General features: G+C 42.9%; 1 protein-coding gene and 1 long non-coding RNA gene across 3 annotated transcripts; both read right to left on the reverse strand.

The window, feature by feature from the left end:
• Nucleotides 1-11405: 11405 nt before the first annotated feature.
• MYH10 (myosin heavy chain 10) lies at nucleotides 11406-377361 on the reverse strand. Of its 2 annotated transcripts, XM_033960583.1 has the most exons (43): nucleotides 377205-377361; nucleotides 370801-371174; nucleotides 340137-340293; nucleotides 318020-318047; nucleotides 290135-290237; nucleotides 288416-288445; nucleotides 275330-275347; nucleotides 265303-265395; nucleotides 264024-264087; nucleotides 260735-260833; nucleotides 251172-251315; nucleotides 242797-242892; nucleotides 238325-238443; nucleotides 231358-231510; nucleotides 226388-226561; nucleotides 203086-203259; nucleotides 197217-197331; nucleotides 158095-158288; nucleotides 156989-157110; nucleotides 156203-156272; nucleotides 155936-156096; nucleotides 142708-142816; nucleotides 141392-141523; nucleotides 138807-139013; nucleotides 132209-132346; nucleotides 130457-130580; nucleotides 109918-110089; nucleotides 106518-106730; nucleotides 97738-97882; nucleotides 96474-96680; nucleotides 93163-93267; nucleotides 92523-92675; nucleotides 77894-78142; nucleotides 76056-76268; nucleotides 71302-71514; nucleotides 67948-68109; nucleotides 52790-52918; nucleotides 45586-45674; nucleotides 43710-43833; nucleotides 32314-32522; nucleotides 30276-30384; nucleotides 14496-14668; nucleotides 11406-13038 (listed from the first exon to the last, which is right to left on the reverse strand). In XM_033960583.1, exons 2-43 carry the CDS (start codon nucleotides 371158-371160, stop codon nucleotides 12891-12893), a joined length of 5997 nt encoding a protein of 1998 aa, XP_033816474.1. In that variant the 5' UTR covers nucleotides 371161-371174; nucleotides 377205-377361; the 3' UTR covers nucleotides 11406-12890. The 2 variants fall into 2 exon arrangements, with proteins under 2 accessions (XP_033816474.1, XP_033816475.1); XM_033960584.1 differs by lacking the exon at nucleotides 275330-275347 and having other exon boundaries at nucleotides 12891-13038.
• Nucleotides 377362-423010: 45649 nt separating this feature from the next.
• On the reverse strand, nucleotides 423011-426804 carry LOC117367725. The gene is made up of 3 exons (XR_004540828.1): nucleotides 425960-426804; nucleotides 423292-423720; nucleotides 423011-423207 (listed from the first exon to the last, which is right to left on the reverse strand). It is a non-coding gene; the product is annotated as an uncharacterized LOC117367725 (long non-coding RNA).
• Between the last annotated feature and the right edge of the window lie 82615 nt (nucleotides 426805-509419).

Below are 509419 nucleotides of genomic sequence, written 5' to 3' on the forward strand. Positions count from 1 at the left end.
TAACATTGTTTTATCCCAGGACAAGCAGGCAGGTATTCTCACTAGTGGGTGACCTCCAAGCTAACCCCAATGGGATGGTGGGAGAGTTGGCAACTTAGGAGAATAAATTTTGTAACACTGTTTGGCCAAACTGTCCATCCCGTCTGGAGAAAGTATCCAGACAATAATGAGAGGTGAATGTATGAACCAAGGACCAAGTGGCAGCCTTACAAATCTCAATCGGTGTCGATCTGAGGAAGGCTACAGAGGCCGCCATTGCTCTGACCTTATGGGCTGTGACTTTACAGGGAAGGGGTATTCCAGCCTGGGCATAGCAGAAAGAGATGCAAGCCACCATCCAGTTGGAGATGTTACGCTTCGAGACAGGCCGTCCCAACTTGTTCGGATCAAAGGAGATGAAAAGTTGAGGAGCAGTTCTGTGTGGTTTGGTGCGATCCAGGTAGAAAGCCAAAGCACGTTTACAGTCCAGAGTGTGAAGAGCTGATTCTCCAGGATGAGAATGAGGCTTTGGAAAAAACACAGGAAGAATTATGGATTGGTTGAGATGAAATTCAGAGACAACTTTAGGCAGGAATTTCGGATGAGTGCGAAGGACCACCTTGTCATGATGAAATACTGTGAAAGGTGGATCTGCCACTAAGGCCTGAAGCTCACTGACTCTGCGGGCAGAAGTGAGGGCAACTAGAAAAACCACCTTCCAAGTGAGAAACTTCAGCGGAGCCTTGTTGAGAGGCTCAAAAGGAGGTTTCATAAGTTGAGAAAGGACAACATTGAGATCCCAAACCACTGGAGGTTTGAGAGGAGGATTGACATGAAAAAGTCCCTTCATAAATCTGGAAACCACAGGATGAGCAGAGAGAGGTTTCCCTTGTAGAGGCTGATGGAAAGCCGCAATAGCACTCAGGTGGACTCGGATGGAAGTAGACTTGAGGCCAGACTGAGACAGGTACAGAATATAGGGAGGCTCGTTGAGGCTCCTTACGATTAGAAACACACCAGGTAGAAAATCTAGTCCACTTTTGGGAGTAGCATTGTCTAGTAGCCGGCTTCCGAGAAGCCTCCAGTACATCCCTCACCGCTTTAGAAAACTGGCGAGGAGTTATGTTGAGAGGAACAAAGCTGTCAGGTGGAGAGACTGCAGGTTGGGATGGAGTAGAGATCCTTGTTGCTGAGTAAGCAGAGAAAGAACACTGGAAGAAGGAACGGCTCCCTGCTGCTGAGCTGAAGTAGAAGGGAGTACCAAGGCTGTCTGGGCCACCGAGGAGCTATCAGAATCATGGTGTCATGGTCGGACTTCAATTTGACCAGAGTCTTTTGCATGAGAGGAAATGGAGGAAACGCATACAGAAAGCGATTCCCCCAATCCAGCAGAAAAGCATCTGCCTCGAGGCGATGAGGAGTGTAGATCCTGGAGCAGAATTGAGGCAGTTTGAAGTTGTGGGGAGCAGCAAAGAGGTCTATCTGAGGCGTCCCCCACTGAGAGAAGATCTGATGAAGGGGCCTGGAATGGAGGGTCCATTCGTGAGGCTGGAGGAGACGCCTTAAGTTGTCCGCCAAGGCATTGTCCTTCCCCTGAATGTAGACAGCCCTGAGGAAGGTGTTGTGGCGAATTGCCCAATCCCAAACTCTGAGAGCTTCCTGGCAGAGGGAGGCCGAGCCCGTGCCCCCCTGCTTGTTGACAATACATGGCGACCTGATTGTCCGTGCGAATGAGGACCACCATGTCATGAAGCAGATGTTGGAACGCTTGCAGAGCATTGAAGATCGCTCTGAGTTCTAGAAGATTGATATAGCACAACCGGTCCGCAGTGGTCCAGAAGCCCTGAGTGCGAAGACCGTCCAGATGAGCTCCCCATGCATAGGTCGAGGAATCGGTCGTGAGAATATTTTGGTGGGGAGGAGTGTGAAACAGCAAACCTCTGGATAGATTTGAAGAGGTCATCCACCAATGTAGAGACTGCTGAAGAGCAGGAGTGACTAAGATGTGACGAGTCAAAGGATCTGACACCTGAGTCCATTGAGAAGCCAGGGTCCACTGAGGAATCCTGAGGTGAAGTCTGGCAAAAGGAGTCATATGAACTGTAGAGGCCATGTGGCCCAGGAGAACCATCATGTGTCTCGCTGAGATGGACTGGCGAGATGACACTGACTTGCAGAGATGAAGAAGAGCATCCAGGCGCTGTTGAGGAAGGAATGCTCTGAGTTGAATAGTATCCAGAACCGCTCCGATGAAGGGAAGAGACTGGGTAGGCTGCAGATGAGATTTGGGGAAGTTGATCTCGAAGCCCAAACTCTGCAGGAACCAAATTATTGATAGGGTCGCCGAGATGACCCCAGGAGCCGAGGCGGCCTTGATGAGCCAGTCGTTGAGGTAGGGAATTACCTGAAGACCCTGGTTCCGGAGTGCAGCGGCCACTACCACCAGACATTTCGTGAATACTCTGGGAGATGAGGACAGGCCGAATGGAAGCACTCGATACTGCAGATGTAGATGTCCCACCCGAAATTTGAGGAACTTGCGAGAGGCCGGATGAATGGGAATGTGAGTGTAGGCCTCCTTGAGATCCAGAGAGCATAACCAGTCGTTCTGCTCGAGGAGGGGGTAGAGAGAAGCAAGGGTCAGCATGCAAAATCTTTTCTTGACCAGGAACTTGTTGAGGATCCTGAGGTCCAGAATGGGACGCAGGTCGCCCGTCTTCTTCGGAACAAGAAAGTACCGGGAGTAAAACCCACGGTTGTGTTGGTCCACAGGAACCGGCTCGACGGCCCGAAGCCGGAGCAAAGTCTGAGCTTCCTGAAGAAGAAGGGCGGTCTGGGTCAAGTTGGAAGGATACTCTCTTGGAGTGGTGGTCCGGGGGGACCCGATGGAACTGAAGAGAATATCCTTCCCTGTGAGGAGACCGAAGGAGGCACCGGAGCAGAAGGCGGGGGTCGAAGCCGGGACAAAGGATGCCGGCTTCAAGAGACCCGATGCAGCCGGAGTAGAAGACGACTTCGCAGGTACAGGCGAAGCGGCAGTCGAAGTCGCAGCTGAAGGTTCTTTAGCAGCTTCCATCTTGAACACAGGAAACAGTGACGCTTAAACGCACGTGCTGTTAAAGAGTGGAACAAGGCCGGCACGATTTCGGAATATGTTCCGGACCAAGACACTGCAGACAGCATCGATGTGGGTCTGTCAACGAAATTGCGCGCTGGCACTTGCTGCACTTTTTAAAACCGGTAATCGGCCGGGACATTGGCCGAAAAAGCTCCGCCGCAAGATCGAAGGAGTGGGGCCTCAGCCACGCGGACGAATCTCCAGAAAATTTTTTTTTTTTGGAAAATGAGAAACGAATAAATAAAACACATGATAAAGAGCAAAATAACTCAAAACCGCGGTACTAGAAGGCAAGAACACAGGTTCACTCAGCGCAGAGAATTGAAGCAAAACTTCTCAGCTCCGCGGAAAGAAAAGAACTGAGGAGACACGCCCGGAGCATCGGGCGCGAAGGCACTCGCGCATGCGCGGTGCAGGCATCTAGAAACTTCTGGAGTTTCTTCAAGCAAGTATGCTTGTGAGACGTCCGCATCGGGGCTTTGTCGGATGACATCACCCACTAGTGAGAATACCTGCCTGCTTGTCCTGGGATAAAAATAGGTTACAACACCAACCTGTAAACAGAGGCAGAAAAACACTGACACTTCAGGGACATCACTTAAGGAGTGGTGCAGTCCTAGAGTCTGCCAGTATTTCTGTGCCTCTAGATAGCCTGCTGCAGCAGTAAGCCTCTGCTCCAGTCCCTTGATCTCTGCAGCTTTCAGGAATTGTTCTGTTGATTTTTGCTTTGATTGAGCAGCCTCCAAGCACACTCTTCACCTTGCAATCCACTCCCAATATCCAACCACCAGATAAGATTGGTGTAAATCAGCTTTCTGCAAAAGTGGTTTTCATCACCATTCTCAGAACAACTTCATTTAGGGTATCTGTAAAGTGGCTACATGGTCCTTGACACACACATTTGCAAGACATTATTGCCTTTATCTTTCCATAGCCCAGAGTCCCCACTTCAGTCAAGTAGTCTTACAAAAGCTTTGAATACTAACTGCTCAACTTTACCACAACCAACATACCACCACCCAAATCATCCTTGAGCTGTCACCAATAAGGTCAACAACCCCTAAGCGACAGAGTCACCAAGATGTGTGCCCTCTTTCTCTGCAGACTAGAGGGATGCAAAGGTTCTCTTTATAAAACAGGAGAATGCAGCCACATTTACCATCTTTCCTTCCATACAAAAAGGTCATGTACAGTGCCTGTGGGAACAAAAAACCCAACACTTACTAAAAAGAGGAAAAAGGAATAACAAGCCATGAAAAACAAGAAAGCACCAGAAACACATACCAGCTAGGAAACAGACTGAAGGGGGAACATTAAGACCAGGAATGCAGATGCAGGCTTAGACATCTAAAATATTCTTCTTTCATCAGTGACAGCACTGGTCAATATGGCTGTATTCCCATGTGGTCTATAGATTATCTGTTACAGGTAAGCAATTTTGCATTCTCTTCCTCAGGACAGGTCAGATCATTATTGAGCAAAGGGATGATGTTTGGAGAACAGAGTCAAGTCAACTTTAGAGACTTTCAAAACAGCATCAAGAGCTTCTTCAATGGTTTTTGTAGCTCTCAGATTCAAATCAGAAGTTCCGCATCTGGGTTGGTTTTACTACTACAGACTAGCAAGGCTAAAAATCCTTATGCCCTTGAGTCATGCTGAGTCCTGGTGACCACATTAGGGATACTATCCTTGTGGTTTTCTTGGCTTGATACAGGAGTGGTTTGTCATAGCCTTCTTCTGTGCAGTGTTGCTACAGCCCAACATGGGAAGGGGAACATGACCTTGACATGCAATGAAGCCAGAACCATTTCAAGAAACTTTCCAAGTTTTTGTGTCTTTTTGCATGCATGACTGACTTCTGCTTTCTAAAGAACACTTGGTACAGATAATTAGCTTTACTTTCTCCAAACACAGTAGACCAGTGGTCTCAAACTCAAACCCTTTGCGGGGCCACATTTTGGATTTGTAGGTACTTGGAGGGCCGCAGAAAAAAAATAGTTAATGTCTTATTAAAGAAATGACAATTTTGCATGAGGTTAAACTCTTTATAGTTTATAAAACTTTCCTTTAACAGTTAAAAGGAAAGATATATAAACTATAAAGAGTTTTACCTTATGCAAAATTGCCATTTCTTTAATAAGACATTAACTATTTTTTCTGCGGCCCTCCAAGTACTCTTTTTTTTCTGCAGCATTCACATTTATAGTTTAATATCTTTTCTTTCTCAAAACTGGCACATTTCAATCACTAAATTGAAAACAAAACCATTTTCCTACCTTTGTTTGGTAATTTCATCAGTCTCTGGTTGCACTTTATTCTTCTGACTGTGCATCCAATATTTCTTCCCCCTGTATGCTTCCTCTCCTCCAGACCTCATTCCCTCCCCCAACTTTTTCTTTCTTTCTCTATGTCTGTCTTTCTCTGATTCTGTGTCCCATTTTTTGCTTTGTTTCTGGCTCCCTGTCCCCCCTTCTTTCTTTCTTCCTGCCCTCCTCCATGCCACCGCCGCCAGGGAATAGGCTGCTGCTGCTGCCATCGGGAAAAGGTCGAGATCTTCACGCTTCTCTTCTCCACGGGGCCAACTAACTCTCGCCGCCCGACGTCAATTCTAACGTCGGAAAGGACGTTCCGGGCAGCCAGGCAGCGATTGGCTAGCCAGAACGTCCTCTCGAAGTCAGAATTTACGTCGGCCGGCGAGAGAAGCAGGGAGATCAAAGAGCATGGTGCCGGCCTGTTCCTCGATGGCAGCAGCAAGAAGGGAAAGGAAGCAAGTTGGGCACCACTGCTCTAGACGAGCCACACTCTAGGGAGAATAGTGGAGGGTGGCCAGCTGTGCGGACCGCCCCCCCCCTTGGTACGCCACTGGAGCAGCAGCGTGTCTGGCTGGCTCGTTCCGTTCAAAGCCGCGGGTGGCGGCTCCTTGCGAGATCCGCACCTGCGTCTGAAGCCTCTCTGATGTTGTGATGCAAGGAGCCGCCAACCCGCAGCTTTGAACGGAACGAATCGTCCAGACACGCTGCTGCTCCAAAAGGAAGAGAATGATCCAGTCCAGACTGCGGGCCGCAAATAAAACTTGGAGAGCCACATACGGCCCGTGGGCCACGGGTTTGAGACCGCTGCAGTAGACAATCTATTTTGCACCAGTATCAGCTGCTGGGTTTTTTTTTTTTTTAAAAAAAAGAGAAACCTTACAGGCAGTCCCCAAGTTACAGATTGGGCATCGTGGACAATGGAGAGAGCTTATTGGGAGGGGGCATTAGAGAAATGCTGAACTGAGGGGATGGAGAGTGAAAAAAGAAAGATGCCAAACCTCTGGGACAGGGAAGGGGAGGACAGAAATGCCAGACCACGGTAGGCAATAGGAGAAGGAGGAACGAAGAGAGGAGATAAACCACAAAAAGGGAGAAAAGGAAGGAGAGATGGACAAAGGTAGGAAAAATGATTTTATTTTCAGCTTAATGATTGAAATATGTTGGTTTTGAGAATTTACATCTGCTGTCTATACATTTGTTTCTATTTCTCTGGTGTTGTACTACATGCATGCAGAGTCTGGCAGGGTTTTGTTTGTGTATATTAGGACTTTTAATTTGTGTTCCTGTATTTGCATAGGGTTGATCTATGTTCTGCATGTGTGATCAAGGCCACATGTTCTGGTAGGAATGAATGACAAGAAATGTTGTCATAGCCCAAAATAGGAACATATTTGTTGGCTCTCCTGCACCCCTATTGGACTCAAAACAGCCCTTACTTTATGGAAGCGGGGAGGAGAGAGGGGGCAGAGGCAAGCTTTTTATCGCTAGCTGCAGCGATATTACCTCCGACGTTCATAGGAATTCCATGAGCTTCAAAGCGTTACACTGTGGCCAATGCTAAAAACCGCACTATGATTTTGTAAAAAAAGGGGGGGAGGGGGTAGTTTGTGATTATGTATTCCATACTTGGCGAAGTGTTTTCTGTGTGTACGAAAGACATAGTTCTCTGTTAGCATTGGCTGTGCAGGATCAATCTGTACTAGTCTGGCTTGTTTAGTTTTACAATGGGTGTATTGCTATTCTACTGCCCACTGCAATATGTAAGATGTTGCCTTTTCCTAGGTACACTTTTGTTGTGCGATATGTGGATTGTTACTAAAAATCATGTTTTTCATATCGATGAGGGGGGTGTAAAAAAAAAAATAATGGGCCCTGGGTGTCACTTATGCTAGGTACGCCACTGCAATTTTCTATACTGTTTTTCCATGTGAGCTCAGAATAGTTTACATGAATTTATTCAGGTACTCAAGAATTTTTCCCTGTCTGTCCCAGTGGGCTCACAATCTAATGCAGTGTTCTTCAACCTTTTTACACCTATGGACCGGTGGAAATAAAATAATTATTTCGTGGACCGGCAAACTAATAAGACTGAAATTTTTAAAAACCCCATTGCCGCCCTGTCCTCGCGAGCTCGGTCCCGTTAACCATCTGATCCCATCCGCACAAGCCTCAAATAGTTATGATTTTATATTGAACATATTTTATTAAAGTATAAAAAGAAACAATATTCTGTACAATTGTCATTTTATAAATATAAATAATACAGGGCAAGGATCAACAAAACCCCCATCTCCCCTCCCCTTCACATATGGTATCCCCTCTACTATCAAGAAAACTGAATAAGCCAAATTACAGAATGCTACACAAATATCATGCTAACAGAATACCGCAGTCACACATGGCAGGAATGCTGTTAGGGGGAAGGCAAATGCCTCCTGGTCAGAGAGAGCCCTAAGCCAGCTGGAAGCTAAAGAAGCACTGCCTGGGCTTTGCACTCCCCAGTTATGTCTAACATCAGCTCTAGCAGGATACATATTTTAAATCTGATATATTCTAATCACAAGATAGAAATAAAATTATTTTTTTCTACCTTTTGTCGTCTCTGGTTTCTACTTTCATCGTCTTTTCACTCTCTTCCATCCAGCGTCTGCTCTCTGTCTCTTCAATCCAGCATCTGCCTCTTCCATCCACTGTCTGCCCTCTACCCCTCCCCCTCCCATATGGTATCTGCGTTCTTTCTATGCCCCTCTCTCCTACACCAGATCTAGCATCTTTGTCCCTCTTTCCTTATTTTTTATCTGACCCCCCCTTCCCAGCATCAATCTCTCTCTACCTTGTCATTCCTCTGTCTCTCCCCTTTCCCTCATCTGATCTCTCCATTCCATCCTGATTCCTTCCCCTCCTCTAATCTCCCTGCCAGCTGTTTCCTTCCAATGTTCCTCCTCCCTTGTCCAGCAGTACCTTCTCCCTTTCTTCCTCCCCTTATCCAACAGTAACTCTCTTCCCTTCCTCTTCTCCCCTGTCAGCAGTAGCCCCTTCCCCTCCCTTGTTCAGGAGTACCCCTTCTCCCTTTCCTCCTCCCCTTATCCAACAGTAATTCTTGTCCCTTCCCTTTCCCTTGCCAGCAGTAGCCCCTTCCCCTCCCTTGTTCAGGAGTACCCCTTCTCCCTTTCCTCCTCCCCTTATCCAACAGTAATTCTTGTCCCTTCCCTTTGCCAGCAGTAGCCCCTTCCCCTCCCTTGTCCAGGAGCACCTCTACTCCCTTCCCTCCTTCCCTCTCCAGCAAATGTTTCCTCTATGTAGGCTAGCGGCAGCTCTGCGTGCTTATAACTTCGGCACACAGCTGCCCCTAAGCAGTATTTTAGCCGCGGTTTCATGAGGCAGCCTCGGGGCCTTTGGTAGGCCGGCCCGTTTCGATGATGCAATGTGGGCCGGCCTACCAAAGGCCCCGAGGCTGCCTTATGAAACCGCGCTAAAATACTGCCTAGGGGCAGCTGTGTGCCGAAGTTAAAAGCACACAGACCTGCCGCTGCTTTTCTGGGGGTGCAGAGACATACGCGGCAGGAGTCGGTGGTGGCAGGCAGGAGTGCCGGCATAGCGACGGCAACAGGAAGTTGCACGTCAGCTGACGCCGGCACCTTTTGCTGCGGCGGGGTCCTGAATCCTTCGCGGATCGGCAAGATTTTTTTGCGGACCGGCGGTTGAAGAACTGTGATCTAATGTACCTGGGGCAATGGGGGGATTAAGTGTCTTGCCCAGGGTCACAAGGAGCAGTGTGGATTTGAACTCACAACCTCAGGGTGCTGAGGCTGTAGCTTTAACCACTGTGCCACAGTGTAATAAAACAAACAAAAAGAAAACCCAAAAACCCTCTTGCAATTTAAGAATCTTTTATTGGTTGTGCAAATGAGGGCTCAAAAGCACCAGATGTTTTACAGAGAAGCAAAGCATAAATTTCTCCACAGAAATCTGCCAAGTGACCTCAGTTTTTTAAAACATTTCTGCGAACCCGGTCACCAAAAAGCAGACACTGGCAATGGTGCCATACTATACAGTGAGTCCATGACAAAAAGAGAGTCAGGCTCATTACTGCCTGTATACCATTATTTTCAATGCATGACTGTAAAATACTTGAAATTTTAGTCACATTCTCCCTCTACTCTTTTCTGAGAAAGCAAAACTCATGGTTCCACCAGTTACAGCAAACTATCCAGGTCCTGATAAATAAAACAGCCTCACCAGGAGGCTTCCACCATTGTGCTTGATAAAGACTTGTTCTTAACTTGGAAAGAAATATTTGTTAAACGAAATGTTGTTTTGATTGCAAAGTTCAATATTTGACTCACCTGTCTAGAGACATTACTCCAGAAGTCTTGTGGGTGATCTGGATCAGAAGCGTGACATAGGAAGCAATTTTCCTTTTAATAAAGCAAGCAGTGACTTCCTTCCTATCATCTTGTGTCAACAACTCTGATTCTTTTTTTTTTTTTTTTGCCTGGTGGTTGATACATGAATCCTTACATTAACCACACAGCAAGAGAGGCCTACAGCCCTTTAGGTGTTAGCTTAGAAATCTTTATCACTTCATGAAGGATTTTCTGGTTTGCTTTTGAAGTGATTCTGGGCAGGATTACTGATCTTAGCAAGAGCCATTTCTATACTTGAAAATGGATGGATGGTATCCCAATGAGTGTGGGTCATGCAGCAAGATTACTGGAAATATTTAAGTAAAACTACTGCAGAATGGGTCTTGTAACCCTGTACACAGAGATATCCAAGGACCTACTTTCATAGGTCCTCAGATTTCTTTTGATCGTGGCATGAGTTTCCCTATTAGCTTGTGGAAAAGACCAAACAAAACTTTTGGATTTAAAATGCCTGAACCAGAGCTTTGGACATTCTCTCTACATTAAGTAAATGATTTTCTTGTAGAAAGCTTAGTAAGTGTGTTATTTTAAAATTCTTTATTTTTAAAAAGCCATGATGTATCAGTGGGAGAAATGGAATTTGAACCTTGGCTTCCTTGGATGCTATATTTCAGATTCTAGGAAATCCCCCCAGTTTGATGACCACAAAACTACACCCTCAAGACATATTGAATACCAATCAAAACACTCGTATTGCTTCAATGAATGAAGGCAAGTTTGGTGGTCAAATGTGTTGGTCACTGGTCACTTAATTGCTGCAACTCTCAGGGAAGAAAGGAGTGAGATGCAGCAGATCTCCATATGTATTTTCCAATGTTTAACCCTTTACTACAGCCCAGACACTGCAAAGTGTTGTGCAGAAGGATAATTCCAGGTGTGAAGAATACTCTCTAGAGAAGTACATATGAGTAGCTATTGGATCCTAATGACTTATGAACTTGGGCAGCAAAAGTTCTGCCTTTGACCACCATTTTCAGCCTCTGAATTCTGCCGATGATCTTCAGACTCCCCCATTCTTCTGCCATCACCTACTCCCTCTGAATGGATTTTTGAAATCTTGCACTCACGCTGCTGTTTCTCACCCCTCAAAACCAGTAGTCTAGCCAGAGCTGATTTTTGTATGGTGTATGAGGTTTACATGGATGGGCCCTAGGTCTTGCACGTATTAACATTGATTCTAGTTCTCTAAGTGGAGGGCCCCAGCCCACTAGGGCCTACCCATGGCTATACTACTGCCCCCAAATTCAGGATCTCTACTCCAGAAACAGCCTCACATGACCTTGAGTGTAGGGGAACAGGTTAGACTTGATCCCTTGTCCTCAAATAGTAAAGGTACATCACTAGATTGGCAGTAGGGTGGAGGGGGGGGGGGGGGAGAGATATCAAGATCACTAACCACCATACCTAAGGGTTACATTAACCAAAATCTATCACTGCCCCAAGGCACTTTCCCTTCCACAACACTAGTGAAAACTATCAAATTGTTTTCTTTACCAGTTGGAAACAAAATTGTTTTGCAATCAACTATACAGAATCTTTAGGTTTTTCCTTGAAGTAGACAACAGGCCATACCATTCTATAATGAATAAGTTTATTGTCTTACAAAAATCGTTGTCTAGAAATATGGGTATACAAGAAAACAAAATATTTGTAGTTGAATGTCTGGTGGTCAACAGCCAGTATTTAAGAGAAAAAAAATAAAATAAATCACACAAGAAAAAGGAATCCTTCATAACATGTTAAAGCTTGTAACCAAAACATACTGTATTATATGCCAAGCACATTGTTGAGGATCAACATTTTGTAGTAACACTGATTCATAGGATTACTATCCCTCAATAATTTCATTGACTAGAGAGGTACTTATATGAAAGAAAAACAAGGTTATTCACTTGTTCCACAGGCAAAATTAGATACTGAGTTTCAGCAATTGTCTTAGTGGTGTCTAAGGCACTTTCTGTAGTGTCAGGGTATTTTCACCTGCTTTGTTAACAAATGATGCTAACCTTACTGTCCAACAAAACACAACCCAAAATGTGCATCTACTGGCATGTCACCTTTCAGGCGCACAGAATTCATTGTGAGCCTTTGAAAATGATACTGACACTATAAATCAAATACAAATATAAGCAGTATTAAAGTGGAAGGGCTAGCCATCTGGGGTTTTACTTTTATTTCAGCTTACCTAAATTAATATCCCTAATGGCTGTAAAATGTTTTAATCCACACAGAGTAGATTAAAAGACCAAGTATTTCTCAAGTTAATAAATTATTATTATAACATTTCCAAGCCTCTATTGTTTACCTTCAGTTTGTAGACCCTGAATATGCTACTTCACAAGTAGAACACTGCCTGCCCCTCTGCACAGGCTACGAATGGCAGGGCTTAAATCTTCCACAACTACAGGAAGAGCAGACATTGAATGGTTTATGGTAACAGTACAATAGATACTACACCTTATTTCCCTTTTAACCATTTTCAAAGCCTTTTCACAGTTTGTGTGCTGATTTGTTTTTCTTTCTCCATCATAATTAACAAAAATAATACAAGTACAGTTTGGTCTTCACAAAATGTACCAACAGGATTGACATGGTGAAGGGCTACAGGACTACAAAAGAGAAGGGTAAAGTACTGTATGTACATCATGACACATGCATAGTAATGGCAGAAAACCCACCTAAGCAGCCGCCCCAACCAAGTTAAGTGGGAATGATTTTTACAGGCTAACAGGTCTTCCTTTTATCATATGATACTCTAGAAAAATGGCTTTACATTGAATAGCTGTAAAATAGATGCACTGAGCACAGACTTGGTTTTCTTTTAATATATTTATATATATAAAAAGCAATGCACCTATATTTGAAGCACGGTAGAGTATTCTGAGACCAGAGAGCCTTAAGACATTGACCATGGATGAAAAGTAGCCATTAAGCCTTAAAACAGCTGCTAATTCAGGCAGTCAGTTAAGTCTCTCTCATCCCACTATCTACTAAAAGTATGTGCGTGTCTTTTGTGAAGGCTAGGGGTACTGGTAGCGTATGCACACTAAACCTTTATTCTGCTGGAACAGGTAGTGGCGTTTCATTTGTGTCACTGGCTTTGCTTTCAGCATCATCATCTGAGAGATCCAGGGATGTGCCCTCAATCTGCAGCTGACGCCTGCCTGATCGACTTGATGAGAAGGCAATAGGACCACCTCTCCTAGTACAAGGGAAAATATAAAATTATTGTTTTGGAGAGCCATATTGCATACCTTAATCCTTGTATGGCTCTAGACCTGGGTCAAGATGCAGCAAATAATGTAGCATTACATTGATTCCAGTAGCATCAAGAACAACTTGACACAAGGACTCATCTGCCATTTGGATGCCCAGTCTTCCAGTCTTGTAAAGTCCTACTGCCATCTCTTACAACCTGCACATGATTTGTCATCTGCAATTTGATCCTCAATTTCCAAATCATTTTTAAATGCTAATAAGCACTGGTCCCAGTACAAATCCCTGAGGAACTCCACTATTCAAATTTCTCCACTGAGAAAATTAACTAATTAGCCTCATTCTATTTTAACCAGTTTCCAATCAACAAATGCTTTATTATGCCACATGATCTGTATTTAAGAACATAATAGCCTTACTGGGTCAGACCAATGGTCCATCTAGCCCAGTATCCCATCTTCATGGTGGCCAATGCAAGTCACAAGTATCTGGCAAAACCCCAAATATTAGCAACATTCCATGCTACCATTCCAGGGCAAGCAGTGGCTTCCTTCATATCTGTTTCAATAGCAGACTATTTCTATTTGATTTGTACCTGTATATTGATTACTAAGATTTGTCTTTCATTCTTTGTCTATTGAATTTCTGTACACTGCTTCAAGTATTTTTGTATGTGATTAACAAAAGCAATTGTGTCAGTGGGGAGAATGCTTAGAACACAGGCCCTCTAAAGAATATCTTGCTTTTAATACACCCAAGAAAAAGCACATATAAATACAATGGTGTATATAGGTATATTATAATGAGCTTATAGCTGATGCTAGCTGGCTCTTACTGTTAAAATGCACCACCTTACTGTGCATAAGGCTAGGTATTAGGTGCCTACAGCATGATTTAGTGGTAGGATTGTTTTGCAAGTATTCTTAGTTAGATCCTGGAACACTTTCCCGGAGTCTGTCATAGGGGAAAACACCCTCCAGGGATTCAAGACAAAGTTAGACAAGTTCCTGCTGAAAAAGGATGTGTGCTGGTAGGGCTATTTTCAGTTAGGGCGCTGGTCTTTGACCAAAGGGCCGCCACGTGAGCGGACTGCTGGGCATGATGGACCACTGGTCTGACCCAGCAGAGGCATTTCTTATGAGTCCGTTCTCTCATATCTTTAATAAGAAATCTGAATTGTGATCATTGTATTACATTTAGTGAAGATTGACAACATATAATTTCCTCCAGTTTTTGCCATTATCATTAATGCTGTTAGTGATTGTACTGTAATTGAAGGTATGTTGTAATTGTACTATCTCGGAACCATTGTGAATGTTTTATTTGTTAACCGCTTAGTTATTGGCAGTCTAGAAATTTTAGAAATAAATAAATGACAAATATGTGGCCAGATTCAACACCCTTGATTAAACGGTGCTGGAAAGGTTACACTCAGCTTCTTACCTTAATCTGTTTTTCAAGGTGCTAACCTCACGAGTAAGCACTTCATTGGCTTCTGTGGCATCATCCAACTCGCGCTGAAGTTTCCGGCGAGAAGCATTTGCACGTGTGGCCTCTTCCTCAGCTTCCTCAAGCTGGCGTTTCAATTGTTTCATTCTTGTGTTTGCCTTCTCCATCTAAGACAAGGCAAAACCATGCTGAATAAAATGTCACTCATATACAGTTCAGTCCCAAAGATCTGCTCCTAGTACTTTGTATTCTATCTTTGCACATACAAATCTACTCTTCAAATGGTGAAAATTAATTGAAATCAAATTTAGTATGGTATGCACAGGTGACTAATCGGTTCATGGGAACTTCCTAAAAATTTCATAAGGAGTTCACCTGGGTATATCCTCAGCGCATGAATGCAACAAGCGCCCTACAAGGTCTTACCCACAAACATCACCTTCCGTCAACCTGGAAACCTTTAAGTGCAAAAGTGACCTTTAAATATATAAGAAAATAAATAATAAAGTGCCTTGTGCAAAGTTAGAATCAAAGAAATCATCAATATAACAATAAAAATGTTCAAATCAAGCCGTGGGGAGAAGAACAAGGATATATTTATATGCAGTAGGAAGTGCCCCTGACTTTGCCCCTGAGGAAGAGAATGAAACAGGGGACTCTGTAGGGCATTTGGCTGAGGCACCCCCGAAAGAAAGAGCTTGGACTCCTTGCGGATTTATGAAAGCTAAGTTTTCCTTTACATTTGATTTAGTGGAGGAAACTGCTATTATCAAGAACTGTTTGATTTGAATGTTTTTATTGTTACATTGATGATTTCTTTGATTCTAACTTTGCACAAGGCACTTTATTATTTATTTTCCTATATATTTAAAGGGCACTTTTGCACTTAAAGGTTTCCAGGTTGGCGGAAGGTGATGTTTGTGGGTAAGAACTTGTAGGGCGCTTTTTGTGTTCATGTGCTGAGGATATACCCAGGTGAACTCCTTTTTTTTTTGATAATTCTTTATTCATTTTTAATTCTTACATCAAGTGAATATACATAATAAAAGACAATTTTCACATATCACTTGAATTACAATCAAATATTCTTGTAAGAGAAAATAAATACCCCCCCTTTTTATCAATACTCCTATTTCCATATGATATACATTTCCTTCCCTAACCCTAAACATAAACTATCCATGTGCTAAGATATCTGATCATTTTATTGGGATAGGTGTTAGTTTACTTATAAATCTCAACGTTTTCCAAGTATCCATTAAAATTTTATTTTCTCTGTATCTTCTAGGCATGTTAATACTTGGAAGGTGAACTAAATTTAGGGGAAACATAAGGCGCCATTCCAAATATAACCAATCTGGTGCATTATCTATAAGTTCTGGGAGGATCCAATACATACCCTGACGTAGAATATAGGCTTGATGGTACCTATAAAAATTTGGAAAATTTACCCCTCCCTCTTTAATTGATTTTTGCAAAGTTACTAAAGCTATTCTAGGTGTTCTACCAAGCCAAAGAAATTTCGTTAAAATGCTATTAAGCTTTTTATAAAAGGACCCCTGAAAATAAATAGGTATCATACTCATTTGGTAACAAACTACAGGCAAGATCATCATTTTAATAGTTTGAACTCTTCCCCACCAAGAAATATGTAAGGGGTTCCATTGCTCACACAACTCCGTAACTTTTTTTAATACAAATTTTTCATTTTCTTTTACTGTATCTTCAATTGTATTTTTAACTTGAATGCCAAGATATTTAAATCCTTCTTCCTTCCATATAAACGGAAAATTTTTAAATAGTCCTTTTGCACAATGAACATTTAAGGGTATAATTTCAGATTTATTCCAATTAATTTTGTAACCTGAAAATTTACCAAACTTATTAATTAATTCTAATAAAGAAGATAAGGTAGATTCTGGATTTTTCAAATAAAGCAAAATATCATCAGCATAAGCCGAAATTTTATATTCCATATCTGAATATGGAATACCCTGTATCTCCCCCGTTTGCTGTATTGCTAACAATAAGGGTTCTAATATAACATCAAATAACAAAGGAGATAAAGGACAACCCTGTCTAACTCCCCTCCGCAATTGAAATCCATCAGATATCTTATTATTAATATTTAATCTTGCAATCGGGAAGCTATACAAAGTTTTTACCATTTGTATAAATCCAGAACCTATACCAAACCATTCTAAAGCCTGATACATAAAATTCCATTCTACCCTATCAAAAGCTTTTTCTGCATCCAAGGAAACTGTAAAAGTTGGTTCATCTATTTTTTTTTGATAAATTTAACATATGAAACAATAATCTAGAGTTATTAGAGGAGTGTCTTTTAGCAACGAAACCCGTCTGATGCATATCTATAATATATGGGAGAGCTTTGGCTAATCTCATAGCCAAAATTTTCGCCAAAATTTTATTATCTACATTTATTAATGATATAGGCCTGTAGTTCGAAATCAAAGTAGGATCTTTATTTGGCTTAGGCAGAACTATTATTATTGATTCAGCCATAGTACCTTTAATATCACCTTTTATGAGTTGTGTTTGATATAAATTTAGTAAATATGGGGAAAGGATATTTTGAAATGTTTTATAAAATTCTACTGTATAACCATCACCACCTGGAGCGGATCCAACTCTAAGAGATCTCAATGCTGTTTCTAAAACTGGATTATTGCAGGCATTAGATCTTTAGATGACGTTATATCAGAAGGTAAACTGCTGGATTTTTCACAATTGCAACATAGATTTGGTCTTAATAAAACACAAAGTTTTAAATGGTTGCAATTGAAGCAGGCCATTCAGGTTGGGTTCCCTGAATGGAAAACATTGAATAATCAATATAGTTTAAAGTTCTTATGTTTTCAAGCAGACTTCCTAGGACATCAAGCCGCATTGTGGTATAAATTAATATCTGGATATTTGAATAAAAAACCAAAAAATGGTCTAAGAGATATTTGGAGCATTGAGATTAAGCATCAAATTAATGCATCTCAATGGCCACTAATTTGGTCTTGGAGAATGAGATGTACAGTGTTAGCATCTATGAGACAAACTTGGTTCTTTTTATTACATAGAGCTTTTTGGACCCCTACACGTTTGCAAAAATTAGACAGTTCTAAGTCCAATAAATGCTGGCACTGTAATCTGGAACCAGGGACATTAGATCACTTATTATATCATTGTCCCTACATTAAAATTTTTTGGAATTCAATTTGGCCACAAATTAATAAATTGATGGAAAATCATATAGCAATATCATATGATACAGTATTATTTGGAATGATGATGAGGAAAAAAAAGTCAAATTTCACCAGAAAATAACAAGCTTTTATTAATTATGACAGGGGTTGCCATTCAGCATATAACCAATAATTGGAAGAATTATAATAACCTAAATTATACATTTTGGTGGAATACAATATGTCATATATTTAAAATGGAAAGAACAATAGCAATACAAAGAGGGACATATACTAAATTTATAAAAATATGGGGGCCATTGACAAAATACTGCAACGAATAAATAGCAGGATTTTTCTTCTTCTTTTCTTCTTTTAAATATCTTTTTTTGTGACATACATAGAGGGGGGGTAATGAAAATAATTTCTACATAATATGTTATAATATGTTATACAATATGTAATGTATGAATGAAAAGTAATAGAAGGGTGGGGGGAGGGAGAGGGGATAAAAATATATTTAGAATACGATGTATTAAATATAAAAGTGATATTGTGTATTCATCAATTGTATTTTAATATTTTGTACATTTTATGTAAAATTTGAAAATAAAAAATAATATATGAAAAGTAATAGAAGGGTGGGGGGAGGGAGAGGGGGGAAAAATATTTTTAGAATATGATGTATTAGATATAAAAGTGATATTGTGTATTCATCAATTGTACTTTAGTATTTTGTACACTTTATGTAAAATTTGAAAATAAAAAATAATAAGGAAAAAAAAAAAATAAAAAAAAGATATCTGATCATTAGAGTAACTAGTCAATGGTCCCCATATTTTTTTAAAATTATGAATATTCCCTTTTTGTAATGCTATCATCTTTTCCATCTTATATATGTGGCAAACTGAATTCCACCAAAATGTATAATTTAATTTAGTATAGTCTTTCCAATTTTGAGTAATTTGTTGCATGGCGACCCCTGTTAATATTAATAACTTATTATTGTTTGCAGAAATCGGACTCTGAGTTCTCATTGCTGTACCAAATAATATAGTGTCATATGAGAGTCCTACATGGTTTTCTAATAATTTCTTAATTTGGGGCCATATTAGTTTCCAAAAAGCATTTACACAGGGAAAAAAGAAAATTAAATGATCTAGCGTCCCCACTTCTAATCTACAATGCCAGCATCTATTGGATCTAGTGCTATCTATTTTTTGTAAACGTGTTGGGGTCCATAAAATTCGATGTAACAAAAACATCCATGTTTGACTCATAGATGCTGACCTTGTAGATCTTAATCTCCAGGACCAAAATCATGGCCATTGAGATGCAGAAATTGTCTGTCCAATCTCAATACTCCAAATATCCCTAAGTCCAGTTTTCTTTTTTTAATTTAAAAATCCATATAAAAATTTATACCATTTTGAGGCTTGGTGTCCCAAGAAATCCGCCTGAAAGCAAAGGACCTGCAAGCTATATTGAGTATTAAGACCCTTCCATTCAGGGAACCCTACCTGAATAGCCTGCTTCAATTGCAACCATTTAAAATATTGTGTTTTGTTTAAGCCAAATTTATGTTGCAATTGTGAAAAGCTAAGCAGTGATCCATTTAATATAACATCATTCAATGTCCGTATGCCTGCAATTATCCATTGCTTCCAGACGATCTTAAATCCGCCAATCTTAATCCTGGAGTTTACCCAAAGGGATTGATTTAATGATTTAGCAATTGGATATGGTGATAAGTTACTAATATATCTTAATGTTTTCCAAGTATCAAGTAAAATTCTATTATCTTTGTATTTCCTAGGCAATTTTATACTAATTACATGTTCTAAATGTAATGGGAACAGGAGCCGCCATTCTAAATATAACCAATCAGGTACATTTTCCATGAGATCTGGGAGGATCCAATACATACCCTGTCTTAGAATATAGGCTTGATGGTACCTATAAAAATTTGGAAAATTTACCCCACCCTCCATAATTGTTCTTTGTAGTGATGCTAAAGCAATTCTGGGTCTTTTCCCAAACCAATCGAATTTTGTAAGAACATTGTTTAACTTTTTATAAAATGACCCCTAAAAAAATATTGGAATTATACTCATTTGATAAACCACAGGCAATATCATCCTTATGAAATTTTTAGGAAGTTCCCATGAACTGTGCATACCATACTAAATTTGATTTCAATTAATTTTTGATATCTGAAGAGTAGATTTGTATGTGCAAAGATAGAATACAAAGTACTAGGAGCAGGTCTTTAGAGTAAAAATTAACATTTTTGATGTGATATGAGAATTTTAAATTTAATGCTACTTACTAATCATTTCTATAGCACTACTAGCCATATGCAGCGTTGTACATTAACACACAGAAGAGAGAGTCCCTGCTCAAAAGAGCTTACCATCTAGTCAAGACAGACAAACTGGACAAGAAGGTGCATCAACATTTTGTGCTCAGGTAGGGGAATTACAGGGGAAATGATAAGACAGATATTGGTGCTTAGAAGATAGGTTGAAGTTTGGAATTGAAAGAATCTTCAAAGAAGTAGGGGAATTACAGGGGAAATGATAAGACAGATATTGGTGCTTAGAAGGTAGGTTGAAGTTTGGAATTGAAAGAATCTTCAAAGAAGTGGGTTTTGAGTCTGAATTTGAATACTGCCAGAGTCATTTGTGCAGCCCCAGAAACATTTTTTTCGGCCAATGCGGCCCAGGGAAGCCAAAAGGTTGGACACCCCTGTTTTAGACTCTCCAGACTGGTACAGCCTCACTGATGGGTAACAGCTTACTTTGACCAGCAGGTGGAGACTGAGACCAAACTTTGGTTGTAGTATTAATAGCCATAGCTCCCTCTAGCAAACCAGTCTGCTGAATAGCCAAGCAGAACTAAGAAGTGCTAATATTTAACAGTAACACTCCGAACAGGAGTAAAAAATGAAACATATAAGAATACTGTTGGAAAGTGCATAGAACAAGCCCCTGCAGTAAAAGGTCCCCACAGCTTGCCAGCTGAGTCATAGCCGCTTTTATTTGATCTCCCCAGTCCTAGAAAAATATCAGAACCCGCAGAAAAAGCTAAATCTTCACGCAAAAAAACCCACAAGAAGACAGACAGACAGATAGGATGGGGTCTGGAGAGTCTAAAAAAAAGAAAATTAGCAGGTAAGAACCTAATTTCTCCTTCTTTATTACCTCTCCAGACCAGTACAGCCTCACTGATGGGACATAACCAAAGCAGTACCCTCTGGAGAGCCGCAACCAGAACACGCTCACCGAACACAGTGTCCTGTCATGCCTGAACGTCTACACGGTAGTGCCGCACAAAGGAATGCGGAGAAGACCAAACTGCGGCCTTACAGATATCCACTGGAGGCACCAGAGAAGGCTCAGCCCAAGAAACTGCCTGACCCTGAGTAAAATGAGGTTTTGACTGAAGAAGATACATGGAAGCGATAGTCTCCTTGATCCAGCATGCAATGGTGGCCTTGGAAGCACCATCCCCCTTACGAGGACCTGCCAAGAGGACAAAAAGATGATCTAACTTCCGGAACTCCTGGGTCAGCTGACCATAAGAGCGAAGGACCTTACAGACATCAAACTTGTGCAACTGCTTCTGTTCCGAGGAACCCTCCCGACTACCAAAGACTGGGAGGGACCACAGACTGGTTGACATGAAAAGGCGAGACAACCTTTGGCAAAAAGGAAGGGTCAGGTCCGCAGCACAACCCACTCCCTAGAAAAACTCCAGGAAGGGAGGCCTACAAGAGAAAGCCTGCAACTCAGAAACTCATCTCGCAGAAGTAATGGCCACCAGGAACACTGCCTTGAGAGTAGGAACCCAGGGACTCAAAAGGGGGGCGCACGAGCACAGCCAAGACCAATTGAGATCACAAGCTGGAACCGGAGGCCGAACAGGAATTCAAATCAATTTGGTCGCCCGCAAATAGTGAACTATGTCTGGGAACGAAGTTAAAACACTTACCATGCAGCAAACCGCGAAATGCAGACAAAGTCGCCATCTGAATCTGGAGAGAAGACCAGGCCAGGCCCCTATCCAGGCCATCCTGCAAAAAGCTAAGATGTGAGGCAAAAAAGCACACCACCCCCATGCAGCACACAACTCTTCAAAAATACACCTGAGAAGTGGAAAGCCTCCAAGACCCCAAGAGAATGGAAATCACTTTATCGGAATAACCTTTCCTACCTAATCGCTCCCTCTCAAGAGCCAAGTTATAAGACAAAAGGGACCCAGATCGAACATTGGAATGGGGCCCAGAGAAAGAAGATCGAGCGAGAGAGGCAGGGTCTACCAACAGAAGACAAACTAAATCCACATACCATGGGCGCCTGAGCCAGTCCAGAGCCACCAGGATTACACGGCCGGGGCGCCGAGCAATGCGAAGAACTCTGCCCACCATCGGCCATGGAGGAAATACATACAGGAGGCCTGCTGTTGGCTAGGGCTGCACCAAAGCATCCAACCCATCAGCCTGAACATCCCTGTGCCGACTGAAGAACCGAGGCGCTTTGGTGTTGACACTTGTGGCCATAAAGTCAAGGACTGGCTGACCCCAAGCAGCATGTACAATCAACTCGAAGGCTGTGGGATTGACACCAATCTCTGGGATCTAGCATGTGATGACTGAGGAAGTCTGCCTGGACATGTTCCACCCCTGCTATGTGGGAAGCCAAGATGTCCAGAAGATGAGACTCTGCCCACATCATGAGCTGAGCCGCCTCCTGCGCCACCAGGCGGCTCCTGGTTCCCCCTGACGATTGACATAAGCCACTGCCGTGGCACTGTCCGAGAGAACCCAAAAAGACTTGCCCGTCAACGTCTGGAACGCTAGCAATGTCAGCCGGATGGCTCTGGTCTCCAGAACATTGATCGACCAAAAAGCCTCCTCCTGAGACCAACGTCCGAGACCCTGAGCTCCCCAACCGAGGAGTCTGGCATCTGTGATAGGAACTGTCCACTGGGGCTGATCCAGACTCATCCCGTGCCTCAGACTGGAAGACTTGAGCCACCAAGGACACTGCGACAAACTAACCCACGAAGAGGAACGGGAGAGTCCAACTCGTGCACCTGGGGTGACCACCGCTGAAGCAGAGCATGCTGAAGTGGACACAAGTGAGCTTGGGCCCACTGAACCACATCCAGGGAGGCCGTCATTGATCGAAGACCTGGAGAAAACCCTGAGCCTGAGGACACAGGGATGCCATCTGAAGGCGAATCTGTGACTGCAACTTGACCACGCGAGCCTCAAGCAGGAAGACCTTCCCCAAGCTGGTGTCGAAAAACCCCCCAAGGTACTCCAGGCACCGAGATGGAGTCAACCGGCTCTTGGACAGGTTGACTACCCACCCTAGCAACTGCAGGAATTCCACAACCCGAGCCGTAACCCGGGAGCTTTCCTGAAAAGACTTAGCTCTGATCAACCAGTCGTCCAGTTAGAGGTAAACCAAATACCCTCCTTGTGCAATGCTGCCGCCATGACCACCATGATCTTGGTGAACGTTCACAGAATGTGGCCAGACCAAAGGGGAGAGCACAAAACTGGTAGTGCCAACCCAAGATCGCAAAGCGAAGGAACCGCTGATGGGAGGCGCAAATCGGACCATGCAAGTAGGCCTCCATCAGATCGACAGAGGTCATAAATTCCCCTGGCTGAACCACCAGAATGACAGATCTCAGGGCTTCCATGTAAAAAGACGGAACACACAGAGCCCCTCTCTTCAGATCTAAGATGGCCCGAAATGTCTCCTCTTTCTTAGGCACCACAAAGTAAATTGAGTATCAGCCTGTGCCACACTCTGGCAGAGGCACTGGCACCACCACCTAGAGATCTAGAAACTGTTGTAAAGTCTGGTGAAAAGCTTGCTGCTTCTACGCCACCTGATAAGGAGAAGCAAGAAAGCTATCTGGCACGGAGCGGGAAAATTCTAGAGCACCTCCAGGACTCACTGATCCGTCGTGATCGCGGCCCACCCTTGGTAAAAAACTTGCAACCGAGTGCCCATCGGAACCAAGGGAGGCCTGGCAAGGAGTCATTGGGCCAGATGGGCAGCGGGGGAACTGGCAGAAGAATTATGTCCCCCCTGAAAGGACTGCATGTGCTAAAAGAAATGACCCTGGGACGACCCAGAGGCCAGGAAGGAAGCAGCCCCTCGATCAGGGTGATATCTACGGAAATCATGCAAACGCCCCTGAGCAATGCCACCCCACGCAGGCGTGTGGGCACGGTCCTCAGGAAGACTTGAAATCTGTCAAGGTCTGGACCAAATTGTCTAAATCCTCGCCAAACAAAAAAGACCCCCCCCCTAAAGGGAAATTTTGTCCGCTTAGCTTTAGATGTGCATCTGCTGCCAAGCTTGAAGCCACAAGGTATGACGAGCGGCCACCCTGAGCACCATGGACTATAGGTTATACAGAACATCAGAAAGATAAGAGGCACCCATCTCAATTTTGGCTACCTCCTGATCCACCAAGGACCAGTCATCAGACTCACGGTCAAGGACACGCTCGGCCCACCGAAAACAGGCCAGAGCCACCAGACCACCACAAATCGCTGCCTGAACTGCTAAGGCAGAGACATCAAAATTCTGCTTAAGAAGAGAATCTAACCTAAGCTCCTCAGAGTCCCTTAAGGCTAAGCTGCCCTCAAAGGGCACAGTATGCCGCTTTGCAATGGCGGAGACCACCGTGTCCACCACAGGCAATTTCAAGGTATCCCTATGCCCCACCAGGATGGGATAGCCCATAGAATGTGCAAAACAAAAGGGTGCCTCCGGCACTTTCCACAAAAACAATATCCCAAATATCCTGATAATAGGAAAAGAGCAGGATGCAGAGTGGATCCCCCTAAGCAGAGGGTCCACCACACGTGGAGGCTGCTTCGTGTCTTCCTTGAAACGCAACACTAATGAGACCTAAAGAATAAGTTCCTGGAGCTCTTCCCGCTGAAAAATGCATACACCAGATGCATCCTTGCCAGCTGATGGAACCACAAAGCCGCCGCTAACCGCATCTGTCCCCCCGTGAGGGTCCTGGAGGTCCAGGTCCTCATCAAAAGAAAACTGCTCTTCATATGCAGAAATCATCATCCCATGAGACCCTCGGCTACTTGGATGAGAGAGGGGGGGCCGAATTGGAGTGGCTGTCGAGGAAAAATCCTCCCCCCCCCCACCCCGGGCGAAAGCAGGACCCCAGGCCGCCTAAAAATAAGCCTTACACAAGGCAAAAACAAAATCAGAGGGAAAACATCCTGGTGGCTCAATGGGACTCCCTGCCACAATAGGGGACCCAGCAGAAATCTGCCCCAGACAAGATGAAGGTGCTTCCCGCCAAAATTGGAGCCGAGCCTGCCAAAAACAGAACCCCCAAGGCCTATAGTGGCTGAAAGGCCTGAATCGCCCCAGCCACTAAAGCAGGCAGCAGCGGTAAGGGAGTCCCCAGCACTATCGGTGGTAAGGGAAACCTTATTTCCATAACCATCGGCGGTTAGAGGAATCCTTGTGTGGGCGGCAAGGGAAGCCTGGGCTTCCTCACTGTCAGCTGCCGGTGTGCGAGGCACTCACGAAGGGGATCCCTGGACATTGGTACCCGATGCTGATGAGCACTTTATCCCTTTAAATTTGCTCATTGTGCAATAAGTGACCTAGCTGTAAGAAAAGTGCTGGTTAACAAAGAAAAATCAATTACAAAGCACTGAAGGATCCCTTCAGACCGGCACTACCTCAGGATTTTTTTTTTTCTGTCAGAACAGACTCCACTGACTCTCTAAGCTAAATATGCCTTGCTCGTATTGGTGGCAAGGCTTACAGCTGAGGCACCACTACAAAAATATGGTGAGGTGGAGGAAAGAGGGGGGAGGGACTGAACTCATAATGTCAAGTTTGAAACCCTCCGATGTCAGGCAGACCCCCCAAACAGGGGCCCCCCAAGCTCAGTTCGGCACAAGAAAGGGGACAAGGAGCGCTAAACAAATTCCAGAAGGCCTAATTAAGGGAAGACTGGCACAGCTCACCTTCACCTGCTGAGAGACTGGTTGTAGTATTACTAGCCATAGCTCCCTCTAGCAACCAGTCTTTGCTCAAAGTTTGGTCTCAGTCTTTACCTGCTGGTCAAAGTGAGTTATTATCCATCAGTGAGGCTGTACCGGTCTGGAGAGGTGATAAAGAAGAGAGACTTATCTGATGAGCAGAGTGCCTGGGAGGGTGTAAGGGGAGAGATACTGAGGAGTTGTAGAGAAAATATACTTGTAGGTCAGTAAGAGGAGTTTGAACTGTATGTGGAAATGGATATGGAACCAATGAAGTGACTTGTGGAGAGGGGTAATGTGGACATAGCAATATTGACAGGATATGAGGCATGCAGTAGAGTTCAGAACAGAATGAAGGTGAGAGAGAAGGTTTAGCGGAAGGCCATTGAGAAGCAGATTGCAGTAGACTAGACGAGAGATGATGGGTTCTTGGCAATGCGCTCAGGAAAGAAGGGTCTGATTTTAGTGATATTGTAGAGGAAGAAACTGGTTTGGTAATCTGTTGGATATGTAAAGAGAAGGAGAGAAAGGAGTTAAAGATTACCCCAAGTTTGCAAGCCGACAAGATCGGGAGGCTTAGGGTGGTGTTCACAGAAATAGAGAATGGGGGATGAGGAGAGATAGGTTTAGGTGGAAAAATAAGGAGCCATCTTGGACATGTTTAATTTTAGATGGTGGCGAACCATCCAGGTAGTGATGTCAGACATGCAGGTTGAAACCCGGGACTGAATGTCTGTTGAGATTTCAGGTGTAGAGAGAGAGCTGCAAGTGGTTGGCATAGAGGTTCGTGAGGAACTGGACAACGTTCTGGGGCAAGAGCAAGCTCTACAGGAGAGATGGACTGCACCTGAGCGTGGCGGGAACAAGACTTCTAGCAAACAACGTCAAGAGAGGAATAGAACAGGCTTTAAACTAAGAGAAAGGGGAAAGCCGACAGTCGACCTAGCGTCGATGATTCGGAAGAAGGTATCCCGTGAAGATACTAAGGGGAAAAAAGGCAGGGAAGAAACAAGAGACAAATTACAGGAGTCAACTAACCCAGAAGAGGAGGTTAGAAAGATTGTAGCAAAAGAGAAGACACCAAAGACTGAAGCACAGGGAAAAGAAATGAAGACGACAAAATGCCAGGATCTAAACTGCATATATACTAATGCAAGGAGTTTAAGAAACAAAATGGGGGAGCTAGAAGCCATGGCCAATGCAGAGGACATAGACATCATTGGAATCTCTGAAACGTGGTGGAATGAGGAAAACAAATGGGATACAGCACTGCCGGGGTACAAGCTCTATCGCCGGGATAGGTCAGGTCAGAAAGGAGGAGGAATAGCCCTATACGTAAAAGAAAGCATACAATCAACAAGAATGGACACAGCGGAGATGATCAACAAACTGGAATCGCTATGGGTTAAAATACCGGGTAGGAAAGGGCATGAAATAAAGATGGGCCTATACTATCGTCCACCCGGGCAAACCGGAGATAGCGATAAAGAAATGGATGCCGAGATGAAGCAAGAATGTAAAAGTGGTTACACAGTTGTTATGGGAGACTTCAACTATCCTGGGATAGACTGGAGTCTTGGAAGCTCAAGATGCGCTAGGGAGACAGAATTCCTGGAGGCTATACAAGATTGCTTCATGGAGCAGCTTGTTAGAGAACCGACGAGAGGAAATGCCACTCTGGATTTAATCCTAAATGGACTAAGGGGACCTGCAAAGGAAGTGGAAGTAGTGGGACCGTTGGGAAACAGTGATCATAATATGATCAAGTTCAAGGTTGAAGTAGGCATACCGAACGGAAAGAGAACCATAGCGACATCTTTCAACTTCAGGAAAGGAAACTATGAAGCAATGAGGGAAATGGTAAGGAAGAAACTTAGGAACACTTCCAAAAAATGGCAAACAGTAGAACATGCCTGGTCTTTTTTCAAAGACACAGTGAGCGAGGCACAAAATCTGCACATCCCCAGATTCAGAAAGGGGTGCAAAAAGGGTCGAACAAAAGACCCAGTATGGATGACTAAAATAGTGAAGGAAGCGATAGGCAATAAGAAAAATTCATTCAGGGAATGGAAAAAGGACAAAACTGAAGGGAACCAGAAGGAGCACAGGAAGTATCAAAAAGAATGTCACCGTGTGGTTCGAAAAGCCAAAAGAGAGTATGAAGAGAGGCTAGCCAGGGAGGCACGAAATTTCAAACCGTTCTTCAGATATGTTAAAGGGAAACAGCCAGCTAGGGAGGAGGTAGGACCGCTGGACGAAGGAGACAGGAAGGGAGCGGTGAAGGAGGAGAAAGAAGTCGCAGAAAGACTCAACATGTTCTTCTCGTCTGTATTTACAAACGAAGACACAACCAACATACCGGAACCTGAACAAATATTCAATGGAAATCAAGCAGAAAAATTAACATCCATGGAAGTGAGCCTTGATGATGTACACAGGCAGATAGAAAAACTTAAAACTGACAAATCCCCGGGTCCGGACGGAATCCATCCCAGGGTTCTGAAGGAATTAAAGGAGGAGATAGCGGAACTACTGCAGCAAATTTGCAACCTATCCTTGAAAACAGGCATGATCCCGGAGGATTGGAAGATAGCCAATGTCACGCCCATCTTTAAAAAGGGATCAAGAGGTGACCCGGGAAACTACAGACCAGTGAGTTTGACTTCGGTTCCGGGGAAACTGACGGAAGCACTGATTAAAGAACACATCGATGAACATCTGGAAAGAAACGAACTTTTGAAAACAACCCAACATGGTTTCTGCAGGGGGAGATCGTGCCTAACGAACTTATTGCACTTCTTCGAAGGAATTAACAAACGGATGGACAGAGGAGACCCCATAGACATCATATACCTTGATTTCCAAAAAGCCTTTGACAAGGTGCCTCACGAACGTCTACTCCGGAAACTGAAGAACCATGGAGTGGACGGAGACGTACATAGATGGATCAGAAACTGGTTGGCGGGTAGGAAACAGAGGGTAGGGGTGAAGGGCCACTACTCGGACTGGATGGGGGTCACGAGTGGTGTTCCGCAGGGCTCAGTGCTCGGGCCGCTGCTATTTAATATATTCATAAATGATCTAGAAACAGGCACGAAGTGTGAGATAATAAAATTTGCGGACGATACAAAACTATTTAGTGGAGCTGGGACTAAAGAGGAATGCGAAGAATTGCAAAGGGACTTGAACAAATTGGGGGAATGGGCGGCGAGATGGCAGATGAAGTTCAACGTTGAGAAATGTAAAGTATTGCATGTTGGAAACAGAAACCCGAGGTACAACTATACGATGGGAGGGATATTATTGAATGAGAGCAACCAAGAAAGGGACTTGGGGGTAATGGTGGACATGACAATGAAGCCGATGGCACAGTGCGCAACAGCCGCTAAGAAAGCAAATAGAATGCTAGGCATAATCAAGAAGGATATTACAACAAGGACAAAAGAAGTTATCCTGCCATTGTATCGGGCGATGGTGCGCCCGCATCTGGAATACTGCGTCCAATATTGGTCTCCGTACCTTAGGAAGGATATGGCGTTACTCGAGAGGGTTCAGAGGAGAGCGACACGCTTGATAAAAGGGATGGAAAACCTCTCATACGCTGAGAGATTGGAGAAACTGGGTCTCTTTTCCCTGGAGAAGAGGAGACTTAGAGGGGATATGATAGAGACTTATAAGATCATGAAGGGCATAGAGAGAGTAGAGAAGGACAGATTCTTCAAACTTTCGAAAAATAAAAGAACAAGAGGACACTTGGAAAAGTTGAAAGGGGACAGATTTAAAACGAATGCTAGGAAGTTCTTCTTTACCCAACGAGTGGTGGACACCTGGAATGCGCTTCCAGAGGGAGTAATAGGGCAGAGTACAGTACAGGGGTTTAAGAAAGGATTGGACAATTTCCTGCTGGAAAAGGGGATAGAGGGGTATAAATAGAGGATTACTGCACAGGTCCTGGACCTGTTGGGCCGCCGCGTGAGCGGACTGCTGGGCATGATGGACCTCAGGTCTGACCCAGCAGAGGCATTGCTTATGTTCTTATGTTCTTAAGTGATTAGAGCACCAAGGGAAAAGTGTAGATGGAAAAAAAGAAGTGGCTTCAGGTCAAAGCCCTGAGGTACACAGACTGACAGTGGAATGGCGGTGGAGGAGGATCTACCACAGCATATGCTAAAGGTGTGATGGGAAAGATAGGAAGAAAACCATGCAATAAGAGCCCTGAAATCCAAGCGAGGACAGTGTATTGATGAGTAGGTGGTGATTTACTGTGTCAAATGCTGCAGATAGATTAAGAAGGATGAGGATGGAGTAGAGGCCTTTGGCTATGGTTAATGATTTGGATGTTAATGAGATGGAAGAAAAACTTCTATCTTCTTTTAACTAACCATAGAAAGATGCATACAGCACGAATCAATAGGAATCTCCAAACACAGTAATGGCAATGTTCCTCCCATTCTCTTTGTGGTTCTCTGAGAAATTGCTGGGTCTCCTCCCACACAAAAAGGAAGGGATGTTCCTTTTACACACCTGCTCTTTATACTGGTCAGCATGACGTCGTTCATCCTCCACCTGCATGAACACTTCCTTCAGTTTCTTTTCTGTACGACGTACTAGCTTGTTAGCTGCTGCTCGTTCCCTAAGAAAAAAGAATATCAACTACTTATTACTATAAAACTTGCATTTTGGACCAAACTATAACAGATCCTAAGAAGTTTTTTTTCCCCTTTCTGTTGTCATTCTGGACTATACCACATAACTAAGCATGCACTGCTAGAAGACAGTGATAAAAATCTCCCAAAGACAGCCTCATTTTCCACCTGTTATGCTGAAGTAGATTTAAGTGGTAGAAGGAAACTGTTTTGCACTGAAGAGCCAAAAGTCCATTCTCTTATTGTTATTTTATAATAAGTTTATATTTGTTGTTTTAAAAATTAGTGCTTTCTGCAGGACAATTAAACCAGAGTTGCTTATCCATAACATGCTCTGAGGACAGCAAGATACTGACCACACTTGTGGACTAAAGGAGCCCAGAAATGGAACTCTTTAAACTTCAAGCTTTTTCTATGCTCTCTTGGCACAAGGGAGAACAAAATGTGCCTTCTTACTGCAGCAGAGGGCTCCCTTCAGTTCTGTACAAAAGATGAAGTCAATTCCCAAAAGCAGGATGGTGGGACTGTTTGGCCCAGGATCTTTCAGTCCTCGGAGAAGGCAAAGCACAATTACTTACCTGTAAAAGGTGTTATCTAGGGACAGCAGGCAGATATTCTCACATGTGGGTAAGGTCATCCATGGAGCCCGGTACAAATAGTGCAAAAGTGTAGTGTCACTTTAAACATCATAAAAAGTCTCAAGACTGCCCGTACCACGCATGCACCAGTGCCTTCCCGCCCAACATCAGTTTGGAGAGGTTTTTAATGCCAGTAACGTAAATTCACCCATTTAATTCCTATCGCTATAATGTAAGTGAAGGTTGGGGGGGTCTAAGGCCTTTTCCTCCCTTTTGGTATTTTACTCTCTGGCATGCTGTGTGTAGTTTGATCTTACCTTATCAAAAATTTGACCATCAGCAATACCTGGTGCTAGTGAGTGATTAAGTCCAGCGACCGGTCAGGCGACTTGAACAACCGGGGGTTGGATAAAGACAACTCTGACACCCGGGGACCGCCAGATGGCGAGATGGGGTCGAGGCACGCCCCGACCGGCGCTTCGACCTCGGGAGCCCTGAGGGCGAAGAACGTCTCGAGCGTCGAGGCGAAGAGTCTGAGGAAGAAAGACGCCGAGACCGACACACCTTGCCCCGAGGGGTCTCGACAGGACGCTCAGGCTGGTCCGGCGCACGCGAGGCCATGGCCGGGGTCAAGTGGGCCCAAGCCGAGGAGAGCTCCGAGGATATCATTGCCCTCAGCATATCCTGGAACATGGGCACCAAGAGCATAGAAGGCATATCAGGTGCAGCGGTGCAATCCACCGAGGGCGACCTCGAGGATGAGTATTCCCTTGAGGCAGATGCAGCAAAAAACACACGAAAATTCGCAAAACTACAAGAAAAAAGGCGCACAGCGACTCCTGTAAGAAAACAAAGAAGCTGCGGTGCTAGAAAGGCACTTAGACACGGAGAGAAAAACGACAGGGCTTTCTGGCTCCGCGGAAAACTAAGAACTGAAGACCACGAAGAGAGGATGCGCCCTCTAGTGGAGCGGGAAGGCACACACATGCGTGGTGCAGCACCAGCAAACTTGAAATCTTCAATCAAGTTTGCTTGAAAAGCTGTCCGCGTCGGGGCTCCGTGAATGACGTCACCCACATGTAGAGAATATGCTGCCTGCTTGTCCTGGGATAAAGGCAGTTTTCCAACCTCTGACAGTTGCACACCTATCCAGACAGACTTTTAGGCTCACCACAATGAATATGTATGTGAAAAATTTGCATATGGTAGATTTCCAGTGTATACAGATCTTACATGCATATCCTGAAAACCAAACTAGCTAGTTGTGCCTCCAGGACATGCCTGGGAAACACTGGGATATTATCAAGAAGGAAAAAAGAATGTCTTGCAGTTCTTTACTTTGCTTCTTGCTCAAGCTGCTCCTCCAGCTGGCCAATCTTTGCTTCTAAAGCAGAAATGGTTGCCTTGAACTTGGACTTGACAGAGCCCTCCAATTCCTGTAGCTTAGCCTTCAGTTCTTTGTTTTGTCTTTCTAGCTGTTGCCTTGCATTCTCACTCTTCTGTGCAGCACTACGCTCTCCAGCCAACTCTGAATTCAGGGTATCAACCTGGTAGTAGTAATCAGAAAATAAAGGATTATTCTCTGTGCATTGGCCAAACATTTTCATGCATAAATGTAGGCGAGGATAGGAAATCTCAGTAGGTCAGAATTTGGTCTCTCAGATGCAGTTAAACCCTACAGGCCAGAAAACTCAGTGGCAGAAACCACCATAATGTACCCACAAAAACTGCCTGCTCCCCTTTCCCCCACTAAACATACTGTAATCAAGAACTCAGAGGATGCTACAAGCTTTAAAATATATTAAAAAATATGCTTCTAAGTATATTAGTTACTTTCAGCATGAATAAACTTATTCTTTTGAAGTTCCTAGCTGCTGTGCATTCAAGTGATTATGAAAAATATATATTCCGGTCTTGCACAAATATCACTGGTCATTATTTGAACTTGTTGCATTGATATTTACTATAAATATATAAATTATACCTATTTTATGTGAACATTTAGGGCCTGTTTTACAAAGCCACGCTAGCGGCTGCTGTGCGGCAACAGCCCTGAAGCCCTTTAAATCTCTATGGACTTCGGGACCGTTACCGCGCTGCAGGCGCTAGCTCGGCTTTGTAAAACAGGCCCTTAGTGTTGAAACATTTTTAATTGAAAACAACCAAACTCCCACACACAATGCATAGCATAAAAGACTCATAAGCACCTCAATATCCATGAATACAACCAATCTTCAATATGAAACATATTCCCAACCCTGCCCCACCCCCCTGCCTGCTGCCTTTCATAGTAAATGATGGCAGATAAAGACCCGAATGCCCAACCGTATATGCTCTATAAATTAATAATTTAATTTAAATGGTTCTTTTTCTTAGATATTTTCAGGCCAGAAACTCAGTTCTGTCTGGTAGTGTGCTTAGGTTCTATCTACTGGAGTCTCCGTCAAAGCTCACTCCAGCCCATCTAAATCATCCCAGCCATCGAATACCTATTATTTTCTAATTAGATATCCTCTATGTTCATCCCATGCCTTAACGGACAATATGGTCTTAATCCAATAATACAAAAAAAAATTAAAAAAAAAGGAAAACAATATGCCGAGGACCTTGTTTCTTATAATCCCCAGCTCCCCATACGCAAATAAAGCACTGCTACTTACCGTAACAGGTGTTATACAGGGACAGCAGGCAGATATTCTTAACTGATGGGTGACGGCACCGACGGAGCCCCGGTACGGATAATTTTAGAGTGATTACACTCTAAGAACTTAGAAAGTTCTAGCAGGCCGCACCGCGCACGTGCGAGTGCCTGCCCGCCCGACGGAGGCGCGCGGTCCCCAGTTAAGATAAGCCAGCTAAGAAGCCAACCCGGGGAGGTGGGTGGGACGTAAGAATATCTGCCTGCTGTCCCTGGATAACACCTGTTATGGTAAGTAACTGTGCTTTATCCCAGGACAAGCAGGCAGCATATTCTTAACTGATGGATGACCTCCAAGCTAACAAAAAGAGGGTTGGAGGGAAGGTTGGCCATTAGGAAAATAAATTTTGTAAAACAGATTGGCCGATATGTCCATCCTGTCTGGAGAATGCATCCAGACAATAATGAGATGTAAAAGTATGAACTGAGGACCAAGTAGCAGCCTTGCAGATTTCCTCAATAGGCTTGGATCTGAGGAAAGCTACAGACGCTGCCATAGCTCTAACCTTCCAGGGGCAGAACCTTCCAGGGTCTGAGCATAACAGAACAAGATGCAAGCAGCAAGCCAATTGGATATCGTACGTTTAGAAACAGGGAAACCCAACTTATTGGGATCAAAAGATAGTAAAAGTTGGGGAGATGATCTATGAGGCTTAGTGCGCTCTAAATAGTAAGCCAAAGCACGCTTACAGTCCAAAGTATGCAAAGCCTGTTTCCCAGGGTGGGAATGAAGTTTCGGGAAGAAGACAGGTAAGACAATGGACTGGTTGAGGTGAAAGTCAGAGACAACCGTAGGAAGAAACTTTGGATGTGTCCGTAGAACCACCTTGTCATGGTGAAAAACAGTGAAAGGTGGATCAGCCACTAGTGCATGCAACTCACTGACCCTCCTGGCAGAGGTGAGGGCAATAAGGAAGACCACTTTCCAAGTGAGAAATTTGAGATGAGCCGTGGCTAATGGTTCGAAAGGAGGCTTCATGAGAGAGGAGAGAACCACATTAAGATCCCAGGTAATGGAAGGGGGTTTAAGAGGTGGTTTGACATTGAAAAGGCCCCTCATGAACCTGGCAACCAGAGGATGGACCGTGAGGAGTTTTCCTTGAACGGGCTCATGAAAAGCGGTAATGGCACTGAGGTGAACTCTGATTGCCGTAGACTTGAGGCCGGAGTCCGACAAAGAAAGCAAGTAATCCAACAGCTGTTCTACCAGTAGTGAAGTGGGATTATGATGATGAAGAAGACACCAGGAAGAAAAACGAGTCCACTTTTGTTGGTAACATTGAAGAGTGGACGGTTTCCTGGAGGCCTCTAGAATAGAATGAACCGGCTGAGAGAGAGAGACAGGAGCAGTGGTTAGGCCGAGAGATGGCAGGTTGGGATGAAGTAGAGATTGCTGATGCTGAGTAAGTAGAGTAGGAAATACTGGCAGCAGTATGGGTTCCCTGGAACTGAGCTGAAGGAGAAGGGAGTACCAATGTTGACGAGGCCACTGTGGGGCGATGAGAATCATGGTGGCCTTCTCCCACTGAAGCTTGAACAATGTCCGCAACATGAGAGGAAGGGGAGGAAAGGCATAAAGAAAGCGGTCCGCCCAATTGAGGAGAAAAGCATCGTGTCAGATGATGAAGGGAGTAGAGTCTGGAACAAAAGACTCTTGTGGGGAGCTGCAAAGAGGTCCACCTGAGGAGTGCCCCACTGAGCAAAGATGGACCGTAGAGTGACAGGGTCGAGGGTCCATTCGTGAGGTTGAAGAATCCTGCTGAGGTTGTCTGCTAAGGAATTCTGTTCGCCCTGAATGTACACTGCCTTCAGAAAGAGACTTCGAGCTGTCGCCCAAGACCAAATCTTTTGGGCTTCCTGACATAACAGGCGAGAGCCTGTTCCACCTTGCTTGTTGATGTAGTACATGGCTACCTGATTGTCTGTGCACAAAAGAAGAACCTGGGGACAGAGAAGATGTTGAAACGCTTTGAGAACATAAAACATTGCCCTGAGTTCCAGAAAATTGATGTGATGAGCTCGTTCCTGGACCGTCCACAGACCTTGTGTGCGAAGATGGTCCATGTGTGTCCCCCAGGCATACGGGGAAGCATCCTTGATAATGATCATGGAGTGAGGAGGCAGATGAAAGAGAAGACCTCTGGAAAGATTGGAGGAGTTCGACCACCATTGCAGAGATTGTCGGAGCGACGATGTTACAGATATGTGACGTGAAGGCGGATCTGTCGCCTGGGACCATTGAGTGGCCAAGGTCCACTGAGGAGTACGAAGGTGGAGACGTGAGAGAGGAGTGACGTGCACCGTTGAGGCCATGTGCCCTAATAGAACCATCATCTGGCGGGCTGAAATGGAGTTTTGAAGGAGCACCTGATGACAGAGGTGGAGCAGTGTCTGTAGACGGTGGGAGGGAAGAAAAGCCCTCATAAGAGTGGTGTCGAGGACCGCTCCAATGAATTGTAGGCGCTGAGTAGGAAGAAGATGCGACTTCAGGTAATTGATTTTGAATCCAAGGATTTGAAGGAAGGAGATGGTGTGGTTGGTGGCTTGAACCACCTGCTGAGATGAAGGAGCTATGATTAGCCAGTTGTCCAGGTAAGGGAATACTTGGAGATTGTGAGACCTGAGAAAGGCAGCTACCACTATCAGACACTTGGTGAATACCCTTGGAGATGAGGCTAGGCCGAAGGGTAACACATGGTATTGATAATGGACGGTGATGGATTTGGAACCTGAGATACCGTCTGGAGTTCTGATGTATGGGTATGTGAGTGTATGCCTCTTTGAGGTCGAGGGAGCATAGCCAGACTCCCTGAGTGAGAAGAGGATAAAGCGTGGCCAGAGAGAGCATTTTGAACGTTTCCCTGACTAAACATTTGTTGAGGTCCCTGAGATCCAGGATAGGTCTGAGATCTCCCGTCTTTTTTGGGACCAGAAAATAACGGGAGTAAAATCCCTGCCCCTTCTGATCTAGAGGAACTTCCTCTATGGCATTCAGAAGAAGGGATTGGACTTCCTGAAGCAGGAGGGAGGACTGAGAGGAGTTGGAAGCAGACTCTTTTGGAGGATTGTCTGGCGGAAGAGTCTGGAAGTTGAGAGAATACCCGTGGCGAATGATGTTTAGTACCCATTGATCTGAGGTGAGAGTTCCCAACGGGTGAAATAGATGTGCAGGTGACCTCCGATAGGCTGTGGTAGCGGGGAAGATGGAGGGAGACTGGCTATGTCCCTGCGAAGCAAGTCAAAAGGGCTGAGTTGATTTGGGTAAAGCAGCTGGTTTTACAGGTGGTGGACGAGCCTGTTGGTGTTGCTGCCGACGCTGCCTCCTAGGTTGATTCTGAGAAGGATGGAGAGGTCAAGCAGAATAGCGACGCTGGTAAGATGTGTGTGGACGGAAAGGGCGAGCTGGTTGAGGCTTCTTCTTGTTTTTGAGTAAGGTATCCCATCGGGTCTCGTGGGCAGACAGTTTTTGTGTGGTGGTGTCCAAGGATTCCCCAAACAACTCGTCAACCAAGCAAGGAGCATTTGCCAAGTGGTCCTGGTGATTCACATCAAGCTCTGAGACCCGAAGCCAAGCTAGGCGGCGCATGGCAACTGCTATGGCAGTAGCCCTGGATGTCAGCTTAAAGGTGTCGTAGATGGAATGTACCATGAACTTCCTCAGCTGGAGCAGACTGGAAGTATATTGCTGGAATAAAGGGACCTTACGCTGAGGGAGGTATTTCTGGAGGGAAGACAGCTGTTGGATCAAATGCTTCAGGTAGAAAGAAAAGTGAAAAGCATAATTATCGGAACGGTTAGCCAGCATAGCATTCTGGTATTACCGTTTTCCAAATTTATCCATGGTGTTCCCTTCTCTGCCAGGAGGGATGGAGGCATAGACACTAGAGCCTACCGACTTTTTGAGAGTGGACTCCATGAGTAAAGACTCATGGGGGAGTTGTGGTTTGTCGAAACCCGGGATAGGGATCACCTTATACAGAGTGTCCAATTTCCTTGGAGCTCCTGGGATTGTCGAAGGGGTCTCCAAGTTCTTATAAAAAGTTTCTCGCAGAATGTTGTGCAGAGGTAACTTGAGGAACTCTTTTGGAGGCTGATCAAAATCAAGGGCTTCAAGGAAAGCCTGGGATTTTTTAGAATCAAATTCCAAAGGTATAGAGAGAGTCAGACATCTCCTTCAAGAATTTTGTGAAGGAGGATTGATCAGGCTTAGAAGGCAGTTCTTGGATAGAAGGATCTTCCTCTTCCAAAGAAACCCCCTCCTCGGTACCCATAGGCACTTCAGAATCATCTCACAAGTCAGGGTCACGAACCTATGAACCCTGACCTCGAGAAACCGGGGTCGAGGGTGCAGTATGGTGGGACTTGCGCACCGATTTACAGGAGTGTAAGGAGGTGGCACCAGAAGAAGTGATACGGTGCCGATTTGGAGACCGTCTGCACCGCATGGTGCGAAGTCCTGGGTTCTGCAGACAAAATGGGCATGGAAGCGGAAACAGGAGGAATCGGTGCCGAAAGTGTCGACACCGACAATAAGGTATGCTCAACCAGTGGTGCCGTATGCTCAGACCGGACCGGGGCTGGGAGGTTCGGTGCCAGCAGAGCAGGGAGAAGATGTTGCAACTGCTCTTGAAGCTGGACCTGTAGGATAGCCGCAATGCAGTCATCCAAAGAAGGCACCGGTACCGCTTTCTTTTTCTTCGGTACCTGTGGTGCCGCTCGATGCTCTGGAGATGAGGAGGCCGGTGATGTGGCACTCACCTCAATGGGAGCGGAGCGCTTACGGGGGCGCCTCGAGGCCAGCAGGACTGGACTCACTGCAGGATCGGCCGGAGGATGCTCCAAGGAAGAGAAGACTTCTTAGCTGGCTTACCTGGGGGATGCAACACCGGAGGAAGCTCCGACGGTGTCGAAAGAGTCGGTGCCGATTTAGAAGGGGCAGCCGACGTCGGAGTGGATGTCGATGGTTCTATCCCGGCACCGAAAAGAAGTCATCGTTGGATTTGGCGGTTCTTCAAGGTGCGTTTTTTACGAGAAGCGCAACGGGTGCAGGAGGAGGCGTTGTGATCCGGACCCAGGCACTGAAGGCACCAGTTGTGGGGGTCGGTCAAAGAGATGGGCCGCGCACACCGCTGACACTTCTTGGAAACTGGCTGCGGGGACATGAAGGTGAACACGGCCTCCGCTAAATCGAAGGCGGAGGCTTCGATTGTGGCAACAGGCCCCCGTTGGGGCGAGGCGAAGAAAAGAACCAAAAATAAAAAAAGCTTTTTTTTTTTTTAACAATACGAAATGAAAAGAAAACGAGGAAGAAAAACTTCCAGACAGAAAAATATGCGCGAGCGGGAAGGCAAAGAGGATTTTCAACGGCCGTTGAAAAAAACGCGTCTTTTTAGCTCCGCAGAAACTGGGACCGCGCTCCTCCGTCAGGCAGGAAGGCACTAGCGCGTGTGGCCTGCTAAAACTTTCTAAGTTCTTAGAGTGCAATCACTCTAAAATTGTCCGTACCGGGGCTCCGTCGGTGCCGTCACCCATCAGTTAAGAATATGCTGCCTGCTTGTCCTGGGATAATAAGACAATATCAATTCTATATCTGTAATGCGCAATAGCAAAACCAAAAGGAGCGGCTCACTAGGCAGAGGGAACCCCCCCCTCTCACCATGAAGTTGCAACTGGAACATCTCATCCCACCTTTTACCAGCAAACCCCCATAAAGAAATGTGGCAATACAAAGCAAAACAATCTCACCCAGCCCAAATCCCTTTACCCAGCCACCCAAAGCCATTCATTCCCCCTTCTCTGCCCTCCACCAACACCCCCTACTGCCCCCTGTTATTCAAACACCCCCCATCATTTATAGTTCATTCAAGAGGAGGCTACAACCCCTATAATGTAAAATCTGTATGCACGGATCACAAATTTTCAAAAAACTATGATGTCCCTTCCGGGAGCCATTCATATCCCATGCCTCCCAGCAGGCCAATTAATGCAAATCTGCCTGCCATGGCCAGTACCCAGGAGGTTCAACACTTTATAATATCCTTTCGGGCCACCAATCGTACAACACAATCTACCCACCCATCACATAGTCCCAAAAGCCCATGGTAAATCCAGCACTAATTGCTCTGGGGTGCCAGACACATCAATTTGAAGCCCAGTGTGTACAAAATGTAAAATTTTAAACCAATATTGCTGAATAAAACCATACTTCCAAAACATATGTCCAAAAGTTCCTTTTGTCCTCCTACACATCATTATAGTGCCACACCCCCAAAAACACTGTGCCCTCCAAAAAATCACCCTATAGTAACATTCCTGCAAATGTGTACCACGGGTCAGAGCTGGGACTCCCTTGACCTGTTCCACATTATCTTATGACTGTAGGGGGACTTGCAATTCCTTTTCCCATCCCTGGCGAATATGGTCCCACCTCCTTACAGGGTTCCACCCTCAACAAACCCTTATAAACTATAGACACCGAGATTTCCTCCTCAGCATCTATCCCAAAAAAGGCTCACAACCGGGAGCCTATATGTGCTTCCAGCTGCTCCTGGTCCAAGGCAGTCCAAAAATGTTTAAGATGACAATAAGCATATCGATTCTTCCACTTCTCAACCCGGCGCTGCAATTCTGTAAAGTCCACCAGATTCCCTTCTTTGTGAGTACATGCTCCATCTGCCATACCCCTTTTCCTCTCCCAATTAACGAAGGTCGCATTATCATTCCCCAATGGAAAAGGGGAGTGCCCTCGTAGCAGTTTCTGGTCTGTTACATAAGGGTCACCATCCAAATTCCTAACCATCTCCAAGCGTCCACCATGGAGTGCACCAACAAACTCTTACGAAATCTAACTGGGAGCAAAACTCTCGGTAAATGCAACAATGAAAAAAGATGCAGATGGGCCATCAATCTGTCCAAACTGATATAATTGATATTTGTAATATGTCAGCGATTTACAGGCTTGCCAATGCAGCAGCTCATTAAGAGCCACTTGCAGTTCCAAATATCTTGCCCTATCCTTGTCCAGATGGGTCTGTCTATACCAGTGGTTCCCAAACCCTGACCTGGGGGACCCCCAGCCAGTCGGGTTTTCAAGATATCCCTAATGAATATGCATGAGAGAGATTTGCATATAATGGAAGCAACAGGTATGCAAATCTCTCTCATGCATATTCATTAGGGATATCTTGAAAACCCGACTGGCTGGGGGTCCCCCAGGACAGGGTTTGGGAACCACTGGTCTATACTGACACTGCACCAGCCGCAAAGCCTTCTCCAATCACAATATTTCCCTATCCCATATTTTTCGCGTGTGGCTAGTGTAGCTTATAATTGCCCCTCTCAACACTGCTTTAGCAACCTCCCAGAAAAGCATTGAGTGATCCTGGTGTTTCACATTATGATGCACATAATCCTTCCATTTCTCTATCAACATCTCCTGAAATTTAATATCTTTGTAATATGCTAACGGGAACACGCAATGCCACCAACTGTATCAGGAATCATTTCCTTCTAGAGTCAGCCAGATCCAAGCATGATCCGAGATCACTATCGAACCAATTTCTGCCCTTCTAATCAACCCAAACAGCAATCTTGACACCAAAAGATAATCTATATGCAAATGCATATTATGCATTTGGGAGAGATGGGTATAATCCCTCTCCTCTGTGTGGAGCACCCGCCACACATCTACCAGATCAAGCAATTGCCCAAACTGTTGTAATCCTTTAGTCCCAAAGTCCTAAATGTGATCGCTTTACCCAGTCTAATCGCATATCATTAAAATCTCTGCCCACGAGCATTGGCTTCCTGTGGTATTTCAAGAGGGAGGACACAATGGTCTTCTGAAATTAGAGATCATGAACATTAGGAGCATATAAACAGATGCCGACATTGTACATCTTAGTCTCCAAGACCAAAGTATTTATGAATGATTTTCAAGTGATTTGTTAATTGTTGTTATGATTTTTGCACACTTGATGAAAGATTAAAAAATAATTAAAGAATTAAAAAAAAAAGGAGCATATAAACAAGAGAATCTTTTTTCTAACCATCTCCCCTCGACAAATAACATATTGTCCTCCCTCATCCCTGTCTAGCAATTCAAGATTATTCACTACTACCCCTTTCCTAAACAGAATAACCAACCCCTCATTTTTTTTTCCACCCCATCAGCTGCCATATAATCCCCTACCCACCATCTTTGTTTCCTATGCTCTACCCCATCCAAATGCGTCTCCTGTAGCATGGCCACATCAACCTTATTTCTTTGTAAGTGCTGTAAGAACTTGGACCACTTTATTGATGAGTTAATGCCTCCTACATTCCAAGTAACCCCTTTCACCATGTAGGTGAACCCCACAAGCCCTATCTTCAACATACCATCCCCAAGGTGCAGCTAGCCTAGCCTCCAGCTGCATCTCCCTTCCAACAGACCCATCCCCACCTGGGATGTCACGTTCCATTTCCCAGCAACTACCTACCTATAACCTTCCCTCCACCCAACCCCTCCTCACCCATGCCCTCACCCTCAACTTCCCCAAGCCCCTTCCTCCGTCTCCCCTCCAACTTAAATCCGGTTGGAGCATCCAGTAAAGGAAGGCCCATTAGTGACAAGGCCATCTCGGATATACCACTCATTCTAGCACCGCTCATATCCCCCCCTACATTCACCCCAAATCCCCGATTCCCCTCTACCCTCCCCAGTGTACACTGAGAAAACAAACCCTAACATGCCTCTGTACTCATCTCCCTCCCCCCGCAGACATACTTAACATTCACACCAGACAGTGAGAAACACTTATGTCCCTCTTATAGTCTATTGTACTAAAAGATTCAGTTCAGAACTGCTCTAAAGCTATCAGGTCTGGCTGTTGGCCTGCACTGTTTCCTAGCAGGACGTGCTCTCTGCCACTTTGCGGTCCACTCTCCGTCAGCTGCCCTCCACCAGCACTCTGCATGTCCTCTGGTAGACTATCTCCCAACAGCTCCTTCAAAGTACTCCAGGTTTCCGTCATAGTTTTCATTCTCTTATGTACCATCCCAATTGTCATCAGCTGATCAAAGGAGCTGCTTGTCTTAGGTATTTGGTTATCCCTTGAAACTCTCTTCTCTTGTTCAATGCAACAGCCGCAAGATCTTGATAGACAGCCTATTCCACACATAATCACTACGACGCTTGGCTGTTTGCAATATATTTCTTTCACTCCAAATGATGTTAATCATATAACTATGTCCTTGGGCATGTTCCCTTGCGCCCAGCCCAACGCTCTGTGGGCCCGTTCAATACTCATGCCATGCACCTACCCGTGAGTCAGGCGCAACAGGTCCTCACAAATGTCTGTCGCACATCTTTATGTTTGTCCTCCTTAGCCCTCCTTGCAGTCGCAAATTACAGCACCGAGTGTGGTTTTCAATATCTTCCAGCTTTTCCCAAATGTCCTCTCCATCTTGTCTAAGAGCTTCCCGGGCATCTATTAGTTCCTCTGCCACTGCATCCACTCTGGTTTCCAATTCCTCCTGATGTTGCATTACCTCCCGCAGGTCCTGCTTTATATCCACCATGGCCTATCTGATATCCGATCGGATATTAAGGATATCTTCTTTGATGGTAGCCAGCATGTTAGCAAAACCACCGGCCTCTGATAGGTTTTGCACACTGTCCTGCTCCCCTTCGGCATGCGAGTCTGCACACCACTCCACTGCAGAAGCCATTGCCATTTTGGCCGTGCTTGGGGAAGCACCAAATTCCTCCACTGCAGGTCCAGTTTTGCCTCAAGAACACGATTGAGGGAGCTCAAATGGAAGGAAAAATAGCTGCTCTCACCGTGCAATTTTTATTTTTCACCATGGCCCCAGCAGAGCTTCATCCCCATGCGACCTGCCACATCAGTGAAATTACTTCCTTCCCCATTATGTGAACACTTAAAGTAGCTGTATTAACTTGTTGGCTCAAAATGAGCTTCCAGTACTAAATGCATACATAAAGAGCGTGATGCCCTGGTCTCATTTATTGAGCAACATATGCATCAGGCTTTACCTGCAGAGTGGTCTTGCGGAATCTGTCATTGAGCAGCTCCATATTACTTTGTTCCTCCTCAAGCTCTTCTTCCATCTGAGCTATGCGAGCTTCAAGACGACGTTTTTCATCCAGCAGGGCTGATCTGAAGTATGAAAGTTATAAAACATGCAAGAACAAGCATTAGCACTACAATCTGGTTTCATTGTCCTACAAGTTAGCATTCATTATTATGCACTGCATCTGACAGTGTCCCACTTTCAGACAATACAACCAGATAAAGGGTATGACATGGATGTGGTGCGTCTTTGACTGCAGTACGCTAGGGAACCTTGGGATTCTTTCCACCGCCAGACTTAGAAGTCTATGCCGGTTTTCTATCCACTTTATATTCTTTTCAAAACAATCCCTGCTCCTGACGAAGTGGTGAAACGGAGCTCTGTCGAGTGGTGATTCATAGAGTGGTGACATTTATTAGTGATTCCTAGAGTGGTGATATCTATGCGTGATTAGAGATGTTAGGACATTTTTGATTGGGCTCTATCGGGGCCGTTGTGTGTCCTTGTATGTCTGAGTGTTTATTGATTGAAGTTATTTATTTATTATACATCATTTTTTGCTTGGTGTGTTTGTGTGTGTCTGTGGCACTTTATAGTTCATGAATTTCAATTTTCATTATTCATGTTATGAACTGTTAGTGAGGATTTGCATTTGCACTTTACATGATATGACCCCAGTAATGGATTCCTAGTGGGGATTTGCATTCGCACTTTATATTTATACTGTTTTTTGTTTTGTTACACTTTACATTTTATATGATATGACCTCAATTATGGATTTCTAGTGGGGATTTGCATTTACACTTTATATTTATATTGTCTCTTGCCCTGCTATATTTCATTGATATACACATTTTTGCACTTTACGAATTATCACTTCGCACTTTGTATTCCTCTTAGAATTATTTGTTAGGTATTTATTTCTTGTCTCTTGCACTTTACACATAGATATTGTCTCATTATATATGTTCACTGTATGGTCTACTATTTTTATAGTATTTATTATATTTATTGTTTATTCATTAGGTAGGTCTTCATTCACTAGGTGTGTTTTCAGGGAGTGTATGTATTTATTATGCCTTTATAACCCCTTCTCCTTGGTGTAAAAAGTCTATTTTTTTCTGGGAGTGTGATTTGATTTGCATTTTCACCAATACATTATGGACTATGTGATGTATGAGGCTATTCTCATTTAGACTGCGGTCTGGTGCTGGTCACCTTTTGAGATATTGCCTGAGCCAGAGGTTTACGTTGATTCATCAAGGGCTCATACTGATGTACATTGTTTATAAATTTACAGATTTGCCTCACTCCTCTAGACTTTTTTCTTCCAAGGACCAGGTGTGTTAGCCAATTCTTTAGTGTTATTATCATTTTATGGATGTGGTGTACCAGGTCAGGCCTTAAAATGACAGCTATTAGAAGGGCTGGTATTAAATATATTGGGGCACACAGCAAAACTCTCACAAAGGTCTTAGAGCCTGCTGATATGCTGCATCTCCATCTCTAGGCAGGTATAGGGACCCACTTACAGCACGGAGATCAAGGCAATAAGCTAGGTTGCCACCCCCCCCCCCCACACCTCCACTAATCTCAGCCCTGGATACTTGACTCTATGTGTTAGTTTTACATTATAAACCTGATCTCAGCTACCAAAAGCACCATAAATTTGTCTGGGATATGTTAAAGAATATTCTGTGCTTTACTATTCATTTAGAGTTATAATTTTTTGTGTTTTGACATAAATACTGGTAAAATGAATTACTTCAAAGACTTGCAACTCGGCAGCATCTTACTCCTTCCACTTATTCTGTATTCTAGACAGAAATGTTACTCACTTTCCAGAAGCACTGTTTGAGATTTCATCTGACAACTCATCTCTTTCTTGTTCTGCATGGCGACGAGCTCTTTCAGAAGCAGCAAGCTCCTGCAAAATGGTTACATATTTTCTCAGATTTTTGCTTTTAGGTCTAGAAGTTTCAAGTGTGTAATCTAAAACAAACCTTATATCCCTGTAACAAACCTTGTAAACCTTGTAACAAACCTTGTAAACCTGTAACAAACCTTATTTAAAACTATCTGTTCCACTCCATTAGGATTACCCATTTGAACACAATCTTATCCATGTGATAAAATTTGGAATTGTCAGTTGGTCATTACCCAATACAAGTACTCTCAGACATGTTAACACAATTCCAGTGACACCTGGGCCGATCTTATAATATCTGGTGGTCTGGGGTATAACTGAGGCATGTACAATTAATTCCCCATTACTGCTGCCCATTTTGGCCCTGCTCTCAAAATGTCTGCCAGACTGGGCATCACTCCTGCCCTGACTACACCACCAGGGAATATAAGGTAGTTGTGGGAGGTGGGGGCTACTTTGTATTTTTATTTTTTTGTACTGTGATTGCAAGTAATGCAATTATGGTCTTGCATAATAGTTTGTGTGTTAGAGTCCTCCAAATAAATGCTTTTGATAGAACGCGTTATCTGGAATTAAAGCATGTTAATTTGGAATAAGCTTCTTAGCCTTTCATGTCAGCTGTCACTTCAAGTGTAGCACAAAGTCAGCTGCTGTAAAAACAAAGTGGTTTTTAGTTTCATTTTTTATTAGCTGTAGTCCATGTGTTTGAAGGTTATTTTGTTTGTAAGTAAAATGCAGCTTTTCATTATTTAAATTATATTCTGGCTTGGATACAGTGGGTTTGGCAGAGGGATGCAAACTGCAGCAATCCCCAGCAGCCATCAGTGGTTTATATGGACACAACAATCCTGAGTTTTTGGTTTTGGCTGAAACCAGGTGATGAGTTTTGGCTGCAGTTTCGGCCAAAAGCTTTCAGGTAGTTTTAGTTACTTTCAGGTACTTTCAGTTTGCCTCTTACACTCCAGTAATTCATACCAAAGCCACAGATCCAAAGGCAATAACAGAACCAAAATCCAAACTCTAAGGGCTAGATTCACAAAGCAAACTAATCATGTACCGATCGGTTTGCGACCCCTTTGCAACCAGATTTCCCTTGGGCCCATTTACTAACCTCTCCTGCGATCCGATTCAAATCCATGCATGCAAATGAGGAGAAACGCATGCAAAGTAGGCAGGGATGCGATTCACAACACTTTTTTCATGATCCGACTGGGCTGGCCAATCATCTCAAGTAGCAACTGCTGGGGACCATTCGAAAACATCTTTCCGACTCTTCAGCCCTGCTTTTTGCACGCCATGCTCTCTACTGACCCGAATCTCTCCTGCCTGCCGCCCCAATGCTTTTCTCCTGCCTGCTCTGCCTCGATGAAAAAAGCAACAAAAAAGTTAAAAAATAAAAATAAACCGGCCCCGAGAGCCTCCAGCAGCCCTGACTATCCTACTGCAACGAACAACAGCCTGCCCTGATCGTCTGCAGTGCAAGCCCGTGGTTTTAACCCGCGGGTTTTAAGCGGGTTTAAACCACAGGCTCCCAACGTTAAAAAAAAGAGAGAGAGAAAAAAAATCTATGCCGGGCCCGGAAGTCTAGCGCATGCGCAGACCACCTACAGATAGTCTGCACAGACCACCTACAGATAGTCTGCGCATGCGTGGGAATAGCACAACAGCAATCCGTGTCTGCAGATGGGGGCGTTCCTCCGATCGCCCCCATCTGCATATTTTGTTGTGCAGAATTAGTTGGACCTGCCCGATTGGGCAGGTTGGTGAATCCAGTCCTAAATATTTGCAATCCCACCTGACACCAACTAGAAATTCCTGGACATGAGTAGTGACTTTCAAACTTTCCTCTAATTTAGAAAAAGGGGATAAGAACAGGAGAAAGCAAAGTTGCTTACCTGCAACAGGTGTTCTCTGTAGACAGCAGGGGAATGCAGCCACACTTGCTGGTGAACTCCTTTGACTAAGCCTGCATGTGGAAGCTCTCCCTTAGAGCCAGTAGAAACTATTTTTTTTTCTACTGAGCATATGCGATTACCTTGCCTCTGGGATTCCGCCTTCCAACTATCAGTTATGAAACTCGCTAATAGAATTAGTGACAAGGGGGATAGCGAGCGAGCAAGTGTGGCTGCATTCCCCTGCTGTCTACGGAGAAAGCACAGTTACTTACCGTAACAGTTGTTATCCAGGGACAGCAGGCAGATATTTTCAACAGTGGGTGAAGTCACCGACGGAGCCCCGTAGCGGACAGCCTCGAAAGCAGACTTGCTTGAAGATCTTTATAAGAGCGAGTGCCTTCCCGCCCGAGTTAGGGTGCGCGTCTCCTGTGAGGGACCTCAGTTCAGATACCTAGCTAAGAAGCCAACCAGGGGAGGAGGGTGGGTTGTGAGAATATCTGCCTGCTGTCCCTGGATAACAACTGTTATGGTAAGTAACTGTGCTTTATCCCAGGACAAGCAGGCAGCATATTCTCAACAGTGGGTGTCCTCCAAGCTAAGCATAAAGGGATGGAGGGAGAGTTGGCAAGTTAAGAAAAGAAATTTTGCTAAACAGATTGGCCAAAATGGCCATCCCTTCTGGAGAAAGTATCCAAACAGTAATGAGAGGTGAAAGTATTAACCGAGGACCAAGTGGCAGCCTTGCAGATGTCCTCAATAGGAGTTGATCTGAGGAAAGCTACAGACGCCGCCATAGCTCTAACTCTGTGGTCCGTGACTCAACCCTGCAGAGGGAGACCAGCATGAGCATAGCAGAAAGAAATGCAAGCAGCCATCCAGTTGGAGATGGTTCGCTTCAAGACAGGATGCCCCAACTTATTTGGATCGAAGGAGATGAAAAGCTGAGGGGCTGTTCTATGAGGTTGAATGTGTTGCAAGTAGAAAGCCAAGGCATGCCTGCAGTCCAAAGTATGGAGAGCTACTTCTCCAGGATGAGAATGAGGCTTTGGAAAAAATACTGGAAAAACTATAGCTTGATTGATGTGAAATTCTGACACAACTTTAGGCAAGAATTTGGGATGAGTACGGAGTACCACTTTGTCATGGTGGAAAACTGTAAAAAGGTGGATCTGCAACCAAAGCTTGTAACTAACTGACTCTTCGAGCAGACGTGAGGGCAATTAGGAAAACTACTTTCCAAGTAAGGTACTTGAGATGAGCCTTATCAGTTGGTTCAAATGGAGGCTTCATCAATTGAGCCAGGACATCACTGAGATCTCAGACCACTGGAGGTAGTTTGAGCGGTGGATGAACATTAAAAAGTCCTTTCATAAAGCGGGAAACTACAGGGTGTGCAGACAGAGGTTTCCCATCAAGAGGCTGATGAAAAGCAGCAATCGCACTAAGATGGACTCGGATAGATATAGACTGGAGTCCAGACTGTGATAAGTGAAGTAAATAATCCAAAACTGCAGCCAAGGAGGAAGACATTGGCTTCATATGGGAAAGTTGATTTTGAATCCCAAACTTTGTAGGAACCACGTAGTCCGTAGGGTCGCTACAATAACCCCTTGAGATGTTGAATCCTTGATGAGCCAATCATCCAGGTACGGGAACACCTGGAGCCCGCAAAGCTGCTGCTACTACAACTAGGCACTTGGTGAACACTCCTGGAGATGAAGCCAGGCCGAAAGGTAGCACTCTGTACTGAAAATGCAGATTTCCCACCTGAAATCTGAGAAACTGTAGAGAGGCTAGATGAATGGGAATGTGAGTGTAAGCCTCTTTGAGATCTAGAGAACATAACCAATTGTTCTGATCTAGAAGGGGGTATAATGATGCCAGATTCAGCATCCAAAATTTCTCTCTGACAAGAAATTTGTTGAGGGCTCTGAGATCCAAAATGGGTCGCAGATCGCCCATCTTCTTTGGAACTAGGAAGTAACGGGAGTAAAAAACCCCTGCTCTGCTGGTACGGGGGAACTTCCTCAATGGCACGGAGATGGAGCAGAGCTTGAGCTTCCTGAAGAAGAAGGGCAGTCTGGGATGGATTGAGAGGATACTCTTGGAGGCAGATCTGGAGAAACCTGGATGAAATAAAGAGAGTATCTTTCCCTGATAATGGACAGCACCCAGAGATCTGATGTAATGATCTTCCAGCATTGGTAAAAATGATGGAAACGACCTCCAATGGGAAGGGGAGAGGACAGAGGCAGAACGATGGAGATTATGCTCTATATTAGATGGTCAAAAAGGTTGAGAGGCCTTAGGCGCAGCAGGAGTCTGAGGTTTCTGCTGCCTCTGTTGCTGTTGTGGTTGTTTCTTAGGAGGTGCTCTTGTATAAGGAGCTGCTCTCTGTGGAAACACCCATGGTAAGATGGAAGAGGTCTGAAGCCTTTAGAGGTAGAAGGCTTAGGCTTAGGACGAGTGATGGAAGCAAACGATTTCTCATGTTCAGACAATTGTTTGTTCATTGCCTTAACAAGGAATGTTAAGATTGGGGTCCATGTCTATAGTGCGGAGCCAGGCAAGCCTGTGAATCACCACTGAAAAGGAGCAACCCTCAAGGAAAGTTCAAATGCATCATAGGAAGACTGAAGGAAATGCATGCGTAGTTGAGTCAGAGTGGTGATCGTCTGCTGAAACCCTGGAAGACGGTGTTAAGGAATATATTTGAAATATTAAGGCACTGTGTCAACCAAATGCTTGAAATAAGAAATGAAAACAAAATTGTAATTCAAAACTCTAGTTGCCATGAAAGAATTTTGATAAAAACGGCGACCAAACTTTGTCTATTGTCCTGCCTTCTCTTCCAGTAGGGACAGTGGCATAAACTTTGACAGGATTGGTCTTTTTGAGAGAAGACTCCACAAGAAGGGACTGATAGGATAACTGAGATTTCTCGAAGCCCTTGCAGTGGACCATCCAGTAACGAGACTCCAGTTTTCCTGGGACAGCAGGAATGGAATAAGGTGTCAAGATTTTTCTTAAAGGTTTGAGAAAGAAGTCTATTTATGGACAATTTGAGAGACTCCGCAGGAGGATGAGACATACCCATTTTTTCTAAATATTTCTGAGAGTATTTGGAATCAGAGTCCAAAGTAATACTGAGGTCCTTACTCATTTGACATAGGAAAGAAGAAAAAGATATCTGCTCCAAGGAAGGTTGACCTCGAGGGGAAGAAGATAACCTTGAGGCACCTCGCAAGGCAGAGAACGAAGGTGAAGCTTCTCTGGAGTACTGATACCTGAGGTCTGAATATGCAGGTATAGATGACTCACTGAGAGAATGGATAGAATCCCTCTCAGGAGAAGAAGCAGAGGTATCTGGAGGTGGTGTCCTCAACTTTAGAGTTGGAGGCCTCGAAGAGTCTCGAGGTCTGGAGAGAAGAGGCCTGTCTCGAGAAGATCTGTGCCTCGATGGATGCCTCGACTGATGCGGAGAACTTTGCCTCGAACCAGGCAGGTCTCGCTGAGAAGGAAGTCGAGGAGTCTTTGCCCTATGGGATTGAACACCTGGTGTCGAGGCACTGACAAGGTCTTGGCTCCTTGAGTAGCGTGCTTATGCTCCAGCCGAAACACTCGTAAAGACTCGACTCCTTGCACAGAGTGAGTAGAATCCTCTCGAGGCACTCCCAAGGACTCAACTCCATATATAGAGTGATGAGGATCAGCTCGAGGCACAACCAAGGACTCGATTCCTTGTGATACTGCTAAGTGCTCAGGCTGGACTGCAGGAAGCAGAGTCGAGGCAGGCGTATGTTTGGCAAGCATATTACCAAACTGGCGATCCAAAATGATCTGGATCATAGCCTCCAAATGTGACACCGAGTCTTGAGGATCTGGTACATTTGGTGTGGCTAAAGTCTCCGAGGAAGAATGACTCTTTGACTTGGAGACATGCTTCTTGGGTAACGTGATAACCACTGCTGGTACCTGACCTGAGGGAGACAGCGAGGCAAGCATCTTGTCAGGAGAAGACTTAGCAGATTTACTTGAGGACCCGCCGAACGAGGATGGCTTGATTAAGGTTGAAGCCGAGGTCGAGGCAGAAGGCGGAACCCCTGTGAGCTTGACCGGATTCGAGGTCGAGACCGGGACAAGTGGATCCATACCTCCAAAGAGTTTTTCTACCTGAACTAGACAATGTTTGCGAACACGAGGTTGAAGAGTAGTGCAGCGGGCACACGACACAGACGATGGTCAGGTCCCAAACACTGAATACACCACCTATATGGGTCAGTGAGGGAGATCGAGCGCTGGCAACGGCTATACTTCTTGAAGTCTGTGACCGGCCGGGACATAAACTGGAAAATAGCCGCAGCTAGGTCGAAGCCTGCAGGCTGAGGCCCGCAAGGCAGGCCCCACCGTGACAGAAAGAAAAATCAAAGTCAGTCTTTTTTTTTTTTTTTTTCATAAAACGCGCAAGAAAAACATAGCGACCCTGAAAAGAAATAAAAGCCGAGCTGTGGTGAGAGAAGACATGAAGTAGAACTGAGTCTAGTACACAGCGTCGAAATAAGACTTCTTGGCTCCGTGGAAAACTGAGAACTGAGGAGACTCGCGCCCTGCACTGGGGCAGGAAGACACTCGCGCATGCGCGGTGAGGCAGTCACAAACATTCTAAAGTTCTACAAGCAAGTCTGCTTGCAAAGCTGTCCGCATCCGGGCTCCGTGGATGATGTCACCCATATGTGAGAATAGGCTGCCTGCTTGTCCTGGGATAATGAGAGATATGAGGAGGAAGAAAAAATGGAAGAAAGTTGAATTTGAACGATGTATATAGGGCAAGAAATGAAGACAGGAGGAAAGAAAAGAAATTATGGGTTGAGAGGATGCCCTGAAACTGAGTTCAGAGAACAAAGGAGCAGAACCAGAGATAGGGAACAACATGATTAGAAAAATAAAGTCAACGGATAACAAAGGTAAGAAAAATAATTTTGTTTTCAGTTTAGAACTGAAATATGTGGAGTTTGAGAATTCACACCTGCTGTCTATATTTTGCACTGTACTAGGGGAAATGTGAGGGGGAGTCACAAAAAATTTTAATTGCATAATCGATGTGCAGCCCTAATAAAAACACAGTAATCAGTATACCTCTGCCATTTTTCTGCAATTACTGAACAAGGGCCCACACTATACACATACACACAACAGTTCTACTTAGCACTGGAGTCAGACCTCCTGCAACTGGAGTATTTCTGCTTCAAGACTCTTCAGTTTTTTCTCATTCTCCTTAGACTGGGCAAAGATCTCATCTCTGGATGCTCGGGCCTCTTCCAGCTCACGCTGATAGTCCTTCATCTGAGCCTGTGTTTTGAGAATAAAAATAAATAAGCTGAAGTTTAAAAAGAAATGTTTAGCAACCTTTCTGTTCTTATTGATCTGTATCACTATCAATTCACCCAAGCTTTTCTGCCGACAAAGTTTACATCCAACACAAAAACAAACTAACTTGTCTACCAATTTGGAGGTGCTTCCTCTCCTGAGCTATCCTGTTGTAGAATTCTTTAAAGCATGGGTTACCAAGAGAGCTCCAGTTTCAGAGCAAGCAGCTTCTATGTCAGCCTCCATCCTTATGAACATTTCTTCAGACTATCATTTATTTACCATCAAGACAATATTTGACTATTTTATTGCATTTGTAATTGTATAACTGTACATGACATAGCAAATATTCATACTGAATTAAAGGCATGCTGTGCAATCAACATAATGTACATTAAAACATCTATAAGCAAAGTAGACATGCAGAGGTGGAAGAGATAAAAGAAGGTGCAACCTGAAGGAAAAATAAAAAGAACATGTAAATGATTTCAGAACATGTGATAAACTAGTCTTGCTGTAGTGAGTGTGAACAATGCTAAATGATTTCAGAACATGTGATAAACTAGTCTTGCTGTAGTGAGTGTGAACAATGCCCTTATTTAACATCAGCTGCAATGTCATGGCATTTACTTATTTGTGTTTTGTTTTCATGACATCAGTATCAGAGTTTCCCTAAACACATTTCCTTCCTAACTCATTTAGGCAAGTTGCTCAAGCAAATCTCTTGGATTGACAAACAGGCTTACCCTCTTGTGAGACGAAGAGGGTTTGAAGAACTGACACTGGGAGTTTGTGACCAAACTGTTTCTGCTGAAATATACAAGGGTTCTTCAAAAGTTTCTGCACTTTCATATTTTTGCTGGAAACGGTTGGGGAAGGTGTGTCACAGAATGTCATGTGATTAGTTGGTCAGGCAAAACAAGATGATTATGTGGAAAAGTGATGTAATTTGCTTTAATAGTGCATAAAAAATAGCATGCAGAAACTTTTTGAAGATCCTTCATACATTACACCATGCTCCAATTTTTTTCTTTTTTTTAAATACAATTTTACAAGCATATACATCACTTGTTACAGATCAAGAAAAATAAATTTATAGAAAACAAGACAAAGAAAATATAACTCTTATTTAGTCCATAATATAAGAGATCAAGAAAAGAAATTACCGTATTTTCACGCATATAACGCGCGCGTTATACGCGTTTTTACCTACCGCGCATACCCCTCGCGCGTTATATGCGTGAGCGCGGTATACAAAAGTTTTAAAACATAGTTCCCACCCCGCCCGACGCCCGATTCACCCCCCCAGCAGGACCACTCGCACCCCCACCCCGAACGACCACTCGCACGCGCTCCCACCCGCACCCGCATCCACGATCGGAGCAAGAGGGAGCCCAAGCCCTCTTGCCCGGCCGACTCCCCGACGTCCGATACATCCCCCCCCCCCCCGGCAGGACCACTCGCACCCCCACCCCGAACGACCGCTCGCACGCGCTCCCACCCGCACCCGCATCCACGATCGGAGCAAGAGGGAGCCCAAGCCCTCTTGCCCGGCCGACTCCCCGACGTCCGATACATCCCCCCCCCGGCAGGACCACTCGCACCCCCACCCCGAACGACCGCTCGCACGCGCTCCCACCCGCACCCGCATCCACGATCGGAGCAAGAGGGAGCCCAAGCCCTCTTGCCCGGCCGACTCCCCGACGTCCGATACATCCCCCCCCCCCGGCAGGACCACTCGCACCCCCACCCCGAACGACCGCCGACTTCCCGACAATATCGGGCCAGAAGGGAGCCCAAACCCTCCTGGCCACGGCGACCCCCTAACCCCACCCCGCACTACATTACGGGCAGGAGGGATCCCAGGCCCTCCTGCCCTCGACGCAAACCCCCCTCCCCCCCAACGACCGTCCCCCCCCAAGAACCTCCGACCGCCCCCCAGCCGACCCGCGATCCCCCTGGCGACCCCCCCACCCCCCTTCCCCGTACCTTTTGTAGTTGGCCGGACAGACGGGAGCCAAACCCGCCTGTCCGGCAGGCAGCCAACGAAGGAATGAGGCCGGATTGGCCCATCCATCCTAAAGCTCCGCCTACTGGTGGGGCCTAAGGCGCGTGGGCCAATCAGAATAGGCCCTGGAGCCTTAGGTCCCACCTGGGGGCGCGGCCTGAGGCACATGGGCCCAACCCGACCATGTGCCTCAGGCCGCGCCCCCAGGTGGGACCTAAGGCTCCAGGGCCTATTCTGATTGGCCCACGCGCCTTAGGCCCCACCAGTAGGCGGAGCTTTAGGATGGATGGGCCAATCCGGCCTCATTCCTTCGTTGGCTGCCTGCCGGACAGGCGGGTTTGGCTCCCGTCTGTCCGGCCAACTACCAAAGGTACGGGGAAGGGGGGTGGGGGGGTCGTGGGGGTCGCCAGGGGGGTCGCGGGTCGGCTGGGGGGGCGGTCGGAGGTTCTTGGGGGGGGGCGGTCGTTGGGGGGGAGGGGGGTTTGCGTCGAGGGCAGGAGGGCCTGGGATCCCTCCTGCCCGTAATGTAGTGCGGGGTGGGGTTAGGGGGTCGCCGTGGCCAGGAGGATTTGGGCTCCCTCCTGGCCCGATATTGTTGGGGAATCGGCGGTCCTTCGGGGGGAGGGATGTATCGGACGTCGGGGGGGGGGCATCAGGTTTCAGGATGGGGACAGACCTTCAAGGGGGGACAGTGCACGGAAGTCAGGGGGGGTGAACGGAGAGTCGGGACAGCGCACGGAAAGTCAGGGCGGGCGAAAGGAGCGTCGGGCAGCATGCGCGGTATACCCGTGAGCGCGGTATACCAAAGTTTTTGTACATATCAGCGTGATTTCTGCGCGCTATACCCGTGTGCGCGTTTTATACGGGTGCGCGTTATTTGCGTGAAAATACGGTAAACACCGAGGAAATTATTAAACTAATACAGGAGAAACAGCAAGATAGGCCTTCCTAGAGCTGCTGGCAAGTCATATATCATCAGGTACAGTTACCAACCTTTCTCTCGACTCAATAAATTCTATAAGTTGTTTAGGCTCAAAAAACTGAAAATTCTTATTCTGATAGGTAACAAAACATTTTGCAAGATACTTAACAAGAAATGTAGCCCCCCAGAGCCAGAGCTCTGGGCCTCAAGGCCAAGAGTTCTTTCCTACGTCTCTGGGGTTTTTTTTTAGATAAATATGGAAAAATTCTAACATTTGAGCCTAAAAACTGGTCATTCATATGACGGAAATATAGACCTAGAACAAATTCCCTGTCACTTTCCAGAGCAAGAGTCACAAGCATGGTAGTTCTATCAGTAACTACTTCTAAAGAAGTTTCCAAAAATGAAGATAAATTCTTATCTGGGCAAGTCAGCTGGAATAGATTCCCGTTGAGGATTTCTAATGTTGAGGTAATAAGTAGAGAATGACACGGGGAAAAAATCTGTCCCCGTCACCGCCCCGTCCCACCATCCTCTGCACCGCCCCGTTACCGCCGTTCCCTTCACCGCCCCGTCACCGCCATCCCTTTCACCGCCACTGCCATCCCATTCACCGCCCCGTCACCGTCACCGCAGCATGCATAAAAGCCTCAAACAGGTATGATTTTATATACCGTATTTGCCGGCGTATAAGACGACTTTTCAGTACCTTAAAATCCTCCCCAAAGTCGGGGGTCGTCTTATACGCCGGGTACTGTTTAGAGAGCTGCACGGGGACGCCCCTAGGGTCGCGGGGATCCCGTGGGGACGCCCCCTAGGGTCGCGGGGATCCCATGGGGACGCCTCCGAGGGTCGCGGGGCTCCTGCGGGGCTGGATGCTCAGTCTTCTGGATGTACGCGGCTCTTCTTCTCCCTACCTTCTCTGCTTGTAGCACAGAGCCAAACGGAAGTCTTCCCGACGTCAGCGCTGACGTCGGAGGGGAGGGAGGGCTTAAACAAAGCCCTCCCTCCCTCCGACGTCAGCGCTGACGTCGGGAAGACTTCCGTTCGGCTCTGTGCTGCAGGCAGGGCAGATAAGGAGAAGGAGAGTAGCCTCACGGTTCGAGTGGCTACCAAGGGAGAGGGGCGGCCCGCCCCTCCCCACCCCACCCCGCCCCGGTTGCAGCACAGCCGGCCAGGTTCCCTTACTTTTGTGGCACTTCCCCGACCGACCGATAACAGCCCGGGTCCGACAATCCTCCCTGCCCTGTAGCCGCGAATCTAAATTACCTTCTTACAGCTGCTGTAAGAAGGTAATTTAGATTCGCGGCTAAGGGCAGGGAGGTTTGTCGGACCGGGGCTGTTGTCGGTCGGTCGGGGAAGTGCCACAAAAGTAAGGGGACCTGGCCGGCTGTGCTGCAACTGGGGCGGTAGAGAAGGAGGGGGGGGAGAAGGACGCTGAAAGGCCATGGTGAAGACAGGAGGGGGGGGGAAGGACTCTGAAAGCACTTGAAGACAGAGGAGGGAGAAGGAGGCTGAAAGCACATGGGGGAATACAAAGGGGTGGAGAAGGACGCTGAAAGGCCATGGGAAGGGTGGGGGGGGAGAAGGACACAAAGGAAATGAGGAAGAGAGAGTAGGGAGAAGACGCTGGCAGGGAAGAAGACAGATGCCAGACTATGGGGGGAGCAGAGAGAAGAAGATGGGTGCCAGACCAATTTGGAAGGGGGAAGAAAGGGAGAAGCACAGTAACAGAGCAAATGGAAGATGCAGAAGGAAGAGAGATAGTGGATGGAAGGAATTGAATGAGAACATGAGGAAAGCAGAAACCAGGCAACAAAGGTAGGAAAAGAATTCTATTGCTTTAGTGAATTAATTAAAATTGTTGAAATAAATTCTGATGTTCTTTTAAGTTTTATTTGTTGTGCAGAAGGTGTGCGGAAGAAGGGGTAGTCTTATACGGCGAGTATATAACAAACTCTATATTTTAACTGTAAAAGTTGGGGGGTCGTCTTATACGCCCAGTCGTCTTATACGCCGGCAAATACGGTACTTATCTTTATTAACGTATTCCCATGGGTTACATACTGAACATGTGCTGTATTCCTCCATTCTTGCAGCACATGTTCAGGACTAGGATTCAGTAACCCATGGGAATGGACACAGCACACTACTACACCAGTACTCAGATTAAAAAAAAAAAAGAACCAGCTCCCAGCTCAGCCAGACTCCCGTATCCAACCGGTCAAAGAATCCCACTCAGATTAAAAAAAAAAAAGGACCAGCTCCCAGCTCAGCCAGACTCCCGTATCCAACCAATCAAAGAATCCCACTCAGATTAAAAAAAAAAAAAAGGACCAGCTCCCAGCTCAGCCAGACTCCCGTATCCAACCGGTCAAAGAATCCCACTCAAATAATAAAATAAAAAAAAGAACCAGCTCCCAGCTCAGCCAGACTCCCGTCTCCAACCGGTCAAAGAATCCCCCCCACCCCTGCCGCCGCCGCCAACCCTGGGCAGGCAAGTAGTAGGAAAGTGTGCACCTTACTTCTACTTGTAGCGCCGAAGTTTTCAATGAAATTTCAGCTCCTCCAAAGTCTGAAGCAGTGACTCCTCTCCAATCCAGGCAGCAACGCCAAAAAAAATCCTGGGCTTGCCTCTCAGCTCCGAAATCCCCCGATTTCCAATCGCTACTGCAACCCATTAAATATCATGTGTGGCAGTAGCATTGGACCCCTTCTTGAGCAGGAAAGAACTGACTAATGAGGAGCCAGAATACTGAAGGGGCGGAGTCAGGCAACGTGCAAGTCAGGTGGAGAGAGACGAGTTGGAGGAGACCACATGGCCGACAAGCATGGCCGCCGGAAAAAAATCAGAAACCTGTCCAGAAGTGAACCGAACACACGGTGAAGACCCGATAAATCGCGGTATGTAGAAGGGGATACATTTGCCTGCGGGGACAAATCTTTTCACCGTTTTTGCGGGCAGTGAAAACTTTTGTCCCCGTGTCTGCAGTGATTTGGCTATGGAATCTCCATAGCCCGCAGCCACGCCACGGTTCCCCGCGGGGATCGCTCCCCGTGTCATTCTCTAGTAATAAGCTCTCACATAGGGGGCAAATTTTCCAACGGTATAGCCAAAGTCTCTCGAAAATATTTCCTAACCATCTCCACTGGTGAGATGATAGGACATTTAGGAAAATTTAGAATTCTTAAATTATTCTCTCTCAGTTGATTTTCAAAGTTTTCCATTTTATGCAAAATATATGATCTTTCTTTAACCATTTCTACTTCAACCGCTTTCATTTCATTAATCTTAAGAACATAAGAAGTTGCCTCTGTCGGGTCAGACCAGGGGTCCATCTCGCCCAGCAGTCCGCTCCCACGGCGGCCCATCGGGTCCATGACCTATAAGTGATTCTTTGTCTAAAACTCTTTAATCCCCATCTTTCTTCTATCTATACCCTTTCATGACCTCTGTCTATATCCCTCAATCCCCGTATCCTTCAGGAACTTGTCCAATCCCTCTTTACTTCTTGCATCTCCACTTTTTCCTTTAATGTAGATAGTAATACCCCCTGTTGCTCCACCTCCATAATCAGTTTTAATAACAGAAAGAGTCAATTTTAGGTAGGAGTCCATAACAGATATGGCTTGCCAGAGCGCTTCTAAGTCAATCTTCTCTGGCTTTTTCAACTGCCCAAAATTGATGACATTCTCACCTCAAGCGAGTCTCAGTTCTTCCTTAGTTGTGCTAGGAGAATGTGGATGGAAATAACCTGCTCCTTCCTCTGAAGAGTCTGGTGAAGGTGTCCCTCTCAGGCTGGAGTCCACTCTTCCCAGCTACTCCTTGCACTAGATCACAGTTCTTCAACCGTCGGTTCCATGGACAGGTGCCAGTCCGCAGAAAATTTCTGCCGTTTCATGCAGGGCCGGCGAGATCAAGTCGGCAGTTAAATTTCCTGCCGACTGCGGTTCCTGCTCATTAATGTTCCTCCCAACCTCAGGCGATTAAGATAGGCTGCCGACGTCAGAGCCTTCCCTCTCTGAGTCTCGCCTGTTCGGAAACAGGAAGTTGAAACAAAATAGGCGGGACTCAGAGAGTGAAGGTCCCGACGTCGGCAGCCTGCCTTGATCGCCGCCCCTGCCGAGTTGCTGAAGAGGGCCGCGGAGAGAGCTGCAGATTCAGGTGCAGGTGGAGGGAGATAGTCAGCGTGTGCGAGCAAGATCCTGGGGAGCCTTCACAGTGGCTGTCTCCCCTCCCACCAGCTCTCCTACTTGCCAGGGCAGTGATTTACCGGCAACTTCCTGCAGGCAAGTACTGAGAGCTGCTGGAAGGGGAGGAAGCCACTGTAGGAGGCAGGGAAGCTGCTGGATAAAGGGAGAGCTGTTACTGGACTTGGAGAGAGTTAGAAGGAGAGATGCTGCTGGGAGGGGAGGAGGGAAAGGGATGGGAAGAGAAGAGAGTTAATGTTGGATAGAGGGAGGAGGGAAGGGAGAAGAAGGAGAGATGCTGCTGGGAGGGGAGGAGGGAAAGGGATGGGAAGAGAAAGCAATGTTACTTACCGTAACAGTTGTTATCCAGGGACAGCAGGCAGCTATTCTCACTAGTGGGTGATGTCATCCGACAGAGCCCCGATACGGACATCTTGCAAGCATGTCTTGCTTGAAGAAACTCAGAAGTTTCGAGATGCCCGCACCGCGCATGCGCCAGTGCCTTCCCGCCCGATGTACCGGGCGCGTCTCCTCAGTTCAGGTAGCTAGCCTGAGAAGCCAACCCAGGGGAGGTGGGTGGGACGTGAGAATAGCTGCCTGCTGTCCCTGGATAACAACTGTTACGGTAAGTAACATTGCTTTATCCCAGGACAAGCAGGCAGGTATTCTCACTAGTGGGTGACCTCCAAGCTAACCCCAATGGGATGGTGGGAGAGTTGGCAACTTAAGAGAACAAATTTTGTAACACTGTTTGGCCAAACTGTCCATCCCGTCTGGAGAAAGTATCCAGACAATAATGAGAGGTGAATGTATGAACCGAGGACCAAGTGGCAGCCTTACAAATCTCCTCAATCGGTGTCGATCTGAGGAAGGCTACAGAGGCTGCAATTGCTCTGACCTTATGGGCTGTGACCTTACAGGGAAGGGATAATCCAGCCTGGGCATAGCAGGAAGAGATACAAGCCGCCATCCAGTTGGAGATGGTGCGCTTCGATACCGGTCGTCCCAACTTGTTTGGATCAAAGGAGACGAAAAGTTGAGGAGCAGTTCTGTGTGGCTTTGTGCGATCCAAGTAGAAAGCTAGAGCACGTTTACAGTCCAGAGTGTGCAAAGCAGATTCCCCAGGATGAGAATGAGGCTTTGGAAAGAACACCGGAAGCACGATGGATTGGTTGATGTGAAATTCAGAGACCACTTTAGGTAAGAATTTTGGATGAGTACGGAGAACCACCTTGTCATGATGGAATACAGTGAACGGTGGATCCGCCACTAGGGCCTGAAGCTCACTGACTCGACGAGCTGACGTGAGGGCCACTAGAAAAACCACCTTCCAGGTGAGATACTTGAGTGGAGCCGTGTTGAGAGGTTCAAACGGAGGCTTCATAAGATGAGAGAGGACAACATTGAGATCCCAAACCACAGGAGGAGGTTTGAGAGGAGGGTTGACATGAAAAAGCCCTTTCATAAATTTGGAAACCACAGGATGAGCAGACAAAGGTTTCCCTTGTAGAGGCTGATGGAAAGCCGCAATAGCACTCAGGTGGACTCGTATAGAGGTAGACTTGAGGCCAGACTGGGACAGGTGTAGAAGATAATCCAATACAGAAGATAGGGAAGCTCGCTGAGGTTCCGTGGCATTGGAAATACACCAGGAAGAGAATCTAGTCCATTTTTGGGAATAGCATTGTCGAGTAGCAGGCTTCCTGGAAGCCTCCAAGACCTCCCTCACTGCTTGAGAGAACTGGTGAGGAGTTATGTTGAAAGGAACCAAGCTGTCAGGTGGAGGGACTGCAGATTGGGATGAAGTAGTGAACCTTGATGTTGAGTGAGTAGTGAAGGAAACACTGGAAGAAGTACTGGCTCCCTGCTGCTGAGTTGAAGTAGAAGGGAGAACCAAGGTTGTCTGGGCCACCGAGGAGCAATCAGAATCATGGTGGCATGGTCTAATCTCAATTTGACTAGAGTCTTTTGAATGAGAGGAAAAGGAGGAAACGCATATAGGAAACGTTTGCTCCAATCCAGCAGAAAAGCATCTGCCTCCAGGCGATGAGGAGTGTAGATCCTGGAGCAAAATTGAGGCAGCTTGAAGTTGTGGGGGGCTGCAAAGAGGTCGATCTGAGGTGTCCCCCACTGAGCAAAGATCTGATGAAGGGGGTCGGAGTGGAGCGTCCATTCGTGAGGCTGAAGTAGACGACTCAATTTGTCTGCCAAGACGTTGTCCTTCCCCTGAATGTAGACTGCTCTGAGGAAGGTGTTGTGGCGAACCGCCCAATCCCAGACTCGAAGAGCTTCCTGACAAAGAGGGGCCGAGCCCGTGCCCCCTTGTTTGTTGACATAATACATGGCGACCTGATTGTCTGTGCGAATAAGGACCACCATGTCGTGAAGCAGATGTTGAAAAGCTTGGAGAGCATTGAAGATGGCCCTGAGCTCCAGAAGATTGATTTGATGGAGTCGTTCCGCACTGGTCCAGAACCCCTGAGTGCGAAGACCATCCAGATGGGCCCCCCATGCATAGTTCGATGAATCGGTCGTTAGAACTTTCTGATGGGGAGGAGAATGAAACAGCAAACCTCTGGATAGATTCGAAGAGGTCATCCACCAGAGAAGAGACTGCCGTAGAGCAGGAGTGACCACAATGTGACGAGATAACGGGTCGGACACCTGAGTCCACTGAGATGCCAGAGTCCATTGAGGGATCCTGAGATGTAGTCTGGCAAAAGGCGTCACATGAACTGTAGATGCCATGTGGCCTAAAAGGACCATCATGTGTCTCGCTGAGATGGATTGGCGAGAAGACACTGACTGGCAGAGTAGAAGGAGAGCATGTAAGCGTGGAGGAGGAAGGAATGCTCGAAGTTGAATGGTATCCAGGACAGCCCCTATGAAGGGGAGAGACTGGGTGGGCTGAAGATGAGACTTTGGAAAGTTGATCTCGAAGCCCAAGCTCTGCAGAAAACAAATGGTAGTCAAGGTCGCCGAAATGACCTTGGGAGCGGACGGGGCCTTGATGAGCCAGTCGTCGAGGTAAGGGAACACCTGGAGACCCATGTTCCGGAGTGCAGCGGCCACCACTACCAGACACTTCGTGAAGACTCTGGGCGACGAAGATAGGCCGAAGGGAAGCACTCGATACTGCAGATGCAGATGTCCCACCCGGAATCTGAGGAACTTGCGGGAGGCCGGATGAATCGGGATGTGAGTGTAGGCCTCCTTGAGATCCAGAGAGCATAACCAATCGCTCTGCTCGATGAGGGGATAAAGAGAGGCAAGGGTCAGCATGCGGAACCGTTCCCTGACCAAAAACTTGTTGAGGACCCGAAGGTCCAAAATGGGACGCAGATCGCCCGTCTTCTTCGGGACCAGGAAGTACCGGGAGTAAAACCCCTGGTTTTGTTGATCCACCGGTACCGGCTCGACGGCCCGAAGCCGGAGCAAAGCCTGAGCTTCCTGGAGAAGAAGAGCGGTCTGTGTGGAGTTGGAAGGATACTCTCTTGGAGGATGGTCCGGGGGGACCCGTTGGAAATGAAGAGAGTATCCCTCTCTTACGATGGAGAGGACCCAGAGGTCCGTGGTGATCGCCTCCCATCGATGACAAAAATGATGGAGACGACCCCCTATGGGAAAAAATGGTGTAGGCAGAACGAGATCGGTTATGCTCCCTGGAGGAGAGTCAAAAAGGCTGAGTAGCCTTGGGAGCAGCCGGCATCTGAGGCTTTTGCTGAGTCTTCTGAGGCGGCTGTCGCTTTGCAGGCTGTCTCGCAGGAGGGGCCTGCCTCGGTTGATAACGCCTTTGGTAGATTATAGGCGGTCTAGAAGGACGAGACTGTTGTGGTTTAGGCTTAGGCCTCATGATAGACTGGAAAGATTTTTCGTGGTCTGACAGTTTTTTAGTAACAGTCTCGACAGACTCATCGAACAGATCCGCTCCCGCACAAGGCACATTTGCAAGTCTGTCTTGGAGATTCGGATCCATATCAATGGTGCGAAGCCAAGCCAGTCGACGCATGGCGACCGAGCAGGCCGCAGCACGAGCCGAGAGCTCGAAAGCATCATAGGAGGATTGCATCAATTGGAGGCGCAACTGGGACAGGGTCGCCACCACCTCCTCAAACTCAAACCGAGCCTCAGCATCGATGAAAGGTGTGAACTTGCGGAGTACCGGCAAGAAAAAATCCAAATAGGACGAGAAGAAAAAATTGTAATTGAGCACTCGAGTCGCCATCATTGAATTTTGATAGATACGTCTACCAAACTTATCCATCGTTCTCCCCTCCCTGCCAGGAGGCACGGAAGCGTAGACTTGGGAGGGGTGCGAACGTTTAAGGGAAGACTCGACTAGGAGGGACTGATGAGAGAGTTGAGCTCCCTCAAACCCCTTGTGGTGCACGATGCGGTATCGAGCATCCAACTTGCTAGGTACCGCAGGTATGGAATACGGTGTCTCCAAACACCGCATGAGAGTCTGGTCAAGTAACTTATGCAGGGGAAGCCGAAGTGTCTCCGCCGGAGGATGAGGTAAATGCATGGTGTCCAGATACTCCTTAGAGTACTTCGACCCAGTATCTAAGGTCACATCCAAGTCATCCGCCATCTGTCTGAGAAAGGATGAAAAGGAAAGTTGGTCCGCCAAGGCCGGCCGGCGAGACGGACTAGAAGACGTGGAAGCCTCCGGTTCCAGGGAGAGCTGAGAGCGGCATGGAGAGTATGAGGTAGATGGTTCTTCATACTCCGGTCCCTCTGGCTGGGATAAATCTGAGGATGAGTATCCCATACGCTGCATTTTCTTCTGTGGAGACACCTCCGAATGACGCGAGGAGTGTCTAGAAGAATGTCGAGATCGATGCCCCTCCCGATGCCGGGATGGGGAACGTGATCTTCGATGCATCGATCGATCCCTTGAAGCCTCGAAGGAATGGATTGGACTCGATGCAGTGGAGCGCATGGGAGGCAACGATGCCGACTCACGCAGTGCCACCCAAGTCTGGTATGGAGTGCGAAAGAACTCCTCCTGCGATGCAGTATGCCCAGGACTCCGATTATCAGGGGCCGATGTAGTACCCTGGTGACGTGGAGGTGTAATGGGCTCTAAAGGCGGCATGTCAGAAAGGGAAGCCCGCCTAGTGGGTTCCGCCGCCCTCCGCCGCTCCCCCTCGTCGAGCAGGGAAATCGAACGACGAGGAGGAGGAGGAGGGGGCGGACCGCTCTCCGGGACCGGGACCGTAGTATCGCCCTGAATATTAGCGATAAGCCTCGGTCCCATCGTCCGCATGAGCTCAACAAATTGAGCTTCGAGCAGGGATTTAAGCGATGCCGATATGGAGGGATCCGCACCGAAAGGGGGTCCTCCTGCACGGTCATCGCGTTCCTTCGTGGTCGAGTGCTTCTGCTTGGTAGCTTTGGGCACTTTTATGACCACGGGAGGAACAGTGGAAGGCGGTACCTGAACCGAGGAGACGGGAGCAGGAACCGATGCTGAACTCGATGCAGAAGCCGGTGTGAACGATGCTGGCTTCACGATGCTCGATGCATGAGTCGCAGATGCAGGCTTCGAACAGACCGGTGAAACATCTGTCGAAGTCGAAGCAGATGGCTCCTTAGAAGACTCCATCTTAAACATGGACTCCCAAAGTAAGCAGCGCCGTTTAAAAGAGCGCGCTGTGAGCGTGGAACAAGGCCGGCACGATTTCGGAACGTGTTCTGGACCAAGACACTGAAGACAGCGCCGGTGTGGGTCCGTCAACGAAATCGCACGCTGGCACTTGCTGCACTTTTTAAAACCGGTGATAGGCCGGGACATAGGCCGGAAAAGTGACGTTGCTAGGTCGAAGGAGCTAGGTCGCAGCCACGAGGCCGGCCCGGCCGAACCGCCGGACGAAATAATTGTAACTTTTTTTTTTTTTTTTTTTTTAAATAGAAATAAAAGTTCAAAGAAAGTAAAACAATAAAACGCGGGGAAAGAAGGCAAAATACTGAAATTTCAGTCAGCGCAGAATTGAAGAGAACTTCTCAGCTCCGCGGAAAGAAAAGAACTGAGGAGACGCGCCCGGTACATCGGGCGGGAAGGCACTGGCGCATGCGCGGTGCGGGCATCTCGAAACTTCTGAGTTTCTTCAAGCAAGACATGCTTGCAAGATGTCCGTATCGGGGCTCTGTCGGATGACATCACCCACTAGTGAGAATACCTGCCTGCTTGTCCTGGGATAAGAGCGTTAATGTTGGATAGAGGGAGGAGGGAAGGGAGAAGAAGGAGAGATGCTGCTGGAAGGGGAGGAGGGAAAGGGATGGGAAGAGAGTTAATGTTGGATGGAGGGAGGAGGGAAGGGAGAAAGAAAAAAGGAAGGAGACAGCAGGCAGGGAGATTACAGGAGGGGAAGGGGGTCAGGGTGGAATGGAGATCAGATGAGGGAAAGGGGAGAGAGAGGCATGAGAAAGTAGAGAGACATTGATGCTGGAAAGGGGTCAGCAGAGAAATGAGAGAGGGATAAAGATGCTAGATCTGGTGTAGGAGAGATAAAAATGAAGAAGGCAGTGAAGCTGGAATGAATGATGTAAAAAGGAGAGAGGAGGAACAGGCTGGATGGACAGGGAAGAGGGGCATAGAAAGAAGTCCGATACATATGGAAGGGGGAGAGGGCTGACATTGGATGGAACGGGCAGATGCTGGAAGGAAAAGAGTGAAAAGAAGATGAAAGCAGAAACCAGAGACAACAAAAGGTAGAAAAAAATAATTTTATTTCTATTTTGTCATTAGAATATATCAGATTTGAAATATATATCCTGCTAGAGACATAACTGGGGACTGCAGTATTCTGTTAGCATGATATTTCTATGTAGCATTCTATAATAACTTGGCTTGTTCAGTTTTCTTGATAGTAGAGGGGATATATGTGAAGGGGAGGGGAGACAGGGGTTTTGCTGGTCCGTGCTCTGTATATTTGTATTTATAAAATCACAATTGTTCAGAATATTGTTTCTTTTTATACTTTAATAAAATATGTTCAATATAAAATCATAATTGCGGCTTGTGCAGATGGGATCAGATGGTTTGCGGGGACCGAGCTCGCGGAGATGGGGCGTAAACGGGGGTTTTAAATTTTAGTCCTAGTAGTTTGCAGGTCCACAAAATAATTCTTTTATTTCTGCCGGTCCACGGGTGTAAAAAGGTTGAAGAACACTACACTAGATCACTTTCGGGTGGGGAGGAACCAGTCTCTGCTCCGGGCTCAGCGATGCCTGGCTCGGTCCTGTGCTGAGGTCTCCAGATAAACCTGGATTGGCCTCCGAGGTAGGTCTGCGCTCATTATAGTCGGCTGTGTCATCTGTTGGGGGGTTCCAGTCGCCGGAGGGTTAGGGCGAGCAGTTCCTTTCCTCTTTCCCATATTGCACGGGAAAGAATTGCACCACGCGCTGAGCACAGCAAATGTTCAGTACTGCCGGCTTAGGCGTCCGCTCTCGACGCCATCTTGATCTCACAATCAATTTTTTTCACGCTAATAAAACTTCTAAAAAAAAAATGTTTTGTGTATGCGCGCGCAACAAGTTCTAAAAACCAATAATTTTCCAGATTTGTAAGTATTTTTGTAAGCAATCATATAAAATTTGTGAGCAATGCTCCTAGAACGTATGAGCAATTGCTCACATACTCCACTTAGAGGGAGCAGAGGTCACAACAGTTTTAGATGAAATATTCTATTGCTTATTTTACAGGGTTCATTGAATTGCATATGGTGAACTATTAGCCCCCATACCAGAAAATAAAAAGAAGGCAATAATCATTTTGATGACTTTTTAATCCTGAGAACACTGTCTAAACGAACATCTTATTTATGAATACAACTAATGAATTCAAGTCATGCCTGGTCTCAAGTAGCAGATGATTTTATGTACCTGGAGTTTGCGCAACTGCTTGATCGCTTCTTCTCGAGCTTTGTTTGAGGTCTCTATCTGACCTTCAAGGTCTTTGAGATCCATTTCCATCTTCTTTTTAGAAGCAACTGCTAGAGCCCTTTGTTTCCGCTCATCTTCCAGCTCTGCTTCAAGTTCTCTCACCTAAGGAATACCACCAGGTTTAGGTATGTATTCACTATAATTAGGAATAAACTCCCAATTAATACCACAGAAATAAGGTAGAAAAATCTTGTAATATGACATTTAGTTCAAAATGGCTTCTAGACATCTAAAATGCTATGAATAGCAAGAAGCACTAAGGGCTAGATTCTCTAAAGATAGTGACTCAATCGCTGTTGGCTGATTCTCCAACAGCGATTGATTCACTATCAAGTTTGCATGCAATCAATTGCATGCAAACGCAACCGATTCAATTGTTCAGTGAGTGACTGACACATGTGTGGAGCCCTAACAGCAGTGACAGGGAAAGCAGGCTCTTGTCACTGCTGTTAAGGCTTCAGTTTTTTTTAAAAAATGGCACAGATCGATGCGTGTGTTAAACACACACCATCTGTCCCATTAAAAACGCCCCCCCCCCATGCCGGCATCCCCGATCCATGGCCCTCCCAAACCCCCAAAAGATGGCAGGAGGGATGCCTACTTTCTCCTGCCCTCCCAAATGACTCACCACCCCGCAGCATTACGGCAGGAAGGATGCCAACTCCCTCCTGCCAAGAAAGACTACCCCCTAACCCCCCCCCAAAGGCACTCACTTCCCTTCCCCCCCCAAAAAAAAATGGCAGGCTTCTGCTGTCCAAGGAAGCTGCTAGTGAAGCACATCCCTCTGCAGGCACCATTGGGAAAGGAGCAATCTCTGACCCACTACATGCAATGTTCTACAGTTCTAGAATTGTGTAGAGCTTTTCAGAATCATGAAACACCACAACTGCATAACTAGAGAAAGTTATCAAACCTAGAGCATAGACTTATCCTTTAAAATACCAACAGTTGCACAGAAGAATTACTTCTGCATTTCATGCTAAAATTTGAAAGGGTTTCTACACAGCAAATTCACTTATCCAAACTTTTCAAAGGCCCAAAATGTTTGGTACTCTGAAAAACTGTACTCTGATTTACTGTGCATGTGACTCCTCTAGCTGACTCTGCTGCAGCAGCAAGGAGGCCACAGACTCTTCATCATCTCCAGAATAAGCTAAGACCTTTAGTCCTTCATTTTAAGAAAAAAAATCTCTGCACAAATGTCAATGAAATTCCTGACTCAATTTTTTTTATCTGATCATGGAGGGGTGTGGATTGAACTTAAAATAGGAGATAAAAACAATGATAGACTTGTATGGAGATTCGATAATACACTGCTTGCAGATCCAAATTTTTGTGAAGATTTTCATATAAAAATGAATATTTCCAAATTAATACCACTGATGGAATCTCTATACTAACTGTGGTTTGTTACCAAATGGGTATACCACCATTTTTTTTTCAGGAGTCCTTTTATAAAAAGTTAAATAGAATTCTTACAAAATTTGTTTGGCTTGGTAAAATTGCTAGAATTGCTTTAGTGTCTTTGCAAAAGTCAATTAGGGAAGGGGGAGTAAATTTTCCCAATTTTTATAGGTATCATCAAGCCTATATTTTGCGCCAAGGTATGTATTGGGTCCTCCCAGAGCCCATTGATAATATTCCAGACTGGTTGTGGTTGGAATGGCGACTCATTTTTCCTCTACGACTAAACCATGTTCTTAGTATCAAAATGCCTAGGATATATAAAGAAAACAGAGTGTTAGTTGATACATGGAAAACTTTTGAGATTTGTGAATAATTTAATACTTGTTCCTATACATAAATCAACAAATCAAACTATGTGGCTTAACTCCAAGATTCAAATAGGCGGATTTAAGGTCATCTGAAGTATTGGGTTATGGCAGGTATAAGAACTTTGGACGATGTTATTTCTAATGGTAAACTGCTTGATTTTTCACAGTTGCAACATAAATTTGGTCTTAATAAATCACAAAGTTATAGAGGTTGCAACTGAAGCAGGCCATTCAGGCAGGGTTCCCTGAATGAAAAAATCGTAATAATCAATATAGTCTAGAGTTCTTGTGTTTTCAGGTGGACTTCCTGGGACACTAGGCCGCACAGTAGTATAAATTGATATCTGGATTTATGAATAAAAAACCAAAAACTGGTCTTAGAGACATTTGCAGCATTGAGATTAAGCATCAAATTACTGCATCTCAATGGCCACGAATTTGGTCTTGAAGGATGAGTTGTACAATGTCGGCATCTATGAGACAAACTTGGTTTTTTCTGTTGCACCAAGCTTTCTGGACCCCTATTCGTTTACAAAAATTAGATAGCTCTAAGTCTAATAGATGTTGGCATTGTCATCTTGAAGCGGGGACTTTAGATCATTTATTGTTCTATTGTCCATTCATTTTGGCTTTTTGGAAATCGATTTGGGGCCAAATAAATTGTTTGTTGGAAAATCCTGTGGCTCTATCCTATGATACTATATTATTTGGAATGTCAATGAGGAAGAAAAGTCAAATTTCTGCAAAGAATAATAAGCTATTACTTATTATGACAGGAGTTGCCATTCAGCAGATTACATTTAATTGGAAAAATTGGAATAGATTAAATTATAGTTTTTGGTGGAATTCATTATGCCATATGTACAAGATGGAAAGAATGTTAGCCTTGCAGAAAGGTAATTGTAATAACTTTCAGGAGGTTTGGAGGCCATTAATAGAATATTGTAATGAGTAATTATTGGATTATCATTTTTCCCTAATAGGTATAATTGCAAAGTATGGGGGGGGGGGGATTTCTGATTTGATATTAAATGATTAATAGGACAGAATATATAATATATTATATGATATATATACTACATATGAATTAGTAGGGTTGGGAGGGAGGGTTTAAATATTATGATTTAAGTTAAATTGATAGAGAATCAAGTGATATTGTATAAGAAATTCCTGACTCAGCACAAAATTGGCCTAGAGCACTCTTCAATCATAGAATCCTTTAGACAGAACTATTATATTTCCAGGCTGTTTGAAAGTATTGGACTTATAAAGCTGTCAGTAATCTAAAGTGGCAGGTTTTACTTGACTTTTCATTGCATCAAAATTTGTGCCTTATTTACAAAAGGTCTAAAAACCTTGGACAGAATAGGATTTCAAAAATTATTAACACATTCCTAGATTTCTAATGGCCACCTTTATGCTATCAGATCATGGCTTCTAAGTACATTTGCATCTTTTAATTAACAGGCTTTGATGTGATGACTTTAACATCTTGACTGAACCATGTGTTTGAACATACCTGCTTTACCAACATTCTCTTTTTTTCTTCATTCTGCTCATCTCGAGCCTGTAGATCTCTATCAAACTGTGCTTTCATGGCTTGCATGTTCACCTCCAGGCGAAGCTTGGCATCCTCTGTAGCTTGAAGCTCATCCTCCAGCTCCTCCAGTTGCGTCCTCATCTCCTCCACTTGTTGCTCCAAGGTTCGCTTTGATTTCTCCAGTTCATGGACCTAAGGATTTTGATACATAAACAATTGCCGATACCAAAAAGAATATGAATTGGAAAAAAAGACTTAATTAGAGCCATATTCTATTGAATTTGCTCTGGTTGCATTCATTTGTAGTGCAGAATTAAGAGGTACAGACCTATGCATCAGAATACTCACTCTGTAGACTTTATCCACCTAAATCTCATGAATTTCAAGTTAATACAAAGTATCACCACATCTACATTCTTCTCTTTATTTTCTTCCCACCTTCAAGGCAGACTTCTGCAGCTACATTTTGGTTAACAGGATTGAGCCAGGAAGTTTCCTCTGGAGATTATTGCTCCATTATCAGTCAAAATATATGACACTAATATTCCTTCCCATCAAGGGGAATGACCAAACTGCATAATTAACAGGGCAGAAAAGCTACTACTAATTTCTATAGCATTCCCAGACATACACAGTGTTGTACATAGGAGGTTGTTCCTTATGTGAAATCACAGCCAAGACAACTAAATAAAGCATTAGGACATTTCATTTATTATGGGATATAGTAAAATAAAACAGACACACAGGAGGTGCTATTAAAATTAAAAACAACCAGAAAGGTGGGCTTATAGGCTGATTTCAGTGAAGCCAGAGAAGCTGTAAGATGTAGTCCTGGAGTATGATGCAGCAAGGTGGAAAGAAGAGAATATGGAGGATACAGATACACTGACTTATTTGATAAGCAGAATTCTTGAGAAGTGTAAGAGGGGTTCATAGTCAGTGGCGCGCAAGACACCAGCGCACCGACAATCAAGCGTAAGAAAAAAGCGCACCGCCGAAAGCCGCTGACGGGAAAGAATTTCAAGTGATGTATATGATTCAATTGATGTAATATTGTGTTCTTGATGTAAGATGAAAAAATGAATAAAGAATTGGAAAAAAAAAAAAAAAAAGAGCACCGACAGGGGTGTGTGTGGGGGAACCCCCCCCTTTATTGCATAGTGTTCGCGCAGCTATTGGGGGGGAGTGTGGGGGGTGCAACCCCCCACATTGTAGAGAAAACAGAACTTTTTCTGATTTTTTTCACCCCCCACACCACCCCCAACGGCAGCGCGATCACTATGCATTAAAGGGGGGGGGTTTCCCCCCCAGGTCGGAGCTCTTTAAAAATAAGTTTTTCGGCGGCTTTCGGCAGCGTGCTTTTTTCTTGCACTGAATTGTCAGCGCTGGATTGTCGGCGCGCTGGTGTCTGGCGCACGATTATCCTGTCACTGTAAGAGGAGAGGAAAGAAAAGGTGAGGAGCTGCAGAATGAATGTACTTTTATTTAGGTATGAGAAATTTGAACTGTATGTGAGTAGATAGGGAGACAATGAAGTAATGCGAGAAATCAGTTTATGTGATGGCGCAATATTTCTGGTAGGACAACCTATTCAAAATTCAGCTGCATGATTTAAATGGTAATTGATAGGTCAGTAAAAGGCCAGTGAGGTATAATCTAACAGGAGGGTGATGAGTATGGATAAGGGGTTCAATCTGTATTCAGAAATGGAATGAATTTTGGCAATGGTATACAGGAAAAAAAGAGAACATAGGCTAGGTTTAAGTGATATGCTGGGTTATGTAGAGAAAGACAGGGGTCCAACATGACCAAGGTTATAGACCTTGTTGTACGAATGTGTTAAATGTAGTAGTAAAGGCTGGCATTATAGATCCCTGCATGTTTATAAAATTCCATACAAAACCCATCCGGCCCTGGGTTTCATCAGGGGTCCTTCCTGTATAGCCTCCTTCACCTCTTCCTCCGTAATCAGATTAAGTAGAGTCAGGTAATATTCTGGCAAACGTGGCAGGGAAAGACTACCCAGATACATCACCATCAATCAAATCTGATTGAGCAGTATAAAGGGTCTTATAATACTCATAGAATATATCATTAATCTCTTTGTCCTCACCATCCGGTAATCCGAAGTTTGTAATTAACATAGTAACATAGTAAATGACGGCAGATAAAGACCCGAATGGTCCATCCAGTCTGTCCAACCGTACATGCTCTGTAAATTAATAATTTAATTTAAATGGTTCTTTTTCTTAGATATTTTTGGGCCAGAAACCCAGAGTTCTGCCCGATAGTGTGTTTAGGTTCTATCTACTGGAAGTCTCTGTCAAAGCTCACTCCAGCCCATCTAAACCATCCCAGCCATCGAATACCTATTATTTTCTAATTAGATATCCTCTATGTTCATCCCATGCTTGTTTGAACTCTGTCACTGTTTTCCTCTCCACCTCCCCCCTCGGGAACGCATTCCAGGCATCAACCACCCTCTCTGTAAAGAAGAATTTCCAATTATTACTCTTGAGTCTACCACCCCTCAACTACAAATTATGCCCTCTGGTTTTATCATTTTCCTTTCTCTGGAAAAAATTTTGTTCTATGTTAATTAAAATATGTTGGACTGTCCTCTCAATTGACATACAGCTCTTGGCAGAAACTGGCCATGATGGTTACTATAATGGTGAAATCAATACCTATAATAAGCCAATGATTTCACTGCCCACTCATGTAGTAAGTCCTAAAGAGCATATTGAGAATTCAGTAGTTGGGACTTAAGCTCAGGGGTAGGGTGTTAGGACCAAATTTAAAAGAAAAGAAGCACAAGCAGAAAAGACAAGTTCCTACCATCTTGCTTATAGGAAGACAACTGAGGAATTGAAGGACAACCCAGATGGATGGGAGGAGCAGCAAAAGAATGCTAATGAAGTTCCTTACAAGAGTTCTCACTAGAAGAGATTGACTCCCCAATTGTTCAGGAATGGACTGTCTGTTGCACCAGAAGAGGGGTTTTTGGAAGGGGGGATAGGTTACAGGGACTATACAATCTGCCTCTGGAATGGCTATGAGCTGATGGGAGGAAATAGTAGGGAAATAATCCTAGGGATTTAGTTTTATAATTTCATGAGGGTATATTGGTTGTTCTTCTTCATTACCTTGATTACCATTTGTTGAGTGTTGCCGTTACAATAAAAGTGATCAACAAACAGTTAAGATGATTTTTACGGCTGATCTTAAATTTCTAGTAACCATAAAATGCTGTGTTAGGGTTAGTTTCTGATGTATTAGATATGCAGCTGTAGTCTTGCTTATTCTCTCCTTTGATAGATAGTGTAATTCAATGTATAAGGAGGAATGTTTATATTATATGGGGGATTTTTTTTTAGCTCTTATTCACTCAAAAACAAGCCCCACATGGACAAACGATACACACACCCAGCAACACTACAAGGCCTTACTTACAACCCACAACATTCACACTCCCCAAAGAGAAAGAGAAAAAGGAAAAAGAAAAGAAGTGGAGAAAAAGGCCTCAGTTCAGCTTCATCTGGCCCAAAAAACTCCACTCCTACAAAAGCTGTTTATGTGTAAATGCTGAAAAATATTCCAAGAAAACAAGTCAACTAAAGTAGCCTGCTAGGTGGTATCAAACAGCACGCCTAATACAGATGAAAGTCAGTGGGTGAATGTAACAAAAGACAGTATAGTCCAGCTCATAACATCCACAGTAAAAGCAAGAAAAATAAAACTTAGCTGCTAATGGCCTACAAATCTAGGCCAGGCAGTCCTTACACCCAACGGGGAACCCTCCGTTTAGCATCAAATCGCTGCGTCAGGGGTGTTCATATCATTGCTTCACATCCAGATATTCCAGACCCACTCCATACTCCATACTCCCATAGCCCATCCTCCCAAAGGAGCTCAAAACTGGTTACAAATCAGGGACTCAAGCATTTTCCCTATCTGTCTCAGTGGGCTCACAGTCTACCTAATGTACCTGGGGCAGTGAAGGATTAGGTGACTTGCCCAGGGTCACAGGGAGCAGTGCAGGGTTTGAACCCACAACCTCAGGGTGCTGAGGCTGTAGTTCTAACCACTATGCCCCCCCCCCCCCCGGCGGTTATACTCTTTAATCTCTCATTATTCTCTTCTCATGAAACATCAATAAAAATGATTTAAAAAATAGAATAAATTGTGTGGCAAAATATACTACTGTATGAATTTACTGATGACCCTTCTACTAATACTTCCAAACTAGGAAGTCAATTTCAAAACTTTTTAAACAGAAAAAGCATCACATTCAGATCTGGAACTTGAAGAAAATAATTTTGCTAAGAGAATGCTGGTGCATCTTTCTATATTTCTAATTCAGTTGGTATTTAACTATTTCCTTTGTGATCATTTTTATATCTAATAATTATTCTTCAAACAAAGGAAATAATTTATTAAGTTAGTATGCATCATCTGCTAAACGGCCTATCAAAATAAAGGGCCTTACAGCAGACAGCACGCACTAAAACAGTTAGTAAATTACATCCAAAAAGAAATCACTAGTCACGGGCAGATTCTCACATCTTCAGCTAACACTGTTTAAATGACATGAGTTATACAAAAACTTGGCAATTGTTTACCATAGAGATCTCAATTTACACATTCATGCACATTTTGAAGAAGCAAAACTGCTCTGCAACATCCCTATCCCTCTCAACTGGTTTATATAATTATGAGTGTATGGCACTTACATTCTTGCCAACATCATCTTTGGAGCTCATCAAATCCTCCATTTCTGCACGTAGCTGTTTATTCAGCCTTTCAAATTCATCTCTAGCCTCCAATGCTTCTTCCAGAGCACGAGCCAAGGACAAACTTTTGGTTTCCTTTTCTCTAGCCTCTGCTTCTGCACGGTCTCGTTCTTCAGCATAGCGTGCAGAAATGTTCTTCTCTTCAGCCAGCATCTGAAGGTTTCAATATAATATTCAATGTCTTGTAAACAAATATTAAAAAGCTTTATCAAGGTACTATCCAGACCAGGGGTGCCCAAAAGGTCGATCGTGATCGACCGGTAGATCGCAAGGGCAACGTGAGTTGATCACGGAGCCCATCCCGGGCTCTGCGATCGACTCACGTTGCCGTTGCGTTCTCCCTGCTTCCCCGACGTGCAAAAGCCAGGCCTCATGCAGCCACTACACAAGTGTTCCCCCCCCCCACCGACGTCAATTCTGGTGTCAGGGGGGGGAAGGAATGCTTGTATAATGGCTGCATGGGCCTTACGCATCAGGGAAGCAGGGAGAATTTGGTGGCGCTGGCAGCTTGGGAGGGCACAGGGATAGAGTAAGAAAGATGGTGGCTTGGGGGGGGGGGGGGACAGGGAGAGTGAAAAAGACATAGCTTCGTGCTTCCTGCAATTAAACAAGCTACTATTCCTCCATTGACCAACTAACAGTGCTGCCTTCTCTGGAGAGAGACAAGAGAGAAAGAAAGGCAGACAGAAAGAAATGAGATGCAGGGAGAGAGAAAGAAAGAATTGGCAGAGAGAGAGGAAGAAAAAGTCAGGGGAGGGAATGGAGTGTGTCGGTGGCAGGCAGGGAGAGAGGAAGAAAAAGTTGGACTCATGGAGGGACAGAGAGATGTTGATTGGAATGAGGTCTGGAGGAGAGGAAGTATGCAGGAGAAAGAAAGAAAGATTGATGTACAGTCAGAAGAAAAAAGCGCAATCAGAGACTCATGAAATCACAAGACAACAAAGATAGGAAAAATGATTTTATTTTCAATTTAGTGATCAAAATGTGTCCGTTATGAGAATTTATATCTATATTTTGCACTATGGCCCCCTTATTACTAAACCACAATAGTGGTTTTTAGCGCAGGGAACCTATGAGTGTCGAGAGCAACATGGGGCATTCAGCACAGCTCCCTGCGTTTAAAACCGCTATTGTGGTTTAGTAAAAGGGGAGGAGGTATATTTGTCTATTTTTGTATAGTTGTTACGGAGGTGACATTGCATATTTTAAAGTCATCTGCCTTGACCTCTTTGAAAAAAACCCTGAATATAAATTATAATTAACATTTTCTCTGCGTATAGTGTGCTTTGTGGTTTTAAAAATTTTATTGTTGGTAGATCATTTTAACTTGGTCATTTAAAAAGTAGCTCGCAAGCCAAAAAAATGTGGGCACCCCTGATCTAGACCTTGACAAGGTTTTAGAGATATAACATTACGCTTTCAATATATTAATTACCTAAAAAGTAATTACTTTTGCAACATTATTTGTATGTCTATAGAAAATTCCACAGACTTTAAATAAGCATATAAATCAAATAATATGTAGCCCTAATATATTAATCAGGTTTAGTGTTAGGGAAATGAAGATTGTATGAATAAATTCACTATTCAGTTCCAATATTTATGTTTACATTGTAACAGGTTACTTTTCCTTCAAACAAAAGATTTGGCATAACAACCTTAGATGTTAATTTGAAAAATAATGAGTTTTATAAGCAACATTAACCAGCATTGTGGCTCAACAAGTACTGAGGCTAATACCCTGTTGAATATGGAAGAAACCCCTGCCTTAAAAATACCTGATCAAATTTCTTCTGTTTCTTCTCCAGGTTTGAGACAATCTGGCGTTGGTGGTCTAGATCCACCATCAAGTCATCCAGCTCTTGCTGTAAACGGTTCTTTGTCTTTTCAAGCTTGTCAAAGGCCAGGGCCTTCTCCTCTAGTTTCTGATTCATCACCTCTATGTCCTTTAATAACTTCTTCTTGGTCTCTTCCAGTCCCTCAATGGTACCCACATCATCTTCAATCTTCTTCTTGCAATCAAGCATCTAATTGTACATGAATAAAAAAACGAAGCTTTAGATATTCTCTGTAAGGAAACAAAACTGAGAAAGAGAGAAAAAGACTGAACACGTTACTCTTCTTTTTGCTGTCCTTCTCTGTATCTTCTTTAGTTCCAGTAAACCTCTTGTGATGAGGTGGTCAGGACTGCACATAATACTAGAGATGTGGGCACATCATATTCCCTGTTTTATTCTCCATTTCTTAATTCCTAATGTAATATTTACTTTGATTGCTGCTGCATACTGAGCTCTGGATTTCAGTGTATTGTCCACTATTCCAAAGTAATAGCCCTGAGTGATAGCTCTAATGTATTATATTTTCCCCCATGTACATAATTTTACCCTTGTCCAAATTAAATTTTGTCTGTCATTTGTAAGTTTAGTTTCCTTTTTAAAAAAATTTTTTTTTATTGATTTTCATACTTCAATAGTGCAATACATGACTATATAACATAAAATACATCAACACAAGCATATTCAACTTACAATTATACATAATCAATTATTTTCTCCCACCCATCCACCCACTCATTCATACAGCAACATAGAGTTCCCCAATAACCTTACCCTAATAAAATTAATACTATCCTCTCCTCCTCCCACCCACCCCCAAGTGTAAATACTCTAAGGTCAAATTAGAACAGAGATATCACCCCCCCACCCCACCCATTTGGCATTCCTTAGTCTGCTCATGCTTTAGCTACACTGAAAAAATGTCACCTGCACAGCTGATTTCACTGATGGTCCTTGCAAGAGAGCAACAAACAACACTGATTCCACTAGATACCTGAGCTCGTCTCTCTCCTTGATCATTTAGTCCTACTATTTCCTATCTTAACTAGTCATGAGGAATTTTATCAAATGTCTGCTGCAAATCAAGGTATAGAATATTAACCAACCCCACCTTATCCACATGCTTATTTACACCTTCAAAAAATCAATTGAGGAGGCAGGGGTAAATTTTCCAAATTTTTATAGGTACCATCAAGCCTATATTTTACGTCAGGGTACGTTTTAGATCCTCCCAGAACTCATAGATAATGCACCAGAATGGTTATACTTGGAATGGCGCCTTATGTTCCCTTTGAATTTAGTTCATGTTCCAAGCATTAACATGCCTAGAAGATATAGGGAAAATAAAATGTTAATGGATACCTGGAAAACATTGAGATATATCAGCAAATTAACACCTATCCCAATTAATAAGTCAACTAATCAACCTTTATGGATAAACTCCAAGATTAAAATTGGCGGAGCCCAAGTCCTTTGGAAGAACTGGATTATTGCAGGCATTCGAACTCTAAAAGATGTTATTTCAGATGGTAAACTGCTTGAATTTTCACAACTGCAACATAGATTTGGTCTTAGTAAACCACACTTTTAAATGGTTGCGGCTGAAGCAGGCCATTCAGGTAGGGTTCCCTGAATGGAAGACTTTGAACAATCAGTATAGTTTGGAGTTCCTATGCTTCCAAGCAGACTTCCTAGGACATCAAGTCGCACTGTGGTATAAATTATTATCTGGATACGTGAATAAAAAAACAAAGAATGGTCTGAGAGACATTTGGAGCATTGAGATCAAGCACCAAATTTCTGCATCTCAATGGCCACAAATTTGGTCTTGGAGAATGAGATGTACAGTGTCAGCATCGATGAGACAGACTTGGTTATTTTTGTTACATAGAGTGTTTTGGACCCCTGTTTGGTTACAGAAATTAGATAGTTCTAAGTCCAATAGATGCTAGCACAGTAATCTGGAACCTGGGACATTAGATCATCTACTTTATTTTTGTCCCTATATTAAGATATTTTGGAATTCAATATGGTCTCAAGTAAATACATTATTGGAAAATTATGTGGCACTCTCTTATGATACAGTGCTATTTGGCATGATGATGAGGAAAAAGAGTCAAATATCATCAGAGAACAAGAAGCTTTTATTAGTTATGACAGGGGTTGCCATCCAACACATAACCAACAATTGGAAAAATTACAGAAACCTTAGTTATACATTTTGGTGGAATACATTATTCAAAGCAGCCTGACTGTGCTGCTGATGTGGATTACTCCGTCCCTGATATTGGGGACCGGGCTTGTGAATTTTCAGTCAATTTACTAACATAGCTGATTATTTGCTCCCTCCTGATGAGGACATTGAAACAGGACCTGTTGAGTGAGCGGAATTAAGCGATTAGAATTGAACATTGAACAGTGAGCAGAGTTGAACAGTTTTATTGAATGCATGGGACTGAGCGAGTGGATTTGAACAGCGAATGGACTGATTATAATGACTTTTCACTGAGTGAGTTTATGCGAGCGGGACTGAGTAGCGAGCGGAACTGAACAGTGAAGACTGGTGAACTTTGAACTTCGTCTCGCTCTGGATTTACTGCAGCCGCTCGAGCTAAGTATTTTTCACTGTTTTTTTCACATACCTTGTGGCTTTTTGTTCGGTTAAGATTTTTGGGTGTGTTATCATTTTTTGCTTGGACCTTACACTTGTTTTACTTTTTCATGAACATATTTGTGACAGGTATTCAGGGTTCACTGTGTTGTGGACTTGTGGATGAGACTGAGAACCCTATATTCTTTTTTGTTATTTATCTTTTGCACTTAGGTTTTTTTAATTTATGGTTTATTTGATATAGTTTTTGAGAGAACACTTTTTGGTGATTTTCTTTCCTTCTGCTTTAATCTGGGGGCGATTGTGCTCCTTATTATTTATTATATATATTTTTTTCTATAATCACATATATATAAGGATAAGATGATGTACGGGGCAGGGTTTATTTAGATTTATTTCTAAGTGCTTGTCACTCCATAAACACCTGCCCGGGGCTATTGGTTGTTACAAGGGCACTCTTATTCATTAATTTTTTCAACTTTTGGAAGCACATATTTCTCTATCGTCCCCAGTGTCGTTTAAGGACAGATCATCACTATTCTATACCAATTTTTTGAAGTTTGGACTTTCGTTGTTATTGGTATATACATTTTGGTTTCTTTTTGGCCATTTTGGAATACATTATGCCATATATTTAAAATGGAACGTGCAATAGCAGTACAAAAAGGGACATATACAAAATTTATAAAAATATGGGGACCATTGCCAAAATATTGTAGTGAATAGTCATCACTTCTTCTCTTCTCCTTTTTGTTTTCTTTTTTAGCACACTAAAGGGGGGAGGGAGTTAGAAATAATGTTACATATAGCACAGTTACTTACCGTAACAGGTGTTATCCAGGGACAGCAGGCAGATATTCCTGACTGATGGGTGACGGCACCGACGGAGCCCCGGTACGGACAATTTTAGAGTGATTGCACTCTAAGAACTTGGAAAGTTCTAGTAGGCCGCACCGCGCACGCGCGAGTGCCTTCCCGCCCGACAGAGGCGCACGGTCCCCAGTTAGGATAAGCCAGCTAAGAAGCCAACTCGGGGAGGTGGGTGGGACGCAAGAATATCCCTGGATAACACCTGTTACGGTAAGTAACTGTGCTTTATCCCAGGACAAGCAGGCAGCATATTCTTGACTGATGGGTGACCTCCAAGCTAACAAAAAGAGGGATGGAGGGAAGGTTGGCCATTAGGAAAACAAATTTTGCAAAACAGATTGGCCGAAGTGTCCATCCCGTCTGGAGAATGCATCCAGACAATAGTGAGATGTAAAAGTATGAACTGAGGACCAAGTAGCAGCCTTGCAGATTTCCTTAATAGGAGTGGAACGGAGGAAAGCTACAGATGCTGCCATAGCTCGAACTCTATGGGCCGTGACAGAACCTTCCAGTGTCAGTCCGGTCTGAGCATAACAGAATGAAATGCACGCTGCAAGCCAATTAGACAACGTACGTTTAGAAACAGGATGTCCCAATTTATTCGGATCAAAGGACAAAAAGAGTTGGGGAGTTGATCTGTGGGGCTTAGTACGCTCTAAATAGTAAGCTAGAGCCCGCTTACAGTCCAAAGTATGCAGAGCCTGTTCTCCAGAATGAGAGTGAGGTTTCGGAAAGAAGACAGGCAGAACAATGGATTGGTTGAGATGGAATTCCGAGACAACCTTAGGGAGAAACTTTGGATGTGTACGCAGAACCACCCTGTCATGAGAAAGACTGTAAAAGGTGGATCCGCAACTAGTGCATGTAGCTCACTGACCCTCCTGGCAGAGGTTAGAACAATAAGGAAGACCACTTTCCAAGTGAGAAACTTGAAAGGAGTCGTAGCCAAAGGTTCAAACGGAGGCTTCATTAAGGCGGAGAGAACCACATTGAGATCCCAGACTACAGGGGGTGCTTTAAGAGGTGGTTTCACATTGAAAAGACCCCGCATGAATCTGGAAACCAAGGGATGAGCTGAAAGGAGTTTCCCATGAACTGGCTCATGAAAAGCAGCAATAGCATTGAGGTGGACTCTGATGGAAGTAGACTTGAGGCCAGAGTCAGACAAAGAAAGAAGGTAATCCAACAAGGTCTCCACTGCAAGGGACGTAGGATTATGATGATGAAGAAGACACCAGGAAGAAAATCTTGTCCACTTCTGATGGTAACATTGCAGAGTTGCAGGTTTCCTGGAGGCATCCAGAATAGAACGAAAGGGCTGAGACAACAAAGTATCGTTCGAAGTCAGCCCGAGAGATACCAAGCTGTCAGGTGCAGAGACTGTAGGTTGGGATGCAGAAGGGTCTCCTGATGCTGTGTAAGCAGAGAAGGAAACAATGGAAGAAGAATAGGCTCCCTGGAACTGAGTTGAAGTAGAAGGGAGAACCAATGTTGCCTGGGCCACCTCGGAGCAATCAGAATCATGGTGGCCTGTTCCCTCTTGAGCTTGAACAAGGTTCGCAACATTAGAGGTAGCGGAGGGAAAGCATACAGGAACAGATTGGACCAATCCAGGAGAAATGCATTCGCTGCCAGACGGTGAGGAGAGTAGAGTCTGGAACAGAAGAGGGGCAGCTGGTGATTGTGAGGAGCTGCAAAGAGGTCTATCTGAGGAGTGCCCCACTGAGCGAAGATGGACTGTAGAGTTAAAGGATCGAGTGTCCACTCGTGAGGCTGGAGAATTCTGCTGAGTTTGTCCGCCAAGGAATTCTGTTCTCCCTGAATGTAGATAGCCTTCAGGAATAGTTGGTGATCTGTGGCCCAAGCCCAAATCTTCTGGGCTTCTTGGCACAAGAGGCGAGAGCCTGTCCCACCCTGCTTGTTGATGTAGTACATTGCAACCTGATTGTCTGTGCACAGCAGGAGGACTTGAGGAAAGAGAAGATGTTGGAAGGCCTTGAGGGCATAAAACATTGCTCTGAGTTCCAAGAAATTGATGTGATGTTTCATTTCCTGGGCTGTCCAAAGACCTTGAGTTTGGAATTCGTTCAAATGAGCTCCCCAGGCATAAGGGGAGGCGTCGGTGGTGATGACAAGTTGATGAGGAGGTAGATGGAACAGAAGACCTCTGGAGAGATTTGAGGATATCAACCACCATTGCAGAGACTGATGTCACCATTGAAGAGATGATGTCACAGATATGTGTCGTGAACAAGAATCCGTCGCTTGGGACCACTGGGTAGCTAGGGTCCATTGAGGAGTGCGCAGGTGAAGACGTGCGAAGGGTGTGACATGAACTGTGGAGGCCATGTGACCCAATAGTATCATCATTTGCTTGGCAGAGATGGAACATTGTGGAAGCACCTGCTGACATAGAGATTGAAGAGTTTGAAGACGGTTGGACGGAAGGAACGCTCTCATGAGGAATGTGTCCAGCACCGCTCCAATGAATTGAAGTCTCTGAGTGGGGATGAGATGAGATTTGGGTAGATTGATCTTGAACCCCAAAAGTTGTAGAAACAGGATGGTTTGGTTGGTGGCCAGGAGTACCGTCTGAGATGAATTGGCCTTGATTAACCAATCGTCCAGGTAAGGAAAGACATGAAGGTGGTGAGAGCGTAGAAAGGCAGCCACCACAATCAGACATTTGGTGAACACTCTTGGAGAAGAGGCAAGACCGAAGGGCAGCACCTTGTATTGATAATGACAATGATTGATCATGAAGCGGAGGTACTGTCTGGAGGCCAGATTGACCGGTATGTGAGTATATGCCTCTTTGAGATCGAGGGAGCATAGCCAGTCGCCGTGATTGAGAAGAGGGTAAAGAGTGGCCAGAGAAAGCATCCTGAATTTCTCTTTGACCAAGCATTTGTTGAGATCGCGAAGATCTAGAATGGGTCTGAGATCTCCTGTTTTTTGGGGGACTAGAAAATAACGGGAGTAGAATCCCTGCCCCTTTTGATCTAGAGGAACTTCCTCTATGGCGTTCAGAAGGAGGAGGGATTGAACCTCTTGAAGAAGGAGGGAAGACTGAGGATTGTTCAAAGCAGACTCTTTTGGCAGACCTTGGGTAGGAAGAGTCTGAAAGTTGAGAGAATAGCCGTGGCGGATGATGTTGAGGACCCACTGATCCGAGGTGATGACTTCCCAACGGCTTATGAAATGAGTAAGGCATCCTCCTATGGGCTGCGGAAGATGGGCAGATGGTGGAATACTGGCTATGTCCTGGAGAGCCAAGTCAAAAGGGTTGTGAGGATTTTTGTGGAGGAGGAGGCTTCACCTGTTGTTGCTGCTGTGCTGGTCTAGGGTTTTGCCTCTGTTGTTGCCGCTGACGCCTGGGCTGTTGAGGGGCCGGTGGCAAAGGACGAGCCACAAATCGACGTTGGTAGGCCGATTGCTGCCGAAAAGGCCTGGTAGGTGGGGTCTTCTTTTTTGTTTTGAGGAGAGTATCCCACCTAGTCTCATGAGCTAAGAGCTTTTGGGTAGTGGAGTCCATAGATTCTCCAAACAGCTCATCCCCTAGGCAAGGTGCATTAGCCAGTCGATCTTGATGATTGACATCAAGTTCTGAAACTCTGAGCCATGCCAGTCGACGCATGGCTACCGACATAGCCGTGGCTCAAGAGGTCAGCTCAAAGATCGACCTGACCATGAACTTACGAAGTTGTAAGAGTGATGAAGAAGTTTGGCGAAAGGCAGATCTTTTACGGTCAGGGAGGTACTTTTCAAAAGTTGACAAAGTCTGAATGAGATGCTTAAGATAGAATGTAAAATGGAAAGCATAATTCCCTGATCTATTAGCTAGCATCGAATTCTGATATAACCTCTTGCCAAACTTATCCATGGCCTTACCTTCTCTGCCAGGAGGGACCGAGGCATACACACTAGCTCCCGTAGATTTCTTTAAAGTGGATTCCACCAAAAGAGACTCATGAGGGAGTTGTGGTTTGTCAAAGCCTGGAATAGGTATGACCTTATATAAGGAGTCCAGTTTGCGAGGGGCTCCTGGGATAGTCAAAGGCGTCTCCAGGTTTTTGTAAAAAGTCTCTCTAAATATATCATGGAGAGGCAATTTTAGAAATTCCCTTGGAGGCTGGTCAAAATCCAGTGCATCGAGAAACGCCTTGGATTTTTTGGATTCAGCCTCCAAGGGAATAGAGAGAGAGTCACACATCTCTTTGAGAAAAGAGGTGAAAGAGGTTGCATCAGGCTTAGAGGACGGATCTAAAACAGAAGGATCCTCTTCCGCCGATGAACACTCTCCCTCAGATAGAAGAGGCTCTTCGGAGTCCCCCCACAGATCAGGGTCCCTTACTTGAAAGCTGCGGTCTCGGGACTCCGGTGTGGAGGGTTCTAGGTGTCGAGTTTTGTGTCGACTTACCAGACCTCTGGGAAACGGTACCGGGAGATGTTATGGGTTGTGCCGGTGCCGAAGTTTGTACAGCCTGGTGTAGGGACTTCGGTTCCGGCGCTAAGATCGGCATGGATACCGACGAAGCCGAATGTACCGGTACCGACAGAGTGGATGCAGATAAAAGAGGTTGCTCCACTGCCGGTACCGGTGGCTCAGACCGGACTGGGACTGGAAGGTTCGGTTTCAAAAGAGCAGGAAGGAGCTGCTGTAATTGCTCCTTGAGCTGCACCTGCAGGACGGCGGCAATTCGCTCGTCCAGCGAAGGCACCGGTACCGCTTTTTTCTTCTGCGGTACCTTCGGTGCCGCTCTACACTCCGAAGAGGAACCCGAGGTCGAGGGGCTCACCTCAATCGGAGCGGAGCGCTTCCGCGGGCACCTCGAGGTCGGCAGGACTGGACTCGCTGCTACTGAGACCGGAGGACACTCCAGCGGGGAAGGCTTCTTAGCCGGCTTACCTGGGGGATGCGGTGTCGATGAGGTAGGTGCCGACTGTGTCGGGGCCGATGTCGGGGCCAGTGCCGCCGAATCCGACATATCGGTACCAAATAATAACCGCTGCTGGATCTGTCGGTTTTTTAAGGTTCTCTTTTTTAGAGTGGCACAGCGGGTGCAGGTGGCCGCCCGATGGTCAGGACCCAGGCACTGTAAGCACCAGTTGTGCGGGTCGGTGAGGGAAATGGGCCTCGCGCACCGCTGGCACTTCTTAAACCCGGGTTGGGGGGGCATGAACGTAAAAACGGCTTCTGCCAAATCGAAGGCCGAGGCCTCGATGGTGGCAGCAGGCCCCGCCGGGGCAAAACCGAAAAAAGAAGAAAAAAAGAAAATTCTTTTTTTTAAATAAGAAAATAGGGAAATACAATTTCCGAAAAGATTTACGCGAGCGGGAAGGCGAATTAAGAAAAAAGTTTTCAACAGCCATTGAAAGTGCGTCTTCTTAGCTCCGCGGAAACTAAGAAACTGGGGACCGCGCGCCTCTGTCGGGCGAGAAGGCACTCGCGCGTGCGCGGTGCGGCCTACTAGAACTTTCCAAGTTCTTAGAGTGCAATCACTCTAAAATTGTCCATACCGGGGCTCCGTTGGTGCCGTCACCCATCAGTCAAGAATATGCTGCCTGCTTGTCCTGGGATAATATGTTATACTATGATATATAATATGTGTATATTTTTATTGAAAATATAATGAAGGGTGGGCGGTAGGGGGGGTTATTGATTTTACTAGATGTTTATATGGCAGATATCAAAGTGCTATTCTGGAATAATTTGTTGTAATATATTCTTTTGTGCACTTGTTGTTTAATTTGAAAACGAATAAAGAATTTCAAAAGAAAAAAAAATAAGATTTTGTTAATAGCTTTCAGAACTTAAGGCATTGACATCAAGGTTGCTGGTCTGTAGCTCATCTTCTCTCTGAAGCCCAATTTAAAAATTTTGTCTTATATGACTACTCCCCATTCAGGTACAATTTTAATATGTTACAAAACCATCTTTATATCAATTGCACCCTGGGCCACTTGAAATTCATTCTCATATCTTGATTTAGCAGTGGGACATCCAGGCAGCCATGTTATCTCAAATGTGGCTAAACCCAAGCTTTGTTCTCTTAGGCTTCTACGGGTGGAATCATGATTTTATTATTTTCTCCCAAACTTAATTCCCTCCTTGACATAGGCTTAACGTTCGCTTTTGAATTATGGGTTTAAAATAAAGTTTATTCCTTAAGCCTTGTGCAATATTTCAAGGGGTAAACAAAGCAACTAAAAATTTTTAAAAAGTTATTCTTAAAGCAATTCTATGGTTCGGTGGCAGTGCTCTAGAGTATAAATTAAGGATGTGCATTTTTTTAAATTCATATATTGGACCAAATATTCCAGATCATATAAAAGGAAGTTTAGAAGAACCTATATCTTTAAAAGAGTTAGAAACAGCATTGAAGTCTCTTAGAGTTGGATCCGCTCCAGGTGGAGATGGGTATACTGTTGAATTTTATAAATTTTTCCAAAATATCATATTACCACATCTGTTAAATTCGTATCAATATCAAATAAAGAATGAAAATATTTCTGGTACTATGGCAGAATCGATAATTATAGTCTTACCAAAACCAAACAAAGATCCTACTCTGGTTTCAAATTACAGGCCTATTTCATTATTGAATGTGGATAACAAATTAATGGCTAAAATATTAGCATTAAGATTGGCAAAAGCTCTTCCTTTCATTATTGATGTACATCAAACAGGATTTATTGCTAAAAGACATTCATCAAATAATACTAGATTAGCATTCCACTCATTAAATTTAGCAAAAAAAATAAATGATCCAGCTTTTTTAATATCTTTAGATGCAGAAAAAGCTTTTGATAGAGTGGAATGGAATTTTATATACCAAGCTTTACAATGGTTTGGTATAGGATCCGGTTTTATTAAAATGATCCAGACATTGTATAGCTCTCCTGGAGCAAGATTATATATTAACAATAATTTATCAAATAGATTTAACTTGCATAGGGGAGTTAGACAAGGATGCCCTCTGTCTCCTTTACTTTTTGATATTGTCCTAGAACCTTTATTAATTGCAATAAACAAAACTAGGGAGATAAAGGGAATATCATTTACCAGTTTTGAATTTAAATTATCTGCATATGCAGATGATATATTATTATATTTAAGAGAACCGGAAACTACTATTCCATGTATACTTAATTTAATAGAAAAATATGGTACTTTTTCTGGATATAAAATTAATTGGAACAAATCTGAAATTCTCCCAATCAATGTTCATTGTACCAAAGGATTATTTGATCCATATTCATTTATTTGGAAAGAAGATGGAATAAAATACTTAGGAATTATGATCAAAAATACAATTGAAGACACAGTCAAAGAGAATGAAAAACTTTTATTGAAAAAAATAACAGAAATGTGTGAGCAATGGAATCCATTACATCTTTCTTGGTGGGGAAGAATTCAAACAATTAAAATGATGATATTGCCTGTGGTTTGTTACCAAATGAGTATGATTCCAATATTTTTCCAGGGGTCATTTTATAAAAAACTTAACAATGTTCTCACAAAATTTGTTTGGTGTGGGAAAAGACCAAGAATCGCTTTAGTATCATTACAAAGACCAATTATGGAAGGGGGGGTAAATTTTCCAAATTTTTATAGGTATCATCAAGCCTATATTTTAAGACAGGGTATGTATTGGATCCTCCCAGATCTTTTAGAAAATGTACCAGATTGGCTGTATTTAGAATGGCGGCTCCTGTTCCCTTTACAACCAGAACAGTTAATAACTATAACAATGCCTAAAAGATACAAAGACCACAGAATTTTATTTGACACTTGGAAAACATTGAGATACATCAGTAATCTGTCACCAGAACCTATTGCTAAATCTCTAAATCAATCAATATGGGTAAACTCCAGGATCAGAATTGGCGGATTTAAAATCGTCTGGAAACAATGGATAAATGCAGGAATACGAACATTGAATGATGTCATATCAGAAGGTTCACTGCTTAGTTTTTCACAATTGCAAAATAAATTTGGATTAAATAAAACACAATATTTTAAATGGATGCAATTGAAGCAGGCCATTCAGGTAGGGTTCCCTGAATGGAAAAATCTAAATAATCAATATAGTTTACAGGTTCTATGTTTCCAGGCGGATTTTTTGGGTCACCAAGCCGCAAAATGGTACAAATTGATATACGGATTTTTAAATAAAAAAAAGAAAACAGGTCTTAGGGATATTTGGAGTATTGAGATTGGTCAGACAATTTCTGAGTCTCAATGGCCACGATTTTGGTCCTGGAGATTAAGATCTACAAAGTCAGCATCTATGAATCAAACATGGTTGTTCTTATTACATAGAGTGTTCTGGACCCCAACGCGCCTGCAAAAAATAGATAGTACTAGATCCAATAGATGCTGGCATTGTAAATTGGAAATAGGGACGTTAGATCATTTAATCTTTTTCTGTCCCTGTGTAAACGCATTTTGGAATTCAATTTGGCCCCAAATTAATAAGTTACTAGAGAATTATGTAGGACTCTCATATGATACCATATTATTTGGCACTGCAATGAGAACTAAGAGTCCGATATCAGCAAATAATAATAAGCTATTACTAATACTAACAGGAGTCGCCATGCAACAAATTACTCAAAATTGGAAAGATTATACCAAATTAAATTTTACTTTCTGGTGGAATTCGGTCTGTCATATATATAAAATGGAAAAAAAAATAGCGTTACAACAAGGGAATCTTCTTAATTTCAAGAAAATTTGGCAACCATTGACTAATTATTCTAATGATTAGTTTTCTTAGCACAATGATAAAAATTTTATATGAATGGGGTGGGATTTGATTAATTATTGGAAACATGTTATACAAAAAGGGGGAGGGATTTATATTTTTATGTTAATGTATAATCTTTATCATATTATATTTTAAATAATATGAATTATTAATGATAATATACTAGATATGTAATAATTAATAATATTTACTATGATTCAGATGATGTAAGAATGGAAAATTTATAAATAAAAATTTAAAAAAAAAAAAAGGATGTGCATTCCCATTTTGAGTGCTGAACACAGACATTTTAGTGGAAATAAATGAACACTCTTTTTTTCTATATGACCCCTAGTAAAACAGAACGGCTTTGATTCCCAAGCTAGATATCTATCCTGGGGCCAAGAGGGAATGCTTTGAAGGATCAGGGGGAAGAGGAGACAGGGGAAGGGGGTGTTAAAAAAACACAAACAAAAAACCACTAAAACAAAACAAAGGGAGAATGGCATCATCCAGCAAACAGCAGGTTAAAACTTCTTGGGCCAGATTCCAAAGGGAACTGTGGTACAGTAAGGAGCAAATTCTATAAACAGTGCCCTGATTGTAGGTGGAAGTAGGTGTCCTACCACTGTCTAACCAGCCAATCGAGATGCAAGTTTTCTAAAAAAAAAAAAAACCAAAGCAAACAAAGAACCACAATAAAGCCCCAAACCAATAAAATAAACAAACAAATCCAGAGGCAGGCATCTATACTGTAGATATCTGTCGAGGTTAAGGGAGATGGGTTGGGACACTTAAGCTCGCCCAAGGCTGGGTGTGGTTTCGCATGGAAGTGGTCTTTGGTGAGCTTAAGTGGCCTAGGCGTCTTCCTAGGGCTGCGATAGATGCCTGAAATGTAAGCCAGCAAAATGCTGGCCTACATTTCAAAAGATGTGGTCGCTGAGCCGATCGTGGCAAGGAACCCCCTCATTAAGTCCCCCAACAGGAGGGATCCCCCCCGCAGTACACTGGGCAGGAGGGATGCCCACTCTCTCCTGCCGCCACCCTCCTGACCCCCCTATACCCCGTGAAGCTGAAACCCCACCCCGACATCCCTTCCAAGGCTGCAGGCTCCCCACTCCCAACTCTACAACTCCAACTCTCAACCTGTATTTTTTATTTGGAAGTCCAGCCGGAGGGATGCTCATACCCCTCTAGCCAGCAGGCCCCCACTTCAAAATTGTGAGCCTCCCCTTCTCGGTGCATTCTGGGAAGCACCAGGGAGAGGCCTAAGGCAATGCAAAACTTTAGGCACTTGGGCTAACCAGAGTCTTAGGCCACTCCCACTGCATCCCAGGATGCACTGGGAACAAGGCCTCTGACTCCAGTTGGCCTTAGGCATCAGAGTCACTCAGAGCCTTAGGCTCCTCCCTGGTGCATCCCAGAATGCACCGGGAGGGGAAGACTCACCATTTTGGGATGGTGGGACTGCTGGCTGGAGGGTGCAAGCATCCCTCCGGCCGGACTTTCAACTAAACGGTACGGGCTGTGTTTCAGGGCATGAGGACGTACGTGTGTGCGCGCGAGAGAGTACCCTGCCACAGCTGCTCAGCTCATCACAAAAGGGGGGATTCCCTTGCCACAATCAGCTGATTGCAAGGGATCCCTAGGCAATTCTCTAACTGGTACCTGTGATATGGGTGCCAGTTAGAGAATCGGAGTACTTAGGTATAGTTAGGCATCTGTCCCTTAGGGCAGATACGATTCTGTATAGGACACGGGTGTGTGATTCTCAGCCACTTCTTAGGTGGCTGCTGAGACCGGCATCTTATACAGAATTTCTCCCTAATTGCTTCTTGCCACAAGACCATCACTTTAATAACTATACAAAGAAATGGTGAGCATGAAGTACAACATTAAGTAGCTGTATTAAAACATGGGATCACTATACCAAGTACAGGCAAGCCTCTGCTGCGCTGGAACACACAGTGGAGGAAGTTGCCATGGGGAATAGGGTACAAATGATAAAAAAATGCTTCTTAAAAATAATTTTCCTGATCTCCCAAAAATTGTGTTGAACACTATTAGCTCATGCAGTGCGATTTGACACATCATAGCTAGCAGACCAAATCTGATCAAGTGAATGTAAGGCAAATCATCAAACTTCACATAGCTGCTCCCATGAATAATGATTTGTTATCTGCTGAAAATTTTTATGTTGATTCAGCAGTACAGTATTCAACTGTGTTAGTGATTACTGTGTATGCTTCAAACCATAATGTAAATACATTATCTGCACAGTATGGCATTAATAGAAAAACAAACCAAGATGCATCACTGATGCCTGATCAGGTCTTACTTGTGCTTGTAAAGTGGTGATCTGTTTCTCCAAGTTCTTTCTAGCCTCCTCTTCCTCTTCCTGTTGCTCCTGAAGATTGTTCTTCTCTTCCTCCAGCTGACGGATTCTGCTGCTCATATTTAACTTCTGGCGGGTCTCTTCTTGCAAAAGTTCCTATTATAAAAAAGAAAATGTATGAATGGTTGTTTTGTACCCCTGGCAAACCTCTAGGCCAGATTCAAACCATCTGTCTGTCCATCACTAATCATGTGCTGTAAGATCGGTGTCATTCAATCTGAATGACAGATTTAGACACAAGTGAAAGCCTTTAATTCTGCTCCCTGCAAACAAAACTACAGCACTTGTTGGAAATACTAGAATGAAGATCTTGCTTATGCAATTATTATGGGACATTCAAACAATATTAATATTTAAAGTAAGAAGCAATTCACCTAACCCTAACCAATATTAAGGAATTTTTGGTTGTTTTTCCAAGGACAACAGCAAATTTCTTATAACGTTAGCAAAAGGCAATGGACAATAGCATAATGTGATAGATTAATAGCTGTGTTAGGAACTGGTTTTATCTTAACAAGGAACATAGTGTAGTCGTAAGGTACAAAATTAAATAAATAGGAAGTTCCTTTCATTCACCACAAACCTGGGTATCTTGAAGTTGAGATTCCAGACTTGCAGCATCCTTAGCCAATTTGATGCTCTTTTTCTCTGTCTCTTCTAGAAGGCTTGATACATTGTCCAACTCATTCTGCAAAAGAAGGAAAATACTGAATGAGAATATGGAATAGAGAAAGCCCATTGTCAAAAAAAGGCGGAAAAAAGACCGACTCGAATATAAACCGGGGGTATGTTTAATATTCAAGTGCAGTGTGCCTGCCTCTACACCCTGTTCCTCCTCCCTCGCTGCTCTACCAGACTCTGCATCCAGCCCCCTCATTCCCTCCCTCCCCTGCCAGTCTCTGCACCCAGCCGCACTCCCTCCCTGCCGCGAGTTCTTATGGGACTGCGAGAACTCACAATAGCCAATCAGCTAGCGGCTCTGCATGGGCAGGAGTGAAGGAAAGTCGCTCCTGCCGCAGTTCACCGCTTGACCACCAGGGATACTAAAGGTACGTGGAGGAGGTGAGAGGGAGTAAAAATTCTTAGAATCGGCTGAGACAGACTTTTCTGTTAAGTCCAAGTCTGGCTACAGCCACAGTCTTGTCACATCGTTTCGTCACCTTCATATCCTCGGACACTATGACCCCAAGGTCCCTCTCCCGATCCAAGCATATCTGCCTCTCCAGCACATACATCTTCCTTGGATTTCTACTCCCCAAATGTATCACTCTACACTTCTTTACACCGAATTTCAGTTGCCAGACATTAGCCCATTCTAACAATTTTTGCACATCCTTTTTCATGTTTTCCACCCCCTCCGGGGTGTCTACTCTTACAAATCTTGGCATCATCCACAAAAATGCAAACCTTTCCTTCTAACCCTTCAGCTCACGAACATATTGAACAGAATTGGCACCAGCACCGATCCTTCCTCCAAGCAAATTCCATTAACCACCCCCTCTGACGTCGATCCATCAACCAATTTATTCACTTTGTGTCCTAACTTCAGCTGGTTACATTTGTTCAAGAGCCTCCTGTGAGGAACCATGTCAAAGGCTTTGCTGAAATCTAAGTAAATTATATATAGTATACTTCTTGATCTGATTCTCTGGCTACACAGTCAAAGAATTCAATCAGATTAGTTTAGCATGATTTACCTTTAGTAAAGCCATGCTTGTCCTAGACAGGGGTAGGCAATTCTGGTCCTCGAGAGCCAGCCAGGTCAGGTTTTCAGGATATCCACAATAAATATGCATGAGATACATTTGCATCTCAAGGAAGCAGTGCATGCAAATCCATCTCATACATATTCATTGTGGATATCCTGAAAACCTGACCTGGCTCCGGCTCTCGAGGACTGGAATTGCCTACCCCTGTCCTAGGATAATCTGTTTTACTACTTGGGAACTTGCCAGGTACCTGTGTTGGCCACGGTTGGAAACAGGATCATGGGCTTAATGGCCTTTGGTCTGTTCCAGTATGGTAACTCTTAAGTTATTTTCCAAAGGAATAGACAAAAACCATATGTAAGAATATGATTCAAGCACATCAGTATCCTCATATTCCTTACCTTAACCAACCATATGACACCCTTTTTATCAGAAGCTATTCACATTCTTTAATATCTGCATTCAGAAATTTTAACTGTCACTAGCTATCATCCACTTTGTGTATAGGCACATGGAATCTCTTAGAGCAGGGGTATCAAACTCAATCTCATTAAGGGGCCAAAATCCAAAACACAGGCTAAGTCGTGGGCCAGACCCCGCCCATCTCTGCCCAATCTCCATCCCAGACCCCACCACCATAATAGTACTAATTGTAACACCACTTTTTTTTTTTTTGCAATTGTTTATTTATGACAAAAAACAGCACAGCAAAACTTCAGGAACATACAAAAACAGTACAGTCAGGCAATCTGCAGAACAGCAAGACCCCTGATGTCACCCCCCCCACCCCCCTCCCAACCCCACCCCCAGTAACAGCAAACAGCACCCTCATTTTCATATATGCACACACAATATAATCTTATTAACAACACATAATGGTTAACTACAAAATTAAACTACACCAAGCACACTGTATGCTTCTCAACATTCATTCCTACCAGAACACAGATCTCATGCAAATACAGGACCAAAAACTAAAAGTACTAATATACACAAATGAAACCCTAAGATTCAAGCCTCTGCATGCAGAGAAAAAGAACAAATGCATTTCTTCCTGAACAGTGCAAGTGCAAAATATACACAGAAAATGAAAATTCTCAAAATTGACACAATTCAATCACTAAATTTAAAATAAAATCGTTCCCCCTACCTTTGTCGTCTCCCTCCATGCTGTGCCTCAACTAGGTCGTCTCCCTCCAGCGGGTGTCTTACCTTCTGGCTGGCTCCCGCTTGGCCGTTTTATGTGTTTTCATTGTCACCCCCAATGTTATCTTCCTCACTGCCGCAGTGTGCACAAAGCCGAGGGCAGCGACTCCTCGTGCTTCCCGCACCTCATTCGGAAGGCTTCCAGTTCAGGTGCAGGACACGTGTAGGAGCCGCCGCTCACGGCTTTGTGCACTGCGGCAGTGAGGAGGAGCGAGCTGGCCAGAATATAATACCAGGGGCAGCAGTAAAAATGCCGCATCGCACCGCGGGTCGCATAAAATGGCCAGGCAGACTGGATTCGGCCCAGGGCCTTGAGTTTAACACCTGTGAACTAGAGAATATGAGTCCAAATTTGTCTCTGTCCCTGCAGGATCTATCTTCATCCCTGTTCCTGTGAGTTCTGTCCTCATCTGAACAAGTCTTGAACACTTATGATTTTAAAGTGTTCGAGGCTTGTGCAGATGAGGACAGAGCTTGTAGGGATGGGGCAAGGACAGGGACAAATTTGTCCCCCGTATCATTCTCTATGAACTTTTTTTCCAGTTCAAAATGTGTAAAATGTGGCTGCAAAATATTAGAGCTGCAATTCTCTTTGGTCTTGTGCAGTGACTAAACAGGTTGTTTAATACCTCTGTTATTGCAACATAACAGAAGTCCAGTACAATCAAAAGTAATGGGAAACCCTAATTTAGCTCTCACAATAATTATACTGCCTCTCAGTCTTGGCTGAAAGGCTATAAATAAAGTCTTTAGCTGACATTTTGCTTTTGGATCTTAGTCCACAATGATCTTACAACGGGCACAGTGGTTAAAGCTACAGCCTCAGCTCCCTGGGTACCTGAATAAATGAATGTAAACCGTTCTGAACTCCCTTGGGAGAACGGTATAGAAAATTAAATAAATATTTTATTCTTTAAACTAAAAGCAAGATAAAAATTAACATGCTAGTTGACTGCACCCTGAAAGAACAAGATTGTACCTGAAGTTTGTTAGCTTTTTCTGCCATCTCAGCCCGCTGTCTCTCTCCTTCTGCGACCTTGGTTTGAAGCTCCTGCACCTGAGCATCCAGTTTTTTCCTCTTATGCTCAGACTCTGATTTTACCTGTTGCAGGGCTTTCATCTCTGTGGCCAGTTCTTTATTGTCTGTCTCTAAGCTCTGCTTATTCTTTTCAAGATTTGCTTTAAACTGTTAAGAAGAAAAGACATATGACTATCAAGCATCTCATTTTCCTGCCAGTTCTGTTTCTCACTTATTTGTATGATATACTGCATTTTAATATGTTATAGTTTTATTAGATTGTAAACTGCTTTGAAGTTCCACATTTTGTGAAAAGGCAGTACAGAAATATGAAATGAAAATGTAGAATTATGATCAGTACTGCAAAATTATAGTTTCACTAGGTGGTGGAAAATTCAAAAACCCTCATTAAAACTGAGTCAATTTTTAAATTTATATCCCAATTCCTAAAAAATGATCAATTTTAGATCTTGTTGCTAATAAACAGGGCAAGGAATAAAAATAAGCATTGGATGTTTGTCCAAAGCTTGATCTGTGATGGCCAAAACATTCTCCATACAGTATAAATAGAATAGTTGGATAGCTTTAAAATGACAACAGTTTCTTTCAGAAATGCAATATTTTATGAATAATTATGTTTCCAACTTTTTCCTTGCTAATTAATTTTTCTGGATTCTAGTGTTTTCTTTTTGATACTAATAGATTAAGCATATTTTGCTCATTTCACGTCTGAGCTTTCTTAAAAACAAAATACACACAAAAAACTGGTAAAACTGGGTATGCTACACTTATAGATATGCTAAATTAAATTACACATTTTGGTGGAATTCAGTTTGCCATATATATAAGATGGAAAAAATGATTGCGTTACAACAGGGGAATATTCATAATTTTTAAAAAAATATGGGGACCATTGGCTAGTTACTCTAATGATCAGATATCTTAGCACATGGATAGAATATATAGGGGGTTAGGGAGGGTAATTTAACTTACTTTATTTGGATGTAGGAATATTGAAAAAAAGGGGTTATTTACTTTATAGTATAAGAGTATTTGAATGTAATTCAAGTGTTATGAAATAATTGTATTTTAATATGTAATTTCACTTGATGTAAGAAATGAAAAGGAATAAAGATTTCCAAAAAAAAAAAAGATATGCATGCTATACATTTTGTATTTTGACAACCTATAAATTCATATTTAACATTGTCTTTTATCTACTTACCCTTTTAGCTTGCTCAAGTTGTTCAGAGAGCTCCTCCAAAGCACTCGCCTGACGCTGCCTCATTTCCTGAATCTGGGCTTCATGATTCTTAGAGTCTTCTTCAATTGTCTTCTTCAGCTCAGTCACCTCCTGTTCACGTTTTGTTCTAGAGAAAAATCAACTGGAAATCTTAATTATGAGGATAGCACACACACAAAGCCAAAAATGATCACTGAATGCTCCCTTTCCCTCTGTGCTAAAATAAAAGCACATGAAGCCATAGGTGTGCTTCCCACTATAATGCATTTGGTCTCCCAAAAAAAGGCATAACACACTGCCCCCCTCTGCCAAACATACTGATGCTTATTAGTTTACAAAAAAAACCCAACTCTCTCTCTCTCTCTCTCTCTATATATATCTCAATAATAATAAAAGGCTAAGCGCGCATGCGCTTTTCAAAGAGCGTTATTCCTGGTGGCGTGAGGTGTGCCTCCGTGCTGAATTTGATTTTCGAACACGGAGGCAGGCCAGAACACGGAGACACTCCCCCCTCGCCGTCACTCACCGCCAGAGTCTGCCGCTGATTCGGAGGGGGAGGGGGGCACAGGCTCACCTGCCAGGATCTTCTCACCCTCCTCAGCCGCGGCTTCTCTCTCGAACCGCACCAGGCGGGGATCGAGAGAGGAGCTGCAGCGTCGGCTTTCAATTGAAACACGGGCGGCCCGCAGACGGGAGGCTGCCGAAGCCGGAAACGAAGCTTCCCGGAGGTGGGGGGGACGCCACGGCAAGCGACGGCGAGGAGGGAGTGGGAGCAGGCTGCAGAGGCTGTCGGTGCCTGCAGGCCGCGGCGGCTTTAGGCAGATGTCAGTGGAGGTAAGGGTTGCTGCTGGACATGGGAAGAGGTGCTGATGGACAGGGGGGGGGCAAAAAAAAGGAAGGGAGGCCTACTGCTGGACAGGGGAAACAGAAAAGAGGTACTGCTGGACAGGGGAAGAGGTGCTGATGGACGGGAGGGGGGGCAAAAAAAGGAAGAGAGGCCTACTGCTGGACAGGGGGAACAGAAAAGAGGTACTGCTGGACAGGGGAAGAGGTGTTGATGGACCGGGGGGGGGGGGGGCAAAAAACGGAAGGGAGGCCTACTGCTGGACAGGGGGAACAGAAAAGAGGTACTGTTAGACAGGGGAAGAGGTGCTGATGGACGGGGGGGGGGGGGGAAGGAAGGGAGGCCTACTGCTAGCCGACACCCTCGATACCAGCTCAAACGTGTCGTACACCGCATGGAAAAGGTACAATCGCAATTGAGACAGGTTGGACACAAACCTGTCGAACCCTTCCTTGCAGGAGTCCGGCAAGGCCTCACGATATTGGGGCAGATCCTTTACCATACCACGTAGATAGGAGGAAAAGGTAAAGGCATAATTTAACGCCCTGGTTGCCATGAAGGAATTGGAATAGAGGCGACGACCAAACTTGTCAAGGGTCCGACCCTCCCTGCCGGGCGGAACCGCCGCAGAAACCCGGGAGGGTTGAGTCTTTTTGAGCGCAGACTCGACCAGTAGAGACTGGTGGGAGAGTTGAGCCTTCTCAAACCCCTTGGGTGGTATCGTCCTGTACTTGGACTCCATCTTAGACGGCACTGCTGCGACTGTAAGAGGTGAAGTCAGGTTCTTAAGCAAGGTCTGATGAAGGACCTTGTTCAGGGGCAGCCGAGGGGATTCCCTTGGGGGAGCCAGAAGGTCCTGCTCCTCGAGGAACTCCTTAGTATATTGCGACCCAGCCATGAGGTCCAGGCCCAAGGCACGCGCCATGTCCTGCACAAAACTAGAGAAGGAGGACTGCCTGGCCGGCGGGGAGGGAGTTCTCGACCTCTCCGTCGAACAAAAGGGGGAAGGCTCGTGAGAATAACGGGGCTCCCTACCGGACCCCGAGCCCCATGAGGCCAGATCTAATGGTCTCGAGGGGGTCGGGGAACGTCTCCGCCTCGAAGAACCCCTGGGAGACGTCCCAGGCGTCCGAGGAACCGAGGTACGCCCCCTTTTCCTCGGCGAGGAGTCACAAGAACCCCCTCTCGTAGGGGAACGGAGAAGCCTCGGGTTGTCGAGACGAAGCTCCGAAACCCGCAAGGCCTCGCCCCCGAGCGGCGAGGAGCGGCCACATCGCCGAGGAGAGCCTCGCGAACGCTTCGGCTTCCTCGGGCGACGCCTCGCCCGAGGCCAGCCCGAGGGCGAGGAACCCCGGGAGGACCTCGAGGAGGAGGAGGAGGAAATCCGTCTCACTCTGCGTACCTTGTCCCGGGGCCGTACGCTGCTCTCAGGCGGGGCCCCCGAGGTCGAGGTCGAGGGCAAGGTCGAGGCCGAGGCCAGTGGTGCCCCGGAAGCCGAGACCGAGGGAGTCGAGACCGAGGTCGCCGAGGTCGATGCCCCCGAGGCCAAAGCAGTCGAGGTCGCAGCCCGCTGCAGTTGTTCGAGGGCGCCAGACAGCTCCGAGGAAATCAATGCTCGGAGCAGGTCCTGGAACGCCGGGATCCCAACCATGGTAGGCAGGTCCGAGGCCGGAGGATGCTCCCTGGAGGGCGACCTCGGTCTCGAGTATTCCCTCGGGGCATTAGTGGCCGGAGTCCTGGGCGGGGCCGAGGACGACCCACCCGCCGCAGAGGAACTCGAGGATGGCTTCTTCGACGACCCTGGAGTCGGGGATGGAAAAGAGGACTTACCCGAGGCAGGTTTGGTCGCAGGCGTCGGCTTCGAAGTCGAGGTCGAGGCACGCGGCGACGCCGAAGGCGCCGAGGCCGAGGTCAAGGCCGGGGCCGAAGCCGAGGCCGACGTCGAGGCCTTCCCGGGCGCGGAGTCAACAGTAAAAAGCTCCGCCATCCTGGCGCGGTGTCGACGGAGCGCTCTGGCCTGAAGCGTGGAACACCGATCGCAGGAATTAGTCGAATGCGCGGGTCCAAGGCAGAGCAAGCACCACCGGTGGGGGTCAGTGATGGATAGTAACCGCTCACACCGGGTGCATTTCTTAAAGCCCGTCGAGGGACGGGACATGAAAAAGAAAGGGGCCGGGAACGAACGAAGTCCCGCGGCCGCGGCTCCCGGAGCCGAACGGAGGAAACAAACCTTTTTTTTTTTTCGACGAAAAACGATGGACTGTGCAGAAAAAACAATAAATAAAGCACAGCGACCGAGCTAAACAACCCAGACGCAGTGTCAGAAGGCAGAAAAATAGGAGCTCAATTTCCACAGGGCTTCTGGCTCCGCGGAAAAAACTGAACTGAGGACCACGAGGTGGGATGCGCCCTCTAGTGGGCAAGAAGGCATGCACATGCGTGGTGCAGTGTAGCAAACTTGAAACTTCAATCAAGTTTGCTTGAAAAGCTGTCCGCGCTGGGGCTCCGTAGATGACGTCACCCACATGTGAGAATATGCTGCCTGCTTGTCCTGGGATAAGAGAATACGAGGAAAAAATAACCAAGGAGGCAAAAAACTTCAAGCCGTTCTTTCAATATATTAAGGGGAAACGACCCGCAAAGAAAGCGGTGGGGCTGTTGGATGACCATGGAATAAAGGGAGTGCTAAATATAACATAACTTTATTCTTCTATACTGCCACAATCAAACAATTTCTAGGTGGTTTACACAAAAGAAGGCTGGACAATCAGAGAAATACAATTAATTAAAATACAGCAAGTTTCCTAAAATATTCAATGTAAAATTTTGATTAACAGTGATATCCTCATTTAGGAAATAAATTTGTCAAACGATGACTTGATTACTTTTCGAAATGCACCATAAGCCAACATAACTCCACCAATACAATTACCAGGACTGCTTCTTACTTGCTTGAAATGTAAGAATCTTATCCAAAAAATTCCTATCCAAAAGTCCTAAAGGAGGGACAATGCCATCGCCAACAAACTGAACACATTTTTTGCGTCTGTATTTACCGAAGAGGATATACACAACATACCGGAAGCCGACAGGCTATACGCAGGAAACGAAGACGGGAAACTGACAGGGTTAACGGTCAGTCTAGAAGAGGTATGCAGGCAGATTTATAGGCTTAAAAATGATAAATCCCCGGGATTGGATGGCATCCATCCGAGGGTAATCAAGGAACTGAAAGGGGCTATAGCTGAACTGCTTCAACTAATAGCCAATCTGTCGATCAAATTGGGAAGGATTCCGGAAGACTGGAAAGTGGCGAATGTTACGCCGATCTTCAAGAAAGGTTCGAGGGGAGATCCGGGAAACTACAGACCAGTGAGTCTGACCTTGGTACCGGGAAAGATGGTAGAGGCGCTGATAAAGGGTCGTATTATTGATCACCTTGACGGACACAATCTGATGAGGACCAGCCAGCACGGCTTCAGCAAAGGAAGATCTTGCTTGATGAACTAGCTGCACTTCTTCAAGGGAGTAAACAGGCAGATAGAAAAGGGTGACCTGGTCGACACTGTATATCTAGATTTTCAGAAGGTGTTCGACATCGTTCCGCATGAACGACTATATTGAAAAATTGCGGGCCATGGAATCAAGGCTAAAATACTCACGTGGATTAAAAACTGGCTGGCAGATAGGGAACAGAGAGTGGGGATAAATGGACAATACTTGGACTGGAAAAGCATCATGAGTGGAGTGCCGCAGGGTTCGGTGCTTGGACCCGTGCTCTTCAACATATTTATAAATGACCTGGAAATTGGTACGAGTGAGGTGACTAAATTTGTAGGTAATACGAAGTTATTCAGAGTAGTGAAGATGCAGGAGGATTGCATAGACCTGCAACGTGACATAAACACGCTCGAGAAATGGGCCGCGACATGGCAAATGAAGTTTAACGTAGATAAGTGTAAGGTGATGCATATCAGTAACAAAAATCTTATACACAAATACAGAATGTCCGGTACAATACTTGGAGAGACCCCCCAGGAAAGAGACTTGGGAGTACTATTGACAAGTCAATGAAGCCTTTCGTGTAATGTGCGGCGGCGGCAAAAAGGGCGAACAGAATGCTAGGAATGATTAAGAAGGGGATCACAAACCGATCGGAGGTTATCATGCCGCTGTACCGGGCCATGGTACGCCCTCACCTGGAATACTGCGTCTACATGAAAAAGGACACGGTACTACTCGAAAGCGTCCAGAGAAGAGCAACTAAAATGGTTAAGGGGCTGGAGGAGTTGCCGTACAGTGAGAGATTAGAGAAACTGGGCCTCTTCTCCCTTGAAAAGAGGAGACTGAGAGGGGACATGATCGAAACGTTCAAAATAATGAAGAGAATCGACTTAGTAGATAAAGACAGGTTGTTCACTCTCTCCAAGGTAGAGAGAACGACAGGGCACTCTCTAAAGTTAAAAGGGGATAGATTCCGTACAAACATAAGGAAGTTCTTCTTCACCCAGAGAGTGGAAGAAAACTGGAACGCTCTTCCGGAGGCTGTTATAGGGGAAAACACCCTCCAGGGATTCAAGACAAAGTTAGACAAGTTCCTGCTGAACCAGAACGTACGCAGGTAAGGCTAGTCTCAGTTAGGGCACTGGTCTTTGACCTAAGGGTCGCCGTGCTGGGCCTGATGGACCACTGGTCTGACTCAGCAGCGGCAATTCTTATGTTCTTACCTACGCCACCTAAATCTCACCAGATGCTGATTAATGTATATATTTCATTGTCATGTCTATATTGTAAATTATAAATATACTTCAACAGGGAGAAATTATCTCACTGCATTAATTACCTTCATTCGGTTTTATATTCATTAATAATTCATGGTACCTCAGCGGGCCACCACATACTCAATTACTCTCATAGTACGTGGCTTTATGCTCACCCTCCTCATTGGAACCAATAAGTTTTTTAGTTTTATACTTATTTGCAATTTTATAAGTGTGTAATTCACTACTAAGGATACTTAGCTTTAAGCTGTTGGCTTGTTTAGCAAGACGCTGTGTATGGGAGTTTTTACGACAACACCAACATGTTTCGCCCGTGTATATTAGTGGGCTTTCTCAAGGCTCCAACTCCCTGTGAAGTATAAAATACAAGTCTAAATTATGCTAATCCACCTTCCCAACTTATTAAAGCACTGTTGCCAAGTATAATTGTCTAAAACATGTTTAAATCATTCTTACCGTTTATAAACATTCTGCCACCAAAGCGCCAAAGCGAAATGGCAGGCCGGCTTAAAATCACATGATTTATAGGCTCCCTCCCACCGTACGTCACTGTCCACCATTTTGTGAGCAGTGACGTCAGGGGTTGGAGTCAATTCTTTTATAATTGGGTACATTGAATCTCTATAAGACAGGAGGACACCTCAAGACCTAACCCAATATACAATCCTGGCATATCTTAAATAAGGGAAGCCCACTCTAGCTCATTGTTAAGTCCGTATGGAACTACTGAGTTTAGGCGGTAAATCCACCGCTGCTCAAGCACGTTAAATCTCTGTTCCCAGTCCCCTTTTAATTCGTTCACTTCCATATGGTCTATGACTCTCCATTTTAATTGGTGGATTCCATGATCTTTATCAATACAATGCTGGACTATTGGAGCTTGTATAGCTCGTGTTGTAATCCTCGATTTATGTTCGTTAAGACGAACATTAATCGCTCTCTTGGTGCGCCCAACATACACTAAATTGCAAGGACATACAATCACATAGATGACTCGAAGGGACTTACAGTTGGTATTAGTCCTAGCCTTGATTATGTACCCGGACTGAGGGTCAGTCCATTGGGGGCCCTCCAGTGTCAGATGGCACCATTGACACTGTTGGCATTTTTCATGGCCCTTGATCTTACTGGGGTCCATTCTAATCCTTTCAGATTTAAGGAGTGCTTGACCAATGGTCCTACCCCGACGATGGGAGAACAGGGGGAGTTCTGTAAAGATTTCATGTAAACTCAGTATGGACCAAAATTGTTTGATATAGGAGATTAATACTCCTGATGCTACAGAGTATGGCAAAACACAAACGAGACGATCTTCCTCTTTATCCCTAGGTTTTTCTTGCAATAAGAGATCTCTCTGGGCATACCTAGCCCTGAGGTAAGCTTGTCTGACAGCTTTTCTAGGGTACCCCCTTACTAGGAATCTTCCCTCCAGATCTTTAGCGACCCTTTTAAATTCACTTAGGGTCGAACATACCCTTCATATTCTTAGATATTGACTGATCGGTAAGTTATACCTCAGATGGTATGGATGGTAGCTGTTGAAATGAAGAAGTGTGTTCCTAGCTACACCTTTTCTATATAAGGTGGTATATATCCCTGTATCATCCTTATTAATAAGGATGTCAAGAAATTCAATTGTGGTTTTACTGTGGTGAGCAACAAATTGAAGATGTGGATTTAAGGTATTAATCCATGTACAAAACCTCTCCAAATCTTGTTCTGACCCATCCCATAGTATAAAAATGTCGTCCAAAAATCTTTTCCAGACCTGAATAGACTGGAAAAATGAGCTAGAGTGGGCTTCCCTTATTTAAGATATGCCAGGATTGTATATTGGGTTAGGTCTTGAGGTGTCCTCCTGTCTTATAGAGATTCAATGTACCCAATTATAAAAGAATTGACTCCAACCCCTGACGTCACTGCTCACAAAATGGTGGACAGTGACGTACGGTGGGAGGGAGCCTATAAATCATGTGATTTTAAGCCGGCCTGCCATTTCGCTTTGGCGCTTTGGTGGCAGAATGTTTATAAACGGTAAGAATGATTTAAACATGTTTTAGACAATTATACTTGGCAACAGTGCTTTAATAAGTTGGGAAGGTGGATTAGCATAATTTAGACTTGTATTTTATACTTCACAGGGAGTTGGAGCCTTGAGAAAGCCCACTAATATACACGGGCGAAACATGTTGGTGTTGTCGTAAAAACTCCCATACACAGCGTCTTGCTAAACAAGCCAACAGCTTAAAGCTAAGTATCCTTAGTAGTGAATTACACACTTATAAAATTGCAAATAAGTATAAAACTAAAAAACTTATTGGTTCCAATGAGGAGGGTGAGCATAAAGCCACGTACTATGAGAGTAATTGAGTATGTGGTGGCCCGCTGAGGTACCATGAATTATTAATGAATATAAAACCGAATGAAGGTAATTAATGCAGTGAGATAATTTCTCCCTGTTGAAGTATATTTGTACATTAGCCTTACTTTTCATTCAAACTGATTTGAATACAGTGCCGAAGTCTACATATATTGTAAATTATGTCATCTCTGTCCTGTCTCGATTATATTGTGGATGTACTTTGTAACCCATTCTGGGCACCTTTGGGAGGACGGGCTAAATAATTGAGCAAATAAATAAAAAAGTTCTGTAATAAAAAAAAATTAAATAAAGGAAAGTTACTAAGACTGTGATTTTTTTAATGAAATAAAGTTTGAAGAACTCTGAAATACTGTGTACAGAATTTTTTGGCACACAATTCTCCCAAGAGTAACATATTCCTGTGTCTTCAACAGGAACAGGATGGCTTTCAAAGAACCTTAACACATACCAAATGTGCCTTTTCCTCGTGGGCTTTCTAGAACCTAACACCTTAACAATACAAATAGATGTTACCACACTTGATTATGATCAAATCTGTTATCACCTCTATAGATCACATTTCTCACATTCACAAGGATAATGCATTCAAGAATGCAGTGGCTGTATTCATTACTAGACCAAAACACTTCCACATGGGTAAAAAAAAAAAATAAAATACATTAAAGATGCTGCATTTGCAATTGTTTAAGATGATGCATATCTATCCCATTTATGCCTCTTAGATTAGGTTTCTACCTTTCAAAAATCCCACTACCTTAGTTCTTGCTGGGCTGCAGTGGTGTCCAAGGTGTCTTCTAATTCTGTCTTCAGTGCCTCCAGCTCTTCACTCAGGTCTCTCTTCTGCTTTTCAGCTTTATTGCGCGAGGTCTTCTCAGATTCCAGATCCTCCTGTAGTTCTGCAATCTGGGCTTGGAGTTCTCGGATAAGTTTAAGAGCATTGTTCTTTTGTACAGTTTCCTCATCTCCTCTGTTGAAAGAGCATGCAAATATTTAAAATGACTGATGCTTGTGGTTCTAAGAGTGCTTAATGAACTTAAATTTTGTTTTACTCTTCTTTTATTCTACAGTGTTATTTTTCTACTATACCAATAAAAAAAAAAACGACAAGACATTTGTCTAACAAGATCTAAATCCTTAAACATTAGAAAAAAAGATTAGAAATCTTCTAGTGTTGTTCTCATGAAAACTGATCATGAAATATTTTCCTGTTTCTATTAATGAAATCAAGCTTTGGAGTAAAGTTGTGTTTTATGAGCACATTTTTCTATTTTAAAAGGTCAGACAATATGTATTCCTTTATGTTCAGTTATATAACTTGTATTGAGCAAGCCCTAGGACAATCAACATACCTAATGCGACCTGATGGCTCTAAAGAATATAACACACTTGCTCGTTGTGCACTATAAAAGTTTTTAAGTTACTATAATTAAATTATAGAAAAACTTAAAAATAACCTCACACTTTTATAAAGAATGAGAAGACATGGATATTTTTACAAAGCCAAATTTTGACTTCTCAGTTCTGTTGCCTCTAATTTTTATTGCTGGAAATGCACTTCTATATCTTCCTGGTTTCTTTTGTGTACTTCCTGTACAGCTGGACAGTTATTTTTGTTTTAGGAAGCTCATTTAAATCTAACACTTTAGCAGAGATGTGGTAGAGCAGCTACATAGCTAGGAAGGCAAAAGATGGCAAGACTGTGACCATTTATTTTTTTCATCAAAAACCTGACATCTATTAACTGTCAGTCCTGCCCCTAGCCCCGCCCCAACCCTGCCCCCAGCCCCCCCCCCAATTTCTTCCATTCATTTTTCATGTACACATAATATCTTATTAATTCATGAAGGTAACCATAAAATTAAAAAAAACAAAACACAAAGCACACTATACGAAGAGAAAATGTTAATTATCATTTATATTTGGGGGGTTTCAAAGATGTCAACTCCCTGAAAGGCTTTGTTCAGCACAAGACTTGTTCTACCTTCAGGAAGAGATGAAGGCTTGGCCCATCTGCCAAGCCTTTAATGGAAGAAGCAATTAAACTTGCTGGTCCTATACAGTACATACAAGGAACATCAACTGTACATATTGTATCAAGACTTTATAAGCACCTTTCTGACTTCACGTACAACTTTTAGTCCCCTTTATTTTCTATGTAACTATTACTCTGTCTATATGTGAAAGCACAAGGAAGAACACAAGTCTCTGGATGTCCAGGAAAGTTAATTTATTCAATAGAAGCAACCTCAGGATGAATTAGATACATAATGTGTCACTGATAATACAAGCTCACAAAAAGTGAGACACTGACCCTACACGATCCGTGTTTCAGCATGTAATTAGCCTTCCTCAGTGAAAACTAATTTGGAAGGCCAGCTCCGTACATTTATTGTTCTCCAAGTACATCTGAGGCTTTAGGTACCACATATTTGGTGTCCATCAAGATTGGACCCCTGAGGAAGGTTAATCACATGCCGAAACAAGGACCGTTTAGGGTTTGAGTCTGTACCTAATTCATCCTGAGGTTGGCATCCAGAGACTTGTTTTCTTCCTTGTGCTTTCATCTTTCGATTTCATTTGTAAAACACTGGTCCCTCTTCTCTGCTTGTGCTAACTCTGTCTCCACCTCTGCTTACACTCTATGCCAGGGGTGCCCAACGCGTCGATCGCGATCGACCAGTAGCTCAGGAAGGCAACTTGAGTCGATCGCACTCGTGTTGCCGTCCTGATCTACGGGCCGATCAGCCTTCCTCTCCAGTGTTCTCCCTAGGGCCTTTTAGCTGGGCGGTCCACCCAGCTGTCATCTGCTGATGCTGAACATTAAAAAAAACACCCCAAAAACCGGCTTGGAGATTTCAGCCCGTAGCGAACTTATGCTCCGGGCTCTAACGTGTGCGTGCCGGCTTCTCTTCTCTTCCCTCCGAAACCGGAAGTTATGTCCGGGGGGTGGGGGGGGAAGAAGGGAAGCCGGCACGCACATGTTGAGAGCCCTGAAGCAAGCGTTCGCTACGGGCTAATGCGGGAGACAGGTTAGTGAAGCATTTGTTCTTGTTCCTGCTGGGTCCTGCCTACTTTCTGTTTCCGCAAAGGCAGGACCCGGCAGCATTTCCCCCAATAGGTTGATCACGATCTTGGGCTGATCAGCCTTCCTCTTCCCGACGGCAGAATTGACGTCGGGGAGAGGAATGCTGGTTGGCCGAAGCAGGGAGAGCTTGGGGCCTGTTATTGGTGGTGTTTGGGTCCTGGTCCCCAATGGTAATGGCAGTGGCAGTGGCTTGGGGGAGGGCAGGGAGAAAGAAAGAAAAAGGGCAGGCAGGGATACAGAAGGAAAGAAGAGAAACAGAAAAAAATGAAAGGGAGGCAGAGAGAAAGAAAGGGCAGGGAAGAGGAAGGAAAAGTTGGGGGAAGGAATGAGGTCTGGAGGAGAGGAAGCATACAGGCTAAAAGAAGGGAAGAAAGATTGTATGCACAGTCAGAAGAAGAAAGAGCAACCAGAGACTCATGAAATCATCAGACAAGGTAGGGAAAATGATTTTATTTTAAATTTAGTGATCAAAATGTGTCTGAATTTATATCTGCTGTCTATATTTTATACTAAGGTCCCCTTTTACTAAACCGCAATAGAGGTTTTTAGCGCAGGGAGCCTATGAGTGTCGAGAGCAGCATTCAGAGCAGCTCCCTGCGCTAAAAACTGCTATCGTGGTTTAGTAAAAAGGGAGGGGGTATATTTGTCTATTTTTGTATGGTTGTTACTGAGGTGATAGTGCTTAGAGTCATCTGCTTTGACCTCTTTGAAAAACCCTGGAATAGGAATGATGATTAACATTTTCTATGCATACAGTGTGCTTTGTGTTTTTTTTTTTTATTTTATTGTTGGTAGATCATTTTGACTTGGTCATTTAAAAAGTAGCTCGCAAGCCCAAAAAGTGTGGGCACCCCTGCTCTATGCTATGATAAATTTGATAATGCGTATTGTGCCGACAGCATATGTAGCATACTTTATCACACTATGAAGTGTTTGAATATTTTTATTGCTGCAAATTGTCTATTGCCTATGTTGGACTTGTTCTTGCCTTGGGTACACTGCCTTGGGTGAATTTCTTCAAAGAGGTGGTAAATAAATCCTAATAAAATAAATTTCATGTTGTTCAAACCTGGCAATTGCAGCCTGCAGTTCCTCTTCTTTCTTGGCCAGCTGGATCTTCAGTTCTTCAATCTGGGCCTGCAGTTCTGCTATTTGGTCTTGCAGATCTGTTGTTTCACCATCCAGCTTCCTTTTGGCTTTCTCCAGTTCCTGACGTGTCTTTTCTTCTTTTTTTAATCGTTCTTTGGATTTAAAAAATAAAGAGTAAAACTCATTAAACCTCTGGCATTTGAAACCTAACAAAAAGATGTTTACTGAAAATACTGAGCAGTAAGAAGTAGCACACCATAATAAAAATACAAAAAATCTGAAAAAGCAGTAATGAGAGCAAAGTAAAGTTTCCAATTTCAAAAAGAAAATTCTGAATATGTGATCCCCCTCAGAAATTTGAACATGATCTCAAATTTTGTTCATTCCAGTCTAGTCCAATTCATTTCATATGGAAAGGAGAAATTAGGTCTTACCTGCTAATCTTTTTCCTTGAGTACCCCCCCCTGACCAATGTAGGCATGTGGGTATATATGTATTCCTACCAGATGGAGACTGAAAACTACTGACTTGTGACAACTCATAAGTATTCTTTGCAGCTCTTCACCAATTAATTTTTACTTACCAAGGACACAATCTCAAATTCCTCCAACGAACAAAATAGTAACTTTCAAAGAAATATACTCCAAACATAAAATAAATTTATCATACAGGAGCAGCTTGAATCCAGAAAACTTATTCTCTAGTCACCCAACTGCCTTTAGACTGAACCTTTTCTCCTACAACCTTCAACTAGACTGGACTTAAGGAAAGAAAATGCACAAGATTTGATTTCACCTTCATCATGCCTTCAAACTAGTCTGTGCACGCTGAGCACAGAAACCAGACAAGCCCACAGCCAATATACCCATGCCAAACAAAGTTGTTGCTTAAAATAATTCAAAGATGTTAGCTGCCCTACAAATTTCCTGTGGTGGAATAAGATGATTCTCCACCCACGATGCAGAATGGCTTCTGCTGAAATGAGCTTCCAGCACTGGAAGAGCCAAGATACCCTGAAGAACATGTGCTGAGGCAATCACTTCCTTAACCCATCTTGAGATCTTTGCCTTAGAAGCCAATCTGAACTCCTAAGTCCTTAATGCTTCTCTTCCTATATCCAGCTTATTTTGACATCCAATCTCATCACTTCTGACTCTAGAAATGCCAACTGATTTATTCTTAATATGTGAGTTTATGTTTAAATATGTTTATTAAAGTTTTACAATAAAGAACAGCAAAAATATGAGCAGCATAACAGTACCAACACTACCCCCCCCCCCCCCCCCACCCCAATCCCCAATACACAAATGCAAAGCAAAGCAAAACAACCGTCTTCCAGAGAAAGAAATATCATGGGTTTAGCAAATTACTTCGAGCTTTATGTGATAAAGTAAGCCAAAATGGCTCCCAAATGGAGCAGTAAGTGCGTCCCCTAGGAGAGTCCAGCGTATGTATAAACAAGCGCTCCATTGATGCCTGCTGAAGCATGAGAATACGCCAGTGGGATAAGGTTGGTGATTCAGGTACAATCCAGCAATGTAAAATAGTTTTTTTCCCCAGCAACAAGGCCCTCTCCAAGAAACCCCGAAATCCTTTAGGAGATGCTCTAGGCAGATGGTCCAAAGTAAAGAGCAGCTCGGGGCCCTGAAGGTAACTATGATGCCACATGTCTGTAATATGACGATGTAGTTGAGTCCAAAAGCCCCGAATTCGAGGGCAAGTCCAGTATTGATGTCCTAAAGAAGCCTGAGGTTGGTGGCATTTGAGACATGTATCTGTAGTGCATAGTTTAACTTTATGAAGATAAACCGGAGACCGGTGAAGTCGAAGAAAAAATTTATAGTTCATCTCAATCAAAGCAACAGATGTTGTGAGAACCTGTATTCTTTTGAGACCAGTTTGTATTTGTAATCCAGTAACCGCACAAGATAGATCTCGAGACCAAAGAGCAGCATAATGATCATAGGAGATAGGTCCCAGGTTATCCCGTAGATATCGGATATGGAACCGCAGTGGAATCTGGTCTTGAGCTGACAAACACAAGGCTTCCGATAGAGCCTCTCTACTATGGCTGGTAAGTCCTGTCCTCTGAAGAGACCGCACATAGGAGACCATCTGAGAATAAGCTAACCAATCTCCAGGCGTCCATTGATAATCCGTTTGCATCACTGGAAATGATGGCACAACACCCTGCGAAGTAACCACCTGGAAAATGTATTGAAGGTTAGTAGTTCTCCATATTGAAAGAGGGTAGCTAGAAGTTCCTGGAGGAAAATCCTTATTGTCCAGAAAAGGCAAGTAAACCGTATCAGTAGATGGTATTTTCAAAGACTTGCATAACCTCCGCCACACCTGGCGAAGAGGATTAATAAACATACCCCCACCATACCCACTCGGAAGGTGACGAGTGTGAAGAAAATAACTGAAGTGGTATGGGTCACAGAGCGTGAGCTCCGTAGCAGTCGCAGAAAAGTAGCGAGTGCCCCGGAACCAGTCGTTCAAGTGACGCATTTGACACGCTTGCGAAATCAAACGCAAGTTCTGCAGTCCCAAACCCCCATGTGATCTGGGAAGCATCAAGACATGTAATGCCAGTCTCGCGCGCTTCCCGTTCCACAGGAAGGATGTCAGGCTCTTGCCAACCAGTTTATCATGTTTAATAGACAACAAGATCGGAAGCATTTGAAGCACGTAAAGCCATTGAGGCACCAGAACCATATTATACAGAGCAATTTTGCCCATCAGGGACAAGGGAAATTCCCTCCAAAGTTGCAATTTTTGTTGAGTAAGAGTCAGGAGGGGCAAGACATTCAGTGTGTACAGTCTAGTGAGGTCCATAGGTATCTTAATCCCCAGGTAAGTCAAATGGTCAGTCACCCACCTTAGGGGAAAGTCTCCCGTCCAGGTGCCAGGGACCTCTTTAGACAAAGGCATAACTATCGATTTTTGGGAATTTAGAACCAACCCCGAATATAAACTAAACTCATCCAAGATGGCTAATGCCCTGGTCAAGGATGACTGAGGAGAAGATAAAGTCAACAAAATATCATCCGCAAAGGCTAAGACGCGTAATTGAGAGTTCCCCTCTGGAATGCCACTCAATTCATCGTCTTTCAATAAAGTACGTAAAAATGGATCCAAATACAGCAAAAACAAGAGTGGAGATAGAGGGCTTCCTTGACGCGTACCTCGAAGTATGGGAAAGGACTCCGTCTTAGTGCCGTTGACCAAGACGCTTGCCGTCGGAGACGAGTATAACAATCGTATCGCTTTGTGGAACCAACCCGTTATCCCCATATGAGTGAGAACCGCGAACAGGTAGTGCCAATTGACCTGGTCAAAAGCCTTAGCGGCGTCTAGGCTAACCAAGATACCGGCAGTGTGTGCAGCTTGGGATCTAAGTATAGCCGTCAACAGTCGTCTAACATTTAAAACCGAGTGTCGGTGTTTTACAAAACCCACCTGTTCCGGAGTAATCAGCTGAGGGAGTAAGGTAGCCAACCGGTTAGCTAACACTTTATCGAGGATTTTTATATCCACGTTTATGAGGGATATTGGGCGATAAGATTCTACTTCAAATTCCGGCTTACCGTGTTTCGGAATTAAGGTAACATAAGCGTGGTTGGAACCCACCGGAAATGCACCCTCAGCCAGCGCCTGTGTGTAGTATGCCTCCAATGGGCCACAGATGTGTGCGAACAGGGCCTTATAAAACTCCGGGGAAAACCCGTCCGGGCCCGGGGCCGTGCGATTCCTCAGCTGTTTAACAGCTGATTGCAGTTCTTTCCCCTGTATTGGCCTATTCAGTGCTGCACGCATAGGAGAGGACAGACGTGGCATACCTGCGTCCTCCAAATAGTCCTGCGCCTCAGGCCCCCCCTCTCCCTCAACAGAAGAGTAGAATTGTTTATAGTGACGATAGAAGCAATCAGCTATATCCCCCGTTTTGGTCACCTTTGTGCCATCTGACAATTGCAAACAAGGGATATAACGATTAGATCGTTTAGGTTTGGTCAGGGCAGCCAGTAATCTGCCAGGCCTATTTCCATGCTTATAATAATTAAATTTGGTGTAATACAATGATTTCTTTGCGCGGTCATGCAACATCGTATTAAGAGCATTTTGTGCGGATGCTAACTGCTCACCAGAACTAAGCGTGGGCCGACGTAAATGTTGCCGCTTAAGCACCACACATTCCCTCTCCAGTCGTACTATACCCTGTGTTATTCTCTTCCTGTGGGCAACAACATATGCAATAACATCCCCCCGGAGAACCGACTTAGCCGCCTCCCAGAATAAGAGTGGCGTCTCTCGGTGTTGAGCGTTAAATCGAAGATAGTCTTCCCATTTTCCAGTAATATAGTTAACAAAGTCCGGGTTATCTATTAAGTAAGATGGGAAACGCCAACCCCCCAACCAAGGAGAGTCCCCCAAGAGGACATCAACCCACACTGGGCAATGATCCGAAATCGAAAGAGGGCCAATTTCCGAGGCATCAATCAATGAAAAAGAACCTCGAGAAACCAAAATATAATCAAGTCTAGAATAAGTCTGGTGAGCTCTCGACTGGTGGGTGAAATCCCTTTCTTGAGGATGGAGTAGCCTCCATGGGTCAAGCAATTCCAACGCTTCACATAAGTAAGGAATGCCTCTACCCATGGCGGTTCTCTGTATCGATCCCGGGCCTGATCTGTCCTGGGCATTATCCAAAACCTGATTAAAGTCTCCCAGGACCAGCAAAGGATGAGTTTGGTCCCTTTTACCTATTCGGACAAGAGTCTTAAAAAATTTGTGGTCATATTGGTTCGGACCATATACCATTAATACATTAAACACTTGATCAGACATAGTCACTCTACAGTAAAGAATCCGTCCCAAAGCATCTGCAAAAAGCTGTTCAATCTTCCCCGGAAATCCCTTCCGAACCAATAGTACCACCCCTGCATGTTTAGTAGAAGAGGACGAGTGAAAAATCTGGCCAACCCATCCATTTAGAAGTTTGGCATGTTCTGTGTTAGACAATCTGGTCTCTTGTAAGCAAGCAAGATCTGCCTTGTGGTGTTGTAATCTACTCAGGATCTTGGTACGTTTCACAGGGGACGTAATACCTCCCACGTTCCAGGAGATCAACCGGAATGTCTTACCACACACCAGGGCCACAGAAGCATACCTGCCACAAATACAATTCCCGTGGGCCCCTGGGTGCCCAGCCTTCACCCAGAGGACAACCGGAAGCAATGAACCATATAAACCCAAATGAAAAAGCAAACAGACTAAATAAACATCCTCTGGAAGTGAAAACAAAAGCATCTGTGTCCAAAGACCCCATTCCCTTACCCACCCCCCTTCCCCTCCCACCCTTCCCCCTTCCCCCCAACATCCCTATATCCCCCCTTGCCATCCCTTGAAACCCAAAATCCTTCCAGCACCCGAAGGAACACTGAAGGTTAGAGCATGTCTCTTGTGCCATCGGAACCTGTCCCTCTTATAAACCAAAACATATTGTACAGTGCAGGGATAATAGTCAGCACTCCAAGTAACCTTGAAAACAGCAAACATGAGTAACATACATAAGGAAATATTGCTCAGGTAGGCGGAGGTGTAGTAGAGCCCAAGCGGTTGACAAAGTCCCCAGCCAAGATGTCCGAGTCAAATACATGCCATTTACCATCTAGGTATATTTTCAGAATTGCAGGATACAAGAACAGAAAACGGCATTTAAGATCCGCCAATTTCTTGCAGATAGGGTAGAAAGTTTTTCTCCGTTCCGTCAGGGCCGACGAGTAATCTTGACCAATCCGTATTGGAGCAGATTCATATTGTAAGGTCTCCCGTTTTAAGCGAAATTCTCGCAAAATTTCAACTTTGTGCCGGTAATTATGCAGTTTCCCTATCACCACCCTGGGCCGCTGATCAGTTCCAGTGCGAGGCCCGACTCTGTGGACACGCTCGAATCGAGCCGGGCCTAGTGCTGCGGGCATTGGCAGTTCGCTGGCCATCCATGATTCCACAACCGAGAGCAGCACTGAGTCGGAGATAGTTTCCGGGAACCCCATAAATCGCAGGTTACCCCTTCGGGACTTGTTTTCCAGGTCCTCAAGTTTATCCTGGTGCTGGCGTAATTGCGATTTCATGAGAGCCACTTCCGTGTCCACCCCTCGTGCCCCATCCTCCACTGTGGATACACGCTCCTCCAGGGCCGTAACTCGAGCTGAGTGGTCTTCCAGGAGGGACTCAAGCTTGGTAAGTTGAGCAGATAATTGCTCCATACAAGGTGTGAGGGCTTGGGCGATAAGCTGCTTAAGGTCTGCGAGCGTCTCCGTAGAAAATTGCTTGAGCGCGCCACCCGAGGGTTCCGCCATCTTCTCCTCTGTCGGCCTGCTCTTATCTTTTTCTTTGTCTTTCTTTGCCGATTTAGACGACATTGCTTTTGGAGATTTCGCCAAAAATTTGTCCATAGACTGTCCCACCGAATCCTACCAAAAATCAGCGTGGGTAATCGCTAAATCTCCTGCTTTAAAGATTTCAGAGGGGCCAGGTTCCGGAGCGGGCAATGCACGCTGCTTGCCCGTTCACAGCATCACGTGCTCTTTTCTAATATGTGAGTTTAATAAGTGCCACGCATGTTGCTACTATTGACCCACAGCACTCTTAAATTAGCAGTCTTGACCAGTATTTTTATTGCAGTCCAAAAACTCAAAGAACTCTCTCCAGTTTCATATAATCCAATTTACTACTTCAAAAGAAAATGGTGTGAAAAGATACAGACGAAAGTAGAAATGTCGATGTAATAAAAAGATACATGGATATAATCAAATCAAAAGTGCTATGGCTTCACAATCCACATATACATAGAAACATAGTAGATGAAGGCAGATAAAGACCCAAATGGTCCATCCACTCTGCCCAACCTTACCCTCTCTAAATTACTGATTTAATTTAAAATTGCCTTCTTGGCTATTTCTGGGCCAGAACTCAAAGCTCTGCCTAGTACTGTGCTTAAGTGCTTAGACTGAATTCTCCATCAAAGCTTACTCCAGCCCATCTAAAGTTTAAACCAGTCTTTCTCCACCTTTTCAAGCCAAGTACCCCCTAAATCTAACAAATACCAACCAAGTACCCCCACCCAAGTTCCGCCCCAGACCCGCCCAAACTCCACCCCCATAATAATAGTACTAATTGTAATGCAATTTCTTCCATCCATTTTTCATATACACACAATATAATCTTACTAATACACTAGTGTTTAAGCCCATTACATTAACGGGTGCTAGAATAGATGTGTAAACTTTTAGCACAATGGGGCGCTGAGACCTTTCTTTCTTTGCTTCCTACTCCCCCTGTCCAGCAGTAGCCCTTCTCCCTTCCTTTTACTTCCCCTCTGTCCAGCAGCACCCCTTCTCTGCTTCCCCTGTCCAGTAGTAGCCCTTCTCCCTTCCTTTTATCTCCCTCCTGTCCAGCAGCACCCCTTCTCTGCTCCCCCTGTCCAGCAGTAGTCCTTTTCCCTTCCTTTTACCTCCCCCCTGTCCAGCAGAACCCCTTCCCCTGCTCCCCCTGTCCAGCAGTAGCCCTTCTCCCTTCCTTTTACCTCCCCCCTGTCCAGCAGCACCCCTTCCCTGCTCCCCCTGTCCAGCAGTAGCCCTTCTCCCTTCCTTTTACCTCCCCCCTGTCCAGCAGCACCCCTTCCCTGCTCCCCCTGTCCAGTAGTAGCCCTTCTCCTTTCCTTTTACCTCCTCCCTGTCCAGTAATACCCCTTTCTCCCTTTTCTGCTCCCACTGTCCAGCATTCGCTAGCCCAGGCAGCCTCGGGGCTTTTGCTAGGCTGGGCCTTGCATTATCGAAGTGGGCCGGCCTAGCAAAGGCCCCGCAGCTGCTTGATGAAACCGCAGCTGCTCTGCTGCTGGTCCGGGGGTGGGAAGAGGCATCCCAGCAGCATAGGCAGAAGGCAGGAAGTCAGCCAGCGTCAGAGATCAGGGCAGAAGGCAGGAAATCAGCTGAGGCAGGCACAGATGATCGGAGGCAGGCAAATTATTGTACTGCACATGCATGGCACAACAGTGCGTGGCACGAACGCACGGAGATTAATGTGCGCATGCGCACTAAGGGTTTTATTTTGATTAATAATGGTAACCACAAAATAAAAAAACCACAAAGCACACTGTACGCAGAGAAAATGTTAATTATCATTTATATCTGGGGGTTTTCAAAGAGGTCAAGGCAGATGACTTTAAAATATGCAATCAGTAACAACTATAAAAAATAGAAAAATATAGAGCAAAATATAGAGAGCAGATATAAATTCTCAACACTGACACATTTTGATTACTAAATTGAAAATAAAATAATTTTTCCTATCTTTGTCGTCTGGTGATTTCATGAGTCTCTGGTTGCACTTCCTTCTGACTGTGCATCCAATATTTCTTTCTTTTTTCTGCCTCCTGCATGCTTCCTCTCCACCAGACCTCATTCCATTCCCCAACCAATATCTCTCTCGGTCTCTCTACGAGTCCAACTTTTTATTCCTCTATCTCCTTGCCTGCCCCCCCCCACCCATTAAAGCCACCACCGCTGATTTCTCCCTGCCACCCCACACACTCCAATTACCCCCAACTTTTTCTTCCTCTCCTTCCACCTCTCCCCCACCACTGAATCCACCGCCACCCATTCCTCCCTGCCTCACCTCCGAAGCTGACCCTGCCACCTGACACACTCCATTCCCACGCATATCCACCACCGTCACTGCAGCAGCAGCAACAACAGGGACAGGCCAGGTGTGTGCAGCGACTGCAGGTAGCCAGCCCACAAGCCTTCCTCCCCAACATTAATTCTAAGTCGGAGAAAGCTCTGGGGCAGCAATTGGCTGTGGGCTGGCTGAGTGCAGTTCCTCCTTACATTACTCTTTAATCCACCATCCCTCAACCTCAAGTCATGTCCTTTGGTTGTACCATTTTCCTTTCTCTGGAAAAAATTTTGTTCTACGTTAATACCTTTCAAGTATTTGAACGTCCGAATCATATGTCCCGTCCCTCCTTTCCTCTAGGGCAGAGGTAGGGAACTCCGGTCCTCGAGAGCTGTATTCCAGTCGGGTTTTCAGGATTTCCCCAATGAATATGCATGCGATCTATTTGCATGCACTGCTTTCAATGCATATTCATTGGGGAAATCCTGAAAACCCGACTGGAATACAGCTCTCGAGGACCGGAGTTCCCTACCCCTGCTCTAGGGTATACATATTTAGGGCTTCCAGTCTCTCTTCATACGTCTTTTGGTGCAAACCTCCTACCATTTTCATCATCCTCCTCTGGACCGCTGAGAGAAGACTCCTCATCCTCATGAAATCCCAGACATCTAAGTTAACAAAAATGGTGCTGACTGTATAAGAACTGCAATATCTGAACTACAATACAACAGGCCAAATTTGAAAATGGATTCTGCAAAAAAAGAACACTTCTGCAAAAAGACTTCATCTTTGACCTAGATGCTGACAACTATCTGCTGATGTTAACAACTACCGGTTATATTTGCTGCTGCTGACAAATATTACTAGCTATCCATACTATTCAGGGAATTTCCATGAAATGCATGGGTCACAAGACAAACTATAGTAATATCAACATAACATTTGAACAATTCAAGTGTCCTGAAGCAAACAGCACCCTGGAACCACTGATAACCACAATGCCCGAGAAGCAGAAGGAAAAGTCAATGGAGGAGGAAGGGACCCATGTTCAAGGGATCATTTACCTTAGTACTGAGAATACACCGTTATGGGGAATAGAGAAGTCATTTTTGACACTAAGAAGCTTTGTTACGACTCAGTTACTTGTAAAACAGACAATCATTAAAATTGAAAAAGTGTGAAAAGCCAATAAGAATAATCATGTAATTAGTAGCCATGCAGTACTCAGTACACCAGGCTCCTGGGCTTACGTAAAAGGTCAAACATTATTGATGATTAGTTTAGAATGGACTGGGCAAGCACAGACATGTCAGCACTCTGGTTTTCCCCTCCGTTTGGCTCAACTGCTGTTACATTATCCTTTTTGGATGATATATCATATAAACTGACTTTTTATTACTATTGTACATATATATTTTACAGAAATTGGGTTGTCGGTGTCTCCAACCAGTCTTCCACCACTTCAAGTCTTCTTATGTCCTTTGCCAGATAAGGTCTCCAAAACTGAACACAATATTCCAAGTGAGGCCTCACCAACAACCTGTACAGGGGCATCAACACCTTTTTTCTTCTACTGGTTATGCCTCTATTTATGCAGCCTAGCATCTTTCTGGAAACAGCCACCACCTTGTCACACTATTTCTTTGCCTTTAGATCTTCGGACTCTATCAACCCAAGGTCCCTCTCCCCATCCATGCATATCAGCCTTTCACCTCCCAGCATATACAGATCCTTCCGATTACTAATCCCCAAATACATTACTCTGCATTTCTTTGCATTGCATATAAAAAGATATTATTGCTGTGGTCACTTAAAAAAGAAAAAAGGTGTTATGTAATAAAAACATCAAATTAAGGAGCTGACAAAACTGTAGCAGTAGACTGGGAGAATAAATTCCTGGGCCAAAGAGAACAGGAAATACAAAAGAATTGAATGAAGGCTGGGCGTTGGAAATCATGTTTAATGATAGTCTATTGGAAAAAATGTAAAAATATAAAGGCTTATGAAAAGTATTTAATGCTAATGTTTTTAGATTAAGCCCTCCCGGATGTGCATTTTTAAGAGGAAAAATAATATTCAGTCATTACAATATTTTGTTAATGGCTCCCAAATCTCCTGAAATTTTCTAAAATTCCCCTTCTGTGTGGCTATTGTCCTTTCCATTTTATAAATGTGGGCGGTGGGAGGTTTCTGTTTGAGGCTTTTCCTCCCTGTGGGTGCTTTTTAGCTCATGTTGTAGGATGTTTTTACCTTCCACTAAATCATTGTGAAAATGTTATTGTTGACAATTTTGATTTTTTTCCACATATTCTGAGTTTTTTTTTGTTTTATAAATCTTTATTCATTTTCTTATGTTACAACAAGTGTTTCAAATAAACTCATTAAAAACTTGAATATACACACTTGATTAACTCACATATTAACATCAAATTTAATATTTCTTTAGAAAATTAATATTATATAAAGTTATAATATTACGCAAGAAATCTAAATTTATATAATTCTTATTGAATATAATAATCCCACACCCCTCCCTCCCTCCCAATCAATAATATATAAAATCAACTTTATTGTGAATTCATTCAATTATTGATATGGTATGTAATAATCAGAAATAAAATCCCACCCCATTCCCCTCTAATCAAAAATCTTATCATGGGAAAATTTAATCATTCATTACAGAAATCTGTTAACGGTCCCCAGACTTTTTGAAATTTACTCACATATCCTTTTTGTGTTGCAATGGTGAGTTCCATTTTGTATATATGGCATACAGAATTCCACCAGAAATTGTAATTTAACCTGTCATGTTTTTTCCAATTATATGTTATTTGTTGTATTGCTATTCCAGTTAAAATAAACAGAAGTTTGTTGTTACTTGATGAAATTTGACTTCTTGCTCTCATAGTTGTTCCAAATAAAATAGTATCATATGTCAAGACTACCGGATTTTCTAACATCCTATTGATTTGAGGCCAAATTGATTTCCAGAATGATAAGATAAATGGACAATAGAATAAAAGGTGATCTAATGTCCCGATTTCAACATGACAAATGCCAGCATCTATTAGACTTAGAACTATCTATCTTTTGTAAACGAACAGGGGTCCAAAAAGCTCTATGCAGAAGAAAAAACCAAGTTTGTCTCATAGATTCTGACACCGTACATTTTAACCTCCAAGACCAAAGTCGTGGCCACTGAGATGCATTAATTTGATGCTTTATCTCAATGCTCCAAATGTCTCTAAGACCATTTTTTGGGTTTTTATACAAATCTGGATATTAATTTATACCACTGTGCGGCTCTATGATCCATTGAATCCATCTGGAAGCATAAGAATTCCAAACTATGATAATTAGTAAGATTTTTCCATTCAGGGAACCCTACTTGAATGGACTGCTTCAATTGCAACCATCTAAAATATTGTGATTTATTAAGATTAAATTTATGTTGCAATTGTGAAAACTCCAGCAACTTACCATTTTTTATTACATCTTCCAAAATACGAATACCTGCTATCATCCAATGCTTCCAGATGATTTTAAAACCGCCAATTTTGATCTTGGGGTTTAACCAAATCGTTTGAGTTGTTGATTTACTTATTGGGATAGGAGTTAGATTACTTATATATCTTAAAGTTTTCCAAGTATCCATAAAAATTTTATGCTCTTTATATAACCTTGGCATTTTGATACTAACTACATGACTAAGACGCAAGGGAAACATAAGTCTCCATTCTAACCAGAATCAGTCTGGAATATTATCAGTGGGCTCTGGGAGGATCCAATACATACCTTGACGTAAAATATAGGCTTGATGATACCTATAAAAATTGGGAAAATTTACCCCGCCCTCCACAATTGGCCTTTGCAACGACACTAAAGCAATTCTAGGATGTTTACCAAGCCAAATAAATTTTGTCAAAATCCTATTTAATTTTTTATAAAAAGATTCTTGAAAGAAAACTGGTATCATCCCCATTTGGTAACAAACTATAGGCAAAATCATTATTTTAACAGTTTGTACTCTTCCCCACCAAGATAAATGCAAAGGATTCCTTTGCTCACACATTTCTGTCACCTTTTGTAATATACATTTTTCATTAATTTTCATTGTCTCATCCACTGTTTTTGTAATCCAAATTCCAAGATATTTAATAGCATCCTCCTTCCAAACAAAAGAGAATGTATCGAATAAACCTTTTGTACAATGTACATTTAATGGAAGAACTTCTGATTTATTCCAATTTATCTTATATCCTGAAAATTTTCCAAATTTCTCAATCAACTCAAGTAAACATGGAATGGTAGATTCTGGATTCCTCAAATACAATAGTATATCATCTGCATAGGCAGATACCTTATATTCTCTATCTGAATGTGGTATACCTTGTATTTCCTTTACTTGTTGGATAGCCAATATTAAGGGTTCTAAAACAATATCAAACAGCAAAGGAGACAAGGACAACCTTGTCTAACACCCCTCTGCAAATTAAATTTTTCTGAAAAAGTATTATTAATATATAATCTAGCAGAAGGGGAACTATACAACGTTTGTATTATTTGTATGAACCCAGGACCTATACCAAACCATTCCAATGCCTGATACATAAAGGTCCATTCTACTCTATCAAAAGCCTTCTCTGCATCCAGAGAAACAGCAAAAGTAGGCTCTCTCATTTTCTTTGTTAAAAATAACATATGGAATGCCAATCTGGTATTATGAGATGAATGTCTTTGAGCAACGAATCCTGTTTGATGCATACCTATAATATGAGGGAGAGCTTTAGCCAATCTTAACGCTAATATTTTTGCTAGTAATTTACCATCTACATTTATTAAAGATATTGGCCTATAGTTTGAAACCAAAGTGGGATCTTTATTTGGCTTTGGCAAAACAATAGTTAAAGATTCTGCTATAGTGCCAGTAATAGAACCTTTATTAAGTTGATGTTGATAAAGATTTAATAAATAAGGCAATAGAAAATTTTGAAATGTTTTATAAAACTCCACCGTATATCCATCACCACCTGGAGCGGATCCAACTCTAAGGGACTTCAAAGCTGTTCCTAATTCTTTTAGTGATATTGGCTCTTCCAAGCTTTGTTTTACATGTTCAGGAATTTTTGGACCCTCTAACATTTTCAAAAATTCTAAACCATCTTTTTCTTTATCTAAATAAGTCTCGGAAGAATAAAGAGATCTATAAAACTTTAGGAACTGTTTTAAAATAGGCTCAATTAGTGTAAATGTTTCACCATTTTCATCTTTAATGGCAATTAATTTTGATTTCCTTTTTTTTTCGCTTTAAGATAATTTGCCAATATTCTTCCCGCCTTATTTGAGTTACCATAATACAATGCTTGCTAAGAAAATAAATCTTTCCTAATCAACTTAGATGAAATCTCATTATATTTGCCCTTAAGCTTTAACAACTCTTGTTGAATAGAATATTCCCATTTTTCTATAAGTTTTGATTCTAAAAATTTAATCTCCTTCTCTAAGTTTAAAAATTGTTTTTTAATCTGTTTTTTAAGATAAGCCGAATAAGAAATTATTTGTCCTCTCATTGATGCCTTAAAAGCATCCCATAATATTTCCATAGAGATCTCATCTTTATCATTCAATTGAAAATAATCCTTCATTTTTGTTTGAAGATTCTCACAAAATATTGGATCAGCAAGCAATGTATTATCAAACTTCCAAATTGGTCTATTAGTATTTTGATCTGTGATCTTAATTTCAATCCATACCCCACCATGATCAGATAAAATGATTGGATCAATGGCAGCTTGTGTCACTTGATGTATCAAATGATTTGAAATAAAAATATAATCTATTCTTGAAAAAGAGTTATGAACATGAGAACAAAATGAAAATTCCCGCCATCAAAATGAAGTATTCGCCAAATATCTGTCAAATCGCAAGATTGTACCAAATTATCTAATCCCAAAGATTTCATAAATCTACTTGGGTTTTTATCCAATAGAGGATCCATAACAGCATTGAAATCCCCAGCTACTATTAGATTTGAAGTAGCCAGTGGCAAAATCAGTTGTTGAAGAGTCTTAAAAAATTCATTTTGATTCGAATTAGGGGCGTATATATTAAACAACGTCATGGTAGTATTTCCCATGCTCATTTCCACATTTACCCATCTGCCATGAATATCTGATGCCTTTAATTTGAATGAAGCAGAGCATTTTTTATTCACTAGAATAGCAACACCCGCTTTTTTCCCTATAGCTGGTGAGAAAAAACAATGCTTGACCCAACCTCCTTCCAGCTTATTAGATTCAATATTTGAAAGGTGGGTCTCTTGTATGAAGCATATATCCGCATTTTGCCTCTCTAAAAATAATAATGCTTTTTTCCTTTTTATCATGTGATTCAGACCATTAACATTCAAAGATAATATTTTAAGATCCATATATGTTTTTATAATACAATTTATCCAAAATCAAACAAATAATGATTTTTACTAATAAATTTTCCCAGTACACAAAATAATTTATAATATCCCACACTCACCCATCCCCCCACTATATCTCTCTCTCCCACCCACCCCCAATTAAATACGAAAACTTGGATACGCAGGTTGAGGTTAGGTATAAAATAACTCCCTCAAGCTATTACAGAATATAACTTTAATTACTACCAGTAAATTATTCCAATATATCACTTAAACTGTTTCCTGAATCCAGCAAAACCTTTTTTTTTTTTTCCTCCCAAGCCTATAAATCTTAGACACAAGTTTGATGTATTGATTTTCATATAAGAGATAAATTATCATTACCCCGCGACTAATTTAATTATATATTTCTAATAAAGTGTGCAATAATATTGGACCCAAATATGTCTCTACATATATTATATTATATAGTACTTATCATCCCAGTACTAGTTGTATTGGACATTAAGACTATTGGGTCCTGAAGGAAGCTATATGATTAAAGATCTATCTCAATTTTATAAAGTAATCCTCCACTAAACTTACCTTCGGTTAAGTCGTGAAGGGGAATCGAAAAGAAATCTAATATTTCAAAACCAAAATAAAACGTCTCTAAACGCTATCTTTTAAACTCGCATTTTTTTTTTCCCCCATTGAAGATATGAATTATATAAACCGCTAGACATACATTCTTTTCAAACATACTTTGAAACGCAAACTCAAAACGGAAGTACTTCCTCTAACAGGAAATCCTTCATTTTAACCAATCCTATTCTGTTCTTATACATCACGATATATTTGGTAATATTATTGAAGACTTCCTCCTCCTCCCCCTTAAGTAACGCCTCCTGCTTATATATAACCAATCAATGCCTCTCCCATATAAGGTTAAAAAATTCATATCCTGCGTTAACATCTCATTCAGATCTTCACTATTACCACGATCTTACATGCAAGTATATTTTCATCTAATAGTTTTGTAAAACTTTTCATTCTAGAAATGCAAGATCATGTTAAATTTTATGTTCTTTTCTTTCATTTCTTCTAAGATCGTTGTTCGTCTTATAGTTCCATGCTTGTGCACATGCACATGCGATTCTGTTCCGTTGGAATTTGAAACCAATCCATAAAAGTTCTAAGTTTTAACCGAAGATCTTTTGTATTTCTGTTGATAAGATCAATATGTATAAATTAAAGTTTAATAAATTATAAATAAATAATCAGTATTAACCGGAAAATTTTCCTTTAAAATGACTTTTAGGATGCCATTGGTGGTTCATATTGTTCTAGATATTCTTGTAACTTTTTAGGGTCTGAAAAATTTTGAGTTTTATTTGCAATTGTGACTTTCATTACTGCCGGATAAAGAGCCCGTATCTAGCCCCTAGCGATCTTAATTGGGGCCTTAGATCCAGAAATTGTTTTCTCCTAGATGCAGTTTCTCTCGCAAAGTCAGGGACAATGTGTATTTTTGCATCCTGACATCTGAGATTTTTGTTCTCCTTGGCTAATTGGCAAATTTCCATCGCTTGTTGATGTCTCAAAAGTTTAAAAATTAAAGTCCTTGGACCTGTTTGTGAGGTTTTCTTCTGTGCTGGTATCCGGTGTGCCCTTTTGATTTCCAACGCAGTCTTGAATTTTAATGGTAGCACTTTAGGCAGGAACTGTTCCAGGAAAGTTATAGGATCGTTTTTTTCCACCCCTTCCGGCATTCCGATGATTCTTAAATTATTTCTTCTTTCACGGTTCCGGCTGTCTTCAAGGTCTCTTTTAATTTCTTCAACCTCCTTCCATATTATTTTGCATTGTCTCATGTCCATATTTAGTTGTTCAGAATTGTCTTCTAAAATATTTATTCTATTTTCCGCCACATCCACTCTTTTAGTAAGCACTGCAGCATCGTCGATTGCTTTTTGTAATTTTTTGTTGCTAATACAATTTCTTTAATTTGCCGCAATTCTTCCATAACGTCGGGGCTTTCATCTGATGGCAACGGAACTTTTGAAGGAGGAGTGCCCGGCTCCGGCTTTGATCTCTTATTACTTCCTGTACCGGATCCTCCAGCCCCCGAATTGCATTTGTTCTGTTTGCTAGATGCCATAATCTGATAATATTCAGCTTTTTTTCCCTTTAAAATTTAATTTTTTTGTAGTATTTTCTATAAATAGAGCTTGTCTGCACGGAGCTACTCTCTCACCCAACCATCAGAATTTGTGTCCAAGCCACGCCCCCCATATTCTGAGTTTTGATACTAATACAGCATCTCTACATGTGTTACACATTGGTTGCTAAGTGTGGTTCGTTTGAAGACCTGACATACTCTGCTTTTGTCTCTGGTCCTGCAGAAATAAAGTAGTACCATGAAGTAACAGACAGTTATCAGGTAGTTATACATGGGTCATGTGACTATGCTCAGCACCAAAATTGAAGGATTATTCCAGAGCTTTCCAAAAGTCTTCCACTGCCCAACTGCAGTAATTCCAACACTGCTTTTGCCTCATCAGTCCCTTCAGTTCTGTACAAAAGGTTTCACTGTGAGGGGATAATGCTAACAAGGGAGGCAGTAATGTGTGCGAGATTGAAGTGCCTACAGAACATTCAATACAATGAGAAAGTGATTTACCTGTAATGCAGTAAATAACAGCAGGTGAAGACCAAAATGACCTAATAGGAAAACCCAAAAGTAGATCCACTAAAAAGAGGCCATGTTTTGCTCACAAGCAGCAACAGGGGCTGCTAATGGATATAAAACCAACGGTATTGCGGGCACAATATAAAACCCACTCTTTGTACAAAAAAGCACAGTTACTTACCGTAACAGGTGTTATCCAGGGACAGCAGGCAGATATTCTTGACTGATGGGTGACGGCACCGACGGAGCCCCGGTACGGACAATTTTAGAGTGATTGCACTCTAAGAACTTAGAAAGTTCTAGCTAGGCCGCAAGCGCGCGTGCGCGAGTGCCTTCCCGCCCAACAGAGGCGCGCGGTCCCCAGTTAAGATAAGCCAGCTAAGAAGCCAACCCGGGGAGGTGGGAGGGACGCAAGAATATCTGCCTGCTGTCCCTGGATAACACCTGTTACGGTAAGTAACTGTGCTTTATCCCAGGACAAGCAGGCAGCATATTCTTGACTGATGGGTGACCTCCAAGCTAACAAAAAGAGGGATGGAGGGAAGGTTGGCCATTAAGAAAACAAATTTTGCAAAACAGATTGGCCGAAGTGTCCATCCCGTCTGGAGAATGCATCCAGACAATAGTGAGATGTGAAAGTATGAACTGAGGACCAAGTAGCAGCCTTGCAGATTTCCTCAATAGGAGTGGAACGGAGGAAAGCTACAGATGCTGCCATAGCTCTAACTTTGTGGCCCGTGACAGAACCTTCCAGTGTCAGGCCCGACTGAGCATAACAGAATGAAACGCAAGCAGCAAGCCAATTGGATAGCGTGCGTTTAGATACAGGATGACCCAACTTGTTAGGATCAAAAGACAAAAACAGTTGAGGAGATGATCTGTGAGGTTTAGTGCGTTCGAGATAGTAAGCCAAAGCACGTTTACAGTCCAAGGTATGCAAAGCCTGTTCACCTGGATGAGAATGAGGCTTTGGAAAAAATACAGGTAGGACAATGGACTGATTAAGATGAAAGTCAGACACAACCTTAGGGAGAAACTTTGGATGTGTACGTAGAACCACCTTATCATGGTGAAAAACAGTGAAAGGTGGATCGGCCACTAGTGCATGCAACTCACTGACCCTCCTGGCAGAAGTGAGAGCTATCAGGAAGACCACTTTCCAAGTGAGAAATTTGAAATGTGCTGTGGCCAAAGGTTCAAAAGGAGGCTTATCTTAACTGGGGACTGCGCGCCTCTGTCGGGCGGGAAGGCACTCGCGCACGCGCGGTGCGGCCTAGCTAGAACTTTCTAAGTTCTTAGAGTGCAATCACTCTAAAATTGTCCGTACCGGGGCACCATCGGTGCCTTCACCCATCAGTCAAGAATATGCTGCCTGCTTGTCCTGGGATAAGGTTAGTTACATTTACATTTTTTCTTATGCCATCAAATGTGCTTCAACTGGTATTCTATTTTGTGCCTGAGTGCCTTAGCCCCACGCAGCCTATGGCTGAAATATGGCCATGTTCGTATTTGAGTTGCATCTTTTATCTTTACATCATAACTTAAAACTATGCTTTATAATTCTTCCTTTGTTGGGGATTCTACTTTTGGCTTTCCTATTATGCCTGTAGAAATTTGCCCTTCATTTTTGATGAAAACGATCTGCTCAGTTTGTTCAGTTGAGTCATCCAGTTTAAGCAGATGCACACAAATTTCCATATACTGTATAGCTCAACATCAAATCCCCCAGGTCTTTTTATCTGAACTCTTAAGATTACTTTTAACCGCAACCTACCATATCTATCCAAAGCATGCCCAAAAATCTGTATAATGATGGCCTCCATCACCTCTACTAGCTTTGTAACAAGTTAAGCCAACATGCAGGCCCTTCCATGCACAATTAGGAAGTCTTACAATAATTCCCAAAGTCAAACATGTTTCAAAGAAGCTAAAATTAAAACTTGTCTTGGCCAAAAAATGGATTAAAGGATAACAGCTCCCTGGACCCTTTTGACTATGTTCCAATCATCAAATCAAAGGTTATGTAAACATCCTATCCCCCATTGAAGGGGTATAAACAAGGGCCTTGCTTATGCCCCTCTGAATGCCAAACTGATCACCTTTTCAAGTCCTCTATTAAGATCACATAGAACCCAGGGGTCGCCATTAAACATATCACATCTAATTGGAAGAATTGGAGTAAACTCAATTACTGTTTCTGGTGGAACTCGTTGTGTCAAATTTATAAAATGGAAAGAACAATTGCGATACAAAAAAGGAAATTATAATAAATTTAAAGAGATCTGGGGGCCACTGACAAAATATTGCAATGAATAAATACCATTTTTCCAATATAAGTATAAGTGCAGATGGAGGGTGGGGGGAGGAACATCTGAATTTAATGAAATTTTAGTCCATTGGACAAGTATTTTTTATATGATATATTTGAATGGATATAGGGTGGGAAGGGTGGGAGGGAAGGGATTAAATCTTATGTATTAAAGTTGGAATGATAAGAAATTCAAGTGATGTATACAATTCAATATGTCATGCACTTGATGTAAGAGATAAAATGAATAAAGAAATTAAAAAAAAAAAGATCACATAGAACCCCCCTGCCAAATCAAAACAAATCCTACTCATTCATAAGAGCTTCAGAAAACAGCCAAATGTTATTATGTACATCGAATTCCATTTCTCATCCAGGCCTTCAACCACCTATTTTCAAAGAACAGCTTTAAATGTTCACTTTGATAACAAAATGTTCAAAAATCCTACCTTCCAAGTCTGCAATCATCATCTCCTGTTTGTTCTTAAGCTTGGCCAAATTTTTGGCTTTCTCTTCCTCCTCAGCCAGCTGAGAGGTACATTCCCCAATTCGATCTTCCAGCAGTTTCTTCTCCTGTTTATACGACAAACATTTTCAGAAATAGTCTGTAATATAGTTATAAACTAGGGATGTACATTTACCCCCTGTTTTACTAAGGTACGCTGATTAGCGTGCACTAATTGAATTAGCGTGCACTAAACGCCAACGTGTCCATAGACTAACATGCACGTGTTAGCGTTTAGCGTGCGCTAATCAGTTAGCGTGCCTTAGTAAAACAGGGCCTTAATGCGTTAATGTAATTAATGTGTTAAATTTTAATGCAATTGCCTCTCCTCCCCCTAAGCCCATTCAGCAATGCCGTCTCCCCCCACCCCACATTCTAAATGGCGCTGATTTATCTCCCAAAAACAGCTGCCTTGCTGTCAACTGCCCCCTCCCCCCCAAAAGCTGCCCTTGCTGTTACTGCAGGAAAAAAGCAGACAACTTGCCTCAATATATGTCAAACAAACAGAAAAACAGCAGCAAGATGTCATAGAACAAACAAAGGGTAAATTTATTAGCATAAAAAGTTCTAGTAAGTGTACTTGGTAAAACCACAAAGTTAAAGTGGTTTTACCAAGTAAACGTACTAGAACTTTTTATGCTAATAAATTTATCCTTTGGTTGTTATATGACATCTCGCTTGCCTTTTTTCTGTTTGCTTGCTGTTACTGCCCCAGGAAGTTACCTCAGTTGTTTTGGTGTAGCAGAGACTGAAGCTGTGTGCTTTAAATGCTGGAATTGCCAGCAACTATGAAAGGTGAGAGAGAGAAAATGAGAGAAGCCTAACCATAGGAGGGAGGGGAGAGATACCCAACCACAGGGGTGGGGGTGGGGCAGGGTGAGAGATATCCAGCCATGGGGAAGGAGGGAGATAGTAGGAGCACAGGAAGATTTGCTGGGATAAAGAGGTGCAAACGGGGAGGGTTATGTTTAAGAAGGACAGATTCTGGAAATAGGGATCGAAAAAGCAAGGGATATAGTGACAGAGGAGGAAAGGAGAGAAATGATTAACATGGATGTGGTGGGGAGAAGGAGGGGAAGGAAGAGAAAAGGTAAGAAAGGGTAACCATGGAAGGGAATAGAAAGGAAATGAAGGAAAGAGGAGGGAGATGATGGTGCCTATGAATGGCAGGGAAGAGAAGAGATGGAAAATAGACAGATTTGAAAAGGAAAAAGAAAAATGGAAGAAAACTTGATTGGGAAAGATGGATAGAGGGCAGGAAGAGGAGAAAAAAAGAGTAAATAGACAAGAGCATAGAGAAGTAGAACCAGAGATGCGGAACAAGATGATTAGAAAGAAAAAATCACCATACAAAAAAGGTTATATTTTATTTTAGTAAGAAAGGTAATGAGATTTGATATACCACCTTTCTATGGGACAACTGAATTGAAATGTGTCAGTTTGAGAATTTATTTCTGCTATGTATATATTGCATTATACAGGAGTAAATGTGAGGGGGCACTTTATGCAATTAAATTTTGTAATCATGCAATTAAAATGTTTAAACCTATTATAAACTTACCCTGGTTTTAGGATTTTGTTCAGATACATGAAGGATGCTTTAAGTTTTGCATTTCATTACATGTAGAATATTTCTAAGTTCCCTTGCTTTCAATTAGTTCTCTCCAAAACCTTATGTTCAGACTTCAGCATTTACCTTCACAAATTTGGAATTGTGGTCCTCTAGAAGCAGGATTTCCTCCTCCATCTTCTTAATTTTGGCCTCAGCCGTCACCTTCTCCAGCTGCAATTTCTGGCGTGCAGCCTCCTCTTCATCAAGCTGCTCCTCTAGGTCCTAAGAAGATAGATCATCTATCCATATTATACTGAAACCATTGCTATAATATGCATAATTAATGCTATATCTATATTACTTTAGTTACACTAAAAATATCACTACAAATCATCAAATACTTTCCCCAAGACTTAAATTGGATGAACCATGCAGGTCTTATATGCTGTCATCTCCTATAATACAGTGGAATCTTGGTTTACGAGCACAATTCGTTCCAGAACATGCTCGTAAACCAAATTGCTCGTATATCAAAGGGAGTTTCCCCATAGGAAGTAAGGGAAACTCGCTTTGATTCGTTCCACCTCCTCCCCCCTCCGAGGTTACTGGCGCTGCTCCATCACCCCCCGCCCGCTCGAACCGGCATCGCACCCCCTGCACGCGAACACCCCCCCCTGTGGATCCAGGTCCTGATTCCCCCACAAGGGCAATAGCACAGTAGAGGTAAAAGGCAAATGCATACGTTTGCATAACCATTGCCAACACTGTTTCATAGATTTCAGCAAAGGATGAGAACGATCTGATAGGGTCGTTTCGCATGAAGATAATACAACAAATGTGTTGGTGCCATCAACTGCCATTTAAGGGAAACAGGAGTATAATATTGAGTATTCTTAATCCAGTCAACCAAATGTCGGAGGAGACAGGCAACATTGTATTTTCTCAGGTCCAGCAATGCCAAACCGCCTCTCCCCAGCGGCAAAGAGAGTTGCGCTAAAGTCAATCTGGGCTTCTTATTGTTCCAAAGAAACTTACGCAAAACTTTTTGATAATGACCAATATCCTTATTCGTGATATACATAGGAAAAGTCTGAATCACATAAATCCATTTTGAACAAAGGAATTTCCTCCCGCAATGTCAACGGGAATTTGATCCAAAGAGCCAATAAGTCCCGGGATTTACCCAATAACACAGCAAAATTTTCCACATAAGCTCTTTTAAGGTCACCTGTAATATATATCCCCAAGTAGTTGAGTCTGTGCACCACCTTTCGAAAAGGGGAGATCCAATCCACATAAGCATACCCACTAAACGGCAAGGCCTCTGACTTGTCCAAATTTAATTCAAAACCCGAGACCGCCCCATTACACTCAACTAGCTGCAAGACCCGTTGAAGAGAACGTTGGGGCTGGGTCAGCAACAACAAAATATCATCGGCAAAAGCCAGGCACCGCACTTCATCCTGACCCACAGGAAGACCCAAAATAGAGCCATCCTCCCTGATACAGTGCAACAAAGGTTCCAAAGATAAAATAAAAAGTAAAGGAGAAAGCCAACACCCCTTACGAGAGCCCCGCTCCACCCGGAACCTGGCTGTCACAGCACCATTAACCAACACTGCCGCACTGGGATTGGCATAAAGAACCCGCACCATGTCCAGAAACAGGCCCCCCAGCCCAAATTTACCCAAAGCCAAAAACAAATATTCCCAATCCACACAGTCAAAAGCTTTACGGGCATCTAAACTAATCAGAAGGGTCGGAAGAGAATAAGTAACACTATTCTTGACTGGGTAACAAAACAGCTAGACTTGGGAGAATCCGTGGACGTCATATACCTAGACTTCAGCAAAGCTTTCGATAGTGTCCCACATCGCAGGCTGTTGAGCAAGATGAAATCAATGGGGCTGGGAGAAACACTAACTACATGGGTCAATGACTGGCTGAGTGGCAGACTTCAGAGGGTGGTAGTTAACGGTACCCTCTCTAAAACATCGGAGGTGACCAGTGGAGTACTGCAGGGCTCAGTCTTGGGCCCGCTCCTTTTCAACATATTCATAGGGGACCTAACTCAGGGGCTTCAAGGTAAGATAACGTTATTTGCTGACGCCGCCAAACTATGCAATATAGTGAGACACGGCAATTCACCCGATAGTATGACACAGAACCTACATTTGTTGGAGCTTTGGTCCTCGACCTGGCAACTGGGCTTCAACGCTAAGAAATGCAAGATCATGCACCTCGGCAGCAGAAATCCGTGCAGAACTTACACCTTGAATGGTGAGACCTTAGCTAGAACTTCAACAGAACAAAACTTGGGAGTGATCATCAGCATAGACATGAAAACTGCTGATTATGTGGAGAAGGTTTCATCTAAGGCAGGGGTGTCAAAGTCCCTCCTCGAGGGCCGGAATCCAGTCGGGTTTTCAGGATTTCCCCAATGAATATGCATTGAAAGCAGTGCATGCAAATAGATCTCATGCAGATTCATTGGGGAAATCCTGAAAACCCGACTGGATTCTGGCCCTCGAGGACCGACTTTGACACCTGTGATCTAAGGCAAGACAGTTGTTAGGTTGCATCTGCAGGAGTTTCGTCAGACGGAAGTCATAATGCCATTATACAGAACCATGGTGAGACCTCATTTGGAATACTGTGTGCAATTCTGGAGGCCACACTACCGAAAAGATGTGCTGAGAGTAGAGTCGGTGCAACGGATGGCCACCAGGATGGTCTCGGGGCTCAAGGATCTATCGTACGAGGAAAGGCATGACCTTGCAGCTGTACTCACTCGAATGTAGGGAGAGAGGAGACATGATCGAGACGTTTAAGTATATTATCGGCCGTATCGAGATGGAAGAAGAGATTCTCTTTCTCAAAGGACCCTCAGCCACAAGAGGGCATCCGCTCAAACTCAGGGGCGGGAAATTTCATGGCGACACCAGGAAATATTTCTTTACCGAGAGAGTGGTTGATCCTTGGAACGAGCTCCCGGTGCAGGTGATCGAGGCAAACAGCATGCAAGAAATTAAGAGCAAATGGGATGCCCAGTGGGATCCCTTAGAGCAGGGATCTCAAAGTCCCTCCTTGAGGGCCGCAAACCAGTCGGGTTTTCAGGATTTCCCCAATGAATATTAATTGAAAGCAGTGCATGCACATAGATCTCATGCATATTCATTGGGGAAATCCTGAAAACCCGACTGGATTGCGGCCCTCAAGGAGGGACTTTGAGACCCCTGCCTTAGAGGGTTAAACCAAGGGAACCTGTCACCAGGAGTGGGATCCCTAGGATAGTAGGCTTGGGGGTGGGTCAGTAGAGTGGGCAGACCTGATGGGCTATGGCACTTATCTGCCGTCATCTTCTATGTTTCTATGTCCCAAGGTGTCCATAACTTTCCTCACATTCCACACCACCTGCCTCCCCCAAATAAAGCCAACCTGGTCCGGATGAATCACCTCAGGCAAAAGGGAAGATAAAATTTTTGCTAGCAATTTAAGTTCATAATTAATTAACGAAATAGGACGATAAGAGTCCACTGACGTAAGATTTTTTATCAGGTTTGGGGATCAATACTACATGAGCATGATTAGCATGAGCTGGAAAGTGTCCATTCAACACTACCTGAGCAAAATAAGCCTCCAAATGCTTGACTACATGACCTTGCAGAATTTTGTAAAACTCTGATGAGAGACCGTCGGGTCCTGGAGCTTTGGACAGAGGCGATTCTTTAATCACCTGACTAATCTCCAAGGCAGTGATCGATTCATGTAAAAACTGATTAGACTCCCCCGAAAGTTGGGGCAAATGGAGAGTCTGGAAATAAGAATATAACATGACTGGGATGGACTGCCGCTTGGTATAAAATTCCCGAAAATGCTCATAAAAAATCTCCGTCAAGCGGTCCTGATCAGTGACGAAAACACCCTGAAAATAAAGTCCTTTACAAAAATGAGGGCCCTGCCAAGGATGTACCAAACGGGCCAGAAGTCAACCAGAATGAATCTTAGATTGCAGGGCCACCCGAGCCACCAGAAGGGAATCATGATCCATCTGGGAACCAGAAGCAATCCACTGACGTTTACAAACCTCCACCTTCTGTTGTAAATATAAAAGATCACCGATTGGTCCTTGCGTTGTCGGGCTACATACGCTATCGTTTCTCCACGAAGAACCGCTTTGGCAGTTTCCCACAGTAACACCAGATTGGAGGCTGAAGAAACATTATCCAGTAAAAACTGCTGCCAACATTGGATAATATGAGCCCGAAAATGCCGATCCCAATATAAAAAACGAGGAAATCTCCACAGACCAGGTTGACTGCCAAATTGCACACCCCAAACTTCCACCCATATCAAAGCATGGTCGGAAATAGTAGGGACATCAATTTCTGCTCGATTCACCCGGGACAAAAAAGAAGAGACAACCAAAATATAATCTATTCTGGACATGGTGGGATGAGCACAGGCCATATGTGTGAAATCCTTATCCAAAGGATGATATAATCTCCACACATCAACAAGGTTCAAAACCCTACAAAATTGAGTAAATCCTCTGGCTGATCTGAAATCCATAGGAGAGGCCCCTCCCAATCTATCCATATCTGGGTCCAGGACTGCATTAAAATCCCCCATAACCATCAAGGGAACATCTGGAAAGGTGGCGCACAGACCCACAAGCTGCTGAAAAAAATCAAGGTTAAACACATTTGGAGCATAAATATTTGCTAATACCATCTCGACCCTGAATATCCAAATGAAGAAACAAATACCTCCCCCCTGTATCCTTAACCACTCTATGCACAGTATAGGGAAGATGTTTACTAAGGAGAATTGCCACCCCCTGCACTATGGGTAGTGCCCGTGGAATAATAATCCTCTTTAACCCATCCCCTACCCAGTTTCTCAAGTTCAGCATCGGACAGATGTGTCTCCTGCAGACAAGCCACATGCATCCCCTTCTGCCGGAGAATTTGTAATAGCTTAGACCGCTTCACCGGTGAGTTTACACCCGCCACATTCCACAAGCACACCTTCAGAGAGGGATCACCCATAGTTAGTGTAAAACAGAATAGCCACCTCAAACCGGAAAATAAGAAAGGGGTCAAACACCCAGCTCACATAAGACCCTCCAGCTCACAAATTCCCATATAACATGCCCCCAAGTCCCACCAAAACCAAGATCCCCCTGACACTGAAGTGCTGAACCCACCCAATCCCAACCCCCCCAAGGGAAACATCCCCTCCCCTTCCCCCTTCTCCCCAAAACCACTTCATAAGTTACGTCCCTATCCTCGCCCCAACTGAACAAACCCAGAGGACCCCTTAGACTAATACAATCCCCACGCACCAGACGTACAACCAGACTCACTCACGAACCCGCTTACAAACCCCCCCAAAACCACACCACACTCCCACCAAACAGGCCAACCAACAATCACAACATACCACTGATTCCAATATCAGAACTCTAGGGGGTCCCAACAGCAGCAGCCACAACACCTCTTATTCACTACCGGAGGGACCACCATGATACCCAATGTATTCACAAAAGTCAGTGCAGTGGCCGGAGGGTCAAAAGTCTGTGTGCGTTCATCTTTCTGAATCCTCAATTTTTGCCGGATAGAGTAGGGCAAACTTCACTTTGTTGGCATATAGAGCCGAGCAAATAGGTGTAAATTCATGGCGCTGTGCCACCACTACAGTAGAATAATCCTGGAAACAGAGAATATTTTTATTGTCGTGTCGTAGGTGCTTGCCCGCTCGAAGGGCTTGCAATATGGCAATCTTGTGGGCAAAATTCAAAATCTTAAATATAACCACTCGAGGTCGGGAGCTCCGAGGCCCCAAACAATGTGCTCTCTCCACCCAGAACTTTCCCAGGTGGGCATCCAGGGAAAGTGACTGAGGGATCCAGCTCTCCAGGAAGCCAGGCATCTCCACTTCCAAGATGTGCTCTGGGAGACCAACCAAACGTAAATTACTTCGAGCCCTGTTTTCAAGATCGTCCACTTTTTGGGTTAGGGCCGCCAGCTCCTTTGCCATCCGAGTGGCTCCCGATCTTCCAAGGTACTAACCTGATGCTGAACGTCGTCCATTTCAAGCCCCAGGCTGTCCAGCCGCTCATGCGCCGTGTTGATTTTATCAATAAACTGTTGCAGCTTTTTATCAATTGCCACTTCGACCGCCGCTATAACCTCCTCCACAAGATCTGCCGTCAGTACTGGACATGCCATCGGGCTAGGCGGAGCAGCATCTGACGCCATTTTGGACTCCAGAAGTCGGCCCTTGTCTCGAGCGGTATGGATAGGTTTTGAAGCCATAAGCTCCTCCAAATCAAATGGCAAAGATGTCCGTACCGAAACAAAGGCAAAATGCACCTCCTAAAGTACTCGAGTCCCGAAAAGACGAATAAAAATAGATGGTAGGGTACACGAGGACGGGAGCAGTGCTTTTCAGTGACCACTCAACCACATGACGTCACCGGAAGTCCAGCTGAAAATTTTTTAAAGTGATGTCTATTAAATCTTGAATCAAGCTAACTTAGCACACTGGTAGGGCTGGGGATATAGAGAAAAAAAATCCTGTATTACACCAAACATCACATCATCTCTCTCCCATAACCAAAAAAAAAAATACATTTCTGCCAATAAGCATACATTTAAACACCAACCATGAACCTGTATGAAAACTTGAGTATTAAGAACAAACATATCAAATAGAAGTTCAAAAATGGCAAATATACCTGAACGTGTGTCTGCATTTTCTTTTTTTCACTTTGGAGTGCTTGGTTCCTTTCTTCCTCCTCTTCCACTCTGGACTCTAGATCATGCAGGATTTCCTCCAACTCTTGCTTCTTGGCTGCAAGGCGCACTCTCATCTCTTCTGCTTCAGCAAACAATTCCGTCTCTGCTTGCAACTGTTCAGCCAGAATGTTCTTCTCTTCTACTAGCTATTGTCACAAAACAAATGGCCCCAAAAGCATCAAGATGCATGTACCATTGTCCTTTCAAGTATGCCCTCATGGAAAACCAATATCCATTAACAGGACAATCTTACAACAGTGTACCTATATTTGGGCACCTAGAGGGTGCCTTTCTATATGGAAATTAGGAGCCTGCCTTTTTTTTTAAAGAATAGTGTAACAGCTTAACCATGCCTATATTAAAGACATGAACACTTACATCAGTCATGCAGCTGGTGCTCATGCCTAAATTACTGAAACATGTGTAAATTACAGTATTCAATTTATGCTTGTACCTGTGTACTGACCTATATGCTACCTATATACACACCCACCTTGAAACTACAAGTCATTGTGTTTAGGCACCTGGTTATAGAATAGCAGGCAGAATTTTGGTATTTACATCCATACATGCACACATACTCATGTAAAAGCCATTATTCTAGTCATTTATCCAAGTACATATTTGGTGCATAAATGAGTGCTTTTATAGAATTTCCCTCTAAATGATGCATTTCATATTTCCTCCTAATTTGTCATTTAAAAGTGTGCATGAAAAACTGCATCTCACCCTTTTTGCAAGCAGTTACTGGCAATGAGGACTCTTTTACAGAGGGCAATCAATTAAAAAACAAACAAACAACAAACCACTATGGCTCAAAAGCATCTTAATGGGCTTTTTTAAAAAAGTCATGGTATAATATTAACATGAGTGGCCTTGAAGAGGCAAGAAAAAAGTGCCTTTCTCCTGCGTCTTATGTCTGGCCTATAAGTTAGTACATGCTGATCACTTGTTACATGTGGAAGCAGAAGAACAGCACTGTGTCTGTAAATCACACTTTTCTGTGGCACAGTTGAACAGTCAGAGCTGTTCAACATTTGGTTCCTTCCTTAGTCCCAATAAGGAGAGGTACATATAGATAAGAAAAATTTGACAAATGACTCCATATCAGAATCAGACTGAGGAGTCTGACTTTGCTCCAAACCAAAGCAAGTGTACAGCTAAATTATAAGAGAATATGGCAGGAAATCCTTGTGAAAAGTGAAAATAAATCCAACCAGGGCCAAAATATAGGAAAATTGCTTATCTTTGCTAATTTCTAATCAGGTTTCTTTTTCCCTCATAGCTGATTCTGCTTCTTTCAACAAACTTTTTTCTTCTTATTTCTTCAAATTCTTATCTTCTTTCCTCTATTTTTACTCTGGATGCACTAGATAATACTCTCTTTTCATATCAATCCTTCAAACCTGCTTCCTCAGTTCTATGATCACCTCTTACCATTGTAATCATTTCCCTTTCCTTCTACCTTGTACACTCAAAATTATCCACCCTTTCCCCTTGTTTTTACCATTCCAGTATCAACTCTCATAATCAATGACAGGAAATGCTGTTAGTCAATGGTGCTCCTCTGACTCCTGAGGCCCAGTATGATGTGCTCAGCTAGAAAGACCAGAGAAGGCCAAGTCATCAAACCAAACTCACTTTAATAGTAACCATATATATCAAACATACATAAAACTCGTAAGACATTCATGTGTCTCAACACGGGCCGTGATTTGGCTAAAAGGCCTGCCTCAGGAGTCCTTACGAGTGAAGCACCAGATCACATAAAAGTGCTAAAAAATAATGTAAAGTGCATCGAACAGCATTCAAAGTAGAAAACTGAATGAAAAGTGCTTGTCATATGAATGCCTTATGAATTTTATGTATGTTTGGTATATATGGTTGCTATTAGTGTGTTTGGTTTGAAGTCTTGGCCTTCTCTGCTCTTCCTGGCCTTTCTGGTATTTGTGAAGACTGACCTTTTCCTCTTCTCTGGCACACTCAGCTAGAAAGAGGCATCACTGCAACTACTTCTGCTGAAAAGGTATGACGGGATATAAATAAAGCTATTATATAACATTATCTAGAGGCATGGAATTGTCATAGTTCTGCTCCTAATACCAGAGGTCCTATGAAATAGGGGCTGCTACTCCTGGTGGATGACTGGGTCTGGGGCACAGTATCTACAGTTAGATAGGGAAAGATGGACCATCCTTCAGCACTCTTGACTTGCTAATAAAGGACAAGCAGCCCAGTCCAATTCAAAGTCAGGTGCAAGGCTCAGGCCCAACAAGGTTCACTATCTCTACAATTAAACTAGCCTAAAAATTGCTGATGGTACCTGTTCTTATATTCTGACAATATTGGGAACCACCAAAGTGTTAGTCCGACTTTTCCTACCGTGTTTATAAAAAAAGTTTAACATTTGAGTCAGGTGGCTAGAAGTGAAATTAGTGGTCAGTATATATGGAAGTGTTTATCCATAGCTAGAAAAAATGAAATTTAACATGCTAAAACACTAGGTGTTTTATGCATCACCAACCTGTTGAGATTTTCTTTCCATTTCCACAAGCTCCCCTTCCACCTTAGTCTGTTTCTCCTTAACTTTCAGCAGTTCCTCATCCTTGGCCTGCAGCTCTTCCTCTTGCCGTGTCACTTGTAGTAAAGGTTTTACCTAAAGGATAGATATATGTACAGACATAAGACTTGTCACCTGGAGATTGATAGTGCACACACAAATTGGATACAATGAATACTTACACGAGTACATAGCACAGCGACAAACCCACCCAATTCTAAATGTGGGGGGGCCTCTGTATCATGAGCTTCAAGGCAATACAAAAAAATTAATGTAAACCATTCCGAGCTCTCCTGGGAGAATGGTATAGAAAATTGAATGAATAAATGAAAATGAAATGAATAAATCTCCTGCAGCGTTATATTAACAACAAGTTGTTTGGATGCAACAAGTTCCTTGATAGGTGCTCAGTGAAAGAGCACTGCCAGGAAAGGAACCTATAATAATGGATATAAGCTTCTGTTTTGCACTAATCCTAAGTAGGTTTTTGGAAGGGAGGAGTAGCCTAATGGTTAGTGTAATGGCCTGCAAACCTGAGGAGCTGGGTTCAATTCCCACTGCAGTTCTCTTTGTCCCTTGCCAAGTCATCTAGCCCTCCACTGCCCCAGGTAAAAAATAAATACCTATATATAATATATAAACTGCTTTTGATTAACCACAGAAAAGGTGGTATATCAAATCCCATCCCCTTTCTCTTTCAGTAATGGTTGAGGTATGCAGGGAAGGAGGTGTAAATTTTGCAACACAAAATGTATTGTAGCACTCAAAGGAAGTGATTCTTGATACAAATTGTTAAGAGTTGCAGATCTAGATTGCTCAAAGCAACAAGTTTGATGTTTTTTGGCATTATTGCTTTTAGATTTTCCTCATATGTTGCCATATTTAATTTTGTTGCATAACTGGGTAGGAGGTTCCATTCCCAGAATATAACCATTTGTCTAAATAGTCAATGGATTTTTGATGTCCAAAATCCCCACCCTGCATATCTTTTGCTTTTATAATATATGAAAAATATGCCTACACCTTATTTATTTAAAAATTTATATACCGCATATAACTATGCGGTTTATACATTACATACATATTATCCTATTATTATCAAATTATTTAAAGTATTCTGTCAAAAGCATCTTTACTTATTATCATTGTACTCAGTATTTTATTCAAGAATGATTGCTAGAAGTTTCACTTACACAAGCAGTCAATTGATTTTTGATTAATGTTAATATGACCAAAGCTATCAACCCCAAATGATTAAGTTACAAAAAAAAAGGTCCAACCTTTGTGAAAAGTCTCCACCACTGCCAGTGTCGTAGCTTGAGATAAGCTGCACAGTTCCTCTGCAACACTTTCAATGCGCTAAGCTGCTGCTGTTTCTTAGCAAAAGCCCTAGGGGTGGAAAAAGAGAAAAATATTCACCACATTAAAAGGATAAGAAACACAATGGTAGATAAAAGGCCAAATGACCCATCCAATCTGCCCATCCACCACATCTACTATCTACTCCTATCCCCAAGAGATTCCTCATTCCTGTTCCATACTTTCTTGAATTCAGACTCTACCAGGAAAACTATTCCAAGCATCTACTAACCTTTTTGTAAAAAAAAAAAAAATTTCCTTAGATTACTCCTGAGCCTATCACCTCTTAACTTCATCCCATGCCCTCTCATTCCAGAGCTTCCTTTCAAATGAGAGACTCACTTCATGCGCATTTACGCCATGAGTGTCCAAAGAGTTTGCTGGGTGAACGATTTGGTTTACAAAATTATTCAGGCTATTTTAATATCCAAATGAACTGCTCATCAGGACACAGTGTATGATCTGTAACTAGTGCAGTACACTTGCCATGACATGATGCAATATAAAAGGTTGTGAAGGTGGAATAAGCCCAACAATAGGGGTGCCAAAGAATACCAATTTTTAAAAATGATTCCAGGCAAGCAGACTTTACTAGACCTGTTTGGAGATTTAATAATACATTGCTTGTGGATACAAGTTTTTTGAGGACATTCAAAATAAAATGGTTGAATATTTTCAATTTAACGCCTCAGATGAAATCTCTTTGGGAACTATCTGGGATGCTTTTAAAGCTACGATGAGAGGGCACTTAAAATTGGAATTTTCTAATTTAGAACAAAGTATTAGGATGTTAGAGTTGCAACTGGCCTCAAAATGGGAATATTCTACTTTGCAGGCCCTTTAGAAAGCTAAATACAAGTATAATGAGATTTCCTCTCAATTAGCTAGTTTTCTCAACAAGCTTTGTATTATGGGAACTCAAATAAAGTGGGAAGAATATTGGCTAATTATCTCAAAACAAAAAAACAAAAGGTTAAAATTATAGCCATTAAATATGAGAAAGGAATAAGCCGTACTAAAATTAGTAATATTCTAAATCAATTTTTGGTATTTTATAAAGCTTTGTATTCTGAGCATTATTCGGATAAAGAAGTTGAAGGTTTGGAATTTTTTAAGTTAATTCAGGGACTGAAACTTCCTGACCATATTAAAAGAAATCTTGATGCTCCTATATCACTTCAAGAACTTCAGACAGCGTTGAAGTCCCTTAGAGCTGGATCCGCTCTGGGTGGTGATGGTTTCACAATGGAGTTTTTCAAATCATTTCAAAATACACTTCTACCCCATCTTCTAAATGTATATCAATTTCAATTAACCAAAGGCAATATTTCAGGTATTATGGCTGTATTTTAACGATTGTTTTGAGGAAGTCAAATAAAGATCCCATGTTAGTTTCAAATTATAGGCTTATCTCTTTGATTAATGTAGATGGAAAACTTCTGGCTAAGTTATTGGCTTTACACTTGGCTAAGGCTCTTCCTTATATTGTTGGTATGCACCAAACGGGGTTTCTCTGCTCAAAGACAGTCCAAAATGTTAAAATGATGATTTTGCCTGTGGTTTTCTACCAAATGGGTATGGTGCCAGTTTATTTTCAGGGGTCTTTTTATAAGAAATTGAATAGTATTCTCACCAAATTTATCTGGCTGGGTAAAACTGCTTGTATTGCTTTAATATCTTTACAAAAACCAATTGCGGCGGGTGGGGTAAATTTTCCCAATTTTTATAGGTACCATCAGGCCTAAATATTGTGTCAGGGTATGTATTGCATCCTTCCTGAGCTCATGGCCAATCTCCCTGATTGGCTGTACTTACAGTGGCAACTTATGTCCCCATTGCAGTTGTTTTATGCGTTGAGTATCAAATTACCCAGTTATGTTTTTTTTAGTTCAAAAATTTTATTGAGTTTAGTAGATGAAGTACAATAAATGTTAACAAGGCAAGAAACATGCATGCCGTACGAATGCAGATTCACAAAATATTATCTATAATATTATCTATAATGTAATACAGCAGGCAGACCTATGCCTATCTATAAGGAGGAAAGTAGCAGCACAATATGCAGCCAAAAGTACATGTAATATCCAAAAACACAGAGCACAGAGAGACACTGGAGCCATACACCTATGGGAACACTGGGAGTGAGCCATAAAGCAAGAGCCAGGTTTAGATGATGAAATCCATGTTTCAGCACATGAACTGAATGTCGTCAGCCTGTTTTGCAATAAGAGTTAACCGGATTCTATATTTTAGTATAGGAACTCATGGCCTTATGTTTTTTGGCTATAACACTTTCATATTTTACGGTAAGGCATAGCATATTCCACCATGTGTTGTAATTCACCTTAGACATGTCTTTCCAGCAATGTAATATATTTTTAAGGGCTAGAAATATCAATATGTTGAGCAGTCGCGCATTGTGATCAGGCAGTGCTTGCAGGAGGCCAATGATGACCTAGTACAATAATGTGCAAACTTAGAGGTTCTGACATGTTTAAGATTTTAGAAATAGTTTCCCATACTTTATTCCAATAACCTACTAAGTGTGCACAATCATAGATCATATGAGTTAAGGTGCCCTCCTGCAAATTACAAGACCAACACATGGGAGAAAGACCGGTTGAGATTTTCGCTACCTTAATTGGGGTCCAGTGAGTTCTATGCAACAGAAAGAACATAGATTGAAGAATGCTGGCAGATCGAGAGGATTTAAACAAATTTTTCCAGACTGCCAAGTTTCATCCTCTAATACTAGTCCCAAGTCTCCATGCCATGCATTCATCACCTTTGACAGGAAATAAATCGAAGACTTTTTCAATAGAATATACCATCTCGAGGCGACTCCTTTTTTATTTTTATTAATTAACGATGATTGAGAGATCAATGTCGGAGTAATTCCCAATTTCCTCACATCCGGATAAAGAGCGGTCAAGCAGTGTCTCAGCTGTATCCAACGGTATTGTTGATGAGAGGGCAAGTGGTAACGAGTGTGAAGGTCTTCAAAAGTCATCCATTGGGAGTTCTTTATTAAATCTTGAAGAGACCAAATGCCACAATTCTGCCACAACTTCCAATCAAGTGATCTGTCCTGTATCTTGATATGATCGTTATGCCACAGCAAAATACGACGAGATTCATGCCATTTAATTTCAAACAAGTTGTCGTAGGCTTTAAGCACTTTGTGAGTGGAATAGAAAATGTTTATCCTTCGTTCGTAGAGGGATAGATAGAGTGTAGGCTAGGCAAGTTGGATCATACAGACATTTTTCCAGTTGTAACCAGATGGGAGAATTAGGATTGGAATCAGAATCCAACCACAATGATCCATGTCGCATGATGAAAGCTTGGTGGTAGTGCAAAAAGTCAGGAAAATTTACTCCCCCCATCTCTTTGGGTTGCTTCAATTTATGTAGCGCAATTCTAGGTTGTTTATTGTGTCATAAAAGTGCACTCAAGGAACTTTCAATGTTATGGTATGTACGTCGTTTGAACAGGAATGGAACCATGCTCAGTATATAATTTATTTTAGGAAGTAGCATCATTTTAATGGTATCCAGTCGGCCCCACCAGGTCAACTTGAGAGGTGACCATTTCCGAATGGAGTCTTTGATGTTATTTAGAATATAGTCTGTGTTGTACTGCTCCATATCCTCCAGAGTGGGGCCCACATAAAACATAGATATTTAATCTTGGTTGGGTTCCAAAGAAAACCTTGTGAGTCCAATTCATGTTTGTCTTGAGCACAGTTCAATGGCAGTATCTCAGATTTTGATGTATTCAATTTGTATCCAGAGACCAATGCATAGTTGTTTATCACGTTGAGGATAGATGGAATTGAATCGGGAGTTACATAAAGTATTATGTCATCAGCATATGCAGATAGTTTAACCTCCATGGTTTCAGAGCCAAATCCCTTAATGGAGTCATTTGTACGGATAGCAGTCAACAGCGGCTCTATAGCCAAGTTGAATAACAGTGGCGAAAGCGGGCATCCTTGTCTTGTTCCTCTCGATGGTTATGCGGTATGGCCAGCGGCAGTAGAAAATGGATTAGGTTTACCCTTATCTCTTATTCCCCCGACCTTGAAAAAGTGACACGAAACGCGTCGGGAAGGGGAACCGATAAGGATTTAAAGATAAGTGATTTAACTTTTAAATCTATTTAATAAACTATAATAAAATAAATTATAATAAAATTTAAAAAGTATATAATTTAACAGTGAGGAATTATGAAGAATCCCACTATCACCAACTCTGCTTGAGTAGGTGGAATCTGAATTCCCATTTGATAAGAACAGCTTGCACTGAATGGATAGTTGTGAATGTTATGTTAAGGACAATAGTGTTTTATTTGACACCTGGAAAACCTTGAAATTTCGTAACAATTTAACAGAGATTCCAGTAGAGAAATCCACTAATCAATTCTTATGGTTAAACTCCAAGGTTTAAATTGGCGAGTCTAGGATCTTCTGGAAACACTGGATGCAGGCTGGTATACGTATATTGGATGATGTTTTATTAAATAGAAAATTGTTTGATTTTTCACAAATGCAACAATCTTTTGGTATTGCAAAGTCTCAAATTTATAAGTGGTTGCAGTTGAAGCAAGCCATTTAAAAGGGGTTCCCTGATTGGTGAAATCTAAAAAATCATTATAGCTTGCAGGTGCTATGCTTCCATACAGATTCCCTAGGGCATCATGCCGCTCAGTGGTATAAATTAATATCTGAATTTCTGAATAAAAAAACAAAAACTAGTCTTAGAGATATTTGGAGCATTGAGTTAAAGCAGCAGATTTCTGCATCTCAATGGCCACAAATTTGGACTTGGAGGATGAGGTGTACAGCGTCAGCATCTGAGACAAACATGTTGGGTTTTTTTTGCTACATAGAAGTTTTTGGATCCATTTGCAGAAATTAGATAGTTCCAAATCTAATAGATACTGGCACTGTCATCTTGATATAGGGAAACTGGATCATCTGTTCTATTGTCCTTTGATACTCAATTTTTGGAAGTCGATATGGGGGACAGGTTAATGCTATACTTGAATCATCAATTCCATTGACATACGAGGTTGTCATATGTGGGATGATATTACATCTTAAGCCTTCATTAGACAGATACAAATGTAGGCTGTTCCTTATTATGACCGGGATAGCCATGCAAATGGTTACTCGAAATTGAAAGAATTGTGATCGCCTTTACTTTACTTTTTGGTGGGCGCATTTATGCTTAGGCTATAGGCATGAGAAGATGAATGCAGATATGCTGGGGCATACTAAGAGATTCAAGTTAATTTGGGGCCCATTGACGTCTTTTATGGATTCATTATAGTTGTCTTTTATCTTCATTTCTGTTGGTATAACACACACACATCTGTGGGGGGGGGGGGGGGAGGGGGATGGGACAGGGATATATCTTTTATGTGATTTTATTCCCTGATGATAATGTTGGTTGGGTGGGGGGGGGGTGGGGGTGGTGGTTTATTATTGTATGAACACTGATTGATTATAAATGCTTGTTTGATTATTATTAATGTATGTATATTGAATTGCATTTTTGTTGCCTTTGAAAACTTAATAAAGATTATAAGCATGAAAAAAAAATTTTTTTTAATGGTTCCAGGCGCTGAACTAGGAAACTACAGCAAAATTACTGAACACAATTGGGCAACATGAATTTAGTCAACATGAATTTAGAGAATTTTATTTATAGCCCCTCAGTTGCCTGACCCTTATGATGCTGGTTGGAATGGTTTGATGTAGATGCATGGTTTGTTGACATGGTGTGATAGTTATATATGGCACCTAGGGCTAGGGTGTATGTTAATGGTTATTTATCTGATGTTTTCTGGTTCTTTCGAGGTAATAAGCAAGGGTGTCCTTTATCCCCATTGTTTAATATTGCCCTGGAACCCTTTAGCAATTGCACTTATGAGACAGTGGAGAGATTGAGGTGTGCGGTGTAGTGATGTGCACTGTAAGTTAGCTGCATCTGCAGATGATTTTTTTTAAAATTCTTTATTTATAACATTTTTCTTATTACATCAAGTATACAAACTTGAAAAAGATCAATAATTCCATAAAATAGAAGTAAAATATAAGTAATTCAACCATTATTTAGTTCACAATTTTAGACGAAATCAACAGGAAAAAATAAGATCTGTGGAAATTTAAAACTAACGAAAGAACGGCAATACTCTGTGTATCATACAGCCGATTTATGTCAGGTTACATGAGCTACAGATACACTTTTTTTTTTGATTCTATAAATTCTAACAGTTGCTTGAGTTAAAAAAAAAAAAAAGGTAATTCTTATTTTGATATGTAACAAAACATTTTACAGGAAACTTTAATAGAAATATACCTCCCAAGGTGAGGATTTTTGGCCGCAATGCCATGAATGCCTTCCTCCGCCTTTGGGATTTCTGAGATAAATCTGGAAATACACGAACATTAGAACCCAAGAACTGATCATTTATATGATGGAAATACATTCGTAGTATATATTGCCTATCACTTTCCAAAGCATGTGTTAACAGCAATGTTTTTCTCTCTGTAATAACCTCCAAAGAGTTCTCTAGGAAATTGGTTAAGTTGAAATCTGTCCCATTTTCTCCTTGATTCCCATTAGGAGTTGATACCACCACAGGTTTCTTTAATTGAAGATAGTTAGCTCTCACAATAGGAGGCAAATTTTCTGATGGAATAGCCAAAACTTCCTTCATAGGTGCAATCAAGGGACATTTAGGGAAATTCAGGAATCTCAAATTATTTCTCCTCAATTGATTCGCAAAGCTTTCCATTTTTCTTGAAATATAAGTTCTTTCTTTAACCAACTCAGTTTGTAAAGCTTTCATTTCTGTCAATTTTTCTTCCTGTTTTTCCAATTTCTCAGTCGCTTTTTTTAGAGCCAAACCCTGCTGCTCTACTTTGGAAGAGATAGTCCCATAATCCATGTTTAAAGAAGAAAAGGAAAGCTTAAGATTTGCATCCATAACTGAAATGGCCTGCCATAAGGATTCAATATCTATCTTATCAGGTCTCTCCAAAACACCAAAATTGATGTTAGACCCACCAGTAGGCCCTCTCACCTCTGCCCTGGTGTGGGGTAATTGATGTGTTTCTCCTGTCACTCCATCCCCTGGTGAGGTTGGTGTAGCTGGTCCTCAACGCTGAGGTCCAAAACCTCCTGTCCAGGCTTTGGCTCCTCAGACACTCCCTCCCCACCAGCTTCCTTCATGGTTGGGGTAGAGCTGACCTTTGCTCCGGGCTTAGCACCGCCCATTCCTGTAAGCCGAGTTCGCCCAAAGAACTCGGGCTCTCCCCCGAAGTAGTTATAGCAGGTTTGCCTGATCAAAAAAAGGCTCCCTCTATAGTCGTCTGAATCAGCCGTTGTGGGGTTGCCGCCATGACTGGAGGGTTAGTAGGAGGGGCTCCCTTCCTCTTCCCCATATTCAAATATGGGGATCGTTGTTCAGCAATGCCGATAAGGTCGATTTAGTGGCGCCTCCCTCTCGTCACCATCTTGATTTCATCTCCCTCCATTTGCAGATGATGTTTTTTTATATATTGTTATCCTTGAGTGCTTTGTTTACCTTTTGGGGAAATTTTCTGTGGTGTCTGGATATAAGATAAATTGGAGAAAATTGGAGGTTATGCCTTAAAATGTTCTTACTCATTGAGGACTTCCATTAGTATGGGCAGCCTCAAAACTGAAGTGCTTGGGAGCATGGTATGGCATATCAGTGGAGAGCACGTTAGAGCTTAATTGTGATGCCCTGGTTGCCATAGTTGATTATTAATTGGTCACCTTTATATTTGTCATGATGGGGCTGGCTAAGGTGATTGAAATGGTGTTGCCCCTAAGGCAAATTATATTTTGAGTAGGTTTCATAGAAACATAGAACATGATGATAGAAAAGGGCCACGGCCCATCTAGTCTGCCCACACTAATGGCCCACCCCCTAACTACCTCCATGAAGAGATCCCACATGCCAATCCCGTCTTTTCTTAAAATCTGGCACGCTGCTTGACCCAATTACCTGTTGTGGAAGATTATTCCAGCGATCAACCACCCTTTCGGTGAAGAAATATTTTCTGGTATCGCCATGAAATTTCCCACCCCTGATTTTCAACGGATGCCCTCTTGTTGCCGTGGGTCCTTTAAGGAAAAAGAGATCCTCTTCCACCTCGATATGGCCTGTGACATATTTGAACGTCTCGATCATGTCTCCCCTCTCTCTGCGTTCCTCGAGTGAGTAGCTGCAACTTACCCAGTCGTTCCTCATACGGGAGATCCTTGAGTCCTGAGACCATCCTGGTGGCCATTCGCTGAACCAACTCAACTCTCCACACATCTTTTTGATAATGCGGCCTCCAGAATTGTACACAGTATTCCAGATGGGGTCTCATCATGGATCTGTACAACGGCATTATGACCTCGGGCTTACGGTTGATGAAACTTCTACGGATACAGCCATGATTTGTCTAGCCCTGGATGAACTTTTCTCCACTTGATTGGCAGTCTTCATGTCTTCGCTAATGATCACCCCCAAGTCACGTTCTGCTACAGTCCTTGCTAGGATCTCACCATTTAGGGTGTAAATCCTGCATGGATTTTTGCCGCCAAGGTGCACGACCTTGCATTTTTTGGCATTGAAACTTAGTTGCCAAGTCTTTGACCAATGCTCCAGCAGGAGTAGGTCCTGCGTCATACTGTTGGGCATTGAGCTTTTGTCGGGCTCTGTGCTTTCATCTGTTGTGCGGTTGCCTACCATGTTGCATAGTTTGGCGTCATCGGCGAATAATGTAATTTTACCTCGAAGCCCCTCAGCCAAGTCTCTTACGAAGATGTTAAATAGGATCGGGCCCAAGACCGAGCTCTGCAGCACTCTGCTGATCACCTCCATCGTATCAGAGAGGGTACCGTTTATCACTACCCTCTGAAGTCTACCTCTAAGCCAGTCCCTAACCCATGCGGTTAATGTTTCACCCAGTCCCATCGAACCCATCTTGCTCAATAACCTGCGGTGTGGGACGCTATCAAACGCTTTGCTGAAGTCCAAGTACACAACGTCCAGGGACTCCCCTATATCCAGCTTTCTTGTTACCCAGTCAAAGAAGCTGATCAGATTTGATTGGCAGGACCTTCCCTTCGTAAAACCATGTTGATGGGGATCTCGTAGATTCTCCTTGTTCAGGATCGTATCCAATTGGCATTTGATTAGTGTTTCCATAAGTTTACTCACTATCGATGTGAGACTCACCGGTCTATAATTCTCAGCCTCCGTCCTGCATCCCTTTTTGTGGAGTGGAATGACGTTAGCCATTTTCCAGTCCAACAGGACTCTTCCTGTACTTAGGGAAAGATTGAAGAGAGCGGATAATGGTTCCGCCAGGACGTCACTCAACTCCCTGAGCACCCTGGGGTGTAGTTTGTCCAGTCCCATAGCTTTGTTCACCTTGAATCTTGATAGCTCCTCGTAGACACTGCTGGGCGTAAACTCGAAATTTCGAAACGGGTCTTCCGAGTTTTCCCTCGTCGGCAGCTGAGGGCCGGATCCTATGCCTTTTTCAGACTCATTATGTAAAAAAGTCTGAAAGCTAGGGTCTTGCAGTTTCTTTGAGGGGGTACACCTCCAAGAATTGCTGTGTGTAAGCTTAAATTACTCAGAAAAAGGGGGGCTGTTAACTTTCCATATTTCAAGTTGCATCATTTTGCTTATATGATGGATGCTGTGGGGGCTTGAATTTTGCCAACAGGAGATGAACGTTACCCTTGATGGTTGCAATTGGAGCGAGCTATGATGTTCCCAATCCCTTTAAGAAATTTGTGTACTATGCAGGTTTAACAGGTGGTCTCTTTTTCTTCTGTCCAGCAGGCTACTCCTGGAGTGTTCTTTTTTTTTCCCAATTCTTTATTCATTTTTCATCTTACTTTAAGTACACAATATTACATCAATTGAATCATACACATCACTTGAAATTCTTTCAATTGTCATCTTAAATATATAAATTATCTCCCTCCCCCACCCACCCTTTTCACAAATATTGTAATAAAAAAATATCATACATGTGTTATATTCATAGAATTAATTAAACCTATATTATAACTATATACCACCCCCTTTCCCATAATTATAATTATACTTTCAGTGTAAAAAGGCGTCTAATCATTACAGTAAGTTATCAATTGCCCCAAATCTTTTAAAAATTATTATAATTCCCTTTCTGTATAGCAATTGTTCTTTCCATTTTGTATATATGGCACAACGAATTCCACCAGAAGGTGTATCGTAATTAAGTCTGGTGTAATTTTTCCAATTTCTAGAGTGTTCTGATTTGTAGCAGATGGATTGCAGATGCTAACCTTGTTTCTTTATGGCATAATTCAAATATTAAAATTCAAGGGGCTACGGTCATTTGGGTTAATTGGCAAGGAGTTTTTATGTTATGTTTATGTTATAAAGGCATTTGAAATTTGGTCCAGGTATTGAACAGGATTGTGCTTAAGTCTTTTGAGAAACTCAGCAGGGGATATGGTTTAAATATGTATTATCATTGGTTACAGCTTTAGCTCTGTTTGAAAGGCTCTAAATAGTTTGAACAGGTGCAGAAAGGAGGCACTAGCTTAGGTGATTTTTGTGGGGGATTTAGGCAGAATAAAAGAACTTCTTCAGTCTACAGAAAGATTTTCAGTTCAAGAGTGATGCTAGATGTTCTGCCTTGGAACATATCTGAGAACACGAATTGGGAGAATTGTGGGGGTGAAGGACTGGGCAAGTTTTTTGATTAGAGTCTGTCAACCTGTTTTATTTGCTTCTATTACTCAATCTTGTTTATGTGGCTCACTGTACTCTCTGGACATTGTATAAAGTGTCCAGGTTGCCCAGGGGTGAGTCTCAGGTTTGCTGGGCTTGTCAGTCAAAGGTGGGGACTATACAACATATGTTATACACTTGCTCAAATGTAAGACAATTTTGGTCTTCTATATGGGGTAAAATTGAAATTTTTCATCTTTGGGTTCCTTTAACTTATAAAAAGCTTGTTGTTTTACGGTCTGTACCTTTACCTCTTATTTTGCAAAAAACAGAAGCTAAATTGTTTGATATATTACTGGGTATAGCGATACAGCACATCTTAAATTGGAAAAATAGTTCAGTTTTGTCTAAATGTGCCTGGTGGAAAGCTGTCTGTTTAGTAAGGAAATATGAGGAGGAAGCTGCTGATAAAATGCAGATTTTATCAAATTTTAAAAAGGTTTGGAGGCCTTTAGATGTTTATTTCTGAATAATTTTAATAGTATTTTTGCCATTGTGGGGAGTGTTACAATTGTTCACATATGCATGTTTTCACAATTATTCAATAAAAAGTTTTGAGAAAATCCTTCATAAGAGACTCCTGAAGATATTAAAAAACCATGAAGATAACCTGTGATCTGCTCATCATCTGGCAGTCCCCTCTTTCAGCCCTGATTCAACCATTTAAAAAGGTCCTTAAGAGTTTATAACAGACTTCATTCATTCTCTTTTTATGGTGATTTTTGTGCAGAAGATTGGTGAGGCAAGATTTCCCTTAACTAAAACCATGTTAGATTTATCTCATTAATCCATGCTTACATATATGTTCTAAAGGCTGAGTGGAATTGATTTTTTCCCCTGTTTTTGCCTCTACATATATGTTCTGTCATTTTGTTCTTTATCATTCTTTATCTTTATCATTTGCCTGACACCAATGTCAAGACTCACCGGTCTATAATTTCCCAGCTCACCTCTGGAATTCCTTTTAAAAAAAAAAAAAAAAAAATCAAAGCCACATTGGCCACCCTCCAGTCTCTCTCTTTATTTAATCTATACATTAGATTGCTTTTTTTGTGCTGATATACAATTGGTTTATTCAATCAATTCTGAACACCTTGATCTTTCTTCTTTTAATGACTGTTTATCAGCAATGGCTCTTTGGCTGGAGGCCAATCACTTAAAACTCAACCCACCAAAATACAGCACAATGTGGATTGTAGGTCAGACTTTAGTCCCTAACTGTTCACCTATACTTTGTGCCAGAAGATACCATTAGTTACATCATTGAGAATCCTAGGTTTTGTTTGTCATCCTTATCTCTTTTGAAGCCTAGATTTCACCTGTATCAAAGCCCTGTTTCAATGTATTGAGGATCATTGGGGTCATTGGATCCTCTCTTAGCTTTGTTTACACTGATTTTTACTTTATTAGTTGTCTCAATTATTGTAGTGCTTCATATAATGGTCTCTCAGTCTTTGCTACACCATTTACAAATGATACAAAATAGTTTGTATTTTCATGATCTTGTTACTAAATTAATATCATGTTATTCCACTGTTCAGAGAGAACCATTGGCTGCCACTGTCATATCACATCACATTTAAGAATCTTACCCTAGGCTCGCTTAACTAGGAGTTTATTATTATTATTATTTTTTTAATTGGAGAAGTTCTTTCTAATCTGTTAATCCCACATGCTCTAATCTGTTAATCCCACAGACAGAGCTCCAAGCTCTCAAACATGTAAATTATCTGTCCTGCCTTTGGTGGGGACATAGCTGGATGCCACTTGTGAGGCACTTTTTGCCAGAAAATGTGGCAAAAAAAAACAGTGTAGTTGTGTACATATATATATATATATATAAATAAAAATACTTTAGACAAACTTCAGGATATAGAGCCCACAAATCCTTAAAGCAGACCTAGGAAAGTTACTGCTTATCCCTGGAGGTAAGTAGTGTAGAATTTTGCTACTCCCTGAGATTTGGCCAGATACTTTGTTAGAAAACAGGACAATGGGTATGACCCAGAATGACAATTTTTATGTTCCTAAGATATGACCAACTTGCAAGGTAAATGTAGATGATGTTAGTGGTCATCAACTCGTACTCGAGTCCTACCAACTTGATGAATTGCGGATCTAAAAAATGTAGATAATACTGTAATATTTAATGTCAGACAAGACCAGTTAACATCTCTCATCTGCTTAATCTAACATTTTGTAAGATTCAATAAATCTGATTGAATTCCAAAATTAAAATTTAATTTGCAATGATTAATGACTGCATAACAGGGCATTACAACAAATAAGCCTTTTCCTGGCCAGAAAGAGGCAACCCATGCTACTTACTTCCTGGCTAGATATCCTCTGCAGACTGCCTGGAAAAAGATGATTATGTCTGTAATTTTGAGATCACGTTCTTCTTCTAAATGTGCCAGGACTCCAGCACGGAAAAAGATCTTACTTTGTCCAATTCTGTACAAGTTGGGGTCCAGTTCTAAAGCTCTAATCTGGAAGAAGTAAGAAGGAAACAAATGATTTACCCAATGAAAAGCACATACACTGAACTACTAGAAAATAAGCAGGTAAAAATTTCAAAAACATCAAGCTGCTCACCATTCGCTCGCAAGCCTGCTTGCCATCCATAAAACCTTTAGGAATAGCATTTGGTGTAAGAATCTCATACCTACGGAAAAATACCATACCGTAATACAGTTATTTATATTAGTTCAACTCTAGGTTCATAGTAGAAAGATGATAGAATTTGATTTTGTTGTTAACTTTGAGATATATACAAAGAAAGGCCACACCAATTTAAGTCACACTGGGGTCAGGCTTTCTAAATATCAAACGCAATATCCTGAGTGAGATTTTTAGAAAGCAGATGTGTCATAAGCAAATTTAGAAATTATTAAAATAAAGTTGTGATGGTTACTCCATTAGAAGAGAAAATAGAACATCATCATTAGGTCAGGATACAAATCTCCGTTCTCTTTTCCAATTCAAAATATGGTAGCTACGGACTTAGGACTTGGAGGGGGAGCAGGAGGGGGAAGGAGGAGGGGAAGGGGGAGAAGTATACAGGTCAGAAAGGACAGAAGTTAAATTGCTGTTATAATTTTCAATTAAATAGTTCAACAGGATAAATTAGGAAAGAAACCATTTTGAGCGAAGGTGGCTAAAAATCAGAAAGGTTTTATTAATTGTAATCACAACCAATGCATGCTTTAAGGGTGGGGGGAGGGGAGGAACTAATCTCACTAAAGAAAACTAGATATTAGATTAGAATCTGGGGTTATTTTCCAAGAAAAAAAAAAATCTAGACAACTTAAATTTAGTACACTCATCAACTCAATTTCATGTGAAAAATGTCCCGTCCTTGCCACCCCTCAAATTCAGCACCTTTGCCTGAATTCTTGAAACACGATCCTGTTTGGAAATCCCTGACGACAGATTCTGATGCCTTCTAGTACACCATTGCAACGTAGTTGGTCTAAAACAAGGTGGGGATCCAGTTTCCCAGCCTAAAAATATGAGAATGGAAATATTTTGTAACCTTCTTTTTAACTGAGAAAAAAACCCTATTCTGAATCACTGTATTAGAGGAAGCACATCTAACCACATTCAAAGCTATTACCAACCACAAAGAACAGAGACTTACCTCAAACCAAATATCTGCCCATGTTTGGGAAACCAACCAACTTCTCTAACAGCTCACATATAAACAGGAGATAGTGCTAGCCTCATAAATACAAGATTATAAATCTTTATTGATTTTTCAAGCTACAATTGTGCAACAAATGAATCATAAATATGGGTATTACAAACCAAGCACAACAAATGTATAACATTAATGCTCTATTATTTTTATCCCCTCCCTCCCACCCAATACAAATATATTAAAATCTTCATGAAACTATTCATAAATTCCTATATCAATACCATTTCCATTTCGATTCCCTCACCTACCCAGGATGTGTATGTTTACATATCCACAAAATGAAAAATTATTCCTCTTTACAATATTTAGCCAATGGCTCCCAAACATCCATAAAATTCTTAAATCGTCCCTGTTGTATGGCCAAACAATGTTCCATTTTATAAGTAAAACATAGGGTTTCCCACTAAAATGAATAACTTAACCTATCCCAGTTTCTCAAAATAAGCTGCATGGCAACCCCTGTCATTACTAATAGAAGCTTGTTATTACTCGCAGATAGTTGACTTTTAGTTCTCATAAGAGCACCAAATAAAACAGTATCATAAGATAAAGCCACTGGACTTTCTAATATATTATTTACTAATAGATAGATGCTGGCGTTGTCATCTTGAAGCAGGAACTTTAGATCATTTAGTATACTATTATCCTTTGATACTGCAATTTTTGAGGTTTATTTGGACCAAGTACAAGATTAGATAGGTCAAAAAAAATGCACATTTAAGAGTCAGGTGGTGCAATAAAATATAGTAAAGAAATTTTATTGTTATTTATGCATTTGAAAACATACCCTTTTCTCATGGTTTGGAATGATACAGCGTACAAAGTTGGGATTTGTGTTCCGAAGAGTTGCCATCAACTTGGTGAGGGATTCCTTATATAACTGCCCTACAGTACGAAACATTCCTTTTTTGGTCTTGTATGCAGCACCAAATGCAGTTTCAGCCATACCAGCAACTTGATCCAGGCCCACAATGCGGTCCACTATTAGTGAAAGGGGGAAAAAAAAAAAAAGACGACCTTAAACGTTAACATTTATTGATAGAAAAGTATGCTGCATCTAAAAAGCAACAATGAAGCAGCACAAGCCTTGTGAGAAAAATGGTTGATATGAAAATTTTTCCTCCTAAGGTAAGGCAATCAGCATGCATTAAAGCAGACTAACAGTTGACTGTTTCTGCTAACAGACTGATCATAGTTTTGGAACTAGAAGAGCATCTTTTCATTTGTATCTTAATTCATTGTCATGTTGTCTTTGGGTTTGAATAGTGATCAAGTAAATTGTATATTATTGCTACCGTTACTTTGTGAAATCTCTCATTATGTTAGAAGCACAGCAATCAGGAAATCAAATCCACTATTAAGGCCTGGGGGGGACTACTTCTACTCTAATGGGATTCTAGCTCATATCAAACCAGGGATGTGACCTGATGCCATAAGCCTTGATTTATAGCTACTCATGTTTGCTATCCTCTCCCAACCTGTAGTCAAGTCACTGTGGAAATATTTCTTGGCTAGGGTCCAAACACCAGGGCACTTCTACTACATGACAATAAATTCCCTGCCTTCCAGGGATTATCGTTGTTGCTGCCACAATGCCAACTGGGAGTGGAAGACCTGAGTCAGAAATTAAACCTTGGCCCACTACTTTTCATATAACAACCAATTTGAAGGTATGAGCTATAAAATGGAAACAATCGGGAGGCTGGTAAAGATTTGACCAAGGATAATTTTTTAATATGTATACTTCCCAGGCAGTACTAATAACCTTCTGATGTAGGTTATTAGTACTGCTGGATATTATTCTGTTCAACACACTAAGCACATGCAATGAAATTAAAAGCCAAACAATTACCTACTAAAATATAGTGATGCTCCAATAAATAACTCCTAATGCAATAACTTCAAAACCTTAATTTTTTTTGAAATTCTGATATGTCCCAGCACAGTGAAGGGGAAGGGAGATCGAGTCGTCCCCCTTCACTGCACCGGAGGAGCAACGCGTTCGGCGGTTTGCCCCGCCCCCAGCAGCCACTTAGGCACCTGGCCTGCTTTTCCAGCCCTCTTAAGGGCTTTGCAGACCGGGCCTTTTTCCCTGTTCCAGCACAGTGAAGGGGAAGGGAGATCGAGTCGTCCCCCTTCACTGCACCGGAGGAGCAACGCGTTCGGCGGTTTGCCCCGTCCCCAACAGCCACTTCGGCATCTGGCCTGCCTTTCCAGCCCTCTCAAGGGCTCAGCCGCCAAAGACCGACACCTAACTCAGTGTCACTAACTCCCGAGGGCCACGTACTATATTCCTTGACTCCCACTTGCGGCCTCCCTGATCTGATCATCTCCTCTCAAGTTCACAGATTTATTCTCTGTATCTACCCACGACTCCTATTTCAAACCTGTTACATATTCTTACCTTTAATTCCATCTTATGACCTGTTCATAGTCTCTTATACCTACACATCGCCCTCACTTAGTACAGATCTGTTCATAGTCCACCTCATCTTAAATGCTTCCAACCTCATTTTGAACTTTGATTCACAGAACTACGCTCTTCTTTCTTCCACTTCCCAGGCCTTCTGCTTCTACCTAGCTACCCCTCTCTAAGCTTCTCCCCTAGCCCTCCTCTTCCCCCAACACCCCTCAATCTCCCCCTTGCGAACCCAGTTTTGGTCTCCCCTTCACACTAGCCTCTCAGAATCTTTCTCCCCCCTCCTGACCAGGCCAACATTTCCAACATGACCAGCATCACTCATAATCTTCCCGCCTTTCTCCTCCTCTATTTGCTTAGCACAAGAGGCTGGATTACAAATGTCCTAGCATTCGAACCTATTTCAACCTACACCACTTGGACTAGAATCCCCGGTCCTGACAAATTCCTCCGCCCTCATCGACTTATACACGATTGCACAGAAGCAGGTCCTTTCCCAATTCCTGTGATCAATACCACCCACCACCCTCCTAGACCAACTCCTAAAAGAAAACGATCTCTAAAATATCTGCAACGTACGATACCCTCCTGCCCCCCACAACAATCCATTCTTCCTTGTGCCTACTTGAACATCCGCTCAGCTAGAAATAAGGCTCAGCTCATCAAAGACTGGCTGGAAGAAACTCGCTTAGACATTGTCCTCCTAACCGAAACATGGCTCATTTCCGACCAGGACCCCATCATAGGGGACATTCTCCCTCCACACTACAAAATTATCACTCTCTCAAGAAATTCAAAAAGAGGAGGTGGCCTCGCTATCATTCTCCATAATCACCTTCACTTCCATGTCCTAGATTCTAAATCAACCAAGGACCTAGAAATCCTCACCTGCAAAATTTCCAAAACAGACTGTATAGATAACCTAATCGTCACGCTATTCTATATACCCCCTAATAAATGGAATCAAGCAAAAGATAATTTCTACGAGCACCTTCTCGCGAACTCGTCAGCAGGTACCTACAATCTCTTAGCAGGAGACATCAACCTACATCTAGAACAGAAAGAGAACCCAAATGTCGCAGACCTTTTCTCCTTCCTCACGACACTAGGCTTCTCCAATCCCCCCCAAACCACAACCCATAACAAAGGCCACCACCTCGACCTCATCACCTTTCTCTCCAATACCAACACCACTCCCAATATAAGTCTCTCAGACCAAACCTGGTCAAATACCCCCTGGTCTGACCACCTCCTGTGCAATTTTGAACTAGCCTGGCACAAAAAACAACCTGACAAAAAGCCTAACCCCATCCATACAAAGCAATTCATCTGGACAAGAGAACATCTTAATCCAGCAGACTTCTGGTCACACTACACTCTCATCTCCGACTCCGACGTAGACCCCAACTTCCACCTAAATTGGGAAAAATTTAGCGACCAGGTTCTTAACACCACTGTCCCTCTTAAACTTCGCTCGAAAACTCTTCGCCCCTCAAACAGCTGGTTTGACGCGGACCTCCTGACCATAAAACGAGAAGTCCGGAAACATGAAAGAATCTGGCGTAAATCAGGGACTGATTTAGACAGACTTACCTGGCGACTGAAAGTCAAAGAATACAAAAAACAGATCATTGATAAGCGCAGTAAACACTACTCCCAACTAATAAACTCCCCTTCTCTAAACAGCAAAGCACTTTTTAGACTAGTTAACTCTCTATTCGACATAGACTCTCACAAACGCCCCACCTCCGACCTCCCTCCCTCCGCAATCACTCTAGCCGACCACTTCGCGAACAAAATCCACACTCTAAAACTGTCTCTTTCAGCTCACAGCCCCGATCCCCCACTCAACCTACGCGCAGCAGACACAGAAGGTTCAATAGCCGACATGTCCTGGACCTCCTTTGTAAATCCTGACTGGAATCTATTCCTCAAACTTTATTCTAAATACGCCAATTCCAACTGCCTATTAGACACTTGTCCTCCCACCATCATGAAATGCGCCCCCCCATCATTCAAAGCAGAACTCTTCAATTGGGTATCTCTATGCCTGTCCACTGGACACTTCCCGTCCGAACTTGGCCACATCCTCATTTCCCCTATCCCTAAACAACCCAAGGAGCCAATCTCTTCCATCACCAACTACAGACCCATCGCCAACATACCACTCTTCCAAAAACTCATGGAAGGTCTTGTCAACAACAACCTTACGAATTACCTCGACAAGTACAATATTCTTCATGACTCCCAGTCCGGTTTCCGCCCAAATCATAGCACCGAAACCGTCCTAGCTGCCCTGACAAATTACCTCCTCCACCTGTTCTCACTGGGTAAAAGCGCCCTGATACTTCAATTCGATTTGAGTAGTGCCTTCGACCTGGTCGACCACGACATTATGCTCAACTGCCTTGACTCCATCGGCATCTCCGGTCAGGTAATAGATTGGTTCACAGGCTTCCTAACCAACCGTACCTACCAGGTCCACAGTAATGGAGCCTTCTCCCACCACTGGCGTAACCCTTGTGGAGTCCCACAAGGCTCTCCCCTATCCCCCTCCCTATTCAATATTTACTTGACCCCTCTGGCACGAAGCCTAGCAAACTCTAACCTAAAATCGTTCATATATGCAGATGACATCACCATCATTGTTCCCATTACCTCACTCACTCTAGAAACGGAAAAACTCATCGCATCTATCCTCACCAAGTTAGAACTGTGGACCTCAAAACTCAAATTAAAATTGAACTCTGAAAAAACCAAAATCTTCCTAGCTAGTCCCAACCACAAATTAACAAACACTTCCCTCAGATTGAATGGGCTAGATTACCCTATCTTACCCACCATAAAAATCCTTGGAGTCATCCTGGACCGCACCCTAACCTTCGATGACCATACCAGTGCCCAGGTGAAAAAATGTTTCTGTACCCTCTGGAAACTGCGCACCATCAAACGTTACTTCGACCACCAAGCCTTCCGTCTACTCGTCCAATCTCTGGTATTAAGCATATTAGACTACTGCAACATTATTTACCTGGGATCCTATAAAAATACCATCAAACGTCTTAGAACAGTCCAAAATGCGGCCGTCCGCCTCATCTATGATCTCAAAAAATACGACCATGTTAGCCCCTACTACACCAAACTCCATTGGCTCCCAGTAGAGGCAAGGATCATCTTTAAGTTCGCCTGCCTCTGTTTCAAAACTCTAACAGGATCTTCCCCAATCTACTTGTCTGAGCACCTTGAAATAGCAGGCCCCTCTCGCACACGAAACGCCCACCTATTCACCTTTCCCTCCCTAAAAGGCTGTCTCTACAAGAGATTCACTGATAGAACCCTAGCATTCCAAGCGGGCAAATGGAACAATTGCCTTACCGCCCTCATCTCCAACTCTCCACCCTACCACCTGTTCAGGAAGTCACTAAAAACCTACCTCTTCGACAAATTCCGCTAACGCTGCCTTCCCCCCTTCCCTGCACCCTCCTGACCGCGACATGCCTCCATTCCCTCTGACTACGCCCCCCTCCCAAGCCACTATGGCCTCTCTTTCTCAAGCTCTGTTTTATCTAATTGCCCTGCCTTTTCATAGCCTCATATTTAACATCACTGTAAATGTACCACCGCTTTAACATGGAACATCGCTGTATACGTACAGTCTCTTCTTTAGTATATGCCTTTTTATTACTGCTATTTATGTAACATCTTTGTAAATGTAATAACACTGTAATATGTATCATCGCTGTAAATGTACAGTCTCTTCTATTGTTAACCGCATTGAACTTCCATGGTATTGCGGGATACAAGAATAAAGTTATTATTATTATTATTATTATTATTAAGTTAATGCTATAATCTGGCAAAAACCACTTCTGAACATGTGTACCTTGTTAACTTTACAAACTAAATGATTATGAACATTGAAGATCAGATTTAAGTGTTTCATCACACAGATTTGAAATTCTGAAGTTAATGAACTAAAATACAAGTCATGGAAACAATAAACAGGCACATCAACCAATCTAGATATTTAATATACCAGTTAAGGTATTTTGCCTGCAAGTTAAAACAGCCCCAAACTACCTAGTTGTAACAATAGTATTCAAAAATTTGTGAGAATGTAAGTGTTAGGCTGAATGCTACCCATTTCAAGCCTCATCTACTTAGCAAGCAGGATAATTTACAAATAGCATGCACTAAGCCTGTTAACATGCAGGGCTCATTTCCTTATACAGTATACTCTAGCCTTAGTGCACACTGTTTGTAAATTATACCCAGGGCCTTGCAATATAGGATAATCAGGTTTTAATTTATTGACTGACCCAGCATGGGTCCTGTTTCGGCATGATTGCCTGCATCAGGGATCAGCCCTGTGGGTCATCTTAATGCGTAAAAGATAAGATTAGGTTACCTCAATAATCTTTCTGTTAACAGGGCATACAAGTCCTGACTAATGAGTTAACTTCCCCCAATTGTGAGTTGTTGCAGAAGGAATCATACATTTTTTCTTCAGCTCCGCCTCATTTCCCCAGTGGGCTGTACTGCCTCTCCAGTTTGTACCAAAGCATTAAATAACTGTCAGCCCTGCATTTTTGAAAATGTGCTACGACACACTCATGTCTATGTTTGAGACTTTCCTTTAGTTATTTGCCTATTATATATTTAATGTTTTAATTCACCCTATCGTTATCTTAATTATTGTACAAATTTTGCTATGTATTGTTTTGATTTTCCTATGCTGCAAAATGAAAACACATATACATCTCATTACAACGCATGTCCCACAAGGTTCCCCCTACCTTTTAAGATAGTTATATATGATCTTCCAGCATCTATCTCTAACACTTGCTAATTGATTCTAAATTTGGCTATTTTGACAAGTTGTATTGCATGGCATACCAGGGTCAAACATAGTATATGATCTCTTCCCATACCCTCGTGTCCAGCTCATGGCATCTTAGTATCTTTAAGCCTAAACCTCCTGAGAAAGCTTCCTGCATCCTTTATATAACATTTATTCCCTCCAGAAAGGGTAAGAGGCAGTGTATTGGGTTTCCCTGTCCAATAGTCACAGCCCAACCTAAGACAGAGGCCTGGACTCATAATGGGAACTGTTTATCTTCATAGCCTGGAGACTGTGCAGGATAAGGGGACTTGCTGATGTAATACTGGAGGTAAAAGAGAGGCAGCTTAGAAGGGCAAATTGGCTGTTTACAAAACAGTTGCAGAAATAAATGGCACACAACATGGTACAAGCTTGAAATCTTTTGAAAAATAAAAACAAAAAAAAGTATCCAATGACAGCCCCGCATTTTCTGTTGGTCTAACCAATGTCAACAAAGGCTTATGGGAGATTATATCAATCATATCTGATCTTAGTGATGTCACTGTAGACCAGTGGTCTCAAACTCGTGGCCCGGGGACAACATGCAGCCCACCAGGTACTATTTTGAGGCCCTTGGTATGTTTATCATAATCACAAAAGTAAAATAAAACAGTTTTTTGATCATATGTCTCTTTAGCTATAAATTACAATATTATTATTGAGACTTAGCCAAAAGGAAATATTTATAAACTATAAAGATTTATTAAAGAAATTACAATTTTGCATGAAGTAAAAAACATTAACTATTTTTTCTGAGGCCCTCCAAGTACCTACAAATCCAAAATGTGGCCCTGCAAAGGATTTGAATTTGAGACCACTGCTGTAGACAGTCCTAAATTATATTTAAATTATCAGTGCTTAAAAGCAACGAAGGACCTTGGCATAGCTCCGAGGTTCAACAGATGTGCTAAGAAGTGCTTAGGGAAGAGAATGGCCCCAGCTGCATGTTACATAGTTAGTGTCCATTAAGTTTTATTATTACCGTTTGATGAATCGCTTATACAAATTTTCTAAGCGATGAACAATTTAAAAAGCCACTAGTTAGTGGTCTCACATATAATTGGATATAAAAGACAACATACAAATTAAATAAACCGACTAACATTTTTGCAGTCAGATTAAAGACAAACATGATTGAAGGGGAAAAGGGGGGAAAGTTACAAATTCATTTTATGTTGGAAATTACAAAAAAGGAAAAAAACGAGAGGGGGGAAGTCATTGTTAAATTGATAGAGAATCAAGTGATATTGTATAAGTTTAAATGTTATTTTATGATACACTTGTTGTAAGATGTAAAACGAATAAAGAATTAAAAAAAAAAAAAAAAAGTCATTGTCACAGAGGAATACTGCAACAACTCATTCAACAAGAACCTCCACGCTTACATTGCCCCTCTCCTCAAGTCACTTCATTGCCTCCCCATTCATTTCCAAATGCAAAGGCCGTTCAAAAAGTATCAGACCTTTATTCATAAAAAAAATACTCATATTCAGATACAACAATCTTTTTTTTTTTTTTAATTCTTTATTCAGTTTTAACTCTTGTAACAAGTGTACAAAATTCAATCAGATAATTCGTACAAATCACTTGACATTCTAACAATTATTGTCAAATGCATATAAAAAAAAGACCCCTCCCCCACCCATCCCATTCATCAGGAATAAATCCATTAAATCACACAACAATCTTATACTAATCTCCTTCAAAGTAGTTCCCTTGGGCTGCCACACACTTCTTCCAACAGTTCTGCCACTGTTAGAAGCAGCGCTGGAATGCCTCTTTTGAGATTGTTCACAACTGGTCTGTAGCATTCTGCAAGGTGTCTTCTTTTGACTGAAATCTGGTCCCTTTCAGGGACATTTTCAGTTTGGGGAAAAGCCAGAAGTCACACGGAGCCATGTCAGGAGAGTACTAGGGAGCCTGAGGAATCACAGGTGTGTTGTGTTTGGCCAAGAAACGCCGTATCAAATGTGAAGAATGGGCAGGTATGTTATCGTGATGGAGATGCCAATTGTCCGCTGCCCACAGGTCCGGCCGTTTGCGTCTCACAGTGTTACGAAGGCGACGCAGAACCTCTTGGTAGTACCCCTTGGTGATTGTTGTGCCATGTGGTGCGTACTCGTGATGAACCAAGCCACTGGAGTCAAAGATGACGGTCAGCATGACTGACATTGCTGCAGACCTGCCTTGCTCTTTTTGGCTTCGGGGATGTTGAATGCTTCCATTGTGATGACATCAACCTGGTTTCTGGGTAGAAACCAGTGATCACTGTGCTGAGGAAGTTGGGATCACTATTCACAGTCTCCAGCATGTCCTGTGTGATCTCCAAACAGAGTTGCTTCTGCTCAATCATTAGCAGCTTTGGCACGAACTTTGCTGAAATTCTCCTGAAGCCCAAATCCTCAGTCAAAATGGAATGAATGGATCCAACGCTGATGCTCACCTCGTCTGCAAGTTCTCTGATCATGATACAACGATCCTGAACCATCAGGGTCCACACTTTATCAATGACGATCTCATTTCTGGATATTGAGGGCTTACAAGGACGTGCTTCACTCTCCACTGATGTGCGGCCATCTCTGAAGTGGTTGTACCACTCCTTTATCTGTGTGATGCCCATTGCTTCATCTCCGAAGGCCTGTTAAATCTTGCGGATCATTTCCACTTGGAAATCGCTAAGCTTTACACAAAATTTAATGCAGTAGCTTTGTTCAACTTTTTCTGTCATTTTGTCAAAAATGAAAATCCGACAGCACTCACACTTCCTCACTCATTGGCGGTCTGCTGGTGAAATTCAATCATGCGCATTAGGATCACCTACATACGTGCAACAAAACACGCCTCCCTGCTAGAAACTCCCCAACCCTGAGATGTCCTATCTGTCCAAATTAGATTGCAAGCTCTTCTGAGCAAGGACCATCTATTGAATGTTATATGTACAGCACTGCAGAAATGATAAACAGTAGTAATGAGAAAGGGGTCAGAGCTGAAGGAAAAAAGTGTATGATTCCTTCTGCAACAGCTCGTGATTGGGGGAAGCTTTCCCTGTGCAAAAGAATTGGAGATGAGATGGTGAAATTAAAACCTAACTTTTTCATCTAATCCTTCAATAAAATACTGGCATCCTTACATTGGGTAAAAAAGAGCTGTCAATTTATTTTGGTTTTAACCTCACTATCTTATCTCCATTTAACTTTTATACATTAAGAGGACCCACAGGGCTGACCCCCAATGCCGGCGATCATACCAAACACAGCCTGTGTCAGGTCAGTCAATAAATTAAAACTAGATGGTCTCATATTGCATACCAATCATTTTTTTTTCAAATTCTTTATTTGTTTTCAATCTTACATCAAGTGCACAAACAATAAAACAATACAATTAAACACATCACTTGACAATCTTTCTGATCTATCTTACAATATATAAAATTACCACCCTCCCCTCCCATCATTCCTCTATTATTTCTCCAATAAGAAAAATGTAAAATATACCTCCCCCTCCCCCCAATCATAGAGGGTGTATATTACAATAGAAAATGGTGTTTACTCATTACAATAAGAAGTTAATAGCTCCCAAATTTTATTAAATTTCTTATAGCTTCCTTGTTGTATAGCTATTGCTCTTTCCATTTTATATATGTGACATAATGAGTTCCACCAGAAATTGTAATTGAGTCTACTGTAATTTTTCTAATTACTTGTGATATGCTGAATGGCGACTCCTGTCATTATCAATAAAAGTTTATTGTTATGTGATGATATTTGGCTCTTTTTCCTCATAGACATACCAAATAGTACTGTATCATAAGATAATGCCACATGCTTTTCCAATAAACAATTTACTTGATCCCAAATTGAGTTAAGATAAAGGGACAATAAAACAAAAGATGATCTAAAGTCCCTACTTCAAGATTACAGTGCCAACATCTATTAGACTTTGAACTATTTAACTTTTGTAGTCTAATTGGGGTCCAAAACGCTCTATGCAGAAGAAAAAAACAAGTTTGTCTCATAGATGCAGACACTGTACATCTCATCCTCCAAGACCAAATTTGTGGCCACTGAGATGCTGAAATTTGATGCTTAATCTCAATGCTCCAAATATCTCTAAGACCATTTCTGTGTTTCTTTTTAACATATTCACTTATAATTTTATACCACTGTGCGGTCTGGTGTCCCAGAAAGTCCGCCTGAAAGCATAGAAATTCCAGACTCTATTGCGTATTCAGATTTTTCCATTCAGGGAACCCTACCTGAATGGCCTGCTTCAGTTGCAGCCACCTAAAACTTTGTGATTTATTAAGATCATATTTATGCTGCAACTGTGAAAAATCAAGCAGTTTACCATTTAAAATAACATCATTTAAAGTCCTTATACTTGCAATCATCCAATGCTTCCAGATGATCTTAAATCCGCCAATTTGAATCTTGGGGTTTAGCCATATGATTTGATTTGTTGATTTACTAATAGGAATATTTAATAATAATAATAATAACAGTTTATATACCGCAAAACCGTTAAGTTCTATGCGGTTTACAAAAGATTATTGGGGTACAAGTTGAGTTGACGTACAAGTTGAATTAACTTAAGGGATGTGGGGAACAATTGGGAGAAAGGGCAAGAGAGGGGAAAGAGGGAAGTGGGTCAGTTGTCTAGGTCTTTCGGGAATAGGTGGGTTTTGAGGCGTTTCCTGAATATCTCATAAGTGGTGGGCAATAGGAGTTGTTCTAGGTCTTTACCCCATAGAGCAGCCTGATGTGAGAGAAGATGCTCATGGTGTTTTTTTAGTTTGCATCCTCTAACCGGGGGAGAAACGAAGTGGGAGCTTCTCTTGTGGAATCCATGTGGTCAAACCTGAAATCGACCCTACACGAGGCAACTATCCGCTACATAAAATTGGTACATAAACAACAAAGACACAAAAAACCCCAATGGTTCACTGAAGAGGTCTCGTACCTCGTCAGGGAGAAAAAAAGAGCATTTCTTTCATACAAACGCACGGGAACAGATGAAGCTAACATTGAATATAGGGCCAGGTCTGCAGCAGTCAAAACAGCAGTCAGGGAGGCCAAGCTCGCAGTGGAAGAAACTCTAGCAAAGAACATTAAGAAAGGGGACAAATCCTTCTTCAGGTACATTAGTGACAGGAAAAAAAACACAAACGGGATAGTACGCCTCAAAACTCTGGATGGGAATTACGCGGAAACAGATCCTGATAAAGCCAAACTACTGAATGAATACTTCTGTTCGGTTTTTACCTGCGAGGCTCCAGGGAATGGGCCACATTTGGAAGCAACGCCAAGCGTGGAAGACCCATTTCAGAATTTTGAGTTCACACCAGCTGATGTCTACAGCGAATTGTCAAGACTCCAGGTGAGCAAAGCCATGGGTCCAGACGAATTGCACCCAAGAGTGCTCAGAGAGCTGTGCGAGGTCCTGGCGGAACCATTAGCCATGCTCTTCAATCTCTCCCTAGAGAAGGGGAGAGTCCCCCTGGATTGGAAAACAGCGAACGTTGTTCCTCTGCATAAAAAGGGATGTAGGGCAGAGGCAGCAAATTACCGACCAGTGAGTCTCACATCGATCGTATGTAAACTCATGGAAACACTGATTAAACGTAAGTTGGACACTATCTTGGATGAGGGGAATCTTAGGGATCCTAGTCAACATGGATTCACTAAGGGTAGGTCGTGTCAATCCAACCTCATCAGCTTCTTTGATTGGGTAACAGGAAAGTTGGACTTAGGAGAGTCTCTGGACATAGTATATTTGGATTTCAGCAAAGCTTTTGACAGCGTCCCACACCGCAGGTTACTAAACAAGATGAAATCAATGGGGTTGGGTGAGACGATAACTGCATGGGTCAATGATTGGCTAAGTGGTAGACTTCAGAGGGTGATGGTCAACGGTACCCTCTCTGAAACATCAGAGGTGACCAGCGGAGTGCCACAGGGCTCGGTCCTGGGTCCTCTCCTTTTTAATATATTCATAAGGGACTTGACACGAGGGCTACAGGGTAAAGTGACATTATTCGCCGACGACGCAAAACTGTGCAACATAGTAAGTGATAGCGTTTTACATGATAGTATGACACAGGACCTTCGTACGTTGGAAAACTGGTCCTCGACATGGCAGCTAGGCTTCAATGCTACGAAGTGTAAGGTCATGCACCTCGGTAGCAAAAATCCGTGCAGAACTTACACCTTAAATGGAGTAACATTAGCTAGAACCTCAGTAGAAAGAGATTTGGGAGTAGTTATCAGTGCAGACATGAAGGCTGCCAAGCAGGTAGAGAAGGCCACATCCAAGGCAAGGCAAATGATGGGATGTATCAATAGAAGTTTCGTCAGTCGGAAACCAGGAGTCATAATGCCGCTGTACAAGACCATGGTGAGACCTCATCTGGAATACTGTGTGCAATTCTGGAGGCCACATTACCGTAAGAACGTGCTTAGAGTCGAGTCGGTTCAGCGGATGGCCACTAGGACGATCTTGGGATTCAAGGGTCTCTCTTACGAAGAGAGACTGAGCAGACTGCGGCTCTACACTCTTGAGGAGCGCAGGGAGAGGGGGGACATGATTGAGACATTTAAATACATCACAGGACGTGTCGAGGTGGAAGATGACATCCTCTTCCCCAGGGGACCCTCGACCACAAGAGGGCATCCGCTTAAACTCAAAGGGGGGAAATTTAGGAGTGACACCAGGAAGTATTTTTTCACGGAAAGGGTGGTAGATCACTGGAATAAGCTTCCGGTGCAGGTAGTCAAGGCCACAGGCGTGCTTGACTTTAAGAGCAAATGGGACATGTACGTGGGATCCCTACGTAAGACGATTCACTAGCATCTAGACTTGGGGTGGGTCAGTAGTGTGGGCAGACTTGATGGGCTATGGCCCTTTTCTGCCGTCATCTTTCTATGTTTCTATGTTTCTATGTTTCTTGTGTTTGTTGGCTGAGAAGGAGAATAGGTCAGTGATGTATTTAGGGGTTAGACCGTAGAAAACTTTAAAACAGAGGCAGGCGAACTTAAACTTTACACGAGCTTCCATCGGCAACCAGTGTAGCTGTTTGAAGTATGGCGTCACGTGATTGAACTTCTTTAGACCGAAGATTAGTCTGACCGCAGTGTTTTGCACTAGTTGCAATCGTCGCATATTCTTTTGAGGGATTGATAAGTAGATGAGTAGTCGAGTTGACTTAATACGAGGGATTGTACCAAGATTCTGAAGACAGAGTTATCAAAGTATGCTTTAATGGATTTAAGTTTCCAGAGGGTGAAAAAACTCTTTGATTATGGAGTCCACCTGATCTTTAATGGTGAGGCATTGGTCCAGAGTTACACCCAGTATTTTAATGGTGAGCTGTATGGGGTAGTTATGTTTGTTGATGTCTAGTGGGGTTTTGGTGTCAAGAGGGTGCGGTGAAGCGACAAAGAATTTTGTTTTCTCAGTATTGAGCTTGAGTTTGAAGTTTGTCGTCCAATGTTCCATCAAGTTTATGGCTTCTGATGCTTTTGGAATTGTTTCCGAGATAGAGTTGGCAAATGGGATAATAATTGTGAAGTCATCAGCGTAACTGAATAATTTTATCCCCAGCTGGGTTAATTGAACGCTCAGTGAGGTCATGTAGATATTGAAAAGCAGAGGGGATAGTGGGGACCCTTGCGGAACGCCGGATGGGTTGCTCCAGGTGTTGGAGAGGTCATTGTTGAAGCGAACCTGATAGGTTCGGGACGAAAGGAAACCATGAAACCAGTTTAGCACTTCGCCTCTGATGCCAATAGTGTCTAGACACTGTAGCAAATTCGCATGGTCTACAAGGTCAAAGGCAGAGCTCATGTCGAATTGCATGATCAGGGCACTGAGACCTTTGCTTAAAAGTAGGTGCAAGTAATCTAATATGGCCGCAATTACCGTTTCTGTGCTGAAAAGCGGTCTAAAGCCGGATTGAGTCTCATGCAGGAGTGAGAACTGGTCTAGATATTCCATTAATTGGGAGTGTACCAGCCCCTCCATGATCTTTACAAAAAGTGGTATGGAAGCGATTGGTCTGTAATTGGAAACTAGGGCTGACGATTCTTTGCTATTTTTTAGGATAGGGGTTATTATTATGTGGCCTTTGTTGGTGAGGAATTTTCCGTTTTTCAGGTTATGGGCTAAGCAGTGCAGTAGAGATAGTTTAAATTCAAGTGGTGCCACTTTCATGATTTCCGGGGGACATGAGTCCAGGAAGCAGTATGATTTGGAGTATTTGTTGTATAATTTGGTATAGTTATTCCAATCTATGTCTTGAAATGAATCCCAGAACATGTCTGCAGGGGTTTCATTTCCTTGTGTGTTAGCTATAAGGTGTTCATTAGGTTCTTCTGTTGGGCAATTGTTTCTTAGGTTGCTGACAAATCGTAATGTTTTCCATGTGTCCATTAAAATTCTGTTATCTTTATACAGTCTAGGCATCTTGATACTAAGGACATGACAAAGATGTAAAGGAAACATGAGTCGCCATTCCAGATACAACCAATCCGGTGTGTAATCAATGAGCTCAGGGAAGATCCAATACATACCTTGGCGTAAAATATAGGCTTGAAGGTACCTATAAAAGTTTGGAAAATTTACCCCACCCTCCTTAATTGGCTTTTGTAAAGATACTAGAGTGATCCTAGGAGTTTTACCTAGCCAAACAAATTTTGTAAGAATAGAATTCAATTTTTTATAAAAAGATCCCTGAAAAAAAAAAAACTGATATCATTCCCATTGGATAACAAACTACAGGCAATATCATCATTTTAACAATTTGAACTCTCCCCCACCAAGATAAATGCAAATGATTCCACTGCTTACACATTTCTGTTGCCTTTTTTAATATAAATTTTTCATTCTCTTTCACCGTATCTTCTAGTGTGTTTTTAATCCAAATACCTAAATATTTTAGTCCATCTTCCTTCCATACAAATGAGAATGTATCAAACAAACTCCTTGTACAATGTACATTAAGTGGAAGAATTTCAGATTTACTCCAATTTATCTTATATCCTGAGAATTTTCCAAATTTTTCTATCAATTCCAACAAACATGGAATGGTTATTCTTGGATTTCTCAAATGAAGTAATATATCATCTGCATATGCAGAGACTTTATATTCCCAATCTTTACGGAGAGGGTGCAGAGGCGAGCGACGAAACTAGTAAAAGGTATAGAGAACTTGAGCTACAAAGAACGCCTCAGAAATCTGGGGTTATTCACCCTTGAGAAGAGAAGACTGAGAGGGGATCTAATAGAGACTTTTAAAATATTAAAAGGATTCGACAAAATGGAGCATGCTCACTCACCGACAAGGGGAAAGGATGGAGATCAAGAAACAGCGTTATTCACTTTGTCAAATGTGGCTCGGAGAAGAGGTCATGGACTGAAGCTGAGAGGGGTCACGGCCATGACCAACGTCAGAAAGTTCTGCTTCGCATAGCGGGTGGTGAACACCTGGAACGCTCTCCCAGAGGATGTGGTGGAGGAAACCACCATTTTAGGATTTAAGGTAAAATTGCAGGACACATTGAGGGATACAAATGATTACGGTATTTGCCCAGGTACGCCTGGCTGAGCCTCCGCGTGTGCGGACCACCGGACTGGATGGACCCCCAGGTCTGATCCGGTGCAGGCATTTCTTATGTTCTTATCCCCTTTGCTTGTTGAATAGCTAATAATAAGGGTTCTAAAACAATATCAAAGAGCAAAGGAGATAGTGGACAACCCTGTCTAACTCCCCTAAGCAAATTAAAACGTTCTGATAAATTATTATTAATATATAATCTTGCCATAGGGGAGCTATACAAAGTTTGAATCATTTGTATAAATCCCGAACCTATACCAAACCATTCCAATGCCTGATACATGAATGTTCATTCCACTCTATCAAAAGCTTTCTCTGCATCCAAAGATACCATAAATGCTGGATCATTCATGGCTTTTGTTAAATTTAATGTGTGACAAGCCAATCTGGTATTATTAGATGAATGTCTGTTCTCAACAAATCCAGTTTGATGCACATCAATGATAAAAGGGAGAGCCTTAGCCAACCGCATTGCCAATGCTTTAGCTAATAATTTTCCATCCACATTAAAGAAATAGGCCTGTAATTTGAAATCAAAGTAGGATCTTTATTTGGCTTTGGCAAAACAATAGTCAAGGATTCTGCCTTAGTACCTGAAATGCAACCTTTACTTAGTTGAGACTGATATAAATTTAATAAATGGGGTAATAGAGAAGTTTGAAATGATTTATAAAATTCCACTGTAAAACCATCCCCACCTGGAGCGGATCCAACTCTAAGAGACTTCAATGCTGTTTCTAATTCTTTTAATGATATAGGCTCTTCTAAACTTTTTTTCATGTGATCAGGAACTTTCGAGCCATCAATAAGCTTTAAAATATTCTAAACCATCTTGAGTTTTATCAGTATAAGACTTTGAAGAATGCAGGTCTTTATAAAAATTTAAAAATTGATTTAAAATAATTCCTATCTGAGTGTGTGTATTTCCTTTTTCATCCTTTATTGCTATAATTTTTGTTTTTCTTTTCTTTAAGATAGTTTGCCAGTAATCTTCCCGCCCTATTTGAACTTCCATAATACATGGTTTGCTGAGAAAATAAATCTTTCCTTACTAGTTTTGAAGATAATTCATTATATTTACCCTTTGCTTTTAAAAGAGCCTGTAAAGTGTCTTGTTCCAATTTATCTACTAATTTAGATTCCAAATGTTTAATTTCTTCTTCCAAATTAGAAAATTGTTTTCCAAGTTGTTTTTTAATATATGCAGAATATGAAATAATATTACCTCTTATAGTGGCTTTAAATGCATCCCATAATATTTCTTTGCTAATTTCTTCTGATGTATTTATTTGAAAAAATTCAATTATCTTCAATTTAAACTCCTCAAGGAAGACTGAATCCGCAACCAATGTATTATCAAACCTCCATATTGATCTATTTTTATCCTTATCTTCAAGTTTAAAATCAATTCACACCCCTCCATGATCAGATAAAATAATTGGATCAATGGAAGCTTGTGTCACTTGTTGTACCAGTGAATTTGATACATAAGTATAATCAATTTTTGAAAATGATTTATGAACTTGTGAACAAAAAGAAAATTCCTGATCATTAAAATGAAGTATTTACCATATATCTTTCAAATCACAAGATTGTGCCAAATTATCTAACCCTAATGATTTTATATTTTTACTTGTTTTTTTAATCCATAAAAGGATCCATTACAGCAGTAATGTCCAAAGTCCAGCCCGCGGGCCAGTTGCAGCCCGTCCTTTACTTCCCCCAGAGACACGGCTGATCAATGTCTTTCTCTGTGTCTGAGCCATCGCACATCCCCGCCCCCGCTCTTTTCTATGTGCCTGGCGCTGCCTACGACGCGGGAATGCAGAAGGATTTGAAATCTGCATTCCTTCTCTCACCACGCAGCCACCTGTAGCCCCATGTAGAGTTGACCGAGGAGGTCTACTTCCTGTTTTAGTAAGTGCAATTTTATCCATAAAGCCCTGTTGCTTCATATAATTCCATATATATGTATATAATGTAATAAAAAAAGTCCAGAAAGCAGTGCCGAGAGGTAGAAGGGGAGGGGCGGCGCCGGGACTTCCGATAACAGTGCGTCCTTCCTTATCCTGTTTCTAGGGACTTTAAATATGAAAGGCAGAGTGATTTTACTACAGTTTAGAATTGTAATTCAAATCGTTTGCAATAAAGTTTACATAAAATAGTTCATTTGTACTTAATTTTAAATGTCAGGCAAAATGGTCGGCCCTCGCACATGTTCACTTCATCAAGTCTGGCCCTCTTTGAAAAAAGTTTGGACACCACTGCATTACAGCATTCAAATCTCCAGCTACAACTAAATTAGAAGCAGCTAGTGGGAGTAATAATTGTTGTATGTTCTTAAAAAATTCAATTTGATTCGAATTAGGGGCATAAACATTAAATAAAGCCAAGGTATTATTTCCCATTCTCATTTCTACATTAATCCACCTTCCTAAGGGATCAAAATCTATCATTTGAAAAGAAGCTGAACATTTTTTATTTATTAAGATGGCAACCCCTGCTTTTTTCCCAACTGCAGGGGCAAAAAAACAATGTTTCACCCAATCCCCTTCGAGTTTCTTTGATTCTATAGCCGAAAATGCGTCTCTTGTATATAATATATGTCAGCCCTTTGTTTTTTCAAGAATGCAAGCATTTTTTTTCTTTTTACTGGGTGATTGAGGCCATTAACATTAAGAGAAAAGAGTTTAATCTCCATTATATAAATTAATTATAATAAAACTCTTCCATTTATCATAGAATAAAATAAATATTAAAATATGAATATACACCATTTTCCAAATCGTTTCATCTTGCATAATACCCCTCATCAATTCATTCCCATCCCTTTTATTATCACCCTTCCCTCCCTAAATAATGACATTGAAGACTTGGAATCGCACATATAAGATCAGGCAAATCAAGATAAATCCCCAACAGACCACAAAAATAAATCATTTATATATTAAAATAATCAATTTTATATTAATCTTATTTGTAATATAATATGAAATCACATTCAATAAATCCTTGACATCTACTATCATTTTATTTTCACTCAATATTGAAGATTATATCTCCTAAATAAAATAAGATCAGCCCCCAGGAACTGTCTCAAAATAACAATTTAAATGACCTAGCCAAATTTTTCAACGAAAAGATCACGACCATAAGAAGTTCCTTTCCCCCAACTATCTCTTACAACTCTCTACCTCCCAATGACTCCAACCCTATCCCTGCTGATAGATCCTGGACTGCCTTCGAACTAGCCTCCGAATCCCAGATCTCTAAACTTTGTCTCAAATTGAAATCCTGCAAATGTATCCTAGATCCTTTCCCATCCTACCTTTACGATAACATTCCTGCGCAGGCCATCTCCTCCCTTACCAATCTTGTAAATACTGCTCTACTTTCTGGCCTGTTCTCCACAGAAATGGGACACATTGCCTTATTCTCTCTTCTGAAAAAAGCTGATCTCGACCCTTCCTCACCATCGAACTACCGCCCCATAGCAAATATCTCCCTCCTAACCAAACTGATTGAGACCATAGTCGCCACCCAGCTATCTTCTTACCTAGAGAGATTCTCCATTCTCGCCCCTATCAACATGGCTTTAGACCCAGCTTCAGCACCGAGTCCCTCCTTGTTTCCCTAATATCAAAGGTGCAACAACTACATTCTCAAAACAAATTTGCTGTTCTTTTACAATTCGACCTCTCTGCTGCTTTCGATGTCGTCCACCACGACATACTACTTTATCAACTTTCTGAGATAGGAATTGATTCAACCGTTCTTAATTGGTTCTCAAACTTCCTTCGCTCTCGCTCCTACATTGTCAACTCTAATGGCACCATGTCCTCTCCTTGGCCTCCTTCTTGTGGTGTCCCTCAGGGATCACCCCTATCCCCTATCTTTTTTAATATCTATATGTTCTCACTGAAGCACCTCCAGCTTTCCCCCCTTGAAACAATCTACACATATGCTGATGATATCCTTGTTCTTCTTGAAACAGACCAGAACCTCACCAACCTCCACGATAACATAACATCCTGCATAATGAGAATCCACTCCTGGTCCCTCTCGGTACAGATGAAACAAAATGAATCAAAAACAAAATTACTCTGGCTCGGCCCAAAGTTAGAACACCTGCCTACCCTCTTCGCACTACCCTCAGGAGCTGCTTTACAACTTGAGTTCTCAAGCAAGGTCCTTGGCATCATTATTGACTCCTCTCTCTCCCTCAACGACCACCTCAACTCCTTGACAAAATCATGCTTTTTCAGCCTCCACATGCTAAGGAAAGCAAGACCCTGCTTCCGCCAAAAACATTTCGTTGTCCTCGTCCAATCCATCATCCTCTCCAAACTTGACTACTGCAATGCCATTTACCTATGCTTAACAAAAAAAGCCTCCAAAGACTCCAGCTTATTCAGAATACTGCAGCCAAGTTGCTCTTTGCAAAACATAAATCTGACCACGTCTCCCCACTCCTGGCCAATCTTCACTGGCTCCCAGTGATTTCCAGAATCCAATTCAAATGGTCTTGCCTGGCTTTTAAGATTATTCACGGCATCCTTCCTTCCCTAATCCCACTTTCCTTTAACTCCTCGTGCCCTGCCTCCACCAGGCCCGCCCAAAGATTAAAACTATCCTTCCCCTCCCTACATGGGAAAATCATTTCTATTCAAAATCACAAGTCTCTGGAACAACCTTATTATCCCGCTGCGGGACCTGAGCTCCCTCCATTTATTCCGCAAGCAACTAAAACCTGGCTCTTCTCTAATATGTAATTTATTTTTTCCCTTATTATTCCACTCTATTTATAAACTTATGTAAACCTTTTCCTATCCTTTCTCATTTTTTTAAGTTCTTGTAAACCGTGCCGAGCTCTACTTCCATGGAGATGATGCGATATATAAACTTAAGGTTTAGTATTATATATAATTTTGTTTCCATAAATATTATTCATTTTGTAACTGATCTAATAAATTAATTTATCCTATTTTATCATAAATAAATATATAATTCAAAAGTTAATCCATCTCACTCAAGAGAATAAAATAAATTAATATAAAATACAACATACATTTAATTACTTAATAAAATAAATCCTTTCATATGAAAAATTTCATTCAAGATCCTTTCCATGTAAACAGTGAACCTAAAGTTATTATAAGCAAATAAACAAGTATGCAAACTCTATCTTTTGTCATTTTTTAAAACTGTCATCCTTCTGCAGACATAAAATACTCAGTCAAGAGATCATAGTTCAGAATATTCAATTTTTGCAGAGAATCTTCCAATTCCAGCTGTCTTCTTGTGAAATATGTCCAGTTACAAAGTTCTGCGTTGTAAAGTCTTCTCCCGACAATTCTACAAAACCCATAGACTTACGTCTTCATTTTGACAGGAACTTCTCTCTCTGCTTTCAAATGCTCAGATACAATTTCTATGATTACTCATATGATCAGTCTACACTGAGCACAATTTACTTTGAAGATAAAATGAACTGTTTGGCACAGTAAGCCTATCCCCGAGTGCTGTATGTGTCCTCATAGCTGCAGGAGGAAAAGCAGAAAGCTGCAAATCCATACGGTGAATTCCTCCAATAGAATCTTTAGTGATCATGTTAGCATTGCTTCTTCAAAATTATATTTTATTTAAAATCTTCCAAAGCCAGATACCTTCCTTCCATAGAATTCCAATCAAAATCTCCGTAGTTCATAGCATATTCAGCTTTACCACATAAATCCAGCCATACTATACTTGCATTTTGTTCCATTCCTCACTTTAAGCATTTTAAACAAAAGCGTCCGGTGACAGGAATCTTCAGGTTCACATTCTATAGCCAACATTCTTTAAACCGTTACGAATCAAGTATATTTATAAATGAACTGTCATTATATATTATAGTACTCAAGAATCAAAATAAAACAAAAATTAAAATAAACTATGTCAATGAGTATATTTTTACACATTCATTGGCTGTTCCCGTTGACTCAGTTACACACTTAGTTTTTCAGGATCAACAAAGCTAAAAGATTTATTATACACCGTTACCTTCATAATAGCAGGATAAATTAAGTTTCAAGTTTCAAGTTTATTAAGTCTTGATGAATCGCCTATATAATTTGCTAGGCGATGTACAATAAAAATGACATGTATTAATAAACTGATCAAAAACCTAATTTCACAATAATGTGAGGGTAAAACATACAAGACATGTGAGGCTAAATGGGGAAATAGTTACAATTTTGATAGAAGAGAAGAAGAAACATAAAAGGGAAAAACAAAAGGTGGGTAAAAGATGGCTGTTTTAATAAAAAAAAAAAAAAAAAAAAAGAAAAAACCGAAAATGTATATAAGATTATCAATTTTTACTACTCATAATAACCATACGCATCTTTAAAAAGAAAAGTTTTTAGCATTTTTTTAAACTGTGTTAGGTCTTTTAGTTCTCTGATGTGTTGGGGTAAAAGATTCCACGATTGAGGTGCATTAACTGAGAACATGTCCTGTCTTCTAGTTCCTATCATTTTAATAGATGGAACTGTAAGAAGATTAGTTGAGGATGAACGAAGTGAGCGTGTTGTACTATATGGGATAAGCCATCTGTTAATAAATTGGGGTTCATTGTAATTTAAAGCTTTGAACACCAAAAGCAACAATTTAAAGGTGAAGCGATGGCTTATAGGAAGCCAATGAGATTTAACCAACAGCGGAGTAACGTGGTCATATTTTTTAGCTTTGTAAATTAGTTTCACGGCGGTGTTTTGTATGAGTTGCAGCCTTCTTTTTTCTTTTTGAGTTATATTAATGAGAAGAGAATTGCAATAATCTAATTTAGTCATAATGAGGGAATGAATGAGAATGTTGATTGATTCTGGTTCTAAGAATTTTGTAAGTGAACGAATCAAACGAAGTTTGTAGAAACAAGATTTAACTATATTATTTATGTACTCATGATAAGAAAGCTTATCGTCGATCATAACTCCTAATATTTTTAAAGAAGTGACCTGTTCTAAATTGGTGTTGTTGATCGAAATTGGAGAACTCAGAATTATATCTTTTTTCCAAGGGAAAAGCATCGTTTTTGTTTTGTTAATGTTTAAAGATAATTTATTTATAGTTAACCAATTTTTTATTGTTACCAGTTTATTGTTAATTGCTGCTATGTCGTCAGTGCTTTCTGGATCCAATGGATGAATGAGCTGAATATCATCTGCATAGACAAAAGCTGTGAAACCTAGAGATTGTGCTATGTTAAGAAGTGGTGACAGAAATATATTGAATAGAAGAGGAGATAATTTTGAACCTTGTGGGATACCATATTCTAATGAATAGCTTTTGGATATACTATTGTTAAATCTAATGAAAGAAGAGCGGTTAGACAAAAAAGAATTAAACCATTCAAGAGCTTGATCAATGATTCCAATAGATTCTAGTCGATTAATTAACAGGTTGTGGTCAATGGTATCAAAAGCGGCGGTTAGGTCTAAAGAAATTAGAACCACGGATCTATGGTGTTCAAGGAAGTAGTGAATGTTGTTAATTAATCCTAACATGGTATATTCAGTGTTATGGAATTTTCTGAATCCAGTTTGAAAAGGATGAAGAACATTAGTGGATTCAACAAAGTCAGATATTTGTTCGAAAACGAGACTCTCTGCGAGTTTTGCCATAAAAGGGATATTTGCTATAGGTCGATAGTTAGAGATTTCTTCAGGCGTAGTTTTATGGTTTTTGATTATTGGCGTGATTATAGTTTGTTTCCAACACTGGGGAAATGTAGCGGAAAGAAAACTGTTTTGTATTAGTGAGAGAATGAAGGGGCCTAAACAAGAGAAAAATTTTTTAAAATAGTATGGTGGCAAAATTTCATCACGAGTTCCCTTAAGGTTGATTTTGTGTAAGCTATGCTCAATATCTTTTAGAGTAGGAATTTTAAGTTTAGAGCATTTAGACAATGGAACGAAAGAGGGAATTGTTTTGTCTGCAGGTTGATTACATACACTAAATTGAAATGTCTCTCGAACCTTATTAAGTTTGGTAGAAAAGTAATCCGCAATATCTTGGGCTGTAAGATTGCAATTTTGTGCATTGTTCTTTTTTAATAGAGGGGATAAAGATTTTATCAATGAAAACAGAGTTGCTGAACTTTTGGTTTCTACAATTTTTTTGTTGTAATATTTGTTTTTAGCTTGATTTATTTTTAGTTTATAGAAGGTTGCGTGATCTTGGTATTGTTGTAAATTTGTAATTGTTTTGTTATTTCTCCATTTTCTTTCAAGAGATCTTTGCTGTTTTTTTAGTAGTGAGAGTTCTTCTGTATACCATGGGTTTGTAGATTTGCGGCTTGAGATTGTTTTGGAAATTAATGGAGCTTTAATATTAACTAGGTTTCTTAATGTAAATTCCCATGTTTGAATTTGTTCTTTGAGAGATGAGGAGGTAAAAACTGAATGAAGTGAATCAAATGCTGATGTTACATCAGATTGTTCGATTTTAGAAAAATCTCTATAAGTGATTGTTTTGTAGTTAGGCAATAATAAATTTGAAATGGGTTGTTGAAAAGTAAGATTACTAGAAATAAGGTAATGATCGGACCAGGGTACTGGATAAATTACAGGATCTGAGTATTTATAAGGAGAAGATTTAGATGTAAGAATCATATCAAGAGTATGTTTAGCCAAATGAGTTGGTTGATGAATAATGGGCGAGAGATTAATCGTGTGTAGGAACGAAAGCATCTCCTTTGTGATTGATGATGATTGTTCTTCAAAGTGAATATTAAAGTCTCCCATAACTAAAGGATGCGAACAAGATGTGCAGTGATCGAAAATTAGATTTTGTAATGAGATTGTTTTATTTTGATCCATCGGAGGTGGAGCGTAAAGTAGTAATAATTCCAGATTGGGGTGAGTTTTAATTTTTACGTGTAAATATTCGATGGAAACGTTACCTAGAGATTGCTCACAACGATCTACTAAGCCTTTACAAAAAATAATGGCTAGACCACCACCCTTACTGTTGTGACGGTGATTCCAGATAAAGTCGTAGTTTGGGGGACAACAATATGAAAGATAAGGCTCTTCTCCTTCAGATAACCAAGTTTCTGTAATGCACAAAATATGAAATCCTTGAGTTAAAATTGTGTCTTTTAGAAGATGGAATTTATTTTTGATTGATCTAGAATTTATTAGTCCTAATTTTAAGGTAGTAATTCTATTATTATTGACTACTGATGAAGATAATGAATTATTTGAGGTGGTCATGGAAAGTTTTGGCAATGTAGGAATTTCTAATAAGTTATTTGGGTTGAATAGGATCGGGTTTTTAGGTGGTGGTCGATGACCCCAATGTACTGGTATATTGAAGGCGTTAATCATTATCCTGTTTGTATTAATGATAATAAAAATGTTTATCGATTCTAAAGATGGATTAAAGCATTTAACTGAGTTGTAGAGTAAGAATAAAAAACAAAAAGGTAAAATTACCAAATAAAACCAAAGTAAAAAATGATGATTGGCGCCCTCAGTTTGCGCTCCAATTTCTCTTAGATTCGGTCTTAAATCCAGAAATTGTTTCCTCTTTTCTGCAGTAGATTTTGCGAAGTCCGGCACTAAGTGGATTCTTGCATCTTGACAGCGCAAATTCTGATTTTCTTTTGCCAGACGTATAATCTCTAGTGCTTGCTGATGTCGTAAAAGTTTAAAGATTAGCGGGCAGGGACCAACAAATTTATCCGGTCTTCTCATTGGCACCCTGTGCGCACGTTCAATTTCTACCGGAAACTTAGTTTTTATGGGCAGGACTTTCGGAAGAAAATTTTCCAAAAAGGAAATCGGATTCCCCTTCTCTACCTTTTCCGGTAAGCCTGAAATTCTTAAATTGCTCCTTCTCATTTTGTTTGAGCAATCTTCCAATTCCTTTGTCAGCAGTGCAATTTTCTCTCTGTCTATTTTGAACTGTTTCTTTTCAGTTTCAAAACTCTCAACATTCCTTTCAAGCCTGTTCACTTTAACTTCTAATATCTCAGTTCTCTTATTTAAAGTGGAAACTTCCTCTTGCAAATCGTTTAACTTCTTTGAGTTCAGCAATACAATTTCTTTAATCTCTTTAATTTCTTTAAGTATTTCCTCATCGCACTTACATTCCTTAGGTAGTGGAGCCTTTGATGGAGTTACCGGTTCGGGTTTCGACCTTTTCACACTGCCAGCATTAGATATCGCAGCTTCAGCTTTACTTTGCTTTCCTGAGGCCATTTTCCTTATATCTTCTGTTTTAACAGCAATTTCATAAATTATTATATTATTTTATATTAAAAAATGTCTGTCTCTCTTTACCCGACCATTCGCGTGCACCACCAAGTTTTAGAATCATACCAATCATTGAGAATTCTAGGTTTTGTTTGTGAGCCTCATCCCTTTTGCAAGGCCCTTGGTGCTTTTCTTCTATTATTGTACTGTGTGCTTCAGTTTCTTCTCCCTACTGTTTGTAAATTACACCCAAAGGCCTAGATTCTCTAATTGGCGCTAATTTTTTAGGCACCAAGCTCAGTAAAGAGGCCTTTTTAAACAACTTTAACTGAATTTCAAGGTCCTACCAGTACCTAAAAAAAAAAAACATCAGAATTGCAACTCCATAAGCGCTTTAGTCTGCCAAACACCAATGTGGGCAGGGCTAACACTAGAATTGGCGTTAGGGAGCCTAATGTGCCTACGGAGGCATGATTCACATCAAAGGAACACACTGGAAATGTAGGCCTGGAAAACCCTGGCCTACATTTCTGGCACCTACCTTTGCCAGAGGCATGATTCTATATCTGGTGCCATTGTGCGTGACACGTAATTGGAGGCCACTTTAAGGCAGCTACCAACAGCGCTGATTAAAGAATCCGGGCCAAAATGTTTTAATATGACTGAATTTTTTTTAAATAATAAAAGGACAGAAGGATTAAGAAAATGCATTCTCTCATGTTAACAATCCAGATATACTGAAAAATTTGAATTCATTGTAGTTAAGTTATGGAAGCTATTACCAGATTTTTTTAAACCTTGACCATGGTAAACTGTTTTGCAATTAGATGAACCCAAATACAGTGGTGCCTCGCACAGCGAACGCCTCGCACAGCGAACGCTGCGCACAACGAACTTTATGTCGTGATCCGTATAACGTACTTCGTTTCACACAACGAAGTCGCCCGAGCTGCATACTTCCGGGGTTCCTGCGGGGTTGGATCGCAGCGGGGTTGGTCGAGCCGCGAGGGTAGTCTCCTTCTCCTTACCTGCCCTGTCGCAGCCGCACACAGCCGAACGGAAATCTTCCCGATGTCAGCGCTGACGTCGGAGGGAGGGCTTAAGCAAAGCCCTCCCTTCCTCCGACGTCAGCGCTGACATCAGGAAGACTTCCGGTCGGCTGTGTGCGGCTGCGGCAGGGCAGGTAGGAAGAAGGCAATGGCGAACGAAAGAGGGGGGAGGGGGCGGTCCGCCCCGAAGAATGTGCACAGATGGTCAGGTCCCCCGATCGACCGACAACAGGCCCGGCCGACAAACCTCCCTGCCCTGTAGCCGCGAATCTTAATTACCTCTTACAGCAGCTTCAATAATCCAGCTGCTGTAAGAAGGTAATTTAGATTCGCGGCTACAGGACAGGGAGATTTGTCCGACCGGGCCTGTTCTGTTGTCGGTCGGGTGCAAAAGCGCCACAAAGGTGGAGGCAGGGAGGGAGGAAAGGTGGAGTGGAGAAAGCACATGTTGGAGCAGGGGATGAGAGGGAGGGAGAGAAGGGGAAATATTGGACAAGGGCAGAAGGGATGCTAAATCATAGGGTGACAGGCAGAGAGAACAACAGGAAAAAGAGTGGAAGCAATCTTGAACCCTGAGGGTGAGGGCAGAGAGAGGTGGTGAGATGATTGATCATGGGGAGAGGGACAAAAGGGAATAGAGATGGGATAGGAAGATAGTGGAAGTAAAAGGACAGGGAGATGTATGTTTTTAGATGTATCTAAATAAAAATAATAACAAAAAATTTATCTTTTTTATGTCATCTTAGCATATTTTATGCTGCAGAACGAATTATTTTTTTTTACATGTATTCCTATGGGAAAACGCGTTTCACATAACGAACGTTTCACATAACAAACTTGCTCCTGGAACCAATTAAGTTCGTTGTGTGAGGCACCACTGTACTACTTTTCTTCTTACATTAAGGCCTCCTTTTACGAAACTGCGATAGCAGTTTCTAGCACGGGGAGCTGCGCTGAGTGGCCCGACCTGCTCCCGATGCTCATAGAGTTCCTATGAGCGTCGGGAGCAGTGCGGGCCATTCAGCGTGGCTCTGTGCTAGAAACTGCTATTGCAGTTTCATAAAAGAGGGGGGGGGTTAGTGTAATGTAAAAAATTAGGAAACATTATATGGCACCTCAGTCAGTGAACAGTCCTTATCTATACTTCAACTTATCCAAGCTAATGTGCAACTTAACAGTAGCAGCATAACTTAGAGATACTGTAAATTTTTGAACTGCTAATAAAAAGGCATTAAAAGGTGCTTTGAATGTCATTTTATATCAAATTATGTAATATAAAAGGCATTAAAGAGCCCTTTTGAATCTCTGAAGTGCTATGCTCAACTTTGTTCTCCTCTTTTAGCATGGGAGCTACTTCAGAAGGTACCCCATTTGCTTTGACAAGCTTGGGGTGAATGAGTCTTGAACGTTTATTATTACCTTTACTAGATGCTGTGGCAGACAGTTGCTTATGTCTTTCTTTAATCTGTGGCTACTATTAAGTATCTTCAGCTGTCAAGTCTGGATTTTCTTAACACTTTAAACCCCACTTACAGCCTGCAGGAGCCACTTATGCTAAATGGCAGAACTAGCCTACTATATATCTAAACATCTCTTCCCTCTTTTTATTTGAAAGAAAATCCTTGTTAGCTTACATGGTGAGCTAAACTTTTAAATGATTAGGAGTAATGTGACATGAAAGCAGCAAAAAGTTATGTCCTCTTTGGAGATAAATATATTCAAGAAAAAAGTTTAGTGGTAAATAAACAGCTTTTGCATACACAACTTATGATTTTCTTGGTCAAATCTACTTACAAATATGTCCAGAAAATTCACCTGTAAACCTCAAATTATATATATATATATATATATATATATATATATATATATATATATATATATATATATATATATATATATGTATGTATATATATATATATATATATATTTTTTTTTAGGAGGAGGGTTACTATCATTAATATTTCTCACAGATTTTGCTGGTGTAATTAATTTCAAGAATATACATTTAAGATTTAAATTTACATTTTCACATTATGCTGAAATGTACTCTGTTTTATTCTTAGGTTTGAGTTGTTTGCTGGAAACATTTATGCTGTGTAGCATGCGCTATTGCTGCACTATGTACCACCTAAGTGAGTGTTTCAACTGTTATGTTTAATGTATTATATTTAAATATATATTACTATAAAAACAGGTATGTTCAGGTCTAGCTAATAGTTGCAAACTGGTCTGATTTTCAGGATATCCAAAACAATTGTATTGTTACCCTGAAAATCAGTTCTCCATAAGGTTTTACACTTGTGTTGAAAGCATGTGGCTAGTAATATTATTTCATAACAAAGCTATATTAATTTCAATAAATTTATTATTTGAAAGGAAATGGGCCCTCACATGCTAATGCCAAAAACTACAAAATTAACAAGTTTGTACCACAGAATTAAAAACAAATACAATGAAAACAAAAGTAAACTCAAACCATCTGAAAGACACTCTTTCAGCTTCATTTGCCAAAAATGACAAAAGTACTAACTATTCTGAATCAGCTGCATTTTGCACATGTACATTCTTATAATTACCAATATTCAGTGCCACAAGAATTACTAGAAATGGTGGCTGGTTATTTCATTGTACTTGTTAGCATACCAGCTACATTATGAAGGACTTAACATTTCAATATTTTATGATTTGATGTATATTTCTTGAGGAATCTAATATAGCTGGCTGCATATTCTACTTAGATACAGGCATTTGAATGGGAAGATTACTGCAGTGCAAAAATGCAACTAGTTTACAGGCACATACCTTTCAAGCTACACTACAAATGCTGTGCAGGAATAGTAATACAATAATATCTGAACAGGTATACATGCCTTGTAGAGGTATGCTAGATTTAGCATGAAATGTAAAGTTCATGCAAGCTTACAGGCAAAATAAGCTTCTCCTGTACATATAGTCCTAGGCCTGTGAATTTTGCATACATTCACCTGTAGGATCATGGAGGTCAGAAATATTGTCATAGAAAGAGGCTCTCTGAACATTATGAATCTCTAAAGCAGAGAAACAGCAAAATAGACAGCAGATACAATAGAATTTGGTTAGTAGGCAGAAAATGTTGAAGCCACTAAACAAAAGAACAAGAAAAGCAAAACACACCAGCCCAGAAAACCTGTGGGATTAGATACAATTAGATCATAAAGAGATTCCAGTATATTTTATTAGTGCAATACAAGAGAGTTTATAATAAAAATGGTTTATAGAAATAAGCCACTGAATTCAGTTCAGATAAAAGCAATAAAAAAATGTTGTTACATTAAATACCCATAAGTTTCATAAATAGGCGAAAAAAATTTTAAATGATTGAATAATGCTGACTTAGGAAATATGATGCATAATACAGGGATTGTTAGAGTTTTGCACGCATTTATAGCTTGACTAGGCACCTAAAAGTGTCAAGTGCATGCAAATCATTTGTACACATGTATACCTATGAATTAAGAACTTAAAATGCATTCAGTGAATTGTAGATGTGTTAACAGAAATGCCAAGTTGCAAAGTGCCAGGGTAAAGATTTCGAGAACCCTGAATTTATTTTAACCATTCCTTCCTGGTGCATTATGGGACTTGCAGCACCGATTTCCATGTGCATGATTAGGTACTCTAAATACACGCTGCATTGACATATACCATATATACTCGAATATAAGCAGAGATTTTGAGGCCAAAACAATGGTGGTCCAGCGGTGGGTCGGGACAGAAGGGATCCCTCCCGCCTCCTGTCCTGGCTGGCTGTGACAACTTAACTCCCTCCTGCCTCCCCTGCATACCTTTGAAATCCCTTGTAGTCAAGTGGTGGGCTGGAGCAGGAGTGGTCTTTCCACTCTCCTGCCCCACGCCGAACTGATAGCTGAATGGCTGCTGCGAGAACTCACTGACAAGAAATGTCACAGTGGACACTTCTAAGATGATTTTGCTGCATTTTCAGCAAGCTGGTGCCAACTTTTTGGAATAACTAAGTTACTGTTGATGAAATATGGTTACACCACTATGATCCGGAGACAAAATAACAGTTCATGCAATGGTTGCACTCAGGGTCTCCAAGGCCAAGGAAACTGAAGACCTGAAAGTCAGAAGGAAAGGTCATGGCCATAGTGTTTTGGGATCAGGAAGGTGCTGTAATGACCGACTGTCTTCCAAGGGACCATATAGTAAATGTAGAATAGTACTGTAACTTGCTGTGCTGATTAAAAGGAAGCATTGAAAGAAAAAAGGAGAGGGAATCTACAGAAAGTTCTCTTTTTGCAAGACAATGCATTGGCTCACAAGGCTGGCAAAACGATGGATGTTCTGATGTAGTTGGGGTTTCAGTGCATAGACCATCCACTCTAATTCACCAGCTTTTGCTCCATCTGACTATTTTCTGTTTCCAAACCTTAAAGAAAGTTTGAAAAGGCAATAATTTTCGAGTGGTTTAGAGGGGATTGCAGCAGCAGAGCAGTACTTCAGTGACCAGAGTATTTTGGGGAAGAATTACAGAAACTTCAGACAAGATGCGACAAGTATTTTGAACTTAGGGGTGAATATGTGGAATAAACTTGTAAGTTCCATGGCTCCACGCATAGGTACCAGCTTTGTGGGTGCCCAAGCACCCCCAATATTTTTGGGACCTCAGTTGATGGTTTATGTTTTATTAGTCTTGTTATACTGCTCATTCATTTTACTGGTCCAAGCTGTTTACAGAATACAAACACTGGCATGAGGTCAGGAAATCTCTTCTCCTTCCAACCCGTGCACCTCTCTCTCCCTTTCCTTCACCTTCCCTCAGCAGCTAACAAGGGGGTGGCTCTGAGGGCTGGCGTCACAAACTTCTTCTGGCTGTAGGAGCATTCATGATTCGCTGCTCTCGTTGGCTTCAGACCTTCCTCTCTGCTGGGTCCCACCTACTTCCTTTTCCACAAAGGTAGGACTTAGCACAGAGGAAGGCCCGAAGCAGATGTTACATCAAAAGGAGGGACTAGGCAGCAAAAAGGTTCCGGTCCGAGCAGCCTTGCGTCACATGTGCAAGAAGCTTCTAACAGGCTGGTATGCCTGCCCTGGGAGACGCAAAAGGACAGACCCAGGTGTCACATTCACAGTGAATGGCCTTGTCCCCGTACCTGAGGTAACCAATCTCTACCCTCTCCCCCCCCCCCATTCCTGCAGGTTACTTACATAACCATGTTATTCTCTATTGCAAAGTCTGGCTTCTTGACAGTTCAGTTTAACTTTTGTCTACATATTTCTATTTTTAGTTTGTGATTACTTATTCCATACTGGGTGAGGGGGTAACTGTTTTGGATGTATGAAAAGTACATTGTTTTCTGTTAGCATTGACTGTGCAGGATTGATCTGTATTAATCTGGCTTGTTTAGTTTTACAACGAGTGATGTTCTAGTGCTCACAGCAGTGTTTAACATGCTGCCTTTTCCTAGGTGCACCCTTGTGTGTGACTCATGGATTATTACTAAAAATATTTTTTTATATAGAGGATGGGGGCATTAAAAAATGATCAGCACCAGTTGTCAAATATACTAGTATGCCATTGCCTTCCTGGTCTCCTTTCAAAACTGAAATCTTCTTTTCCAGATGGGGCCTGGCATGAAAGCCATTCTCACAGGCTACCGATGCTGCCTCGAAGCTTTCCATCTGCCGTGATCTACCTCCCTCTGACGCAACTTTCTGTTTCTGCTTGGGCGAATCGTGGCAGAAGGAACACTTCGGGGCAGCGCTGACAACCTGTGAGAATGCCTGCTGCACCAGGACCCCTCTGAAAAAGAAGATTTCAACTTTGAAAGACTGGGAACGGGAGGGGGAGGGAGGGAGGGAGATGGACAGAAGGGGATGGGATGCCTAGACTACAAAGTTCCCTGGAGCTGTTTTAAGTTAACCCAGGGGTGGGGATGGGGAGGGAGAAACGCAGACCAGAGGGGAGGGGAGATGTTGCACTTCAAGGGGCAGAAAGAAGGAAGGGAAGGAGAAATGTTACACTGGGAGGGAGGAGAAATGACTTAAGGAAGGGAGAGATGTCAGATTGCAGAGAAGAATGATGGAAGAAGGGAAAGAGATACAAGAACATGGGAGAGGATATACCAGGCTGTGGGAAGAAGAGGAGAAAATGCCAAACCACAGGAAGGGGGGGGGGAGACAAATGTCAAACCATAGGACAGGGAGCACAGCGATGGGTGTGGAAGGGAAGAGAGATAGAAGAAATGCTTCTTATAGATAGATGGGAATAGGGGAGAAGAAAGAGGGAGGAAATGGTACACATGGATAGATAGGAAGGGAAGGGAAGACATGGAAAAGTAGATAGATTTTGAGAAGAAAGCAGAAAAATGGAAGAAAGTTAAATGTTAAAAGTTAATGCTAAAGATGGATATAGGGCAGAAAGTGAAGGAAAGAAAAACAGCAAATGATATGGGCCAGCAGTTAAGAGCACAGACAGAAGGAAGTACAACCAGAGATTGGGAAAAAGATGATTAGAAAAATAAAATCACTAAAGGTAGGGAAAATAATTTTATTTTCAATTTAGTGATTGAAATGCATCAATTTTGAGAATTTATATCTGCTGTCTATAGTTTGCACTAATCAGGAAGAAATTATTTTCTTTTTCTCTTGTGTTATACTGTATGTAGAATCTGGCATCTTAGGGTTTCATTTATATATATTACTACTCTTAGTTTGTGGTCCTGTATTTGCATAGGGGTTATTTGTGTTTTCAGGTGTGACCAAAGCCAGGTGTTCTGGTAGAAACGAATGCTGAGAAGCAAACAGTGTAGTTTAATTTTGTGGTTAACCATTATATATTGTTAATAAGATTATATTGTGTGTGTATATATGAAAAATGAATGGGAGAAAATGGTATTACAATTAATACTATCTCTCCTTATGATAACGGAGTTCTTTTCCTTTTTTGGTTTTATTTTTGTAAAGCACTTTGATGTTATAGCAAAGAACGGTCTATAAACACAAATAAACAAACATACTATTATTATGGGGGCAGAGCTTTTGAGCACCCCCAACCATTTTGAAAAGTTGGCTCCTATGGCTCCCAGTCATTCCTTTCTTGGTTGAGCTAAGAACTTTTCAGCACCCACTCGTAGAAGATTATATCTTGATAAAGTATTAATTGCAGTGGTTCATGTACAATACTGCATGTAGTTTTAAGAACATGTTAAAATGGCTTCTTTCAGATTAATTTGTGCGCCATATTACTTGTGAGAACTCTTTATAAAATATGTTACTCTAGTTACCAGATAATTTCTAAAATCTGGCAATAGAAAACTCAGTGGGAGCTATACTGTATAAAACTTCATCTACAAAACAGCCGAGAAATTCATAATGCCGCCAAATGCTTATTGCCAAAAAATACCCTGAAGTAAACAGTTTTCTCCCTAGAGTACACTTTGAGATTTAGAGCAAAGACAGGGCTGTGGAGTGAACAAGACAAGATTGGGGGGTGCAGGGGTGGGAGGGGAATGATGAAAAATTAGAATGCATAGTTGGCAGAGTAATGAAAAATCCTGTGATAAAAACATTTAATCAGCAAGTCTCTGTCAGTTATTCCAACATTTTAGTTAATAGATAGCCAAATTACCAATGCACTGTTAAAGCAAACGATGTGCAAAAATCTTAGGAATTAGATTGCACAGCATTTATATAGCAAGGGCAATGACTCTGACAGTTAATTCTTCCCATCACAATGCAGTGGCCAGCAGTAAAAACTGTGGAAACAGGGCACTATGCTTAACTAGTTGCAACATATGGAAAAATTATGTTCTTACCTGTTAATTTTCTTTCCTTTAGACGCAACAGATGAATCCAGAGACCAATAGGATAGCACACATCTACCAGCAGGTGAAGAAAGAGAGACTGATTAACAGGTGGTTGTATTGGCTGGCACGCCTCCTGCTTCTTCAGTATTGCTCCTTGCCCAAGCTTTTGGAACCATCAATATTCTTAGCATATAAAAAAACTTCTCTCTCATAACAAATTTCAAAAGGTAATAATACAGAATGTAACTATCAATAATAACAGACTTTGAAAGTTGCAAAAGAAAAAACAGACAGTCAATATCCAGAAAGGGTGGGGCTCTGGATTCATCTGCTGCGTCTAAAGGAAAGAAAATTAGCAGGTAAGAACATAATTTTTCCTTCCTTAGCAGATGAATCCAGAGACCAATGGGATGTAGCAAAGCAATCCTCAATCTGGGTGGGAAGCAAACGCCGCCTCCGCAACAACCGAAGCACTAAACGCGGCCTCTACATGCACCCCCACATCCAACCAGTAATGCTGAGATAAAGTATTCTTGGAAGACCAAGTAGCCGCATGACAAAACTCCTCCAAGGAAAAAATCCTCTGGACTGAATCCAAGTAGCCGCCATTGCTCTGGCTGAATGGTCATGAAGTTCTTCTGCCAACTGCTTACCTGCCATCAAGTAAGCGTAAAGAATGTCCTCCTGGACCCTTCGAGCGATGGAGGCTTTGGACGCTGCCATACGTTTGTCGCGTCCCTTGAAGAATACAAAGAGGTGATCTAAATGACTAAAAGTCGTTAGAAACCTACAGATTGCAGAGAATGCTACACACTTTTAAGAAACGCAGTGAAGAAAAGCTCGCCTCCCCATTCCTCCTCCCAGGAAGAAGAAAGGAAAAGTGAGAGCGGCATAAAAGAAAGGATGACACCACCTTAAAAAGAAATTGTGGTACTGTCCGAACTGACATTCCAGAATTTGTAAATCAGAAATAAGAATCCCCACCATACAAGGCCTGCAACTCAGAAAACTGCCGAGCTAAAGCCATGGCCACAAGAAACACCGTGTTAAACGTCACAGCCTTTTAGAGTCTCAAAAGACAAGGTTGAAACGAAGCCTTCTGTAAACTGCGAAGAAGTATCTTAAGACTGTATTCTGGACAGAGTTTCTTAAGAGGTGTATGAATATACTGTACTCCTTTTAGGAACTGAACTACATGAAGCTGAGAAGTAAGCGAAGAGCGAGATATCTAGCCCTTGTAACAAGCTAAGATTGCCACTTGAAGCTGAAGGGAATTGAATGCTAAACCCTTGGCAATACGCTTGTGCCAAAAAAGAAAGAATATATAACATAGAAGTCTGGAAGGGTGCCAATGTTGAGAAGTACCCAACAAAGGAAAAGCCTCCAAACAGTAGCATAAGCCACAGGTGAAGACATCTGTATCGCCTGGAAAAGAAATAACCTGCTTCGCATAACCCTTACACGTCAGTCATGACTCTTCAAAAGCTAGGTTATAATACTAAAATAGGACGAATATTCATGTTGATCGGACCCTAGGTGAGTAAATCCGGAGATACCGGGAATCTCAACAGTTCAGCCATCGAAAGACTTATCAACAAGGATGGCGCAGCCAATCAGCAAGGACAGCGCAGCCAATCCGGAGATTCTCTGATTACTGTGCCCTGAAAGCGAGCTTGAGATGGCAAATCCATCCAATCATCAGCCAGGGGGAAACACTTAAAAAAGAGAAACCAGAGGCGAGAAAGAAGCAACCCTGCTACCCTCTGCGTCTGCTGAAGAAGCTAAGAAGCTTTGAATTTCGAGACGAGGCCATGAGGTCTAGTTCTAGGAGATCTCACCTTTATACAAAGAGCTGGAATGCCTGAACGAATAGTTCTCAATTTCCAGGATGTAGAAGATTTTACTACTACTGCTATTTATTTCTAAAGCGCTGAAAGGCGTGCGCAGCGCTGTACATTTTAACATACAATAGACGGTCCCTGCTCAGATTTTGTGGTGAGAAAGTCTATCCTGTCCTGGTAAAATAATGCGTTGACAGAAGAGGAAGATGAGATTCTACCCACTGAAGTAAAACCATTACTTTACTCGCCAACTGAGTACATCACATACTTTCCTGGCTGTAGAGAAATACCACCGTCATAACACTGTCCTAAAAGACCTTTATCGTCATTCCGGAAGAATGGTCTGAAATGGTAGCCTGACCATGCTTCAGTTCAGAAGAATTAATGAGTACCGAGTCTCCTCTTAATACCAGACTCCTTGTGCTGAGGATTGAAGGCACTGAGCCCCCAAACCTGACAGCCTGGGATGTTTGGTGACTATGAGCCAGTCCAGCAAAGACCGAGGCATGCCTTTGAAAAGATTAAGCTCACTGAGCCACCAAATTATATTGAGCGATGATGCTTGAGGAGCCTACTAGATACTACAATTGGAGCATTGATATACCGGGAACCACTGGAACAAAAGCGACTGCTGAAGCGTTCTCACGTGAAAGCGAGCCGCCAAGTTCCCAGTGGAGTCACCACCATAGATCCTAGAACCTGTACAGAATCCCATACTCTTGTTCTTGGTGACTGAAGAAGGCGGCATACCTGAGACTGTAACCTATTGCCCCAGTCTCTGGGAAGAAACACATTCCTTTCCTACGTGAACAACATCCCACGATATTCCAATAATTAGTACAGAAGAAAAGAGCTCTTTGGAAATTTGAAGATTCAAATCCAAAGAATTGAAGAAAAGACGTTCAAATAAAAGAAATCACCCGTTTGTGTCTGACAAATTGACCTGGCTGGAAGACATCCAAATCAAGCAGTCGTCTAAGAAAGAAAGTACCTGAATCTCCTGTTTGCGCCAAAATGCCACTACTGCCCTCAATTTCTAAAATGTTTGTGGAGCCGTGGCTAGGCTAAATGGCATCTGCCAAAACTGATAGCGCTGCTCGATGAGAGCCATGCGCAGATAGTGCTAATTCGGTGTCCATAGGGAAATTGTAAATATTCTCACAGTTTTTTCTCTATAACTCTGAGAAACGAATTTACCAGAATGAGATCCAGCCCCCGTCTGACCAATTCCCTCGTCTTGGGCACTATGAAGTAAATGGAATAACTTCTCTTAGTTCCAGAAGAACTAAAACTACTGCCCTAAGTACCAGTAACACATATTCCTTCTGTAGACTCACATCGAACCCTTAGCTCCACCACAACCAGAAACGAAGTGCAAATAAAACATATACTCACAACTTTGTTGATAGTGCCAGCAGATGCCTGTTGCTCAGCACTATGACAGCAGAAATGTTTAATAGTCACTGTGGCCTCCTTGTTTTTTGTTTATATAAAGTGAAGGGAAAGAAGAAAAATTGAGACCCAGTCAGACCCTCTATCATTGGAGGGAGGATGAGGCAGGGACCTGGGGGGGGGGCAGGTGTAACCCCTAAAGCTGGCACCATTCACTGAAATAGAATTGCCATCTCACTGAAGAGAAACCTCAACAGGAGAAAATAATTGCCCAGTCACAGCCAGAATCCAGGAGCTAGGTGAATAGCAACCATCACCTGCTGGCAGAGAGAGCATACTGGAGATACAGGAGGAGTGCCAGCCAATAGGACCACCTGTTAATCAGTTTCTCTATCTCCGCCTGCTGGTAGATGTGTGCTATCCCATTGGTCTCTGGATTCATCTGCTGCTGTTGCTAAGGAAAATTACATTTAAACTGAACATAAAGAAACATTACTGATCACATCAACGAAAAAGTATGCAGTTCAGTACACTTTGCTGACTACAGACCAGTTAATGTTAAATTGAGATAAAAAAAAGAATATAGTTAATCATATGTTACAATATCATTTCAACTCAATTATATGCAAACACTTGAAGACACACCTCAAACATAGTTCTTGCTTACCATCCTTCCAGAGCTCTGCAACAAACTTATCAGAAGACTGATGCAAGAGTGTAGCCACATTGTCATTCAGAGGATCCATGTTCTTCATAAGCCATTCATCTGCTTTGTAATCCACCTAAGAAAACCAGAATGCAACTCTATTTTTATGAAGTACAGCTTTAAATAAAGGTCAGGTGCTCTGATAAGTGAGCGGTCCTATCTTCTAAATACTTGGGTATCTAATTGTCAACCTAATTGTACATCCTACTTGTTGTAAACCACATAGAACTTCATGGTCCTGCGGTATATAAGTTGATTGCTGTTATTTGTTATTATGTTATGTGCAATTGGGGATGGGGGATACATTGGAAGATTACCTTTGATAATCTTATTTCTGTTAGTCCCTGGAAGATTCAGTACACTAGCTATGCTAAGTGTTCAATCTCTTCCCACAATCCAGGAGTTACTGAAATCCAAACACTTTTCAGAGCACATGCTCCTCCCACCTCAGTCCTAAAGCCAAGTAACATACCTGAACAAATCCATGACAAGGAAGGGGGTACTGGGGTAGCTCCACAGCAACATAAACAATTTGTGAACTAGTCTGCTCTGAAAAACATGAAAACAAACAATAAACAGGCTTAAAGGTAACACAAAAAACCAACACAGGAACAATGTAGAACTAACCTCCTGTATGTAACGAGCACCCACATGAGACAGCCTTCAGTAAAGCATATTCACAGAAGTGGAAAATTTCCCACAGAATCTGTCAACGGGCTGGAAGATCCTGAAGCCTGGAAGAAGATATTAAGCAAGGCAGAAAGCAGGTAATTCAGAATAAGTGAGAGGGTGGCTTGTACTGAATCTTCCAGAAACTAAAAGAAAGAAGATTATCCAAGGTGAAAACCTAATCTTCCTTTCTGTTACGTCCCTTCTGGATTCAGTACGCTAGGTGACATACCAAAGCAATGGCAGCGTGTAGTAGTGCTGCCCGATTCAGGAAAAAAATTTCGATTCGATTCAGCCTACTGAATTGGTTTTTCAATTCGATTCTCTTGCCCAATTGGGTGTTTATTTCAAACATCCTGGTGGGTTTATTTTATAGCCTCTTCACCCCCTTTGCCTTCTCCTAACCACACTGGCGTTGTGGTGTAAACAAAATAAACAAACAAAAAAGACTTTTCCTCTCTGTTAAGACTTTTCCTCGCTCACGTTTGTGGTCTAACACCAGCTCTGGCAGGATACACGTTTCAAATCTGACATATTGTAATCACAAAATGGAAAATAAAATTAGTTTTTCTACATTTTGCTGTCTGGTCATTATTCAAATCTTGTCAGTCCCAGGCTCTGGTTGTCTTCTGATAACTTACTTGCCAGGGTCTCCCTTCTTTCTTCATGCTAAACATCTATCTGCCATCTCTGTCCTCCTCTTCTGTTTCCCTTCCCTCCCCCGGAGGTCTGGCATCTTTCTTTTTTTTCATCTCCAACCATAGATCCACCTTTTCTTAACTACCCTTTCATCCAGCATCTCTCCCTCCTTCCCACCACCCCAGGGTCCACCATCTCTCCCTTTCTTTTCCCAACTACCCTCCTATCCAGTATCTCTATCCCCCTCCACACCATCCCTTGTGTCCAACTTCTCTCCCTTTCTATTCCTTCTGTCCTTAAATCCCATTGTCCATCATCTCTCTCCCTCTCCTCTATTTTTAGACCAATTATTTCTTCCCCCCCCAAAAGTCCGGCATATGCACGTCTCTTTGAACCCCCCCTTCCCTCCCTCCCTTCATGTACTTCTACACCAGGGCCCCCTCCCCTGAAGATCTGTCCCCCCCTGAAGGCCTGCATCTCCCCCTAAAGGCCTGCACCCCACCCCTGAAGGCCTGCCTGTCCCCCCTGAAGTCCTATGCCAATATCCCTGGCCTGTCCCCCCTTTGAAGGCCTGTCCCCTCCTTAAAGGCTTGTCTCCCCCCCTCTTAAAGGCCTGCACCCCCCTTGAAGGCCTGCACCACCCCCCACCCCGAAGGGCTGCGCTCCCACCCCCCCCCACCCCCCGGGAAGGCCTCTGTGTTCCCCTTGGCCTTCCCGCACCGTTTACCTTATAGATGCAACCTGCAAAGAAGATTGTGGTTATAGCGGCTTTGCAAACTGCTTTGAGCTGTTTCCTCTGCTGCGGTCCCGCCCCTACTCTGATGTCAGAGGCAGGATCACGGAGGAAACAGCTCAAAGCAGTTTGCAAAGTCGCTATAACTGCGATCTTCTTTGCAGGTTGCATCTATAAGATAAACGGAGCGGGGAGGTCGGGGGGAAGTGGGAGGCCAGGGTGGTAAACAGGACGCCGGGGGGGGGGGGGGGGAGCCAACATCAGCACTTCCCGACTGACCTTCCCTCCTCGCCCTCTAAAGCAGGTGCGGCAGCGGCCGGCCAGCATGAGCAGCGCTGCCACTCCTGCTTTAGGGGGGCGAGGGTCCGAATCGGGAAGCCGATTTTTTAATGTTGTAAATCGATTTGAATCGATTCATCCAAAGTGAATCGGTGAACTGATTCGAATCGTGAATCGGGCAGCACTAGCGTGTAGGGAGGGACAGAAGAGCCTGCCCACAACACCGAGGTCCCAAAAACGGCATCAGAGCGAGCCACCACATCCACCCAGAAAAAAAACAGGTAAAGGTAGGAAGAGAGGACCAAGTAGTCACCCTCCAAATTTCATCTGGTGAAAATGCGCAAGGCTCTGCCCACAAAACAGCAACACTTCTAGTGGAATGGGCCTGAAAGGAAACCGGTGGCAACTTGCTGTGGGTGACATAAGATGTGGGAAAGGATATACAAATCCATCAGGCAATCGAGGCCATAGATACAGGCCAACTATGCTGAAGCAGAGCAGTCAGGACAAAGAGATCAGATATCTGAAAATCATATGTCCTCTCCAAAGTGGAGCAAGACTCTCTTGACGCCCAACTTGTGTAAGATCTGATCCTTGCACTCCGAGCCTGTGCAATGAAACACAGGCATACAACCTTCTGGGTGACATGGAAAGCAGAAACTAACGTCGGTAGAAAGGAAAGTACAGTACGGATAACTCCAAAATCTGTAATACGGAGAAAGGGTCTCCACTCAAAAGAGCCTGAAGCTCCAAAATATGCCGTGCCAAGACAAAGGCGATCAGAAAGACAATCTGAGCATCAGATCCAGAAGAGTAGCAGCCTTCAGCGGCTCGAATCGGACTGCCACAAGACCCTGTAGAACGATGGTAAGATTCCATGAAGGGAAAAGATGCAAGGAAGGCCGCAAATGAAGCGCCCTTTTCAGAAACCTGGTCACATCCAGATGAGCAGGAAGCGAACTAAAATTCCTGTGTGCCCTGAAACATGAAAAGCCTGCTACTGGAATTTTAAGGGAGGCCACCGCTAAACCATTATCTAACCCTGCCTGAAGAAAAGCCGGGACCACCAAACTGGGAGCCCACTCAGGTACAACCCGGTCCTTAGCACATCACTGTTGCTGAGGCAAAATAAGCCATAGGTTAGGGTTTCCATGCTTCCATGCTGAGGCAAAATAAGCCATAGGTTAGGGTTTCTTGGACTTCAAGAGCGTCGAGAGTACTTCCTCTGAATAACCATACCTCATCAAGGTTGAGTTTTCAAGAACCATATCAGAAGACCAAAGAACTGTGGGTTTCCATGAGCACCGGTCCCTGACTAAGAAGGTTGCTAGGAAGAGGGAAGTTGAGCTTCCTATCCCGCTAAAGACTGATAAGATCCATAAACCAAGGACAAGGCCAGGCTGGAGCAACTCAAATCATAAAGCTGGGATGTGTCACAATACGGCTGATGACCTGACCAACCAAAGACCATGAAGGGAACACAACAGAGTTTGTGAGCTGGCCTGGGCTGAACTAAGGCATCCAGCCCTGTTTCCGTACTCTGTTCTTTGACTGAAGAAGCGCTTGACCTTCGAGCTCTCTACTGACACTATCAAGGCCATCTGGGGCCACAACAGCGCTGTATGATCAAACGGAAATGCTTTCCGAAAGAGGAACTATTCTCCCAGGTCTGAAATCTGTTGACTTAGCCACAGGCGCTGCCAAGAGAGACAGAAGACATAACTCCGCCCAGCAAAAGAGCATATGAGCCTCCTAGCCCAAGAGAGTATTTCTTGTGTCCCCTTGATGAATTATGTATGTCCGTCGCCATGGCGTTGTTAAGAGAATACTTGCATCACTTTTCCTTCCAGAGTGGAGACTGCCCCAACTTTGTTGGTTGGGCTGAAACCTTAGCAGCGGCCTCTCGTAGGTTTGGGAAGCCTTGTTTTAAAAGGTACCAACCAAGAAGTCTATCAGAAGACTAAAGCCTCTACTTTACCCCGACAGAAGAATACAGCAAAGGACTAAACTGGATAATTAAAAATATGACACACACCCTAGTACAAATAACTAAACAATGTATTTTTAACAGCTTGCTATAAAAAGCCTAAGATTCAAGTGTAGAGACCTAGAGCTACATATACGATGTTGCTGAGTACATTGATGTTGTTTTCACACAATGCACCTTAAGAATCGCACTGAAAATAGGAAAAACTATACAAAAACAGAGTATAGTTGTGTTTGAACTTGCCTAATTAAAAAAACTCCACAAACTGTTTTTGCAGACAAGCTATGAGCTACAGTTAAGTAAATCTATGTCAACAATTATTCAATGCCATCATTATAGCAAGAAGAGCACTATAGCAGAGCAATTACAAAAAAAACTGGAAAATATAATCTGAAGCATCTGTAGGCAGTTGGTTCGTTCTACTATAGGCTGACAAATTCCATTTCATCTAAGCTATAAATCTGCTCTGTTATTGAGTATGCTTTGTTTCAACTATAATTATAAAAATTGAAAACTGTGAAATCATAGCATTCCATGAGAGTAAAATGTATCCAAATAACTTTAAAAACACCTATAAAAACATTTTGTATCAATCATTTTAGATCAGTGGTCTCAAACTCAAACCCTTTGCAGGGCCACATTTTGGATTTGTAAGTACTTGGAGGGTCTCAGAAAAAATAGTTAATATCTTATTAAAGAAATGACAATTTTGCATGAGGTAAAACTCTTTATAGTTTACAAATCTTTCCTTTTGGCTAAGTCTTAATAATAGTATTGTAATTTATAGCTAAAGAGACATATGATCAAGAAACTTATTTTACTTTTGTGATTATGATAAACATACCGATGGGGCCTCAAAATAGTACCTAGTACTGCATGTGGCCTTGGGCCATGAGTTTGAGACCACTGTTTTAGATGAATGGTATATACATTTTAAGTGCCAAAATATGAGGTACACCATACAAAACCACTGTATATACTTTCAGCCAAAATTTCTACAAAGGTTCCTGAAAAACTTCAAGGTTTACAATCAGTGCAAAGTACCAGAGTCTGATGATGCCTATATGGTTCAGATTCTGAAGAGACAATTTGTATGTATATAGCAGGGATCTCAAAGTCTCTCCTCGAGGGCCGCAATCCAGTCGGGTTTTCAGGATTTCCCCAATGAATATGCATTGAAAGCAGTGCATGCACATAGATCTCATGCATATTCATTGGGGAAATCCTGAAAACCCGACTGGATTGTGTCCCTCAAGGAGGGACTTTGAGACCCCTGGTATATAGCTATTTTAGTTCACAAATGTAATTTACAGCACATTTTCTAGTCTCAGGACATCAGGAAGAACCCATTATAAAATGTGAAGTTGTCAAGTTCTCTAGTCCTCAACTGTTAATACATGCCAACAAGATTTTCAATTTTGTAACTGCTGACATATTCCTGACCCATGTTGCCACATTTTCTTATTCAGTAACTTGCTAAAAGTGGAGACAAAGTGTGGTTATATCCATCATGTAATCCTTACCTTGCCAGCATAGTGAATAATGCAGAAATCTGCTTTGTCTTTCAGCTGTCTTGGTTTCTGGAATTTGGAGTGGGACCCCTGTTCTTGGACCAGTTTGTCGACAAAAGTCTTGTCAGTGGCTTTGGGGAACCAGCACTCTTCATCCAACAGGGCCAGGACACCAGGAGGGTTAGCCTAGTTGCAATAAAATCTAGTTACTAACATATATAGCTGAGTGCACATTTAAAATGTATATCTAGAAGGATTGCGACATGAGATTTATAACTTCACCAGAAGAAAGGTGGCTAGTGAATTTTTAGTTCTATAATCTAAATAGTAAGAAAATTTCCCCATCCCTTGTTTTCAGATTAATATTTTTAAAAGCCCCATCTTTGAATCACTTTTTCCAGATGTGAAATATAAAATTGTCTTAAAAATAGAACCCAAACTAAACCCCCTAAGGACACCGCTGCAGTGTATCACTGAATTTTTTAAAATCTGCCTCAATATTGTGACTGGGTGTGGCTATCTGGATGCGTCTAAGGACCAATACCCTAAGTCACACAAACCTCGGCCGAGTGAAAGTGAGGTATGTGTAGCTTGGAATGTCTGCAATAATGTTTAAGAATTGTGCAAAACACTCAGTGTCACAAAAACAAGTCTTTATTCCACACCAGAGCTGGTGTACCCAAACACGTCAGCAGAAATTTATAAAAACAAAACCTTAAAATGCAGGCAAACAGTCATTTCACACAACCCCCCTCCCCCCCCCCCAAAAAAAAAATATCCACTTTGCAACCTTTGTCCAGCTTTTAGCCAACTGCTGGCTCCTCTCACTTTCAGTGTTTTTTTTTTCTCTGAAGCCCACAGGCCAGCAACTGCCACACTGTGTTGGACCCTTCCAGGCTCATACTGCAGCCAACTAGGCTAGTTCAAACATTTTGCTACTACTGGCTTCTTGCTAGCCTTTTCACTGTGGATTTCCCCTTGGGGTTTTATTAAACAAATAGCACCACCAAGGACTTGGGATCTATACCCACCCCTGAAGACTGTGTACAAAATCCCATCCAAAATCCCAATAGATTTTTGACCTATAATCCACATAGTGACTTCTAACCAGCAATGCCTGTTGCCATTCACAAGCTTAATTAGCAAGTCCTTCATGTAATGCAAAAACAGAACCAAAAAAAAAAAAAAAAAAAGTCCTGCCTGGTTTTATCTGTGCAGTCTTTCTTCAAGGTTCAATGCAGCAAAATACAAGAAAACAACTTTCAGCTTGAAGCTTTAAACATTGCAGCACTGCCAGTTTGGGTTTTAAACTCAGTTCCTTTTGTAAGCCACCATAAATTTTTCTGTGAGCCCTAGCTCACCTCCATTTGATCAGGGTCAATAGTAACTGCAAAATCCTCATCCATTTCCTCATCACTTAATTCATCAGCCATTTCAATTTCAATTTCATTTTCATCGATGTATGAAATATCTCCAAAATCCTCCCAGTCATGGGTTCCTACCTGACCCTGCAGTGTGTAAAGTTCTGGTGCTCTGGTTCTTGGCAAAGAAGGTCTGGCTTCATTCTGTCTATATATCGTCCCAGTGTGTGGCTACTTGAAAGTGTGAACCCTATCCTTTTCTTTCCCTGAGCCTATATGATTGAGCTGGAGTGCTCCTGATTCTGGCTAATTCTGTGCTCAGGTGTTTGTTGGGTTGGCTCAAACCCAGGTTTACCAGAAACAGGTTTACCAGAAACTGGTGCTGTTCCAGTCCTGGCTTTGGAATTCTTCTGGCCCTGGCCTGATGGGATTTGAAGTCCAGATACATTTTCTTTTACTTGTTTCCTAGAAAAAGGTAAACAGAGGGCATGGCTTGAGAGCGCTGGTTGATGGATGCGTAATTGAATAGCTCCGTCTCCCCAGGTTATTTTTTATTGATTTTTTACGTGCGATTGTAAAATTTCTTAAGAAGAAACAATTTTTTTTAACTTAATATGGCTACTTCTAAGCAAATTAACATAGAAATGGCATTTTCGGGTGGAAAATCAAAAAGTAAGAAAGATCCACCAAATCCATCCAGGATACCGTTACCTGAGGATTCGCCAGATAAAATCGATATAAGGGAGGAGTTAAAAAATATCAGACAATTACTACAGGGCAACGCTGATAAACTCGGTAGTGATTGAAGAAGTAGCCAATTTATCTCATAAAATGGATACAATTACAATTGTTAATCCATAGCCTCAGCGACATAGGGATCTCCGATCAAGTATTAGATTGGTTTATATCATATTTCAAAGATCGTTCCGCTAAAGTCCAGTTCCAATTGGTTTATATTCAATGATTTTAACCAGATGTTTAATAAACTTTTTATAAATTAGTTTGAAGATAGGTATAAAGGAAATATATCAAGACCTTTTTTAATATGAAATGGGAAAAGTGATTATCTCAAGTGTTCAATTAATATTTTAAGAGATAATAGAAGTTAAAATGGGTCCCCAAGTAGTTAAATTCAGAGTATAAGGTTCATTTATTTGACTTGACAAATAAGATATATTGCACTTTTGTAAGATTTTAAGATAATAATATTCATTTAGGGGATATTAAGTTAAAATTTGAGGTTGTTGACTTATATAGGATTTGACATTAACTCATGTGATATGGGATATTATATTATTGGAAACACATTTTATTTGATTAAATAGGTTTCAATAAATTCTTATTGATATACTAAATTATAATTGATTATTCATAATTAATCAGAAAGTTTGACTAATTAATATTTAGAGATAACTTTCATAATTTTTATTTTTAAAGTATGATATTCTTTTCTGTTTAGATCTTAGATATTATATAGATGGGGGGCGTGGCTTAGCGCGCACACAAAATGGACGTGTGATCGCGGCACTCCTCTTACCTGGGCAACGGCTGAATAAAAAAGTTTATCATTGCGGCTTGTATTTCGGCGAAAAAGTGTGGAGGGAAGTGCGGGAGCATGGCGAGTACGAGGCAGAGTAAAAATGAAACCGGAGGAGCGGCGAAGAGGCAAAAGTCGGATCAAATTACTCCATGTAAGGTTCCGCTTCCGGGGGATGAGTCGGAAGAGCTAAGTAAAGCCGAAGTTATGGGGGAATTAAGACAAATAAAACAAATGGTGAAAGAAAACGTTAACAGCATGGCAGAAATGAAGGAAGAAATATTGAATATACATAGGCAGATGGAAGTGACAAACAAAAGAACAACGGATCTGGAAGCTAAAATGGAGGTTTTGGAATGTGCAGAAATCAGATGTAAAAATGACAGTTTGGAAATTTCTCAACTGAAAAATCAGCTGGAAGATTATGAAAACCGTGGCAGAAGGAAAAATGTAAAACTTTTTGGAATACAAGAAAATTTGGAAGGATGAAATGCCATACAGTTTTTAGAAAATTTAATACCTAAAATACTGCAGTTGGATTTCAAACAGCCTTTAGAAATAGAACGTGTACACAGGATTCCAACAAAGCGTGTGGAGAACCAAGGGAGACCAAGATGTTAAGATACCAGCAAGCAATAGAAATTTTAAATGCTGCCAAGAAAGATAAAAATTTAAATTATAAAGGGTCCAAAATATGGTTTTTGCCAGATTTTGCTAAAAATACAGCAAACATTAGGAAGAAATTCCTTGATCTGAGACCTCAATTAAAGGAAAAAGGATATAAATATGGGTTATATTACCCAGCAAAAATGAGGGTATCTTGTGGGGATAAATCTTTGTATTTTGTAGACCCGGAAAAGCTAAAGACCTTTCTTTCAAAATCAGAACCTATGTCATTTTAGCACAATGGGTGTTGAAATGAAGGGATAAATATTAAGACTGGTTTGGTGGATATTGAACAAAAAGTTTAATATAAAGAACTAGGGGACTTTTGTTTGTTGAAGAAAGAGGAATATGAAACAAAGAACAGGAAATAAAAATGGACAAGGGAAAAAAGACAATAAAAGAATGTAAAGAAGAAAAAAAGCAAGAAGGATGGACTGGAAAGTCATGAGACTGAACTTTAGGAGACTGAAGGATGGATGGCTGGAGTAAAGAGTTAACAGGAAGGAATAAAGGACTTCACAAATTAACAAAAGGGGAAAAGTGAAGAATGGACAAGAAAATAAATAGATGTGAAGAAGAAGAAAGCAGAATTGATATTAAATAAGGATATTAAATAAAATGACAATTGGAAGTCAAGAGTCTTAAGAGAGGATGGATGTAGCTAAGAAATAAATATGAAAGTTCAGTTAATTTAATAAGTCAGTAAATGAAAAGTAATGAATGAAAGGATAACAAGAAGAAGAATGTAGAATGGACTAATTATAGACAGAAAAAGTTATATGACATTAGATGCAAGTAAAGGAAAGGAAAATGTATAATATAAAAGAGATACATAATAAGAATTTATTGGTAACTGAAGGAGATGACTAAAGGATCAAATGTAAAGATTGATTTTGTAATATTATAGTTTTAAAAGGATTGGATTTAATTTGGAAAAGAGGAAATATTAAAAAAAATTAAAAAAAAAATTATAAAGTGAAAATTTTATTTTTCAGAATGAAATAAAAATATTATATATAAATAGAAGATATAAACTTATAAAATTGAAAACAATTTTTAAAGAAGTATATGAAGATATGGATATTTGCTTTTAGGTATTAAAAGGATGATAGGGGTTGATGGATTGGATAGTATGGGATATAGGAAAAATGATACTAATTTATTAAATATATGGTTATGATAGAATTTTGTTGAATGAAATAAAATATTGGGGAAATGAATTAAAGATTGGTAAGAATATAAAGATGCATTAATGGAATGTTAGGAATTAAATATGGTTATGTGACCAAAGGTTAAATAACAGATAGAGAAATTAATTACTTTAAAATGGGGTAAAAAAAAATAAAAATAAAAAACATAAGAACATAAGAAACGCCTTCACCGGATCAGACAGAGGTCCATCTAGTCCGGTGATCCGCATACGCGGAGGCCCATTTAGGTGCTCCTTTTTGGAGACCCGGATTTCCCGTATCCCTCAATATGATCTGCAAGAAGGTGTGCATCCAACTTGCGTTTGAAACCCAGCACAGTATTTTCTGCCACCACCTCCTCCGGGAGAGCATTCCAAGCGCCCACCACTCTCTGTGTGAAACAGAACTTTCTGACATCTGTCCTGAACCTGCTGCCATTCAGTTTTAGGCTATGACCTCTTGTCCGCGTCACATCTGAAAATGTCAGTAATGCTGCTTCCTGGTCAATTTGATCAAATCCCTTTAATATTTTAAAAGTCTCTGTTAGATCCCCACGCAGTCTTCTCTTTTCGAGGGTGAACAGTCCCAGTTTTCCGAGGCGTTCCATGTAGCTTAAATTCTCCATGCCTTTGACTAATTTCGTGGCTCGCCTCTGTACCCTTTCCAACAGAATTTTATCCTTCTTAAGGTATGGAGACCAGTGTTGGACACAGTATTCTAAGTGTGGTCTGACCATTGTTCTGTAAAGTGGCATTATAACATCTTCCGACCTACTCGTGATCCCCTTCTTAATCATGCCTAACATCCTATTTGCTTTCTTCGCCGCCGCCGCACATTGAGCCGATGGCTTTAGGGTTCTGTCTATCAGCACCCCCAAATCCCTTTCTTGTTCGCATTTGGCTAATGTCACCCCCGACATCTTGTATTCATGTTCTTTGTTTTTCTTTCCCATATGCATCACCTTACATTTGTCTATGTTAAAATTCATCTGCCACTTTATTGCCCACGTTTCCAGCTGGAAAAGGTTTTATGATTAGAAGAGAGATATAATTAGATACATTGTGGAGGGTTAGTGAGTTTGTCTTAATAAATGATAAAGGGGTTATTAATAATTATTGGTTGCCTGGGGGGGAGGGGGAAAGTTGGGATTGCTGTTCCAATGTGTGTCCTTAAGCAGTCATTATATTGGGGGGGGTGAGGGGGGGGAAGAAGATGGGTATTAAAGGTATTACTAGAATGATTAAGGAAAAGATTAATAAGGGATTGGGTACTTTAGGGGTAAAAATGTGTGTCATTGGGAGAAGTTCTTTAGATCTTAAATATGAAAGAAGGGAAGAAGAAGATTATTTGATGAGGAGTTTAAAATATATTATGTCTTTTAAGATATTTTCTATTAATGTCAATGGCCTGAATCATGTAATCAAAAGGAAAAAGATATCATTTTTAAAAAAGCAAAATGCGGATGTTTATTGTTTGCAGGAGACTCATCTGAATATAAAGGAATCACAGAAACTGGTGGGTGGGTGAAGGAATGTTTTTTTGCTCCAGCAGCAGGTAAAAAAGGAGGGGTAGCAGTTCTTATAAATAAAAAGTGTATGGCCAATTTTAAGGTAGTAAATTCAGATCCACATGGAAGATGGTTACATGTTGATATGAGTATGGGAAATAATACCCTGACGTTGTTCAATATATATGCCCCTAATTCGAATCAATCAGAATTTTTAAAAAAGTTGCAGAGTATGTTGTTACCACTGGCTGCTTCTAATTTAGTGGTGGCTGGAGATTTTAATGCTGTAATGGATCCATTAATGGATAAAAAACCAGGTAAAAGTATAAAATCTTTAGGTTTAGATAATTTGGTTCAATCATGTGATTTGAAGGATATATGGCGTATTCTTCATTTTAATGATCAGGAATTTTCATTTTGTTCACAGGTTCATAAATCATTTTCAAGAATAGATTATATTTTTATTTCATCACATAAGGTGCAACAAGTGATTAAGGCTTCCATTGATCCCATTATTATTTCGGATCATGCGGGAGTATGGATAGAATTACAATTAGATCAATTAGAGAATAGAAGACCTCTTTGGAGATTTGATAATGCATTGCTTGTGGATGACAAATTTTTGGAAAATTTTAAAACACAAATTAGTGATTTCTTTCAAATTAATTTAGTGGAGGATACATCTATTGAAAATGTATGGGACGCATTTAAAGCGACTATGAGAGGTCATATTATATCTTATTCGGCTTTTGTTAGGAAACAGATTAAAATGCAGTATATAGAGTTAGAAAAAGAAATTAAAGTACTAGAAACTAAATTGGTAAGTAAATGGGAACATGAGGTACTGCAAGCTCTTTTGAAAGCAAAAGGTAAATATAATGAATTAATTTCAAAAATGATAAGAAGAGATTTGTTTTCCAAACAGACAATGTATTATGGGAATTCTAATAAGGCGGGAAGATTATTAGTGAATTATCTTAAAGCAAAAAAAAGAAGAACTAATATTAATGGGATAAAAGATGATAATGGTATAATAACAAATCAAACGGATATAATTTTAAAACAATTTCTAAAATTTTATAAGGACCTGTATTCTTCCGAGCCTTATTTGGAGAGGCAAAAAGATGGTAAAAATGTTTTAGATTTAATTAAGGGACCTAAGGTTCCTGATCATATAAAACGGCGTTTAGATGAACCTATATCATTAAAAGAATTGATATCTCTTAGAGTTGGATCCGCTCCAGGTGGTGATGGTTATACAGTAGAATTTTATAAAACATTTCAAAATGTCCTTTCCCCATATTTACTAAATTTATATCAGACACAACTTATAAAAGGTGATATTAAAGGTACTATGGCTGAATCAGTAATTGTTTTGCCTAAGCCAAATAAAGATCCTACTTTGGTTTTGAACTACAGGCCTATATCTTTAATAAATGTGGATAATAAACTTTTGGCGAAAATTTTGGCTTTGAGATTAGCCAAAGCTCTCCCACATATTATAGACACGCATCAGATTGGTTTTGTTGCTAAAAGGCATTCCTCTAATAACTCTAGATTATTGTTTCATATGTTAAATTTATTTTAAAAAATGGATGAACCGGCTTTTATAGCTTCATTGGATGCAGAAAAAGCATTTGATAGGGTAAAATGGAATTTTATGTATTAAGCTTTAGAATGGTTTGGTATAGGTTCTGGATTTATACAAATGGTAAAAACATTGTATAGCTTCCCGATTGCAAGATTAAATATTAACAATATGTTATCTGAAGGTTTTAAATTGCAGAGGGGAGTTAGACAAGGTTGTCCTTTATCTCCTTTGTTATTTGATGTTGTATTAGAACCCTTATTGTTAGCAATACAGCAAGCAAGGGGGATACAGGGTATTCCATATTCTGATATGGAATATAAAATTTCGGCATATGCGGATGATATTTTACTTTATTTGAGAAATCCAGAGTCTACCTTATCTTGTCTATTGGAATTAATTGATATGTTTGGTAAATTTTCAGGATATAAAATTAACTGGAGTAAGTCTGAACTTATACCTTTAAATGTTCATTGTGTAAAAGGACTATTTGATACTTTTCTGTTCATATGGAAGGAAGAAGGATTTAAATATCTTGAAGATACAGTAAAAGAAAATGAAAAATTTGTATTAAAAAGAGTTACGGAGTTGTGTGAGCAATGGAACCCTTTACATCTCTCTTGGTGGGGGAGAGTTCAAACTATTAAAATGATGATGTTGCCTGTAGTTTGCTACCAAATGAGTATGATACCTATTTATTTTCAGGGGTCCTTTTATAAAAAGCTTAATAGCATTTTAACGAAATTTCTTTGGCTTGGTAAAATACCTAGAATAGCTTTAGTAACTTTGCAAAAATCAATTAAGGAGGGGGGTAAATTTTCCAAATTTTTATAGGTACCATCAAGCCTATATTTTACGTCAGGGTATGTATTGGATCCTCCCAGAACTTATAGATAATGCACCGGATTGGTTGTATTTGGAATGGCGCCTTATGTTTCCCCTAAATTTAGTTCATCTTCCAAGTATCAACATGCCTAGAAGATACAGGGAAAATAAGATATTAATGGATACTTGGAAAACGTTGAGGTTTATTAGTAAATTAACACCTATCCCAATAAACAAGTCAACTAATCAGTCTTTATGGATAAACTCCAAGATTAAAATTGGCGGAGCTCAAATCCTTTGGAAGAACTGGATTATTGCAGGCATTCGGTCTCTAAATGATGTTATTTCAGAAGGTAAACTGCTGGAATTTTCACAATTGCAACATAGATTTGGTCTTAGTAAAACACAAAGTTTTAAATGGTTGCAATTGAAGCAGGCCATTCAGGTTGGGTTCCCTGAATGGAAAACATTGAATAATCAATATAGTTTAGAGTTCTTATGTTTCCAAGCAGACTTCCTAGGGCATCAAGCCGCATTGTGGTATAAATTAATATCTGGATATTTGAATAAAAAACCAAAAAATGGTCTAAGAGACATTTGGAGCATTGAGATTAAGCACCAAATTACTGCATCTCAATGGCCACTAATTTGGTCTTGGAGAATGAGATGTACAGTGTCAGCATCTATGAGACAAACTTGGTTATTTTTGTTATATAGAGTGTTTTGGACCCCTACACGTTTGCAAAAATTAGATAGTTCTAAGTCCAATAAATGCTGGCACTGTAATCTGGAACCTGGGACATTGGATCATTTACTGTATCATTGTCCCTACATTAAAAGTTTTTGGAATGCAATTTGGCTACAAATTAATAAATTGATGGAAAACCATGTAGCACTATCATATGATACCGTGTTATTTGGAATGATGATGAGAAAAAAAAGTCAAATTTCACCAGAAAATAACAAGCTTTTATTAGTCATGACAGGGGTTGCCATTCAGCATATAACCAACAACTGGAAGAATCTTAGTAACCTTAATTATACATTTTGGTGGAATACAATTTGTCATATATTCAAAATGGAAAGAGCAATAGCAATACAAAGAGGGACATATCCTAAATTTATAAAAATATGGGGGCCATTGACAAAATATTGTAGTGAATGAATAGTAGGATTTCTCTTCTTCTTTTCTTTTTTCGTTGTCTTCTTTATGGCACATATGGAGGGGGGTAGTGAAAATAATTTTATATAACATGTTATAATATGGTATATAATGTGTATAAGGTGATTGGAAAGTACTTGAAGGGTGGGGGGTGGGGGAGGGGATAAAAATATGCTTAGAATTTTATGTAGTAGATATAAAAGTGATATTGTGTATTCATTAGTTGTAATTCAATATTTTGTGCACTTGATGTAAAATATGAAAATGAATAAAGAATTTAAAATAAGAGATATTATATAGATGTAATAGACTAAGATCTTTTCATTACAATTTATTTAACAATACTATTAAGTTGTTTTACTTTCAATATATATGGTAATAATGTGGGGAAAATCTACAATTTTCTAGTATGCTTGTTTTATGTGCCAGGGGGAGTTGTTAATTGCTAGTCTTGATAAGTGCTTTCAAGTATTCGTATTATCTAAGGGGGTGAGGGGAGAGTAAAGGGAGGGATGTAGGGAGGGGGACCATGGATGTGCATGGTTTATAATTTAAATTGTAACATGAATAGGGAACTTCTAATTATAATTTTAAAATGTATATGAAATTATTAACATTAAACGTCAATGGCCTTAATCACCCCATAAAAAGGAAAAAAAACCCACAAGGGGTTGCGGGTTAACCTATATTGGTCACACTGTCAGATGTTTCAAGACTCGGTTATTTGAACACCGGTCCAATATCGGTCACAAAAAAGAAGTTGACATCCTGACCCGCCATTGTGTCAAAGAACTGCATAATTTTGATGATTTTGTGTGTTTTCTGCTAGAACACATTCCTGTTACTCTTCGGAGGGGGAATGTGAAGAGGCTTTTGTACCAGCATGAAACAGCGCTGGATTTTCTTTTTGGATACTATTTGGCCTAAAGGCCTTAATCAGCATTTAGAGTAGGTGGCATTCTTTGGATGAATGACAGTTTGAAGAATGAATGGCATTTGTATGGACGAATGGCAGCCATTTTTTGGCTGTTGCTATGACACTGTAACACGTAAGTGCTACTGGAAGTTGGATCCTGCAGTTCCTTTTTAGCAAGGGGCGTTTCTTGTGCCGGTGTGAACGGAAGAGGAGTGGAGTTTTCCAGCTGATACATTCTCCAAGGAACTCTTTGAGAGGCGAAACAAGGCACTTGTTGGAGGATTGGGCATGGATTCTGGATTGTACATCTGAATGGTGCCATCGTGTTTTCATCTACAGTCTGGCCAGATATTTTCTACCAGTACAGCACAGAGTTTCAGACCATGGTCCCAAGCTAAGCAAAACTTTTTTTGCTTTTCCTGTGCACAGTGATGGGTATATTACCCTTTTGAGAATTACATTTCAGTGGTGGTGGAGTTTTTTTTGCCAGTGATAGTACATAAGCAGCTTGGACTTTAAACAGTATTGAAGTTGTTTACTGCTGCATTGAAATTTTTGAAGCTTTTTCTCCACTAGTTTGTGAAATGGTTAACGGAGGAGTGTAACCCATCTCTGGTGAGTAATATTTTGTAGTTAAATTTTGGGATGCTTTTAAAGCTACCATGCGAGGGTATATAATTTCATATTCGGCTTATGTTAATACTTAATCTAAAAAAGATTTTTCTGAATTGGAGGATAATAATTAGAAGCAAAATTAACAGTAAAATGGGAACATGATACATTCCAATCCCTTTTAAAAGCTAAATATAAATATAATGAGATCTCTTCTAAATGGGCCAAGAAGGAATTTTTTACTCAACAGGCTTTGTATTATGGAAACTCGAATAAAGCGGGAAGACTACTAGCTAATTATTTAAAAGCAAAAAAAAGGAAAATAAAGATTGTGGCTATTACAGATGAAAATGGGGTTACTCATTCTCAAATTAATAATATATTAAAACAGTTTTTGAAATATTATAAGACTCCGTATTCTTCTGAGCTTTATTCAAATCAAGAACTTGATGGTTTAGAGCAGGGGTGTCCAACCTGCAGCCCTGTGAAGTATTTTGTGTGGCCCCGGTCGAGAGCGATGCAGTGTTTTCCCTCTGCTGCCCCCGGGTGTTTATCATCTTGCCGGCTCCCTCCTCTGTCTTGTTGCAGCGTTTGTGTGGCCCCAGAAACATTTTTTTTTGGCAAATGCGGCCCAGGGAAGCCAAAAGATTGGACACCCCTGGTTTAGAGTTTTTGAATTTAATTGAGGGTCCTAAAATTCCCGAACATATAAAGAGATCTCTTGATGCACCTATTACATTGCAGGAGATTCAGGCAGCATTGAAGTCCCTTAGAGTTGGATCCACTCCAGGAGGGAATGGATACACTGTGGAGTTTTATAAATCATTTCAAAATACATTGCTGCCTTATTTATTAAATTTATATCAGGTTCAACTGAATAAAGGCTGCATTTCAGGTACTATGGCAGAATCTTTGACTATAGTTTTACCAAAGCCAAATAAAGATCCTTTATTGGTTTCAAATTACAGGCCAATATCATTGATAAATGTTGATGGAAAACTGTTGGCTAAGTTATTGGCTTTACGCTTGGCTAAGACTCTCTCTTATATTATAGGTATGCACCAAACCGGATTTGTTGCTCATAGACATTCCTCACATAACACTAGATTGGCTCTTCACATGTTGATATTAACAAAATCTATGGAGAATCCAGCCTTCTCTGTATCTTTGGATGCGGAGAAGGCATTTGATCGTGTAGAATGGATTTTTATGTATCAAGCAATGGATTGGTTTGGGGTGGGTTTTGGATTTATACAAATGATAAAAGCTTTGTATAACTCCCCTTCAGCTAGATTGCATATAAATACAGTGGTACCTTGGATTACGAGCATAATCCCTTCCAAAATGCTTGTTTATCAAAGCAGTTCCCCCCCTACGAGAACCGGCATTGCTCCCCCCGAAGGCCCCCCCTGTGATCCGTCACCCCCCCCCTGCGATTGGGCACCCCCCGCCACGATCCATCACCACCCCCCCCCCCCCGACACGATTGGGCACCCCCCGCCGCTTCTTACTCTCATCTGGGCACCGGCACTGGCATGTCCTGTGCTTGGTGCCGGTGCACGAAGATCGGCTTCCTCTTCAGCTGGGCCTTGAGCATCTGCGCATGCTCAAGGCCTGCGAGTTCACGAGACCAAAGGAAGGTGGGTCGAGGGTGCAGCAGTGCGTTCCTTCGGGGGCGACCTCGAGGATGAGTATTCCCTACGTGAGGAGACACACTTAGCAAGATGTATCGAAGACGCCGATGACGTGGCGCTGACATGAGACTCAAAGGAAGGCTTCTTTGCCGGCACACCTGAGGAGGAAAGAGGAAACTTACCTGAGGCCGGAGCCTTTGAGGCCGACGGGGACTTCGAGGCCGAAGCGCCCAACAAGGTAGCCGAGGCTGAGGTGCCCAAAGAGGGTAAAAATTTCCAAAATGGTGAAAAGGTTGTCTGGCTCCTAGGGCATAGGTTCAATAAATGTGGCAAAACTGAACTTTCTGAGGCTGCACAGGATCTGCAGCCTGGTGGATGGAATTACCTGTCATGCCAAGCCCTGAAAACCATGAAGGCCAACCTGCTAGGCTAACTGAGCATTTGGTCACCTGCTTCAGTAGGGAAGAGCTAAGCTGGATGCTGCGGCCCCCCTTCCCCAGCTGTGCCATGAGACACATGCCGTAAAAAGCTCTAAAAGAGCCACAATTGCACAATTCTGGCAAGACTCCACAGTTTCCAGGCAAATTTTGCAGATTTGAAGCAGCAGGGAGCTTAAGAAATTAAAATCACTAAGAATCCAAGATGGTCTGTGTCATAAAATTCACACCCAAATCGTAATATTTTTCACATTTCCCAAACTTTAAAAATGTCAATTTTAGGATTTTTCAGGAGGGGGAACATAGGGGAAGAACCAGAAACTCAAAATCCTACTTTTCACACCTCCCTGATGTCTCTCACAGGGAGTCAGCTTGTGTACTCACTGTGAACTGACAGGATCAGTTAGAAGTGCCAGAAGCTTGCATTCAGCTCTCATATAGTAGCTGGAGAAGAATAATCACTGCCACAAAGCTGGGAATATTCCTACAAAGCTGATCTTCGGGCTGCCAGTCAGACTCCAATGTCGGACTATACACCCACCCTCGCGGACCATCAAAGGCGCCCTGGAATGGGTGGAGGCACGATGATGTAACTGGCACCCTGTTTAACCTTATAAGGCAGCCCTGCACAATATATTGCCCCCGGGCCGCATGCGGCACAAAACGGCTCTTACCCTGCTCTCCTGCTCTTCCCTCCTAGTCTCACCTTTAAAAGCGCCATCGCCGCTTTCAAGGATCAACAAGCTAATTACGGCAGCCTGCAGAGTGAACCTAGCTGGCTGCTGTCAGTCTCCGCATACATTCCCTCTGCTGTGGTCCCGCCCCTGACATCAGAGGAGGGGCGGGACCATGGCAGAGGGAATATGGTTCAGAGGCCAACAGCTAGGTTCGCGCTGCAGGCTGCTGTAATTAGCTCAGCGGTGGACTGCAGAAGATGACCTTTCTCGCTGGGTGTGGGAAGCAGCAGAGGTAAGGCCCCGCCCATCGCGAGGGCCCCGGCGGGACGCTGGATATGGACACAGGGGGGGAGGGGAGAGAAACAGAAAAGGACCTTGAGGAGGGGAGAGAAAATAGACTTGAAGACAGGGAAAGACAGGGCAGATGCTGGACTACTATTACTATTAGGGGAAACACCCTGAACCGAGGAGAGAGAGATGCCAGGCCCTGAGGAGGGGGAAGACAAAGAGAGTGAGAGAGACAGAAAGACCTGGATCAAAGGTGTGAAGATTAAAAATGTTAGCAGAAGGAAGATAGAGAGGGAGAAACCTGAAACAAAGGGGAGGCAGATGTTGGACTTGGGGGTGTATAGAGGGAAGAGAGAGAGAGAGAGACTGCAGAGAGATGGAAAGATTTTGGACCAGGGAGGGAGGAAGGAAGAAGAAAGGGAGAAGCAGAGAAAAACTTGAAGAAAGGAGAACAAATGCTGGAGGGTGGGGGAGGGATTTTAAGCAGAAGAAAGACAGGACCAAAGGGGAAAGACAGGAGGCAGATGCTGGACTATGGGAGGTGAAGACAGAGTGGGAGAGACCTGAGGAAGAACAGAGAGATGGAAGATCATAACAGAGGAGGGAGAGAGAGGGAGACCTGGAACAAAGGAGAACTGACAATGGACCTGGGGAGGGTAAGCCGAGGGAAAAGAGATAGAGACCTGGACCCAAAGGGGATGGGGCTGGATTGTGAAAAAAATGTTGATGAAGCAAGAAAGAAAGAAATATTGGATGCACAATCAGAAGAAAGTCCAACCAGAAACAAATTAAATCACCAGACAATAAAGGTAAGAAAAATGATTTTATTTTCAATTTAGTGATCAAAGCGTCTCAGTTTTGAGAATTTATATCTGCTGTGTGTATTGTGTGTATATGAAAAATGAAAGGAAAAAATTGCATTACAATTAGTAAAGGGGGCAGGATCTGGGGCACAGCTTAGGTGAGTTTAGGGCAGAGCTTGGTTGGGGGTACTTAGCTTGAAGTAGTTGAGAAACACTGCTGTAGGCAATCAGCCACCACCAGTGCCTCTCTTCTCCTGCCCTTTTCCCTGCTGGCACCCCTACTGACGTCTCAGGGCCCATCTGGAAGGCTTCTGTGTATGCGGGGATGTGATCATGATGGTGTCACGCATGCGCGTGATGTCTTCACGGCAATGTCCGCGCACTTCTGGGTACCTCGAACCGTGGCCACTACCTGCGGCCCTCACTATATTTTCCGACTTTGTTTTGGCCCTGGATTATTTTTGAGTTGTGCAGGCCTGATATAAAGGCATCTAACAATCTGTGCTCGATCCCTGATTAACAGAAGGTGAGACCATCTCAAGGATGGCCCTGAGCTCCAGCGAAAACTATGCAAGCTGGCCAACAGATACCCACAAAGGGATCGGCCTGTCAGCTACAGACTGAAATCTGTGAATTCTCAAGCAGGCAGAGCTTTAAAATCGCTCCAAACACTAAATTACCCAAAAAGGGGATGAAATTACATTGGGATTAAAACAATAAAATGAAAAGAGCAGAGCACACACAACTGTATTCATGTCTGCAGAAGAAAAAATCTGTGGAGGATGCTAAATTGATCAGTGAAGTACTATAGAGGAGATTGAGAGGGGACATGATTGAAACATTCAAGGTACTGAAGGGAATAGACTTAATAGATTAAGGACAGGTTGTTCACCCTCTCCAAGGTAGGGAGAACAAGAAGACACTCTCTAAAATTGAAAGGGATAGATTCCGTACGAACGTAAGAAATTCTTCACCCAGAGAGTGGTAGAAAACTGGAACGCTATTCCAGAGTCTGTCATAGGGGAAAACACCCTCTAGGGATTCAAGACAAAGTCAGAAAAGTTCCTGCTGAACCAGAATGTACGCAGGTAAGGCTAGTCTCAGGGCGCTGGTCTTTGACCAGAGGGCCGCCGCGTGAGCGGACTGCTGGGCAGGATGGACCACTGGTCTGACCCAGCAGCGGCAATTCTTATGTTCTTAATCCAGAGTGGATTCTTTCTGCAATCATGCGACTAAAGGGAAATAACCCTACTGACTAGAACACACATGTCAAATACAAGGTCTGGGGTCCAAATCCGGCCCACCTGGCGGTTTTATGTGGCCCTCAGTGAATGTGTCGCATCTAAGTACCTGACTGTGCAGCCCTAGTCCCAGTGGCACTCCAAGCTCCTCATCATGCTATCTCAGTACCCATTTGCAGGCAGAAGGACCCAGTCCCAGTGTAAAAGCTAGACTGGAGCACGGTGCTCCACAGAAGTTCCTGACTGGTGTCTCAGGGTGACCTCCCTCCCTCCGCAATCACTCTAGCCGACCACTTCGCGAACAAAATCCACACTCTAAAACTGTCTCTTTCAGCTCACAGCCCCGATCCCCCACTCAACCTACGCGCAGCAGACACAGAAGGTTCAATAGCCGACATGTCCTGGACCTCCTTTGTAAATCCTGACTGGAATCTATTCCTCGAACTTTATTCTAAATACGCCAATTCCAACTGCCTATTAGACACTTGTCCTCCCACCATCATGAAATGCGCCCCCCCATCATTCAAAGCAGAACTCTTCAATTGGGTATCTCTATGCCTGTCCACTGGACACTTCCCGTCCGAACTTGGCCACATCCTCATTTCCCCTATCCCTAAACAACCCAAGGAGCCAATCTCTTCCATCACCAACTACAGACCCATCGCCAACATTCCACTCTTCCAAAAACTCATGGAAGGTCTTGTCAACAACAACCTTACGAATTACCTCGACAAGTACAATATTCTTCATGACTCCCAGTCCGGTTTCCGCCCAAATCATAGCACCGAAACCGTCCTAGCTGCCCTGACAAATTACCTCCTCCACCTGTTCTCACTGGGTAAAAGCGCCCTGATACTTCAATTCGATTTGAGTAGTGCCTTCGACCTGGTCGACCACGACATTATGCTCAACTGCCTTGACTCCATCGGCATCTCCGGTCAGGTAATAGATTGGTTCACAGGCTTCCTAACCAACCGTACCTACCAGGTCCACAGTAATGGAGCCTTCTCCCACCACTGGCGTAACCCTTGTGGAGTCCCACAAGGCTCTCCCCTATCCCCCTCCCTATTCAATATTTACTTGACCCCTCTGGCACGAAGCCTAGCAAACTCTAACCTAAAATCGTTCATATATGCAGATGACATCACCATCATTGTTCCCATTACCTCACTCACTCCAGAAACGGAAAAACTCATCGCATCTATCCTCACCAAGTTAGAACTGTGGACCTCAAAACTCAAATTAAAATTGAACTCTGAAAAAACCAAAATCTTCCTAGCTAGTCCCAACCACAAATTAACAAACACTTCCCTCAGATTGAATGGGCTAGATTACCCTATCTTACCCACCATAAAAATCCTTGGAGTCATCCTGGACCGCACCCTAACCTTCGATGACCATACCAGTGCCCAGGTGAAAAAATGTTTCTGTACCCTCTGGAAACTGCGCACCATCAAACGTTACTTCGACCACCAAGCCTTCCGTCTACTCGTCCAATCTCTGGTATTAAGCATATTAGACTACTGCAACATTATTTACCTGGGATCCTATAAAAATACCATCAAACGTCTTAGAACAGTCCAAAATGCGGCCGTCCGCCTCATCTATGATCTCAAAAAATACGACCATGTTAGCCCCTACTACACCAAACTCCATTGGCTCCCAGTAGAGGCAAGGATCATCTTTAAGTTCGCCTGCCTCTGTTTCAAAACTCTAACAGGATCTTCCCCAATCTACTTGTCTGAGCACCTTGAAATAGCAGGCCCCTCTCGCACACGAAACGCCCACCTATTCACCTTTCCCTCCCTAAAAGGCTGCCTCTACAAGAGATTCACTGATAGAACCCTAGCATTCCAAGCGGGCAAATGGAACAATTGCCTTACCGCCCTCATCTCCAACTCTCCACCCTACCACCTGTTCAGGAAGTCACTAAAAACCTACCTCTTCGACAAATTCCGCTAACGCTGCCTTCCCCCCTTCCCTGCACCCTCCTGACCTCGACATGCCTCCATTCCCTCTGACTACGCCCCCCTCCCAAGCCACTATGGCCTCTCTTTCTCAAGCTCTGTTTTATCTAATTGCCCTGCCTTTTCATAGCCTCATATTTAACATCACTGTAAATGTACCACCGCTTTAACATGGAACATCGCTGTATACGTACAGTCTCTTCTTTAGTATATGCCTTTTTATTACTGCTATTTATGTAACATCTTTGTAAATGTAATAACACTGTAATATGTATCATCGCTGTAAATGTACAGTCTCTTCTATTGTTAACCGCATTGAACTTCCATGGTATTGCGGGATACAAGAATAAAGTTATTATTATTATTATACTTCCACTAAGACTAAGTATCTTAATTGAAAATTCAGCCCTCGACATAGCCTGTGGTTTTTGGCTTTTTAAAAAAATTCTTTATTCATTTTACATCTTACATCAAGTGTATAAATAATTGACATATTAAAATTGTACACATCACTTGAATTTCTTATCCAATTAACCTTTAATACATAAGATTTAATCTCTTCCCTCCCATCCCTTTCCTTCTATATGCCATCAAATTTATCGTATAAGAATTCTTATCTAATGAACTAAATATTTAATCATATTCAGAACCCCCCCCACCCTTCATTTGTATTAGTATTCATATTGGAAAAATGGTATTAATTCATTACAATATTTTGTCAATGGCCCCCAGATTTCTTTAAATTTATTATAATTTCCTTTTTGTATCGCAATTGTTCTTTCCATTTTGTAAATGTGATAAAACGAATTCCACCAGAAACAATAATTGAGTCTACTCCAATTCTTCCAATTAGATGTAATATGTTATCTAGAGTCCCTACTTCGAGAGTACAATGTCAGCATCTATTAGACTTAGAACTATTCAACTTTTGTAATCTAACTGGGATCCAAAAAGCTCTATGTAGGAGAAAAAACCAAGTTTGTCTCATAGATGCGGACACTGTAGATCTCATCCACCAAGACCAAATTTGTGGCCATTGAGATGCAGTAATTTGCTGCTTAATCTCAATGCTCCAAATATCTCTAAGACCAGATTTAGGCTTCTTTTGAACTAATCCATTTATCAATTTATACCACTGCGCGGCTCGGTGTCCCAGAAACTCCACCTGAAAACATAAGAACTCCATACTATAATGATTATTAAGAGTATTCCATTCAGGAAACCCCCGCCTGAATGGCCTGCTTCCATCTAAAGCTTTGTGATTTATTAAGTCCATATTTATGTTGCAATTGTGAAAAGTCAAGCAGTTTACCATTAGAAATAACATCATCCAAAATAGGTATCTCTACAATCATCCAATGTTTCCAGATGACCTTAAATCCGCCAATTTGAATCTTGGAGTTTAATCATATATTTTGATTTGTCGATTTATGTATTGGAATAGATGTTAAATTACTGACATATCGTAAAGTCTTCCATGTATCCAATAAAATTCTGTTGTCTTTATACAATCTAGGCATCTTGATACTGAGAACATAACATAGGCGTAGAGGAAACATGAGTCGCCATTCCAACCACAACCAATCTGTGTTTTAGATTTCGGCCCCTTATGTGATTGAGTTTGACACCCCTGGTCTAGAATGTCTCACCTATTGCAATTGCACTGGAACAGCGTTTCCTATGTCGGTCCTTGAGTACCCTCCACTTGCCAGTCCTGGTGTACTCCCACAATAAATATGCATGAAATTGATTTGCATATATTGCCTCAACTGTATGAAAATTTCTTTTCATGCATAAAATCATTGTGGATATCTGGAAACCTCAACTGGCAAGGGGTTACTCCAGAACTGAATTGGGAAACACCGCTCTAGAACGTCTAACTGGGAGATCAAGATATAAGCTGTCAAGGTAAACAACATTCTACAGTTGGTTTATTTATTTAGATTTTTATCCCATCCTCCCAGTAGCTCAGAACGGTCTACAATGGAGTGCAATTCACAATGGAGTGCAATTGGACATACAAGATTATACAGTAAATTTAAATGTTTGGACATACATGACTGTGCAGCAGTTTAAATACAGGGACTATACAGAAAATTAAGAGCAGTAATCTAATATAATAAAATGGTAAGCCGCGCATGTGCACTTCCTAAGTGTGTGCCGGTTTTCCGTGAGCTGTAGCGACACATAGAAAGTGCGCATGCGCGGCTAACGATTCTTTGAAAGACGCGGCGGTGGCTACTCTCATGATCCCCGCCTGCGTCGGACTTCCGACGCAGGCGGGGATCATGAGAGGAGCCACCGCCGCGTCTTTCAACTAAAAAAAAAAACAAAAAAAAAACAAGGCGGATGTCGGCCCAATGGCTGGAGTTCACCGCTGAGTCCGGTGAGGAGTGCTTCCCTCAACAGGAACCGTCGGGTCTAATTCAAATACTCCCGGCAGGTCGGGAGGGGTTCGGAGCAGGCTCGCATGCCTGGCGGGGACCGGACAGGAACTAGACTCCCTGCAGGAGCCAGCCTGATGGCTGGAGATCACCGGACTGGACAGGGGGAGCAGGTAAGGGGGTGCTGCAGTACAGGAGGAGCAGGGAAGAGGTGATTCTGGACAGGGAGTGAGGTAACAGGAAGGGAGGCCTACTGCTGGATAGGGGAAGCAGGGAAGAGGTGCTGCTAGACAGGGGGGGGGGAGGTAAAAGGAAGGGAGAAGGGCTCCTGGAAAGGAGAAGAGCTACTGCTGGATATGGGGAGCTGGAAATGGGGTGATGCTGAACAGGGGGAGATAAAAGGAGAAGGGCTACTGCTATATAGGGGGAGCAGGGAATGGGTGGGGGTGCTGCTGGACAGGGAGGAGGTAAAAGTAAGGGAGAAGGGCTGCTAGCACCCGTTAATGTAACGGGCTAAACAACTAGTTTAAATATAAGTAGTTTAGTTAGAATACAAGTTATTTGAATACAGGCTCAGTGAGGACTATATAGGAATTAGGGGGAAGATTAGAAAGGAGAAGGAAGAGTAGAGGTGGGGCTTAAGGGGGAGGGGTGAAGACTGAAGGTGACCTTTAGTTGAAGAGGAGGGTCTTTACCATTTTCCAGAATGTCATTAAAGAGTTCTGTAGTCTGAGTTGGTTCCAGAGATGGGAAATGAAGTGGCTGTAGGAGCGTTTGCGGGCAGTTTCTGAGAGGAGGGACCTTCCGGGAGGGGGGGGGAATGCATAGGTGTGTCTCCGATTCTGAGCGGAGGGTGCGGGTGGGGATGTAGATGGGTAGCTTGGATTTTATGTAGGAGAGGGTGGTGGCATAAATTCTTTTATGTGCTATTGCCAGGGCCTTGAATGCACAGCGCTGGCTAATTGGGAGCCAGTGTTCAGCGCGGAGTGCTGGGGAGATGGGATCATGGTAGTTGAGGCTGTGTAGGAGGCGGATAGCTGCATTTTGAACCCGTTGAAGACATTTGAGATTTTTTTTGGTTAGTCCATTAAATAGGGAGTTGCAGTAATCCAATCTGGAGAGGACATATGCGTAGAGGAGTTGAGCCAGGTCAGGTGTGGAGACGTAGGGTTTGATCCTTCTCAGTTGGCGGAGGTAGTAGAAGGAGGTAGAGACTACTTGGGATATGTGGGCGGATAGTGATAGGTGTCCGTCTAAGGTTACTCCTAGGCTGCGTACTTGATCTGTTGCCGTTAGTAGAGTGGAGTCCCATGCTAGTGTTGGACGTGTGTATTTGGTGCTATTTTTCCTGATCCATAAGAGTTCAGTCTTAGAGGCGTTCAGTTGTAGTTTGTTGTTTGTCATCCAGGTTTTCATGTCAGAGAGACAGTGTTGGAGGTTAGCAATTTGGGACGATCGGTTCTCGCCTAGTGGGAGGAGCAGCTGGATGTCATCAGCATAGAAGTGGATTTTAATGTTGTATTTCTGCGCTATATCAATGACAGGTCTGATGTAGAGGTTGAATAGGAGGGGGGATAGAAGGGCGCCTTGGGGAACGCCATATTTGATAGGCTTGGAGTTAGATTTGTGCGTCCCTAGTAGGACAATTTGGGTCCTTTGATGGAGGAAGGAGGTGAACCATTGGAGGGCAGAGTCCTTCATTCCAAGGTCATAGAGTCTGGATATGAGGAGGTGGTGGCCGACCGTGTCAAAGGCAGCACTGAGGTCAAGTAGGACAAGTAGGGCATCGCTGCCTTTGTCGAGTATTGCCCAGCTGTCATCAATGACATCTAGGAGTACCGACTCCGTGCTTTGGCCTGTTTGAAAGCCGGATTGAGCAAGGGACAGAGCAGCTTGTTCTTCAATGAAAGGGTATAGTCGGCGGAGCACAATTCGTTCAAGGAGTTTGGAGACAAATGGGAGGTTGGAGACCGGGCGATAGTTGGGTTCATTAGGATCAAGGGTGGGTTTTTTTTAGAGTGGGTTTGATAATAGCTGATTTCCAGCTGAGGGGAACTGTCCCTGTGGAGAGGGAGGTGTTAATGATGGGGAGGATGGATTCTGCCATAGCATCTTCTGTGAACAGCAGGAGGTTGGATGGGCAGGGATCGAGGATGGTGTTGGAGGGTTTGAGTTCTCTCAGGGTTTCGAGAACCTCGGCATGGGTGGCCATATCAAATTGGGAGAGAGTGGTGGAGGATGGGGTATTTGGGATAGGCTGAGAGTGTGTAGGAGTGGGGTTGGTGCTGGTGTCAAGATTATCGCGGATGGTTTGTACTTTGGAATGGAAGAAGTTCTGTTTGGTTGTTGTGGCTTTTTCCTTGGGCGCTGGTGAAGAGTTGGTTTGTGAGGGTGAACAGTTGTTTGGATCTAGCAGGGGCTAGATCCAAACAACTATTATACTGTGTGGTTCACACAGTATAATAGTATAAGGACTTTGCTTATAAAGTTATGAATTTAAGATGAGTTAGGATACTTACAGGTCGCTCAATCAAATCAATACAGGGCTGCAGATCCAGGCCAAAATCTATGAAGTTCCATTCTATGCCCTCACGCTGGTATTCTTCTTGTTCTAAGATGAACATGGTGTGGTTGAAGAGCTGTTGAAGCTTCTCATTCGTGTAGTTGATACAAAGTTGTTCAAATGAATTTAGCTGTGAAATGTTAAAAATTAGCTCATTAAATACCTGGAATTTAAAAGATGAATTAGATAAAACAGAATCAACACACTTACTGATTAGCAAAACAAACAGCAAACATTCACAGAAACCAGGATAAGATTTAAAGTTTCAGGACTGATGAAAAACCAAAAACAGTATAACAAGAAATCTTTCACTTATTCAAGAGCCAGGCAAGAGAACAGATACAGCAGAACAATTCTTCATACTGTCTATCAATGTGTCCTCTTTCTACTACTTGGAAGAGAACATCTAAAAGCAAAAGCGGCTTTCCATGTCAAAACTGTTTCCTGGCCTCTACCAACACCATGTAAGACATTTGGTGGGATCTCTATTTGGGGAAAAAATGGTAACTTTGTAAATAGGTACTTTGAGGTACCTCTACCAAACAATGTGGTTTTTCTTTACAGTCATTACACCGTAGCTACACAATGACTTTTCTATGGTTATGAAGTATTGGCATTACATGTCAACAGGAATCACTGGATTAATCCACAGTGCTACAGTCAACTATCATTTCAGCAGTATGCTTTAATGTAGTGGATCAAATTTCATTCTCACTCTAATTTTGGGATTTCTCACAAAAAAAAACCAACAAAACCACTTTTCTTGGTGTTATAAAATTAAAATAAAATACATAAAATGTGATTGAACACATATCCCAACTTCAACAAGCTGTCAACTATTAAAAGCTACAGAACAAAAATACATGTTCTATAAGATAGAACTCCCACCACAAACCCAATCCCCATCTATTGAAAAGACCCATGCTAGCCCTTGCTCACCAAAAACAAAACAGCTCACGGAGATGAGCAAAAACTTTCAACAGGAAATGGACAAAAATTAAAAACAACTCACTAAAGATTAATTTTGAGAGGTCATTCTGCCAAAGCCTGGGGCCAACACAGTGGAAAGCCCTATATCTAGTGCTTTGCAAATACAGTACAGTCTTGATTATCCGACCTTTGCTAATCAAACCATCTGGCATATCTGGCAGACTTCCCCATCACATCACATCACCGTTAAGAAGTGCTTAGTAAATAATTTATTAGAGAATCCAGCAGCTTTATCGTATGATACTATTTTATTTGGTACTCTTATGAGAGCTAAAAGTCAATTATCTGTGAGAAATAACAAGCTACTTTTTGTAATGACAGGGGTTGCCATGCAGCTCATTTTAAGAAATTCGATAAACTGGGATAGGTTGAACTACACATTCTGGTGGGAATCTCTATGTTATACCTTTAAAATGGAACGTTGCATGGCTATACAACGGGGACGGTATAAGAGTTTTATGGATGTTTGGGAGCCATTGGCTAAATTTTGTAAAGAGGAATAACTGAGTTTTATTTCACAGATATGTAAACATACACATCCAGGGGGATGGGGGAAGGAATTGGAATTTGATTTAGGGATTTTATGAATAGTTTCATTAAGGTTTCATTTTAATTGTATATCAGGTGGAAGGGTGGGGATAATATAATTTTGTACAATGTCTGTAAGTTTCATTGTGCTTGTTTTTAAATATCCATATTTGTGAATCATTTGTTGCACAACTGTAGTTGAAAAATTTAATAAAGAATTAAAAAAAAAAAAAGTGCTTAGGCTGTCTTCCTGTTTTCCGCCTTCACACACTGCAAGGAAGCCATGTTTTTGAGCCGAGATCATGTTTTTACAGTATGTGCTTTTGCGGTGAAGGAATCATTTTTGATCTGAGACCATGCTTCACTGCAAGGAAACATGTACAAAATTTAAAGCTGATACTCACTCTTTCATGCACCTCTCACTGCTGTTAAGAAGCACACAGCTTCTCTTCCAGTTTTCTAGTACTGTATGCGCAGTAATTTCTGGACCTGGGACCCTGCTTTTGATCCAAGATGCTGCTTTTACAGCATGGCAGCAATTTTTGGACCCGACACGCTGCTGCACTACCCGAGAGCCTGCTTTTCCTCTCAGGGAACATTTTTGATCTGAGACCTTGCTTTTGCAGCAAGGGAACCATAGTAAGATTCACAAAAAGAGATTAGGTTCTTAACTTGATAATATCTTTTCCAGTAGATAGGAATAGTATGATGAACTTTATGGTACTCTGTCCATTCTCATGAGCATACTGCAGAAATATGTCAGTTAAAGAATGACACAGGGGAAAAAATCTGTCCCCGTCTCCACCCCCGTGAGCTTGGTCTCCATCCCGTCCACGCAAACCATCTGATCCCATCCGCAAAAGCCTCAAATAGTTTTATACTGAACAACTTATTTTATTAAAGTATTTAAAAAAACAATATTCTGTACAATTGTCATTTTATAAATCAAAGTTCTGGCTGCTGGACTAGAGGAAGAGATCTTCAGCTGGCAAGACTTTGTTTATAAATGTTTATCAACACAACTAATATACTAATTTATCCCAAAGCAAAAAAAAAAAAAAATAAAGAAAAGAAATAGAAATAGAAATTTCTTTCTACCTTTATTGTCTGGTTTCTGCTTTCCTCATCTTCTCGTCATTCTATTCCTTCAATCCACTATCTGCCTTCTCTCTGTCTCTTCCATATGGCATCTGCTCTGTTACTGTGCCTTTCCCTTCCATCTCTCCCTCCACCCACTCCCCTATTGGTCTGGCACACATCTTCTCTTCCCTCCCCCAGGTGGTTTTTAGCATCTCTCTCCTCCTTTCCTCGCCTCAGATCTAGTATCTGTCTCCCCAATCCAGCATATGCCCTTTTTCCTTTATCCCCTCCTTCCATCCAGTATATGCTCCCCTCGCTATGTCCCTTCAGCCTCTTCTCCCAACTCTCTCCTCCCCATTTCCCTTCAGCGTCTTCTCCTAACTCTCTCCTTCCCATTTCCCTTCAGCATCTTCTTCCACTCTCTCCACTTCTCTTCAGCGTGGTCCAGCAGCCCCCTCCCTCTCTTCTGATCGCCGCCATCCAGCTATCTCCCTCCCTCCCTTCTCCTCACCTTTGCTGGTGATTTTAATCGTCTCCAAGCGGCCTTTGCCTTTTTCTCAAGTTGCATGCGGCTACCTGAAACTTCTCTGATGCAACTTCCTGTTTCCGGTTGCATCTGAGGAGAAGTTTCAGGCAGCCACGCATGACTTGTTTAAAGGACTGTGCTGCTCGGACACAATGAAAATCACCAGTGAAGATAAGGGGAAGGGAAAGAAGTAGAGAGATGTCCAGACTGCAGCGACTGGAAGGAAAGGGGCTTCTGGATCACACGATCGCAAGGGGTGGTAAGTATTCTGCACGTGTTCCCTCACTTAACTGCGGGGACAAGGCCAACTGGCACCATGAGCATCCCGAAGGAACGCTATTAGCCACTATATTTACAAAATGCAATTCTCATATTGAAGTAGAGGTCTGCACGGAACGGGGATTGCAGGAATCCCACAGGTCCCGCAGGGATCCCCCTAGGTCAGGGGTAGGCAATTCTGGTCCTCGAGAGCCGGAGCCAGGTCAGATTTTCAGGATCTCCACCATGAATATGTATGAGATGGATTTGCATGCACTGTCTCCTTGAGATGCAAATCTATCTCATGCATATTTATTGTGGATATCCTGAAAACCTGATCTGGCTCCGGCTCCCGAGGACCAGAATTGCCTACCCCTGCCCTAGGTCGATGGGACTCCAACAGAGACCCCTCCCAGGCCCACGGGGACCCATCCAAGGCTGACGGGACTCCCATGGGGATGGACCCAGAGTTCCTATCCTGAGGCCTACCTAATTTCTGGTCCGGGTCCAGCGCCAAGCTGAGCTCCCTGAGACTCTTTGTGCTTACATGCTGAGCTCCATGCCTACGTGACAGAGACTGTACGTGATTCGTGGGGAGGTGTCACACGCAGGCTAGAGTGGGCGGACAGAGTCATCATCCTCCTCCTCCCCCCGGGAACACTCACGCTAAACTCCCTCCTCAGTATCTGGGTGCGAATGCAGCCGCTGTAGGAGACGGCGAATGGGAGAATGCCCCAGAAAAAAGTTTGCTAAGATCAAGAATCCTTTTTTTTTTGTTTTGTTTTGTTAAAAAAAAGAAAATAAAAATCACATGCTCTTTTCCTGTACACAAACTGAAATGCAATGATGCAACGAGGAGGAGGGGCCAAGGCTATGAAGACTCAGGGCTGATGACTTTAGGAGGGATGGTGGGAATGAATGTAGGGAAGGGTTTTTGTTTCCTGTTGGAACACTTGGAGGGAGGTTGCTGTAGGCGGAGCGTCTCACCTCTGCTGCCCGCCCCATCTTCCAGCCTGCAATGTCTCCTCCCAGCTCCTTTCTGGAGTGATTTTTTTTTCCTGTTTTGTAAACCAGAAGCCCTTATTGACAACAGGCCTAGGGAAGGATGCAAATAAGATTTCAGCTTTTGGGCTTGCAGTTGCAATACAAGGAATTAAAAAAAACAAAAACAATACTGTATTGAGCTCCCCACTTCTACAAAGCCTCTACAAAGAGCACTGCATGGTAGATGAAAAATCAGCAGAGGAGGAAGCAGCATGTAAGTGCTGACTGCCAACTCCTCTTGCCAACTGGAGAATGCTGCACAAGAGGCAGAGGACCTCAACAAGCAGCAGTGGCTGTTCCCCTTCTCCCTTCTTTCTGCCACCAATAACTTATCAGGACAAAATCTTCCAAGGAGTGCCAATGAATTACACATCTGAGAGGGCCCCTCAAACATCTGAACCTTAAATCCTGCCCTGCATACAGAATTAGGAAGAACCAAGCTTATGAAAAAATTGCCAAGGCCAAGCAGTAAGTTTAAAATCAACTTTTAAGAGACGTACCTCAAAGATCTCAAAGCCAGCAATATCCAGAATGCCAATAAAAGATGCTCCTTGGCGCTTTGTCCTATCAAGAGCTTTGTTAATGCGATGTACAAGCCATCGGAACAGACGTTCATAAGTTGCTTTAGCCAATGCTTCTACTGCAAAGTCTGCCTGAAAAATAATAAGTGTTCTCAATACTGGAGAATTTAGTCCTTTAAATGTTTTTTATTATTTTTATTTTTTTAACAAATTTACTTTTTTGTTGATGTTTCAAATAAACTTTGAAAACATATTGTGCTGCTGGTGAATGCAGGCATGTGTGTTTATGGGGCAACAATTGAGCAATGAAATATGGTTAATAAAAACCTCTTAATCCAGACATTTGAAGCAAGTGGAGAAAGAGCAACAAGCTTTCAAAATTTACCATAATCATTTCACTTTCTGCTGGAAACATTAGGGCAATGTGAAATATTTGTTGTTAAATTAATATTCAGCAATATCTGCAAAGAATATGCTCTACACCTCAGTAACATTTTAATGTTTGTATCAAATACTGTACTTATACAAAGCACTATGCAAATTTAAAAGCTATACCACAAGCTCATTCTAACTTACATTAGAGATCTTAACTCTTACAATTAAAGTTACAGGCCAACCAACTTACCCATTTTTGTACATTCTGCTCAGTACTTCATCCCCAAAACATAACTTGCTTTATTAAGTCTGTTAATGCTTTACCAGATAGTCAAGTTAGGAGAACAGGTTATGGAGCTATGTAAACACAATCAGATCCAATAATTGACATATCACCTGAGGCTAGACTGGAGCCAAATTTCCTAGTCACTGAGCCAGCAAATGAACAAAAATGTTATTTACCAGCAAAAAGTGATTGTCCCCATAAATAACTTATACAACTTTAGTGCCAAGTTTGTTATCATGATTTTTTTTAAATTTAACACTAATTCCAAGAATGCCCTCCCCCCCCCCCCCCCACACACACAGGATGTCTCTTCTACATTCTGTGGCCCCTTTCCAACCTCTACTCATTTGTAGAACACCAGATCACAGTTATCTCTTGGCTCCTTTGACAGAGATGTACTTTAGGTTGCATTTCAGAGGGTAAGATAAGATCAGATTAGGGCACAAACAACAGTTGAGGAAAGTCTCTGAGCCAGATGCACAAAATTCCAGACACCACGGTAAAAAAAAATACTGTGGTGGGAATGATTTTTTTCTTTACTAGTGATGCTTAGGACTATAGCATGCAAATTATATGCATGCTAATCATGCAGAGAATTGTCGGTAAAGGGGGAGAGGAACTATGCCAGGTACTTGCTCAGAAGAGCAATCGCTAGGAACAGCTTCTCCCTCCTGTCAGACTAACTTATCTCCCTGCCCCACAGGACTCCCCAAAGCTGCTTTGGAGCTTTCCCTGCTGGCTTAGCCACCACTGGATGAGCTGGCAGGGAAAGCCCCAAAGCCACCAACAGCTTTGGGGAGTCCTGCGGCTCAGCAGGGCAGGGAGAGCAGCTTTTTTTTCCAAGTTGAATATTATGCATGCACATCTGTGCGGGAGGGAAAGGGACTGAACTTGTATATCATCTTTTTCTGTAGTTATACAACCACACTCAAAATGGTTTACATATATACAGGTACTTATTTTGTACCTGGGGCAATGGAAGATTAAGTGATTTGTCCAGGGTTACAAGGAGCAGCAGCAGCTCTACCACTAGGCCACTCCTCACCTCTGAAAGAAGCCCCATGCCATGACCCCCTGTACTTTAAATCAGCAGGAGGGATGCTCACTCCCTCCTGCCACCGGGGCCTCCTGAACCTCCAGACCTTTAAAACTGAGGGCCGGAAGGAGAGATGCACACTCCCTCCTGCCGCAGGGATCACTCATACCTTGTATTGCAAGGAAATATTTTGTGCATCGGGGCCTCTGTTTAGTGTTAAATTCCCACCCACCTTCCGCAGCTCCCATCCATCCCAATACTGATCTTTTGATTTATAGGCTCTTCAGTCAATTAAGAACAGTACATTGCTTTGACAGGATTTTTTCTGCTTTTTAATTTTCTTTTTCATCATGTGCGAGGAGTACTGCAACCATAGTATGGATGGAGAACATTGCGTCACCAAAGCTGTTGCTAAGGTTACAGCTTCTGTCTCTGTGCAGACAGAAAATGTCACCCAAGCAGAGGGATTGGTTCCATGTGCAAGCTGTCTTCAGCTTGAGAGAAAGAGGCAAGACAGAGAAGCATCTGTGAGAATAAGAGGTACGTTGATGTAATACTTCATGAGGCATCAAAGATTTCCAGCAATGGGCAAGAGGCTATGCTGAAGGAGGGCAGCTGGACTCAGATCACAGGGCCCCGCAAGATTGATACTGTGACGCCACCTGCCCTTGAACTGAAGAACCGGTATGCAGTCCTGGAAGTGGAGGAGATGAGAGCATCCTAGGGAGAGAAAGGACCAAAGTTCAAAATCTCCAAAGTTGCTGGATTCGTGACCACTAGAAGGCATAAGGTAATGGTGGTTGGCAATTCCCTTCTGAGGGGTACAGAGGCATCCATCTGCAGACAAGACATGATGTCCTGGGAAGTATGTTGTCTGTCTGGTGCTAAAATCCAGGATGTTACGGAAAGCTTGACAAGACTCATCAAGCCTAATGACTATTATCTAATGCTACTCATCCATGTTGGCACTAATGATACTGCTAGTAATGATATTGCTAGGTACCCATCCAAACGAATCAAAGGTGACTCTCTTGCTCTGAGAGACAAGGTGAAGCAGTCAGATGCACAGGTGCAATAAGGTGATAATTTTTCATGAACGGAAAGGGGGAGGGGGGGGCGAACCAGAGGGCATAACTGAAAAGCCCCTCTGAAAAACATGACAACTGGGTGAGAGGCCAAGAAACCTCTATCCCTCCATGCTTGGAAACAGGAAAGGTCTGCTATTTGCACTTTCAGTGAACTGATCAACAGGCTTTCTGAAGTCTCTCCTGCAAAAAGTCCAATACTACCAAAACTGAAGCTGAAAAGGGCTCTACTTCCTCCACAGCACTCCAATGCTAAAAGGACTTCCAGACTGAACCTCCTGATCTAAGCCTGTATCCTCGACAGGCACCTACTGAGGGGAGCTCCCCTGGCTCCAAAACCTTTGCTGCACTCTAGGCAGATGCTGAGGACCCTCAGCAGTTCAAATTGGTGTTCCACATGAGGCTCACAAAATTCAAGGTGAAGCCTTGTACTGGGGTCTCAAGGACCCTGACAGAACCCCCCGCCGATCTTCCTGGGCTCTATAGCCCTCACACATCTGCATTTGATCAATGCATCTTCAGAGGGCTCTGGAAAGGGTCTCTTCACCTGGGAACACACCTCCTTCAGATCCCCAACTCAGGAGGACTTGGAGGAGGCTGGGCCCAAGACTCCCACCCTTCCCTCATATACTTCACTGCACATGAGACATGGATGCTCCTTGGTCAGCTATTCTTCGTAAACTTGGCATGATAAAAAGGCCTGATGAATCCATTCCTGTCTATTTTAAGCAAAATTGAGGAGTTTTAAGGTAGATGGATGTTTTAGAAAAAAAAGCCCTACTCACTGTGCCAAGTGGTGCTTGCCATTTTCAGCATAGGAACTCAGCTGCAACAAATGGAGAAAAGATCTGCCTCACAGATTCACTGGATGAAACTTGTCTTTGGGCTGCCAGTTGGACCGAGGTTGGACTGAGCCTCAAACCCCAGAAAATCTCATTTTGCAGGGAGGAGGACCACACAGCCGGCCCACTATTAATCTCGGCCGAGAAGGAGTCCAAACAGCCTGTATTCAAGCTCCTGACTAGAGAATAACAAATTATTCCCTGTCCCCGCGGGAACTCGTTTTCCCATCTCAGGGAGTTCTTTTCCTGTCCCTGTCCCATTCTTGCAAGCTCTGTCCTCATCTTCACAAGTCTCAAACACTTTAAAATTATAAGTTTTCAAGGCTTGAGCGATTAAGGCGGAGCTTACAGGAATGGGATAGGGACTGCGACAAAACTTGCGGAGAAGGGGGAAATTGAGTTCCTGCGGGGACGGGGAAAAATTTGTCCCTTTGTCATTCTCTACTCCTGACTAAATCAGGGATGTGAGCAGCTATGCAAGGGAGGGCTCCCGAGCTATATAAAAATACCAGCAGGCTGGCTAGTTAGGTGTCCCCGAGGGGCTGATTCTTATCCTTGGCAGAGGTCACTAAAAGGGGAAACTTATGGGCAGCAAGCCTCCGAACAAACACTGAGAAAAAATACTTAAAATAATAAAACCGCAGAGCAGATCAGAAACACTTCTGAGCAACTTGCTTGCAGAAAGCAAACTGAGGGGGTAGGAGCAGCTTCTTGGGAAGGAGGTGGAGTTGAAAACATGATTAACAGATTTCTGAAAGCAACTTGTGGGTTCTGATACAAGACCCTATGGTTCAAGACCACAAGGACCTTGCACTAGAATAGGCGATTTTAAAATGCCAGATGTTGATTGGATACCAAGGGGTGCTGAAAAGTTCTCAGTCCAACCAAGAAGGGAATGAACTGGAGCCATGAAACTTACAAGTTATTCTACATATTCACTCTTAAGTTCAACATACTTGGCACACTGTGTCTGAAGTTTCTGTAACCCAACTAAAAATACTCTGATATCTGGTCACTAAGCTACTGCTCCGCTTCTGCAATCATTTCCGATCACTCGAAAACTGTCATCTTTTCAAACTCTTTTTAAAAAGTCTGGAAACAAAAATAGTCAGATGGAGCAAGATCTGGTGAGTAGGGTGAATGGTCTATGCACTGAAACTGCATCAAAACACCCATTGTTTTGCCAGCCTTGTGAGCAAGTGTATTGTCTTGCAAAAGGAGAACTTTCTGCAGCTTCACTCTCTTTTTTTCTTTCAATGCCTCCTTTAATCAGCATAAGTTACAGTAGTATTCTGCATTAACTGTTTGGCCCCTTGGAAGATAGTCATTACAACACCTCCCTGATCCCAAAACACTATAGAAATGCCCTTTCCTGCTAACTTTTGTCTTTAATTTCCTTGGCCTTGGAGAACCTGAATGCTGCCATTGCATGGACTGTATTGTATCAGGATCATAGTGGTGTAACCATGTTTCATCAACTGTAACTAGTCATTCCAAAAAGTTGGCATCAGCTCACTGAAAATTCTACAAAATCAACTTAAGTGTCCACTCAACATTGTTTCTCTTCAGTATTCAAACATTGGGAACCCACTTGGCTGATAGCTTCTGCATACCCAGTTGTTCATGAATTATACAGCAAACACGTTGCCTGATATCTGTAGTGTCTCAACAATTGTTTTAGCTGATATTCACCAATCTGCCAAAATCAAGTTAAGGACATGGTCATCAATTTAAGGAATCGACACCATTTGAGGCCTCCCAGACCTTGCTACATCTTTGGTCTTAAAATCTTCACACTGAAAATTAGCACACTGCCTTCACTGTGGAGTATGATGGGCATTTGTTATGTAATGTTTGCATAATACATGCATGGATTTCCACACTTGAAAATTCCACACTTTTGTTGACATGACATGGTTCAATCAATGATCTGAAACAATGTCAAAACATAGCATTACGATTCTGCAAATTGGCACTTTGCAAAATAAAATACTCTTTTCAGCTACAGTGGCAAAATAATGCTAAGAATTTAGGAAGGTTGTTTGGTTGAAAACTTTTCAGCACCCCCTCATCCAGGATCTCCCTATTCCTTCTAGAAGTAGGGAGATCCTTGATTCTCTATAAGAAGATCTGTCCAGCACTTGGTAATGGAACCTATGCAGGATGGGTATACAGGACTTAGTACTTACAAATGGGGAAAGTGTTTTGATGTTACAGTCATCTGGTATCCAATGATTACCGAATGGTGGTTTAATATTAGACAAGTATACGAAATAGGAAGGGCTCATTCAAATTGTCTGAATGGAACATCTGGAAGAAGTAGGAAAGCAGTGAACAAAACTGAAAGGAACATTGAAAGGGCAACAAACCATTTTGTAGGAAATAATAAAAGTAAGAGAAAAATAAGGCTGCATTGGTTCTTAAAAGTAGTAACTGAAAAGGTAAGGAAAAAGATGTTAGCTTTCATAAACTACCAAAGATTGCAGAAAGAGGAAAACAGGCATAAATAATCTGGAAAAGTTAAGAGAGGCTGGTTGAGTAGTCAGAAAAGGAAAGATACAAATGGAAGAAAAAATAGCAGACAGCAAAACAGGGGAAAAGACATTTTTAGGTATATTAATGATAGGAAGAAGTGCAAAGTGGCCACTGTGAAACTCAAAGGTGAAGGGAAGAAATATATAGAAGCTGATAAAGATGAGGCTAAATTGTTTATCAAATATTTCTGTTCTGTGTTCACAGCTGAAGCACCGGGAGTGGGACCGCAGAAGACAAATGCAAGTATGGATGGGGCGAAGTAGACCCTGATCGATTTTCAGAAGACTGTGTTCATGAGGTTTGACTGTATGTGTATATATACATACATACATATATGCATGTTAATTCTCCTGTGTAATTTTATAAAAGACAATTTCTACATGTAAAATGTTCTGAAAGTGCTCTATACCAGTGGTTCCCAGTCAGTCGGGTTTTCAGGATAGCCCTAATGAATATGCATGAGAGATTTGCATATAATGGAGGTGACAGGCATGCAAATCTATCCTATGCATATTCATTAGGGCTATCCTGAAAACCTAATTGGCTGGTGGTCCTCCAGGACAGGGTTGGGAACCACTACTCTATACCATCCCCATATGTTTCTTATGGTGGAAGTTGCCTTTTTGGAATTTAGAGATCAAGAAAGGGATCTAAGGCTTAATTCTTTTTTTTTTTTTTTTAATTTATAGGAAATAGCCTAGATTTACTTCTCAGCCCAATTTGCTTTTCATAGAGTGCAAATTTTCTGAAAGAATTTCACAGTACTCATTTAAATTCCAGAACTTACCTGCTCTTTTGTTTGTGCCTTCTGGACATAGTCCCTGCCCACTTTTATGCGTGGAGTAAGAATAGCTCGAGTAAATTCCATGATATTCATTCCTAGCAAATGGCAGAGTTTCTGTGCAGCTGAAAATGAAAAGCCAGTAACATTTTAGTTTACAACTAGTGTATATATAGCAAAGTAGAATGGAGCAGCAGCCTAGCAGAATAGTGGGCTGGGAACAGGTGCCAGAGTTCAAATCCTACCACCACTCCTTGTGACTTTGGGCATAACACAACTCTCTATTGCTTCAGATATAAATAAACTAACATTCTGATTATAGAAATACCTATTGCACCTGAATATAATTCACTTTTAACTACTACTGAAAAAGCATGAGCTAAAAATCCACTTAATGACAAATCATATAGAGGTTTATATCAGTCCACACACATGACTAATACTTTAGGCGTCAGTTAATATACATGCACTCTACATATAATAAAGGTGGAGTAGCAGCTTACTGGCTCAAGCAGCAGACTCAATCAGCTAGGCCAGTGTTCAAACCCTTCTTCCACCGGTACTCTGTGTGCTCAGACAAAGTCCACTTGGGCAGGGAAATAACTCATGTACCTGTATTAAAAGTTTGAAGGAACTGAAACTGAACCCCCCACCCAAAAAAAAGCCAAAAATAAATAAATAAAATAAAATCAGTATTCAGCCTCGTTTCCGCTACAACTGAAAATACTGGTGTTTTCAACTGAAACTGAAACCAAGCGCTGTGTCCCTATAGCACTCCCCTCCCCCATCTTACAATCACTGGTGGTCTAGTGAAGTAGTCTAGGCAAGCTTGATCCCTAGTTGCTCTTGTCCACGCAGACTCAAACCTCCACATGGCTGCTGGAGGTCTCAGCAGGCATTTTTGACAGTGGAGCTGGCATGGCCAGGATTAACTGTGGATTGCTCTCGCTCAGACAAGACCACCAGCAATTGTAAGGTGGGGGGCACAGGTAAGGTTTACCAGATGTCCTGATTTACCCGGACATATCCTCCTTTACAAGGACATGTCCGGGGCTCCAGTCGGCTTTTCAAAACCCGGCACTTTGTCCGGATTTTCAAAAGCTTCCTCGAAATTGCGTTGGGCAGGAGGGCACCCACGCATACGCGGATGCCCTCTGACCGGAAAGAGCAGACAGCAGGGGGTGGACCTGGGATGGGATTGAGGTGTTATAGGGCAGGGATAGGTGGAACTGGGTGGGCCTCGGGGAGGGTCCAGATTTTACTAAAGTAAAATCTGGCAACCTTAGGCAGTGGAATTATATCTACTGTGTTTCCCTGAAAATAAGAGTATCTTATATTAATTTTGGGCTCCAGAAATACACTAGGTCTTATTTTCGGGGTATGCACATGATCATCTCTCCTTTTCTCTCCTTCACCCTAATTCTTCCTCTTTCCTTTTTCTCCCCCACATGTGCAGCATCTTTCCTCCCCTCCCTCCCTCCTGTGCAGCAAAAGTTTGCCCAGATTCTATCCTTCCTTTTCCTCCCATCTCTCGTGCAGCATAACCTTTGCCCAGCTTCTATCCTTCTCTCCCATCCCTAGTGCAGCAGAACCCTTGAGCACACCCCGCCCCCACAGCACAGCCGAACCACTGATGACCCTCCATCCTTCCCTCCCTGCCGACCGCAAGCGAGCCCTACCTTCATCCAAAGCAGCGTTGGGCCGGCAGCACTCTTAACAGACTGCTTCGGCCTTGTCCGTCGGGGAATTCAATCTGCCGCATTACTGATGACAGCCTGTTTAGAGTGCTGCTGGCCCAATGCTGCTTTGGATGAAGGTAGGGCTCACTTGCGGTCGGTGGGGAGGGAAGGATGGCGGGTCAGCAGGGGTTCAGCGGCGGTGGGGAGGGTTGAAGAGTTGCTGCCAGCGAATCCTGGGATTATAGCTTATTTTTGTGGTAGGGCTTATATTAAGACCTACCCCAAAAATGATGCTAGGGCTTATTTTCAGGGTAGGTCTTTTCGGGGAAACAAGGTATTTGGAACAATAGTGCATGGTTTCAGTTTAATTTTTGGCTTCATCAAACTTCAGCTGAATTCTGGCTGAAGATTCAGTTTCAGCTGAAGCCAGAAAAAAGTGGATTAGGTCAACCTCTGATCTATGTGCTACTTTCCCTTCTGCTTAAATTTGGAAAAGGTGAATACATCCTAAAAAATCCCAAAAATTAAAAAATGCAAATTAAATAAAAGTTGTTTGCCTATAAGAGGCATTTTTTAAAGGCAAGAAATATTAAGAACCGTATGAGTGGAGGACTGCTGATACAAAGTTGCAATAAGTTTAACTTTGTTACAAACTTTATAATGTTATAAATCGAGTGATGATTGATTGCTGGCAATTATGGGCTGTGCTGGTCCTTGGCTGTAGGGAAAATAAAAATAAAAAAAAAAGACTAAGCGGTCTATTATCATAACAAAGTTCTCAAAAAAATTTTTTTTGAAAAGAAAAGTTTAGAATAAGAGAATCCACAGTAAAAAAGAATAAATAAAAGGGGGGGGGGGTTGCCAATGACTGCAAAAAGAGCAAAGCAAGCAGATTATTCTGAATTGTTTAGCACGGATCAATCATGCAAATGGCTCTAAACTCTGAGGCTTGCCCCCCTAAAATAAGTTAATTAATAAGATAAAACCATCAGCCTAAGGTTCTGCACTGTCTAATAGTAGGGGATCAGTATATATAGTTATTGTTTATTGGACTACTCGGTCAGAGAATTTTTGTTTCTTGCTATATTTCAAACACTTTAACATTCAATGTCTTCTTGCGATAGGATAAAGCCTGCGATGCTGTTCAACTCCTTGCAACAAGGCCTCACAGTGCATTGGGTCTGTGGTGATGCTATTGGCAAAGTCAGTTATCGGTTTAAGACCTCGTTTGGCTGTGTTGACAAACCATTTAGCAGTATGGAAATCAAATCTTCAGACCACCTGTCCATTAGTTCTGCCAACCATTCATTGGTAATACTAAGAGCGTGAAACAGGAAATGTGATTCAGGTCCAACCAAGTCTCCCAGTGACATGCTTTAGTTTACCTACTTGAAAACCAGCTTGCCCCAATAGAACTGCTTGGGCACTGCGTGTACAACAGCTTTTAAGCAATGTCCTGTTTGACACTTGTCAGTGATTAAAGCATGTGAATTTGTTTAATTTCTGTGTGACATTGCAACCTAGAATATCAGATTTATTTATATTTACACATTTAATCTACATCCATAGCATAATGATAACATATCTGTTTAGTGCAAAATTATCAGCCAGTTTTAAGGGGGAAAAATGGATTTTGGTGGTGCTTATATTCATTGGCTTTGAGTGATCCCAGGATGGGTCTAAAAAAATTTTGCAAAAAAAATATTTTGTGATCAAGCACATACAAATTCATGAGAAAATCTTCAATTAATAGAGTATCTCCAACTTTAGGTTTTTCTGGACAACCCTAGTCTACATTTTTGTATTGGGAACAATAAAATATGCAAGGATATGTATGCCCACTGTGCTATCTTTAGCCGTGGTTGTAGCATGATGGACCCCCCCCCAAAAAAAAAATAAATATGTATTAACAGTAGCATGTAGTAAAGCTTACTGTATTGGCCCCCTGTATGGACAGTTCTCAGAAGAATCTTTATGGCCAAATAGATATGAAGGGAGGAAGGCTTTCATATTGCAGTCACACCTGTTGGTACTAATAAGTACAGTCATATTGCTTCATTGAACAGCCCACTGTTTTCAGAAACATGTAACTAATCCGTCTCAATTTATTTCAAAGCATAAAAATTGCTTCTCCAAGTCATTTTAAAGTAATATGATTTTCCATTGTTTCTCTCTTCTTCTTGCTTTCATAAATGTGATTGAAGAACAGACTATTACAACACTCTAACAAGAGAAACAAAATGTAATGGAGAGAAGGAAAGAGGCACTTAAGAATGAATGTAGCTTTCTCCACATTATAGCGTATAAGGATATATAGTAAAACTTTGGTTTGCGAGCATAATTTGTTCCAGAAGCATGCTTGTAATCCAAAGCACTCATATAGCAAAGCAAATTTCCCCATAGGAAATAACGGAAACTCCAATTCATTCCACAACCCAAAAACTAATACAAAATATACTGAAAACATGCTTGTAATCCAAAACACTCGTATATCACAGCAAATTTCCCCATAAGAAATAATGGAAACTCAGGCAATTCGTTCCACAACCCAAAAACTACTATGTTAGTTTTCCTTGTATTCAGCTTTTTACCTGTTGGAATGGGAATGGCCATGGCCTGAGTGCTTATAACTTCTTTATTCTCCATAATTCTCTATGGCTGTAAACACCTATCTTTGTGTGTGTATACTCCTGAAGCATTTTATAAGCATTTACCTCTGAATATAACATTATACTACATGCTTAAGTCTCTTATAAATAGCCTCAAAAGTTTCAAGCAGCTCAACTGTAAATAACATACCTGTATTCTCCGGCATTGAGGCTTGATCTGTGTTCCGTTCTTTCTTGAAGACAACATTACCAAACTGTAGTACTGAAGACACAACTTTGAGCATTGCTGTATTAAAGAGAGACATGTAATAATGTCAAGTACACATTAGTCACCAAATCCCCTCTCTAATTTATTTTGAAAACCTTGACTGTAAAATATACATATTAGGTCAACATTTAAGTATTTTTGTAATCTATAAAGAATTGCATAATCATCATATGCAGTGTTCTCCCCAGGGCCTTTTAGCCGGGCGCACCGTCCAGCTAATTTAGATGACCGCCCGGTGAATCCTTCTGCTGCCGCCAATGCTTCTTCCCGGGCTGACTCTCCGCCAAAAATTTGGTTTGACGCCTGCCCTTTTTTTTTTTTTTTTTGCCAGCATGCTTTTACTTGCTTCGGGCCTTCTTCGTTGTCGGGTCCTGCCTACTTTGTTTCCACGAAGACAGGACCCGGCAGCGAGGAAGGCCTGAAGAAAGTAAAAGCAGTAAGTTGTAAGCTTCCCTCCGGGGCTCTATCGTGTGCGTGCCGGCTTCCCTTCTCTTCCCTCCCCCCCCCCCATGGGACGCAACTTCCTGTTTCGGAGAGAAGAGAAGGGAAGCCGGCACGCACACGATAGAGCCCCGGAGGGAAGCTTACAACTTACTGCTTTTACTTCCTTCGGGCCTTCCTCGCTGCCAGGTCCTGCCTTTGCGGAAACAAAGTAGACAGGACCCGGCAACGAGGAAGGCCTGAAGCAAGTAAAAGCAGCAAGTTGTAAGCTTGCCTCCATCGCTGACCTATGAAAGATAGGTCAGCGATGGAAGGAAGCTTACAACTTCCCTAGCGACTCTACCGACGGGTTTGTGAGCTGGGAGGGATGGGAAGAGAAATGCTGCTGCTTTACCGAATAGGGGAGGGGAGGGGAAGAGAAATATTTTTTTTTTTTTAAATTCTTTATTCATTTTTACATATTACAACAAGTGTATAAGAAATATCATTCGAACTTATAAATATATACTTGATTAACTTTCATATATCATTAAAAATATAACTTTTCAGCCAATACCTATATTCTATAATATTTTGAATATTATTAACTATTCCTAGTATCTAAACAATTGATATCAAGTTAGAAAACCCTACCAACCCCTCCCTCCCCTTACAAAAGTTCCATTCCCAATACATCAAAAACAGTTAAATACTCTTATACATTATAGGATTTAATATTTATTACCCACCCACACCCCTCCATGTCAAATATCTTACTTTGGGAAACCGTTATTACTCATTACAAAAATCTGTTAATGGTCCCCAAATCTTCTGAAATTTACCAAAAATATCCTCTTTGTGCTGCTATTGTGTGCTCCATTTTATATATATATGACACACAGAATTCCACCAGAAACTGTAATTTAATCTGCTATGATTTTTCCAATTGAATGTAATCTGTTCTGCTGCTGCATCCATTTTGGGAGAAAGGGAAGAGAAATGTTGCTGCTGCACCCAATTTTTTGGGGGGATGGGGAAGCGAAAAGCTGGTGCACCCAATTGGGGAGGGGAAGAGAAAAGCTGCCGCTGCGCCCAATTGGGGAGGGGTGAGGGGAAGAGAAGTGCTGCAGCAGCACCCAATTGGGGAGGGGGATGAGAAGTGCTGCTGCAGCAGCACCCAATTGGGGAGGGGGAGGGGAATGAGAAGTGCTGCAGCAGCAGTACCCAATTGGGGAGAGAGAGGGGAGAAGGAAGACCAGGGAAGGGAGAGGAGTGGCAAGAGACACCAAGACTATGGAAGGGAGGGAAAGGAAAGGAGCTACCAGACCATGGAGGGGGGGGGATAGATATCAGCGCATATGGGGGGAGGGGGAGGAGGGAGATGCCAAACCATGGGGTGGAGTGGGAAGAAAGGAAGGAACAGAGCATAGGGAAAGGGGTGAAGCTGAAATGAATCATGTACAAAGAAGAGAAAGGGCACAGGATATACAGTTTATTGAAGGGACATAGAAAGAGGGAAGATGCCATATGGAACAGAGAAAGGGCGGACAATGGATGGAAAGGGCAGAGAGGGTGGACAGTGGATGCAAGGGGCAGAGAGAGGGTGGACAGTAGATGAAAGGGGTAGAAAGAGAGAGGGCACAGGCTGGGTGAAAGGGGCAAAGAGTAGACAGATGTTGCATGGAAGGGAGAGAGGACAAATGCTGAGTAGAAAGAAGAGAGAGAAGAGAAGATAATTAAAGCAGAAATGACAAAAGGTAGAAAAAAAATTTGTTGCTTTATGTAGAATCAAGTAGTATTGTAACTGTATTAATTAAAGTTTATAAATAGGAAATTGAAATAAGGCAGTTTTTTTGGGACTAAACCCCTTTCCTCGTCAGGACAGGATACCATAACAGCAGGGGTGCCCAAATGGTCGATCGCGATCGACCAGTAGATCGCAAAGGCAATGTGAGTCGATTGTGTTGCCTTTGCAATCTTTTTCTTCCTGCCTCCCCGAGCCAGGCCAGGCGCGTACAAATGCCAGACTCACAAGACTTCACCTCTGATGTCAATTCTGACGCCGGAGAGGTAGTTCTGGGCCAGCCAATCGCTGCCTGGCTGGCCTGGAACTTCCTCTCAGACGTTAGAATTGACGTCAGAGGTGAAGTTTTGTGAGTCCGGCGCTTGTATTTGCCAGGACTAGCTCAGGGAAGCAGCAGTGAGAAATCGGCTTGGTGGCTGAGGGGGTAGGGAAAGAATCGGGGAAGTGGAGAAATCGGCGCGATGGCTTGGGGGGGTCAGGGAGAGAGAGAAAGACAGGCAGGGGGAGAGAGAGAGAGAGAGAAAGGCAGAAATAAAGAGGGGGCAGGGGGGAGAGAGTAACAGGCAGTCAGGGGGGAGAGAGAAAAAAAGAGAGGCAGAAAGAAAAGGGAAGTGGCAGAAAGAAAGAAATATTGGATTTACAGTCAGAAGGAAGTGCAACCAGAGACTCAAGAAATCACCAGACAAAAAGGTAGGAAAAATGATTTTATTTTCAATTTAGTGATCAAAATGTGTCTGTTTTGAGAATTTATATCTGCTGTCTATTTTTTGCACTTTGGCCCCCTTTTACTAAACCACAATAGCGTTTTTTAGCACAAGGAGCCTATGAGCATCAAGAGCAGCACAGGGCATTCAGCGAATCTCCCTACGCTAAAAACCGCTATTGTGGTTTAGTAAAAAGGGAGGGGGTATATTTTGTCTATTTTTGTATAGTTGTTCCTGAGGTGACATTGCATAAAGTCATCTGCCTTGACCTCTTTGAAAACCCGCGGAATATAAATGATAATTAACATTTTCTCTGCGTACAGTGTGCTTTGTGTTTTTTAAAATTTTATTGTTGGTAGATCTTTTTGACTTGGTCATTTTAAAAGTAGCTTGCAAGCCCAAAAAGTGTGGGCACTCCTTCTGTAGAGCCATTCTTATATGACTGGATGAGCTATATTTATCTTTTTTTTTAGTTGTTTAAATTAATGCAGAAATAAATGGCTAGATTGAACCTAATAACTTCATTAACGCCTTTCCCTTTTTTAAACTTCTATACCATTTGAAAGAGGGCAAATATCTAATTATTCCCTTTTAGCATTGGATGCTTCTTAAATTTAATAAAAATATTCTGGCACAAGTGTCAAACCTTAAAAAAGGAAGTCATATTGAGCATTGGAAAACAATAATAATTAATTAATAAAAATAGTACACATTTAGGGCTCCTTTTGCTAAGTTGCGAAAATGGTTTTAGTGTGTGCTTAGCGCGTGCAGAATTACCACGCGAGCTAGATGCTAATGCCAGCATTGAGCTGGAGTTAGTTTTCCCACGTAGCGCGGGAGTTTGTGCGTGCTAAAAATGTTAGCGCTCCTTAGTAAAAGAGGGGGTTAATTTTCCCCACCACCAAATTTCCCCATCCCGCCCCACCCGGCTACTTTTTCATGCCACCCGGCTGGAAAAAATTTCTGGGGAGAACACTGATATGGTATTCTGTAGATAATACAAAAAACTGCAGAGATTGCAGACTGGGATATAAAAGATCGAAAGATCTGTAATGATTTGAATCTTTGATAGTCTGCTGAAGTAGAAAGGAGGATCAAGGTTGTCTGGGCCATTGAGGAGCTATCAGGATCATTGTGGCTGGCTGTTTGAGTTTGACTAATGTCTATAAGACCACAGGAATTGGCAGTAATGCATATAGGAACTTATGTCACCAATCCAAAAGAAATGCATCTGCCTCCAGACAATGAGGAGAGTACTGTCTGGAGCAGAATTGAGGCAACTTATGGTTGTGGGCAGATGCAAATAGATCTATCGGAGGAATCCCCCATAGTGAAAAGATGTGGTGAAACTTTGGAGTTGAGTCCACTCATGCGGCTGAAGAAATCTGCCGAGTTTGTCGGCTAGAGCAGTGTTTTTAAACTGCCGGTCTGCAGAAATTTTCTGCCGGTCCATAGGGCCAGCACTTGCATTGGGCCTGAAACAATGTTATTTTTGGGCCAGCTCCCTCTTCTTCACTGCTGCAGTGCACAAAGCCGTGGGCAGCGGCTCCTATGGGCGTCCTGCGCCTGAACTGGAAGCCTTCTTTTTGATGTCGCAACGTCAGAGGGAAGGCTTCCAGATGAGTCGCAGGACGTGCGAGGAGCCGCTGCCCATGGTTTTGTGCACTGCAGTAGTGAAAAGGGAGCTGGCCCGAAGATAACACCAGGGGCAGCATAAAACGGCCAAGCTGAAGCAGGCCAGAAGGTAAGTCACAGTATGGAGGGAGGGAGACAACAAATTTCCCTAGCACACACATGCATAAAGTAGGTGCTTGTACAAGGCTGTGCTTATTTCTTTGTAATACTTGTATATAATACAGAGAAGCATATTCTAAGGCATGCACATAGATCTCATGCATATTCATTGGGGAAATCCTGAAAACCCGACTGAATTGCAGCCCTCAAAGAGGGACTTTGAGACCCCTGTTCTAAGGTGACCTCCTAAATTTGTGACAAACTGAATTTAGAAGCTTAAAAGTTATCCTTATAAACTGAGACCTGACATCCATTTGCCTAGATTTATTAATTTAGTGATTGAATTGTGTCAATTTTGAGAATTTACATCTGCTGTCTGTATTTTGCACTGTTCAGGAAGAAATGCATTTGTTTCTATTTCTCTGGGGTTGTACTGCATGTAGATTCTTGCATCTTAGGGCTTGTTTGCATATATTAGTACTTTTAATTTTTGGTCCCGTATTTGCATAGGGGTTATCTGTGTTTTGGTAGGAATGAATGTTGAAAAGCATAGTGTGCTTTGTATAGTTTAATTTTGTGGTTAACCATTATGTGTTGTTAATAAGATTATATTGTATGTATATATGAAATTAAAGGAAAAAAATAGTGTTAAAATTAGTATTATTATGGGGGCGGGGTCTGGGGCAGAGATTGGGCGGGGTCTGGCCCATGACTTAGCCCAGTGTTCTTCAACTGCTGGTCCGCGGACCGGTGCCGGGCCACAAAATAATTTTTTTTATTTCCACCAGTGTAAAAAGGTTGAAGAATACTGGGCTAGAGCATTCTGTTTCCTTTGAGAAATAGGTTTTGAGGAATTGCCAAGTTCCAAATGAGTTTGGCTTCTTGACACAGAGGAAGAGAGCCTGTTCCCCCATTCTTGATGTAGTACATGGCTACTTGATTGTCTGTGCGAACAAGGAGGACCTGATTTAAATTGCCTGTAACTCTAACAGGTTGATGTGGAATATCTTCTCTCGAGCAGACCACACACCCTGAGTCCTGAGACCGTATAAGTGTCCGTTGTGACTATTTTGTGATGTGGAGCAATCCTCTGGAGAGATTTGTCAGATTCAACCACCACTGGAGAGAATGACGAAGAAGCAAGGTGACTTTGATCCATTGGTATAAGGAATCCTTGGCCTGAGACCACCGAGATGCTAGGGTCCACTGATCTGATCTGAAGTCAAGCGAAGGGAGTGACCCATGAGACTCATCATTTTTCTTGCTGAGATATATTGCAGAATGGACACATGATTGCAAAGTTGAGCAAGGTGTTTTTTTGTCTTTGTTGGGATAGGAAAGCCCGTAGAAGAGTGGTGTTGAGTATGGCTCCTATGAACTTCAACACTTGAGAAGGTTGATTATGAGACTTTGGAAAGCTAACTTTGAACTGTAGAAGCTTGAGAAAAGCTACGGTCACTTTGGTTGATAAAAGCTGCATCCCCTCAAAGTAACGCACTCAGCAACATATCATTCAAAAATGGAAACATTTGAAACCCATGGGTATGGAGGGTTGCTGCAGGTACCACCACCAGTCACTTTATGAATACTCTTGGAGATGAAGCAAAGGCTGAATGGTAGAACTTTGTACTGGAAATGCTGATTATCTACATGAAAAAAAGAAACTTTCTGTATTCGGAGTGTATAGATATGTGCATGTAATGCTTATGAGGTCTAGAGAGCACAGCCAATTGTTTCATTCTAGAAGAGGGTATAGGGTTCCCAGGGATAGCATGTGAAAATTTTGACCAAATATTTGTTGAGAGCTCAGAGGTTGAGAATGGAATGAAAATCTCCCATCTTCTTTGGAATTAGGAAATACCTGGAGTATAACCCGATTTTTCTGGAAAGGGAGCACTACTCCAGCTTATCGAGACTACTGCAGCCAAGTTGATCTTTACAAAACGCAAATCTGACCATGTCTCCCCACTCCTGTCTAATCTTCACTGGCTCCCACTGATTTCCAGAATCCATTTCAAATGCTCCTGCCTGGCTTTTAAGATCATTCACGGCATCCTTCACCCCTAATCCCACTATCCTTTAACTCCTCGAGTCCTGACTCCACCAGACCCGCCCAAAGATATAAACTATCCTTCCTCTCTCTACGCGGTATTCTCTATGCATGTAAACTGTGAAAATCTCTTCTCTTCAAAATCACAGGTCTCTGGAACGATCTTACTATCCCATTGCGGAACCTGGGCTCTCTCCAACTATTCAGCAAGCAACTGAAAACTTGGCTCTTCTCTAACATGTAATTCTATTTTTCCCCTTACTCTTCCATTCTATATGCTCATGTAAACCTTTTCCTTTCTCTTCTTATATTTTAAGTTCTTGTAAACCGTGCCGAGCTCCACTTCCGTGGAGAGAATGCGGTATATAAACTTAAGGTTTAGTTTAGTTTAGTACTTCTATAGCATTTAGTTGAAGCACAGCTTCAATTTCCTGAAGAAGTGACGTCTGTTGAGATGTGAAAGAGGACTGTCTTGGAGGGTTGTTTGGAGGAAAGGTGATAAGGTGGAGAGTAACCCTCCTGAATGACTTTGAGGACCCAGGTGTGTGGTAATAAGAGTCCAGCGTTGATAATATAAGAAGTTAGCCTCCAATGGATTGGGGAGGTGGCTGAGATGGGGGTATTGCAGCTATGCTCTCTAGAAGCATTTCAAAAAGATTGAGCTGGTTTCTGAGGAGCAGAAGTCTGAGGTTTCTGAGGATTTTGCAATTTCTGCCTCTTCTGTGGTGGGGTTCTTGAAGAGGATGAGGTGGTTGGATAACACCTTTTATATGACTAGGAAGCAGGTCTCTGCCTTTGCAACTGGAGATGAGAACCTTCCCTTCTCAAATTCACATAAGTTCTAAAGGCTTATCTTTTTAAATGTTTCTGATGAAGATATTGCCATTTAAAAACATAAGAACATAAGAAGTTGCCTCCGCTGAGTCAGACCAGAGGTCCATCCTGCCCAGCGGTCCGCTCTCGCGGCGGCCCATCAGGCCAAATTGCCTGAACAGTGTCCCTGACTAATTTTATAACTGCCTCTAATCCTATCCCTATTACCTACCTCTACTCTATTTCTCTTTATTTTACTTCCTTACACAGTTTGAATTTTTTATATTTTTTCTTTCATTTGGCATCTCTGCAATCTGTTAACTACTTTGTTGCCAGTAGCAAATGAGTGTGTATAAAATTTGTATTTTTATTTGAAGTATTTTGCTTGCATTCACCTGTTTAACTTACCTACTTATATTTGTTTTCCCTCACCAAGACGTCAGAGATTCTTATAAACTCAGTTACTTTCAGTAGCACTTTTCCCTAAGGAACTGATTTTACTTCTACATAAAAGCAACTAAAATACAAACAAAAGCACATGAAAGATAGATATTTCTGACTGATAGTGTAATAATTATATGAATGTTGGGTAGGTCTCCACCTTCCCACATTCAAGTTAATTCCCATAACATTTTAAATAAATGGTTTTAAAATCAAGTCTTGACCAGCCCACAGAAGTTTTAAGCCCAAACAATAGACACAAAATTAAACAAGCAGAAACAAAAGCTTCCATAATCAAATAAGACATTGGGACAAAAAAAAGTCCACTTACACAGGATCTCCTCATGCGAAAAACCCATGATATGCATTGCTTCCATGGTTTCCTGAAAATTATCCTTGTCCTGCTGCCCAGGAATAGGTATATAGCCATTGGATAAAAATCTGTAATTATTAAATCCTTCAAGCAGCAAATCCGCTAATGGTAAAAGAAAAAACAAACGAGAATTTTAAAATCCACAGAAATGCAGACATTAGTATAAACCTGAACTTATGTTTCACACCATAAAAAATAAACAGGATCACTCTTAGAAACATAAAGTCTGTCAGTTAAGTTGATTAATTTAGTTAGTAACATTTTGAACATTTATTACAGACTTAATTTTCAATGTATTCCTGTTTGGTTTCTACGATCAAACAATTTTTTTTAATTAATGCAAAAAACAAATATAATCACCAATGGCAAATTTAGGAATACAGTACTCCTCCGATATTCGCAGGGGTTCCGTTCCAAGAACCCCTGCGAATCTTGGAAAAACTGCGGATACGTTTTTTTGTGGGGGAGACTGGAGAGGGCAGCAGGAGAGGCAGGAGTGAAGGAAATCATTTGCTGTATGCTCCGACTTTCTCTTCCTGTATTAAAGTCGGGCCTTACCAATCAGGAGCTACATGTCAAAGAAGAGGAAGAGGCGGTCGGAGCATACAGCGAGTGATTTCCTTCACTCACCGGCGCTCTGGCTGTCCTCTCCTGGTCGGCAGTTCGTGGTCGGAAAATACCGCGAATGACCGGGACTGCGAACCACCGACCTAGAATTAGCTGGGGGGGGGGGGGAACACTGTATAGCTAATACAAAGAACATCTAAAGTCTTGCATCAATTTCAAATTGTAATATCAGAAGACAGAATAATACAGAAATATTGACACTGCAAGAATGAAAATACAATAGTGAAAAATACATAATATAACAACATTCCTACCCCTCAACCCCCCCACCTCCCACAACCTCAAGAGATGTGAACAAGAGATAAGGCCATGACTATACAAAAAGAATAAATAACTCTTCGACAAGCCCAACAGGGGAATAACCCAAAGGAACATTATAACACACCAGGACCCTGGATTATTATGAACCCCAGTGAAACCCCTTCTTAGACCATTAATTCCTGGCCCTCCAAACACTTGCCCACCTACCCAAACTCCCCCCCCCAGTCATGCAGTGAAAAAGAAAGAGAGAAGCATGAAAGTGTGTGTGCGTGCACCAGTCAGAACCACCATATCAAATCCCCCCAATAGGAGGTATGGCCGCATCCTCCAAGCGATTGAGGTGAGAGCTGTGCACATGAGGCAACGATTGTATATAGGGGCTCCATACAGAATAAAATAGTTTTGATTTCCTAAAAGTCAAACAAAGATCCCAGAATTCCCATAACAATAACTCATGAAGACGATTGTGCCAATGCCAGAAGGAAGATGTCTCCTGCCTCCAATGTTGTAAGATGCACTTTGTCCCTACAATACAAGATTTGATAACCCATAATCTAGGACCCTTACCCTGGACCCCTGACAGAGAAACCTGCCCTAGAAGCCCGCCAACACTGAACAAGGTGGAGACAGGTCCAAAAAGAATGGATGAAAGTATTTGAGGCTTGATGACACCGATGACAAAGATCTGAGGAAATACCTCCCATCAAAAAGAGACCACGTTGGGAAACATAAGCATGGCATAAGACACAATATTGGCACTCCTGTAATTCCGCAGAACCAACCCAGGAGGGAATAAGCCACAAGAGTCAAAAGAAGTCCTCCTTTTGAATATCCATAGCCAAATCTTTGCCCCAGCAAGCTAAAATGGATGCAATCAATTTAGCTGGAAGATATTGCACCAACCGCCAGTGAAAATACACAATAGATAGTGATTCCTCAGTATCAGGAGCAAAAAGATCATCCACAAGTTGAGCTACATCCATTGATAAGGAAGCAGCAGACAATGACTTTACATAATGACTTAATTGCCCATAAGCAAAAAGCTCCCTCCTGGCCTCCCAGGGAAGTCAAAGGTATCAGCCGGCCCTTAGATGTAAGAAAATGCCGGAGCTGAACAAACACACACCCCCACACACACATCTACGGTAAGTAGAACTCCCCATCCCTGGCAAGAAATCCCCATTCCCTTGCAATGGTAAATAGCAAGTACAACGAGCACTAAAATGACCCCAACGAGCCAAGGCTTTCCATAAACTCCGGGCCGCCTGGAACAAGACAGAAGAACGAATATGTAACGGTAGAGCTCTCGGATGAGCATGGAGTACATAAAGAGGATGAAGAGGGGCACACCAAGTACATTCCATCGCTAACGGAGTATGAAACTCCATAGAGTTGAACCAATCACCTATATGTCTACGAAGATAGGCCAAGTTATAGAGCCTCAGATTTGGGATTCCTAACCCCCCTCTGTGCCAGTTACCCACCAAAATCAAAAAGGACACCTTGGCCTTCTTCCCTCCCCAGCAGAACCGACTAAGCATACGATGTAGGGTCTTAATGTCTGCAGCACACAAATATATCAGAAGAATTTGTAGACAGTACAACCATCTAGGAAAGATAAACATTTTATAAAGACTAATGCGCCCCAAAAGAGATAAAGGAAGGGCTTCCCATTGTTTAAACGAAGATCTAATGGCTGCCAACAGACGGGGAATATTAAGGTCAAAGATATGCGGTATCCGTCCCTAGAATTATACCCAAATATTGAAAGGAGGTCGAAGCTTTGTGCAGAGGACAATGAAACCTCTCCCTGGGAAGGCCAGGAGGAAAAAACTCTAGATATTCAAATTTAGCATAATTCAATTTGAAGCCCGAGAAGTCTCCAAACTTCACAAGAATTTCCAACAAAGCTGGCAAAAATCGACTTGGGCGAGTGATGAGCACCAGCAGATCATCTGCAAAGACAGATAACTTAAATGTTTCAGAATCATGAACCACCCCCTCAATCTTGGGAATAAACAAGATATCCCTAATCAAAGGATCCAAAGTAAACATGAAAAGAAGAGGGGATAAAGGGCAGCCCTGCTTAGTACCTCTTAAAACTGCAAAGAAGTCCGACATACAGCCATTCACAAGGACAGAGAGGAAAAAAAATCAACAAGTAGTCAATGCAGGATTGAGATCCATGGGCTCTGGAAACGTATGTAGTCTCTCTCACTCGGATAAAAGAATCTCCAGGAATCCAACAGATCCAAGGAATCACAGAGCAAAGGAACTTCCCTAGAGTAATCAATGGGGGAAGCTCCAGCAGGATTAGATTTGTCTAGCAAAGGATCAAAAACAGTGTTGAAATCACCCCCTATAATAATAGGCGCCTGGGTAGGCAAATGTGCATGACATATTAACTCCTTGAAAAAAGAGCATCATAATTATCTGAAGCATACACATTGACCAGCACCATTTCCTGATTATTCACTGATATATGGGCAACAATATACCTACCCTGAGAATCCTGAAAGACATGGTAGTGTTCCACCACCAAATCCTTTCGAAACAAAATGACAACCTCAGCACTCTTAGACTGTGCAGGATTTTCAAAAATATCCCCCACCCACCAGGTATGCAGTTTAACATGTTCCTTGGAACTCAAGTGGGTCTCCTGCAGCAAGGCAATACTAGCCCTATGTTGTTGCAAGACCTGTAAGATCTTACTTCGCTTTATAGGAGAATGAACGTTCCAGAAAAAAATCTTAAGGGACATCAACCATTCTACCTAGATTCAAGCAAAGCTCACAGAAAACTAAGGCAGGTAGGGCACCCCAGCCCATGTCCCCCCCCCCCAACTCATGCAACTCACACACACCCCTCCTCCATACATAGACATAAACCAATCCAAGCCCTTCCACTGTAACCACCAATTCCCCCCTTTCCCTCCCCCACCTTCCCCCAACCCCCTCCCCCCCAAATCCACCCCAACCCTCTCCTCCCAACCCCTCCCCATACCTCTTCGTGAGTTAACCAAACTAACAGTCACCAAAGTGTCCCCGTTCCCCCCAAAAGAACATCATTAACCAAAGAGCAAACCAATAAGGCTCATCAACAATAGTAATCAAAAGGCCCTAGATTTCAAAGGGAGAAAATGAAGAGAACCCTCAAGTTCAATGTTTGTTTGCTCAAATGCAACACATGACAAGCACAGCATTTAGAAATAGATCAAAGTTCAAGGCGCAGTTACCACAGGCCCCAGAGTATTTAAAAAGTCCTGCGCCTGACATGGTGTCTCGAAGAATTGATCATAGCCCTCATAGTGGACTCATAGCTTTAAGGACCCATATTTTCGTGGGTTGAAGGCAGAGATCTCAGAAATTCCCCAGCAGTTGAGGCAGTTTCAAAAGCCCGCCATCAAACGTTAGTAAAAATCTTCAACATCGCAGGGTATGCCAACGTGAAGCGCATCTTATGCTGTACTAGATCTGCACAAATCAATGAAAACTGCAGGCACTTGTCAGACAGAGAAGAGGAGTAATCCTGAAACAAACTGATCTGATTCCCCTCAAATGTAAGTAAATCTTGGTATTGTCGCTATTTTTGAAAGAGGGCTACTTTGTGTGCATAATTATGTACTTTCGCAATTACCACACAAGTTCTTTGTCGATTTTCAAGCTTGCATCACAGACTATGTACCCTTTCAGGCTGAATAGGGCCAATGCCAGGGGAAAGCATTAATTCTTCATGCAGCCAGTTTTCAAGTTGAGACATTAGATGAGAATCTAATATAGTTTCAGGGAGACCAACAAATCTAATATTGTCCCTGTGGGAGCGATTTTCTAAGTCTTCAAGTCTAGCTTCTTGCAAACGAAGCTGCTCCTGCAGGATTACTATTGACCCTGAAGTAGTCGTTGTTATAGCCTCTATTTCTACCACACAGACCTCCAGCTCACCAGTGCGGCGGGTAATTTCTGATAGGAGAAACTCCACTCCTGTTATTTGGTCAGACAGCTGGGTAAATCTTGGCTCCAAAACTTTCACCACAGCCATAAATCTAGGTTCCAAGGCCTGAACAATTGCTGCTGTTACTTCTTGCATTGAAAATTCTGAAAATTGACCAGTAGAATCAGCCATGTTGCCAATCTGTGAGTGAGTTTTCTCACTACTTTTTTCCCTTCACAAGGTGCTTTGAGCTCATTGATGTTTCAGATCTTAGCAGATATTTTTCCATATATATATCTTAAATGAATTGCTGTTAGGATCCAGAAGATTAATTTGCAGTATTAAGTGCAATTGAGGCCTGGGGGACAGGAGCCCAGCACAGATATGTCCCGCTAGGCTCACCAACATTCTGGAACTCCTTTTTGGTTTCTACTTCCTCATTTGCTCCGAATCGTAATGATGCTATAATCACCTAAATGGAATTTACTTAGCTTTGGCATTAAAAGTATTCTTCTTAGAATCCAAGTCCTTGGATGGGTATTCGTTTCTGCTTCTTCTGGGGGACAGGGGGGAGAGGGGGGTATTCTCTTTGCTTACTGTTGGGGGAGGTGGTTCTTTATGTAGTGGGGGGAATAAGGAGGGTGGGGAGGGAGGTAGATGTTTTGGATACAATTCTCTACTCCATTTAAAAACTACACACCCTTTCATTCATTCAATTTTCTATACCATTCTCCCAGGAGAGCTCAGACTGGTGGGCTCACAATCTATCTAATGTACCTGGGGCAATGGGGGGATTAAGTGACTTGCCCAGGGTCACAAGGAGCAGCGTGGGTTTGAACCCACAACCCCAGGGTGCTAAGGCTGTAGCTTTCACCACACTCTTTCAGTGTTACAGTGTTTTACCCGGTGGCCTTTGAACTGCCGCTGGTAGGTTCATACGGATTTTGCTCCTGATCTGGTAAGATGACCTAAAATGGACTTATGAAGAATTTTGCTTTGTTGAATTAAAAAAGTTTTTTTGATGGTGACGAATCTGATAAATGCTCCCTTTTCTTAGCATTTGATGTCTTCCTCTTCAAGACAGAAATGAAACACGATCTGTGTCGGGGAAGTGGAGTGTTTGGAAGATTTTCTACTGATGGATTTTGCACTTGTTCTTTTTTCTTTTTTTAAAAAAATCTTTATTCATTTTTACACTTTCAATAAGTGAAAACAGTAAAGAATATATTTTATAGGTAAAACAACACTTAATATCCTTCCATGGCTTATAAAAAGCAATAACCCTACCCCCCTACCCCACATTATCCATTGGTTATCAGAGTTTATGATAAGTGTACTATATCAAATATATCTTATCCACATATTAAACATTTATAAACCTTAATAAGCTGTTACATAATCCTTCCCCCTCTCTCAATCTCACAAGAAAGATAAGAATTAATGTAAGAACTTTATTCCCACCCTTCCATTTCCCTGGATAAGCAAATTAATACGTCATTAAAAATCAAACTATAATAATTCTACAAAAGACATCAATGGGCCCCATATTAATTTGAAATTTTTTGTGTTCCCTGACAGATCAGCATTCCTTTTCTCTAATTTATAAATTAAACATAAATTTACCCACCAAAATGTAAAGTTAAGTCGATCCCAATTTTTCCAATTTCATATGATTAATTGTATAGCTGTACCCGTCATAATTTTAAAAAGTTGTCTTTTATATTTATCTAAGGGATCCTTAACATATAACAGTGTACCACAAATCACAACTTCATAAGTCAAAGGGATCGCAACTTCTAAAATATTATTAAAATGTCCCCAAATCTTCTTCCCAAAAATCTGAATCATAGGGCAATAAAACAGTAAGTGATCCAATGTCCCCATGTCTAGAAGACAATGTCAGCATCTATTAGACTTTGAATTATCTAACTTATTCAATCTAACCGGGGTCCAAAAGGAACGATGTAACCAAAAAAAAAACAAAAAACACACACAAAACAAGTTTGTTTCATAGATGCCAACGCTGTACATCTCATCTTCCAAGACCAAATCCTTTGCCAACGAGATACAGAAACGTACTGTTTAATCTCTATGCTCCAAATGTCTCCAAGATCATTTTTGGGTTTCTTATGTATAAGTTCCGATATTAATTTATACCATCTGGCAGCTTGATGCCCAAGCATATCTGTCTGAAAGCAGAGGAATTGCAAGCTGTAGTAATTTTATAAATTATGCCAATCAGGTAACTCTGAATAGCTTGCTTCACTGCAACCGTTTATAAAATTGAGATTTTGAGAGACCAAAAGATTGTTGCAACCATGAAAAGTCAAGCAGTTTCCATTTAAAATGACATCCTCTAATGTTCTTATGCCAACCTGCATCCAATCCTTCCAGGCAATTTTAGAGCTGCCTATTTGTACCTTGGAGTTTAGCCATAGGGATTGACACAAAGACTGTTCTATAGGAATTTCAGTTAGCTTATTAATATATCTCAAGTTCTTCTAAGAATCTAAAATAATATAATTATCCTTAGTGTAACTAGGTAACTTAATGTCCAAAACATGAGACAGACGCATTGGGTACATAATTTTCCACTCCAAAATTATCCAATCTGGATAATGTTCCATGAGGTCAGGCATGATCCAATACATATTCTGACGCAGAATATAGGCCTGATGATATCTATAAAAATTTGGAAAATTTACCCCTCCATCCACAATCAGTTTTTGTAGAGATACTAGAGCAATTCTAGCAGTTTTGTCCATCCAAACAAACTTGATAAGAATACTATTCAATTTCTTATAAAATGACCCCTGAAAATAAATTGGCAACATACCCATTTGGTAACAAACCACAGGCAGGATCATCATTTTGACTGTTTGGACTCTCCCCCACCAAGATAAATGTAATGGGTTCCATTGCTCGCACAATTGAGTAACCTTCAGTAATAAAGATTTTTCATTTATTTTCATCGTTCCTTCCAGTGTCAGATATTTTATACCCTCATCTTTCCAAAGAAAAGGGAATGAATCAAACAATCCTTTTTGGCAATGTATATTGAGTGGAAGAATTTCTGATTTACTCCAATTTATTTTATATCCTGAAAATTTTCCAAATCTTTCAATCAAATCAAGTAAATGTGGAATGGTAGATTCAGGATTTCTCAAATGAAGCAAGATGTCATCTGCATATGCAGAAATTTTGTATTCCCTGCCTTCATATGGAATACCCTGAATCTCCTCATCTTGTTTAATGAGCCAATAATAAGGGTTCCAATGTAATATCAAACAACAAAGGAGATAAAAGGACATCCCTGCCTAACTCCACTTTCCAGACGAAAACCATCTGAAAAAGTATTATTATATATAGTCTAGCAGAAGGGGAGCTATACAAAGCTTTAATCAAATGAATAAAACCAGAACCCACACCAAACCAATCCATTCTACACGATCAAATGCCTTCTCTGCATCCAAAGATATAGAGAAGGCAGGCTCTTCCATGGATTTTATTATAGTCAACATGTGAAGAGCTAACCTATGAGCAACAAACCCCATTTGGTGCATACCAATAATATGAGGGAGAGCCTTAGCCAAATGTGTAGCCAATACCTTAGCCAAAAGTTTTCCATCAACATTAATCAGAGAAATTGGCCTGTAATTTGAAACCAACAAAGGATCTTTATTTGGCTTAGGCAAAACTATAGTCAAAGCTTCTGCCATAGTACCTAAAATACTGCCTTCGTTCAATTGAACTTGATATAAATTTAATAAATAAGGCATTAATGTATTTTGGAATGATTTATAAAACTCCATAATGTAACCATCTCCTCCTGGAGCGGATCCAACTCTAAGGGATTTCGATGCTGTCTGAATCTCCCTCAGTGAAATAGTTGCATCAAGAGTTTCCATTATATGCTCGGGAATTTTAGGTCCTTCTATTGAATTCAAAAATTTTAAACCATCAAGTTCCTTGTTTGAATATTGCTCAGAAGAATACAAAGCTTTATAATAATTCATGAATTGTTTTAATATGTTATCAATTATAGAATGAATAACCCCATTTTCATCTGTAATAGCCACAATCTTCACTTTCCTCTTTTTGCACTTGTTCTTTTGAGGTTTGGGTTTATTCCTTGGATTTTTTTGTGGTTTTACACATGGGATTGGGAACATTTTGAGGTTCATGTTTGATTTCAACCGCTGGCAGCTGGATCGTGCCACAGCACCCTACAACATCCTCTTGATGGTGATGAAGAACTACTAAGATAAGTGACTGTTAAAATCTTTTTCTTTGAACATTTATTTCATCTTTCATTTTGAGGAGACAAGGAGGGCATTGTGCTAGGATGTAAGGTAATACCAATTTACCCTGGCTTGTCAGCGGTTCACTGGTATTTGTCACTGAACACAGTTATTATTAATGATTTAACAAGTTGAATTCTCTTAATTTGTAGTATTCTTATTTGATGAGAATTCTAAGTTTATTGTTTTATACTCATTTTTTTGGTTTGTGCATTTTTTTATCACCAACTTATTACATTGGTCTCACTAAATTGCTTATTTAAAATAAAATTGGAGGCTATGGGTAATATACACACACAAGAAACCGACATTGTATGCCATTTTAACTTCTGCAACTTAATGCATTTTTGCACAGGTGCTTATGTAGACTCATTTGAAAGATAATAGATTTCAGTAACTTACACTTAAGGTGCTCTCCTGCCCCAGATAGAAGCTGATAGAAGATGTGGAACGTTCGTTCATCTTTGGCTTGACGAATTGCTCGAGACTTTTCCAGCAGATCTAAATAATTCAGTCAAGAATTTCAAATACATTTTAAGAGGAACAAAAAATACAAACACTATACTACCACTAAAACTTAATTTTAATGTGTCCCAAGTAATGCTTAGTAAACACCAAAAAGTACAACAGGACAGAGAACCCATGGGTATAAAACAGTACAAAAGGAAATCGGAAAGGACAATGAACACTCCACCGAGGATCACTGATGTAAAACCAACTTGTTTATTTCATAACAAGGACACAAACAGAAGTTGTGGACCTGATACAGCACTGTGTTTCCGCGTCTGAGGAATGCCTTCATCAGGGGTCACTGTGGCATATAAAGACAGGTCTGGAATAAAACAAAGCTTGGTCCAACTAACATGCCAGAGTAACCAAAATCACTGAAAAGCTATGGAAGCATTTCAAAAAGGCCAACTAACATGCCAAAGTAACCCAAATCACTGAAAAGCTGCCCAGGCAGAAACAGGAAGTGCTTCAGAGGAGAAACTCTGGGGCAGTCGCGCGGGACTTGTGAGAACAGTTACCACATCCAGACACCTCAGAAAGAGAACATTCTGAAGAGTGCCTGCGAAGAGGGGAGGTGAGAAAGGGGAGCAGACGCTGGGGAGGCGAGAGAAAGGGGAGCAGATGCTGGGGAGGCGAGAGAAAGGGGAGCAGATGCTGGGGAGGCGAGAGAAAGGGGAGCAGATGCTGGGGAGGCGAGAGAAAGGGGAGCAGACGCTGGGGAGGCGAGAGAAAGGGGAGCAGACGCTGGGGAGGCGAGAGAAAGGAGAGCAGACGCTGGGGAGGCGAGAGAAAGGGGAGCAGACGCTGGGGAGGCGAGAGAAAGGGGAGCAGACGCTGGGGAGGTGAGAGAAAGGGGAGCAGACGCTGGAAGTAAGTGGCGAGAAGAGAGAGCACATACTGGATGGAAGGAGGGGATAAAGAAAAAGAGCACATGCTGGATTGGGGAAGAGGATAGATTTAGCGAGATACTGGAAGGGGAGGGGGAAAGAAGTGGCAAGCTGTAGGCAGACACAATGAAAGAGAAATTGAGGACTTAAAGGAGACAAGAGGTAGAAAACAAATTGAGAAGAGCAGGAAGGGAAAAGGAAAAGAGAGAGAGATACCAGAGCACTGGGGGAGGGGAGGAGACCGATACCAGGTCTGAAGGGAGGAAAGGAGGAGAGAGATGCTAAAAACCACCTGGAGGAGGGAGCGAGATATGGAAGGGAAGAAGACAGAGATGCAAGACCATGGGGGGAGCGAAGAGAAGAAGATGGGTGCCAGGACCATGGGGGGAAGGGAGAGAGATGACGGGAGAGGTGTAGTTTCTGGCAGAGGCACAGAAATAGAGCAGATGCCATATGGAAGAGGCAGAGAGTAGACAGTGGATGGAAGGAAGAGAATGATGAGAAGATGAGGAAAGCAGAAACCAGACAACAAAGGTAGAAAAAAATTTCTATTTTTTCTTTTCCCCTTTTTTTTTAGGATAAAGTAGCTGTGTTGATAAACGTTTGGATAAAGTAGTATTGTAGCTGTGTTGATAAATGTTTAAAAACAAAGCCCTGCTAGCTGAAGATCTCTTCCTCTAGTTTGGCAGCCAGAACTCTGTTTTATAAAATGACAATTGTACTGAATATTGTTTCTTTTTATACTTTAATAAAATAAGTTCAATATAAAACTATTTGAGGCTTGTGCGGGTGGGATCAGATGGTTTGCATGGACAGGGTGGAGAAGGGGACCGAGCTCTTGGGGATGGGGGCCGAACTCATGGGGATGGGAACAGAGTTTGCGGGGATGGGGACAAATTGTTTCCCCTTGTCATTCTTTAATATGAACCCTAGTCTCCCTGGTTCACAGCCTGCTGCTCTAACCACTAGGCTACTCCTCCACCTGTTTGTACTAAGTATTATGCCTGAGCACATCTCTCTCCTGGGATCCCACCAAGAGACTTTTTTGTTCCATAAACTTTGTGGGCTGCAGGGGAGACAGCAAACTTTCTGGCATACTGTACACTGCTGAAGATCCCAAGTGGAAAAGGACAATGAACACTACAGTGAAAATATGTAGGCAAATCCATGAGACCTGCATGCATTAAAATATTACATAACCTGAGGAAGAAGGGCAGGAAGAATCCTTCCAAGTCTGCTGCACTAGTGCAATCTCCAAGTGGAGCCAAGAATAGAGATTTTCTAGATAAAACTCTGCATCCCTTTCTGCAACAAAGCCCCACAAGTTATATGTATCAAAGGAATCTTCATTGTAAAGTGTTACTGAATAGGAAGCTATAGTAAAGTCTGTGAATATAATTTAGACAAATTGTAGCAAATTTTGAATTTGAAAAGAAATCTGCTTCCAAAAGTCAAACCATCAAGAGCCATAAAACCTCAAACCTAGGGTTGCCAATTTTTAAAAGGGCTCCAATAGAATAGCCAAGAAACTGATGAGTCTTTCGAGTGCCAAGCCAAATGATTAGTTATACTGTACTTAAAAAAAATAACAAAGATTTCATGATGCAGCTTTAGAATTTAATAACAAAGATTTCATGATGCAGCTTTAGAATTTAACACAAGACACCCAAGATATACAACTACCATTAAATCTTAGCCCAATATGTACAGCTGATACCTGGTTCATACGTCTCCCAATCTAAACTGCTAAGCTCCCTTTCTAAAGGCAGCAAATGCTGACTCCGCAGAAAATTCCTAGCATCGGCTGAACCAGGAAAATGGATGTTAGTCTTTGGAATCAAAATCTGTCATTACTCAGCTGTGTATAGTTCTCATTTAATGTTCATGCAAACAATCATATTTTTGATAATTTTTGGATGGAAATTTCCTAAGCATAAAGAGACTGGATGTTCAAGTAAGCTATTACTAGATTAAGTGTATAAGAGATGATTATACACGTTTTACAAAATGAAAAAAGATAGCACCAAAAACAGAGATCTTCTCCTGTACGCAGCACAATACAAGTTAGATCATCCAAAGCAAGATATAAGACTTCTTTTAAGTTAGAAGGAACCAAGAATATACCATGTCATAGTAACAAAATTGGAAAAAATAAACAAACATCTGTTGATGTAACGCAGGACAGGGAGAATGACACGGGGAAAAAATGTGAGGATTACACAAGCTCTCTCTCTCTCTCTCTCTCTCTCTCTCTCTCTCTCTCTCTCTCAGGCTGCATCAATGAAACAGGATACAGGTCTCAATGTTGGCCCCGACAATATAACCAGTGACATCAAAGTTGATTCTGATAAACTTGCCCTGCAAAAAGCACAAACATAAATGACCATTCAAATAGCTTTACATCCAAAACAGAAGAATAGAAGAGATGAATGTTTTTGTTTATTTTGAATCCAATATTCCTAGATGCTGCACGTGAAGACAAACATTTATTCCCTTCAAATGCAGGATGGCCACCCTTCTCTCAGACCACAAAATAAATGAAATAACAGCCCCAGACACTGCTCTTCCAACAGGTCAAGCAGGTGTTGTACAGTAAGAGTAACTGTCCATCTCTTTAGCTCCAAGCCACACAGGGACATAATGAAGGCATCCAGAGTGAGTGGACAAACTTCAGAGAGTAAACTTTCAACTATCTCCAGAACCCACCGATTGGAGGCAACTTGCGTCCTATCTGTAGCACTGAGAAGTCTTATAGTCAGGCTAGGTTGCTCTGGCCTTGCTAGAGGAGCCAAACAGTTATCGGCTCTTTTGGGCCAGGGAACAGAGCTTGACTTATAGGGGTCTACCTGAACTTGTGGCCAGGGGCCTTAAGTGGCAAGCAGATCAAATGCAGTCCAAATCCCTGGAGCAGTCCTTAGCAGCTTCCTCTGGGAGCTCTTTTGTCTCCACTCATGGAGATGGACAGGCTGTGCCTCAGCAGTTTATACCAGTGAGTTCACTGGAAAAGACCAGGTTTTTCTCTACTTCCATCTGCTGGAAGGAGGGGATAACGCCCACTTGGTTCAGAATGGTGTAATCAGACAAGGAATGACAGTTCCTGTGCTGCAAAAGCCATTCAAAAAAAGTGAAATTCCAACAGTGTCTGACAGGAATAAATCAGCCATTTGGTGCAGTCGAGGTTAACAGTCACTATCTGACTGGAAAGGATGGTTAAAAGCCTTCTCATATTTGGGACTACTGGAATTGAACCTTCTGCCCCATTTAAAACTAGGGCCAGAATATTTTCCCCCTAATTACCAATACTGGTTCACAAATTTTCTATTTTTATCACCCCTCCCTCCCAGGCAGAGACCCTATATAAATAGGGAATATTGACAAAGAGAGGAGTCATGAAGGTGTCAACATTAGTTCTTCAGATCCTGAACAGTAAAAAAAACCAAAACCCACAAACAAACATTATTTCATGTCCCCCTTGGCAACATCTGCCAGATGCTTAGTGCAACCACACTTTCACCCGTGCTTCACACAGACCATAAGTAACAACCTGTAGCAATACACATTTTATACACTTACAAAACGAGAAGAATTGTCATTTTTCACAGTCTTGGCATTACCAAACGATTCCAAAATGGGGTTCGCTTGTAGAAGCTGACGTTCAAGTTCACCCTAAAACATTGTAAAAAGAGAAAAGAAAAATATTGTTACTCCTGACTGATCAAGAACAGATACAGATCCTGCACCCTTTTCTTAACTGCTCTTACACACATGCCTCTTCCTCTACCTAGGTTCAACTGAACCAGGAAGCCCAGACCAGGAGCAAACCATAAGGCAAGACCATCCATCCACCTGCTGGAGATAGAGAATACTAGCTGACCAGGAAAGTACAATCCTATAAGTCGGAGCTCAGTTTGGTTCTCTCTACCTCCACCTGTTGGTAGATGGTCATAATCCACGTGTCTGGATTCATCTGCTGCTGACAAGAAATTAAAAATTTTAAATTTCCTTCCTTCATTAAATAAATTCACCAAACATAAATAGCTATACACAACATAAAAACGATTCCAAAGACACAGACATTGTTTAAGACAGACACACAAGAAAGGTACAGCATAAACACTGGCAATGATCACTGTATACAAACTGATAGAGGCCAGTACTCCTATAAATTAAGTTTCAAGCTTAAGTAAATATTCAAAGTGGAAAAATTTAATTCAAATATCCACTAACAGATTATGACAGATCAAGACTGTATAAACCCTATTCTAGTTGCAAGAAGAAAAGATTATTTTTCAACTCTGAAATCATCATGAAAGAAATTTAGCCAGAGAGAGAGAGTGACACAAGAGAGTGAGTGACAGAGGCAGAGAGAGAGAGGCAGAGAGAGAGAGACAGAGGCAGAGAGAGACTGACAAGAGACAGAGGCAGAGAGAGAGAGAGGCAGAGACAGAGAAACAGAGAGAGACTGACAGAGACAGAGGCAGACAGAGAGAGAGGCAGAGACAGAGAAACAGAGAGAGAGGCAGAGGCAGAGACAGAGAAACCGAGAGAGAGGCAGAGAGAGACAGAAAGAGAGAGAGAGAGACTGGCAGAGGCAGAGAGAGACTGGCAGAGGCAGAGAGAGAGAGAGAAATAGAGAGAGAGAGGCAGACACAGAGAGAGAGAGACAGAGACAGAGGCAGAGAGAGAGAGATAGACAAAGGCCAAGAGAGAGAGAGAGACAGAGGCAGAGAGAGAGAGAGAGAGAGAGACAGAGGCAGAGAGAGAGAGATAGACAAAGGCCAAGAGAGAGAGATAGACAAAGGCCAAGAGAGAGAGAGACAGAGGCAGAGAGAGAGAGACAGAGGCAGAGAGAGACAGAGGCAGAGAGAGACAGAGGCAGAGGCAGAGAGAGAGAGAGAGAGAGAGACTGGCAGAGGCAGAGAGAGAGAGAGAGAGACTGGCAGAGGCAGAGAGAGACTGGCAGAGGCAGAGAGAGAGAGAGAAATAGAGAGAGAGAGAGGCAGACACAGAGAGAGAGAGAGACAGAGGCAGAGAGAGAGAGGCAGACACAGAGAGAGAGAGAGACAGAGGCAGAGAGAGAGAGATAGACAAAGGCCAAGAGAGAGAGAGACAGAGGCAGAGAGAGAGAGAGAGACAGAGGCAGAGAGAGAGAGAGAGACAGAGGCAGAGAGAGAGAGACAGAGGCAGAGAGAGAGAGAGAGAGAGACAGAGGTAGAGAGAGAGAGAGAGAGAGAGAGACAGAGACAGAGAGAGAGAGAGAGAGAGCGGCTGATAGAGAGACAGAGAGAGAGAGAGAGAGACAGAGAGAGAGAGACAGAGGCAGAGAGAGAGAGAGAGGCAGAGAGAGAGAGAGAGAGACAGAGGCAGAGAGAGAGAGACAGAGGCAGAGAGAGAGAGACAGAGGCAGAGAGAGAGCGGCTGATAGAGAGACAGAGAGAGAGACAGAGGCTGAAAGAGAGAGAGTGACAGCGTGACAGAGAGAGAGTGACACAGAGATAGAGAGACTGACATTAGCTACTTACTTGTAGCAACATGATACAAGTCCTTACATCATGGGTAATTTCACCAATAAAGCCTGTGTGGGAAGCTTCTTCAACTTAGAATACACTAAGCCTTTATGTCATTCTACCAAGCACAAGTCCCACGTCTCACCTGCTGTTTTTGTGTAGGATCATCCCAGTCTATATACTTAGGGCTAGATTCACTAAGGACACAAATCGTGTCCCCATCACTTTGCGGCCCAATTTTCCTCTGAACCGATTCACTAACCTTGTGGCTGATCATCCTCCGATCTGATCTGAGCATGCAAATGAGGGGAAACGGCATGCAAAGTAGGAAGGATGTGATTCACTAAACAAATACAGGCATACTGACTGGGCTGGCCGATCCAAAAACAAGCGACTGCGGAGGACCAGTCGCTTGTGTAAAAACCCTGCTCTCTGCCACGATTCTCCAACTTCTCCTACTCTCTGCCCTGACTCTTCTGCCCTTCCCTGCAGTGCAAGCCTGTGGTTTTAACCCACGGGTTTAAAGCGGGTTAAAACCACAGGCTCGCAAAATAAAAGTAAAAAGTAGGACTTGTGAAAAAGTAAAGTTTTGTTTCCAGCTCTGCTTGGCACGGAGGGCCAGCGCATGCGCAGACCATCTACAGATAGTCTGCATATGCGTCGGGATCGCTAGAAAGCGATCCGTGCAGTTGGTTAGGGGTATGATTACAATCACCCTCATTTGTATGAAGGCACTTCGTGAATCAGCCCCCCGGCCACGGATCAGATTCTAAACCCCAAAGATATTCTGGGAGAACTGACTGGTTAAGCCTACTGTCATTTCAGAAGTCCTTCTCTAAATGGGCTAACTTTGTACATACCTTTACAGTAATGAACCTCATGTCTATGCTAGGTATATAAAGTATGATCTTGTTCTCTCAAATTTACAACCAACACTTGCTGTAGTACTTGCATTGTACTAAAAAGTTTCCTTCTGGAATTCTAAATAGTTAACATGTAAAGGCAAACTTATCCAGGTGTGCTTGACAAATCCCTTTAAATCAAGCCTAAGCCACTGTGCACCAGATATACCCCTTAAAGCTGCTTGGGGGGTTTTTGAAGGATGTGTCACCTAGAAAAATAGCCACTGCATTCAACTTTAACAAATGCCCTGACTGGGAGCCTGAGGTTTTTAGCAAGTCTTACATCAGGCAACACATACATACACAAAATATCCTAAGCAGCTAATAGGAAAGGATAACTACATGATAGCAATAGGACACAAACAAAAAAAAGAAATTACATGAACTGCAAATTTTAACTGAAAACATTGCAATGAAATCTGTTGAGACAAAGACTGAGAAGATTACACATGGCAACAGCAGGCACAAAGTGGTGCATGTGCATGGTGAAGCAACTCAAAAAAGTTGAGTGCATTTTAAGCTGGAGAAGCTTCTTGAGTGGCTCTATTTTGGATAATACCCAAAATGTGAGTGCTTGCTATCCTACTTGTTCTCAGAAAAACCTGCCTCCTCTTCTATTCAGTGAACATAGCCCATCCTGCAAACAACTATTTTTGTAGCATCAAGCATCTTAAAATGTAATTGGAAGAATGCATTCCATGCAGTACCTAGTGGAATCATGTGACAAATGATTGTTGATAGATGTGATAATTCCTTACTCCAATGAAGAATGGTTAAAAAAGCAAAAATTTTCAAAAGGTGAAAATTAAAAATTATGTAAAAGGACTCTGCTTTTTCCAAATTATAGGTATTTGTATTATTGCCAACTGGCAAATTTATCTCCATGTCTATTCTAGACATGCAAATCCTACAGTAATTTATGGAAACAATTTACTTTCATGGGTTCTAGAGAAAATGGAAATTTAGATTTCTAACCGTGCATTTTCTGAACTACGAGTGTGCATCTCAGTTATTGTCCGTCAACTGCTTTTGTTTTGAAGCAGCTGAAAAATTATTATAAATATTTGCCAAGGACAAAATCTGGACAAAGTTGCAGCTAAAATGATGTACTTCAACCTACTAGTTCTTTCAATAGATAGCTGTGCCAGGAACCAGGGCACATGCCTCTCAGCTGAAAAACTATCAATGTGGCTGGATTAAATATATGAATAAAACTGAGGGAGTGGGGGAAGAGAACCTGAATAGCCTGTTGATAATTTAGCCCTCATAGAATCTGAGCCTAAAGTAGTACTATATATAAATTTCAGTAGATTCCTCCTATTACAAAAATTCTAAACCTAGCCACTTGGTGTGACCTTTAATGAAGACCATAATTTCCTCTCTCAAAGAGAGTTATGAATAAGTAAATGTTGCATGTCAGTGCGCCTCTTCAACATTACTATTTTGACAGTTCTTAATTACTGAGCAATTAGCTTCAATTAAGATTTTATTTTTTAAGCAATTGCCCAAATGCAAAAAATACTATCATATCTATGACAAGACTTGGTTTCAACTTCCTAGTTTGATTTTATCGGAAGAAGCAGGATTGGTCTTTCACATGGACTGGTTGACTCTGCTTCAAACCCCCAGGGTGTATGAAATCCCATGCAGTTGCAATCAATCTTACATTGGTGAAACTGGACGCACTAAAGGCTGAAAAAGCACAAGAGACACTGCATGCTATACAACATATAAAAATCAACCTTAATGTAACCCTTAATGGCAGGGAAACTGGTCATATGATTAGATTTGAGAACACAAAAGTCCTGGAGAAAGAAGACAGCTGGGCTCGAGAAGAATCAAAGAGGCAACAGACACCCCAATAACTTCAATGGAGATAACGGGCTCTCCATAAACAAAGCATGGCAACTACTCAGTCAAAAGAAATTTAGTGCAAAAAGGATTGGGGCCAAGGACGTTTTAAACACCTTCTCCATCTAAAAGTTTTTACCCTCCTTTTTTCTGTCAGAATTTAAAAAATGTGACCAGACTTTCCTTCCAGAATTTAAAATTGCATCCAATGGATGTTCCACCAAAATTCAGATTTTTCTACCAAAATTCTAATCTGTGGCCAACAAACTTTCCCACCACATTTCAAATTTGTGACCAACGAACTTTCCCGCCAAAATTCAAATTCATGGTCAATGGACCTCCCTGTTCTCAATTAGGTCAGTGGACCCACTATACATAAAGAAACTGCAGACCAAACCCTGAAGAAAGCCACAGCATGATGGCTGAAACATCGGTTCTACCTACCCAGACATGGTGAGATCCAGACAACAGCAATAATCATGATGCTAGCCACGGAAGCCTAAGAGAACATGAATACTAAAGCTAGACATAGCTGTAAAAAAGTCACTTTTATCAGATGATAAAAGTAACTACATTTAAATCTATTCTTTAAGTTATCTTACAAGAAATGCTGACAAAGACCAAGGCCTGTTGAGAGTCCAGCATCCTGTCCCAACTACCCTGCAGATTCCAAGTAGATTCCATTTTTCATTTCAATAGTTAAGTGATAGATTTCATCAAGTCTACGTTGCTAATAATTTTAGCTGACAATTCCTCCAGAACTTAGAGCTTCTTTAGAACCCTGCTATGCCAGCCACCATGACTACAATATCCAGCAATAACATAATTATATGCTGCATAAAAAACAAACACACTTTTGCAATCTGCTGGTTCTTCATTTTAGTGTTTGAAAAGTTTAAACCACTATTCCTTAAATTGTTCTATCCCACTCATGGCTTTATAAACTACATGGACCGTCTCAGGCTCTTTTTCATAATGAAGTGTCATAACCCTGCTTAGATTTTGTTTGTGAAGGATATGTTTCATCTCCTTTATCATCGCTGCTGCACTTCTGTGAACCATTTCTAGTTCAATTATATACTTTTTGAGATAGGGCAACCAGAACTATGCACAATACTCAAGGAGCTGTCACATCATATATAGGCATAATCACCATACCTTTTCAATTGATCCCAACATTCTACTTTGGCAGCCAGGGCACAATAGTAAGAAAATTTTAATACACTCTGTCCACAATGACTCCAAGATTTTTTTCTCAGTTGACAACCTAATTTAACTCCAGTTTTTTGGACCTATAGCTGGGATTGTTTCCTCTGTGCACATCACTCTCTATTTGTTCATGTTAAATTTCATCTGTTATTACCTACACAATCTTCCATTGTCACAAATTCTTCTGCATGTCCTCTATTTTTAACCACTTTGTATAACTATGTCTCTTCAAATGTAATCATCTCACTTGTTGCTCCTTTCTGAATATGCTGAACAAGACATACATATCTTTATTGATATTTAATATACCACTGAAGTAGCCTATAGAGACCCTAAGTACTTCCCTCAACACTTTTTCATTTGGAAAATGGACATTTTAGTTCTACTCTTTCCTATCTTTAGTTCACTTCCAATATATAATGGGCCACTGCCGACTAAACCCCAACACCACATTAAGGACTTTGTTAAATATCTTCTGTAAGTAAGCATTTAACATGTTTGGCTATTTGCACTTTCATAGAAATCTAATAAATTTGTAAAGTCAACTTGCCTTTGCTAAACCCATGTTAATTTATTCTGTCTAAAAAGGAGCATGTATAGCAGATTTTTTTAAAAATCCATTTACCACCACATCTCAATGAACAGTTATAGCTTGTTGGGCTTATTCTCTCTTTTAGGACTTTGTCCTGATTTTCTTCTTAGCTTGGTCACTTTTCTTTTTGTTTTCCTTAATAAAGGACAGAGTAGAGGCAGCAACTACATAAAAAGAGATTAGGTTCTTACCTTCATAATATCTTTTCCAATGGTATGCTGAACCTTAGGGTACTCAGTCCATTCTAACAAACATACTGCAGAAAAATGTCAATCACAGCTTTTGAAACCTCCTCTTCCTCCCAGGAGTCTGCTTCCCCTTCAGTTTGTTCCAAAGCATGCAAGAGCTCCAGAACAGTGTTTCTCAACACACAGTACAAGTACCCTTAGGGGTACATGAGCCGCTTGCTGGGGGTATGCGGAACTGGCCGCCGTTGAGGATATTGCCTGCCCACCAGCCGAAGCCACCACTGGGGATCTCTCCTTTCTGTCCTCCATCCTCCTGTCAAAGCCGCTGCCGAGAATCCCTCCTTCCCTCCACCCTACTGTCAAGCCGCAGTCGGGGATTTTATTTTCAATTTAGTGATCGAAATGTGTCAGTTTTGAGAATTTATATCTATCTATATTTTGCACTATATTTGTATATTTTTCTATAGTTTGTTACTGAGGTGACATTGCATATTTTAAAGTCATCTGCCTTGACCTCTTTGGAAAAAAAAAAAAAAAGAATATAAATGATGATTAACATTTTCTGTGCATAGTGTGCTTTGTGTTTTTTTTTAATTTTGTGGTTACCATTATGTATTAAGATTATATTGTGTGTATATGAAAAATGGATAGAAGAAATTGCATTACAATTAGTACTATTATGGGAGTGGGTTCAGGGGCACTCAGTTGATATTTGTTAGACTTAGGAGGTTACTTGGCTCGAAAAAGTTGAGAAACACTACTCTAGAGTAAAAGACAGGAGGAGGGACAAGGGGAACTCCCCTGCTCATGTAATATCATAACAGTCAATAATGAAACTGTAATGTATAAATGAACGAACATTACCACTGAAGTTTCCAAGTTCTATTAAAATTTGATATACCGCCTAAAATTGTCAAAGCGGTTAACATCAATCATATTTACAAATCGTTAAAATTGAAGGGAACATATTTAAGACTAGATGCTAACAGGACTTAAAGAAACACCTAGGATAGAGGGGAGAAATACAATATATTATAGGAAAGAAGAACAAAAAAGGTTAGTACATGAGGAAGAGTGAGAATGCTCTTCCTTCGGGCAATTTTATCGCATGGTGGAAGTTACACATAATAAGCATCTGTAAATAGACATGTTTTTAGGCTTATTTTGAATTTGTCAATACGGGTCTCTTCAAGTAAATGCTGGGGTAATGAATTCCAGAGGGTTGGAGCTGTGACTGAAAATATTGTTTTCCTAATGGAATCATAAAAGGTAACAGTAAAACACACAAAAGCAACAGCTTAGTGAAACACAATTATCTCTTGAGAGTCTATTTACAAACTGGTTCTGAACACATAGTCTGACTGGCAGAGAAGTCTTAGTTAGCTATGAAAAAGATCCATGAAGCACAAGGCAGAAACAGGGGCATCAGAAATTATCAAGCAAGGGTTCAGCATACCATTCCTATCTACTGGAAAATATATTATCAAGGTAAGAAGAACCTAATCTTTTTCCAGTGCAATAAGAATGGTATGCTGAACCTTAGGGACATACCTAAGCAGTCCCCAAAGTCTTGGGTGGGAGAAATGAACCTGCTTTCAGTACAGAGGATCCAAAAGTGGAATCCTCTTGTGCTGCCACATCCACCCTGAAGGAAGCAGCAGACTCCTGGGAGAAGGAGGAGGCTTCAAAAGTTGTGATTAACATTTTTCTGCTATATGTTCATGAGAATGGACTGAGTACCCTAAGGTTCAGCATACCTTTCCTACTGCACTGGAACACACATTAGTTCTAAAGCCTACAAAAGAAGTGTCTTCCCCACTCTAAAGAGGCAATCGCCTACACCAAGCCAATGGTAAAAGCGTAAAGCAATTATAGAAGCAACACTGTTCAATTCAAAGCAGAACACACACATATAGCAATCAAAAAGTCACCTTACATGGCCATATTTTAGCAGCAAATGTTCCCTGCTCCCAGAGTCTTAAGGGTTTTCAATTATTGGCTTGCTTTGTCTCCAAACAAGCTGCATAAGGAGCTTGTCCCCCTCCCATTATGTCTGAAGAGCCAGGATGTTCACTTAATACACATTTTTCTTGTGATCTTGCTGCTTAAGCTTTTCAAGTCCCTGTGATTCCATTGTGTGTGTGGGGGGGGGGGGTTGTTTTGGGGGTTTTTGTGGTGTTGGTTTTTTGTTTTTTTTTAACCATATTTAAGTACAGTATTTGCCACTTCAGTAGCCAGCTTCTATAGCTGAATTCAGCAGTCTCTCCTGAGTGATAGAGCTGGATACAGAAGAACTAATCTTCTGCAGAGGCAGTGGCTATTTCCAATACATCTCAATAGTGTTATTCTTTTTCTCTGGATTGACTGCACTAACAAACAATTAGATTAAGAGTTTTGAGTCTTCACTGGTGATGTTAATATTGGTTGAGCTCCATGTCCAACTTTTGTGATGCAACATTCGAGAAGATAGAAGAATCCTGGATATTTTACAGGTTGACAAATGTTTTTATTCCCAGTTGTAAGTGAAGAATTAAGGTGTTGGCATGTTGCTTTTTATTGTTAATCATTTTGAAAAAGTTCTTCCTGGGAAGGCAGAATATATTTTATAAATAAATACTAAAGGGTTAACTGAAATTATGGTTGACACTTGCTTTAAAAGATCTGTTAATTAGGCTGCTTCGACAAATCAATTTTTGACATAGATTATTTGCCTGACACTTCATAGGGTGATATTTATTGATTATTACTCATTTGCATGTTACAAATAAATGAAGACATTTCAGTTTTGAGTTTACTTTCACCACTACTTTACATATTTGCCACTAGACACCCTTATCATTAGCTCCTATTATTATATCAAACCTATTATAAAACTAATAAAGGGGCAGTGGATTCTCTGACAGTTCTAAGTTCATAATCATCACCCTTAAAATACCACATTTTAACCATATGCTCGCTAAAACATTGGCATAAACTTGTAATATGTATATAGGCTGTTGCTGAAAGCAATAAATAATTATACCAAATACCATCTTTCACAAATTCAGCTGGAATATTAATCAATTAATCCAATATAAATCAGTTAACGTGTTAATCATTTGAAAATTGTTAGCACACTCCTTCCAAGAAACTGAAGGTAAAACTACTTGGAAAAAGCAGTATCGGATTTTATGCAATCATGCAATTATGGCACTCCAAATCAAAATATAATGAACTGTTAAGCATGTGGGTGAAGGAATACTGCTATTTCTAGCAGAAAGTCAGCATTCATGATGATTTATTGTCAAGTTTTATAGAGAAGGTTAGAAGAGCATGGAGGGAGGGAAGGGGGAAGAGCTACATGCTACTCACATACAACAGGGATCCACTCTGTAGTTCAAAATGACATTGAAACAAAATGTTAATGGTTATGATTTATGTCACACACAGCATTAAAGTCAACTTCAGGATTAAAACATGAGCACACTGATGCACTGGATGCCAGTCCTCAAATTCATCTATTAATCCACAGTGACTATCAATGAGGAAAAACTTACTAAGTTTAGAGTAACATTTTAGTGTATATCTTTATTACATATTAAGTTAGCTAACTATGAAAAGTGCATCACTACTATATTTAGAAAATCACCTCCTATACCTGAATTAACTCACCATAAGCTACATATGAAAAAGAATGAGGGAAATTCAATTTAAACAGAGAAAAAACACTGTACAATATGTGGGGGAGGGGGGTTAGTTATCAAGCTGTGTCAGGCACCAACGCCACCATTTGCCCTTTAACATGTGATAAAGGGCAGCGCAACCATTCTTAGAGCCATAATGCACTATTTAGGTTATTTGGTGTTACACAGCAATGAGATGCAAAACATATAAACGCATGAAAAGCAGTTCATTAATATGTAAATACAGTGGTACCTTGGATTACGAGCATAATCCGTTCCAGGAGCATGCTCGTAATCCAAAATGCTCGTATATCAAAGCAAGTTTCCCCATAGGAAGTAAGGGAAACTTGCTTTGATATGTTCCCCTCCCCACCTTCCCCCTCCCCGAGGCCAGCAGCGCTGCTCCTCCCCCCACGAGAACCGGCATTGCTCCCCCCAAAGGCCCCCCCCCCCGCGAATCGGCACCCTCCCCCCCCGCGATCCGGCACTCCCCCGCCGCCATCGTGCACTCCCCCGCCGCGACCTGAGATCCCCCAACCCACCCGAACCCTCTTCTTACTTCCAGTGTAGCCTCCACATCGGCATCGGCACCAGCATGTCCTGTGCGTTGGTGCCGGTGCCCGAAAATCTGCTTCCTGTGCCGGGCCTTGAGCATGCGTGCCGGTTCGCGGGGGGGGGGAGGGGGCGCTCGTACAGCGAAGCAAGCTCGGTTTACAAGGCACCAAGTTTGCTAATGTTTTGCTCGTCTTGCAAAACACTCGCAAACCGGTGCACTCGGGTGGGGAGGGCTAGTCGGCCTGGCTCTTCTGCGTCCTCTTTACAGCATTGGGAAGCAGGTAGAACGCGAAGGCAATGCGAGTCTATCACTGAGCCCGGAATGGGCTCCGCGATCAACTCGCGTTGCTATCGCGATCGACCTTTTGGGCACCCCTGGGCCAGAGAAAAGCATATACAAGTAACTGCGTCTTAAGTAGTTTTCTAAACATACCCTTTTCACAGCAGTTTCGTATCTCACTCACCAAGGAGTTCCATATCTTAATTCCTGCACAAGAAAAGATTGCTCTTGCCCAGCCCACTAGACACCATGGAATTTTATAGGTAAGTTGTGGGTTGAGGATGAACACCTGCCACCAATGTTCCCTCGAAGCCGAGTGGGAGTCCTCTAACTGCACTGCTGCCAGTGGGTGGTGGTGCTTCAATTTTGTGTTTTCAATTGCTAGGAACAGGCAGGTTCCCTGGAGTCCTGCTGAGCTTGCCTGCTCTCCCTATTGAAAATTGTCAGGACTGTAGGTGGAGGACTTCCACTCACCTTAGAAGGAACAGTGCCTACTACCGACATTTCCTGAAGTTGATAGCCCCCTCTAACCTTTTCCTATCGTAATAAATTTTACGTTAAGCTGGTTCCAATCGTACTTATTTTAGCAAAGTTTTGTATTATTCACCGTTATCATTTACGGCTATTGTCAAGTTTCAAGTTTCAAGTTTATTTATTCTTGATGAATCGCCTATATAAATTGCTAGGCGATGTACAATGAAATAACATGTATTAATAAGTGAAACAAGTACAATATTAATAGTGACATAAAAAACAAATTTGTTGTTAGATAAAATATAACATACTTTACAAACTGATTGTAAACCTAATTTAAAATAATGTGTGGGTAAAACATACATGACATGTGTGGTTAAGTAGGGGAGTAGTTACAGTTTTTGATAGAAGAGAAGAAAAAACATAAAAGGGAAAAACAAAAGGTGGGTAATAATGGCTGTGTTAAAAAAAACAAGAAAAATAAAAAATATAAAACTCTATAATGATTATAAAATTATCAATTTTATTAGTCCTAAGTTCCATACGCATCTTTAAAAAGAAAGGTTTTTAGCGTTTTTTTAAACAATGTTAGGTCTTTTAGTTCTCTAATGTGTTGGGGTAAAAGATTCCAAGAGTGAGGGGCAATAACTGAGAACATGTCTTGTCTTCTAGTTCCTATCATTTTAACAGAAGGCACTGTAAGAAGATTAGATGCAGATGAACGAAGTGAGCGTGTTGTACTGTATGGGATAAGCCATCTGTTAATAAATTGGGGTTCATTAAAGTTTAAAGCTTTGAACACCAATAACAGTAATTTGAAAGTGAAACGATGACTTATAGGAAGCCAGTGGGATTTAATCAACAGCGGAGTAACGTGGTCATATTTTTTAGCTTTGTAAATTAGTTTCACGGCGGTATTTTGTATAAGTTGCAGCCTTCTTTTTTCTTTTTGCGTTACATTTATGAGAAGAGAATTACAGTAATCCAATTTAGTCATGATTAGGGAATGAATGAGAATGTTGATTGTAAACACAATGGCCCAATAGATGGGACAAATGATAGGTAGAAGGTGTACTGTATGTCCCATGCCATGGGACATACGATGGCAATGACATTTTTTGGGATGTCCCGTCATCCGGGACACACGATAGGAAAAGGTTAAGGTTTATTTGGGTGCACTGGGCCAATGAAATAATGTTACTTGTGAGGTGGTTCACAAGCCTGTGGTAAATTAAGGTGTGATAAATGTCCACCTTTTACCACACCTTGATAAGACATTAAGTGTGTATGTGGGGGGGAGAGTTATCAGAGTTAAAGGGTTTTTTTTCTGTCACTTAAAAATTACAGGATTTTTATCGGAAGCGCACTTAATAGTTAACAAAGCACTTAAGTCATACATGATGCTTGAAATTGTCATTTTCCAGCTTACTAATCCACACTGCTCTATACTTGTCAATCTATGGACTTGGTAGGCATCATCTGGAGGCACTATTTCTAAAACTATAAGCATGGTTTCATTTATAACAAATGTAAATTCTATTCAGGTTTTTTTGTATTTTGTCTTCCTGTTTACTTATGAGAATTTTTTTTTATTTTTGTACATTATAACCTATTTTAGGAGATAGCTTCTTCCTGGCCTTAAAGTAAATGAAATTCTAAATACTCAGCATAGAATTTACCTGCTGCATGAACCTGGGAGCACAACTGTGACCCCCATGGAAACAAGTGGCTACAGCATTGGATATGCAGACAGGTATGCTGTGATCAAGCATGATAATGTAAAAGGTGCCTACAGAAGAAAGGCTGCAATGTTCCAGGCCAGAATTGTGTGCTAATTTTAATAAACTTTGTAAAAGTGGTCATGGACTTGATATACTGCCTTTCTGTGTTACAACCAAAATGGTTTACATATATTATATGCAGGTACTTTTTCTGTCCATAGTGGGCTCACAATCTAAGTCTTGTATCTAGGGTAGAGAATGACACAGGAAAAAAAAATTTGTCCCCGTCACCTCCCTGTGACCCGTGACCACTTTCCCTGCAACTATTATCCCCGCAGCATCCATACAAGCCTCAGTACTGCAATATTTAGCTTATTCCTTCCTTATAAATCAAAGTTCTGGCTGCTGAACTAGAGAAAGAGATGTTCAGCTGGTAGGGTTTTGGTTATAAATTTTTATAAATAATATACTACTTTATCCAAAGCAAAAAAATTAAATTAAATAAATAAATAGAAAATTTTTCTTCTACTTTTGTTGTCTGGTTTCTGTTTCCCTCATCTTCTCATTCAATTCCTTCCATCCACTGTCTGTCTTCTCTCTGCGTCTTCCATTTGCTCTGTTACTGTGCCTCTCCCTTCACCCCCCCCCACCCCAATTGGTCTGGCACCCATCTTCTTCCCTTCCAGCATCTTCTCCCCACTCTCTCTTCCCCATTTCCCTTCAGCGTCTTCTCCCCACTCTCTCTTCCCCATTTCCCTTCAGCGTCTTCTCCCCACTCTGTCATCTCCCTTTCCCTTCAGCGTCTTCTCCCCACTCTGTCATCCCCCTTTCCCTTCAGTGTCTTCTCCCCACTGTCTTCCCCATGTCCTTTCAGTGTATTCTCCCCACTCTGTCTTCCCCATTTCCTTTCAGCATCTTCTCCCCACTATTTGTTCCCCATTTCCTTTCAGCGTCTGTTCCTTTCCTCCACCACACTTCTCTCTCGCCACCTCATCGCCCTTCGGCACCCCTTGCGCAGCCCCTTCCTTCCTTCCCGAATCTATCTACCTCCCTCCCTCCCCTTTACCTTTGAGGCGCATTTTGAGTAACTTCTTCAAAGTCGTTGAAGCCTGCCAGCAGTAGCGTGCGTGTGTGGGCGGAAGCTTCTCTTCTGACGCAACCGGAAATTGTGTCAGTGGAGAAGCTTCCGCCAACACACGCACGCTACTGCTGGCAGGCTCCGATGGCTTTATGAAGAAGTTACTCAAAATGCGCCGCAAAGGTAAGGGGGAGGGAGGGAGATAGATAAATTCGGGTAGGAAGGAGGGAGGGAGGCGACCACGCGTATTCCTCCCCTTAACTGTGGGGACATCGCTCCACAGGGCATTGGATGGTCTTATCCCCATATCTGCAGTGAGCACTTTTTTCCCCCCTCACCGTTTTGGCGGGTAACAGCCACCATGTCATTCTCTAATCTGAGGCAAAGAAGGGTTAAATGGTTTGCCTAGAGTCACAAGGTGCAGAAGAAGGAATTGAACCCAGTTTCCCAGGATCTCAGCTCACTGCACTATCCATTAGAATTTATGATGATTGATGGTATATCAAGCAAGAAAGTTGAGCCTATGGAACTGTCAGGGGTTGGAGGACACATGAAGAAGAGCGCATGCAGTAGGAAGACATAAGGGGTGGTGGGAGAGAATGAGCATCAATAGTGGGATCAAAGTACAATAGGATAGCGGAATAGTTGGGGGGGGGGGGGAACCCCAAGGCTAAGCCTAAAAGGAAGGAAGGTTTGAAAGCTGGGGAAAGAGCTTGCTACCAAACTTTGAGAGAACGGAAGGAAGAGGAGGACTGGTGTCAACCCTGGGTGTTGAACTGGTATGTGGGGCAGGAAACCCTATGCCGGAGTCAACCCTGGTAGGAAAGTCACTCATGAGAAAGGAGTTCAGCATAAAAAAATTAAAAATTTTGAAGTTAGCCACCATTTTTGCACCAGTTATAAAATGAATTATACTATGACACAATTAATCATAAACTTCTCCTACAATGCCTGCATGATATTGGAATTAGAGATCAAATTCTGGACTGGTTTGTATCCTATATTTCTGATAGAACCTCAAAAGTCATCTTTAAAGAGACTACCTCTAACCCTTTTCCTAATAAGTTCAGTATACCCCAAGGTTCTATTCTATCCTTGCTACTATTTAACATATTCATGGCTCCCCCCTTGACACTGGGTCAGTCAATTGGATTTTCCATATTCGCTTACTCTGATGACATTCAGTTAATTCACCCAATAGATGTTTATGGTCCAGAAGATATATCACTTATAAATCAAAAGATGGAAAAAAATATATAATTGGCTAAGCATTAAATATCAGCAAAACAAAGGTTATGATTTTTCCAGTTAGAGACGGCCTTTCTTTATCAAGCCCAATTTCAGTTTCATTTGCTCCCCTACAAACAGTGCCAGCACTCAAACTTTCGATGGAAAACTAACCTACCACAATCAAATTAACATGGTAGTACATAAATGTTTCCAAAGATGCTATATGATTCGCTCACTTTCCAAATTACTTGACATAGCATCCATCAACATCTTAATTCATTCAAAGTTTTACATCACCATTTACATATCGATATATGTTAGGGTTGGCCAGATTTTGGCCTTAAATGATGTTTGTCGTTGATGCAATGTTTATGTAATTTGATTTTTATATGTAAGTATGTAATTTGTTACAGTGATGTGATTTGTATGAGAAATGTTGTGTCTAATTTTGGATGTTAATATGTAATTTGCCCTGGATAAGGGTGGGTGATAAACAGTAAATGTTACAATAAATTTTGCCCACAAAAATCAATAGCAATCAGATCACGAGATGTAACAGAAAAATTATTAACGAGGTAAAATTAAAGTCCAATACAAAAGAGCCTTCCGCCCCAAAATTCCTCCTCTAAGCCGGTTTATCAGTGCGCATATGAGATTACATTATGACATGAACATCATGTCGTGCTTTCAGAAAGTTTTCAAGCTGCTTAAGATCATAAAAACGAAAGTTTCCCTTCCTATAAAATGAAATAAACAAATGGAAATCGCAACAAGAAATTAGCTGATAAAGCCTAACTTTAGGATGCAACGCCAAAAAGGTCTTGCGTCTAACTTGCATGTCTCTCTCAAAGTTTGCTTCTAAATATCTAAAGGAAAGTTTTAAGGCCGAATTGCGGTCCAACTCAGAGAAAAAAGAAACCACTAATGTTGTTCTTTGCATTATCACTCCCAAAGAAGATGCTAGAAAAGTTGTCAAGCCCATATTGCCTTCGTTAACCTCAGGGCTTTTAGAAATTTTAGTCAAACTTTTAAATCCTTACAGATAAAATAACTCTGGTTATCAGAGACAGTGAATTGGCGGGCATATATAAGATTTCAATAGAATATTTCTTCAACATATCCCCAGCAGACACCAATGGAGACCTTGGAAAATTTAAAACTCTTAGTTTATATCTTTTAATTTGGTTTACAAGGTATTCCAGGCATCTAAATGTATAGTTCTTATCCTTATTGTAATAGCCTCAACCGTTTCCAATGTCTGAACCTTTTCTTTCAAACTCAGAAGAACACCGATCTGAAACTTGTGCCTGGAGAAGAACCACTTCAGAGATAACTTTTAAATCTCTACTATTTTGTTTCACATTACTTAATAACGAGAGATACATATCATTAATAGCCTCCTAAAATGACTCCAATGTCACTACGGCTGGTTTCACAATTTCCCTCTGTTGAAAATCAAGAATCAGTCGGCCTTTAACTCTAAGTAAATTACTCTCAGTTCCTTGCCCCAAAATGTTTGAGACCGCTCGTGTGGTAAGATCTTCCTCTGGAGTTGGTTTGCCAACCCTGTCAAGTGCCCCCCTTGCATACCAGGTTCTCCCAGAGGGCAAATCTCCTCCAGTCCAGCCATTCTCTTCTTTGTGGGGTTATGTGGGGAGCTTGCTTTTTACCAATTTTTGTTTCAGATTAGGTGGCTGACGAAGGCCAAAATAGGTGGAACGTTGAATATTTATTTTAGTAATTCATCTTTTTGGACTAGTGGTTGTAGATCTCATATAATAGATATCATATTAAAAATTTCAATACCGGAAGGGGGAGTGGCCAAGATGGCGGCATGACTGGTGTGCTGCCAGCAAGTTTCTGCTCAATTTTTCCTCGTGGACAATATGCCCCATACCAACTGGAAAGGCTCAGTTCGGTCAGGACCCTCACCGGCCAAAACCTCTATGCCATTGCAGCAGACCGTTTTGGATTTTGCTACCAGAACTCCTCTCATTGCTGGAGTGCGAAGCTTGCTAGAATTGGCATCGTGGAAGTCTCACTCTCGCCTCCAGACCCGGTAGTTCTTCCGTGCCCTGTGGCTGATCCGTCTGCATCTCAGAGCGGCCCCGATGCCGAGGTGGTTTTGTGAGTCCTTCCTAACGAGGGGAGTAGGACAGAGGAAGGAGCTGCGGGAATTGAAAGCCAACTTGGGGTTGAAGATATCTGTACGACCCCCACGGAGATAACCCAGCTTGATGTCTGAAAAACACTCCAAAGGATGGAAGGAATTGTTCTGAAAACAGCAGAGGAAACTTCAATGTTGGTTAAAAAGGTAGACTCTCTTACAAAAACCGTAGAGGATATTAAGATGGAAAATGATTCAAGATTTTTGGTTGTGAATCAAGAGATTACTGCTCTTAAAGTGGTTAATGAAAGTCTAAATAAGGATAAACTATTAATTCATAAGAAAATAGGGCAGCTAGAGAACTACAACAGGCATCTAGGAATTACCTTGTTTTGCTCCCGAGGCCATTCCTCCCTTGAACAAAATTTATTATTTACCTGGTACTAAGAAGATTGGGAACAAAATACCAGGAATTACTCAGGGAGTATTGGATCAACAGTTAGATTTGGGAAATCTTTCTGAGATATTGGAAACACCTAACACAACAATTGATGAGAGGGTCACCTTACTTGCTTCATTTATTTTTCAGCAAGGCCTCAATGCTTTTTAAAGCTGTACTTTCATAAAGCCCAGACTCCTTTCACAGGACAACATATCTGGATTTATCCGAACGTAAATAAAGAGACACAAGAAAGGAGGAAATTATTTCTAATAATGAGGCAAGAAGTGAAATATTTGGGAGCCATTTTTCAGCTGGCTTATCCCTGCAAATACCTCATAAAATATTTGGGGACAAAATATACTTCTTTGTTCCAGAACAACTCAGGAGCTTTCTAGACACGAAAAAGATCGTCAGGGATTAAATGAGTATTATTATATATTAGAGGAGTTGTTTCTCGTTAAAGCCATTTTCTTGTGATTGTTACCTTTTGTTTTCTTAGGCCCTATTGCACTGATCCTCCCCTTCTTTGCATTTATTGGGGTCTAAGAAGAAATATTTTTTGTTATTTATTCTATTTGCTTCTATATTATATCTTTTCGTGTTGCTTGAACAAGTGTAATACTTGCTACGATTTTCAAATGATGATAAAAAAAAATAAAAATTTCAATATCAGCCAGGATGTGATTTCCAGAAAATAAGAAACTACTTCTCCAAACCCAACTTTACCCAACTTCTCTACGCCTTCACCCTCTCCTGTTTGGACTACTGCAACGCATTCTTCAATGGCCTAAAAGCAAAAAAATCTGCAGCATCTTCATCATATACAAAATGCAGCAGTTAGACTTCTAAAGAACTTCCACGTCCACAACCACTGGTTACCCATAGCTAAACACTGTATCTTTAACAGCTTAGTATTAGCATAAAAGTCATTACACGACAGTGCCAGGCTACATCACAGCTAAGCATCTCCCATATGTCCTGAACAGGCCACTACGCTTCCAGGAGGAAATAAGACTACAAATACCCCCGGTTGAACCTTCCAGCTCCAGAGCACCAGACGCCAATCCTACTCCCATTTCTTACCAAGCTACTGGAATCAACTGCCTTTACATATCAGATCGCTCAAGGGGCTTCTGAGCTTTAGGAAAGCAATAAAAACTTATCTCTTCACCTTCCCTTGCCTAGTATCCATATGGTAAAGTATATAAACCTCGTACCTTCTATACCTCTGCATTGTTAAATAAACTAACGGGACACCAAATCTACCAATCAATCTCCTTCATTTTTAACGACCATTCAGTCTGTACTTCTCAATCAGATGTATACCAAATATGACGAACAAAATTCACTCCATATGTGTAAATTCAGGATGGACAAATCTGTAATTAGATGTATGTCAATTTGTAACCTGTTTTGACTATATATTTATGTATGTTAACTTTTAACCCATTCTAAGCTCGTTGGGGAATATGGGATATAAAATGAAATAAATAAATAAATTTTCCTCAGTGATCATCCCAATGGGGTTAGTGAGGATTACAAAAAATAGTAACAGATCATATATATGATCCACTATAAAAAAAAAAAAAAGAAATAACAAAAATAGTAAAGTCTTGTAGTTAATGGCTTTTTAGATACTTTATTAAAAACTCATTTTTTTATAATCTTCTACATCTAACATAAGAAAATTCTGCTCTCAAAGTAGCAGGCAGAGAATTCCAGAGTAAGAAAAAGATGCTGTCAAAAAACGTCTATCATATCTTATTTACAGAAGGGAAGAGAGAAGTAAATGATTTTTCTAAGAATGTGGCCCTTCAACAGCTTTACTCTTCATAAAGGCAATTAATGAATCTCAATAAACTGCAGGAAGAAAACTAGGATGCAGGTACAACAATTCTGGGATGTGAAGTCTCCTGAACCTATAAATTTCTGAAGTTGTGTAAAGATGCATCAAAGTCCCTGTGAATACTTTGGTGTCTCTACAAGGCCCATACTCAGACCAAACAACTCAAGACTCCGGGTCTCTACTGTACCATCTTGCTACAAGGAGTTGAACTTTGTTCTTCAGGCCTGATGAGCTACTCCTGGCTCAAAAGTATTCTGTGAGACAACCGTGTAGATTTCAACTGATGGCATTGTGATCTTGTCCCAGACATCAGTAGCAAAGCATAGGCATTATACTTTGAACAGAACTGATACGATAAGGAAAAATTCACAAGGCCAAAAAAAAAAAAAAATCAAACTGAAAAATTCCCTGCTGGCATAGGTACACTAAAATAAAATCAAAGGCTAGTTCAGCAGATCCCACATATTTTATATACAAATATCAGTGCTATGTGCTCAGGAAATACAGTATAACAAGATCATAAACCATCAGAAGTTAACCTTTAACTCATCTATTTGTATGCATTAAACATCTGGGAAGGCAATATAAGGACAAGAGGTTAGGCAAACTAGTTTGAACAAGATCAAATTACAGAGATACCTGGAGCTATAAAAGAATAGAATGGAGGCAGATATCCTGGTAGACAAAAAAAAAAAAAAGACAGACTTGGATGGAAAGCTTGGGGTTGCAAAGGAGTAGGAATCCACATACATACAAGGACAATATCTGGCAAAAGAAGAATCTGCAAGGTCATGCCTGCTCTCAGATGAGAGAGGGAGAGAGATTAAGTGTTTGGGACACTGCTGAACTTAAGCCTCTAATTTATGACCTGGGTTCCAGAAGACGGGCAACTGATTGCTCTGGCAGCTGCCTGTTGAGGAAAAATACCATGTACTAAGACAGAGCAAGGATTTTACATTTACCCTCAAAGAACCTTTGGCTCACTATATGCTTGTAGCCTAAGAGTGGAATCCTTCCTACCATGTGTGCAGACATCAGCTGGACTCAATGGTGAGGCAGTGGATTTATGTATCTCTAAGTTCTGTTGGAGTTAGAGTTATCTTTGCTTTGCTAAGGATACGGTTTTCCTGGGAACATTGGTGTTTAGCCAAACTATTACAGGTTGTGCTGCTTATATTCTTTTAGCAGGAATTATAGTTTGTTTATTTAAGAATATATATTGTGTGACAATTAGCCATATTTTCTGATTACTTAGTGATTACATATGGACTCATTGTGTGCTGAGATATTTAGAGATATTTGTGTATAATTATTAGACTTATTTTATACAGCTTGTTATATATTTCTTTATAATAAAATAAGTTTCAGATATTCTCTGGTCTCATCCCTGGTATATTGCTGTGGGTGTAACTAGTATCCCTAGACACAAGAACAGAGCAAATGCTTCTCTCATTGCCTGTGACAGATTTATTGCACCTAATAGCTTTACAGGTAAACATAGAACATGACGGCAGAAAAGGGCCACAGCCCATCAAGTCTGCACCCTCACTGCCCTCTTGGAGATCCCACTCGACCGTGTATACGTATATAAGAACATAAGAAGAGCCTTACTGGATCAGAACAATCTAGCCCAGTATCATAGAAACATAGAAGATGACGGCAGAAAAGGGCTACAGCCCATCATGTCTGCCCACTCTGCTTACCCACCCCCTGTCTATGCCCTAATGACCCAATTTCCTTATCTTGACCCTCGTAGGGATCCCACATGGGTATCCCATTTATTCTTAAAGTCTGGCACGCTGTCTGCCTTGATCACCTTCACTGGAAGCTTGTTCCAATGATCAACCACTCTCTCTGTGAAGAAATACTTTCTGGTGTCGCCATGAAATTTTCCGCCCCTGAGTTTGAGCGGGTGCCCTCTTGTGGCCGAGGGTCCCTTGAGAAAGAAAATATCATCTTCCACTTCGACACGTCCCGTGAGGTACTTAAATGTTTCGATCATGTCTCCCCTCTCCCTACATTCCTCGAGAGTGTAGAGCTGCAATTTGTTCAGTCTCTCTTCATACGAGAGACCCTTGAGCCCCGAGATCATCCTGGTGGCCGTCCGTTGAACCGATTCAATTCTGCGCACATCTTTACTGTAATGTGGCCTCCAGAATTGCACACAGTACTCCAGATGAGGTCTCACCATGGCCCTGTACAACGGCATTATGACTTCAGGCTTTCGGCTGACGAAACTTCTATTGATACAACCCAATATCTGCCTTGCCTTAGATGAAGCCTTCTCCACTTGATTGGCAGTTTTCATGTCTGCACTGATGATTACTCCTGTTTTCACAGAGGCCAATTCAAGTCGCATGTACCTGGCAACCTAAATAGTAGCAGCATTCCATGCCACCAATCCAGGACAAGCAGTGGCTTCTCCCATGTCTGTCTCAACAATAGTTTATAGACTTTTTTTCCCAGGAACTTGCCCAAACCTTTTTTAAAACCAGCTAAATTTACCACTCTTACCACATCCTCTGGCAACGCATTCCAGAGCTTAACTATTCTCTGAGTGAAGAAATATTTCCTCCTATTGGTTTTAAAGGTATTACTCTGTAACTTTACTGAGTGTCCCCTAGTCTTTGTAAATCTTGATGCAGAAAAAAAAAATGATCCACTTGTACCCATTCAACACCACTAAGGATTTTGTAAAGACTTTAATCATATATCTCCCCTTAGCCGTCTATTTTCCAAGCTAAAGAGCCCTAACCTCTTTAGTCTTTCATCATATTTAAGAGTAAGAACATGCATAGCCAAGCAAAATATACTGCAAAACTTTCTTAAAAGTGGACTTTATTTAGTAAAGAATATAGGTTTCTTCAGCATGGTTCATATAGGGTTCCAGTTGGATTTTATACAATAAGTAGCTCTTTAGAATAAAACTATAGCATTCTATAACTCCATGTTGAACTTGTAGCATTAAGACAGGATTTCAACCAAGAAAAAAAAACAAAACACATGCTTAAACTCAAGGAAGCATAAAAGAAAAGCACTTGCCTGATGTTTCACAGGTTTAGGAGATTCAGGCTGTTCACAGCAAACAAACAAATGCAAATGTTAATGGCAAAACAAGATTAACTTAGTATCAGAATACAAGCCATACTGCAATCATATTAATCATTCCAAACATGCCATCCTGTTTAAGCAATTATTCATGGAGTAAGTTTTTCTAGTTGAACAAAAATATTGTGATTACAACTTTTGTAAAAACAGCAATCTTAAAAATTAATCTTTCCAGTAGATTCTAACAGGAAAAGTTTTATTCAATTAAAGTTCTGACCTTAGAGGAGAATATTCCTAACTTGAAAATGACAGATCCATCACAGGCAAAATATTTAGTTTAATACCAAATTTGAAGAGTAGCAAACATAATACATAAGTGATTTAATAGCATGAACTGCTTCCCAAGTCCCAAAAAGCACCATGCCAGCTTCATAAACACTAGTCCAATTCAATAAATAGTATAAATACTCAAAAACCTAAATAGAGGCCAACTGTAGAAAGGAAAGAAAAGAACAACTTACTCACTCTCAGAGACGAAGACTGGTTATCTCAAGTGGCCAAAGTCTACAACCAGAGCATATCATAGTTGTGCAACTTATAACTGGGCTATCATTGATATTTGTCTTATTTTCTCTGTGAGCTGCGATTCAAATTATCTTAACACTTCTTATTTAACTGTGAACTATCGTTTAAAATATAATTCAATTGCACAAAAATGCTACTACTATTGCTGAATGTTACTTAGCTCGGGTTCAATATTATGCCCGGCTTTCATCCCTTCAATATTATGCCCGGCTTTCATCCCGACGGAAGATCTCCGTTTCGCTCTACTTCAGGTATGGAGAGCTTCTTCAGGCTAGCAATCAGTATGAAATTCTAAATCAAAATGATTGATACATTTTGATTTAGAATTTTGTACTGATTGCTGGCCTGAAGAAGCTCTCCATAACTGAAGTAGAGCGAAACGGAGATCTTCCGTCGGGATGAAAGCCAGGCATAATATTGAAGGGATGAAAGCCGGGCATACTATTGAATCCGAGCTAAGTAACATTCAGCAATAGTAGTAGCACTTTTGTGCGATTGAGTTATATTTTAAACGATAGTTCACAGTTAAATAAGAAGAGTTAAGATAATTTGAATCACAGCTCACAGAGAAAATAAGACAAATATCAATGATAGCCCAGTTATAAGTTGCACAACTATGATATGCTCTGGTTGTAGACTTTGGGCACTTGAGATAACCAGTCTTCGTCTCTGAGAGTGAGTAAGTTGTTCTTTTCTTTCTACAGTTGGACTTTATTTAGGTTTTTGAGCTTCATAAACACTACAAAACATTTTATATCTGGCATAGATTCCTTGTAGAGAATTGTGGTATATAAGACACTGTATATTGTATTGTTGAATATTACAAAGTGGTTCATGTAATGTAATTCACTTATGTTAAAAATCTGTAAATTCCCCCAAATAAGTTTTGCCTTGTTGAATTATGTGATGCCTCTAGAAAACAGGATGAAACAATAATTATTACCCTGCATTCTTTTCAATACCTTACATATTTTTTTATTAATCAAAAAGCTGAATATGCTAATACTTTTTTTTTTTTAAAGTGTGTTTGTGTATGTGTGTGTGTGTGTTGGGGGGGGGAGTTCTTGGCTACTAAAGCAACACTAGAAAATGAAAAATGACCTAGAAGACATCTGTGCACAAACTTACAGGAATGCTATGGTCCTTTCTTCCTTTATGAGAGGAAGCAACATGAGCTAAGTACTGAATAACTTTCTTTGTATTTTCTGTTTTTCCAGCACCAGATTCACCTCTGCAAAAATAAACAGAAAACATGTTATGACATTAAGGCAAAGATACATGTTTACTATACACCAGACTAAATGCAGCCATAATTTCACAATTATCTTTAAATCAAAGGCCAGACTTGAATCTTTTATTATTTATATTCCACTTTCATTCAAAGTGGATTATAGTAAAACATATATAATTAAATACACTGCAGCATAGCGTGGAATCCTGCTACTTTTCAGTACACTGAACTCATGATTTATATTTCTGATTATTATTTTTGAAGGTTTTCTAACCTGGTATATATAGTACTAGCTGATGGCCCGGCGCTGCACGGGTATTTAATTATAGCAATAACACTGTAAATGGATTCAAATAAAGATACTTTATAGTGGTGAATGAAAATATTTTTTTACTTTATAAAAAGTACAATATTCAAATTATAATGTGAAATATTTGACAAAATGAATACAATACAACTAACACAAAACTTGATTATAAACAACATTTTAGTTTCACCTCCAGGAGCAAGAACATATACATTATTGGGTGAACCCACCCTTCCCACGTGTGCAGGTGGGTCGCGAGACCCCCAGAACATATCACCCCAGGTAGTGAGGGATCTGCATACCAAGTTTCGTTCAAATCGGTCCCACAGCTTTTTACATTTTTTCCATTGACTTGAATGGGTGAAATCTGACTTTCTGTTTGTAGCTCCGCCCACGTGTGCAAGTGGGCCGCGAGAGCCTAAGAACATATCACCCCCGGTAGTGAGGGATCTGCATACCAATTTTCGTTCAAATCGGTCCCACAGCTTTTTACATTTTTTCCATTGACTTGAATGGGTGAAATCTGATTTTCTGTTTGTAGCTCCGCCCACGTGTGCAGGTGGGCCGCGAGACCCCAAGAACATATCACCCCAGGTAGTGAGGGATCTGCATACCAAGTTTCGTTCAAATCGGTCAAGTCGTTTTTGAATTACTGTGAGAATGGCATCTTTTTACATTTTTTCCATTGACATGAATGGGTGAAATCCGATTTTCTGCTTGTAGCTCGGCCAACGTGTGCAGGTGGGCCGCAAGACCCCCAGAACATATCACCCCAGGTAGTGAGGGATCTGCATACCAAGTTTCGTTCAAATCGGTCAAGCCGTTTTTGAATTACTGTGAGAATGGCATCTTTTTACATTTTTTCCATTGACATGAATGGGTGAAATGTGATTTTCTGTTTGTAGCTCCGCCCACGTGTTCAGGTGGGCCGCGAGACCCCCAGATCATATCACCCCAGGTAGTGAGGGATCTGCATACCAAGTTTCATTCAAATCGGTCAAGCCGTTTTTGAATTACTGTGAGAATGGGCAGCTTTTTACATTTTTTCCATTGACATGAATGGGTGAAATCTGATTTTGTTTGTAGCTCCGCCCACGTGTGCAGGTGGGACGCGAGACCCCCAAAACATAACAACCCAGGTAGTGAGGGATCTGCATACCAAGTTTCATCCAAATTGGTCACAGTGAGAATGGCAGCTTTTTACATTTTTTCCATTGACATGAATGGGTGAAATCTGATGTTCTGTTTGTAGCTCCGCCCACGTGTGCAGGTGGGCCGCGAGAGCCCAAGAACATATCACCCCAGGTAGTTGGAATTACTGTGAGAATGGCAGTTTTTTTACATTTTTTCCATTGACATGAATGGGTGAAATCTGATTTTCTGTTTGTAGCTCCGCCCATGTGTGCAGGTGGGCCGCGAGACCCCCAGAACATATCACCCCAGGTAGTGAGGGATCTGCATACCAAGTTTCGTTCAAATTGGGCAAGCCGTTTTTGCGTTGGCAGCTGTTTTACATTTTTTCCATTGACATGAATGGGTGAAATCTGATTTTATGTTTGTAGCTCCGCCCACATGTGCAGGTGGGCCGTGAGACCCCCAGAACATATCACCCCAGGTAGTGAGGGATTGGCATACCAAGTTTCGTTCAAATCGGGCAAGCCGTTTTTGCGTTGGCAGCTCTTTACATTTTTTCCATTGACATGAATGGGTGAAATCCGATTATCTGTTTGTAGCTCCGCCCACGTGTGCAGGTGGGCTGCGAGACCCCCAGAACATATCATCCCGGGTAGTGAGGGATCTGCATACCAAGTTTCGTTCAAATCGGTCAAGCCGTTTTTGCGTGATCGCGGCACATACATACATACATCCGATTTTATATATATAGATTATGTGACTTTCAGGACTCAAAGGTACTTGCAAACCGAAGTGACCATTGCTGGAAACAGAATACTGTACTGGGTTGGATGGATCCTTGGTAAGACCGAGTAGGGCAACTCTTACTGCTCTTACCATATAAACAAAAACATTTCTAGACTTTGTGAAATTATTTTAAAGCCTGAAAACTTGATTCTCTTAACACACATAAAATTGTTTTATCTAACGATATTTAAAATGTATTTTAGAATTTTCACGTTGTAGATTAGAGTAAGCTCTAAGGCTACCTTAAGATTCACATGAAAAATTCACAATTATCTCCCCAAGTCAGGTCTCTCATTCCCTTGGCCAGTAGAGCTGGAGAATGACACTACAGAGATAAGGTTACATAGCTCTTGTCAAACCTAATTTGCATATTGGCAGATGACCATGCCCACTTCTGTCCCATCAGCCAATCAGAAGTGTGGGTTTTCCAAGCTCCACCCACTCTGCCCCTTTGACATCAGATATGACATTGTGGTCCTGCCCCCTTTGCAAAACCCAGCCCTTAACCCTGTCTCATTTGCATTATCACACACCAAACCCTATCTCTTTTGCTGACATCACAGAAGAGATGTCATAACTCTGCCCAGGCTAATTTATTTTACTGCCACTCTATCAGAACTTTGAGATTTACCACTATTCGGTCAGAAGGCCGATTTTGTGTTCCGGAACAAGAATCGTACACCACTATCTAAACATACTGTTTTGCGATTCTTTTCAATATTCATAATATTTGGCTGACTCCCTGATGCAGGCATTGTGTGCCGAAACTTGGGCTTGTGTTGGGTCAATAAAGTATAGTTACTCACCTGTACCGGGTGTTATCCAAGGACAGCTGGCATATAGTAGGCAACATCATCCTTGGAATCTGGCACAGACAGTCAAAGTGTACTGTCACTTTGAAAATCTTAAGACCGCCCACACCGTGCACATCCTTCCCGCTTGATGTCAATTCATGGGACCATCAGTTCAGTAATAAAGCTAAGCAGCCATCTAGGGAAGGTGGGAAGGTTGTGAGAATATCTGCCTGCTGTGCTCGGATAATACTTGCTACAGGTGAGTAATCCAAGGACAAACAGGCAGCATATTCACATGAGGGACTTCCTAGCTGCCAGGAGCATAGAAGCATAGAAACACAGAAAATGTAGTGGAAGATTATTCCAGCGGTCAACCACCCTTTCGGTGAAGAAATATTTTCTGGCGTCGCCATGAAATTTCCCACCCCTGATTTTCAGTGGATGCCCTCTTGTTGCCGTGGGTCCTTTAAGAAAGAAGATGTCTTCTTCCACCTCGATATGGCCCGTGATATATTTGAACATCTCGATCATGTCTCCCCTTTCTCTGCGTTCCTCGAGTGAGTAAAGCTGTAACTTACCCAGCAGTTCCGCATACGGGAGATCCTTGAGTCCTGAGACCATCCTTGAGTCCTGAGGCCATTCGCTGAACCGACTCAATTCTCTGCACATCCTTTTGGTAATGTGGTCTCCAGAATTGTTCACAGTATTCCAGATGGGCTCTCACCATGGATCTGTACAACGGCATTATGACCTCGGGCTTAAGGCTAATGAAACTTCTACGGATACAGCCCATGATTTGTCTAGCCTTGGATGAAGCTTTCTCCACTTGATTGGCAGTCTTCATGTCTTCGCTAATGATCACTCCTAAGTCTTGTTCTGCTACAGTCCTTGCTAGGATCTCACCATTTAGGGTGTAAGTCCTGCATGGATTTTTGCTGCCTAGGTGCATGACCTTGCATTTTTTGGCATTGAAACTTAGTTGCCAAGTCTTTGACCAATGCTCCAGTAGGAGTAGGTCTTGCGTCATACTGTCAGGCATTGAGCTTTTGTCGGGCGCTGTGCTTTTGCCTACTATGTTGTATAGTTTGGCGTCATCGGCGAATAATGTAATTTTACCTTGAAGCCCCTTAGCCAAGTCTCTTACGAAGATGTTAAATAGGATCAGGCCCAAGACCGAGCCCTGCGGCACTCCGCTGATCACCTCCGTCGTATAAGAGAGGGTACCGTTTACCACCACCCTCTGAAGTCTACCTCTAAGCCAGTCCTTAACCCATGCAGTTAATGTTTCACCTAATCCCATCGAACTCATCTTGCTCAATAACCTGCGGTGTGGGACGCTATCAAATGCTTTTCTAAAGTCCAAGTGCATGACATCCAGGGACTCCCCTATATCCAGCTTTCTTGTTACCCAGTAAAAGAAGCTGATCAGATTGGATTGGCAGGACCTTCCCTTTGTAAATCCATGTTGATGGGGGTCTCGTAGATTCTCCTCGTTCAGGATCATATCTAATTGGCGTTTAATTAGTGTTTCCATAAGTTTACTTACTATCGATGTGAGACTCACCTGTCTGTAATTCGCAGCCTCCATCCTGCATCCCTTTTTGTGGACTGGAATGACGTTAGCTGTTTTCCAGTCCAACGGGACTCTTCCTGTACTTAGGGAAAGATTGAAGAGCGTGGATAATGGTTCCGCCAGGACGTCACTCAACTCCCTGAGCACCCTGGGATGTAGTTTGTCTGGTCCCATAGCTTTGTTCACCTTAAGTCTTGATAGCTCATAGTAGACACTGCTGGGTGTAAACTCGAAATTTCGAAATGGGTCTTCCGAGCTTTCCCTTGTCTGCAGCTGAGGGCCGCATCCCGGCGCCTCGCAAGTGAAGACTGAGCAGAAGTATTCATTTTGAAGTTTGGCTTTATCGGAGTCCGATTCTACATAGTTCCCGTCGGGTTTCCTAAGGCGTACTATCCCATCTGTGTTTCTTTTTCTGTCACTAATATACCAAGGATTTATCGCCCTTCTTGATGTTCTTCGCTAGATTCTCCTCCATTTGGAGTTTGGCCTCTCTGACTGCTGTTTTGACTGCTTTTGACTTGGCCAGATAGTTCTCCTTAGATTCTTGCTTTCCTGATTGTTTGTAGGAGATGAATGCTCTTTTCTTCTTTTTTATGAGGTCTGAGATCTCCGCAGAGAACTACTGTGGATTATTGTTTCTTCTCCGTTTACTTACTGATTTTATATAGCAGTTGGTTGCTTCGTGTATGGTTGATTTCAGAGTTGACCACATTACCTCTACATTATCTGTTTCGGTTTGGTTTTGCAGCGCCCGATGGACGAAGTCTCCCATGCTTTTGAAATTAGTGCCCTTAAAAGTTGAGGACCTTGGTTGATGTGTTTGATTTGGTGAAACCTTTCCTGAGGTTGAACCATATCATGTTGTGGTCACTGGAGGCCAACGAATCGCCTACCGAGACCTCTGCGACACTTTCTCCGTTGGTGAGTATCAAATCTAATATCGCCTGATCCCTAATGGGCTCTAATACCATTTGTCTGAGTCTTGCTCCCTTAATAGAGGTTAATAGCTTTCTGCTGCTGCTGGTAGTAGTAGTGAAAAGTTTGTTCCAATTTACATCAGGCATATTGAAATCTCCTAACAACACTGTGTCTCCACGCAAAGTGATATTCTCTATGTCTTCGACTAATTCTATATCCATGTCATCCTGTTGTCTTGGAGGTCTGTATACTATGCCAAGATACAAGCATTTGTCCTTCCCCCTAGCCAAATTCACCCAGAGGGATTCCCCAGTGTACTTGACATCTGCGATTTTGGTAACTTTAATGGCCTCTTTAGTGTATAGTGCTACCCCTCCTCCCATTTTGCCCTCTTTGTCTCGACGAAGTAAGTTGTATAGCCATATCCCACCCATGGGAGTCCGTGAACCAGGTCTCGGATATCGCCACCACATCCAGGTCAGCGTTCCTCATTTCCGTCTCTAATTCCAGAATCTTATTACCCAAACTGTGGACATTAACGTACATAGCCCTCCATACCTTGTGTTTGCTATGTCTCTGTGGAGATATTCCTGCTTGGGCTAACTTGGCTCCTATAGTACTGTTTGCAATGTGTTTACTTACCTCAGTCTCAGAAATGTAGTGCGCACTTACCTCATATTCAGAAATGGATTGGCATCTTACCTCGCCTGGTTAGTTATTTTTGTCAGTGCGTGAGTGTGTACCCACCCCCAATTTACCTAGTTTAAAGCCCTACGAAGTAGGTGGGCTAGTCGGTGTCCAAAGACGTTCTTACCCCTTCTGGTCAGGTGGAGTCCGTCTGGTCCCTGTAGTCCTTGCAGCGCCTCTCCATGGTTCAGGAATCCAAAGTTCATCTCCCTGCACCATCCGTGCAGCCAGTCGTTTGCCCTCTGGATACAATCCTCCCTGGCTTTTACCTTGCCCCTCACTAGGAGAATCGAGGAGAAGACCACCTGTGCTTCCATCCTCCACAGCTTCTCACCTAGGGCTCCAAAGTCTTCAGGTATGCTCTCCGGGGTGTTCCTGGCAGTGTCGTTCGTTCCGACATGGATGAGAAGCATGGGGAAGTGGTCATGGGGCTTGATTAGTCTGTATAGGCAGGCGGTCACATCTCAGATCCTGGCTTCTGGCAGGCAGCAAACCTCTCTCGACTGCATATTTGGTCTGCAAATTGGTCCCTCAGTGCCTCTCAGCAGGGGATCTCCAATGACTACCACTCTGTGCCTCTTTTGGGGGAGCTGATCTGTTGTCACTGGAACTGGAACCGTCTGTTGGACAACATCCTGCACCTCATTGGTAGGTCCTTCCTCTAACAGCTGGAATCTGTTCCTCAAGGTGATTAGTGGGGTCGATGTAAAACTGCCCTGTGTACGAGAGAAAGAGACAGAAGAAGAGGAAGGCCTTCTGTGTTTGCTTGTGGAGGAAGTTACCAGCTGCCAGTCAGCGTCTCCAGCCTCTTCTTGTACCCCAATCGTTGGTTTCAAAGATGCAGGTTTGGACGGATTAGGCGTCCTGAGGATGATCTTGTCTGGCTCCTGGTCGGTGATCTGGGATAGCTCCTGGATGATTCCGTCGATGAAGGCCTCGTCTTCCTGGATGCTTCTCTCAAGCGCTTTACCTATTCTCTCAAGCTCCTGCAAGATGTCTCCGTCTAGCTGATCCATCTCTTCTGTCTGTGTGAAGACTGTAGACATCTGCTTGGGGATGGCCTTGGTCTGTACAGAGACCTCTGACCGCCGTCCTGGCACTCCCTCCGTCTGTACGTGGACCGTGGCCATCCCCTGAATCTCTTCGGTGACTGGGCTGCCAGTTTCGATTGTAGTCTTGTTGCTTCTAGTCCTTCCTGCCATTTTCAGACTTTTTTTTTTTGTTTGTTTAGTTAGTTAGATATTTGTAGTTGGTTATGTCTGCCTGTTCGTTAGTTAGCTAGAAAAGCCTGCCTGTTAGATGGGTTAATGACAACTATCATGAACCTCGTAAAACCAAAAGGGTTAGAGGGAAGTTGGTATCTAAGTGGAGAATAAATATTGTAGAAATGCCTGGCCAAACCAACTATCCCTCCTGGAATGATTCTCTAGTGGTCTTAAACCCTTTGCAGGGCCACATTTTGGATTTGTAGGTACTTGGAGGGTCTCAGAAAAAATAGTTAATGTCTTATTGAAGAAATGACAATTGTGCATGAGGTAAAACTCTTTTATAGTTTATAAATCTTTCCTTTTGGCTAAATCTTAATAATAATATTGTAATTTATAGCTAAAGAGACATATGATCAAGAGACTGTTTTATTTTACTTTTGTGATTATGATAAACATACCGAGGGTCTCAAAATAGTACCTGGTGGGCCGCATGTGACCTCCCAGGCCATGAGTTTGAGACCACTGCTCTACACAATAGTGGGATGTGAATGTATAAATTGAAGACCAGGTGGCTGCTTTACAGATGTCCTCAAAGGGAGTGGAATGTAGATGAGCTACTAAAAAGTCGCCATTGCTTGAACTATATATGAAGTGACATGTCTTAAAGCGTCAGCCTGACCAGAGCATAGCAGAAGGTGATACAGTCTGCCAGCCATGTTGAGATGGTTTTCTTGGTGACAAGAGCTCCAAGCTCGTTTGGATTGAAAGACAGAAACAGCCGAGTGAAAGTTCTGTGAGCTTTGGTGCAATCCAAGTAATAAGCAAGAGCATGTTTACAGTACAATGTGTAGAGTGCCGCTTCCCCAGGGTGGGAATGTGGTCTGGGAAAGAAGATAGGGAGAACTATAGCCTGGATGAGATGACCTTAGGGAGGAAGTTGGAATGAGTGCAAAGGACCACCCTATCATGGTAGAAAACTGTATAATGTGGATCTGAGACAAATATTTGAAGTTCACTGACCTGGTGTGCAGATGTGAAAGACATGTGGAACACCACTTTGAAAGTGAGATGTTTGAGAGAATATTGAGAGTAGCTCAAAACTAGTCTTCATGAGATTGGAAAGTATAACAATCTCTCTCTTAGAACCAGGCTTACTGAGGGTTAGGCATTAGGCCAGCATTCCTCCCCTCAAGGGTCACCTGTGGAGTCTGATCTCTTAAGAAAGTTCTCAGATTGCATCAGATTGTGAAGCGAGTCCATTTGAAACAGCAGCAGCATTGTGTGGAAGGTTTTCAAGAGGCTTCAATGATAGTTGACACTGGTGCAGGGAGTTCGAAAGCATCTATTCGGTGGGAGAGAGACCACACTGTGAGAGCTAAAAAATGTAGTTTGGGATGGAGAAGAGAGCCCTGGTTCTGTGTTATCAACATCTGGAAGTATGACTGGCTCCTGTACACAGTTGTAGGAGGAGAGGGAACCACGGTTGTCTACACCATGAAATGTTATGAGAATTATGATTGCTTGTTCCTAGCAAGTATGAGTAGAGTCTCCCCCATGTAGAGGAATTGGAGGGAAAGCATAAAGAAACTTGTTTCACCAGTCGAGAATATAGATTCTGGAACAGAAGAGAAAGTTTGTGGTTATATGGGAATTCAAAGAAGTCCACTTCTGGGGTCCCTCATTCTGAGAATATATGATGTAATATGGTTGAATTGAGGCACCATTTGTGACGCTGCAAGAATCTGCTCAACTTGTCCACTATGATATATTGCTTTCCTGAGAGATCTACTGCTTTTAGAAATATGTTGCAAGGAATTGCCCAGGACCAGATTTGAATTGCTTGGCAAAGTGGGCGAGACTCTGTACCTCCCTGTTTGTTCATGTAGCACATAGCTATCTGACTGTCCATTCAAATGAGTACTACTTGATTAAGAAGGTGATCTTGAAGTGTGCAGAGAGCATTGCGGATTGCTCGGAGTTCTAGGAGATTGATGTGGAAAGTCATCTCTTGAGGAGACTAGCTGCCTTGAGTATGGAGGTCATTGAGATGGACTTCCCAACTGAGCATGGAAGCATCTGTTGTTAATGTTTTATGATGTGGCAGAGTACAGAAAAGAAGGCCCTTGGAAAGAATGGCCAAGGATAACCATCACTGAAGCAACTGATGAAGGTCTGAGGTCACTTATATTCGTTGGGATAGTATGCCAGTGGCTTGAGTGTCTACCAAGGTTCTCAGAAATGTAAACAGGCAAGTGGAGTTACATGAACTGTAAATGATGTTACAAAATTATTATTAAATGGATGGAACTCCGCCATTAAGCTATATATCACTCTCAAAGAGAGGAATATAACTTATAAAGAAATATTAATATAGGGAAAATTAGCTTGCTTGATTAAAACTTAGCTCTATAATAATAATTAAATATAATATACTAGTGTTTTAGCCCGTTACATTAACGGGTGCTAGAGTAGATGTCTGTCTGTTTTGTTTTTTTTAATTTGTCTCTCTCCTTGGACGCTGTCTGTCTGTCATTCTTTCTGTCTCTGTCTCTCCCTGGCCCCCTGTCTCTCTATCTTTATTTCTAACTCTATCCTTTTCCCTCAATCCTGCATGTGCCCTTTTTTCTTTCTCCTCTCCACTTCCTTCCAACGTCTGCTCCCCCTGTCCCCCACACTTCCATTCAGAGTCTGTCTCCCTCTCTCTATCCCTTTGCATCTACTGTTCACCCTCTGTCTTGCCCCTTCCATTCACTGCTCTCTCTTATCTTTCCATCCAGTGTCCGCCCTCTCTCTTTCTGTTCCATATGGCATCTCCACCTTCCTTTCCCCCTTCCTTTTCCCTTGGTCTGGCATACCTTCCTCCTTCCCTCCATGCCCTGCCATGTCTTCTTCCCTCCAAGCCATTCTCTCCCCTCTCTGCTCCCTTTCCTCCTTGAACTTCATCGGGCAGCAGCAGCATTCACAATTCATTGCTTTTGCCGGCTTCAGGTCTTCCTCTCTGGCGGGTCTGATTGGCTGAGTGGAAGACTTCAGAGGGTAGTGGTCAATGGCACCCTCTCTAAGACATCGGAGGTGACTAGCGGAGTGCCGCAGGGCTCAGTCCTGGGACCATCCCTTTTTAACATATTCATAAGGGACTTGACCCGAGGGCTTCAGGGAAAAGTAGCGCTGTTTGCCGACGACGCCAAACTGTGCAATATAGTAGGTGAAAGCGATCTCACGGATGGTATGGCGCAGGATCTGATCAAGTTGGAAAACTGGTCCTCGACATGGCAGCTGGGCTTCAACGCAAAGAAGTGTAAGGTGATGCATCTCGGCAGCAGAAATCCATGCAGAACATACACCTTGAATGGAGAAACACTAGCTATGACCTCAGAAGAACGGGACTTGGGAGTAATCATCAGTGCAGACATGAAGGCTGCCAAACAAGTAGAGAAGGCCTCATCCAAGGCAAGGCGGATGATGGGATGTATCAATAGAAGCTTCGTCAGCCGTAAACCTGAAGTCATAATGCCACTGTACAGAACCATGGTGAGACCTCATCTGGAGTACTGTGTGCAATTCTGGAGGCCACATTACCGTAAAGATGTACTTCGAGCTGAGTCGGTCCAGCGAATGGCCACTCAAGGGTCTCTCATACGAGGAAAGACTGGGCAAGTTGCAGCTCTACTCTCTAGAGGAGCGCAGGGAGAGGGGTGACATGATTGAGACATTTAAGTATGTCACAGGTCATGTCGAGGTGGAAAACGACATATTCTTTCCTAAGGGACCTTCAGTCACAAGGGGGCACCCGCTCAAACTCAGAGGAGGGAGATTTGGTGGTGACACCAGGAAGTATTTCTTTACAGAAAGGGTGGTGGATCACTGGAACAAACTACCGGTGCAGGTGATCAAGGCCACTAGCGTGCTCGACTTTAAGACTAAATGGGACATCCACGTGGGATCTCTACGTGGGTCGAGCAGCACTCTGACTTAATGGGGTGGGACAGTGGAGTGGGCAGACTTGATGGGCTATAGCCCTTTTCTGCCGTCATCTTTCTATGTTTCTATGTCCTTAGGCAGGACCCGCCAGAGAGGAAGGCCTGAAGTCAGCAACAGCAGAGAATTGTAAACGCTGCTGCTGCCTGAAGCACCCGAAGCAGACGCTTCTCTACCCTCCCAGCCCAACCCCCGGTGACTCTCTTATGTCTCCCTCCCATGCGACATGATCTTAACATACCTCCCTCCAGCGTTGGCAGCCGCAGCACGCTAAACAGGCTGCTTTGCAGCTTTCTCCTGCAGTTGAGTCCCTCTGTCGCGTCACTGATGATGTCACCAGCAGGAGACTCACCGGCAGGAGAAAGCCGCAAAGCAGATTGTTTAGTGTGCTGCGGCTGCCAACACTGGAGGGAGGTTTGTGCCGGTATGTGGCTGTGAGTTCGGGCGATTTCGGGCCTCCTACAACCCCCGTCTTTGTAGAGCAGGGAATCCAGCGCTGGCGGCGAGTCCTGCCGCCAAGTGTAGGTAGGTGTAAGGCTGGGAACTCGCGCATGCGCACTCCTGCGGCCACAGACCTACGGATCATGGAAGTACGCAGATAGGAGTGCGCATGCACGGCTAGGGTTTTATTATATAGGATGTGAATATTTATTCAAGAATTAAGACTCAGAACATTTATAAGCAAACTGAAAATTTATTTAAAAGCTTTAAAATCAAGCAGGTAGAGCAGTTAGATAGGATTTTTAAGCAAAACTAATAGTATTATACAAGACAAATGTTGCTAAAGCAGAAGGATCAATTTATCTGGATTCAAAAAGTTACTCAATGTGAATAGTCCTTAAAATGGAGATAAGCAAAGATAATAGTATTACACATAAGAACATAAGTATTGCCTCTGCTGGGTCAGACCAGGGGTCCATCGCGCCCAGCAGCCCGCTCCCGCGGCGGCCCTTCAGGTCCTTGACCTGTAAATTCCCACCACCTGAATTGTTTATGCCCTAATCCTGAAGTACCCTGTAATCCCTTTCTCCTTCAAGAAGTCATCCAAGCCCTTTTTGAAACCCATTATTGTACTCTGTCCTATCACCTCTCCTGGAAGCGCATTCCAGGTGTCCACCACCCTCTGAGTGAAGATGTACTTCCGAGCATTTGTCTTGAATCTATCTCCTTTCAGTTTTTCTGAGTGCCTTCTTGTTTTTGATGTCCCTGCTAGCCTGAAGAATCTGTCCCTCTCTACCTTCTCTATACCTTTCATGATTTTATATGTCTCAATCATGTCCCCTCTAAGTCTCCGCTTTTCCAGGCTAAAGAGCCCCAGCTTCTCCAGCCTTTCGGTATAAGCAAGGTTTTCCATGCCCTTAATCATTTTTGTTGCTCTCCTCTGGACCCTCTCGAGCATCACCATATCCTTCTTAAGGTGCGGCGACCAGTAATGCACGCAGTACTCCAGATGTGGGCGCACCATCGCTCGATACAGCGGTAGGATAACTTCCTTCGTTCTGGTAGTGATACCTTTTTTGATAATGCCCAACATTCTGTTCGCCTTTTTTGAGGCCGCTGGCTTCATCGTTGTATCCACCAATACCCAAGTCTTTTTCAAGGTTGCCTTCCCCCAATACCTTCCCTCCCATCGTATAGCTGTACATCGGGTTCCCTTTCCCTATGTGCAAGACTTTACATTTCTCTACATTGAAGCTCATCTGCCATCTATTTGCCCACTCACCCAGTTTGTTCAGGTCACTTTGTAGATCTTTGCATTCCTCAACAGTTCTGACCCTACTGGAGAGTTTAGTGTCGTCTGCGAATTTTATAACTTCACACTTCGTCCCTGTTTCCAGATCATTAATGAATATATTGAACAGCAACGGTCCCAGCACTGACCCCTGTGGGACACCACTCGTGACCCCTTTCCAGTCAGAGTAGTGTCCCTTTATTCCTACCCTCTGCTTCCTGTCCGCCAGCCAATTTTTGACCCATCTATGCACGTCCCCATCCACCCTATGGCTCCACAGCTTCCTTAGTAGGCGTTCGTGGGGTACCTTGTCAAAAGCTTTTTGGAAATACAGATATACGATGTCTATAGGGTCACCTTTGTCCAGTTGTTTGCTTATCCCCTCAAAGAAATGCAGTAGGTTCGTTTGGCATGATCTTCCTTTACAGAAACCATGCTGGCTTGTTCTCAACAGATCATTTTTTTCTATGTGTTCATTGATACTTTCCTTGATTAATGATTCGGCCATCTTCCCCGGAACTGAGGTTAAGCTCACCGGTCTATAGTTTCCCGGGTCCCCTCTCGATCTTTTTTTGAAGATAGGCGTAACATTTGCTATCCTCCAGTCCTCCGGGATTACTCCTGTTCTCAACGATAGATTACAAATCTGTCGCAGTAACTCTGCTGTTTTGTCTCTGAGCTCTTTCAGTATTCTTGGGTGCATTCCGTCTGGGCCCGGAGATTTGTCAATTTTTAATCTATCTATCTGCTTGAGCACGTCTTCGAGGCTTACCTCGAAGTATGATCATTTTCCCTCTTGATTTCCCTTGAAGATCGTTTCCGGCTCAGGCACGTTGGACATGTCTTCTCTTGTAAAGACCGACGAGAAGAACGTGTTTAGTCTATCAGCCACCTCTTTTTCCTCCTTCACCACTCCCTTCCTGTCTCCCTCGTCCAAAGGTCCCACCTCCTCCCTCGCCGGCTGCTTTCCTTTCACATATTGGAAGAATGGTTTAAAATTTCGTGCTTCCTTGGCTAGTCTCTCTTCGTATTCTTTCTTTGCTTTTCTGACCACTCGGTGGCATTCTTTTTGCTGCTTTCTGTGCTTCCAATTTTCGTCAGTTTTGTCCTTTTTCCACTTCCGAAATGATTTTTTCTTGTCTCCTATCACTTTTTTTACTGGATTTTTTGTATGATTCTTCTTGCACCCTTTCCTAAATCTGAGTATATACAGGTTTTGCGTCTCATTTACCGTGTCTTTGAATAAAGGCCAGGCTTGCTCCACAGTCTGAGCTTTCTTGGTGCTGTTTCTGAGTTTCTTCCTCACCATTTGTCTCATGGCATCATAGTTCCCTTTCTTGAAGTTAAACTCTGTTGCATTGGTTTTCATCCCTTTGGGTAATCCCATTTCTACTTTGAACTGGATCATGTTGTGGTCACTGGTTCCTAGTGGTCCCACGACCTCCACACCCTTTGCGGGTCCTTTCAGTCCGTTGAGGATTAGATCCAGAATCGCTGACCTTCTCGTTGGTTCCTTGACAAATTGTTCCATGAAGCAGTCCCGTACAGCCTCCAGGAACTCAGTTTCCTTAGTACATTTTGAATTTCCAAGACTCCAGTTTATCCCGGGATAGTTGAAATCCCCCATAACTATGGTATTAGCATGCTTGCATTCCCGCCTCAACTCGGCTTCCATTTCTGTATCAGTTGCTTCATTTTGCCCAGGTGGACGATAGTACAGCCCTATCTTTATCTCGGATCAATTTCTACCTGGTATTTTGACCTATAGTGACTCCAGTTGGACATTTGTCGCTGCTGCTACGTCCACTCTGGCCAAGTGAATGGTGTCCTTTATGTATAGTGATATTCCTCCTCCTTTCTGATACATCCTGTCTCTTTGGTAGAGCTTGTATCCTGGCAGTACTGTTTCCATGATCCCTATGATGTCCAGGCTCTCATTTTTGGCCATGACTTCCAATTCCCCCATTTTGTCTTTTAGGCTCCTTTCATTAGTGTACATGCAGTTCAGGTCTGGTGTTTTCTCTTCGTTGTTATGTTTCCTTGTGTTTCATTCTCCTTTCCGTCCCCTTCCAGACTTGCCGACTCCTGATTTATGTCTCTTTTGTCTCCCCCTTGTGGTATGTTCCTATTGTCCTCCTCGTGCTCCCTCCCTTCGTCCAATTCTATTTTGACTTCCTCATGAAGTAATAAGTTCCTCTTGTCCTCCTCTCCTTTTTCTTCCCCTTGTGATATGATTCTACTGGTCTCCTCTTGGTCCTTCCCGTTGTCCAGTTCCATTTTGACTTCCCCTTGCAGTATTTTCCTCCTGACCTCTTCTTGCATCTTCCGTTTCCCTTGTTTATTCCGTTCCTGTTGTTGGCCATTTGCGCCATCCCGGCGTTTTTCCCACCCAGTATCTTTTCGGGATACTGTCTTCCGAACTGTCGACACCAGGTCAACTGTCGGCTTTCCCCTTCTACTTAGTTTAAAGCTTGCTCTATTGCTCTTCTGACGTTATTTGCAAGTTGTCTAGTTCCTGCCGTGCTCAGGTGTAGTCCATCTTTCTTGAAGAGCTTGTTCTTACCCCCAGAAGGTTGTCCAGTTCCTCACAAAGAGAAATCCCTCTTCCTCTTCCTCACCACGCATTTATTGATTATAGCTCCGTCTGCCTCTTCGGTTCTGCTCTCGGCACTGGTAGGATCTCCGAAAAGGCTATCCTCTGGGTCCTCATATTCAGTTTCCTTCCTAAGATCTTGAAATGTTCGGTCAGTGCATTCTTGCTGTAGTCTCTCCTGGTGACATCATTCGTCCCGACATGGACTATCACTGCTGTCTCTTCCATCTCTGCTCCCTCCAGGATTCTTTCAATTCTGTCTACGATGTCCTTGGTTCTTGCTCCTGGGAGACAGGTCACTAGCCAATCCTCTCTTCCTCCTGCTATGTGACTGTCTACTTGCCTTAGGATTGAGTCTCCCACCAGGATTGCGGATTTCCCCTTTTTCAGCCTCCGCTGCGGTCGCAGGTCTATGTCCTTGGTGCTCTTCGTTTCTTCTCCCTCTAGGCACTGATAGAGTCTCGCCTCTTCTTTTTGCAAGATTCCCCCATGGATACCTTCTGCCTTGGTCAGATGGATCTAGTCCTCTGTTCTGTATGTCTCCCTTGTCCCTGCGCTGCTCGTGTTCCTGTTCTTCCACTCTCCTGTAGGCATCCTCGATGAACTTCTCAAGCTCCCTGACCTGTTCCTCGATGTGCCTCTCTCGCATAGGGTCTTCGGCCTCCTGGAAGGGTTCTTCTAAGATGTAGAGTCCCTCCAGCTACTGGATCCTGTGATTTAGACGACTGACCTCACTCTTCAAGCTCTCCAGTTCCTGATATCGTCCACACACGTATGACTGCCTCCCCGAGGGGAGGTAGTCGTACATGTGGCAGTCCGTGCAGTACACTGGAAAGCTCATCCTCTGTGTTCCTTCAGTTTCCATTCTTATCTGCCTTCTGGTCCTGGTACTCTCAGCTTGTGTGCTCACTCCTGTGCTTGGCTCTTGGGCCTATTCCTTCCTTATCCTCTGTCCCAGCTGCTTTTCTTCTGCGCCTTCACCTGTCGCCTCCCTGTTCGTGTGACGCTTCTCTTGTTTGTGTGTGGGTATGGTCTCCCCTGGGCCTACTTGTTTCTTATCTTCTGTGACTGCTGCCCCTCTGCCTTACTTGCTTGTATGTGTATGCTATCCTGCTTGTATGTGTATGCTTTCCTGTGCTCTTGTTACTCTCTTACCTTGCTGCCTTTCTCGGGGTTCCTGGATGTAGCGACCTGGCCCTTCTTCAGGCCCTTCGCAAAGACGTTCTCGCTAAGGCGAGCGCCTTTGCCGTTCGCCTTCACCGCGCGCCGAACGGCCGCACGCTGTTAAGGGGGAGTCGGGGCGATGATGCGGAGGGGGTGAGCGGAGCTTCCTCTCGCCGCTACCCGCTCTTCTCCGCCGGTAGCTCTCTCCTGCTCTTTAAAGGCTCTTCCCGGCTTCTCCCCACCGGCTGCTCTCTTCTGCTTCCTCTGCTCCTCTTCACCACGCGGCTGCAGTGGCCTTCGCGGCCTGGTTCCCTTCCTGTTAAGGGGGAGTCGGGGCGATGACGCTGATGATGCGGAGGGGGTGGGCGGAGCTTCCTCTCGCCGCTACCCGCTTCTCTCCGCCGCCGCTGATAGCTCTCTCCTGCTCCTTACAGGCTCTTCCCGGCTTCTCCCCACCGGCTGCTCTCTTCTGCTTTCTCTGCTCCGCTGCTCCTCTTCACCACGCGGATTCAAAAAGTTACTTACGATGTGAATAGTCCTTAAAATGGAGAAGAGCCGCATGGTAGACCCGAGCACATGATTGCAGGAAGTGTATGGTTGCAGAGAGAGTGATGTTGCAGCATGATGATCCAGGGAAATGTAGAAGGATTTATGGTTCACTTAGCAGTATTATAAACACGTTACGTTTCTGTTAAGTGGTCTAGAGAAAACCATAACCTTTTATTCAAGTTCAAATATCATGGTCTAATTATACGACACAAACCCAGGCTAATGAGAAATATCTTTATTATGAAAATAATCAAATATTGTTCAAAATATCTAATTACACAAATGAAACTCAGTACATGATTATCACAATCTAATGGTTAGACAACTAAGTAAAACTTCTTGTTAAACACACACACTATTCCTTATAATAATAATCCCTGATTAGCAAATGATTATATTATCACCCAGGTAACTTTTCAACCCTTTACCTTTATCAATGATTCCTATCTAATTCCCAAGCTAATAAAAGTAATTTCCGTATGCTCACCCTTAATTAGCCTCTCCGGCACAATTAGGTGGAAGAGAAAATTTTCTTGTCAGCTGGAAGACGTCAGGAATAACGTTGTAAAAGTTACACGTGTTGAAAATCCTTGATGAGGCTATAAATCACCAGCAATAAGTTCCGTTTATCTGTGCTAAGTTCAGAACAGTTTTTAAATGTCCGAATTTCTATCTCTTAGGCAGAGAATCACACAAGGTAACTTACAGGTCTAATTATTGAAAGAAAAAGTTTACAATTAGAACATCTGTGAGCAGATCTGAGCTTCCCCGGACCTTATCACAGACTAACTAATTATTAATTAATTAGCACCTTTCTTTTCTTGAATCTCATCAGATGACTTCCTCGGACCAATCCAGAAACAGAACTTGATGAATAGCCTTTCTGTATAAAGTATCATGTATGCTGGAAGACCCAGGGCTGTTAGACAGATAAGAACAAAATAATTTCTTCAAGATTCACACTGTCCCATTATTAAAGCACAGATGAATGCCCTTGAATAGCAACATTCGGGTACATCCCCATAATGCATCATTCTTCTTACTTCTTGCAAAATTCATGCTGGAAAGTTGCTTGCAGAGAGAGATTCTTGAAACAATGGTTCAGGCTTGATGACATCATGGAGGCCTAACCTCAGGTGTGAATACGGAAATATCCCTACAGTCCCCCCTTTTGGAGGAGAAATAACTTCAATGGAGTCTATTTCACCTTCAACCTAACTAAGTAGGAAAGGATCGACAAGACCCAAGGTGATATAAAAATGCATAAACATAAGCAATACCATATAAATCAGCAATAAATCAAAGATAACAATAATCAATGGATAATAATCATAAAGGCAAGGGCAAAATATGAACCCAGCCAAATAAATGATAATAAAATCACTGAATAATGGCAATATATGATAAAATCAAAAATCATAACTACTTAGCAAGGCACAAAAGGTATGCCAAAGCAAAAGTTAAGACAGAAAGATCATAATCAAAAATACGGCTAGCAAAATCACTCCTTCATAGCCGCAATGTAATCATGCATTCTTAAGTCTGTATGTGATGGTTTCTGTTGAATAAGACGTCTAATACGGATGGTCTCATAGAGTGCAAAAACAAAGAACCCAAATAAGAGAACCCACAGGATGGCAAAAATTGGAATAACAACAGTGATAAAAAGATCAATACTGCGGGTATCAACAACTTCATGTACATTGGAGGAGCCAATATGAAAGTCCTCAATATGAAGCTTATCATTATCAACTTTCAGTTCAATGGTGTGGGAAGGTTTTGTCATCAAATATTGTTCCACTTCAAGGGTAAAGTTGATGTGATGTCCACGGAAAACATCCAGGATTTCCAATTCAGTTTCAGTAGGAGTAGAGTCCAAATGGAAAAGAGAAACATCGAAAGAAGATGTTCTGGAGCAAGATCTGGAACGGGAAGAACAAGAAACCAGGAGAATCTTGAAGGACAACACGGGACTGCGGACCAGGATCGATTACTTTGGTACCAACGCCAATCAGCAGGACAACCAGGAACAGCATCGGCAGAACTCGTTTCGCCATCTGAAAAACAGAAAAGAGAGAGAACAGCCTAGGCTGTTGCTAGGTTAATGTCTTCATCACAACAATGGTTTCATCCTGGGCAAATTTACTGGGATGACATGGTCTCAGTTGATTAATGTGGACCCATTTAAGGACATCGGCACCTGGAGAATTTGATTTGATGCGAATTTGATAAGCCACAGGTGAAGCTTTTTCCACTATAGGGAATGGACCATGCCAACTTGACAAAAATTTACTTTCTTTGGTCTTGGTTTTGCCAAAATTGTAATAGAATACCTTGTCGCCAATTTGGTATTCCTTTGTGGTAGTCCTATGATCATAATAGGCTTTTCTACCTTTAGCAGCAATTTCCAGATTTTTCTGGGCAAAAGAAAATGCACCCTGTAAATGGTTACGTAAATGGGTGACATATTCATGAGCAGTAGTAGCACTAGAAAGATTTACATCATTAGTTCTATACAACAAATGAATTGGTAATGTCATTTCTCTACCTGTCATCATTTCAAAAGGCGTCACCCCCGTAGACCGGTGAGGCGTGGCACGAATAGCCATCAGAACCAAAGGTAACTTCATGTCCCAATTCTTACCAGAGGTAGACACGTACTTCTTCAGGATCGTGATGATGGTACGATTCGCTCTTTCCACTTGTCCCGATGATTGAGGGTGGTAAGCTATGTGCAATTTACTTTTCACTCCGAGCATCTTCCACATGTGTTGCATCACATCCGCAGTGAAATGTGATCCTTGGTCTGAGTCCACTCTCATGGGCAAACCCCACCTACTGAACACATGATTCAGTAACAAGGTAGCGGTAGTCTCTGCCGTACAATTGGGTGCAGGAAAGCACTCAATCCACTTTGTAAACAAACAAGTAACAGTCAACATATACTTATTACCTCGGGAGGAACGGACCACTGGGCCAATCCAGTCAATCTGGATGTCGGACCAGGGCATGACCAAACCCTTCTTTCTCAAGGGTGCTCGGTGAAGTGGTGTAGAGGGTTGAAATTGACAACAAGTCAAGCAACCTCTCGTATATAACTGCACATCTTGCCGCATATGAGGCCAGTAGGCCACTTGCTTCAGTGTCTCATAGGTAACTTCTTCACCTCTATGTCCTGCACAAGGTTCATCATGGGCATGTTGCAACATGATTCCTCGATATGCACGGGGTACAACCCACTGCACAATACCATGCTTACTCGTCCGAGTGAGCAGGTTCTGATGAATCGAAAATTTCTCTCTGGAGGTGTAGAGTATCCTAAGTTCTTCATCCTTACGATCGTCTTCAGACAATGGATGATCCTGTGGATTCTGTATGAAGTTATAGAACTTTCCCAGGATAAGATCGGTCTTCTGAGCGGTTACAAGATCAAAGGAAGGGACATCATTACCCCACTGCACTACAGGTGTTTCAGCTACCTGTTTAGCTTGGCGTCGAGTAATAGCTTGTACCATCGAAAACAACTCTTCAGGGCATTGCCATAGTTCACCTGACAAAGCACCTTCTTTGGCCAGTTGATCCGCAAGGTCATTTCCGATCTTGTCAGAACTATTAACCTTAGCATGACCTTTCACTTTCTTCCAGTAGATGGTCATGTCATTGTCTCGTACCAATTGATCTAAGGCTAGAATCAAGTCGCCATGATGGACAGGCTTTCCTTTGGAATTTAACATGTCCTTCTTTTTCCACACGGGTAAGTGAGACACAAAGTTTTGACGCACATAATCAGAATCTGTACAGATAATCAGTTCTGGGATCCCCTTCTGTACCGCAGACTGTACAGCGACCAAAGCTGCTACAATCTCTGCATATTGGTTGGTTTTAGCACCCAATCTATACTTCAAAGTTTCCATAGGTGAGTCGACATTCCACACTACACCTACTCCTGCGACCAAATTATGGGTCGAGGTCTGGTGGAAGGCACAGCCATCTACGTAGACTTGAGGTATATTGGCACATAGCTGTTCATCGTAAAGATGATGACGATGGGGTTCCTCCTCTTCTGGTGGAACATCAGGTTCCGGTATACCTGTAAGAGAATCTTGTTCTGTACAATCATGTAATTCTGCTATCCCTTGGGCTACTGTATTTCGATGTTTCAGGGCATACTTTACCTGTAAAGGCCATCCTTGGAGAGCCAAAGTCCATGAGACTATTCGGCTATTGGAGACACGACCAGTCTTGATCTTGTCACTACCCAAGAAACTAATGGGTTGATGACAAGTCTCTACAATGAGTTTTTCTCCTTGGATGTAACTCCGAAAATGTTGAAGAGCCCAAACAGTTGACAGTAGAGCTTTCTCACATTCAGAATACTTCTTCTCTACATCGGTGAAACCTTTGCTTGCATAGGCCACCACACGCTTGTCAGAGTCGTATTTCTGGTACAGGACAGCACTCATAGAGTGTTTGGAGAATCCTAGGTCGATGAAGAATTCACGACCACTCTCAGGGTAGGACAAGCAAGGAAAGCTACTAAGCTGCTCTTTCATCTCTTGCATAGCATCGTCCTGTTCAGGACCCCACGTCCAAGGTACATCCTTCTTTAGTAAGGCAACCAAGGGTCTAGAGATCTCTGCATACTGATCTATGAACTGTCGAGAATAGTTGCATATTCCTAAAAATGAACGAAGTTCCGTCAAATTGGTAGGTTTCCTCAACTGTTGTAGGGCCTGTATCCTTTTCTTCTGTGGTCGAAGACCTTCAGAGGAAATGTCATACCCTAAATAATTCAGAGATGTTCGGCACCATTGACCTTTGGCAAGGGTCAATTTAGCTCCTGCATTTTGCAATTGTTGGAACACATGTTCTACCTCATCCAGGTGTTTCTGAAAGGTGGGACTCTTGATCAGGATGTCATCCACATAGACTAGAGTTCCTCGAGCTTCCGCATCTGGAAGGGCTTTATGGAGAAATATGTTGAACTCAGCTGGAGAGTTCAGAAAACCAAAAGGTGTTCTATTCCACGTGTACTGTTTCTTCCCAAAGGTAAATGCTAGTTTGTATTGATCCGGTGGATGTACAGGAACTGTCCAAAATCCAGAAGCTAAATCCAAGCTGGTAAAATACTTAGCTCCTTTGATGGTAGTCAAGCTCTGGTCAAGATGGGCCATAGGCCACCTAGACAAGGGTACCCGCTTGTTTAGCTGTCGGTAGTCCAAGGCAATTCTCCAACTGTTATTCTTCTTCAGGATTGGCCACAAGGGTGAATTGTATGTACTGTTGCAAAGCCTAATGATACCCCTAGTTTCCAGGGTATCAAGTATCTCTTGCACGGACTCATACGAGGCCAAAGGAATCTTATACTGACGTACGAAGACGGGCTTACTGTGGAGATCCGTAGGAATCTTGGTCACATGTAGATCAGTCAGTCCAGTGTCATAAGAATCCACTGCAAAAAGGTCTCGATACTTGTACAACAACTGTGTGAACTGAGCCTTTTCTTCATCAGAAGAACACGCATCAGCTAGGTCCACTTGTTCCTTTACCATAGCATCAAACTTAGAAAAAGGTTGGTTGGAAGAGATTTCCACTTGGTCTTCAATATGTTCTTGCAAAGATGAAGACTCAATGGCATTCACCGCTTTAGATTGGTCAGACAGAGCTAACTTCCTGGATAAAATCAAAAAATCATTATCCACTGTTACATGGGAAGTCGATGCATCATATGGCCACAGGAAGTCCAGTGAAATGAGTCCTTTAGGTGAGGTAAAAATATGGTCCAGTATATCCCCCCCTTGGCAGGGGTCAACAATGGAAGACAAGCTGCCAATGATAGGCAATGTTACCTCAACATCAGGAAAAGATTCACCCACCAGAAAACCCAAATGTTCTCCAGCGGAGAGAAAGACTTCCGTAGGTTGAGCATTGACAATCAATACATGGAAAGAAGAGGTAGGTACTTCAAGACATGGTAAAGCACCTAGAGAAAGACCATGCTCGAGAAAAGAGGAATTTGGGTTGAAAAAGCCAATATCATCGAGCATGCGTTGACCATGGGCCAAACGAAGAGGCAGAGCAAAATCCTGCACAAGGCCAGGTATCTTGACGTCTTCAGCACAAACCACTTCACAAACTTGAGGAAGAAGTTGTCCAGCCTTCAGACCATCCATCAGGTCCACATTTTCTACCGGGGTGCCTTGCAATCTGCTCCAAAGCACACCGTTCACCAAATCAACGTAGACTCCTAGACGAACAAGACATTCTGATCCTAAACACAAGGATGTGTGTAGGCCTTTCACCACAGAAAAGTGATGAGTGAAAGTCTTAGAACCCAGGGTCAGCAGAAGGCTACAAACCCCAACAAGAGGCTTGACCCCCTGACCTGGTATAGGTAGGTGAGTAGAATGGCGCCGAACAAACGGAACTGATGTGGTTCGCTGAAGTTGACAGTAAAAAGATTCACTAATCATGGAGATGTCAGAGAAGGCGGATCGAGTGTCTGGCTTTATAGATCTGGGTGGTTCAAAACTCAGGAGCAGTCTCTGGCATCATATCCAATCATAGTGCAGGGCATCACGTCCGATCATAGAGCAGTCCAGCCTTTATCTCGGCGATATCATGATTAGATTTCCTTGCAGACTGGGGGAGGGGGCAGGGGTACTGGTACACCCATACTTCTGTTTATTCGCCTGAGCTGCATCTGGCCATGTCTGTCCTGTATTTAAAATGTCTCAGTCCTTTCTTTTGTAAGATGGCTGGAGGCAGGGCTGGGCTCTTTAAGTCCATAATTTCAAGCAAACTTAAATAATTTACCACCAACAAAATTAAGTATAATAATTGGGAATATAAGATAAAAGCACACATTTTACTAAGGATGCAATTATTATAATAAACTATATACAAAATACTTATTAAACCTTGAAAGAAAGGAAGAGAAAGAAAAGGGGAGAGAGGGCAAATAGTATAAAGAAAGAGAGACCATTTTGTGTACGGAGTGTGGTAACAAATGACAAAGTGGTATTTGCAGAAAATATCACGCTACAATGCTATGTGGCCAAGGAGGTGCATCATTTAGTGTGCAGTGATACACTGGAGAGAAAACTTTCTGGCAGACCTAGATTTGAGTATTGAGCCTCTGTTGTGGTAGAAAAGTACAAGCTTGAGTTGCGTCTACTACTACTAATTATTTCTATAGTGCTACCAGATGCTCGCAGCACTGTACATTAAATAGGCAAGAAACAGTCCCTGCTTGAAAACTGCTACAATGAACCCTAGAGTTTGAGTGGGTTGTAGGTGAGATTTTTCCTAACTGACCACAAAACTGAGAAGTTCTAGGAGACTTGGTCTTGAATTCATGGCCTGGCAAGCCTGATGAGGCATTGGGGCTTTAATTTACCAGTTTAGATAAGAGAACACACGAAGGCCGCATGAGTGGAAGATTGCAGCGACCACTACTAAGCATTTTGTGAATGCCCTGGGCGCTAATGCCAGCCCAAATGGTAGTACTCTGAACTGGAAGTGGCATACTCCTACATAAAAATGAAGATATTTCCTGTGGACTAGGAGGACTGAAGTATGTGTGTAAGTTGAGGTCTAGAGAGCAGAGCCAAACATTCTTCTACAATAGTGGTAACAGGGTTCCCAAAGAGACCATGTAAAACTTTTTCCTTCAAGTTATTTGTTGAGAGCACAGAGGTTCAGAATTGGTGGTCTTCTTCGGTATGAAGAAATATTTTGAGTAGAACCCTTGGCCCCTCTCCTACAGAGGGGCTTGTTCTATGGATCCGAGATGGGGAGAGCTGAGAACTCCTGATGAATTAAGGTCTTTTGATGAGAGTTAATACAGGATTCTCTTGATGGATGGTTTGGAGGTGTTTTCTGTAAATGAAGGGCATAGCCCTGACTCACCATTTGAAGGACCCAGTGATCTGATGTTATCAGGGACCACCGATGATAGCAGTGGGTGAGTCAACCTCCTACGAGAAGAGTCTGAGATAAAGGTTGAGAAATGCTGACAATACTCTCTAGGATGAAGTCCAAAAGACTGCTGTTTAGATTAAGGCTGTGACTGCATCTTCTTTTGCCTCTGTTGACTAGGTCACCTCTGAATTGAAGAGTAGATGTGGAAGGCTGGCCACATCTCTATTTGGTATAATAAGTACAACATCTGGAGGTATTGGAATATTTGCTTTGTGTTTGAAACTGGGTTGACTTGGAGGAGGACAAGGTAATCTTGCAATCAGCATGTTTTTGATCTTCTGTGCTGCCTCCTCTAAATATCAAATTGTTTGATACCAGAACAGCACAGGCTCCACAACACATTAAGTAGAAGGAAAAAGCCTCAGAAAAAGGCACTCCCACCTCCACAAAAAGTGGTTTATTAAAAGGTGGTTGAGCGGTCACCTCATCGGCATAAAACCTTCATCAAAATTGAGAAAGCTCTGTGCTGTAGAAAACTCAAAAAGATAAATGAAAAATTGTTCAACTTATCTTCAGCTGATCAGTACACTGACGGTGACCAGCGTTTCACAAGTCTGCTGCCTCAGGGTGTAGCACGACCAATCAGACTTTGAAATGGGACGCTAAACCCAGCCCCCTTCCCTACCAGGCTCTGCACTCAGCCTCCCTCCCTACCAGGCTCTGCACCCAGCCCCCCTCACTCCCTGCTAGGCTCTGCACCTTGTCCCACCTTCCTTCCCTGTACTCTCTTCTTCCTCTAGTTGTCTAGTGGTAGGCTGGGACAGAAGGGATCCCTCCTGTCTCCCGTCCTGGCCAATACTATCAATTTTTACCCCTCCCCCACATATCTTTTCCCTGGTGGTCCAGCGGTGTATGGGTAGGAGCGGGTTTACCACGCTCAAGCCTCTCCTTCCGATCTTGCGGCCAGCAGCGCACCTGGGCCGGCATGCAGGAGCACACTTTTCGAGCTCCCACCCAGCCCTGCACCACTCCCTGAATGGCTGCCGCCAGTTCTCGCAAGTGCTGCAAGAACTGGCGGCAGCCATTCAGGGAATGGCACAGGGCCAGGCGGAGCTCAACAGCCATTCAGGGAACGGCACAGGGCCAGGCAGAGTTCACTCCTGCGTGTCAACCCGGGTGCACCGTTGGCTGCGAGATTGGAACGAGGGGCTCGAGCGCAGAAAGCTTGCTCCTGCCCATACACCTCTGGACCACCAGGGAAAAGGTACATGGGGAAGGGGGGTTTAAAATTTGTTAGTATCGGCCAAGACGGCAGACAGGAGAGATCCCTCCTGTCCCAGCCTAATGGCAGGCCTGCAGCAAGTTCAGGAGGGTGTCGGGTGGTCACTGGATGATGACCCAAATATAGCATGAGACCCCCATTTTTGGGCCATTTTTATGGCCCAAAAATCTCGTCCTATATTCAAGTATATACGGTACTTATCAAATCAGTACAAGCTGAAAGCAAATAAGACTTTGAATCATTATTGGTCATTTAAAAAAAACTACCATTTTCTGTAATCCAAATTAGAGAATGGCACGGGACAAATTTTTCCCTGTCCCCGCAGGAATTCATTTTCCCATCCCATCCCCATGAGTTTTTTCATGTCCCTGCCCCATTCCTGCAAGCTCCGTCCTGATCTGCACAAGCCTCAAACACTTTAAAATCATAAGTGTTCAAGGCTTGTGCGGTTAAGGCATAGCTTACAGGAATGGGGCAGAGACAGGGACAGCGACAAAACTCACAGGGATGGGACTGGGAAATTGAGTTCCTGCGGGGCCAGGGAAAAATTTGTCCCTGTGTCATTCTCTAATCCAAAACTCCTCCTCCAACAACAGGGAAGGCACCTATAACTGAATTGATGTGTCACAAAAAAAACAGAAAGCAAGCAGCAATTTCTAGCAAACAAATACTTGTGGAATAAAGTCACACTGTACTGTAAACAGCAGCTCACTATAGCCCGCAGAACTTGAAGGAAAAGGTCCAAAATAACTGAGAAATCACACAGTCCAAACAGTACTTAGTTCAATGAGTCCAGGGTAATAGCCTCAGGAACTGGTGAAAAACTTCTGCTGTTTCAGCCACAACAGCAATTCCATGTTATAGTGGGACTACTATATTTTATGTGGTCAAGAACTCCCCCACTACCATCAATGTTGGGCCTATGATGGCCAATTTTGATAAAACAATCAAACAAAATAAGAAACCCAAAATATACCACACCAACTCCTATGGGCAAAAATTAGTGGCAATATCCAGAAAGTGTCTGCTGCTGCGAGTACCCAGCATGACTGGCTGTTGTCATATCAAAAGATGGACACTATACAATAAAGTTAATTTGCATAAGTGTAAAGAGTTTTACAGAAGTTCAAAACTATAAGCCTTTGTTCACTTACGTGCAAAGAATTGATTGGTCCTCGCGATCTGAAAAACAAGACAGTATAAAAGTTAAGAGTCCTAAAGGAAAGAACTTAATTGGTATTCAAACCTATCCATTTACGGTAATTGCCTTAGCTTTCAGCTACTGTTTTGTATTCTGCTTCTATTACTGCATATACAGTACATAAATATAAACAGTTTTTTGGCCAAAATTAGGCATCAAAATTTGCATCTCTGTTTATATATTTCAGCCAAGCCTTCCTCCCTGTGCCCGACATTCCTCTCATTCTCTCTCTCCCCCCCCCCCCTGCCCACCATGGTGTCTCTCCTCTGCTGCTGCCTGATAACGCTAACCTCCTATCCTGAACCAGAAGAGCTTCTCTTCCTCCTACTTCCAAGCAGATAGAGCTCTCATTCCAGACCCACCGAGCTGGGGCAGGAACATAAGAATAGCCTTACTGGGTCAGACCAATGGTCCATCTAGCCCAGTATCCCGTCTTCGTAAGGCCAATCCAAGTCGCAAGTACCTGGCAAAAACCCAAATAGTAGCAGCAATAACCACAGTGTCTTAAGACTGCTGCTTGAAATCATGGCTGCCATTTTCACTACAAAAGATGGCTGAGACAAGGATGTGTGGGGATAACACCTGCCTCCCTACTAGAACAGTACTGTACACGTAAGCCCACTGTGAGTTGAGAGGGCTTTATCTGTTCAGCAGCAGGGGAAGGGGTACAAGTGGGAACAGAAGATCTTCTGGTTTTGGGAAGGGGCAGGTTGTGGCAGTGGCAGAATATGGGGGAGGAGAAAGGAGAAGAAACAAATATAAACCCTTTGTTTATATCTGCATTAGGGGAGAAATGTTATCTCTATTTATATTAGAGTACTAGCTGATGGCCCGGCGTTGCACGGGTATTTAATTATAGCAATAACACTGTAAATGGATTCAAATAAAGATACTTTATAGTGGTGAATGAAAATATTTTTTTACTTTATAAAAAGTACAATATTCAAATTATAATGTGAAATATTTGACAAAATGAATACAATACAACTAACACAAAACTTGATTATAAACAACATTTTTAGTTTCACCTCCAGGAGCAAGAATATATACATTATTGGGTGAACCCACCCTTCCCACGTGTGCAGGTGGGCCACGAGACCCCCAGAACATATCACCCCAGGTAGTGAGGGATCTGCATACCAAGTTTCGTTCAAATCAGTCCCACAGCTTTTTACATTTTTTCCATTGACTTGAATGGGTGAAATCTGATTTTCTGTTTGTAGCTCCGCCCACATGTGCAGGTGGGCCGCGAGAGCCCAAGAACATATCACCCCCGGTAGTGAGGGATCTGCATACCAATTTTCGTTCAAATCGGTCCCACAGCTTTTTACATTTTTTCCATTGACTTGAATGGGTGAAATCTGATTTTCTGTTTGTAGCTCCGCCCACGTGTGCAGGTGGGCCGCGAGACCCCAAGAACATATCACCCCAGGTAGTGAGGGATCTGCATACCAAGTTTCGTTCAAATCGGTCCCACAGCTTATTACATTTTTTCCATTGACATGAATGGGTGAAAGCCGATTTTCTGCTTGAAGCTCGGCCAACGTGTGCAGGTGGGCCGGAATACCCCCAGAACATATCACCCCAGGTAGTGAGGGATCTGCATACCAAGTTTCGTTCAAATCGGTCAAGCCGTTTTTGAATTAATGTGAGAATGGCATCTTTTTACATTTTTTCCATTGACATGAATGGGTGAAATGTGATTTTCTGTTTGTAGCTCCGCTCACGTGTGCAGGTGGGCCGCGAGACCCCCAGAACATATCACCCCAGGTAGTGAGGGATCTGCATACCAAGTTTCGTTCAAATCGGTCCCACAGCTTTTTACATTTTTTCCATTGACATGAATGGGTGAAATGTGATTTTCTGTTTGTAGCTCCGCCCACATGTGCAGGTGGGCCGTGAGACCCCCAGAACATATCACCCCGGGTAGTGAGGGATCCACATACCAAGTTTCGTTCAAATCGGGCAAGCCAGTTTTGCGGAGGCAGTTTTTACATTTTTTCTATTGACATGAATGGGTGAAATCTGATTTTCTGTTTGTAGCTCCGCCCAGGTGTGCAGGTTGGCCGCGATACCCCCAGAACATATCACCCCAGGTAGTGAGGGATCTGCATACCAAGTTTCGTTCAAATCGGGCAAGCCGTTTTTGCGTTGGCAGCTGTTTTACATTTTTTCCATTGACATGAATGGGTGAAATCTGATTTTATGTTTGTAGCTCCGCCCACATGTGCAGGTGGGCCGTGAGACCCCCAGAACATATCACCCCAGGTAGTGAGGGATCAGCATACCAAGTTTCGTTCAAATCGGGCAAGCCGTTTTTGCGTTGGCAGCTCTTTACATTTTTTCCATTGACATGAATGGGTGAAATCCGATTATCTGTTTGTAGCTCCGCCCACGTGTGCAGGTGGGCCGCGATACCCCCAGAACATATCATCCCGGGTAGTGAGGGATCTGCATACCAAGTTTCGTTCAAATCGGTCAAGCCGTTTTTGCGTGATCGCGGCACATACATACATACATCCGATTATATATAGATTAATAAAGAAATTTGCAAAAAAAAAAAAAAAAATTACAAAGACTAGGGGACACTCGAAGTTGCAGAGTAATACTTTTAAAACCAATAGGAGGAACTATTTTTTCACTCAGAGAATAGTTAAGCTATGGAGAGATAGAGAGCTCTAAGCCACACTAGATATATAGGATGGGATGCTCCCTGGCTTCCCAATACTACTCGTAACAAGGCAAAGAAACATAACTATTGATGACTACCCATAATACACCTACTTCCAGCAAACATATCACCCCTCTGAAGATGTTCTCAAAAACAGGCTAAAGTTGCCATCTGCACCTTCAATGAACTGAGAAACAGGCCTTTAGAACACCTGTAACAAATAACAAATCTCAAAAGGCAATAATACAGAATAACAAATTTGCCATAACACTGAAACAAACCTATGAAAACGTGGAATAAAAACAAAATGACATTTGCAACTCTCGGCACCAAGCCACAAACCAGCAGCTGAACCGAAAACCAAAGCAGGACCCTGGATTTGTCTGCTGTGACTAAGGAAAAGAAAATTATCAGGTAAGCTCTAATTTTACCTTCCCTGTCATCAGCATCAGACGAATCCAGAAGAATGGGATGTAGCAAAGCAACCCTCAAATTAGGAAGGATAGACAAAATTCCCCCCGAGATAGCTGATGCCCCCAATGACACATCACTGTGCAATGCCTCATCTACCCTGTGTTGCTTAGCAAAGGTAGGCGCCAATAGCCAGGTAGCCAGCTGTTCAACAACTTTCATCTAAAGCAAATGCCTGCGACTCTACCCACAAAGTCGCCATAACTCTGGTAGAATGCACCTGCAATGCTAGCGGTACCAACTTGCCCGTCAAGAAATAGGCAAACAAATTTGCCTCCTGAATCGAGCGAATATTGGAGGCCTTGGAAACTGCCCCAAAGCGCTCTAAAAAGAACAAACAAGTGATCCAAATGGTGAAATTCATTCATTCCTCACATGCAGAAACCTACATAACACCCTGAGAACGTTTCAACAGTCACAGTTGACTACAGCCTTCTGGTAATGCTCCTCATATCCTCACAAAAGGAGGAAAAAAATACTGGCTGATTCAAATAGAAGCCCAACATAATTTTAGGCAAAAAGGAGGGCATGGTGCAAAAAGTAACCCCTGCCTCCTAGAAGTGAAAAAAGGAATCTCTACAGGAGTGCACCTAAAGTTCAGAAATATGCCTTGCAGAGAAGATCGACACCAGAATTACTGTTACTAGAAATACTGTCTTTAGAGTAAGATCCTTTAGTTGCTGCCCACAGCGGCTCAAACGGGGCCTTCTGAAGCGCCTGTAGCACTAAGTTAAGGTTCTATTTCAGACATGAGTCTTGCCTTGGAGTGGGAGGGAGCAACTGACCCCTTTGAGAAACCGTGCCAAATTTGAATGTGCCGCCAGAGCTCTGAAGATGTTCTCAAAAACAGGCTAAAGTTGCCATCTGCACCTTCAATGAACTGAGAAACAGGCCTTTAGAACACCTGTAACAAATAACAAATCTCAAAAGGCAATAATACAGAATACAACCTTCAATAACAACAAACTTCGAAAGTTGGAAAAGAAAAAACCGACAGACAATATCCAGAAAGGGTAGAGCTCTGGATTCATCTGCTGCGTCTAAAGGAAAGAAAATTAACAGGTAAGAACAAATTTTTTCCTTCCTTAGCAACAGCAGCAGTAATGCTGAGAGAAAGCACTCTCGGAAGACCAAGTAGCCATGAGACAAAACTCCTCCAAGGAAAAAACCTCTGGACAGAGTCCAAGAATTAGTCATCATTTTGGCGGAATGGTCATGAAGTTCTTTTGCCAACCGATTCCCTGCCATCAAGCAAGCATAAAGAATGTCCTCCTGAACCCATCGAGCGATGGAGGCTTTGGACACCGCCATACGTTTGAGGCATCCCGTGAAGAATACAAAAAGGTGATTCAAACAACTAAAAGCGTTAGAAACCTAGCTCACGGAGAATGTTAGCACTTTCAAAAAATGCAGTGAATAAAAGCACATCTCCCCATTTCTCCTCCCAGGAAGAAGGAATGAAAAGTGAGAGTGTCATAAAAGAAAGGATGACACCTCCTTAGAAAGAAATTGTGGTGCCGTCCGAACTGACACCCCAGATTTTGTAAATCAAAAAAGGAATCCCCGCCAAACAAGGCCTGCAACTCTGAAAACTGCCGAGCTGAAGCCATGGCCACAAGAAACCCCTTGTTCAACGGCACAGCTCTTTAGAGTCTCAAAAGACAAGGATGACATGAAGCCTTCGGTAAACTGCGAAGAAGTACCTTAAGACTGTACTCCAGACAGGGCTTTCTAAGAGGTGTACATTTAGGAACTGAACTACATGAAGCTGAGAAGTAATAGAAGAGCAATATACCCAGCCATAGGCACTACTTGCTCTTTGGATTCTATAAATCATACCAGTTGTTTAGGTTCAAAAAAGCCCTGTCCAGAGTACCTTAAGACTGTACTCCGGACAGGGCTTTCTAAGAGGTGTATATTTAGGAACTGAACTACATGAAGCTGAGAAGTAATAGAAGAGCAATAAACCTAGCCCTTGTAACAAGCTAAGAATGGCACTTGAAGCTGAAGGAAATTGAACGCTAAGCCCTTGGCAATATACTTGTTCCAAAAAAGAACTCTGGAAGGGTACAAATGTTGAGAAGTACCCAAGAAAGGAAAAACCTCTAAAAGGAAGCAGAAGCCACAGGTGAAGACGTCTGTATCACCTGCATAAGAGAAGAAACAACCTGCTTCGCATAACCCTTACACGTCAGCCATGACTTTTCAAAAGCTAGGTCGCAATACCAAAGTAGTACAAATATCCATGTTGATCGGACCCTAGGTGAGCAAATCCAGAGATACCAGGAAACTCAACAGTCCGGCTGTCGAAAGACTCATCAGATCCACATAGCAAGGATGGTGCAGCCAATCCAGAGATTCTACAAATACTGTGCCCTGAAAGTGAGCTTGAGATGGCAAATCCAAGCCATCATCAGCCAGGGGAAAACACTGAAAAATGAGAAACCAGAGGCGAGAAAGAAGCCACGCTGCTACCCCCTCTGACTCTCACTCCCTGTGCCCACCGAAGAAGCTAGGAAGCTTAGAATTTTGAGAAGAGGCCATGAGGTCTAGTTCCAGGAGATCTCACTTCCATAAAAAGAGCTGGAACGCCTGAGCCAAAATTCTCAATATCCAGGATGTAGATTTCACTAGTACTAACATTTACATTTTCTAGAGCGTACACAGCGCTGTACACTGTAACATACAATAAATGAGCCATGCACAGATTTCGGGGAGAGAAAGTCTATCCAAACTCTTTTCCTGACCCATAAAATGATCTACCAACAGAAGAGGAAGATGAGGGTCCACCCATTGAAATAGAACCACAACTTTACCCGCCAACTGAGTACATCACCTACTGCCCAGGCTGTCGAGAAAGACTCCCATCATAATACTGACTGAAAAGACCTTCAGCGTCATTTCGGAAGAATGGTCTGAAGCTCCAGAAACGGTAGCCTGACCATGCTCCAGAGTAGAAGAATGAACAAGTACTGAGTCGCCTCTTAAGACCAGATTCCTGGAGCTGAGGATGGAAGGCACCGAGCCCCCCAACCCGACAGCCCGGGATTATTGGTGGCCATGAGCTAGTCCAGCAAAGACCGAGGCATGCCTTTGAAAAGAGAAATCTCGCCAACCCACCAAATCATACAGAGCGATGCTTAAGGAGCCTACTAAATAATTGGAGCCCTTAGATACCGGGAACCACTGGAACAAAAGTGATTGCTGTAGCGTTATAATGGGAAAGCAAGCCGAAGTTCCCAGTGGAGTCAGCAACATGGATCCTAGAACCTGTAAAGAATCCCATACTCTTGGTCATGGTGACCGAAGAAGAATGCAAACCTGAGATTGTGACCCATTGCCCTAGTCTCTGTGAAGAAACATATTTCTCTCCTATATGAATAAAAACATCTCCCCGATATACCTATAAATAGTACAGGAGAAAAGAGCGCTGTGCAAATTCGAAGATTCACGTCCAAAGAACTAACATAAGAACATAAGAACATAAGCAGTGCCTCTGCCGGGTCAGACCACAGGTCCATCCCGCCCAGCAGTCCGCTCCCGCGGCGGCCAAAAACAGGTCAAGGCCTGTCTGAATCATCAGAAGGGGCTCCCTTGCCACCTTGGTTTCCCATTTAAGTTCTGCCCTCCTATCGAAGTCCTAGCCCTCCGGTCTTGCACATGCACGACCAGGTTGGTTTACTCAGTACCCCACGATCCCTCTATCCCTCAGGAATCCATCCAATCCCTGCTTGAATCCCTGTACCGTACTCTGCCTGATCACTTCCTCCGGTAGCGCATTCCAGGTGTCCACGACCCTTTGGGTGAAAAAGAACTTCCTTGCATTTGTTTTGAACCTGTCTCCCTTCAGTTTCTCAGAATGCCCCCTCGTATTTGCTGTCCCCTTCAGTCTGAAGAATCTGTCCCTATCCACCCTCTCTATGCCCCTCATGATCTTGAAGGTCTCTATCATATCTCCCCTGAGTCTCCTTTTCTCCAGAGAGAAGAGCCCCAGCCTATCCAGCCTCTCGGCGTATGAGCAGTGTTCCAGCCCCTTTACCATTTTCGTTGCTCTCCTTTGGACTCTCTCAAGTACCGCCATGTCCTTCTTGAGGTGCGGCGACCAATACTGAACGCAGTATTCCAGATGCGGACGTACCATCGCTCGATACAATGGCATGATGACTTCCCGTGTTCTGGTTGTTATGCCCTTCTTTATGATGCCCAGCATCCTGTTGGCTTTTTTCGAGGCTGCTGCACACTGTGCAGATGGCTTCAGTGATGCATCCACCAGCACACCCAAGTCTCTCTCGAGTCTGCTGTCTCCCAACAATACCCCCCCCAATTTGTAGTTGAACAACGGGTTCTTTTTCCCTATATGCATGACCTTGCATTTGTCCACGTTGAAGCGCATTTGCCATTTGTTTGCCCAGTCTTCCAGCTTGTCCAGGTCCCTTTGTAGGTCCTCACACTCCTCCCTGGTCCTAACTCTGCCGCACAGTTTGGTATCGTCTGCGAATTTTATAACCTCACACTTTGCCTCCTTTTCCAGGTCATTGATGAATATGTTAAAGAGTAAAGGCCCCAGCACCGATCCCTGTGGCACACCGCTCGTGACTCCCCGCCAGTCAGAATATTGGCCCTTTACTCCAACCCTCTGCAGTCTACCCGACAGCCAGTGCTTGATCCATCTGTGCACATCCCCTCCCACCCCGTGGCTCCACAGTTTCTTAAGTAGCCTTTCATGTGGCACCTTGTCGAAAGCCTTTTGAAAGTCGAGGTAAATGATGTCTATGGGCTCCCCATTGTCCATCCACCCTTTTCGTGTCAGTCAAATGATCCGACTGGAAGCCGTCCGAATCAAGCAGTCAGTCAAGAAGAAATTAGGTGAATCGCCTGGTAGCACCAAAACGGTACCACTGCCCACATTTTCTAAAATGTTCGTGAAGCCTTGGGTAGGCGAAATGGCATGTGCTAAAACCGAAAGCGCTGCTCCAAGAAGCAAGCAAACCTAGTGCAGATTCGGAGTCCATAGTGAAAATGTAAATATTCTCTCAGTTTTTCTGCAGAAATGTGTAACCCTGAGAAACTAATTCAGCAGATGGAATCCAGCCTACCCAATGCCCCCGTCTTGGGCACCATGCAGTAAGTGGAACAACGTCCCTTAGGTCCTGAAGAACTACAAGAACTGCCCTGAGGACAAGTAACACTTAAAAGGGAAACACAAAACATAGATATTCCAAGTACAAACCGGAAACCTGAGGAGGATGTAAAATTGCAAGCATCCTGAAAAATGGTCAGGGACAGCCCCCTGACCTGTCATTATAGTGTCTTCTCCCTCATGAGAAAGCCTGAAGAGTCAATGGGTACCGGGTAGAGCTTTGGATTCTTGCCCAGAAATAGCTAAGAAAAAAAATTTAAAAATTTAAATTGAATCAGGTTGCTGTCATCTACTATGTTACTATGTAAGATCCCCTCAGAATAAAGTGCAGAAGGTCAGGGAATGGCAGAATGAGAACTGTAGGATCTGTAAGAAGAAAGAAATTATCCTAGGAAAAATCAAGTTTTGCAATGTAAAGAGGAGTATACTGGAACCATGAAAACAGTACTAACTCCATGCAACGTGAGCGAAATACGTATGTCATTTAAAGTGAATATGTACTAGACGCAATCAAGTTGCTGCATCTACCACCCCATGGAAAACAACAGCATCCTAACAGGTATCAGACAAAGCTCACATCGCTAATGAGAGCTTCAGGGATAAGGCTAACTGCCACATAGCACGCGCTACTCCGCGGGTTTGATAGAATAGGTAACTGGCTCCTGGTTAGAAGGAGCTGCACAGCCCTTCCTGTCTGGTCGGGGGATCCGTCTAGCATGTGCCATGAGAAGATGGCGACAGGAGAAACCAGCGTGATAAGCATGGAAATCTGAAGTCCAGGCCCTCTCAGAAATAGAGAAAGAGAGTCCTGGCCGCAGGAAGATGCAAACTGTTATTATGCCCTTAGAGACAACCCGAACTTGGAAACTGTTAGTACTACCTTTAGGCATATATATCCTATGCCTCTACTAGACACATGCAGCGCAGTACAGAGGCCCAAATAAGAAGGATAGTTACCAACAGATAAAGGCTCAATCTGCAGGGACCCCAAGAGAGACAATGAGATACCCGTGTGAAATACAGGGCACTATCTTACTGCTGATCTCACTGTGCCATGAGTTGCTGTATGTCGACTCAGTCCGGAGACAATCCGAGACTGGGTGACCTAGCACAGGTCAGAGTCTGTCTGGTAATCCCCTTGAGTGATAACCCCAGAGTCAGATTAAACTAGCAGCTTCCTTCAAGGGAATATAGCAAGAACACAGACATACACATATAAATCTGCCCAAGCTTGTCCCAAAGCTGGTGAAACACGTACAACTTGTCTGAACAGGAAAGGAGAGAAGCCGCGGCATACCCTGACCAAGGTCAGCTGTAAATAAACTACCAGAATGCTGCAGCTCTCCCGCCATCGCCGGAGACCCAAGCGCATGCCTGATTCTCGCTGACACGTGACCGCTTCATCAATGCTCCTAGAAACATAGTCAGATTCAAGCCCCGCAAAATTTACCCTGCCGCGGCCTGCATAGAAAGAAAATCAGACTCAGGGAATAACCAGAAGAATGGCGCGGTGCTTCCCACAGCGCCGGAAAAAACATGTCTCATCTCATGTGCGCTGCTATAAACTGGCACCTGCACAATCAGCTGCACATGGCCGTGACAAACACCGACGAAAGGGAGCCTCGGAATAAACAGAACTACTACTTCTGCACTGAAACCCAACGAGGAGAACAAGTGCGAGCATGAAATCGCACCGCTACTGCTGCGCTGTAACCAACAAGGAAACCAAGCGCGTGCATGCAAAGGGCAGGAAAGTCCCGGCTCCCTCAAAGGATTTCTAGTCCTAAAACTTAGCCTCAATAAAATATCCATTCCTTAAACATACGTTAATCGAACCCACAGTACTAAGACTCCCAAACAGAACCTGAAGTTCAAACAACAGTAAAAAAAAACACATAAATACTCACAAGCTTGTTTTTAGGGCCGGTTGAAGCCAGTAAGAGCTGGTTGTGCAGCACTAACAGGGCAGAATGTAGCAACTGTGGTTTCCTTTTTTTTTTTTAAACAGAGAAGGGAAAGAAGAAAAAATTGAGACCCAGTCAGACCCTCTAGCAATGGAGGGAGGGTGAGGCAGGGACTTGGGGGGCCCAGGTGTAACCCCTAAAGCCGGCACCGTTCAGCCGGACACCCCTGTCTCACTGAAGAGAAAATCTTAATAGGAGAAACAGCATTGCCAGCTCACTGAAGAGAAACCTCAACAGGAGAAAATAAAGTTCCAGTCACAGCCAGGAGCTATTCGAATAGCGACCATCACTTGCTGGGAGATAGAGCATACTGGAGATACAGGAGGAGTGCCAGCCAATAGGACCACCTGTTAATCAGTTTCTCTATCTCCGCCTGCTGGTAGATGTGTGCTATCCCATTAGTCTCTGGATTCATCTGCTGCTGTTGCTAAGGAACAGCCATTTGCTCACACCAGGACTCAAAAGATTCTCCACACTCTAACATAGGCTACCAAGGTCAATCGTTCTATGGCCTGTAAAAGTGTTGTAATCACGATGTCCAAATAACCCTTCCATTTCAACAGCAACCACTCAAAAGCCAGGTAAGAACAAAGCAGGAGGGGCTGTTCACCAGAACTGGACCCTGGTGCAACAAGTTTAGTACTAGTGGTGGTACTAGCTGTTCGTCCACTAGAAGCTGAACAATGTCCGCAAACATGGCCAGTTCGATGCAATCAAGGCAACTCTCCCCAGGTGACGAACAATCCTGTTCAGAACCCAGCCAATCATTGGCCATGGAGGAAAGACAAATAAGACTAACAGAGGGCTATGGCTGCAGGCATACATCTAGCCCTTCTGAGCTGTATTCCCTGACTTGTCCACCCATGATGCCATTAGCACTGTACGATTGAGAAAATACACTCAAACATTTGAGACTCCCGCATTATGGGCGGCCAACAGAGAAAGGTAGCCATCTATCCATTGAAACAGGAATACTTTGTCTTCCAACTGAGCACCGAGTACCTGACAGATGATGTAAGCTACCACTATCACATTGTAGGAAAGAATATGAACTAGATGGATCATGTGGAGGTGGGCTAGCGGTTGTATTGAAGTAGCTGCTATGCTCTAAGCTGATCCCCTATGGAGACGCTTTTTTCCTGCTTTCAAGCCTCATGATTTCGTGTAAATCCATTGAAAAGATATTGAGAAGACAGCATTTTTCAGATAAGTGACTTCATTGTAAAGATTGATAAGACTTACATTATAATTGAAATTGACTGTGATTTTTTGGAAAGTGATTTTGAAATTGTGTCTTCCTTCTTTTTGGGAGTTTTTCGACCAAGGATGTGTCTGCTGGTTTCAAGTTTTATTTGAAACCAGCTTGTCTATGTGGGTGCTATTTTGAGAGCCCCTATTGGACACTGAGGTCTTTTCTCCCTTTTAGAGAAGTTTTAGAGAAGATCAGATACGAAATCTTGAGCACATTGAGGGTGTGTTTTTTTTATATTGATTTATTTGACATCCTTTCTTGTTTACATTTAGTTTTGTGACATTAGTAACACCATACATATGCTTGTATCTTTCTTCTAAGCATTGCCTATCTGTAATAAGCCTATTCCTATAAAGCAGGGGTGTCCAACCTTTTGGCTTCCCTGAGCCACATTGGCCAAAAAAAATGTTTCTGGGGCCATGCAAACACTGCAGCAAGACAGAGGAGGGACCCAGCAAGATGGTAAACACCCAGGGGCAGCAGAGAAAGCACAGTTACTGTTATCCAGGGACAGCAGGCAGATATTCTTAACGTATGGGTGACGTCACCGACGGAGCCCCGGTACGGACCTTTTTAACTAGAAAGTTCTAGTTGGCCGCACCACGCATGCGCGAGTGCCTTCCCGCCCGACGGAGGAGTGCGTGGTCCCCAGTTAAGATAAGCCAGCTAAGAAGCCAACCCGGGGAGGAGGGTGGGACGTAAGAATATCTGCCTGCTGTCCCTGGATAACACCTGTTACGGTAAGTAACTGTGCTTTATCCCAGGACAAGCAGACAGCATATTCATAACGTATGGGTGACCTCCAAGCTAAAAGAGAGGGAGGAGGGATGGTTGGCCATTAGGAAAATAAATTTTGTAACACAGATTGGCCGAAGAGTCCATCCTGTCTGGAGAAGGCATCCAGACAGTAGTGAGTAGTGAACGTGTGAACTGAGGACCAAGTGGCAGCCTTGCAGATTTCCTCGATAGGTGTGGAGCGGAGGAAAGCCACAGAAGCAGCCATAGCTCTGACCCTGTGGGCCGTGACAGCACCTTCCAGTGAGAGACCGGCCCGAGCATAACAGAACGCAATGCAGGCAGCAAGCCAGTTGGAAAGCGTCCGTTTAGAGACAGGACGACCTAGACGGTTAGGATCGAAGGTCAGAAAGAGATGAGGAGATGAGCGGTGAGCCCTGGTACGATCAAGGTAGTATGCAAGGGCACGCTTACAATCCAGCGAGTGTAACGCCTGTTCCCCAGGATGGGAATGGGGCTTAGGGAAGAAAACAGGCAAAACAATGGACTGGTTGAGGTGGAAGTCCGAGACCACCTTAGGCAGAAATTTAGGATGGGTACGCAGAACCACCTTGTCATGGTGAAAAACAGTGAAAGGTGGGTCGGCAACCAGTGCATGCAGCTCACTAACCCTCCTGGCAGAGGTGATGGAAATGAGGAAAAGCACCTTCCACGTAAGAAATTTGAGTGAAGTTGTGGCAAGAGGCTCAAATGGAGGTTTCATGAGGGCTGATAGAACCACATTCAGGTCCCAGACGACTGGAGGAGGCTTCAGAGGTGGTTTGACATTGAAGAGGCCTCTCATGAACCGGGAAACCAGGGGATGAGCCGTAAGAGGTTTTCCGAGGATAGGCTCATGAAACGCAGTGATGGCACTGAGGTGGACTCTGATTGAGGTCGACTTGAGGCCAGCGTTGGAGAGAGAGAGCAAATAGTCCAGTACAGTTTCCACCGCCAGTGAGGTGGGATTGTGATGATGAAGGAGACACCAAGAGGAGAACCGGGTCCACTTTTGATGGTAACATTGGAGGGTGGCCGGTTTCCTGGAAGCATCCAAAATACGACGGACAGGCTGAGACAGATTCTCTGGAGAGGTCAGCCCGAGAGAAACCAAGCTGTCAGGTGGAGCGAGGACAGATTGGGATGTAGTAGAGACTGAAGCTGCTGTGTAAGTAGAGTAGGAAACACAGGAAGAGGAATGGGCTCCCTGGAGTTGAGCTGAAGCAGGAGGGAGAACCAGTGTTGGCGAGGCCACCGAGGGGCGATGAGGATCATGGTGGCTCTGTCCCTGCGGAGTTTGAAGAGCGTCCGCAACATCAGAGGTAGGGGAGGAAAGGCATAGAGGAACCGATCCGTCCAGTTGAGCAGGAATGCATCCGGGGCCAGACGATGAGGAGAGAAGAGTCTGGAACAGAACTGGGGCAGCTGATGGTTGTGAGGAGCTGCAAAGAGGTCCACCAGAGGAGTGCCCCAGAGAGCAAAGATGGAGTGGAGTGTGGGAGGATCCAGGGTCCACTCGTGAGTTAGAAGGATGCGGCTGAGATTGTCGGCCAGGGAGTTCTGTTCGCCCTGGATATAGACAGCCTTGAGGAAGAGACTGTGGGCCGTGGCCCAGGTCCAGATGCGGATGGCCTCCTGACAGAGGAGGGGAGATCCGGTGCCGCCTTGCTTGTTTATGTAGTACATGGCGACTTGGTTGTCTGTGCACAGGAGAAGAACCTGAGGGTAGAGAAGGTGCTGGAAGGCCTTGAGAGCATAGAACATGGCCCTGAGTTCGAGGAAGTTGATGTGATGTTGACGCTCCTGAGGGGTCCAGAGTCCCTGGGTGCGAAGATCTCCCAGGTGAACGCCCCATGCATAGGGGGAGGCATCTGTGGTTATGATCATGGAGTGAGAGGGTAGATGAAAGAGTAGACCCCTGGAAAGATTGGAGGAGTTCAACCACCATTGAAGAGATTGCCGAAGAGACGATGTCACAGAGATGGGATGAGAAAGAGGATCGGTGGTCTGTGACCATTGGTTGGCTAGAGTCCACTGAGGTGGAGTCGCGCCAGAGGAAGTACATGGACCGTCGAGGCCATGTGGCCCAGGAGGATCATCATCTGCCGAGCTGGAATGGAGTGATGAAGGAGCACCTGATGGCAGAGGTGGAGCAGAGTTCGATGAAATCCAAGAGATGGAGGAACGAGATGGTGTGATGAGTGGCTTGAAGTACAAGCGGAGACGTAGGTGCTTTCACCAGCCAATCGTCCAAGTAGGGGAACACCTGAAGGTCGTGAGACCTGAGGAAGGCCGCCACCACAATAAGGCACTTGGTGAACACTCTGGGCGATGATGCGAGGCCAAAGGGTAGCACTTTGTACTGATAGTGATGGTGCTGTATCTGGAACCGTAGGTAGCGACATGAAGACGGATGGATTGGAATGTGAGTGTAGGCCTCCTTGAGGTCTAGGGAGCATAGCCAGTCGTGGTGGGAGAGAAGAGGGTAAAGCGTGGCTAGGGAGAGCATTCTGAACTTCTCTTTGACTAGACACTTGTTGAGGTCCCTGAGATCGAGGATGGGACGAAGGTCTCCTGTTTTTTTGGGGACCAGGAAGTAGCGGGAGTAGAATCCCTGACCCCTTTGGTCCGGAGGTACCTCTTCGATGGCATTGAGGAGAAGGAGGGATTGGACCTCCCTCAGGAGGAGGGGGGTTTGGGAGGAGTGAGAAGCAGACTCTACGGGAGGATGGTCTGGTGGAAGAGTCTGGAAGTTGAGAGAGTAGCCATGGCGAATGATGTTGAGGACCCACTGGTCCGAAGTGATGACCTCCCAACGGCTGAGGAAAAACTGAAGACGTCCTCCGATAGGTTGAGGGAGAGGCAGCGATGGTGGGAGAATGGCTATGCTCTGGAGAAAAGAGTCAAAAGGGTTGAGACGGCTTAGATGAAGGAGGAGGTTTAGCAGGTTGAGTCTGTGGGCGAGCCTGAGTCTGATGTTGGTGGCCAGGACGGCGAGACTGTTGTTGAGGCGGAATGAGAGGTCTGGCCGAGAACCTACGCTGGTAAGAAGACTGTTGTCTGTAGGGACGAGCAGGTGGAGTCTTCTTTTTAGGTTTGATCAGAGTGTCCCACCTGGTCTCATGTGCTGAGAGTTTCTGGGTTGTTGAGTCCAGGGACTCTCCGAAGAGTTCATCGCCCAGATAAGGTGCGTTAGCCAGGCGGTCCTGGTGGTTAATGTCTAGGTCAGAGACTCTCAGCCATGCCAAACGGCACATGGCCACCGCCATGGCAGAGGCGCGAGAGGTCAGCTCAAATGAGTCGTAGATGGAGCGAACCATGAGTCGTAGATGGAGCGAACCATAAATTTCCTGAGTTGGAGGAGGCTGGAAATTTGTTGCTGGAACAGAGGGACCTTACGTTCAGGAAGATATTTCTGTAAGGAGGAGAGCTGTTGCACCAGATGCTTCATGTAGAAGGAGAAGTGGAAGGTGTAGTTGTTGGTTCTATTGGCTAGCATGGAATTTTGGAAAAGGCGCTTACCAAATTTATCCATGGTTTTTCCCTCTCTGCCAGGAGGGGTGGAGGCATATACACTGGAACCCTGAGATTTTTTCAAAGTAGATTCCACCAGGAGGGACTCGTGGGGCAATTGAGGTTTGTCAAACCCTGGGATTGGAATAACCCGGTACAAGCTATCCAATTTACGAGGGGCTCCGGGAACAATGAGGGGAGTCTCCCAGTTCTTATAGAAAGTTTCCCGTAAGATGTTGTGGACGGGCAACTTTAGAAATTCCTTGGGAGGTTGCTCAAAGTCTAGGGCATCGAGGAAAGCCTGAGACTTCTTAGAGTCGGACTCTAAGGGGATGGAAAGAGCTGCTGACATTTCCCTAAGGAATTTAGAGAAAGAGGATTGCTCTGGTTTGGAGGCGGTGTCGGTCATGGAGGGTTCTTCGTCGGTTGACGAAGCGTCCTCTTCGGTACCGTGAGGGGAGTCTTCGCACAAGTCTGGGTCCCTAACGTCGGGGTGCGTACGTTTGGACATCGGCGTGGAGGGCTCGGCATGGCGGGTCTTTGAGAGAGATTTGCCTGAGCGCACCGAGGCGGTACCGGGTGAGGAAGACCGATGTCGTTCCTGGGACCGGACAGGGTCGGCAGTAGCACGGGTATGCACCGTAGGTGTTTCGGCCAAGAGCACCGGCATGGAGGTATTAGTCGGCACCCATGGGACAGTGCGAGGCTCGGACCGGTCCTGTACCGGAAGGTGCGGTGCCAGCAACGCCGGCAACAGTTGTTGGAGTTGTTGTTGCAGCTGCTCCTGTAACTGTGTTTGGAGTATGGCTGCGATGCAGTCATCCAGGGGAGGCACCGGTACCGCTTTTTTCTTCTTCGGTACCATAGGTGCCGCTCTACGCTCCGGCGATGAGGAGGCCGATGATGAGGCACTCACCGAGATCGGAGCGGAGCGTTTTCGGGGCCGGTGCGGCGCCGGAATGGCCGGTGTCGCAACCGTGGAAGGAGGGCGCTCGAGGGAAGTGGAAGGCTTCTTGGCCGGCTTACCTGGGCCCAACGACCCCGAGGAAGGGTCCGGTGGTGTCGACGTCGTCGGTGCCGACTTTTGGGGTGCCGTCGACGTCGCAGCAGGTTCCATGGCAGATCCGGTACCAAACAAAATATTTTGCTGGATCTGCCTATTTTTCAAAGTGCGCTTTTTAAGCGTAGCACAGCGGGTGCAGGTGTCAGCCCGATGCTCTGGACCCAGGCACTGGAGGCACCAATTGTGCGGGTCTGTGAGAGAGATCGGGTATGCACACCGCTGGCACTTCTTAAAACCCGGTTGAGGGGGCATGAAGGGAAACACGGCCTCCGCAAAATCAAAGCCGGAGGCCTGTATGGTGACAACAGGCCCCGCCGGGGCCGGGTCGAAAAAATAAAGAAAACTCGACGAGTTTTTTTTTTTTAAGGAAAAATAAAGTAATCCAAAGGGAAAAAAGGAAGAAATTCGGAAAAAATACGCGAGCGGGAAGGCAAACTAATGATTTCAACGGCCGTTGAAAAACATGCGACTTCTTCGCTCCGCGGAAACGAAGAAACTGGGGACCACGCACTCCTCCGTCGGGCGGGAAGGCACTCGCGCATGCGCGGTGCGGCCAACTAGAACTTTCTAGTTAAAAAGGTCCGTACCGGGGCTCCGTCGGTGACGTCACCCATACGTTAAGAATATGCTGCCTGCTTGTCCTGGGATAAAAACACTACATCGCCCTCGACCAGGGCTACTCAAAATACTTCATGGGGCCGCATGCAGCCCTTGGGCCGTAGGTTGAACACCCCTGCTATAAAGTATATTTTTAATGCAACCACTCTTGGTTGTTATTATTAATTTTACTGCCCGCTGCCTCTTTGAGGGAACTGTACCCAGGACCTCTCAGCACACCCGCAAAAGTAGCCAAAAATGCACACTTTTAAACACAAACTATTACATCGGTCACCACCACCACCTACTGCGGGGACGCCAGGGGTAGACTGCCCGGGGACAGCCACCCCTGCAGGTTGTCCTTGCCTGTGGGGGATCCAATGGAGACGCAGTGAGTAATCCTGTGACACTGATGATCATTGGCTGAGAATCGAATGCTGCAGCAGGTGTATGTGTGCCCACATCCAAGAAACTGAGGACATAGTTCCAAGTCCAGGGTCTTGGATCCTGCCTCAAGCTGCAAATCTACGAGAGAAGCTCGAGCCTCTACAGCTCTGGCAAGAAAACCTTTCCCTGAGCTGTGACGAACACCACTCCGAGTGAGAAGGGAGCACTCTCCTAAACCAAGGCAGCTCTGATCAGTCAATAATCTAGATAAAGCAATCGGGGTTCATCCTTTTCAGAGAAACGCTGCCATGACTACATTACATTGGGAAAGGTCAGCGGAGCCACTGCCAACTCAACAGCCAGGACCTGAAATTGAAAGTGCCAACCTAACCCCACAAAGTGAAGAAACTGCTGAAGTTGTGGCCAAATGGGATATGCAAGAAGGCCTCCTTCATGTTCAGCGATTGAGGAACTCCCCTGGCTGCACCGCTGCAATCTATACAGAAACGCCACACTTTCAAGGACCGATTTACATGCTTGAAGTCCAAGATGCCACCCATCTTTAATATCACAAAGTAAATGGAGTACCTGCCAAATCCTGCCTCCTTTGGAGACACTGGAACTATTACTTCCATTGCGTGAAGTGAATGAAGCATTTATAATACCGTTTCTTTGGACAGAGCACAGCAAGGAGATTCCAAAAAGGAAAAATTGGCAATGGGATAAGCCAGCTCTAACTTGTATCCGTTTTGAATGATACTGAGGACCCACTGATCTGCAGTAATTTTGGTCCACTCCTCAAAGAAGAGAGATAGCTGTCCCTCTATCTGACCCTCCAAGGGCTAACCGGTTGACCATCATTGTGCTGGGTGGGCAGACTTGACTGAATGTGCAGCCTGGAGGGAGTTCTTTTGTTAGGGTGAAAGGTCTGCTTTTGCCGAAAACAGTTCTTCTGAGGCCCCTGTGACCTTTCAGGACGTTAATGCTTCGTGTCCCAAAGCAGAATCCAGGTCTGGGTCTGCCTACCAGCACCTTTCGACTAGTCTTCGGGCAGACGCTGGGTCTTTGAATCCCTTAAATCCCTCACTAACTTTTCCATGTCCTCGCCAAAAAGCAGCTTCAACTGATGCCACATTTGATGCCCAGTTACGCCAACAACAGTAAATGCCATGCAATAACTGCTAGGGCCATCTGCTTCACTGAAGCTCTGATCAAATCATACAAGGAATCCACCAAATATGCTAAACTGGATTCGCTATGTGGCAACTCCACAACCAGGGCCGGTGGCAACTCTGAAAACACATCCGCCATCTGTTGCACCCAAGAAAGGCACACACTTGCAGCATAAGAAATACAGACAACTGTGAAAAGAAAACTTCCACCTCAAAGGCCATCTCCAGGGAGCCTTCTAATCTGCGGCCTGAGGATTTTTAAGAGCGATACCTCCTTCAATCGAACGAATAGTCTTCTTGGTGACAATCGCCACCAAGGAATTCACCTTATGCTATCCAAACTTTTCTAGCTCCTATCTGGGCAATGGATAAAGACATGCCATAGCCCATGCCATCTTCAAACTAGTGTCAGGGGAAAACCACCGAGTTATGATCGATTCCATGACGGTCACCTAGTGCCTCCATCTTGGGATTGAAAGTTGACGGAGCAGCAGCCTCCAGATCCGCAATATTAAGAGCATCCAGTGCATGGACAATAAAATCTGGAAGCTCCTCCCTGTGAAACTGCCACACCACAGATGGGTCATCAGTAGCCACTGCCAAGAGCTCTCCAATCTCTACTGCATCCAGGAATGAAGTTGGGGCACAGAACACTGAATCTGCAGCCTCTGACCTCGCCATGGGATCTAGGCCACTCAGAGACCTCTGGAGTGGCTCCTGGAGCTTCCTTCTCTTTGCAGTTGACTCACCCAGGGAGTTTAAAGTAGGAGAAGACCTCTGAAGGCCAGGCTGTGCCTGCTTCAGAAGATAGGTCTGGTGTAACAATAAATCAAATTTAGGGGAATAGGGCCCCTGAGCCCCACTATCTCCATGGGAATCCATACTCGCCCTGCCTCCCAAACTTGTCTACTGTTCACTACCTAGATTCCTTAAGGATTCTCCATCCTGAGCCAATTTTCCTTCATTCAAGGACAGCCCAGCTCCCACCTACAAGAGAAGAGTGATATCTGAACATCCCATGGGTGTTGCAGCTCCATGGAATAATCTTGGGCCAGCCGCACTGTCTTTGTCTGGGCCTGTGGCACAAGCACCAATTCCCCCAACACTGCTTGCTGCGTCCCGCAGCAGGAGCAGTGCTTGACGGACTCCACAGCCATTAACAGTCCTAAACCACTGCTGCAATTACCATGGTACACATGGACCTCACTGCACTCCCGTGGTTCAACTGCAACCGTGGAAAACCAGGGACCAATATGACACCTCAGAAAACAGACTCCACACCAAGCCCCTGAATCACTTCAGCCCAGGACAGCGTGCAAAGGTGAAAAGGGAACTCACTGTCATGGAGCACCGTCAGGCTGCTTGTAAGTCAGCTGTCTCTGATGAGATGTGCTTTTTCTTTTCTCTTCTTTTTTTTTTTTTTTAATATAGAGACCCAAGCGAAAGGAAGCTCCATCTCATGCTGGGTCATAGGTAGCAGGGCCAGCATAGGGCTGTAGGCTACTCTGTTCCTTGAATTTTTTTCTCTCTCTCTCTTTTTCTGACAGAGGGGAAAGGATAAGGAACTGGCACCATCAACTATGTCCCAAACAGGCACCCAACATGCCTGATCTCCACGTTTTAACTGAATTAGAAAACTAAACAAGGAGCACACCCGAGCCAAAAGACATCAAACAGAAACGAAGCCAGGAGCTGATCATAGCCATCCACTCGCTTGCTGGAGATAGGAGAGTACTGGGAAGCCAAGTAGTGTCCTGTATATCCAGTGCAGCTTAGTGCCCTCTATCGCCGCCTGCTGGTAGATGGATACAACCCATTCGTCTGGATTCATCTGCTGCCAATGAAATGAAAGACAACAGTTCGGAGCAGAATTAAAGAGCAAGATCAAGGAATAGTGAAGATGTACATACAAGGTACATAAGCATCTCTGTGTTGAGTATCTGAGGGAGAGCATAGGTTGGGGCAGTTGCATGGCGTAGTATTTGGGTGTGTGCTAGTATGTAGGATTATATTATAAGAATGGAGGCATGTAGGGTAGAAGTATTTTTTTTAATGGGGCAGTTTAGGGATGTTGTAGAATTTGCAGAGAATATTTTTGGGGTAATGAGCAATATGTGGGGTGGTAAGGCAACTCCAGAGGGTATTTTGTGTGGAGATGTTGCAGAGTGTATCAAATGTGTGGCTGGTGTCTGCGTCTGGAAGGGGCAGGAGGGTTTAATCTCTAGACTCCTAGTCTGATTTGGCCCATTTACAACTTTCTGTCTTTATAACTGCATTTCCCCTCATGCCAAATTTTATTCCATTAATTTAAATTTTGGAAGAGTTATCTTGCCCCTGGACAGATGGACATTCTTGATCCCCTTCTGTTGGGCTGGAATAAACAATTAAATGGATTTCAAAAAAGTGGCCAACGGATAGAAAAGGTGATGTCAAAAGCCCAAAAAAATATAAAATGTTTGGGTGCTTAGAGAGGAATTGCTAGCAGGAAAAAGGAAGCAATTGTATACGACTATGGTGAGAACTCATCTGAGTACTGCCAATTTTAGAGATCACACCTTCAAAAAGATACACAGAATGGGAATGGTTTAGAGCAAGGGTGTCCAACCTGCGGCCCCGTGAAGTATTTTGTGCGGCCCTGGTCGAGGGCGATGCTGTTTTCTCCTCTGCTGCCTCTGGGTGTTTACCGTCTTGCCGGCTCCTTCCTCTGTCTTGCTGCAGCATTTGCGCATTTGTGTGTCCCCTGAAACATTTTTTTCGGTCATTGCGGCCCAGGGAAGCCAAAAGGTTGGACACCCCTGGAGGGCAGCTACTAAAATGGTTAGTAGGTTGCATGCCTTCATTTTCTCCGTTTGTTTCTAATTAGTAAAATGCAGTTTTCCCCCCTTTTGAAAGAGCCACCCCTGGCCCCCACCTACTAAAATAGACACGGATTAAAGAGATTCAAATATTTCATGTTGACAGGAACCTCCCAACAGAATAATTTATAAAACCTAAGTCAGTGTCTGACTCGACTGTATTCAAACTTTTTTTCTGCTATCATTCTTTAAAAAAAAAGAGAACTCTTACCTTGTAGCATGCATCTATATGCAGATTCAGAGATAGCATATATGTGTGGAGGCATTTCATGGCGCTTCTTTCCTCTGTACATTTCAATAATATTTTCAGAGTAAATTGGCAGATTCTTGTACGGATTTATAACCACACAAAACAGTCCAGAATAAGTCTAAAAACAAAAACACAAAATTCAGTATGAGTCCAAGTATTCGTATTTGAAATCTACTTATTTGGTACGTCTGATAGTATATATAAACTGGGAATAAACTGAAGTCTAACTGTAAAATTAACTATCAAAGCTTGTATATTAATTAGGGTGGTCCACAGTAGTATGCAAAAACTAAATAAATAAAATCAACCTGCCAGGTACCCCTGTGAACGTGTCAAAAGTTACTTTGTGGCTCTGGGAGAGAAGGTGAAGCAGTTAGGTGCGCAGATGGTATTCTCGTCCATCCTCCCTGTCAAGGGTAAAGGCCAGGGCAGAGAAGCTTGCATCCTGGACATGAATGTGTGGCTACGTGGATGGTGTTGTCAAGAGCATTTTGGCTTCCTGGAACATGGGATGATCTTCCAAGGGCTGCTGACGGTGTGCATCTATCAAAGAAGGGAAGAAGTGTCTTCGCCAGCAGGCTGGCTAATCTACTGAAGAGGGCTTTAAACTAGAAGTGATGGGGCAGGGTGATCAAAGCTCCCAGGTGAGGGAGTCAATGACAATTTTTGGAGTGAGATTGGATCCTGGCTTACAATGAATTGTCAAGTGACAAAGACAATACAAATGTTTCTTTTTTTTTTTTTTTAAACATATCTTTATTGAGAATGGCAAACAGCCCAAACAAGCAAATACAGCAGCGAAATAACAAGACTTGCTCCTCCTGTATTGCCTTTGTTATGTTTCACTCAGATATATTTTTTGTATCGTGTGAAACCAATGCTTTCACCGTTTGATTTCCGTGCCCTTATACAGGCAATGATCTTGTCGCAGTTGGACTACTGCAATGTTCTGTTCCTGGGAATAACCAAAGCCAGGTGCAGGACATTGCAGGTAGTACCGAATGCCACGGTAAATTGATAACAGAAACATTAAGAAATGAGCACATTACGCCATATCTTCGACAACTTCACTGGTTGCCAGTTGTATTTAGAATCCAATACAAAGCAATTATGATCTTTCACCAATTTCTATATGATATGATTCCAGAATTCTTTAGGCGTAAGATGTCTTGTTATCAACCAACAAGATCATTGCATTCCGAAAAGTCTGCATTGTTGAAAACAAATGTCAACCCAAAATATGCGGAAACCAATGCAATGACCTTTTCATGTGCAGGGGTAAAACTACAGAATGCCCTTGTTGGTCAAATTTGGAAACGCAGTGACAGGAGTCATTTAGAAAACTGTTAAAAACACAATTATTTGTTGATGCATTTTTCTGAGTATTGACTGTTAGAATTAATGCTGTCTGTTACTTGTCCTGATTTGTTTTAACATTTTATGTATGTAACCATTTTGTAAACCGTTTTTGATATAAAACGGTATAGAAATTTTTAAAATAAGCATGCCCTCAGGTAAGTAAATCACTGAATACCTCTACATGGATAGGAAAAGGGGGCAATGTCTGGAAGCAGTATATACTAATGCTCGAAGTATGGGAAATAAGATTCAGGATCTAGAAGCTGTGATGGAAGAAGAGGAGTTGGATATAGTGGCAATCACAGAGACATGGTTCACAGAGAACCGTGACTGGTATGTAGTTATATCAGGCTATAATCTGTTCAGGAAAGACAGGGTAGGAAGAAAAGGAAGAGGAGCAGCGTTATATGTTAAAGATCATATTAAAGCGATACAATTGTAAGATCTGCAGGGCAAGGAAGAGGAATGCGGATCAATTTGGAAAGAGGGAATGGTGAATATATTTACATTGGTGTGATATACAGGCCTCCTTCAAAGACGGAAGAAGTAGATAGGGATTTAATAGTCGACATTCAGAATACAGTGGTACCTTGGTTTGCGAGCATAATTCGTTCCAGAAGCATGCTCGTAATCCAAAGCACTCGTATATCAAAGCACATGTCCTCATAGAAAATAACTGAAACTCGGACGATTCGTTCCACATCTCAAAAACTGGTATGGATAGTAAGTAGACGCAGAAGAGGGAGGATTAAGTGACTTTGCCCAGAGTCACAAGGAGCTGCAGAGGAAATTAAACCCAATTCCTTAGCCAAAAGGAGACAGAACAAACGAGACCGACTACTGTACCTCCCTCATCCCCCGACTCACCTCTTTCACTTCTAGTTTCTCTAGCGTCGGGAGCTCCAGTGTGTGGCATGGTGGAGTGCCAACACCACTGTCACCTGCAGTCCAGGAATTAGCAGTCCTCCGTGAAGCGTCACCAACGAGCCGGCTGCCAGCGTCTCCGCCTCTAACAACCACAGGTCCTCCAGCGGGGTCCTTTATTGTCAGTGGTAGCCTTTTTAGCAACCCAACACCCACCTGAGTTCAGGAAAGCGCAGGATTGCCCTGTTTATGGTGCAACGGCAGCAGCCCAGAGCTCTCTTTTGGTTGCCAGTGCCCCGCTGTTGGATGGGAAGCGGCTGAATAGGCGCACGTGCAGCTGGCAGGAGGACAGGCATCCACTCGACCGCCCTGGCGTTCTCAGACTCCAGCAATGTTTGAGGTGGTGCCGGTGTCTCCGCATATTGTTACAGCTTCGCAGCAGCTTCCAGTGGCCTCGCGTGGACAGCCCTCACTGAGGGGGGGCTGGCCTTGTGGGCAGTGTGCTCTGATCCGGCCCTTTATTTTCTGGTGACAGCAGCGGTTCAGGCCGGCCTTGCCTCCACCCCTTCCTCCCTGCACTCTCCACTTTCTCCCCCCCCCTCCATGTGCCACTCGGGTGCCTCTGGAGCTGTGCCAGGCCCTGTCCGCAGCAGTCTTTGCCTTCTGTGCCCTGCAGTTTCTATCGATGCCACCGCTGCATACACAGAGAGGAAATATAGACATGCGAGTAAGTACTCGTTTACCGAAGCAACACTCAGTTTGCGAGTCAAAGTTTGCTGGAGTGTTTTGCTCGTCTTGCAAAACACTCGCAAACCGCGTTACTCGCAAACCGAGGTTTGATTGTATATCTAAAAAAGGGGAAGTCTTGTTAATAGGTGATTTTAACATGCCAGATGTTGATTGGGGTATCCCTATTGCAGGGTCTTCTAGAAGTAGGGAAATTCAGGATTCTCTACAAGAAGAACTGTTCCAGCAGTTGGTAATGAAACCCACATGGGATGGGGTCATATTAGACTTAGGGCTAGATTCACTAAGCAAACCAATCATGTACCGATCAGTTTGCATGCTCTTTGCAACCTGATTTCCTTCCGATCCGATTCACTAACCTCTCCTCCGATCCAATCCCAATCTGTGCATGCAAATGAAGGGAATCGGCATGCAAAGCAGGAAAGATGCGATTCACTAAACTTATCGACTGGCTGGCCGATCAAAAAACTAGCGACCAGTCGCTTGTGCTAAAACCCCCGATTCTCCTGTTCTGGCCGCCCTGCTCTCTGCCCCAATTCTCTTGATTGCCGCCCTGCTCTCTGCCTCAGTTCTCCTGCTTGCCACAATCTCCTGCTCTCAGCCCCAATCTGCTGCCTGCCACAATCTCCTGCTCTCTGCCCAGAATCTCTCTTCCCCAACTCTCCTGCCCTTCCCCGCAGTGCAAGCCCGTGGTTTTAACCCGCAGGCTTAAAGCGGGTCAAAACCACAGGCTTGCAAAAAAAAAAAAAAAAAGTTTCCTACTGAGAACATGCACAGACCATCTACAAGCAAGGGAGATGGTCTGCGCATGCTCAAGGATCGCTCTCTAGCGATCCTTGCGGTAGGTGGGGGGCATGCCAACTACCGTCCCCATTTGCATGCAGGCCTTTTGTGAATTCGTCGACCTTCACGCAATCGGGCACGGATAGGACATGGAAAGGAGGTTAGTGAATCTAGCCAGATATCTCAACTTATTAATCCTCGACCAACAGGAAACTAGGGCCATAGTTAGTACAAGGATAGTAAGCCCAAAGCAGTAAGGGATCCAGAAAACCAAATCTGAGAAAAATCTTGTAGTACTTTTGAAGTAAATTCCCCTGTACATCAATCCAGGTCTGCCATTCTGCATGGGAATCCCAAGAACAAGTAGATAGGCAGCCCATTTTAACCCCAAATCTTGTGCTTTACTGTAGCAGCCTCTCAGTGCCCCTAATCCCTATACTAAAGAGTAGAAGTATATTTAAGAGTTCCCTTAAATATAGTGTCCAACCACTCAATGAGAAGACAGTCTAAATCAATATACAGTATATCAAGAGGTTTTATTAAATAAAGTGTTATGTTTCAACAATTTTGTGAAACTTTGTTCTCAGTCAGGGAAGGGGGTAGGTTTATGGTTTTCAAAGTGGTTTACATATTATATACAGGTACAATAAAACCTTGGATTGCAAGTGTTTTGCAAGACAACCAAAACATTTTATTAAATTTTAACTTGATATACAAGCAAGGTCTTGCAATACAAGTACATACAGTATACACACACACACACATCACATCACCACAGCTGAGCCGATGGTTTTTCTCTCTCTCTGACACTGCAGGAGTGTAGTGACTGTTCTAAACAAGCAAGGTCTTGCAATATGAGTACATACAGTATTTTGTATTAAAGTTTTGGGGTTGTGGAGTTTCCATTATTTCTTATGGGGAAATTTGCTTTGATATATGAGTGTTTTAGATTATAAGCATGTTGAACGAATTATGCTTGCAAACCAAGGTTTTACTGTACTTATTTTGTACCCGCAGCAATGAAGCGTTAAATGACTTGCCCAGAGATACAAGGAGCTGCAATGGGAATTGAACTAAAGAGCTGCACAGGAACGGGGACGACGAGGATCCCGCGGGTTCCCCCTTCGGGTCGCGGGGATGCCCCCTCGGGTTGCACTACCTGCCCTGCAGCAGCACTCATAGCCGACAGGAAGCCTTCCCCGATGTCAGCGCTGACGTCAGAGGGAGGGCTTAAGCAAAGCCCTCCCTCCCTCCGACGTCAGCGCTGATATCGGGGAAGACTTCCGGTTGGCTATGTGTGCTGCTGCAGGGCAGGCAGGAAATAGAAGACGAGCCTCGTGGCTCCAGCTACCTCCCAGAGCTCCATTTGAATGAGAAAGTTGCTGGCAGATGAGGGCTGGACACGAACGTGGGAAGCAAACGAAGGACACAGAAAGGGTCGAACGTGGGAGGCAAACACGGAACACAAAAGGGGGGAGGGAGTGCGTTTTTGGACGCAAGGCATGAACTTGGGAGAGAGGATGGAGGAAGGGAGGGAAAGAGATGCTGAGGTGGGGAAGGGAATACGTTTTTGGACACAGAAGGCATGAACTTGGGAGAGAGGAAGGGAGGGATAGAGATGCTGAGGTGGGGGAGGAAATAGAAAGGGAGAATTGGGCGTGTGTGTGTCAGTGAGAAGGAAAGAGATGGTTATGTACACGGGGAATGGAAGAAAGTTGAATTTTTGGTCATAGGGAGGGAGTGAGGAACAGATGAGAGGGAGAAATATTGTGGTGGAAAGGGAACAGTGGGACAGATTGAAATGGATGCAAGAGGGAGGAATGTTGGACATAGTGGTGAAGGGAATGGAGGGAGAGATGTAGCATGGTGCTGGAGAGGGGTGATAGAAGGAGAAATGTTGGGCATGGGGCTGGTGGGCAGGGGCGAAAGATGAGAAAGGGATAAATGCTGGACCATGGTAGGAGGAACCAATGGATAGCAACAGAAGAATTTACAGAAGATGGGAAAGTGGAAAAAAGAAACTGGGACCAATTTTATGGAAAAATAAGTCTCCAGACAACAAAGGTAAAAAACAGAATTTATTGACTAAAATATGTTAGCTTTGGGAAATGTATATAGCAGATGTCTTTGTATTGTGTTCAAAAGAAAAGGAAATGCATTTCTGGTTTTATTTCTACAATGTTGAAGTACTTGCTGACCCTTGCTGTGACTGGTGGGGATCCCCAAGCACCGCCAGCAGAGGACCTCCTCTAGAGACAGCCAGAACTCCCCTCCACTAAGCACAGCAATTGCTGGCAACATCCATGAGCCACTGAGGTGCCAGCATCTGTGACTCAGGGACGCTACTGCTACCTGCCAAGCTTGGCAAAAGGGACCCCCGGCCAACTGCAAAGGAAGTCCTCAGCTGACAGCTTGGGGGTTCTCATCAGCTAAGTATTTATATTTTATATTTACATTAGAGGCTCTGGTAGAAATTCGTTTACAAAGTATGTATTCTTCCCAATTAATATTTCCAAATTAATAAAGTGTCTTTGCTTATTTGTAAATGGGTCTCTACCAGAGCCTTTAATTCAGTAGCATAATTAAATAACTATTTCTGAAGTTTCTAGGGATAGGTGGGGATGGAGGGGATTCCTCGTGGGGACGGGTGGGATTTCTGTCCCCGCGCAACTCTCTAAATTGAACCCAGTTCCTTAAGTTCCCAGGCTGCTTGCACTAACCATTAGGCTACTCTTCCACTCAATTAAATTCTTACTCTAATACATTAGTATTGTCTGCTTTCTCCTTCCCCTCACCCACCCACCTTCACAAAAATAAAATAAGAGGACATATATACACTTCTCCCTCCATATCCACGGGGGTTAGGGACAGAGCCGGCCCATGAATATTAAAAAACCGTGAATAATATTCGGGCCGGTTCTGCCCATAACCCCCACTTCCCCCCGGCTATTTTAAGCCATGTATGCCCCCCCATTGCAATCTTCCCATGCTCCTGCCCCGTGCTGATTGCTCATAGGAAATGGCTACCTTGAGCTCCCATAGTCTCTCGAGACTACGACAGGAGCTCAAGGCAGCCATTTCCTATAAGCAATTTGCACGGGACAGGAGCATGGGAAGATTGCTCCTGCCCCAAAAACCCACTAGACCACCAGGTAAGGCTTAAGGAGGGGCTTACAGGGCTTAAAATTGTACAAAAAAGTAACTTAAATCGCCAATAACCGAATCTGCGGATGCTGAAACTGTGGATTCGGAGGGGGAAGTGTATTTAAGCTTACTTTCCTATATACACAATTTAGAGGTAACCTCATATAAATAGTGAGTTTATGAAGTTACTTCACACTGCCCACTCTCCTGTATTTAGTGTCCAATATAAGTGCATATTTTTGTGGAGGAATTTTAAGTGAGTGCACTTATCCTTTTCCAATGAATTGTATGCAACTGAATTTCAACGATGAGTTTAAAAAATAAACACAAGGACTATAATAACTGTGTCACCTTTTCATTAGTGTTACATGTCTAGGGCAGACCCCGATATCTGGCATAGAAATGCAATTTCCTGTGGGACTCTTGTGAAGTCTACATTGACTTGTAGAAATACCTTTAATACTGTGGGTGTGGGGAACAAGCCTGCCATTCTAAAACCTGATCTTGTACAAGCTATCGACCAATAAGACAATGAAATCCGATTAAAATCAAAACAGCTTACTCCATGTCAAGTTGATATCAAGTTTCAAGTTTATTAATTCTTTTGATTAATCGTTTAATCATAGTTCTAAGCGATGAACAATTTAAAATACATTCAATGGGAAACAATACAATACAAACTTTGAACAATACAGTAAGGTTAAAAATTAATTCATCATATTCGTAACATAAGGTAAAAAGGGGAAGTGAAATACAATTTAATATAGAAAAGCAGAACAAAAAAGGAAAGGTACACGAGGGAAAGAAATAAAGGCATATTAATAGAATAAAATCAATGACCTGGGTGTTAAAAGATTAAATATCAAAGGCATCTTTAAAAAGAAATGGCAGGGAGTTTTGATTTTTTAAATAAAATCAGGACAACAGAAACAAATAATTTACTATTTAACAAGTAGTTTTATAAACATTTTAGAAATGAAATGTATTCCCATTAGAAGGTCTGCATGACAGTAGCACTGAAATTTCACTGGCTAGAGTTAAGCAATACACACACCACCCTACAGCATTTCTGAGACAAAGGTTTGCTTTACAAATGGTCTGAAAACAAGACACTAATTGCTTGCCTTGAATGCTTCCAGATGACTGCTTACAAGAGCTCAAAATCTTATATATAAACTGCCCAAAGTTTCCCTTCACTTTAAGGGACACTGTTTAAACAGAATAATAACCAGACATGAGAAAGTCAAGTGTTCAACAAAGCTGGAATTAAAGTGCCATTTAAATCTATTACACCATTAATTCTTAAGAGTGAGTTTTTACGCCTAGTCCAATGAAGATCCAAAACTGGCATATGTCAAATGCTTGAACACATTGGGGGAAGATTCTCAAAACTAAAATGTGCCTTTAACATGCTCATTACACCAGTTGGTTTAGCATGCATGTATTTTAGCGACAAATTATCAAAATGGCTTACTGTGGTCTTTTCCGAGTTTTCTAGCAGTCTCCAATACTGCCATACAAATGTAGTTCAACGAGGTCATTAATATTAAAATGAGCACTCTGAGCGATTTTCTATAATTGCCGAGTAATTCCCTAACCTCGTTGTGACACATTTCTGACCAAAATTTGCTGACAGGTCTGAGTTGTAGCCTTACTTTCTGATCAGTGCCTGATCAGAAAGTAAGATTTGACAGCTCAGACACTCCCCCCCCCCCCCCACGCAAATTAAAATTTAAAAAACAAACCCCAAATCGAAGATAGGCAGGAGATACCCCCACTCTCCCCCGTTGCACTCGCGCAACCTTCGGACACCCACCCCTTACAGTGGGAGAGATGCAGTACGTCTGGTAGCACTATAGAAATAAGCAGTAGTACATCCAGAGATGGAGCAGTGCCAGTCAGGCAGCCGAACCCACTCTGAACATCCAGAGACACAGTAGAGCCAGCAAAACCAGGAGCCGATATCAACCCAGCAGTGTTACAACTAGGAGTCAAAGACAACCCGGCAGATAAACCCACACTCGAGATCCAGAGATGAAGCCCGGGCCCACATGTAGGTAGGAGCTGCACTCCACATACAGCAATGGCACCGTGGTACAGATGCAGCAGGAGCAGCACTCGACTTCCAGAGATGGAGAAGTGCCAGGCAGGCAGCCAAAGCTGTGCCCAACATCCAGAGATCAGAGCAGTGCCAGACTGGCAGCCAAATCCACCCTGCACATCCAGAAATGGAGCACTACTACAAAAACTGGGCGCCGATGTCAATCAGTAAGATTAAGAAGCGCTGGAGCCAATGTCAACCAGTAAGATTAAGAAGCGCTCTACATCCAGATATGGAACCTGGACCCACATGAAGGTATAGCTGTACTCTACCTCTAGCAATGGAGCTGCAACACAAAAGCAGCCAGAGCTGTGTCTCACGTTTAGTGATGGAGCTGTGGCACACCTGTAGCCGGCGTTGTGCGCCACCTTTGCCGATGAAGCCATTGCCCACATACAGCCAGAGTGGCACTCCACCTCTAGTAAAGTATTCCTGGCACACATGAAGGCAGAGCTGCACTATACTTCCAGTATGGGAGCTGCGACAGAGCACTAGATCCAGTTGAAGGGATGCACCACACAGGCATTAAGTGCCACTCTACAATGGCAGAGATGGAGGTGAACTATGGAAGGAACAGTGCAAACTGGATGGAAGCGCCCCCCCCCCCCACCATATCAAGAAACTGCGCTAAGCCATAGATGGAACTGTGCTGAGAGGGAGAGACTCCACCTCTAGATTCCCAGGAGAAGTGGACCCATAAATGGAGTCGCACCAAGCAGGCAGGAGATGCCATGCGCTACCTGTACAGGTGGCAATGAACCCTAGATGGGTCCAGTCCGAACCGGTATGATGTTCCTTGCACTATATCCCAAAATGGGACTAATCCATAGAGGGAACCGAGCCTCATAAAGGAGGAGCCATGATCCCCCTCCAGATGGGGAGCTGGGCCATATATGAAGCTCATACAGAGAGAACACGGACTCAAGCAGGCATAAGGCGCTATGCCCTGCAGCAAAAAGGAGCCTGCAAGAAGGCAAAAACAGATCTGGAAATATACATGGAAACAGCCCGAGCACCACAGATGCTGACATGGTAGGCAATGCCATTTAGTAAGATGTAAGACAGCAAATGCACCCAGTGATACTGCACTCGCTGCCTGAAAGAATAGGCAGAGGTAGAACTGGTTACGCCACAAAGACTTGCTTGAGAGCTCAACCGTTGAGATACAGCTGTGGCTTATAAATATACAGGCACCTCGCAGCCCCTGTATGAGAAGGCCTCTACAGGTGGTGTCTACAGCCACCACTGTGGCAAAGGGGCCACGTGGGTGACCATCATAAGAACATAAGAATAGCCTTACTGGGTCAGACCAATGGTCCATCAAGCCCAGTAGCCTGTTCTCATGGTGGCCAATCCAGGTCACTAGTATCTGGCCAAAACCCAAGGTGTAGCAATATTCCATGCTACCAATACAGGGCATGTAGTGGATTCCCCCATGTCTCTCTCAATAACAGACTATGGACTTTTCCTCCAGGAACTTGTCCAAACTTTTCTTAAAACCAGCTACGCTATCTGCTCTTACCATATGCTCTGGCAATGCGTTCCAAAGTGGGGAAAAAAAAAATTCCTCATATTGGTTTTAAAATATTTCCATGTAACTTCATCAAGTGTCACCTGGTCTTTGTAATTTTTGACGGAGTGAAAAATTGATCCACTTGTACCCGTTCTATTCCACTCAGGATTTTGTAACTTCAATCATATCTCCCCTCAGCCGTCTCTTTTCCAAGCTGAAGAGCCCTAACCGTTTTAGTCTTTCGTCATACAAGAGGAGTTCCATCCCCTTTACCAGCTTGGTAACTCTTCTTTGAACCTTTTCTAATGCCACTATATCTTTCTTGAAATAAGGAGACCAGAACTGAATGTAATACACTTCCCCCTCCCCATTCGCAGTTTCCACACTCGCGATTTCACATAATTGCCGGCATCCCGGCCTTACACCTGGTGGTCTAGCGGGCTTTCAGGGCAGTAGCGATCTTCCTACGCTCCTGCCCCATGTAGATCGCCAATAGGAAATGGCTGCTGTGAGCTCCCACCGTAGTCTCGAGAGACTACAGGAACTCACAGCAGCCATTTCCTATTGGCGATCGGCACGGGGCAGGAGCTTAGGAAGATCGCTCCTGCCCCGAAAGCCCACTAGACCAATAGGTAAGGCTGGGATGCCGGGGGAAGGCAGGGGTGGGTCAGAGCCGGATATTCGCGGTATTTCCCTATTCGCTGTCTGGCTCTGCCCCTATCCCCCGCAAATAACAAGGGAGATGTGTACTCCAAATGAGGTTGCATCATGGAGTGATAAAGGGGCATTATGACATTCTTAGTCTTGTTAACCATCCCTTTTTTAATAATTCCCAGCACTGCTGCCACGCATTGAGCGGAAGGTTTCATCATATTGTCTACAAATGATACCCAGATCCTTTTCTTGGATGCTAACTCCCAAGGTGGACCCTAGCATCCGGTAACTGGGATTCAGGTTATTCTTCCCAATGTGCATCACTTTGCATTTGTTCACATTAAATTTCATCTGCCACTTGGACGTCCAGTCTTCCAATTTCCTAAGGTCTGCCTGCAATTTTTCACAATCCGCATGCGTTTTAACAATTTTTATAACAGTTTAGTGTCATCTACAAATTTAATCACCTCACTTGTCGTTCCAATTTCCAGATCATTTATAAATAAGTTAAATAGCATCGGTCCCAGTACAGACCCCTGCGGCACTCCACTGTTTAATCTCCTCCATTGAGAAAAATGACCATTTAACCCTATCCTCAGTTTTCTATCTGATAACATAAGAACATAAGAATTGCCACTGCTGGGTCAGACCAGTGGTCCATCATGCCCAGCAGTCCGCTCACGCGGCGGCCCTCTGGTCCAAGACCAGCACCCTAACTGAGACTAGCCCTACCAGCGCACGTTCTTGTTCAGCAGGAACTTGTCTAACTTTGTCTTGAATCCTTGGAGGGTGTTTTCCCCTATAACAGCCTCTGGAAGAGCGTTCCAGCTTTCTACCACTTATCCACAAATGAACTCTGAACCTATCCCACGAATCTTTAATTTTCTCAGTAGCCTCTCATGAGGAACTTTATCAAAAGCTTTCTGAAAATCTAGATACGCTGTATCAACCTGCTCACCTTTATCCACATGTTTATTCACACCTTCAAAGAAGTCAACAAACTGGTGAGGCAAAATTTCCCTCGGCTGAACCCATGCTGGCTCTGTCTCATTAAATCATGTTTGTCTACGTGTAGCACAATTTTGTTTTTTATAATTGTTTCTAACATTTTGCCCGGCACCAAAGTGAGGCTTACCGGTATGTAATTTCCCAGATCTCCCATGGAGCCCTTTTTAAAAATCGGCATAATATTGGCCACCTTCCAATCTTCAGGTACTACAGACGATTTTAGCGGCAGGTTATAGATCACTAACAGCAGGTTAGCAATTTCATGTTTGAGTTCTTTTAGTACCCTGGGATGTATATCATCCAGTCCTGGCGATTTATCACCTTTTAACTTGTCGATTTGGCTCAGTACATCTTCCAGATTCAGAGATTTCTTTCAGTTCCTTCACATCATCAAACTTTCCGGTTCAGGTAGATCTCTTACATCTTCTTCCGTAAAGACCAAAGCAAAGAATTCACTCAGTCTTTCCGCTATGGCTTTATCCTCCCTGAGCACCTCTTTCGCTCCTTGGTCATCCAACGGTCCCACAGATTCCCTCACAGGTTTTCTGTTTCTGATTTACCTAAAAAAATTGCTATGAGTTTTTGCCTATTTTGCAAGTTTCTCTTCATATTCTTTCTTAGCTGTCTTTATCAATGCTTTGCATCTAACTTGCCAGTGCTTGTGTTTCTTCTTATTTTCTTCATTCAGATCCTTTTTCCATTCTTTAAAGCAGTGTCCTTCAACCACCGGTCCATGAACCAGTGCCGGTCCACAGAAATTTCCTACCGGTCCACAGGACCAGCACGTGCATCAGGCCTAAAACAGTGTTTTTCAACTTCCGGTCCACAGTGCGATCGATGCGGCGTTATCTTCGAGCCAGCTCCCTCTTCCTAACTGATTCAGTGCACAAAGCCACGGGCAGTGGCTCCTACGGGCATCCTGTGCCTGAACTGGATGCCTTCTCACGTTGCAACATCAGAGGGAAGGCTTCCAGATGAGGCATGGGACGTGCAAGGTGCAATTAGTACTATTATGGGGGCGGGGTCTGGGGTGGAGATTGGGTAGAGATGGGCGGAGTCTGGCTCACGACTTAGCCCCATGTTCTTCAACTGCCAGTCCACAGACCGATGCCGGTCCACAGAATAATTCTTTTATTTCTGCCGGTCCATAGGTGTAAAAAAGTTGAAAAACACTGCTTTAAAGTAGAGAGTTGCGCGGGGACAGAAATCCCACCCGTCCCCGCCAAAGTCCCACCCGTCCCCACCCATCCCCGTGAGGACTCCCATCCATCCCCACCCGTCCCCATGAGGAATCCCTCCGTCCCCACCCGTCCCTGCGAGGAATCCCCTCCGTCCCCATCCGTCCCCGTGAGGAATCCCCTCCGTCCCCGCCCATCCCTATAAACTTCAGAAATAGTTATTTCATTTAATTATGCTACTGAATTAAAGGCTCTGGTAGAAACCCATTTACAAATAAGCAAAAAGACTTTATTAATTTGGAAATATTAATTGGGAAGAATACATATTTTGTAAACGGGTTTCTACCAGAGCCTCTAATGTTTATAAATTTTTATCAACACAACTAATATACTACTTTATCCTAAAGCAAAAAAAAAAAAAAATAGAATTCTTTTCCTACCTTTGTTTTCTGGTTTCTGCTTTCCTCATGTTCTCATTCAATTCCTTCCATCCACTGTCTCTCTTCCTTCTGCATCTTCCATTTGCTCTGTTACTGTGCCTCTCCCTTTCTTCCCCCTTCCAAATTGGTCTGGCACCCATCTTCTTCCCTCCGCTCCCCCCATAGTCTGGCATCTGTCTTCTTCCCTGCCAGCGTCTTCTCCCTACTCTCTCTTCCCCATTTCCTTTCAGCGTCATTCTCCCCCCATCTTCCCCTTGTCCTGTCAGCGTCCTTCTCCCCCCTCTGTCTTCCACATGTGCTTTCAGTGTCCTTCTCCCCCCTCTGCTTCCCCATGTCCTTTCAGCGTCCTTCTCCCTCTCTGTCTTCCCCATGGCCTTTCAGTGTCCTTCTCCCTCTCTGTCTTCCCCATGGCCTTTCAGCGTCCTTCTCCACCCCCCCCCCCCCCGTCTTCCCCATGTCCTTTCAGCGTCCTTCTCCACCCCTTTGTCTTCCCCATGTGCTTTCAGCATCCTTCTCCCCCCCTCTGTCTTCCACAAGTGCTTTCAGAGTCCTCCCCCCCCCTCCGGCCCGTCTTCCCCATGGCCTTTCAGCGTCCTTCTCACCCCTTTGTCTTCTCCAGTGCTTTCAGTCGTCCTTCTCCCCCCTCCTTCTCTCCCGCCCCGGGTGCAGCACAGCCAGCCAGGTCCCCTTACTTTTGTGGCGCTTCCCCGACCGACCGACCAACAACAGCCCCGGTCCGACAAACCTCCCTGTCCTTAACCGCAAATCTAAATTACCTTCTTACAGCTGCTGTAAGAAGGTAATTTAGATTCGCGGCTACAGGGCAGGGAGGATTGTCAGACAGGGGCTGTTGTCGGTCGGTCGGGGAAGCGCCACAAAAGTAAGGGGACCTGGCCGGCTGTGCTGCATCCAGGGCGGACCGCCCCCCTCCCTTGGTAGCCACTGGAACCGCGAGGCTACTCTCCGTCTCCTTACCTGCTCTGCCTGCAGCACAGAGCCGAACGGAAGTCTTCCCGACGTCAGCGCTGACGTCGGGAAGACTTCCGTTCGGCTCTGTGCTGCAAGCAGAGCAGGTAGAGAGAAGAAGAGCCGCGCGACTGAGTACATCCAGCCCCGCAGGAACCCCGCGACCCTCAGAGGCGTCCCCAAAGGATCCCCGCGACCCTAGGGGGCGTCCCCAAAGGATCCCCGCGACCCTAGGGGGCGTCCCCACGGGATCCCCGTGACCCTAGGGGGCGTCCCCACGGGATCCCCGTGACCCGAAGGGGGAACCCGTCGTCCCCGTTCCCGTGCAGCTCTCTACTTTAAAGGATGAACGACCACCTGTGTACGCCATATCGGAGGGTACTGTAGAGTAACAGAGGCCTGTGAAGTTGATAAAAGTCCATTCTTCACAGACCAATGGAAACACAGTCAACCTCATGCTAGAGAGTCACTTGTTATTCATACAGCTCTCCATGGATAGGCTCAATATGAGCAGGTACCAGATCCATGTTGTCCAAACAACCCAGCAGAACAGAGGCCAGATGCCAACTCTGAAGTAGAGAGTTGCGCAGGGACAGAAATCCCACCCGTCCCTGCCAAAATCCCACCCGTCCCCACGAGGAATCCCTCCGTCCCCACCCGTCCTGGAAAAGCCATCAGTTACCAAACTGGTCATCTTATCTGTTTTGATTAACTCTGGTTTTCAAGAGGTTTCTGCATATAATATTGACCAAGGCTTGGAAACAGGGGTGCCCAAAAGGTCAATCACGAAGCACATCCCAGGCTCAGTGATAGATTCACGTTGCCTTCTCGTTCTCCCTGCTTCCCGACGCCGTAAACAGCACAGCAGAAGCGCCGGGCCGGGCCAGGCCCCTCCCCCCCAAGGTCAATTCTAACATTGGAGAAGAAGTTCTGAGTCAGCCAATCGCTGCCTGGCTGGCCTGGAAATTCCTCTCCAACGTCGGGGGGAAGGCTGGTGGGCCCGGCGCTTCTGCTGTCCTGTTTACGGGAAGCAGGGAGAACTCAGAATTCAGCGGTGGTGGCTTGGGGGCCTGTTCCCCGATGGCGGTGGCTTGGGAGAAGCAGGGAGATAGAAAGAAAAATAAAGAAGGGGGGCAGGGAGACAGAAAGAAAGGAGTGGGCAAGGAGAGAGGAAGAAAAAGTTGGGGGAGGGAATGATGTCTGGAGGAGAGGAAGCATACAGGAGGCTGAAAGAAGGGAAGAAATATTGGATGCACAATCAGAAGAAAGTGCAACCAGAGACTCATGAAATCACCAGACAACAAAGGTAGGTAAAATGATTTTTCCGAATTTAGTGATCAAAATGTGTCCGTTTTGAGACTTTATATCTGCTGTCTATATTTTGCACTATGGCCCCCTTTTTCTAAACCGCAATAGCTTTTTTTAGCTCAGGGAACCCATGAGCAGCGCGGGTCATTCAGCACAGCTCCCTGCGCTAAAAACCGCTATCACAGTTTAGTAAAAGGGGAGGGGGTATGTTTGTCTATTTTTGTATAGTTGTTACTGAGGTGACATTGCATATTTTAAAGTCATCTGCCTTGACCTCTTTGAAAAAAAAACCTGAATATAAATTATAATTAACATTTTCTCTGCGTACAGTGTGCTTTTTGTTTTTTTTTATTTTATTGTTGGTAGATCATTTTGACTTGATGATTTTAAAAGTAGCTCGCAAGCCAAAAAAGTGTGGGCACCCTGTCATACAGGAACTCGTGAGCCAACCAGGGCCAAACCAAGGCATCTGGCCCTAGCTTCCTCGTTGTTTGACCGAAAAAGCGCTCGGCCTTCAAGTTCTTTGTCAAAGCCAACAAGTCTCTCTGGGGCTAACCCCAGCTCTGTACAATCAGACAGAGCGCCTCCTGTGAGAGAGACCACGCTCCTGGGTCCAGAAATTTTCAGCTGACGAAATCTGCCTGAACATTGTCAACTCCGGCCTCATGGGCCGCCAAGAAAGACAGAAGAAATGCTTCCACCCAATGAAATGCCGACAATCTTTCTGGCTCAAGAGAGCGCACTAGATCTCCCTCGTGAAGTACGTACACCACCCACTGTGGTGTCGAACAAACTTGCACCTCTGATCATTTCAGAAGGGACTGGGTGAGCGTATAGTGCCAGCTGAATTGCCCGAAGCTCCAAACGATTGGTCAACCAACGTTTCAGACCAGGAGCCCACTGCCCCTGAATGAAGCAGGTCTCTCAGTGAGCCCGCAACCCAACAAGCTAGCATCCATCCTAAGAGTCATCCACTCAGAAATCTGAAGAAGCCAGCCCTGGCCGAGAGCCTCCATCTGAAGCCATCAGCTCATGTTGTTACTAGCTTGCAACATACAGGGGAGCGGCATCTGAAGGGGAAAACCTTGCGGAGACCATGAAGCGAGGAGGGACTCCTGTAAAGGACGCATGGGCACTCTGGCCCAGGGGATCACCTCCAAGGAGGCTACCCAAGTTTCCAGAACCTGCAGATAAAAAACCAGGCTGAGGGAGCTGGACAATCCAGGAGAATTCTGATATGCTGTCGAAGGTTCTGTCTACGTGCCTTGAGAAGAAATACACGACCCTGTCTAGAGATGAAGAGAAGGCCCAGAAACTCCAGGGACTGGGAGGATGCCAAGCATCTCTTCCTGAACTTGCCAACACCTGCAGCAGAGACAATACCGCCTCCACCGCACTTTTGTACACCGGACGAGCTGGAGCCCACATTACCAGCTGTCCCAGAAAGGTGAACATGGACCCCCTGCTGGCGAAAAGCTACCACAACTACCATCACTTTGATGAAAGTGCAGGATCCGTCGCAAGGCCAAGGGGCAGAGCTGCGAACTGAAAATGCTGTCCTGGGAAGGGTGAACTCATACCCCCTGCCAGCGAAAAGCCACAACTACCATCACTGACGAAAGTGCAGGATCTGTCACAAGGCCAAGGGGCAGAGCTGCGAACTGGAAATGCTGTTGCAGAATATGGAAACGCAGAAACCTGCGATGCTCCGGGCAGATTGCAATATGGAGGTAAGCCTAGAGATCCAAGGAAACTAGAAACTCTCCTGGAGAGACAGCAGCTATCACCGTGTACCGTATTTTCACGCATATAATGCGCGCGTTATACGTGTTTTTACAAACCGTGCATACCCTTGTGCGGTATACGCGTGAGCGCGTTGTACAAATTTTTTTTTACATAGTTTCCCCCCCCCCCCGCTAGTTGTTCGGGCCAGGAGGGAGCCCAAACCCTCCTGGCCACGGCGACCCCCTAACCCCACCCCGCACTACATTACGGGCAGGAGGGATCTCAGGCCCTCCTGCCCTCGACGCAAACCCCCCTCCCCCCAACGACCGCCCCCCCAAGAACCTCCGACCGCCACCCCAGCTGACCCGCGACCCCCCTGGCCGACCCCCACGACACCCCCACCCCCCCTTCCCCGTTCCTTTCTGTAGTTGGCCGGACAGACGGGAGCCAAACCCGCCTGTCCGGCAGGCAGCCAACGACGGAATGAGGCCGGATTGGCCCATCCGTCCCAAAGCTCCGCCTACTGGTGGGGCCTAAGGCGCCTGGGCCAATCAGAATAGAGCTTTTCGGGGTATCACATTGTTCTGAAACCAGACCAGACCAAAGAGCTGTGGACTTAATAGGAAAATTTTTTTAAAAAGGGCACAAGAGAATGGTCCGGGACTGAAGCCTGAGAAATGAAAGGTAGAGAAACCAAATGGAGCTCTTTCAGATCATCATCCATAAAGACGCAGACAGAAGTTTGCATAAAATTTTGCAAAGAAGGGTCAGCATCCCAAATCCAGATGCTCATGGCGGCTGAGACCAGTTGCAGCATAGGCTTCAGCCAGATCCAAAATAAAGACAGTGGCAGGAGACGGAAGAATCATAACATCGGCATGGCAACTACTGCAATTGAGATCTGGCAACAGCCAAACAAAAGGGCTCCCAAACAGGAAGCATCACCACAGGCGCAACAGACCGAAAAAGCCCTGAAGCACTCGCCAGCTGCGTCAAATGAGAAAAGATCCGAGGAATATGCCTTTCAGAGGAGTCAAATAAAATCCGGTGAAAAGGCCCACTCTGCAACCATGGCAGGGCTCTGTTGAAGTACATGCGCCGCCAAAAGAGTCCCCAGACTCGGAACACAGGTGTTTTGCACCAGACTCCAGGATAGCCTCTGGGCATGATTTTCTTTAGAAGGGATGGACGCAGGCCTGCTCCCCAGCCCAAGATTACTCGGAAGAGGTGAAGTCTGAAGCTCCCACCCTCTTCCCCTAGTGCGCTACGGCACGCAGTACACAATCGCTGATCTGGCACAATCAATGTCCACATTCAACAATTAAGGGCTGGGGAGTCCATCCCAAACAATTGTGTGTCAAATCGAGGGGTTTTTGAGGTAGTAATAAAAGTTAGAAAAAAATATCGATTTTATAATCCAAGATGGCCACAGTCACGAATGTGCACCAAAAACAGCAAAAATAGAAAGGAAGTGGGGATCTGAACCCTACCCGCAAACTGTGAAAAACAATTTTAAAATAGTTTTACAAGCCACCCCTAAAAGTTCCCATAGGAGATAATGGAGGTTTTACTCACAGAATGTAGTGCCAGTCTGTCAACAGCTTTAAACAGCATTTGAATGGAGGAAAATAATTTTCTGCCTCAGAAACAGTTCTAAATGGAGCCAGACTTGAAATCTGACTGCTAGCCAGCCAGAGACAGACTATGACTTTCACCCCCACAGATCCTCGTCCACATAGTCAGGGGTGAGAAAGGCGGCCTGCGCCTTGAAACCCGGGCGAGTTTCACTCCAGACGCATACAGCCTTCGCTTGAAACCTGTGACAAGGTCACCAGCAAGCAGACTCCCAGGGGAAGGGACCCAGAGTCTAGAAATGGTGGCACACAGCAGGCTTGCTCCACAGATCCACCAGAGTTTCTCTGTGAAGCAGCAGTCCAGCACCGCAGGACTACATCCTTTCCTCTGACAGGGGACCACCATGAAGGGGTCTCAAGGCACTGAAACCACCGAGAAAATGAACTTTAAGCATAAAATAAGAAAAAGAAGCAGAACAACTACAAAAGACTTCTGCACGGATTGCTTGCAGAAATTGTAACTGGATATATTTACTAACTCTCAGGCTAAGGGAGTGGAGCATGTGTTCAGAAAAGTTGTGGATTTCTGCAACTCCTGGATTGCGGCTTGGGGATTGAACACTTAGCGTATATGGAATCCTGAAGGGACATAACAGAACTAGAAATTGTTGCTGCCATAGGAGCTAGAATAGCATCCAGGCTCTTTAAATTGCTGGAAATTAATACCTTTGCTTTTATTCTCTGAGGGGGGGAGGTTACATCACCCCACAACTTTTGAGGAAAGAGGATCTGCATTCTACTCACAGACAATTGCTCTGCAACACTAGATCTGCACTGTGGCAGATCAAATAGATCTTTGATTTTATATAGGTGTGGATGAAAATGTTGATGTGGCTGCTGTGCAGTTTAGCAGCATATACATACCGTACCTCATTTCAGAAGAGAAACAAACATTCTGTAACAATGGGGTCTTATCTACTACAGAAATGGGCATGAAAAGATATCTGATTAGCCAAGAACATCATAAGATGTAGCAAAATAAACTTGTGTCCTTTTACTCTACTTGACAACTGACTAGCTATCCAGAGATTGTAATTAAGTGGATTTTGGCAGTAAGCCACTATTCACTCAAAGAATATGCCTTCTGTGCTGTCATTTAAGTGAAGAGCTATAAAAGTTGCTTATAAAATGCACTGTCCAGCTCAATTACATAGCCCAAAATTGTGAATTTAACCTTCATCCAACATACCAAAACATTTAGTCTTGTGAAAAAATTAGGACACCCCATGAAATATTCAGTTCTTTCTTAAGAAATGTTCACATATCGATGTCAAAGGATATCTCTGGAAAGGAAAGTGATGTAATTGCAGGTAACAAACAAAAATTTTCTTTGATTTACTCATGAAACAAAAGATATCCACAGTGTATTCTAACTGAGGAATAAATTAGGACACCCCCACATATCCTCCCCACTTAAAGTGGCTCAAATCACACACAGGTGTTATCACTCAGGTGCACATGATTAGAACATCATTACTCAGCATTTTGAAGGAGATTTGCCCTACTTAAACTTCATACATTTAGTTTGGTGTGCTCATGACTGCTGCAGTGAAAGTGAACGCCATGGTGAGATCAAAAGAGCTGTTTGAGGCCTTCACAAAGTAGACTGTAGCAGCTTATAAGTCTGGTAAGGGATTTAAAAAGATCTTGAAAGAATTTGACATTAGTCATTCCACAGTCCGGAAAATAATGTACAAGTGGAGGACTTTCCAAACAACTGCCAGCATGCTCAGGTCTAGCCGTTCAAGCAAGTTGGCCCCAAGAACAGAACGAAAATGATAGAAGGCTTGCGCCAGAAGACGTCTGAGGAGAGACTGGAAGCCCTGAATATGTATACCCTAGAGGAAAGGAGAGACAGGGGAGATATGATTCAGACGTTCAAATACTTGAAGGGTATTAACGTAGAACAAAATATTTTTCAGAGAAAGGAAAATGGTTAAACCAGAGGACATAAATTGAGGTTGAGGGGTGGTAGATTCAAAGGCAATGTTAGGAAATTCTACTTTACAGAGAGGGTGGTGGATGCCTGGAATGCGCTCCCGAGAGAGGTGGTGGAGAGTAAAACTGTGACTGAGTTCAAAGAAGCGTGGGATGAACACAAAGGATCTAGAATCAGAAAATAAGGTTAAATATTGAACTAAGGCCAGTACTGGGCAGACTTGCACGGTCTGTGTCCGTATATGGCCGTTTGGTGGAGGATGGGCTGGGGAGGGCTTCAATGGCTGGGAGGGTGTAGATGGGCTAGAGTAAGTCTTAACAGAAATTTCGGCAGTTGGAACCCAAGCACAGTACAGGGTAAAGCTTTGGATTCTTGCCCAGAAATAGCTAAGAAGAAAAAATAAAAAATTTAAATTGAATCAGGTTGGGCAGACTGGATGGACCTTTATCTGCTGTTATCTACTATGTTTAAGATGATAAAAGAAGTCTCCAAAAACCCTAAAATGTCATCACGGGACCTACAGCAGGCTCTTGGTACTGTTGATGTGATAGTGCGTGCATGCCTCTGCATGCCTCTACAATCAGAAAGAGACTACACAAATTTACCTTGCATGGGAGGTGTGCAAGGAGGAAACCCTTGCTCTCTAAGAGAAACATAAAGGCCAGACTGAAGTCTGCCATAGAGAACGTAGATAAACAGGACTTCGGGAATAGTGTTCTATGGACAAATGAGTCTAAAATTGAATTATTTGGACACCAGAAAAGAGGACATGTTTGGTGTACACCAAATACAGCATTCCAGTAAAAGAACCTCATACCAACTGTGAAGCATGGAGGTGAAATGTCACGATTTGGTGATGGCTTTGCTGCAGCAAGACCTGGCCAGCTCACCATCATAGAATCCACCATGAATTCTACCGTTTATCAGACAGTGCTTGAGGATCACGTGAGACCATCTGTAAGAAAATTAAAGCTGAAGTGGAACTGGACCCTACAACACAACAATGACTCCAAAACATATCAGTAAATCTACCAAGGACTGGCTGAAAACTAAGAAATGAAGAGTCCTGGAGTGACAGAGTCAAAGCCCTGATCTTAATCCCATTGAGATGCTGTGGGGTGATTTGAAACAGGCTGTACATGCAAGAAACCCTTCAAACATCTCACAGCTGAAAGAATTCTGCAATGAGGAATGAGCCAAACTTTATATCTTGCTTCATGAGTAAATAAAGGAAAATTTTTGTTGTTTACCTGCAATTACAAAAACAAAGCAAAACCGCAGGAAATATACAAGGTGCAGGTGATTTATTCAATTCAAAAAAATTATTTCAATGAATTTTAAAATCAACATTTAATAACAAAAAAATAATAATAATAATCTAAAGATAGGTTCTTGATGTAAAGTGTATCGGACCCGACACGGTCTGTGTTTCGAAGAACACTTCTTCCTCAGGAGTCCAGAATATACTTGGCATAGATATGCAAGAACCATATGGATCAAATCAATAAGCAAAAAATCTTGGGCACAGGCGAAAAAAACTCTCCTATAAATAATGCTGTTCAGAGAGATGCTCACAGCAGTAATACAATTACATCACTTTCTTTTCCAGAGATTAAAAAAAATAATAAATTTGACTTCGATATGTGAACATTTCTTAAGAACTGAACATTTCATGGGGTGTCCTAATTTTTTCACATGGCTATCTGGTCTGTAACTATGGCAGCCAATAGCTGAATTTGAGAATTTAAAGGGATTGTCCTTTATGGGAGACTTAGAATTAAGAAAATCTGGAACTTGTTGCTGGAAGATGTGGCAACAGTAGTTAGCATAACTGGGTTAAAAAAAAAAAAAAAAAAAAGATTTGGCCAAGTTCCCAGGGAAAGTCTATACAGTAGTCTGCTATTGAGACAGATATGGGGAAACCAATGCTTGCCCTGGGATTCGTAGCATGGAATTTTGCTACGGGTTTCTGCCAGGTATTTGTGGCCTGGATTGGCCACTGTGGAAACAGGATACTGGGTCAGATGGACCATTGATCTGACCCAGTATGGCTATTATTATCATCCAAGATCAACATTTACATAGATTCTGATGCCACAAGTTGTAACTTAAATTTCAGTGTATTTCTTCAGAAGTACACCCAGGATTAAAAGCTCCACGCTTCTAAGATGCAACAGATGATGCCAACTTTGTCTTGGTCTGATCTCAGTTGCAGTGACCTGTATTTATTATGTATGTTAGCGTTTTAACAGTAAAATGTCCATTTCAAAATTTCTACTACACAGAGCTTGGGGACATTCAGTTGAAATTTGTTTGACTTTGGGGATACTTAGCTTAAAGTTGGGAAGCGTTGGTTTAAAGATCAGCCACCAATCCCTACAGCAAGGGTGTCAAACTAGAGGTCTGCACGAGAACGGGAATCCCCCTAGGTCAACAGGACTTCCATGGGGACCTCCTCCAAGGCCCATGGGACTCCCACGGGAATGGAACTGGGGTTCCAATCCCGACTCGAGGCCTACCTTATTTCTGGTCCTGAGCTCCGAGTCCCGACGAATCAGCAGCATGGAGCTCATCACGTAGGCATGAAGTTCAGTACAGGCACACATTGGTTCAGCTGCAGCACAATGGGCCAATCACAAACGACCTCAGAGATCTAAGGTAGTTTGTGATTGGAACATTGTGCTACAACTGAACCAATGTGTGCCTGTGCTGAGCTTACTGCCTATGTGATGAGCTCCAGAGGAGGGAGAACAGGCGGCTGAGTTGCTGCTTCTGGGGAGCTGTGGCGCTTCACTTTTCGTTGCCTTTGTGCAGCCGCCCAAGCGAGGAGCGGGATGGCTGGCTCCCAGCTGCGTTCTGCTCTGTCCCCACCTGAGCTGGCGGGGTTAAGTGTGGGCACTGGGTCTGGAGAAGAGAAGGACCTTGGGGGGGGGGCAGGGCAGGCCAGGCCAGAACACTGCACCTCCCCCTCCAAGGCTCCCCGCTGCTGTGGTGAAGGTGGCTGCAGCTCCTGGGCACTGAGGTGGCTGGCTGGGAGAGGGCCTTCTCCTCCTGCCAAACCACTTGGCAGGAGCTGGCTGGTGCTGCTGATGGGGTTGGGGAAGGAAAGAGAGGAGAGTCAATTTGGCCCACAGGTTAGGCAGGGGTGGGCTTGGGATTGTGGGGGACAGCTAGGGGGAAGGGAGAAGGAAGTGACAGGCAGGCCAGGGTGAGGAAAAGAAAGAGTGAGAGTTAGCATGAAGGGAGAGAATGAGATGGTAGGGAGAGGAGGGAGAGCACAAGATAGCAGAGACAAGTAAGCAGGCAGTATGGCTAATATGAGAACTAGCAAAAGGGATAGACGACAACCATCATGAGGGGTAGGGAGAATGAAGCAAAAATGACATGGAGCATGGGATGACAGGTGGCTAGAGAATAAGGTGGCACAGGCCAGCCAAGGTGATAGCCTTCCACCTTGGGCAGAGAGAGATGTAGGGATGGGGTGAAGGGGAAGGGAGAGAATCTAGTGACAGAACAGGCATAAGGGGATACAGAGATGATGGTGACAGGATCAGGGGTAGGGAGAGTGTGGTGATGGTGACAAGGAAGCAAGTGGGCCAGTGTGAGGGGTAGGGAGGTTGTGTTCTGTATGTATGAAAAGGACTGTTTTCTTTTAGCGTTGACTGTGCAGGATCGATCTGTATTAATCTGGCTTCAGTTTAACAATGGGTATATTAATGTTCTAATGCTCACCGCAGTGTTTATGATGCTCCCTTTTCCTAGGTGCACCCTCGCTTTGTGACTCATGGATTATTACTAAAAATATTTTTTTATAGAAAGGAGGGTGTATTAAAAAAAAGATTGTATTTTATTGTTGGTTTAAATAAACTAAGGCTTTTAATAGGGACAGGTAACTTTTATGGAGGGATGGGCGGGGACAGGTGGGATTCCTCGCAGGGACGGTGGGATTTCTGTTCCCACGCAACTCTCTATGTCAGACCAAATTTGGCCCGCAGAGAAATTAGATTTGGCCCTCTCCTCCTTCCCTCCCTCACCTTCATAGCAGCCTGCAGAAGATCACTGGTCAGCTGTAGAGAACCTAGCAGGCTGCCGTTGACCTCCGCAGCACGTCCCCCTCTGCTACGGTTCCTTACGTCAGAGGGAACGTGCTGTGGAGGGCGACGGCAGCCTGCTAGGTTCGCTACAGCTGACCAGCGATCCTTTGCAGGCTTCTTTGAAGGTGAGACCGGGAAGCTGGAGGATGCTAGAAAGAAGACAGGCCCTGATGTATAAAGAGGGGGGAAAACATGCAGGCCTTCGAGGGGGGGACAGTGGGCCCTGGTGTAGAAGTACACAGAGGAACGGAAGGAGAGGTAACAAACAGACATGCATATGCCAGATGGAGAGGGAGAGAGACGGTGGGCCCTGGGGTGGTGGGGAAGGAGGGAGAGAAACTGGCTAGGAGGGTACTTGAGAAGAGAAAAGGCGAGACGGTGGGCCCTGGGGTGGTGGGGAAGGAGAGAGAGAAGCTGGATGAAAGGGTAGTTGAGAAAAGGAGAGACGGTGGGCACTAGGGTGGTGGGGAAGGAGGGAGAGAAGCTGGATGAAAGGATAGTTGAGAAAAGGAGAGACGGTGGGCCCTGGGGTGGTGGGGAAGGAGGGAGAGAAGCTGGATGAAGGAAAAATTATGTTCTTAACTGTTAATTTTCTTTCCTTTAGATGCAGTAGATGAATCCAGAGACTAGTGAATCACTGGAACAGACTCCCACTCCAGGTGATAAAGGCCAGCAGCGTGACGGATTTTAAGAAAAAATGGGATACTCACGTGGGATCTTTAAGGGAGTAAATTCAGGGGGGGGGATACCTGGAATGGGCAGACTTGGTGGGCTATAGCCCTTTTCTGCCGCTTTTTTTCTATGTTCTATGTTTCTAGTGGGATAGTAGACATCTACCAGCAGGTGGAGATAGAGAAACTGATTAACAGGTGGTCCTACCGCCGCAGCCAGCACTAAAAACGCTAGTGTGGCTTTGTAAAGGAGGGGGTTAATGTTTGACTAGTATAAATATTTAAAAAAAAAACAAAAAAAAAACCCCAAACAAACCTCTCATCCTAAAAATGCTTTACAGATTAAAGTGAAGTTAAAATTCAATAGTTTGAGCAAAGATGTATATGCAGAAGATGTTTTTTCCTATTGCTATGAAAAAAAGTATTCATTAAATGCTGATAAATCTCACAAAATAAGTGACATAAGCTTTAAACAAAGATTAGTTGTGTTCTTGATGCTCTGCCTCGGCAAGGGCTTATATGATTGATTTGCTGGAAGTTGAGATATGGCAAAAAGCCATTTCCACTGTACTGTTAAGGCAGTCCTTCATTCAACAACATTGACCTACTTGTTTATTTTAGGATGAAACATCAACAGCCTTGTGATTTTCTAATTCCAGAGGAATAATGGCAATAAGCTAACACATTCCATTTTGTAAGTGTAAGTAACTGAAACCTGAACTTTATCTCATGCGTTTATTTTAAGCACAAATATACATTCTTTCCTAGTCCACCAGGAAGCCACAAGATTACAAATGAAATACTTCTGCATACAATAGATCACTACCTTACTGTTTAAAAGGTTCTAAAGGAAACAATTTACCTATTCTGGGGCCAACTAAGAACCCCAATATCACCTGAACTCACAGTAAAAAGCCTATTTAAAAAAGGAAACTGCAAGCAGTCAGTTCAAAAGTAAGAATACAAAATATCTATCCATGATGTATTAAATGTAGTATGCCAGCTCACAGAAACATGACCTAGATTTTTCATACAACTTTTTCTCCCCAACAAGTCCAGCCAAGCTACATAATACTACACTGCATTCCAATTTTACTCTATGACAAACCAGTTGATGAGCAACAAGGAATATAAGGAACCATTAGTATGGCCATTTCTAAAATTAGCACAAAATGTTAAAGCAGAACTACTGTATTTTTCGCTCCATAAGACACACCCTAGATTTAAAGTAGGAAAACCAGAAAATAAACATTCTGAACCAAATTGTGTACTAATATATATACCAGGTTCTGCATCCTGTCTCACCTTCCCTGCCAAGCTGTTCATTTCATTTTTCATATACACACAATACACACAGCAGATATAAATTATCAAAACTGACACATTTTGATCACTAAATTGAAAATAAAATAATTTTTCCTACTTTTGTTGTCTGGTGATTTCATGAGTCTCCCTTCCTTCCTTTCTTCACTCAAGCCCAAAAATTGTCCCTTTCTATTCCCTCCCTCCCTCCCCTGTCCCAAATTCGTGCCCCCTCCCACTCACTGCCTTTCAGCCTTTGTTTTGACCTACCTCCCTCCCATGTCCCGAGTTTGTGCCCCTTCACTGCCTTCTAGCCTTTGTCCTTCGTTCTCCTTCCCTTCCATATCCTGAGTTCGTGCCTCCTTGTTTTCACTGCCTTCTAGCCTTTGTCCTCCCTGCTGCGCCGGAAATTGCCTTCCTCCCTCCCTGCATGCTGAAACCTGCCTACCCTCCGCCGATTCCTCCTCCTCTGGCCCCGATCCGCCGCCGATGCGCCACAACACAAAGAAGAAAGTTCTGACTTCGGGAGAAGGCTTGTGGGCCGGCGACGTACAATCGCTGCACGCTGGCCCTTCCCTTCTTTGAGTTGCGGCGCAGCGGCGGCCGGCAGGGAGCAGGAGCAGCAGTCAGCCCACATACCCTCATACCCCCAACGAGTGGGTCATTTAAAAAAGTTACACCAGGGTGAGTGTTTTGGTTGTTTTTTTTTTAATTTTTTTATTTATAAATTTAAATGATTTACAATATCAAAAGATAAAGGATAAAGGTTTCTTACAACAATTTTTCAGCAATATTCATACAACACAAACATTCCTTTTCAAACCCTCAAATAATGGGGAGACATGCAACTTTCCAACTAACAAAAATAAGGAAAACAAAGAATTGGTTCTCGATTCAAATGACTCTAACCATTCAATTACTATTGGGAATCTTACATCCACCATTTTCTCAGTGATGAATCATTAAAACAATAGGAAAAATCATTTCTGTTCTCGAGCTATTAGAAATTGTTGCAGTTGAATGGGATCCCAAAATACATATTCAATGTCTTGTAATTTGACAAGACATTTGCATGGAAATTTTAAATAAAAAGATGCCTCTAGAGCTAGAACGCTTGTTCTTAATTTCAAAAATTCTTTCCTTCTTAGTTGCGTAGCTCTAGAGACATCAGGAAAAATTCTAACAAAATCTCCACAAAAGGGGGTGTTTAAAAAAAAAAAAGGGGTTAGGTGGAAATTTCAGTGCGTCTTATGAAGCAAAAAATACGATATTCTCTTGTAAAACTCTAGAAGTACAGTGGTACCTTGGATTACGAGCATAATCCGTTCCAGGAGCATGTTCATAATCCAAAATGTTCGTTTATCAAAGCGAGTTTCCCCACAGGAAATAATGGAAACTCGCTTTGCTACGTTCCCCCCCCCCCACATAACCGGCATCGCTCTCCCCCCCCCCCCCTGCTCGCAAAGGCCCCCTCGCTCCAACCGCCCCCCCCCCCCCCCGCCCGAACTTAAACTTACTCCCACCCATCTGGCACCGACACGCAGGCACAGATTGTGCCGGTGCCTAGAAGATATTCCGGCTTCTACCTGCCTTGAGCATGCATCTGCGCATGCTCAAGGACTTCTAATTCTCCCCCTCGCCAAGATTCTCGGCATGCGCAGATGCATGCTCAAGGCAGGCAAAAGCCAGAAGATCTTCTAGGCACCGGCACGATCTGTGGGTGGGTGGGGTGTAAGTTTAAGTTGTTCGGGCGGGAGGGGCAGGTTCACGCAGGGGGGGGTGCCGATTGGAGCGAGGGGGCCTTTGCGAGCTGGGGGGAGTGATGCCGGTTATCGGGGGGGGTGCTCGCAAATCCGAGTCAACGCTCGGTTTGCGAGTCAAAAGTTTGCCGAGTGTTTTGCTCGTCTTGCAAAACACTCGCAAACCGGGTTACTTGCAAACCGAGGTTTGACTGTATAACTGAAAGAGGCTCATCATTAAAATAACTTCAGCATCATAAAGTTTGCAAATTATAGATAAGCAATGTATTAAACGCAAGGTAGAGCAGTTTCATAGTTCCCTTAACTGAGCCAACTGACTATTGGAGAAATACCATAATGTGCCCTAGTTTTCTTGCATCCTACCCTCTTCCAGCACACACTCTTTTACAGTTCTATATAAGGAAAAAAATGCTTTAAAATAAAACAAGTAATTTGGGCCTCCATGTGCTTTCACTACCCATGCTTACTTACATTTGAGCGTCATGGAACAATCTAACCACCAGCTGAAAGTCCTTGCCTCAAATAAATAGAACTAAACAACTTGCTTAAAACCCCACAACATGAATATCCATTTATTTCAATTTCTTAGTTCAGTACACATACTGCAATTAAAGCCAGATATGTATTGCCTTTATTAGCTGCCTATCCAACAAGGGCTGAAACAAGATAGCATACATAAAAGAAAAGAGGCATTAGTACAGTGGTCTCCAACTCAAATCCTTTGCAGGGTCACATTTTGTATTTGCAGGTACTTGGAGGGCCTCAGAAAAATAGGTAATGTCTTATTAAAGAAATGACAATTTTGCATGAGGTAAAACTCTTCATAGTTTATAAATCTTTCCTTTTGGCTAAGTCTTAATAATAATATTGCAATTTATAGCTAAAGAGACATATGATCAAGAAACTGTTTCATTTTACTTTTCTAATTATGATAAATATACCGAGGGCCTTAGAATAGTACCTGGCGGGCCTCCTGTGGCCCCCCAGGCTGCGAGTTTGACACCATTGCATTAGTAGTACTTAAAGTTAGAACACCCAGTGAATGGATATCACCAAATATCACCTGCTGCACTTCTTCCTGCCCTCATATATATATATTATTTACTGTATTATGGTTATCAACCATCGTCCCTTCTTCCTTGGAACAAGCTGCCCAAATCCCTACAGCAGGCTCCATCTCTGGTAGTGTTCAAGCCCACCTCTTCATGAGTGCTTTCAACTCCTAATTCCTCTCACCTCACCTATCCTCAACCCTATGTCATGTCCATCTGTCCAAGTTAGATTGTAAGCTCTTCTAAGCAGGGATCATCTATTAAATGTCAAAATATATAGTGCTGCATATGTCTTTCAGCACTATATAAGTGACAAATAGTAGTAGTAGTAGCACCATGTCAAAGATTACCAATACAGATAAATCACGAAACAAAATACTTACATAGATGAGACCAGAATAGTATCTGTCCTTCAAATTGTGCAACACAGAGGCCTCATTTAAGCATGTTAATTCTGCCATATCTTCAACTTTGGAAAATTTTGGTGGATTCATCTTTTGAATATCATCCTTATTGACCATAGCTTTCTTTCCATTTTCTGCCAATTCCACAACAACTTCTTCTCCCCGTTCCTCTTTGATGCTGGCTGCTTCAAAACCATGGCGTTCAGATGGTATCCACACAAGCTTTTTAGCAGTCCAGTCGGCTTGTGTAGCAGGATTATAAACTAAATCCCTATCAACAAAGAGATACCTCTCTGGATCTTCCTGTCCAGCTCTTTGCGCCATTATATCCAGGAGCATCCACTAGCAAAGATCTAGTTATCGAAAAAGACAAATAAGAAGTGAAAATCAGACTGAACTATTATATAAAACAGTTAAGGTAAAATATTAAGAGAACGTATTATTATTTTTAATTTAAAGAACAAAAAAAGATAAAGACCCCATATAGAAAGTTGGTTATTTAAGAACCTATAGAAGATTTTCAAATTATTTTTGGCCAGCGTGGTAAAAATATAGGGCCTGTTTTACAAAGTCGCACTAGCGGCTGCCGCGCAGCAACAGCCCCGAAGCCCTTTAAATCTCTTTGGGCTTCGGGGCCGTTATCGCGCAGCAGCCATTAGCACAGCTTTGTAAAACAGGCCCGTAGTACCCATGGGCCAACAGTGATCATTAACTTTATGGAGACCAATGGCCAAATTACTAGGTATATAATGCAGCAACACAACACACCTTGGGCTCCTTTAACAAAGCCATGCTAGTTATTCTGGCACACCAAATATTATGAAGCCCATAGGAACTGGATGGACTTTGTCTCATTTGCCAGACCAGAATAATTTGTACAGGTTTATAAAAGGAGCCCCTTAAGCTGAGTCAAGTCTTCCAGAGAAAAGCAGTCTTGTTTGAAAATTTTTAGAGAATTGGATTGATGTCTCCTCTGTAGTTCACTGGGAATGCCCAGATTTTGATCTACGAGGTTTTGCGGTCTAGAAATGTAATGTAATGTAATGTTTCAAAACCCATAACTAACAAAAATTGTTGTTGTATTCTATCCTATCAGAACATGAGGAATTCATTTTACTTTTCTAAACAGTTCTGCATGTTGTTTTAGTTTATAATAATGGAATACTGGCAAGGGGGAGTGGCAAAGGAGAGGTAGAGAGAACTAATAGAATGTCTTATTACACTCCTAGAAAGCAGATGTTAAGGTCACAGCTGTTAGAATACTTGTCAAATGTTTAAATGCCTTTCAAAGCTACTGAGATGTGTAGAACTGTTGGATAAGGAAAGACTGTCACCTCTACTAATTAAATGTACTAGTACCAGGGACAACACTGCTGCTTAAACAGAAAGATATCTACCAAGTCCCAAGGTGAAAAGTGAACTACTGAATCTAATAAATTTTGGTAGTATCTGTACTGAAAATAAGTTACTTGTAACAACCACTCTTGAAATCTAAAAAAAAATAATAATAATTTAGATTTATTCCCAGTTTCATTTTGAGCATCATATATACAGAGGGAACCGTATGTGATAGGAGGTGAGAGGCTGATAAGCACAGATGGAGAAAGGGACCTTGGGGTGATTGTGTCTGAAGATCTAAAGGCATCTAAACAGTGTGATAAGGCAGTGGCTTTAGCAAGAAGGACGATAGGCTGTATAGAAAGAGGAGTAACCAGCAGAAGATGGGAGGTGCTGATGCCCCTGTATAGGTCATTGGTGAGGCCACACTTGGGAGTATTGTGTTCAGTTTTGGAGGCCGTATCTGGCGAAAGATATAAAAAGACTTGAAGCGGTCCAGAAGAAAGCGACGAAAATGGTAAGGGGTTTGAACAAAAAGAAGTATGAGAAGAGACTGGAAGACCAAAATATGTATACTCTGGAGGAAAGGAGGGACAGGGGAGATATGATACAGATATTTAAATACTTGAAAGGTATTAATATAGAACCAAATCTTTTCCAGAGGAAAAAAAAAAAAGGTAAAGCTAGAAGGCATAATTTGAGGTTACAGGGAGGAAGACGGGAGCAATGTTAGGAAATTCTTCACGGAGAGGATGGTAGATGCCTAGAATGTCCTCCCGAGGGAAGTGGTGGACAGGAAAACCGGTGGTGGAATTCAAAAAAGTGTGGGATAAAAATAGAGGATTTCTAATTAGAAAATGAAGGATGTAAATTAAGGAACTAAGGCTGGTATTGGACAGACCTGCATGGTCTGTATCCCATATATGGTGATTCAGTGTAGAAAAGGTTGGGATGGACATCAATGGGAACTCCACTAATTTGGAACATGAGGATGTTACTGGCCAGGCTTTACGGTAAATATCCTGCAAACAACGGGATGGTTGGATAGGCTGGAGTGAGCTTGGACGGCAACTTCAGCATTTGGAACAGGGACAATACCAGACTTTACAGTCTATGGCCCAGAAATATCAAAGAAGAGACAAGCTAATTTAATCATTTATTTTTTAATGGGTATAACTTATGGGCAGACTGGATGGACCGTTCAGGTCTTCATCTGCTGTCATTTACTATGTTACTACGGTATGTAGAACCACAATTTTAGGGACATGACATGCAAAATATGAGCTAGCAATTCTAGCAAGATGTTTAGGTTAACAGCCTAATTCTTTTCACACAGTTTTTCCTGCAATATCAAGAACAATAATGGCACTACAAAAGAAACCCAATTTTCAATAGCAAAAGGAGCCTCTATATCAGGCAAAGAGAAAAGTTCAGCTAAGCTACCTTGATGTGCTTTTAAACACACGAGTCTGAGCCACCTTACTTAGGAACAAAATCAAGAGGCTACTGCTTGGTATTAACTCAAGGGCAGATAGTCATTCCTTAACATATTTCAAATCATTTCAATAGAAGCATAAAGCATAAAGATCTTGATCCTCATTTGGAATTCTTAGTAATTCTTTAGTAGATTTAAAAACTGAATAGGTTACGCGGCCTTTGCTTTATTTCTTTTGTTTTGTCTCTCAATTCAGTTTTTCTAGTTTTGCTTGTGGCTCAGTGTACCTTCAAAGCTCCTTTGAATTTCTTATAAGATCCAACCTAATCAAAGACAGCAATAAGTTCCAAAGTATAGGTGCAAAGAAGAAGAAAAAAAGCCGACTCTCTCAGAATCAAGCTAAGTACAAAAAACTGAAGGGAATCACCCACAGGTTTCCTCCTAAGAGCAGAGAATTCAAGTGAGGGCATAAGGAATAAATTAGTAATGACAAAAAATAGAAGGCCAGAGTGAAATGACACATTTGTCTTTTATTAACACTGTCTATTAGAACCTAAGATCAATACTGCATCCATGTACTTTAGAAGCCGCAACAGTGTCTTGTCTGAAAACCTGTATGTGCCAATATAACCTATCCTTTTATTTACTTGCTATTGTTCCCTGTAGAAGTTAATCAGGCATTAAAAGCAGGCTTGTTTCATATTAGAGACTGAGTAAATATTAAACTATTGGCATCCACTATGGATAAAGAGCCTCTATATTAGGGGTTCTTAACCTGGGGTCCATGGATGGGTTTCAGGGCGTCTGTGAGGGTCAGATAAAAATTCAAATTATATTCCCAAACAGCCCAGTACTGTTGATTTTTTTCTCACAGATAACGAGACAGTAGATGTAGAAGTAGAAGTAGTAGTAGTAGTAGTAGTAGTATTAATGGTGGTAGAAAATGTAATAGTAGATCTGTTTTAATTTGCACAAGAGGACTGTATTTCATAATTATGAGGAGTATTTTTTAGATTATTTACTTTAAAATTTAATAATATTTTGTGTATGTCATGTACGAGAATCAAATCTTGATAAATAAAATACAATATATTTCTTGCATGCAAAGTTGTGTTTTTGTGAATATTTCTGGGGACGGGGGTCCATAGCTTTCATCAGATTCTTAAATGGGTCCGTGACTCAATAAAGGTTAACAATCACCGCTCTATATACTTTTTTATATGCAAGTTTCATATTGGCATCCACATACCCTTGCACATATTTTCAGAATAATCTTCTAACTACCGTAGTTTATAATTTCAAAAACCACCACCAAGCTAAAAGGTGCTAATGCATAAACAAAAACATTTAATTGGTGTCCTTTAACAGTTCCACTTAAACTAAAATTTACACAAGGAAATATTTGTTTTCACTATAACTTGCCTTCAGTTAGCAATGAAGAAAAGCTGGACAAATATTAAACTGATTTTATTGATGTAGTGTATTTCTACAATTGAGATGAAATACATACTGGTAAGCATAAACAAACATATACATACTAAAAACAAAACAAAACACAACAAAGCTATAAGCATCAAAGCTATCAAATATCCAGATTACTCATTTAGAGCAATGGCATATCCAGCTAAGATCAACATTGAACTGATCATCACAAGAGTTAACAAAACCACTGTGCACATCTCAAAAGCCAATTTTTCTTTAAAAAATGCAGCATAATTATATTTTAGTCTCTGACCATTATTGTTATGTCTCTATGGGTCTTATGGTTTAGTAGTGACCCTCTTCCCTCAAGGTGCATGTCCCTGTGGGTCTTGTGGTAGAGTGGTGGTGACCCTCCATCCTCAAGGTATGTGTTCCTATAGGTTTTATGGTAGAGCGGGAATATCCTGTGTTTATTTTTGAGTCAGGTCTATAAAGGGTGATAAAGGTTAGGCACTAAAGATCTATGCACTTTGCTAGTATAATACTTTCATTATAAATACAATCCATCCTATTATTCTCTCTACAAGAAACTTTCCAACCACTATCTATCCCATTTGTTGTGTCTATCCAAATTAGACTGTAAGCTCTTCTGAGCAGGGACCTTCTAATACATTTTAAATGTGCAGTGATGCATATGCTTTTCAGTGCTATAGAAATGATAAATAATAATAGTAGTACAGTAATAGTATTGCAAGTGTTTTAACATGTCAAAGCTGATCGTCCTGTTACTTTTGTTTATTAGCGACAGGTAAAATACCTACTTTCGTACTTTATAATTTATTACAGTTATGCTTTCATTTTCCAAACTCACAATCCAAGTAGTATTTTGGTGACAATACCATCCCAGAAACCACAGTTAAAAGGATATACTGTACATGCCAGCTGCATGTCTAATTGAAAGTCACTTTATTTATCATGATGTGACCCGTGTGTCCCTCCTCTTTACCACAAATTAAACCATTACCTCAACTCGAAGATGTAAAATAAGTGGGAAATGATAGTGGCATGATAAATTGACATATATATGTTTCCACGAGCTGCTTTCGGTAGCCATTCCTCCAAGCTAACAGACAGCTAACTTAAGGCTGAATCTACAATGAAAGGGGGTGGGGTGACAAAAGAAAATGGCTACCTTTTGGGGAAAGATTTTAATATGTTCAATCTTAAAAAAACAAAAAAACAAAAGCGAGGAAAACAGAAAATACTATATACGAGCAGAAGGAGACCAAGTTAAAATCCACTTGGATCTAGTTATACATAACAGCAGATCGCGATCAATGCGGTAAATTGGGGGAGGGGAAAGCAGATAAGGATTCAATACTGCAAAGGCAGCGATAAAAGACAAAACAACGGCTGAGGGGGTATACCATTGAGAAAGTATCCTTAATATTTCCTCCAAGCATGGAAAGGAGCAGGGGCAGCCTGAAAACCGCCTGTAGCAGTAAGCTTAGTCCTACATAACGGAGCATGTGTCCCTCAGTCTGATGGCGGAAAGGGTAAGGAGGGGGAAATACCATCTCGTATTAGGGGGGGGAACCCCAAACAGTTAAATGTTCCCCCCCCCCCCACCCCTCGCTCCTCGGAAAACGAAAAGCCCCCTCCCACCTCCCCTCCGCGAACCCAACCGTTTTCTTTGCATGCGGAGTCAGTACAGTCCGCCTCACGCGCTGCAGCGGTACCGCCAGGCTCCAAAGAGGGTCGCGGACACGCTCATTGCAGACTCAACCCGTGTGAAATAAAACAGACGTTCAGCCGCCTCCTTCTGTTCCCAGACGCTATTAATAACGGTAATAAAGAAATGGAAGGGGGTGGCTCGTAAAGCTGGATAGATCAGTCTCATCTAGACACAAGCGGGGAAGGAAATAAAAGCGAACTTCACAGATATCTTAAGATAATCGTGTTTTAAATATGCTACTAATACCTTGGAGTGGTGCTCGCGTGCAACACGCCCCTTATCACCACTTTTCTTTCCTGAAAGGAGCCCACAGCAACCCCCCCGGGATGGACAGGACCGCACACACGGTCACGAGGGAAATAACACCCTTAGCAGCAGCACCAAGCAAGGCCCCAGGCACGGCTCGCTCACTCTCTCTCCACCGTCCCTTCCTCCCGGTGCGGAGCCGCTTACCTGGGAAAGGAAAGAGGGAGCCTGCGTCCAGCGGCAGAGGTAGCAGAGCCCCAGCTCACGCTCGCCTCCCTTTCTTTTCTTGTTCTCCTGTGGCGCCCTTCGCCTTCCTCTTCCTCCTCCCAAATAATAAGCCCAAATTCCTCTCGCCTCCCAGGATCCCTTTTTTTTTTTTTTTTTTTCCCTCTTTGCGCCAGAAACTCCCCCGACCCAGCAGAGGGGCTTAGCTCCACCCCCTACATCCCCGCCTCAGCCCCCACCACCTCCGAAGTCCTGCTGGATCCGATTGGTCCGCAATAAAGCCCATCAATCCAGGCGCCCGAGTCGATTGGTGAAGGCGACCTCGGTCATCGGTATTATTTTTGGTACAGGCCAGGCGGTTAGCAACGCACCGAAGCCACTTTGCTTGACCACCGTGCGCGTCGCTGATCAAATTCGGGCGGCGCGCTCATTGGCCGAGGACCGGGGTTGCAGCTGATTGGCTGAGACCTGGAGTCTTTCAACCCTTATTGGAGAACGTTTAAGCCAAAAAGCTTGAGGGAGTGAACCCTAGAGAGTAGGTCGACTCGTGGTCTGACAGCTGTGTGAGGAAACATGTGAGAGAGCAGTAATGTAACGGGATCCTGCTGAAGAGGGATGTTCTCCTGTATGTGGTTGTTTAATTATTTTACACTAATATTTTTAAAGGAAAAGCCAAGACAATCGATTTAAAGTTATGTGCTTGTCTAAAATTGAAGGGCAAGTGTTTTTATAGCTTTGAAGCGATTGAGAAAACAAGTCACTTGACTAAACTTAAGAAAATGGAAAAATACAACTTATAGGAAGGGAATTTGGATTTAGCTCTGTGCTTTTCAATGATACCTCAAGGTGAGTTACATTCACATACAGTAGACTGTTCTAGAGGGCTTACAATCTAAGAAACTCTTTTATTAAAGAATGTTATTGCTGGATAAACATAAAGGAATCCTGTATGGAAGGCATGGAATCAAGCAAGCTTAGTGGTGATTAGATGGCAACACTAGTAATTGAGAAGGAAAGCCAGGGCTGAGCAGTAGACTCCTGCATTCTGTGCACCTGATCACTACTGAATAGATAAGCCAATGCAGGGCAGATTTCAAAGGCTGTGCTGTGAAAATGGAAAGGACAAATCAAGTATGCATACAGTGGCGTAGCAAGAATAGGAGGCGCCTTCTTTGTGCGCACCTTCCCTTCCTTCCATATCTCTTTAACTCTTCACCAACATGAGCAGCATCTCCAACCTGCGTCTGCCACGGCTCTCCCTCTGACATTGCTTCCTGATCCTGCAACCAGGAAGTGACTTCAGAGGGAGAATCAAGGCTAGCTCAAGCAGGAGGTTGGAGATGCTGCTTGCACTGGCAAAGAGCCAAAGAGGTATGAGGTGAGTCATGGAGAAGAAGATAGCTGTTGGCATCCCTATCATGACGGTGCTCAGGGCAGTTATCCATCTCCCCCCTCCCCTACTACATATGCATACAGTGGCATAGTATCATATCATACCTTATTATGAGTTTATCTTGTTGGGCAGACATATCTACAGTTATCAACTATGTTGCTATGATAATCCGTATTGTAGGAGATAATGCTTAGGGCAAAACACCTTAAAACATTTTGCAGTAACTTCCCCTTTTCTGCAATCTGCACACTAACAATAGTTTGTTTGTTTTTTTAATTTGGGAAGATGTGTGTGATGGACAGGGAATAGGCATGAAAGTGTATTAGTGTGTTCTGATTTGCACATGCTAACTGGATAATATAGACAGGCTGCCTTTTATCAAGCTGCGTTAAGGTTTTTTATAGTGCATTGCTATGGTAAAAGCTCCGATGCTCATAGAAATTCTATGAGCGTCAGATCTTTTACCGCAGTGGCCTGTGATAAAAAAAATCCTAACACAGCTTGATAAAAGGGGGCCTTAATGTGGGTTCACTTAGCCTAAGCCTTCTAAACAGGAGGTGGTAAGTTCTCCTATGCATTAAGAAAAATTAGCACGGGATCTACAAAAAAACTGTCTATTAAAAAAAAAAAAAAAAGCTCTGAATACTGCCACATTAAATCTGAGCTTAGCATGTAGGGAAATTTCTGCATTAAATCACATTAAGCCCAGGTTTTAACCTCTAGTAAAAAGGTGCAAAAGTTTGTATCTGACTCAGGTAACAGATACTGAAGAATTGTCAGTATGATTTGAATCCTGGGCTTCCCTGGTTCTTAGCATACTCTTCTATTCCTGGGTAAAATCACTTCTATACCTATCCCAATACATTCAGTAATAATTCCGGGGGGGATATTTATATTGAGTTCTTTCATTAAGCAATTTAAATTCCTGCTTCTACTGTTATGGAGATTCCAAGTTACACAGTTCCAAGCTGGAGATATGGGACAGTCCTGGCTTTCTGACCACCTCATTCTTGAACATTTATGGAACTTGCAGCACTGATTTCAATTAGCAGGATCAGTCACTGCAAATCCCACATTGCTTTGCGATGTACAGTAAGTTCAAAACCAGAACTGCCACAAAATGTGGCCATTAAGAAAAATTGTGTGAGTCCTTACTGCCACCTATTTTATAGGTGGTAAGGGCTTAAGGGCTCACACACTAATTGTACAGAAAAAAGGCAAGGGAGACATCCTTCCAACCAAAATCAAGCCTTTATTCATTCATAAGCACAGTCTCAACAAGGATCCTAGTTTCAGCATATCTAAACATCTTCCTCAGCATGTGGCAATGTAGCTACACTGATTATCATAGTTTTCGCATTATAAGATGCACCCTAGATTTAGAGGAGGAAAACAAGAAAAAAAACATTCTGAACCAAATTATATAATAATATATACCAGGCTCTGACCTAGCCCCCCTCACTCCCTGCCATGCTCTGCACCCAACCCCACACTCCTTGCCAGGCTCAGCACCCAGCCCCCTTTCCCTGCCAGGCTCTGAACCCATCCCCCTTCCCTACCAGGCTATGCAGTCAGCCCCTCTCCCTGCCAGGCTCTGCACCCTGTCCCCCTGCCCTGTACCCCCTCTGGTGGTCTAGTGGTAGGCCAAAACAGGGTACAGGGCAGGTCTTAGTGGTAGGCAGTCCCAGCCCTCCCTGGCACCTTTAAATTCTGGTGGTCCATCGGTGTATCGGCAGGAGCGAGCTTTCCGCACTCCTGTCCCTCCCTCGCTTGACGGCTGCCTCCTTATTATCTTGGGGTCAGCGGCGAACAAGGCAGGAGCGAACTTTTCACACTCAAGCCTGGGCCCATTCCGCTCCCTGAATGGCTGCCGTCAGTTTTCATGGGACTCACAAGAATTTACGGCAGCTATTCAGGAAGTGGCGCGGGGCCAGGCTGGAGTGTGAAAAGCTTGCTCCTGCCTTGTGCGCCGCTGACCCCGAGATAATGAGGCAGCCATCCAGCGAGGGAGGGGCAGGAATGCAGAAAACTCGCTCCTTCCGATACACCGCTGGACCACCAGAATTTAAAGGTACCGGGGGAGGGGGTATATTCGCTCCATAAGACACATATTTCCACAAAATGCACATATTTCCACCCAATTTTGGGGGGGAAAAAAGTGCATCTTATGAAGCAAAAAAATACAATACTTCAGAAATGTCCACTCTTCGCCTGCAGATGCACCCCCTCCATGGTAAAAATAATTTTTTTTAGTACATGGTGTTCACAGGAACTTGCTGCATTAGTGTTTACTATAGCTTGGTAAAAAGGATTCAATAGTCAACATAGGAGGATTTACAAAGTAAGTTTAATTTACTAATTTGATAAATTGTCTTTTGACATAACAAAGTAGTATAGAGCAAAAAAAAAATTAGGGAGCAGGCAAATGAAGTCATCCCAAAACAATGCACAATATACTATACAACAGACATAAATCAAACACAAAGGAGTGGGGATGACAAGATGCTTCCAATTGAGATATAAAAGGTTTCAGAATTTGTCAAATTCAACCAGTCTCATATAAATCCACTTGATACTGTTTCATGTGAACCTATATGAAACCGTATCAAATGGATTTATATGAGACTGGTTGAGTTTGACAAATATATTCTGAAACCTTTCATATCCCAAGTGGAAGCATCTTGTCATTCCCACTCCTTTGTGTTTTTTTGACTTAGGGCTCCTTTTATTAAGCCGCGTTAGGGCTTTAACGCGCGGAATAGCGTGCGCTACATTGTCGCACGCACTAGACCTTAACACCAGCATTGAGCTGGCATTCGTTCTAAAAGCGTAGCACGCGGTAATTTCCTGCGTGCACTAAAAACGCTAGCGCACCTTAGTAAAAGGAACCCCTAGTCATGGAGAATTTTTGACTTTTCTTCCTTGTTTATTGCTATAAAACAAATAAAATCGGGGAAACACAAAAACAACAAAAACTCTAAAAACACCTTTATAGTATATAAGAAAACACACCCCTCAATTCATATCATTCAACAGTCAGATAACATCTTGTACATACTTAATAAACAGTAGTTGTTAAATTATATGCTTAAAGTATACTCCAAACCAAAAAGAGGATACATTCAGAAATATATAACAAATTTTCAGCTTCATTGACCTGTCCTGACCAGTCAATTGGAAAAGACTTGTGAGAAGAAAAATGTTTTCAATTCTATCTAAACCTACCCCCTCCTCCTTTTACAAAGCTGTGGTAGCGGCAAACGCGCAACACCCATTAAATCCCTATGGGCGTTGGAATGATTACTGGAGCAGCAGCCACTCCCACGGCTTTATAAAAGGAGCCCTAACTTTGAAATAGTAAGATTCATATTTCTTTTTTATTAGGATTTTTTTTTATATACCACCTATCGAGGTTATCTAAGCGATTTTACAATCAGGTACTCAAGCATTTTCCCTATCTGTCCCGGCGGGCTCACAATCTATCTAACGTACCTGGGGCTCTGGAGGATTAAGTGACTGGCCCAGGGTCACAAGGAGCAGCACGGGATTTGAACCCACAACCTCAGGGTGCTGAGGCTGTAGCTTCAACCACCGCGCCACACACTCCTCCTTCAGCCCCAATGGCAAGACATTCCATAGGCATTCCATAGACATGGAGTAAGCTAAATTGAAAGATGTGCCTTACACAGTCTCTAGAGGCCAGATTCTATAACAGCTGCCAAAAGGTGACAGTAGCTGCCCTACTGCCGCCTATCATAATTGGTTTAATTGGGTTTAAGTAGCGTGATAATCAATTTTGCCATTAAAACCCAATTAAACCCTCATTTAAAAAGAAATAGCCACCACTAGGTGGCCTTCAGGACCAGTGCCTAAGTCCCTGGCGGCTAGTGATGCCGAAGCCCAGAAGCGCTGGACTTCATTGTCACTATGCATCAGTGGCTGTGATTCAAGAAGGATCCTGGGTGCCAGAAATGTAGGCCTGTAAAACCCTGGCCTACATTTCCAATGCCTAGGATCCTTGGGAGTCGCGATTCTGGAAGTGGCACCTGTCGGTGATTGACAATCGTCAGATGGCCATTTTGAAGGCACCTGCCATGGCAAGTGCTGCTTACAGACTCGGGGCCTAAGTGTCCAAAATTTTGCAAATGCCATAGTCGTAGATTTTACTTCAAATCTGAAAAGAAAATGCACATAAATAATAGTTATTGTGACAGATACCAGTTTACCTTTTGGTGGGAATTTTTATGTTTATACTATAAATATGAGAAAATTTATTCGGAAACATCATGCTATAATAAGAAGTTTAAATTAATATGGAGTCCATTGACAAAGTTTGTTCATTCTGATTAGTTGAATTATACCTTGATTTTTCCCTTTTAGATTGCATATACAGGATGGGCAGGAGGGAGGGGGGTTATATATTTTACAAGTGTTGGCTGAGATTTAAATTTCATGTATATTTTAAAGCATTTCTTTTTGTTCTCAAGGGGGGGGGAGAAGGGGATAATTATTTTGTATTAATTTCTGATTGATTGTAAGTGCTATCTCTGATGATAATTCTATGTATTATTTGAAAGCACTGTTCCAGATTTGAAAATCAATAAAATAATAATAATAGTTATGCATTAAGATTTTCTGAAAGATGTTTTGCTTAACTTTGTACCATGTAGAGGTTGTATCAACTTCTGTTCAGGGCAGGGATTAATTGAAATGCACAGAGTTTGGCCATTTTTATACGTACCGATAAAACACTCTTACAAAATTAGGTCACATCTAAAAGTGCACATAGAATAAGCTAGCATGTATAATATATTTGCACAAGATGGAGTTTGGGCTGAGTTGTGATTTACATGTATGTTAAATATGCACACATTGAATGCACATACATTTATACTTGCTCTCTAACAGATTTCTGCACAGACTAGTGTTTTATAAAGATACATATGGCTTTTTAAAATAGGCCAAAAATAGGTAGCTTTCTGAGGGTAATTTCCAAAAAGCATATAACATATGACATCTGTATTTTCTTTCAGTTTGTCAGGAGCTATTGTTTCAATCTGAATGTCACTGCGATGCTACAATTAAGTCTTTCCTAAAAGTTAAGCTGGCTTTGGTTGTACATAATAAAACCCAATACAGTACAAATTTCTGCATCAAGATAAAGGACTTATGTTCTTATGACTTGCTTTTATTTCAATTCTGGCCAATTTCACCACTGGTTAACAGGTCAGCATTTTCTGCAGAAATGCAGATGGCAGTTATTCCAGTGCAGTTGCTTTTTGAAAACTGGAAAAAGCTAACATGTAATTAGGGAGCCCTGTAAGCAGCAGGAGAGCCAAGAAGGTCAAGAAGGGTTTCCTATGAGATTCAGATTATAGTCAGAGGATAGTTGTGGCTACATTTGTGGGCCTTTGTTTTGTCCCACCCAGTTGTATCTCTCTGTCTAATACAAATGTGTTTTCTGGAACATGAGTTGATGTTTTTTAAAACCTGGAATAAATGATTTGTGTTGGAGAGGAAAACTTTTTAAGGTGATCTGGCTTTAGTTCATGCATTATTCATTAGCTCAAGGTGACATATTCTGGTACAATGGGTACCTGAAGGACTAAAATTTCTACCCAAGGCAATAGAGGGTTAAGGGGTCCTTTTATTAAGTGGCAGTAAAAAGTGGCCTTAGTGTGCTCTTATGCAGGTTTTTCCTTTGTATTAAGGCCAACAAGAAAGAAAGTCCACATAAAGATCAACAATGAAGAAATATAAGTTGTTGACAGCTTCGTTTTCCATGGATCCCTCATTGAACACAGTGGCAGTTCAACAGCAGAGATCAAGTGTCGATTAACACTGGGGCATTCAGCCATAATGAGCATGGACCAAATATGGAAGTACGAGGATGTCTCGGTCACCATCAAACAGAGACAGATCACTGCCATTGTGTTCCCAATCGTGACATATGGATGAGAGACATGGACACTCGCAAAAGCAGATAGAAGAAAAATTGATGCCTTAGAGCTGTGGTGCTGAAGAACACTTGTACGAATCCCATGGACAGCTAAGATCACCAACAAAAATGTTCTTGATCATATAAACCCAGAGTTGTCCCTGGAAGGCAAGATTACCAGATAGAAACTGGCCTATTTTGGACATGTGATGAGGACAAATTTACTAGACAAGGAGGTGCTACTGTCTGAGTTCAACTTCTTTCCTATGGGGGTACTACCATTTGGAAAAGTCTTTTCCGGAGAGAAGTGAGAGATGGGTGGACCCGGAGAGATTCTCTCCCCAGAACTTACAGAGGCACCCAATAAATTTCCTGCAATAGGAGAGAAAGAGCTGGGTTTCATAGCCATTACTAGATGTTTATCTATAGGGCCTGGTAGGACTGGGGTACTTAACGGCAATGATTTTGGTTTCCCTTACGCTTCCCCATCTTCAAAAGTAACAGTTAAATCAGTCAAACCTTTTTCTATGCTCCGTTGAGGCTCCAAAGGAACTCACAAAGGGTCTGGCGTGCCCCTTAAGGCACGCCGCAGGATGTGGCAAGATTTTCTCTCCGGTATCTTCCCCTCCAGCTGACATCAGCAAGAAGCACTCGGGAACAGGTGGTAAGAGATTGCCAAAACCACTGAATACCTCCTCTCCTCCAGGCAGTATGCACTCCTCTCTCTCCCCTTATCTCAAAGATATAGCAGCACTAGAAAAGATTCAAAGAAGAGCAACCAAGATGATAAAGAGGATGGAACTCCTCTCATATGAGGAAAGACTAAAAAGGTTAGGGCTCTTCAGCTTGGGAAAGAGGCGGCTGAGGTGAGATATGATTGAAGTCTACAAAATCCTGAGTGAAGTAGAACAGGTACAAGTGGATCAATTTTTCACTCCGTCAAGAATTACAAAGACTAGGGGATACTCAATGAAGTTACAGGGAAATACTTTTAAAACCAATAGGAGGAAATATTTTTTTCTCTCAGAATAGTTAAGCTCTGAAATGCGTTGTCAGAGGTTGTGGTAAGTGTGACTAGCGTAGCTGGTTTTAAGAAAGGCTTGGTCAATTAGGAAATATCCATAGTCTTATTGAGACAGACAAGGGGAAGCCACTGCTTTCCCTGGATCAGTAGCATGGAATGTTGCTACTCTTTGGGTTTTTGTGAGGTACAAGTGACCTGGATTAACCACCATGAGGATGGGCTACTGGACTAGACAGACCATTGGTCTGACCCAGTAAGGTTATTCTTATGTTCTTATGTAATTCAAAATGCCCAGTGCGGGTATCTATGATGAAGGCAGTTCATTCGTCTGGAACTGGCTCAGACAGCTCTCCTTTTCCCCTCCCCGTAACTAAATTGCTTCTGTGTCACGGTGGAGGTACTCTCTCGACCTGGCTAAGGAAAACCCGGTCTTCATTGCTCTCCACTGCGGCCATGAAGTGGGTAGAAGAAGAATGAGAGGCAGAGACTTGGGAGCCCCATAATACCAGCAGCATTGTGTGGTGAAGCTACAGTGTACTTCAATGGGTAGAGGTTCTTCCCCAGTTAACCCCCTTCCTCTTCCCATGATTACTACCACAGAGCCAAGACTCGTCTTGCCAAACAGCAAAGGTCGGAGGAGCTCCTTCCACCATGTTCTAATGCAGCGCCATCTTAGATTACTCATCCTGTCTCCAAAACTTTAGGGGAAAATGGTGAGAAGCAGACCAGCTTTGAATATAGGCCCATTCAGACTCGAGGTTCCAAAGAAAATAAGCTTCCTTCTTCCCCTACATAATATATAAGAACAGCCTTACTGGGTCCAGTAGCCCATTCTCACGGTGGCCAATCCAGGTCACTAGTACCTGGCCAAAACCCAAGGAGTAGCAATATTCCATGCCACCGATCCAGGGCAAGCAGTGGCTTCCCCACCCAAAAAATGGTCAAACGCAAAAGAAGAATTCTTCGAATTCCTAACAGTAACTACCCTAAAAGGATCATACAACCTACTTCTGGGGGACATAAATATACACTTAGAACAAAAGACAAAACCAAAAGTAATTGAAATCACCAACTCCTAATGTCACTCGACTTTCCAAACCCAGACGCAGAAATAACCCATGAAAAAGGACACAAACTAGACATAATCACCTTCTCCCACAAAGAAACAATAGATCCTAAAATACAATACTACACAGGGTTCTGGGATAAATGCATCTGGTCAGATCACTATATTGGCAAGTTCAGCCTACACTGGCTAAAACAGAGTACACAACAAAAATACAAAAGCGACAACACGAAAACAATAACCAGTCGTGGTACTATAAACCCAACCGAATTCTGGGCTCACTATGAGCTATGTCCCACAACCAAAGAAATTCAGGACTTCCCAACAAGATGGGAAAATTACAGCAAAGAACTTCTAGACCAAATAGCCCCATACCAAACATACAAAAAGAAAAATAGACCACCAAATGAATGGTTTGACTCTGAACTACTAACCACCAAACAGGAACTAAGAAAATTGGAGAGAATCTGGCAAAAAACAAACAATGAGACAGACAAGACAAGCTAGAAACAAAAAATGAAAATATACAAAAATCTGATCAAAGAAAAACGCACTAATACTATGCACAAAAAATAGGTACTACAAAAATAAACAGTAAAGAATTGTTCAAAATAGTAAAAACATTAACCGATACAACACAAATCTTGAAAATGGACAATGAGCGCACTCCATCGGCCCAAATCCTAGCCAACTTTTTAAAAAATAAAATCGCGGACCTAAGAGCAACTCTACCCACACCCACAATAAATACACTTCACTACCTCGAACCCCATGACCAAGACTCCAGAGCAGACATGATCTGGGACCACTTCGACTTCCCAAACTGGCATCAGTTCCTAAATATATTCAACAATTACACCAAATCTAACTGTCTACTTGATGCATGTCCCCCCCCCAAATCTTGACAGTTGCCCCACCAGACTTCAAAAAGGAACTATTTGCATGGCTAACAACTGCCCTTACAAATGGAACATTAAACAAGGAAATGGGACACATACTGATAACTCCTATCCCCAAAGATCAGAAAACCTCTACAGCACTGACATCCAATTACAGACCCATAGCAAGCATTCCCCTTTTCACAATGATACAGGAAGGATTGGTCAATCTTCAACTAGTAAACTACCTAGACAAATTTAACATCCTTAGTGAACACCAATCAGGATTCAGGAAAGGATACAACACAAAAACTGTCATAGCCTCCATACTAAACCACCTTTATGATCTCTTTAGCAAAGGCAAAAGCGCACTGATCCTACAACTACAGCAGTGTGTTCAATCTGGTAGACCATGAAATCATGCTACTGTGCCTTGAAGTAATGGGAATCTCGGGAAAGGTAAATAAATGGTTCCAAGCATTCCTAACAACAGATCCTACAATGGAAATTATTCCAACCCATGGAAAAACCCGTCGGGCATGCCTCAAGGCTCCCCCCTATTGCCCACACTATTCAATATCTATATCGCATCCTTAGGTCACCTCCTACAAAAATTAAACTTAAAGCATTACATATACGCAGACGACATATCCATTTTAATCCACTTAAACGACATCACAAATGAAATTATAGACAACCTCTCAAACATAATGACAGAAATCGAAAAATGCACCACCAATTTCAAACTGAAACTAAACACAGAGAAAACAAAAGTCTGGCAAGCCCCAATGACAAAATTATGAGAAAATCGTTAAAAATAAACAATCACGAATATCCAATATCCAAAACCATAAAAATACTCGGTGTCACTCTAGATACACACCTAACCATGGCTGACCACACAAACTTACTGGTGAAAAAATGTTTTTTCACACTGTGGAAACTAAGGACCATTAAAAAATACTTCAACCCAACATCCTTCAGGTTGCTGGTGCAATCACTGATCCTATCCATCTTTGACTACTGCAACATCATCTACCTGGGTATCCCACAAAAAAACAGTAAAAAAACTGAGATTAGTACAAAACACCGCCGTTCGCCTAATCTTCGGACTGAGAAAAAATGACCACATTAGCCCCTACTATAAAAAACTGCACTGGCTACCAATAGAAGGGTGAATACTATTCAAATTTGCTTGCATCTGTTTCAAACAAGTCTGGGGACTAGCACCTTCCTACCTGCAAACTCACTTCATCCTACACAACCCCACACGAACAACCAGAAACAAAAACATCTTTGCATACCCAAAGATCACAGGCTATAGATACAAATCCTTCCTGGATAGAACCTTTATGTTCCAAGTGAATAGGCAGCAAGTCTGGCTGAGAAACTGCATAAATGTGCCCAATCTGACTTACAGTGCATTCCGAAAATCAATTAAAACCGCACTATTCGACAAATTCATTGACTAAAACAGTCCTCTCCCTCTCACTAGGATATCCCCCTCTGCAAATGCCTTTTCTTTCTCTCAAGAAGCTCCTTTTCATTTATTCTTTACCCATGGAACTCCAATTAGTATGTAAGCTTTCTATTTAGGCTTATTATTATTCGCTGACTGTCCAGCCTTCTTTCAATGTGAACCGCCTAGAAGTCACTTAACTATGGCGGTATAGAAAAATAAAGTTATTATTATTATTACTATTATTATGTCTTTCTCAGTAACTGAGTATGGACTTTTCCTCCAGGAAATTGTCCAAACCCAGTGCAGTCCAGCTTCTTTGATATAGCTGAACATATCCATAAGGGAATTGCTCTTTTCAAACTGCCTTTCCCCTCTTCTCTATTCTTCTAGTCATATATGCACCACACGGGGATTGGAAATAGTTTTATGAAGATGCTTCCCCCACTATGCCTCCTCATTTCCCATTGCTATCACAGCCGTATTCCTGATGGACTACCTCTTGGTGATTTCAGATTTATATTTTACTAGTGTTTAAGCCCATTATATTAACGGGTGCTAGAATAGATGTCTGTCTTTCTTTCTTTCTTTCTTTCTGTCTCTCTCTCTCCTTGGCTGCTGTCTGTCTTTCTTTTTTTCTGTTTCTCTCTCTCCTTGGCCTCTCTCTGCCTGTCTTTCTTTCTTTCTGTCTCTCTCTCTCTTGCCTTGGCCGCTGTCTGTCTGTTTTTCTTTCTTTCTGTCCTTGTCTCTCTCTCTCTCCTTGGCCTTCTTTCTGTCTTTGTCTCTCTCTCTCTCCTTGGCCACTGTCTGTCTATCTTTCTTTCTGTTTCTCTCCCTCTCCTTGGCTGCTGCCTGTCTGTCTTTCTTTGTTTCTTGTGCTGAGACGCTTCAGCTCTAGCCCCCTCCTCCCACCTGCCCATAAATCACTCCTTATGCCTCCTGCATACATACCAATACCTTTAGACGGAGTGAGGGCAGAAGGGGGGAGTCGTCGCTGTGGTGTTTATTATGATAGATACTGTATATTCTGATTTTATTATAAGTTTACTCCATTGGAACATCAGACCTACTATTCTAATATTTCTGCTTGCTCCTCCTCCTTTTCCCTTCCTTCTGAAGCAGTAAAAATGATTACATTGGCTGGCAGAGACTCGTCAGTTGAAGAGTCCTCTCTGGAGTCCCCCTGAGCAGTCTCATCCTTGGAGAAGATGGGAGCCGGAAAGCCTTGAGCATGTGCAGATGCTCAAGGCCCTACAACTGTTCAGCATACACTATTGGGTAACAGTTTCTTTCGGCATTGTGGCAGCAGGTTTGCTGGTTGAATTGAACTTGCTTGGGGGCAATGCTGTGCCAGTGTTGGCAGCTAGGAATGCACTGCTAACTGCCATGAGGATGAGCCTGTTCAGGGGGACTCCAGAGAGGACTCTTCAATTGACGGACTCTGCCAGCCAAGGTAATCATTTTTACTGCTTCAGAAGGGAGGGAAAAGGAGGAGGGTCAAGCAAAAATATTAACTTTAGACAGAGTGAGGGTGGGAGGGGGAGTTGCCGCCGTGTTGGTCGCCATTTCAAACTCTATGCCTCCGCATGCGCAGTAGAAAGAGCCAGAAAGCCGCCACACACAAAACACCACAGGCTCCTTCTACTGTGCATGCGGGGCCACGAAGCTACGAATCATGGATGCAGGGATCACAGAGTTTGAAGTGCGCATTCACACTAATGGTTTTATTATGATAGATTTACTCTGTTGTGAATTGTGTGAAACTTACTGACTGAACTGTATAGCATTCTTAGGGCCCCTTTTACAAAGCCAGTAAATACACTGAAGCTCATTCATCCCTATAGACTTCAGTACATTTACCACGCTGGCCCACACTATTCAGCATGATAAAGGAGGCCCTTAACAGTTTCTTTATACTGTCAATGGAACCATGTCATCTTGTGGTTGAACTTTAAAATCCATATTTTGAAATATGGTGGCAGTGACATCTAATGGATAAATATATTATCAAGCTTGATTTTAATTTTATTCTTTCCAGATAAACAGTTTGTTTGGGTAACACACCATTCATATTGCCTATAAAGTTGTATAGAGAAGAAATCCCAGCTTCCCATAAGGGACACAGCAGTTCCATCCCACTCTTAACAAGAGTACAGCTAGAGAATCTAGATTGTAGGAGGAGCCCAGGAGAGGAAGTTTAAACCCCAGGTTGATAGTAAAGGGAGAGGCCCATTCCAGGAAGAGTAAGCCAGTAACTCATTTTTTTTCTGGCTTTCTTTTACTGAATAAAGCCTTCCTTTGTGTTCTGAACCAGTGTATATCACTGTTCTTGTCTTTAGAGCCTCATCGTAGGCCCAGAGCCCCATAGTGTTTGCGCTCAAGCTTACACTGCCCCTTCCCTTCTCTCGGGTTAGAGACCAACAGATAGCCCAGTTACACACAGATATTAACATAGAGGAGTTGGAAAGAATTCCATGAGCCATGCTGTATATGCTTTCCCTATTTGTTTACCATGCATAAGGTTTACTTATGTATAGAGGTTTACACGCAGGTGAGATGTGGGAAAACTAACTCATTTGGAAAAATTGGCCCTGAGTGAAATAGAATGAATAAAACATATGCACATCCCTAGTGACTATCCTCACCTTTTATATATCTCCTCTCAATTTAGCCTAGATGTTGCAATGATATACTTTTTCTTGGCCAGTGAACACAAATCTTCAGTCTCTCTTGAACCTAGCTTACAGGATTCCTGAATTTGGATCCCTTCCCCAGAGGCTATGAATGCTGCATCTTCTTATTTGGCTAGCCTGAGACTCAAACCCGAGTGCACAGCTTTTGCCACTTAAGCTATCGGCCTACTCTCATGCCACATCCCTTACTCTGCTAGAACTCATTGGGATAACCTCAGCCAGATGACATCTGTGCTTTCTCACTAACAATACAAGTCTTCTATGGTGTTTCAGTTAATTTATCTGGCGTGTCTGCTCAGAATGGTCTGAAATATGAGGTCTACCCTGAGGTATTTCACCTGGACCTAGACCAAATATGCTTGTCACTCCCTCACTCAGATAACATATAATCCAAGCCTCTGGGAGAGTTTAAAAATAGGCTACATTGCTAGTGGGAATCTAATGCCTTTGTTATAAAGGACATAATAACAGTAGGGACTTTTTAAGAATGAGGTTTAGTTCATTAAAATAGATAATGTTTCAGCAGATAAGTGAAATGATGGTCAAGGGGCTTCAGAAGCACAGCCATTGAAATATTTTGATTGTAATATTCTGGCTAGTTTAATCAGATATTCTTCTAAGCTGTAGATTTCCACCCTGGCTGCTCCATAGTAGCCAAAATGGTTAAGTTGTTTAAGAATTAGAGTTTCTGCTATACCTACCATTTAAAATTAAGTACCAGACCCAATACTTTACTTAAATGGGCTACCATTAAGATGTGTTATTTTACTACTAACTCATACTGTTGTACCACAGGTCCCATGTTTATGAAAGTATGCAGTAATAACTAGTAACTAGGATTAACTGTAAATTAGCACATCTTCATAGTAAGCCACATTTGTAATTGCCCCCTACAGTAGCGCCACTGAAAACATATATAAGAAGTAATAATGCTGGCAACTATCCATTTAGATTTAGGCCTGCTATTTGGCAAGTCTCTTGCAAGATAGTACATTGCATTGTGGCTGGGTCATTAGGCTAAAACAGTGGTTCTTATCTCACTCCTTGGAGCACAACCAGCCAATTAGGTTTTTAGGCTATGAACAATAAATATCCATAAGAGAGATCTGCACATAGATTTTCATATAATAATTTTATTTCTTATATACCGCCAAAGCCATAGTAGTTCGAGGCGGTTTACAACGAAGAAGGGCTGGATAATCAGCGAAAATGGTACAATCAGAGAAAATAGATGACTATCTCATCCATATTGTGGATAAGTTGAAAAACAGACTTGACATGGTGTGTGTCCTGAGGTTTGGGTTGAGAATCAATAGGTTATGCATGTGAAGGCTTTTCTTTCCTTCTTAAGGACATGTTTAAATTCAAGGTAGCAACTTCAGGTCACTGATTGTAAAAATGTGCACAAACTCAACACATTTTTTTCAGTTATTGTTTGGTTTATTAATGTTGCAGTGGTATCTGCTATAATCTGTTATGATATAAAGGTTCCTTTTGTGTCTTGAGACGAAGAAATCACTAGGAAAATAACCCCAAAGTCCCAAGTGAATAATTGATGTTGGTGTTTATATAAAGAGTCCATGACTTTTGGCTTCTAATCTATATATGTTACAGCCATTCAAGGCGAGTTTACTTGTAATCTACATGATCTTGAATTGTATCAAGAGTTTGTAATTTTTTATTTTTACTTATGCATAATTTTTTAAAGAATTTTATTCTCCTAATACAGATTCCTTTGTCATGATCTCAAAAGAGGCCAATGCACATCTCAAGTAGAATGCATGCAAACTATGCAGTGAGTTAGTGCTGAACTGATGCCAACCCATATGGAATCGCTTAAAAATGATACTGGCTTTGAGCCTGCCCTAGTTCACTACATTAAGCTTCCGTCAAGGGTTAAGCATTTGCAGAATGTCTGTGAGGCACACAGGTTAAGAATGATATTACAAAAATGTCAACTCGCAATAATTTGAAAATCTATCAGTTGCAAATTAATGTCCAGTGTTTATTTATTAAGAAAATGATTTTACAACTAGGCATAATCTAAATAGTTTTGGATCTGATTACTTGCCTTTCTTAGGCCCTCTTTTACAAAGCTGCGGTAGAGGTTTCTACTGTGGCCTGAGGCACTAAATGCTCCGATGATCATATGAATTCTATGAGGGTCGGAACATTTAGCATTCCAGGCTGCGGTAGAAACCTCTATCACAGTTCAGTTAAAGGGGGTTTAATATGAGTTTTACCATCTCAGGGCCTCATTTATGAGCCTGTATTAGCATTTTATATAATGTATCTTCATGTACATTAGTCCAAGTTAACATAAGAATTGCCTTACTGGGTCAGACCAGATGTCCATCTCACGGTTGCCAATCCATGTCACTAGTACCTGACCAAAACCCAAAGAGTAGCAACATTCCATGCTTCTGATCCAGCCCATGTCTTTCTCAATAATAGATTATGGACTTTTCCTTCAGTGGCTTGCCTCATGTCTTTCTCAATAATAGACTATGGACTTTTCCTTCAGGAAATTGTCCAAACCCTTCTACGCTATCTGCTCTTACCACAACCTCTGGCAACACGTTCCAGCTTAACTATTCTCTGAATGAAAAAATATTTCCTTGTAACTTCATCAACTGTCCCCTAGTCTTTGTAATTTTTGACGGAGTGAAAAATCAATCCACTTGTACCCATTCTATTCCACTCAGGATTTTGTAGACTTCAATCATATCTCCTCTCAGCCGTCTCTTTTCCAAGCTGAAGAGCCCTAACCTTTTTAGTCTTTCCTCATACAAGAGGAGTTCCATCCCTTTTATCATCTTGATTGGTCGCTCTTCTTTGAACCTTTTCTAGTGCCGCTCAATCTTTCTTGAGATAAGGAGACCAGAATTGAATGCAATACTCCAGTTGAGGTCACACCATAGAGCAATACAGAGGTATTATAACATTCTTAGTCTTGTTAACCATCCCTTTTTAAATAATTTGTAGCATCTTGTTTGCTTTTTTGGCCACCACCACACATTGGGCGGAAGGTTTCATCGTATTGTCTACAATGACACCCAGATCCTTTTCTTGGGCGCTAACCCCCAAGGTGGACCCTAGCATCCAGTAAATGTGATTTGGGTGTTTTTTTCCCAATGTGGATCACTTTGCATTTGTCCACATTAAATTTCATCTGCCACTTGAAAACCCAGTCTTCCAATTTCCTAAGGTCTGCTTGCAATTCTTCACAATCCACATGTGTTTTAACAACTTTGAACAGTTTAGTGTCATCTGCAAATTTTATCACCTCACTCGTGATTCCAATTACCAGATGCAAGTTAACATATTAAAGCACATTAGTAAATCTGCATGGGGATTGAAGTGTCTTGCTCAAGGTCACAAGGATCATCAGTAGGGGAAAAAGAATCTGAATTATAGCTAGTTTCATATTCCACTACTTTAGGCTCCTCCTACTCACTCCATCATGTTCAAATCATGTCCATCATGTGACAAATTTACTATAAGTCATGTTGTGCTCAGATCCGCTAAACCCCAGTGCTCAAATCAATGTAAGCAGGAGCCGCCAGATAAGATTAAGAATTATTATACTTATCTTTTGACGAGGCTGTTTGTCATATCTGGCATGCCACTGCTTAATACTCCAAAGTGTGTGTGTGTAAAACCAGTCTAAAATGCCCAATTAAACTGCTAAGCACACCCAAAGGTGGCCTGAAACCCAATACTTTCATGTGCCATGGATATATCTACATAGCATGGGTGTCACCTTTTCAAAATTATTGTGGGTGCTACACTCAATGGAAATTACCTCTCCCTGGCCATAGTCAAGGAATTTGACTATGGGGAGTGTGTGGTACAATGGTTAGAGCTACAGACTCAGCACCCTGAGGTTGTAGATTCAAATCCCACGCTGCTCCTTGTAACCCTGGGCAAGTCACTTAATTCCCCATTGCCCCAGGAACATTAGATAAGAGTGTGAGCCTGCCAGGACAGAGAGGGAAATACTTGAGAACCTGAATGTAAACCACTTAGACTATAAGTGGTATATAAATACTACAAATAAATAAATTTCTTCAATGTTGGGAGTGCTCACGCAGCCATAGCACTCACAGAGCTGACTTCTATGCCATACAATTCATCTGCTAATGTATTCATCCGCTGACAACATCTGAGATTGATTACCTTTTCTGGTTAAAGTGTGAGTAGATTTGGCATTTGGTATCGAAGGTTTTGAGGTTTGAGTCAGTTGATGCCTTTTGGGTGGTGACTCTGTTGCAAGAGATTTGGCTGTTCAAATACGACTTAACTTATACATTGACTCAGTCATCGTTCACCTAAAGAATTTTTGTTTTCAAATGTATTCATGAGCCTGCTGCAGATTTAACTTGTTCTTGACCAGAGGGTTTGTGGTAGGATTCAAATCAGAGTATGCAACTTCAAGAGTGAGTGGATGAATGAGTAAAAACACCTTGATCTTTCCCATCTTTTGGCTGACAACTGAGAAAAGAATAAATTTTAAACTGGTTATACCGATATATAAATTATTACATGGTATGAGACTGGAGGGTTTATTAAGGAATTTCTCTTCTAGTAGAGTTGCTTCTCATTTTTAACAGTCTTTGAATCTTAGTTATTCAACGGTTAAAAATATTCGTTTGAAGTCTTTATGCAGTAAATCTTTTGAATATATTGGTACTAAGCTTTGGAATGATCTTACATTACATTAGTGACTATTACTTTGCGATTCAAGGCGGATTACATAAGAGATTATCTGAACATTTCCAGAAGAGTTACAGAGTTGAACGGGTTACTTCGGGTTACTACAGAATTATGGAAAATCTCTCTTCTTATTTATTTTTTTGGAAAATATTAAAAAATCATTATTTTTAATGAATATAATCTAAAAATGATAAGGAAATTTAGCTGTAATTTTTAAGTGTTATCCTCCTAGAATCTATTTTTGAGATTAGAGTGGGTTATACATTTTATACAGTATACTGTATATTGTAGTAAAGTAAGAGAGATCTATATGATATTTATGACTTCAAATGCAAACTCAATTTTCATGATATGAGGCTCAAACAGGATAAAATTATAACATATATATCTGCGTAGAATGTGTAGGGAATTCATAAAATGGCCTCCAAGAGGAGATGGTAGAGACAAAACACTACCAGAATTTTGAAAAGCATGGGATAAATGTAGAAGACCCTTGATTCAGGAGTGTCCCATGTCAGAAGTGCACCCTGTGCAACATGCCCCCACCCCACCAACTGCACTGTGGCCACTGCAGGAAAGATAATGGATGGGATGCAATATTTGCCTCTCCATCTCCATTATGCCCTGTTAATCCACACCACCCACTTAAGGCCTGTTTTACAAAGCCGCACTAGTGGCTGCCGCGCGGCAACAGCCCCGAAGCCCTTTAACTCTCTGTGGGTTTTTGGCAATTACCACGCTGCAGCCACTAGCACGGCTTTGTAAAACAGGCCCTTAGTTTTCAGGAAGGCTCTGTTTTAATTGAAAAAACCATGAAGGAAAAGCCGCAGATAAACTGTGTTCCAAGGTACTATAAAAGGAAACATATTGAGTGGACCTAATGGGTCTCATAGTCCCTGTTTGCTATCTTCTATTTTTTGTGGTGCTCAAGGAAGGTAAAAACAATTTTATGAAAGTAAGCCGTTGAAATACCTTTTTTATAGGGCTTTATAAGAAATGGCTCAAAGAAGAGCGACCAAGATGATAAAGGGGATGGAACTCCTCTCGTATGAGGAAAGACTAAAAAGGTTAAGGTTCTTCAGCTTGGAAAAGAGATGGCTGAGGAGAGATATGATTGAAGTCTATAAAATCCTGAGTTGTGTAGAACGGGTACAAGTGGATCGATTTTTCACTCCATCAAAAATTACAAAGACTAGGGGACACTCGATGAAGTTATAGGAGGAAATATTTTTTTCACTCGGAGAATAGTTAAGCTCTCGAACGCATTGCCAGAGGTTGTGGTAAGAGCCTATAGCATAGCTGGTTTTAAGAAAGGTTTGGACAATTCCTGAAGCATTTTCTCATTTTGTAGCCGTGTCTTCCCAGCATTGTGGCCATTAATACAAAACATTGGAAATTCGGCCATTTTACCTCGGTGATAAAAAGTAATCTTGACATGCTAAAGCCACTTTTTACCACTGTTTGGTAAAAGGGCCCCTAAATCATTTCAGAGATTCCTGTCTTCATACGAGTCTTTCATCCTAAAATTCAGCCCATTGCACAGTATTAATACTGTCACACATCTCAGGTGGAATCCTGCTCTGGATTATTTTTATTTTCATTAAGACACACGTGTACTTTTGTGATCCCTCTTCACATGTGTCCCTTACTAGTTACATCAGTGTCCACATTGGCACTGAAGTGGTGAGAGTGTGTTGTATTGTAGATGCTCCCTAATGGGAAGTGTCATTTTTTCCCAAGGAGTATTGTTTCTATAAAACTCATGAGCCCACTTTGAATTATGTTCTTTCGTCTCCTTTCCCCTTGTTCACATCTTAGGTGTGTGCTGAAGCTCAAGAGTGGAACTCTCAGGCAGCCAAAGATGGAGGATCTCAAGTGAAGATTCAGAAACTGAGAAAAATAGGATTTGTTATTGGTGGTGGATGGGGAGGGTCCTATATATACTTCTTGTTTTTCACTGACAATTTGCTTCAGGTGTCTGAACAGCTGCTTACCAGATGTGACAGTAGGAGTTTTTTCACATTGTCTCACGAGAAGACTCAAGTGATCTTTCTTACCCAGCCTTTTGAAAAATGATCGTCAATCGTATTTCAGCAGTATTTTGGATAAATTGTTGTAATCTGTAGGCCATCTGACCCTAATTGATTCTGTAGGTCATTCATTGTTTATCACCCTTTGATTTTATAGGCAAAGGCCATTGTCCTGTTGGTGATATGCTGTATTTATTTTAAATTGTTCATACCATGTAATGTTATGTATTATGACTGTTTCTTATATTTTTTTCTGCTGTGTATGCCTAGTAGTGCTATAGAAATGATAAGTTGTAGTAGTAGTACTTTGTAAACCGCTTAATACCTTGTTGTCAATAGCGTATATCAGATCAATAAATCCAATCCAATCAAAATTGTCAGTGTCTGCTGAAGAGTGTTTTGAATCCAGCTTTGCAGATAACTATGGAGAACATTGGGAGTGGGAGAGGGGTACAACTTGCTAAAGAATACCTTTTGCCAGGAAGTGATTGGTGAAGAAATCCATAGTAAGATCACAGTTCATTGTCTATAATTTTTGGCATTTCATTTTCTATAAGGATTACACGTACAAGATATAACTCTTTTGTGTCGGCACATAAAACACACGGAAGGGCATAATAAAGAAAACTAAGTCCAATCTGGACGTGGGATGCTAGTCACCCAAAGTCGGCAGTGGCAAGATATCCATTCTTGAAAAGTACATCTAACATTTTTTTGTCATCTTAACTCACAATGCATAAGTTTCATCTAGAAAGTCTCATCAAACATTCGATTATCCCTGCAGGATAACTAAGGACTCCTTTTACTAAGCTGCACTAGCAGTTTTAGCGCACGCTTAGTGCACGCTGCAATGCTGTGCACGCTAGATGCTAACGCCCCCATTGAGCTGGTGTTAGTTTTTTGCACGTAGCGCGGGGTTAGCGTGTGCTAAAAATGCTAGCACACCTTAGTAAAAGGAGCCCTTATTCTAGGTTGGCCCACATTCCACTCTAACCACTCCTCCAGAAAGGCACACATTGGGATTCAGAGGCCCCCCCCCTCACCCAAACAGGACAACGTTCTGATGCCCATGCTGTGCCTGGACTAGCTGGTAGGAGTACTGGTGGTCAACAGAATTGAGTTTTGCTGTGACATGGGAGAAGATTTTGGAGAGTTTTGCAGGTCATGGAACACATTCCTGACTCTGTGATGGGAATAAAAAAGAGCATTTCTGGGAGTAAACATAGTCCTGGATTTGATGCTGTGAAGAGGAGACCAGCTAAGAAAAGAAAGAATGACATAATATCTTCACAGCAACATTGCAAAGAAAAGGGACAACAGTTTTGATCTGATTTTTACCCATTAATTACCCAGTAATGACCTTACTTTAATGCACAGCCAAAATCTGTACTAGATTTAATTTCCCTTGGGTGAGTGAACAGAATAAGAGGTGAGAGAGCTTCCATACAAAGTATAGGGCCTAGAGTAGTGGGTCTTACCCTTATCCCATCCCTTATGAACGCGAATGGTAAGGAGATAGTTCCTGAACACTCAAGTTCAAGTTTATTAAAAAAAAATTTATACCGCTTATTCAAATTTCTAAGTGGAGTACAGCAATAATAAAAGAGAAAAATCATTAAAAGAAACAAAACAATTAATGTTAAAATATTATGCAATACAGTATCAAGTTAGTAGACTAACATAAACACATATACTAACTGAACACAATTGGGAAAGTAGGACTGAACTACAATAATTTAAGATAAAGCACACTTAGGGATAAAACAATAGGTAAGGAAAGGGACTATAGTTAGTTTAGTCCTAAAAAGGACAGTTTTATCCAAAAGCATCCTCAAATTAAAATGTTTTGAGTTTTCCTTTAAACTGCTTTATCGAGGTTTCCACACGTAAGTGATTGGGCAATGAATTTCAGAGGGTGGGTGCAGTAACAGCGAAATTATTAGATCTCAACGTATTAATTAATTTCAAAGATGGTACAACTAAGAGGTTTTGTGATATGAAGCGAAGAGATTTAGCGGGGTGATAAGGAGTAAGCAGTCTATCGATAAACTCTGGTTGGCTGTATGAACGAGTAGGAGGTACCAGAAGGACTGCTACACATTGATTACAAAATAATATTAAATATTTACAAATCTGGAAAAAAGTTGACTAATGTCCCTGTTGTTGTATTATGGTGGGTACCTGTATTTGAACTGAGAAATCAACACATTATTATTTTGGAATGATTATAAAAGCTGGCCCATCAGATTAGTGCAGTGGCTCTTTGGCCGTACCACACACTACTGTATGAAGAACCTAGGTTCCATTTACAGGCCACATTTCTGCTTCTGGTTCTAGTTGAGGCCTGCTGTGGATGCAGCATTCTTAGCCTTTGGGGGTAGTGAGCCCCAATCATTTGTGCAATGCTGACACATACCCCTGTATTCTATCTAAGGCACCCACCGTTATGCATGCAATTTAATTAGGTAACGAGCTAATTAGCGCCAATAATTGGGCACTAACCATCAGTCATTGGTGTTAAATGGCACCAGTTTGGATTTGCAGGCCACCTTGCTACATGCTAGTCTATAAAGATGCACACACAAATCTTTTAGTGTGTAACTGAAATGGGGGCTTGGCCATGAGAAGGGCGTAGGTAGGTCAGGGGAAGTCACTAAAGATGCGTGCAATATTATAGAATTTGAGGAATCCTCCCCTAATTTATGCACAAAAATTTATACCAGGTTTTAATTGATTTAAATCTTTGTGCCTAAAGTTGGGCGCAGATCCCAGTACTATGCGCTATTCTATAAAACGGCACCCAACTTGGAGCGTTGTTTACAGAATAGCATTTGACCAACTCTCTCTCTCTCTTTTTTTGGCACCCATATTTTGGTATCATTTACTGAATCTAGTCCATAGTGGCTGGACTTAGACTCATGTTAGTGGGTTCTGGGAAGAAGCATTTGGTAAACGGCCCTGGCCTGTCACTTCAATATTTGGACTAGCAAGTTGAAAAAATGGTAGGGTTACCATATGGTTCCAGAAAAAGAGGATGGATTGAGACATCCAGGTTTTACTTCCATTGCTTTCAGTGGAAGTAAAAACCGAATGTCTCAATCCATTCTCTGGATCCATATGGTAACCCTAAGAAAGGGAATAAATAATAGTGGAAAATCATTGAAGTAGTAGCACATGAAGGCTTACAACAAGCACTTAGAGCCTGATTCTGTATAGGATGCCGATATCAGTGGCCGCCTAACGTGTCAATCACACATCGATGTCCTATTTAGAATCATGTCTACACTCCCAGACATATGCCTTAAATGTAGGCCAGCATATTGCAGGTTTACAGTTAAAGGCATCTGACTCGCATCTACAGAGATGTGTGCTAGAGAATGACACAGGGACAAATTTTTCCCTGTCCCTGTGGAAACCCATTTTCCTGTCCTGGCCTGGCGAGTTCTTTTTATGTCCCTGCCCTGTTGCTGCAAGCTCTGTCCTCATCTGCACAAGCCTCAAACACTTTAAAATCATAAGTGTTTGAGACTTTTGCGGTTAAGGCAGAGTTTACAGGAATAGAGCAGCGACAAAACTCACGGAAACGGGATGGGGAAATTGACTTCCTGCGGGGACAGGGACAAATTTGTCCCTGTGTCATTCTCTAATACATACTGATGCTTACATCTGCCCAAGGCCACTTCTGGGTGAAACCACGCCCATACCCCGCCTTGGGCATGCTTAAGCATGGATACACGTCTCCATAGATGTGCTACAGCGGTCTGCAATGAAGGCTTCCTGCTTTAAAAACTTAAAAAAAAAAAAACATGAATTCTGATTGGCTGACAGCTGGTGGTAGGATGCTACTGCCACCTGCAATCGGGACGTGCATTTTGAGAAGCAGACAATGTAAAAGCAGGTCCTAAATCAGACCTAAACTCTTAATCTCACAAAATCCCAAAATAAATGTAAAATGCTTCTCTCCAGTCTTTGTTCTTTACCACAGGGGTGTAGACCCAATGTTGAAAAGACCTGAGCCTAAAGTGGGTGGGCATGAAAACCCTGCTCCTGGCTGGCATCTCTCTCCCCTCCTTCCCCCACCCCGCAGTTGATCAAGTCTCTCAACTCCACACCTCCAACTTTCCCATACTGTTTAAAGCCTTCATTTCTTGGCTGGTAGCTGGCAACACTCATGCCAGCTCTTCACACCAGCACTGAGCCTTCCCTCTGACTTGGTCCTGCCTATGTAGAAAAAGGAAGTTGGTCAGAGGGTAAAAGGGTCCTTAGATTGTATCTGATGCAACAAGAGATAATGTAATTTACCCAAGGTCAGAAGGAATGTCAGTGTGGGAAGTAGAATTTGGATCCTGATTTCTTTGCTCTAATCCTTATACCTGCCTTTTCCTTACTTAAGCAATAACCACAACTCCACATAGCCTTGCCCTTGAGGCTGTGAATGTTGCTTCTACAGCAGGAGTGCCTATCTCAAGGGTCTCCATCTAGTCAGGTTTTCAGGATTTCCCCAACGAATATGCGTGAGATGTAGTTGCATGCACTGCCTCCATTGTATGCAAATAGATCTCATGCATATTCAATGTGGAAATCCTGACAACCTGACTGGTGAAATCTAAGGTTGGGAAGGACAGAGCACTTACTCTACAGCAGGGGTGTCAAAGTCCCTTCTCGAGGGCCGCAATCCAGTCGGGTTTTCAAGATTTCCTCAATGAATATGCATGAGATCTATTAGCATACAATGAAAGCAGTGCATGCAAATTGATCTTATGCATATTCATTGGGGAAATCCTGAAAACCTGACTGGATTGCGGCCCTCGAGGAGGGACTTTGACACCCCTGCTCTACAGCATACCCCAGCCAATGAGGGAGTGGAAGACCCAATTCAGGGATCAAACTGAAAACATGCATGCCACTGCCATTGGGGTGGGGGTTTGGTTTGTTTTTAATTCTGCTGGGAGATGATGCTTAATTAAAATACCTGCTATCTGTGCTTCTGAAGGGTTAAGTGCTTCTTTGAGCAGCAGGTCATGGAATGTGTATGCAACATCTATATGCATTAGGAGCAGCATTGGCTAGGTATAGTTTTTCCCATTCTGGCTGTAGATATACTGTGTAGCAAATTGATATTGTTCTTTCAGACTGCATTGCATGAGCAGGACCAAGTTTCCTAAAGCTTGTGTAAATATTTTGATCGGCTGCTCTTTGGATGCAGATAAAAGAGATGGTTTTATTAGTTTTACTTGAGGAAAGCCATTTTTAAACATACAATTAACTCAGAATGATTCCCTCCTGGGTGGTGTTGACAATAGATGAAAGTCTTCTGTTGATTAGCGATACAAAAATCTGCTAATCCCTGTAATAAGAGTAGTACAAAAGAACCAAAAAAAGGACATATGAACTCATTCATACAGCAGTATGGGAGAAAGTCAATGTGAATCCAGAATTATATCTAAACTAGTCTTTAAGCCCGTTATAATAACGGGTGCTAGAATAAGAGTTTTTACCTGGCACATCTTTCCTTTCTCAAAACTGACACATTTCAATCACTATATAGAAAATAAAATAATTTTTCCTACCTTTGTTGTCTGGTGACTTAATTTTTCTGTGCTTTTAACTATGTTTCCAGGGCTTTCTGCATGCTTCTCCTCTGGTCCTTCTTCTTCTATCCCCCAACCAACATCTCTCTCTCCCTCCCTCCATGAGTCCAACTTTTCACTTTCTGCCCTCTCCCCCTTCCCCAGTGTAACATTTCTCCTTCCCTCCTTTCTGCCTTCCTCATCCATCTCACCTTCTCCACGTCCAACGCTTTCTGCCTCCTACACATTCTCTCTCTCTGTCATTGCCTCTTCCCTCAGTGGCATCCCTCTCACACCCCCAACCCAGCATGCTCTCTCCCCATGCACCATCTCACCCTCTCCTCCAGTATGTAGCACCTTTCCTTTCCCTCCCTTTCTGCCAGGCCCAGCAGCACCTCCTCCCTGTCCAGAAGTACCCCTTCCCTGCTCCCCCCTGTCCAGCAGTACCCCTTCTCCCTTCCTTTTACCTCCCCCCTATACAGCAGTACGCCTTCCCTGCTCCCACTATCCAGCAGCACCTCTTCTCCCTTCCTTTTACCTCCCATGTCCAGCAGTACCCCTTTCCTGCTCTCCCCATCCAGCAGTAGCCCTTCTCCCTTCCTTTTACCTCCCCCCTGTCCTGCAGTATGCCTTCCCTGCTTCCCCCCTGTCCAGCAGTACCCCTTTCCTGCTCCCCCTATCCAGTATTTGCTAGCTATAGTTTAGCTTTAGCCGCGGTTTAATCAGGCAGTCTCGGGGAGACGGCCCGCCTCGCATTATCGAAGTGGGCCAGCCTAGCAAAGGTCCCGTGGCTGCTTGATGAAACCGTAGCTAAAGCTAAATTAAAGCTAGCTGCCACTGCTGGTCCGGGGGTGAGAAGTGGAGAAGGCAGAAAGTCAGCCGGTGTCAGCGATTGGAGCAAAGGCAGGAAATCAGCTGATGGCAGCACAGTTGATCAGCGGCAGGAAAGATTTTTCTATTGCGCATACAGTGGCACAGTAGCACAAAACACGGAGGCACAGAGGCATGGAGTTTCAAGTGCGCATGCGTGCTAAAGGTTTTATTATGATAGATGTATAGTCCTTAGATCATTTTTAATGTACCTATTACAGCTAACATAGGGGCTCTTTTACTGAGTTGTGGTAGGTGCTAATAGGTATCTAACGCTGCAAAAATTGCCTAATGCAGGATGCGCTAAACATTCTGCATTAGTTTGGCCATGTGCATGTGCTAACAGTGCAAGTAACTTTTTGAGGGGGCATGGAGAGTGGGTATTTCTGTGCTAAAAAGTGACTGGCAAATTCTATATACAGTAGTTCGCTTAAAGTTAGGCACCTACATCAGTGTGCCTAGTCAATATAAGTGCCTAACTTAATTGATTAATTGGCTTCTGATGAACTACCCCACAACAGAAGTCCTCAGATACAAATATAGAATTCCTATGAACACTGGAGCTAATACCGCCACAGCTGATGATAAAAAAAGCCTAATGCGGCTTTGTAAAAGGTGTGTGCGGTTGAGTGGATTATTTATTTGCTGCTTGGAAATTTAAAAAAAAATCTAGCAGTAGTTATTTTATTCAGCAAAAATGAGTCCGTGAAGCCTTTTTCTCATGTTCATTTCATATTTTTATGTTTTACTGAGCTGTGTTGCATGATTATTTAATGCACGCACACACACACACCTGTGTGTTTCTGGATATTGTGCACTATTTAGAAAAGAGCACTTTTGTGAAGTCATTTTGCACACCAGGCCTTGTGTTGCTCAGGAAAGCTTAAGTATGTATCATAAGAAACATAGAAACATAGATGACGGCAGAAAAGGGCTACAGCCCATCAAGTCTGCCCACTCTGCTTACCCACCCCCTGTCTATGCCCTAATGACCCAATTTCCTTATCTTGACCCTCGTAGGGATCCCACATGGGTATCCCATTTATTCTTAAAGTCTGGCACGCTGTCTGCCTCGATCACCTGCACTGGAAGCTTGTTCCAATGATCAACACTCTCTCTGTGAAGAAATACTTTCTGGTGTCGCCATGAAATTTTCCGCCCCTGGGTCAGAGCAATGGTCCATCAAGCCCAGTAGCCCATTCTCACAGTGGCCAATCCTGGCCAAAACCCAAAGAGTAGCAATATTCCATACTACCAATACAGGGCAAGCAGTGGCTTCCCCCATGTCTTTCTCAATAACAGACTATGGATTTTTCCTCCAGGAACTTGTCCAAACCTTTCCTAAAACCAGCTACGCTATCCGCTCTTACCACATCCTCTGGCAACACGTTCCACAGCTTAACTATTCTCTGAGCGGAAAAATATTTCCTCCTATTGGTTTTAAAAGTATTTCCCTGTGACTTCATCGAGTGTCCCCCTAGTCTTTGTAATTTTTGACGGAGTGAAAAATCGATCCACGCCAATATGCACATGAAAAGGATGTCTTCCTCTCAACTATGAATTTTATAGTTCTTATAGATAGCACTAGAACTGGCATGCATCACTGTTTAGAATACACCTACCAAGTTGTGTATATAACTTTTAATTAGTGCCAATTAGTATCAATTATGATGAGGCATTAATTGCCTATTATCAATGTCAATAAGGCTTATTAAATTGTGCATGCAAATTGACTGTGCACACCAATTTGCATGCACACGATACAGAATTTGGGGGTTAGTGCATACATATTCCTGCCTGCATACATTCCACAGTATGCCAGTCTAAGCTCTTTTGTACACTGTATTTACTACTTTTTTCGGATAACCCCGCTGTAAAACATTTTCTTTCAACTTCACAGACTTGCTTATATAGAGTTCTTTCGTTTCATAAATACGTCTATACCTAAAAAACTGTGACACTGGCAAACACTTTTAGTTTTTTAGGATGCCTGCTTTGATAACTCAAAAATGTATTTCAATCGGCTTAGAGTAAACCACCGTATTCAGTTTATCTGGAAATTTATATAACCAGACATTCAGAAACGCAATTTCCTCATGATGATGAGACATATCAAATTTAGTAGTAGGATGACAGGTATTAAGGTCCTCCACAAATGCATACAACTCTTCCAGTGTACCCAATGTATCTGTACCAGCATTTCACATGTTGGTAACCTGCTGCTGGATACACCCACCGTTTTTCAAATTCTGCCAGTGAGTGTTTAATATCAAACAGGTCAGTCATAGTAGTAACAGAAGAAAGTCTGCCACCTTTCAGATTGTGTTTTACATTTTCGCACCTTAAATATTTACACAGATCTTTGGTTATTTGTGGCCTCTCTATGTCCATAGGCTGGTTCATTGAATGCTGCTATGCTGAGTATTGCTTCTTGTGACCCTGGGCAAGTCACTTAATTCCCCCATTGTCCCAGGTACTTTAGATGGATTGTGAGCCTGCCGGGACAGACAGTGAAAAATGCTTGAGTACTTGAATAAATTCATGTAAGCCATTCTGAATTCCCCTGGGAGCATTGTATAGAAAATTGAATAAATAAATAGTGTGAAAAGTTTCATTCTCTGATAACCAGAGCTGGTATTGTGATGTCATAATGCCTCATTCTACCAATGCCTAAGAGCCAACCTCATCAGTGATGGCACAATGGCTTAACTGTCCATTACTTGGCTCACTTTTACTACATTTTGATGTCTTGAGTGGCACGGTGGTTAAAGCTATAACTTCAGCACCCTGAGATTGTGGGTTCAACCCATGCTGCTCCTTGTGACCCTGGGCAAGACACTTAATTCCCCCATTGCCCCAGGTACATTAGATAACTTGTGAGCCCACTAGGACAGACAGGAAAAAATGCTTAAGTACCTGAATAAATTCATGTAAACTGTTCTGAGCTCCCCTGGGAGAATGATATAGAAAATTGAATGAATAAATAAATAAATAAATATTCTGGGTTCAATTCTTTGACTGAGTCATCTGCATCCTGGAGTGAAAGAGTAGCCTAAGGGGTAGAGCAACAAGCTGGGGAACTGAATTTTATTCCCACTTCAGCTTCTTGTGATCCTGGGCAAGGGGATAGAGGGGTACAGATAGAACTTGAGGTAGGTTATAGAAGTGGTCAGAAACCACTTCACAGGTCACGGACCTGATGGGCCACCGCGGGAGCGAACCGCTGGGCGGGATGGACCTCTGGTCTGACCCAGTGGAGGCAACTTCTTAAGTCACTTAATTCTCCATTGCCCCAGGTACAAAAATTTAAGATTGTGAGCCCACTAGGAACAGAGAAAGTAATTTAATATACTGCTTTAGTAGTACCACAGAAAGGCAGTATATCAAATTAATGACCCTTTGACCACAGCTAAGGAGGCTGTGGAGGCAATATTAGTATCTGGAGGGAGAGAGTTGTGATGTTCAATAAAGTGCCTAGATAAAGCGTATGATATGAAGTTTCTTGAAGCCATTGTGTATGACTCCTAGCATCAGGACTGTTCCTATAGTGGCTGGACTAAGGACAGTGGTAGGCTAGATCTATTAAATAGGGAGAAATGTCCAGGTATTTGCAAATGACAACCAATTGGAGCCTGACTCCCTGCACGGGTTCCTTTCTCCTTTTTTCAACACGGCTGGAAAATTCTAGCAGGTCTGTAACAAAAATAAAATAAATAAATTCCCTTCTATTATATAATGGTAAGTATAAGCTGTGTGATACATTATGAAAGTGTGCAGGGGATTACCTATCAGTCTGAAAAGCTAAAAATTGGTTTGTTAGCACCCCTTCCCCATGCAGTTATCAAATCTTATTCTAGATGTCAGAGACAATCCCCCCATGTAATATTCACTGGCATACTGACAACATTGTTTTATAGGCTGAATTGATGAAGATTATAGTGGAAAAATTGCCATACAATCATTTCTCATAAATATGCTTTTAATATAACAGTAAGGCATGAAAATACAGAATTTATTTACTTTGTGCCTTTTTGCAATAATTAAGGATTGTGATTTTGCACTATAAATATCTCCTTCATGTATGATTTATGACTTATTTGTTCTGGGTTGGTATGCTGCTAATCTCTAATTGTAAGCCCACCATCTGTTTATGTTGATTTGCTTGCCAGAAGTGCAATTGCTCTTGTTGGCCATATATGGAAAAATTAGGTATGTGGAGGACCAGCCAAATCCAACCCAACATGACATCACCCCTTGAATCAAAGCAGGAGCCCCATTCTCAGTCCCATGAAATTCTAGATTCACTTGGTATGTGAAATCTCAAGTTATGCTTCCAATAAAGCTCAATCATTCACAGAAGCGTTAGTCATGAAAGTCAGTGCTATCTGCCTCAACAGTCCACTTTTCCTGCTTGGAAGCAAAAGACAGAACAGTCTAGCCATAAATAGTTTTTTTTGCTCTTTTGATTTCTTTAGGTTTTGATAGTAACAGTGCTTCACTGGGAAAACACTGGAGATGGTAAGCTTATTAAGAGATGAGCGTTTACGTTCAAACATATGCTCAGAGATGCCAAGTTACTCAGTTCCAAGCTGGAGATTTTGGAACAATCCTGGATTTCTGATCTATCCATTATGGGACTTACAGCACTGATTTCAATGGGCAGGATCAGGCACTAAAAATCTCACACTGCTTTGGGAGATAATTCAATATCGGGACTTTCCCAAAATCTTGAGACTGGAACTAAGTAACTAGAAGTTGAGGAGATTTACGGTGGTCCTATACAAGTTCAACCAAAGATTTTCTGGGAACTATACAGGGCAATTTTTAGAGCCATGTATGTCCCTGGGTAAACAGACAATTTGTTTGTGAGCCTGATATGGGACATTAATTTATTTTGTTTCACTTGTTTGGAGAACTTTTTTTGGCCAGGGTCCTTGGGATAGCTGTTATGTGAAATAGGGCCGCTGCCGGACCTGTCTGAAATAATTTGGTTAGTTGATTTACTTTGAAATTGGTAGAGGACAGCCTAGTATACTATTCTCCTTTTTTAATTTACTTATATTTTGTATTGTTTTGGTTTTGAATTTTGAACTTTGTCCCTGGGTACTCCTATGTTTAAGAGGACAGCACTGCATGAGCATAGGAGAACTTCTGGTGTGAATATATAAGTTTTGTGAAGGTTTTTGAGATCAGTGATTTGTGACTAGCCCCATTTACACAATGTTGTTCTGATCTGTTTGGGCATATCTGTTTCTGAAGTCTCTTTTTTTCTCCACAGTTTGAATTCGTTGCAGTAATCTTTTCATAAGTGTCTTTATTATATAGTAATTTTCTTTTGGAATACTTGTTTGTCTATATATAGTATAGTTCTTTTGATTTTCTAAACAGACCTTTAGCCAGGCAAATAGAAACATGATGGCAGATAAAGGCCAAATGGCCCATCCAGTTTGTCCATCTGCAGTATCTATTATCTCTTCCTCTCTCTAAGAGATCACATGGGCCTATCCCAGGCTTTCTTGAATTCAGACACAGTCTCTGTCTCTACCACCGCTTCCGAGAGACTGTTCCACGCATCTACCACCCTTTCTGTAACAATTTATTTCCTTAGATTACTCCAGAGCCTATCACCTCTTAACTTCATCCTATGCCTTCTCATTACAGAGCTTCTTTTCAAATGAAAGAGACTTGACTACTTAGGTGTTTAAATGTTTCTATTATATTTCCCCTCTCCCGCCTTTCCTCCAAAGTATACATATTGAGATCTTTAAGACTATGCACCAATTTAGTAGCCTTCCTCTGGACTGACCATGTAACAGGATAGGCAGGTTTTCACATTAGGTATATTTTTAGATTAGTTCAAATGAAGTGTAGGGCCACTCTGGTCATTAGCTGCAAGTTATGGGCCAGATTCTATAAATGGTGCTGGAAATTTGTCGCCAATAAAATTCATTGCTCAGTGATATTCTATAAAGGGTTCTTTGGGATGAGAACTCTATAGAATACCATTGAGCACTGAATTTGGCACTCAGTTTTGGGGGTAAGGACTTACAGATGCCAGATGAAGCCTGGTGTAAAATCTTGACATGCAAGTTGGGCATGGATTCTGTTATACTGTAACACTACAATTGTAAATGCCCCAATTTGCCCATGCCCTTCCCATGGCCATGTGATCCAATTTAGGTGTTCATTGCTAAAGAATAGCACTTAGCCAGATGGATGCCCAAATCATATAGATGCCAGACCTGTGGACAGGAAAGAGAGAGAATGGAACCAAGATGATAAAGGGGATGGAATTCCTCTCATATGAGGAAAGACAAAAAAGGTTAGGGCCTTTCTGCTTGAAAAAGAGATGGCTGAGGGGAGATATGATTGAAGTCTATAAAATTCTGAGTAGTGTAGAACAAGTAGATCGATTTTTCACTCCGTCAAAAATTACAAAGACTAGGGGACACTCGATGAAGTTACAGTGAAATACTTTTAAAAATAATAGGAGGAAATATTTTTTCACTCAGAGAATAGTTAAGCTCTGGAATTCATTGCCAGAGGATGTAAGAGCAGTTAATATAGTTGTTTTTAGAAAGGGTTTGGACAAGTTCCTGGAGGAAAAGTCCATAGTCTACTATTGAGACAGACATGGGTGAAACCACTGCTTGCACTGGATTGGTTGCTACTATTTGTGTTTTTGCCAGGTACTTGTGACCTGGATTGGCCACCGTGAACATAGGATACTGGGCTAGATAGACCATATGTTCTTATGTTGAGGGCAAAATTCAAAGAGGGGTGCACAGCATTAGATGCACAGCTGCCATTAGACAGCCCTAGGTTTTTTTGCCAGGATCACTCAGATCCTACTACCAAATTTTCTCCTTTCTCTCTCATTCCCTCTCCAGCACTCCCATTGCCCCCCTGCTTCCCTGTCCTTCTAGCTCCCTTATTTTTCACCCACTCCCTAGTCCCCCATTTCCATCCTCTATACTCACCTTCTCAACCCTTATCTACTGCCTTTCATCTTCTCATCAGCCTCAGCACCATCCCTGTCTCTCCTTCCTTCCCTTGCCTCCAGACCTAGTTTGCATATCCAAGTTTATTAAAATTTGATATACCGCATATAATAGCTGTCTTAAGTGGTGTATAAAGTTACAATATAAAAAGTTTTGAGGGATACCGTGTTTCCCTGAAAATAAGACAGTGTCTTATATTAATTTGGGGGTCCAAAAAACGCACTAGGGCTTATTTTGGGGGATGTCTTATTTTTTCCATGTACAACAATCATCTATCTCTCCCTTCCTCTCCTCTACCCCAATTCTTCCTCTTTCCTCCCTCCTCCCCATGTGCAGCATCATACCTTCCCTCTCATTCATCTCCTTGTGCAGCAGAACCCCACTGACCCTCCCACCGTGAGGCTGGCATACCTCCGCTCCGAGGCCTCCTAAAGCAGCAGGGATAGGGGTTGCTGAACTGACAAGCCTGATTTTTTTTCTGTGAATTGGGCAGCACGAGTGTCAGGGATAGAGTCGGGGTGTGTTGGGGACATTCAAGGTGGGGGGGGGGGTTGAGTGTCAATCTTAACTAGGGCTTATTTTTGGGGTAGGGCTTATATTAGGAGCATCTTTAAAAATCATGCTAGGGCCTTATACCACTACTCAAATTAGCAGCTTGTGGGTAATGTGGGGTCAGGTGTAAAGACTAATCATGAGTAGGGCTACCATATGGCTCCAGAAAAAGGAGGACAAATTGAAACATCTGGGTTTTACTTTCATTGAAAGCAATGGAGAACAGATTGAGACATCTGGGTTTTACTTCCATTGAAAGTAAAACCCGGATGACTCAATCCATCCTCCTTTTTCTAGAGCCATATGGTAACCCTAATCATGAGGCATCGCTTGCATAACTCCCTAGGGCAACAGTCTTCACAAATTTTAAAGTTGGGGCCGACTTTGGACACAAATGATCTGAAAGAGAGCCATCAAATATTTTCCCATGCAAGGCCTCAACACTGCTGATTAGTATGTGTCAATGATATCCACTTGCCAATATACCTTCAAACTTTTTATTGTGTGCATCCTCAAGGAGGTGGATATTTCCAAACACATTTTCTTCATCTATTAAGAAATGCCTTGCCGTTCATGTACACAGCTCTTCCTTCCATCCACTTCTTCCTTTCTGTCATGTGCTTGGGTACAGAGGCAGAGATTAGTAGGAAAAAAAGCCAGAATTAGGATGAGGGCCACCCTAGAGATCTACAGAAGCCATTGTTGGTCCTGAGCTTTGCACTCAAAAACACTGCTCTAGTAGCTACAAAGTGGGGCTCAATGGCACGGCTGTCTATGAACTTGATACCTACTTAACCACCCCTTTTTCTAAACTGTGATAGCGGTTTTTAGCGCATGGAGCCGCGCGGAATGTTCCACACTGCTCCCAATGCTCATAGAGTTTCTATGAGCGTCAGGAGCAGTGCACCGCATTCAGCGCAGCTCCCTGCGCTAAAAACCGCTATAGCAGGTTAGTAAAGGGGGGGTGGGGGTAAGTATCCTGTTTGAGATACAAAGAGAATACAAAAAGCAGCTTGTCCTCTTGTCCCAGGCTCTCCATTCTGCTATGATGGAGGTGGATAAGAAAATAAGTTTAGTGATGTACAATTGAAACTTCAACGTTACTGCTTAACTTGCAGAGCAATTTAATTTACAGTAGTACAATATTGTCTGAGAAGACACTTCAACACTATTGACAATTTCTTCCATGGCTGTGCAAATGAATAAATAGCTTTGTCAACCATTCATTCTGTCCAAGTCACAAAAAAACAGAGATAACTTGAACACACAAAGGGGAAAATTAGCAAATGGAAATCTGTATGGTGAACCCTTTATATGAAAGCCATAAGTGAGTATTAATGCCAATAATACCTCCAGTTTAACCACATACTAATAGGTATCTGGTATATGCTTAGAGACCACGTGGGGTATTAGCCTCACTTTCAGTCTCACCAACCAATCGCTGCATATGAACCAAAATTCCAAACACTTATGTAGTCACTTGATTAAAAAAACATTTCTCGTTCTGGTGCGCAAGTCTTTGTCTAGTTATAGATTTGAAAGAATAAATGCTGAGAATGTGGTGCGTGGTAACATACATAAATTGATATGGGGCCCATTGGCTTCTTATGTTACCTCATTATAATTGATAATAATTGAGTGTTGACTGTGTTAGTTTTTTGGTTATTCTGGTATATATCCAGGGAAGGGGGGAGGGAGTGGGGGTTATTTATGCCATAAATTTATTTTTTAATATTTACACGTGGGTGGGTGGGAAGAATTTAATACTTAGAATAGGGTAAGGTTCTTGTGGTAATATATGTTTTTTGTGTTTTATTGAATAATTATTGGGTGGGTGGGGGAAAATGGTTGATTATGGACATGTGAAAGTTGAATGTGCTTTTATTGTGTCATTATATGTTGAATTTGTTGTATTGCACTGTTGATGCTTTAAAAATTAATAAAGAATCAAAAAAAAAAAATTCAAACAAAAAAAAACAAACTTATCTTGAGACTGTAGAAATAATGCTTATAGGGTCCCGACATGGATCATGTTTCGTTCTCTGCCTCAGGGAATCCAAAACGAGATTCAAAAAATTCCAGGTCCCTGAATTAAAAAAAAAAATATTCTATGAAGAAAGACGCGCTGATTTTTTATTTTTATTTTTTGAAACGATTCAGGGACCTTCATGTGAGAATGGCTAAGGTGGAATAGCATTCTAAAACTGCAAACACTGGCACCTCCACAGGAATGAATTCATAAAAACAAATCTGAAGGACAAGTGCGATCTGTGATCTTGTTTATTTGAGCTGCTAAATTAATTGGCTTTCTGGTTCTTAGTCAGGCTGCTTTAACTGCAGGAAACATTGTACATGCAATTAGATGGTGTATCTACACTCTTCCTGTAACATGCCTCTGCCTGTCCCTAATTATTCTATTAAAAAAACCCCGTTGCTTCAAGACATATGTTTTGGATAAAGATCTTTATCTCATTTCTTATGGAATTTACTATTATGTTTTACCAATCGGGTGTAGCAAAATCTGCAGATGTAGTGTTAAGTTAGTAATGCTTACAAGCATATTATAATTTTTATCAGATGCAGAAAATTTGTCTTTTACAAGCCTACGATGCAGACAGATATTCTGTAAATACAACTCCCCTGGCTCTCCCAGGGCTAGGAGCATCTGTTGATTCTTACCTTTAGACCCACATCCCTGCAGGGACCCACTGAACATTTAATATCCATCTGTCAGCACCTTACTAGTTTAAAGATGGTCTTTGGTGTAGATTCAGCATGACTGAGAGAGCTTTACTTGAAGATTGCTCACAGCATCAATATCACTGACATTTTCATTATCACCTTATCTGCTGGAGCATAGCAAATTCAAGGTAGCGTAGAGGTTCATGTAGCAGAAGGCAAAGAAGCAGAACCAAGAGGCTTGGCATGACTCCAGAGCCCAAGAGTGAACAGAACTGGAATGAGTTGTTAAAGATTACAGTTACACACAGCATGAAAAATTTGACAGGGTCCTACTCTTCGCCTCATGGGACAGCATACTGCAGCTTCTTTGTAAACCGCATAGTCAATACGCGGTATATAAATTTTTTAAATAAATAAACATAAGAATAGCCTTACTGGGTCAGATCAATGGTCTATCGAGCCCAGTAGCCCGTTCTCATGGTGGCCAATCCAGGTTCCTAGTACCTGGCCAAAACCCAAGGAGTAGCAACATTCCATACAGAATCTCAAAGAATAGCAAGATTTCGGAATCCCAGAGAGTAACAAGATTCTAGAACAGGGGTGGGCAACTCCGGTCCTCGAGGGCTGGAATCCAGTCGGGTTTTCAGGATTTCCCCAATGCATTGAAAGCAGTGCATGCAAATAGATCTCATGCATATTCATTGGGGAAATCCTGAAAATCCAACTGGATTCCGGCCCTTGAGGACCAAGTTGCCCACCCCTGTTCTAGAATTCCAAATACTAGCACCATTCCTTGCTACTGGCAATGGCTTCCACCCATGTCTTCCTCAATAACAGACTATGGACTTTTCCTCCAGGAAATTGTCCAAACCTTTCTTAAAACTAGCCCCCAAAGATAAGTGCATTTGTGCTTAGAAGCAAGACACTAGGATTTTGTCTTCTGGTTAGCCAAGACTGACTGTGCCTTTAAATTAGAGTTTACATTCTCCATTTGGATCCCTGAGCCAGGCAATGCTTTTGAGACATGAATCACCATCTAATGTAGCGCTGAAGCCCTGTGAATGTACTTTGGCTGGATGCAACAGCCACTCCAAAAGAGGAAGCCAAGAGTTCAGATTAGAGACTGATCATATCTCAGTGCATTCTGGCACAAACAGATCTTGGTTTCTTCATGTGAAGCTTAGAAAGTTAATGCAAGTGAAGAAAAAAATATTGCTTCGCTCTAATTGTATGCAGCCTGAGAAATGAAATAAATCTTTTCAAGATGGAATAAAATTAATACAGTTCAAATTCCTCTTACTGACTTACAAGTGCATTCACTCTGTAGCCCCTCAATATTCTCATCTCCCCCTATGCTTCCCCCTCCCCCCTTGAACTCCATTCATCGGGTAAGTCCTTCTTATCTGCACCTTTCTCCTCCACCACCAACTCCAGATTCCGTCCCTTCTTTCTTGCCACACCGTATGACTGGAACATGCTGCCAGAGCCAATACGTCATGCTCCATCTCTAGCAGTATGCAAATCCAAGCTAAAAGCTTTGAACTCAACTCCCACTCACTGTCAGATACCTAGGCCCATCGTATCATTCCTTCTGCTAGAAACTCCCCAACCCCGAGATGGAAAGCTCTTCTAAGCAGGGACCATCTATTGACTGTTAAATGTACAGTGCCACGTATGCCTTTCAGCGCTTTAGAAATAATAAATAGTAGTAGTACATGAAAAATTTAGAATGTGTTATTCAATAGACCATCAATCAAAACAATTTATATATAATCGTAAACTAAAAGAAATAGACACAATAAAGATAACATTTCTGTGACACAAATTGCTGTACTTTGTGAAGTTCTAAAGTTAGTTAGGAGCTGAGTGTGGCCAGAGAGGAACAGACACAGGGAAGAAAATGTGCTGTCTGGAGCCAGGAATGTGGTACATGCATTGAAACAGGAAGAGGGTGGAGGCTTGGACTAATATGGGCTCCAACACACACTTGAAGCCAAGAAGCAGAGAGGAATGTGGGATGAGAAAAGGGCCAGAAGCCACATCAAGTTCACAGCCCCTCTGACCTAGCAGGTGTGGCCAGCAATTATGACTTCCCTCAGATATTTCATTATGATGCTGTCCGAATTACAGCAGCTTGGTTTGGACCCTGGGCCTTGGCAGGCCATTCCTAAAAGTTTGACCGCCCTATCGTTTTGAAAATCTTTCCTTCTACAAGACTGATCAACTTACTGTTATCTCTGTTAACTTTCCCCTTAAGGATTTTATAAACCCAGATTCTGTTTTGCTTTTCCAGCGAAATCTGATCTGGATCTTGAATGTATTTTAATCATGGAAACCAGAGCCAAGATAAGGGTTTTGGGCTTAAGAAAATTTTAGGGGCATTTATACAGCAGGAAGGAATGTGCTAGGGAGGAGTGTGTGCTGTAAATCTCACATTCCTGTCTCAGATGATAAGAAATCGCTTACTGTTGGTGTGTAAATCATCTCAGTCTTTATAAATGCCTGACACAATGGATAAATGTTGATGTTAGTTTTTGGCTTTGTACTTAATTTATCCGCACAGCAGTCATTGAAAAGGTAAAAGAGCTTAAAAACGAATTAAAAAATATCTGTAAATAAAGAAAACGAGGCAGAACAGGGTAATAGCACAAAATAATGCAAATGCAAACTATGGTAAATTAAAATACATCTTTATTTCTAACAATCTTTCAATCTGACATTTAAAAAAATCACGTGGTCGGACCTAGCCAATAATATTCAGTGGCACTTCACTGGCTATGTGCTGCTGAATATCACGATTAGCACCTAAATCAAAGTAAGTTATGTTGGCGGCGTTCCAAGGGCTGAATCAGCACTTGGCCACTTAAATGCTGATATTCAGCCTCTAGGTCTCTGATTCTGCAAAGTGCTCCCGATTGTAGGCAGCTGTAGGCGTCCTACAGCTGTCTAATCAGCCAATCGGGAGGCACTTTTTCTAAAAAAAAAAAAATGCTCCCCAGGCAGGCCGCTTATATTGAAGGTGCCTCCAGGGAGACTAGAGAGGCCCGCAAGCCCGCCTAAGCTTGCCTAAGGCTAGGCGGTAGCCTTAAGCGAACCTAGGTGGCCCTTCGGGTCTCCCTAGCAGAGTGGGAGACACTTACCAAGTAGGCTAGCAAAATGCTGGCCTACATGGTAAGTAGACGCAGCTGCTATACCTAATCACGGCAAGGATCTCCCTACCGTGATTAGTACAGCGGACGCGGCTACGGCCGCCAGTCTCCCCTCCCCAACCCCCCTGATGATCGTGACAGGAGGGTGCCCAACCCCCCCTGCTGACAAAATCCGCTGGCAGGAAGGTGCTCAACCCTTCCTGCCGACAGAACCCGCCCCCCGAAGATCGCTGGCAGGAGGGTGCCTAACTCCTCCTGCCGGACCCCCCATTGGCCCCCCCTAAGATCGCCAGCAGGAGGGTACACAACCCCTTCTGCCGGACCCCCCCCAACGGCCTCCCCTCTGAAGATCGCGGGCAGGAGGGTGCCCAACTCCTCCTGCCGGACCCCCCAACGGCCCCCCCTAAGATCGCCAGCAGGAGGATACCCAACCCCTCCTGTTGGACCACCCCCAACGAAAGCCCCCACCCCAGAACCCCTCCTTGGGCTTACCTCCAATTTGGCCAGATGGCAACTTGCACCATTCAGCCAGCAGGCCCACCTCCGTCCAAATGAGGCGGGCCTGCCCCGCAGGGCCGGATTAAAGAATAGGCCCAAGAGGCACGTGCCTAGGGCCCAACATTGTCAGGGGGGGCCCCAGGGTTGGCATTATAGGGAGCAAACAGGGCAGCTGCCCTGGGCCCCACAGATGCAGGGGTCCCCGCAGTTCAAAGTGTTTTATTAAAATGCTATATTTTCCTTTTCAGAGAAGCCCGACACGGCAGCCGTTCTCACAAGATGCTGGCGGCTGCCCCGAAGCTTTCCCTCTCTGCAGCGGAAACAGGAAGTCGCGGCAGAGAGAAAACTTCAGAGTAGCTGCCGGCAGCTTGTGGGAAATGCTGCCATGTCGGACCCTTCTGAAAATGAAACTCCCAGACGACGCTGCCTGCGATTCCGCCGCACGTGCCTCCGCTTAGATCAGAAAAGACGGCAGGCAGACGAGATCCATCCCCACCAGCTCTCCCTCTGATGCCACTTCCTATGCACCAAAAGGCGTACACAGCACTGTACATTTTGACATTTATAGACGGTCCCTCCCTGAAAAGCTTATAATTAAACTTGGAAAGACAGACATGACATAGAGGGTAGGGGATGCAGAACCCAAGGTGAGAGGATTTAGGAGTCGAAAGCACTCTCAAAGAGGTAGGCTTTTAAATAGGCCTTGAACACTGCTAGAGACGGAGCCTCCGTAGGGTTTCGGGCAGCTTGTTCCACGCACAGGGTGCAGCAAGGCAGAAGGGATGGAGTCTGGAGTTGGCAGTTGGCAGTTGAAGAGAAGGGCACAGATAGGAAGGACTTACCAGCTGAGCGGAGCTCACGGGGGGGGGAGGGGGGGTGTTCATAGGAGGAGATAAGTGAAGAGGGATAGTGAAGGGTGGAGTGAGTGCCTTCTAGTGGCTGGATTTAAGGCTCGTGTATGCAAGGATTGGTAAGGAGTCTTGGTGCTTGACCCTGGCTGAAAGACAGTTGCTACAGTGACCCATCTAGGTAGGGGGTAGGATTATATAAGGGTAAAATTCCTGTCTACTGGCAAAGTTACATGGTGCAGGGAGTCATAAGAACATAAGTGCCTATGCTGGGTCAGACCAGAGGTCCATCGTGCCCAGCAGTCCGCTCGTGCGGCAGCCCAACAGGTCCAGGACTTGTGTAGTAGTCCTCTATCTATACCCCTCTATCCCCTTTTCCTTCAGAAAATTGTCCAATCCCTTCTTGAACCCTATTACCGTACTCTGTCCTATCACAGCCTCTGGAAGCTCATTCCAGGTGTCCACCACCCACTGGGTGAAGAAAAACATCCTAGCATTGGTTTTGAATCTGTCCCCTTTCAGCTTTTCCGAATGCCCTCTCGTTCTTGTAGTTTTCGAAAGTTTGAAGAATCTGTCCCTCTCCACTTTCTCTATGCCCTTCATGATCTTGTAAGTCTCTATCATATCCCCTCTAATCCTCCTCTTCTCCAGGGAAAAGAGCCCCAGTTTCTCCAGTCTCTCCATCTATGAAAGGTTTTCCATACCTTTTATCAAACGTGTTGCTCTCCTCTGAACCCTCTCGAGTATCGTCATCCTTCTTAAGGTATGGCGACCAATATTGAACACAGTACTCCAGATGCAGGCACACCATCGCCCGATACAACGGCAGGATAACTTCTTTCGTTCTGGTTGATATACCCTTCTTGATTATACCTAGCATTCTATTCGCTTTCTTAGCGGCCGCTGCGCACTGTGCCGAGGGCTTCATTGTCTTGTCCACTATTACCCCCAAGTCCCTTTCTTGGGTACTCTCAGTCAATAAAATCCCTCCAATCGTATAGCTGTACCTTGGGTTTCTGCTTCCCACATGCAATACTTTACATTTCTCTACATTGAACTTTATCTGCCATCTCGTCGCCCACTCCCCTAGCTTATTCAGGTCCCTTTGTAATTCCTCGCAGTCCTCTTTAGTCCGAGCAGCACTAAATAGTTTGGTATCGTCTGCAAATTTTATTATTTTGCACTTTGTCCCTGTTTCTATATCATTTATAAATATATTGAATAGCAGCGGTCTGAGCACCAACCCCTGCGGAACACCACTCGTGACCCTTCTCCAGTCCGAGCTGTGGCCTTTTACTCCTACCCTCTGCTTCCTCCCCACCAACTAATTTCTGATCCATCTGTGTACGTCCCCTTCCACCCCATGGTTCTTCATTTTCTGAAGTAGGCGTTCATGGGGTACCTTGTCAAAGGCTTTTTGGAAATCTAAATATACGATGTCTATGGGGTCCCCTTTGTCCATCCGTTTGTTAATTCCTTCGAAGAAGTGCAGTAAGTTCATTAGGCACAATCTCCCCTTGCAGAATCCATGTTGGCCTGTGATTAGAAGTTTATTTCTTTCAAAATGCTCATCGATGCTGTCTTTTATCAGCACTTCCGCCATTTTCCCCAGAACCGAGGTTAGACTCACCGGTCTATAGTTCCCCGGGTCACCTCTTGATCCCTTCTTGAAGATGGGCGTAACATTGGCTTTCTTCCAATCCTTTGGGATCACGCCTGTTTTCAGGGATAGATTGCAAACTTGCTGTAGTAGTTCCGCTATTTCCTCCTTTAGTTCTTTCAGAACCCTTGGGTGGATTCCGTCCGAGCCCGGCAATTTGTCAGTTTTTAATTTTTCTAACTGCCTGCGTACGTCTTCAAGGCTTACTTCCATGGATGTTAGTTTATCTGTTTGGGCTCCTTTGAAAATTTGCTCAGGTTCCGGTTTGTGGGATGTTTCCTCTTTTGTAAATACAGACGAAAAGAACATATTTAGTCTTTCCGCCACTTCTTTCTCCTCCTTCACCACTCTCTTCCTGTCTCCGTCATCCAGCGGTCCCACCTCCTCCCTAGCTGGCTGCTTCCCTTTAACGTATCTGAAGAACGGTTTGAAATTTTGTGCTTCCTTGGCTAGCCTTTCTTCATATTCTCTTTTGGCTTTTCTAACCACACTGTGACATTCTTTTTGATGCTTCCTGTGCTCTTTCCAGTTCTCCTCAGTTTTGCCCTTTTTCCATTTCCTGAATGAATTTTTCTTATCGCTCTCTTCACTTCTTTGGTTATCCACGCCTGGTCTTTTGTTCGATTCTTTTTGCACCCTTTCCTGAATCTCGGTGTATGTAGATTTTGCGCCTCGATCACCGTGTCCTTGAATAAAGACCAGGCTTGCTCTACAATCTGCCTTTTCTTTGAGATATTCCTAAATTTCTTCCTTACCATTACTCTCATCGCTTTGTAACTTCCTTTCTTGAAGTTAAAAGTTGTTGCTATGGTTCTCTTTCCCTTCGGTATTCCTACTTCAACTTTGAATTTGATCATATTGTGATCGCTGTTTCCCAGCAGTCCCACTTCCACTTCCTTCGCAGGTCCTCTTAGCCCATTTAGGATTAGATCCAGAGTGACATTCCCTCTCGTCGGTTCTCTAACAAGTTGATCCATGAAGCAATCCTGTATAGCCTCCAGGAATCCAGTCTCTCTGGCGCATTTTGAGCTTCCAAGACTCCAGTCTATTCTAGGATAGTTGAAGTCTCCCATAATAATCGTGTTACTTCTTTTGCATTCTCGCTTCATCTTGGCTTCCATTTCTTCATCGATAGCTTTGGTTTGCCCAGGTGGACGATAGTACAGGCCCATATTTATCTCGGGCTCTTTCCTTCCCAGTATTTTAACCCATAGCAATTCCAAATTGCTAGTCGTCGCTGCTGTGTCCACTCTGATCGAGTGTATGCTTTCTTTTCCTCCTTTCTGACCTGACCTGTCCTGGCGACAGAGTTTGTACCCTGGCAGTGCTGTATCCCATTTGTTTTCTTCATTCCACCATGTTTCGGAGACCCCAATGATGTCTATGTTCTCAGTTTTGGCCATGACTCCTAATTCCCCCATTTTGTTCCTTAGGCTCCTTGCTTTAGTATATATGCAATTTAGGTCTTGGTATTTTTTTGTCTTCACTTCCTTTTGCTGTGCTTCAAATTTTATTTTCTTCTCTTGTGCTGCGATCCTTTTATCCTCCTCTTCTGGCTTCGTCAACTCCTGTGTTTTGCCCATTATTTCTTCTTCAGCTGTCCTGAACGCGTCTTCTGTGATGTAAAGTCCCTCCAGTTCTTGAATCCTGTACTTCAGTCGACCGACCTCCTTCTTCAAGCTTTTCAGTTCCTGACACCGACTGCATACATACAACTGCCTCCCAAAGGGGAGGTAATCGTACATATGGCAGTCCGTGCAGTACACTGGGAAGCTCATCTTCTGGATTCCCTCTGCTTCCATTGTTGTCTGCATATTTGGAGTACTCTCTATTAATGTACCGGTGCCTTTTGCTTGTGTGTGTGTGTGCTCTCTTCTGTACCTGCTTCTACCTTGTGTGTGTGTGTGATCCTTCTGTGCCTGCCTCCTCCTTACCTACAGTGCCTTCTGCTTCCTTACCTTGCTAGTCTTCCCTGGTGTCCTTGGTGCGTGTTCCTTCTGTGCCTGCCTCTCCCTTACCTTCAGTGCCTTCTGCTTCCTTACCTTGCTGGATTCCAGTCCTATTTCTTAATGAGTTGGAGTCCCAACAAAACAGGTGAAATCATAAAATAAAAAATAATAAAATTTCTGTTAGATTCTATCTGATTATTATAAATAGCTACCTCCAGAGAAATGCATCCAACTGAATTCAATTCTTGTATCAAATGAGCGGACAGGCACTTAGAACAAGGCCACTCATTTAATAATACTGTAGTTTCTTTTACTATTGTAATACAATACATTTCATTTTATTAAAACAGAATTAATCAATTGTGCTGCAACAACTTGACCTTCAAAGCCTTCTGGATTTTATCCAACAAAAACGTCCATTTTCAGTTACTTGAGAACAGAGGTGAGATATCATTAAACTTGGAAGAAACTGAGATTTCCAGTTTCATCATCTCTCTCCAGATTTCCTCCAGGGTAATCTTGCTGGGAAATCACAAAACAAAAGTGAACATGCTGTCAATTTGAAAATTGGTGCAACGGCTACAGATACAAGATAAACACAGTCTTTGTCCCAGTGTGGATGGTTTATCAAGGGCTTCCCTAATGTCTGCCTTAATGACTCATCTCACCAGTTTTGCTGCTTTTGATCCCATTCAGGACTGATGCAAGAGTAGGCCTTGTACCTCCTTTAATAAACTTTCAGTCTCCTTGGTTTGATTGCTCTAATATTTCCCCTCCCAAAAATCCTGTGCAAACGTATCATACTTTCAATTATTGTGGGGGGGGGGGGGGGGTTGTGGTTATTTTGCATATATTAAACATATGGAGGACCCTTTCCCAAGCCATTTCCCTGACTAAAAAAGGCTTTTTCAAAACTGCCCACCCTCCCTGCAGGTAGGGTTACCAAATGTCTGGATTTACCCAAACAAGTCCTCATTTTAGAGGGCATGTCTGAGCGTCTAGACAGTTTTTCAAAACCAGGCACTTTGTCTGGGTTTTGAAAAGCAGATTGCGTCAGGAGGAGCATCTGCGCATGTGCGGATGCCCTCCTTCCCGATGAGCAAGCTGAAAGGGTGGGGCTAGGGGCGAGGCTGGGGCATGGTGTGAGTATAATGGGGCAGGAATGAGTGGAACTGGGTGGGCCTGGGGGGGCAGGTCTATGGGTACGGATTGTACGTACGTAACATCTGGTAACCCTACCTGCAGGTAAAGTACATACTGATGGTTCTTCAAGTTAGAGCGGTTGATAGGAACTGTTATTTGGCTTTGACTCTAACAGCTCTTTACCTTCTCCAAAGAGCAGCTGATCTAGGTGACTACCTAATCTTACCCATGGTTAAGCCGGTCCTGATCTTGTTGGCACTGAATGTAAGTTCCCAGTGGTGATAGAGTTTAGGATTGCTCCAGAGAAGAATGTGTACCCGATATATAAGTGCTTAGATGGGATGCTGTGGCTGAGATGGGATGCTGTGGTTTTTGCACTTTGTTTGGGTTTTGAAAACCATTGAGCTTGGGGCCATATCTGGAGGGCATCTGTGCATGCACGGATGTGACATGATGACATCATGCACATGACATCATCATATTATATGCACAGATGAACTCCAGATGAGGCCCTGAAGAGATGGGGTTTGTGTGGGGTCAGGGTTGGGGGAAGAATGGGGCAGGGCTATGGATGGAACGGGCGGGGCTGTTCATCCTCTTTTTTTTAGGACAAAATCTGGTAACTCTACTAACAGCTCTGGGTTGAACTAGACCTGAGCATTCAGGGCAAGGCCATATCCAGGTCCAGCTCTGAATATCTGGGTCCTGGATGGCCACTGGCGTTATCCAAATGCTGGCCGATATCAGTTTTGTAATAAATCGCTCACTTCCCAATATAATTAGTCTGCTCCTTGTTTTTGCTACTGCAACAACTGACGGATCACCACCTCTTCTTGTGTGTTTCATGATCCTCGGTGCCAACACCCGCATAACAACCTGACCATACTTAGGGCAGGTATTTGTGCAGTCGTATCCAGGTACTGCTGTGATTAATGGTGGTGTCCAGATTACTTCCAAGTCAGACAGTTAAACACAGTGGAATAGTGAGGGTGAGTGGTGCCTGGGATGGTAGAGCCTCTCCCCCACCCCCCCTGCTCCTTCCTGAACCCCCCCTCTGCCCCTCCCCTGTACCTCATTAATTCTCCCAGTGTGAGCAGCATTGCGGACTTGCTGCCCATGTCATTTTGGCTCTCCCTCTGATGTCACTTTCTAGGCACGGAACCCGGAAGTGACATCAGAGAGAGCTTTCACCAACGCGGGCAGCAAGTTCATGATACTGTTCACGCCGGGAAAATGAAAGAGGTACGAGGGGAGGGAAGGGGCGCAACAGCATGGCGGGGGGGGGGGGAGTGGATGTTGCTGTGGAGGACAGGTGCTGGCACCCCCCCAAGACAGCGCCTAGGGTGGACTGCCTCCCCCACCCCTTACTACGCCATTGGTCCAGCAATTTTCTACTTTTTTTATTCCATATTTTTCTAACGGAACAAAAAAAAGAGGACAATCACTGGACTAAGTGTATAACCCTCAAAGGAGACTGCCCCAGCTTTGTTGGTTAGGCTGAGAACTTTTCAGTGGCCCCTCATATAGACTGGAGTCCAGACTCTCACACGTATAACAGTGAAATCAGCCTGTTCAAAGAGGAATCATGTTAAACTGATATGCTGTGGTCGTATTTTACCTTTTATGTCTCCACATCTCTGCAGCTGTTGCCCTGCCAGGATTTTATTCGATTAGTTCCAGGGTGCAAGGCAGATGGTAAGGGCTGAAGACAGTTCAGTCTGTATCTGGAGTAAGTGGTAAAAGCCCCTGAATACATAAAGAATGCAAATATGAACAGCACAGCTTCTGGTTATATCTTAGTAGATTTTAGTTTAACATTCTTTAAGAAAATAACCATTTAGAGAGTGCCAATCCTTTGAGTATCACAAGACGACATGAGCATTTAAATATTTACAGATTCTCAAAGCCTATTTTATGCTTCAGTAGTCAGTACTGTAGTTAAAAAATATTAGCTCTCCTGTGACTTATGAGTCTTTGAGCATAAATCATCTTCCATTTGGAGCAGTGATTATGTGAGAGGTGATGGTGTAATGTAATAAAGTTAAATCTGTGTTGAGTAAGATAAGCCGAAAAAGGCTGGGGACTGCCGGCTTAGAGCAAGAACAGTACTGTGCGTTGAGAACCAGGGAAACTAGGGGCTAGATTCACAAAGCAAACCGATCATGTACCAATCGGTTTGCAACCCCTTAGCGACCAAATTCCCCTCCAGCCCGATTCATGTACCTCTCTGCCGACCATCCTCCAATCTGCATATGCAAATGAGGGAGGGACATTCAAAAGTAGGGAAGGCAGCGATTCACGACACAAAATTCTCGGTCCGACTGGGTTGGCCGATCAACTCCTAAAGTGACTGCTGGGGACCAGTCGCACACCTCTCTACCGACTCTTCTGCTCCATTGCTGCCCTGCATTCTGCCCTGCTCTCTGCTGCCCAGATCTCGCTGCCTGTTCCAGGGGCTGCAGAAGCCCTGGGGCAGGGGGGGAGAGTAGTGCCTGTTGGCTCCCTGACTTCCAATTATGCTGCATCTAGCAGAAATCAGTATTAGCAGCCTTCCCTGCAGTGCGAGCCCGCGGGTTTCAAGCGGGGCTGCACGCCACAGTGCTGCCCCGCTTTAAACCTGCGGGCTCGCACTGCAGGGAAGGAGGGAAGAGACTGCCGCCAGTGGAGATAGGAGCAGGAGAGTCGGGCCCAAAAAAAAAACCAGTATAAAAAAAAGGGAAAGCAGATGGTCTGCGCATGCGCGGTGATCGTCCACTAGCGATCCGGGCAGGCAGATGGTGGCGTTCCTCCGATCGCCCCCATCTGCATATTTTTCTTTCGTGAATTCGTCGGACCTGCCCGTATCGGGCCCAATCGGGCAGGTTAGTGAATATGGCCCTAGGTCTTGAGTCTCACTCCCACTCTAGGCATTCACGTGGATTTAGGCAGGTCACAATATCTCTCATCACCATAGGCACCACTTTGATTGTAAGCTCTCAAGGACAGGGAATCTATAAAGGTTGTCCAAATATTGACATTAATTGCAACTAATTAGGATTTGTGTATGGATCTGCCTTCACGCTATTCTATAACACTGTGGTCCAGATTCAATAAACGGTGCCTAGATTGGTGTGCCTAGCTGATCTAGAAGCCTAACTTAATTAATTAGGCTTAATCAGCGTCGTTAAATGAAAAGTATCATTAAAAGAAATTAAAAGCAATAAAAAAATTAACTGGAAGATGCCTACCAGTTCAAGATAGGCATCTACTCCGAGGAGCCTACCAGAAAGTAGGTATGGTTTGACGGCACACTTATTTAAGCATAAATGGAATGCGTTTAAGGTTTCAACGCCTACCAGCACTTACGACCACTTAGGCACCTAGCAGATGATTGACAATTATGCTCAACGGTGGCTACAAGTTCAGCGCTGTTTACAGAATCAGGGCCTGTATGCCTAAATTTTCTCTCGTGCAACCCAGCAGGGGGTATGGTCATGGGAGAGGTATGGGTGGGTTAGAAGCATTCCCAATATCTAGGTGCAATGTTATAGAATATTAAGGTTACACACCCAGTTTGTATACAGGATTTCCACCAGGTTTCAGCAGGCGTTAGACCCTCATGCCCAAAATTGGGCAAGGGAATGCCCGCTAAGCACTATTCTATAAAAGGTGCTGATCCCAGATCACCCTCTATAGATTACTGCTCAGTGTGGATTCTTCCTGGTGCTTAACTTTGGGTGCTCTTCAAGCCTGTATTGTTAATGCTATAAGCTTTCATATTTATTTTTTTATTCAATTTTCTATACCGTTCTCCCAGGAGAGCTCAGAACGGTTTACATGAGTTTATTCAGGTACTCAAACATTGTTCCCTGTCTGTTCCAGCAGGCTCACAATCTATCTAATGCACCTGGGGCAATGGGGGGGGGGGGGGGGGATTAAGTGACTTGCCCAGGGTCACAAGGAGCAGCGTGGGTTTAAACCCACAACCAAAAACACCCTCACTCATCAGGGTTAAATCATCCAGTCTACAGATGGCCAAATTCGCTCAGTCTGTAAATTTCTTTCTTTGAAATAATCAACAACTGGGTAAATATTTTTTACTTATCCTTTATTGCAATACAGTTTGCTTGCCCCCCCCATTTATGTGCCCGACGGGACCCGTTTCGCACTAAGTAAGAGAAAGCCAAAATAAGTGCTCCCTGTTGGAACCCTTGAGAAAGCCTGTTTTGGCGAAACGGGTCCCGTCGGGCACATAAATAGTGGAGCAAGTAAACTGTATTGCAATAAAGGATAAGTAAAAAAATATTTACCCAGTTGCTGATTATTTCAAAGAAAGAGATTTACAGACTGAGCGAATTGGGCCATCTGTAGACTGGAAGATTTAACCCTGATGAGTGAGGGTGTTCTTGCTTGTGGAGTTGTCCGATTTACTTCACTTTCTGTCTTCTACATTTTTCTGCTTTAAACCCACAACCCCAGGGTGCTGAGGCTGTAGCTTTAACCACTGTGCCACACTCTCCCCTTATAAAGAGATGACAGACATACTGACTCAAAAACGATTGTGCTTAGTTCAGAGATGGGTAAGATAGATCCGAGGGGCAGGGGAAGCTCTAACATGGTTGAAGTAGCATGGTCTTGGGAAGGGTTCACAGTAGAGAATGACACAATGACAAAATTCAAACAATCAAGTAAAAGACGTCTATTCAACCAATGGGTAAATTTTATTAATAAAAATGGTTTATATTCCCAGTTATAGTCCCAACTAGGATCCATTGGTTGAACAGACGTCTACCTTGCCTTTTATTGGATTGTTCGGACTTTTAAGGCGGGTGTTCTTCTCTTTGCTTGACAGTGACAAAATTCATCACCGTCCCGGTCCCCATGGATAACCATGGGACATCATTTCCATGTCATTTTATAAGGAGAGAGGGAAGAATCAGAGTATGAATGGGCACAACCACTGATCTTGCATTGAAGAATGCTGGTGTAGAAGGACTGAGGTTGAGATAGGCACTAGAGAATGACAGTTTCTGGTATCCAGATCAGATATTGTTATGTCACAATGTTCCACCAATAAGAGCCAAGCTTATCAGTGATGTCACAATGGCTTCATTATCTTATACTTGGCTCACATAAGAATCAGAGTATGAATAGGCACAACAACTGACTTTGTATTGAAGAATGCTGGTTGATAGACACCAAAAAATGACACCGGATGGTTAAAACATAAGACCATAAGCGTTGCCATACTAGGACAGACTGAAGGTCCATGAAGCTCAGTATCCTGTTTCCAGCAGTGGCCAACCCAGGTCCTAAGTACCTGGCAGAAACTCAACAAATAGCAACATTCCAGAGCTGAGATTGTGATGTCACAAATCTAATCCAAGTGTCTAGTTTTTAGTAAGGTTGACTGTAAAGATTCGGCCTCTTTTGTATATTTTATTTATGATTATTTTGTTTTACATGATAATAGCATGTATGTTGTTTGTAAGCTGCCCAAAATGGTAGATGGCGTGGGATAGGGTTACCATATGGCTCCAGAAAAAGGAGGACAGATTGAGACATCTGGGTTTTACTTCCATTTGTTTCAATAGAAGAAAAGCCCAGATGTCTCAATCTGTCCTCCTAGTGTGAGATAAAAGTTTTTAAAGTAAGTACTGTAAATATAAATAAATAAATAAATAACTGTTCCAGAAATTTAAGAAATAAACATGATCAGATCAGTTCTGGAGCCCATTTATCAACTTCACAAGCTTAAAAGATACTCATATCCTTGTTCAGTCCCAGTGTACAGTACTTTACCCATGAGTTTGAATCTCTGGCTGCTCCCACCCATCCCCTCCTCATAGCATTCCTAAATCAGCAGATAGCGGAATGTAAGGTCAGTGCTAAAGGCAGCCAGCCAATTACATTCTTTCAATTATATCAACATGCAATGTGTGTGAGGGTAACCCCTTCATTATCAGAAGTTTTATCCCCTTCCCCTGTTCATAGATCTGGAGGTGAACAAGTAGTCTTTCACAGGAACATGTGCAATGTGTCAGGTCACTAGTGACAGGGTGACCTCAGTGCTAAAGAATTCTGGGAATTCTAGTTTCTGGCAAAAAAAAAAACCAACAACCAGGCAGCAAAACTCAGAATGCTTTGGAATATGGCCTTAAAAGGGGTAGAAAGAGAGCAGCCCAGCCTGTCCTAGTGAACCAAAGGCATGAAGTCAATACTCTTCACCATCACTACCAATCTCATTTCATTTTCCTTGTGGTTTTGTCCACTTTACAGCTAATGCAGACCAGACTTGTACAAGTGGAAACTGGAAAGAGTACTCTGCAGCAACTTAAGAAGGATTTCATCTCACAGGGTCCTCCAGCTGCTTTACTTTATGTGGCTTACTTGCCTTGTGGTTTACTTCCGTTCTAGACTGCCCGGCTGCCAAAAAAATCCATGATGCAAGTTTTTGGAATTTCAGGAGCAGAGCTATGTGTTGACCGACTGCTGCTACTGGAGTAATTCTTTTCCCTCCCCAGGAGATGAAAATCTACATTTCTTCTTTCAGAAATAAGTTAATACGTAGTAGCTGTCTTCAGAAATGCTAGAGATATCTTTGCAATTCAGATTGAAAAGGCAAAACAGAATGAGAAAGGAGACTTTACGGGTAGTCCTTGGTTACTCTACCATCTTTTCAAGACAAGCAGTAAAACAGAATTTTTTGGACACCAAAGGCTGGAGAATGTGCTGGCAGACAAAGATTTCCCCCCACTGCTGATCTAAAAGCAACGCTTCACAAAGTGAAATTTCCAAAGAACAATCAAGTAACTTGTCTCTATATTCACCCTGTTTCTTGTCACAGGCATGCAGGAGACAGAAATATACTGTATGGGTGCATTTTTTATCTGGCAAGAATCCTCCCCTCATCCCAATTCCATGTGACTCTCTTTCTTCCTCCAGTGCCCAAATCAGTTCTGGTGCAGTCTCCACCCTTAGGGTTACCATATGGCTCCAGAAAAAAGGAGGACAGATTGAGACATCCAGGTTTTACTTCCATTGATTTCAATGGAAGTAAAATCTGGATATTTCAATCCATCTTCCTTTTTCTGGAGCCATATGGTAACCCTACCACCCCCAACCCATTTCATGTACACCAACACAATTACTTCCTACTCCCAATCTCTTCATCCTGGTGCAGGTCTCTTTCTTCACTTCACCCACTCACTTCAATGCAGACCACTCATATCCATTATCCCTGAGACATTCCTTCCCTCTACTTGTTCAGCTCCTTATTCTACTCTTTAACCAACCCATCATTCTCTTCTCTTCTTTAACCCCTATCACGTCACCCAATTGCCTTAGCTCTCTCTACCTACTGCAGTCCTCTCATTTTGCTCTCTACTTAGTACCTGCCCACCACTTGGCTGCAGGACCTTGCTCTGTTCTCCAGGGCCTCACTTGGGTTTGAAGACTTCACTCCAACAGGCCTAAAGATTGCTTGGTCTTATGGTTGCTAGATTTAAATCTCTATGTTTGATTATCAAGGTCCTCAGAGAAAATGGGCCACAATAATTCAAGAAGAAGCTAACTTTTTATACACCATCGAGACCTCTGAGGTTCTCTCAAGGAGCATCAATATCTATACCCTTATCAAAAGAAATTGTATGATGTGATACTCGTCAGAGAGCCTTCTCAGGAGTAATCCCCATGCTCTGGAATTTACTCCCAAAGGGGCTCTGTATAACTCTAGACAACCTCTACCTCAGCCTTTAACACACTGGATGACTGACTGTTCATTCATTCTGCACCAGGACTAGCTTGCCACACACACTAACTAAATCAGTTCCTTATATTTTGTTCAATTTGCCTTGAATTTAGCCTCCAATCTGTTTAACCCAATGCATGCTGTACCACCCATCTTGTCCCCTTCTAATATCTGTATTTAACCCCTTAGCTATAAGATAAGCTGTAATATAGAAAAGCATTAGCATCATATCTATGTTATTTGAATGTCCTGATTTGTGTTTATTAGAAGCTTCATAAGTATTATGTTTCCCTTTTAGTATGTATTATTTGAATTTCAGTGCTGTTAATAAGTATATTTTTGAAACTGTTTCACGGTAGTCCTATTATTAAGTTTCAATTTACTGATTTTAACTCTACCTCAATACCGTAATTATATTTATGTTTATATTTGGTCTTTTTACTACTGTTATGCTGTTAACAAAATTGTAAGTTTTATGTTGAATTATACCTGCTGTACACCACCTTGGTTGAAGCTCTTCTTAAAGGCGATTAATAAATCCCAATAAATAAATAATAGTTATTCTGGGAAAATAAACTTAACAGTAATAGGAAATAATTCTCAACTTAATCGCACACCAGTCCTCAAAATTAGGATCCAAGACTTAAGAATCGGAGTGATTAAAGTACAAAAAGGCAACCAAACAAAATCACATTATCTGATACTGAAAAGGAGCTAATTATTTCTTACCGTTAGGTTTATTTTCTGGATTGAAAGTAACTTTAATATTATGTTTTCTTAATTGCACTTTCTGTACAAGATGATATGCTTGTTAAATAATGTGAAAATCTTTAAATAAAATAATAATAATAATAAAAAAATAATAGATATTCTGGCAAGCATTGAGACTCCTACCAGCCTTGCTACTCTGGCCACTGGCTCTCCTGCTTTCTTCTTGACTGATGAGTCCTTGAAACTCCACTGTCCCACTGCTGTGGCTAAACACCACTATGACTAAGTCACTCTGGTTCCACATTGCCCAACAATCCCTAACACCATCTTCCTATCGTCTAGAACCACTTTCAATATGCAAAGCTCTTCCAAAACCCTTGGTGTGATCGCAGATTCTACTCTTTCATATGCACCACAAATCTCTGAGAAAAAAAGACATCTTTAACATGGAACATCTGCATTTGATCAGACCCTTCTTCCATGAATGCCACTTTGCTCTATTAGATCAAATGCTCATTCTATTTCAACTTGACTACTGCAGCTCCTTATATTTATTTATACTGTTCTCCCAGGGGAGCTCAGAATGGTTTACATGAATTTATTCAGGTACTTGAGCATTTTTCCCTATCTGTCCCGGTGGACTCACTATCTAATGTACCTGGAGCAATGGGGGGATTAAGTGACTTGTAGCTTTAACCACTATGCCATACTCTCCCCTGTTCTCCAGGACCTCACTTGGGTTTGAAGACTTCACTCCTCCAAACAACTATACAGACTACAGCTCATCCAGAATACGGCAATTGAACTGATATTCAGGCTCAGGAAATTTGACTCTGTAATGGAATACTATCACAAGCTCCACTGGCTACCCATGACCTCTTGGAGCTCCTTCAAGGCATCATGCATTACATTCCACATTCACAATGATCACTCATCAGAGGAGCTAATCCGATTGTTCTGAAAGCTTTACTTCATATCTGCTCAAATCACAAACACAACACAGATGATCCTCCCCTCACCCAAAGACACCAAGTGCAAATGCATACCTATGCCGCCTTCAAAACATGGAACAACCTTCCACAAGACATTAGACAAGAAACTTGCTATCTAAAGTTCAGAAGGAAATTAAAACCATTTCTGTATGAACTATAGGCAGACAGAGCTAGTAACAACAGCTTCAGACCTTCATAACAAATTACATAGAAATGCTTCCATTCATTAGCTATGGCATTATCTCAAATGGTAATCTACAGTATACTAAGTATGCTTTAACCAGTTCTTTAGAATCATCTGAGGTTTCTTGCTTCAGGGTCTTGCTGCATCATTGTCAGGTAGAAACCAACGTTTCAACCATGATGCTGTGGCTTTCTTCAGTGTGTTCTCTGAAGTCTGCAATGTGACTTTGTAAATAGTGAGTTCAATGACCTGCTTGGGAACAGGGCAGTCCACCAATTTGAATTTTGGCGGGAAAGTCAGTTGGTCAGAAATTAGAGTTTTGTTGTGAAAGTCCATAGAATGAAAAAAAAAAAAAGGTCTCTGGTAGGTTTAAAGATGTTTACCCCAAGGAGCTGGGTTAGAGAACATCAATTTATACATCAATTTATCAATTTATACCAGAGTATTAATTTTGAAAATGCATCCCCTCTTTTACAAAGCCATGCTAGCAGCTGCTGCTGTGGTAACTGCCTCAAAGCCCAAAGGGATTTAAAGGGCTTCGGGGCTTTTGCTGCAAAGTAGCAGCTAGCGTGGCTTTGTAAAATAGGGGATACATTTTCAAAATTAATACTCCAATATAAATTGATCAATATCTACCCAGTCAGGATCCTAAAGGCCTTATAAAAAATACTAAAGGAACACACATGCAGCCTCTTCTAGGATGGATGGTTTTGCAGCTAACTTCCTGATGCCATGCATGCCTGAGAAAGGCAGAGTAACTGGTGTGTGGAGTGATACAGTGAATTATTTCTGCCCAAAAGCAAACATGAACTATAAGCTGGATTTTATTATACCGTGCTTTTAAACTAAACTAAACCTCATATTTATATACTGCATTCTCTCTATAAAGATTTACAGGTACTCTAATAAATGAGGGAAAAACATAATAAGAATTAGTGGTTAAAAAGAGGGTAGTGAGCTTTACATTTTAGAGGAAAGCCAGGTTTTCAGATGCTTCTGGAATAATTGGAAGGAGCCCAGATTCTGCAGCAGAGCAGGAAGATTATTCCAAAGCTCAGTGATTTTGAAGAAAAGAGATTTCCCTAATTTTCCTGCATAGATGACACCTTTTAACGAGGGGAAAGATAGTTTAAGTTTTTGGGTGGATCTGGTAATGTCAGGTCTCGAAGAATTCCAAGATAGTGGAATTAGTGGAGGAAGAGTGCCATGTAGGATCTTGAATGTTAGGCAGGCACATTTAAAGTGAACCCTAGAAATTACTGGAAGCCAGTGAAGTTTTGACAGAAGCGGGGGAAACATGATTGAATTTACTTTTTGCGAAGATCAACCTAGCCGCAGTGTTCTGGATCCGCTGAAATCTTTGAAGACTTTTCTTGGTTAGGCTTAGATAGATGGAGTTACAATAGTCCAGTCTGGAAAGAATGATCGATTGTACAAGGACAGCAAAATGTGGTTGGCGGAAGCAGGATCTCACTTTTCTCAACATGTGAAGACTAAAAAAACATTTTCTTTTTTTTTTAACCAGAGTTGAGATGGTCATTACAGGAAAGTGTAGAGTCAATAATGATGCCAAAACTTTGCTTGCGAATTCAATCTGCAGTGTGAGACCAGAAGGTAATGAAATGAGCACAGCCTGATCGAAAACTTTTTATGTTTGAGCAGCAGCTTTCCAAGCAGGAAAAGGATTCAGTGGTCTAAAATGTAAATAATCAAGGCATGAGGTGCATCACTGAGCATGAAAACTTAGCTACCTTGACGTTCCTTTTTTCTGTCTTGCTCATTAATTTGGATTATTATTAACCACTAGCTGAATGACCCCTAAAGTGCTCCTTTCAGGAACTTCAAAAGATCAAGGGGGAAACGACTAGTAACTGTGATGCTGCAGCGTCTTCGTGACAAAAAAAGCACAAAACAGCTGAGTGCTGGGCTTGATTAGAAAGAAAAGATAACGAGACAGTTTTAAAAACAACATTAGCACTTAAGCTGCCTCTCATAAATGGTATTATCCCTTTGAATTTTCATAGGCTCCAGTTATTCCAGGTTGGGGTAGAAAAGGGGGTAAACGGGAGCACTTTCACCCCTTTCTAGTCTCTCTTTCTTACCGTGTACCATGGCTTTATATTGGCAGTCATTTATTTATTTAATTCTTTTTCTAGTCCGTTGTCCCCATAGAGCTCAGAACGGGTTACAGGTTTAACATACATAATTTCTTCCCCCCCAAAAGCTGCATCTCTTTTTTTCTGACTTCCAGTCGTGTCTGGAGGGCCTCCAACATGCGCGGATGCGTGTGATGTCATCCGCGTATGCATATTGAAGGCCCTCCAGACGCGGCCGGAGCTCGTGGCTTTCCATAACCCAAACTGCCAGGTTTTGTAGGGTCCAGATTTCCCCAGACATGTCCTCCTTTTGAGAACATCTCCGGGTGTCTGGACGGCTTTTCAAAACCCAGCACTTTGTGATGCCATGGCGACTTTGTGACATCATCGCGATGCATCCGCGCATGCGCGGATGTCCTGCCTGGCGAGAGCAGGCAGCAGGGGGTGGGGCTGGGGCAGGATTGGAGGCGGGACCAGGGCGGTATTGGGGGCTTGACAAGGTGGGGATGGGTGGAACTGGGTGGGCCTGGGGGCGGGTCTAGGGGTCCAGATTTTCCAGACGGAAAATCTGGTAACCCTAAGGTTTTGGAAAGTCCATCCGGGAACCTCTAAAAAGAGGACACGTCTGGTTTTTCACAGACATCTGGTAACCCGATTTGTTCCAAATCCTAGAGGTATGGGGGAAGGGAAGGGGGCACATGTGTGGAGGGGGAGGAATGGGAAGAGGAATGGGAAGAGGTGGAGGCGGAGAGGTGGAGGGGTGGAGGGGTGCTGGTGCCCCCACCAACAAGGTGTCCAGGGCAGACCACCTCCCCCTTACTATGCCACTGACCTTATCAGTCAAGTTTTCAGGATACGCACAATGAATATGCATGAGATAAATTTGCATGCACTACCTCCATTCTATGTAGATCTCTCTCATGCTTACTCATTGTGGGTGTCCTGGCTATCCTGTGCATGAAAGAAGAGCAGGACTTGGGAGTGACAGTATGTGATGATCTTAAGGTGGCCAAACAGGTCAAAAAGGTGATGGCGAAAGCTAGAAGGATGCTAGGGTGCATAGGGAGAGGTATGGTCAGTCGGAAAAAGGAGGTATTGATGCACCTAAATAAAAAGGGAAGAAGATGGGAAGGGGCACACATGGCAGAGGGGCAGGGAAGGAGCAGGAGGGGGCACGAGAGCCACTGCCCCAGGCACCTCCCACCCCCGCTACGCCAGTGCTTCTAGGCCCAAAAGAATTCACTTTTTGTCAAGCTAAACATCTATTAAGCTGAAAGTTCAACAAGTCTTTTCTTTTCATTGGGTCTGTTTTATAAATATAGCATTGATCAAGTATGAGCATTGCCCAATCAAATAGAGACACAAATGTAAAGGCAGTGAAATGGTATTCTGAAGACTAACAAATTGTGTGAACACAAGCCAATAAATAGAATACAGTGGTACCTTGGATTACGAGCATAATTCGTTCTAGGAGCATGCTCGTAATCCAAAATGCTCGTTTATCAAAGCGAGTTTCCCCATAGGAAATAATGGAAACTCGCTTTGATACTTTCCCCTCCCCCCCACGAGAACCAACATTACTCCCCCCGAAGGCCCCCCCATGATCCAGCACCCCTCCGCTGCGATCCGGCACCCCCCCCCGACGCGAGATAGAACGTGAACCCGCAGGCCTTGAGCATGCGCAGATGCTCAAGGCCCAGCAGAAGAGGAGGCCGATCTTCGGGCACCGGCACCAACGCACAGGACATGCCGGTGCTGGTGCCAGATGACGGTAAGAAGCGGCGGGGGGGGGTGCCCAATCGCGTTGGGGGGGGCGGATTGCATCGGGGGGTGCCGGATCACGGGGGAAGGGTGCCAAATCGCAGGGGAGAGGGTGCTGGATTGCGGGGGGGGGGGGGGGGGGAGGCGCTCATAAATCGAGCCATGCTCGGTTTCCGAGGTACCGATTTTGCAAATGTTTTGCTCGTCTTGCAAAACACTCGCTAAACCGAGGTACCACTGTATTTTATATATATATATAAAATTTATGTGAAACGGGATATCCTCAGTGTGAGAGGTCAGCGAGGGGAGGAAAAACCTCCAGCGCTTTGAACAGCAAGGCAAAGGCTAATCAAACCCCTGCCAGCACACCATCATCGGATATCTCACGTGTGCATCAACAGAAATTGTGGAAAACAGTGTAATAAATAATTATAATATTCACACAAGTGCAATCTAACCAGAAAACCACTCCGAGAACCCCCTAGTCAACTCCCAAAATGAACTCAGACTTAGCTTGGATTAGATGAAAACAGTTTTCTTCGATTAGGCAGGAAAGTCCATGGAATCACCGCATTCAGAGATCCCCTTATGGCAGGGTTCAACCAAGCCCGGTTTCGGTAACTCAGCGTCCCTTCATCAGTAACCCATCGGAGCTGAATCGCTGAAAAAAATCAATGGCCATTCAGGAGAACAATCCAACCAAATAGAGAAGCAACAGTAATAACACCCACAAAGACTTTGCTCTTACTATTGTTCAATTAGAAATAACACAAAGGTGGAAATTATCCTGCTTCCTGGCAACAAGCCAAGTACTGTAATTAGTTGATTGCTAATTTTAATTCCAAGCAAAAATTTACAGATGCAAAAAAGAAGAAAAGGTGTTGGGGAGAAAACTCTGCTGCACGACCTTTTGTTGCGCAGGAGTTAAGATATAGAACTCTTTGGCAGGTCAGAGACAGAATTGTCGTGAAAAGGGTATGTTTGGAAAATTACTTAAAACACAGTTATTTGTAGATGCCTTTTTCTAGACATAATTTTCTTCTCTGGTAGAATTGATAAACTGCTTATGATTGATATTATGCAAAGTTATGCCATTATTTTCTAGCCATGATTTTAAGGTTGGTTTGTATGTTCATTTTATTATGTTTCTGTTTTAAAACTATGTGTGTAAATTTTGTAAACCATTTAGTTGTAAATGCTCTAGAAATTTTTAAAATAAATAAATCACTACGCGCTCCTTAAATCACTTCACTGGCTCTCTATCCACCTTCGCATACAGTTCAAGATCTTATTGCTGACCTACAAGTGTGTTCATTCTGCTGCCCCTCAATATCTCTCCTCGCTTCTCTCTCCTTATACACCTCCCAGAGAACTCCATTCCTCAGATAAGCTGCTCTTAGCTTTACCCTTCTCTTCCACTGCCAATTCCAGATTTCATTCCTTCCATCTGGTTGCCCCCATGCCTTGAATATATTACCTGAGTTTGTCTGCCAAGCCCCTTCCCTTGTTTAAAAGCAGACTGAAAACCCATCTTTTTCATATAGCCTTCAATCCTTAACCCTACTCCTCTGCCCTCCAACCCAGCCAGCTGACTAACTGTTCCCCTTAACTATATCCATGACATCCTATCTGTCTGTCTTGTCTGTTTAGATTGTAAGCTCTTTGAGCAGGGACTGTCTTCTTTGTGACTCTGTATAGTGCTGCGTGCATTTGGTAGCACTATAGAAATAATCCATAGTAGTAGTAGTGTGAGGAGTTTCAGTCTTTGGGAAGCAGAGCTGAGACTGTGATGTCATAATGCCTCATTCTACCAATAAGAGCCAACCTCATCAGTGATGTCACAATGGCTTGATTGTCCTGTACTCCCCTCTGCCCTCAACCCAGCCAGCAGAATAACCATTCCCTTTAACTGTATCCATGACATCCTGTTTGTCTGTCTTGTCTGTTTAGATTGTAAGCTTCTCCGAACAGGGACTGTCTCCTTCGTGACTCTGTACAGCGCTGCGTACATCTGGTAGCGCTATAGAAATAATTAATAGTAGTAGTAGTGTGAAGAGTTTCAGTCTTTGGGAAGCAGAGCTGAGACTGTGATGTCATAATGCCGCATTCTACCAATAAGAGCCAACCTTATCTATAGCGCTACCAGACTCACGCAGAGCTGCACAGAGTCACAAAGAAGAAAACAGTCCCTGCTCAAAAGAGCTTACAATCTAAACAGCCAAGACAGACAAACAGGATGTCATGGATACAGTTAAGGGGAACAGTTAATCAGCTGGCTGGGTTGGAGGGCAGAGGAGTAGGGTTAAGAATTGCAGGCTATATCAAAAAGGTGGGTTTTCAGCCAGCTTTTGAAAATTTTTTGAAAATTACTACTACTACCACTGCTATTATTTTCAAAAAATTTTTGGCATGCAGTTAACACATAGGAATTTATGCTGCATTGGATAATGGATAAAGTTATAATACCTATGTGGCATAAATGCACATAAGGCAAGTCTCTTTCAATTGAAAGGAGACACTTGAGTGAGAGGGCATAGAATAAGTTTAAGAGGTGATAAGCTCAGGAGTAATCTAAGGAAATACTTTTTTACAGGAAAGGTGGTAGATGTGTGGAACAGTCTCCCAGTAAAGGTGGTGGAGACAAAGACTGTGTCTGAATTAAAGAAAGCATGGGGCCGGCACGTTGGATCTCATAGGGATAGGAGGAGATAGTGGATACTGTGGCTGGGCAGACTGGATGGGCCATTTGGCCTTTATCTGCTATCATGCTTCTATGTTTCTATAACCATAAAGCTTTATGACCTCACAATGCAGGTGTAAAGAGCCTTAGCCAATAGGAAGAGGAGATGCAAATGTTAAGAGCCTTAGCCAATAGGGAGAGGAGGAGATAGTGGATGCTGCGGATGGGTAGATTGGACGGGCCATTTGGCCTTTATCTGCTATCATATGTCTCTGTTTCTACTATATATACAAGGGCGTTTCAAAATGTATCAGCAAATTGATAATATTTCATGAAACGAACACCCCTGGCATTTCAAACTCCTGCGCAGGGAAGATACATTCTTAGAGGAAGTGTTGACACTGTCCAATAGATGACATGGGGTACTTAATCGATAGGACACCATCTACAAAATGACAGCATCCTTAGCTATTTACAGGGTAGAGGGGCAGCGAGCAGTCAGATTTTTGTGGTCGGAGGGTGTGAAACCTTGTGAAATTCATAGACAAATGCTGCAACAGTATGGAGATGCCTACATTGGTGAGAGAAGAGTGTACGAGTTTCAAAAAATTAACATGATATAAACATCACCAAATAGAATAATAAAGGACTCGTTTTATCAAGCAGAATTAGAGAGTTTTACTGGGGGCTGGCGAGATAAGTGCTCCAAAGCTCATAGGAATTGAATGAGCGTCAGAGCATTTACCTCGCCAGCCCATGGTAAAGCTCTCTATTGCTGCTTGATAAAACCCGGCAAGAACTTATTACTTAGGAAAATTATACATAACTAGTGTTTTAGCCTGTTACATTTGTTACAGTAACGGGTGCTAGAATAGCCCCACCTATACCCTGACCCTGACTCTGACCCCACCCATGCCCCGCCTCTATCATGCCCGGACCCTGCCTCCCACTGATCCCAGTCCCACCACCTCACCTTTCACCATTTCCTTTGTACCCTTTTGGCCCTCATAGATCCTCCATTGCATTTATCACCTGACAGGGTCTTTACTTACCCGAGGCGGCAGCATCAGTCCTGACATACCAACCTTTCCTCCCTCAGTGCCCCAAAGCAGTAGTGGTCCTACCATTTCCATCTCTCCCTTTCCCCCTTTCACACCCTCTACCATCTCTCTCTGACCCTGTTTCACCCCTTTTGCCATCTTTCCCTTTCCTGTCCCCCTTTGTCGTTCTCCAAGACCATCTCTCTCTCCTGCCCCCTCCACACTCCCTGAAGTCTATCTCTCCCTATCCCCTACCATCTCTCCTGGTCCCCCTAGTAACCCCTCTGTCCTTCTCATCCATCTGTCTCTGTCTCTCTCTCCTTTCCTCACTTGAGTCCAACATCTCTCCCTTCTCTCACTCCCTCCCCCGAATCCATCACCGCCTGCCTCTGCGGAGCTCTCGCAGCTCCTCCTCATCCTCCTCTAGCCAGGCTTCAGCCATCTACACTGGCTCCGGGCTCGGGCGCCGCGGCCTGCAGCCGCCAACAGCCACCGTGGCCTGCAGCCGCTGACAGCTGCCGCGGCAGACATCCGCCTCAGGGGAGAGAGAGATTCTCGTGTGCGCCGGGAAGGGGGGGAGGGAAGCATGACGGCGGCCAATGACGGCGGCAAAGTTACAATGAGGGAGGGAGGGAGGGAGTAGAAGCGCGCATGTGCACTCTTGCCCGCGGGGACCTATAGCGCATGGAAAATGGGAGCATGCAGGTCAGAGTGCTCATGCCCGGCTTAGGCTTTTATTATATTAGATACACTGTAGTTAGTCCTCAATAACGGAGAAGGAGCTAGAGAAATAAGATGGAAATATATACAATTATTAGGAAATTATAAACAAAGAGGAACAAGAAAAAAAAGACTAAGCTCGGGGAAGGGCCAGTTAAATCTTAAGGAGGAGGCTGATAGGCAATTTCTGAGGAGTAAATGAAGCGACAAATCAAAAAAGATTTAATGTACTTCCCCAAGTGAAATAACAGATTTACATGGGCATCTAAGCACAAATTTAGCTCCCAATTTTAAGACCTGGAGTCTTAAAAACAAAAATGGCCTACTTTTCTGATGAGCAGCTCTTGATACATCTGGATACATTCTGACTTTATAATCCATAAACAAATATTCTTTATGCTTGACAAACATCTTAAGCAGCCAGTCTCTGTCAGAGTCATGAGCTAACTGAACCAAAAGTGTAGATGGAGTTAGTGCCGCCATACCAGACCTTTCAAGAAAATATGTCAAGACTATTAACCAATAGTCTTTATTGAGTAGAAGCAGGCTTCTTTTTCCCAGTGGGTAGGTAATAAATCTTTGAGATTGGAGGATAGGAGGCTTCTGGAACTTTCAACACCTCACTTAAATATCTCTTAAACATGTCAGTTAGTGAAATAGCATAAGCTTTAGGAAAATTAATCAGTCTGCTTTCTAAATTTTCTAATTTCAAATGAATATTCCCACTGTCCTTCATCCAGTTTTGACCCCAGGCTTTCCAATGTCTCTAGTTTGGTTCCATAACCTTCGACCTTATACTCTAGTTCAGTCACTTTCTGTTTCATAGCCATAGACTCAGATAGCATTGCAAAACCTATCCTGTATCAAGAAGGAATCTTCCCCTCTATTTTTAAATTGCAAGTCAAGCGTTAACATTCAGATTAATGCGCGTTACCTGCTCCTAGTTCATGTGAAAGCACTTACACCTCCTATTTAGGAGGCAGTAAGGCCCTAAGTCTATAAAAGAAGCAGGGCCGCCATCAGAGCAGTACTACCAGTCCTGCATTCAGGGGCCCGGAGCTGACAGGGGGCCCGGGCTCCCCAGGGTCCTAGGCCACAGTTCTTCAACCGCCGGTCCCAGTGGCATACCTAGGGGGGGAGGTCCGCCCCAGGTGCACAGGAGAGAGCTGGACGGGGGACCCGCGGAGTTCAATACATCTCGAACCGCGAGGCTCGTCTTCTGTTCCTACCTGCCCTGCCGCTCACATGTAGCCGATCGGAAGTGTTCCCCGATGTCAGCGCTGACGTCGGAGGGAGGACTTAAGCAAAGCCTGTCCTCCGACGTCAGCGCTGATGTCGGAGAATACTTCCGGTCGGCTATTTGTGCGTGGCAGGGCAGGCAAGAAACAGGAGACAAGCCTCTCGGCTCAAACTCCGTTTTGCTGATAAAGTTGTAAAGATGAGCTGGGAGGCAAACGCGGAACACAAAAGGGGGGAGGGAGTGCGTTTTGGACACAAGGCATGGACTTGTGAGAGAGGAAGGGAGGGAAAGAGATGCTGAGGTGGGGGATGGAATGGTTTTTGGACACAGAAGGCATGGACTTGGGAGAGAGGAAGGGAGGGAAAGAGATGCTGAGGTGGGGGAGGGAATGGGTTTTTGGACACAGAAGGCATGGACTTGGGAGAGAGGAAGGGAGGGAAAGAGATGGTTGTGTACATGGGGAATAGAAGAAAGGAGAATTTTTGGTCATAGGGAGGGAGTGAGGTACAGATAGTGGCATACCAAGGTGGGGGAGGGTGGGGGGGTGGTCTGCCACGTCCCGGGTTTACATCCCAAGGGGGTGCACAGCTGGCCACCCTCCAGTGTTCTCCCTAAGCCGGCAAACTGCGGCTCTTTAGCTACTTGAGTGCCACCGCCGCCATTGGGAACAGGCCGGCGCCAAGTTCTCCCTGCTTTTCCCTGTGGGGCCGACCAACTCTCGCCACTCGCGTCAGTTCTGACGTCGGAGAGGACGTTCTGGGACAGCCAATCGCTGCCTGGCTGGCCTAGAACGTTCTCTCTGATGTTAGAATTGACGTCGGGTGGTGAGAGTTGGTCGGCCCCGCGGGGAAGAGAAGCAGGACGAACTCGGCGCTGGCCTGTTCCCAATGGCGGCAGTGGTAGCCTATTCCCCAGTGGCGGTGGCAGCATTTTCCCAAAGTTGGTGGCATAGGGGAGGGCAGGGAGAAAGAAAGAAAAGGGGGACAGGAAGCCAGAAAGAAAGAAAGGGGGCAGGGTGAAACAAAGAAAAATGGGGCACGAAGAGAGAGAGAAAGACAGACATACAGAACGAAAGAGGGTGTGGAGAGAGAAAGAAAGAAGGGGGCAGGGTGAGAGAGAGAGAAAAACAGACATACAGAAAGAAAGGGGGTATGGAGAGAGAGAGAAAAAGAAAGAAGGGGCAGGGTGAAACAAAGAAAAAGTTTGGGGAGGGAATGAGGTCTGGAGGAGAGGAAGCATACAGGAGGCTGAAAGAAGGGAAGAAATATTGGATAGTCAGAAGAATAAAGTGCAACCAGAGACTGATGAAATTACCAAAGGTAGGAAAAATGATTTTATTTTCAATTTAGTGATCAAAATGTGTCTGCTTTGAGAATTTATATATGCTGTCTATATTTTGCACTATGGCCCTCTTTTACTAAACCGCAATAGCATTTTTTAGTGCAGGAAGCCTATGAGCGTTGAGAGCAGCATGGAGCATTCAGCGCAGCTCTTTGCGCTAAAAGCCGCTATCGCGTTTTAGTAAAAAGGGAGGGGGAATATTTGTCTATTTTTGTATAGTTGTTACTGAGGTGACATTGCATAAAGTCATCTGCCTTGACCTCTTTGAAAACCCGCGGAAAATAAATGATAATTAACATTTTCTCTGCATACAGCGTGCTTTGTGTTTTTAAAATTTTATTGTTGGTAGATCATTTTGACTTGGCCACAAAGGTAAGGGGGAGGGAGGGGAGCTGCTGAAAGACATCTAGTAATCCTTGCAGGCTTGACTGTGCAGGGAATTATTTTTGTAAAATCATGTTTTGTTATGTGACTGGCATTATTTAGACTTTAATTTCTATGAATGAATAGAATGAAAATGATATAAATTACTTGCTTGTTTTTATGTGCATGCGCTGAAGGAAAGTGGAGAGAGAGTGGGCTGAGGACTCTAAAGGGAAATGGGGAAGAGAGAGTGGGGAGAAGACGCTGATTTATAAATTGACAATTGTACAGAATATTGTTTCTTTTTTATATTCATCCATAGCTGCATGTTAATGATGTGCTCATATGCACTTATTTATCATCATAACATATACATCATCATTAACATGCAGCTGTGGATGTGTAAGGACAGGCTGAGGAGGATGGATGGGAAGGAAGGAAGGTGCACATATCAACATATCGTACATTTTTAACATGCATGATGCAGCTATAGGCAAGTTGAGGAGGATGGGATCATACAGATGTGTATGTTCAGATATGCGCTCAGATGTGTAGTTTTTTCTGATATATTTATTAAGCTTACAGTATTTATAAAAACACATTTGTTACTTGTTATAAAAAATATTGTGCAATTGTAATCTACTTCTGGCCTACAAAAGTCAAAAGAAATCCTTAACTGAGATTTTACATTCAAAAGTGAATTATAGCTACTAGCACTATTATTTATTAGTTATTTATTATGCAGATGTTTGTTAGTTTGTTATTAGTTCAGTATTAGACATATGTTAGTTTAGAATAGATAGGTATAGATTAGTTTAGTTTAGGTTAGGTTAGGGTCCTGCTGAAAGAGTCTACCTTGACATGGTTGCAGGCTTACAAATCTTTTGGTCAAAGAGTGCGGCGACAGAGAAAAGTATGTGTGTATTCGGCCCATGGAAGAAGGGGGGGAGGGGTCGGGGGGGAAGGAGTGCGTGGGGGGCCCAATAGGATTGCTCAGTAAGGGGCCCTGAAAAGAAGCCTAGGTTGGCGAGCCCAGCCGATCTAGGCGTCTAACTTACCCCCCTTTTACTAAGCTGCATGACAGGTTTTGACTGCAGCCTAGGGTGCTAAATGCTCCAATGCTGCTCCAGCGCTCATAGGAATTCTATGAGCATCAGAGCTTTTAGCGCTCTGGACCGCAGTAGAAACCTCTATTGCAGCTTAGTAAAAAGGGGGGGGGCAGGGCAGGATTAATTCATTGAGGGCCCCTAGGCACCCAAGTACACTGGGCCCCCTACCCCGCCCCACCCCACCATGCGCCCAGGCGGAAACAGGAAGCTGCGTCAGAGGGAAGCTTTGGGCAAGCAGTACCGCTTGCACAATTACAGTTCCCGTTGCCTTTCTTACCCACATTGCTTGCTTGACTTACTTTCCATCGATTGGGGGGGGCCACGTTGCCGATCGGGGTGGGGCCCGCGTTGCTGATCGGGGTGCCCATGTTGCCGATCGATGCTGGAGGGGTCCATTGCTGTTTGGAAAAAACAATGTTGATGCCCTCCTTCATCGGGCCCCCCTGACCATTTCAGGCCCTAGGCATGTGCCTACTTGGCCTATTGGTTAATCCTGCCCTGGGGGGGAGGTTAATTATTTAAAAAGCTTAATCAGCGCTAATAACAAGCAATCAGCATCTCTTAATTGACAAAAATTAAAATTAATTGGGTAGTATGTGCTTAACTCAGTAGGTTAGGCAACTTCCACTTTCAGGTAGGCGCCTAGTTCAAGGTGCCTACCAGAAAGTGGGAGCGGTTAGGGCAGATTGTGGGTGGATCTTGGGTGTGTTTTGCATGTAGGTGTCTAAACTGGACTTAGATGCCAGTATTTAGGCATCTAAAGAAAACCCTGGCATAAATAGGGAGTGCCTAAGGTTAAGACACCTACTGGCGCCCAAGTCCAGTTTAGGCACCGCTAGGCAGGATTCTGTAAATGGCGCTTAACTTAAGAATGACATGTGATAAGCACCACGTACCTCGGTGCATATATTTTAGATGCCGTTTATAGAACGGGGACCTAAGTAGCCGACCTTAACTCTATATAGGGTTAACAGATTTTGTCCTTAAAAAAAGAGGACACGTGGCCCCGCCCTGTTCTGCCCTGGCCCCACCCTATTCCATCCTCAGCCCTGCCCCATTCTACCCATAGCCCTGCCCCATTCCACCCTCCCCCAACCCCAGCCCCACACAAACCCTGTCTCTTCGGGGCCGCGTCTGGAGGATATCTACACATACGCGGATGCAAAGCGATAATGTGCGCATGATATCATCGTGTTGCATCTGAACATGCACAGATGCCCTCTGGCCGCCTGGACAGTCCTCTAAAAAGAAGACGTCTGGCAATCGTAACTCTATGTTGTCAGGTAGCGCACGATAAGTGTACTGAGCTGGATGGCTAACACATCCATGCTCATTCTCTCTCAGAAAAATTCATGAGAGATTTGCATACAGTGGAGGCAACTCTCTCTCATGAATATTCAGTGTGGATATCCTGAAAACCTGACTGGCTAGGGAGCCTCCAGGACCGGTTTGGGACATGCCAGGTCTCTTAATTTGTATTTGTTAAGTTTTCCTAAAGTTCATTTGCTCTATCCTGTTGCCGTTTTTCAAAAGTACTTAATGGAAGTGATGAAAATTCCTGAGAGTGGATTCCACCCCCCCTCCCCCCACTCAGTAAAGCGTATTTATCATCTAGAAGACAGAGCGGAGTAGAAGATGAAGCCAGAGGTGGGGGAGTGGGGCGGTCTGCCACAGTTTGGATCTCTGCATTCCTGAGGAATTTGGAGGCAGAAGGCCTGCAGAGAGGGAACTTTGTTCGTAACTTTTGTGTTTTCTCAGAAGAACCAAGATTGAATCCTTTGCTTGTTTTTTTTACTTTCAGAGCAGGCAAACATTGATTATAGGAGGCAAAAAGTTTGGATATATCTAGACCTTTGAAAAGCTACGCAAAATTGGAGAGAGAAATTTTTGCGCTGTTTGTTTTGTGTTACCCTTATAAATATTTGCTTGGATTAAACAATATAAAGTATATGATTTTGATAACTGTTTTTAAAAAAAGAGGACACGTGGCCCCGCCCTGTTCTGCCCTGGCCCCGCCCTATTCCATCCTCAGCCCTGCCCCATTCTACCCATAGCCCATAACCCATAACCCATAGAAAACTACTGAGGCAAGACTTTCCACCTGCGGTCTAGGAGCTGTAGCATATGAGCCATCATTTATAGTAAGAGTGGCCTCGTGGTTAGAGCTACAGCCTCAGCACCCTGAAGTTGTGGGCAGAGAATGACACGGGGACAAATTTTTCCCCGTCCCCGCAGGAACTCAATTTCCCCATCCCGTCCCCACTAGTTTTGTCGCTGTCCCTGTCTCTGCCCCATTCCTGTAAGCTCTGCCTTAACCGCACAAGCCTCAAACACTTATGATTTTAAAGTGTTTGAGGCTTGTGCAGATGAGGATGGAGCTTGCAGGAATGGGGCAGGGACAGGAAAAGAACTCGCAGGGATGGGACAATGAGTTCCTGTGGGGATGGGGAAAAATGTGTCCCCCGTGTCATTCTCTAGTTGTGGGTTCAAGCCCTGCACCGCTCCTTGTGACCCTGGACAAGTCACTCAATCTTCCAATGCCCCAGGTACGTTAGAAAGATTGTGAGCCCACTGGGACAGATAGAGATAAATGATTGAGTACCTAAATTAAGACTACTCAGACAATTAATAGGCAGTATATAAATAACTAAAATACATAAATGGCAGAAAGCTGCCTTATATGTTTATATAGGACCTGATATTGTATAGAGTTTAATTGGGCATCCCTCCCATCTCCCTGTGCATCAGCTTTCCATCCTTCCTATCCCACTGTGCAGCACTTTCTGACCATGCCCTCCCCCCCACACTGTGAGGTCTGACATATCTTCAAGCCTCCCAAATCAGCAGCAGCAATGGCGGTGGCTGGCGGGCAGAGGCAGCATGGTGAACAGGTTGCTTCTGGCCTGCCGCATCATCAGTGATGTCATCAGTGATGCGACAGAGGGAAGGCCCCAGTGGGGTAGGCCAGGAGCAGCCTGTTCAGAGCACTGCCTCTGCTGGCCAATCACTGCCGTTGCTGCTTCTGCTTTAGGAGACCCGGAGATATGCCAGGACTCGCTGAATCGGTGAATCCGATTTTTTTTTCAGAAAATGAATCCGTTCAAATCGATTCACTGAAGTGACTCAGTGAATCGATTTGAATCCAAAAATTGGGCAGCACTAGTTCTTTTCTGCCGCAGACTGGTCCTGATAATTACCTGCAGGCTCCCTAGCAAGGGAGGAGCTTGACTAAGAGGGAAAAGTTTGTTCTTTGCTGAGTGAGATCTCTTGGAGGGTGCCTATGCCTAGTGAAGAGGACAGCATGCTTAGTTCATGGATGGGAGACAAGCTGGTGATGGTCCTAATCCAAGGGGGAGGAGGTGGAGAGAGCTGTGGATGACACAATGTTAATTCCAATCGTCCCTCTAGAAAGATCAGTGTTTCTCAACGCAGGCCTGGAGTCCTCCCTTGCCAGTCAGGTTTTCAGGATATCTACAACGAATATGCATAAACTTGATTTGCAAAAAGTGCCTCCATTATATGCACATTTCTATCATGCACATTCATTGTGGATGTCCTAAAATCCTGACTGGCAAGGGGATACTCCAGGACTGAGTTGAGAAACACTGCTCTAGATACACACATACTGCTAATGCATACTGACTCACATGGTGATCAGAGCTCAATAGTACCCGGGCATGTATCTTCATCCTTATGTTTCTAATATGTATGTAAGGCAGATAAAGGCCCTGGAATATATTGAATCATAATAACAGGGGTAGTCTGAGAGACATATGCAAATGAGTCTTTGCACATGGCCTCATATTCTGCACCAGGACTAGCTCGCCACACATACTAACTAAATCAGTTCCTTATAACTTGTTTAACTGTATAAACAACTTGGCTTGAGTTTAGCCTCCCATCTGTTTATCCCAGCTCACTCTGTACCACCCATCTTGACCCCATCTAATATCTGCATTTGACCCCTTGGCTATAGGATAATCTGTATTATAGAAAAGCATTAGCATATCTATGTTATTTGAATGTTCCGCTTTGTGCTTATTAGATACTTCATCTTAATTAATCTTACTTATTGCATTTCTTCTGTTTCTACTGTAAACCGCTTAGAACCTCACGGTACAGCGGTATATAAGAAATAAAATTATTATTATTATTATTATGTCTCCCTTTTAGTATGTATTATATGTATCTCTCTTATTTGAATATCAGTCCTATGAAATAAGTATAGTCCTATTATTGAGTTTCAATTTGTTGATTTTGAGTTTACCTCATTTATTGTATTCATGTTCATATTACTACTGTTATGCTGTTAACAAAATTGTAAGTTTTATGTTGAACTTACTGTATACTATCTTGGGTGAATCTCTTCATAAAGGTGGTTAATATATCTCTATAAATAAAAAAGGCCCCCTTTTATGAAGCCGGGTTAGACTTTTTTTTTTTTTTTTAAAATTGCTGGTCACTGCGCTATTAGATCTGACGCTCATAGGAATTCTATGAGCGTCAGAGCTTTCACCACTGCGGCCAGTGATAAAAAAAAAGCCTAACGCGGCTTCATAAAAGTGGGGGAGTACATAAGTAAGTCAGTCAGCTTGGGCTGAAAAGCAGAGCCATGAACAATAAACCCAGTCACTCAATGGTAAGGCAGAGTCTGTGCAACAATACAGTCCAATGATAAGGGCAAGCACACAGATAATTAACAGGTAACTGCTGAGATTAGAAGACATGTAACAGCAGGAAGGTGTTCAATGTCTAGGGGGGGGGGGGGGTGCTCCATTTAATACCCAAAGAAAGCAGAATGATAGCAGAGAGGGGATGATGGAAGGAAGAAGAAAAAAATACAAAAAGGCTAAACTCCCCAATTACTTTCTCATTAGGCTATATTCTTATTAGCAACAGATGGAGCAATTGGCTAAAGTATGTACTATTGAAAGGATGTGACTTTAGTTTCTCTGATGTGAGAGCCAAGCCTGTTTTATGGTCTCCCTCTGGTCCCCAGATATCTCTTTCAGTATATGGGTATAAATTTACAGCGGAACAAATATGACCGGGTTACTCCTCTTCTGAATCAATTACATTGGTTGAAGATTCAGAAGAGAGTAAATTTTAAATTGGTTATACTTATACTTATATATAAAGTGTTGCAGGGAAAGGGACCAGAAGGTTTAATGAAGTCTATAACTTTCCCAATAAATAGTGCTAGGGTTGCCATATGGCTCCAGAAAATGGAAGACAGATTGAGACATTTGGGTTTTACTTCCAATGAAAGCAATGGAAATAAAACCCGGATGTCTCAATCTGTCCTTCTTTTTCTGAATAAACCTAATTCTTATAAGGGTACAGTCGTATGGTAACCCGTTTGGCTATTGTATAAGTTCATGTGGTCGTTACCCACCTAGAATCTATTATGAGAATAGTGTGGAATATAAATAGAATAGAATAGAATTTAAAGACACAAATTGTTAACTGCTTTAATATCATCTCATGCCAAAGTGAATGTCAAGCTTTAAAAAATATATATTGTTTTAGTCACATTTTCCCAACATTTGCAACATAATCATAATAGCATAAATAACCCATTTATATCAAGTAAGGGAAATCCAGTTTCACCTCCAAAATACACATAAGACCAAAAATATATATACAAAAATGTAAGCCTTGGTGATAGATTTAATAAAGCATTCAACCTCCTGTCTGAGTGGGTGCCTCGAAGCAACAGAGCGCCACCTGCTGTACAGTCAAACATCAATAAAGCTCTTAATGTTATGAACCACAAAAGAGACATTCCAACTGGCCTGCATCAAGGAAGAAAAAGGATTTTGGGATTTAGTACATGGCTGTGTGTTTTTTTTTTCCTGGCACATACTCACTTCTTTGGAGATGATATACAGTTACTTGTATTTTTTGATGATAATCATGAAGCAGTAATATCTGATTTCAAAGTTAAACTACTTTAAATCTTGTTTTAAACAAATGTCTTCTGCGATGTTGATTTCCTGTAAGCATAGGGAATTGAAAATTTCGCCTTTTTTGAATAGTCAGCAGCTGTCTCTTTCTTCACGTTTAACTACTTTAGGAGTTTATTGTGATAGCAACCTGAGTTTCAAACCACAAATAGGGCATGTGGTAAAATCATGTTTCTTTCATTTGTGCATGTTGCACTAATTAAAACCTTTTCTGTCTAAAGGCAAGTTGACAAAACTGATCCATGCCTTTATAACAAGTCATTTAGACTATTGCAACAGTTTGTTTTTTTGGATCTGGCAAAATTAATTTACATCTATAGTTAGTTCAGAATACTGCTGCTAGATTACTTATGAGTGTCCACAAAACTGAACACATTACTCCAGTTTTGTACAATCTGCATTGTCTACTTGTTGTTAAACATGTGGAGAGGCATAATTGAAAGGAATGTCTAAGTCTGTTTTCGCCTAAGTCGCAAGTCATCCAAAGTATGACACAGCTTAGGACGCATTTTTGAAAAATACACCCCCAATTTTTTTTTTCTCGAAAATCATCTTACTATACGTCCAGCCATCCGATTGTCCAAGCTGCTAAATCGTCCATCTTTATACCACATTTTCGTCCAAATATTCATCCAAATCAAAAACGCCTAGAATAAGCCCTGTTGGACATGGGAGGGGTCAGCAAAGTGATGGATTGGACACCCAGACATGGCACCTGAATAGTGGAGTACCTTACAGGGCACTGCTATGAACTTCACAAAAAGGGTGCCCCATTATAATCTCACTACAGCTCTCTTATAGGTTCTGGTGAGCCCCCCAAAACACCCCCAGAATATCTTAGACCAGTGGTCTCAAACTCAAACCCTTTGCGGGGCCACATTTTGGATTTGTAGGTACTTGGAGGGCCTCAGAAAAAATAGTTAATGTCTCATTAAAGAAATGACAATTTTGCATGAGATAAAACTTTATAGTTTATAAAACTTTCCTTTAACAGTTAAAAGGAAAGATATATAAACTATAAAGAGTTTTATCTTATGCAAAATTGTCATTTCTTTAATAAAACAATAACTATTTTTTTCTTTGGCCCTCCAAGTACTCTATTTTTTTCTGCAGCCCTCACATTTAAAGTTTAATATCTTTTCATTCTCAAAACTGACACATTTCAATCACTATATTGAAAATAAAATCATTTTCCCTACCTTTGTTGGCTGGTGACATTAGTTTTCTGTCCTTTTAACTATGTTTCCAGGCCTTCTTGTCCTTTGACTGTTTTTCTCTCCGTCTTCACTTTCTGCTTTGCATCCATCTTTGGCATTAACTTAATATTCAATTTTTCTGCTTTCTTTTCAAAATCTACGTTTCCACGTCTTACCTTCCCTTCCTATCTCTCTCTTCTTAGAAACATAGAAACAAAGAAATTGACGGCAGAAAAGGGCCTTAGCCCATCGAGTCTGCCCATACCAATGACCCACTCCCTGATTCTTACTCCCCTATAGATCCCACATGAATATCCCATTTTCTCTTAAAATCTGACACGCTGTTGGCCTCAATCACTGTCCTATTTCCATGGTCTGAAATCTCTTTCCTTCCTTTCTCTGGCATCTGTCTCCTTCCCTCCCCCCATGTCCTGGCATCTCCCCCTCCCCCTCCATGGTCTGGTATCTCCTTTCCTTTCCTCCCTCCTATGAACTTGGCACCTCTTGTTCCTCTCCTTTCCCTTGTCTTCCTTCCCTCTTTTTCCCCAATTGGGTGCAGCAGCAACAGAAGCAGCATTTCCCTTCCCCCTTTCCTGTGCAGCAGAGGCATTTCTCTTCCCCCTTCCCTCCCTCTCCCTTTCCCTGTACAGCAGCAGCAGCAGCATTTCCCTTTCCCCTTTCCTGTGCAGCAGAGGCATTTCTCTTCCGCCTTCCCTCCCTCTCCCTTTCCCTGTACAGCAGCAGCAGCATTTCCCTTCCCCCCTTTCCTGTGCAGCAGAGGCATTTATCTTCCCCCTTCCCTCCCTCTCCCTTTCCCTGTACAGCAGCAGCATTTCCCTAGGGTCCCCCTTTCCTATGCAGAAGCATTTCTCTTCCCCCTTCCCTTCCTTGTGGAGCAGCAGCGTGTCTGGCCGGCTCAGTAGATCGTTCCGTTCAAAGCCACGGGTGGCGGCTCCTCGCGAGATCCGCGCCTGCGTCTGAAGCCTCTCTGATATTGTGAGGTCAGAGAGGCTTCCAATGCAGGAGTGGATAGCGCGAGGAGCCGCCACCCGTGGCTTTGAACTGAACGATCGACTGAGCCGGCCAGACACGCTGCTGCTCCACAAGGAAGGGAAGGGGGAAGAGAAATGCTGATGTGGATGGCGCCAGGAGCCGCCGCTGGCCGCAGCTTTGACCGGAAAAATCAACTGCAGCAAGGGAGTAGTTGATTATCACTTCCAGACCGCGGGCCGCAAAATAGCACCTGGAGAGCCGCATGCGGCCCACGGGCCGCGTGTTTGAGACTGCTGTCCTAGACCACCTATCTACCACCACAATAGCTCTTATGGCTGCAGGAGCCACTTATAGGACTGTGCAAAAGAGTTTTGGGGTTTGGGGGGGAATGTATATATTGCACCATGAATGCAGTGCTTACAGTGGCTTATGGGCCTGGGTCCTGCTCTCCATAGGTCCCTAACCCACCCCCATGACAACTTAAGACGCCTCTGTGCAGCTCGACTAAGCTTTCCTATACCAGGCTGCCAAGTGCTGATGTTCTGGAGACAGATATTTAAAGTTGTTATTACAATTTTTATGGGGGTGGGGGGGGGTCAGGGGTCAGTGATCACTGGGGTAGTGTGTGGGGGTCTGTACTTTGTGTTTGAAGTGCTTATTTGGTCACTTTAAGTTGATTTTTGTGACTTAGATCATGTTTTAAATGGCCTAAGTCACAACGTACAAGTTCCGTCTGGGCTGTGTTGTAAAACTTTCGGTTATACATTCAGTATGACTAAGCCTAGCAGGGCCCATGTCCCACCCAAATTCCGCTCTCGACACTCCTCCTGAAATGCCCGGTTTAGCTCTGGTCATTCAGCAGCACGGGGAAGGCCTAGGTCATTTGTAAACACGTCCAAAACCCGTTTCGATTATCAGCACTTGGACGTCTTTTGTTTATGATCATCCAAGTTTCGACTTAGGCCAGTTTTTGGATGTTTTTCTCTTTCGATTATGAGCCCTGCGGGGATCAAACTGCTATGTCTGATGTTTAAAGCTTGGAATCTGGGTCAACATAACAATAACATAACATAAAAATGTATTTATATACCACAAAACCTCACAGTCACCTCGTTGCGTCTGCGTATGCATGGATGCCCCCTCCCGACGCAATTATGACAGGAAACTTTTCAAAACCCGGATGGACTCCCGGATATGTCCTCGAAAAGGAGGACATGTTTGGAGAAATCTGGACATTTGGTAACCCTATCTGCCCTCATTCAATCCACAGACTGCCTAGCACTGTTTGGATAGTGTCAAGACACTCTGTAAGGATAATCAGCAGTAAAATCTAGCTAGTGTCATTGAATACACTTCTCCCTCGTTATTCGCGGGGGATACGGGCAGAGCCGGACCGCAACTGGCGAAAAACCGCGATTATCCGGCTCTGACCCACTCCCACCTCCCTCCCGGCCTTACCTGGTGGTCTAGAGGGCTTTCAGGGCAGGAGCGATCGTTCTATGCTCCTGCCCTGAGCAGATTGCCATGAGGAAATGGCTGCTGTGAGTTCCCGTAGTCTCTCGAGACTATGACGGGATTTCCCTACAGCCATTTCCTCATGGCGAATTGCACAGGGCAGGAGCGTAGGAAGATCGCTCCTGCCCCGAAAGCCTGCTAGACCACCAGGTAAGGCCGGGAAGGCGGCAGGGAGGTAACAAATATGAGTTTTTTAATTTTCCCCCTCCCCAGAAAAAAATCGCGATTATGTGAAACCGCGAGTGCAGAAACCGCGAAGGGGGAGGGGGAAGTATGGGTCAGAGACATTTAAGTGCTGTTGAATATTAGCCATACATTTTTTTCTCTAAAAATAAAGAGCTCATATCTAAGTGTGGTGCATACAATAAGCCTGTCACTCTCCAGTGGTCTTCATGGTGACCTGAACTCCATTTCTTGTCAGTTCCTCATCAGTATCCGATATCTTATCAAAAGATAACTGGTTATAAAAATGGGCATTGGATGTGAGTAGGAGGCAGAGGGTCTCATTACTGATCCAGTCCAAATGGAAAGTATAGCTGGCTGGATAACTAGGCATGGAAAAGTAATACTTCTCTTTATAATCTGATTTAAAATACTCAAAAGTATAAATGGAAGGAAATACCTAGAAATTAGAGCACTTCTATTCAAATTAATGCCAGCAAGTCATCACTGAACATACGAGTAACCATATGAGAAGCTGAAGATTATGCTTACATTTCAGAACAAAATGAATAGAATGTTTGAATATTATTCTTTGAGAGCTTATAGATGGGCTGGCAGTGGTTAAGAGGGCAGTTTGCAAAAACTATTTTTCCAGGTAAGCGGGTTCCACAACTCAGTACTTTAAAAACCAATACGAGGAAATATTTTTTTCACTCAGAGAATAATTAAGCCAGAGGATGTGGTAAGAGAGGTTAATGTAGCTGGTTTTAAAAAAAGATTTGGACAAATTCCTGGAGGAAAAGTCCATAGTCTGCTGTTGAGACAGACATGGGAGAAGCCACTGCTTGCCACGGATCAGTGGCATGGAATGCTAATATTATTTGGGTCTTTGCCAGGTACTTGTGTCTTGGATTGGCCTCCGTGAAGACGGGATACCAGGCTAGCTGGACCTTTGGTCTAATCCAGTAAGGCTATTCTTATGTTCTTAATGTATTTCTCATCTCTTCTTCAAACCTGGTTGGCATTTCCCTCTGCCCAGCTTGTGCATACACAACAGGGGAGATGTCCCTGTCCAGCTGCACTGATCTCATAAGCTACACAGCCAAAAATATCCAGAAAGGATCCGCCCTCTGCAGAAAAGGTCAAATGCCTGCCTATAATAGAATTATGAAAATGAACATTTTTTAAACAACTTACATAAAAAGAGGATTATTTTTAAAGACTCGGAACAGGGACGGAAGGAAAGTATAATAAGAGAGTAGTGGGTTGGGTTCATTAATCCGCTGCTGGCAGAAAACAATTGACTGATTTATAACTGCCCCAGCCACAAATTGTCATTGTGCCATTTGGCTACAAAACTGCAGAATCACAGCAAAGTATGCATAAAGGCAATGGATGAAATGCCATTATAACTTTTTTATGTCTTCCAACAGGCAACAAACAGCAAATTAACAAAGAGAGATCATTGGGGTATAGGAAGAGTAATATGTTAGAAGGATCAATGGGTGCTACAGGCTTGTCGAGAGCAGAGATTAACCCACTCCATGAGACACAACCAGCCAATCATATTTTCAGAATTTCCAATAGGAACGTGCATGAGATGCATTTTATTAAATCCTTCTACTAAGGGGAGGGCTGGGGGGGAGGGGCATTCCGTCCCAGGTGCCTTCTTGGTGTGGGCGCTGGCACCCATCCTCCTCTCTGCCCTCCCGCCCCTTCCCGACACCCCCCTTCACGCATGTGTGCCCTTCCCTTCCCTTGTACCTCTTTAAATTTCCCAGCGCGAGCAGCATCACAAACTTGCTGCCTGGGTTGGTGTAGGCTCTTTCTGATGTCACTTCTGGGTCCCGCGCCTAGGAAATGATGTCGGAGGGAGATCCGACATAATGCAGGCAGTAAGTTCATGATCATGACTTTCACGACATCAATAAGTTCATTTCACAAACAAGTACCTCAAGTATTACGTTTTATAGACCTCAGCGGTGCTGCTGTGTGACAAAACTTAAGCACACAGATCAAATAGCACCAAAATCGTCATTGGTCTTTAATCTTTTTAGTAGGTTTTATAGTATAACGTTTAATATTATTAAATAATAGAGTTAAATAGTATTTTTTTTTTATATATATAATATTTCTTTATTGAGCAAACCAGTACACACATAACATCCATCAATCCAGAAAAAAAACCGCCCTACCAGGCATACAGAGAAAAGGTCATAAACACAACCAAGATCAGATGTCTCAGGAACAAGAGGTGCTCAATTCAATTTTCCATGTAAAACCCTCTGAAACCCCCCCCCAGGACATATCGTAGCACCCCAATACTATAACATACATTAGAATACACCGTAGAAAATCGGATCTGAACCTCCCCCAACCCCCCCACCCACCCCTACTCCCGACCTGTGAAATATATATACGAAATACACAAAATAGACAAAAAATAGACAAAATGGGGAGGAAAACTAGGTCAAAAAGGGAAGAAGAAGAGGAAAAAATAAAGAGAAAGAGAAATGAACCCCATAAGAGAATCTAAGTAAGAATGAGTCTGAAGAGGGAGAGTACAGAAGAGGACAGAAGACCCTTAAATAGTATTTTTAAATACTCATCTCTTTAGGAGCATAACAAAGGGGATGTTTGTCCGACATAGACTATGTTTCGCCCATAGGGGCTGCATCAAGGTATTTGGTGCTATTTGATCTGTGTGCTTAAGTTTTGTCACTGTTAAGTAGAAATTAAGTGGGTAACGCTCCCTAACCTTTTGTCTCTTTACCCATCCTTTTTCATTTATTTTGGAATTGTATTTACTTCAATTTTTTTTAACCCCCCCTCCCCTCAACTGCATCTTTATGTTATAATTATTTCTAGTGTCCTGTTTGTTGAGTTTTTATTTTTTTAAATTCTTTGTAAATCGCATTGGATTTGGATATTGCGATCATATCAAATATTTTAAATAAACTTGAAACTATAAAACGTAATACTTGAGGTACTTGTTTGTGAAGTGAACAATTGCGGAGACCTTAAGGAAGTTATTATCAAGACTGCTTATAACATTTGTGCATTAGTGAGTTCATGACATTCGATGGCACACAAAACATGCAACAATAACGAACGCCACTCGGCAAGACACCAGCACACGTCAACACGAACGCAAGTGTGAGACACTCATATACCAAAGTTATGAAACCTTTACCGAGTTCTTTGTACAGTGCTGCCAACATAAGCGCACGGAGGCAAGTTCGCCAACTTAATGGTCAGACCTCATATTTGATCGCTGGAGCATTTTTAGGACCTTGTTGATGGGAGAGTTAAAGTGAACACTCTGCAGTTAGATGAAGTCACTGAGGTTTAGCAGATGTAAGTTTGTAAGTTGTATTTGTGTTATGGGCATTTTGGCCCAGATTCAATAAACAGTCCCTGAAGTTAAGCGCCTATATCGGTGTGCCTAGCTGATCTTACCCCCCCCCCCCTTTTATCGAGCTGCACTAGAGGTTTATAGCGTGGGCTGGTGAGGGAAGTGCTCTGACGCTCATAAGAATCCTATGAGCTTTGGAGCATTTGCCGTGCTGGCTTGCGCTAAAAACTTCTAGCTCAGCTTGATAAAAGAGGTCCTTAATTATTTAAAAAGCTTAATCGGTGTTGATAATGAGAAATAATGCAAAATGAAAATGAATTGGGTGGTAAGTGCCTAACTCAGTAGGCGCCTACGAATTTAAGGTAGGTGCCTAGTCCAAGGTGCCTACCAGAAAGTAGGCTTGGTTAAGAATGGATCGTGGGCATGTTTTGCATGTAGGCATCTACTGTAAATTGGACTTAGGCCTCAATATTTAGGCTAAGCAAACCCTGGCGTAAATAGGGGGTGCCTAAGGTTTTGACGCCTACTGGTGCCCAAGTTCAATTTAGGTGCTTCTAGGCGTGATTCTATAAGTAGCACCTAACTCATGATTGACATGCACTATGCACTACATTCCTTGGCACTGTTTATAGAAGCAGGGTTTTTCTGTGTGCAGTGGTGTAGTGAGGGTGAGAGGTGCCCTTTTCCCACCCCCGCCTTCTCCGCCCCCTCCTGCCGCACACAAGCGCCCCTTCGCTTCCCCTATATCTATTTAATGTTCCCAGTGCGAGCAGCAACCCCAACCTACTGCTTGCGCCAGTCAACTCTTCCTCCAATGTCACTTCCTAGGTACGGGTCCAGGATGTGATGTCAGAGGAAGAGCCGATGCTGGCATGAGTCCAGGAAGTGATATTGGAGGAAGAGCTGGTGCTGGGGTTGCTGCTCGCACCGGAACATTCAAGAGGTACGGGGAAGAGAAAGGACGTGTGCGCGCATGAGGTAGTAGGGGTGACAGGTGGGGAAGAAACAGGGGGGGGATGAGAGAAAGGTGCCGGTGCCTGGGGTAGACTGCCCTCCCCCTTACTACTCCACTGTATATATGTTTTATTGTAATCCACATAGGCTTTATGCAGACTAGACATTTTAAAATAAATGAAAAAATAATAACTGATCCCAGTTTGGATACTGCTTTAGTATACCTATACCCCTGGCTCCTTTTATCTTAGTGGTGGTCTTTTTGTACCTTTTCTAACATTTGGCAATCCTTTCTTGAGAAGAATTGAGCTCTGTCCCAGGTGTGGGCTCATTCCCATCCTGCTGAGGCTGGACTTGGCACATATATTTTCATTTTGTTATTAACCACCATAACCAGGCCATTTCCCTGGTTAGTGTAAACCAGTGTTCTGCAAACTTTCTTGAGGTACGACACTAAACATAGTGGCTGCGGCTCGAGGCATCCCTTTGACATCTGCATATGCACGAACGCCCTCCAAACGGGCCCTGAGATGCCAGTGTGTATGTGGTGGGGGGAGGGGGGCAGCAAGGAAGAGGGCTGGCACCGGTGCCACTTCTCCTCACCAGTGTGCCGCGGCACACCTGAAATCTCAGAAGGCACACAGTTTGCAATACACTGGTGTAAAGGCATATGCCCATAATTTATGGTAAGCTTTTCCTTAAAACACCAATCATAGCATTTAAACTTATACCTGGATGCCGGTGCTGGATTTCTGGATATAAAGCGGCCACTGGATGTTATCTGAGTATCATTCTATCTGGCCTTGGAATTTCTTGCTTTTTATTTTTATGTTCAGAGTACTCCTTTAAGGCTTTGAAAAAGAATTTGAAAACTCATTACTTTTCTATGACCTTCAGTTGATCGGCAATGATCTAGATGGTTCCACTAGCGGTGAAGTACTGAACCAAATGCTAATTTATTTTGTAATTGTTTGTGTTAAGACAGCTCTCTTCTTGTAGTCTTCTGTCGAGGAGTTAAGTACAAGTGCCTGCGTTGTACTCGTTCCTATAAATATTTGGAGTCCCTTTTTATAATTGTAATTGTACATTGCTTTGACTTGCTTTTGGTAAATGAAGTGATATATTTTTTAATAAACCATACTCTGCCTTGGCATTGCCCCTGGCCTACCCCACCATCATCTGGGTAGCGCTGGGGCAGTCAGTAAAGATTTTCAGTGATATTATATGGATAATGCTACTGAAAATCAGTGGCTTGCTCAGGTGCGTAGTACTTATTCAGGTACAGAAAGGGTGGCACAGTCTCCTGGAAGAGGTGGTGGAGACAGAGAATGTGTCTGAATTCAAGAAAGTGTGGGATAGGCACCTGGGATCTCTTAGAGTGAGGGGAAGAGATAATGGTTACTGCAGATGGGCCGACTGGCTGGGCCATTTGGCCTTTATCTGCCATCATGCTTCTATGTCTCGGTAACAATAATGCTCTATGACCTCACAATGCAGGTGTAACGAACCTTAGCCAATAGGGAGAGGAGGAGATAGTGGATGCTGCAGATGGGCCGACTGGATGGTCCATTTGGCCTTTATCTGCCATCATGTTTCTATGTGGATAAGTGCCTTTGAATATTGATTCAGTAATGTATTTTGTCTCAAGGGCAGCTGAATATCTTCTTGGTGGAAGAGCCAAATTAACCAGTCTCTAGCCCTGCCCCCAGTTCTCTAGTTGCCGATGCCATTTTGGGCAACATGTTGGTGGGGCCCACCTAATTCCATTGCCTCTTGCCTGCTTATTCTTGCACCTCAGATGTGCTTGTCCACCTTCATTCACACCTGTCATTTGTCTGCACTTTTGCTTAAAGCAGGACAGGGCAAGTCCTGAGCTCAAATACAGTTTTCAGGATATCCATGCTGATGTTGGATCACATATATTCGCACACATTTCCCCTAACAATCTAATTATATAGTAGAATGGTAAACAAAGGCATAAAAATAGCACCTGGCTAATCCAGGCTGTCCTGTTATTCTTGCCAAGGACATATCTCAACTGCACGCCATAGAACATCGGGACCAGGTTTTTGTCATCTTCCTCCATTGTGTTCGTCTTTTGGGTAGCTGAGTAAGTCAAAAACACCTTTGCAGTTCACACTCTGCACCTCTTCCTCTCATATCCTACTACAAGACCCCACAAAAACTAATCAGCCACCACTGTTATCTGATCAGTTAGAGGCTTTTCTGGACAATGCCTAATCTAGTCAACTCAATTATCTATCCAGGACTGCTAATTTATATTGTTCAATTAGGGTTACTATATGGCTCCGGAAAAAAGAGGATGGATTGAGACATCCGGGTTTTATTTCCACTAATAGCAATGGAAATATGGAGGAGAGATATAGACATCTGTGCTTTCAATGGAAGTAAAACCCGGATATCTCAATCCATCCTCTGTTTTCTGGAACCATATGGTAACCCTAAAATAGTGCATATACAATGCAGTGAAAAAGAAGTGATCAGAACCCTAAAACTCTCACATATAATAAAAGCAAGAGATATGATGAACCATCACTGCACTTCACTGTTTCTCCAAACCACCACCATAGCTCCGCAGTGAAAACCGCATCACTTATCTTTTGGCTGGTGGGCGCGATGATCAGTCCTCATAGTACTATAGATCCATATTCTCCCATTAATGATCTTGTAAATTTCCTTAAATTCTTATCCAAAATCAAACATTATTAACACTCCCTTCTTTTTTACATGAATTTATTCAGATACTCAAGCATTTTTCTCTGTCTGTCCTAGTGGGCTCACAATTCATCTAATGTACCTGGGGCAATGGGGGGATTAGGTGACTTGCCCATGGTCATAAGGAGCAGCGTGGGTTTGAACCCACAACCTTAGGGTGCTGAGGTTGTAGCTTTAACTGCTGTACCACTCTAGAAATCAAAATATAGCAAAAGTGAGCCAAGTAAAGGACAGTCAAGCCATTGTGACATCACTGATGAGGTTGGCTCTTAGGCATTGGTAGAATGAGGCATTATAACATCACAATACCAGCTCTGGTTATCAGTCTGAAACTTTTCACACTATTTATTTATTCAATTTTCTATACAATTCTCTTAGGGGAGCTCAAAATAGTTTACATGTATTTATTAAGGTACTCAAGCATTTTTCCCTGCCTGTCTTGGTGGGTTTACAATCTATCTAATGTACCTGGTGCAATGGGGGGGATTAAGTGACTTGCCCTTTACATGAATTTATTCAGCTGCTACAGGTAAACAAGCATTTTTCTTTGTTTCACAATCTATCTAATCATTAGATTCTAATGTACCTGGGTCAATGTGTCATGCAGCCTGTCAGGGAGGGAGACCCAGCCACATGACAGTCTGTATTTCTAGGGCTTCTATTTTTCATTGTACTGACAGCCTGTCAGGCAAAACCCGGCCACATGACTGCCTGAGTTTCTGCTAGACTAGAGCTTCTGGTTTTCAGTGACAGCCACTCTTATAGATTCTCTTTTGCAAGGGGTGATCAGCAGTTCAAGCTGTCCTGTCCATCTAGTAAAGGTATTAAAAGAATCAAGACTCTTGGTCAATCTCTGTCTTTTAAGTTTACTCGACTTTGGAATGACCTTCCACTTCACTTAAGAAGTTCTGGTTCCCTTCCCTTTTTTCGTAAGTCTCTGAAAACCATTCTGTTTACTAAACATTTTAGAAACTAATCTTTCTTGATAATTCTCTATATGCCCTTATTGGCCTAACTTAATCATTGTAAACCGAGTAGAGCTTTCCTGGATTGAGGTCTCTGTATACAAAACTAAGGATTAGATTAGATTAGCATGAGATCTATTTACATGCACTGCTTTCAATGCATATTCATTGGGGGAAATCCTGAAAACCCGACTGGAATACGGCTCTCGAGGACCGGAGTTCCCTACCCCTGGATTAGCCTGTCAGGCAGACCCAGTTGCTAATTAGTTCTATCTTTGCAGCTGTTGATGAACATTCTTAAAGACCAGATTTCAGATACATCACTCTATGTGGATTGCTTTTAAAGTTATTTTTCAGTTTTAACATCCACTAGTTCTGTGATCATCTCCAGCACACATGATTTTTGGAAACATTTGAACCGTTTGTGTCTCGACCCAGATCTTCAGGTTCATCCTAACCAGGATTTACACTGACTTCCATGCTTACTCCATGCCAAGATGAAAAAAGCAAGCCAAGCAAATTCAGTTTCAAAAATTATTTGAATCTGATTCTATCCGAATCTAAGCCGATTACTAGAGTAAATCCAAGTTCAACATTTTTAGGAACAAAATAATTTCATCTTCCAAGCATTCTTTGGCAGTAACCAAAATTGATCCAAAGAGGGCAGCAGAGGCACTGGTATCATCACACACTATACAGAAAATACCTTGCCCACATAGTACTTGCTCCATGATGGTATAATAGGTGGCCAGGATTTAAGCATAGGCATCTGCCTAGGCTGCCATATTTTGAAGGCACCAAATGCCTAGGTAAAATATCAACCTGTTTTAACATTACTTCTTCCTTCTCTAATATGAGAACCAAAAACTTAAATCCAGCCCTAAAATAGGCCAGGTAACTCTGTTCCCAAAAGGCCTAATTTTTATCCCATTGCATGCAGGGAGTTGTAGTCCTGGGTTTTTTTTGTGTTTTTTTTTGCAAGGACTACAGACTTTGAGTAAGGAAGTAGCCTAATGATTAGTATAGAGCTCTCCCATTTCAGCTCCTAGTGACTGGACAATTCATTTAAAACCTCATTGTCCCAGATACAAAACAAGTGCCTATAAATAATATGTAAATTGCTTTGATTGTAACCTTAGAAAGACAGTATATCAAATCTCATCCCCTTTCACTAAAGGAAGTAAAAAGAGGAATGGATCAGCGCTCCCTAAACTGGAACTCTCTAATCAGTCCACTATAGAGAGAAACAAAATGGAAATTATATCTGCTCTGGTGAAGTTTTATGCCACTGGAACAGAGACTTTCTTTCAGTTCTTGGGCACCCTTACTGCTCTTGCTCTAATCAGGAAAAATTATACAAAATTATTCCAAATAAAATTACAAAAAAGGAGAGCCAGCTCACTGACCCCCTAACAGTGTGCTAGTAGAAATTCTCAAAAGTGTACACCAAGGAGTCTAATTAATCAAAGGCAAATATTGGGATAATGGAAGATCTGAAGGGACATGAATAGTTAAACTCCATGTATTGTATCAATTTGCTGGCCTGTATGAAGCAGTCAGAAGACAGTAATAAGTAAACATTTACAGTGTTATTTTTAGAAGGAATTTGTAAATTTGCCAGTCATACCTGATCAGAATAATTAATCTGCTCCCATTTTAATAAGGCTGGTGAGTGACTGGGCTTCTTTCCATTCTGTTCCTTGTATATCACTTCCAGAGGGAAATTAGAGCTGCCACCTGGTTCCAGGTTGGCCTGCCAGGGTAGATTCAGTTCTTGGTTTTTCCCATTGCATGTAGAGACTTGTGGTCTTCCATTTTTTTTTTAAGAATCAGAACATGTTCCTTTATGCAGGTCAGAATCAACTGTGTTGGGCGCTTCTCAAGCCAGTAAGCAAAGATACAGGTGCTGGAGGAATGCACAGTGCCTATCTAGGAAGGATGCCAAGAACTTGGGACTCAGCTGTAAACAGGAAATATATCTGGAATTCCTTCATGAAACGTCCGTTTCATTTTCTCCTTTCACTCATATTCAGATTTTCAGATTGGGAATATCTCCATGGATGACACCCTAGTGATAATACTGCAAGACTACCATTTGGAGTCATCAGTGCCATTTTAGATATGGGCATTGCTGTGAGGCAGCTAAGAAGGATCAAAGTTGCCTGGCATCACTTAGCCACCAATGTAATTCTTGGGTAAGTGCCAGGGGGAAATTGGGAGGGTGGGAGAGGGTTGTGCTTGGGGGCAGGGTTTTTAGGTTTAAGGGGTGGGGTTTTGAGAAGGGGCAGCCTTGTTCTCTCAGCATCCCCATTATGAACAAGGGTTTCAGGGCTGAAGTCAGAGGGAGCCAGGAACTACTAGAGAATTGAATGCAAGATCAAGGTTGTGTTGGGGGCAGTGTCTGTGTCAAGGCAGGGTTATTGTGCCGGGGGAGAGTGGAGTGTTGGGTAGTGGATTGGGGTTTTGTCTTGTGCCAGGGGTAGGAAGGAGAGTAGTAGATCAGGGGTGCTATATATTGTCTGGTGGAGGACCGGGAATGGGTAGCATTTGGTTTCACAATTCAACTCAGATGGCCTCAGAATCCCTATCATATCAGGAACAACATTAAGCACAGATAAAATAGCCAAAATCCTTGGAATTATACTGAACTCTACCCTCTCATACAAACCTTCTACAGCAACTATGACTGATTTGACCGTACTTCCAGAATCACCACTTTGCCATCCTAGTTCAAATGCTGATCTTATCACAACTAGACTACTGTAACTACACTGGTTTGAGCTTTTCCCTAATGCAAAAACATTAAAAACATAGTAATCAGACTGATTTTCAGACTAAAAATATATGACACTGTCTTTGAATTAACTATCACAAACTTCACTGATCACCTATAAAAGCACATTCAAACTATCCTGTACCATGTTCCATACTCCTTCTCCAAATCCCATTTCACATCAACTAGGATCCATGACAAGAACCCTCAACCAAATAAATTAATTTCCAATAACTCCCTATTCACCTACACAGCCACCAAAACTTGGAATAGTTTCCTAACAATCATTAAGACTAAACTGAACTACCTCAGATTTAAAAAAATAAAAAATTGTCTATTAGTCAATTTTTACGCTTAAGAAGAATTTGTCATACCATGGATGAGTTTCGAATCCAGGTCGGCTAATGAAAAATAGATTTCTCCAGTGGGGGTATCCGAAATATGTTGTCCAACAAGTTTACTTGAGAGCAACGTTTGCTCAAAGACAAAGGGAGCTCTGTGTTGACCTCGGCTCCGGAGACACCGGTATGCAGCTCGGCGCCTTGTGACTGTTGCAGTACTTTTGCCTCCTCCTCCTGTATCCTGCATGCAAGACTTCAACAGCGTTGGTCTGGTCGGCACCGGCCTGCCCGATATTCGGAGGACTTCTGCCCTGGTGTCCCACTGTCCGTCGGCCCAGCTTACCTCCAGGGATCTTCGTCGGTTGACACAGTAAATACAGGACAGGAGTACCCAATCTACCCTAGCAACAATGGCACCAGCGTACACAGACTTTCAACACCGGGAGGCTTTCCTACAGAGAGGATAATATAGTAGTCACTGTGGGCCTCGTGTGATATGACTTCCTTGGAGCAGCTTGCTTGCTCCAAATTCATCAATGACGCTGAAACTGTGATTAAAGATATTATTTTTCATTTCTACTTTATTTTTCTTATCATCTTATGAATTTTCTTTAACCTTATCTATTGTTTTTAATTTGCCTTTATTATATTCTATTTCCTTCATTTAAATTCTTTCCAAAATTCTATTGTCCAACGGTTCTCCCTTTTACATCTATTCCTTATTTTCTCCTCTCTTACACTAACAAAATACTATTCAGATCAATGCTGTCTAGTTAAAATGTCTATTCCTAATCTTCTTCTTTATTTTTCACTTCTTTAAAAATTTATCAGGTGCTTTAGTTAGATTGTGAGCCTTCGGGACAGTAAGGGAATTTATTAAGCACCTTTCTTACATCTTATCTTTAATTTTAAATGTATATTTTCTTAAAACCGCTTAGAACCTAACGGATGTAGCGGTATACAAGAAATAAATTACATTACATTACATTTATTGCTACAATATAAGCAATGATATTTGTGCAGAAACATAACCCCCCCCAATCCACCCAAATTAATCAAATTATTTCAAGATATTGGCATGTGTCCAGGCTAACTTGTGAAGATCTTCCTGAAAAAGTGATGTTCTCTTATCACCATACTAAAAATATTGGGGGAATTATACATACAGCTATTCAACCCGTTGTGTGCACTCAAGTTAGAGGACACCATACCACTTGTGGCAGATGCTAATGGTGCCCATATGCTATGATATGCGAGAGTTGGCAAAATCCTGCCTCAGGACGTACATACTGTGCTAAACATGTTACAGATTGCGACACCTCTTTTGTAATCTACATGATCCAGTGCCAATTGATGTACATTGGCCATAGAACAAGTCTGTTTGTTGATGGGGGACAGCCTTGAAAAGGCCTGAGCGGTGAAACATGTCGGCAGCAGTCCCCAGCCAACAGAGCTTCAGTGAAAAGATAAGTGCTTAAAAACTTTTCAAAAGGAAAATCTTTTAGAGATCATTTAAGTATTAAATTATTGAAGTTATAAATTATCGAAGTATATTAAAATAAATGGTTAAAAAGAATAAATAATGGATCGATGACGATTTCAGCGGCTTTCCAAACAATTTGTGAAGGATTACTGCGCTAAATTCCAAGGATCCCAAAAATTGATATTTACATTGTAGCGAGTTGATATAGATCACACACTACTGTGAGAGTGATTTATCATAATAGTGTGACTACTAAGGATACAAGCCATATAGGAAGACTCAGTCTCTGAGGCAGGCATATAAAATAGCTTTCACATCCCTTCTAAATGTTTGTATTATTTGGTAATGCAAATCTTTATGGGAGCCAGAGTGTGAAGATTTATGAGTTACAGTATCTGAGATTTTTTTAAAAAAATGTTTGGACAAGTTCCTGGAGGAAAAGTCTATAGTCTGCTATTACGATAGACTTAGGTAGGGTTACCAGATTTTCTCTTTAAAAAAAGGGGGACACATGGCCTCACACCATCCCGACCCCAGCCCCGCCTATTCTGCCCCAGCCCATTCCGCCCCTGGCCCCGCCACATTCCACCCCAGTCCTGTCCCCACATGAACCTCGTGTCTTTTTCCTCGAGCTCCGGCCCACATGCACAGATGTTGACACGTGGCCTTCGTCACACGGGCAGAACACAGATTTAATTCATTTTCTATCCTGTCCTCCCCAAGGAGCTCAAAACGGGTTACAGGTTAACATACATAATATACATAAACAAAGCATGAACCACATTGCAGTAGACTTGGATTCTGATAGCCCACTGCCAAAGAATAAACCCCTCCACCTCTATCCCCCACACAACTAGGAAGGGTGACCTACAGGGAAGACCAAATGGGGCGGTTGGGGGGGGGGGGAGCTGGGGGATTGGGACTGTTGTTTTGTATCACGGTTTCTCTTGTTGTCGGTCCATAGTTGATTATAATTTGTTGGCTGGATTTTATTATTGAAAATAAAAATTCATTACATATAAACATACATATTATACAGTTAACAGGTTACAATTTGTCATAGTTACAGTACATGTTTTTTGGGGGGGGGGGTTTGGCACAAGTTTTTATCCTAACTTGACACATACTAAGGATCTAATACCAATATACATAATACAGTATACGTAGGGGTGTCCAACCTTTTGGCTTCACTGGGCTGCATTGGCCGAAAAAAAATGTTTCTGGGGCCGCACAGGGAGCCGGCAAGACAGTAAACACCCGGGGGCAGCAGAGGAAAACACTGCATCGCCCTCGACCGGGGCCGCACAAAATATTTCACAGGGCCGCAGGTTGGACACCCCTGGTACAGTTTTCAGGTTAAATTTGTTAGTGTTACAGTGTAAGATTTGATAAGCCCTATGCAAATACAGGACCACTAATTAAAAGTCCTAATATACACAACCGAAACCCTAAGACAGGGGTGCCCACACTTTTATGGCTTGCAAGCTACTTTTAAAATGACCAAGTCAAAATGATCTACCAACAATAAAAATACTAAACATATACCCCCCCTCTTTCATTACGGCGTGCTAGCCGATTTAGCGATCGTTAAGTGCTAATATTCTACGGACGTGTTAGCATTTAGCGTGCGCTAAATCGTCTAGCGAGCCTTAGTAAAAGTGCCTTATATATGTATACCGAGTGCACCTCTTCTGTCTTCCAGACCTTGTTCCATTCCCCAACCAACATCTCTCTCTGTCCCTCCAGTAGTCCAGCTTTTCTTCCTTTCTCCTCCACCCCTATTGGCAACGTCTCCCTCTCACTCACTCCTCTGTTCTTCCTCAGGGTCTCCCCCCTCTGTCTCTTTTGTCTACACCTACCATAGTCCAACATCTGCCCCCCCCCCTTTCTTCTGCCTCCCCTTTGTTTCAGGTTTCTCCCTCTCTCTATTTTCTTTCTGCTAACATTTTGAGTCCTCCCACCTTTGGTCCAGGTCTTTGTCTCTCTCACTCTCTTTGTCTTCCCCCTCCCCAGGGCCTGGCATCTCTCTCTCCTCAGTTCAGGGTGTTCCCCTCTCTAACCCCTCTAGTAGTCCAGGATCTGCCCTGTCTTCCCCCTCCCTTTTGGTTCAAGGCTGCTTTCCTGCCCCTCCTCAAGGTCCTTCCCCCCCCTGATCCAGCGTCTCTAAGGCAACCCCTGCCTCGCCGGGGCCCTCGCCATGGGCACAGTCTTACCCCGACGTGCGGGGCCTTACCTCCACTGCTTCCCGCACACAGTGACTATCAGGACCTCAGATTGGATCATCGAGCAGAATTGCAACTGTCAGTTCTCGCCTCCGTTCTTCCCTCTGGCCCTAACTACCACAGTTTAAAATTAATTATGACAGCCTGCAGAGCGAACGTAGCAGGCTGCTGTCGGCCTCTGTAGCACGTTCCCTCTGCCACGGTCCCACATCTCCTCTGACGTCAGGGGCGGGACTGCTGGAGAGGGAACGTGCTACAGAGGTTGACGGCAGCCTGCTACGTTAACTCTGCAGGCTGCTGTAATTACTTTAAAGGTGAGACAGTGACCATGGGGGAATGCTAAGACATTGGGGAGAACACACTAGGGAGAACACTGGCTCTGCGATCTACCGGCATTGCCTTTGCGATCAACCAGTAGATCACGATCGATGTTTTGGGCACCCCTGTCCTAAGATGCCAAACCCTGTATGCAGTATAACAACGGAGAAACAGATATACATTTCCTGAACAGTGCAAAATATAGACAGCAGATATAAATTCTGAAAACAGACACATTTCAATCACTAAAATGAAAATAAAATCTCTTTTCCTACCTTTGTTGTCTGGTGATTTTATTTTTCTAACCATCTTTTTCCAGCCTCTGGCTGTACTTCCTTCTGTCTAAACTCTTAACTCTGTTTTCAAGGCTTTCTTATCTATTTGCTGTTTTCTTTCCTTCTCTTTCTGCTCTATTTCCAACTTTGGCATAAATTTTTAATATTCAACTTTCTTCCATTTTTCTGCTTCCTCCTCAGATCTATTTCCATTTCCATGTCTTCCCTTCCCATCTATCCTTGCACACTTTCTCCTCCCTCTCTCTGCCCTTCCCAACCATCTATGTGTGCCATCTCCTTCCTTTTTCTTCTCCCCTATTACAATCTATCCATAAACAGCATTTCTTTCATCTCTCTTCCCTTCCCCATCCCTGTGCACCATTTCCTCCCTCTCTTTCCCATTCCCCTCCATCCCTATGTACCATCTCCTCCCTCTCCTAAGGTCTGATATCTTCCCACTTTCCCCCTCCTATGGTCTGGGATCTTCTCCTTTGCACAGTCTGTCATCTTTCTCCCCCTTCTTCCTTTCCCTCACCCCCCATTTGTAGTCTGGCATCTCTTTGTCTTTCCCTTTCCCTCCTCCTGCTTTAGTTTGGAATCCCTTCCTCCTCCTTCCTTTCCCTGATCTGACATTTCTTTCTTATTTCCACCCCCCTTCCCCATCCAGTGGTCTGACATCTTTTTCTGCCCCTTCCCTGGAGGTCTGGCATCTTTCCTTCCCTTTTCTCCTCCCCCCCCAGCCAGGATCCGGTGCTTGCTCAACCGGCACTGCTGTAACTCTTCGGGCCTTCGGCAGCGTGACGGAACTTTCAGCAACTCAGAAGCTTTGTTTTTATTACTGGTTTCTGCCTAGGCGGAGAGAGGAAGCAGTAGCAGAGGAGGAGCTTCCGGGTCACCAAAGGCAATGTGTTTACGTCAGTCACATTGCCAATGGCCTGAAGAGTTATAGTAGTGCTTGGTGAACAAGCACTGGATCCCATGAAGGGGGGGGGGGGAGGACTCCAGATAGGTGCGTGAGCTGCTTAGGGGAACTAGATGTCCGGTTTCCCCAGATAAAAGTTATAAAATTAAAAAGCCACCTGGACTCCCGCCACAGTCCTCAAAAAGAGGTCATGTCTGGAGAAACCCAGACATCTGGTAACCCTAGACGTGGAGGGAAGCCACTACTAACCCTGGGATCGGTAGCATGGAATGTTGCAACTATTTGGGTTTGTGCTGTGACCTGAATTGGCCACTGTTGGAAACAGGATACTGAAGAGCTGCTATATTGGGACAGACCACAGGTCCATCAAGTCCAGTATCCTGTTTCCAACAATAGCCAACTCAGGTCACAAGTACCTGGCAACAGTGGCGTAGCGAGGGAGATTGGCACCTGGTATCCCCATGCTGTGTCCCCCCCCCCCCACTCTTCCTCGCTCCCCTCCCACTTACCTCTTGAATTGTGTGTGGGTGTGAGCAGCATCTTCCACCTGCTGTTCATGCTGCCTTGGCTCCCTTCTGACATCATGTCCCGGTCTCGTAACCAGGAAGTGATGTCAGAAGGGAGCCGAGGCTGGCGCGAGTAGCAGGTGGAAGATGCTGCTTGTGATGGTGAACATTTAAAGAGGTACATGGGGGGAGGAGAGGCACTGACACCACTGCCTGGCAAGATCCCGGTCTAGATGGACCTACATTGGTCTGACCCAGTATGGCTGTTCTTATAAGTTTTTTTTGGGTTGTTTTTTTTTTTAAATGGTTCTTGAAGATTGATTCCATGTCTTTATATACCACTAATGCTCTTTAAGGCTGGATAAGTTTTGAAGTCTTCTTACTCCTTATATAAGTAGGTCACTAACACACAAGCTGTTTTGCATGCACTAGTTGTTCAGCAGACTCCTTTTGTAGTGATTGAATTACTGCATCCAAAGGGGGCCCCTTCCAGACATTTAGGTCTCGACCACATGCCTGGTTTGCCTATGCCATAATCCTGCTTTGGATTTAGTGCCATAGGAATGTCCCCCTCTGAGATGAAGAAGCCTGCGGTAAACCTGAGGAGTGGGGCACAGACTCCCCCTCTACACACTGCCTGTCATGAGGCCAACACAAAGCCAGCTACTCCCAATCAGTCATCATAGGTCAGCTCCAAGCTGGCTTGGAGAAAAAAGGACTTTTTATTATAGCAGCAAAGAGTTTAAGATTTATTCCCAATATTTATTTGGCTGTCTACTATGGGAAATGTTTGAAGGGTTTTGGAAAGAATTTACAGCAGTTACTCCAGCTAACAAACAAACCGAGCTCTCTAAAAAGGGATAAGGTTATTTCAGAGAGAACAGGTCACCCTGGTGACTCAGCAAGCAGATTTTAGCCATCTGGTATCTTTATCTTTTCCAACCACACTTAAGATTAAAAAAAATACATTTGGCTGCATTTTACAACAAATTCCACATTCTTTAGATAGGTGCTCTGTTAGCAATAGCTTGAAATGCAAACCCTGGGCTCGCAGGAATATATATTTCTGTCATGTCTGCAATATCCCGTCTGCTCGGCTGACTGGTCAAAATATGCCTTAGCAAGTCTCAGTTACTGCAGGACCAGCTTAGCTAGGAACAATAAAGCTGTGTTTATACCTTCTGTCATTTATCAGATCAAGAATTCAGTGACATAGTGGTTGCTGCTGGGGTTATTTACAGAGGGGGCACGAAGGGAGAGGAGCCCAGTTCTTTGCCTTTGGAATTCTTGCACACTGAGATGGTGGGTTGGTCAGAGACAAATACAACTGCTATCTGCCACCCTTGGCCAAAACTGTAGAACCCGAGGAGGGGGGAAAATGGTGAAAAAAAAGAAGAAAAGAAACAAAAAAGGAATGTTATAAGAAAAGTTAAGAACGTTGCTATCCATTAAAAATAATTATTGTGATTTTTTTTTTTCAGTTCTGATTTATGGTAATCTCCAATGGGAAATGAATAACAAAATCTGAAACCTTTTCCTGTTGAGCAGCTCTTCCTTTAGTGGATCTAAGTGAAGCAAGGAGACCCTGGTGCTGATCCTTGTCAGAGAAATCATTTGTAACCTTCAAGGCACAATTAAAGGCATACCACTTCTCTTTGGCCTTTAGCTTTAAAGGGCTAGATCAGGGGTGGGCAACTCCGGTCCTCGAGGGCCGGAATCCAGTCGGGTTTTCAGGATTTCCCCAATGAATATGCATTGAAAACAGTGAAAGCAAATAGATCTCATGCATATTCATTGAGGAAATCCTGAAAACCCGACTGGATTCCGGCCCTCGAGGACCGGAGTTGCCCACCCTTGGACTAGATTCACTAACCTGCCGATCGTGCCCGATCCGTGGTAGGCCAACTGATCCACAAAGGGTCAGTATTTAAATGGGGGCGATCGGAGGAACGCCCCCCTCCAACCACACGGATCGCTAGTGAGTGATCCTGAAACATGCGCAGACCATCTTCTTTGCCTGTAGATCAGGGGTGTCAAAGTCCCTCCTCAAGGGCCGCAATCCAGTCAGGTTTTCAGGATTTTCCCAATAAATATGCATGAGATCTATTAGCATACCATGAAAGCAGTGCATGCAAATAGATCTCATGCATATTCATTGGAGAAATCCTGAAAACCCGACAGATTCCGGCCCTCGAGGAGGGACTTTGACACCCCCACTGTAGATGGTCTGTGCATGCTTACAAAAGCAGCAGTTTTTTTTTTTTTTTCTTTTAATTTTACTTTCAAGCCTGTGGTTTTAACCCACTTTAAACCCGGGACTTGAAGATATCCACTGCTTATTTCTAAGATAAGCAGCATAAAATCTGTTTTAATCTTTGTGGATCTTGCCAGGTACTTGGGACCTGGGTTGCCACTGTTGGAAACAGGATACTGGGCTTGATGGATCTTCAGTCTGTGCCAGTATGGCAATTTATATTATGTTCATCCCTCTAAGACAGGGGTGTCCAATGTCGGTCCTCGAGAGCCGCAATCCAGTCGGGTTTTCAGGATTTCCCCAATGAATATGCATTGAAAGCAGTGCATGCAAATAGATCTCATGCATATTCATTGGGGAAATCCTGAAAACCCGACTGGATTGCGGCCCTCGAGGACCGACATTGGACACCCCTGCTCTAAGAACTTGTTTGGGGTTGTATCTGACAATGCATGCAGGTTACATCCTTCTGCGCCCTTGTTTTGGATTGCACCTGCCACTCTGTGCAGGTAACAGCTCTCTACAAATTGTTTAAGTGTGAAAACCTTATTTTTTTAAAATTCTATTCACTTGCTCCTCTGAGCTAATCCCATGCTCTTTTGAATTCAGTATAAGACCATCTGCATTATAGGCTATGTTTTATGATATGTGAACTGTCTGAATATTATGAAATGCAAGGCAGAATAACCAGTACTCTTAAACAATCAAATCTAAACAGCCAGCATTGACTTGCTTCATATATGATTTTGTTGAAAATGTGAGGATGAATGTACCTTGATTGGCTTTCTGGAAACATTCATAGTTCAAATTTAATACAAATCTTCCAACTACTCGAAATGTATTCACATTGAAGTTCGATCCAGAACCTTATGCTCCTGGACCCACTAGATGTCACCCTTGAACACTGACCATCCTTCCTCCACTCCCCACCCTACCCAACCCCAGCTGACTTGTGGAACAGTAGACATAAGGGTTTGAACCAGTGATTTTCCCCTTTGCCTTCTGCCGCTGCCACTGGCGGGCTATTCCAGGCAGTCAATACACTTTGCATCATATATTTTTATACATAAAAAATTGATATAAATCTACATTTTTTATATTACAAATGTACATTTCAATAAAAAGAACTACTATAATTTCTTCTGAATCAAAACGTACTCTTATTTACTTCATAAAAAGGAACATGCCACATAACAGGATTTTCTATATAAATTACCATTTCTGCTGCAACTAGATCTGTGACTAAAATTGCAGGAACCGAAGCAGAAAACAAAACTCCCTCCTGAGCCCCCTCCCCCCCTCAGCAACAGTCCCCTCATGGGCCTACCTTGTTGTTGGTAGGTAATGTGCACCAGAGCACCCACCACTCATTCCTGTGCATGGCCAGCTCCAAGTGGCTTCCAGCAGTAGTTTCACAAGTGGACGGGTAGCTTAATTATTGGGGCAGTGGCCAGAGAACCAGAAGAACTGGAGTCAATTCCCATTGCAACAACATGTGACCCTGGCCAAGCCACTTAACTGTTGCTCCAAATAATATGTGAATCACTTTGATTGTAACCACAGAAAGGTGGTATATCAAATTCCATGCCCTTTCCCTTATACAGTAGTTCCAAAATTTGTAAAGCGGGTTAAACTCATAGTCTCAGAGCTGACCTTCTCTGTACAGGGAATATTAGTGCTCTGAACTGGTAGATTTATTGTCAGTTTAATAAATTTCCTTGTACCAGTGGAGGTATTTATTTATTTATTGGGATTTATTAAGCATCTTTATGAAGAAATTCCTTTATCAGTAAGCCCCAGTGATTTGGAGGAAAAAGCTCTAAAAATATAGAAAGTAGCATGTTTTTTTTTTGTGATGCAGTGTTAGAGTTTTTCCTTTTGGTATCATTGCATTTTGTATTTTATTTTTTGACCAGAGGTTATCTTATTACAGTTGCTAATGAAAGCTGTGCCCACTCCTTCCTTCTCCCACATTGTCACAGAATGGATATGTATACACCACCCACGCACAATCAATCAGTCTTCCAGGCCTGTACAGCACCGCACAGTGCTCAGTGTTTGGAGATGAACGGCTGTTTTTGGTGGAAAGAGGCAGGTTGGGGGGGGGGGGGGTAGGATGGAGGATGACTCACCTTGTCTCCAGGCACCAGACATTTCCACCACTCCTCTTGTCCCTCATTGATTCTGCATCATGCATTCTGCTACACTCTAGCTTTCCTTCCACAAAGAGATTTTCAGAAATCTTCAGTTTTGTCCTGAATGTGTCTGCTCATTAACTTCTCAGTAATTACTGACTTCTTGCTCTGACTTCTACCGCCATCTGTTGTCCTCTGCTAATTTTTGTCACTTCCCTCTACAGTACAAAGAGGGAGGGGGGAGTCAATATTTAAACCCTGTGGTCAGATTTTTTTTTTTTTTTAACACCTGGCCTAACATTTAAATATGTTACATAGATACAGCTTTGCTATCCTTTCTGCTGTCCTAAATTAGACCGTATGACTGTGTGGATAGCAGAGCTGCCAAGAGAGGCAACACACTCAGCTGGAGATTCAAGGTCAGCCCCCAGTCCGCCCCACCCTGCCCATTGCTCTGCTCTGCCCTAGCCCACCCATCGCTCCGTCCCTGGCACAGCCAATTGGCGGCCAGAGGCAAAAGGGGTTGTCTCCCTGGCAGCAGCAAAGGCCTTCATAAAAGGTCATTTCCTGCTGCTGCAGGGTTAGGACATCAGAAAATGACCTATTATGAAGGCCTTTCCTGTTGCTGTGGCAACCCAGTGGGAGATTCCCAGCCTATTGGTAGAAGGGTGAGAGAAGACCCGCAAAAGCAGGAGATTTGGTATCTCTGGGATAGTGGCTGAATATTGCTGGTTATCTATAGAGTGAGGCATCATACCAGATAGTACCATGGTAGTCTTTAAGAATTTTGAACAACACTATCTATTTAGTGAGCTCTCCCTGTCCCTGCCCCATTCCTGTAAGCTCTGCCTTAACCCCAGAAGCCTCGAACACTTATGACTTTAAAGTGTTTGAGGTTTGTGCAGATGAGGACAGAGCTTAGGCATTGGTGGAATGAGGCATTATGACATCACAATCTGAGCTCTAGAATGTTGCTACTTATGATTTCAAAGTGTTTGAGGCTTGTGCAGATGAGGACGGAGCTTGCAGGAATGGGGCAGGGACAGGAAAAGAACCCACAGGGTTGGGACGGGAAAATGAGTTCTCGCAGGGATGGGTAAATATTTGTCCCCATGTCATTCTCTAGTCTGAAGTACCAGCTCCACAGCCCTAGTTACTCTAATATTCTCTAATGATAATTTTGTGCACAACTGTCGTTGTGGAATTCGTGCTTAGCGCTCATCATCGTGGCGCCTAAATTTAGGCAACTTTTTGAGACTTAGGCCCCCATTTTACTAGAACGATTAGCACGGGCCGGTGTGATAACTGCACTGAAGCCCTTTAAATCCCTATGGGCTTCGGTTCAGTTGCCACGTCGTACTCACTAACACTGCTTAGTAAATGGGGGGTCTTACCTGCTATAGGCTTAGATGACTTCTGTAAAGGTAATAGACCAGGGGTAGGGAACTCCGGTCCTCAAGAGCCGTATTCCAGTCGGGTTTTCAGGATTTCCCCAATGAATATGCATTGAAAGCAGTGCATGTAAATAGATCTCATGCATATTCATTGGGGAAATCCTGAAAACCCGACTGGAATACGGCTCTTGAGGACTGGAGTTCCCTACCCCTGTAATAGACTAAGGAAGTGGATAAACAAGGCTGATGAGGCTTGGATTAGGGGACCCTACTATTCAAGCTCCATTCTACTCTGTCCTAACATGTAAGCTGCACTATGAAGACTATAGCACCTGTGTATAATAAATGTAAACTTCTTTGATTGTACCAAAGAAAGGTGCTAAATCAAATCCCATTACTCTTACTCATGAAGGAGGAAACTCTATACATGGTGCCCATAAAATTAGTGCGGAAAAAATGCCGTATAGCACTATTCTATAAACCAGTGTTTCTCAACTCAGTCCTGGAGTACCTCTTTGCCAGTCAGGTTTTCAGGATATCCACGATGAATATGCTTGAAATAAATTTGCATGTAATGGAGGCAGTGTATGCAAATCAAGCTCATGCATATTCATTGTGAATATCCTGAAAACCTGACTGGCAAGGGGGGTACTCCAGAACCGAGTTGAGAAACACTGCTATAAACCACACTTAAAAGTTAGGTGTAGTTTATGGCATAGCACGAAGCACCGGGACCAGCAACTAAATTTAGGCATGACCGTTTACACCAACTAAAACCTGGTGTAAATCCCCGTGCCTAACTTTGGCGCAGATCAGGCATATTCTATTACGGTGTATGTAAATTTTTGAATGCCCGTAACCGGTCCATGCCGCTCCCATGGCCGGCTCCCTTTTCACCTAAAGAAGCACGCACAAATTCTAATTAGTACTAATAATTTATTGTTAGCGGCCAATTATCAGCACTGATTGGCTTGTTAATCAATTTGCATGTGCAAATTGGGCGCATGCTCAAATGTGCATGTGTAGCTCAGAGAACCATAATATAGAAACCAGGTGGAAGGGTTTTTCAAGGGCCTGGAGCTGGATTTGAAGGATCATAGTCATTCAATGCCAGCAACATCATTTTTAGAGAGATAAAGCACAGGAAGAGACAAGTTGTTTTGTCAGCGACATCCTGAAATTGATGGAAGCTCTCATACGGTACAAAGCTTTAGGTGTTTGGTTTAATCCCGGGGCTTTAAATATGAAGAGTTCTCCACAGTTCAATATGGCTGTTATCGATTGTTCACTGACTGCCACAGTTCTCTTTTCAGCTGCTGATCTTTGGTACCGAGCTTTCACATTGTTAAACTGTAGAACAGATCATTTATGGTGCAAATATACTTCAAGAAATGCTAATTCTTGGCCCACCATCAAGCGGAGTTCAGAGAGAAAAAAAAACTAAGGGGCCCTTTTACTAAGCTGTAAAAAGTGGACTGCACTATTTTTAGCATGTGTTTCCCATGCACTGAGGCCACTTTTAGCGTGGCTGTAAAGTGGCCGCATTTCCTATTAATGACCACATGCTAATTTCAACAATTAGTGCGTGGCCATTACCGCATGAGCCCTTACTACCACTTATTTACTAGGCTGATATCAGCGGTTGCCAATTACATGTCAGTCACGCATTGGCACCGGTTTCAGAATCATCGCCGATGTGAAGGATAAGTGCCGGAAATGTAGGCCAGGGTTTCCCCAGGCCTATATTTCTGGCACCTATCTTCACGTGAATCGTGACTACGTAGGCACTTTAGGCTGCCTAATGAATAGGGTTACCAGATTTACGTCCAGAGAAACCTGGACACATGGCCCGTCCCATTCTATCCCTAGCTATGTGCCAAACCCACCCAATTTCACCTGTAGCCTCGTCTTTGTTTTCTGACCTCTGGGCTGCATCTGGGAGGGTCTCTGAGCATGTGCAGATGTGTGTGACATCATCTGCACATGCTCAGAGGCCTTCCAGACGCAGACAGGAGGTCGGGGCTTTCCAAAACCTGGACAAACTGTGGGGTTTTGGAAAGTCCGTCTGGGCACCTGGACAGTCCTCTAAAAAGAGGCCATGTCTGGGTTTTCTCAGACATCTGGTAACCCTACCTAACGCCACTTCCAGTGTTGGCCATGTCTACTTTGGCATTCAGCAGCCTAACCTTCCTGGATTCAGTTAGATCTCAGGTCCTCTTCTTGGAAAGTAATCCTTTCATGGAGTGGAACAGGTAGAGGTGAATCACTTGTGTATTGTTTCCAAAAAGTATAAGGGCTAGGAGGCACACAATGAAGATACTAGATAGCACATTTTAAAACAAATCAGAGAAAATATTTCTGTACTCAACATGTATGTATTCATTACCAGAGAATATGGTATAAGTGGTTAGCCTAACAGGGTTTAAAAAAAAAGATTTGGATAAATTCGTTTAAGAAAAGTCCATGAACAAGTATTAAAACAGAACTGGGGAAAATCTATTGCTTATACCTGGGATAACCAACATGAAATGTATTTTACTCTTTTGGGATCACCAGATACTAGGCTTGATGGACCTTTGGTCTATCCTGGTATGGTGATGCTTATGTTCTTACATACATGAGGCTTAATTTTTCATTGTCTGTTATATACCAGGAGGGGCAGTAAGGGTGGAGCAAGTGCATCATCTTTGTCATGTGGCATGTCCTACCGACTGGAAGACCAAAATGCAGGTGTCTTGTGCAATAATCCATTACCTGTCTGTTACATCACTGTTTCCTATTGCTTTGCCTAATGGTATCTAGTTTCAAATGAAATTCTCATGTCTAGCATCAGGAAACAGAGAGCACACATTCCCTGCCACCAGTAGATGTGATGACACCAGATCCTTGTGCTTTTTTAATCTCTCATTCTTTTCATGTACATGGTGGCTAAGGTCTGTGCTTAATTAGGAGAGATTGTCAGTTAGCAGCAGGTTTTACCTGGAAGTGGCAGTGTTGACATGTGACTTGCTGAACCTACAAAGCAAGCTTATTATTGAGGCATTGAAAATCTGTGCATCATAAGGTAATGGCTGTTCCTGAAATAATTGACCAGACTAGCTGTCAGGAGGCACCATGATATAACAATATTTTAACTAGCATATGGGTGAGCATTCTCTGGAAGACAGAGACACAGGGGCCGATATAGAGACCATGTAAGGGAGGCCAGCTAACTCCCATAGTGGGTGCTGAGCCCAGATATTCAATGCCAACCTGTTTCCAGTGACCAGTATTGAATATCTGGTTTATTTTTGGCTAGCTCATACTTAGCCGAGAATACAAAATTGACCAAACCATAAAGATTCTGGGGGTAACACTTGACAAACATTTAACCGTGGAAAACCACACAAACCTACTGTTTAAAAAATGTATTTCGGTCCTCTGGAAACTTCGCACTATTAAAAAATTCTTTGATGAAAAGTCCTTCCGTTTACTAGTACAATCATCCATCTTAAGCACCCAGATTACTGTAACATCATATACCTAGGAGCTTATAAAAAGAACCTCAACAAGCTGAGATTAATTCAGAACACTGCGATCCGACTAATCCACGGTTTAAACAAATGGGAACACATTTCCCCTTATTATCAGAAACTCCACTGGTTACCCACAGAATCCAGAGTCCTCTTCAAGTTTGCTTGTTTTTGCAACAAAGCTGTCTTTGGGATTCTTCTAGCTTCCCTAATCTCCCAGTTCTCCCCCAACGAGTCCAACAAGAGCACTCGCAGAACAAACCTATTTAATTACCCCTCCTTGAAATCTTACCAATACAAAAAGTTTCTAGATAGAATGTTATCATTCCAGGCAGCCAGGCTGAACACATGGCTTGGAAAGCCCATACTTGAGGCCAATACATACGCAGACTTTAGAAAATCCCTGAAAACTCGACTGTTTAACAAATTCTAAATTCCCATACCCAATTCTTCCTCGCCATGACCCTTCTCGCCCCCTAATTCCAAGGCCCAAAACTAATTATACTTTCCACCTTGAATCTCATGTACTGACATAATGTATCTTTATTGTAACCCACCTGCACCCCATGTACTGACATAATGTATCTTTATGGTAACCCACCTGTATCCCTTACACTGACAAAATGCCCTTGATAGTAAACCACTTGTATGGTAACCCACTTGTATCCCATGTACTGACAAAATGAATCTTTAATGTAAACCACTTGAATCCCATGTACTGACTAAACGTATCTTTATTGTAAACCGTTTCTATCCCATGTATCTTTATTGTAAACCGCTTCGAACTTCACGGTATAGCGGTATATAAGAAATAAATTATTATTATTATTAGCCAGCTAAGGGCTAGATTCATTTACCCCCAATTCTGTGTCTGATCTGTGCCTGATTGCATGCAGGCCGACGAAGTCTCAAAAGGTCTGCATGCAAATGGGGACAATCATTGATATGCCCCCCCCCCCCCACTGCATGGATCGCTAGAGAGCAATCCCGACGCATGCACAGACCACCTGTAGATGGTCTGTGCATGCATCTAAGAGCTGTCAAAGCCACAAATTTTTTTTTTTTTTAAAAGTTTTACTAACCCAGTGAGCCAGTGGTTTTAACCCGCTTTAAACCCGCAGGTTAAAACCATGGGCTCGCAGTACAGGGAAGGGCAGGAGAGATTTGGGGTGGCAGGCAGGAAACAACTCATAATTTACATGGAGTAACACTCATTCCTCCACCCAACCCAATTCAGATTCCGTCAACAACACAGCACAGCTTCTCCTCCTCACCTTAATCACAAAAACCAAACAACTGCTCAGCACAGGACACCAAGCAATACTCCTCCAATTTGATATTTCAGCAGCCTTTGACTCAGTTGACCACCATTTACTACTAACAAAACTATCAGAATTAGGCATAACAGGCACAGTGCTAAAATGGTTCTCAGATTTCTTAACAAACAGAGAATATATCGCCAATAAGAACGGAGAGACCTCCAACCCCTGGAAAGTCTTCTGTGGTGTGCCACAAGGCTCCCCATTCTCCCCCATCCTATTCAATCTCTTTATGAGCTCTCTAGGTAACATCAAATTCGAAGACAAAAGCATAATGGCATACGCAGATGACATTTTTCTCCTTATTCTCATAACCAAAAATCAATCAGACTTACCCAACAAAATCTCACACAATATAGAAAATATCCAAAATTGTGCAGCAACCAACAAACTGAAACTAAACACAACTAAAGCCAAAGTTCTATACTTCCACATGGCCCAGCAAACGGCACCTACAAGCATCACCCTTCTATCAGGCGAAACCCTCTCCATAGATGGGTCCTCCAAAATCCTAGGTTGCATACTAGACTCCACTCTAACCATGGAACCCCATATATCTAGTCTCTGAAAGAAATTCCTCTACTCCCTGAGACAATTAAGGCTAATCAGACTTTACTTTCACCAATACCACTTTGCCTTAATCGTACAACTGATGATCCTACCACAACTGGACTACTGTAACTCCATTTACATAGGAATCAACACTGCTCTAATTCACAAACTGCAACTCATCCAAAACACTGCCATAAGACTTATCTTCAACCTGAGAAAATACGACTCAGTCACAACCTTTATCAAACAAATGCACTGGTTACCCATCCCATCACGAATAACATTCAAAATATCTTGCATCATTCAATGCATACTTTATGGAAACTCTGTGGCCCCATTCATCCATCTCTTCTCAATAGCATGGTCTACTTCAGTGGTTCCCAACCCTGTCCTGGAGGAACACCAGGCCAATTGGGTTTTCAGGCTTGCCCTAATGAATATGTATGAAGCAGATTTGCATGCCTATCACTTCCATCATATGCAAATCTCTCTCATGCATATTCATTAGGGCTAGCCTGAAAACCCGATTGGCCTGGTGTTCCTCCAGGACAGGGTTGGGAATCACTGGTCTACTTCACGCAGAACCCTCAACTGGATGCTACTAAATCTCCCATCCATTAAAGATCTTCACTATAAAGGAGTTTTCCACTCCATGCTTACCTTTCTAGGAGTCAAAACTTGGATTGGCCTTACAGAAAGGACCAGAACTGAACCTTTCCACATCATTTTCTGAAGAAAATTGAAAACCTATCTGTTTGATATTTAATCTCCTTTACCTTCTCCTCTCTCCTTCCCCTTCATCCCTTCCTCCTCTCTCCCCTATTTTTATCTCCCCTTCCTCTCCCTCCTACCTATCCACCTCCTCTCTCTCCATTCTCTTTCTCTCCCCTCTTACCTCTCTTTACAGTCGCCTTGAGCCTGTATAGGTATGAGCGACGCACAAATGGAAGATTAGATTAGATTAGATTAGATTCGGGCAGAGCAGAGCGGCGATTCGGGGCAGCAGGCAGGAAAGATTTGGGGCAGAGAGATAAATATTCGGGGCAGCAGAGAGCAGGGATTGCAGAGAGCAGGGTGGCAATGGAGCTGGAGAGTTGGAAAGGACGTTTGCGACTGGTCCCCAGCAGTCACTTCTTGTGTTGATTGGCCAGCCCAGTCGGTTTGCTAGATTTCTTTAGTGAATCGGATCCCTGCCTACTTTGCATGCCGTTCCCCTTATTTGCATGCGCAGATCGGAATCGGATCGGCAGAGAGGTAAGTGAATCGGGGCGGAGTAAAATCGGGTCACAAAGGGGTCGCAAACCGATCGGTACACGATCTAGCCCTAAGTCAATGTTAAGCAGTAGCCAGTTAGGTTATAATGGCCAAAGGGAAGGGAGTGGCTCAGTAGTTAAAGTGGTCTGAGCTCCCTTGGGAGAACAGTATAGAAAATTGAATACATAAATAAAGATAGGCCAGGTACTTGAGGTCTACTATTACACGGAGTAACTTCAAATATTACAATGCTGAACTGCTTGAAACAGCCAAGTACGGACTTTAATGCAATGGGAGAGTACCTGAAGAAAGAGCTCTTAGGATGAGAGGACATAAGAGAAGTGGAAAGACAGTGGTCTAAGCTGAAAGGAGCGATAAAAATGGCTACGGACCTTTATGTGAAGAAAATCAATAAAAACAAGAGAAAAAGGAAACTAGTGGCGGAGAAAATAAAGGCGAAAAAAACCCAAGAAGAGGAGTGCAGAAAGGACTACAGGATGAAACTGAAAGAAGCCAAGAGAGGGATACGTGTGGCAAAAGCACAGGCGGAAGAACAAATGTCTAAAAATGTTAAAAAAGGGAGACAAAAATTTTTTCAGATCTATGTGGAGAGTGATGAGGAAAAAGCAAATGTGCTAAACCAGGGGTGCCCAACACGTCGATCGCGATCGACCAGTAGCTCAGGGAAGTAGGGTGGGGGAAATGCTACTGTACAGGGAAATGGAGGGGGAAGAAATGCTGCTGTGGCTGCTGCACAGGGAAGTGGGGGGAGAGAAATGAAGACAGACAGCGGGAGGAAGGGAGACAGAAAGAAAAGAAGAAAGACACAGGGGCAGGGAGAGACACAGAATGACAGACAGACAAAGGGGCCAGGGAGAGACACAGACAGAAAGACAGACAGACATATATTCTAGCACCCATTAATGTAACGCGCTAAAATACTAGTGCAGTATATGATGTGTATGATGCTGCTATTAGGGGGAACAAAAGAGTGGGAACAGAAACCCCATGTGAAATCAAACAAGAGAAGAACAGGTGGGGAGTGGAATAGACCATGTCAACCTTGGGGTAGACAATCTTTATTTTATGTTAATAAACTATAATACATATAAAACCACATGAAAAAGTCCAATGTATAAAATGTCCTATGTTGGAGTATTGATTGTAATACTCCAATATAGGACATTTTATACACTGGACTTTTTCATGTGCTATTAGGGGGGTCAATTAAATGATTGGCTGGGCAATATTATCTCGCGCTCCTCATCTTACCTAAACTTCAGGAAATTGTTAAAAGCTAACCTATTTAACCGATTTATAACCTAAGACCTCTATGCCCGACCTCTTGTTTCCCAAAATCTCTTAGCCTCCCCCCTGTTTCCTGCTCACCTTTACATATGGCCCCCTTATATAGTACCTGTATCCTGCTTACCCATATAAATTGTATCTTCATTTGCTGATTGTACCTATATCCGCTGACTGTCCAGCCCTTCTTTGTTGTAAACCGCCTCAAATTACTATGGCTTTGGCGGTATATAAGAAATATATTATTATTATTATTATTTAGCTTGGCTCAAGGCTTCAAGATTCCATGAAGATGTTCATGAATGCATTGCCGATGTCCCATGTAATGGGGACAGTTTATTCAGGAAGAGGGTAGAGGAGACTGTATCAAGGATCAAGGGCAATAATTTAACTATACAGTCTTTAGCAGTTGACTACATTGACCACTATGAAGAGAACGACACAGTGACAAAATTCATTACCGTTCCCATCCCCGCTGATAACCGCGGGAAACCATTCCCATGTCATTCTTTAAGGAGAGAGGGAAGATTCAGAGTATGAACATTGGGCACACAACCACTGAAACCTCAAGCCTTGCATTGACGAATGCTGGTGTAGAATGTTGAGGTAGACTCTAAAGAATGACACGGGATTGTTTCCCGCGGTTATCCACGGGGACGGGGACAGTGATAAATTTTGTCACCGTATCATTCTCTACAAGGCACCTACTTTTCTTTATTGAATAGGCTCCAGTTAGGAAAATGCTCTCTGCGCACCCTTTTTCAGAACTGCCCTTTAATTGCATGGGGCAAATTCTGGGAACACCACGGTGGTTAATGCAGAAACTTTGCAGTTACCAGATTGTAATTTTGGCAAGCACCTAGTTCAAATATTTACCAAACTTTAGTTAAAGACCCCCTATGTCAATTTTAGCCCTCATGGAGAGAGCTCAGTTCTTTAGAGTTAGAATGGAAAGAAGCATTCTCAGCTTATTTCCCCCCCCCCCATATGTACATCTTTAGGGTCCGTAGTTGTGAGCTACTCTGTTTCCTGGTGTAGATAAGTTAACGTAGAAAAGAAGTGAAATGCTTGGTTAGGCAGTCGATGTCACTGGATCAGACCTAGTGGGAGTAGGGGAATTTTTTTCAGTTCAAAGTCTAAAACTGCCTGTTAGCCACCCACCTCCTCCGCTCATTCCTTGATGCTATATCCTCACCCTCTTTGCATGATCCCCCAATTGATCTTGCTTGCTTATTCCATGATTTCATCAGAAGCTCTTATTTTTTTATGCATTTAATTGGTTTTCTATCCCGTTCATCCCCCAAACAGCTCAGAACGGGTTACAGGTTAACTTACAGTGAACAGACAAATTGATAGTGGAGAACCGGTGGATATTGTATACTTGGACTTTCAGAAAGCGTTCGACAAGGTTCCACATGTAAGACTTCTCAGGAAATTACAAGGCCATGGAATAGAGGGAGATATACTACGATGGATAGGCAAATGGCTAGAGAACAGAAAACAGAGATGGGCATAAATGGGAAGTTCTCAGAATGGGAAAAAGTGACTAGTGGTGTATCCCAGGGCTCAGTACTTGGACCCATCTTATTTAATATTTTCATAAATGACCTGGAAGAAGGAACATCCAGTGAAATCATCAAGTTTGTAGACGACACAAAGCTATGCTGGGCAATCAGATCGCAGAAGGACAGCGAGGAGCTCCAGAGCGACTTGAATCAATTGGAGAAGTGGGCAGATAAGTGGCAGATGAATTTTAATGTGGAAAAATGCAAAGTGATGCATTTAGGCAGAAAAAAATAAAGATCACAAGTATAGTATGTCAGGTGTAACTCTGGGAAAGACCGAACAGGAAAAGGACCTGGATGTACTGATAGATAGGACCCTGAAACCATCGGTGCAATGTGCAGCAGCAACGAAGAAAGCAAAAGAATGCTAGGCATGATAAAGAAGTGAATTACGAGTAAATCAGAGAAAGTTATAATACCGCTCTACAGAGCCATGGTCAGACCACACCTGGAATACTGCGTCCAGCATTGATCTCCATACCTAAATAAGGATATAAAACTGCTAGAGAGGATGCAGAGACGAGCAACAAAGCTAGTGAAAGGTATTGAGAACCTGGACTATGAGGAACGACTTAGGAGACTGGGGTTGTTCTCCCTTGAGGAGAGGAGACTGCGAGGGGATTCGACAAAATGGAGCAGGGAAAGCAGTTATTTACAATGTCCAGTGTGACACAGACAGGAGGACATAGACTGAAGCTGAGGGGGGACAGGTCCAGGACAAATATCAGGAAGTTCTGTTTCACGCAGCGAATGGTGGACACCTGGAATGCTCTCCCAGAGGAAGTAATTGCAGAATCCACCGTCCTAGGATTTAAGGGTAAATTAGATGCACATCTCCCTTGAGAAGCATACAGTGATATGGGGACTAAAACTATGCCAGGGTACACCTGGCGGGGCCTCCGCGTGTGCAGATCACCGGACTTGATGGACCCAGGGTAAGATCCGGAGATGGCAATTCTTATGTTCTTATGTTGTTATGTACATAATATACTGTGTGTGTGTGCGGTCAAGGTAGCAACCTAGAAGGTATTTTACAAAGGTTATAGAGATTAGCTGGGACCAATTCTGAAGCAACCGTGCCTCAGCACACAGTCAGGGCACTTTCTCCAGTTAAACCTGTCAACACCACGTCGACCCTTGAGGCTTGGTGGAGATATGTAGGCTAGTGTTTCCAGCAGAATTCTTTTTTTTTTTGTTTTGTTTTTTAATACAAAATTAGTACAACAGGAAACCTGCCAGGTACTAGAGTGCGGGATAGGACCTCAGTGCAGGATGGAAAGGCTTTTTCAAACCATTTGTATGCAATTAAGCTGAAAGATGCGCGTGCAAATTCAAATCTGATTTATTTCGTAGATGCACGTGCAAATTGAAATTCTGACCTAGTTCTTTTGCATCTCAGCACTGGCATGGAAGGAATCAAGCCTTCCTTCTTGTATCGGCAGTGCAGCAAAAAGCTTTTTAGGCAGGGGGAACATCTTTAGCAGTGCTGCAGCCTCTTCTCCGAAGTCTGGGTTTTATCTCCCCTCTTTCCCATAAATTGCTTTCACTTAAACTCGATTCTGCTTCTTAACGTGGTTCTTTTGTATAACGTTCTCCATGGCAACAACATCAGACTGCCATGAATAAATTACCTTTGACATGACATCACTTATTAGAAGAGAAAAAAAATACCATTCATGAGTTGCGTCACTGCTGCGGGAGTCTTTCAGTGTTCTCTTTTTACTATGCAAAGACATGGTAATTTGCTTTGCATTGAAAGTACTAGCTATCTAGAGATTAAAAGCAAATTTATGTTCCCTCCAGGAATGTTGCTGTAATACGTGGGCAGTGATATTCCAGTTTAAAAGATGGCTCTAAGTGTAGATATTTCAAACCTATTGTTTTTTCGTTTTTTCTTATTGTACGTAACACTTGGGCCTTCAGAAATAGAAACATAGAAACATGACAGCAGATAATGGTCAACTAACCCATCCAGATTGCCCATCCACCTCTCTCACTATCTCCTCTTAAGAACATAAGAACATAAGCAATGCCTCTGCTGGGTCAGACCTGAGGTCCATCATGCCCAGAAGTCCGCTCACGCGGCGGCCCAACAGGTCCAGGACCTGTGCAGTAATCCTCTATTTATACCCCTCTATCCCCTTTTCCAGCAGGAAATTGTCCAATCCTTTCTTAAACCCCTGTACTGTACTCTGCCCTATTACGCCCTCTGGAAGCGCATTCCAGGTGTCCATCACTCGTTGGGTAAAGAAGAACTTCCTAGCATTCGTTTTAAATCTGTCCCCTTTCAACTTTTCCAAGTGTCCTCTTGTTCTTTTATTTTTTGAAAGTTTGAAGAATCTGTCCTTCTCTACTCTCTCTATGCCCTTCATGATCTTATAAGTCTCTATCATATCCCCTCTAAGTCTCCTCTTCTCCAGGGAAAAGAGACCCAGTTTCTCCAATCTCTCAGCGTATGAGAGGTTTTCCATCCCTTTTATCAAGCGTGTCGCTCTCCTCTGAACCCTCTCGAGTAACGCCATATCCTTCCTAAGGTACGGAGACCAATATTGGACGCAGTATTCCAGATGCGGGCGCACCATCGCCCGATACAATGGCAGGATAACTTCTTTTGTCCTTGTTGTAATATCCTTCTTGATTATGCCTAGCATTCTATTTACTTTCTTAGCGGCTGTTGCGCACTGTGCCGTCGGCTTCATTGTCATGTCCACCATTACCCCCAAGTCCCTTTCTTGGTTACTCTCATTCAATAATATCCCTCCCATCGTATAGTTGTACCTCGGGTTTCTGTTTCCAACATGCAATACTTTACATTTCTCAACGTTGAACTTCATCTGCCATCTCGCCGCCCATTCCCCCAATTTGTTCAAGTCCCTTTGCAATTCTTCGCATTCCTCTTTAGTCCCAGCTCCACTAAATAGTTTTGTATCGTCCGCAAATTTTATTATCTCACACTTTGTGCCTGTTTCTAGATCATTTATGAATATATTAAATAGCAGCGGCCCGAGCACTCTTCTCCGTAAGAGATCTGATTCAGATTATTTTTGAAACTGTTTATGCCGTGTTGGGGGGGGGGGAGAGGGAGGAAAGGGTTAATCCAAAAGATTATTGAAAATAGTGAAGTATATTATAAACTCTTGGTCCTACCCTGAGGGAAGCAAGTCATGTAGCTCCCCAGAACCAACAGTGCTTACCAAGCTTAGGGAAAGCAGGTACCAGTGGCACAGCACTTGCCTGGCCCAGACCTTGTCTATTATATAGGCCGCAGTCCATATTAAGAACATAAGAATAGCCTTACTGGGTCAGAGCAATGGTCCAATCCAGGTCAGTAGTACCTGGACAAAACCCAAAGAGTAGCAACATTCCATTATCTCAGAGTAAGCAAGATTCTGGAACAACAAATACTGTAATAGCAACATTTCATGCAGAATCCACAAAGAGTAGCAAGATTCTAGAATCCCAAGGAGTAGCAACATTCCATGCTACCGATCCAGGGCAAGCAGTGGCTTCCCCCATGTCTGTTTCAATATTATTTGGCAGCACCTCATCATCACCTTGGGTATAGGCCTTCTGGGTACCACAGGGATCTATTCTGTCACTTGTATTGTTTAATATCTATGCTCAGTTCTACGACATCTGCACAGATGACGTACAGCTCCTCATAGCCATCAAACGACACTTGCCTACAGCTCTGTAAATTCAAAGATACACAAAAAGCAGAAACTCTGGATGAATAGGGCTAAATTTTAAAACTCTTTCTGATCTTCAAGACCCATAGAGGAAACGGGCAAGAGTACTTTCACATTGTGACCAAGTTAGATCATTTTTATAAATGATATTGCTGAAGGGTTGTTGGGTAAGATTTGCCTCTTTGCGGATGATACGAAAATCTGCAATAGAGTAGACACACCAGATGGTTGAATAACATGAAGAAAGACCTGGCGAAGCTTGAAGAATAGTTTGAAATTTGGCAGCTAAAATTTAATGCTAAGAAATGCAAGGTCATCCATTTGGGCTGCAAAAACCTGAAGGAACGGTACAGGTTAGGGAGTGAAGAGCTTACGTGCATGACAGAAGAGCGGGACTTGGGTGTGATTGTATGTGATGATCTTAAGGTGGCCAAACAGGTTGAAAAGGTGACAGCAAAAGCTAGAAGGATGCTAGGTTGCATAGGGAGAGGTATGACTATTGATGCCTCTGTATAAGACTTTGGTGAGACCTCATTTAGAATATTGTGTACAATTCTGGAGGCCGCACCTTCAAAAAGATATACAAAGGATGGAGTTGGTCCAGAGGAAGGCTACTAAAATGGTATGTGGTCTTCATCATAAGGCGTATGTGGACAGACTTAAAGATCTCAATCTGTATACTTTGGAGGAAAGGCGGGAGAGGGGAGATATGATAGAGACATTTAAATACCTACGTATTTTGGTGGGTGATGCATTGGCATCCAGTGACCACAATATGGTGTGGTTTCACCTCAGGAAGAGTTTCACTAAGTCAAACACATCCACAAAGGTCCTTAACTTTAAGGGCACTAACTTCAAGAGCATGGGAGATTTTGTCTATGAGGCACTGCAAAAACAGGACACAACAGATAGTGTGGAGGTACTGTGGTCAGCTCTGAAATCTACCCTACAGGAAGCAACTGACCTCTATATTAAGACAGTGAGCAAATGACAGAGAAATAATAAACCCCAATGGTTCTCCGCGGAGATCTCGGAACTCGTAAAACAGAAGAAGAGAGCATTTGTAGCCTACAAACAATCACAATGATTGGAAGCTAAAGAAGCCTATTTGGTGAAATCCAGAAATGTTAAAACAGCAATCAGAGATGCCAAACTCCGGATGGAAGAAAATCTAGCTAAGAATATTAAAAAAGGAGATAAATCCTTTTTCAGGTATGTTAGTGACAGAAAAAGGAACACAGACGGGATAGTGCGCCTAAGGAAACCCAACTATGTAGAATCGGACTCCAATAGAGCCGAACTACTCAATAAATACTTCTGCTCAGTCTTTACCTGTGAGGCACTGGAATCCGGTCCACAGCTGCAGACAAGAGAGAGGAAGACCTGTTCCTGAACTTTGAATTTACCGCCGGCAGTGTCTACCAAGAACTATCAAAGCTCAAAGTGAACAAAGCCATGGGACCGGATAAACTGCACCCCAGAGTTCTTAGGGAATTGAGAGATGTTCTGGCAGAGCCGTTAGCTGCGCTCTTCAATCTTTCCCTAAGCACGGGAAGAGTCCCATTGGACTGGAAAACAGCTAACTTCATTCCGCTCTACAAAAAGGGATGCAAGTCGGAGACTGCAAATTACAGACCGGTAAGTCTCACATCAATAGTGTGTAAACTTATGGAAACGTTGATTAATCACAAATTAGATATGATCTTGAGAGACGAGAGGCTGAGGGATCCCCTCCAGCATGGATTTACAAAGGGAAGGTCCTGCCAATCCAATCTAATCAGCTTCTTTGACTGGGTAACAAAAAAGCTAGATATGGGAGAGTCTCTGGATGTCATGTATTTGGACTTCAGTAAGGCTTTTGATAGTGTCCCACACTGCAGGTTATTGAACAAGATGAGTTCATTGGGACTAGGAGAAACATTGACTGCATGGGTTAAAGACTGGCTCAGTGGCAGACTCCAGAGGGTGGTGGTCAATGGTACTCCCTCCGAAACATCGGAAGTGATCAGTGGAGTGCCGCAGGGCTCTGTCTTGGGTCCAATCCTATTTAACATCTTTGTACGGGACCTGCCTCAGGGACTTCGAGGTAAAATTGGATTATTTGCTGATGACGCTAAACTGTGCAACATAGTGGGTAAAAGCACCGTGCCAGACACTATGACGCAGGACTTACACTTACTAGAACAATGGTCCGCAACTTGGCAACTGAGTTTTAATGCCAAAAAGTGTAAGGTTATGCACCTTGGCAGCGGAAATCCACGCAGAACTTACACCCTGAATGGTGAGACCTTAGCAAGAACTGTTGCAGAACGGGACCTATGCGTAATCATCAGTGAAGATATGAAGACTGCCAATCAAGTAGAGAAAGCATCATCCAAGGCTAGACAAATGCTGGGTTGCATCCGTAGAAGTTTTGTCAGCCGGAAGCCCGAAGTTATAATGCCATTGTACAGGTCCATGGTAAGACCTCATCTGGAATAATGTGTTCAGTTTTGGAGGCCACATTATCAAAAGGATGTGCTGAGAATGGAGTCGGTTCAGCGAATGGCCATTATGATGGTCTCAGGACTCAAGGATCTCCCATATGAAGAACGTCTAGGTAAGTTGAAGCTATACTCTCTCGAGGAACGCAGAGAGAGGGAAGACATGATAAAGACGTTCAAATATGTTACTGGCCGTATTGAGGTAAAAGAAGACATCTTTTTCCTTACAGGACCTATGGCAACAAGAAGGCATCTGTTAAAAATCAAGGGTGGGAGATTTCATAGTGACACCAGGAAGTATTTCTTTACCAAAAGGGTGGTTGATTATTGGAATAATCTTCCACGTCAGGTAACTGAGGCCAGCAACATGCTCGATTTTAAGAAAAAAATGGGATAAGCATGTGGGTTCACTTCGAGGAAGTGCTTAGGGGGAAGGGTTCTTAAAGTGGGCAGACTTGTTGTGCCGATGGCCCTTTTCTGCCGTCATATTCTATGTTTCTATATTACGTAATGTAAGGGCAACCCATATCATTGTACTCTTGAAACCAGGGCTTGACCAGAATCTGCCTGGGTCGAAGTTGTGCGCTAAAATTCTGGCTAATCATCTGGCTCGCGTCTTACCTGCTTTAATTGCGGATTCCCAGGTGGGATTTGTTCGGGATCAGAAGGTTACTTGTAATCTTTGGAGAATACTTACTTCCTTAGAACATGTTTCCCATCATTGCTTGCCCTCTTTTCTGGTTAGTTTTAATGCAGAAAAAGCCTTTGACCGCGTTTTCTGGCGGTTTTTATTTGCTACATTGGTCATTATGGGTTCCAGGGGGTTCTTCCTGGATGCCATTTTGGCGCTCTATGTATCGCCCTTTGCTTCCATGTGGGTCAATGGTCTGCTTTTGGATCCTTTTGATATAGGCCGTGGTTCTACACAGGGTTGCCCGCTCTCGCCTCTCCTGTTCATTCTTATTTTTGACCCTTTAATACAGGATATTCTGCAGATCCTGGATATTTGGGGAGTCTCCATGGGTGAGGTAACCTTCAAGGTGTCTGCCTTTGCTAACGATCTCTTGGTCACCCTTACAGGCCCAGAACGCTTCCTTTCAACGTTGTTGGAAACGATGGTGGAATATGGAGACTTCTTGGGTTTCAAGTTGAACTTTGATAAATCCTTGGCCCTTGCTGCGTTGACGGAGGTGCAAGCAGGTTGGAAAGGGGTGTTTCCACTGCGGATCGCTCCTTTCGTTATCTGGGTGTGCACCTAACGGCCCATACCTCTCAAGGTCAATTTGGTTTTATTGATGGATTATATCCGCTATCGCTTGGATTCTTGGAAATTGTCTCCTCTTTCTCTACATGGCAAAATCCAGTTATTTACTATGATGATTTTCACAAAATGGCTCTATGTGCTCCAGCTTCTCCCTATACGCTTGCTGCAGAAAGATCTCCGCTCTTTGTATAGATTTCTTTCTCACTTCTTGTGGGGGGGCAGGTCTCATATGTGGGATCTTGGTCTCATGGAGGGATGGGGTTGCCTGATATACAATGGTATAATTTGGCCTGTTTGCTTCGATATCTAGGGGATTGGATCTTAGGCCATGAGACATATTCTTGTTTTACTTATGAGCTAGCCAGATACTGCCCCTGGCGCCTCAATTCTTTGCTTCAGGCCCCCAGATCTCTCCTTCCTTCCTATTTGCGGTCCAGCTTCTTACTTGGTTCTCTGAGAGACACATGGAGGGCTCTGGTGACCTTCTTGGGGTGGCAGCCAGGAGTGTCCAATTTATTATCGCTGAGGGGGACTCTTCAGTTTCTGATGGGCTGTGATAATGCTTCCTTTCAGAGGTGGGAAGATTCAGGCATCTCTTTGTTGTCCGGGCTTATGGGTCACTGATCCCTTGGGGTGACTTTAGGTGTAAACCAGGCATTGTGCTGGTGGATTTTTTTTTTCTTATCTTCAGTTACAGCATTACGTGGCATCCTTGGAGGTGGACGGCTTACACTGTGGTTTGGAGACTAAGATCGTAGCTTTCTTTGATAGATTTGGCGAGGAGGGCCTGGCTGTCACCTTACTCCATAAGGCTTTATATCTCATCTCCCTTAGCAGATCCTGGGAGCAATTATGCACTTGTTGGGCTCCAGATCTAGGTATTCTGCCTCAGGATTTGGATATGGGCTGCCTTATCGGACGCATTTCATCCCTGTCGCCTTCTGCTGAGCTTCGTGAATGCCAATAATGGGTATTATATAGGGCCTATTTCACTTGGGTACAACTCTACATATCGGGTTTGTCAGACTCTCCCAATGTGAACGCTGTCAGAATGTGGATAAGTCCTTTTTCCATGCCTTTTGGAGCTGTCTGGGGATACAGGCCTTTTGGAGTAGGGTTGTTTGTTATCTTGAACATTTATTGGGCCGTCCTATTCCTTTGACACCAGTGGGTTTCCTATTGGATAAATATGAGGCCTTCGGCTTTTCATATGGAAGTCTGGGCTTGTAGCCAAGAAAATTATTTTAGGGGTGTGGATCTCCGCTGCGTTACCCTCTTTTTGGATGTGGCGTAACAAGATTCATGCTGTCATGCTCCTGGAGAAGGGTTGGGTGAAGTGCTCCTTCCGACAGAAGAAATTATTTCTACAAATTTGGGGTCTGTATATTGATTCACTGCCACATAAAGCCCGCAGTCTAGCCTTGAATTCCCTCTGAGTCTGGTGGCTTCGGTGATGGTCTGTCGTGGATTCTCTACTCTCATCCTTCTTCTGCCCTTATTCTGCCATGCCTCTATATGAAGCCTCCTTTTTTTTTTCCCTTTTCCTTTTCTCTCTCTTTTCTCCTCTTCTTTCCGACTCTCTTTGCCTCTCTTTCTTTCTCTTTGTTTTGGGGGATCTGGGTGGGCTTGCCTGGGGGAGAGTGTTGTTGTTGGCATCTCTCCTGAGGTTGTTTTTTTTCTATTGTAGTGGGTTCCTTGCCCGTTCTCTCTATCTTTGTCTCTCATCTTTCCGACCAATCCTTCAAGGGGAGGGTTGGTGGATTGGGGGGGGGGGGGTTCTGTTCTTGATCCTTGGGGCCCATCAGAGTCCAGGGCCCTGAGTTGGTTGTGATGGTACTCTCCAGAGTTGTGTGGCTCTCCAGATTTTATTTGCGGCCCGCGGTCTAGACTGGATCATTATCTTCCTTTTGGAGTAGCAGCGTGTCTGGCCGGCTCGTTCCGTTCAAAGCCGCGGGTTGGCGGCTCCTTGCGCTATCCACGGGAGGACGTTCTGGCTAGCCAATCGCTGCCTGGCTGCCCGGAACGTCCTTTCCGACGTTAGAATTGATGTCGGGCAGCGAGAGTTGGTTGGCCCCGTGGAGAAGAGAAATTGGGAGATCTCGGCCTGTTCCCGATGGCAGCAGCGGCAGCAGCCTATTCCTCGGTGGCAGTGGCGAGAGGGAGGGCAGGAAGGAAGGAAGAAAGAAAGAAAGAAGGGGGGGGGACAGGGATCCAGAAACAAAGCAAAAAATGGGACACGGAATCAAAGAAAGACAGACATAGAGAAAGAAAGAAAAAGTTGGGGGAGGGAATGAGGTCTGGAGGAGAGGAAGCATACAGGAGGCTGAAAGAAGAGAAGAAATATTGGATGCATAGTCAGAGACTGATGAAATTACCAAACAAAGGTAGGAAAATGATTTTATTTTCAATTTAGTGATTGAAATGTGCCAGTTTTGAGAAAGAAAAGAGATTAAACTTTAAATGTGAGGGCTGCAGAAAAAATAGAGCACTTGGAGGGCCGCAGAAAAAATAGTTAATGTCTTATTAAAGAAATGATAATTTTGCATGAGGTAAAACTCTTTATAGTTTATATATCTTTCCTTTTAACTGTTAAAGGAAAGTTTTATAAACTATAAAGAGTTTAACCTCATGCAAAATTGTCATTTCTTTAATAAGACATTAACTATTTTTTCTGCGGCCCTCCAAGTACCTACAAATCCAAAATGTGGCCCCGCAAAGGGTTTGAGTTTGAGACCACTGCTCTAAACATATTGGATTTAACTCAACTAACGGTCTCTTTTGAGACAATCCATTTCAGGAAACAGACTTTTACCATAATAACTGAAGGTAGATGTGAGTTGCTTGTTTACTCTTTTCAAGAATGCAGGGACTGGAAGGCTCGTAATGAAGCTACTGGGTAGTAAATTTAAGACATATCAGAGAAAGTTTCATCATGCAACATATAATTAAACTCTGGAATTAATGAGAATTCAGTAATACAGGGAAGAAGGGGGGGGGGGGGAGAGCAAAGTGGCTATGGGCTCAATCCCTGTGCCACTCCCTGTGACCCTGGGCAAGTCACTTAATCTTCCATTGCCCCAGATACCTTAGTAAGACTGTGAGTCCACCAGGACAGATAGGGAGAAATACTTAAGAGTACCCAAATGTAAACTACTTCAAATACTATAGAAGCAATATATAAGAAATGTAAAAAATATTTATATATTTGTTCCATTATTTAGCCTGATCTCCCAACAGCACCCAGAACAGATTACAAAATAACATTCACAAAAAAAATAAAACAATGCAACAGAAATTACAACAATTGCAGCCTGTCAATTTCTCTTCTACACATCCAAAATGTTGGTTTACTTTCTACGGTTTTACAGAATCACAGGAAGTCACTAATAGATCTCAAAGCAAGAGGAACTCTGTTCCATAACTATTCCAAAATATCGACCTCGTGGAATTTTAGCCATTTCAAGGGAAAGGAGTTTTCAGACCTGACTAATCTTGGTGAAACATTTTTAACTAAAGTAAGTCACTTTGAAAATTTATCTCTCACTTCCTTAATTACCGAGGTTCATATAATCATGCTGGTAAAACTCCTCTTCAATTTTCTATGTAACAATTTCAATTTGTTGAGCAAGACATGTAAAAATCCCTGAAAGCGATACTTTTTGTAATGATAACATTATTTTCTCTGTTAAAAGACAAGCCTTTACTGTGTGCGGGCACAAAACTATGAATTAACGTTTTCACACAATCCCATAATTATTCTACCAGCTCCTGCTGCGTAATTACAGCCCTGAGGTTTCTAGGAGTGACTTGGCAAGCTCAATATCTCTAATGTAGAGCTGAGACATGTTTACATAACCTGCCTGGTAGGCAACCTCCAATTATGATTTCCAGTTTTGAAAAAAGGGCTTGGATTTTAGAGCATTAGAATCGCATGCGTGGTGCGTAATTCTAATGAATGGTGAAGTGCAAGTGTGTGATGGGTGGACCTGTAGGAATTAAGAGAATATTCAGCTGTTCTCCCATTTCAGCATGGAGAAAGAGAAACTCCTTTTTAGGTTTACGTGAGTCAAAAGGATCTTGCTTGGGAGATTTGCCACAGTAGGTACCAGTTCTGGGAGTGCACTTTCTTTTGCTGGTTACAGCTAGCTGTAGTAGCATGTGAGAGTAGAGGGGGAGGATCAGGAGGGGGAGCTGTATTATATTATGTGTTTATTTATTTTTCACCCAACCTGATTCAATCTAAAAAAAAGTTGTTGTTTTTTTCCTTAGCTATCTTTTCTTTCAAGGCTCAAACCACCAAAGAACCGGCCTTTATCCATAAACTTCTTATTCCACATGAGCCTATAAGAGCTTTAAGATCCTCTTTTCAGTATCTACTTCATATACCATCTTTGAAAATTATTAGCACACGTTGGGCTACCTTGTTCGCAATTATGGCCCCTACAATATGGAATTCCTTACCTCTTCATATTAGGGCAGAAAACAACTTAGATAAATTCAAGGGAAATCTAAAGACCTACCTTTTCCAAGACGCATTTGACTGTTAAAATAGATTTGGGTTACAGCCAGAGTCATTCTTTAATCTTTGCTCCCTAGCTTCCCCATTGTGGTTTACCTTCTTTGTATTCTTTATTTTTAATTTGTAGTTCTCTCCATTTTCCTATTGTTTCTAGTTGGTTATGTATTGTTTTGTGAGAATTTATTCATTTATTGTCTCCCCCTTTTTAATTATAAATTGTAAAACGCTTAGAAGTTTTGATTTGCGTTTCATCAAAAATTTTAATAAACTTGGAAACTTGGAAAACCTGGATTTCTGGACAAGAATCCAAAGCTCTGCCCGGTATTGTGCTTAGGTTTCAACTACTGAAGTCTCCATCAAAGCTCACTCCAGCCCATCTATACCATCCCAGCCACTGAAGCCTTCCCCAGCCCATCCTCAACCAAACAGCCATATACAGACCGTGCCAGTCTGCCCAGTACTGGCCTTAGTTCTTCAATATTTAGTATTATTTTCCGATTCTAGATCCTCTGTGTACATCCCATGCTTTTTTGAACTCTGTCACCATTTTCCTCTCCATCACCTCTCTCGGGAGCACATTTCAGGCATCCACCACCCTCTCCGTAAAGAAGAATTTCCTTACATTGCTCTTGAGTCTACCACCCCTCAACCTCAAATTATGCCCTATGGTTTATCATTTTCCTTTCTCTGGAAAAGATTTTGTTCTACGCTAATACCTTTCAAGTATTTGAACGTCTGAATCATATCTCCCCTGTCCCTCCTTTCCTCTAGGGTATACATATTCAGGGCTTCCAGTCTCTCCTCATACGTTTTTTGTCGCAATGTCTCCTATCATTTTCGTTGCCCTCCTCTGGACCGCTTCAAGTCTTCTTATGTTCTTCACAAGATACGGTCTCCAAAACTGAACACAATACTCCAAGTGGGGCCTCACCAACGACCTCTATAGGGGCATCAACACCTTCTTCCTTCTACTGGCCACGCCTCTCTTTATACAGCCCAGCATCCTTCTAGCAGCAGCCACTGCCTTGTCACACTGTTTTTTCACCTTTAGATCTTCTGACACTATCACCCCAAAGTTCCTCTCCCCTCCGTGCATATCAGCCTCTCACCTCCCAGCATATACGGTTCCTATAAAGCAACGTAGGCATTAAGGTTCCATGATAGTTTAACCAGCTAGAATTTAGGTGCACGCACACATTCCAGTCGTAGAGCTGGTAGAATGATGGTCAACTAAATGCAGCAGAAATGCACAACATTTAAAGGAGTCTGTAAGTTATGTACTAAATGTGTGCTATGTAAGTTGCGTGCTATGGGTATTTGTAGAATGCCACTTAGGTGCCCAACTAGCATTTACATGCATAAGTGCACATATTTGTGCATAAATGTTAGAATTCTATACATTTATATGCATCAGTGGTGTAGTAAGGGGGGGGCAGCTGCCCCCAGGTGCTGTCCTGGTGGGTGGTCACTGGCGCCTTTCCGCCCCTGTGTGCTATGTAAGTTGTGTGCTATAGGTATTTGTGGGAGCAATGGCACCTCTCCTCCCCCTGCTCCTTCCTATTCCTCCCCCGCTGCGTTCACCCTTCAATTCCCGGCTGTGCACCTCTAGCTTTTGCCAGTGTGAGCAGCAGCTCCAACCTGCTGCTTGTGTTGGCTCGACGCTCCCCTCTGATGTTACTCCCGGGTCCTGCGATTAGGAAGTGAGTTCAGAGGGAGAATCAACGACACCGCGGGCAGCAAGCCGGAGATGTCGCTCATGCCGGAGAGCTAAACGGGTATGGGGGGAAGGGAACAGGTGCATGCACAGCAGGAGGGGGTGGGGAAGGAGCAGGGGGGGTGAAACAGGGCGAGAGGGTGCCTCTGTCCCTGGCACCTCCCACCCTCGCTACGTGGGTGCATTACACATTTGGAAATGTGAGCAAGTAAGTTATAGAATTGCCCTTTCCGTGGGCAACTTTTATATTGCCCACTAGCTGCAAAATCCACATGCACTTTTTACCCACTCGTGCCTCCTTTTTCTGCAGGTACTTTTCTCAATCAAAACAATGCACATACTTCTGAAAACAGAAAACCACATGTGCTGTTTGAATTTCCACCCTAATCCCGAGTCCCCCCCTGAGATTGCCTTCACTAAGGGCTCCTTTTACAAAGGTGCGTTAGGGCTTTTATGCACGGAAAAGCGCACGCTAGACCTTAACGCCAGCATTGAGCTGGCATTAGTTCTAGAAGTGTAGTGCGGGTTTAGGGCGCGCTAAAATCCTGCGTGCGCCAAACACGCTAGCGCACCTTAGTAAAAGGAGCCCTAAATGTGGGTTAAACAACGCAGGTGTTTCTAGCTGCTTGGGTCGCTTTCAAATAGTCCATTCCTGGAGAAAAACTCCTGTTGTAACCTGTAGGAATGGTTTTGAGAATTGTTCACCCTGTGTCATTATAGAGGAAACGCATTTTCCTTGGCACTGTGTTTGATTGGTGTAAAGAGTGGACGGGTTTAGGTTTGTGAGAATTTGATATATCACCTTCTCTGACATGCAGGTCAAAGTGGTTTGCAATCATACCAAATAAAGTGAATTAGAAAAGAACTGTAGTCTTAGATAAGGCAGAAATACACACTCATTCCAGAAATGGAAAAATATATTCCGTTACAACAAATAGCAAAAAGGGAGAAAGAGCAAGATTAGTCTCTCACCATCTATTTGAAACTTCAGCTTCCAGGTTCAGCAGCTAGGGGGCGATATCTGCCTTTCCTTTCAATTGCATTTGGTTTTTAGTCCAACCCCCCCCCCTATCCCGTCCGATGCAATAGCACCAATCCTGCCATCACTTTTTAGTACAAATTGAAATTTTTATTCATGGACTAAACTTTTGGCATGTGTGATGATCACAGTTTTAATACCAGAGACCCTAATCCCATGTAGCAGCTGAAGTTTACAAAAAGTTATTGTTATCTTTGCTAATAATCTGCAGCATACATAAAATAAACAATAAGGGGCCGATGTACTGCACCGCATTAACAATGGCCATCGATGTTCTTCTGTGTAGTGTTTAACAGGCACATTAATAGATGGCGCAAATGAGGTAGGTGTTTATGCAGAGGGTAAATCATTACACTTACGAGGTGCTACCCAAAAGTTCAGGGAATTCAATTGTAAAAAAAAAAATAAAAAAAAATTGCTTACCGAAACTCCTAATTTCCACCGTCTCCTTCGAAGTAGTCCTCTTGAGAATGTATACAGCGATCCCAGCGTTTTTTCCATGAGTCCATGCATCTATGGAAGCCATCTTGGGTGAGTGCCTTGAGGATCTCCTGTGATTCTGCCTGGATCTCTTCAATTGTGTTAAAATGGCACCCTTTCAGTCATAATTTCATTTTGGGGAATAGGAAAAAAAATCACAGGGGGCAAGGTCAGGCGAATAGGGAGGGTGCGTAATCACTGTACTGTTTCTGGAAGTCAGGAATTGTCGAACAACGAGTGATGTGTGAGCGGGCGCGTTGTCATGGTGGAGCAACCAATTTTTGTTTTTCCACTTGTCTTGGTGTTTGCGGCGAATGCTCTCGCTCAAAAACTTCAAAATCTCACAGTATGACTATCCTATTTTCTCACAAACATCGTGGATTGTTTGCCTACGATCTGCAAGGATAGTCTCACAAACTTTTGCTATGGTTCCCGGTGTTGTGCTTGTTGACAGTCGTCCGGAACGGTCATCGTCGTGGACAGATGTTCATCTGTCCTTGAAGCGTTTGTATCAAAGAAAGGTTTTGCTTTGGCACATGGCATTATCTCCAAAGGCTTCCTGGAGCATAATATGGGTTTCTGCAGCAGTTTTTTTTAAAGTTTGAAACAAAATTTGATGCAGATTTTTTGCTCAGTAAAATACGTCATATTGAAATCCGCCGAGTCACTAAAACACAACCTTACAAAATTGCACAGAGCAAAACAACGCGACCACTCAGCTGCACGCCCGTTGGCACACTGATTCACAAAGCATACTGCTAGACACCTCTAGCGGCGGAAGGGCGTACTATATCCAGCAAAGTGACTTACAAGCCACACAGTAGCCATAAAGCAATCAAGTGCTTAATTATACAGGGGATGAAGTACTGGAATCAATGGTGTGTATTTAGGAGGTTTGCAGTAATGATTGTATTCCTGATTATTTCACTACAGGGGCCTTCCCAGATGACCTGTGATGGATCACTACTGTTACCTGCGACACTGATGGGCAGAGGTATCTTGCAACCCATGACTTCAACACACTGTGCCCCTCCACAGCCAAAGCCACACCAGATTGGCCTATGGGATCCACTTTTTCATTTATTTTTCCAACTTAACTTTTTATTCTGTTTTTTTTTTCCATCATGAACAACTTGACCTGATGATGTGTGCATGGAAGGAGTTTGCAATAAAGAATGACACGGAGACAAATTTTTCCCTGTCCCCGTGGGAACTCATATTCCCGTCCCATTCCAGTGAGTTCTATTCCTGTCCCTGCCCCATTCCTGCAAGCTCAGTCCTCATCTGCACATGCCTCAAACACTAAAATCACAAGTGTTCGAGGCTTCTGGAGTTAAAGTAGACCTTACAGGAATGGGGCAGGGACAGCGACAAAACTCACAGGATGGGGAAATTGAGTTCCTATGGGCGCGGGGAAAAAATTGTCCCTGTGACATTCTCTAGTTTGCAAGTACCTGTTGAACTAAAAACTCTCTCTGTCAATGCTTTAAAGATGATCAAACTACGTGTGAAGCTGACATATCTCTGTGATTGATAATGTATGATGAACTAACTGCATGTGATTGCTAATTTGGGATGAACAACTGTATTAGACGAATATCACTGTAGTCCATACTGTCATAGGGGTCCTTTTATCAAGCCACGGTAGGGGTTTAACGCGCATAATACCGTGCGTTAAACCGCCTGCTGCGCCAGCCGCTAACGCCTGCATGGAGCAGGCGTTCGTTTTTTAAGCCGGCCGCGGGGGTTATCGCATGATGAAATGTCCGACGTGCTAACCCCGCTAGCGCGGCTTGATAAAAGGACGCCTTAGTTTTCCGTATCTCGTTTTGTTCAATTACCATTCGGCTGGGGAAGGCTTCGATAGTGGGGATGGTTTAGACGGGCTGAAGTGAGCTTTGAAGGAGACTCTGGTCGATGGAAGTTGGAACCCCAAGCACATTACCTGGCAGAGCTCTGGGTGTTTGGCCCAGAAATATCTAAGAAAAAGGACAATTTAAATGAAATCATTAATTTATAGAGAGTGTACAGTTGGGCAGACTGGATAGCCAATTCAGGTTTTTATCTGCTGTCATTTACTATGTTTGCTATGTATTATGTATGTTACCTTGTAACCCGTTCTGAACTCTCTGGGGAGGACGGGATGTAAATCAAATGAAATAAATAAATAACATTTATTATAAAATATTCTATTCTACAGTATGAGGGTACTTAAAAATGATACAGAGGGTGGTGGACACCTGGAATGCGCTTCCGGAGGTTGTGATAGGACAGAGTACACTACGGGGGTTCAAGGAAGGATTGGCTAAATTCCTGAACGATAGGGGGATTGAAGGATACAGATAGAGGTAGAGATAGGTTTTAGACAGAGTATGGATAGAAGGATAAAAGGGATTAGAGAAGGATCACATTACAGGTCATGGGCCTGATGGGCCGCCGCGAGTGCAGACTGCTGGGCACGATGGACCGCGGGTCTGACCCAGCGGAGACAACTTCTTATGTTCTTATGCTCTTATAGGTGGATATTTACACCTGCTTTAGGCCTAGAACCGTAGGATAGAGCGGTTTAGAAATATTTTAAATAAATAAATATTGCCGACCTCATTATAGGTAGCTCAAAGAGATTGCCAGTTTTATAATGGCTTAAGAGTGCGCCCTAAGCTATTATAGAAAGCTGGTATAATGTCACATCAGTGCACTAAAAGGCAGATGTGGCCCACTTATGGCAAGTTAATGGCTTGCACAAGTGGGCCATGCAACGTGCACAACTGGTTGTTGCATGCTAAGGGGCCTTTTTACTATGCTGAGTTAGGCGTTAACATGCCCCTAATGTAGATTAAAAAGACTCACCACTGGACGCAATATACTCGTTCATTCTGTAGTAATCAGTACATTGGATTACTGCAACTCATTATATTATGAGGCCAGGCAAAAGAACCTTCATCGCCTTCAATTCATTCAAAAATACTTCAATAAAATTAATAACAGGAGAAAATAAATTTGATCATGTTACCCCATTGTTAAAATCGGCACACTGGTTACCGATAAAACATCGTGTGACATATAAAATTTTACTCCTGGTCTTTAAAACACATTCCAATTGGTCACCACCATATTTGGATAACTATTTAATACCTTATTCACCTATGTGTACACTTTGTTCCTTACAGCAAAACCTCTTGGTGATTCCATCTATTAGACAAATCATATATTCATCCACTAGAAATCGTACTTTTGCAGTTACTGGTCCTCAACTTCGGAATGTTCTTCCAAATTATATCTGAATAGAATCTAACCTTAAACGTTTTAAAACATTATTAAAAACTTTCCTGTTTACAGATGCATTTGGTTAACAATTTACAAAATGGAATCAGGAGCCTAGCGGAGGTCAATCTGAAACAGGGAGCACAAAATCAGCTTTTAATTCTTTATTTTCTTGCCTTTACTATTGACATTGTAGTTCTACCTTCTTTTAGACTATTTTAATTATTAGTTTTATATGTAAACTGCATAGATGTTCTTCCATTGCGGTATATCAAATATCAAAAAAACTCAGAAGTGCCATCTTATAGAACTCTGTTTAAATCCAAAGCTTTCTGATTATGGGAATGTCTTGAGGAAAAGTTAAATTAATAAAATGCAAATAGAAAAAATAAATAAATTTGTATACCACCTATTAGTCTTCTAAGTGGTTTGTACATAATAAAAATAGTAAAATAGGGTAAATAACTCTCAGAATCTAGGAAGTTGGTTGGTTGGGCTGAGAAATTTTCAGCACCCTCTGGTATGCAATAGAAATGAGCCAAGTACAGGATAATCAAGCCATTGTGACATCATTGATGAGGTTAGCTCTTATTGGTGGAATGAGACATTATGACATCACAATCTCAGCTCTGGTTACCAGAGACTGAAACTCTTCACACTAGGAGCCCAACCAAGAGATTGACATGGATATGGTTCAATCAATGATCTGAAAACAATGTAACCCCCCCCCCTAGAATTTCATTTCTGCAAATCGGCACTTAAAAAAATAAGTTAACACTCTTTTCAGCCACGCGGCAAAATAACGCTCAGAATTTAGGAATTTGGTTAGTTATGCTGAGAACTTTTCAGCACCCTCTGTAAATGGTTTGTTTGTCACCAATACAGTGACTTCCTGCAATTTTTCCATGGTCCTCTTTCCTGTGCACTCCTCTAACTGATATCGTACAAGCACTCAAACTTCTGTGGCCAGCAGATGGGATTTCCTAACTGGTGTAGACTGGAATAACTGGATGAAATGATTAATTTTGTCTGTCATTATCCACTGTGTTACTTGTGGCCCTGTAAATCTTTTCTAGTTGAAGTCCTTCATTATCTAACTTCTTGTGACCACATTAAAAGAGAAACACTTTCTCCTTTAACCCAAACTTAGCAGTTTTCAGAGTTGCTTTGCTGCATTATGGCCATGGCACATCCATTTATCACTGGGAGGATGAAAAAAAAAAAATCCAATTTCCTTGCCACTATCCCATTGACCTAGAGATGCATGAGTCATCCGGGGAGTTTAATGTCCTGCTTCTCTGTCTTATCATCCCAGCCCCTTCTCCTGTCAAGCCAGTGACATTTCTGATGGGAGGCATGAGCATTTGCATTCAGAGAGCAGACCGGTTCAGCTCAGATGTGAGTCATACCTTTCCAATAGCACAGCGGTCGACCGCAAGTAATAATAGAGAAGAAAAGACTTCACGCAAATTTAACTTCCAGACAAGCAGCAGGAGTGCAGAATTGTACAGCTAAATAACCCCGTAATAAGCTAATGCCTGCAGATGAGGGCTATGGAAATGATTGTTTAAATTGATAAAGTAAGCACCAACTTCGTTAGAAAAGGTCCAAAATCCAGAATAATATCTAAATGGTATAGATTAAATCACCATCCCTAAGGACCCCATCTCTAATATTAGGTACCTGATCCTCAGAGACAACATGCTAGGGTCAAATCAATCATCTAGCTAGTGATTAACATGTCGCTTCATCACAGGATCCTATATTATATTTTAAATAATTTAAATTAATTCTTTCACATGGGTTCAGTACCCTTAAATTCTAATTGTTTCATAATTAGTTAATATGATATTTTATGAAGTAATACACTTAGCTTTTGTGGTCAGTTATGGGCTAAGCACTATGTCAACATGTTTCATTGCCCCCTCATTTACGAAACTGTGATAGCAGTTTCTAGCGCGGGGAGCCGCGCTCATATGAACTCAGTGAGCGTCGGGAGCAGCGCGGGCCATTCAGCGCGGCTCCTCGCGCTAGAAACTGCTATCGCAGTTTCGTAAATGAGGGGGCAATGAAACATGTTGACATAGTGCTTCCAAGGTTGTGTGATCTCACTTAATATTTATGACTGTTCATTTACCCTAAGTTTATGACTCCTGATGCAGGCTTCAAAGTACCAAAACACAGGTCCGTGTTGAATTGTAGCTTTGTGGTAGACACTGAGCGCCAGATTCTATAAACGGTGCTTAGCGGTGCCTAACTCCTAGGTGTCGCTTGGTGTGGTTGTCAATAAACCTCTAGGCCAGGGGTGCCCAATAGGTCGATCGCGATCGACCGGTAGCTCGCCAAGGCAAAGTGAGTCGATCATCCAGGACTCCCTTTGCCTTGGCGATCTATCGGGCCGATCAATCTTCCTCTCCCCGACGTCAATTCTGCTGTCGGAGAGGAAGTTTGGGCCAGCCAATCACTGCCTGGCTGGGCGGAACTTCCTCTCCGACGGCAGAATTGATGTCGGGGAGAGGAAGATTGATCGGCCCGAAGCAGAGAGAGCATGGGGCGTCGTCGGCATCGGCTTTGGGGCCTGTTATCCGTTGGTGGCGTTTGGGTCCTGTTCCCCGATGGCAGCGGCAGTGGCAGTGGCTTGGGGAAGGGCAGGGAGAAAGAAAGAAAGGGGGCAGGCAGGGAGACAGA

This window comes from Geotrypetes seraphini, chromosome 10 (assembly GCF_902459505.1).
Source record: "Geotrypetes seraphini chromosome 10, aGeoSer1.1, whole genome shotgun sequence".
In the NCBI taxonomy this organism is placed as follows: Eukaryota; Metazoa; Chordata; class Amphibia; order Gymnophiona; family Dermophiidae; genus Geotrypetes; species Geotrypetes seraphini.

Bases quoted from the DNA above. Each gene is read 5' to 3' on its own strand.
- MYH10 (XM_033960583.1), bottom strand. From the start codon at position 371,160: ATGCTCCTGGATATAATGGCGCAAAGAGCTGGACAGGAAGATCCAGAG. The intron at 340,294-370,800 runs GTAAGTATTTTG...TTTTGTTTTTAG, and splicing joins ACTATTCTGGTCTCATCTAT to ACTTATTCTGGACTGTTTTG. The intron at 156,097-156,202 runs GTGAGCAGCTTG...TACTTCTTCCAG, and splicing joins AGCAGGCTTGCGAGCGAATG to ATTAGAGCTTTAGAACTGGA.